At 45.5% G+C, this 576,716-nt stretch overlaps 2 protein-coding genes across 2 annotated transcripts; one reads left to right on the top strand and one right to left on the bottom strand.

Annotated features, from left to right (window-relative positions):
* Positions 1–356,413: 356,413 nt before the first annotated feature.
* Positions 356,414–357,779, top strand: LOC141258585 (uncharacterized). The gene is made up of 2 exons (XM_073673557.1): positions 356,414–357,040; positions 357,210–357,779. Exons 1-2 carry the CDS (start codon positions 356,591–356,593, stop codon positions 357,777–357,779), a joined length of 1,020 nt encoding a protein of 339 aa, XP_073529658.1. The 5' UTR covers positions 356,414–356,590.
* A 13,308-nt stretch (positions 357,780–371,087) lies between these two features.
* LOC141258240 (uncharacterized) lies at positions 371,088–372,613 on the bottom strand. The gene is made up of 2 exons (XM_073673252.1): positions 371,965–372,613; positions 371,088–371,795 (listed from the first exon to the last, which is right to left on the bottom strand). The coding sequence occupies exons 1-2, from the start codon at positions 372,412–372,414 to the stop codon at positions 371,286–371,288; spliced, it is 960 nt and encodes a 319-aa protein (XP_073529353.1). The 5' UTR covers positions 372,415–372,613; the 3' UTR covers positions 371,088–371,285.
* Positions 372,614–576,716: the final 204,103 nt, after the last annotated feature.

Raw genomic sequence — 576,716 nt, 5'->3', positions numbered from 1 at the left:
TCTTAGCTTTGGCATGTGCAGGAGGAAACAATCTTTTACGGGACTACAATTGTGGGACTGAAGGCTTTCTGCTGTGCTGAGAGAGGGTGAAGAATGATGAACACGCCAAACTGATGGACTGTGAGTGAGGTACAGGAGGAGATGTTATGGTGGATTGAGAAAGATGTAGTGTGCTTGGTAAAACAAAAACAGCAGGCCACTTCCGTAACAGCTGAAAGGCTCTCACTCACCCCGACTGTAGCGGGTAAACAAGTGGAGGTTCTGCGGCTGGAGACCTGTGTGAGAACACTTGCCACGGTGACGGAGGAGGAAGAAGCAGCAGATGCGGTTGATGGGGCGGCCAGTGGTTGGTGAGGCCCGCTAGTCCGCATTTTAGTGCAGTGAGATTCCCAGACTAATGCATGTTGATCGTGCATGTGTTGGTTCTTGCATGTTGTAGTCAAATTATTGCAATTTTTGCCTCTACTGAGCCATTTTTTACGAGGTTGGCAGATAACGTGACGTGGGTCATCCTTTGCGATCTCAAAAAAGGCACAGGCTAGGCAACCCTTGACATCCTTGCGAACTGAAGACAGGAGACCACTGCTGGCCACAGCCACAGTTGTGGCTGAGAATGCAGTGCTTGTCGTGATTGCATCACTCCGTGTCTGTGCCATAAGCCGAAACGTAGCCTCCTTGTCTTCCTCCTCCTCCAACTCCTCAGCTGACCTTCTCAGCTGCATGCCACAGGTTCACACCAAGTGGGTTCTACAACCTCACTCATCGTCATGCTCTCTGTTCTCCCACTCCTCGGCCTAAGAGTCACCCTCCTCTTCTTCTTGCCCTGACAGCACAGTACAGTCCGCGTGAGCCTCAGGTGTCTGAATCTCTTCAGGATCACCTCCACCTCCGGGAGTTAATGTCTGGTGATGAGGGTCTGGATTCTGCTAGGACCATATTTCGTCAAGCCCCGGATCCAACAGAAAAAAATTACATTTTGAACACAGAGCCTGTTCCCCCTTCCAACACGACTTTGCTTTTTCACACTCATGTTGGATGTACCCTTCCCCTCTATTAACCAGCTGTTTACAACCCTAGGCCCAGACCTCTCAGTCACCTGTCACTAAATTACCAATCAGTATTTATTTGCTGAGACAGTGTGTCTGTAGCACGCTAGTAGCAAAAAGAATTTCGATTTTGAAATGTGGACTCCGTGCTGAAGCAAAACTTGTAGCGCAAAATATTTATATGCAGGAATGTGGTCTGCTTTCTGTAGCATGCTAGTGGCACAAAGAATTAAGATTTTCAATTGTGGACTCCTGGCTGAAGCAAAACTAGTAGCACAAAATATTTATATGCAGGAATGTGGCCTGCTTTCTGTAGCACACTAGTAGCACAATGAATTTAGATTTTGAACTGTGAACTCCTGGCTGAAGGAAAACTAGAGCACACAAGATTTATATACAGGAATGTGGCCTGCTTACTGTAGCACACTAGTAGCACAAAGAATTTAGATTTTGAAATGTGACTCCTGGCTGAAGCAAAACTGGTAGCACTGCACGGTGGCTCAGTGGTTAGCACTGCAGCCTTGCAATGCTGGGGTCCTGGGTTCAAATCCCACCAAGGACAACATCTGCAAGGAGTTTGTATGTTCTCCCCGTGTTTGTGTGGGTTTCCTCCGGATTCTCCGGTTTCCTCCCACACTCCAAAGACATACTGATAGGGAATCTAGATTGTGATCCCCGATGGGGACAGCGACGATAATGTATGTAAAGCGCTGCGGAATATATTAGCGCTATAAAAAAATAAAGATTATTAATAAAGATTATAAAGATTATTAGTAGCACAAAATATTTATATGCAGGGATGTGACTTGCTTTCTGTAGCATGCTAGTAGCACAAACAATTTAGATTTTCAAATGTGGACTCCTGCCTGGCAAAAAATACTACCAGCACAAAATATTTCTATGACAAATGTGGCTTTGTTTCAGGACCACGCTATTAGCAGAAAGAATTTAGATTTTCAAATGTGGACTCCTGCCTGGCAAAAAATATTACCAGCACAAAATATTTATATCCACAAATGTGACCTTGTTTTAGGACCATGCTATTAGCAGAAAAAATTTAGATATTCAAATGTGGACTCCTGCCTGGCCAAAAATATTACTAGCACAAAATATTTATATGCACAAATGTGACCTTGTTTCAGGACTACTCTATTAGTACAAAGAATTTAGGTTTTCAAATGTGGACTCCTGCCTGACCAAAATATTACCAGCACTAAATATTTCTATGCACAAGTTTGGCCTTGTTTCAGGACCACGCTATTTGCACAAAGAATTTAGAGTTTCTAATGTGAACTCCTGCTTGGAGCACAATATTAGCAGCACAAAAGAGTTATATGCTGAAATGTGGCCTGGTGTCTCTGGACCACACAATTAGCAAAAAGGATTGATCTGCTGGAAGGTCGATTTCACAGCCGCACAGAATCCTATCTATCTGAACTAGATGACTGACAATCGACTGCCTAGCTAACTATCTCACTATCCAGTATGAACAGCAGCCTCTCTGCGCTGTTACACAGACAAAATGTCGCCAAAACAAAATGTCTGCTCTTCATATGGAGAGGGACATGTGACTTCAGCAGCAAATGACACTAGCCCTTGTGTCTGGACGTTGTGGATGGTTTCTGCACTCTGATTGGCTGCCGGAATCTCCTCACATTAAGTTAAGAAAAAAAAAAATAATAATAACAGTCCGCCGCTACTCTGACCTCTCTCCACCCCCTCTCCTCATCAAACATGTCCCCCCCGCTCATCATACAGCACCACTATCTTAACCAAAGTCCTAAAAAAAACATTAGTGGAAACACAATCATTTACCACACTTTTTCCAAATTTTTCCAATTTTGAGTAAAAACACTTGGGGATCCGAACACGAATCCAAATGTGCAAAGTTCGTGCAGACTTTGAGATTGGTGAATGTTTTCCGAACAAGTTTGCTCATCTCTACCCGTAATATTCTTTGCACATTTTTAATACACAAAAGCGAACCTGTTTTTTTAAAAGAGGAAAAAGAGCATGATTGTCCCTGACACACTCTTACACAGCAATAACTGCATCTTAATGTTTCTAGTAATTCATTGGATGGGAAGAATTTTAGCCAATTCCTTCCTCCAGAACAGCTTTAACTCTGTTATAATGGTAGGTTTTATCCCATGAAGTGCTCAGTTTAAGTCATTTCACAAACATTTCTATTGTATGAGGGTCATGACTTTGACTTTGCCATTCCAAAACTTGGAGAATGACTTTTGTGCTTTAGGTCATTGTCTTGCGCATCACCCAAGTTCTCATGAGATTCAACTCATCAGCAGTTATCCTCATATGTTTCTTTATGATTTACGGGTATGATTCAGAATTAATTTCTCCATCTGTGGCGCCCAGCTGCGCTTGGTACCACAAATCCTAGAAGGGTGTATTGATGGAATCCTCCACAAGAGGCCCCCATAAACATTCCCACATCTCCACCTTCCACCTCAGACCAGCAGAGAGAGCCCGTTAGGGATATAAGTAGGGAAGGTGGAGTTAGGCAAGTTAGTCTGTTGAGAGAGTTCCTGCAGTATAGAAGCCTGAGTGAGGTCAGCCTGCAGTGGAGCATAGTTCAGACTCAGTTGTAGCTCAGTTAGAGCTTAAGGTGTGCCTGCGCCATAAGATCGGTGAAGCGCGGCAAGCTGCCGTTAGTGTGAGTAGCCTAGTGAGGGCCCGAGCGTGGCCGAAGGCGAGTGGAAAGTGAGTAGCAGTGGGGGCAGAGGAGCTTACCCAGCTCACCCCAAAACATATACCGGGCACTGGGTCCGAGCTTACCGGGATCTCTACGACCCAGTAAGGCATAACCGGAATCCCTGGAGAACTAAAGGTCCCAGGTTCACCAGAGAGCTGATACGTAACAGAGCCAGGAGACACAGAGCCAGGCCCCATAACCTGGGAGCGTGCACTCCAAGAGAAGGCCATACCACAACGTCAGCCGGTGCAGGACAGAGATAAAGTTAGGCCTAGCTTCAGGCAGGTCAGAAACTTACTACGCAGAGGCAAGAAACAGGAGGCCCTACACCCGCTCATTGGTGAGGATCTTGATATGTACCCTTCACCCTACAGTGCTCCGGGATGTGCCTGAATTTCCATCAGTAAAAGGTACTGAAGTGACTATCGTGTCTGTCCCTGTTCTTGCTCTGACCCGGCAGGGTCTCGCCTGTCCTGTATCCCCCTCTCTGTACGCTGCCCTGAGGCCTAGCTCCACCTGTGGGGAGCTATACCATCGAGCTACCTTATCACCGGCCTCAGTGGACTGCCGCAGCGCTGGTGATTCTCACCAGAAACCACAGGTGGCGTCACGAACTTTCATAGAGTTAACAAATAATCCCCTTTTAAAAGCTGACCCCAGGGTACGGGCCCGGGAGCCGACCACCGCGACATCCTCAAGGCCAGGCAAAGGCCCGGGTACCGAGTCATCCCCATCCCTCTGGGCGAGTCACATCAATAATGGCAATCTGTTCTAGTAGAGATGCAGCAAAACAGGCCTAAACCATGATAATACCACCACTGTGTTTCACAGATAGCATAAGGATTTATGCTGTAGTGTAGTGTTTTTTTCTTCAAATATAAAGCTTGATTTAAACCAAAAAGTTATATTTTGGTCTCATCTGTCCACAAAACATAGTTCCAAGAGCCTTCTGGCCTGTCTACGTGACCTTTGAAAAGCTCCAGATGGGGAGTAATTGTCTATTTGCAATCCTGCTATGTACACCTTTGTTGTACAGTGTCCTCCTTATGATGGACTCATGAGAAATAAGATTAGCTAATTTGAGAGAGGTCTATGGGTTACTGTGTGACCTCACAGACTATTAAAATAGTTCTTGGAGTGCACTTTGTTGGCCAACTACAGTGAAGGAAATAATTATTTGATCCTTTGCTGTTTTTGTAAGTTTGCACATTGACAAAGACATGAACAGTAGTCTATTAGTGATGAGCGAGCATACTCGCAAGTACTCGGTACTCGCCCGAGCGTCTCAATACTCAAAATGCTCAGAGCTCACCGAGTACTTCCGAGATGCTCAGGCGGATGCTCGGGTCCCCTCCCTGCATGTTTGGCGCTCTTAACAGAGCCAATGAACATGCAGGGATTGCATGCCACTCACTGTAATGCCACAGCCATGTTGGTTGTGGCATTACAGTGATTGTCTGGCCACATAGCGTCATCAGGTCTGTATCAGACCTGGCACTGCCATGCTCGTCAGTCTACTCCACAATCAGACAGTGTAGGGAGAGCTGCTGTTGAGTAGGGAGAGATTCGCTTGTTTATTAGGTACTGTAGGTAGAACAGAAGCATATTACACATATCTATCTTAACAAACAGTCCTTCTGAGGACTAATCCATCTGCATAGATATCAGGCAGGCAGTGTATATAAGCAGGCAGGCAGTGTATATACCAGACTGCAGTGTATATAGCACAAGAGGCTCCATTCCAGTTCTGTCTGCTGCTGCTGTTAGACATTTCTAGACATAGGCCCAGGTCTCAGAGGTCAGGAATAATTTTTTTTAGATCTTAATACTCATTATTTGCTTAAAAAACAATCCAGAGAACACTGTTTTTCTACGCCATTTGCTTGTTGGCAATGCAAAATACAGCCAGATCCTTTCCATATTACAGTGTTAAAAATCCAGCTATTCAAAACTGTGTTTTCTTTGTCACATGGATCACATATACGTTTTCAGAAAATACTACCATTTCTGGCCGCCATTAAAAATTTGTTTCAGTGTGTCAGCGAAGTTTTTGACACCAGTTTGCTGTTCAAAATAGTTACCTACAGGCCTGGTATTTAAAACTGGATAGCGAATAATGCTTCCAGTCACTTTGCCACCACCACCACCACCCTGTCTTCCACACAGTCAAGTCTCAGTAGTCGTGAGTCTGGACTGCATATTCCTCACCCTGATCCTCCTTCCTCCCACCATGCCGAGTGCCCGGAGACAACTGATCCCACACTTGGACACTCCGAAGAGCTGTTCACTTTTCCATTTATTGATTTGGGCCTCTCGCCCGTGGACACACTTGGACACGGGCCAAGTGGACGGGCCAAGTGTGTCCAAGTGGACACACTTGGACACACTTGGACACGGGCCAAGTGGATGGGTCAAGTGTGTCCAAGTGGACACACTTGGACACACGTGGACACACTTGGACACGGGCCAAGTGGACGGGCCAAGTGTGTCCAAGTGGACACACTTGGACACTCCGAAGAGCTGTTCACTTTTCCATTTATTGATTTGGGCCTCTCGCCCGGTCCACTTGAAGCGGGGCAAGAGGAGATCGAATGTAGCGTTGCCCAAATATTTGAGCAGCCACGGTCACACGAAGGTGATAGTGGGAAAGTTTCACAAGAGGTGGACGATGATGAGACACAAATACCAGAAAGTCAGAAGGAGGACCAAAGTGCGGAAGTGGAAGATGAGGTGGTGGATGATATAGTAACTGACCCAACATGGCAGGAGGACATGCAGAGCGAGAGTAGCAGCACACAGGGGGAGGGAGGCAGAGCACCCCAACAGGCAGGAAGAAGCAGTTTGGTAGCCGCAGACAGAAGGCAGGCAACCGTTTCCTGTAACACCAACACGAAGGAAGTTGCCAGTACAACTGCTAGGTATTCCCAAGTCTGGTTGTTTTTTAAAGACTCTGCCGATAACCCCAAAAAGGCCATTTGCACCACCTGCCAGGCCAACATCAGCAGGGGTGGCAAAACTACCAGCCTGACCACCACCAGCATGATCAGGCACATGGTAGAAAAGCACCCGACTTTGTGGGCCGAACCCCATGGTCCAGGAACAGTGTCTGCAGGTGTCATCACTGCTTCTTCCACTGTAGTGCATTCAAGCCAATCCCCTGTCCATGGTGCATGCGAAGATGCCTCCTAACCTGCACCTGTTGTTGCACACTCTCAAGTAGCAGCATCAGGAAGCACTCCCACGTCCTTGTCGCAGTGCAGCATTCAGTTGTCCATACCTCAGTCCTTGGAACGCAAGCGCAAATATGCAGCCAACGCCCCACAGGCCACACTACTAAATTCCCACATTTCGCGACTGCTTGCACTCGAAATGTTGCCTTTTAGGCTCGTGGAGATGGAAGCATTCCGCAACCTCGGTACTCGGTCCCCAGCCGCCACTATTTCTCTTGGTGTGCCGTCCCCGCATTACACAAGCATGTGTCCCAAAACATTAGCCATGCCCTCAACAGCACAGTTACCGAGAAAGTCCACCTAACCAAGGACACTTGGACAAGTGCTTGTGGGCAGGGACGGTACATCTCCCTGACAGCACACTAGGTTAACATAGTGGAAGCCGGGACCCAGTCGGACCTTGGGGCGGAACACGTCCTCTCAATGCAAAGTATTGTGGGTCCTAGGTCACTCAGGGTTGCCCCCACAGTTTACAGCTCCTGCACCTCATCCTCCTCAGCCTCCACCTCTACTTCAGCCTCCATCTCCAAAATGACCACATCAGTCACAAGCTGGAAGCACTGCAGCACTGCCTCGACCAAGCGGCAACAGGCTGTGTTGAAGCTAATATGCTTAGGTAACAAACCGCACAATGCTGAAGAGTTGTGGACAGCTCTGAAAGAGCAGGCAGATCTGTGGCTCACAGCGCTAAACCTACAGTCAGGCATGGTCGTGTGTGACAATGGCCGGAACCTGGTGGCGGCTCTGAGGTGAGGAGAGCTCACATATGTACCATGCCTGGCCCATGTGCTTAGCCTTGTGGTTCAGCTGTTTCTCAAATCCAACCTGGAGCTACCGGATCTGCTTGTTAAAATATGCCGCCTGTGTGTCCATTTTATAAAGTCACCTACAGCTTCTGCCGCCCTTGCCGTGTTTCAGCAGCATTTGCAGTTTCCAGCTCACAGACTGGTGTGTGATGTCCCCACGCATTGGAACTCTACACTGCAAATGTTGGGAAGGATTTGTGAGCAGATTAGGATAGTTGTTGAGTACCAGCATCAACAAGGCCGTCGGTATTCATTTCAGACTCCACACATAAGACCTCAGGAGTGGACATGGATGTCAGACATATGTACCATCCTCCAAAACTTTGAGGACTCCACCAAGATGGTGAGCAGCGATGACACCATAATTAGCGTCACCATCCCGCTTCTCTGTCTTCTGAAATGCTGTGCTCACAATCAAAGAGGATGCATTTCAGGCGGAGCATGATGAGATGGAGCAAGGAACCATACAGGGTGATTACACACAGCCCAGCCTCATCTCATCCCAACGTGGATTTGGTGACAATGAGGAAGAGGAGGAGGAGGAGTAAGAACAGGAGCTAGTTTCTTGCGCTATAAACGCTACTACCTGCACAACTCTCATACCGTCTGTTCAGCGTTGATGGCCTGAGGACAGGGAAGAGGAGGAGGAGAGCATGGTCAGTTATCCTCTTGGTGAGGACAAGGAAGTCTTGCCTGTTAGCAGTCTGGCACGCATGGCTGAGTTTATGTTACGTTGCCTTTCCCATGACCCTCGCATTCTCAATATTTTGGGTGACAGTCATTACTGGTTGGTGACACTTCTAGACCCACGCTACAAGGAGAACTTTATATCTCTTATTCCTGAGGCGGTCTACAAAAATGGGTCTGTACCAGAAGGCCCTTGTGGAACTATTAAAAAAATTCCCATCTAAAAATGCTGGTGGCAGAGGTCACACTTCGTTGGACAACCAAGGGCTACAGGCGAGAGAGACACAACTCCAATCCATCAGAGGCAGGGGAACACTGTCAAAGTTCTGGGAGAATTTTCTCAGCCCCTCCCATCGCACAGGCCCTGAGGTGCGGGGTACTCTCACAAGGAGTGCAAAGTTTGGGAAGATGCTGAGGGAGTACCTTGCAAACCGTGCTAATGTCCCCTGTGATTCCTCTGTGCCTTATAATTATTGGGTATCCAAGCTGGATATGTGGAATGAACTGGCTCTCTACGCCTTGGAGGTTCTGGCCTTGCCTGCCCTGCCGCTAGCGTTTTATCAGAGCCGGTGTTTAGTGCCGCTGGTGGAATTATAACTGATAAGGGCATCCGCCTGTCAACTGAAAATACTGACAGACTGACTCTTATAAAAATGAACAACGACTGGATTGTGCCAGACTTCTCAACACCACCCAATGACAGCAGCGTAACATAAACTCAAATCCAGTGTTTTTTTTGGGAGGTGTATTCCAATGCACCTTTTCACACCCACACATGGGTATACGCTTCCTGATTTTGGCTATTTGCTCTTGTCCTCCTCCTTCTCCTCATCCTCATCCTCCACCACCATATCACCAGGATGACCGTGGTCCGTGATGCAACACCCACATAATTTTTTTAAAAGGTGTTTATGATGCCCGTAAAAAAAATTTTTTATTCAGTATGTTCATGTATACCCCCCAGGGGTAAATGTTTGTCAGTCCATGCACTTAGTGCATGGACATTACAAGTATATGAGTCCTGCTCCTTTCTAACATTTTCTAAATGGGAACATTTTTTTATAAGAACCTCCTCCACAACTCTTCCAAGGGGCATCGGAGTGCCTCCCAATTTTTGGCAGCCCTTGCATTCACTGCAAAGGCCAACACTAAAGGAGACCCACTTCCTAATAATGGGAACATTTTTTCATGAGGCCATCTACGTCTCTTCCAAGGGCATTGGAGTGCCTCTCAATTTTTGGCAACCCTTTCATTCACTGCATAGGCAAACACAATGGGAGACCCACTTTCTAATAATGGGAACATTGTTTTCAGGAGGCCCTCTGACCTCCACGTCTCCTCCAGGGGGCATTGGAGTGCCTTAAAATTTTTGGCAACTCTTGCATTCACTTCATAGGCAAACACAATGGGAGACCCACTTCCTAATATTGGGAACATTGTTTTCAGGAGCCCCTCCTCTAAGTCTCTTCAAAGGGGTATTGGGGTACGTCCAAATTTTCAAAAGGGTATTGGGGTGCATCCAAATTTTCAAAGGGGTATTGGAGTGCGTCCAAATTTTGGGCAGCCCTGCCACTCACTGCATACGCAATAACAGTATAGGAGATCCACTCTTTAGTAATGGGAACAACAAAGCATAGCCGGCTGATGGCTCTCTAAGAATAGTGAGGGCCGACTGCTGACCCTTTAAGAATAGTAAAAGCTACCTCATGGCTCTATAAAAATAGGTTTTGTGACTTTCAGAGTCCCTCCTTCATAAATGAAACAGGATGTGTTTGATCATGTCTCACATACCACATGGCCAGATAAGGTTGTAAAATGTTTAAATGACATTTCCAGGTGAATGCATTTGTCACAGTTGAAAGCAATACAAAAGTGCAAAAACGCATCAAAAACGCTATGTGTCAACATAGCCTATGGTGTGGAGAAGTATTTTTGTTTTTGGTTATTTATTTTGCCTTATATACAAGTCATTACCCTGGAAAGATGTTCCTTAACATATTTCCCAGGAAAATCCATTTTGGTTTCATTTTTGTATGTTTTATTGTGAGTCCGTAAAAAGTGGCATAATACCTCAGACAACATTGTTGACAGCAGTAACTTGGGAGTCAGAAATGCTTCCAGGGGTCTTCCCCATGCTGTTCTCATGTCATTTGAGCATTGTTCCCATGGATTTTGCAATTTTTAGGCCCTCTGCAGACCGCCGGGTGAGCAGGCTGAAAAATGCTCGAGTTTCCCATACACTTACATTGGGCTCATATTCCAATCTGCTCGACCCGAGCAACGAACAACGAGCACCCAAGCAGTTTAGTGCTCGCTCATCACTGCAGTCTATAATTTTAAGGGTAGGTTAATTTTAACATTGAGAGATAGAATATCCAAAAAAAAATCAAGAAAATCACATTGTATAAATTAGATAAATTTATTTGCATTTTGCAGTGAGAAATAAGTATTTGATCCCCTACAAACCATTATGAGTTCTTGCTCCTACAGACCAGTTAGATGCTCCTAATCAACTCTTTACATGCATTAAAGACAGCTGTCTTAAATAATCACCTGTATAAAAGACTCCAGTCCACAGACTCAATTAATCGGTCAGACTCTAACCTCTACAACATGGGCAAGACCAAAGAGCTACACAAAGCTGAAATGGGCTACAAAACCATTAGTAAATACTGGGTGAGAAGTTGGTGCAATAGTTGGTGCAATAGTAAGAAAATGGAAGAAATACAAAATGACTGTCAATCGACATCGATCAGGGGCACCATGGAAAATCTCACCTTGTGGGGTATCCTAGTTCATGAGGAAGATGAGAGAGCAGCCTAAAACTATACGGGGGGAACTTGTTAATGATATCAAGGCAGCTGGGACCACAGTCACCAAGAAAACCATTGACAACACATTACGCCTTAAAGGATTAAAATCCTGCCGTGCCCTCATGGTCTCCCTGCTCAAGAAGGCACATCTGAAGTTTGCCAATGAACACCTGGATGATTCTGTGAGTTATTGGGAGAAGGTGCTGTGGTCAAATGAGACAAAAATTTAGCTCTTTGGCATTAACTCAGCTCGCCGTGTTTGGAGGAAGAGAAATGCTGCCTGTGACCCAAAGAACACCATCCCCACTGTCATGCATGGAGGTGGAAACATTATGTTTTGGGGGTGTTTCTCTGCTAAGGGCACAGGACTACTTCATCGCATCAATGGGAGAATGAATGGAGCCATGTACCGTAAAATCCTGAGTGACAACCTCCTTCCCTCCGTCAGGACATTAAAAATGGGTCATGGCTGGGTCTTCCAGCAAGACAATGACCCAAAACATACAGCCAAGGCAACAAAGGAGTGGCTCAAAATGAAGCACATTAAGGTCATGGAGTGGCCCAGCCAGTCTCCAGACCTTAATCCCATAGAAAACTTATGGAGGGAGTTGAAGCTCCAAGTTGCCAAGCAACAGCCTTAAAATCTGAATGATTTAGAGACGATCTGCAAAGAGGAGTGGACCAAAATTCCTCCTGACATGTGCGCAACCCTCATCATCAACTACAAAAACCATCTGACTGCTGTGCTAGCCAACAAGGGTTTTGCCACCAAGTATTAAGTGTTGTTTGCCAGAATTATCAAATAGTTATTTCACACTGCAAAATGCAAATAAATTTATCTAATTTATACGATGTGATTTTCTTGATTTAATATTGGATATTCTATCTCTCAATGTTAAAATTAACCTACCCTTAAAATTATAGACTGTTCATGTCTTTGTCAGTGGGCAAACTTACAAAAACAGCAAGGGATCAAATAATTATTTCCTTCACTGTACTTCTGAGAAGGCTGATAATGGTCTTGAAATGCCTCTATTTATACACAGCTTGATTGACCGTGGATTGGTGGAAACCAAACTGTTTAGATAAGGTTTTGCAACTGCTGAGCATCAATAACTCTTCTTTTGAGGTCTTCAGAAATTTCCTTTGTTCAAGTCTTAAGTTTTTTAACAAGGAACATAACAGACTACTCACTAATGCAGTTGCAGCCACAGATGGGCTAGTCTGAGCCCAACACTAAAAGTGTGTGGTCAGTAAATTCCTTTCTGGTGCAGTTAATTTGAGTTTTCCAAGATGTATTGAAAAGTGTTGCTTTCTCATTTACTGGAGGCTTTTGAAATGACATTGGAGGTAGGGTATTTGAAGAAATCCATGACAGAGGCAATTGTGGTCTGACTCACAAAGCTTTGGAAGAATTTTGACGCATGCCAACTGATTTCTTTACTTCCGGCAGACATTTAGCTATTGGCCAAGATACTTGCTGATGGTCTATCACGGGTTATTATGGGCTTTATGCCAAAAAAAATCTATGTTTATCATGTGTTTTCTTGGGGCTGCTGCCTAGCTTAGATGAGACTTGGTGGTCCTTAGGATGCTGCTAAAGCCTTTGACAGCATTGAATGGAGCTTTCTGTTAGTAGTCTTGAGGATTAAATTTTTACCTAAATTCAGTGCATTTATTACATTTTTGTATTTTTTTACTGACTAATAGACTTTGCACAAATGGTAATTTATCTAAATCATTTCTATTGAGCAGCGCTAACCAACAGGGTTTTGCCATGCCACCACTTCTTTTTGTGGTGGTCATTAAACCTCTAGCATGTCTATTGAAGGCTCACTGAGAGATAATTGGTTTTAAGTGTGGTTCTCTAGAACAACGTGTCTGCTTATATGCTATTAACATGCTGCTTTTTATAGATGACATTATGCCATCCATAAGTTGAAGCATTGGGAATTGTAAAGGAATAAGGCACTTGGTTGGGACTCATAATTCTGATAAAACGGTCCTTATGCCAATAGATCTTTTGCCTTCTGATTTTCCTGCTATACGGACTTAGATGCAAATTGATGGTTTATTTAGGGATAGTGGTGAGTGCTATGCCTTGATTAATTTTCCCTTAATCTTGACCTCCTTTTGACTAGATACAAATACTTGGTACTGCCTTCCATTGTTAATGGTACTAAGAGCCAATCTCATAAAAAAATCATGCAACAACTCCTTTATCTTTATCATTGAACTCCATTGTGATTTCCTCTGTCCCATTTTCATAAAACACATAGCCCTTTAGGGAATTTCTATGAAAAAGGTGATACGCTAGGATCAAACTAGAAGACAGGAAAAGATGCAGGAGGATTATCCCAAATGTGTAGATTTAATATGTAGCCTCACGAATGCAACATGTATGCTGTGATCATGCAGTTGATTTGCGCTCCCACACTCTAGGCATGATTTACAGAATGTAGGGCAGGGAGAAATCTATTGTGTCACAAAATACATTAAATACTCACCAATGTGCACAACCTGAAACTAACTAGTTAGGCATGTTTCACAACACATTTTTGTGTTGTACCTGACAATTCCATTTAAACTGGAAAAAACATATTTAAACAGATATGTTTGAGTAATCATAGAATATAATGTAAAAAAAATTGGTCAAATAGATATCAGTTTGACATATGTTTGTGCACATATCCGGAATGATCCTTTTTTTTCACAGGATGCAAAAAATGCTGCCGCTGCCCTTTTTCATCCTTTATGAAAAAAAGGGCTGAAAAATGTTTAGTATTTAAAACATTTTAGTCTATGGAATTATCATATTTTCATCAAAAACAGTTCAGATTTTTTTATTAATATAAAAACAGGAAGCTATTAAAGATTGCAATAATGTGGTGTGAAATAGGTCTTATATGAAGTGCATTAGCTCAGTAATTGGGCGTTTGAGGGAATATACTTGTTTTCTCAGCTTCTTCAAGACAGTGCTTTCAAAAGCTTTGAGCAATTGCAGTCAGAGTTTGATTTGACCCACAGATTTTTTTTTTCATCAATAGTTACAGCTCAGGCAAGTTTACAGTGTACAAATGAAACTGACAAATATTACTGTGGAAAGTAACTTTATTAAAGGTTCAACTGCTACAGCAGACATAACTAGAGGTTTAATATCAGTACATAATAACTTTTATCTTCGTGTTTGATTAAAGGGTAACTATACTTTCAAGTAACTTTTCAGAATAAGATGTTCTGTGTGTACATGAAGAATAACACTATTTCTGGCAATTATATGACTTGAATCCTGCATTTTTAACAGAATTCCTCTACAAGCTCAATCTCTTAGTTTGCAATTGACTGTGACCTGTTGATTGAAGAATAATTGCTATGGTCTCTCAGCTACACACCACAGCACAAAAATATGTGTACATGCTCTTCTTTTTGTAGTTAGGACAAAGCCATAAGCAGAAGCAAGAAGGAGGAATTTGTACTACAGTACTGAGCTGTGTGAATGTGAATCCAGCTCTAAATTCAGACAAAAGGCTTGTTATACAGCTCAGTAAGATCTCTCTGTGCTTTTTTTCTCCCTCTATCTACATCCACCCCTCTCTATAGAGTAATAGGAGGTGTATTCTGAAACCTCACTGTGCTGACAGTCCATCTTACCTTGAGCATAACCAAGTTGAGCTGTATTTTTCAGAGAAAATGTTCAGTTTAGGAGACAGGTGGGAGGGGAAGATGCGGCTCGTAAGTGGAGAAAAAAAACAAAATTCTCTGTTAAGATATACAGTGGCATGTAAAAGTTTGGGCACTCCTGGTCAAAATTGCTGTTATTGTGAACAGTTAAACAGTTTGAAGATGAAATGATCTCTAAAAGGCATAAGGTTAAAGACACATTTTGTTTGTACACTGCTCAAAAAAAATAAAGGGAACACTCCAATAACACATCCTAGATCTGAATGAATGAAATATTCTCATTGAATACTTTGTTCTGCACAAAGTTGAATGTGCTGACAACAAAATCACACAAAAATTATCAATGGAAATCAAATTTATTAACCAATGGAGGCCTGGATTTGGAGTCACCCCCAAAATTAAAGTGGAAAAACACACTACAGGCTGATCTAACTTTGAAGTAATGTCCTTAAAACAAGTCAAAATGAGGCTCAGTATTGTGTGTGGCCTCCACGTGCCTGTATGACCTCCCTACAATGCCTGGGCATGCTCCTGATGAGGTTGCGGATGGTCTCCTGTGGGATCTCCTCCCAGACCTGGACTAAAGCATCCTCCAACTCCTGGACAGGCTGTGGTGCAACGTGACGTTGGTGGATGGAGCGAGACATGATGTCCCAGATGTGCTCAATCAGATTCAGGTCTGGGGAACCTTCTTGATCCTATCATCATCCCTCCCTCTCTAGGACCCAGCGGTGATCTCCACCTTCTGCTGCTAATTGACAAACCCTTGCTGGATCTTTAAATACACTCAGTTTCTCCAGAGAGTTGCTGGTGATAGAGTTAATTCCTCTGTTCAGGTCTGGAATTCTAGCAGTCGGCTAGATTCCTATTGGAGTTCCTTTGAGGATTGTAGTCAATATTCCTCTTGTGTCTTCTCAAAGCTAAAAGTATCCCCTTGTATGTTTCTCTTGTTTGTCTTTAGTTACAGTGGGGCTGACTAGTGCTCACCCCTCCCACTCCATACCTAGGGCCTAGCTCTAGGGTCAGCCAGGGCTTAGGTATCCTGCTCGCCGATAGGTGCGGAACCTATTTAGGGACGATAGAGGAGTGAGGGTGTTGTTAGATCTGCTTAGGGGTCTCCACTCCCCCTTTCCCTAGTTGCTGGGCTTCCCCCCTTTTCCCATAGTCATACGCTGGGTTCTTCCCATACCTAGCATGATATTATCACCAGCCTTTTAGAAAAAAAAATCAAAAACTGACTGTTTTCTTTTGTCTATGTTTTTTTTTTCTTTCCACGTTTATGGATCCCATATGAGTGCTGGCAGAACAGCTTCAGAGTTTGTCACTGAAGGTGACTGACCTTCGATTAGAGGTTCAGCAGCAACTGCAGTGGCTACAGACTCTTAATGTTGGGGACTCTGCGGGTAGGCCAATGCAGCTTGAACGCAAAAGTGCCCTCCCGGACAGGTTTTCAGGAGGCAGAGACGAGTTTTTTGTATTTAAGGAAGCTTGTAAGTTGTATTTTAAGCTTCGACCTTACTCCTCTGGAGATGAAGAGCAGCCAGGGCGGGGGGCGGTCTGGGGGTGAACCTGTACTTATGGAGTTGGAGGAACCCATGCAGTTAGGGGGAGCTACAGCATCACATATTTCCCCTGAAATATGCAAAAGAAAGGGGGGGGGGTTTGTGGTAAAAAGGGACAATTTATTGGAGTCTGTCCCTTGGTTCCTAAGCAAAAAGAAACTCGATTAACGCTTGGTAGGGTGGGTTTGGATAATCAGGGGGTGTGTTTGCCTTCAACATGCAATTCTGGGTTTGTCCTGATGGCAGAAGTGGTGCTAGAGAGCAGGACTGACAAAATTTCTGTGTTTGTGGACAGTGGAGCTGGAGTTAGCATGGGTGATGCTGAGTTTGTGAGAACTCATGGGTAGAGATGAGCGTTGTTCTACTCGAACTGTTCGCCAATCTCAAATTCGAGCTGTTTTGGGCGGTGTTCAAGCCGGTCGGCGAACACGAACAATTTGAGAAAAATTCGGCTGTTCGAGGTTATGTTCGATAACTGTTCGTGCACCAAAATCATAACTGGATTTTTTCTCAGTAATGATGAAAATTAATGTTAATACGCAGTTTGAGTGTACAGCGGGGCGGGGGGAGGGGCAGGGGATGGATCTCTGCAGGAACAATGAAGATCTCCATTTTTTTTTCTCTTTCCCGCATTTGCAGTGGGGAGGTGCAATCTGTCAGCCTATCAGCAGCGCACACACGAAGCGAAGTGCTTTTTTTCACACAAGCAAGGGCATGTGTGATTGGCAGTGTATGTCACATGTCCTTGCCCTATAAGACCAAGCCATTTTCCCCGTCGCCACCATTTTCTCACTGCTGCAGCTGCGTGTTAGACGGCACCGCTGTTGCTGTGTGCGCTATACCTTGTTAATTTCAAGCCAATTTTCGCACAAATATACAGATAGCTTGGGAGTAGGGAATAGTTGTGATTGCAGTCCTTTTAAGGACTAGGTTACAGCATTTCCTACGACTTTTATCAGGCAGGTCTGTGCTCTTAAATAGATAGATTGTGGGAGTAAAGACTAATTGTAATTGGAGTCCTTTTCAGGACTAGGTTACATCAGTTCCTATCAGTTTTTGCCAGGCAGGTCTGTGCCAGTGCTGTGCAAGTTTTTTTCACAGCATTTGGCTGAATCTAGCAAAGCTAATCCTTTTTGGCCTATTGCAGAGTGTGTTAGTCAGTGGAGTAGCCTATCTGTGTTGCAAGATATACCACCTGTGTATAGAATACCAATTTTTTTACTGCACCTAGTGAAGTAAAATCTTTTGGGCATAGCATCATTCTATTAGTCCATCTATACTGACCTCCATCAGGATGCAAACTGAATATAATTTTTTTCTGCATCTAGCTCTGAAAAAATATTTGGGCTTCTAGCAGTGTGTGGGACTTGGTCTATTAGTCCATCTATACTGACCTCCATCAGGTTGCAAATTAAAAATAATTTTTTTCTTCATTTAGCTCTGAAAAAATATTTGGGCTTCTAGCAGTGTGTGGGACTTGTTCTATTAGTCCTTCTATACTGACCTCCAGCAGGTTGCAAATTGAATATAATTTTTTTCTGCATCTAGCTCTGAAAAAATATTTGGGCTTCTAGCGGTGTGTGGGACTTGGTCTATTAGTCCATCTATACTGACCTCCATCAGGTTGCAAATTAAAAATAATTTTTTTCTTCATTTATCTCTGAAAAAATATTTGGGCTTCTAGCAGCGTGTGGGACTTGTTCTATTAGTCCATCTATACTGACCTCCATCAGGTTGCAAATTAAAAATAATTTTTTTCTGCATCTAGCTCTGAAAAAATATTTGGGCTTCTAGCAGTGTGTGGGACTTGGTCTATTAGTCCATCTATACTGACCTCCATCAGGTTGCAAATTAAAAATAATTTTTTTCTGCATCTAGCTCTGAAAAAATATTTGGGCTTCTAGCAGTGTGTGGGACTTGGTCTATTAGTCCATCTATACTGACCTCCATCAGGTTGCAAATTGAATAAAAAAATTTTCTGCATCTAGCTCTGAAAAAATATTTGGGCTTCTAGCGGTGTGTGGGACTTGGTCTATTAGTCCATCTATACTGACCTCCATCAGGTTGCAAATTAAAAATAATTTTTTTCTGCATCTAACCCAGCCAATAGTTTTGGCCTAATACCACAGTTTGGCCACTCAGCTCTGCTCGGTTACCATCCATTGTTTTTTTGTGCAAACAACTCCAGAGTTGTGAATTAGTTAACCACCAAAATGAGTGGAAAAAGGCCTGCTGCTGGTGGAAAGGGGAATAGGCGTGTTGGGAAGGGGAAAAAAGGTTGTGTCCGTGGGGTAGGTGCAGAAGAAAGACCATCTTCCAGCCAAACTAAAATGTCTACTTCTTTTAGCGGACAATGTGATAAGATCCCTTTCTTACGGCCACGCCAATCGCTACAAATTCCAGATGAGGCACAAAAACAGCAGGTGCTTCAACGGATATCAAGTGCTCCTTTAAGTGGGCTCTCCTCCACATCAACTTCAACATCACAAATACTCCAGTCCTCAAAGGTGTCACCCAAATCGCACTTGCTTCCTCACAGCTCCCAAATCTCCAGCTGCCCGTCTGAGTATGAGGTAGAACAGATGGTTGAGTCTGCAGAGTTGTTTACTCATACTATAGCCTGGGAATCAGAGGTCGACTCCAGCGCTTCTGTGAATCCAGACGAGGAAATGATCTGCACTGATGCCCAGAATCTTTATGAGTCGGATCCAGGACCAGACGCAGAAGGTTCTGACCATAATGTAGACCCTCATTCCCAAACTGTAACTCCTGTTGGTGGAGACAATGAGGAAGACGATGATAAGACTCAAATACCTGATTGGAGCGACAACTTTAGTTTTTTGTCAGGGCAGGAACAGGTTGGCTCTGAGGACGACGGGTGTGATAACGCACAGGGTGATGATGATGAGGTCGGAGATCCCACTTACTGTCAACCCACAGTCAGCCAAGAGATGAGGTCAGCAGAGGAGGTGGAGGAAGATGCTAGTGACGACGAGGTCAGTTTGCGCCTTCCTGGACAGAGACGTAGTACTGGAAGCACGTCAACAACTGCATCCTCAAACACAACTCTGCCTCTCACCACAAGTCGTGGTGGCTCTTCAGGTCGCATGGGTGCTAAGCCTTGCATAGCCTGGGCATTTTTTCAGATCGATAAAGATGACCCAACTCGTGTTATCTGTAACATTTGTCAGCAAAAGCTAAGTAGAGGCCAAAAAATACATAGTTTGAGTACTTCATGCATGAACCGGCACATGGACATGAAGCATAAGTTGCAGTGGGAAGCTCAGTGTGCTACAATGCGGTCTAGCCGGCCGGGCCAACCACCGTCTGCCATATCTTGTGCATCCGCGGCCTCTTCATCCTCTGTGACTGGGGGGACAGCAGTCACACCTGTTTTGGGGCGCAGACCTGCCACCTCTTTACCCGCAACAGCCAGCGTGATTGGCAGGTCATCATTTTCTTTGGAGGTGGTAACACCAGCTGGTCTTGAGCGCTGTCCGACATCGATAGCACCACCTTTGGATCAAGGCAACCTAACATGTCCGCCTGCATCTTCCTCACAGACCGGCAGTTTGCCGGGGACACCCTTATCAACCCCGTCTAAGCACAATAGCCAGCCCTCGGTCCCTCAGATGTGGACAAGTAAAATACCATTTCCTCCTAGCCATGAGAAAGCTAAGAGGTTGAATTTCACCATCTGCAAGCTCTTGGCTACAGAAATGCTGCCTTTCCGCCTGGTGGACACAGAGGATTTTCGAGACCTTATGTCCGTCGCAGTGCCCCAGTACCAGATGCCCAGTCGGCACTACTTCTCAAAGAAAGGTGTGCCTGCGCTCCACCAGCATGTCGCACACAACATCACCGCTTCTTTGAGAAACTCTGTGTGTGACAGGGTGCATTTCACCACAGACACTTGGACGAGTAGGCATGGACAGGGGCGTTACATGTCGCTGACTGGGCACTGGGTAACTATGGTGACAGCAGGACAAGGGGCTGCTGTCCAAGTCTTGCCGTCCCCACGAGTTGTGCGTCAATCCTCTTTATGTCATTTTTCCTCCACTGCTTCTGCCTCCTCAACCTCCTCTCGGTCTTCCACCTGCACCCAAAGCCTGTCTGGTCATGCCACAAGCTTTCTAACTGCGCAGAAGGGATCCTGCACACCTCCTTACTATGCTGGCAGTAGGGCTCAACGTCATCAGGCGGTTTTTACATTGAAATGTCTGGGAAATGTGAGTCACACAGCTGAGGAGTTGTGGTCAGCTCTGGAGAACCAATTTCATGAATGGTTGTCTCCACTGGACCTGAAACCAGGGAAGGCCGTGTGCGACAATGCTGCAAACCTGGGTGCGGCCCTTCGCCGGGGCAATGTCACACACGTGCCTTGTATGGCTCACGTGTTGAACCTGGTTGTCCAGCAATTTTTAGCCCACTATCCCAGACTAGATGGCCTTCTGCAGAGGGCACGGTCGCTGTGTGCTCACTTCCGCCGTTCGCATCCCGCAGCTCAGCGACTTACATCTCTACAGAAGTCGTTGGGCCTGCCACTTCACCGGCTAAAATGCGATGTGCCTACCCGGTGGAATTCAACTCTGCACATGTTGCAGCGACTGTGGCAGCACCGACAAGCCCTGGTGCAATACGTTCTGACGTATAGCCTGGGCCAACGAGATTCAGAGGTGGGGCAAATCACGCTGGAGGAGTGGTCTCAGATCAGGGACCTATGCACCCTTCTGCACAGTTTTGAAATGGCGACGAAGATGTTTAGTGCTGACGATGCCATTACCAGCATGACTATTCCGGTGATTTACATGCTGGAGCACATGTTAAACAGAATTCGGAGTCAGGTGGTGGCACAAGAGGAGGTGGAGGAAGTAGAGGAGGAGGAGTTGTATGCGGAAGGGCTAACATCTGCAAGGTCCAGACGGTCGGCAGCACCAGGGCGGCAGGCATGTGAGGGTGGGGGAGATGATTTTACCAGGGCGCATGGTAGCAGCCAAACTAGTGAGGAAGGTGCAGGAGCCCAGGAAGAAGTGGAGGACGAACTGATGGAAGACTCATCAGATGAGGGAGACCTTGATCACATTTCTGTTGTGCGAGGTTGGGGGGAGAGGACAGAGGAAGGAAGCATGATTGTTACCTCGCCACCAACACAACAGGGACTTGGTGCTCCTGGATGCGCAACACACATGAGTGCCTTCTTGCTGCACTACCTGCAACATGACCCTCGAATTGTGAGAATTAGAAATAATCCTGACTACTGGGTTGCCACACTGTTAGATCCCCGGTACAAAAGTAAATTTGCAGAAATTATTCCTGCCATAGAAAGGGATGCACGCATGCAGGAGTATCAGCAGAGACTGTTGCAGAATCTTACATGTGCTTTTCCACAAAATACCAGTGGTGCACGTAGTGAATCTCACAGTTCCAACTTGCCAACCGTGGTCTGTATGGAATTGTTCAATCAAGGGCCCAAAATTAAGATAACATAGATGGGAGAGGTCTCTATGAATAGGAATTCCTAAGTATTTGATACCCTGTGAGGGCCAGGCAAAGGGAAAGTTGGACTGGATGGAATCCTATATGGATTTAGGGAGGGAGACATCGAGGGCCTCAGACTTCGCTGCATTGATTTTAAAATTTTACCATGTAACAAAGTGATCTATTTCAGCCATAACAGCAGGGATGGATATATGTGATTGAGTGATATATACTAGGACATCATCAGCAAATAGAGAGCACTTGTACTCGGTGCCTCCCACCTCAATCCACCTAATATTGGGGTTATGGCGAATTGATGAGAGCAGGTGCTCCGTCACTAGGATGTATAAGAGAGGGGACAGAGGATATCCCTGCCTTGTCCCATTGGTGATTGTGAAAGGTGATGAAAATGTTCTGACGCACCCCCTGGGCCTTGGGACACCCGGAGCCGGACCCTTTTTGGTGGATGCTGGTGGTTGTAGTCTTCGTGGCGGTGATACGGTTCCGTGGCTCAGGGCGGTCAAACCAGTGGCGGAACTATTTATGTGGTTTTGATGTTTAAATGTCCGACTACGCCACCCGTGGATTGCGGTCAGAGTGAACCGCCGCTACAGGGCAGACCGCTAAGGCTGGTGTTGTGGGTGCAGCAGAGCGTAGCATAACTCCCCACGGGAGGAGTATAGCCTCAGGGCAGTGTATGCGGAGGATGGGGGTGATGGTGCAGGGCAGCAGCAGTAACGACACGGAGTCAGTGAATCAGTTCAGGGCCTTTACTCACAGTTCTTATTATCCAGACCACGTCTGCAGGTAACGGCTGCCCACGTCGTACTGTGCTCACCAGGTGAGGGGCTCAGACAACTCCCAGATAACTTTGGAGCGCTTCACAGGACCCCCTTTGTGTGTCCTTTGTCTGGCCTTTCTTACCAACACTTCTGTCCGGCTGCCTCGGGCCTCCTCTTGGTAAACTTGGCGCCAGTTTCCCTGACCCTATGTGGTGCCTTCCTAGCGGGTGGAGCAAGGGGCTGCGCCACATAAAATGTCAGAGCCTCCGGTTTCTAGCTGAGGGTCGTTTCCTGCCTCCACTAGTTCGGGGACCGGTCTCCCCCTTTGGCCTGACCCCTCCACGCAGGTGGATTCGGGCGTGCGGTGGCGACTCGCCCGTCCGCACCCCTGGGATCCCTTCATTCCTCGTTCCTGGAGCCTTCTCCGCTCCTCTTCCTTCCTTCTCCCTCTTGCAGGCCTGGGCCTCTGTTACTAGGCCCGCCTCCGGAGCAGAGCTCATGCAGAGCCCCTGCTCCCTGCCACTTCTGCTCAGACTTCTCTGCACTGAACTAAGATGGTGCCCACCTTTTATACTCCCTTCTCAATGCACCCAGGAACTGCTTCCTCCCTGCTCCTGCACTGCAGGGTTCCCCTTCCTCAGTGTTCCCTCCCCCCACTCCAGCCAGGGACAGGGACTGTCGTGCCCAACTCAGGGGCATATTGGTCGCCCTGCCCCACGGCAATGTGGTGTAATGCATGCAGGTGTCGGGTCCTGATCCACACTCCATCCTTATCTGAGAGTGAGATATCACACCTCTGGGTGAGGTGCAATACGTCTGTAGCAACCGAGCCCTCGGTGCTACAGTTCCATTTATCTTCAGCCTAGGTGACGTATTGTGATACAGGGCCGTGATTTTGGCTATAAAAGGGTCCCCTAGACCCCTACCCCAAGCTTTTTAAGAGAATCATATATGGCGTGCCAGGAGACTCTATGGAATGCTTTCTCAGCATCCAACGAGAGTATCTACTTACAAATTTTTAACTGCATCTAGCCCAGGAAATACTTTGTGCCTAGTAGCAGTGTCTGCTAGTCAGCGGATTATCCCGGCTGTTAAGCAAGCTACACCACCTGTAGTTTGGACACTTAATTTTTTCAAAGGAAATGCTTCGGGACCACGGGATACTCAGTGAAGAGCATCAGGAGGCACCCCAAGGCATAGGGGCTGGGACTGGCACTAGGATGCCTTGCGGTGGACAGCCGAGCTCGATCCTTATAAAAGCTTTTTAACTGCAGCAGCTTTAGTGGACGCTACTGGAGCTGGAATTACGCGGCTGCTGGCATGAGACTTGCCCTCCAATAGATCCTTGTAAATGGATTTAAAGTGTATTCATTCAAATTAGAGGGACAATTTAAATTAAAAAGCTTAGAGCTGCCTCCACCACAGGGGGGCTCTCTCGACCCACCAGCGGACAGGCACCAGTATTGGGAGAGGGGGGCTGGCCGTCAGGGTTCACCGCGGCTCTGGCACAAACCCGGCGACACGGAGGTGGCACGGGCAGGAGCGGACTGGCCGTCTCGGCTTCTCACTTTTTGGATTTTAGAAGGGCATGACATGCCTATATCTGTGTCTCCCCCTCCTTTTACTCCTCCACCTCTTTTCTTTTCGCATGACTATATGTACTTGTCACTTTTCCATGTGTTAGTTGTGTCTTCTGAGCAGTTTGTCAGCTTTTGGACACCTTTGAAGGTGTTTTCTATGTGTTTCTATGTGTTTTTGTTTGCCTGCCATTGGTTTTAACGGTGTTCGAAGGTGTTCGACGAACAGTTCGACGAACAGTTCGGCGAACACACGGGTGTTCGACGAACCGAACCGAACTCGAACACTACGGGGGTGGCTCAACACTACTCATGGGCTTACTTGCTGTATGTTAACTAAGCCCATCCCTATTTATGTCGTCAACTCAATGCCACTTGCACAGAGATCTCCGACTCAGATTCTATATGATATAAGACTGGGGGTTGGGCCCTTTCATTATGAAGTAATTCCTTGTAAGGTCCTGGAAGGATTTCCCACTCAGAATGCTCTGGGTCTACCCTGGTTAGTGAAACATAATCTGATAGTGGATTGGCAATCCAGGGAAATTGTTGAATGGAGAGATTACTGTCATGAGAACTGCTTAAACATTTCCCTTTGTGGGGTCTCTATGGAGACCTTACCTGCGTTTTTGTATGGTTTTGAGGACGTATTTTCTGAGAAGGGGTGTCAGAAATTGCCTCCTCATCGTGCATATGACTGTCCTATTAACCTGACTCCCGGAGCTAAACTACCAAAGTCCGGACTGTATAATCTTTCTGGCCCTGAGAGACAAGCCATGAAGGATTTCATTGCTGAGAATCTAGAGACGGGACATATCAGACCCTCATATTCGCTCATGGCTGCAGGGTTCTTTTTCATTAAGAAGAAAGATGGTGGTCTCCATCCCTGTTTAGATTTCTGGGAAATGAATCAAATTACCATCCGAGATCCTTATCCTCTTCCTCTGATTCCAGATTTATTCAACCAGGTTGTGGGAGCTAAGGAGTTCTTCAAATTGGATTTAAGGGGAGCCTACAATCTGGTTAGAATCAGAGAGGGGGATGAATGGAAAATGGCATTAAATACCCCTGAGGGGCATTTTGAGAGTCTGGTTATGTCTTTTGGTCTGACCAATGCACCTGCGGTGTTCCAGCATTTCCTAAACAATATTTTCCATCATTTAGTGGGCAAGTTTGTGGTGGTCTATCTGGATGATATTTTGGTTTACTCACCTGATTTTGAGACACATTGGGGTCATGTTAAACAGGTACTACAGATATTAAGAGATAACAAACTATATGCCAAACTAGAGAAATGTGTTTTCGCTGTCCAGGAGGTGCAATTTTTGGGGTACTTGTTATCATCATCGGATTTTCGGATGCATCCGGAGAAGATGCGTGCTTTACTTGATTGGGACCGTCCCGAGAACTTGAAGGCATTACAACGCTTTCTGAGCTTTACTAATTTTCACCGGAGATGTATCCAAAATTATTCGGTAATTGTAAAACCCCTCACTGAATGACAAGAAAGGGGCCAGATCTTTCTGGTCGAATGCCACCCAGCAGGCTTTTTCCTCCTTAAAGAGATGTTTTTCCACAGCATTTAAACTCAGTCAACCCAATGTTTCTCAATCTTTCATCGTAGAAGTTGATGCGTTGTAGGTGGGGGTTGGGGCTGTGTTGTCTCAGGGTCCGTCCCCTGGTAAATGGCGTCCATACGCTTTCTTTTCCAAAAAATTGTCTTCGGCCAAGAGAAATTATGACGTGGGTAATAGGGAGTTTTTGGCAATTAAATTGGCTTTTGAAGAAAGACGACATTGGTTTGAGGGGGCAGTCCATCCTATTACTGTTATCACGGACATTTTCTAAAAATGAGAGTGATTGAATGCTCTAATCACAATAGGCTCATACAGGAGCTGTTGTAGTTCATCCTGACCCATAACTATTTTTTGTTTGACGGTAATTACTTCCACCAGCTCAGGGGCACGGCAATGGGGAGCACCTGTGCCCCCACCTATGCCAACCTGATCCTTGGCTGGTGGGAGGAAACCATCATTTTTGGGGAGGATAATAAGTGGTGGCACCCATGTATAGTCCTCTGGGCCTATACATCGATACATCGATGACATCTTGGTGTTTTGGTCTGGTTCAGAGGCCGATTTTGGGCTTTTTGTGGAGACTATTAACAACAATTCTCTAGGTCTCAGATTTACATTTGAATGTCAGAAATCAAACATTGCTTTTCTGGACCTGATGATTAAGGAAGAAAGAGACAGGTCTATTAATACAAGTACATATAGGAAGCCGTCCGCCACGAACAGCCTGCTGAAGTGGGATAACCACCACCAAGAAACATTGAAGAGAGGCATCCTGAAAGGCCAGTTTGATTATAAGGAACTGTTCCAACTTCGGTACCTTCAGGGAACAAGCAGACAACCTCTACAAGAGATTTAGAGACAGGGGGTATCCTTGCCAGGTCCTAGATAATTCCTATATAAATGCAAGTAGCAGTGACAGACGGTCCCTTTTGACAAATAAGGGTAGAGAACAAGGGAGAGAAATGTCAAGGATTGATGGCACCTTTGACAATCAGTCCCAAAAAGTATATCAAATTCTGAGGAGACAATGGAATATACTATTGACAGACCCAAATCTCAAGGGATTGGTTCCATCTTCCCCGAGTGTCACCTACAGAAAAAGAAGATCAATCAGGGACCGTCTTGTACACAGCCTATACCAAAGACCTACTAGACCAAGGACCTGTCTGGATAGGAGACCCTGTGGTTATTACCTCTGTGGAAACTGCTGTTACTGTAGGTGGATGGAGGTCTGTAAAACATTCAAGAGTGCATCCACGGGAAAATATTCTCTATAAGGGACTATGGTAATTGCAAAACGTCTGGGGTGGTCTATAAGGCCACCTGTACCTGTCCATTGGACTATGTGTGGAAGACCACGAGGGAGATTAGAAGGAGAGTGGGAGAACACCTGGGGGACATTAGAAATAGGCGGGATACCCCGGTTGCACGCCACATCAATGAAGTCCATTGAGGCCGCCTAAATGAAATATCTTTTTGCATGGTGGAACTGATCAGACCCAAAATAAGAGAGGGCAACCTCAACAGAGCGATTCTGAGGAATAAGTCCGAATGGATCTTCAGAATGCAATCGTTGACCCCAAAAGGATTGAACGAACAGCTGTTATACACATGCTTTCTATGAGTCCTTCCTTCCTGGTCTTCCCTTCCTGCCCCTCTATTCGTCTGCTTTAGCCTTCCTCTTTTTAGCATATGGTGTTTTGCAATATAAACCTGAATATTGCCATACTTTTGACCAGCTTATTAGTGGTCTCCTCATTGTACAGATTAAGTGCAGAAACGGGCCAGTGTTCATTATAATGACAGGGACACTGTCACACTGGGCTCAGTTCCATACACATATCATGGGTACCTCTATTCGGTGCCACTTATCATTTGTCTATGACATATTCCCTTTATATCCCCCTTTTTTCTTTTTCTCTCTTCTTCTTTATCAATTCCTCATTTATTTTTATGGACATGGATGACTAATATTTTGAGAAGCCCTGTAACCTACTCTCTTATTAATATGAAGAATTATTGTGGTCACAGTACTCCTGATGCAACTTTAGTACTCATGGTAATGGCTTTACATTGTCCCCTGTGCATACACTCTATGGAGAATTGTTCCTGTTCAGTATTGCTGTGGAGAGTGAACTATAATATGCGCTCCAGCCTGGAGCACAGATGTCAATTCCGGGAAAGGCACTTCCGATGTAGCGCCATCATTATCTGCACATAGTGCCAGTATGCGTTCCACTGTGGAACACACATATCACTTCTGGGTGTATAGCCAATCAGTGAAAGGCACATCCGGTTTAGTGTCATCATGACCTGTGCTTAGCGCTGGTGTGCGTTCCACTGTGGAACGCACACGTCACTTCCTGGTACATATCCAACCAGACGCACGCTTCACCATAGATGGAAGAAATACCTCTGGACCCGGCAGTGAGGTCACTGCATTTGCACATGCGCACTACAATATAGACCTCTAGGGTCTAAATGTCAGACATGCGCCATAGTGAGAGTAGGACAGGGAAGCATAATGCACTATATATGACCATATACCAGAGGGGAGTGGAATATGCATTAACATATCAATTAAGGGGGATATTTAAGCTTGGCTCTAGACTTTGCTCCATAGCCAGCTATCCTGATGCAGCCCTACCTATCCTGCTATCCTGTAGCAACTTACCATATGCAGCTTTATCCATTCTGGGCATAGAATTCAGTCAGCGGCCTCCTGATGAACCATAATGATTGGAGAAACGTGTTGAGGCAAAATCTAAATACGAGATAAGTTCATTTATCTATTTTCTATATCTCTACTCTTGACTATTTTTATGCTAGGAATACCTCTGTACTAGAATAGGCAGTCACCTTATCTTTTTGTGCTTAGCTCACTTGCTAGGGCACAATAGGGACAGGAAGAGACAACCGCCGCTGAGCGGGGGCGCCAAATACGCTATCAGGGTGCCAACCTCCGTGTCAGGCAGGATCAGAATAGAGCTGTATCAGGGCAATATAAGTCCTTATTATTTATCCTCCTTAAGGAGTAATGCCATTATTGAATATTGATAGTTGCCACATTGGTTGTTAATACACGGGCAATGGTGTGTTTTAATGAAACAAAATAAAAATATACATTTTTAGAGGGTTTATATGTTGATGCTGTTCAGACTCCTTCTTAGTGCATCAAATTTGTTAATCTGCATATGGTTTTCATCCCTAGTTTGGTACCTTTAGTGGAGGAGGGGTTTCGGGAGTTCCTGAGGAGGAACATTTTATTTCATCGCTCTCTTCGTGAGGAGGGGGGTTCAGAGTAATTTGAATATCATGGCAGACAGATACAAATGTATGGCTTAGGATCCACAATGTGTTTCACAGGTCTCTGCTCAAGAAGTAGGTGGTACCTCTTGAGTCCTCCCCCCTGCCGTCGCCTCCAATAATGGTTGATGGCAATTTGGAGTTCCAAATTTCGAAGATTGTGGATTCTCGTCTTCAACGTCATTCTCTTCAGTACTTGGTGCACTGGAGGGGTTATGGTCCAGAGGAGAGGATGTGGGTTTCAGCATCAGAGGTGAATGCCCCTAGGTTAATTCATTCTTTCCATGCCTCTCATCTGGGGAAACCTTGTCCTGAGTGTCCGGAGGCCACTCGTAGAAGGGGGGGGGTACTGTCACGGCTGTGTCAGGTTTGACAAACAGTCATTCTGGATCCGGATGTAGAAGGTCGCTGCACTTGGCCTTTCAGACACCTTCTTGATCCTTTCATCATCTCTCCCTCTCTAGGACCCAGCGGTGATCTCCACCTTCTGTTGCTAATTGACAAAGCCTTGCTGGATCTTTAAATACACTCAGTTTCTCCAGAGAGTTGCTGGTGATAGAGTTAATTCCTCTGTTCAGGTCTGGAATTCTAGCAGTCGGCTAGATTCTCCTTGGAGTTCCTTTGTGGATTGTAGTCGTTATCTCTCTTGTGTCTTCTCAAAGCTAAGTGTATCTCCTTGTATGTTTCTCTTGTTTGTCTTTAGTTGCAGTGGGGCTGACTAGTGCTCACCCCTCCCCCTCCCTAGCTCTAGGGTCAGCCAGGGCTAAGGTATCCTGCTCGTGTATCAGTGCTCGTGTGGGAGCTGACTGGCTGGCTCATTTAATTGTTAAGGCATACACTGTTTATGCATCTGCTCTGACAGTTCTACTGAAATGAGACAGCCAAAGAATTTCCTATATTGCTATTTATCATGTGTTTAAGAGTTAATCACAGTTTACATAAAAAATAAAATAAAGTTTACTGAATTGTTGGAGATTTGTGATGTAATATATCATCTAGCCAGTAGAGGGCAGCAGCAAGAGGCCGGAGTTGGAGCAAGGAGGTTTGGCGGTTGGTGGGCAGTTGGGAGGAGTCAAAAGAGAGTCCAGGTGGAAGTAAAACTGCGCATCCTTGAAGAAAGTCTGGATAGAGTGGTGCGACTCTGTATTTGTTGTTGATAACTCTGGGACGCATTGTTTGACTTGATATGGGCCGACTCAGTGAGGACAACCAAGTACACAGCATCTTGGGCTAGGCCATGTGAGGCCCTATCTCTATGGACTTAGGGAAGCCCTGCATTGGAGAGATCAGCATTCCCTAAGAGCTTCAAGGTGGCGTTTCTATCTCTAAGGACTTATGTAAGCCCTGCATTGGAGAGATCAGCATTCCCTAAGAGCTTCAAGATGATGTTTGTGATAATTTGGTACTCAGCCCAGCAAGGACTCTTCTATGTCAGTCTCAGGACATACCAGTACTATCTGATATCTGAATATATACAGTATGCACATATATAAATAGCCTTATAGAGGTTCAATTAGTTAGGCGTAAAAGTCTTTTCTGTAAGAGACACTTTGAAAACTGCTCCATGTATGCGATTACTAAAATGCTGTCACAAAACTGTTGTTTTATTAATTTATGCATAGAAAGGGTTAATCGCCTTGTATTTTGCTCGCATATAACTGTTAATTCTATTTACGAGTACCTGCGTATACTCTTGTTTGGTGTTATTGAGAGTAACTGCTTTCAATAAGTATTTGTTACTTATACTCTGTTTATTACCATTGTTTCCTTGGTTTTATAAACTGGTTAGTAAATATTCATATTATATTATCTAATCTTTGTGCTTGTCTGCTGATTGCTGCCGTACCCTTCGTCCTGTGGCCGTCCCTCATCCATGTTTCATGTGTATTGAAATGAACTAGAAGGGAAAGTGCCAGATCCTGGGATAGCGCTGTTGCCTTAAAAATGAGGCACTTTTATTATTTTACTTTTTGAGTAAGCGTTTGTTTGGAGGGAAAGACTGACAACACGATATGACCACCAATTGGTAAACTTGTACCCATCGGTGGTTGTTTAAATGACTGTTTATACAGTTAGTCCAAAGTAAATGATGTGTACAGAGAGATTTATACTAGACTGCTCAGGGGGTATAGGCTGCCATAGTCCTCGGCAGCAGGAGCCCTGTTTACACAGGATGATGCAACGCCGAGAATGATGATCTTTTAAGCTGCACAAAAGAGCATTTCATTCGATGAACAAGCATTTTGCTCATTCATTGAGTGATCACAGCCTGTTTGCTTGGCAAGATAATCATGAAACAAGCATTTTTAACAATGCTTGTTCACTATTATCTTGCAAAATAAATGTCCCTTAAATTGTACATCTTAGTATTTTAAGCACTCAGGCTGCGTGCCCACTATGCATTTTTCAAGCGTTTTTGATGCGGAATTTCCGTGCCCCATGATCCCCAACGACAATCCGCACGTTCTGTGCACATGCTGCGGAATTTTCCGCAGCGGATTTTCCATGCGGAAAAATCAGCAGCATGTCCATTATTTGTGCGCTTCCGCATGCGGAATTGAGGTCACAATGCATTTGAAAAACGCAAGTTAAATCTGCATGTAAAAACGCTGCAAAAACACTTAAAAAACGCGTGTAAAATCCGCAAGCGTTTTTACTGCCAAGAACATGCAGAAACGCTGCGGAAATTTTCTGCTTCAATTCCGCATCGTAGGCACATAGCCTTAAGGTTATTTTTTTGTGTTATTGTTGATTATTAGTATTATTGCTTTATCTACAAAAATAAGGAAGAAACAAGGATTTTGCATATACTGCAAGGAATCGAACCATAATGAATACCCGATGTAATAATTTCACATACTAATACTACAACACACAATAGTATACATAAACAACAATTCAATTTGATTTAATCAATACAAAGTAACCATGATACCATTTCTAAAATATTTCTTAAGTGTCTGGCACCTAACTTCTCAGTTTATATGGATGAGCAAGTAATTGCATTTGCAAGTCTACACCCCAGTAAACCTAGCTTTTCATAACAACACATAAACCGATCAACATTACTCTGCTTTAGGCAACTCTTGTTCTGCATTTAAATAGACAATACACCGGATTGCATCATAATCTTTCTTCCTATTTCTCCACATATGCAAATAAAAGCAATGACAAATGGTTCAAATGCTTTCAATATAAAGTCCATCAGCACGTTTGTTAAGTCATTGATGAATACAGCATTGTGAAGAACTGTGAGTGCGCAATGTGTTATCCTAGGAATTGCTAGTTTGCACATTATATCCTATCTGTCTGTGTATAGTTGTTTGATTAAAAATACTGTTCTCTTGAAATAATATATGTACAAAGGAATATACCTTGAAAAGACTTATTTAATATTGTATTGCTACTTGAGAGTATATATTTGTTTTAACTATACCATTAAAGGTTATAGTTTAGTGGTTTTCTCCGTTTCAGTTTTTACAAATACTGGCACACCCAAACCTTAACTGAAAGTTTAAATGTAATCAGACATGGACCACTCCAAAGACCCAGAGTGGAGGGAGAGATCCATCGCACTACCTTTCTACAAATCTCCCCAAAAATAAAAGCCCATGTCAGGTTTTCCTAAATCTGACTTGGTCAAATAGTTTGACCAAGTCCACACTCTTTTTATTTTGCATTGTGGCTGTAATTACAATACTCTCCAACGGGTTGGGTATGTTTCTGTGGACATCCTGTCTGACACATAATGACCCCTGTATATGATCCCCCTCACTGCCTCACACTGTTCAAACTTGGGGGATTGAACACCCAAGTTACCCTACAAGGTGCCCATGACCGGGCATCCTCATTTCTTTGAAACTTCTCAGTTTGATGCTCCACCAAGAAACTAACGACAAAACCATCTGGTGACTCGAGAATTTCTCTCCTTGGCATTTCTCATCCCGACGAAGAGTCCGTTATCAAGCGAAACTGTCACCTGAGTAAATAACATAGTGACTCCAAGACCCACTAATTGCCAAGCACTCCTTCTTGACTAATTTTTCTCTGCCGTTATAAGTTTCCCACTCAAGTAGGTGACTGGATGTTATTCTCCATTCACCTCCTGTGACTGTACCGCTCCTAGGCCTACCTCAGAGGCATCTGTTTGTATGATAAAGCTTTTCTTGAAGTTGGGGATGGTGAGGATGGGCTGTCTGCACAACACCAATTTCATGGATTAGAATGCTTCCTCCATCTGAGGTTTCCAGATAGAAGACTGATTTCCTTCCCTTTAAGAGATTATTTAAAGGTCAAAATTATGTATAAATCGTCGGTAATAACCAATGATGCCGAGGAACTCTCTGGCGAGGAGCCAGATTTGAGTGGCCTTGATTTTGTTTATTTGGGGTTTTGATAACCCCGCAGCCAATCACGTACTCCAAGTACCGGGTATCCTCAAGACCTATTGCATACTTTTTTGGATTCACCATCAAGCCCTCGGCTCGAAGTGCATCCACTATCGCTTGCACCTGTGACAACTGAGTATACCAGTCGGTAATAAAGATGATAACCAACCAAGTATGTCGACGCATACTTCTGATGGGGCTCTAAAATGATGTCCATCAGCCTCTGTAACATGGCCAGGGCCCCATGTAACCAGTTCTGAGAATACATCCGCATACTGCTGCACTAATTTCCGAGCCACTCGTTGCTGCTAATTAGAGAGAGCGCTGCTTATCTTTACCTCATTCCCGGTCTCCTGCTAGGCCGGTGTTGGAGGGTCCACAGTCGATGCGATTGGAGTAGTGTCTGTACCCATGCATTCCCGGTCTTTCCACTCCTCTAACAGATTAACATGATGTAGCTGTTCAGGTTTCCTCTTCGCAGGCTGATATACCATATAATTCATGTCCCCAATCTTTTCCTGGACATTATAGGGCCATTGCCGCTTGGCCACTAGCTTACTTTCTGCAGTTGGCACCAAAACTAATACCCTAACCCCTTTATAAAGGACCTGGCTGTGGCCTTTCTATTGTACACTCGACTCTGAGCTTCCTGGACATCCACTAGATATTCCCTTATAATTTTTTATAACCCAACAGTCACGATCCGGTCCTGCATACTGGCAATGTGCTCTATTACTCTTTTATGGGGAGTAGACTCCTGTTCCCATGTCTCTTGTCCAGCAGGCCCCTTGGATGTCTACCGTATAATAGTTTGAATGGAGAGAACCCTGTTGAGGACTACAGTACCTCCCAGACGGCAAACATTAAATAGGGCAGTAACATATCCCAATCTTTCGGATCTTTGATGACCACTTTTATTAGCATAGGTTTAAGGGTTTTTGTTAAATCTTTCCACTAGACTGTCTCTGGGTGGTACACCGACATGCGCAATTGTTTTATCTGGAGCAGTTTACACAATTCCTTTGTAACCTTGGACATTAACGGAGTCCCCTAATCCATAAGGATTTCCTTAGGTATCCCAAGGTGACAGAACATGGAAAACAGCTCCCGGACAATACGTTTAGCCGAGGTGTGACGAAGCGGAATTGCCTCCGGGTAGTGAGTAGTATAGTCTACTACTACTAATATATGTTGGTAGCCACGGGCTGACTTTACTATGGACCCTACCAGATCCATAGCAATTTGCTCGAAAAGTACCTCTATAATAGGCAGAGGAACCAATGGGCTACGGAAACTTGTGATGGGTGTGGTCAGCTGACACTCTGGGCAAGATTCTCAAAACCTCTGAACCTCAGCATAAATCCCAGGCCAAAAGAGCCGTTGAAGAATATGCTTTTTATCCCCTAGGTGACCACCCAGCATGTGTTTGTGGACCATTGCAACCACTGTCTGGCGGTAAAATTGGAGAACTGCTGGCTGTTCCACTATTTCATCCCAGATTTTTTCAACCTTGTATAGCACCTCCTGGTTGTCCGCAGTAAGAGGAAAAAATACTTCTGCCCCCATTTGCTGAACCACTCCATTTACCTCTATCACCCTTTCCCATCCTGGGTCAGTGTGGGATCTTGGAGCTGAGCTATCTCAAAAGTCCCTTCCAGCTTCGGGATTGATATGGTCTCCTCAACCTCTCCTGCCAACACCTGTAAGGTAAACGTTTCGGCTTTACACTCTTTCCCTATGAGGGTGACCCCTACGGCAGGTATCCGTGCCCTGGCTGACCTTTACCCTGGGAGGGATAATTTTACTCTCTCACAGGGATTAAAACAGGGGCAAGAGGCTTCCCAAGACAGTTCTGTAAGGAAGGGTCTTCACTTTTCACCACTCCCACCATATGTTTAACCTCCCCACATGGAATGAAAAAGGTAACCTCCACCGTCGGATACTCGTGGAGTTCGCCGTGTATACAATCGACCCCAACTTTCCCTCCAGTGGGCTCTAACCCGGAGATCAATCACACGCGCATGGCACAGATGGGGTTCACCAGCTGGGTATACAGCATTCGCGGTGTAGACGATCTAGGCATATATTGATACCCGGTAAGTAAACCCGCAGTCAGGGGGCAGTTGGCAGCCACATGTCCAGGCCTTGGCACCGCCAGCACCTGATAGCGGTGGCACCATTATTCCACGAGACCGGATTAGGGGAAACTGGTCTCCTGCCACCCTCACTCCGGGGAACTCCCTCAGTATGGGCTCAGTTCTGACTGACCCAAGCAAGGGGTCATGTCCCTTTTCCAGGCTCCTACGATTGCAGGGGCCGGCGTGATTCCCAGCGTGATTCCCGTGGCAGAGTCCAGTATGAAGTCCTGAGTGGCCATTTTATGCTCGATCAGGCTAACCACCTGAGCTAGGTTGCCCTGGTCCCCTTGCACAATACTGACAGGCGTGTTGGAGCTGGTATTTGACAAATGGCCTCTGCTGCTCATAAAGCTTTGCAAGTATGTGCAGTGTGGAGTTCCAGTGCATGGTGATGTTGCACACCAGTCAGTGAGCTGGCACTTGCATGCGCTGCAGGACTGCCAGAGCGGTGGCAGCTGTAGCCGACTTGAGGAAATGGGCGCTGACGCGACAAACCTTGACAACAAGCTCTGGCTTCTCTGGGTAGGTTTTCAGAAACTGCTGAATCACCAAGTTTAGCATGTGGGCCCAGCATGGTACATGTGTGAGCTTACCAAGATTCACAACTGCCAACAGGTGATGGCCATTATCACACACTACCATGCCTGGTTGGAGGTTCAGCGGCAAGAGCCACAGATCTCTCTGGTCTGTTATTCCTTTCAATAACTCTGCTGCAGTGTGCGGTTTGTCTCCTAGATAAATTAGCTTCAGCAGAACCTTATGGCTCTTCGCTGAAGCAGTGTTGCAGAGCTTGCAGCTTCCGGCTGATGTGGGCAACATGCTCTGAGATAACAAATTGAAGATGGAAATTGGGGAGGAGCAGGAGGGTGTGCAGGGACTGGTGTAGGAGGTTTAGGAAACCCTGATAGAAGTAGGGCCAGCAATCCTCGGCGTAGAGAGCACATGTGCCGTGGCAGGATGGGACTTGGCCCAGCCTCTACAATGTTCACCCAGTGTGCCGTCAGTGAAATGTAGCATCCCTGCCCACAAGCACTTGTCCACATGTCGGTCGTTAAGTGTACAATCCTAGTAACTGCATTGGTAAGGGCACGGGTGATGTTCCTGGACACGTGCTGGTACAAGGCAAGGACGCCACACCAGGATAAAAAGTGTCAGCTGTGGACCAAGTACTGAAGGATGGCTGCAGCATTGAGTAGGCAGAAATCCTCTGTGTCTACAAGCCTAAACGGCAACATTTCCATGGCAAGCAACCTGGAAATGTGCCCGTTTAACATTTGCATCTGTTGGTGGGTGGCTGGAATACTTTTTTTTTGTTTCCAGGCTTGGGATAGGGACAGCTGAACACTGTGCTGTGACAAGTTTTTGGAAGTGCGTAATAATCGTGCCTCAGAATATGCAAGGACACGTGCAGGGCAGGGGGCATCTGCAACAGTGTCATGGACAGGGAATTTGGAAGCACCGAGCACAGGGGAAGAGGCTGTGGTGTCACCCATTGGAACTGATCGTGGACCCAGGCGTTTGGCCCACCAAGTCTGGTGCTTAGATAACATGTGCCTGATCAAACTGTTGGTGGTTAGGCTCCTAGTGTTCAGGCCACTGCTGATCTTGGCATGGCAGAGGTAGGAATTACCTTTATTTTGTTGTAAAACTCTCTTTAAAAGTCCCAGACTGGGGAACACCTAACTCTTTGATGGAGAAAGTCACGAGTGTCGGTGCTCTGCGGAACAGTTGCCCAACGGTTTTCCCTCTGGTCACCCCACTACCTCTTCCTGCCTGTTTCAGTCCTGCCAATCCCTCCCCCTCAGCGGTGCTGGCCTCGCTCTGCATACCAGCTTGGGTCAGTGACACCCATGCCATCCATCACCTCATCTCCCACCGCCGCACCCTAGTCCTCCTGAGTTTGTGACTTAACAAGAACTTGACGTATCATTAACTGTATCTCATCATCAACTACCTCAGACAAATCTGCTGTTCCTCACAGTCATCTTCTTGTGACCATGGCTGCTCAAAGTTTTGTGCATCACTAAACAGCATCTCCTACTGTAACATTAAGCACATTAAACTGTATGGACGACTATTTCAATCCAGAAAAAAAGTTTTTTATGGAGTTTTATACACCACCGTAATGTAACACTAAACACGTTAAACATTTATAGATGACAATATAGTCAATTTTTTCACTCCCCAAAAAAAAGCATGTGGTCTCCTACAGAAGCTATATATTTAGCAAAGAACTGAAAAGCCCTAAGCCCTTCCTAGAGGCTGCATTCTGCCACTGTCTCTAGGCTAAATGCAGAATGTATATAAAACAAACAGCAAAGCACGGGATTAGCCCTTACAAGGACTATTAGTATGATGATTCAGCATCAGCACCAGTATCACTACTAGAGGACTCTAATTTGTGAAACTGTGCATACACAGGCCTGGATCTCCCTCCAATGACAAATATCCCTGAGCTATGCAATGGCATCAGTGTTCTGAGCATGGGTGCGTCTGTCTATTTATAATCTCTGATGAGATATTGCAGCCAACCAATCACAGTAATGCCACTACCAATATGGCTACGGCATTAAAGTAACTGGCAGGCAATTGCTGCATTTTTTTGGCTGTGTCACAGGTGCCAAATATGGGGGTCAGGGATTCGAGCTTCAAATCTGAGAACCAGCCAATGCCCATCGAGTGCCGAGCACATCCGAGCACCCAGATACTCGAGTGACATCCGGGTATCACCCAGCACATTCACTCACCCCTAACTTAGACATTTGCACACAGGTGGACTTCCTTACACTGAGTATCTGACATATGCCTATATTTCCTCACTTCGCCATCTTAGACAATTTAGTGCAGATGCATCACACACAAATCGGATTGCAAAAATATTTAAACACAGGTTGCAATTAGTGATGAGCGAACACTAAAATGCTCGGGTAATCGTTGCTCAGGTGGAGCAAATTGGAATGCTCGAGTGCTCGGTCCGAGTAATGAGCCCAATGTAAGTCTATGGGAAACTCAACCATTTTTCCGGCCCTCCCCTGGCAGTCTGAGGGCCTAAAAATTGCCCAAATCGATGGGAACAGTGCTCAAATGACATGGGAACAGCATGGGGAAGACCCCTGGAAGCATTTCTGACTCCCAGGTCACTGCTGTCAACAATGTTGTCACAGGTATTACGTCACTTTTACGGATTCACAATAAAACATACAAAAACAAAACCAAAATGGATTTTCCTGGGAAAAATGTTAAGGAATATCCTTTCCAGGATAATGACTTGTATATAAGGCAAAATAAATATACAAAAATAAAAAATGCTCCTCCACACCTTGACTATGTTCACACGTAGCCTTTTTGATGCTTTTTTGCACCTTTGCATTGCTTTCAATGGTGAAAAATACATTCACGGGTAAGTGTCATTTTAACATTTTACTACCTTAACTTGCCATGTGGTGTGTGAGACATGATCAGACACATCCTGTTTCATTTATGAAGGAGGGACTCTGAAAGTCACAAACATTATTTTTATAGGGCCATCAGGCGGCCCTTACTATTCTTAAAGGGCCAGCAGTCGGCTATACTTTGTTGTTCCCATTATTAAAGAGTGTGTCTTCTATACTTTTATTAGGTATGCAGTGACTGCAAGGGCTGCCAAAAATTTGGTTTCACCCCAATATCCCTTTGAAGAGACATAGAGGAGGGCCTCAGTAAAAAAAATGTTCCCATTATAAAGGAGTGGGTCTCCTATAGTGGTAATGCCCATGCTGTGACTGCAAGTGCTGCCAAAATTTGTGAAAAACCCCACTAACAATTTAAAGACGCATAGAGGTGGGCCTCAGTAAGGACATGTTCCCATTAAAAAGGAGTGGGTCTGCTATACAGTTATAGGGTATGCAGTGAGTTCAACGACTGCCAAAATTTAGTAAATACCCCAACAACAATTTAAAGACACAAAGATCTGAGCCACAGTAACAACATGTTCCCATTAGAAAGGAGTGGGTCTCCCATACTGTTACACTTACTGCTGCTTATGCAGTGACTGCAAAGGCTGCCAAAAATTTGGAGGAACTCCAATGCCCTTTGCAAGAGACGTAGAGGTCGGAGGGCCTCCTAAAAAAAATATTCCCATTATTAGTAAGTGGGTCTCCCATACTGTTTGCCTATGCAGTGAATGCAACAGCTGCCAAAAATTTGGAGGAACTCCAATGCCCCTTGCAAGAGACGTAGATATGGTGATATCGTAGATACGGTGGTAATATGGTGGTGGAGGATGAGGATGAGGAGAAGGAGGAGGACAAGAGCAAATAGACAAATCAGGAAGCATATACCCATGTCTGGGTGTGAAGACAGAGGTGCATGGGAATAGAGTTAGACCTCCCAAAAAAAAGACACTGTATTTGAGTTTATGTTACGCTGCTATCATTCGGTGGTGTTGAGAAGTCTGGCGCAATCCAGCCCTTGTTCATTTTTATAAGAGTCAGCCTGTCAGCATTTTCAGTTGACAGGTGGATGTGCCTATCAGTTATAATTCCTCCAGAAGGACTAAAAACCTGCTCTGACAAAACGCTAGTGGCAGGGCAGGCCAGGACCTCCAAGGCGTAGAGAGCTAGTTCATGCCACGTGTCCAGCTTGGATACTCAATAATTATAAGGCACAGAGGAATCATGGAGGACATTGGTAAGGTCAGCAAGGTATTCCGTCAGCATCTTCCAAAACTTTTCCCTCCTTGTGAGAGTACCCCGCGCATCAGGGTCTGTGTGATGGGAGGGTCTGAGAAAACTCTCCCAGAACTTTGACAGTGTTCTCTTGCCTCTGCTGGATTGCATTTGTGTCTCTCTCCTGTACTCCTGGGTTGTCCAATGAATTGTGACCTCTGCCACCAGCGTTTTCAGATGGGAATTTTTTTAATAATTCCGCAACAAGGGCATTCTGGTACTGCCCCATTTTATTAGACCTTTCCAGCGTTGGAATAAGAGACAGAACGTTCTCCTTGTAACGTGGGTCTAGGAGTGTCACCAACCAGTAATGACTGTCAACCAAAATTTGGACAACATGAGGATCACGGGAAAAGCAGCGTAACATAAACTCAGCCATGTGTGCCAGACTGCTAACAGGCAAGACTTCCATGTCCTCACCAAGAGGACGACTGACCATGCTCTCCTCCTCCTCTTCCCTGTCCTCAAGCCATCCACGGTGAACAGACGGTATGACAGTTGTGCAGATAGTACCATCTATAGCACAGGAAACTAGTTCCTGTTCTTCCTCCTCCTCTTCCTCATTGTCACTCAATCCACGTTGAGATTAGATGAGGCTGGGCTGTGTGGAATCACCCTGTATGGTTCCTTACTCCATCTCTTTGTGCTCCGCCTGCAATGCATCCTTTTTAATTGTAAGCAGGGAGCGTTTCAGAAGACAGAGGAGCTGGACGGTGACCCTAATTATGGCGTCATCGCTGCTCACCATCTTGGTGGAGTCCTCAAAGTTTTGGAGGATGGTACATATTTCTGACATCCATGTCCACTCCTGAGGTCTTATGTGTGGAGTCTGTACTGAATACCAACGGCCTTGTTGATGCTGGTACTCAACAACTGCCCTCTTCTTCTCACAAATTCTTCCAAACATCTGCAGTGTAGAGTTCCAACACGTGGGGACATCACATACCAGTCTGTGAGCTGGAAGCTGCAAACGCTGCTGAAAGACGGCAAGGGCGGCGGAAGCTGTAGCTGACTTTCTAAAATGGGAACATATGCAGCCTATTTTGACAAGCAGATCCGTCCGGGTAGGTTTTGAGAAACCGCTGAACCACGAGGTTAAGCACATGGGCCAGGCATGGTATGTGTGTGAGTTTGCCTCGCCTCAGAGCCGCCACCAGGTTCCGGCCATTGTCACACATGACCATGCCTGGCTTTAGGGTCAACAGTGTCAGCCACAGATCTGCCTGCACTTTCAGAGCTGTCTACAACTCTTCAGCGTTGTTCGGTTTGTCACCTAAGTGTATGAGCTTCTGCACAGCCTGTTGCCATTTGGCCAAGGCAGTGCTGCAGTGCTTCCAGCTTTTGACTGATGTGCTCATTTCGGAGATGGAGACTGAGGAGGAGAAGGTGCAGGAGCTGTAGAATGTGGGGGCAACCCTGAGTGACCCAGGGCTCGCAATCCTCTGCTTTGGGAGGATGTGTTCCGTCCCAAAGTCCGACTGGGTCCCAGCTTCCACTAGATTAACCCAGTGTGCCATCAGCGAGATGTACCATCCCTGCCCACAAGCACTTGTCCACGTGTCCGTGGTTATGTGGACTTTCCCAGTAACTGCATTATTGAGGACACGGCTAATGTTGTGGAACACATGCTCATGTAATGCATGTACGGCAAACCAGGAGAAATAGTGGCGGCTTGGGTCTGAGTACTGAGGGACGACTGCCGCCATCTGGTTGTAGAAAGCTCCATGAGCCTAAAAGGCAACATTTCGAGTGCAAGCATTCGCAAAATGTGTGAATTTAGTAGTGTGCAGTGATGAGCGAGCACTAAAATGCTCAGGTACTCGTTGCTTGGGTCGAGCAAATTGGTATACCCGGGTGCTCGACCCGAGCACCGAGCCCAATGTAAGTCTTTGGGAAAATCGAGCTTTTTTCAGGCGGCTCCCCCCCAGCGGTCTGCAGAGGGCCCAAAAATTGCCCAAATCGATGGGAACAGTACTCAAATGACATGGGAACAGCATGGGGAAGACCCCTGGAAGCATTTATGACTCCCAGGTCACTGCTGTCAACAACGTTGTCAGAGTATTACGCTACTTTTACGGACTCACAATAAAACATACAAAAATGAAACCAAAATGGATTTTCCTGGGAAATATGTTAAGGAACATCCTTTCCAAGGTAATGACTTGTATATCTCCCGGATCCGCATATTCCTCAACCATGAATCCGCAAAAACACTAGTGCACGCCCTCATCATCTCCCGCTTTGACTACTGCAACCTCCTGCCCTGTGGCCTCCCTTCCAACACTCTCGAACCCCTTCAATGCATCCTAAACTCTGCTGCCCGACTAATCCACCTGTCCCCCGGCTATTCCCCCACCTCTCCTCTCTGTCAATCTCTTCACTGGCTCCCCATTGCTCAGAGACTCCAGTTCAAAACCCTAGCCATGACATACAAAGCCATTCACAACCTATCTGCTCCATATATCTCTGACCTAGTCTCCCATTACATACCTGCACGCAACCTCCGATCCTCACAAGATCTCCTTCTCTACTCCCCTCTTCTCTCCTCTTCCCACAATCGCATACAATATTTCTCCTCCCCTACTCTGGAACTCTCTACCCCAACACATCAGACTCTCGTCGACCGTGGAAACTTTCAAAAGGAGCCTGAAGACCCAACTGTTCCGACAAGCCTACAACCTGCAGTAACCACCGCTGCATGACCAGCTCTACCCTCTCCTACTGTATCCTCACCCATCCCTTGTAGATTGTGAGCCCTCGCGGGCAGGGTCCTCGCTCCTCCTGTACCAGTCGCAGTCACATTGTGTTCAAGATTATTGTAATTGTTCTTGTATGTATACCCCTTTTTCACATGTAAAGTGCCATGGAATAAATGGCGCTTTAATAAATAATAATAATAATAATAATAATAATAATGATAATGTAAGGCGAAATAAATAACCAAAAACAAAAATACTCCTCCACACCTTGGGTTATGTTCACACATAGCGTTTTTGATGTGTTTTTACACTTTTGCATTGCTTTCAACCAAGACAAATGCATTCACTGGGAAATGTCATTTTAACATTTTACAACTTTATCTGGCCATGTGGTGTGTGACACATCATCAGACACATGAATACAGTGCTGAAAAGACATGGGAACAGCATGGGGAAGAACCCTGGAAACCTCTCTGACTCCCAGGTCACTGCCTAAAAGTGTGCCCATCATAAGTGATCTTTGGCGCATGAGAAGATGCCTCCCGCCATGCACCAGTCATTGCAGACTTGCAGCAATCACCGTCCATGTCCTTGTCCCAGTGCAGCGTTCAGTTGTACCTACCCCATTCCTTTGAATGCAAGCAAGTATGCAGCCAGCCACCCACCCACCCACAGGCTGCAATACTATACTGCCAAATTTTTGACAGCTGCTTGCACTTGAAATGTGGCCTTATAGGCTCATGGAGGTGGAAGCTGTCCACAATCTTATGGCGGCGGCGACCGGGCATCCATACTCAGTCCCCAGCCGTCACTATTTGTCCCGGTGTCGTCTCCCCCTTGCACAAGCACGGGTCCCACAACATTACCCGTGCCCTCCCCAGTGCAATTACTGGGAATGACCGCCTAACCACAAACACGTGGACAGGTGAATGTGGCCAGGGATGGTAATGAGCCAGTCCACAGCTAGTTTTTGCTGAGAGTTGTATTTAGCTCGGTGAAAGGACTGGCATAGAGGGAAACCATGTCTACTCTGGGTGTCATTTCTCCCAGGAAGTCCTCTAATGCAGCTTGTTGCAGAAGTAATGGCAGCCCGTCCAACATCAACTTGCCCTTGTCGGTGGTGCTTTGACACACAAACATCTTTCTTTGCACATTTAATTTCATTACTACAGAGTTGGGCAATGGCCTGATCTGCAATGCGGTTTGAGAAATAACATGCATAAGCACGTCCGATCCACATTAAAAATGCAGCCATAGAGTGTCCGGGAACCTTCCCCCACACTCTGCTTAGTCAGGGCTGCTTCTACGATGGCATGGTATTAGCACTGCCACCAGTACCAGTAGCAAAGCCATCCCCAATTTCCTTCTCCGGAATTTTATTTGGTAGACTGAGTGGCTGCCCAAATACATTAGTTTCTCACAAAGGAGCTGAAGATAGAGTGGCAGTAGGTGCAAGTTTCTCCAGCCTGTGTAACATCCCTGGTGGCGTGCTTGCATAGTGCACAACCTCCGACTATGCAAGACCACAATCTTACCTGTCAGTCCAGCCTGCAAACCTTGCTCCAGTTCAAGCTGTGTGCATGTCTCTTGTCTGATTGATTAGGGCGGCGGCCCGGTTACTTCCTGATTCTTATAGCTGCTGTGGGTGCACTCCTATTGCGTCCCCAGCCTATTGCTGTGAGCCACTGGATATTTAAACCCCCTCCACCCAGAAGGAGGGGCCTGAGCAACACTACCTTTCAGTGTGCTCCTTGCCTCTGAGTTGCCAGGTCTTGTCTTGCATCTTGTCTGTTTCTGCCACCCTGGGGGCTGCATACCTAGGCCTGTTATCTTGTCTGCTTCTGCCACCCTGGGGGCTGCATACCCAGGCCTGATATCTCTGACTTCTAGTCTGTTTCCGCCACTCAGGGGGCTGTATACCCAGGCCTGTTATCTGTGACTTCTAGTCTGTTTCCGCCACTCTGGGGGCTGTATACCCAGGCTTGTTATCTCTGACTTCTAGCCTGTTTCCGCCACTCTGGGGGCTGTATACCCAGTCTCGTTCTTGTATCTCGTTGCAATAGCAGTTCCTGTCTGAACTGTATTCTAGCCTGTTACCTGTTTGTTTCTATGCCCGTACCTTCCCTTTTCCTGCAGTATCTGAACCTGCACCTTACTCCAACTCATTGTCTCTGTACTTCTGTTTGTGAGTTTTGTGTCCACTCGCTACTTCATAGTAAGTACCTGGTGTGTATCTGGTTCTGCTTGTCCCTTTTCCCTTCCTCCGTATCTACCTCCAGTGTTCTAGCCTTCTTCCTGCATTTTCCAGTCTGTTCCATCTGAACAGAGCCCTGTCCTCTCTGCCTGCACCTTCAGCCCTGTTCTGCTCTGCCTTGTCCACCGCACCTGCGGTTTCGCTCCGCTATGCTGGCTCACCGCGTCAGTGGTTTCCCTCTGCTCTGTCTTGCTCACCGCACCAGCGGTTCCTCTCGGCTCTGCCTTGTCCATCGCTCCGACGGTTTCGCTCTGTTCTGCCTTGTCCACCGCCCCTGCGGTTTCACTCTGCTCTGCTTGCTCACCGCACTGGAGGTTCCTCTCTGCTCAGCCTTGTTCATCGCTCTGGCGGTTCTGCTCTGCTCTGCCTTGTCCTCCGCTCCAGCGGTTTCGCTTTACTCTGCTTGTCTACCGCATCTGTAGCTCTGTTCCTGTCTCCCAGTCTGTGCTGGACCATATCCAGCCTACGCTCCAACCTGCTAGTACCTCCCTGTCTGCTCCCCAGCCGTGCTTGCCAGTATCTCCCTGTCTGCACTCCAGCCTTGCTTGCCAGTACCCACCTGTCTGCATACCAGCTGTGCTTGCCAGTGCCCACCTGTCTGCATACCAGCTGTGCTTGCCAGTGCCCACCTGTCTGCATACCAGCCGTGCTTGCCAGTGCCCACCTGTCTGCATACCAGCTGTGCTTGCCAGCACCAACCTGTCTGCATACCAGCTGTGCTTACCAGTATCCACCTGTCTGCATACCAGCGGTGCCTGCCAATACCCACCTGTCTGTATGCCAGTCTAACCTGCCTGTTCCTGCATTCCCCAGTGTGGGTCAACAGCTGTGACCGGGGTCTGACCTGGAGTAGCACCTGGTCCCTCTGCTCGGTCCCTCTTTGGTTCACGGAGTCGACTGAGCAGCCGTGCGACCTTGGTCGGATCGGGTTGATACTTATTTACGCCCCTCCAGGCACTCCTCGGTTCATGGTACAGTGGGATCACTAATCACCCTCACGCCAGTCAGTCTGGGCACGAGCGTAACAGCCTGTTAGATATTAGAGGGTGAACGGCAGCACATTGGATCAGTTTTTGGCACTGAAGCCTTGCAGCGCTGGGATCCTGGGTTCAAATCCCAGCAAGGACAACATCTGCAAGGAATTTGTATGTTCTCCCCTTGTTTGCGTGGGTTTCCACCTCAGTAAAAAAAGCAGCCATAGAGTGTCCGGGAACCTTCCCAAGCACTTTTCTTAGCCAGGACTGCTTTTCGGCAGGGTTGGACGGTCCCACCAGATAATCCTCTGGTGTGCCCTGGCTTCTACATCAGGAGAAGAGTTCATGATAGCGCCTACTTTGCAGCTGTTATGGGGCTCTTGAGCGGGGGAAAAAGGTGAGCCCTCAAAATCAAATCCTCTGGTGGGCACAATGTTTTTCAATCTGAAACAGCTTCTCAGTGGGAATTGTATTTCACCACAGCCATATTCTTTAGCTCAGTGAAAGGACTGGTATAGAGGGAAACCGTATCTACTCCGGCTGTCATTTCTCTGTCACCAGGTTCCCCCCATTGTTACACACGACTATGCCTGGCTGTATGTTCAGCGGTGAGAGCCACAGATCAGGCTGCTGTGTTACAGCTTTCAACAACTCTGCAGTGCTGGGCGGTTTGTCACCTAAGCATTAAGCATGTCATCTTCAGCACAGCCTGTTGCCGCTTGACCAAGGCAGTGCTGCCGTATTTTCAGCTTGTGGCTGATGTGGTCATTTCGGAGATGGAGGAGGAGGTGCAGGAGCTGAACAATGTGATTACATTGAGGTTACATTGGCGACTCTTTTTTTATACTAAAGATAGATCCTACTGGTTTTTTTTTACGTTATTTTTTTTAAGACAAATGCATTCACCGGGAAATGTCATTTTAACATTTTACAACCTTATCTGGCAATGTGGTGTGTGACATATCATCAGACACATCCTGTTTCATTTATGATGGAGGGACTCTGAAAGTCACAAAGCCTATTTTTATAGGGCCATCAGGCGGCCATAACTATTCTTAAAATACCAGCAGTTGGCCCTCACTATTGTTAGAGAGCCATCAGCCGGCTATGCTTTGTTGTTCCCATTATTAACGAGTGGGTCGCCCATACTGTTATTGCGTATGCAATGACTGCGAGGGCTGCCAAAAATTCTGACGCAACCCAATATCCCTTTGAAGAGACATAGAGGAGGGTGTCAGTAAAAAAAAGTGTTCCCATTATAAAGGAGCGGGTCTCCTATAGTGGTAATGCCCATGCTGTGACTGCAGGAGCTGCCAAAATTTGGGAAAAACCCCTCTAACAATTTAAAGACACATAGAGCAGGGCCACAGTAACGACAAATTCCCATTAGGAAGGAGAGAGTCTGCTATACAGTTATAGGGTATGCAGTGAGTCAAACAGCTGACCAAATTTAGGAAAAAAACCACTAAGAATTTAAAGACACATAGAGCAGGGCCACAGTAGTGACAAATTCCCATTGGAAAGGAGAGAGCCTGCTATACAATTATAGGGTATGCAGTGAGTCCAACGGCTGACCAAATTTAGGAAAAAAAACACTAAGAATTTAAAGACACATAAAGAAGGGTCAGAGTAACGACAAATTCCCATTAGAAAGGAGAGGGTCTCCCATAGTGTTGGCCTATGCAGTGAATGTAAGGGCTGCCAAAAATTGGGAGGCAGTCCAATACCCCTTGGAAGATACGTGGATGAGGGCTTTATAAAAAATGTTCGCATTAGAAAGGAGCAGGTCTCTTATACTTGTAATGCCCATGCACTAAGTGTATGGGCTGACAAACATTTACCCCTGGGGGGTATACATGAATATACTGTATAAAAATTTTTTTTACGGGCATCATAAACACCCTTTAAAATAATTATGTGGGTGTTGCATCACGGACCACGGTCACCCTGGAGATATAGTGGTGGAGGATGAGGAGAAGAAGAAGGACAAGAGCAAATAGACAAAATCAGGAAGCGTATACCCATTTGTGGGTGTGAAGAGGTGCATGGCAATACACCTCCCAAAAAAAGACACTAGATTTGAGTTTAGGTTACGCTGCTATCATTCGGTGGTGTTAGGAAGTCAGGCCCAATCCAGTCTGCCTGTCAGCATTTTCAGTTGACAGGTGGATGCGCTTATCAGTTATAATTCCACCAGCGGCACTAAAAACCCGGTCTGATAGAATGCTAGCGGCAGGGCAGCCCAGGACCTCCAAGGCGTAGAGAGCCAGTTCATTCCACGTATCCAGCTTGGATACCCAATAATTATAAGGCACAGAGGAATTACGGAGGACGTTGGTATGGTCGGCAAGGTACTCCTTGTGAGAGTACCCCACACCTCAGAGCCTGTGCGATGGGAGGGTCTGAGAAAACTGTCCCAGAACTTTGACAGTGTTCCCCTGCCTCTGCTGGATTGCATTTGTGTCTCTCTCGCCTGTACTCCTTGGTTGTCCAGCGAACTGTGACCTCTGCTGCCAGCGTTTTCAGATGGGAATTTTTTTAATAGTTCCGCAACAAGGGCCTTCTGGTACTGCCCCATTTTTGGATACCTGTCCGCCTCAGGAATAAGAGATATAAAGTTCTCCTTATAGCGTGGGTCTACAAGTGTCACCAACCAGTAATGACTGTCACCCATAATTTTGAGAACGCGAGGGTCATGGGAAAAGCAGTGCAACATAAACTCAGCCAAGTGTGCCAGACTGCTTCCGTAAGGCAAGACTTCCGTGTCTTCACCAAGAGGACGACTGACCATGCTCTCCTCCTCCTCCTCTATGTCCTCTGGCCATCCACGCTGAACAGATGGTATGACAGTTGTGCAAGTAGTACCGTCTATAGCGCATGAAACTAGCTCCTGTTCTTCCTCCTCCTCCTCTTCCTAATTGTCACCCAATTAATGTAGGGATGAGATGAGGCTGGGCTGTGTGTAATCACCCGGCATGGTTCCTTGCTCCATCTCTTCGTGCTCCGCCTGCAATGCATCCACTTTGATTGTGAGCAGAGAGCCTTTCAGAAGACTGAAGCGGGATGGTGACGCAAATTATGGCATCATTGCCACTCACCATCTTGGTGGAGTCCTCAAAGTTTTGGAGGATAGTACATATGTCTGACATCCATGTCCACTCCTGAGGTCATATGTGTGGAGTCTGAACTGAATACTGACGGCCTTGTTGATGCTGGTACTCAACAACTGCCCTCTTCTTCTCACAAATCCTTCCAAACATCTGCAGTGTAGAGTTCCAACGCGTGAGGACATCACACACCAGTCTGAGAGCTGGAAGCTGCAAACGCTGCTGAAACACGGTAAGGGTGGTGGAAACTGTAGGTGACTTTCTAAAATGGGCACACAGGCGGTGTACTTTATCGAGAAAATCCGACTGCTCCGGGTAGGAATTGAGAAACCACTGAACCGCGAGGCTAAGCACATGGGCCAGGCATGGTACATGTGTGAGCTGCCACCAGGTTCCGGCCATTGTCACTTACGACCATGCCAGGCTGCAGGTTCAGCGGTGTGAGCCACAGATCCGCCTGCTCTTTCAGATCTGTCCACAACTCTTCAGCATTGTGCGGTTTGTCACCTAAGCATATTAGCTTCAGCACAGCCTGTTGCCCCTTGGCCGAGGCAGTGCTGCAGTGCTTCCAGCTTGTGACTGATGTGGTCATTTCGGAGATGGAGGCTGAAGAGGAGGAGGAGGCTGATGAGGATGAGGTACAGGAGCTGTAGACTGTGGGGGCAACCCTGATTGACCTAGAGCCCGCAATCCTTGGCGTCGGGAGGACGTGTTCTGTCCCAAGGTCCGACTGGGTCCCAGATTCCACTATGTTAACCCAGTATGCCATCAGCGAGATGTACCGTCCCTGCCTACAAGCACTTGTCCACATGTCCGTGGTTAGGTGGACTTTCCCGGTATCTGCTTTGTTGAGGGCACGGCTAATGTTCTGGGGCACGTGGTTGTGTAATGTGGGGACGGCACACCAGGATAAATAGTGGCGGCCGCCGCCTCCATCAGGTTGCGGAATGTTTCTGTCTCCACGAGCATAAAAGGCAATATTTAGACTGTTCGTGCACCAAAATCATAACTGGATTTTTTCTCAGTAATGATTAAAATTAATGTTAATACGCAGTTTGAGTGTACAGCGGGGTGGGGGGAGGGGCAGGGGATGGATCTCTGCAGGAATAATGAAGATCTCCATTTTTTTTTCTCTTTCCTGCATTTACAGTGGGGAGGTGCAATCTGTCAGCCTATCAGCAGCACACACACGGAGCGAAGTGCTTTTTTTCACACAAGCAAGGGCATGTGTCATTGGCAGTGTATATCACATGTCCTTGCCCTATAAGACCAAGCCATTTTCCCCGTCGCCACCACTTTCTCACTGCTGCAGCTGCATGTTAGACGGCACCGCTGTTGCTGTGTGCACTATACCTTGTTAATTTCAAGCCAATTTTCGCACAAATCTACAGATAGCTTGGGAGTAGGGAATAGTTGTGATTGCAGTCCTTTTAAGGACTAGGTTACAGCATTTCCTACGACTTTTATCAGGCAGGTCTGTACTCTTAAATAGATAGATTGTGGGAGTAAAGACTAATTGTAATTGCAGTCCTTTTCAGGACTAGGTTACATCAGTTCCTATCAGTTTTTGCCAGGCAGGTCTGTGCCAGTGCTGTGCAAGTTTTTTTCACAGCATTTGGCTGAATCTAGCAAAGCTAATCCTTTTTGGCCTATTGCAGAGTGTGTTAGTCAGTGGAGTAGCCTATCTGTGTTGCAAGATATACCAACTGTGTATAGAATACCAATTTTTTTACTGCACCTAGTGAAGTAAAATCTTTTGGGCATAGCATCATTCTATTAGTCCATCTATACTGACCTCCATCAGGTTGCAAATTGAATATAATTTTTTTCTGCATCTAGCTCTGAAAAAATATTTGGCCTTCTAGCAGTGTGTGGGACTTTCTCTGTTAGTCCATCTATACTGACCTCCATCAGGTTGCAAATTAAAAATAATTTTTTGTCTGCATCTAGCTCTGAAAAAATATTTGGCAATCTAGCAGTGTGTGGGACTTTCTCTATTAGTCCATCTATACTGACCTCCATCAGGTTGCAAATTCAAAATAATTTTTTGTCTGCATCTAGCTCTGAAAAAATATTTGGCCTTCTAGCAGTGTGTGGGACTTTCTCTATTAGTCCATCTATACTGACCTCCATCAGGCTGCAAATTAAAAATAATTTTTATCTGCATCTACCTCTGAAAAAATATTTGGCCTTCTAGCTGTGTGTGGGACTTGTTCTATTAGTCCATCTATACTGACCTCCATCAGGTTGCAAATTAAAAATAATTTATATCTGCATCTAGCTCTGAAAAAATATTTGGCCTTCTAGCAGTGTGTGGGACTTTCTCTATTAGTCCATCTATACTGACCTCCATCAGGTTGCAAATTAAAAATAACTTCTTGTTTGCATCTAGCTCTGAAAAAATATTTGGCCTTCTAGCAGTGTGTGGGACTTTCTCTATTAGTCCATCTATACTGACCTCCATCAGGTTGCAAATTAAAAATAACTTCTTGTTTGCATCTAGCTCTGAAAAAATATTTGGCCTTCTAGCAGTGTGTGCGACTTTCTCTATTAGTCCATCTATACTGACCTCCATCAGGTTGCAAACTGAATATATTTTTTTCTGTATCTACCTCTGAAAAAATATTGGGCTTCTAGCTGTGTGTGGGACTTGTTCTATTAATCCATCTATACAGACCTCCATCAGGTTGCAAACTGAATATAATTTTTTTCTGCATCTACCTCTGAAAAAATATTGGGCTTCTAGCTGTGTGTGGGACTTGTTCTAGTAATCCATCTATACAGACCTCCATCAGGTTGCAAACTGAATATAATTTTTTCTGCATCTACCTCTGAAAAAATATTTGGGCTTCTAGCAGTGTGTGGGACTTGTTCTATTAGTCCATCTATACTGACCTCCATCAAGTTGCAAATTCAAAATAATTTTTTGTCTGCATCTAGCTCTGAAAAAATATTTGGCCTTCTAGCAGTGTGTGGGACTTTCTCTATTAGTCCATCTATACTGACCTCCATCAGGTTGCAAATTAAAAATAACTTCTTGTTTGCATCTAGCTCTGAAAAAATATTTGGCCTTCTAGCAGTGTGTGGGACTTTCTCTATTAGTCCATCTATACTGACCTCCATCAGGTTGCAAATTAAAAATAACTTCTTGTTTGCATCTAGCTCTGAAAAAATATTTGGCCTTCTAGCAGTGTGTGCGACTTTCTCTATTAGTCCATCTATACTGACCTCCATCAGGTTGCAAACTGAATATATTTTTTTCTGTATCTACCTCTGAAAAAATATTGGGCTTCTAGCTGTGTGTGGGACTTGTTCTATTAATCCATCTATACAGACCTCCATCAGGTTGCAAACTGAATATAATTTTTTTCTGCATCTACCTCTGAAAAAATATTGGGCTTCTAGCTGTGTGTGGGACTTGTTCTAGTAATCCATCTATACAGACCTCCATCAGGTTGCAAACTGAATATAATTTTTTCTGCATCTACCTCTGAAAAAATATTTGGGCTTCTAGCAGTGTGTGGGACTTGTTCTATTAGTCCATCTATACTGACCTCCATCAAGTTGCAAATTCAAAATAATTTTTTGTCTGCATCTAGCTCTGAAAAAATATTTGGCCTTCTAGCAGTGTGAGGGACTTTCTCTATTAGTCCATCTATACTGACCTCCATCAGGCTGCAAATTAAAAATAATTTTTATCTGCATCTACCTCTGAAAAAATATTTGGCCTTCTAGCTGTGTGTGGGACTTGTTCTATTAGTCCATCTATACTGACCTCCATCAGGTTGCAAACTGAATATAATTTTTTTCTGCATCTAGCTCTGAAAAAATATTTGGCCTTCTAGCAGTGTGTGGGACTTTCTCTATTAGTCCATCTATACTGACCTCCATCAGGTTGCAAATTAAAAATAATTTATATCTGCATCTAGCTCTGAAAAAATATTTGGCCTTCTAGCAGTGTGTGGGACTTTCTCTATTAGTCCATCTATACTGACCTCCATCAGGTTGCAAACTGAATATATTTTTTTTCTGCATCTACCTCTGAAAAAATATTTGGCCTTCTAGCAGTGTGTAGGACTTGTTCTATTAGTCCATCTATACTGACCTCCATCAGGTTGCAAACTGAATATAATTTTTTTCTGCATCTAGCTCTGAAAAAATATTTGGCCTTCTAGCAGTGTGTGGGACTTTCTCTATTAGTCCATCTATACTGATCTCCATCAGGTTGCAAACTGAATATATTTTTTTTCAGCATCTACCTCTGAAAAAATATTTGGGCTTCTAGCTGTGTGTAGGACTTGTTCTATTAGTCCATCTATACAGACCTCCATCAGGTTGCAAACTGAATACAATTTTTTTCTGCATCTAGCTCTGAAAAAATATTTGGCCTTCTAGCAGTGTGTGGGACTTTATCTATTAGTCCATCTATACTGACCTCCATCAGGTTGCAAACTGAATATATTTTTTTTCTGCATCTACCTCTGAAAAAATATTGGGCTTCTAGCTGTGTGTGGGACTTGTTCTATTAATCCATCTATACAGACCTCCATCAGGTTGCAAACTGAATATAATTTTTTTCTGCATCTACCTCTGAAAAAATATTTGGGCTTCTAGCTGTGTGTGGGACTTGTTCTATTAGTCCATCTATACTGACCTCCATCAGGTTGCAAACTGAATATAATTTTTTTCTGCATCTAGCTCTGAAAAAATATTTGGCCTTCTAGCAGTGTGTGGGACTTTCTCTATTAGTCCATCTATACTGACCTCCATCAGGTTGCAAATTAAAAATAATTTTTATCTGCATCTAGCTCTGAAAAAATATTTGGCCTTCTAGCAGTGTGTGGGACTTTCTCTATTAGTCCATCTAGACCTCCATCAAGTTGCAAATTCAAAATAATTTTTTGTCTGCATCTAGCTCTGAAAAAATATTTGGCCTTCTAGCAGTGTGTGGGACTTTCTCTATTAGTCCATCTATACTGACCTCCATCAGGCTGCAAATTAAAAATAATTTTTATCTGCATCTACCTCTGAAAAAATATTTGGCCTTCTAGCTGTGTGTGGGACTTGTTCTATTTGTCCATCTATACTGACCTCCATCAGGTTGCAAACTGAATATAATTTTTTTCTGCATCTAGCTCTGAAAAAATATTTGGCCTTCTAGCAGTGTGTGGGACTTTCTCTATTAGTCCATCTATACTGACCTCCATCAGGTTGCAAATTAAAAATAATTTATATCTGCATCTAGCTCTGAAAAAATATTTGGCCTTCTAGCAGTGTGTGGGACTTTCTCTATTAGTCCATCTATACTGACCTCCATCAGGTTGCAAATTAAAAATAACTTCTTGTTTGCATCTAGCTCTGAAAAAATATTTGGCCTTCTAGCAGTGTGTGGGACTTTCTCTATTAGTCCATCTATACTGACCTCCATCAGGTTGCAAATTAAAAATAACTTCTTGTTTGCATCTAGCTCTGAAAAATTTTTGGCCTTCTAGCAGTGTGTGCGACTTTCTCTATTAGTCCATCTATACTGACCTCCATCAGGTTGCAAACCGAATATATTTTTTTCTGTATCTACCTGTGAAAAAATATTGGGCTTCTAGCTGTGTGTGGGACTTCTTCTATTAATCCATCTATACAGACCTCCATCAGGTTGCAAACTGAATATAATTTTTTTCTGCATCTACCTCTGAAAAAATATTGGGCTTCTAGCTGTGTGTGGGACTTGTTCTAGTAATCCATCTATACAGACCTCCATCAGGTTGCAAACTGAATATAATTTTTTCTGCATCTACCTCTGAAAAAATATTTGGGCTTCTAGCAGTGTGTGGGACTTGTTCTATTAGTCCATCTATACTGACCTCCATCAAGTTGCAAATTCAAAATAATTTTTTGTCTGCATCTAGCTCTGAAAAAATATTTGGCCTTCTAGCAGTGTGTGGGACTTTCTCTATTAGTCCATCTATACTGACCTCCATCAGGTTGCAAATTAAAAATAACTTCTTGTTTGCATCTAGCTCTGAAAAAATATTTGGCCTTCTAGCAGTGTGTGGGACTTTCTCTATTAGTCCATCTATACTGACCTCCATCAGGTTGCAAATTAAAAATAACTTCTTGTTTGCATCTAGCTCTGAAAAAATATTTGGCCTTCTAGCAGTGTGTGCGACTTTCTCTATTAGTCCATCTATATTGACCTCCATCAGGTTGCAAACTGAATATATTTTTTTCTGTATCTACCTCTGAAAAAATATTGGGCTTCTAGCTGTGTGTGGGACTTGTTCTATTAATCCATCTATACAGACCTCCATCAGGTTGCAAACTGAATATAATTTTTTTCTGCATCTACCTCTGAAAAAATATTGGGCTTCTAGCTGTGTGTGGGACTTGTTCTAGTAATCCATCTATACAGACCTCCATCAGGTTGCAAACTGAATATAATTTTTTCTGCATCTACCTCTGAAAAAATATTTGGGCTTCTAGCAGTGTGTGGGACTTGTTCTATTAGTCCATTTATACTGACCTCCATCAAGTTGCAAATTCAAAATAATTTTTTGTCTGTATCTAGCTCTGAAAAAATATTTGGCCTTCTAGCAGTGTGTGGGACTTTCTCTATTAGTCCATCTATACTGACCTCCATCAGGTTGCAAATTAAAAATAACTTCTTGTTTGCATCTAGCTCTGAAAAAATATTTGGCCTTCTAGCAGTGTGTGGGACTTTCTCTATTAGTCCATCTATACTGACCTCCATCAGGTTGCAAATTAAAAATAACTTCTTATTTGCATCTAGCTCTGAAAAAATATTTGGCCTTCTAGCAGTGTGTGCGACTTTCTCTATTAGTCCATCTATACTGACCTCCATCAGGTTGCAAACTGAATATATTTTTTTCTGTATCTACCTCTGAAAAAATATTGGGCTTCTAGCTGTGTGTGGGACTTGTTCTATTAATCCATCTATACAGACCTCCATCAGGTTGCAAACTGAATATAATTTTTTTCTGCATCTACCTCTGAAAAAATATTGGGCTTCTAGCTGTGTGTGGGACTTGTTCTAGTAATCCATCCATACAGACCTCCATCAGGTTGCAAACTGAATATAATTTTTTCTGCATCTACCTCTGAAAAAATATTTGGGCTTCTAGCAGTGTGTGGGACTTGTTCTATTAGTCCATCTATACTGACCTCCATCAAGTTGCAAATTCAAAATAATTTTTTGTCTGCATCTAGCTCTGAAAAAATATTTGGCCTTCTAGCAGTGTGTGGGACTTTCTCTATTAGTCCATCTATACTGACCTCCATCAGGCTGCAAATTAAAAATAATTTTTATCTGCATCTACCTCTGAAAAAATATTTGGCCTTCTAGCTGTGTGTGGGACTTGTTCTATTAGTCCATCTATACTGACCTCCATCAGGTTGCAAACTGAATATAATTTTTTTCTGCATCTAGCTCTGAAAAAATATTTGGCCTTCTAGCAGTGTGTGGGACTTTCTCTATTAGTCCATCTATACTGACCTCCATCAGGTTGCAAATTAAAAATAATTTATATCTGCATCTAGCTCTGAAAAAATATTTGGCCTTCTAGCAGTGTGTGGGACTTTCTCTATTAGTCCATCTATACTGACCTCCATCAGGTTGCAAACTGAATATATTTTTTTTCTGCATCTACCTCTGAAAAAATATTTGGCCTTCTAGCAGTGTGTGGGACTTCCTCTATTAGTCCATCTATACTGACCTCCATCAGGTTGCAAATTAAAAATAACTTCTTGTTTGCATCTAGCTCTGAAAAAATATTTGGCCTTCTAGCAGTGTGTGGGACTTTCTCTATTAGTCCATCTATACTGACCTCCATCAGGTTGCAAATTAAAAATAACTTCTTGTTTGCATCTAGCTCTGAAAAAATATTTGGCCTTCTAGCAGTGTGTGCGACTTTCTCTATTAGTCCATCTATACTGACCTCCATCAGGTTGCAAACTGAATATATTTTTTTCTGTATCTACCTCTGAAAAAATATTGGGCTTCTAGCTGTGTGTGGGACTTGTTCTATTAATCCATCTATACAGACCTCCATCAGGTTGCAAACTGAATATAATTTTTTTCTGCATCTACCTCTGAAAAAATATTGGGCTTCTAGCTGTGTGTGGGACTTGTTCTAGTAATCCATCTATACAGACCTCCATCAGGTTGCAAACTGAATATAATTTTTTCTGCATCTACCTCTGAAAAAATATTTGGGCTTCTAGCAGTGTGTGGGACTTGTTCTATTAGTCCATCTATACTGACCTCCATCAAGTTGCAAATTCAAAATAATTTTTTGTCTGCATCTAGCTCTGAAAAAATATTTGGCCTTCTAGCAGTGTGTGGGACTTTCTCTATTAGTCCATCTATACTGACCTCCATCAGGTTGCAAACTGAATATAATTTTTTTCTGCATCTAGCTCTGAAAAAATATTTGGCCTTCTAGCAGTGTGTGGGACTTTCTCTATTAGTCCATCTATACTGACCTCCATCAGGTTGCAAATTAAAAATAATTTATATCTGCATCTAGCTCTGAAAAAATATTTGGCCTTCTAGCAGTGTGTGGGACTTTCTCTATTAGTCCATCTATACTGACCTCCATCAGGTTGCAAACTGAATATATTTTTTTTCTGCATCTACCTCTGAAAAAATATTTGGCCTTCTAGCAGTGTGTAGGACTTGTTCTATTAGTCCATCTATACTGACCTCCATCAGGTTGCAAACTGAATATAATTTTTTTCTGCATCTAGCTCTGAAAAAATATTTGGCCTTCTAGCAGTGTGTGGGACTTTCTCTATTAGTCCATCTATACTGATCTCCATCAGGTTGCAAACTGAATATATTTTTTTTCAGCATCTACCTCTGAAAAAATATTTGGGCTTCTAGCTGTGTGTAGGACTTGTTCTATTAGTCCATCTATACAGACCTCCATCAGGTTGCAAACTGAATATAATTTTTTTCTGCATCTAGCTCTGAAAAAATATTTGGCCTTCTAGCAGTGTGTGGGACTTTATCTATTAGTCCATCTATACTGACCTCCATCAGGTTGCAAACTGAATATATTTTTTTTCTGCATCTACCTCTGAAAAAATATTGGGCTTCTAGCTGTGTGTGGGACTTGTTCTATTAATCCATCTATACAGACCTCCATCAGGTTGCAAACTGAATATAATTTTTTTCTGCATCTACCTCTGAAAAAATATTTGGGCTTCTAGCTGTGTGTGGGACTTGTTCTATTAGTCCATCTATACTGACCTCCATCAGGTTGCAAACTGAATATAATTTTTTTCTGCATCTAGCTCTGAAAAAATATTTGGCCTTCTAGCAGTGTGTGGGACTTTCTCTATTAGTCCATCTATACTGACCTCCATCAGGTTGCAAATTAAAAATAATTTTTATCTGCATCTAGCTCTGAAAAAATATTTGGCCTTCTAGCAGTGTGTGGGACTTTCTCTATTAGTCCATCTAGACCTCCATCAAGTTGCAAATTCAAAATAATTTTTTGTCTGCATCTAGCTCTGAAAAAATATTTGGCCTTCTAGCAGTGTGTGGGACTTTCTCTATTAGTCCATCTATACTGACCTCCATCAGGCTGCAAATTAAAAATAATTTTTATCTGCATCTACCTCTGAAAAAATATTTGGCCTTCTAGCTGTGTGTGGGACTTGTTCTATTTGTCCATCTATACTGACCTCCATCAGGTTGCAAACTGAATATAATTTTTTTCTGCATCTAGCTCTGAAAAAATATTTGGCCTTCTAGCAGTGTGTGGGACTTTCTCTATTAGTCCATCTATACTGACCTCCATCAGGTTGCAAATTAAAAATAATTTATATCTGCATCTAGCTCTGAAAAAATATTTGGCCTTCTAGCAGTGTGTGGGACTTTCTCTATTAGTCCATCTATACTGACCTCCATCAGGTTGCAAACTGAATATATTTTTTTTCTGCATCTACCTCTGAAAAAATATTTGGCCTTCTAGCAGTGTGTAGGACTTGTTCTATTAGTCCATCTATACTGACCTCCATCAGGTTGCAAATTAAAAATAATTTATATCTGCATCTAGCTCTGAAAAAATATTTGGCCTTCTAGCAGTGTGTGGGACTTTCTCTATTAGTCCATCTATACTGACCTCCATCAGGTTGCAAACTGAATATATTTTTTTTCTGCATCTACCTCTGAAAAAATATTTGGGCTTCTAGCTGTGTGTAGGACTTGTTCTATTAGTCCATCTATACTGACCTCCATCAGGTTGCAAACTGAATACAATTTTTTTCTGCATCTACCTCTGAAAAAATATTTGGGCTTCTAGCTGTGTGTGGGACTTGTTCTATTAGTCCATCTATACTGACCTCCATCAGGTTGCAAATTGAATATAATTTTTTTCTGCATCTAACCCAGCCAATAGTTTTGGCCTAATACCACAGTTTGGCCACTCAGCTCTGCTCGGTTCCCATCCATTGTTTTTTTGTGCAAACAACTCCAGAGTTGTGAATTAGTTAACCACCAAAATGAGTGGAAAAAGGCCTGCTGCTGGTGGAAAGGGGAATAGGCGTGTTGGGAAGGGGGAAAAAAGGTTGTGTCCGTGAGGTAGGTGTTAAAGCAACAGTAACATCTGCAGAAGAAAGACCATCTTCCAGCCAAACTAAAATGTCTACTTCTTTTAGCGGACAATGTGATAAGATCCCTTTCTTACGGCCACGCCAATCGCTACAAATTCCAGATGAGGCACAAAAACAGCAGGTGCTTCAACGGATATCAAGTGCTCCTTTAAGTTGGCTCTCCTCCACATCAACTTCAACATCACAAATACTCCAGTCCTCAAAGGTGTCACCCCAATCACACTTGCTTCCTCACAGCTCCCAAATCTCCAGCTGCCCGTCTGAGTATGAGGTAGAACAGATGGTTGAGTCTGCAGAGCTGTTTACTCATACTATAGCCTGGGAATCAGAGGTCGACTCCAGCGCTTCTGTGAATCCAGACGAGGAAATGATCTGCACTGATGCCCAGAATCTTTATGAGTCGGATCCAGGACCAGACGCAGAAGGTTCTGACCATAATATAGACCCTCATTCCCAAACTGTAACTCCTGTTGGTGGAGACAATGAGGAAGACGATGATAAGACTCAAATACCTGATTGGAGTGACAACTTTAGTTTTTTGTCAGGGCAGGAACAGGTTGGCTCTGAGGACGACGGGTGTGATAACGCACAGGGTGATGATGATGAGGTCGGAGATCCCACTTACTGTCAACCCACAGTCAGCCAAGAGATGAGGTCAGCAGAGGAGGTGGAGGAAGATGCTAGTGACGACGAGGTCAGGTTGCGCCTTCCTGGACAGAGACGTAGTACTGGAAGCACGTCAACAACTGCATCCTCAAACACAACTCTGCCTCTCACCACAAGTCGTGGTGGCTCTTCAGGTCGCATGGGTGCTAAGCCTTGCATAGCCTGGGCATTTTTTCAGATCGATAAAGATGACCCAACTCGTGTTATCTGTAACATTTGTCAGCAAAAGCTAAGTAGAGGCCAAAAAATACATAGTTTGAGTACTTCATGCATGAACCGGCACATGGACATGAAGCATAAGTTGCAGTGGGAAGCTCAGTGTGCTACAATGCGGCCTAGCCGGCCGGGCCAACCACCGTCTGCCATATCTTGTGCATCCGCGGCCTCTTCATCCTCTGTGACTGGGGGGACAGCAGTCACACCTGTTTTGGGGCGCAGACCTGCCACCTCTTTACCCGCAACAGCCAGCGTGATTGGCAGGTCATCAATTTCTTTGGAGGTGGTAACACCAGCTGGTGTTGAGCGCTGTCTGACATCGATAGCACCACCTTTGGATCAAGGCAACCTAACATGTCCGCCTGCATCTTCCTCACAGACCGGCAGTTTGCCGGGGACACCCTTATCAACCCCGTCTAAGCACAATAGCCAGCCCTCGGTCCCTCAGATGTGGACAAGTAAAAGACCATTTCCTCCTAGCCATGAGAAAGCTAAGAGGTTGAATTTCACCATCTGCAAGCTCTTGGCTACAGAAATGCTGCCTTTCTGCCTGGTGGACACAGAGGATTTTCGAGACCTTATGTCCGTCGCAGTGCCCCAGTACCAGATGCCCAGTCGGCACTACTTCTCAAAGAAAGGTGTGCCTGCGCTCCACCAGCATGTCGCACACAACATCACCGCTTCTTTGAGAAACTCTGTGTGTGACAGGGTGCATTTCACCACAGACACTTGGACGAGTAGGCATGGACAGGGGCGTTACATGTCGCTGACTGGGCACTGGGTAACTATGGTGACAGCAGGACAAGGGGCTGCTGTCCAAGTCTTGCCGTCCCCACGAGTTGTGCGTCAATCCTCTTTATGTCAAAGTTCCTCCACTGCTTCTGCCTCCTCAACCTCCTCTCGGTCTTCCACCTGCACCCAAAGCCTGTCTGGTCATGCCACAAGCTTTCTAACTGCGCAGAAGGGATCCTGCACACCTCCTTACTATGCTGGCAGTAGGGCTCAACGTCATCAGGCGGTTTTTACTTTGAAATGTCTGGGAAATGTGAGTCACACAGCTGAGGAGTTGTGGTCAGCTCTGGAGAACCAATTTCATGAATGGTTGTCTCCACTGGACCTGAAACCAGGGAAGGCCGTGTGCGACAATGCTGCAAACCTGGGTGCGGCCCTTCGCCGGGGCAATGTCACACACGTGCCTTGTATGGCTCACGTGTTGAACCTGGTTGTCCAGCAATTTTTAGCCCACTATCCCAGACTAGATGGCCTTCTGCAGAGGGCACGGTCGCTGTGTGCTCACTTCCGCCGTTCGCATCCCGCAGCTCAGCGACTTACATCTCTACAGAAGTCGTTGGGCCTGCCACTTCACCGGCTAAAATGCGATGTGCCTACCCGGTGGAATTCAACTCTGCACATGTTGCAGCGACTGTGGCAGCACCGACAAGCCCTGGTGCAATACGTTCTGACGTATAGCCTGGGCCAACGAGATCCAGAGGTGGGGCAAATCACGCTGGAGGAGTGGTCTCAGATTAGTGACCTATGCACCCTTCTGCACAGTTTTGAAATGGCGACGAAGATGTTTAGTGCTGACGATGCCATTATCAGCATGACTATTCCGGTGATTTACATGCTGGAGCACATGTTAAACAGAATTCGGAGTCAGGTGGTGGCACAAGAGGAGGTGGAGGAAGTAGAGGACGAGGAGTTGTATGCGGAAGGGCTAACATCTGCAAGGTCCAGACGGTCGGCAGCACCAAGGCGGCAGGCATGTGAGGGTGGGGGAGATGGTTTTACCAGGGCGCATGGTAGCAGCCAAACTAGTGAGGAAGGTGCAGGAGCCCAGGAAGAAGTGGAGGACGAACTGATGGAAGACTCATCAGATGAGGGAGACCTTGATCACATTTCTGTTGTGCGAGGTTGGGGGGAGAGGACAGAGGAAGGAAGCATGATTGTTACCTCGCCACCAACACAACAGGGACTTGGTGCTCCTGGATGCGCAACACACATGAGTGCCTTCTTGCTGCACTACCTGCAACATGACCCTCGAATTGTGAGAATTAGAAATAATCCTGACTACTGGGTTGCCACACTGTTAGATCCCCGGTACAAAAGTAAATTTGCAGAAATTATTCCTGCCATAGAAAGGGATGCACGCATGCAGGAGTATCAGCAGAGACTGTTGCAGAATCTTACATGTGCTTTTCCACAAAACACCAACTTGCCAACCGTGGGACCGTCAAGTGTTCAGCACTCAAACCGTAACAGAACCACAGTATCTGCTGGTAACATCAATTTTGTGGAATCATTTCACCACTTTTTTAGCCCATCCTTTGCAAGGCCACAGGAGACAAGAAGTCTGACACATAGTCAACGCCTAGAGACGATGGTACAGGAGTATCTCCAAGTAAACATTGAAGCCACGACTGTGTCACTGGACCCTTGCTCTTTTTGGGCTTCCAATCTGGATAAATGGCCGGAGCTAGCCACTTACGCCTTGGAGATCTTGTCATGCCCCGCAGCCAGCGTTCTGTCTGAACGTGTGTTCAGCGCTGCTGGTGGTGTGCTGACAGATAAGCGCACGCGGCTCTCCACTGATAATGTAGACAGACTCACGTTCATAAAGATGAACAAATCATGGATCCGAAACGACTTTTCTACCCCTGTGTCATCCTGGGGAGAGTAAAAGCTTGATGATTGGTTAAAATCACCCTACCAACCGTTTTAAGCTTTCAAATTACTAATCATGTTTATCTGTATCTTGGCTGGAAAATAATTTGGGCTTTGTAGCAGTGTGCAGCACTGATTCTATTAGGCCATCTATAATAAGCTCCACCAGATTTAAAATGACTAATCATGTTTATCTGTATCTTGACTGGAAAATAATTTGGGCTTTGTAGCAGTGTGCAGCACTGATCCTATTAGGCCATCTATACTAAGCTCGACCAGATTTAAAATTAATAATAATTTTTAGCTGCATCTAGCCCGGAAAATAATTTTGGGGCTCCGAGATGCGTAAGACACATAAGTGCCTTCTTGCTGCACTACCTGCAACATGACCCTCATATTGTCAGAATTCGAAGTAATCATGACTACTGGGTTGCCACACTCTTAGATCCCCCAAACTTTTCGATCAACCTTTTCATTTTAATAAAGACCAAAAAAATGGTAATTTTTGAAATTATAAGCATTAGCAGGTTATTAGAAACTGAAATGAAACAGTTTTCAACTCAAAACTTTATTCTAGGTGATGTTACATTTTCACATAGGACCCCTTGTTCGAAAGAAGCTTCTGAACTCTCTCATCCATTGAATTTGTCAGGTTTTGGATGGTTTCTGCTTCAATTGTTTTGCATGAGGACAGAATACCCTACCAGAGCTGTTGCTTAGATGTGAACTGCCTCCCTCCATCATAGACACTCCTTTTGATGATGCTCCAGAGGTTCTGAATGGGGTAGAGGTCAGGGGAGCATGGGGGTCACACCATAAGTTTGTCCCCTTTTATGCCCATATCAGCCAGAGATGCAGATGTTTTATGTGCAGCATGAGATGGTGCATTATCATGCAGAAAAATGATCTTGCTGTGAAATACACGGTTCTTCTTCTTGAACCATGGCAGGAAGTGCTGTTTGAGAAAATCCACATACATTATGGAGTTCATCTTTAGCGCCTTCAGGGATCCTAAAGGGGCCGACAATCTCTCTCCCCATGATTCCAGCCCAAAACATTACTCCACCTCCTCCTTGTTGGCGCTGTAGCCGTGTTTGCGTGGGGTGTCCATCAACCTGCCATCCTCCACTCCATCCATCTGGACCATCGAGCGCTGCACGGCACTCATCCGTGAACAAAACAGTTTTGAAATCAGTCTTCATGTAATGTTTGGCCCACTGGAGCCGTTTCTGCTTGTGTGAAGTGGATAGAGGAGGTCGACAGGATGGCGTATGCACAGCTGCAAACCTCTGAAGGACCCTGCATCTTGTTGTTCGGGGGACGTTGGAGGCACCAGCAACTTCAAAAACTTGTCTGCTGCTATGACAAGGCTTTTTTGCCGCTGCTCTTTTAACCTCACGTAATTGCCTGTAGGAAAGAGTCCTCAATTTGCCCTTATCAGCACGCACACGTGTGTACTGTGAATCAGCTACATACTTCTTGATTGCCAAGACACTTCACCCTGATCATCGCACAATGTTGATTGTAGTCATGCCTTGACCTAAACACTCCATAATTTGTTGCTTCTCAGCAGCCGACACATCCTTTTTCTTTCCCATTTTGGCAGAAAATGTAGGCTGCTTAATAATGTGAGCCAGCCTTCTTAAGTAGTCTTGCCTTTCATTGGACACACCTGCCAAACTAATTAGCACAGGTGTCTGCAATTGCTTACAGTGATATAAAGAGCCCTGACACACATCACCATCAATGAGTTTAACTGACAAACAAACAAATTCTTCCCTTATCACTCCTAAACACTTTTTGCATAATAATTTGGAACACAGTGTACATGTGCTTTTCCACAAAACACCAGTGGTTCACGTAGTGAATCTTACAGTTCTAACTTGCCAACCGTGGTCTGTATGGAGTTGTTCAATAAAGGGCCCAAAATTAAGATAACATAGATGGGAGAGGTCTCTATGAATAGGAATTCCTAAGTATTTGATACCCTGTGAGGGCCAGGCAAAGGGAAAGTTGGACTGGATGGAATCCTATATGAATTTGGGGAGGGAGACATCGAGGGCCTCAGACTTCGCTGCATTGATTTTAAAATTTGACCATGTAACAAAGTGATCTATTTCAGCCATAACAGCATGGATGGATATATGTGATTGAGTGATATATACTAGGACATCATCAGCAAATAGAGAGCAGTTGTACTCGGTGCCTCCCACCTCAATCCACCTAATATTGGGGTTATGGTGAATTGATGAGAGCAGGTGCTCCGTCACTAGGATGTATAAGAGAGGGGACAGAGGACATCCCTGCCTTGTCCCATTGGTGATTGTGAAAGGTGATGAAAATGTTCTGATGCACCCCCTGGGCCTTGGGACACCCGGAGCCGGACCCTTTTTGGTGGATGCTGGTGGTTGTAGTCTTCGTGGCGGCGACCCGGTTCCGTGGCTCAGGGTGGTCAAACCAGTGGCGGAACTATTTATGTGGTTTTGATGTTTAAATGTCCGACTACGCCACCCGTGGATTGCGGTCAGAGTGAACCGCCGCTGCAGGGCAGACCGCTGAGGCTGGTGTTGTGGGTGCAGCAGAGCGTAGCATAACTCCCCACGGGAGGAGTATAGCCTCAGGGCAGTGTATGCGGAGGATGGGGGTGATGGTGCAGGGCAGCAGCAGTAACGACACGGAGTCAGTGATGCAGTCCAGGGCCTTTACTCACAGTTCTTATTATCCAGACCACGTCTGCAGGTAACGGCTGCCCACGTCGTACTGTGCTCACCAGGTGAGGGGCTCAGACAACTCCCAGATAACTTTGGAGCGCTTCACAGGACCCCCTTTGTGTGTCCTTTGTCTGGCCTTTCTTACCAACGCTTCTGTCCGGCTGCCTCGGGCCTCCTCTTGGTAAACTTGGCACCAGTTTCCCTGACCCTATGTGGTGCCTTCCTAGCGGGTGTAGCGAGGGGCTGCGCCACATAAAATGTCACAGCCTCCGGTTTCTAGCTGAGGGTCGTTTCCCGCCTCCACTAGTTTCAGGGACCAGTCTCCCCCTTTGGCCTGACCCCTCTACGCAGGTGGATTCGGGCGTGCGGTGGCGACTCGCCCGTCCGCAACCCTGGGATCCCTTCGTTCCTCGTTCCTGGAGCCTTCTCCGCTCCTCTTCCTTCCTTCTCCCTCTTCCAGGCCTGGGCCTGTGTTACTAGGCCCGCCTCCGGAGCAGAGCTCATGCAGAGCCCCTGCTCCCTGTCACTTCTGCTCAGACTTCTCTGCACTGAACTAATTTGGTGCCCACCTTTTATACTCCCTTATCAATGCACCCAGGAACTGCTTCCTCCCTGCTCCTGCACTACAGGGTTCCCCTTCCTCAGTGTTCCCTCCCCCCACTCCAGCCAGGGTCAGTGACTGTCGTGCCCATCTCAGGGGCATATTGGTCGCCCTGCCCCACGGAAATGTGGTGTAATGCATGCAGGTGTCGGGGTCCTGATCCACACTCCATCCTTACCTGAGAGTGAGATATCACACCTCTGGGTGAGGTGCAATACCTCTGTAGCAACCGAGCCCTCAGGGTGCTACAGTTCCATTTATCTTCAGCCTAGGTGACGTATTGTGATACAGGGCTGTGATTTTGGCTATAAAAGGGTCCCCTAGACCCCTACCCCAAGCTTTTTAAGAGAATCATATATGGCGTGCCAGGAGACTCTATGGAATGCTTTCTCAGCATCCAACGAGAGTATCTAATTACAAATTTTTAACTGCATCTAGCCCAGGAAATACTTTGTGCCTAGTAGCAGTGTCTGCTAGTCAGCAGATTATCCCGGCTGTTAAGCAAGCTACACCACCTGTAGTTTGGACACTTAATTTTTTCAAAGGAAATTCTTCGGGACCACGGGATACTCAGTGAAGAGCATCAGGAGGCAACCCAAGGCATAGGGGCTGGGACTGGCAGTAGGATGCCTTGCGGTGGACAGCCGAGCTCGATCCTTATAAAAGGTTTTTAACTGCAGCAGCTTTAGTGGACGCTACTGGAGCTGGAATTACGCGGCTGCTGGCATGAGACTTGCCCTCCAATAGATCCTTGTAAATGGATTTAAAGTGTATTCATTCAAATTAGAGAGACAATTTAAATTAAAAAGCTTAGAGCTGCCTCCACCACAGGGGGGCTCACTCGACCCACCAGCGGACAGGCACCAGTATTGGGAGAGGGGAGCTGGCCGTCAGGGTTCACCGCGGCTCTGGCACAAACCCGGCGACACGGAGGTGGCACGGGCAGGAGCGGACTGAACGTGTCGGCTTCTCACTTTTTGGATTTTAGAAGGGCATGACATGCCTATATCTGTGTCTCCCCTTCATTTTACTCCTCCACCTCTTTTCTTTTCGTATGACTATATGTACTTGTCACTTTTCCATGTGTTAGTTGTGTCTTCTGAGCAGTTTGTCAGCTTTTGGACACCTTTGAAGGTGTTTTCTATGTGTTTCTATGTGTTTTTGTTTGCCTTCCATTGGTTTTAACGGTGTTCGAAGGTGTTCGACGAACAGTTCGACGAACAGTTCGGCGAACACACGGGTGTTCGACGAACCGAACCGAACTCGAACACTAGGGGGGTGGCTCAACACTAGCAACGACAGGTGCAGGGCAGGAGGCATCTTCGCATGCACGATGGACAGGGGATTGTCTTGCATGCACAACAGCGGAAGAAGCAATGGTGCCACCCACAGACACTGTTCCTGGACCCTGGGGTTCGGCTCACAAAGTCGGGTGCTTTGCTGCAATGTGTCTGATCATGCTGGTGTTGGTCAGGCTGGTCGTTTTGCCACCCCTGCTGATACTGGCCTGGCAGATGGTGCAAATGGCCTTTTTGGGGTTATCGGCAGAGTCTTTAAAAAACAACCAGACTCGAGAAGACCTAACAATTGTACTGGCAACTTCCTTTGTGTTGGTGTTATGGGAAACAGTTACCTGCCTTCTTTCTGCAGCTACCACACTGCTTCTTCCAGCCTGTTGGGGTGCTCTGCCTCCCTCCCCCTGTGTGCTTCTGTCCTCACTCTGCATGTCCTCCTGCCAGGTTGGGTCCGTTACTATATCATCCACCACCTCGTCTTCCACTTCCTCACTCTTGTCCTCCTCCTGACTTTCTGGCAATTGTGTCTCATCAACGTCCACCTCTTGTGACACTTTCCCATCGTCACCTTCGTGTGACCGTGGCTGCTCAAATATTTGGGCATCGCTACTTGCAATCTGCTCTTGCCCCACTTCAAGTGGACTGGGCGAGAGGCCCAAATCTATAAATGGAAAAGTGAACAGCTCTTCGGAGTGTCCAAGTGTGGGATCTGTTGTCTCTGGGCACTCGGCATGGTGGGAGGAAGGAGGTTGAGGGTGAGGAATATGCAGTCCAGACTCACAGCTACTGAGACTTGACCATGTGGAAGACAAGGTGGTGGTGGTGGTGGCTAAGTGACTGGAAGCATTATCTGCTATTCAACCAATTACCTTTTCACACTGCTCTGTGTTCAATAGTGGTGTTCGGCGGTCCCCTATTAATTGGGACAGGAAGGTCGAGCAACAAGATGTGGGTGTTTGTTGTGGCACAATTTCAGCTTGTCCACGACTTCGGCCTCTGCATGCACCATCATCACCATCACGTCCAGTTCCCCGTCCCTTGCCACGTGCCTTGCCCATTTTAAATGGAGGACAATATCTTCCATGCTCACTACAAATGACTGAATTTGGAGCGAACTTATATTTGATCCATGTGACGGACAAACCACAGTTTTACATACCTGGCTTGTAGGTAACTATTTTGAACAGTAAACTGGTGACAATTGCTTCACTGACACACTGAAACAAATTTTTAATGGAGGTCAGAAATGGCAGTATTTTCTGAAAACGTATATGTGAGCTGTGTAACGGAGAAAACAGTTTTACATACCTGGCCTGTAGGTAACTATTTTGAACAGCAATCTGGTGTCAATTGCTTCACTGACACTCTGAAACAAATTTTTAATGGAGGACAGAAATGGCAGTATTTTCTGAAAACGTATATGTGATCCGTGTGATGGAGAAAACACAGTTTTAAATACCTGGCCTGTAGGTAACTATTTTGAACAGCAATCTGGTGTCAATTGCTTCACTGACACACTGAAACAAATTTTTAATGGAGGTTAGAAATGGCAGTATTTTCTGAAAACGTATATGTGATCCGTGTGACGGATAAAACACAGTTTTAAATATCTGGCCTGTAGGTAACTATTTTGAACAGCAATCCGTTGTCAAAAACTTTGCTGACACACTTAAAAAAACATTGAATGGAGGCCAGAAATGGCAGTATTTTCAACGCAATTATATGTGATCCGTGTGACGGACAAACCACAGTTTTAAACAGCTGGATTTTTAGTGCTGTAATATGGAAAGGACCCGGCTGTATTCTGCAGCGCCAACAAGCAAGAAAAACTGTGTTCTCTGGATTGCTTATTAAGCAAATAATGAGGATTAAGATCCAAAAAAAAAAATTATTCCTGGCCCCTGAGACCTGGGCCTATTTCTAGAAATATCTAACATCAGCAGTAGACAGAACTGGAATAGAGCCTCTTGTGCTATATGCACTGCAGTCTGCTATATACCCTGCCTGCTTGTCTATATACACTGTCTGCCTGATATCTCTGCAGATGGATTAGTCCTCAGAAGTACTGTTTGTTGAGATGGATATGTGACTCTGATATAGTTTGGTACACCTACACTAACTAGAAACAAACAAATCTCTCCCTAGCTCAGCAGCACCTCTCCCTACACTTTCTGATTCCGGAGTGACTGTGACAAGCATGGCGGCGCCAGGTCTGATATAGACCTGATGATGCTGTGCGGCCAGCCAATCACTGTAATGCCACAACCAACATGGCTACGGCATTACAGTGAGTGGCAGGCAATCCCTGCATGTTCATTGGTGCTCTAAAGATCGTCAAACATGCAGGGAGGAGACCCAAGCTCCCAACGAGCAACCCAAGAAATACTCAGCGAGCGCCGAGCATCTTGAGCAGGGAGATGCTCGGGCGAGCACCGAGCAGTAGCGAACATGCTTGCTCATCACTAGTAGTATGGCCTGTGGGGCGTTGGCTGCGTATTTGCGTTTGCGTTCTAAGGAATGGGGTAGGGAAAACTGAACGCTGCGCTGGGACATGGACGTGGATGTGTTGCTGATGGTGCTAATTGAGAGTGTGCAATAACAGGTGTAGGGTGGGAGGCATCTTCGCATGTGCCATAGACAGGGTATTGGCATGCACGCACAACAGCGGAAGAAGCAGTGGTGTCACCTGCAGAGACTGTTTCTGGACCCTGGGGTTCGGTCCACTTAGTCGGGTGCTTTGCTGCCATGTGTCTGATAATGCTGGTGATGGTCAGGCTGCTATTTTTGCTACCCCTGCTGATGCTGGCCTGGGCATGGCCTTTTTGGGGTTGTCTGCAGAGTCTTTAAGAAACAACCAGACTCGTGAAGACCAAACAGTTGTACTGGCAATTTCCGTCATGCTGATGTTACGGGAAATGCTTTCCTGCCTTGTGTCTGCGGCCACCACACTGCTTCTTCCTGCCTGTTGTGGTGCTATGCCTCCCTCCCCCTGTGTGAGGCTGTCCTCACTCTGTATGTCACCCTGCCAGGTTGGGTCAGGTACTATATCATCCACCACCTCATCTTCCTCTTCCGCACCCTGGTCGTCCTCCTGACTTTCTGGCAATTGTGTCTCATCATCATTATCCACCTTTTGCCACAGTAATTTCCCTTTTCCACCGTCACCTTCTTGTGACCGTGGCTGCTTAAATATTTGGGCATCGCTACACGCGCTGTTCTCCTCTTGACTCGCTTAAAGTTGGCCGGGTGAGAGGCCTGAATCGTCAATTGTGGGATCAGTTGTCTCCGGGCACTTGGCATGGTGGGAGGAAGGAGGATCAGGAGCAGCAGTTTCACGGCTACTGAAACTTGACCATGTGGAAAACAGGGTGGTTGTGGTGGTAAAGTGACTGGAAGCATTATCTGCTATCCAACCAACAACTTTTTCACAGTGCTCTGTGTTCAATAGTGGTGTTCTGCGGTCCCCTAATAATTGGGACAGGAAGGTCGTCAAGATGTGGATGTTTGTTGTGGCACAATTTCAGCTTGCCCACGGCCACGGCCTAGGCTTCTGCATGCACCATCACCGTCACATCCACTTCCCCGTCCCTTGCCACACACCTTCCCCTTTTTAAATGAAGGACAATATTTTCCACGTTCTCTAGAAATGGCTTATATTGGAACGCAGTTTTATTTGATACGTCTGACAGAGAACCATCGTTTTAAATAGCAGGCCTGTAGTTTACTAATACTATTCTTCCCAGAGACCTTGTGTGAATAGCTTGACCAACACACTGCAACGAAACGAAAATGGAAGCCAGAAGTGGCTGATTTTCTAACGCCGCTATATGTGATACATCTGATAGAGAACCGTGGTTTTAAATAGCAGGCCTGTCGCTTACTAATACTATTCTTCACAGAGACCTACTGTGAATAGCTTGACTGACACACTGCACCAAAATGGAAATGGAGGCCAGAAATGGCTGATTTTGGACAGCAGTTATATGTGTAACGTATGATGGAGAACCATGGTTTTAAAAAGCGGGCCAGTAGTTTACTAATACTATTCTTCACAGCGACCTCATGTGAATAGCTTCACCGACACACTGCAACAAAATGGAAATGGAGGCCAATATTTTCCACGTTCAGTTCAAATTTCTGGATTTTTATCGCTGTAATATGGAAAAGAACTGGCTGTATTCTGCAGTGCTAACAAGCAAATGGAGCACAAAATGGTGTACTCTCAATTTCTTTTTAAGGAAATAACCAGGATTAAGAAAAAAAAAATTAGCCCTGGCCCAAGATACCTGGGGCTATGTCTACAAATATTTGTCACAGCAGGATCAGTGAGAAGTTGAACATGCAATGGACCCTCTTGTGCTGTATCATGCACTGCAGTCTGTCACATACCCTGCATGCCTTGGTTTTTATGCAAATAACCAGAATTAAGATCAACAAAAAAAATTTCCCTTGCCCCTGATATCTAGGGCTATGTCTAAAAATATTTGCCACAGCAAGATCAGTGAGAAGTTGAACATACAATGGACCCTCTTGTGCTGTATCATGCACTGCTGTCTGTAACATACCCTGCCTGCGTGCCTAACTCCTGCTATCACATTCACCACTGAAAATATGCAGCTGGATTAGTCCTCAGAAGGACTGTTAGTTCAGATATATATGTTGTGGTATACCTATACTAACTATAAACAAGCAAATCTCTCCCTGACTCAGCAGCAGCTCTCCTTACTCTGCCTGTTTCCAGGGTAGACTGGGATAAGCATAGTGGCGCCAGGTCTTATATAGACCTGATGATGCTGTGCGGCCAGCCAATCACTGTAATGCCCACAACTAACATGGCTACTGCATTACAGTGCGTTACAAGCAATCCCTTTGACTCGCCCCCTGGGCCGTGGGGCACTTGGATCCGGGCAGTAGGGGAACGATGGGAGTAGTAGTGGCAACCCGGTTCCGTGGCTCAGGGTGGTCAGGCCAGTGGTAGTCCGTTATGCGCTGATGATTATGTCCGACTACGCCACCCGTGGATTGCGGTTATTAGGAACCGCCGCTGCATGCAGACCGCTGGGGCTGATGAGGTGTGCAGCTAGGGTAGTGTGACTCCCCACGGGAAGAGTGCGGCCCCAGGGCAGTAAAATGGATGGTGGGAGTGATGGTGGTGAGAGTCCCAGTACCGGTAGTGCTGGAGGCGCGAAGGAGCACACAGACAACAGGTTGCAGTTCAGGGCCTTTACTAAAACAGGTAAACTGACCCATAAACAGTCCCGGCTAGGAGGGGACCTGGATGTCTGAGAGCAATGGGGAAATTGGCCCTGGTCAGGGTGAGGGTGTAGGCCTACCGTGCTTTCTGTGCTCCTTCTGGCTATCTCCTCCTTATAGGGTAACAGCCCACATTTCCGAGCTTTCCGTGTACTCTCACCTGTATGGCCTGCGACGTGGGTTCCTTTCTGCTCCCGGCCTGGTACGGCTTTACTGGTCCCTTCTGTTGTGGCAGAGCCTCCAGGTTTCTTAGGCCAAGGAACATACAGTCCCCTGTGGACTGGTTATCTGCTGTAGGATGTGGAATCCTCCCAGCCTCAGACACCAAAGTCTGATAAATTAAGTCCTTTATCTGCCAAGACAGGCTCACTTCGCCTCTTGTCTCTGGCTTGTGGCTCTCCTCCTGCCACACTTCCTCTTAGGGTGCAATACAACTGTCCCTCTCTGCTCTGGGACACTTCTCAGTGCTGAGACAGGTCATCCAGTTCTCCCTAACCCTGCCCCCAGCACCAGCTTTTATAGGGGCAGCCTGCTCCCCCTACTGGCCTGAGACAGGAGGTACTGCATGCTAATGTTCCCCTGACTAGAGAACCTCCCCCTTGCTCTCAGACACAGCTTTATTACATTTTGTGGCATCCAGGTCAGGGTGACATATTCCCCCCTAGTAAAATTTAGTACTCCGGGACTAAACAATAAACAAAGACAATATGCATGACCATAAAACATTATCAGGAAAGTGACCACAGATTGAGTTCTTAAGGTCACAGTGTAGTCTGTGACCGGGTGTCCATATCACCAATACAACGGGGAGCCTTAACCAGGTGGGGGTCTGTCCTACCCCAAGTCCTTCACAGTCTTAGTTCATTCCTTGGTTAGGCTCCAAACGCAGTCCATACAAGATTCGGGTTATAAAAAGTCCATAACCTTCAAGTCTATACGGCAACTGTAAGGAACTGAAACACACAATTACTAATCACGCAGGTAACTTGGCAAACAATTCAACATTTGGTAACAGGGTTATTTACAATTTTAGCGCGCTCTATATTTTCCAGCGAGCGGGTATCTGCCCCTTTGTGCTCCTGGTTGAACTACGTAGCCCACTGTCTGGTGGTGGACCGACCTGGCTTTCCCCACTAGCGTTAGGGGTACAGCTACCAGCTGGGTGTACAGGTAGGGCAGGCAGCTGTCTGCGGGTCCTTTGGCTTACCGCAGGCATGGCAGGCTCACTGTCAGCAGAGGGTTGACTCTCTTGGGCTGCTGGTACAGGCTCTTCTGCCTCTGGAACTGCTTGCTCCTCTTCACCTTCCAGCTCTGGTGCAGGTTGTTGCTGTGCCGGTTGCAGGAAATGCAGGACGGGTACCACTATGGCATCGTTTATCCGAGTCCAGGACTGAGGGAACTCCCCGAGAATGGTGCTGATCATTTCTTCCTTGTCCTCTGCGGGTTCAAGGTCACTTTGATCCTCTTCTGCACTACGGAGCTGCTCGGGGCATCTTTTGAGGTGGTCCCTGGAGACGGTACTAGAGGTTTCTCCTCCATCCTTGGTGATCACGCACACCTTCGGGTTGTCGTGATCAGACTGCAGTACGGTGTAGGGTTCCCTTTCCCACTGGTCGTCCAACTTATGTAGCCTTCTCTTCTGCTTCAGGACTTGCTCACCAGGTTCTAGGGGACCAGCAGGGACGTGTTGGTTGAAGAGTTTTTCTTGCCTCTCTCTCACCTGGGCCAGGCTCTTCTCCACACTCTCCTGTACCTTCTTGTACTGCAGTTGCCTTTCCGTATCCCAGTATGCATCCGGGGAGGTGTCCTCAGGTGTTAGGACTCCCATCTCCAGGTCTACGGGCAGCTTACCTGGTCTTGCTCGCATCAGGTAAGCCGGGGTGCAGTTGGTAGCGTTCACCGGGATATGATTGTATAAGTCTTTCAGGTCCGGCAGTTTTTCTGGCCACAGGCTGCATTCCTCCAGGGGCAAGGTCTTCAGGAGATCAATGACTATATTGTTCATCTTCTCACACATCACGCTGGTTTGTGGATGGTAAGGCGTTGTCCGAATCTTCTTACAGCCATAGAGGTTGCAGAACTCTTGGAAGATTTCAGCCTCAAACGCTGGGCCCTGGTCTGTCAGGACCTGTTCCGGATACCCGTGTGGACGGCAGAAGTATTGCTGGAAGGCTCTGGCCGCTGTTTGGGCTGTCAAGTCTTTTACCGGGACCACCACTAGAAAACGGGAATAGTGGTCCACAATTGTCAGGGCATAGATGTATCCTGACCGGCTGGGAGCCAATTTGACAAGGTCCAGAGCTACCAGCTCAAGAGGCTGCGTGGTGACGATGGGCCTCAAGGGTGTCTTCTGGCTGGCACGGTCCTTCCTCCTTAGGTGACAAGGGCCACAGTCGCTGCACCATTTTTCTACAGCTCCTCTCATGCCGACCCAAAAGAACCTTCCTCTTAACAGGAACTCCAGTTTCTTCCAACCGAAGTGCCCCGCTCTGTCATGGTAAGCCCCCAGGACCATAGCTGCATCCCGCCTTGGGACCACGACTTGCCAGGTCAGCTCGTGCGTCCGGTGGTTGACAATCCTTCTGCACAACTTGCCTTCGTAGAGGAACAGCTTGCTATTCTCTTTCCATAGCTGCTTGGCTTACTCTGGGGTGTCCGGATCCATGCGGGCATCTTCCTGGGTCAGCAGATCTTTCACCAGGCGGATGGCAGGGTCACTATCTTGGGTCTCGGCCCAGCTGTGGTGAGGTAGGGGATTGATCATCACGGTTGTTAGATCCTCCTCCTTCACGCGGTGGGAGTATTGAGCGGCTCCATACCGTTGAAACATGGGGAGTTCTACCTCCTCCAGCTCTTCTGGGTCTTCGTCACCTTCAGGTAAGTGAGGCATCCTTGATAGGGCGTCCGCGTTGGCATTGGTTTTGCCTGCCCGGTACTTGATCACAAAGTCATAGTTGGAGAGACGGGCCATCCACCGCTGTTCCAGGGCACCAAGTCTTGCATTGTCCAGGTGTGTCAACGGGTTGTTGTCCGTGTACACGGTGAACTTTGCGGAGGCCAGGTAATGCTTGAAGCGTTCCGTCACGGCCCACACCACCGCCAAGAATTCTAGCTTGAAGGAGCTGTAATTCTCCGGGTTCCTCTTGGTGGGTCTCAGCTTCCGGCTGGCGTATGCGATCACCTTTTCTCTGCCCTGTTGGTTTTGGGACAGTACGGCTCCCAATCCCACATTACTGACATCTGTGTGGAGAATAAAAGGCTGGCCATAATCAGGGTAGGCCAGGATCTCATCCCCCGTGAGGGCCATCTTCAACTGGCGGAAGGACTCCTCTTCCGGTTTATGCCACTTGAAGGGTGACTTTTGACTCCTGGACTTAGACTGTCCGATCAGGAGGTCCTGCATAGGAGCTTCCATCCTATTGAACCCGGGGATGAACCTTCGGTAGTAGCCTACCAATCCGAGAAACTGTCTCACCTCTTTGATGTTCGAGGGGCTTGGCCAGCTCTTGATTGCCGTGACCTTGTCAGGGTCGGGGGCCACTCCTTCCGTGCTTACCACATGCCCTAGGTACTGGACCTTTGGTTTCAGCAGGTGACACTTCGATGGTTTCACCTTCAGGCCATAGCCTGCCAGGGCTTCGAACACCTCGGCCAGGTGCTTTAGATGGTCCTCGTACGTTTTTGAATAGACGATCACGTCGTCCAGGTAAAGGAGGACCATCTCGAAGTTTCGGTGCCCTAGACAGCATTCCATCAGCCGCTGGAAGGTCCCTGGTGTGTTGCAGAGCCCGAAAGGCATACAGTTGAACTCGCTCAGTCCCATCGGGGTGGTGAAGGCGGTCTTCTCCTTGTCAGCCTCTGCCACAGGAACCTGCCAGTACCCGCTAGTAAGGTCCAAAGTAGAAAAGAAGTTATCTGATTTTAGTGCGGCTAAAGACTCCTCTATTCTAGGCAGCGGGTATGCGTCTTTATGGGTGATACGGTTGATTTGTCTATAGTCCACGCACATTCTCATGGTGCCGTCCTTCTTTTTCACCAGAACCAAGGGGGCTGCCCAGGGGCTACAGCTATCTCTAATGACCCCAGCTTCTTTCATTTCCTGCAGCATACCCTTGGCGTTCTGATAATGTGCAGGGGTACAGGCCTGTGTCTCTCTTTTATTGGTGGGTGGCTCCCTGTGGGGATATGGTGTTCTATTCCTTTTACTCTGCCGAAGTCTAGTGGGTGCTTACTAAAAATTCTCTCGTACTCCTGGACCACCCGGTAGACTCCTTGTTTTTGGTGCAGGGGAGTGGAGTCAGCACCCACATGGAGTTTCTGGCACCAGTCCTCCTTTTGTTTCTGGGAGCCATTACCCTCCGCCTGTGGAGATGGAGGCAAGGGTTCCACGGCCCTGAAAGCTTTGTGTTCGACAACAAACAGTTTGGCGAGTGTAGCGTACCTGGGTAAGTGTACTTCCCTCTCCCCAATGTTGAGGATGCGGACGGGCACCCTCCCATGACGGACATCAACCACCCCCCGGACTGTCAAAATGGTGGGCCTGCTGTCTGAGTACACGGGTTCTACCATGGCTTGGTAGTCTCTACCTCTCAACCCGATTTCAGTCCGACACTAGATCATCATTTCACTTTTGGGAGGCATGGAAATGGGGAATGGGTCATTCAGTCTTACGCTACCGATCTCACCACCAGACAGTTCTACCTGCTGCCGTCTCATCAGGGCTTTTATCTCCTTGTTGAGGACTCTCTGTTGGCTGGAACTAGCATTCACCGCCACCTGTTGTAGAATTACAATTACCTGTGAAAGACAATTTTCAATCACGTTAGTACCCACAGTTATTTTAGGGTGACTTTCACGACGGTCAATGTCCACAATAATTACTCCCTGTGCCGGCAATTCAACTTTACCAATCTTAATGGTCATCTCCTTGAACCCCATCTGCGGCACGGGTAAGCCATTACTGGCGATGATGCTCAAGTTACTGTCTTGATACCGTGTGTTATTAGCATCAGTCCAATACTGCTTAAAAAGTACATAAGGGATAGTGGTTACTTGCGACCCAGTATCCAGCAAGGCGCTCATGGGGATACCGTCCAGCACCACGGGTAAATCCGGGCGCCCCCCAACGTACTTATTACGCCAATTTTAAGGGCCTGGTGATCTTATGCCTGGGGGTTGGCCCTCTGCCCCAGATTGGACCCGTCTAAATTACAGTACCTGGAAATGTGTCCGGGCTGGTTGCATCGGCGGCAAATGGGCTGTCCATCCTCTGCGTAGTGGTCTGTGGGCCTCCCTCGGAACGACGGGATCCTCCTCTGTTGACGCCACGGGACATCCTCCGGACTTGAAGCCAGCTCGATGGGTCTTGACGGGTCCACTTGTAATGCCTGGACGGTCCTGGTCAATGCCGCGACGCTCCTGGTCAGCTCCTGGACTTGATGGTGCAGATCTATCGACGGGGCTTGGTTCAGGGCCTGTGCATCAGCCCCCACGGAGTCCATAGAGGAGGGCGCCACCTCCTGGTGGTAGGTGAGAGCAGGGTGCCGGGGGTTTATAGCGCCACTTGTTGCGGATTCACGGAGCACCCTTATGGCCCTGTCCTTGAATTGGGCAAAGGTCAGATCAGGGTTCTGAAAGAACATGAGGCAAAGCTGGGTCCTGCGGGCGCTAGACAGCAGACCTTCTATACACTGTTCTGTTAGTAGCTTATCTGTATCCTGCATGCTGCCATGGTCAGCTTGTTGGATGGCCCGCAAGGCTTCCTGCAAATTTAGGGCATAGTCTCTGATGCTGTCCTGTGCCCGCTGCTTACATCCATAGAACCTCATTTTAATTTCAGCGGAGGTACGTGTGTCAAAGGTACCCCGCAGCTGGGCCAGAATACCCTTCACGGTCCTTTTCTCCTCAGTGGGCCATGATTTTACCTCCCTTTGGGCTGCGCCAGTTAACTGCCCTGTTAATATGCTGACCTTCTGTTCCTCTGTCAGGGGGTAGACTTGGAACAAACTGTACAGCCTTTCCTTAACGTCAGTTAGGGCATGGGGCTCCCCTGAGTACTTGGGCAGCCAGGCCGCTCCAGAGATGTAGGGCAGGGAAAATGGCATCACCGCTGCTGCAGCTGCGTTGGTGTTAGTGGGCGCCTCTGTATCCGACATCTTCCTCCCCCCTAGTTAAGCGTGGCCTACCTTCCGACGATCCTCTTCTGTATGCCGCGGCTCCACTGCTGCTGCTCTGGACAAGGACCTTGCGTCGCGTCCTGGTGACGTCAGCGTCGCTCTCTCTCCCTTCCAGGACCTTGTGCAGCGTCGGTGCGTGGGGCGGAGCTTCGGGTCTCGCGCGGTTTGGACGTCCACGCCCCTCTTCTTCCCGCGCGGTGTCCTGAAGATGGCGTCCGATGGCAGGAAAACGGCTGAAGATGGCAGGAACCGATGGAAGATGGCGGGAGACAGCTGGAAATGGCAGGAAACGGCTCCGGACGGCGGGAAACCTCTTTTCAGGTAAGTGCAAAGTCTTTTTCAGGCGCGCAATACCCATTTGTGGCGGGTTGGTTGCAATCCTGCCGACTACGCCAAAGCTGACTCGCCCCCTGGGTCGTGGGGCACTCGGATCCGGGCAATAGGGGAACGATGGGGGTAGTAGTGGCAACCCGGTTCCGTGGCTCAGGGTGGTCAGGCCAGTGGTAGTCCGTTATGCGCTGATGATTATGTCCGACTACGCCACCCGTGGATTGCGGTTATTAGGAACCGCCGCTGCATGCAGACCGCTGGGGCTGATGAGGTGTGCAGCTAGGGTAGTGTGACTCCCCATGGGAAGAGTGCGGCCCCAGGGCAGTATAATGGATGGTGGGAGTGATGGTGGTGAGAGTCCCAGTACCGGTAGTGCTGGAGGCGTGAAGGAGCACACAGACAACAGGTTGCAGTCCAGGGCCTTTACTAAAACAGGTAAACTGACCCATAAACAGTCCCGGCTAGGAGGGGACCTGGATGTCTGAGAGCAATGGGGAAATTGGCCCTGGTCAGGGTGAGGGTGTAGGCCTACCGTGCTTTCTGTGCTCCTTCTGGCTATCTCCTCCTTATCGGGTAACAACCCACGTTTCCGAGCTTTCCGTGTACTCTCGCCTGTATGGCCTGCGACGTGGGTTCCTTTCTGCTCTCGGCCTGGTACGGCTTTACTGGTCCCTTCTGTTGTGGCAGAGCCTCCAGGTTTCTTAGGCCAAGGAACATACAGTCCCCTGCGGACTGGTTATCTGCTGTAGGATGTGGAATCCTCCCAGCCTCAGACACCAAAGTCTGGTAAATTAAGTCCTTTATCTGCCAAGACAGGCTCACTTCGCCTCTTGTCTCTGGCTTGTGGCTCTCCTCCTGCCACACTTCCTCTTAGGGTGCAATACAACTGTCCCTCTCTGCTCTGGGACACTTCTCAGTGCTGAGACAGGTCGTCCAGTTCTCCCTAACCCTGCCCCCAGCACCAGCTTTTATAGGGGCAGCCTGCTCCTCCTACTGGCCTGAGACAGGAGGTACTGCATGCTAATGTTCCCCTGACTAGAGAACCTCCCCCTTGCTCTCAGACACAGTTTTATTACATTTTGTGGCATCCAGGCCAGGGTGACACACCTGCATGTTAAAGAGCGCCAAACATGCAGGGCGGGGACCCGAGATCCAACGCAAGCAAACCGGAAATACTCACCGAGAGCCGAGCTTGTCAAGCACCGTGATGCTCCGGCGAGTACCGGGTAGTTGCAAGCACGTTCGCTCATCACTAGTTGTAATGCAACAAAAAGAAAGATTTTAAACAATATCCGCCTGATTACAAGAACAATTTACAAAGACTGAATCTCATAGAACATTTTTTAACACATAACATGAAAGTAAGGTTAATAATATAACTTTCATACAAAATCTTCAGTTTTACTCAAATTAGTTGATGCAAGAATGAATACACCCCACATCATAAACTACTATATCTACTATATCTATTTTGTATGACCTCTATGACATTTAAGGACAGCACTAAGTTTTTCAGGCATGAAATGAACAAATTGGTAATATACTTCAAAATCTATCGTTTTTCAAACTTCAAGAACGACCTCTTCTAGAGCCTGTATGATGGATAGAATGAGATCAGCAGTTATACTTGGCCACTGAATCACTCTCACCCTGTTCTTCTTCAGAAATGTAAGAGATGTGTGTTTTGAATAATTGTCATGTTGGAAAAGTTCACTTTTACCAAGGGCATGTATGATGGTACTAAAATTAAAAAAATGGCTAAAATAGGGCAACAAAAAACATCACAGAAGATACAGCCTTACCAACACCAGGTCAGATTACCAATGCACTAGTAGGATGCAGCAGACCCCCATGATAAAGGCTGGGGCAGCAAGCTCCATCTGGTTGCATGGTTAATACTTTCCAGCCACCCTCTCCATAAATTGGTATGTTTGTGAGTGGCTGTTTGCATCAGTATTTTGCACTTCTGCTGCCCCTGCCTTTGCCATAGGGGTATTCTGCATCCTGCTAGTGCACTGGCAATCTGACCTGGTGTCGGTAAGGCTGTATCTTTTTCCATGTTTCCATGTGTGATGGTAGCATCTTCTCTTTCAAAATGGAGCAGTACTTCTGTGAATTCATGATACCATCATTGAAATGTAGCTTCCTAGCTTCCCATCACCATCAGCGCTCATTCAGTCCCACATAAGGACACTGACACCACCATGTTTCACTGTTGGCGCCATGAATATCTCTAAATTCATTCTTCTAAATGCATTGTGCTTACAGTGAAACAAGGTGTCAGCAGAGTCCAGTGGCGTAACTAGAGTCCGATGGGCGCCCATGACCTTCATTTCTTAAAATAATGATGGCCACTTGTTTTTCTTTACTTATCTGCTTTTTTCTTGCCATAATACAAATTCTAACAGTGTATTCAGTAGGACCATCAGCTGTGTATCCACCTGACTTCTGCACAACACAACTGATGGTCCCAACCCCATTTATAAGGTAGGAAATTCCACTTATTAAACCTGACAGGGCACACCTGTGAAGTGAAAACCATTTCCGGTGACTACCTTTTGAAGCTCATCAAGAGAATGCCAAGAGTGTGCAAAGCAGTCATCGAAGCAAAAGGTGGCTACTTTGAAGAACCTAGAATATAAGACATATTTCCAGTTGTTTCACACTTTTTTGTTAAGTATATAATTCCACATGTGTTAATTCATGGTTTTGATGCCTTCAGTGTGAATGTACAATTTTCAGTCATGAAAATACAGAAAAATCATTAAATGAGAAGGTGTGTCCAAACTTTTGGTCTGTACTGTATGTACCTGTACCTTTGTAGCTTGGGCTTGTGGTCCCCTCTGTTGCGCTACTTCTCCCATACAATGTGTCATTGCGACTTCCCAGAGAAAAAGCACTAGGCACGGCTGCACACGAGGATTTAACCTCTTGGTGTCACTCCCCTCCGGTCCCCTGGGCTGGCCCTAAGTACCCACTTCTTGTCTCTAGCAGCTGGAAACTCCAGAACCTAAAATTGGTCATAACTCATTAGTGGACGGTCCCATGGTGGCAGTTCTGGTGCCATCTGATCCAACCAGGCCCCTGCTACGTGTGGAGACTGGAGACTAAACACAGCCATATTATCGATTTCCGAATACCGTTGCATGTATCTCCCTATGCCTTTGTGCTAGTCTGGGTCAAGACCCAGGTGGACATTCACCATGCCCTGGGTATCTCAAAAATCTATTCCATGTATGACTATGACATATACACTGTGTTCCAAATTATTATGCAAATAATATTTTCTCAGATTTTCCCAAATTACCTATATGAATTGCAGTCATTATAATTTTCCAGTCAAATAACTATTAGAGTACAATTGAAAGGTTTTTGTACAAACTGCCTATAACAGTATATTTAAAAAAAAAAAACACTCAAACTGCACTCAAAATGCATGTTCCAAATTATTATGCACAGCAGAGTTTTCAACCTTTTCATTTTAATAAAGAACAAAAAAATGGTCATTTTTGAAATTATAAGCATTAGCAGTTTATTACAAACTGAAATCAAACAGTTTTCAACTCAAAACTTTATTCTAGGTGATGTAACATTTGCACATAGGACCCCTTGTTCGAAAGGAGCTTCTGAACTCTCTCATTCATTGACTTTGTCAGGTTTTGGATGGTTTCTGCTTCAATTGTTTTGCATGAGGACAGAATACCCTCCAGAGCTGTTGCTTAGATGTGAACTGCCTCCCGCCGTCATAGACACTCCTTTTGATGATGCTCCAGAGGTTCTCAATGGGGTTGAGGTCAGGGGAGCATGGGGGCCACACCATAAGTTTGTCCCCTTTTATGCCCACAGCAGCCAGAGATGCAGATGCGTTATGCGCAGCATGAGACTGGGCATTATCATGCATGAAAATGATCTTGCTGCGGAATGCACGGTTCTTCTTCTTGAACCATGGCTGGAAGTGCTGTTTGAGAAACTCAACATACATTATGGAGTTCATCTTTACCCCTTCAGGGATCCTAAAAGGGCCGACAATCTCTCTCCCCATGATTCCAGCCCAAAACATTGCTTCACCTCCTCCTTGTTGGCGCCGTAGCCGTGTTTGCATGGGGTGTCCATCAACCAGCCATCCTCCACTCCATCCATCTGGACCATCGAGATCATTTCATGCATGGTTGCCTGTGCAAGGTTGTTATTTTGTGTGCGAACACTTTCCTTAGCCCTCAGGTCCCGCTGCCTGTCAGCCTTGCCCGCCAGTCTGTCTAACAGTTCCGCCCACCAGCCTGTCTAATAGTCCTTCCCGCCAGTCTGTCTATCAGCTGTACCCGCCAGCCTGCCTACTCAGAGCACCTGCCAGTTACCCGCCATGCCCGCCAGCCTGCCTACCCAAAGCACCTGCCAGTTACCTGCTGTGCCCGCCAGCTTGCCTACCCGGAGCACCTGTCTGTCTTCTGCCTTACCCGCCTGCTTGCCTACCCGGAGCACCTGTCTGGCTGTCATCCGTACCTGCCTGCTTATCTACCCGGATCACCCGCCAGCCTTCCTGCTGTGCTCATCCGCTGTACCAGTTACTCTCCACAAGGAAGCAATTATCGTCTGAACAAATGCGTTTAGCGCATAAAATATGTTCATAGGGGATAGATCTAGCCACTTCGCGCCAGAGCCTGTTTTCGCCTACGTGACCAGGCCAATTTTTTCAATTCGGACCACTGTCACTTTATGAGGTAATAGCTCTGGAAAGTTTCAACGGATCCCCCTGATTCTGAGACTGCTTTTTTTGTGACATCTTGTACTTCATGATAGTTTTAAAATTTCTTCGATATCACTTGCGTTTATTTGTGAAAAAATCGGAAATTTGGCGAAAATTTTGAAAATTTTGCAATTTTCAAACTTTGAATTTTCATGCTCTTAAATCAGAGAGATATGTCACACAAAATAGTTAATAAATAACATTTCCCACATGTCTACATTACATCAGCACAATTTTGGAGCCAACATTTTTTTGTTAGGAAGCTATAAGGGTTAAAATTTGACCAGCGATTTCTCATTTTTCCAACAAAATTTACCAAAACATTTTTTTAGGGACCACATCTTATTTGAAGTGACTTTGAGGGGCCTTTATGACAGAAAATACCCATAAGTGACACCATTCTAAAAACTGCACCCCTCAAGGTGCTCAAAACCACATTCAAGAAGTTTATTAACCCTTCAGGTGCTTCACGGGAATTTTTGTAATGTGGAAGAAAACAATGAACATTTAACTTTTTTTCACAAAAATGTTAATTTAGACCCAATTTTTTTATTTTCACAAGGGTAACAGGAAAAAATGGACTTCACAATTTGTAGTGCAATTTCTCCTGAGCACGCAGATACACCATATGTGAGGGAAAACCACTGTTTGGGCGCACTGCAGGGTTTGGAAGGGAAGGAGCGCCATTTGACTTTTTGAATGTAAAATTTGCTTGAATAATTAGCGGACGCCATGTTGCATTTGGGGAGCTCCTGATGTGCCTAAACAGTGGAAATCCCCCACAAGTGACACCATTTTGGAAACTAGACCCCTTATGGAACTAATCTAGATGTGTGGTGAGCACCTTGAACCACCAGATGTTTCACAGAAGTTTATAATATTGAGCCGTAAAAATAAAATTTTCACATTTTTCCCACAAAAACGTTTTTCATCCCTTAATTTTGCATTATCATAAGGGTAACAGGAGAAATTGCACCATGAAATTTATTGTGCAATTTCTCTTGAGTATGCCGATACCCTATATGTGGGGGAAAAACACTGTTTGGGCGCACCGTAGGGTTTGGAAGGGAAGGAGCGCCATTTGACTTTTTGAATGTAAAATTTGCTTGAATAATTAGCGGACGCCATGTCGCATTTGGGGCGCCCTTGATGTGCCTAAACAGTGGAAACCCCACACAAGTGATACCATTTTGGAAACTAGACCCCTTACGGAACTTATCTAGATGTGTGGTGAGCACCTTGCACCCACAGGTGCTTCACAAAAGTTTATAATATTGAGCCGTAAAAATAACATTTTCACATTTTTCCCACAAAAATGTTTTTCATCCCCTAATTTTGCATTATCATAAGGGTAACAGGAGAAATTGCACCATGAAATTTGTTGTGCAATTCCTCCTGAGTACGCCGATACCCCATATGTGGGGGAAAACCACTGCTTTGGTGTATGGCAGGGTTCGGAAGAGAAAGGAGAGCTATGTTGGCTGGAATAGGTTGCAGACTCCATGTCGCATTTGAAGAGTCGGTGACATGCCGAAACAGCAGAAACCCCCACAAGTGACCCCATTTTGTAAACTACACCTCTCAAGGAATTCATATATGGAATTAGTGAGTATTTTTTAATTTTTAAATTTATACCATTGGGCAGTGAAGAAAACATAATTATATTTTTACCACAAAAAAATGTTTTAGCCTCAAATTTTACATTTTCACACAGGGCAATGGGTAAAAATGGTGCCGAAATGTGTCACACAATTTCTTCTAAACGTGGCAATACCCCATATGTGGCTGTACCGTACCGCTTAGCCATACGACGAGATCGGGAGGGACGGAGCGCTATTTAACTCTTGGAGAACAAATTATTGTAGAATAGTTTGCTGACTCCATATACACAGCCCCTAAGTGCTAGAAGAGCAGAATCCCCCCTCAAGTGACCCCATTTTGGAAATTATACACCTTTGGGAATTTACCTACAGGTGTAGTGATGATTTTGACTCCATGAGTCCTTTCCAGAAACAAGCAGCAGTGGATGTTGATGAGTGAAAATTTCAAACTGATGTTGAAGTGACCAGTACATTGTGCCCAGATCGTTCTTCTAGAGACATGCACCTGTAAATTAGGCAAGTTCTCATCGCTACCGGAATACCAAACATGTGGACCCTAAATGTAGTTTAGGCACATTGTGGGGCTCAGAAGGGAGGGAGGCATTTGGATTTGGGAGGACAACATTTTCTGAATTTCTTTTGGGGGGCCAGGGCCTTTTCGCTTTTCTAGAGCCTTTCTGCTACCAGTAACTTGGAAGTCCCTTATATTTTTAACAGATAAAGGACCTGAGTGGGGACTAGCTTTTTTTGAGGACTGAGTTGAAGCTTTTATTGGGAACATTTTGCATAACATTTATCTGGCGCTGTAGGCTGAGCACTTACATCGGGGTTTCCATCTAAATTTCCAAGTGATGTAAATCACATGAAACCCCTGCGGGATCCATTCACTATAATGAGGCAGCAGAGTTACTCTAGACTCCGTCTGGCTTCTGTTTAGCGGTGTCCACTTTTTCAGAAGTGCACAAAATTGTGGCCAACCGCACTTTTATGCACGCCTAAAAAACTGACACCGTGGGATCACAGGCCAGACGGCATCCACAGTGCCTATATCTGCCTCATTACAGGGAATCTTCCGTCATGGATTCCATCTGAATCACGTATTTCAGAGATTTACAAGGAAACCCCGGTGTAAGTGCTCAGCGCAGAGCACAGGATAAATGTGAGCAGAGCCTTACTGCGATCTTTGGGAGACATAATAAAATAATCAGAAGCAGGTGAAGAATTGGTTTTATTTATTTTTTACGCCGTTCCTCGTGTGGTATAAGTGATTAGATTACTTTATTCTTCGGGTCGGTGCGATTACAGCTTTACCAGATTCATATCGGGTTTTTATGACTGACAGCTGTTACACACTAAAAAACGTTTTTTTTTTCAAAATCTAGTTTTTGCATCACCATATTTTGAGAGCTATAATTTTTCCATATTTTGGCTAACAGTCATGTGAGGGCTTGTTTCTTGCGGGACGAGTTGACATTTTTATTGGTACCATTTTTGGGTACATGACATTTTTTGATCGCTTTCTATTCCGTTTTTTGGAAGGTAAAATTAACAAAAACCAACAATTAAGGAATTGTTTTTTGAGGTTTTTTTTATGCCGTTCTGAGTGTGGTAAAAGTGATAAGGCAGCATTATTCTTCGGGTCAGTATGTTTACAGTGATACTACACGTATATCTTTTTTATGTTTTGCGCTTTTACACAATAAAACTATTTTATAGAAAAAATAATTTTTTTGCATCGCTTTATTCTGAGAGCTATAACTTTTTTATTTTTCGGCTGATGGAGCTGTATGGCAGCTTTTTTTTGCGGAACAAGATGACGTTTTCAGCGGTACCATGTTTATTTCCCTTTGGCTTTTTGATCGCATTTTATTCCACTTTTTGTTTGGCGATATGATGAAAAAGCATAGTTTTTTGCTCTGTTTTTTATTTTTATTTTTTTTACGGTGTGCACATAAAGAGTTAATTAGTATGACAGTTTTATAGATCGGGTTGTTTCGGATGCGGCGATTCCAAATATGTGTACTTTTTTTGTTTTTGCATAAATATACTGATTTATTGGTTTAATATTTTATTTATTTATTTTTATTTATTTTGTGATTTTTTTTAACACTGTGAAAACTTTTTTTAGACTTTTTTTTTTACATTTTTACTTAGCCCCTGTATGGGACATTAATTTTTATTTTTCTAATCACTGTTCTCATGCAATACAATACATGTCTATTGCATTGCATGAGAGCTGACAGTGTAAAACTGTCATTATCTCCTGCTAGACTCATTTGCAGGCTGAGCCTAGCAGGACACCATACATGGCAGACCCAGAGGCGGTCATGTGACCTCCGGCTTCCATGACAATGCCAGGTCCTCTCAGACATCAGGGGGCGGTCGGAGAGGTAAGTGGATGACCCCCTCTCCTCTCACTATCTTCTAAATGCCGCGATCGCTATAGATCACGGCATCTAGAAGATAGCAAAGGGTTAACATCATTGGGATCTGATCCAATCAGGTCCCGATGATGTCCCCTGTCAGAGCTACTGCTCTGCACCGCACCCACAGCGCTAGCAGGACCCTGGGGGTCCTGAGTGATGCGGGACCACCGACTGTTTATAAAGCCCAGGCAGCGCCGACGTTTATATACAGTGGGTGGTCGGGAAGCGGCTAGTAGTGTGTTTGGGGTGACAGATTGTCGATTGGAGAATAGTATTGCCTGATATACTTTTCCTGTACAAAGATGTATCTACACGATCGGCAATGCAATCTCCTTAGAGGAAAATGTCCAGAAATGAAATTTGATTAGAAACTGGATCAGCCATGAACTTCAAATTGCATGTGTTATCATTTAAATATAGAAGAAATTCAGAGAATTCCAATGTGCTTCCCACCCACACCAGGAGGTGGTCGTCCACATAGCGACCATACCACCTGATGTGGGTGGAGACAGGGTCATCAGGGTGAAAAAATATTTTCTCCTCCCACCAAGCCATATAAAGTATGGCAAGGGAGGGGGGAGAATTTGGCACCCCTTGGTGCTCCAACTATTTGTAAAAAAATGTAGAATTAAATATGAAATAGTTGTGCTTCAGCAGATAGTATAACACAGTAATAATATAATGTTTGAGATCACTAGAATATGTACTGTAATTATCTAGATGGTATTGAACAGCTGTAACTGCAAGTGAATGTGGAATGCAGGAATACAAATTAGCCACATCTAGTGTGGCAAAAGTGTATCCCCCTTCCATAAAAATTAATCAAATTGTCGAAGGACCGAAGTGCTATCTTTCAAAAAAACTGGTATTCTGGTAGTTAGTGGTTGCAAATGGTTGTCTTACCATTGGTTGGGTCCCTCATTCAGGGACCCTATTCCTGAAATAATTGGTCATGGGGGCGGAGGGAAAATCCCTTTGTGTGTTTTAGGTAAACCATGGAATATTGATAATATGAGTATAATAATTTTCTGAGCATGGAATCAATGATGCCCAAAGATACTCCCTCCTCTAATATTTGAGATAATGAATCTTTAAAAATGATGGTGGGGATCAGATATGAGTTTCCTATCGGTACAGTCATCATGTAACATGGAAGACACCAATTCTATATATAATGAAGTATCTAGAACCACCACGCATCCTACCTTGTCTGATTGTCGGATGACTAGGTTAGTATTTGAGTGGAGTTCTTTTATTGCTGTAAATTGCTTAGTAGTCAAATTTTTATAAGATGGTGACTTTCCAATTTGTGTGTGGAGAGCCTTCAGATCCCGTTCAACCAGGGTCTGAAAACAATCCAAAACTGGGGTTCTGGATTCGACTGGGTACTATGTTGGGTTTTTAATTTGGAACGAAACACCATCACTAATACCATACAGATTACCATATTCTGCCTGTAGTTGCTGGCAACATAACTAGAGCTGAGCGTTGTTCGACTCGAACTGTTCGCCAATCTCAAATTCGAGCTGTTTTGGGCGGTGTTCGAGCCGTTCAGCGAACACGAACGATTTGAGAAAAATTCAGCTGTTTGAGGTTATGTTCGATAGCTGTTCATGCACCAAAATCATATCTGGATTTTTTCTCAGTAATGATGAAAATGAATGTTAATACGCAGTTTGAGTGTACAGCGCGGCGGGGGGAGGGGCAGGGGATGGATCTCTGCAGGAATAATGAAGATCTCCATTTTTTTTTCTCTTTCCCGCATTTACAGTGGGGAGGTTCAATCTGTCAGCCTATCAGGAGCACACACACGGAGCGAAGTGCTTTTTTTCACACAAGCAAGGGCATGTGTCATTGGCAGTGTATGTCACATGTCCTTGCCCTATAAGACCAAGCCATTTTCCCCGTCGCCACCATTTTCTCACTGCTGCAGCTGCGTGTTAGACGGCACCGCTGTTGCTGTGTGCGCTACACCTTGTTAATTTCAAGACAATTTTCGCACAAATCTACAGATAGCTTGGGAGTAGGGAATAGTTGTGATTGCAGTCCTTTTAAGGACTAGGTTACAGCATTTCCTACGACTTTTATCAGGCAGGTCTGTGCTCTTAAATAGATAGGTTGTGAGAGTAAAGACTAATTGTAATTGCAGTCCTTTTCAGGACTAGGTTACATCAGTTCCTATCAGTTTTTGCCAGGCAGGTCTGTGCCAGTGCTGTGCAAGTTTTTTTCACAGCATTTGGCTGAATCTAGCAAAGCTAATCCTTTTTGGCCTATTGCAGAGTGTGTTAGTCAGTGGAGTAGCCTATCTGTGTTGCAAGATATACCACCTGTGTATAGAATACCAATTTTTTTACTGCACCTACTGAAGTAAAATCTTTTGGGCATAGCATCATTCTATTAGTCCATCTATACTGACCTCAATCAGGTTGCAAATTGAATATAATTTTTTTCTGCATCTAGCTCTGAAAAAATATTTGGACTTCTAGCAGTGTGTGGGACTTGTTCTATTAGTCCATCTATACTGACCTCCATCAGGTTGCAAATTGAATATAATTTTTTTCTGCATCTAGCGCTGAAAAAATATTTGGCCTTCTAGCAGTGTGTGGGACTTGTTCTATTAGTCCATATATACTGACCTCCATCACGTTGCAAATTCAAAATAATTTTTTGTCTGCATCTAGCTCTGAAAAAATATTTGGCCTTCTAGCAGTGTGTGGGACTTTCTCTATTAGTCCATCTATACTGACCTCCATCACGTTGCAAATTCAAAATAATTTTTTGTCTGCATCTACCTCTGAAAAAATATTTGGGCTTCTAGCTGTGTGTGGGACTTGTTCTATTAGTCCATCTATACTGACCTCCATCAAGTTGCAAACTGAACATAATTTTTTTCTGCATCTAGCTCTGAAAAAATATTTGGCCTTCTAGCAGTGTGTGGGACTTTCTCTATTAGTCCATCTATACTGACCTCCATCAGCTTGCAAATTAAAAATAATTTTTATCTGCATCTAGCACTGAAAAAATATTTGTCCTTCTAGCAGTGTGTGGGACTTTCTCTATTAGTCCATCTATACTGACCTCCATCAGGTTGCAAATTAAAAATAATTTTTATCTGCATCTAGCTCTGAAAAAATATTTGGCCTTCTAGCAGTGTGTGGGACTTTCTCTATTAGTCCATCTATACTGACCTCCATCAGGTTGCAAACTGAATATATTTTTTTTCTGCATCTAGCTCTGAAAAAATATTTGGGCTTCTAGCAGTGTGTGGGACTTGTTCTATTAGTCCATCTATACTGACCTCCATCAGGTTGCAAACTGAATATAATTTTTTTCTGCATCTAGCTCTGAAAAAATATTTGGCCTTCTAGCAGTGTGTGGGACTTGTTCTATTAGTCCATCTATACTGACCTCCATCACGTTGCAAATTCAAAATAATTTTTTGTCTGCATCTAGCTCTGAAAAAATATTTGGCCTTCTAGCAGTGTGTGGGACTTTCTCTTTTAGTCCATCTAAACTGACCTCCATCAGGTTGCAAATTAAAAATAATTTTTATCTGCATCTACCTCTGAAAAAATATTTGGGCTTCTAGCTGCGTGTTTGACTTGTTCTATTAGGCCATCTATACTGACCTCCATCAGGTTGCAAACTGAATATAATTTTTTTCTGCATCTAGCTCTGAAAAAATATTTGGCCTTCTAGCAGTGTGTGGGACTTTCTCTATTAGTCCATCTATACTGACCTCCATCAGGTTGCAAATTAAAAATATTTTTTTGTCTGCATCTAGCTCTGAAAAAATATTTGGCCTTCTAGCAGTGTGTGGGACTTTCTCTATTAGTCCATCTATACTGACCTCCATCAGGTTGCAAACATAGAATCATAGAATCATAGAATGGTAAAGTTGGAAGGGACCTCCTGGGTCATCTGGTCCAACCCCCTGCTCAAAGCAGGATTCACTAGATCATCTCAGACAGATGTCTGTCCAGCCTCTGTTTGAAGACGTCCATTGAAGGGGAACTCACCACCTCTCGTGGCAGCCTGTTCCACTCATTAATCACCCTAACTGTCAAAAAGTTTTTTCTAATATCTAATCTGTGTCTCCTCCCATTTAGTTTCATCCCATTGCTTCTAGTCTTTCCTTGTGCAAATGAGAATAAAGATGATCCTTCTACAATGTGACAGCCCTTGACATATTTGTAGACAGCTATTAATTCTCCTCTCAGTCTTCTTTTTTGCAAGCTAAACATTCCCAAATCCTGCAACCGTTCCTCATAGGACATGGTTTGCAGACCAGTCACCATTCTGGTCGCTCTTCTCTGAACTTGCTCCAGTTTGTCTATGTCTTTTTTAAAATGTGGTGCCCAAAACTGTACACAGTATTCCAGATGAGGTCTGACCAAAGAGGAGTAAAGACCGATAATGACTTCACGTGATCTAGACTGTATGCTTCTGTTAATACATCCCAGAATTGTATTTGCCTTTTTTGCTGCTGCATCCCACTGTTGACTCATGTTCAGTCTATGATCTATTAGTATACCTAAGTCTTTTTCACATGTACTGTTGCTTAGCTCTATTCCTCCCATTTTGTATATGCTTTTTTCATTTTTATTGCCCAGATGTAGTACTTTGCATTTTTCCCTGTTAAAAACCATTCTGTTGGTTGCTGCCCACTGCTCCAGTTTATTTAGGTCTTTTTGAATCCTCTCTCTCTCTTCTCTAGTATTAGCTATCCCTCCTAGCTTTGTGTCATCAGCAAATTTAATCAGTTTACCCTCAATTCCTTCATCTAAATCATTGATAAAGATGTTGAACAATACAGGTCCCAGGACGGAGCCCTGTGGTACCCCACTTGAGACATTCATCCAGCTGGATGTGAAGCCATTTACAACCACCCTTTGAGTCCGATCACTAAGCCAGTTATGAATCCACCTAACAGTTGCCTGGTCCATTGCATACTTGGTCATTTTTTCAATAAGGATGGTGTGAGATACTTTGTCAAATGCTTTGCTCAAGTCAAGATATACTATATCTACAGCATTTCCCTGATCCACCCAGTCAGTGATTCTGTCATAGAAGGAAATTAAGTTAGTCTGACATGACTTGTTAGTTACAAACCCATGCTGACTCTGGTTAATCACTTCATTCTTATCCATGTACTTACATACATGTTGTTTAATAATTTGTTCAAAGATCTTTCCTGGTATAGAAGTCAGACTCACCGGCCTATAGTTCCCTGGGTCCACCTTCTTCCCCTTTTTGAAGATAGGAACAACATTTGCTTTTCTCCAGTCTTCTGGGACTTCTGCTGTTCTCCAAGAATTTTCAAAGATTATGGAGAGTGGTTCTAAAGTTTCTTCTACGATCTCCTTCAGTACTCTGGGGTGTAATTCATCTGGACCTGGAGACTTGAACTCATTTATGTTAGCTAAATATTCCCTCACAATCTTTCTGTTTACAAATAACTTGGATTCCTCTATTCCTTTAAAAGGACAGTGAAGATCAGTTGATGTTACATTTTCTTTCTGAGAGAAAACAGATGCAAAATAGGAATTAAAAAGTTCGGCCTTCTCAACATCCTCTCTTACCATTTCTCCATTTTCATCCTGTAAAAATCCTATAGCATCTTTGACTTTTCTTTTACTTTTGACATACCCCCAAAATCCTTTTTTATTGCTTTTGACATCTCTTGCAAGCCTTAATTCATTGTCAGCTTTAGCTAACCTGATACATGCCCTGCAGGATCTGCAGACTGCATTATAATCTTCTTTAGATATGCCTCCCTCTTTCCATTTAATAAACATTTCTTTCTTTCTTTTTAGCATGTGTTTAAGTTCTGTGTTCATCCATCCTGGTTTCCTTAAATGCTTCCCATTCTTCCTACTTTTTGGGATTGTTAACAATTGTGCTTTGAGAATCTCATTTTTAAAAATTTCCCATCCTTCCTGGACATTTTTGTCCTTAAGGACATCCAGCCATTGGATCCCTCCTATTCTCTTTCTGAGTCTCTTAAAATCTGCCTTTCTAAAATCTAACCTTGAAGTTTGAGTCTTCACATGTCTTCCTCCTCTAGTTATCCAAAATTCTATAATAGCATGATCGCTGCCTCCTAGGGTCCCAGCCACCTTTACCTCCTCAACCATTTCCTCCCTGTTTATAAGGATTAGATCCAAAGTAGCAGATCCCCTTGTTTTCTCCCCTACCTTTTGGAAGATAAAGTTGTCAGCAAGAGAGGATAAGAATTTGCTTGACCTGTTAGTTTTACTTGAGAGAGATTCCCAACAAATGTCTGGATAGTTGAAATCTCCCATGACCACTACGTCATATTTTTTGGAGAACTTGGCCATTTGATACATAAAGAGTTCATCCATATCTTCAGCTTGCCCAGGTGGCCTGTAGTAAATGCCTACAATGGTGTCCTTTCCGTTGTTCTCTCCTTGTATTCTTACCCAAACAGTTTCCACAGAACTCCCAGTCTCTGAAGCTTCAATCTCTGTGCAGATATACGCTTTTCTAACATACAATGCAACACCTCCTCCTCGTTTATCAAGTCTGTTTCTTGCAAATAAGTTGTATCCTTTTAGCCTTTTATTCCAATCATGTGTATCGTCCCACCAAGTTTCAGTGATTCCAATGACATCATATTCCTTTTCCTGCATTAGTAGTTCCAATTCTCCTTGTTTGTTGCCCATGCTTTGTGCATTTGTATAAAAACATTTTAGTTTGTGATTGGTTTCTCTTCCTCCCATATTTTTATTATTTAAATTGTTTTGTCTTTGTTCTTCCTTTCCACTTCCAGTAGCAGAGATCTCAATAGTATTTGTCAGTTGTATGGCTTTTTCTGGCCTTTTGCTTATATATTATATTAAATATTAAATATTAAATATATTATTTTTCTGCATCTACCTCTGAAAAAATATTTGGGCTTCTAGCTGTGTGTGGGACTTGTTCTATTAGTCCATCTATACTGACCTCCATCAGGTTGCAAACTGAATACAATTTTTTTCTGCATCTACCTCTGAAAAAATATTTGGGCTTCTAGCTGTGTGTAGGACTTGTTCTATTAGTCCATCTATACTGACCTCCATCAGGTTGCAAATTGAATATAATTTTTTTCTGCATCTAACCCAGCCAATAGTTTTGGCCTAATACCACAGTTTGGCCACTCAGCTCTGCTCGGTTCCCATCCATTGCTTTTTTGTGCAAACAACTCCAGAGTTGTGAATTAGTTAACCACCAAAATGAGTGGAAAAAGGCCTGCTGCTGGTGGAAAGGGGAGTAGGCGTGTTTGGAAGGGGAAAAAAGGTTGTGTCCGTGGGGTAGGTGTTAAAGCAACAGTAACATCTGCAGAAGAAAGACCATCTTCCAGCCAAACTAAAATGTCTACTTCTTTTAGCAGACAATGTGATAAGATCCCTTTCTTACGGCCACGCCAATCGCTACAAATTCCAGATGAGGCACAAAAACAGCAGGTGCTTCAACGGATATCAAGTGTTCCTTTAAGTGGGCTCTCCTTCACATCAACCTCAACATCACAAATACTCCAGTCCTCAAAGGTGTCACCCCAATCGCACTTGCTTCCTCACAGCTCCTAAATCTCCAGCTGCCCATCTGAGTATGAGGTAGAACAGATGGTTGAGTCTGCAGAGCTGTTTACTCATACTATAGCCTGAGAATCAGAGGTCGACTCCAGCGCTTCTGTGAATACAGACGAGGAAATGATCTGCACTGATGCCCAGAATCTTTATGAGTCGGATCCAGGACCAGACGCAGAAGGTTCTGACCATAATGTAGACCCTCATTCCCAAACTGTAACTCCTGTTGGTGGAGACAATGAGGAAGACGATGATGAGACTCAAATACCTGATTGGAGCGACAACTTTAGTTTTTTGTCAGGGCAGGAACAGGTTGGCTCTGAGGACGACGGGTGTGATAACGCACAGGGTGATGATGATGAGGTTGGAGATCCCACTTACTGTCAATGGCTGACTCGCCCCCTGGGCCGTGGGGCACTCGGATCCGGGCAATAGGGGGAACGATGGGAGTAGTAGTGGCAACCCGGTTCCGTGGCTCAGGGTGGTCAGGCCAGTGGTAGTCCGTTATGTGTTATTAATTATGTCCGACTACGCCACCCGTGGATTGCGGTTATTAGGAACCGCCGCTGCATGCAGACCGCTGGGGCTGATGAGGTGTGCAGCTAGGGTAGTGTGACTCCCCACGGGAAGAGTGCGGCCCCAGGGCAGTATAGTGGATGGTGGGAGTGATGGTAGTGAGAGTCCCAGTGATGATAGTGCTGGAGGAGCAAGGAGCACACAGACAACAGGTTGCAGTCCAGGGTCTTTACTAAACAGGTAAACTGACCCACAAACAGTCCCAGCTAGGAGGGGACCTGGATGTCTGAGAGCAACGGGGAAATTGGCCCTGGTCAGGGTGAGTGTGTAGGCCTACCGTGCTTTCTGCGCTCCTTCTGGCTATCTCCTCCTGATAGGGTAACAGCCCACGTTTCCGAGCTCTCCGTGTATTCTCGCCTGTATGGCCCGCGACGTGGGTTCCTTTCTGCTCCCAGCCTTGTGCGGCTTTACTGGTCCCTTTGGTTGTGGCAGGGCCTCCAGGCTTCTTAGGCCAAGGAATGTACAGTCCCTTGCGGACTGGTTCTCTGCTGGGGGATGTGGAATTCTTCCAGCCTCAGACACCAAAGTCTGGTAAAGTTAAGTCTTTTCTCTGCCAAGACAGGCTCTCTTTGCCTCTTGTCTCTGGCTTGTGGCTCTCCTACTGCCACACTTCCTCTTAGGTGCAATACAACTTTCTGTCCCTGCTCCACTCTGGGACACGTCTCAGAGCAGAGACAGGCAATCCAGTTCTCTCTAACCCTGTCCCCAGTACCAGCTTTTATAGGGGCAGCCTGCTCCCCCTACTGGCCTGAGACAGGAGGCATTGCATGCTAATGTTCCCCTGACCAGAGAACCTCCCCCTTGCTCTCAGACACAGCTTTATTACACTTGTGGCATCCAGGTCAGGGTGACACATTCCCCCCTAGTGAAATTTAGTACTCCGGGACTAAACAATAAACAAAGATAATATACATAACAATAAAACATTAATAGACAGACGACGCACAAATTGAGTTCTTAAGGTCACAGTGTGGCCTGTGACCGGGTGTCCATATCACCAATACAACGGGGAGCCTTAACCAGGTGGGGGTCTGTCCTACCCCAAGTCCTTCACAGTCTTAGTTCATTCCTGGGTTAGGCTCAGAATGCAGTCCATACAAGGTCCCGGTTATAAAAAAGTCCATAACCTGTGAGTCCTTACGGTAGCTGCAAGAAACTGAAACACACTATCAATAAACATGCAGGTAACTTTGGCAAACAATTCAACATTTGGCAACAGGGTTATTTACAATCTTAGTACACTCTATATTCTCCAGCGAGCGGGTATCTGCCCCTTTGTGCTCCTGGTTGACCTACGTAGCCCACTGTCTGGTGGTGGACCAACCTGGCTTTCCCCACTAGCGTTAGGGTTACAGCTACCAGCTGGGTGTACAGGTAGGGCAGGCAGCTGTCTGCGGGTTCTTTGGCTTACCGCAGGCATGGCAGGCTCACTGTCAGCAGAGGGTTGACTCTCCTGGGCTGCTGATACAGGCTCTTCTGCCTCTGGAACCGCTTGCTCCTCTTCACCTTCCGGCTCTGGTGTTGGTTGTTGCTGTGCCGGTTGCAGGAAATGCAGGACAGGTACCACTATGGCATCATTTATGCGAGTCCAGGACTGAGGGAACTCTCTGAGAACGGTGCTGATCATTTCTTCCTTGTCCTCTGCGGGTTCAAGGTCACTCTGATCCTCTTCTGCACTACGGAGTTGCTCGGGGCACCTTTTGAGGTGGTCTCTGGAGACGACACTAGTGGTTTCTCCTCCGTCCTTGGTGATTACGCACACCTTTGGGTTGTCGTGGTCAGACTGCAGTACGGTGTAGGGTTCCCTTTCCCACTGGTCGTCCAACTTATGTAGCCTTCTTTTTCGCTTTAGGACTTGCTCACCAGGTTCTAGGGGACTAGCAGGGGCGTGTTGATTGAAGAGTCTTTCTTGCTTCTCTCTCACCTGGGCCAGGCTCTTCTCCACACTCTCCTGTACCTTCTTGTACTGCAGTTGCCTTTCCGTATCCCAGTCCGCATCCGGGGAGGTGTCCTCAGGTATTAGGACTCCCATCTCCAGGTCTACGGGCAGCTTACCCGGTCTGGCTCGCATCAGGTAAGCCGGGGTGCAGTTTGTAGCGTTCACCGGGATATTGTTGTACATGTCTACCAGGTCCGGCAGTTTTTCTGGCCACAGGCTGCGTTCCTCCAGGGGCAACGTCTTCAGGAGATCAATGACTATATTGTTCATCTTCTCACACATCCCGTTAGTTTGGGGGTGGTAAGGCGTTGTCCGAATCTTCTTACAGCCATAGAGGTTGCAGAATTCCTGGAAGATTTCAGCCTCGAACGCTGGACCCTGGTCTGTCAGGACCTGTTCCGGATACCCGTGTGGATGGCAGAAATATTGCTGGAAGGCTCTGGCCGCTGTTTGGGCTGTCAAGTCCTTTACCGGGACCACTACTAGAAAACGGGAATAGTGGTCCACGATTGTCAGGGCATAGATGTATCCAGACCGGCTTGGAGCCAATTTGACGTGGTCCAGAGCTACCAGCTCAAGAGGCTGCGTGGTGACGATGGGCCTCAAGGGTGACTTCTGGCTGGTGCGGTCCTTCCTCCTCAGGTAACAAGGGCCACAGTCTCTGCACCACTTTTCTACAGCTCCTCTCATGCCGACCCAAAAGAACCTTCCTCTTAGTAGGAACTCCAGTTTCTTCCAATCGAAGTGTCCCGCTCTGTCATGGTAAGCCCCCAGGACCATAGCTGCATCTCGCCTTGGGACCACGACTTGCCAGGTCAGCTCGTGCGTCCGGTGGTTAACAATCCTTCTGCACAACTTGCCTTCGTAGAGGAACAGCTTGCTCTTCTCCTTCCATAGCTGCTTGGCTTCCTCTGGGGCATCTGGATCTAGGCGGGCGTCTTCCCGGGTCAGCAGATCTTTCACCAGGCGGACTGCAGGGTCACTATCTTGGGTCTCGGCCCAGCTGTGGTGAGGTAGGGGATTCATCATCACAGTTGTTAGATCCTCCTCCTTCACGCGGTGGGAGTATTGAGCGGCTCCATACCGGTGAAACGCGGGGAGTTCTACCTCCTCCAGCTCTTCTGGGTCTTCGTCACCTTCAGGTAAGTGAGGCATCCTCGACAGGGCGTCTGCGTTGGCATTGGTTTTGCCGGCCCGGTACTTGATCACGAAGTCATAGTTGGAGAGACGGGCCATCCACCGCTGTTCTAGGGCACCCAGTCTTGCATTGTCCAGGTGTGTCAACGGGTTGTTGTCCATGTACACTGTGAACTTTGCGGAGGCCAGGTAATGCTTGAAGCGCTCCGTCACGGCCCATACCACCGCCAAGAATTCAAGCTTGAAGGAGCTGTAATTCTCCGGGTTCCTCTCGGTGGGCCTCAGCTTCCGACTGGCGTATGCGATCACCCATTCTCTGCCCTGTTGGTTTTGGGAGAGTACGGCTCCCAGTCCCACATTACTGGCGTCTGTGTGAAGGATAAACGGCTGGCCACAATCAGGGTAGGCCAGGATCTCATCCCCCGTGAGGGCCATCTTTAGCTGGCGGAAGGACTCCTCTTCCGGTTTATTCCACTTGAAGGGTGGCTTTTGACTTCTGGACTTGGACTGTCCGATCAGGAGGTCCTGCATAAGAGCTGCCATCTTGGTGAACCCGGGGATGAACCTTCGGTAGTAGCCTACCAACCCGATAAACTGTCTCACCTCTTTGATGTTCGAGGGGCTTGGCCAGCTCTTGATTGCCGTGACCTTGTCAGGGTCGGGGGCCACTCCTTCCGCGCTTACCACGTGCCCTAGGTACTGGACCTTTGGTTTCAGCAGGTGGCACTTCGATGGTTTCACCTTCAGGCCATAGCCTGCCAGGGCTTCGAACACCTCGGCCAGGTGCTTTAGGTGGTCCTCGTAGGTCTTCGAATAGACGATCACGTCGTCCAGGTAAAGGAGGACCGTCTCGAAGTTTCGGTGCCCTAGACAGCATTCCATCAGCCGCTGGAAGGTCCCTGGTGCGTTGCAGAGCCCGAAGGGCATACAGTTGAACTCACTCAGTCCCATCGGGGTGGTGAAGGCGGTCTTCTCCTTGTCAGCCTCTGCCACAGGAACCTGCCAGTACACGCTAGTAAGGTCCAAAGTAGAAAAGAAGTTAGCAGATTTTAGTGCGGCTAAAGACTCCTCTATTCTAGGCAGCGGATATGCGTCTTTGTGGGTGATACGGTTGATTTGTCTATAGTCCACGCACATTCTCAAGGTGCCGTCTTTCTTTTTCACCAGAACCAAGGGGGCTGCTCAGGGGCTACAGCTGTCTCTAATAACCCCAGCTTCTTTCATTTCTCTTAGCATGCCCTTGGCGTTCTGATAATGTGCAGGGGGTACAGGCCTGTGTCTCTCTTTTATTGGTGGGTGGCTCCCTGTGGGGATCTGGTGTTCTATCCCCTTTACTCTGCCGAAGTCTAGCGGGTGCTTACTAAAGACTCTCTCGTACTCCTTGTTTTTGGTGCAGGGGAGTGGAGTCAGCACCCACATGGAGTTTCTGGCACCAGTCCTCTTTTTGTTTCTGGGAGCCATTACCCTCCGCCTGAGGAGATGGAGGCAAGGGTTCCCGGCCCTGATAGCTTTCTGTTCGACGACAAACAGTTTGGCGAGTGTAGCGTACCTGGGTAAGTGTACCTCCCTCTCCCCAATGTTGAGGATGCGGACGGGCACCCTCCCATGACGGACATCAACCACCCCCCGGGCTGTCAAAATGGTGGGCCTGCTGTCTGAGTACACGGGTTCTACCATGGCTTGGTAGTCTCTACCTCTCAACCCGATTGCAGTCCGACACCAGATCATCATTTCACTTTTGGGAGGCATGGAAATGGGGAATGGATCACTGAGTCTTACGCTACCGATCTCACCACCAGACAGTTCTACCTGCTGCCGTCTCATCAGGGCTTTTATCTCCTTGTTGAGGACTCTCTGTTGGCTGGAACTAGCATTCACCGCCACCTGTTGTAGAATTACAATTACCTCTGAAAGACAATTTTCAATTATGTTAGTACCCACAGTTATTTTAGGGTGACTTTCACGACGGTCAATGTCCACAATAATCACTCCCTGTGCCGGCAGTTCAACTTTACCAATTTTAATGGTCATCTCCTTGAACCCCATCTGCGGCACGGGAAAGCCATTACTGGCGATGATGCTCAAGTTACTGTCTGGATACCGTGTGATATCAGCGTCAGTCCAATACTGCTTAAAAAGTACATAAGGGATAGTGGTTACTTGTGACTAGTGTTGAGCCACCCCTGTAGTGTTCGAGTTCGGTTCGGTTTGTCGAACACCCGTGTGTTCGCCGAACTGTTCGTCGAACTGTTCGTCGAACACCTTCGAACACCGTTAAAACCAATGGCAGGCAAACAAAAACACATAGAAACACATAGAAAACACCGTCAAAGGTGTCCAAAAGCTGACAAACTGCTCAGAAGACATAACTAACACATAGAAAAGTGACAAGTACATATAGTCATGCGAAAATAAAAGAGGTGGAGGAGTAAAAGGAGGGGGAGACACAGATATAGGCATGTCATGCCCTTCTAAAATCCAAAAAGTGAGAAGCCGACACGGCCAGTCCGCTCCTGCCCGTGCCACCTCCGTGTCGCCGGGTTTGTGCCAGAGCCGCGGTGAACCCTGATGGCCAGCCCCCCTCTCCCAATACTGGTGCCTGTCCGCTGGTGGGTCGAGCGAGCCCCCCTGTCGTGGAGGCAGCTCTAAGCTTTTTAATTTAAATTGTCTCTCTAATTTGAATGAATACACTTTAAATCCATTTACAAGGATCTATTGGAGGGCAAGTCTCATGCCAGCAGCCGCGTAATTCCAGCTCTAGTAGCGTCCACTAAAGCTGCTGCAGTTAAAAAGCTTTTATAAGGATCGAGCTCGGCTGTCCACCGCAAGGCATCCTACTGCCAGTCCCAGCCCCTATGCCTTGGGGTGCCTCCTGATGCTCTTCACTGAGTATCCCATGGTCCCGAAGCATTTCCTTTGAAAAAATTAAGTGTCTAAACTACAGGTGGTGTAGCTTGCTTAACAGCCGGGATAATCCGCTGACTAGCAGACACTGCTACTAGGCACAAAGTATTTCCTGGGCTAGATGCAGTTAAAAATTTGTAATTAGATACTCTCGTTGGATGCTGAGAAAGCATTCCATAGAGTCTCCTGGCACGCCATATATGATTCTCTTAAAAAGCTTGGGGTAGGGGTCTAGGGGACCCTTTTATAGCCAAAATCACGGCCCTGTATCACAATACGTCACCTAGGCTGAAGATAAATGGAACTGTAGCACCCTGAGGGCTCGGTTGCTACAGAGGTATTGCACCTCACCCAGAGGTGTGATATCTCACTCTCAGGTAAGGATGGAGTGTGGATCAGGACCCGACACCTGCATGCATTACACCACATTGCCGTGGGGCAGGGCGACCAATATGCCTCTGAGATGGGCACGACAGTCCCTGTCTCTGGCTGGAGTGGGGGGAGGGAACACTGAGGAAGGGGAACCCTGTAGTGCAGGAGCAGGGAGGAAGCAGTTACTGGGTGCATTGAGAAGGGAGTATAAAAGGTGGGCACCATCTTAGTTCAGTGCAGAGAAGTCTGAGCAGAAGTGGCAGGGAGCAGGGGCTCTGCATGAGCTCTGCTCTGGAGGCGGGCCTAGTAACAGAGGCCCAGGCCTGGAAGAGGGAGAAGGAAGGAAGAGGAGCGGAGAAGGCTCCAGGAACGAGGAATGAAGGGATCCCAGGGGTGCGGACGGGGGAGTCGCCACCGCACGCCCGAATCCACCTGCGTGGAGGGGTCAGGCCAAAGGGGGAGACCGATCCCCGAAACTAGTGGAGGCAGGAAACAACCCTCAGCTAGAAACCGGAGGCTCTGACATTTTATGTGGCGCAGCCCCTCGCTACACCCGCTAGGAAGGCACCAGATAGGGTCAGGGAAACTGGCGCCAAGTTTACCAAGAGGAGGCCCGAGGCAGCCGGACAGAAGGGTTGGTAAGAAAGGCCAGACAAAGGACACACAAAGGGGGTCCTGTGAAGCGCTCCAAAGTTATCTGGGAGTTGTCTGAGCCCCTCACCTGGTGAGCACAGTACGACGTGGGCAGCCGTTACCTGCAGACGTGGTCTGGATAATAAGAACTGTGAGTAAAGGCCCTGGACTGCATCACTGACTCCGTGTCGTTACTGCTGCTGCCCTGCACCATCACCCCCATCCTCCGCATACACTGCCCTGAGGCTATACTCCTCCCGTGGGGAGTTATGCTACGCTCTGCTGCACCCACAACACCAGCCTCAGCGGTCTGCCCTGCAGCGGCGGTTCACTCTGACCGCAATCCACGGGTGGCGTAGTCGGACATTTAAACATCAAAACCACATGAATAGTTCCGCCACTGGTTTGACCACCCTGAGCCACGGAACCGGGTCGCCGCCACGAAGACTACAACCACCAGCATCCACCAAAAAGGGTCCGGCTCCGGGTGTCCCAAGGCCCAGGGGGTGCATCAGAACATTTTCATCACCTTTCACAATCACCAATGGGACAAGGCAGGGATGTCCTCTGTCCCCTCTCTTATACATCCTAGTGACGGAGCACCTGCTCTTATCAATTCGCCATAACCCCAATATTAGGTGGATTGAGGTGGGAGGCACCGAGTACAAGTGCTCTCTATTTGCTGATGATGTCCTAGTATATATCACTCAATCACATATATCCATCCATGCTGTTATGGCTGAAATAGATCACTTTGTTACATGGTCAAATTTTAAAATCAATGCAGCGAAGTCTGAGGCCCTCGATGTCTCCCTCCCCAAATCCATATAGGATTCCATCCAGTCCAACTTTCCCTTTACCTGGCCCTCACAGGGTATCAAATACTTAGGAATTCCTATTCATAGAGACCTCTCCCATCTATGTTATCTTAATTTTGGGCCCTTTATTGAACAACTCCATACAGACCACGGTTGGCAAGTTAGAACTGTAAGATTCACTACGTGAACCACTGGTGTTTTGTGGAAAAGCACATGTACACTGCGTTCCAAATTATTATGCAAAAAGTGTTTAGGAGTAATAAGGGAAGAATTTGTTTGTTTGTCAGTTAAACTCATTGATGGTGATGTGTGTCAGGGCTCTTTATATCACTGTAAGCAATTGCAGACACCTGTGCTAATTAGATTGGCAGGTGTGTCCAATGAAAGGCAAGACTACTTAAGAAGGCTGTCTCACATTATTAAGCAGCCTACATTTTCTGCCAAAATGGGAAAGAAAAAGGATGTGTCGGCTGCTGAGAAGCAACAAATTGTGGAGTGTTTAGGTCAAGGCATGACTACAATCAACATTGTGCGATGATTAGGATGAAGTGTCTTGGCAATCAAGAAGTATGTAGCTGATTCACAGTACACACGTGTGCGTGCTGATAAGGGCAAATTGAGGACTCTTTCCTACAGTCAATTACGTCAGGTTGAAAGAGCAGCTGCAAAAAAGCCTTGTCATAGCAGCAGACAAGTTTTTGAAGCTGCTTGTGCCTCCAACGTCCCCCGAACAACAAGATGCAGGGTCCTTCAGAGGTTTGCAGCTGTGCATACGCCATCCTGTCGACCTCCTCTATCCACTTCACACAAGCAGAAACGGCTCCAGTGGGCCAAACATTACATGAAGACTGATTTCAAAACTGTTTTGTTCACGGATGAGTGCCGTGCAGCGCTCGATGGTCCAGATGGATGGAGTGGAGGATGGCTGGTTGATGGACACCCCATGCAAACACGGCTACAGCGCCAACAAGGAGAAGGTGGAGTAATGTTTTGGGCTGGAATCATGGGGAGAGAGATTGTCGGCCCCTTTAGGATCCCTGAAGGCGCTAAAGATGAACTCCATAATGTATGTGGATTTTCTCAAACAGCACTTCCTGCCATGGTTCAAGAAGAAGAACCGTGTATTTCACAGCAAGATCATTTTTCTGCATGATAATGCACCATCTCATGCTGCACATAAAACATCTGCATCTCTGGCTGATATGGGCATAAAAGGGGACAAACTTATGGTGTGACCCCCATGCTCCCCTGACCTGTACCCCATTCAGAACCTTTGGAGCATCATTAAAAGGAGTGTCTATGATGGCGGGAGGCAGTTCACATCTAAGCAACAGCTCTGGTAGGGTATTCTGTCCTCATGCAAAACAATTGAAGCAGAAACCATCCAAAACCTGACAAATTCAATGGACGAGAGAGTTCAGAAGCTCCTTTCGAACAAGGGGTCCTATGTGAAAATGTAACATCACCTAGAATAAAGATTTGAGTTGAAAACTGTTTGATTTCAGTTTCTAACAACCTGCTAATGCTTATAATTTCAAAAATGACCATTTTTTTGGTCTTTATTAAAATGAAAAGGTTGATCGAAAAGTTTGGGGGATCTAAGAGTGTGGCAACCCAGTAGTCATGATTACTTCGAATTCTGACAATATGAGGGTCATGCTGCAGGTAGTGCAGCAAGAAGGCACTTATGTCTCTTGCGCATCTCGGAGCCCCAAAATTATTTTCCAGGCTAGATGCAGCTAAAAATTATTATTAATTTTAAATCTGGTGAAGCTTTAGTATAGATGGCCTAATAGGATCAGTGCTGCACACTGCTACAAAGCCCAAATTATTTTCCAGTCAAGATACAGATAAACATGATTAGTAATTTTAAATCTGGTGGAGCTTATTATAGATGGCCTAATAGAATCAGTGCTGCACACTGCTACAAAGCCCAAATTATTTTCCAGCCAAGATACAGATAAACATGATTAGTAATTTGAAAGCTTAAAACGGTTGGTAGGGTGATTTTAACCAATCATCAAGCTTTTACTCTCCCCAGGATGACACAGGGGTAGAAAAATCGTTTCGGATCCATGATTTGTTCATCTTTATGAACGTGAGTCTGTCTACATTATCAGTGGAGAGCCGCGTGCGCTTATCTGTCAGCACACCACCAGCAGCGCTGAACACACGTTCAGACAGAACGCTGGCTGCGGGGCATGACAAGATCTCCAAGGCGTAAGTGGCTAGCTCCGTCCATTTATCCAGATTGGAAGCCCAAAAAGAGCAAGGGTCCAGTGACACAGTCGTGGCTTCAATGTTTACTTGGAGATACTCCTGTACCATCGTCTCTAGGCGTTGACTATGTGTCAGACTTCTTGTCTCCTGTGGCCTTGCAAAGGATGGGCTAAAAAAGTGGTGAAATGATTCCGCAAAATTGATGTTACCAGCAGATACTGTGGTTCTGTTACGGTTTGAGTGCTGAACACTTGACGGTCCCACGGTTGGCAAGTTGGAACTGTGAGATTCACTACGTGCACCACTGGTATTTTGTGGAAAAGCACATGTAAGATTCTGCAACAGTCTCTGCTGATACTCCTGCATGCGTGCATCCCTTTCTATAGCAGGAATAATTTCTGCAAATTTACTTTTGTACCGGGTATCTAACAGTGTGGCAACCCAGTAGTCAGGATTATTTCTAATTCTCACAATTCGAGGGTCATGTTGCAGGTAGTGCAGCAAGAAGGCACTCATGTGTGTTGCGCATCCAGGAGCACCAAGTCCCTGTTGTGTTGGTGGCGAGGTAACAATCATGCTTCCTTCCTCTGTCCTCTCCCCCCAACCTCGCACAACAGAAATGTGATCAAGGTCTCCCTCATCTGATGAGTCTTCCATCAGTTCGTCCTCCACTTCTTCCTGGGCTCCTGCACCTTCCTCACTAGTTTGGCTGCTACCATGCGCCCTGGTAAAACCATCTCCCCCACCCTCACATGCCTGCCGCCTTGGTGCTGCCGAACGTCTGGACCTTGCAGATGTTAGCCCTTCTGCATACAACTCCTCGTCCTCTACTTCCTCCACCTCCTCTTGTGCCACCACCTGACTCCGAATTCTGTTTAACATGTGCTCCAGCATGTAAATCACCGGAATAGTCATGCTGATAATGGCATCGTCAGCACTAAACATCTTCGTCGCCATTTCAAAACTGTGCAGAAGGGTGCATAGGTCCCTGATCTGAGACCACTCCTCCAGCGTGATTTGCCCCACCTCTGAATCTCGTTGGCCCAGGCTATACGTCAGAACGTATTGCAGCAGGGCTTGTCGGTGCTGCCACAGTCGCTGCAACATGTGCAGAGTTGAATTCCACCGGGTAGGCACATCGCATTTTAGCCGGTGAAGTGGCAGGCCCAACGACTTCTGTAGAGATGTAAGTCGCTGAGCTGCGGGATGCGAACGGCGGAAGTGAGCACACAGCGACCGTGCCCTCTGCAGAAGGCCATCTAGTCTGGGATAGTGGGCTAAAAATTGCTGGACAACCAGGTTCAACACGTGAGCCATACAAGGCACGTGTGTGACATTGCCCCGGCGAAGGGCCGCTCCCAGGTTTGCAGCATTGTCGCACACGGCCTTCCCTGGTTTCAGGGCCAGTGGAGACAACCATTCATGAAATTGGTTCTCCAGAGCTGACCACAACTCCTCAGCTGTGTGACTCACATTTCCCAGACATTTCAATGTAAAAACCGCCTGATGACGTTGAGCCCTACTGCCAGCATAGTAAGGAGGTGTGCAGGATCCCTTCTGCGCAGTTAGAAAGCTTGTGGCATGACCAGACAGGCTTTGGGTGCAGGTGGAAGACCGAGAGGAGGTTGAGGAGGCAGAAGCAGTGGAGGAACTTTGACATAAAGAGGATTGACGCACAACTCGTGGGGACGGCAAGACTTGGACAGCAGCCCCTTGTCCTGCTGTCACCATAGTTACCCAGTGCCCAGTCAGCGACATGTAACGCCCCTGTCCATGCCTTCTCGTCCAAGTGTCTGTGGTGAAATGCACCCTGTCACACACAGAGTTTCTCAAAGAAGCGGTGATGTTGTGTGCGACATGCTGGTGGAGCGCAGGCACACCTTTCTTTGAGAAGTAGTGCCGACTGGGCATCTGGTACTGGGGCACTGCGACGGACATAAGGTCTCGAAAATCCTCTGTGTCCACCAGGCGGAAAGGCAGCATTTCTGTAGCCAAGAGCTTGCAGATGGTGAAATTCAACCTCTTAGCTTTCTCATGGCTAGGAGGAAATGGTCTTTTACTTGTCCACATCTGAGGGACCGAGGGCTGGCTATTGTGCTTAGACGGGGTTGATAAGGGTGTCCCCGGCAAACTGCCGGTCTGTGAGGAAGATGCAGGCGGACATGTTAGGTTGCCTTGATCCAAAGGTGGTGCTATCGATGTCGGACAGCGCTCAACACCAGCTGGTGTTACCACCTCCAAAGAAAATGATGACCTGCCAATCACGCTGGCTGTTGCGGGTAAAGAGGTGGCAGGTCTGCGCCACAAAACAGGTGTGACTGCTGTTCCCCCAGTCACAGAGGATGAAGAGGCCGCGGATGCACAAGATATGGCAGACGGTGGTTGGCCCGGCCGGCTAGGCCGCATTGTAGCACACTGAGCTTCCCACTGCAACTTATGCTTCATGTCCATGCAAGGCTTAGCACCCATGAGACCTGAAGAGCCACCACGACTTGTGGTGAGAAGGAGAGTTGTGTTTGAGGATGCAGTTGTTGATGTGCTTCCAGTACTACGTCTCTGTCCAGGAAGGCGCAACCTGACCTCGTCGTCACTAGCATCTTCCTCCACCTCCTCTGCTGACCTCATCTCTTGGCTGACTGTGGGTTGACAGTAAGTGGGATCTCCAACCTCATCATCATCACCCTGTGCGTTATCACACCCGTCGTCCTCAGAGCCAACCTGTTCCTGCCCTGACAAAAAACTAAAGTTGTCGCTCCAATCAGGTATTTGAGTCTTATCATCGTCTTCCTCATTGTCTCCACCAACAGGAGTTACAGTTTGGGAATGAGGGTCTACATTATGGTCAGAACCTTCTGCGTCTGGTCCTGGATCCGACTCATAAAGATTCTGGGCATCAGTGCAGATCATTTCCTCGTCTGGATTCACAGAAGCGCTGGAGTCGACCTCTGATTCCCAGGCTATAGTATGAGTAAACAGCTCTGCAGACTCAACCATCTGTTCTACCTCATACTCAGACGGGCAGCTGGAGATTTGGGAGCTGTGAGGAAGCAAGTGCGATTGGGGTGACACCTTTGAGGACTGGAGTATTTGTGATGTTGAAGTTGATGTGGAGGAGAGCCCACTTAAAGGAGCACTTGATATCCGTTGAAGCACCTGCTGTTTTTGTGCCTCATCTGGAATTTGTAGCGATTGGCGTGGCCGTAAGAAAGGGATCTTATCACATTGTCCGCTAAAAGAAGTAGACATTTAAGTTTGGCTGGAAGATGGTCTTTCTTCTGCAGATGTTACTGTTGCTTTAACACCTACCCCACGGACACAACCTTTTTTCCCCTTCCCAACACGCCTATTCCCCTTTCCACCAGCAGCAGGCCTTTTTCCACTCATTTTGGTGGTTAACTAATTCACAACTCTGGAGTTGTTTGCACAAAAAAACAATGGATGGGAACAGAGCAGAGCTGAGTGGCCAAACTGTGGTATTAGGCCAAAACTATTGGCTGGGTTAGATGCAGAAAAAAATTATATTCAATTTGCAACCTGATGGAGGTCTGTATAGATGGATTAATAGAACAAGTCCCACACACAGCTAGAAGCCCAATATTTTTTCAGAGGTAGATGCAGAAAAAAATATATTCAGTTTGCAACCTGATGGAGGTCTGTATAGATGGATTAATAGAACAAGTCCCACACACAGCTAGAAGCCCAATATTTTTTCAGAGGTAGATGCAGAAAAAAATATATTCAGTTTGCAACCTGATGGAGGTCTGTATAGATGGATTAATAGAACAAGTCCCACACACAGCTAGAAGCCCAATATTTTTTCAGAGGTAGATGCAGAAAAAAATATATTCAGTTTGCAACCTGATGGAGGTCAGTATAGATGGACTAATACAACAAGTCCCACACACAGCTAGAAGCCCAATATATTTTCAGAGGTAGATGCAGAAAAAAATATATTCAGTTTGCAACCTGATGGAGGTCAGTATAGATGGACTAATACAACAAGTCCCACACACAGCTAGAAGCCCAATATTTTTTCAGAGGTAGATGCAGAAAAAAATATACTCAGTTTGCAACCTGATGGAGGTCTGTATAGATGGATTAATAGAACAAGTCCCACACACAGCTAGAAGCCCAATATTTTTTCAGAGGTAGATGCAGAAAAAAATATATTCAGTTTGCATCCTGATGGAGGTCTGTATAGAAGGATTAATAGAACAAGTCCCACACACAGCTAGAAGCCCAATATTTTTTCAGAGGTAGATTCAGAAAAAAATATATTCAGTTTGCAACCTGATGGAGGTCTGTATAGATGGATTAATAGAACAAGTCCCACACACAGCTAGAAGCCCAATATTTTTTCAGAGGTAGATGCAGAAAAAAATATATTCAGTTTGCAACCTGATGGAGGTCTGTATAGATGGAATAATAGAACAAGTCCCACACACAGCTAGAAGCCCAATATTTTTTCAGAGGTAGATGCAGAAAAAAATATATTCAGTTTGCAACCTGATGGAGGTCAGTATAGATGGACTAATACAACAAGTCCCACACACAGCTAGAAGCCCAATATTTTTTCAGAGGTAGATGCAGAAAAAAATATATTCAGTTTGCAACCTGATGGAGGTCAGTATAGATGGACTAATACAACAAGTCCCACACACAGCTAGAAGCCCAATATTTTTTCAGAGGTAGATGCAGAAAAAAATATATTCAGTTTGCAACCTGATGGAGGTCTGTATAGATGGATTAATAGAACAAGTCCCACACACAGCTAGAAGCCCAATATTTTTTCAGAGGTAGATGCAGAAAAAAATATATTCAGTTTGCAACCTGATGGAGGTCAGTATAGATGGACTAATAGAACAAGTCCCACACACAGCTAGAAGCCCAATATTTTTTCAGAGGTAGATGCAGAAAAAAATATATTCAGTTTGCAACCTGATGGAGGTCAGTATAGATGGACTAATAGAACAAGTCCCACACACAGCTAGAAGCCCAATATTTTTTCAGAGGTAGATGCAGAAAAAAATATATTCAGTTTGCAACCTGATGGAGGTCTGTATAGATGGATTAATAGAACAAGTCCCACACACAGCTAGAAGCCCAATATTTTTTCAGAGGTAGATGCAGAAAAAAATATATTCAGTTTGCAACCTGATGGAGGTCTGTATAGATGGATTAATAGAACAAGTCCCACACACAGCTAGAAGCCCAATATTTTTTCAGAGGTAGATGCAGAAAAAAATATATTCAGTTTGCAACCTGATGGAGGTCTGTATAGATGGATTAATAGAACAAGTCCCACACACAGCTAGAAGCCCAATATTTTTTCAGAGGTAGATGCAGAAAAAAATATATTCAGTTTGCAACCTGATGGAGGTCTGTATAGATGGATTAATAGAACAAGTCCCACACACAGCTAGAAGCCCAATATTTTTTCAGAGCTAGATGCAGAAAAAAATTATATTCAATTTGCAACCTGATGGAGGTCAGTATAGATGGACTAATAGAATGATGCTATGCCCAAAAGATTTTACTTCACTAGGTGCAGTAAAAAAATTGGTATTCTATACACAGGTGGTATATCTTGCAACACAGATAGGCTACTCCACTGACGAACACACTCTGCAATAGGCCAAAAAGGATTAGCTTTGCTAGATTCAGCCAAATGCTGTGAAAAAAGCTTGCACAGCACTTGCACAGACCTGCCTGGCAAAAACTGATAGGAACTGATGTAACCTAGTCCTGAAAAGGACTCCAATTACAATTAGTCTTTACTCCCACAATCTATCTATTTAAGAGCACAGACCTGCCTGATAAAAGTCGTAGGAAATGCTGTAACCTAGTCCTTAAAAGGACTGCAATCACAACTATTCCCTACTCCCAAGCTATCTGTAGATTTGTGTGAAAATTGGCTTGAAATTAACAAGGTATAGCGCACACAGCAACAGCGGTGCCGTCTAACACGCAGCTGCAGCAGTGAGAAAATGGTGGCGACGGGGAAAATGGCTTGGTCTTATAGGGCAAGGACATGTGACATACACTGCCAATGACACATGCCCTTGCTTGTGTTAAAAAAAGCACTTCGCTCCGTGTGTGCGCTGCTGATAGGCTGACAGATTGCACCTCCCCACTGCAAATGCGGGAAAGAGAAAAAAAAATGGAGATCTTCATTGTTCCTGCAGAGATCCATCCCCTGCCCCTCCCCCCACCCCGCTGTACACTCAAACTGCGTATTAACATTAATTTTCATCATTACTGAGAAAAAATTCAGTTATGATTTTGGTGCACGAACAGTTATTGAACATAACCTCGAACAGCCGAATTTTTCTCAAATTGTTCGTGTTCGCCGAACGGCTCGAACACCGCCCAAAACAGCTCGAATTTGAGATTGGCGAACACTTCGAGTAGAACAACGCTCATCTCTACTTGTGACCCAGTATCCAGCAAGGCGCTCATGGGGATACCGTCCAGCACCACGCGTAAAACCGGGCGCCCCCAACGTACTTATTACGCCAATTGTAAGGGCCTGGTGATCTTATGCCTGGGGGTTGGCCCTCTGCCCCAGGTTGGACCCGTTTAAATTACAGTACCTGGAAATGTGTCCGGGCTGGTTGCATCGACGGCAAATGGGCTGTCCATCCTCTGCGTAGTGGTCTGTGGGCCTCCCTCGGAACGACGGGATCCTCCTCTGTCGACGCCACGGGACATCCTCCGGACTTGAAGCCAGCTCGATGGGTCTTGATGGGTCCACTTGCAACGCCTGGACGGTCCTGGTCAATGCCGCGACGCTCATGGTCAGCTCCTGGACTTGGTGGTGCAGGTCTTTCGACGGGGCTTGGTTCAGGGCCTGTGCATTAGCCCCCATGGGGTCCATAGAGGAGGGCGCCGCCTCCTGGTGGTAGGTGGTAGCAGGGCGCCGGGGGTTTATAGCGCCACTGGTTGCAGATTCACGGAGCACCCTTATGGCCCTGTCCTTAAATTGGGCAAAGGTCAGGTCGGGGCTCTGAAAGAACATGAGGCGCAGTTGGGCCCTGTGGGCGCTAGACAGCAGACCTTCTATGAATTGTTCTGTTAGCAGCTTATCCATTTCCTGCACACTGCCAGGGTCAGTTTGTTGAATAGCCCTCAGGGCTTCCTGCAGATTTAGGGCATAGTCTCTGATGCTGTCCTGTGCCCGCTGCTTACATCCATAGAACCTCATTTTAATCTCAGAGGAGGTACGTGTGTCAAAGGTACCCCGCAGCCGGGCCAGAATACCCTTCACAGTCCTTTTCTCCTCAGTGGGTGATGATTTTACCTCCCGCTGGGCTGCGCCAGTTAACTGCCCTGTTAATATGCTGACCTTCTGTTCCTCTGTCAGGGGGTAAACGTGGAACAAACTGTATAGCCTTTCCTTGAAGTCAGTTAGGGCATGGGGCTCCCCTGAGTATTTGGGCAGCCAGGCCGCTCCAGGGATGTAGGGCAGGGAAAAGGGCATCACCGCTGCTGCAGCTGCGTTGGTGGTAGTGGGCGCCTCTGTGTCCGACATCTTTCTACCCCCCTAGTGGACCATGGCCTACCTTCCGACGATCCTCTTCTGTAGGCCGCGGCTCCGCTGCTGCTGCTATGGACGAGGACCTGGCGTCGCGTCCTGATGACGTCAGCGTCGCTCTCTCTCCCTTCCAGGACCTTGCGCAGCGTAGGTGCGTGGGGCGGAGCTTCGGATCTCGCGCGGTTTTGATGTCCACGCCCCTCTTCTTCCCGCGCTGCGTCCTGAAGATGGCGTCCGATGGCAGGAAGCAGCTGCAGATGGCGGGAAGACGGCAGAAGACGGCGGGAAAAGGTCCAAGATGGCGTCTGATGGCGGGAATCGGCTCCGGATGGCAGGAAACGACTCCAGACGGCGGGAAACTTCGCCACAGATAAGTTACAAAAGTCTTTTTCAGGCACGCAGTACCCGGTGTTTGCGGGCACGAAATCCTGCCGACTACGCCAAAGCTGACTCGCCCCCTGGGCCGTGGGTCACTCGGATCCGGGCAATAGGGGGAACGATGGGAGTAGTAGTGGCAACCCGGTTCTGTGGCTCAGGGTGGTCAGGCCAGTGGTAGTCCGTTATGTGTTATTAATTATGTCCGACTACGCCACCCGTGGATTGCGGTTATTAGGAACCGCCGCTGCATGCAGACCGCTGGGGCTGATGAGGTGTGCAGCTAGGGTAGTGTGACTCCCCACGGGAAGAGTGCGGCCCCAGGGCAGTATAGTGGATGGTGGGAGTGATGGTAGTGAGAGTCCCAGTGATGATAGTGCTGGAGGAACAAGGAGCACACAGACAACAGGTTGCAGTCCAGGGTCTTTACTAAACAGGTAAACTGACCCACAAACAGTCCCAGCTAGGAGGGGACCTGGATGTCTGAGAGCAACGGGGAAATTGGCCCTGGTCAGGGTGAGGGTGTAGGCCTACCGTGCTTTCTGCGCTCCTTCTGGCTATCTCCTCCTGATAGGGTAACAGCCCACGTTTCCGAGCTCTCCGTGTATTCTCGCCTGTATGGCCTGCGACGTGGGTTCCTTTCTGCTCCCAGCCTTGTGCGGCTTTACTGGTCCCTTTGGTTGTGGCAGGGCCTCCAGGCTTCTTAGGCCAAGGAATGTACAGTCCCTTGCGGACTGGTTCTCTGCTGGGGGATGTGGAATCCTTCCAGCCTCAGACACCAAAGTCTGGTAAAGTTAAGTCTTTTCTCTGCCAAGACAGGCTCTCTTCGCCTCTTGTCTCTGGCTTGTGCCTCTCCTACAGCCACACTTCCTCTTAGGTGCAATACAACTTTCTGTCCCTGCTCCACTCTGGGACACGTCTCAGAGCTGAGACAGGCAATCCAGTTCTCTCTAACCCTGTCCCCAGTACCAGCTTTTATAGGGGCAGCCTGCTCCCCCTACTGGCCTGAGACAGGAGGCATTGCATGCTAATGTTCCCCTGACCAGAGAACCTCCCCCTTGCTCTCAGACACAGCTTATTACACTTGTGGCATCCAGGTCAGGGTGACACATCAATCCACAGTCAGCCAAGAGATGAGGTCAGCAGAGGAGGTGGAGGAGGATGCTAGTGACGACGAGGTCAGGTTGCGCCTTCCTGGACAGAGACGTAGTACTGGAAGCACGTCATCAACTGCATCCTCAAACACAACTCTGCCTCTCACCACAAGTCGTGGTGGCTCTTCAGGTCGCATGGGTGCTAAGCCTTGCATAGCCTGGGCATTTTTTCAGATCGATAAAGATGACCCAACTCGTGTTATCTGTAACATTTGTCAGCAAAAGCTAAGTAGAGGCCAAAAAATACATAGTTTGAGTACTTCATGCATGAACCGGCACATGGACATGAAGCATAAGTTGCAGTGGGAAGCTCACTGTGCTACAATGCGGCCTAGCCGGCCGGGCCAACCTCCGTCTGCCATATCTTGTGCATCTGCGGCCTCTTCATCCTCTGTGACTGGGGGGACAGCAGTCACACCTGTTTTGGGGCGCAGACCTGCCACCTCTTTACCCGCAACAGCCAGCGTGATTGGCAGGTCATCATTTTCTTTAGAGGTGGTAACACCAGCTGGTGTTGAGCGCTGTCCGACATCGATAGCACCACCTTTGGATCAAGGCAACCTAACATGTCCGCCTGCATCTTCCTCACAGACCGGCAGTTTGCCGGGGACACCCTTATCAACCCCGTCTAAGCACAATAGCCAGCCCTCGGTCCCTCAGATGTGGACAAGTAAAAGACCATTTCCTCCTAGCCATGAGAAAGCTAAGAGGTTGAATTTCACCATCTGCAAGCTCTTGGCTACAGAAATGCTGCCTTTCCGCCTGGTGGACACAGAGGATTTTCGAGACCTTATGTCCGTCGCAGTGCCCCAGTACCAGATGCCCAGTCGGCACTACTTCTCAAAGAAAGGTGTGCCTGCGCTCCACCAGCATGTCGCACACAACATCACCGCTTCTTTGAGAAACTCTGTGTGTGACAGGGTGCATTTCACCACAGACACTTGGACGAGTAGGCATGGACAGGGGCGTTACATGTCGCTGACTGGGCACTGGGTAACTATGGTGACAGCAGGACAAGGGGCTGCTGTCCAAGTCTTGCCGTCCCCACGAGTTGTGCGTCAATCCTCTTTATCTCAAAGTTCCTCCACTGCTTCTGCCTCCTCAACCTCCTCTCGGTCCTCCACCTGCACCCAAAGCCTGTCTGGTCATGCCACAAGCTTTCTAACTGCGCAGAAGGGATCCTGCACACCTCCTTACTATGCTGGCAGTAGGGCTCAACGTCATCAGGCGGTTTTTACTTTGAAATGTCTGGGAAATGTGAGTCACACAGCTGAGGAGTTGTGGTCAGCTCTGGAGAACCAATTTCATGAATGGTTGTCTCCACTGGACCTGAAACCAGGGAAGGCCGTGTGCGACAATGCTGCAAACCTGGGTGCGGCCCTTCGCCGGGGCAATGTCACACACGTGCCTTGTATGGCTCATGTGTTGAACCTGGTTGTCCAGCAATTTTTAGCCCACTATCCCGGACTAGATGGCCTTCTGCAGAGGGCACGGTTGCTGTGTGCTCACTTCCGCCGTTCGCATCCCGCAGCTCAGCGACTTACATCTCTACAGAAGTCGTTGGGCCTGCCACTTCACCGGCTAAAATGCGATGTGCCTACCCGGTGGAATTCAACTCTGCACATGTTGCAGCAACTGTGGCAGCACCGACAAGCCCTGCTGCAATACGTTCTGACGTATAGCCTGGGCCAACGAGATCCAGAGGTGGGGCAAATCACGCTGGAGGAGTGGTCTCAGATCAGGGACCTATGCACCCTTCTGCACAGTTTTGAAATGGCGACGAAGATGTTTAGTGCTGACGATGCCATTATCAGCATGACTATTCCGGTGATTTACATGCTGGAGCACATGTTAATCAGAATTCGGTGTCAGGTGGTGGCACAAGAGGAGGTGGAGGAAGTAGAGGAGGAGGAGTTGTATGCGGAAGGGCTAACATCTGCAAGGTCCAGACGGTTGGCAGCACCAAGGTGGCAGGCATGTGAGGGTGGGGGAGATGGTTTTACCAGGGCGCATGGTAGCAGCCAAACTAGTGAGGAAGGTGCAGGAGCCCAGGAAGAAGTGGAGGACGAACTGATGGAAGACTCATCAGATGAGGGAGACCTTGATCACATTTCTGTTGTGCGAGGTTGGGGGGAGAGGACAGAGGAAGGAAGCATGATTGTTACCTCGCCACCAACACAACAGGGACTTGGTTCTCCTGGATGCGCAACACACATGAGTGCCTTCTTGCTGCACTACCTGCAACATGACCCTCGAATTGTGAGAATTAGAAATAATCCTGACTACTGGGTTGCCACACTGTTAGATCCCCGGTACAAAAGTAAATTTGCAGAAATTATTCCTGCCATAGAAAGGGATGCACGCATGCAGGAGTATCAGCAGAGACTGTTGCAGAATCTTACATGTGCTTTTCCACAAAACACCAGTGGTGCACGTAGTGAATCTCACAGTTCCAACTTGCCAACCGTGGGACCATCGATTGTTCAGCACTCAAACCGTAACAGAACCACAGTATCTGCTGGTAACATCAATTTTGCGGAATCATTTCACCACTTTTTTAGCCCATCCTTTGCAAGGCCACAGGAGACAAGAAGTCTGACACATAGTCAACGCCTAGAGACGATGGTACAGGAGTATCTCCAAGTAAACATTGAAGCCATGACTGTGTCACTGGACCCTTGCTCTTTTTGGGCTTCCAATGTGGATAAATGGCCAGAGCTAGCCACTTACTCCTTGGAGATCTTGTCATGCCCCGCAGCCAGCGTTCTGTCTGAACGTGTGTTCAGCGCTGCTGGTGGTGTGCTGACAGATAAGCGCACGCGGCTCTCCACTGATAATGTAGACAGACTCACGTTCATAAAGATGAACAAATCATGGATCCGAAACGACTTTTCTACCCCTGTGTCAACCTGGGGAGAATAAAAGCTTGATGATTGGTTAAAATCACATCACCAACCGTTTTAAGCTTTCAAATTACTAATCATGTTTATCTGTATCTTGGCTGGAAAATAATTTGGGCTTTGTAGCAGTGTGCAGCACTGATTCTATTAGGCCATCTATAATAAGCTCCACCAGATTTAAAATTACTAATCATGTTTATCTGTATCTTGGCTGGAAAATAATTTGGGCTTTGTAGCAGTGTGCAGTACTGATTCTATTAGGCCATCTATACTAAGCTCCACCAGATTTAGAATTACTAATCATTAGAGATGAGCGTTGTTCTACTCGAACTGTTCGCCAATCTCAAATTCGAGCTGTTTTGGGCGGTGTTCGAGCCGGTCGGCGAACACGAACAATTTGAGAAAAATTCGGCTGTTCGAGGTTATGTTCGATAACTGTTCGTGCACCAAAATCATAACTGGATTTTTTCTCAGTAATGATGAAAATTAATGTTAATACGCAGTTTGAGTGTACAGCGTGGCGGGGGGAGGGGCAGGGGATGGATCTCTGCAGGAACAATGAAGATCTCCATTTTTTTTTCTCTTTCCCGCATTTGCAGTGGGGAGGTGCAATCTGTCAGCCTATCAGCAGCGCACACATGGAGCGAAGTGCTTTTTTTCACACAAGCAAGGGCATGTGTGATTGGCAGTGTATGTCACATGTCCTTGCCCTATAAGACCAAGCCATTTTCCCCGTCGCCACCATTTTCTCACTGCTGCAGCTGCGTGTTAGACGGCACCGCTGTTGCTGTGTGCGCTATACCTTGTTAATTTCAAGCCAATTTTCGCACAAATATACAGATAGCTTGGGAGTAGGGAATAGTTGTGATTGCAGTCCTTTTAAGGACTAGGTTACAGCATTTCCTACGACTTTTATCAAGCAGCTCTGTGCTCTTAAATAGATTGTGGGAGTAAAGACTAATTGTAATTGGAGTCCTTTTCAGGACTAGGTTACATCAGTTCCTATCAGTTTTTGCCAGGCAGGTCTGTGCCAGTGCTGTGCAAGTTTTTTTCACAGCATTTGGCTGAATCTAGCAAAGCTAATCCTTTTTGGCCTATTGCAGAGTGTGTTAGTCAGTGGAGTAGCCTATCTGTGTTGCAAGATATACCACCTGTGTATAGAATACCAATTTTTTTACTGCACCTAGTGAAGTAAAATCTTTTGGGCATAGCATCATTCTATTAGTCCATCTATACTGACCTCCATCAGGTTGCAAACTGAATATAATTTTTTTCTGCATCTAGCTCTGAAAAAATATTTGGGCTTCTAGCAGTGTGTGGGACTTGGTCTATTAGTCCATCTATACTGACCTCCATCAGGTTGCAAATTAAAAATAATTTTTTTCTTCATTTAGCTCTGAAAAAATATTTGGGCTTCTAGCAGTGTGTGGGACTTGTTCTATTAGTCCTTCTATACTGACCTCCAGCAGGTTGCAAATTGAATATAATTTTTTTCTGCATCTAGCTCTGAAAAAATATTTGGGCTTCTAGCGGTGTGTGGGACTTGGTCTATTAGTCCATCTATACTGACCTCCATCAGGTTGCAAATTAAAAATAATTTTTTTCTGCATCTAGCTCTGAAAAAATATTTGGGCTTCTAGCAGTGTGTGGGACTTGGTCTATTAGTCCATCTATACTGACCTCCATCAGGTTGCAAATTAAAAATAATTTTTTTCTTCATTTATCTCTGAAAAAATATTTGGGCTTCTAGCAGCGTGTGGGACTTGTTCTATTAGTCCATCTATACTGACCTCCATCAGGTTGCAAATTAAAAATAATTTTTTTCTGCATCTAGCTCTGAAAAAATATTTGGGCTTCTAGCAGTGTGTGGGACTTGGTCTATTAGTCCATCTATACTGACCTCCATCAGGTTGCAAATTAAAAATAATTTTTTTCTGCATCTAGCTCTGAAAAAATATTTGGGCTTCTAGCAGTGTGTGGGACTTGGTCTATTAGTCCATCTATACTGACCTCCATCAGGTTGCAAATTGAATAAAAAAAATTTCTGCATCTAGCTCTGAAAAAATATTTGGGCTTCTAGCAGTGTGTGGGACTTGTTCTATTAGTCCTTCTATACTGACCTCCAGCAGGTTGCAAATTGAATATAATTTTTTTCTGCATCTAGCTCTGAAAAAATATTTGGGCTTCTAGCGGTGTGTGGGACTTGGTCTATTAGTCCATCTATACTGACCTCCATCAGGTTGCAAATTAAAAATAATTTTTTTCTGCATCTAGCTCTGAAAAAATATTTGGGCTTCTAGCAGTGTGTGGGACTTGGTCTATTAGTCCATCTATACTGACCTCCATCAGGTTGCAAATTAAAAATAATTTTTTTCTTCATTTAGCTCTGAAAAAATATTTGGGCTTCTAGCAGTGTGTGGGACTTGTTCTATTAGTCCTTCTATACTGACCTCCAGCAGGTTGCAAATTGAATATAATTTTTTTCTGCATCTAGCACTGAAAAAATATTTGGGCTTCTAGCGGTGTGTGGGACTTGGTCTATTAGTCCATCTATACTGACCTCCATCAGGTTGCAAATTAAAAATAATTTTTTTCTGCATCTAGCTCTGAAAAAATATTTGGGCTTCTAGCAGTGTGTGGGACTTGGTCTATTAGTCCATCTATACTGACCTCCATCAGGTTGCAAATTGAATAAAAAAATTTTCTGCATCTAGCTCTGAAAAAATATTTGGGCTTCTAGCGGTGTGTGGGACTTGGTCTATTAGTCCATCTATACTGACCTCCATCAGGTTGCAAATTAAAAATAATTTTTTTCTGCATCTAACCCAGCCAATAGTTTTGGCCTAATACCACAGTTTGGCCACTCAGCTCTGCTCGGTTACCATCCATTGTTTTTTTGTGCAAACAACTCCAGAGTTGTGAATTAGTTAACCACCAAAATGAGTGGAAAAAGGCCTGCTGCTGGTGGAAAGGGGAATAGGCGTGTTGGGAAGGGGAAAAAAGGTTGTGTCCGTGGGGTAGGTGCAGAAGAAAGACCATCTTCCAGCCAAACTAAAATGTCTACTTCTTTTAGCGGACAATGTGATAAGATCCCTTTCTTACGGCCACGCCAATCGCTACAAATTCCAGATGAGGCACAAAAACAGCAGGTGCTTCAACGGATATCAAGTGCTCCTTTAAGTGGGCTCTCCTCCACATCAACTTCAACATCACAAATACTCCAGTCCTCAAAGGTGTCACCCAAATCGCACTTGCTTCCTCACAGCTCCCAAATCTCCAGCTGCCCGTCTGAGTATGAGGTAGAACAGATGGTTGAGTCTGCAGAGCTGTTTACTCATACTATAGCCTGGGAATCAGAGGTCGACTCCAGCGCTTCTGTGAATCCAGACGAGGAAATGATCTGCACTGATGCCCAGAATCTTTATGAGTCGGATCCAGGACCAGACGCAGAAGGTTCTGACCATAATGTAGACCCTCATTCCCAAACTGTAACTCCTGTTGGTGGAGACAATGAGGAAGACGATGATAAGACTCAAATACCTGATTGGAGCGACAACTTTAGTTTTTTGTCAGGGCAGGAACAGGTTGGCTCTGAGGACGACGGGTGTGATAACGCACAGGGTGATGATGATGAGGTCGGAGATCCCACTTACTGTCAACCCACAGTCAGCCAAGAGATGAGGTCAGCAGAGGAGGTGGAGGAAGATGCTAGTGACGACGAGGTCAGGTTGCGCCTTCCTGGACAGAGACGTAGTACTGGAAGCACGTCAACAACTGCATCCTCAAACACAACTCTGCCTCTCACCACAAGTCGTGGTGGCTCTTCAGGTCGCATGGGTGCTAAGCCTTGCATAGCCTGGGCATTTTTTCAGATCGATAAAGATGACCCAACTCGTGTTATCTGTAACATTTGTCAGCAAAAGCTAAGTAGAGGCCAAAAAATACATAGTTTGAGTACTTCATGCATGAACCGGCACATGGACATGAAGCATAAGTTGCAGTGGGAAGCTCAGTGTGCTACAATGCGGCCTAGCCGGCCGGGCCAACCACCGTCTGCCATATCTTGTGCATCCGCGGCCTCTTCATCCTCTGTGACTGGGGGGACAGCAGTCACACCTGTTTTGGGGCACAGACCTGCCACCTCTTTACCCGCAACAGCCAGCGTGATTGGCAGGTCATCATTTTCTTTGGAGGTGGTAACACCAGCTGGTCTTGAGCGCTGTCCGACATCGATAGCACCACCTTTGGATCAAGGCAACCTAACATGTCCGCCTGCATCTTCCTCACAGACCGGCAGTTTGCCGGGGACACCCTTATCAACCCCGTCTAAGCACAATAGCCAGCCCTCGGTCCCTCAGATGTGGACAAGTAAAAGACCATTTCCTCCTAGCCATGAGAAAGCTAAGAGGTTGAATTTCACCATCTGCAAGCTCTTGGCTACAGAAATGCTGCCTTTCCGCCTGGTGGACACAGAGGATTTTCGAGACCTTATGTCCGTCGCAGTGCCCCAGTACCAGATGCCCAGTCGGCACTACTTCTCAAAGAAAGATGTGCCTGCGCTCCACCAGCATGTCGCACACAACATCACCGCTTCTTTGAGAAACTCTGTGTGTGACAGGGTGCATTTCACCACAGACACTTGGACGAGTAGGCATGGACAGGGGCGTTACATGTCGCTGACTGGGCACTGGGTAACTATGGTGACAGCAGGACAAGGGGCTGCTGTCCAAGTCTTGCCGTCCCCACGAGTTGTGCGTCAATCCTCTTTATGTCAAAGTTCCTCCACTGCTTCTGCCTCCTCAACCTCCTCTCGGTCTTCCACCTGCACCCAAAGCCTGTCTGGTCATGCCACAAGCTTTCTAACTGCGCAGAAGGGATCCTGCACACCTCCTTACTATGCTGGCAGTAGGGCTCAACGTCATCAGGCGGTTTTTACATTGAAATGTCTGGGAAATGTGAGTCACACAGCTGAGGAGTTGTGGTCAGCTCTGGAGAACCAATTTCATGAATGGTTGTCTCCACTGGACCTGAAACCAGGGAAGGCCGTGTGCGACAATGCTGCAAACCTGGGTGCGGCCCTTCGCCGGGGCAATGTCACACACGTGCCTTGTATGGCTCACGTGTTGAACCTGGTTGTCCAGCAATTTTTAGCCCACTATCCCAGACTAGATGGCCTTCTGCAGAGGGCACGGTCGCTGTGTGCTCACTTCCGCCGTTCGCATCCCGCAGCTCAGCGACTTACATCTCTACAGAAGTCGTTGGGCCTGCCACTTCACCGGCTAAAATGCGATGTGCCTACCCGGTGGAATTCAACTCTGCACATGTTGCAGCGACTGTGGCAGCACCGACAAGCCCTGGTGCAATACGTTCTGACGTATAGCCTGGGCCAACGAGATTCAGAGGTGGGGCAAATCACGCTGGAGGAGTGGTCTCAGATCAGGGACCTATGCACCCTTCTGCACAGTTTTGAAATGGCGACGAAGATGTTTAGTGCTGACGATGCCATTATCAGCATGACTATTCCGGTGATTTACATGCTGGAGCACATGTTAAACAGAATTCGGAGTCAGGTGGTGGCACAAGAGGAGGTGGAGGAAGTAGAGGAGGAGGAGTTGTATGCGGAAGGGCTAACATCTGCAAGGTCCAGACGGTCGGCAGCACCAAGGCGGCAGGCATGTGAGGGTGGGGGAGATGATTTTACCAGGGCGCATGGTAGCAGCCAAACTAGTGAGGAAGGTGCAGGAGCCCAGGAAGAAGTGGAGGACGAACTGATGGAAGACTCATCAGATGAGGGAGACCTTGATCACATTTCTGTTGTGCGAGGTTGGGGGGAGAGGACAGAGGAAGGAAGCATGATTGTTACCTCGCCACCAACACAACAGGGACTTGGTGCTCCTGGATGCGCAACACACATGAGTGCCTTCTTGCTGCACTACCTGCAACATGACCCTCGAATTGTGAGAATTAGAAATAATCCTGACTACTGGGTTGCCACACTGTTAGATCCCCGGTACAAAAGTAAATTTGCAGAAATTATTCCTGCCATAGAAAGGGATGCACGCATGCAGGAGTATCAGCAGAGACTGTTGCAGAATCTTACAAGTGCTTTTCCACAAAATACCAGTGGTGCACGTAGTGAATCTCACAGTTCCAACTTGCCAACCGTGGGACCGTCAAGTGTTCAGCACTCAAACCGTAACAGAACCACAGTATCTGCTGGTAACATCAATTTTGCGGAATCATTTCACCACTTTTTTAGCCCATCCTTTGCAAGGCCACAGGAGACAAGAAGTCTGACACATAGTCAACGCCTAGAGACGATGGTACAGGAGTATCTCCAAGTAAACATTGAAGCCACGACTGTGTCACTGGACCCTTGCTCTTTTTGGGCTTCCAATCTGGATAAATGGCCGGAGCTAGCCACTTACGCCTTGGAGATCTTGTCATGCCCCGCAGCCAGCGTTCTGTCTGAACGTGTGTTCAGCGCTGCTGGTGGTGTGCTGACAGATAAGCGCACGCGGCTCTCCACTGATAATGTAGACAGACTCACGTTCATAAAGATGAACAAATCATGGATCCGAAACGACTTTTCTACCCCTGTGTCATCCTGGGGAGAGTAAAAGCATGATGATTGGTTAAAATCACCCTACCAACCGTTTTAAGCTTTCAAATTACTAATCATGTTTATCTGTATCTTGACTGGAAAATAATTTGGGCTTTGTAGCAGTGTGCAGCACTGATCCTATTAGGCCATCTATAATAAGCTTCACCAGATTTAAAATTAAAAATAATTTTTAGCTGCATCTAGCCCGGAAAATAATTTTGGGGCTCCGAGATGCGCAAGACACATAAGTGCCTTCTTCCTGCACTACCTGCAGCATGACCCTCATATTGTCAGAATTCGAAGTAATCATGACTACTGGGTTGCCACACTCTTAGATCCCCCAAACTTTTCGATCAACCTTTTCATTTTAATAAAGACCAAAAAAATGGTCATTTTTGAAATTATAAGCATTAGCAGGTTGTTAGAAACTGAAATCAAACAGTTTTCAACTCAAAACTTTATTCTAGGTGATGTTACATTTTCACATAGGACCCCTTGTTCGAAAGGAGCTTCTGAACTCTCTCGTCCATTGAATTTGTCAGGTTTTGGATGGTTTCTGCTTCAATTGTTTTGCATGAGGACAGAATACCCTCCCAGAGCTGTTGCTTAGATGTGAACTGCCTCCCGCCATCATAGACACTCCTTTTAATGATGTTCCAAAGGTTCTGAATGGGGTAGAGGTCAGGGGAGCATGGGAGTCACACCATAAGTTTGTCCCCTTTTATGCCCATATCAGCCAGAGATGCAGATGTTTTATGTGCAGCATGAGATGGTGCATTATCATGCAGAAAAATGATCTTGCTGTGAAATACACGGTTCTTCTTCTTGAACCATGGCAGGAAGTGCTGTTTGAGAAAATCCACATACATTATGTAGTTCATCTTTAGCGCCTTCAGGGATCCTAAAGGGGCCGACAATCTCTCTCCCCATGATTCCAGCCCAAAACATTACTCCACCTCCTCCTTGTTGGCGCTGTAGCCGTGTTTGCGTGGGGTGTCCATCAACCAGCCATCCTCCACTCCATTCATCTGGACCATCGAGCGCTGCACGGCACTCATCCGTGAACGAAACAGTTTTGAAATCAGTCTTCATGTAATGTTTGGCCCACTGGAGCCGTTTCTGCTTGTTTGAAGTGGATAGAGGAGGTCGACAGGATGGCGTATGCACAGCTGCAAACCTCTGAAGGACCCTGCATCTTGTTGTTCGGGGGACGTTGGAGGCACAAGCAGCTTCAAAAACTTGTCTGCTGCTATGACAAGGCTTTTTTGCCGCTGCTCTTTCAACCTGACGTAATTGCCTGTAGGAAAGAGTCCTCAATTTGCCCTTATCAGCACGCACACGTGTGTACTGTGAATCAGCTACATACTTCTTGATTGCCAAGACACTTCATCCTGATCATCGCACAATGTTGATTGTAGTCATGCCTTGACCTAAACACTCCACAATTTGTTGCTTCTCAGCAGCTGACACATCCTTTTTCTTTCCCATTTTGGCAGAAAATGTAGGCTGCTTAATAATGTGAGAGAGCCTTCTTAAGTAGTCTTGCCTTTCATTGGACACACCTGCCAAACTAATTAGCACAGGTGTCTGCAATTGCTTACAGTGATATAAAGAGCCCTGACACACATCACCATCAATGAGTTTAACTGACAAACAAACAAATTCTTCCCTTATCACTCCTAAACACTTTTTGCATAATAATTTGGAACGCGGTGTACATGTGCTTTTCCACAAAACACCAGTGGTTCACGTAGTGAATCTTACAGTTCTAACTTGCCAACCGTGGTCTGTATGGAATTGTTCAATAAAGGGCCCAAAATTAAGATAACATAGATGGGAGAGGTCTCTATGAATAGGAATTCCTAAGTATTTGATACCCTGTGAGGGCCAGGCAAAGGGAAAGTTGGACTGGATGGAATCCTATATGGATTTAGGGAGGGAGACATCGAGGGCCTCAGACTTCGCTGCATTGATTTTAAAATTTTACCATGTAACAAAGTGATCTATTTCAGCCATAACAGCAGGGATGGATATATGTGATTGAGTGATATATACTAGGACATCATCAGCAAATAGAGAGCACTTGTACTCGGTGCCTCCCACCTCAATCCACCTAATATTGGGGTTATGGCGAATTGATGAGAGCAGGTGCTTCGTCACTAGGATGTATAAGAGAGGGGACAGAGGGCATCCCTGCCTTGTCCCATTGGTGATTGTGAAAGGTGATGAAAATGTTCTGACGCACCCCCTGGGCCTTGGGACACCCGGAGCCGGACCCTTTTTGGTGGATGCTGGTGGTTGTAGTCTTCGTGGCGGCGATCCGGTTCCGTGGCTCAGGGCGGTCAAACCAGTGGCGGAACTATTTATGTGGTTTTGATGTTTAAATGTCCGACTACGCCACCCGTGGATTGCGGTCAGAGTGAACCGCCGCTACAGGGCAGACCGCTAACGCTGGTGTTGTGGGTGCAGCAGAGCGTAGCATAACTCCCCACGGGAGGAGTATAGCCTCAGGGCAGTGTATGCGGAGGATGGGGGTGATGGTGCAGGGCAGCAGCAGTAACGACACGGAGTCAGTGATGCAGTTCAGGGCCTTTACTCACAGTTCTTATTATCCAGACCACGTCTGCAGGTAACGGCTGCCCACGTCGTACTGTGCTCACCAGGTGAGGGGCTCAGACAACTCCCAGATAACTTTGGAGCGCTTCACAGGACCCCCTTTGTGTGTCCTTTGTCTGGCCTTTCTTACCAACACTTCTGTCCGGCTGCCTCGGGCCTCCTCTTGGTAAACTTGGCGCCAGTTTCCCTGACCCTATGTGGTGCCTTCCTAGCGGGTGGAGCAAGGGGCTGCGCCACATAAAATGTCAGAGCCTCCGGTTTCTAGCTGAGGGTCGTTTCCTGCCTCCACTAGTTCGGGGACCGGTCTCCCCCTTTGGCCTGACCCCTCCACGCAGGCGGATTCGGGCGTGCGGTGGCGACTCGCCCGTCCGCACCCCTGGGTTCCCTTCATTCCTCGTTCCTGGAGCCTTCTCCGCTCCTCTTCCTTCCTTCTCCCTCTTGCAGGCCTGGGCCTCTGTTACTAGGCCCGCCTCCGGAGCAGAGCTCATGCAGAGCCCCTGCTCCCTGCCACTTCTGCTCAGACTTCTCTGCACTGAACTAAGATGGTGCCCACCTTTTATACTCCCTTCTCAATGCACCCAGGAACTGCTTCCTCCCTGCTCCTGCACTGCAGGGTTCCCCTTCCTCAGTGTTCCCTCCCCCCACTCCAGCCAGGGACAGGGACTGTCGTGCCCATCTCAGGGGCATATTGGTCGCCCTGCCCCACGGCAATGTGGTGTAATGCATGCAGGTGTCGGGTCCTGATCCACACTCCATCCTTATCTGAGAGTGAGATATCACACCTCTGGGTGAGGTGCAATACGTCTGTAGCAACCGAGCCCTCGGTGCTACAGTTCCATTTATCTTCAGCCTAGGTGACGTATTGTGATACAGGGCCGTGATTTTGGCTATAAAAGGGTCCCCTAGACCCCTACCCCAAGCTTTTTAAGAGAATCATATATGGCGTGCCAGGAGACTCTATGGAATGCTTTCTCAGCATCCAACGAGAGTATCTACTTACAAATTTTTAACTGCATCTAGCCCAGGAAATACTTTGTGCCTAGTAGCAGTGTCTGCTAGTCAGCGGATTATCCCGGCTGTTAAGCAAGCTACACCACCTGTAGTTTGGACACTTAATTTTTTCAAAGGAAATGCTTCGGGACCACGGGATACTCAGTGAAGAGCATCAGGAGGCACCCCAAATCATAGGGGCTGGGACTGGCACTAGGATGCCTTGCGGTGGACAGCCGAGCTCGATCCTTATAAAAGCTTTTTAACTGCAGCAGCTTTAGTGGACGCTACTGGAGCTGGAATTACGCGACTGCTGGCATGAGACTTGCCCTCCAATAGATCCTTGTAAATGGATTTAAAGTGTATTCATTCAAATTAGAGGGACAATTTAAATTAAAAAGCTTAGAGCTGCCTCCACCACAGGGGGGCTCTCTCGACCCACCAGCGGACAGGCACCAGTATTGGGAGAGGGGGGCTGGCCGTCAGGGTTCACCGCGGCTCTGGCACAAACCCGGCGACACGGAGGTGGCACGGGCAGGAGCGGACTGGCCGTCTCGGCTTCTCACTTTTTGGATTTTAGAAGGGCATGACATGCCTATATCTGTGTCTCCCCCTCCTTTTACTCCTCCACCTCTTTTCTTTTCGCATGACTATATGTACTTGTCACTTTTCCATGTGTTAGTTGTGTCTTCTGAGCAGTTTGTCAGCTTTTGGACACCTTTGAAGGTGTTTTCTATGTGTTTCTATGTGTTTCTGTTTGCCTGCCATTGGTTTTAACGGTGTTCGAAGGTGTTCGACGAACAGTTCGACGAACAGTTCGGCGAACACACGGGTGTTCGACGAACCGAACCGAACTCGAACACCACGGTGGTGGCTCAACACTAAACATAACAAAGCAGTTTGTTCCTGAAAAGAAAGCTAGCAAAATTCATTAGTATTATGTGACATTTCAGAAGTTTCACGTGCATCAAAATCATCCTTAGAGAAATGTTTTTGTTTACAGTTAAATTATGGACAAATCTATTCACATCCTCTAAGGTGAGAAATGAATCAAAATTTTGGTCAAGGGCTTATCCTTACTGTTTGTGTCCTCCAATTTGTAGTACGCACAAAAATAAATTTGAAGACGAAAGTCACCTTGTAATCAACAAAGGTACCTGTTACGGATCCGGGTGGTGGAACCTCTGTGCTGCGGTGCAAGGAGGGACCAGAGGGGCGTAACTAGATATCAACTCGGACTGACCAAGGTCGCACGGCGGCTCATTTGACTCTGTGAACCAGGGAAGGACCGAGCAAAGGTACCAGGTGCTACTCTGGACCAGTCATTGATTGAGAGCAGGTGACTCCCATGGGTCAGAAGGCATGAACTGACCAGTACAGCAGATGAGCACGGCAGGCAGGCTGACGGGTGATCTGGGTAGACGGACTGGCAGACACCAGGGGTAACTGGCAGGAGCCTCCAGGTAGGCTGGCTGGTAGGCACGGCAGGTAACTGGTGCGTTCTCCGGGTAGGAGGCAAGCCTGGCCCATAGACAGACTGGCGGGTTTGGACCGTAAGCAGACTGTCGGGCTGGACTGGTAGTCAGGCTGGCGGACTGGACTGGTAGTAAGACTGGCAGACTGGACTGGTAGTCAGGCTAGCAGTGGGACATGAGGGCTGAAGCAGAGTTAGTGCACAGAGCTACAACCTTGCACGGGCACCTCCATTTTAGAGGAGGTGCCTTTTAGATGAGAAGTACTCCGGCCATTGGCTGGGGACTCCTTAGGATGGCGCGCGCGGCCCCTTTAAGAGGGAGGGAGCGCGCGCACGCCCTAAGCACAGTCCCCGGGAATCTGTGCGCGCCGGCAGCAGCAGCAGGAGAGCTGGAAGACGCCGGGCCAGGAGCGCGGCGGTAAGGGGGACGGCGTCTCTGCCTGTCAGAGGGCAGAGACGCCGATGCTAGAGTACCTATGATTACAAACAAGTTCTATGGGAAATGAGAACACAACATATATACCTCATGATCAACTTGGCTTTTTCATAATTATTTAATCGATTGTAGCAAATATATCATAGCACAATTAATTATCTTTGTGGGCAATGTTAATAACATGTTCTATAGTTGAATCACTTGGATTTTGCAAAACACACATTGACATAATGTTAAAAAATCAATAGTGGAAAGATAAAATATGATAAAAGGCCTAATGAATAATAAATGGGGGTTTCGTACTTATGGCTTATGGCATTTAACTCTATATGTAACGCTATACGTGAATCCATTGGTTGCAAGTCAGAGAATCAGTATTTCACTGTAAATCATACTCCTGTATAAAAATTCTAATTAGACGAGAACTTTACTTTGAACAAACTTTGCATAAATCAATAGAACAAGCAAGTATAAGAAACATAATACAGTATATTTTATCAGAGAAAACAGCTTCCTCCCCACTTTTCAGACACTTATTTCCCTCCCCTACCTCCTAAACTTGTCATCCAATCTGAAAAAGCAGCTGAAATTTGTCTTGCTCAGACCACATGGACTGGAGGTGTAATGTGACACAGCTCATTATACTCTATAAAGAGGTGAGGAGAAGTGTGGAGCAGTGAGAGGAAACAGGCAAAGGGAGAAATAGAAATAGCATGGTGATTTTCTAGTAACTCTTTCAGCTTACTCTAGAGCTGATTCACATCCAGAGAACTCAGCTCTTCTGTATAATTTCCTCCATGCTGCTGCAGCTTATGTCTGTCTGCTAAAAGGGGAATGACGGGCCGGAATCCCCCTCTCTTTGCTGTTCTATGTACAGGAAAGTTCGCAGGTAGCCACCTTATACCAGCTAGCAGTAACTTGAAAATTCGAGATCGAGCATGCAAAGGGGAAAACTGGTGAACATGCAACCTACAAGTCGTATAATGGTCAGATATAGTGTTATTCCTTTACACACAAAATAATCTATACTGAAAAGTTTCTTGAAAGTCTGATTAACCTTTAAATATTCACATGCATGTCTATATTTTTCACAGTTATGTTAAAATACTATTGTAACACTATTTTACAGCTTACATATAAAATCAAGAAGTTACATACCTTTGCAAGTTACATCTTATATTATAGCTCAGAGCTAAATTTGTAGTTATGGCACTGGAAACTCCAAGAGCCATATTCATTAAGACCAGCATAATACACTCTAGTTTTAATAAAGTTGTAGTATGCGCCAAATTCATTAATAGGTGCACACTGTGGAGAGACGAGGGTCAGTGGGTGTTCTTGTCCACTGGCCTTGCTGTCTTTAGAAGGAAAGTGGGTGCTCATCCACTGAATTCCCATACTCCTTCCCCGTGGGCAAAACACTACCCAGACAACACAGGGTGGAGAGTGCCATACTCCGATACGACTTTATTGGATCACCAATTAAAGAAAACCGCTGCACTACCGGAAAGGTGCTCGAGTAGGGTCCAAACCCAAATACAGTCTGAGAAAAACCTCGGCACTCAGTATAGCTCTTTTGAACTCACTATTTTAATATAAGTGCAGTCCAGGAAAACAACAAACGTTTCGGCCTACATGGCCTTCATCAGTGTATCTGACCGCTTGTGAAGATCAGGGAAAGCAGGATGATGGGCTCAATAGGTGAAAGGTCAGTTGAGACATAGAGTCTAGCAGGGCCAACTACCCAAACCAGTAGCTTTTGGTGGGCACCTACGTCGAGGAGGTAGTGACAAGCTTAGGAAGCTAACCGAGAACAGTGAGGTATGTGGCCAGGTGACCTGATTGTCCCAACCTGGAATCTCCAAACTTTGTGGGTTCAGTGATGAACAGTGGAGAAAATCTGTATTCCACCACCTGGAGCCATGGTTCCTGGGCTGACTTCCTGTTGAATCACACCGGTGAAAGGGACAGGCCCCTTTTAAATCCAACAGCATTGGGGGAAGGTAGGGGGAGATAATCCCTCATTGTTTGATTGTTCAATTAGACTGCACATTTATCTTCAAAGTTGTGCAGACTAGTACACCACAGAGGCTGATGCAAGAAGTAATCAGGAGGCATTCCACAACTTAACATACAACAAGGATCAATGGACAGTCTCACATGAAACAATGGCTCATGTTACTTGACCTACTGAACAAAGAAACAGTACATCTGGCATAATTAATCCAAATTTGTACCAAACATGTCAGCACCAATAAAGAAATAAAAAAATATTTTATGTAAATTGGGCATAACTAGCAAAAGTTAAACCATGGCTATAAAGAGCTCAAACAACAACCAATACATGTAAAATAGCCAAAAGGGTAATTCTAAATTAATTTTTATTGTTCAATAAAATACAGAGTAGAGGAAAATGGTATAATAAGCAACACTAATGCGTCAGTAGCAGCAGGAAGAGATAAGGTATACCACACACTGTACACAATCAAGTCTAAACTTATAATAGTTAGCTTTCATATAATATATTGGGGGCATAAGGAGATCTAAGTGCTGTTAGACATACCACTTTGCACAACCACCCCAAATGTTTTTACAAGCCAACAATATAAAGTAGCATAAAAGTTGAATAAAAAACAATTACTTGTGGCCATCTCCTCCCACTGGACTGGTGCCAAATACCAGTACGTCTGGTATAATTAATAATATTTACCCCTGCACCATTGGCCAGATTGATGATATGTAGTCCCACACACCATTTAATAAATTGGTTGCATCTTCTCAGTGGTGTGCACCACCTTGCTCCTCGCCAGAAATGCTACTCTGGTCAGTGACAGGAGTTACATTTCTGGCATAAAAAAAATGCACAGTGCATCCTGTCGCCATTTATAGTAAAGGTGGTCACAAAGGTCACGTAAAAAATTGCCATGCATTTTGAAAAAGTTCCATTTACTTTCATCTACTATACATTTACACAAAGTATATATGCTACTACAGTGGGAACAGTGTTTATACTAAATTAGATATTAAATTTAAGTGGAGCAGTGTCTAATTTCATACACTATAAGATTTAAAGGGATTTTCTCATCTTTTAAAATGGATAAAATTGCAATGTGCTTATAAAAGCAAGCAACTTTAGAATTATTCTTTTATTAAAAATCTTCTCTGTTCTTAAACGCAGAGGATTTTCTAATTGTATAGTTAAGGTTGCCTCGCTTACTAACCACAGAGGCAGTCTATCAGAAGTGGTCAGTCTCCTAGGCAAGGATCACAGCACTTGCAAACTCCTTGTTGTTCAGCTTGCAAGCGCTGCTCTGAGGCTCATCACTGGTTCTGGCCAGCCTCAATTCCCTTGCACTCCTCCGAAATTGCAGAGCCAAAACTGTATCTGTTAGCAATATCATAGAGCATACAATTCGGGCCATTGGATAAGACATGCCACTGGTCCGAACTGTCAATTATCATCTAGCAGGATGCCGGGAGGCTGGGGAGCATTGTGCTCCTATAAGCATGTAATGAGACAAACCCTTTAATGGTTTTACACCATAAAATAACATTATAAGATTTTGTAACTAACATGAATAAATTGTGCAAATAAATTACTGATGAAATGGCAAGCAAATGGATGAGTGAATTCTTACTTTAGATGTAAAATAGCCACTAAATATGTGTCACGGGTGTGTTGCCACGAAGATCGTCACGAGTACACAGCCTGACTTCTCGCAGCTGACTTGTTGGTGCTTTGTGTTTCTCGGCAGTGAGGGAGTTAATTCTCTCTCTCTCTCTCTGGGCTAGATGAGGTCCAGCCTCGCCCAGCTGCAATCAATACTTCTGTAGTGAGACTCCTTCATATACCTGCTGGTCTGTTTGGGAGGTGTCGGTGAAAGCATTTCATTCAGACTGACAGAGCGGATCGTGGTGTTTGGAGTTGCTGAGATAAGTGTATTTGGAAGAGTTTTTTCCCTTTCCTCGCTTTATCATTTATCTCCTTTCCCGTTGGTTTTCCCTCTGTTGTAGTTGAGAAGTTGTTTGTATGCAAGGTGGTTTTGGTTTTTCCCTTGTACTGTCTCGTTCGTCTAAATACTGTGTTTGGGCATATTATTTCTTGTTCCCTTTGGTTGTGATCGGGGTCCTTCTCAGGACTAGATTACTGAGGTGCAGGGATCTTCAGGAGGTAGGGGTTACGCTGGCGGCCTGGACCTCTGTACCTTTAACAGTACCTCCAGGTTGAGGGATTAGTCAGGGCCCCAGCTTAGGGTCAGCTTAGGCCCCCTACCTCCAGTATACAGAGACAGCGTGACATTTTCACCGACCCACTTAGTTTTTCTCCAGCTACTATGGATCCAGTAGCCGGTCTAGCTCGGCAATTGCAGAGTTTGTCCATGGAGCTGGCGGACGTTAGGTCCAAGGTTTGGCATCCTCAGGAGCAAGCCGGACCAGAACCTAAAGTAGCTCTCCCTGATAGGTTCACTGGGGGGCGGGACAAGTTTTTTGTTTTCCGGGAGGCATGTAAATTGTACTTTCGGCTGCGGCCTCGGTCATCGGGGAGTGAAGAACAAAGGGTGGGAATTGTCATCTCGCTCCTACAAGGGGACCCACAATCTTGGGCGTTCTCTCTTCCCCCGGGTTCCCCGGCTCTCCAGTCAGTGGATAGGTTTTTCGCTGCCCTGGGACTCGTATATGATGACCCAGATCGGATCTCCCTTGCTGAGTCTAAGTTACGTAGGATCCAGCAGGGAGATCGTCCGGCGGAGGAATTCTGTTCGGAGTTCCGTAGGTGGGCCACGGACACCCAGTGGAATGACCCGGCTCTTAGGAGCCAGTTTTGTCATGGTTTATCCGACAAATTACAGGATGTGTTGGCACAGTATGACTCTCCCGTGTCTCTGGAAGCCGCTATGGCCCTCGCTATTCGCGTGGACAGACGGCTTCGGGAGAGGTGCGGGATAACTCTACCCCCTGTGATGACTCCACCTCCTACAAGGTCCCCTCATATGGTGGTTCCCCTGGTCAGTCCAGAGGAGCCTATGCAATTAGGAGGGACATCATTTCGGGGGAGGGGACCGGTGGTGCGCCATAAGGCAGGAAGGTGTTTCTTCTGCGGGAGAAAGGGACATTTTATTGGGGGGTGTCCATCCCGTCCCTTGCAGAGTGAAGAGTCGTCGGAAAACTGTTGATCCCAGGTTGTGTGGTGGACGGCAATCTGGGAGTAGGTATTTCGTCCCTAGGTTCGTCTCAGTTTCTCGTACCGGCGGAGGTGGTGGTGGGTACGAGAACTGAGAGGATATCTGTTCTTCTGGATAGTGGGGCCGGGGCTAATCTGGTTGATGCTCGGTTTGCCCGGGTTCAAGGTATGCGGTTGAGTGAGTTGGCTAAACCCATCCCCATATTCTCGATCGATGCCAGGCCTCTCGGGCAGGGAAGTTTTTTGCAAGTTGTGCATGACGTAAAACTTCAAGTGGGGGCAATACATAAAGAACTGTTGTCTTGCTACGTGTTGGAGGGTCTTCCCACTCCTATTGTGTTGGGCCTTCCTTGGTTAGCTAAGCATAACCCGGTTATTAATTGGCAAACCAGGGAGATAAGCCAATGGAGTAAATTCTGTAATAAAAACTGCATGAACACGGTCATTGGTGCGGTTACTCCTTGGGTCTTACCTCCATTTCTGGCGGACTTTGAGGATGTATTCTCGGAGAAAGGGTGTCAGGAACTACCTCCTCATCGCGTGTATGACTGTTCTGTAAAACTGCTCCCTGAGGCCAAGTTACCTAAAGCTAGGTTGTATAACCTTTCTGGTCCTGAGAGGCAGGCCATGAAGGATTATATCTCAGAAAGTCTGGCTAAGGGGCATATTAGACCTTCATCTTCACCGGTGGCTGCGGGGTTCTTCTTTGTTAAGAAGAAAGATGGAGGCCTACGCCCTTGCCTGGATTTCCGTGAACTTAATCGGATTACGGTCCGAGATCCGTATCCGCTCCCACTTATTCCCGATCTCTTTAATCAGATCGTGGGCGCCAAGTGGTTTTCTAAGTTGGATCTCAGGGGGGCGTACAATCTGATTAGGATGAAGGAGGGGGATGAGTGGAAGACGGCGTTTAACACTCCGGAGGGGCATTATGAGAACCTTGTCATGCCATTCGGTCTGACTAATGCCCCGGCGGTGTTCCAACACTTTGTTAATGACATTTTTCGCCGCTTGGTGGGACAGTTTGTTGTCATATATCTGGATGATATCCTAATTTACTCGCCGGATCTGGTGTCTCATCAGGAGCACGTTAGGCAGGTGTTACAGATCTTGCGGGATAATAAACTGTATGCCAAGTGGGAAAAGTGTGTGTTCGCCGTACAGGAACTCCAGTTTTTAGGCTTCCTGGTTTCAGCGTCCGGTTTTCGTATGGACCCTGGGAAAGTGCGGGCAGTTCTTGAGTGGGATCGGCCAGAGAATCTTAAGGCACTACAACGTTTCCTGGGGTTTGCTAATTATTACCGGAAGTTCATTCGTAATTTCTCGTCCATGGTTAAGCCTCTCACTGACATGACTAAAAAGGGGACGGATTTTTCTAGGTGGTCTGACAAGGCTTGTCAAGCATTCGCCTCTTTGAAAAAATGTTTTGCCTCAGCGCCCATACTCATTCAACCTGATGCGTCTCAGCCATTCATTGTAGAGGTAGACGCTTCCGAGGTAGGGGTGGGAGCAGTATTGTCACAGGGTTCGTCCCCTGGTAAGTGGCATCCGTGCGCCTTTTTCTCTAAAAAATTGTCTTCCGCTGAGAGGAATTACGATGTCGGCAATAGGGAACTCTTGGCCATTAAGTTAGCTTTTGAGGAGTGGCGCCATTTTCTGGAGGGGGCTGTTCATCCGGTCACCGTCATCACCGATCACAAGAACCTGCTATATCTGGAGTCCGCGAAACGTCTGAATCCCAGACAAGCTAGGTGGTCATTGTTTTTTACCAGGTTTAATTTTGTCGTTACATATCGTCCTGGGTCAAAAAATGTAAAGGCGGATGCCTTATCTCGTAGTTTCCCGGGGGCCGGGAATACGGACGACCCGATTCCTATCCTTCAGGAGGGGGTGGTGGTTTCGGCAGTATGCTCTGAGCTGGAGGAGGAGGTATTGGAGGCTCAGGGGGACGCCCCTGTTGGACCTCCAGGGAGATTGTTTGTTCCAGATCAGTTGCGACAAAAGGTGATCGAGGCACACCATAACTCAGTTTTTGCAGGACACCCGGGGAGTAAAGCTACTGTGGATCTCCTCTCGCGTCGGTTTTGGTGGCCTAATTTACATAAGGAGGTGGTAACTTTTGTCGCGTCCTGTGGGGTTTGTGCGCGCTCTAAGACCTCACATACCCGTCCGTCTGGGGCCCTCTTACCTTTGAAGATCCCGGAGCGTCCTTGGACTCATCTGTCTATGGACTTTATTACGGACCTCCCTCCGTCTTCGGGTAAAACGGTCATTCTCGTTGTAGTGGACAGGTTCAGCAAGATGGCACATTTTATCGCTCTTCCGGCTCTCCCTAATGCTAAAACTCTTGCGCAGGTGTTCATTGGGGAGATTGTGAGGCTTCACGGGGTACCCTCCGAGGTGGTGTCTGATCGGGGGTCTCAGTTTGTGTCTAAGTTCTGGAAGGCGTTTTGTGCACGGCGGGGGATGCAGTTGTCATTCTCATCGGCTTTTCATCCTCAGACCAATGGTCAGACGGAACGTATGAACCAGAGCTTGGAGACATATCTCCGGTGTTTTGTGTCAGAGAACCAGGAGGACTGGGCTTCTTTCTTACCTCTGGCAGAGTTTGCTCTTAATAATAGGCGGAGCGAGTCCACTGGTAAGTCCCCGTTTTTTGGGGCATATGGTTTTCACCCCCAGTTTTGTACTTTCAGTGGGGGGGGCTCTTCGGGGGTTCCTGAGGAGGAACGATTTTCCTCATCACTCGCTTCAGTATGGAGAGGGGTGCTGAAGAATCTGAATACTATGGGGAACCGATACAAACGTATGGCTGATAGGAGGAGAGTGTCTGGTCCGGACCTAAGTGTGAACGATCGGGTATGGTTGTCTACCAGGAATATAAAACTTAAGGTTCCCTCCTGGAAACTGGGTCCCAGGTTCATCGGGCCGTACAGAATCAGTTCTATTATTAATCCGGTGGCATTCCGTCTTGACCTCCCCCCTACGTTTAAAATTCACAACGTGTTTCACAGATCATTGCTTAAGAGGTATGTGGCGCCGGTGGTACCGTCACTTTTACCTCCCCCTCCAGTGGTTGTCAATGGTAACTTGGAGTTCCAGGTATCGAGGGTCATTGATTCACGCTTTAATCGCCGGTCCCTTCAGTACCTGGTTCATTGGAAGGGGTATGGTCCTGAGGAGAGGATGTGGGTTCCTGCGTCGGATATTAACGCAGACCGATTAGTTCGGGCCTTCCACACGACTCACCCGGATAAACTTGGCCCTGAGGGTCCGGAGGCCCCTCGTAGAAGGGGGGGTACTGTCACGGGTGTGTTGCCACGAAGATCGTCACGAGTACACAGCCTGACTTCTCGCAGCTGACTTGTTGGTGCTTTGTGTTTCTCGGCAGTGAGGGAGTTAATTCTCTCTCTCTCTCTCTGGGCTAGATGAGGTCCAGCCTCGCCCAGCTGCAATCAATACTTCTGTAGTGAGACTCCTTCATATACCTGCTGGTCTGTTTGGGAGGTGTCGGTGAAAGCATTTCATTCAGACTGACAGAGCGGATCGTGGTGTTTGGAGTTGCTGAGATAAGTGTATTTGGAAGTGTTTTTTCCCTTTCCTCGCTTTATCATTTATGTCCTTTCCCGTTGGTTTTCCCTCTGTTGTAGTTGAGAAGTTGTTTGTATGCAAGGTGGTTTTGGTTTTTCCCTTGTACTGTCTCGTTCGTCTAAATACTGTGTTTGGGCATATTATTTCTTGTTCCCTTTGGTTGTGATCGGGGTCCTTCTCAGGACTAGATTACTGAGGTGCAGGGATCTTCAGGAGGTAGGGGTTACGCTGGCGGCCTGGACCTCTGTACCTTTAACAGTACCTCCAGGTTGAGGGATTAGTCAGGGCCCCAGCTTAGGGTCAGCTTAGGCCCCCTACCTCCAGTATACAGAGACAGCGTGACAATATGTGTGTATATGTACATATTCCATGCAAACTTAATTTGTGCGAATTGCCAAAAAAATTGTCACCACCATTTTACAAATTTCAGAAGATTGCACTAGCCAGAGAAGGCTCTCATGACTAGAGATGAGCGTTGTTCTACTCGAACTATTCGCCAATCTCAAATTCGAGCTGTTTTGGGCGGTGTTCGAGCCGTTCGGCGAACACGAACAATTTGACAAAAATTCGGCTGTTCGAGGTTATGTTCGATAACTGTTCGTGCACCAAAATCATAACTGGATTTTTTCTCAGTAATGATGAAAATTAATGTTAATACGCAGTTTGAGTGTACAGCGGGGTGGGGGGAGGGGCAGGGGATGGATCTCTGCAGGAACAATGAAGATCTCCATTTTTTTTTTCTCTTTCCCGCACTTACAGTGGGGAGGTGCAATCTGTCAGCCTATCAGCAGCGCACACACGGAGCGAAGTGCTTTTTTTCACACAAGCAAGGGCATGTGTCATTGGCAGTGTATGTCACATGTCCTTGCCCTATAAGACCCAGTCATTTTCCCCGTCGCCACCATTTTCTCACTGCTGCAGCTGCGTGTTAGACGGCACCGCTGTTGCTGTGTGCACTATACCTTGTTAATTTCAAGCCAATTTTCGCACAAATCTACAGATAGCTTGGGAGTAGGGAATAGTTGTGATTGCAGTCCTTTTAAGGACTAGGTTACAGCATTTCCTATGACTTTTATCAGGCAGGTCTGTGCTCTTAAATAGATAGGTTGTGGGAGTAAAGACTAATTGTAATTGGAGTCCTTTTCAGGACTAGGTTACATCAGTTCCTATCAGTTTTTGCCAGGCAGGTCTGTGCCAGTGCTGTGCAAGTTTTTTTCACAGCATTTGGCTGAATCTAGCAAAGCTAATCCTTTTTGGCCTATTGCAGAGTGTGTTAGTCAGTGGAGTAGCCTATCTGTGTTGCAAGATATACCACCTGTGTATAGAATACCAATTTTTTTACTGCACCTAGTGAAGTAAAATCTTTTGGGCATAGCATCATTCTATTAGTCCATCTATACTGACCTCCATCAGGTTGCAAATTGAATATAATTTTTTTCTGCATCTAGCTCTGAAAACATATTGGGCTTATAGCTGTGTGTGGGACTTGTTGTATTAGTCCATCTATACTGACTAGAGATGAGCGGTGTTCGACTAGAACTGTTCGCCAATCTCAAATTCGAGCTGTTTTGGGTGGTGTTCGAGTTGTTCGACGAACCCGAACAATTTGCAAAAAATTCGGCTGTTCGAGGTTATGTTCGATAACTGTTCGTGCACCAAAAGCGTGTCCTGCATGTCTGGCGCTATTTAGAGCACCAATCATGCAGGGATTGTCTGCCACTCACTGTAATGCCACAGCCATGGTGGTTGTGGCATTACAGTGATTGCCCAAATCGATGGGAACAGTGCTCACAGTGAAACATGAAAAGCCGGCAATTCAGCAGCGGCATACACCGGTATCCGACAATTTAGAACCGAAAGAATAGAGCTTCACACATAGATTAGATAGATAGAAGCATGTCAGTCACACATATAAGAAGCACAGTGACAGTGTTGCTTACTGTACTTGTCATTTAGTGTAAAGGATTTATCAAAAAAAATAATAGTGTTTTCGTCCACCGTCTCTTTAAAAAAGCCGGCCGGCAATTCAGCAGCGGTACCCGACAATTTATAACAGACAGAATAGAGCTTCACACATAGATTAGATAGATAGAAACATGTCAGTCACATATATATGAAGTACTGTGACAGTGTTGCTTACTGTACTTGTCATTTACTGCAAAGGATTTATTAAAAAAAATAATAGTGTTTTCATGCACCGTCTCTTTAAAAAAGCCGGCCGGCAATTCAGCATCTGTACCCGACAATTTATAACAGACAGAATAGAGCTTCACACATAGATTAGATAGATAGAAACATGTCAGTCACATATATAATAAGTACAGTGACAGTGTTGGTTACTGTACTTGTCATTTAGTATTAAAATAAAGGATTTATTATTAAAAAAAATTGGCGTGGGGTTCGCCGTAATTTTAGTCTCTAGCGGAGGTTAAGCAGACAGCTGGGGCAGATGTTTGAAGCCTGGGAAGGGGGTAATACCCACGGAGCTTCCCAGGCTACTAATATCAGCCCCCAGCTGAATACCTAGCCTTTACTAGCTATTAAAATGGAGGACCCCCCCCCCAAAAAATGACATGGGGTCCCCCCTAATTTAATAGCTAGCAAAGGCTAGGCAGACAGCTGGGGGCTGATATTAATAGCCCAGGAAGGGAGCCATGAATATTAGCCCCCTCCCAGGCTAGAAACACCAGCCGTCAGCCGCCCCAGAAATGGCGCATCAATAGGATGCGCCAATTCTGGCACTTAGCCTCGCTCTTCCACGCTGCCCTGGTGCGGTGGCAGGGGGTAATAGGGTTGGAGTTGATGTCAGCTTATAATGCCAGCTGACATCAAGCCCAGGTTAGTAATGGAGAGGCGTCTATAAGACACCCCCATTACTAACCCCATAGTCAAAGTTAGAAGAAAACACAAACACCCAGAATAAAGTCCTTTAATTGAAATAAAGACACATTCCTTTATTGTTCTAAATTAAACCATACTTACCGTCACGCCCATTCCAGCTGAAGCCAACGATCTCCTGCAATAAAAGAAAAATAATAAAGCAACCTCATCCTTACCTTTCCATGGTTCCCACGACAGCTTCAGCTCTGCTACATCGAGATAACAGGCTGGACCGCAGCAGAACGCTGCCATCCAGCCTGTCATCCCGCAGACACTGAGAAGCGCAGGCATGCTTGCGCTCTGCAGTGTCTGGCTGTGACGGCATAAAGATGAGACGAGTTCATGTCCAATGAACTCAGCTCACCTCATGCACGTCACTGACAGCGTGGGAAAATTCTCCTGCACTCAGCGCTACAGCGTGAGAATTCTCCCACGCTGTCAGTGACGTGCATGAGGTGAGCTCATTCATGTCCAATGAACTCAGCTGACCTCATGCACGTCACTGACAGCGTGGGAGAATTCTCACGCTGTAGCGCTGAGTGCAGGAGAATTTTCCCACGCTGTCAGTGACGTGCATGAGGTGAGCTGAGATCATTGGACATGAATGAGCTCACCTCATGCACGTCACTGACAGCGTGGGAAAATTCTCCTGCACTCAGCGCTTCAGCGTGAGAATTTTCCCACGCTGTCAGTGACGTGCATGAGGTGAGCTCATTCATGTCCAATGAACTCAGCTGACCTCATGTACGTCACTGACAGCGTGGGAGAATTTTCACGCTGAAGTGCTGAGTGCAGGAGAATTCTCCCACGCTGTCAGTGACGTGCATGAGGTGCGCCGAGTTCATTGGACATGAGCTTGTCTCATCTTTATGCCGTCACAGCGAGACACTGAGGAGCGCAAGCATGCCTGCGCTTCTGAGCGTCCGCGGGATGACAGGCTGGATGGCAGCGTTCTGCTGCGGTCCAGCCTGTCATCTCGATGTAGCAGAGCTGAAGCTGTCGTGGGAGCCATGGAAAGGTAAGGATGAGGTTGCTTAATTATTTTACTTTTATTGCAGAAGACATTGGCTTCAGCTGGAATGGGCGTGACGGTAAGAATGGTTTAATTTAGAACAATAAAGAATTGTGTGTTTATTTCAATTAAAGGACTTTATTCTGGGTGTTGTGTTTTTTTAAATACTTTACTAGAAATTCATGGTGGTCATGTCTAATATTGGCGTGACCCCATGAATTTCGGGCTTAGGGCCAGCTGATAATGCCAAGCTGGCCTTAACCCCTTTATTACCCAGTGAGCCACCGCACCAGGGCCCTGGATGAGTTGGGTACAGCGCCAGAAGATGGCGCTTCTATGAACGCGCCATTTTCTGGGGCGGCTGCGGACTGCAATTTGCAGCGGGTGGGGCCCAGAAAGCTTGGGCCTCCCTGCGCTGCGGATTCCAGCTCCCAGCTGCCTAGTTGTACCTGGCTGGGCACAAAAATAGGGCGAAGCCCCACGCATTTTTTTTTAAAATTATTTCATGAAATTCATGGAATAATTAAGAAAAAAAGGGCTTCGCTATATTGTTGTGTCCAACCAGGTACAAATAGGCAGCTGGTGGTTGGGGGCAGCCCGTCCCTGCCTGCTGTACCTGGCTGGACACAAATATAGTGCGAAGCCCCACGTCAATTTTTTTTTAATTATTTCATGAAATAATTTTTTTAAAAAAGGGCTTCCCTATATTGTTGTGTCTGGCCAGGTACAAATAGGCAGCTGGTGGTTGGGGGCAGCCCGTTCCTGCCTGCTGTACCTGACTGGACACAAATATAGGGCGAAGCCCCACGTCAATTTTTTAAAATTATTTCAGGAAATTCATGAAATAATGAAAAAAAAATTGATGTGGGGCTTCGCCCTATATTTGTGTCCAGTCAGGTACAGCAGGCAGGAACGGGCTGCTCCCAACCACCAGCTGCCTATTTGTACCTAGCCGGACACAACAATATAGGGAAGCCCTTTTTTTCTTAATTATTCCATGAATTTCATGAATTTAAAAAAAAAATACGTGGAGCTTCGCCCTATTTTTGTGTCCAGCCAGGTACAACTAGGCAGCTGGGGGCTGGAATCTGCAGCGCAGGGAGGCCCAAGCTTTCTGGGCCCCACCCGCTGCAAATTGCAGTCCGCAGCCGCCCCGGAAAATGGCGCGTTCATAGAAGCGCCATCTTCTGGCGGTGTACCCAACTCATCCAGGGCCCTGGTGCGGTGGCTCACTGGGTAATAAAGGGGTTAAGGCCAGCTTGGCATTATCAGCTGGCCCTAAGCCCGAAATTCATGGGGTCACGCCAATATTAGACATGACCACCATGAATTTCTAGTAAAGTATTTAAAAAAAACACAAACACCCAGAAAAAAGTCCTTTAATTGAAATAAACACACAATTCTTTATTGTTCTAAATTAAACCATACTTACCGCCACGCCCATTCCAGCTGAAGCCAATGATCTCCTGCAATAAAAGTAAAATAATAAAGCAACATCATCCTTACCTTTCCATGGCTCCCACGACAGCTTCAGCTCTGCTACATCGAGATGACAGGCTGGACCGCAGCAAAACGCTGCCATCCAGCCTGTCATCCCACAGACACTGAGAAGCGCAGGCATGCTTGCGCTACTCAGTGTCTGGCTGTGACGGCATCCAGATGAGCCGAGGTCATGTCCAATGAACTCGGCTCACCTCATACACGTCACTGACAGCGTGGGAAAATTCTCATGCTGAAGCGCTGAGTGCAGGAGAATTCTCCCACGCTGTCAGTGACGTACTTGAGGTGAGCCGAGTTCATTGTCGGCTCATCTGGATGCCGTCACAGTCAGACACTGAGGAGCGCAAGCATGCCTGCGCTTCTCAGTGTGTGCGGGATGACAGGCTGGATGGCAGCGTTCTGCTGCGGTCCAGCCTGTCATCTCGATGTAGCAGAGCTGAAGCTGTCCTGGGAACCATGGAAAGGTAAGGATGAGGTTGCTTTATTATTTTTCTTTTATTGCAGGAGATCGTTGGCTTCAGCTGGAATGGGCGTGATGGTAAGTATGGTTTAATTTAGAACAATAAAGAATTGTGTCTTTATTTCAATTAAAGGACTTTATTCTGGGTGTTTGTGTTTTTTTTTTAACTTTGACTATGGGTTTAGTAATGGGGGTGTCTTATAGACGCCTCTCCATTACTAACCTGGGCTTGACTAAGTTACTAACCCTATTACCCCCTGCCACCGCACCAGGGCAGCGTGGAAGAGCGAGGCTAAGTGCCAGAATTGGCGCATCCTATGGATGCGCCATTTCTGGGGCGGCTGACGGCAGGTGTTTCTAGCCTGGGAGGGGGCCAATATTCATGGCTCCCTTCCTGGGCTATTAATATCAGCCCCCAGCTGTCTGCCTAGCCTTTGCTAGCTATTAAATTAGGGGGGACCCCATGTCATTTTTTTGGGGGGGGTCCTCCATTTTAATAGCTAGTAAAGGCTAGGTATTCAGCTGGGGGCTGATATTAGTAGCCTGGGAAGCTCCGTCGGAATTACCCCCTACCCAGGCTTCAAACATCTGCCCCAGCTGTCTGCTTAACCTCCGCTAGAGACTAAAATTACGGGGAACCCCACGCCAATTTTTTTTAATAATAAATCCTTTATTTTAATACTAAATGACAAGTACAGTAACCAACACTGTCACTGTACTTATTATATATGTGACTGACATGTTTCTATCTAATCTATGTGTGAAGCTCTATTCTGTCTGTTATAAATTGTCGGGTACAGATGCTGAATTGCCGGCCGGCTTTTTTAAAGAGACGGTGCATGAAAACACTATTATATTTTTTAATAAATCCTTTGCAGTAAATGACAAGTACAGTAAGCAACACTGTCACTGTACTTCGTATATATGTGGCTGACATGTTTCTATCTATCTAATATATGTGTGAAGCTCTATTCTGTCTGTTATAAATTGTCGGGTACCGCTGCTGAATTGCCGGCCGGCTTTTTTAAAGAGACGGTGCACGAAAACACTATTATATTTTTTAATAAATCCTTTACACTAAATGACAAGTACAGTAAGCAACACTGTCACTGTACTTCATATATATGTGACTGACATGTTTCTATCTATCTAATCTATGTGTGATGCTCTATTCCTTCATGTCTAAATTGTCGGGTACCGGTGTATGCCGCTGCTGAATTGCCGGCTGGCTTTTTTAAAGAAAGCGTCTTCTGAGCAGTTTGTCAGCTTTTGGACACCTTTGAAGGTGTTTTCTATGTGTTCCTATGTGTTTTTGTTTGCCTGCCATTGGTTTTAACGGTGTTCGACGGTGTTCTAAGGTGTTCGACGAACAGTTCGACGAACAGTTCCTCGAACATCCCGGTGTTCGACGAACCGAACCGAAACCGAACACTACGGGGGTGGCTCAACACTAATACTGACCTCCATCAGGTTGCAAACTGAATATATTTTTTTCTGCATCTACCTCTGAAAAAATATTGGGCTTCTAGCTGTGTGTGGGACTTTCTCTATTAGTCCATCTATACTGACCTCCATCAGGTTGCAAATTAAAAATAATTTTTATCTGCATCTACCTCTGAAAAAATATTTGGACTTCTAGCTGTGTGTGGGACTTGTTCTATTAATCCATCTATACAGACCTCCATCAGGTTGCAAACTGAATATATTTTTTTCTGCATCTACCTCTGAAAAAATATTGGGCTTCTAGCTGTGTGTGGGACTTGTTGTATTAGTCCATCTATACTGACCTCCATCAGGTTGCAAATTGAATATAATTTTTATCTGCATCTAGCTCTGAAAAAATATTTGGCCTTCTAGCAGTGTGTGGGACTTTCTCTATTAGTCCATCTATACTGACCTCCATCAGGTTGCAAATTAAAAATAATTTTTATCTGCATCTACCTCTGAAAAAATATTTGGGCTTCTAGCTGTGTGTGGGACTTGTTCTATTAATCCATCTATACAGACCTCCATCAGGTTGCAAACTGAATATATTTTTTTCTGCATCTACCTCTGAAAAAATATTGGGCTTCTAGCTGTGTGTGGGACTTGTTGTATTAGTCCATCTATACTGCCCTCCATCAGGTTGCAAACTGAACATATTTTTATCTGCATCTACAGTACCTCTGAAAAAATATTTGGGCTTCTAGCTGTGTGTGGGACTTGTTCTATTAGTCCATCTATACTGACCTCCATCAGGTTGCAAATTGAATATAATTTTTATCTGCATCTAGCTCTGAAAAAATATTTGGCCTTCTAGCAGTGTGTGGGACTTTCTCTATTAGTCCATCTATACTGACCTCCATCAGGTTGCAAATTAAAAATAATTTTTATCTGCATCTACCTCTGAAAAAATATTTGGGCTTCTAGCTGTGTGTGGGACTTGTTCTCTTAATCCATCTATACAGACCTCCATCAGGTTGCAAACTGAATATATTTTTTTCTGCATCTACCTCTGAAAAAATATTGGGCTTCTAGCTGTGTGTGGAACTTGTTGTATTAGTCCATCTATACTGCCCTCCATCAGGTTGCAAACTGAATATATTTTTTTCTGCATCTACCTCTGAAAAAATATTGGGCTTCTAGCTGTGTGTGGGACTTCTTCTATTAATCCATCTATACAGACCTCCATCAGGTTGCAAACTGAATATATTTTTTTCTGCATCTACCTCTGAAAAAATATGTGGCCTTCTAGCAGTGTGTGGGACTTTCTCTATTAGTCCATCTATACAGACCTCCATCAGGTTGCAAACTGAATATAATTTTTTTCTGCATCTAGCTCTGAAAAAATATTTGGCCTTCTAGCAGTGTGTGTGACTTTCTCTATTAGTCCATCTATACTGACCTCCATCAGGTTGCAAATTCAAAATAATTTTTTGTCTGCATCTAGCTCTGAAAAAATATTGGGCTTCTAGCTGTGTGTGGGACTCGTTGTATTAGTCCATCTATACTGACCTCCATCAGGTTGCAAATTAAAAATAATTTTTATCTGCATCTACAGTACCTCTTAAAAAATATTTGGGCTTCTAGCTGTGTGTGGGACTTGTTCTATTAGTCCATCTATACTGACCTCCATCAGGTTGCAAATTGAATATAATTTTTATCTGCATCTAGCTCTGAAAAAATATTTGGCCTTCTAGCAGTGTGTGGGACTTTCTCTATTAGTCCATCTATACTGACCTCCATCAGGTTGCAAATTAAAAATAATTTTTATCTGCATCTACCTCTGAAAAAATATTTGGGCTTCTAGCTGTGTGTGGGACTTGTTCTATTAATCCATCTATACAGACCTCCATCAGGTTGCAAACTGAATATATTTTTTTCTGCATCTACCTCTGAAAAAATATTGGGCTTCTAGCTGTGTGTGGGACTTGTTGTATTAGTCCATCTATACTGACCTCCATCAGGTTGCAAACTGAATATATTTTTTTCTGCATCTACCTCTGAAAAAATATTGGGCTTCTAGCTGTGTGTGGGACGTGTTCTATTAATCCATCTATACAGACCTCCATCAGGTTACAAACTGAATATATTTTTTTCTGCATCTACCTCTGAAAAAATATGTGGCCTTCTAGCAGTGTGTGGGACTTTCTCTATTAGTCCATCTATACTGACCTCCATCAGGTTGCAAATTCAAAATATTTTTTTGTCTGCATCTAGCTCTGTAAAAATATTGGGCTTCTAGCTGTGTGTGGGACTTGTTGTATTAGTCCATCTATACTGACCTCCATCAGGTTGCAAACTGAATATAATTTTTTCTGCATCTACCTCTGAAAAAATATTGGGCTTCTAGCTGTGTGTGAGACTTGTTGTATTATTCCATCTATACTGACCTCCATCAGGTTGCAAACTGAATATATTTTTTTCTGCATCTACCTCTGAAAAAATATTGGGCTTCTAGCTGTGTGTGAGACTTGTTGTATTAGTCCATCTATACTGACCTCCATCAGGTTGCAAACTGAATATATTTTTTTCTGCATCTACCTCTGAAAAAATATTGGGCCTTCTAGCAGTGTGTGGGACTTTCTTTATTAGTCCATCTATACTGACCTCCATCAGGTTGCAAATTCAAAATAATTTTTTGTCTGCATCTAGCTCTGAAAAAATATTGGGCTTCTAGCTGTGTGTGGGACTTGTTGTATTAGTCCATCTATACTGACCTCCTCCATCAGGTTGCAAATTAAAAATAATTTTTATCTGCATCTACAGTACCTCTGAAAAAATATTTGGGCTTCTAGCTGTGTGTGGGACTTGTTCTATTAGTCCATCTATACTGACCTCCATCAGGTTGCAAATTGAATATAATTTTTATCTGCATCTAGCTCTGAAAAAATATTTGGCCTTCTAGCAGTGTGTGGGACTTTCTCTATTAGTCCATCTATACTGACCTCCATCAGGTTGCAAATTGAATATAATTTTTATCTGCATCTAGCTCTGAAAAAATATTTGGCCTTCTAGCAGTGTGTGGGACTTTCTCTATTAGTCCATCTATACTGACCTCCATCAGGTTGCAAATTAAAAATAATTTTTATCTGCATCTACCTCTGAAAAAATATTTGGGCTTCTAGCAGTGTGTGGGACTCATTGTATTAGGCCATCTATACCAAGCTCCACCAGCTTTGAAATTAATAATAATTTTTAGCTGCATCTAGCCCTGAAAATAATTTTTCCCAATAGTGGTAGCAATAGAAATATGGGGCGCGCGCCTGGCTAACAAAAATATACGCTTCATAACACAAAACACCAGCCTAGCGCACTGCATTAATAAGATGGCATCATCGTCTCTCCCAGTGCTAGGCCTACTACGCAGGCTAGTATTCCTGTGCCTAAAACACAATGTATGGGTCCGCGCTAGCCATTATGCTGAGGGGTATAAAGCTGCTGCTAACGCTTTATAACAATTCAATTGGCAGATTTTCACAGAGCTCTTCCACAACGCCCACCCATCGGGCAACAGTTGCCCACCCTCCCTATGGGATCTAGTGGTGAATAGTTGATGCCATTAATCAGAGCGTCAATTGCCCCGTCAACGTGGCAAGCATACGGCAAGGCATGGGAAGAGTGGACACGACTAGTAGCAGGCAGACGGGTTGACCAATGTGAACAAGCCAGATCACAAGTCACCATAGAATTTCTCCACCAGCTAATGATGAGGGGCATATCAGGGGCGTCAGCGCAGCCGTGTCTGACCGGAGTAGCATTTCACTTCCAACTACTGAATTGCGGAGATGTGACAAAGATTCATCATCAGACAATCCATAAAAGGGTGGAAAAGGGGTCAGCCAAGTCAGGAATGTAGACGTCCCGTCCCGTGTCACTAAAACTGATTTCTCACATCTTATCCCTAACACCATTAACATGACACTCACAATTTGAAGCAACACTAATGTCTACTGCATTTGTGATCGCCTTCTTCGGGGCGCTATGTATAAGCGAATTAGTCCCTCAATCCAAAATTACCACCAGTGGATGCTTATTACACCAGGAAGTAGTCATAGCCAATAATGCAATACGTGTATGCATACACCAATCGAAAACGGTTCCAGCGGGCAGGGGTACTTGGGTACTTCTACAACCCACAAACGGTACACTGAGTCGGGTAACAATAGTAAAAACATATCTAACCATCAGATCACAAAGTAATTTCTTCGTATCACACATTGATGGAACGCCATTATCAAGATACCTGTTCCAAACTATATTTAATAAATGCATAACATCGGCAGGGAACCACCCCAAAGATTACGGGACACACTCATTCCGCATAGGTGCGGCCACGGAAGCAGCAAGAGCAGGACTGTCAGAAACGGAAGTTCAGAGGATAGGGAGATGGCGATCCACGTGTTTGGCGAGATACATAAGACCGGACTTGTTATCCTAATGTGGTTTGTTTCTTTTACAGGTGACGCTAAGCCAACAGTGTGAGTGATAGGCCACTCGTATATATATTGGGCACAAAAAAGGGCGAAAGTCCGCCCAGGCGGGAGGAAATTAGAGTTTCATAACACATATTTCAACTGGAGAGGTATTAGAGGCCTGCTATGGCCACAGGTACTAATGGAGGTAATCAAGGTAGGGAGAGAGGCAAGAGGTCCGGTCATCTTAGTTATACAGGCTGGGGGAAACAACCTAGGTCATCACAAGAGCGCATAACTAATGGCAATAATGAAACTAGACACTGAGCGCTTCAGAGAATTTTTCACAAAATTAGCTATAGTATGGTCAGAGATTGTGCCGATAGCGGTATGGCAAGGTGCGCGAGACATCACGGCCATCGAATGGACAAGGCGGGTAATAAATATTCGGATGGCAAAATTTAGAAGAGACAGAGGCGGTGTAGTGATACGACACCGACAACTGGAAGGAGATAAAGCAGGCCTCATACGGCCCGACGGTGTTCACTTAATAGATATTGGACTGGACATATTCCTGTCAGGACTCCAGGACGGAGTGGAACAAGCGTTAAGAGTGATGGGTGGGGTCAGAGTCCTGCATACGAGTACGCTGGATCCTCCGTGGCCTGGAAATAGAAAGGACATGTTGGAGAGTTACACTTGTTGGCCAACTTGCCGGAGTGGGGACCCAGGGCATGCTGCAACAAGCTGAATTATTTTAGAAATAAAATGCCTTTCTAATGGAATGAGTATAAAGAGTTAATGAAGCTGTGACCGATCCTCACCCATCCAGTTGTAAGAGTTACATTATTGGGTTGTCCATGAAAGGGGGGCAGTAGGGGGGCTGAGCATCTGGGTTTGGTTGGGGGTCCCCACAGTCTGCCTAGGCTAGATTAATTTAAAAATTCTTATTAGATACACAGCCGGTGCAGCTTGCTTCGCAGCTGGGCTACTACGCCCAAAGTATTGCCTAGGCTAGATGCAGTTAAAAATTCTACGCTGACTAGCAGACACTGAAGATTTGGAGCAGACCTCTGAGTAAACAGCTCTTCAGACTCAACCATCTGTGTTACCCCAAGCCATAGTGTATGTAGTTTCTTACAGTTAAAAGGGGGGTGTGCGACCCAACCCACCTGGAATTGACGATGCCAACGTCACGTAAGACACAGCAAGGGGACTCCCAAAATTGTGGCACAGACACCACTTAACCCTAGAACGCATACCTGTGGCCTTGCAGGCCCGTCCAGTTAATTGTTTTCTATTTTCTGCAAGATTGCTTTAGTTAGAATTTTGAAACTCTAGGTATTCTTCATGTATATAGTTGTTTGTCATTTGTGTTTGAGTTATTCCATGTTATTTGCACACGGGCCTAAAGGGCCCCAGGTATGTGAAAGTGTAGATTTTTATGGTCATGCGTTCTAGGGTTAAGTGGCATCAATTGCCCCACTGTTGCTTAAAACGGTTGGTGAGGTGATTTTACCAAATCCCCAAGCTTTTAGTCTCCCAAGGATGACACAGGGGTAGAAATGTCCTTGCGAATCCATGATTTGATCATCTTTATGAGCATGAGTCTGTCTACATTCTCAGTGGACAGCCGCGTGCGCTTATCTGTCAGCACACCACCAGCAGTGCTGAACACACGTTCAGAGAGAACGCTGGCTGCATGGCATGACAAGATCTCCAAGGCGTGAGTGGCGAGCTCTGGCGATTTTTCAAGATTGGAATACCAAAATGAGCAAGGGTCCAGTGACACAGTCATGGCTTCGATGTTCACTTGGAGATTCTCCTGTACCATCCTCTCTAGGCATTGACTATGTGTCAGACTTCTTGTCTCCTGTGGCCAAAGGATGGTCTAAAAAAGTGGTGAAACGATTGCACAAAATTGCTGTTACCAGCAGATACTGTGTTACTGTTACTGTTTGAGTGATGAAGACTCGACAGTCCCACCGTTGGCAAGTTAGAACTGTGAGATTCACTACGTGCACCACTGGTGTTTTGTGGAAAAACACATGTAAGATTCTGCAACAGATACTCCTGCATTCGTCAATACCTTTTTATGGCAGGAATTATTTCGGCAAATATACTTTTGTACCGGGGATCTAAGAGTGTGGCAACCCAGTAGTCGGGATTACTTCGAATTCTGACAATCCGGGGGTCATGTTGCAGGTAGTGCAGCAAGAAGGCACTCATGTGTCTTGCGCATCCAGAAGGACCAAGTCCTTGTTGTGTTGGTAGCGAGGTAAGAATCATGCTTCCTTCCTCTGCCCTCTCCCTCCAACCTCGCACAACAGAAATGTGATCAAGGTCTCCCTCATCTGATGAGTCTTCCATGCCCATTGCCAGTTCGTCCTCCACTTCTTCCTCGGCTCCTGCACCTTCCTCAACAGTTTGGCTGCTACCATGCGCCCTGGTTAATCCCTCTCCCCCACCCTCCCATGCCTGCCGCCTTGGTGCTGCCAACCGTCTGGACCTTGGAGATGTTATCCCTTCCGCATACGACTCCTCCTCTACTTCCTCCACCTCCTCTTGTCCCACCATCTGACTCCGAATTCTGTTTAACATGTGCTCCAGCATGTAAATCACCGTAATAGTCATGCTGATAATGGCATCGTCAGCACTAAACATCTTCGTTGCCATTTCAAGACTGTGCAGAAGGGTGCATAGGTCCCTGATCTGAGACCACTCCTCCAGCGTGATTTGCCCCACCTCTGGATCTCGTTGGCCCAGGCTATACGTCAGAACGTATTGCACCAGGGCTTGTCGGTGCTGCCACAGTCGCTGCAACATGTGCAGAGTTGAATTCCACCGTGTCGGCACATCGCATTTCAGCCGGTGAACTGGCAGGCCCAACGACTTCTGTAGAGATGTAAGTCGTTGAACTGCGGGATGCGAACGGCGGAGGTGAGCACACAGCGACCGTGCACTCTGCAGAAGGCCATCTAGTCCGGGATAGTGGGCTAAAAATTGCTGGACAACCAGGTTCAACACGTGAGCCAGACAAGGCATGTGTGTGACATTGCCCCGGCGAAGTGCCGCACCCAGGTTTGCAGCATTGTCGCACATGGCCTTCCCTGGTTGCAGGTCCAGTGAAGACAACCTTTCATGAAACTGGGTCTCCAGAGCTGACCAAAACTCCTCAGCTGTGTGACTCACATTTCCCAGACATTTCAAAGTAAACACTGATGCGTTGAGCCCTGCTGCCAGCATAGTAAGGAGGTGTGCAGGATTCCTTCTGCGCAGTTAGAAAGCAGGTGGCATTACCAGACAGGCTTTGGGTGCAGGTGGAGGACCGAGAGGAGGTTGAGGAGGCAGAAGCAGTGGAGGAAGTTCGAGATAAAGAGGATTAACACACAACTCGTGGGGACGGTAAGACTTGGACAGCAGCCCCTTGTCCTGCTGTCACCATAGTTACCCAGTGCCCAGTCAGCGACATGTAACGCCCCTGTCCATGCCTTCTCGTCCAAGTGTCTGTGGTGAAGTGCACCCTGTCACACACAGAGTTTCTCAAAGAAGCGGTGATGTTGTGTGCGACATGCTAGTGGAGCGCAGGCACACCTTTCTTTGAGAAGTAGTGCCGACTGGGCATCTGGTACTGGGGCACTGTGACGGACATAAGGTCTTGAAAATCATCTGTGTCCTCCAGGTGGAAAAGCAGCATTTCTGTAGCCAACAGCTTGCAGATGGTGAAATTCAACCTCTTAGCTTTCTCATGGCTAGGAGGAAATGGTCTTTTACTTTTCCACATCTGAGGGACCGAGGGCTGGCTGTTGTGCTTAGACGGTGTTGAGTAGGGTGTCCCCGGCAACTGCCGGTCTGTGAGGAAGATGCAGGCGGACATGTTAGGTTGCCTTGATCCAAAGGTGGTGCTCTCGATGTCTGAGAGCGCTCAACACTAGCAGGTGTTTCCACTTCCCAATGAACTGACGACCTGCCAATCACACTGGCTGTTGCGGGTAAAGAGGTGGCAGGTCTGCGTCCAAAAACATGTGTGACTGCTGTCCCCCCAGTCACAGAGGATGAAGAGGCTGCGGATGCACAAGATGGGGCAGACGGTGGTTGGCCCAGCCGGCTAGGCCGCATTGTAGCACAGTGAGCTTCCCACTGCAACTTATGCTTCATATCCATGTGACGGTACATGCATAAAGTTCTCAAACTATGTATTTTTTGGCCTCTACTTAGCTTTTGCTGACAAATATTACAGATAACACGAGTTGGGTCATCCTTATCGATCTGAATAAATGCCCAGGCTATGCAAGGCTTAGAGCCCATGTGACCTGAAGAGCCAATACGACTTGTGGTCAGAGGCAGAGTTGTGGTTGAGGATGCAGTTGTTGACGTGCTTCCAGTACTCCGTCTCTGTTCAGGAAGGCGCAACCTAACCTCGTCGTCATTAGCATCTGTGATGCCCCGCTGCGCTTGGTATCACAGATCCTACAAGAGTGCATTGATGGAATCCTCCTCAAGAGGCCCCCATAAACATTCACACATCTCCACCTTCCACCTCAGACCAGCAGAGGGAGCCCGTTAGGGATATAAATAGGGAAGGTTGAGCTAGGCAGTTCAGTTCCTCTGAAGAGTTCCTGCAGTAGAGAAGCCTAAGAGAGGTCAGTCTGCAGTGGAGCTCAGTCTAGTCTAGAGAACGCAGTTAATAGTTCAGCAGTGGAGCACGAGGCTCCTGCTTGCTAGATTCAGGGAGCCCAGATAGAGCTTAAGGTGTGCCGGTGCCGTAAGATCAGTGAAGCGCGGCAAGCTGCCGTTAGTGTGTATAGCCTAGTGAGGGCCCGAGTAGGCCGAAGGCGAGTGGCGAGTTAGTACATAAGGGGCAGAGGAGCTTAACCAGCTCACCCCGAAGCATTTACCGGACACAGGATCCGAGCTTACCGGTATCTCTATGACCCAGTAAGGCATAACCGGAATCCCTGGAGAACTACAAGTCCCAGGATCGCTAAGGTGCTGATATGTAACAGAGCCAGGAGACGCTTAGGCCCCGCATACTGGGAGCGTGAACTCCAAGAGAAGGCCCTACCACAAGGTCAGCCAGCGCAGGACAGAGACAAAGTTAGGCCTAGCTCCAGGCAGGTCAGAAACTTACTACGAAGAGGCAAGAAACAGGAGGCCCTACACCCGCTCATTGGGGAGGATCCTGATATGCACCCTTCACCCTACAGTGCTCCGGGATGTGCCTGAATTTCCACCAGTAAAAGGTACTGAAGTGACTACCGTGTCCGTTCCCGTTCTTGCTCTGACCCAGCTGGGTCTCGCCTGTCCTGCATTCCCCCTGCATACGCTGCCCTGAGACCTAGCTCCACCTGTGGGGAGCTATACCATCGAGCTGCCTTATCACCGGCCTCAGTGGACTGCTGCAGCGCTGGTGCTTGTCACCAGATACCACAGGTGGCGTCATGAACTCTTATAAAATTAACAATTATCCACCCTTTTAAAGAGAGACCCCAGGGTACGGGCCAGGGAGCCGACCACCGCGACATCCCCAAGGCCAGGCAAATGCCCGGGTACCGAGTCATCCCCATCCCCAGGGCTAGTCACATCCTCCTCCACCTCCTCTGCTGACCTCATCGACTGTCTGACTGTGGGTTGACAGTAAGTGGGATCTCCAACCTCGTCATCATCACCCTGTGTGTTATCACACCCGTCGCCCTCAGAGCCAACCTCTTCCTGCCCTGACCGAAAAGTCAAGTTGTCGCTCCAATCAGGTATTTGAGTCTCATCATCGTCTTCATCATTGTCTCCACCAACAGGAGTTACAGTTTGGGAACAAGGGTCTACATTATGCTCAGAACCTTCTTCATCTGGTCCTGGATCCAACTTATAAAGATTCTGGGCATCGGATCAGATCATTTCCTCATCTGGATTAACAGAAGCTCTGGAGCAGACCTCCGTTTCCCAGGCTATAGTATGAGTAAACAGCTGGGCAGACTCAGCCATCTGTGTTACCCCATACTCAGACGGGCAGCTGGAGACTTGGGAGCTGTGAGGAAGCAAGTGCGATTGGGGTGACACCTCTGAGGACTGGAGTATTTGTGATGTTGAAATTGAGGTGATGGAGAGCCCACTTGAAGGAGCACTTGATATCCGTTGAAGCACCTGCTGTTTTTGTGCCTCATCTAGAATTTGTAGCGATAGGCGTGTCCGTAAGAATGGGATCGTATCACATTGTCCACGAAAAGAAGTCGACATCTTAGTTTGGCTGGAAAATGGTCTTTCTTCTGCAGATGTTACTCCCCCCCCACCGTGGGGGGCCTCGACCCACCGGCGGACAGGCACCAGTATTGGGCTGGCCGTCAGGGTCCACCGCGGCTCTGGCACAAACCCGGCGACACAGAGGTGGCACAGGCAGGAACGGACTGGCCGTGTCGGCTTCTCACTTTTTGGATTTTAGAAGGGCATGACATGCCTATATCTGTGTCTCCCCCTCCTTTTACTCCTCCACCTCTTTTCTTTTCGCATGACTATATGTACTTGTCACTTTTCCATGTGTTAGTTGTGTCTTCTGAGCAGTTTGTCAGCTTTTGGACACCTTTGAAGGTGTTTTCTATGTGTTTCTATGTGTTTTTGTTTGCCTGCCATTGGTTTTAACGGTGTTCGAAGGTGTTCGACGAACAGTTCGACGAACAGTTCGGCGAACACACGGGTGTTCGACGAACCGAACCGAACTCGAACACTACGGGGGTGGCTCAACACTACTCATGACCTCAGGTGTAGTTGTATGGGTTTTCCCATAATGTCTTGCAGTTATCACATCACATAGTATAATGTAGCCTAATAGGAGGTTATATCACAAAAGCTAAGGCAGGGACTGTAACAACTATTTTATAGTGATTCAGGGCTTTGAGAAGACGTCAGAGCTCACAGCTCCATAGTAGTAATAGGGTGAGAAATGCTGTGAAGACCCGGGGTCTTCTGTGGGCAGTACGCTACACAGACAACACAGGGTGAGGGCAAAACAGTGTGGTAATATATTATTGAACCACCAAACGGACAATAAACAGATAGAACAGTCCCAGCAAATACCCAAGACAATGCAAAATTACACAGCCTAACCCTTCCGCTGACCCGCCTGGGAAAAAAAAGCTGCGACTTTGGGACTTCCAAGGCCAAGTACCTCAACCAGTGGCCCCCCGCTTTTGGTGGGCCACCATAGAGAGGAGTTAGAGGCAAGCTTAGGAAGCCAACAATCCATTGAGGTACAAGGCCAGGAGACCCAAGAGTCCCACCCTGGCCTCCCTGAGAGTTTCCATGGGGCCAGATGACCGTCTGGTCCCAATCTGGCTTCTCCGAATGTCTCCATGGGTCACAGGTGACCGAAGGGTCCCACCTGGCAACCCCAAACAGCATATCCATGGGGCCAGGTGATTTCATCGTCCCAACCTGGTCTCCCCATATGTATCCATGAATTTTCTGATGGTCAATGGAGCAGATCTGTATAGGATCCCAATCATCCTTCACCACTTATTGGGAATAGTCCATCAGCATGTCTTTAAGCACAGACACGAATGTAACAGGTCTCACGTTCATGAGAACAAAACTTTGCATTATCCAGTTTCCTCAGAGCATATTCCATGTCTTTCTTGCTAATAAACTCCACACGTAATTGACGACAACCGACTCGTATCCATTGCGTCCACACATGCTGTCCTCAGCATCCTGTGGTTCCTAAATTAAATCTAATGAATGTCGGTGGCCTGGTATTCAATCCATTGAAGCTGGCACAGCTCCTGTAGTTGCCGTATCTTGTTGCTGCTGTATATCCTCTCTGGCCCTCTTCCCAAGGCCAGGCTGGTGGGGTTGGACATGGTAGCATCTGAAACCTACTGTGTATGTCTCACCTATGGTCTGTTGGGTCTGTTTACATGCCTCCGCTGGTTGTGGAGCCCTGTTACGGGTTCGGATGGTGGAACCACTGTGCCGTGCTGCAAGGGGGGACTAGAGGGGCGTAACTAAGTGCCTACCCAGATCGACCCTAGCTACACGGCGGCTTAGTCAACTCTGTTAACCAAGGAGGGACCGGGAAGGTGAACCAGGTGCCACTCTGGGACCGACCTCGTGTGAGACTCCCACGGGGCTGATAGCCAAAGCAAACTAGCACAACAGATTGGCAGACAGATGTGCACGGCTGGTAGGCAGACGAACGGAGCTGACTGATGGACAGGCTCGGCTGGCAGGCACGGCTGATAGACAGGCTGGCGGGCATGGCAGATAGGCAGGCTGGCGAGCACAGAAGATAGGCAGGCTGGTGGGCACGGCTGATAGACAGGCTGGCGGGCACAGCTGATAGATAAGCTGGTGCACAGCACTGGGACAGCGGCAGTGAGGGGATCGGCGTCTCTGCCAGGCAGGAGGCAGAGACTCCGACGCTACAGTACCCCCCACTTTATGTCCCCTCTTCTTTAAGCCCGCAAGAAATTTTTCTAGAAGACGAGGAGCATGAATGTTCTCCCTGGGCTCCGAAGACCTCTCCTCAGTACCAAACCCCTTCCAATCCACAAGTCTTTCCTCTTACTCTCTTGATGGCCAAAATGTTCTCTACTTCAAAGACATCCTCAGCAGAGACTGGAGCTGGAGAGGTACCTGAATCGTCAGAGAAAGGATTAAGAACAACAGGCTTAAGGAGAGACACATTAAAGGAATTGGAAATCTGTAAGGAGGAAGGGAGTTTCCGCTTGTACGCCACTGGATTTATTTGGTTCAGAATCTCGAAAGAACCGATGAACCGCTGGCCCAACTTGTATGATGGTATCTTGAGATGGATATATTTGCAGGAAAGCCAGACCTTGTCTCTCAGACGAAATAGAGGTGGATACAGATGTCTCTTATCAGCATGCTTCTTCATCTGCTCCGAGGACTGTAGCAACACAGATTTAGTGTCTTCCCAAATCACCGAAAAGTCTCTGACGAGAGACTCTGCAGTCGGACTGTCCACAGAAGTAGAAAAAGGAAACGAATATTGGGATGCTGACCATACACCACAAAGAACGGAGACTTGGCTGAGGACTCACTCACATGGCTGTTGTAAGAAAACTCGGCCCAAGGCAGAAGTTCTTCCCAATCGCTATGATGAGCGTTGACAAAGTGCCGAAGGAAACTAATGAGGATCTGATTGATACGTTCCACCTGGCCATTGGACTGAGGATGATAGGCCGAAGAGAAATCCAATGCGACATACAGCAGTTTGCACGTGGCACTCCAAAACCGTGAAGTAAACTGAACTCCTCTATCCAAGAAAATATGAAGAGGTAGGCTGTGGAGATGTGACGGATGAAGTCTTTAGCCAGCACAGGCGCAGAGGGAAGACCTGGCAGGGGAATGAAGTGAGCCATCTTGGAGAAGCGGTCAGCGGCCACCCATATGACAGTACAGCCGACCGGATACAGGAAGATCCGTGATGAAATCCATAGCAATGTGTTGCCAGGGAGCAGAAGGCACGGGTAGAGGAAGAAGTCGACCAGTCTGAAGTTGCCTAGATTTCTTATTATGGACACAGGAAAAGCAAACGGAGACAAAATGTTAGGCATCGGTCTGGTGCTGGATTTGAAATGCATCCAAGAGCTTCTGTGGTCTCCCATTTTGGTCCAGCCAGGGCTGAGGCTGCTCAGCATTGTCATCAGCCCCAACACCTAGCTGGTCCGCAAGCACTGTTTATCTCCCAAGTAGTTGTGCCTAACAATGTTAAGCCTGGGTTGCAGAGAGAGACAGTGCTTGCGGAGTCTAAGTCCAGAGTTTGCCGTACTGAGCATGTCCGTGACCTGGCGGATCATGATTGGTGGTTTGGCACCCACCTGACCCGGTGACCTCGCACCGCCTGATTGGTCCACGGATAACGTCACCAATGGCGCGTCGGTGGGCAGGGCCTAGTCTTTAAAAGGCCCGCCCACAAACATGGCGACGCGGTCAGATCATTTGAGCTGGTTGTTTGTGGTGTGCATGCTTAAACTCTTGGGCTCCTCTAAGAGCCATAGCTTTATGCAGGCAGGTAGCTTGAGCCATATAGAGCGGGTCTGCTCAGTCTGGTAGCACGCCGGCTGAGTGCACGAATACCCGGCGGGTATCACACCCACATACTAGCGCCGTCTCCTATAGCGTAGCGCCTGTACCGAAGACACGGCTACTGCTTCTTCTCCGGTCACACGTCTCCCCGCGGTTCTTGGAGATTGTGTGAACCGCTTTAGCGCCATTCCCCCATAGCGTAGCGCCTGTATCAAAGACAGGGCTACTGCTTCTCCCACGGTCGCACGTCTCCCTGCGGTTTTTGGAGATTGTGCGAACCGTCTTACCCTTCTGTGTGCATTAACACGAAGGGCTAAGATAGTTGATAGGTGTGTCGTCGGTTGCTCTCCCGCCGTGCAGTTAACTGAGATAGCGCGTATTGCTTTACCCGGTCCGGTGTGCTGCTAACACGGACAGGTTTTCATTTAGTTGTTGCTTTCCTTTCCACCCGGAAAGTGTTCGGCAGCAGTCCATTAGGCTGCATTGCGGACCCCGGAGTCGGTTGCATTCCATTAAAATAAAGTTGTCTGCAACCTCCCTCCTAACACAAAATCTGCAACATCCTTGCACAGTCGGCCACCAATAATGTCGGGAAATTAACAGAAGTGTCTTCCTTTGACAGGCATGTCCAGTCAGTTTGGACGAATGACCCCAGAATAAAACTCTCCTCCTATCCAGGGCCGCCACAAAGGTCTTACCAGGAAGAAGATGAGACAGATCCAACGGGGCAACAGTCATTATTCTGGAGGGGTCAATGATGTGTAGAGGCTCCTCCTCTTGATCGGTAGACAGAAATGAGCAGGAAAGTGTGTCAGCCTTAACATTCTTGTCTGCCGAGCGATAATGAAGAGTGAAGCTGAAGTGAGCAAAGAATAGAGACCATCTGGCCTGACGAGGATTTAGTCTTTGAGCAGACTGCAAGTAGGCAAGATTCTTATGGTCCGTGTAGATGACCACTGAATGCAGAGCCCCTTCTAGTAAGAACTGCCAATCCTCCAGTGCTAATTTGATGGCAAGTAGCTCCCGATTCCTAATGGAGCAATTGCGCTCCGAAGGGGAGAAGAGCTTAGCAAAGAATCTGCAGGTCACCATTCGCCAGGACGAGGATTTCTGAGTGAGTACTGCTCTGGCCCCTGAGGAAGAGGCATCAACTTCCAGGAAAAACTGTTTGTTACAGTCAGGATTATGTAGCACCGGAGCAGAAGAGAAAGCTTGCTTCAAGAATACAAAGGCACTTTCTGCCTCGGGAGTCCAGAAAAAAAGGATTAGCCCCTTTGTGGCTCAGGGTAGAGATGGGAGCAGTCCGGGAAGAGGAATGAGGAATGAAGAGGCGGTAATAATTTGCGAATCCCAGAAACCGCTGAATAGCCGTCAGCCCCTCAGGCTGGGGCCATTTTAGGACAGCAAACACTTTTTCAGGATCCATATTAAGTCTGGTCACTGAGATTATGTATCCAAGAAATGGAAGAGAAGTCTGTTCAAAAGTCACATTTCTCGAACTTGGCATACAGACGATTCTTCTTGAGCCTCTGCAATACCTGTCGAACGTCTCTCCGATGAGAGGGCAAATCAGGGGAGAACACCAGGATATCGTCCAGGTACACTACCACTCATGAGTATAGGAGATCTCGGAAGATGTCATTCACCAGTTCCTGGAAGACAGCTGGCGCGTTGCAGAGTCCAAAGGGCATCACGCGATACTCGTAGTGGCCATCTCGAGTGTTGAATGCCATCTTCCACTCATCTCTCTGGCGAATCCGGATCAGATTGTACGTGCCACGAAGATCGAGTTTAGTGAAGATCTTCACGTCTTTTAGGCAGTCAAACAACTTTGAGATGAGAGGCAGGGGATACTTATTTTTGACCGTAATCTGATTTTGACCCCTATAGTCAATACAGCCTATAGTCTTGTTAATTTTTATTTTTGTAGAGATTTTTCTATTTTTGATATTGCAGAACCTTGCGGTCATGTGATTGCTTTCTCTATGGTGATGATATACAATATGAAATCAGCTGATGCACAGTCAAGTGATCGTGATCATCATGATATCGTGGAGTGGAGTCTTGTCCGTGATTGGACGGCATTTGCGCATGCACAGTGTGATGGGTCATGTGAACGCGGGTGTATAAAGTGACGTGACCTAGTCCAAGATTGGAGTGTCGGAGCACGCACATTCTGTCATATCCCAGGGCTCTCTGGATTGGCTGTATTGCAGGGTGGACAACAAAGATGCACATACAATACTGGAAACGTCAGGACATGACACTATTTAGTGTTATTTGAGCTTTGAGATCCACATGCATATTAAGTGTAATGAGATATATATATATATGTATACAGTACAGACCAAAAGTTTGGACACACCTTCTCATTTAAAGATTTTTCTGTATTTTCAAGATAATGAAAATTGTACATTCATACTGAAGGCATCAAAACTATGAATTAACACATGTGGAATTATATACTTAACAAAAAAGTGTGAAACAACTGAAAATATGTCTTAAATTCTAGGTTTTTCAAAGTAGCCAACTTTTGCTTTGATGACTGCTTTGCACAGTCTTGGCATTCTCTTGATGAGCTTCAAGAGGTAGTCACCGGAAATGGTTTTCACTTTACAGGTGTGCCCTGTCAGGTTTAATAAGTGGGATTTCTTGCCTTCTAAATGGGGTTGGGACCATCAGTTGTGTTGTGCAGAAGTCTGGTGGATACACAGCTGATAGTCCTACTGAATAGACTGTTAGAATTTGTATTATGGCAAGAAAAAAGCAGCTAAGTAAAGAAAAACGAGTGGCCATAATTATTTTAAGAAATGAAGGTCAGTCAGTGCGAAAAATTGAGAAAACTTTGAAAGCGTCCCCAAGTGCAATTGGCTCAAATGAGGGCCGCCCCAGGAAAGGAAGACCAAGAGTCACCTCTGCTTCTGAGGATAAGTTTATCCAAGTCACCAGCCTAAGAAATCGCAGGTTAACAGCAGCTCAGATTAGAGACCAGGTCAATGCCACACAGAGTTCTAGCAGCAGACACATCTCTTCAACAACTGTTAAGAGGAGACTTTGTGCAACAGGCTTTCATGGTAAAATAGCTACTAGGAAACCACTGCTAAGGACAGGCAACAAGCAGAAGAGACTTGTTTGGGATAAAGAACACAAGGAATGGACGTTAGACCAGTGGAAATCTGTGCTTTGGTCTGATGAGTCCAAATTTGAGATCTTTGGTTCCAACCACCGTGTCTTTGCGCGACGCAGAAAAGGTGAACGGATGGACTCTACATGCCTGGTTCCCACCGTGAAGCATGGAGGAGGAGGTGTGATGGTGTGGGGGTGCTTTGCTGGTGACACTGTTAGGGATTTATTCAAAATTGAAGGCATACTGAACCAGCATGGCTACCACAGCATCTTGCAACGGCATGCTATTCCATCTGGTTTGCGTTTAGTTGGACCATCATTTATTTTTCAACAGGACAATGACCCCAAACACACCTCCAGGCTGTGTAAGGGCTATTTGACCAAGAAGGAGAGTGATGGGGTGCTACGCCAGATGACCTGGCCTCCACAGTCACCAGACCTGAACCCAATCAAGATAGTTTGGGGTGAGCTGGACCGCAGAGTGATGGCAAAAGGGCCAACAAGTGCTAAGCATCTCTGGGAACTCCTTCAAGATTGTATGAAGACCATTTCCGGTGACTACCTCTTGAAGGTCATCAAGAGAATGCCAAGAGTGTGCAAAGCAGTCATCAAAGCAAAAGGTGGCTACTTTGAAGAGCCTAGAATATAAGACATATTTTCAGTTGTTCCACACTTTTTTGTTAAGTATATAATTCCACATGTGTTAATTCATAGTTTTGATGCCTTCAGTATGAATGTACAATTTTCATAGTCATGAAAATACAGAAAAATCTTTAAATGAGAAGGTGTGTCCAAACTTTTGGTCTGTACTGTATATAATGATCTCTTCTGTAATTTATGTAATATAGTGCATATTTGTAAAGTTTGATAGGTATTGTGTGAGTCGATGGGCGGAACTATAATAGTGGCGTGGTTAGTGTTACATGTGTCTTCATTGGTGCTTTCTTGATCATTACTGCTATTTAAAGTGAACCTGTCATCAGGATTTTGCTAAGTAAACTACAGGCAGTGTCAGGTTGGCTCCGTTACACTGATTAAAATGATACCTGGGTTGATGAAATTCATTATGTGGTTGTTGTTTAATCTTTGATTGCAGTTTGGAGATAATGATATGCTTGTGCTTCGGGGTGGTCCTTGGGCGGGTTTTTTTTGGTGTTTTGTTCTCATATTCATCCTTATGGGCTTAAATGACAGGTCACTGACCCTTCAGTTACCCATCTCCTACTTTCAATACTGCGCTTGCGCAGTTTATATTGTTATCTTTTAAAAAAAATTTTTTAACTTCAGCAAAATGGCGCCGGCGCCCACGCATGTGCAGTAGCATTTATTGCTTGCCAATAGATGCTACTACACATGCGCTGTGGCCATTTTGCTGGAGCCAATTTTTTTTTTGCTGCAACAAAATGATGCCGGTGCATGCGCAGCAGCATCTATCAGAAAAAAAAATTGTCTCCAGTAAAATGGCTGCGGCGGGTGCGCAGTAGAATCTATTAGCAACTATAGCTGCTACTGTGCATCGGCGCCATTTTGGTGGAGTTAAGTTACTTTTTTTTTTAAAAGACCACAATGTAAACTGCGTAATCGCAGTATTTAAAATAGGAGGCAGGTCACTAAAGGATCAGTGACCTGTCATTTTAGCCACAATGATGAAGATAATGCCAGAGCACCAAAGAAAGACCTGCCCACAGGCCTGCCCGGAAGCACGAGCAGATCATTATCTCCAAACTGCAAATAAAGATTAAACAACAACCACAGGACGGATTTCATCAACCCAGGTATCATTTTAATCAGTGTAACGGCGCTAACCTTAAATGGCCTATACTTTACTTAGCAAAATCCTGATGACAGGTTCGATTTAAATTTGTTGTTTGCACCACTATTTTAAGCTTGACAAATACCTTTATCTGGTCAGAACATCGCACTTTGTATGGCAGAATAAAAGATAGTGATGTATCTGCATCACCTAAGCCTGGACACTGTTTATTACTTGGTATATAGCACTTTTTTCCAAGTGAGGTCCTTGGAGTCCTTGACGATGCGTCCTTCGTATGTGGGTATGGAGACCTGTGTTCCTGAGTGTCCAATATACTGTAAGTGCTGGGGGAAAAAATCCTTACTTTCTATTTGATCAGAGTGTGATAGCAGTCTTATTTGATTATCTTGGATGAGGAGAAGATATAGAAGAAAATTTCTCTGTCTTCTCCATTCTGTCAGTCTGTGGAAATCTAACTGTACTCAGATGTCATCCGAGTGCAGTCCAATATTTTCCATGGACTCATTGACTTGCATGGCTGAGTGTGATCCTAATATTGGATCAAACTTGGGCATGTTGTGATTTTTTTCCTCGGACTGGCTTAATCCATGGAAAAATCGGACATATGCACAGCCTCATGCAAAAATATTGGTTCGACTGTGATCCGATGTTTTTTCGGATCGCACTCAGATCGAAAATACAGCTGTGTGCACAAGCCCTTAAACTAATACTTTGTTGAAGTACCCTTTGAACTTATGACAGCATTCCTTTTTTTGAGTAGTAGTCTATCAGCATGGCACATCTAGAATTGTCAATCTTCCTTTTAGTAGCGTGCCAAATCTGTCAAAATGCAAAAGCATCTCCTGTGTACAGCCCTCTTTAAATCAATTCGCAGATTTTCAATTTGATTCCTATCTGGGCTCTGGCTGGGCCATTCCAAAACCTTGATCTTCTTCTTGCAAGGGCATTCTTTTGTCTAGTTGGAGGTATGCTTAGGGTCGTTGTCATGCTAAAAGGTGAAATTCCTCTTCATCTTCATATTTTTAGCAGAGACCTAAAGGTTTTGTTGCAAAATTGACTGATATTTGGAACAGTTCATAATTCCCTCTATCTTAATTAAAGCCCAAATCCCAGATGGCCAAAAACAGCCCCAAAGCATAATGCTGTCTCCACCATGTTTCACTGTAGATATGGTGTTCTTTTGGTAATGTACAGTGTCGATGTTGTGCCAAACAGCTTTTAGAATTATGGTTAAAAAGTTCAACCTCCATCTCATCAAATTATTTCAAATCAGATAAATTTTTTGTACCTTTTTCCTGATTGATAATTTTCAACAATGAGATCCCTTTCATATGTTGTAAGCTATTTATAGACCATGGTTTTTGCTGGAACATGCTACTAAGAAAATGTCAGGAAAATCCTACTAGAACAGCTAAACTTTCTATAGAGTTAATCAGAATAATTTTAAATGATGTCAGATGCAGTATGTGCTAATATTTAATATCAGCTTAACTGTTATTGGATAATTTTGAACACAACCATATCCCCAATTATAAGAAGTTGTTCACACTTATGCAACCATATTATTTTCCTTTTATCCCCCCCCCCCTCTCAAAATTATATCTCAATGGATTTTCAGCATTCTCTTTCTTCAGTTGCTAATAAAAGATATATGCTGGTTATCACTGAAGGATCATGTAAAGGACATACAAGAGCCAAAAGCCTCTTGTTAAACCTAAGCAAAATAAAAGAGCCAACAGCTGCCATTAGTTATAATCCCCCCTCCCTTTCCAGCTTTGGTGACATTCCGTAATCCACTAGAGCAAAGCACTGTATGTCACTGGTTCTCCTTGATGGAATGGTAGCATTGTAATATGCAGCTGCCCATCTATTATTCTATTTATACTATAGACCTCTGGCACCAAGTTGCTGAATACCCCTCACTTAAACATTGCATCTGACATATTTGGATAACAAGTCAAAGTCACCAAAAGTCTAACACTATATCAGAAAATTAGGACATTGCATGGGCTGCAATGGCAGACAAATGATTCTTTTGTTATGTTATTATTTTTTTTTACATATCAAGAATCAAAATGTTTTAGAGAAAACTTCCACAATAAATTCAGCTTCTAGTTTTTTTATAGTATTATTATTTAATGTGGTCAAATTATTTTTGTGCGTTCTGCAGCTTATATATCTTACAAATTGTATTGTTTTTATGAAAAATTCATTATTGCAAGACTTCCAGCAGTTGCCAGCAAATGTCATCAGCAGACTTCAGACTACACATACCGTTGCTAGCAAGTTAAAGCAAAAAGGTAGTTTACTGAAAAACTATCCTCAGCCCTTCATTAAAGGGTAGCTTTTCCGGCCAATAGAATCTATTTTTGCAATCATATAAATACATATCTACAATAAAAGGCACATGCACTGGTCACATGAAAACTGCAACAGCCCTGTACTGCTGTGGTCTGTCTACTATTTCCCTTAACAATCACTTAAAGGGAACCTGTCACTTGATTCATGCTGCCCAAACTGTGGACAGCATGAATCATGGTTTGGCTTCACGATTGTATCAGGTATAATTTTTTTCTGAAACGCTTCAGGGTTTTGAAGAAATTGAAGTTTTAATAGCCTGCAGATACAACAGGCAGATACAAGACTAGTCTGTTGCCTCCCCTAGCCAGGTTTTTTCAGTGCCACTAGAGGTGATTGACAATTCTATCACCAAATACACACAAGGGAGAGACCTGTCAATCACCCAGAGTAATGCAGGAAGAAGCTGGCCAAGCACCATAGGCAGAGACGAGGTTAGTCCGGCACTTCCCCAGGCCCTTCAAATCATATCTTCTCTGAAACGCTTAAGCGTTTCAGAGAAAAATATGCCTGGCTAGACTGCAAATGTGCAGCCAAGTTCTGATTCATTCTGCATGTGCTCAGCTTCTCTTTAAGCTTGTAGTGAAACAGCTGCTCTAAATAATCTACAATTTCAGGCTAGCAGTTTTTATCCTCCTTATTATTTTTCTAGTAAAACTCCAGGTGTTGTGAAGCTACAACTACTAACATGCCCTCAAAGCGATTTAACTGGATGTGGCTTTCAAAGAATGCTGGGAGTTATAGTTGAACAACAGTTGGAGTGCTGAAAGTTGTTGATGCCTGCCCTTTTAGAAATAACGCCTTTTTCACATATCAGTATTTTGGTCAATGTCAAAGCCAGGGGGGGTTCCAAAACACAGAATAGGATGAATCCTTCAATTATACAGTGGTGTGAAAAAGTGTTTGCCCCCTTCCTGATTTCTTATTCTTTTGCATGTTTGTCACACTGAAATGTTTCAGATCACAAAACTAATTTAAGTATTAGATAAAGATAACACAAGAAAACACAAAATGCAGTTTTTCAATTAAGGTCTTTATTATTAAGGGAAAAAAGAAATCCAAATGTATAGGTCCCTGTGTGCCCCCTAAACCTAATAACTGGTTGGGTCTCCTTTAGCAGCAACAACTGCAATCCAGCATTTGTGATAACTGGCAATGAGTCTTTTACAACGCTCTGGAGGAATTTAGGCCCACTCATGTTAGCAAAATCATTGTAATTCAACCACATTGGAGGGTTTCCGAGCATGAACCTCCTTTTTAAAGGGAACCTGTCAGCAGGAATTTGCTAAGTAAACTAGAGTCAGTGTCAGATGGCTCCATTACACTGATTAAAATGATACCTGGGTTGATGAAATACATTTTATGGTTGTTTAATCTTTGATTGCAGTTGGAGATAATGATATGCTGGTGCTCTGGAGCGGGCATGTGGGTGGTTCTTTTCTTGGTGCTCTGTTCTCATATTCATCCTTATGGGCTTAAATGACAGGTCACTGAACCTTCAGTGACCTGCCTCCTACTTTAAGATCTTTGTGATCTACTTTGAGATCATATTGTGGTCTTCTAAAAAATTTTTTATAACTCAAGCAAAATGGCGTCGGTGCCCATGCGTGCGTAGTAGCATCTATTGCTTTTTGATACATGCTTCTGCACGTGCCCCACAGCCATTTTGCTGTAGCTAAAAAATTTTTGCTTCAACAAAAATGGCTGCGGTGCAGGCGCAGTAGCATCTATCGGCAAGTGATAGATGCTACTATGCATGCATGGGCACTGGCCTTATTTTGCTGGGTTAAATTATTTTTTTAAAGACCACAATCTGAACTGCACAAGTGCTGTATTTAAAATAGTAGGCAGGTCACTGAAGGATCAGTGATTTGTCATTTAAGTCACAATGATTAAAATAATGCCAGAGCACCAAAGAAAGACCCACCCACAGCCCGCCTCGAATCACAAAAATCGAATTATCTCCAAACTGCAAATTAAGATTAAAGGTAACCTGTCTTGTCACTTCTACTGTATAAGCTAAACTGTCCCCTGGTTCTTGTGTGTGATGCAATGTGCATCAATAACATGCTATTCCCATGCAAATCTGTGCTATAGTCACTTGCTAAAATCACTTTATCTACTTAGAACTTACTTGCTTGTTCAGTCATAGGGGTGTTCTTTCCTTTATTCAGTCAACCTGGTCGCCGCCCACTAAATTTGAATGTTAATCCCACGCTTGCGCACTTTTAATGTCTTATACTGCTTTCTGAGGGTGCTCGTCACACTGCGCAAGCACAGGTAATGTGTCACAGTGATTCGCTCTTGGGCATTGTGCCTGGAGTCCCGCTCATGCGCCGTAATGTGCGGCTATCCTGCGCATGCGCTGTGATGTGCGGGTCGCCCGCGCATGTGCCGTGATGCGCGGCTCCCCATCAGTGAAGCTGTGAACTCAGCACAGCTTCACCGCGCACGCATGAAGAGCCGCGTACTCATGAATAGCCGCATGTCACGGCGCATGCACGAGCGACCCGCTCGTCATGGCGCATGCGCAGGGGACCCGCACATCACGATGCGTACACGGGACCCCAGGCACAATGCCCAAGTGACACATTAACTGCGCTTGCACAATGTAACAAGCACCCTCAGAAAGCTGGATAAGACATTAAAAGTGCACAAGCGTGAGATTAACATTCAAATTGAGTGGACGGCAAACAGGATGACTGAATAAAGGAAAGAACACCCCTATAACTGAACGAGCAAGCAAGTTATACGTACATAAAGTGATTTTAAACAGTGACTATAGCACAGATTTGCATGGGAAAAGCATGTCAGTGATGCACATTGCATCACTAACAAGAACATGGGGACAGTTTAGCTTATAGAAGTGACATAGCAGGTTCCCTTTAAACAACAACCACAGGACAAATTTCATCAACCCAGGTATCATTTTAATCAGTGTAACGGCGCCACCCTTACACTGTCTGTAGTTTACTTAACACAATCCTGATGACAGGTTCGCTTTAAGGTCATGCCACAGCTAGTGATGAGTGAGCATGCTCGCTACTGCTCGGTATTCGCCCGAGCAACTCACTGCTCGAGATACTCGGTGCTCGCCGAGCATTTCTGGGGTTGCTCGGCGGGAGCTCGGGTCCCCTCCCTGCATGTTTGCTGCTCTTTAGAGCGCCAAACAACATGCAGGGATTGCCTGCCACTCAATGTAATGCTGTAGCCATGTTGGTTGTGGCATTACAGTGATTGGCTGGCCGCACAGTGTCATCAGGTCTATATCAGACCTGGCGCCGCTGTGCTCGTCACAGTCACTCCGGAAACAGGCAGAGTAGGGAGAGGTGTTGCTGCTTCAGGGATAGATGCTGCTGTGTCAGGGAGAGATTTGCTTGTGTATTAGGTAGTGTAGGGAGAAAAACCTTACATTACACATATCCATCTTAACAAACAGTCCTTTTTAGGACTAACTAACCCATCTGCAGAGATATTAGGCAGGCAGTGTATGTAGGCAGGCAGGCAGGGTATATAGCAGACTGCAATGCATATAGCACAAGAGGCTCCATTCCAATTCTGCCTTCTGCTGCTGATAGATATTTCTATACAAAGGCCCAGGTCTCAGGGGCCAGAAATACTTTTTTTTGGATCTTAATCCTCATTATTTGCTTGAAAAGCAATCCAGAGAACACCATTTTTCTGTGCCATTTGCTTTTTGGCACTGCAGAATACAGCCAGGTTTTTTCCATATTACAGCGCTAGAAATCCAGCTATTTAAAATTCTGTTTTCTCCGTCAAACGGATCACATATACGTTGTCAGAAAATACTGCCATTTCTGGCCTCCATTAAAAATTTCTTTCAGTGTGTCAGTAAAACAATTCACACCAGTTTGCTGTTCAAACTACTTACCTACAGGCCTGGTATTTAAAACTCTGTTTTCTCCATCGCACGGATCACATATACGTTGTCAGAAAATACTGCCATTTCTGGCCTCCATTAAAAATTTCTTTCAGTGTGTCAGTGAAGCAATTTACACCAGTTTGCTGTTCAAAATACTTACCTACAGGCCAGGTATTTAAAACTCTGTTTTCTCTGCCACACGGATCACATATACGTTGTCAGAAAATATTGCCATTTCTGGCCTCCATTAAAAATTTCTTTCAGTGTGTCAGTGAAGCAATTCACACCAGTTTGCTGTTCAAACTAGTTACCTACAGGTCAGGTATTTAAAACTGTGTTTTCTCCGTCACACGGATCACATATACGTTGTCAGAAAATACTGCCATTTCTGGCCTCCATTAAATATTTCTTTCAGTGTGTCAGTGAAGCAATTCACACCAGTTTGCTGTTCAATCTACTTACCTACAGGCCAGTTATTTAAAATTCTGTTTTCTCCGTCACACGGATCACATATACGTTGTCAGAAAATACTGCCATTTCTGGCCTCCATTAAATATTTCTTTCTGTGTGTCAGTGAAGCAATTGACACCAGTTTGCTGTTCAAACTACTTATCTACAGGCCAGGTATTTAAAACTCTGTTTTCTCCATCACGCGGATCACATATACGTTGTCAGAAAATACTGCCATTTCTGGCCTCCATTAAAAATTTCATTCAGTGTGTCAGTGAAGCAATTTACACCAGTTTGCTGTTCAAAATAGTTACCTACAGGCCAGGTATTTAAAACTCTGTTTTCTCCGCCACACGGATCACATATACGTTGTCAGAAAATATTGCCATTTCTGGCCTCCATTAAAAAGTTCTTTCAGTGTGTCAGTGAAGCAATTCACACCAGTTTGCTGATCAAACTACTTATCTACAGGCCAGGTATTTAAAACTCTGTTTTCTCTGTCACACGGATCACATATACGTTGTCAGAAAATACTGCCATTTCTGGCCTACATTAAATATTTCTTTCAGTGTGTCAGTGAAGCAATTCACACCAGTTTGCTGTTCAAAATAGTTACCTACAGGCCAGGTATTTAAAACTGTGTTTTTTCCATCACATGGATCACATATAAGTTCGCTCCAAACTCAGTCATTTGTAGTGAGCGTGGAAGATACTGTCCTCCATTTAAAATGGGCAAAGCACGTGGCAAGGGATGGGGAACTGGACGTGATGGTAATGATGCATGCAGATGCCGAGGACAAGGCCGTGGGCAAGCTGAAATTGTGCCACAATAAGCACCCACATCTTCTCGCCTGACCTTCCTGTCCCAATTCCTAGGGGACAGCAGCACACCACTATTGAACCCAGAGCAGTGTCAAAAAGTTGTTGGTTGGATAGCGGATAATGCTTCCAGTCACTTAGCCACCATCACCACCACCACCCTGTCTTCCACATGGTAAAGTCTCAGAAGCTGTGAGTCTGGACCACATATTCCTCACCCTGATCCTTCTTCCTCCCACCATGCCGAGTGCTCGGAGACCCTTGGACACTCTGAAGAGCTGTTCACTTTTCCATTTATAGATTCAGGCCTCTCGCCTGGTACACTTGAAGCAGGGCAAGAGGAGATCGCATGCCCAAATATTTGAGCAGCCACGGTCACACGAAGGCGACAGTGGGAAACTGTCACAAGAGGTGGACGATGATGAGACACAATTGCCAGAAAGTCAGGAGGAGGACCAGGGTGCGGTAGTGGAAGACGAGATGGTGGATGATATAGTAACTGACCCAACCTGGCAGGAGGACATACAGAGCGAGAATAGCAGCACACAGGGGGAGGGAGGCAGAGCACCCCAACAGGCAGGAAGAAGCAGTGTGGTGGCCACAGACATAAGGAAGGCAACCGATCCCCTTAACACCAACACGAAGGAAGTTGCCAGTACAACTGTTAGGTCTTCCCGAGTCTGGTTGTTTTTTAAAGATTCTGCCGATAACCCCAAAAAGGCCATTTGCACCACCTGTCAGGCCAGCATCAGCAGGGGTGGCAAAACGACCAGCCTGACCACCACCAGCATGATCAGGCACATGGCAGCAAAGCACCCGACTTTGTGGGCCGAACCCAAGGGTCCAGGAACAGTGTCTGTGGGTGGCACCATTGCTTCTTCTGCTGTTGTGCATGCAAGACAATCCCCTGTCCATGGTGCATGCGAAGATGCTTCCTGCCCTGCACCTGTCATTGCGCACTCTCAAGTAGCAGCATCAGGAAGCATGTCCATGTCCTTGTCCCAGCACAGCGTTCAGTTGTCCATACCCCAGTCCTTGGAACGCAAGCGCAAATATGCAGCCAACGCCCCACAGGCCACACTACTAAATTCTCACATTTCACAACTGCTTGCGCTCAAAATGTTGCCTTTTTAGGCTTGTGGAGATGGAAGCATTCCCTCAACCTGATGGTGGCAGTACTCGGTCCCCAGCCGCCACTATTTCTCCAGGTGTGCCATCCCCGCATTACGCAAGCACGTGTCCAAAAACATTAGCAGTGCCCTCAACAACGATGCTACCGGGAAAGTCCACCTAACCACAGACACATGAACAAATGATGGGGGCAGGGACAGTACATCTCGATGATGGCACACTGGGTTAACATAGTGGAAGCTTGGACCCAGTCGGACCTTGGGACGGAATACGTCCTCGCGTCACCAAGGATTGCGGGCCCTAGGTCAATCAGTGTTGTCCCCACGGTCTACAGCTCCTGGACCTCATCCTCCATCAGCCTCTTCCTCCTCTTCAGCCTCCATCTCCGAAATGACCACATCAGTCAAAAGCTGGAAGCACTGCCGCACTGCCTCAGCCAAGCGGCAACAGGCTGTGCTGAAGCTAATATGCTTAATTGACAAACCACACAATGCTGAAGAGCTGTGGACAGCTCTGAAAGAGCAGGCAGATCTGTGGCTCACACCGCTGAACCTACAGCCAGGCATGGTCGTGGTTGACAATGGCCGGAACCTGGTTGCGACTCTGAGGCGCGGCGAGCTCACACACGTACCATACCTGGCCCATGTGCTTAACCTTGTGCTTCAGCGGTTTCTCAAATCCTACCCGGAGCTGCCGGATATGCTTGTTAAAGTACGCCGCCTGTGTGCCCATTTTAGAAAGTCTGCTACAGCTTCCGCCGCCTTTGCCATGTTTCAGCAGCGTTTGCAGCTTCCTGCTCACAGACGTGATGTCCCCACACGTTGGATCTCTACACTGCAGATGTTGGGAAGGATTTGTAAGCAGAGGGCAGTTGTTGAGTACCAGCATCAACAAGGCCGTCGGTATTCAGTTCAGACTCCACACATAAAACCTCAAGAGTAGACATGAATGTCAGACATATGTACCATCCTCCAAAACTTTGATTGTGATCAGAGAGCATTTCAGAAGACAGAGAAGTGGGATGGTGACGCTAATTATGGCGTCATTGCCGCTCACCATATCGGTGGAGTCCTCAAAGAGGATGCATTGCAGACAGAGCATGATGAGATGGAGCAAAGAACCATACAGGGTGATTACACACAGCCAAGCCTAATCTCAACCCAATGTGGATTGGGTGACAATGAGGAAGAGGAGGAGGAGGAGGGACAGGAGCTAGTTTCTTGCACTATAGACGGTACAACCTGCACAGCTCTCATACCGTCTGTTCAGGGGAATGGCCAGAGGACAGAGAGGAGGAGGAGAGCATGGTCAGTCATCCTCTTGGTGAGGACACGGAAGTCTTGCCTGTTAGTAGTCTGGCACGCTTGGCTGAGTTTATGTTACGTTGCCTTTCCCATGACCCTCGCGTTCTCAAAATTTTGGTTGACAGTCAATACTGGTCGGTGACACTTCTAGACCCACGCTACAAGGAGAACTCTATATCTGTTATTCCTGAGGCGGACAGGTCTACAAAAATGGGACTGTACCAGAAGGCCCTTGTTGCGGAACTATTAAAAAAATTCCCATCTGAAAACGGTGGCAGCAGAGGGCACACTTCATTGGACAACCAAGGAGTACAGGCGAGAGAGACACAACTTCAATCCAGCAGAGGCAGGGGAACACTGTTAAAGCTCTGGGAGAGTTTTCTCAGACCCTCCCATCGCACAGGCCCTGAGGCGCAGGGTACTCTCACAAGGAGTGCAAAGTTTTGGAAGATGCTGAGGGAGTACCTTGCCGACCGCACCATTGTCCTCCGTGATTCCTCTGTGCGTTATAATTATTGGGTATCCAAGCTGGATACGTGGAATGAACTGGCTCTCTATGCCTTGGAGGTCCTGGCCTGCCCTGCCGCCAGCGTTTTATCACAGCGGGTTTTTAGTGCCGCTGGTGGAATTATAACTGATAAGCGCATCGGGTGTCAACTGAAAATGCTGACAGGCTGACTCTTATAAAAAAGAACAAGGGCTGGATTGTGCCAGACTTCTGAACACCACCGAATGATTGTATCGTAACTAGTGTTGAGCCACCCCCGTAGTGTTCGAGTTCGGTTCGGTTCGTCGAACACCTTCGAACACCGTTAAAACCAATGGCAGGCAAACAAAAACACATAGAAACACATAGAAAACACCTTCAAAGGTGTCCAAAAGCTGACAAACTGCTCAGAAGACACAACTAACACATGGAAAAGTGACAAGTACATATAGTCATGCGAAAAGAAAAGAGGTGGAGGAGTAAAAGGAGGGGGAGACACAGATATAGGCATGTCATGCCCTTCTAAAATCCAAAAAGTGAGAAGCCGACACGTTCAGTCCGCTCCTGCCCGTGCCACCTCCGTGTCGCCGGGTTTGTGCCAGAGCCGCGGTGAACCCTGACGGCCAGCCCCTCTCTCCCAATACTGGTGCCTGTCCGCTGGTGGGTCGAGCGAGCCCCCCTGTGGTGGAGGCAGCTCTAAACGTTTTCATTTATATTGAAAAAATTAAGTGTCCAAACTACAGGTGGTGTAGCTTGCTTAACAGCCGGGAAAATCCGCTGACTAGCAGACACTGCTACTAGGCACAAAGTATTTCCTGGGCTAGATGCAGTTAAAAATTTGTAATTAGATACTCTCGTTGGATGCTGAGAAAGCATTCCATAGAGTCTCCTGGCACGCCATATATGATTCTCTTAAAAAGCTTGGGGTAGGGGTCTAGGGGACCCTTTTATAGCCAAAATCACGGCCCTGTATCACAATACGTCACCTAGGCTGAAGACAAATGGAACTGTAGCACCCTGAGGGCTCGGTTGCTACAGAGGTATTGCACCTCACCCAGAGGTGTGATATCTCACTCTCAGGTAAGGATGGAGTGTGGATCAGGACCCGACACCTGCATGCATTACACCACATTGCCGTGGGGCAGGGCGACCAATATGCCTCTGAGATGGGCACGACAGTCCCTGTCCCTGGCTGGAGTGGGGGGAGGGAACACTGAGGAAGGGGAACCCTGTAGTGCAGGAGCAGGGAGGAAGCAGTTCCTGGGTGCATTGAGAAGGGAGTATAAAAGGTGGGCACCATCTTAGTTCAGTGCAGAGAAGTCTGAGCAGAAGTGGCAGGGAGCAGGGGCTCTGCATGAGCTCTGCTCCGGAGGCGGGCCTAGTAACAGAGGCCCCGGTCTGGAAGAGGGAGAAGGAAGGAAGAGGAGCGGAGAAGGCTCCAGGAACGAGGAATGAAGGGATCCCAGGGGTGCGGACGGGCGAGTCGCCACCGCACGCCCGAATCCACCTGCGTGGAGGGGTCAGGCCAAAGGGGGAGACCGGTCCCCGAAACTAGTGGAGGCAGGAAACGACCCTCAGCTAGAAACCGGAGGCTCTGACATTTTATGTGGCGCAGCCCCTCGCTACACCCGCTAGGAAGGCACCACATAGGGTCAGGGAAACTGGCGCCAAGTTTACCAAGAGGAGGCCCGAGGCAGCCGGACAGAAGGGTTGGTAAGAAAGGCCAGACAAAGGACACACAAAGGGGGTCCTGTGAAGCACTCCAAAGTTATCTGGGAGTTGTCTGAGCCCCTCACCTGGTGAGCACAGTACGACGTGGGCAGCCGTTACCTGCAGACGTGGTCTGGATAATAAGAACTGTGAGTAAAGGCCCTGGACTGCATCACTGACTCCGTGTCGTTACTGCTGCTGCCCTGCACCATCACCCCCATCCTCCGCATACACTGCCCTGAGGCTATACTCCTCCCGTGGGGAGTTATGCTATGCTCTGCTCCACCCACAACACCAGCCTCAGCGGTCTGCCCTGCAGCGGTGGTTCACTCTGACCGCAATCCACGGGTGGCGTAGTCGGACATTTAAACATCAAAACCACATAAATTGTTCCGCCACTGGTTTGACCACCCTGAGCCACGGAACCGGGTCGCCGCCACGAAGACTACAACCTCCAGCATCCACCAAAAAGGGTCCGGCTCCGGGTGTCCCGAGGCCCAGGGGGTGCATCAGAACATTTTCATCACCTTTCACAATCACCAATGGGACAAGGCAGGGATATCCTCTGTCCCCTCTCTTATACATCCTAGTGACGGAGCACCTGCTCTCATCAATTCGCCATAACCCCAATATTAGGTGGATTGAGGTGGGAGGCACCGAGTACAAGTGCTCTCTATTTGCTGATGATGTCCTAGTATATATCACTCAATCACATATATCCATTCATGCTGTTATGGCTGAAATAGATCACTTTGTTACATGGTCAAATTTTAAAATCAATGCGGCGAAGTCTGAGGCCCTCGATGTCTCCCTCCCCAAATCCATATAGGATTCCATCCAGTCCAACTTTCCCTTTGCCTGGCCCTCACAGGGTATCAAATACTTAGGAATTCCTATTCATAGAGACCTCTCCCATCTATGTTATCTTAATTTTGGGCCCTTTATTGAACAACTCCATACAGACCACGGTTGGCAAGTTAGAACTGTAAGATTCACTACGTGAACCACTGGTGTTTTGTGGAAAAGCACATGTACACTGTGTTCCAAATTATTATGCAAAAAGTGTTTAGGAGTGATAAGGGAAGAATTTGTTTGTTTGTCAGTTAAACTCATTGATGGTGATGTGTGTCAGGGCTCTTTATATCACTGTAAGCAATTGCAGACACCTGTGCTAATTAGTTTGGCAGGTGTGTCCAATGAAAGGCAAGACTACTTAAGAAGGCTGTCTCACATTATTAAGCAGCCTACATTTTCTGCCAAAATGGGAAAGAAAAAGGATGTGTCGGCTGCTGAGAAGCAACAAATTGTGGAGTGTTTAGGTCAAGGCATGACTACAATCAACATTGTGCGATGATCAGGATGAAGTGTCTTGGCAATCAAGAAGTATGTAGCTGATTCACAGTACACACGTGTGCGTGCTGATAAGGGCAAATTGAGGACTCTTTCCTACAGGCAATTACGTGAGGTTAAAAGAGCAGCGGCAAAAAAGCCTTGTCATAGCAGCAGACAAGTTTTTGAAGCTGCTGGTGCCTCCAACGTCCCCCGAACAACAAGATGCAGGGTCCTTCAGAGGTTTGCAGCTGTGCATACGCCATCCTGTCGACCTCCTCTATTCAATTCACACAAGCAGAAACGGCTCCAGTGGGCCAAACATTACATGAAGACTGATTTCAAAACTGTTTTGTTCACGGATGAGTGCCATGCAGCGCTCGATGGTCCAGATGGATGGAGTGGAGGATGGCTGGTTGATGGACACCCCACGCAAACACGGCTACAGCGCCAACAAGGAGGAGGTGGAGTAATGTTTTGGGCTGGAATCATGGGGAGAGAGATTGTCGGCCCCTTTAGGATCCCTGAAGGCGCTAAAGATGAACTCCATAATGTATGTGGATTTTCTCAAACAGCACTTCCTGCCATGGTTCAAGAAGAAGAACCGTGTATTTCACAGCAAGATCATGTTTTTGCATGATAATGCACCATCTCATGCTGCACATAAAACATCTGCATCTCTGGCTGATATGGGCATAAAAGGGGACAAACTTATGGTGTGACCCCCATGCTCCCCTGACCTCTACCCCATTCAGAACCTCTGGAGCATCATCAAAAGGAGTGTCTATGATGGCGGGAGGCAGTTCACATCTAAGCAACAGCTCTGGGAGGGTATTCTGTCCTCATGCAAAACAATTGAAGCAGAAACCATCCAAAACCTGACAAATTCAATGGACGAGAGAGTTCAGAAGCTCCTTTCGAACAAGGTGTCCTATGTGAAAATGTAACATCACCTAGAATAAAGTTTTGAGTTGAAAGCTGTTTGATTTCAGTTTCTAATAACCTGCTAATGCTTATAATTTCAAAAATGACCATTTTTTTGGTCTTTATTAAAATGAAAAGGTTGATCGAAAAGTTTGGGGGATCTAAGAGTGTGGCAACCCAGTAGTCATGATTACTTCGAATTCTGACAATATGAGGGTCATGTTGCAGGTAGTGCAGCAAGAAAGCACTTATGTGTCTTGCGCATCTCGGAGCCCCAAAATTATTTTCTGGGCTAGATGCAGCTAAAAATTATTATTAATTTTAAATCTGGTGGAACTTAGTATAGATGGCCTAATAGGATCAGTGCTGCACACTGCTACAAAGCCCAAATTATTTTCCAGTCAAGATACAGATAAACATGATTAGTAATTTTAAATCTGGTGGAGCTTATTATAGATGGCCTAATAGAATCAGTGCTGCACACTGCTACAAAGCCCAAATTATTTTCCAGCCAAGATACAGATAAACATGATTAGTAATTTTAAATCTGGTGGAGCTTAGTATAGATGGCCTAATAGAATCAGTACTGCACATTGCTACAAAGCCCAAATTATTTTCCAGCCAAGATACAGATAAACATGATTAGAAATTTGAAAGCTTAAAATGGTTGGTGAGGTGATTTTAACCAATCATCAAGCTTTTACTCTCCCCAGGATGACACAGGGGTAGAAAAGTCGATTCGGATCCATGATTTGTTCATCTTTATAAACGTGAGTCTGTCTACATTATCAGTGGAGAGCCGCGTGCGCTTATCTGTCAGCACACCACCAGCAGCGCTGAACACACGTTCAGACAGAACGCTGGCTGCGGGGCATGACAAGATCTCCAAGGCGTAAGTGGCTAGCTCCGGCCATTTATCCAGATTGGAAGCCCAAAAAGAGCAAGGGTCCAGTGACACAGTCGTGGCTTCAATGTTTACTTGGAGATACTCCTGTACCATCGTCTCTAGGCGTTGACTATGTGTCAGACTTCTTGTCTCCTGTGGCCTTGCAAAGGATGGGCTAAAAAAGTGGTGAAATGATTCCGCAAAATTGATGTTACCAGCAGATACTGTGGTTCTGTTACGGTTTGAGTGCTGAACACTTGACGGTCCCACGGTTGGCAAGTTGGAACTGTGAGATTCACTACGTGCACCACTGGTGTTTTGTGGAAAAGCACATGTAAGATTCTGCAACAGTCTCTGCTGATACTCCTGCATGCGTCCATCCCTTTCTATGGCAGGAATAATTTCGGCAAATTTACTTTTGTACCGGGGATCTAACAGTGTGGCAATCCAGTAGTCAGGATTATTTCTAATTCTCACAATTCGAGGGTCATGTTGCAGGTAGTGCAGCAAGAAGGCACTCATGTGTGTTGCGCATCCAGGAGCACCAAGTCCCTGTTGTGTTGGTGGCGAGGTAACAATCATGCTTCCTTCCTCTGTCCTCTCCCCCCAACCTCGCACAACAGAAATGTGATCAAGGTCTCCCTCATCTGATGAGTCTTCCATCAGTTCGTCCTCCACTTCTTCCTGGGCTCCTGCACCTTCCTCACTAGTTTGGCTGCTACCATGCGCCCTGGTAAAACCAACTCCCCCACCCTCACATGCCTGCCGCCTTGGTGCTGCCGACCGTCTGGACCTTGCAGATGTTAGCCCTTCCGCATACAACTCCTCCTCCTCTACTTCCTCCACCTCCTCTTGTGCCACCACCTGACTCCGAATTCTGTTTAACATGTGCTCCAGCATGTAAATCACCGGAATAGTCATGCTGATAATGGCATCATCAGCACTAAACATCTTCGTCGCCATTTCAAAAGTGTGCAGAAGGGTGCATAGGTCCCTGATCTGAGACCACTCCTCCAGCGTGATTTGCCCCACCTCTGGATCTCGTTGGCCCAGGCTATACGTCAGAACGTATTGCACCAGGGCTTGTCGGTGCTGCCACAGTCGCTGCAACATGTGCAGAGTTGAATTCCACCGGGTAGGCACATCGCATTTTAGCCGGTGAAGTGGCAGGCCCAACGACTTCTGTAGAGATGTAAGTCGCTGAGCTGCGGGATGCGAACGGCGGAAGTGAGCACACAGCGACCGTGCCCTCTGCAGAAGGCCATCTAGTCTGGGATAGTGGGCTAAAAATTGCTGGACAACCAGGTTCAACACGTGAGCCATACAAGGCACGTGTGTGACATTGCCCCGGCGAAGGGCCGCACCCAGGTTTGCAGCATTGTCGCACACGGCCTTCCCTGGTTTCAGGTCCAGTGGAGACAGCCATTCATGAAATTGATTCTCCAGAGCTGACCACAACTCCTCAACTGTGTGACTCACATTTCCCAGACATTTCAAAGTAAAAACCGCCTGATGACGTTGAGCCCTACTGCCAGCATAGTAAGGAGGTGTGCAGGATCCCTTCTGCGCAGTTAGAAAGCTTGTGGCATGACCAAACAGGCTTTGGGTGCAGGTGGAAGACCGAGAGGAGGTTGAGGAGGCAGAAGCAGTGGAGGAACTTTGACATAAAGAGGATTGACGCACAACTCGTGGGGACGGCAAGACTTGGACAGCAGCCCCTTGTCCTGCTGTCACCATAGTTACCCAGTGCCCAGTCAGCGACATGTAACGCCCCTGTCCATGCCTACTCGTCCAAGTGTCTGTGGTGAAATGCACCCTGTCACACACAGAGTTTCTCAAAGAAGCGGCGATGTTGTGTGCGACATGCTGGTGGAGCGCAGGCACACCTTTCTTTGAGAAGTAGTGCCGACTGGGCATCTGGTACTGGGGCACTGCGACGGACATAAGGTCTCGAAAATCCTCTGTGTCCACCAGGCGGAAAGGCAGCATTTCTGTAGCCAAGAGCTTGCAGATGGTGAAATTCAACCTCTTAGCTTTCTCATGGCTAGGAGGAAATGGTCTTTTACTTGTCCACATCTGAGGGACCGAGGGCTGGCTATTGTGCTTAGACGGGGTTGATAAGGGTGTCCCCGGCAAACTGCCGGTCTGTGAGGAAGATGCAGGCGGACATGTTAGGTTGCCTTGATCCAAAGGTGGTGCTATCGATGTCGGACAGCGCTCAACACCAGCTGGTGTTCCCACCTCCAAAGAAAATGATGACCTGCCAATCACGCTGGCTGTTGCGGGTAAAGAGGTGGCAGGTCTGCGCCCCAAAACAGGTGTGACTGCTGTCCCCCCAGTCACAGAGGATGAAGAGGCCGCGGATGCACAAGATATGGCAGACGGTGGTTGGCCCGGCCGGCTAGGCCGCATTGTAGCACACTGAGCTTCCCACTGCAACTTATGCTTCATGTCCATGTGCCGGTTCATGCATGAAGTACTCAAACTATGTATTTTTTGGCCTCTACTTAGCTTTTGCTGACAAATGTTACAGATCACACGAGTTGGGTCATCTTTATCGATCTGAAAAAATGCCCAGGCTATGCAAGGCTTAGCACCCATGCGACCTGAAGAGCCACCACGACTTGTGGTGAGAGGCAGAGTTGTGTTTGAGGATGCAGTTGTTGACGTGCTTCCAGTACTACGTCTCTGTCCAGGAAGGCGCAACCTGACCTCGTCGTCACTAGCATTTACCTCCACCTCCTCTGCTGACCTCATCTCTTGGCTGACTGTGGGTTGACAGTAAGTGGGATCTCCAACTTCATCATCATCACCCTGTGTGTTATCACACCCGTCGTCCTCAGAGCCAACCTGTTCCTGCCCTGACAAAAAACTAAAGTTGTCGCTCCAATCAGGTATTTGAGTCTTATCATCGTCTTCCTCATTGTCTCCACCAACAGGAGTTACAGTTTGGGAATGAGGGTCTACATTATGGTCAGAACCTTCTGTGTCTGGTCCTGGATCCGACTCATAAAGATTCTGGGCATCAGTGCAGATCATTTCCTCGTCTGGATTCACAGAAGCGCTGGAGTCGACCTCTGATTCCCAGGCTATAGTATGAGTAAACAGCTCTGCAGACTCAACCATCTGTTCTACCTCATACTCAGACGGGCAGCTGGAGATTTGGGAGCTGTGAGGAAGCAAGTGCGATTTGGGTGACACCTTTGAGGACTGGAGTATTTGTGATGTTGAAGTTGATGTGGAGGAGAGCCCACTTAAAGGAGCACTTGATATCCGTTGAAGCACCTGCTGTTTTTGTGCCTCATCTGGAATTTGTAGCGATTGGCGTGGCCGTAAGAAAGGGATCTTATCACATTGTCCGCTAAAAGAAGTAGACATTTTAGTTTGGCTGGAAGATGGTCTTTCTTCTGCAGATGTTACTGTTGCTTTAACACCTACCCCACGGACACAACCTTTTTTCCCCTTCCCAACACGCCTATTCCCCTTTCCACCAGCAGCAGGCCTTTTTCCACTCATTTTGGTGGTTAACTAATTCACAACTCTGGAGTTGTTTGCACAAAAAAACAATGGATGGTAACCGAGCAGAGCTGAGTGGCCAAACTGTGGTATTAGGCCAAAACTATTGGCTGGGTTAGATGCAGAAAAAAATTATATTCAATTTGCAACCTGATGGAGGTCAGTATAGATGGACTAATACAACAAGTCCCACACACAGCTAGAAGCCCAATATTTTTTCAGAGGTAGATGCAGAAAAAAATATATTCAGTTTGCAACCTGATGGAGGTCAGTATAGATGGACTAATACAACAAGTCCCACACACAGCTAGAAGCCCAATATTTTTTCAGAGGTAGATGCAGAAAAAAATATATTCAGTTTGCAACCTGATGGAGGTCTGTATAGATGGATTAATAGAACAAGTCCCACACACAGCTAGAAGCCCAATATTTTTTCAGAGGTAGATGCAGAAAAAAATATATTCAGTTTGCAACCTGATGGAGGTCAGTATAGATGGACTAATACAACAAGTCCCACACACAGCTAGAAGCCCAACATTTTTTCAGAGGTAGATGCAGAAAAAAATTATATTCAGTTTGCAACCTGATGGAGGTCTGTATAGATCGATTAATAGAACAAGACCCACACACAGCTAGAAGCCCAATATTTTTTCAGAGGTAGATGCAGAAAAAAATATATTCAGTTTGCAACCTGATGGAGGTCAGTATAGATGGACTAATACAACAAGTCCCACACACAGCTAGAAGCCCAAATATTTTTTCAGAGGTACTGTAGATGCAGATAAAAATTATTTTTAATTTGCAACCTGATGGAGGTCAGTATAGATGGACTAATAGAGAAAGTCCGACACACTACTAGAAGGCCAAATATTTTTTCAGAGCTAGATGCAGAAAAAAATTATATTCAGTTTGCAACCTGATGGAGGTCAGTATAGATGGATTAATAGAACAAGACCCACACACAGCTAGAAGCCCAATATTTTTTCAGAGGTAGATGCAGAAAAAAATATATTCAGTTTGCAACCTGATGGAGGTCAGTATAGATGGACTAACAGAGAAAGTCCCACACACTACTAGAAGGCCAAATATTTTTTCAGAGCTAGATGCAGAAAAAAACTATATTCAGTTTGCAACCTGATGGAGGTCTGTATAGATGGATTAATAGAACAAGACCCACACACAGCTAGAAGCCCAATATTTTTTCAGAGGTAGATGCAGAAAAAAATATATTCAGTTTGCAACCTGATGGAGGTCAGTATAGATGGACTAATAGAATGATGCTATGCCCAAAAGATTTTACTTCACTAGGTGCAGTAAAAAAATTGGTATTCTATACACAGGTGGTATATCTTGCAACACAGATAGGCTACTCCACTGACTAACACACTCTGCAATAGGCCAAAAAGGATTAGCTTTGCTAGATTCAGCCAAATGCTGTGAAAAAAACTTGCACAGCACTGGCACAGACCTGCCTGGCAAAAACTGATAGGAACTGATGTAACCTAGTCCTGAAAAGGACTCCAATTACAATTAGTCTTTACTCCCACAACCTATCTATTTAAGAGCACAGACCTGCCTGATAAAAGTCGTAGGAAATGCTGTAACCTAGTCCTTAAAAGGACTGCAATCACAACTATTCCCTACTCCCAAGCTATCTGTATATTTGTGCGAAAATTGGCTTGAAATTAACAAGGTATAGCGCACACAGCAACAGCGGTGCCGTCTAACACGCAGCTGCAGCAGTGAGAAAATGGTGGCGACGGGGAAAATGGCTTGGTCTTATAGGGCAAGGACATGTGACATACACTGCCAATGACACATGCCCTTGCTTGTGTGAAAAAAAGCACTTCGCTCCGTGTGTGCACTGCTGATAGGCTGACAGATTGCACCTCCCCACTGTAAATGCGGGAAAGAGAAAAAAAAATGGAGATCTTCATTGTTCCTGCAGAGATCCATCCCCTGCCCCTCCCCCCACCCCGCTGTACACTCAAACTGCGTATTAACATTAATTTTCATCATTACTGAGAAAAAATCCAGTTATGATTTTGGTGCACGAACAGTTATCGAACATAACCTCGAACAGCCGAATTTTTCTCAAATTGTTCGTGTTCGCCGAACGGCTCGAACACCGCCCAAAACAGCTCGAATTTGAGATTGGCGAACAGTTCGAGTAGAACAACGCTCATCTCTATTCTTAAGTAGTCAGACCCTTTGCTCAATATTGAGAAGAATCACCCTTTTGAGCTAGTACAGCCATGAGTCTTCTTGAGAATGATGAAACAAGTTTTTCACACCTGGATTTGGGGACCCTCTGCCATTCTTCCTTGCAGATCCTCTCCAGTTCCATCAGGTTGGATGGTGAACGTTGGTGAACCGCCATTTCCAGGTCTCTCCAGAGATGTTCAATTGGGTTTCGGTCAGGGCTCTGGCAGGGTCAGTCAAGAATGATCACAGAGTTGTTCTTAAGCCACTCCTTTGTTATTTTAGCTGTGTGCTTAGGGTCATTGTCTTGTTGGAAGGTGAACCTTCGGCCAAGTCTGAGGTCCAGAGCACTCTTGAAGAGGTTTTCATCCAGGATATCTCTGTACTTGGCCACATTCATGTTTCCTTCAATTGCAACTAGTCGTCCTGTCCCTGTAGCCGAAAAACACCCCCATAGAATGATGCTGCCACCACCATGTTTCACTGTTGGGATTGTATTGGGCAGGTGATGAGCAGTGCCTGGTTTTCTCCACTCATACCACTTAGAATTATCACCAAAAAGTTCTATCTTCGTCTCATCAGACCAGAGAATCTTATTTCTCATAGTCTGGGAGTCCTTCATGTGTTTTTGAGCAAACTCTATGCAGGCTTTCATATGTCTTGCACTGAGGGGAGGCTTCCGTCGGGCCACTCTGCCATAAAGGCCCGACTGGTGGAGGGCTGCAGTGATTGTTGACTTTGTGGAACTTACTCCCATCTCCCTACTGCATCTCTGGAGCTGAGCCACAGTGATCTTGGGGTTCTTCTTTACCTCTCTCACCAAGGCTCTTCTCCCACGATTGCTCAGTTTGGCTGGATGGCCAGGTCTAGGAAGACTTCTGGTGGTCCTAAACTTCTTCCATTTAATGATTATGGAGGCCACTGCGCTCTTAGAAACCTTGAGTACTGCAGACATTTTTTGTAACCTTGGCCAGATCTGTGCCTTGCCACATTTCTGTTTCTCAGCTCCTTGGGGAGTTCCTTTGAGCTCATGATTCTCATTTGGTCTGACATGCACTGTGAGCTGTAAGGTCTTATATACACAGCTGTGTTCCTTTCAAAATCAAGTCCTATCCATTTAATTAAACATAGCTGGACTCCAATGAAGGAGCAGAACCATCTTAAGGAGGATCACAAGGAAATGGAGAGCATGTGACTTAAATATGAGAGTCTGAGCAAAGGGTCTGAATACTTATGACCATGTGATATTTCAGTTTTTCTTTTTTAATAAATTTGCAAAAATGTCTACATTTCTGTTTTTTTTTCAGTCAAGATTGGGTGCAGAGTGTAGATTAATGGGAAAAAAAATGAACTATTTAGACGTTACTAGTGATGAGCGAGCATGCTCGGAGCTCGCCGAGTACTTTCAAAATGCTCGGGTCCCCGTCCTGCATTTTTGGCGCTATTTAGAGCACCAATCATGCAGGGATTGTCTGCCATCACTGTAATGTCACAGCCATGGTGGTTGTGGCATTAGAGTGGTTGCTCAAATCGATGGGAACAGTGCTCACAGTGAAACATGAAAAGCCGGCAATTCATCAGCGGCATACACCGGTACCCGACAATTTAGAACAGAAAGAATAGAGCATCACACATAGATTAGATAGATAGAAACATGTCAGTCACATATATAATAAGTAGAGTGACAGTGTTGGTTACTGTACTTGTTATTTAGTGTTAAAATAAAGGATTTATTAAAAAAAAAATAATAGTGTTTTCATGCACCCGTCTCTTTAAAAAAGCCGGCCGGCAATTCTTCAGGGGCATACATCGATAACCGACAATTTAGAACAGAAAGAATAGAGCATCACGCATAGATTAGATAGATAGAAACATGTCAGTCACATATATAATAAGTAGAGTGACAGTGTTGGTTACTGTACTTGTCATTTAGTGTTAAAATAAAGGATTTATTAAAAAAAAATTGGCGTAGGGTTCCCCGTAATTTTAGTCTCTAGCGGAGGTTAAGCAGATGGCTGGGGCAGATGTTTGAAGTCTGGGAAGGGGGTAATACCCACGGAGCTTCCCAGGCTACTAATATCAGCACCCAGCTGAATACCTAGCCTTTACCAGCTATTAAAATGGGGGACCCCCCAAAAAAATGACGTGGGGTCCCCCCTATTTTAATAGCTAGCAAAGGCTAGGCAGACAGCTGTGGGCTGATTAATATCCCAGGAAGGGTGCCATGTATATTGGCCCCTCCCAGGCTAGAAACACCAGCCGTCAGCCGCCACAGAAATGGCGCATCCTAATCTTGGCACTTAGCCTCGCTCTTCCCACTGCCCTGTAGCGGTGGCAGTGGGGTAATAGGGCTGGGGTTGATGTCAGCTTATAATGCCAGCTGACATCAAGCCCAGGTTAGTAATGGAGAGACGTCTATAAGACGCCCCCATTACTAACCCCATAGTCAAAGTTAAAAAAAAAAACAAACACCCAGAATAAAGTCCTTTAATTGAAATAAACACACAATTCTTTAATGTTCTAAATTAAATTCTCCTGCTCAAGCGGTGACGTCATTTGCCGGAACCACATGCGCAGGAGAATTTTCCCACGCTGTCAGTGATGTGCATGAGGTGAGCTGAGTTCATTGGACATGAACTCGGCTCATCTGGATGCCGTCACAGCCAGACACTGAGGAGCGCAAGCATGCCTGCGCTTCTCAGTGTCTGCGGCATGGCAAGCTGGATGGCTGCTTTCGGCTGCGATCCAGCCTGTCATGTGAATGTAGCAGAGCTGAAGCCGTCCTGGGAACCATGGAAAGGTAAGGATGAGGTTGCTTTATTATTTTACTTTTATTGCAGAAGACATTGGCTTCAGCTGGAATGGGCGTGATGGTAAGTATGGTTTCATTTAGAACATTAAAAAATTGTGTGTTTATTTCAATTAAAGGACTTTATTCTGGGTGTTGTGTTTTTTTTAAATACTTTACTAGAAATTCATGGCAGTCATGTCTAATATTGGCATGACCCCATGAATTTCGGGCTTAGGGCCAGCTGATAATACCAAGCTGGCCCTAACCCCTTTATTACCCAGTGAGCCACCACACCAGGGCCCCGGATGAGTTGGGTACAGCGCCAGAAGATGGCGCTTCTATGAACGCGCCATTTTCTGGGGTGGCTGCGGACTGCAATTTGCAGCGGGGTGGGGGCCCAGAAAGCTTGGGCCTCCCTGCGCTGCGGATTCCAGCCCCCAGCTGCCTAGTTGTACCTGGCTGGACACAAAAATAGGGCAAAGACCCACGTATTTTTTTTTTAATTATTTCTTGAAATTCATGAAATAATAAAAAAAAAAGGGCTTCCCTATATTGTTGTGTCCGGCCTGGTACAAATAGGCAGCTGGTGGTTGGGGGCAGCCCGTTCCTGCTTGCTCTACCTGGCTGGACACAAAAATAGGGCGAAGCCCCATGTCAATTTTTTTTTATTATTTCATGAAATTCATCACTCATCACTAGAAGTTACCAAATGGCTGCAATGAAACAAAGAGTGAAAAAGGGGTCTGAATACTTTCCGTACCCACTGTACAGTTTGGAATTCCATAGATGGGCGACGGATTCCAAATGGAATGACTCAGCCCTTAGAAGTCAATTTTGTGAGGGGCTTACTGAAAGGCTGAAAGGTGCCTTGGCAGTATATGAAACCCCTCAGTCCTTGGAGGCTGCCATGTATTTGGCCATACTTCTTGATAGACGCCTTTGGGATAGACGGGTGAGACCACGTTCTCCGGGACCTTCTTGTCGGGGTTGTGTACCTCTGCCAGGGGAGCGGTCTGGGGGTGGACCAGTAGTGGGGGAGGTGGAAGAACCCATGCAGTTCGGCAGTGTCTCTACATCAATCTCCCCAGAGATTCACAAGAAAAAAGGCATATGTTTTTTTTTTGTGGGGAAAAAGGGACATTTTGTTGGGACCTGTCCTTCAATTCCTAAACAAAAGGAGACTCGATTAACTCTTGGTAGTCTGGAGGTGGATAAACAAGCGGTGCATTTGTGGCCAAACTGCAGTTCCGGCTTTTTCCTGACAGCTGAGGTGGTGCTAGAGAGCAAAACCAAGAACATTTCTGTATTTGTTGACAGTGGAGCCCAAGTCAGCATGGTTAATGTTTAGTTTGTGAAAACTCATGGTCTTGCTTGCTGTGCTTTAGCTGAACCTATTTCCATCTTTGCCATTGACTCGGCGCCACTTGCACAGAAAGCATTTATTCAGATTGTACATAATGTAAAACTGAGGGTGGGGTCAGTTCATTGTGAAATAATTCCTTGCTATGTTCCAGACAATCTTCCCACACCTATTGTCTTGGGTATAACTTGGCTTGTTAAACACAATCCGCTGGTGGATTGGCAAACCTGGGAGATTATTGAATGGGGAGATTACTGCCATGAGAACTGTTTAGAAATTTCATGCTACTGTCTCTACGGAAATTTTACCTGCTTTTCTTTCTGGTTTTGATTACGTTTTTTGTGAGAGGGGGTGTCAGGATTTGCCTCCTCATCGTGCTTATGACTGTCCTACTAACCTGACCCCCGGAGCTAAGTCCATACTGTATAATCTTTCTGGCCCTGAGAGACAAGGATTTCATTGCAGAAAGTCTGGAGAATGGACATATCAGACCCTCATCTTCGCCCGTGGCAGCAGGGTTCTTCTTTGTGAAGAAAAAAGATGGTGGTCTACGTCATTGTTTAGATTTCCGGGAATTAAATCAAATTACCATCTGTGATCCATAACCTCTTCCTCTGATTCCTGATTTGTTCAGCTAGGTTGTGGGAGCTAAGGTATTCTTCAAGTTGGATTTAAGGGAAGCCTACAACCTGGTAAGAATCAGAGAAGAGGACGAATGGAAAACAGTGTTCAATACTCCGGAAGGACATTTAGAGAGTCTGGTTATGCCTTTTGGTTTGACCAATGCACCTGCGGTATTCCAGCATTTCATAAATGATATTTTCCATCATTTGGTGGGGAGGTTTGTGGTGGTCTATCTGGACAATATTTTGGTTTACTCACCTGATTTTGAGACTCATCGGGGGCAGGTGCTCCAGATATTAAGGGATAATAAACGTTATGCCAAACTAGAAAAATGTGTTTTTGCTGTTCAGGAGGTGCATTTTTTGGGGTACTTGTTGTCATCTTCGGGTTTTCGGATGGATCTGGAGAAGATCCGTGCAGTCCTTGACTGGGAACGTCCCAAGAATCTAAAGGCTCTACAACGTTTTCTGGGCTTTACTAATTTTTATCAGAAATTCATCCAAAATTACTCTGTTATTGTGAAACCCCTTACTGACATGACTAAGAAGGGGTCTGATTTTTCCAAATGGTCGGCTGCTTCCCTCCAGGCTTTTTATTCCTTAAAGAAGAGCGGGGGGCATTTATGCATATAGCATTTATGCATACTTTATCGAAGTGCCATAGTTTATCAAAGTGTCTCGGCAGTTAGATATGCCAGTTGGACAGGGCAGGAGACAGGTAAGACATGCAAGACAATTAAACAAACTTGCTTCCAGGTCATCTGTTTTGCAAACAGTATTCACCATTTGTATTTGTGCCATTTACGTTCTGGCTGCTACAAACATCCACATTCACCGTTCTCCCACAAATTCGGCACACTTCATCCATATTAACCCCTCTCTCCTCTCTTCTCCTGTGTACAGCTGTCATGCTCTCTTCACAATGTTATACCACACAGATCCATTCATTCCCACCATACAATACAGGAAACGCTCTCACAAATCGCTCAACCATCTGCTCACTCTCTGTCTCTTCCTTCTCTTAGTCGCAGGTGATATTTTATCCTAATCCAGGAGCCTCCAGTAATAATAACACTAACTCTTTCCCTGTTACATTCAGAAACCCTGCTAATCTCATTAATATTCCCTGCATATCGTCGGTCTCATTGAACTGTGCCCTTTGGAATGCGCTCTCAGCATGTAATAAACTCTCTTACATCCATGACTTTTTCCTCTCTAATTCCCTCAACCTACTGGCTCTCACCGAAACCTGGATCCAGCAGTCGGACACCACCGCCGCTGCAGCTCTCTCCTATGGTGGCCTACACTTCTCTCATACTCCGAGACCTGACAACAGATCAGGTGGAGATGTTGGTCTGCTTCTTTCAACAAAATGTACTTTTCAGGTTATCCCCCCAGTACCCTCCCTTATCTTCCCTTCTTTTGAGGCCCACACAGTCAGACTCTACCGGCCCTTCTCCCTGCGAGTGGTGGTTGTCTATCGCGCTCCAGGTCCCTCTCGTCAGTTCCTGGATCACTTTGCTGCCTGGCTTCCAAATTTTCTATCCTGCGACTTCCCCACGATAATCATGGGAGATTTTAACATCCCAATTGGCGATCCCCTTTCCCCGTCTGCTGCTCATCTTTTATCGCTAACCTCCTCCTTCGGACCTTCACAGCTTGCTAATTCTCCTACACATGAAGACGGGAATAGAGTGGAGCCACCCCCGTAGTGTTCGAGTTCGGTTCGGTTCGTCGAACACCCGTGTGTTCGCCGAACTGTTCGTCGAACTGTTCGTCGAACACCTTCGAACACCGTTAAAACCAATGGAAGGCAAACAAAAACACATAGAAACACATAGAAAACACCTTCAAAGGTGTCCAAAAGCTGACAAACTGCTCAGAAGACATAACTAACACATGGAAAAGTGACAAGTACATATAGTCATGCGAAAATAAAAGAGGTGGAGGAGTAAAAGGAGGGGGAGACACAGATATAGGCATGTCATGCCCTTCTAAAATCCAAAAAGTGAGAAGCCGACACGGCCAGTCCGCTCCTGCCCGTGCCACCTCCGTGTCGCCGGGTTTGTGACAGAGCCGCGGTGAACCCTGACGGCCAGCCCCTCTCTCCCAATACTGGTGCCTGTCCGCTGGTGGGTCGAGCGAGCCCCCCTGTGGTGGAGGCAGCTCTAAGCTTTTTAATTTAAATTGTCTCTCTAATTTGAATGAATACACTTTAAATCCATTTATAAGGATCTATTGGAGGGCAAGTCTCATGCCAGCAGCCGCGTAATTCCAGCTCCAGTAGCGTCCACTAAAGCTGCTGCAGTTAAAAAGCTTTTATAACGATCGAGCTCGGCTGTCCACCGCAAGGCATCCTACTGCCAGTCCGAGCCCCTATGCCTTGGGGTGCCTCCTGATGCTCTTCACTGAGTATCCCGTGGTCCCGAAGCATTTCCTTTGAAAAAATGAAGTGTCCAAACTACAGGTGGTGTAGCTTGCTTAACAGCCGGGATAATCCGCTGACTAGCAGACCCTGCTACTAGGCACAAAGTATTTCCTGGGCTAGATGCAGTTAAAAATTTGTAATTAGATACTCTCGTTGGATGCTGAGAAAGCATTCCATAGAGTCTCCTGGCACGCCATATATGATTCTCTTAAAAAGCTTGGGGTAGGGGTCTAGGGGACCCTTTTATAGCCAAAATCACGGCCCTGTATCGCAATACGTCACCTAGGCTGAAAATAAATGGAACTGTAGCACCCTGAGGGCTCGGTTGCTACAGAGGTATTGCACCTCACCCAGAGGTGTGATATCTCACTCTCAGGTAAGGATGTAGTGTGGATCAGGACCCGACACCTGCATGCATTACACCACATTGCCGTGGGGCAGGGCTACCAATATGCCCCTGAGATGGGCACGACAGTCCCTGTCCCTGGCTGGAGTGGGGGGAGGGAACACTGAGGAAGGGGAACCCTGTAGTGCAGGAGCAGGGAGGAAGCAGTTCCTGGGTGCATTGAGAAGGGAGTATAAAAGGTGGGCACCATCTTAGTTCAGTGCAGAGAAGTCTGAGCAGAAGTGGCAGGGAGCAGGGGCTCTGCATGAGCTCTGCTCCGGAGGCGGGCCTAGTAACAGAGGCCCAGGCCTGGAAGAGGGAGAAGGAAGGAAGAGGAGCGGAGAAGGCTCCAGGAACGAGGAACGAAGGGATCTCAGGGGTGCGGACGGGCGAGTCGCCACCGCACGCCCGAATCCACCTGCGTGGAGGGGTCAGGCCAAAGGGGGAGACCGGTCCCCGAAACTAGTGGAGGCAGGAAACGACCCTCAGCTAGAAACAGGAGGCTGTGACATTTTATGTGGCGCAGCCCCTCGCTACACCCGCTAGGAAGGCACTACATAGGGTCAGGGAAACTGGCGCCAAGTTTACCAAGAGGAGGCCCGAGGCAGCCGGACAGAAGGGTTGGTAAGAAAGGCCAGACAAAGGACACACAAAGGGGGTCCTGTGAAGCACTCCAAAGTTATCTGGGAGTTGTCTGAGCCCCTCACCTGGTGAGCACAGTACGACGTGGGCAGCCGTTACCTGCAGACGTGGTCTGGATAATAAGAACCGTGAGTAAAGGCCCTGGACTGCATCACTGACTCCGTGTCATTACTGCTGCTGCCCTGCACCATCACCCCCATCCTCCGCATACACTGCCCTGAGGCTATACTCCTCCCGTGGGGAGTTATGCTACGCTCTGCTGCACCCACAACACCAGCCTCAGCGGTCTGCCCTGGAGCGGCGGTTCACTCTGACCGCAATCCACGGGTGGCGTAGTCGGACATTTAAACATCAAAACCACATAAATAGTTCCGCCACTGGTTTGACCGCCCTGAGCCACGGAACCGGGTTGCCGCCACGGAGACTACAACCACCAGCATCCACCAAAAAGGGTCCGGCTCCGGGTGTCCCAAGGCCCAGGGGGCGCGTCAGAACATTTTCATCACCTTTCACAATCACCAATGGGACAAGGCAGGGATGTTCTCTGTCCCCTCTCTTATACATCCTAGTGACGGAGCACCTGCTCTCATCAATTCGCCATAACCCCAATATTAGGTGGATTGAGGTGGGAGGCACCGAGTACAAGTGCTCTCTATTTGCTGATGATGTCCTAGTATATATCTCTCAATCACATATATCCATCCATGCTGTTATGGCTGAAATAGATCACTTTGTTACATGGTCAAATTTTAAAATCAATGCAGCGAAGTCTGAGGCCCTCGATGTCTCCCTCCCCAAATCCATATAGGATTCCATCCAGTCCAACTTTCCCTTTGCCTGGCCCTCACAGGGTATCAAATACTTAGGAATTCCTATTCATAGAGACCTCTCCCATCTATGTTATCTTAATTTTGGGCCCTTTATTGAACAACTCCATACAGACCACGGTTGGCAAGTTAGAACTGTAAGATTCACTACGTGAACCACTGGTGTTTTGTGGAAAAGCACATGTACACTGTGTTCCAAATTATTATGCAAAAAGTGTTTAGGAGTGATAAGGGAAGAATTTGTTTGTTTGTCAGTTAAACTCATTGATGGTGATGTGTGTCAGGGCTCTTTATATCACTGTTAGCAATTGCAGACACCTGTGCTAATTAGTTTGGCAGGTGTGTCCAATGAAAGGCAAGACTACTTAAGAAGGCTGTCTCACATTATTAAGCAGCCTACATTTTCTGCCAAAATGGGAAAGAAAAAGGATGTGTCGGCTGCTGAGAAGCAACAAATTGTGGAGTGTTTAGGTCAAGGCATGACTACAATCAACATTGTGCGATGATCAGGATGAAGTGTCTTGGCAATCAAGAAGTATGTAGCTGATTCACAGTACACACGTGTGCGTGCTGATAAGGGCAAATTGAGGACTCTTTCCTACAGGCAATTACGTCAGGTTGAAAGAGCAGCGGCAAAAAAGCCTTGTCATAGCAGCAGACAAGTTTTTGAAGCTGCTTGTGCCTCCAACGTCCCCCGAACAACAAGATGCAGAGTCCTTCAGAGGTTTGCAGCTGTGCATACGCCATCCTGTCGACCTCCTCTATCCACTTCACACAAGCAGAAATGGCTCCAGTGGGCCAAACATTACATGAAGACTGATTTCAAAACTGTTTTGTTCACGGATGAGTGCCGTGCAGCGCTCAATGGTCCAGATGGATGGAGTGGAGGATGGCTGGTTGATGGACACCCCACGCAAACACGGCTACAGCGCCAACAAGGAGGAGGTGGAGTAATGTTTTGGGCTGGAATCATGGGGAGAGAGATTGTCGGCCCCTTTAGGATCCCTGAAGGCGCTAAAGATGAACTCCATAATGTATGTGGATTTTCTCAAACAGCACTTCCTGCCATGGTTCAAGAAGAAGAAACGTGTATTTCACAGCAAGATCATTTTTCTGCATGATAATGCACCATCTCATGCTGCACATAAAACATCTGCATCTCTGGCTGATATGGGCATAAAAGGGGACAAACTTATGGTGTGACCCCCATGCTCCCCTGACCTCTACCCCATTCAGAACCTTTGGAGCATCATTAAAAGGAGTGTCTATGATGGCGGGAGGCAGTTCACATCTAAGCAACAGCTCTGGGAGGGTATTCTGTCCTCATGCAAAACAATTGAAGCAGAAACCATCCAAAACCTGACAAATTCAATGGACGAGAGAGTTCAGAAGCTCCTTTCGAACAAGGGGTCCTTTGTGAAAATGTAACATCACCTAGAATAAAGTTTTGAGTTGAAAACTGTTTGATTTCAGTTTCTAACAACCTGCTAATGCTTATAATTTCAAAAATGACCATTTTTTTGGTCTTTATTAAAATGAAAAGGTTGATCGAAAAGTTTGGGGGATCTAAGAGTGTGGCAACCCAGTAGTCATGATTACTTCGAATTCTGACAATATGAGGGTCATGCTGCAGGTAGTGCAGCAAGAAGGCACTTATGTGTCTTGCGCATCTCGGAGCCCCAAAATTATTTTCCGGGCTAGATGCAGCTAAAAATTATTTTTAATTTTAAATCTGGTGAAGCTTATTATAGATGGCCTAATAGGATCAGTGCTGCACACTGCTACAAAGCCCAAATTATTTTCCAGCCAAGATACAGATAAACATGATTAGTAATTTGAAAGCTTAAAACGGTTGGTAGGGTGATTTTATCCAATCATCAAGCTTTTACTCTTCCCAGGATGACACAGGGGTAGAAAAGTCGTTTCGGATCCATGATTTCTTCATCTTTATGAACGTGAGTCTGTCTACATTATCAGTGGAGAGCCGCATGCGCTTATCTGTCAGCACACCACCAGCAGCGCTGAACACACGTTCAGACAGAACGCTGGCTGCGGGGCATGACAAGATCTCCAAGGCGTAAGTGGCTAGCTCCGGCCATTTATCCAGATTGGAAGCCCAAAAAGAGCAAGGGTCCAGTGACACAGTCGTGGCTTCAATGTTTACTTGGAGATACTCCTGTACCATCGTCTCTAGGCGTTGACTATGTGTCAGACTTCTTGTCTCCTGTGGCCTTGCAAAGGATGGGCTAAAAAAGTGGTGAAATGATTCCGCAAAATTGATGTTACCAGCAGATACTGTGGTTCTGTTACGGTTTGAGTGCTGAACACTTGACGGTCCCACGGTTGGCAAGTTGGAACTGTGAGATTCACTACGTGCACCACTGGTATTTTGTGGAAAAGCACATGTAAGATTCTGCAACAGTCTCTGCTGATACTCCTGCATGCGTGCATCCCTTTCTATGGCAGGAATAATTTCTGCAAATTTACTTTTGTACCGGGGATCTAACAGTGTGGCAACCCAGTAGTCAGGATTATTTCTAATTCTCCCAATTCGAGGGTCATGTTGCAGGTAGTGCAGCAAGAAGGCACTCATGTGTGTTGCGCATCCAGGAGCACCAAGTCCCTGTTGTGTTGGTGGCGAGGTAGCAATCATGCTTCCTTCCTCTGTCCTCTCCCCCCAACCTCGCACAACAGAAATGTGATCAAGGTCTCCCTCATCTGATGAGTCTTCCATCAGTTCGTCCTCCACTTCTTCCTGGGCTCCTGCACCTTCCTCACTAGTTTGGCTGCTACCATGCGCCCTGGTAAAACCATCTCCCCCACCCTCACATGCCTGCCGCCTTGGTGCTGCCGACCGTCTGGACCTTGCAGATGTTAGCCCTTCCGCATACAACTCCTCCTCCTCTACTTCCTCCACCTCCTCTTGTGCCACCACCTGACTCCGAATTCTGTTTAACATGTGCTCCAGCATGTAAATCACCGGAATAGTCATGCTGATAATGGCATCGTCAGCACTAAACATCTTCGTCGCCATTTCAAAACTGTGCAGAAGGGTGCATAGGTCCCTGATCTGAGACCACTCCTCCAGCGTGATTTGCCCCACCTCTGGATCTCGTTGGCCCAGGCTATACGTCAGAACGTATTGCACCAGGGCTTGTCGGTGCTGCCACAGTCGGTGCAACATGTGCAGAGCTGAATTCCACCGGGTAGGCACATCGCATTTTAGCCGGTGAAGTGGCAGGCCCAACGACTTCTGTAGAGATGTAAGTCGCTGAGCTGCGGGATGCGAACGGCGAAAGTGAGCACACAGCGACCGTGCCCTCTGCAGAAGGCCATCTAGTCTGGGATAGTGGGCTAAAAATTGCTGGACAACCAGGTTCAACACGTGAGCCATACAAGGCACGTGTGTGACATTGCCCCGGCGAAGGGCCGCACCCAGGTTTGCAGCATTGTCGCACACGGCCTTCCCTGGTTTCAGGTCCAGTGGAGACAACCATTCATGAAATTGGTTCTCCAGAGCTGACCACAACTCCTCATCTGTGTGACTCACATTTCCCAGACATTTCAATGTAAAAACCGCCTGATGACGTTGAGCCCTACTGCCAGCATAGTAAGGAGGTGTGCAGGATCCCTTCTGCGCAGTTAGAAAGCTTGTGGCATGACCAGACAGGCTTTGGGTGCAGGTGGAAGACCGAGAGGAGGTTGAGGAGGCAGAAGCAGTGGAGGAACTTTGACATAAAGAGGATTGACGCACAACTCGTGGGGACGGCAAGACTTGGACAGCAGCCCCTTGTCCTGCTGTCACCATAGTTACCCAGTGCCCAGTCAGCGACATGTAACGCCCCTGTCCATGCCTACTCGTCCAAGTGTCTGTGGTGAAATGCACCCTGTCACACACAGAGTTTCTCAAAGAAGCGGTGATGTTGTGTGCGACATGCTGGTGGAGCGCAGGCACACCTTTCTTTGAGAAGTAGTGCCGACTGGGCATCTGGTACTGGGGCACTGCGACGGACATAAGGTCTCGAAAATCCTCTGTGTCCACCAGGCGGAAAGGCAGCATTTCTGTAGCCAAGAACTTGCAGATGGTGAAATTCAACCTCTTAGCTTTCTCATGGCTAGGAGGAAATGGTCTTTTACTTGTCCACATCTGAGGGACCGAGGGCTGGCTATTGTGCTTAGACGGGGTTGATAAGGGTGTCCCCAGCAAACTGCCGGTCTGTGAGGAAGATGCAGGCGGACATGTTAGGTTGCCTTGATCCAAAGGTGGTGCTATCGATGTCGGACAGCGCTCAACACCAGCTGGTGTTACCACCTCCAAAGAAAATGATGACCTGCCAATCACGCTGGCTGTTGCGGGTAAAGAGGTGGCAGGTCTGCGCCCCAAAACAGGTGTGACTGCTGTCCCCCCAGTCACAGAGGATGAAGAGGCCACGGATGCACAAGATATGGCAGACGGTGGTTGGCCCGGCCGGCTAGGCCGCATTGTAGCACACTGAGCTTCCCACTGCAACTTATGCTTCATGTCCATGTGCCGGTTCATGCATGAAGTACTCAAACTATGTATTTTTTGGCCTCTACTTAGCTTTTGCTGACAAATGTTACAGATAACACGAGTTGGGTCATCTTTATCGATCTGAAAAAATGCCCAGGCTATGCAAGGCTTAGCACCCATGCGACCTGAAGAGCCACCACGACTTGTGGTGAGAGGCAGAGTTGTGTTTGAGGATGCAGTTGTTGACGTGCTTCCAGTACTACGTCTCTGTCCAGGAAGGCGCAACCTGACCTCGTCGTCACTAGCATCTTCCTCCACCTCCTCTGCTGACCTCATCTCTTGGCTGACTGTGGGTTGACAGTAAGTGGGATCTCCAACCTCATCATCATCACCCTGTGCGTTATCACACCCGTCGTCCTCAGAGCCAACCTGTTCCTGCCCTGACAAAAAACTAAAGTTGTCGCTCCAATCAGGTATTTGAGTCTTATCATCGTCTTCCTCATTGTCTCCACCAACAGGAGTTACAGTTTGGGAATGAGGGTCTACATTATGGTCAGAACCTTCTGCGTCTGGTCCTGGATCCGACTCATAAAGATTCTGGGCATCAGTGCAGATCATTTCCTCGTCTGGATTCACAGAAGCGCTGGAGTCGACCTCTGATTCCCAGGCCATAGTATGAGTAAACAGCTCTGCAGACTCAACCATCTGTTCTACCTCATACTCAGACGGGCAGCTGGAGATTTGGGAGCTGTGAGGAAGCAAGTGCGATTGGGGTGACACCTTTGAGGACTGGAGTATTTGTGATGTTGAAGTTGATGTGGAGGAGAGCCCACTTAAAGGAGCACTTGATATCCGTTGAAGCACCTGCTGTTTTTGTGCCTCATCTGGAATTTGTAGCGATTGGCGTGGCCGTAAGAAAGGGATCTTATCACATTGTCCGCTAAAAGAAGTAGACATTTTAGTTTGGCTGGAAGATGGTCTTTCTTCTGCAGATGTTACTGTTGCTTTAACACCTACCCCACGGACACAACCTTTTTTCCCCTTCCCAACACGCCTATTCCCCTTTCCACCAGCAGCAGGCCTTTTTCCACTCATTTTGGTGGTTAACTAATTAACAACTCTGGAGTTGTTTGCACAAAAAAACAATGGATGGGAACCGAGCAGAGCTGAGTGGCCAAACTGTGGTATTAGGCCAAAACTATTGGCTGGGTTAGATGCAGAAAAAAATTATATTCAATTTGCAACCTGATGGAGGTCAGTATAGATGGACTAATAGAGAAAGTCCCACACACTGCTAGAAGGCCAAATATTTTTTCAGAGCTAGATGCAGAAAAAAATATATTCAGTTTGCAACCTGATGGAGGTCTGTATAGATGGATTAATAGAACAAGTCCCACACACTGCTAGAAGCCCAATATTTTTTCAGAGGTAGATGCAGAAAAAAATATATTCAGTTTGCAACCTGATGGAGGTCAGTATAGATGGACTAATACAACAAGTCCCACACACAGCTAGAAGCCCAATATTTTTTCAGAGGTAGATGCAGAAAAAAATATATTCAGTTTGCAACCTGATGGAGGTCTGTATAGATGGATTAATAGAACAAGTCCCACACACAGCTAGAAGCCCAATATTTTTTCAGAGGTAGATGCAGAAAAAAATATATTCAGTTTGCAACCTGATGGAGGTCAGTATAGATGGACTAATACAACAAGTCCCACACACAGCTAGAAGCCCAATATTTTTTCAGAGGTAGATGCAGAAAATAATATATTCAGTTTGCAACCTGATGGAGGTCTGTATAGATGGATTAATAGAACAAGTCCCACACACAGCTAGAAGCCCAATATTTTTTCAGAGGTAGATGCAGAAAAAAATATATTCAGTTTGCAACCTGATGGAGGTCAGTATAGATGGACTAATACAACAAGTCCCACACACAGCTAGAAGCCCAATATTTTTTCAGAGGTAGATGCAGAAAAAAATATATTCAGTTTGCAACCTGATGGAGGTCTGTATAGATGGACTAATACAACAAGTCCCACACACAGCTAGAAGCCCAATATTTTTTCAGAGGTAGATGCAGAAAAAAATATATTCAGTTTGCAACCTGATGGAGGTCAGTATAGATGGACTAATACAACAAGTCCCACACACAGCTGAAAGCCCAATATTTTTTCAGAGGTAGATGCAGAAAAAGATATATTCAGTTTGCAACCTGATGGAGGTCTGTATAGATGGATTAATAGACCAAGTCCCACACACAGCTAGAAGCCCAATATTTTTTCAGAGATAGATGAAGAAAAAAATATATGCAGTTTGCAACCTGATGGAGGTCAGTATAGATGGACTAATACAACAAGTCCCACACACAGCTAGAAGCCCAATATTTTTTCAGAGCTAGATGCAGAAAAAAATTATATTCAATTTGCAACCTGATGGAGGTCAGTATAGATGGACTAATAGAATGATGCTATGCCCAAAAGATTTTACTTCACTAGGTGCAGTAAAAAAATTGGTATTCTATACACAGGTGGTATATCTTGCAACACAGATAGGCTACTCCACTGACTAACACACTCTGCAATAGGCCAAAAAGGATTAGCTTTGCTAGATTCAGCCAAATGCTGTGAAAAAAACTTGCACAGCACTGGCACACACCTGCCTGGCAAAAACTGATAGGAACTGATGTAACCTAGTCCTGAAAAGGACTCCAATTACAATTAGTCTTTACTCCCACAATCTATCTATTTAAGAGCACAGACCTGCCTGATAAAAGTCGTAGGAAATGCTGTAACCTAGTCCTTAAAAGGACTGCAATCACAACTATTCCCTACTCCCAAGCTATCTGTAGATTTGTGCGAAAATTGGCTTGAAATTAACAAGGTATAGCGCACACAGCAACAGCGGTGCCGTCTAACACGCAGCTGCAGCAGTGAGAAAATGGTGGCGACGGGGAAAATGGCTTGGTCTTATAGGGCAAGGACATGTGACATACACTGCCAATGACACATGCCCTTGCTTGTGTGAAAAAAAGCACTTCGCTCCGTGTGTGTGCTGCTGATAGGCTGACAGATTGCACCTCCCCACTGTAAATGCGGGAAAGAGAAAAAAAAATGGAGATCTTCATTGTTCCTGCAGAGATCCATCCCCTGCCCCTCCCCCCACCCTGCTGTACACTCAAACTGCGTATTAACATTAATTTTCATCATTACTGAGAAAAAATCCAGTTATGATTTTGGTGCATGAACAGTTATCGAACATAACCTCGAACAGCCGAATTTTTCTCAAATTGTTTGTGTTCGCCGAACGGCTCGAACACCGCCCAAAACAGCTCGAATTTGAGATTGGCGAACAGTTCGAGTAGAACAACGCTCATCTCTAGACGGGAACACATTGGACCTGATCTTCTCCCGGCTTGGCTCAGTACATGACTTTACTATCTCTCCCCTTCCACTCTCTGACCATAATCTTCTTTCATTTTCTGTCAAGAACTGTGACTCTATTCAAGACACCCCCACTTTCCACACTTATAGAAACATACGCACCATTAACACCCAGTAATTTATGAAAAAGTTGCAATTATCATTTGCCCCAATCTCTTACCTCTCATGTCCCGACTCTGAATTGAAGCATTATAACAAAATAATGCTATGCGCCCTGGATGAAGCCGCACCTCCTACACAAAGAAGAATTCGGCATAGACGGCGACAACAATGGCACACGCCTCAAACACGTCTTCTCCAGCAGTGCTCCAGGTGCGCTGAACGGCTGTGGAGAAAATCTAATCTGCCCAAAGATTTCCTCCATTATAAATTTATGCTGAAAACATATAACTCTACTTTAACAGCCTCATAATCTCACTATCCAATAATCCTAAACACCTCTTTGACACGTTTCATTCTCTGCTCAATCAAACAGCACAGGCCCCGACCACCGACCTCAGTGCTGACGATCTGGTCAATTATTTCTAAGAAAAAATTGACCATATCCGACAGGAAATTTTCTCCCAATTCCCAAATGTTATGCATGCTCTCCCCTGTCACATTGTATCTTGCTCACTTTCTGACTTCGAACCAGTCACGGAAGATGAAGTGATCAGGCTCCTTGCATCTTCTCGCCCTACCACCTGCACCATTGACCCTATTCCCTCACATCTCCTTCAGTCCCTGTCTCCAGATGTCACCACTCACCTAACTAAAATTTTCAACCTCTCTCTCTCATCAGGTATCTTTCCCTCTTCTTTTAAACATGCCAGCAAACATCCATTACTTAAAAAACCATCCCTTGACCAGAATTGCACGGCCATCTACAAACCTGTTTCCAATCTTCCCTTTATGTCTAAACTCCTGGAACGCCTGGTCCATTCCCATCTAATCCGCTATCTCTCAGACAACTCTCTTCTTGACCCTTTACAATCTGGTTTTCACTCTTTACATTCTACTGAAACTGCCCTCACTAAAGTCTCTAATGATCTACTAACTGCTAAATCTAATGGTCACTACTCCCTGCTGATTCTCCTGGATCTCTCTGCAGCATTCGACACTGTGGATCACCAGCTCCTCCTCTCTATGCTCTGCACTATTGGCCTCAAGGACACTGTTCTCTCCTGGTTCTCCTCCTATCTCTCTGACCGCTCCTTCTCTGTGTCTTTTGCTGGCTCCTCCTCCTCTCTCCTTTCCCTTACTGTCGGGGTTCCTCAAGGATCAGTCCTAGGCCCCCTTCTTTTCTCCTTATACACTACTCCTACCGGACAAACAATCAGCAGATTCAGCTTTCAGTACCATCTCTATGCTGATGACACCCAATTATACACCTCTGCTCCGGACATCACCCCTGCATTACAACAAAAGACCAGTGATTGTCTTTCTGCTGTGTCTAACATTATGTCCCCTCTCTGTCTAAAACTGAATCTGTCAAAAAATGAACTACTCATATTTCCTCCACTAACCTACCTGTGCCCGATATTGCCATTTCCGTTTGTGGCTCAACCATCACTCCCCAGCAACAAGCCCGCTGTCTTGGGGTCATTTTTGATTCAGATCTTTCCTTCACTCCTCACATCAAATCACTCACTCGTTCATGTCATCTACACCTCAAAAACATCTCAAGAATCAGGACGTTTCTGACCTTTGACTCGGCAAAATCTCTTACTATAGCTCTTATTCATTCTCGTCTCGACTATTGCAACTCTCTACTAATTGGTCTCCCTCTTACTAAACTCTCCCCTCTCCAATCCGTCCTTAACGCAGCAGCCAGGATCATATTCCTCGCCAACCGCTACACCGATGCCTCTTCCCTGTGCCAGTCATTGCATTGGTTGCCCATCCAATATAGAGTTCAATTTAAACTTATCACGCTTACCCACAAAGCCCTTCATGCTTCAGCACCACCAAACATCTCCTCCCTTGTCTCAGTCTACCACCCTACAGGTGCCCTCCGTTCAGCCAATGACTTAAAACTAAAATCCTCTATAATCCGAACTTCCCACTCCCATCTCCAAGATTTCTCGCGTGCTGCGCCAATTCTTTGGAATGCACTACCCAGGACAGTTTGATTAATTCCCAATATCCACAGTTTCAAGCGGACCCTAAAAACCCATTTCTTTAGTCTGGCGTATCGCCTCCACACACTATCTGTCCGTCCCAGTTTTCCCCCATATTAAAATCTTCTTCAATTTCAGGTTCATACCAACCATTCACTTAATAGCCTCGGTCAGGACTGTACACACACTGGCTGGCGACCAGTCCATGTATTATTTATCTTATTTAGTATATCAAGGCTGCATTATATAATATATTTACATTTTACCTTTTGTGTCTCCCCCATTTCCTCATAGACTGTAAGCTTGTGAGCAGGGCCCTCAATCCTTTTGATAAGAGATATACTTATTCTGTATTAATTGTATAAGTCCCCCATAAAATTGTAAAGTGCTGCGGAATATGTTGGCGCTATAAAAATAAAAATTATTATTATTAAAGAATCATTTTGCCACTGCACCTATACTCAGTCAATCTGATGTTTCTCAATCCTTCATTATGGAGGTTGATACGTCGGATGTCGGGGTTGGGGCAGTGTTGTCTCAGGGTTCGTCCCCTGGTAAATGGTGTCCATGTGCCTTCTTTTCTAAAAAATTGTCTTCGGCTGAGAGAAATTATGACATGGGTAATAGGGAACATTTGGCGATCAAATTGGCGTTCGAGGAATGGCAACATTGGTTGGAGGGGGCTGTCCATCCTATTATTGTTATTACTGACCATAAGAACCTGTCATATCTCCAGTCGGCTAAATGTCTCAACCCTGGGCAAGCCAGATGGTCTCTGTTTTTTACTAGGTTCAATTTTGTTGTCACTTTTTGTAGTAGTTTTGTAGTATTTGCACGTGTTCTAGGGTTTCGCATATCCATCCGTCTGGTACTCTTCTTCTGCTACCTATCCCTAGAAGGCCATAGACACACTTGCCCATGGATTTTGTTACTTACCTACTGGTTTCTGCAGGCAAAACAGTGGTTTTAGTGGTAGTAGATAGGTTCAGTAAAATGGTTCACTTCGTAGCATTGCCTGCACTTTCAAATGCCAAGACATTTGCTCAGATTTTCATAAATGAGATTCTGCAGCTTCATGGGGTTCCCTCTGATGTGGTGTCAGATCGGGGGACCCAGTTTGTTTCCAAGTTCTGAAAGGCATTCTGTTCTCGACTGGGAGTGCTGCTGTCCTTTTCCTCTGCCTTCCACCCGCAGTTGAATGATCAGACTGAGCGTGTCAATCAGAACTTGGAGACCTACCTCAGGTGTTTCGTCTCCGAAAATGAGGAGGATTGGGTATCCTACTTACCGCTGGCAGAATTTGCCATTAATAATCATCGGCAAGAATCCACTGACAGGTCACCGTTCTTCGGTGCATAAGGTTATCACTCACAGTTTCTTACCTTTAGTGGGGGAGGAGCTTCAGGAGTTCCTGAGGAGGAACAAGTTTGCTTCGTCACTCTACTCGGTATGGCAGGGTGTTCTGAGTAATTTAAAGATCATGGGAGAGAGGTATAAACGTATGACTGACAGAAAACGCTTGCCAGGTCTGGACCTGAATGTGAATGACTTTATGTGGTTGTCTACTAGGAATATAAGATTGAAAGTTCCTTCTTGGAAGCTTTCGAGGATTGTAGATTCTCATCTCCAACGTCGTTCTCTACAATACTTGGTGCACTAGAAAGGGTAAGGTCCAGAGGAGAGGATGTGAGTTTCAGCGTCAGAGGTGAACGCTCCCAGATTGTTTAGCTCATTCCACACCTCTTTTCCTGAGAAACAGAGGCCACTCGTAGAGAGGGGGGTACTGTCACGGGTGTATCAGAGGCGACAGACAGTCGCCCTGCAGTTGGTTGCAGGATATCTCTGCGTTTGGCATTACAGACATCTTCTCAAATGAGAGGCTGTCTCTAGGACCTAGCTACTAACTCCCTCTGGTAATTAGCTCCCTGGTCTGGGTGCATATATACCTGGTGTGTTTGGGAGGGAGGTGCTGGCTACATTCATTTCTACTTGTAAAGGCTTAGCAAGAGCTTGAGGCCAAGTTCGAATTTGTCTGGAGTCGCCTAAAGATGAGCATTCTCCCCCTGTTTGTCTACCTTTGTTGTCTATAGGGTTTAGTGGAGATCGACTAGTGCTCATCTCCTCCCATCCCTACCCTTAGCCATATGCCAGGGAAAGACAGGGCGAGGCACGCGTGCGGCTATTGCTGAAGAGGCAATATAGGTATGGTAGTTGAGATAGGGTGACACCAGACCAGACTAGGAGGTCTCCACTTCCCCCTTTCCCTAGTGTCAGGGCTCCCTTTCCCTCTTCCCTCTGTGTTGCACTTGTAACGGGTCTGGGAGGCGGAACCTCTGAGCAACTTATACAAGGGGGCAGTCCTTGAAAGGAAGCGGGTGGCGACCAGGGAAGACAGGCAGGCGGTCACAGCAGGTGACCGGGACAGTCTCTGGGCAAACGGGCAGGAGGTCACGGCAAGTGACCGGGACAGTCTCTGGGTAAACGGGCAGGAGGTCACAGCAAGTGACCGGGACAGTCTCTGGGTAAACGGGCAGGAGGTCACAGCAAGTGACCGGGACAGTCTCTGGGTAAACGGGCAGGAGGTCACAGCAAGTGACCGGGGCAGTCCCTGGGTAAACGGGCAGGAGGTCACGGCAAGTGACCGGGGCAGTCTCTGGGTAAATGGGCAGGTACGACCTGTGACGGCTGAGCCTCCAGGTAGGCTAGCAGGCAGATGGCAGATGAGTGCTCCCAGGTGAGCAGGCGAGAGTCTCAGGATAAGCAGGTGGTCACAGCATGTGACGGCGGAGCCTCCAGGTAGGCTAACAGGCAGGTAGCAGATGAGCGCTCCCAGGTGAGCGGGCAAGAGTCTCTGGACTGGCAGGTGGTCACAGCATGTGACGGCGGAGCCTCTAGGTAGGCTAACAGGCAGGTAGCAGATGAGCGCTCCCAGGTGAGCGGGCAAGAGTCTCTGGACTGGCAGGTGGTCACAGCACGTGACGGCGGAGCCTCTAGGTAGGCTAACAGGCAGGTAGCAGATGAGCACTCCCTCTGGACTGGCAGGTGGTCACAGCACGTGACGGCGGAGCCTCTAGGTAGGCTAACAGGCAGGTAGCAGGTGAGCGCTCCCAGGTGAGCGGGCAAGCTGGTCCATAGACAGACTGACAGGTGTCGGAAGGCAGACCGTCGGACCTCAGGCTAGCAAGCTGGAAAGCGGATGACAGGCAGGAATCAGGCAGCAAACTGGCAGGAGACTGGCAGGTAACTGGCAGGTAACTGGCAGGTAACTGGCAACGGGACCTGAGGGCTGAAGCAGAGTAGTGAACAGTGCAACAACATTGCTCGGGCACCTCCATTTTGGAGGAGGTGCCTTATATATGGAGGGATCCTCCGGCCAATGGCCGGGGACTCCTTAGGGTGACGCGCGCGGCCCCTTTAAGAGAGGGGGAGCGCGCGCGCCCTTTGCACAGTGACCGGGGGAGAGCGGGCGCTGCAGGCAGAGCGGGAGGAAGCCGCCGGGCACGGAGCAGAGAGGTGAGGGGAACAGCGTCCTTGCCTAGCAGGAGGCAGGGACGCCGACGCTACAGTACCCCCCCCTTTAGGCCCCCCCTTTTTTAGGCCAGACAGAAATTTAGCAAGGATGAGAGGGGCATGGATGTTCTCCTGGGGCTCCCATGTTCTCTCTTCAGGACCAAACCCCTTCCAATCCACTAGAAAAAGGGTCTTTCCTCTTACCCTTTTGGTGGCCAGAATGTTCTCTACCTCAAACTCGTCTTCAGCAGAAACCGGAGCAGGAGGCGTACCTGTAGACTTGGAAAAGGAGTTAAGTACCACGGGTTTGAGAAGAGATACATGGAAGGAGTTAGGGATCCGTAAGTTGGCCGGGAATTTCAATTTATAGGCCACCGGGTTGATCTGTTTGATAACCTCCAGTGGGCCGATGAACCGAGGCCCTAACTTATAGGAAGGAATCTTGAGCCGGACATATTTGGATGAGAGCCAGACTTTATCTCCGGGACGAAATTGTGGGGAATCCAGGCGTTTTTTGTCGGCGTGTCTCTTCATCCGCTCGGATGACTGAAGGAGTGCGGATCGGGTGCTCTCCCAAATGGAGGAAAATTTGCTAACGAGAGATTCTGCGGCCGGGTTGTCCACAGAGGTGGAGACAGGAAAAGGGATCCGAGGATGCTGACCGAAGACTACAAAAAACGGGGATTTAGAAGAAGATTCACTCTCGTGATTGTTGCAAGAGAACTCGGCCCATGGTAGGAGATCCACCCAGTCTGAATGGTGGGCATTAATGAAGTGCCGGAGGTAACTGGTCAAATTCTGATTGATCCGCTCCACTTGACCATTGGACTGTGGGTGGTAAGCGGAGGAGAAGTCCAGGGTGACGTCGAGCAGTTTACATGTGGCTCTCCAGAAGCGTGAGGTGAACTGAACCCCACGATGCGACACGATGTGGAGAGGCAGACCATGGAGACGGAAGATGTGGCGGATAAAGTCCTTAGCTAGCTCGGGAGCAGACGGGAGGCCTGGCAGGGGAATAAAATGAGCCATTTTGGAAAAGCGGTCAGCGACCACCCAAATGACCGTACAACCGGCAGAGACGGGGAGATCTGTTATGAAGTCCATAGCTATATGTTGCCACGGGGCAGCAGGCACAGGCAGAGGAAGAAGGCGGCCAGCAGGCAGGTGTCTCGGAACTTTGTTGCGGGCGCAGGACACACAGGCAGAAACAAAGTCAATTACATCCTTGTGCAGGGTAGGCCACCAGTAGTGCCGGGTAATAAGCTGGAGGATCTTTTTCTGACCGGCGTGCCCAGCTAGCTTAGACGAGTGACCCCAGTGTAGAATCTTCTCCCGATCGGACTCCGTTACGAACGTCTTACCGGGAGGGAGACGATTTAGGCCCACGGGGGCTACCTGCATTACTCTGGCGGGATCGATGATGTGTTTTTAGGCTCCTCCTCAAGATCAGACACCAGAAAGGATCGGGACAGGGCATCAGCTTTGATGTTTTTGTCAGCCGGACGAAAATGAAGAATGAAATCAAAGCGGGCAAAAAACAAAGACCACCGGGCTTGGCGCGGGTTAAGTCTCTGGGCGCTCTGGAGATATGCCAAGTTCTTGTGGTCAGTGTAAATTATTACCGGGTGGAGAGCCCCCTCGATCAGGTAACGCCACTCCTCCAGTGCCATCTTAATGGCCAACAATTCTCGGTCTCCTATAGAATAATTGCGCTCAGAAGAGGAGAAAAGTTTGGAGAAAAAGCCGCAGGTTACCTTTCTTCCGGAAGAAGATTTTTCGGTAAGTACCGCCCCAGCTCCGGAGGAGGATGCGTCAACTTCTAGGAAGAATTGTTTGTTGCCGTCCGGACGATGCAGCACCGAGGCGGAGAGGAAGGCCTGTTTTAAGGAAAGAAATGCCTCCTCTGCTTCGGGCGGCCATTCTCTGGGGTTCGTACCTTTACGGGTGAGAGCAGAGATAGGGGCGGTCCGGGAAGAGAAGTGCGGTATGAACAGGCGGTAATAGTTGGCGAAGCCCAGGAACCGCTGAATAGCCTTCAACCCCTCTGGTCGGGGCCACTTCTGGATGGCAGACAGTTTCTCAGGATCCATTTGTAGACCAGTCTGAGAGATTATGTAGCCCAGAAATGGAAGAGAGGTCTGCTCAAAGATGCACTTCTCATATTTAGCGTAGAGGTGGTTCTGCCTGAGCCTGAGCAGGACCTGACGAACGTCCCTCCGGTGAGTAGGAAGATCCGGAGAGAAGACCAAGATATCGTCCAGGTACACCACCACGCAGGAGTAGAGAAGATCACGGAAGATGTCATTGACCAACTCTTGAAAGACGGCAGGAGCGTTACAGAGACCGAAGGGCATCACAAGGTACTCATAGTGGCCGTCCCGGGTATTGAATGCCGTCTTCCACTCATCCCCCTGACGGATACGGACCAGGTTATATGCCCCACGGAGATCCAGTTTGGTGAAGATTCTAGCCCCACTCAGACAGTCAAATAATTCAGGAATAAGCGGAAGGGGGTATTTATTCTTCACAGTAATCTGGTTTAGGCCTCTATAGTCTATACATGGAAGGAGTGAGCCATCCCTCTTTTTGACAAAGAAGAAGCCTGCTCCCGCCGGGGAGGTAGCTTTCCGGATAAATCCCCGGGCCAGGTTCTCCTCAATATATTCAGACATGGACCGGGTTTCAGCAGCGGACAAAGAGTAGATTCGCCCACGGGGAGGAGTAGAGCCGGGCATCAGGTCGATTGGGCAGTCGTATGGTCTATGAGGAGGTAAAGTCTCTGCCTCTTTTTTATCGAAGACATCCGCATAAGACCAATAGGGAACCGGAAGACCGGGCAGATTGGCTGGGGTAGGAGAAGGACGGGCAGGATGAACGGGAACTAGACAAGTCTTATGGCAGTCCTGTCCCCAGCGAAGGACCTCTCCGGTCTGCCAGTCAAGCACGGGTGCATGTCTCTGGAGCCAAGGCAGGCCAAGCAATAGTGCGTGAGAGAGTCCAGGCAGAACATGAAAGGAGATGCTCTCGGAATGCAGCATTCCCACCTGTAGAGTCAGAGATTCGGTGATGAGTTGGATGGGATGTGGTAAGAGGCCCCCATCCACGGCGGCGACAGATATAGGTACGGCCAGAGGTTTGGTGGGAATGTGGTATTTTTCTACCAGGGATTGAGAGATGAGATTTCCAGCAGCTCCAGAGTCAAGTTGAGCCAGTTCAAAATAGCGGTTCTCTCCGCAGAGGATAGAAACAGACAGCATCAGGGATGGAGAGGGTTTACTTTTGTCTAGGGCGACCTCTCTGAGCGATCCTAGACACAGGCATTTCCCGACCTCTCAGGGCAGGAACGGATCCGGTGCTCCTAACTGCCACAGTAGAAACAGCTCCCCTCGGCACGACGTAAGTCTTGACGGGTCTTGACCATCTTGGTCTGGTTGACCTGCATAGGCTCAGGTGAGTGTGCCTGGGGAGTAACAGGGGGAGTGACGGGTCTCTGGAAGGTAGGGACTAGACGTGGAATCCTCCTCTCACGGTTGACCTCCCTAGCGCGCTCCTGGAACCGGATGTCAATCCGGGTGGCAAGTGTAATCAAGTCGTCGAGAGTGGTAGGAATGTCCCGACCGGCGAGTTCATCTTTAATACGGCTGGACAGACCCTCCCAGAAGACGGACACCAGGGCGTCGTTATCCCAGGCCAGCTCCGAAGCAAGGGTACGGAACCGTATGGCATATTGGCCCACGGTGAGACTCCCTTGACGGAGGCGTAGCAGAGATGAGGCGGATGAGGTCTTCCGTCCGGGTTCGTCGAAGACCTTCCGGAAAGCCGTGAGAAAGGCTGGCAGGTCGGACACCAGAGGGTCTCCTCTCTCCCATAGAGGATTTAGCCAAGCCAGTGCCTCTCCCGTGAGATGGGACATGATGAAGGCTACTTTGGCCCGGTCGGAATTAAACTGGTGGGACTGGTGTTCAAAGTGCAGGGTGCACTGGTTAATGAAGCCCCGAGCTTGAGCGGAGTCGCCTCCGAAGCGAGGAGGTGCAGAAAGCCGGATTCCAGAGCAGGATACTATGGTATTGGTGGGCAGCGGAGCAGCAGGGCTGCGAGTCATGACACTAGCGGTGGTTGCTGGTGGGGCAGTCAAAGTGTCCAGGCGAGTATTGACATTCCGCAGGTGAACCAGGATGGACTCCTGTTGGGACCTCTGTCGGGACAGTTCATGACAAAGGTCCGAGAGCGAGGGAGCTTGGGTGCCACCGGGTTCCATGGCCCGAGCAAACTGTAACGGGTCTGGGAGGCGGAACCTCTGAGCAACTTATACAAGGGGGCAGTCCTTGTAAGGAAGCGGGTGGCGACCAGGGAAGACAGGCAGGCGGTCACAGCAGGTGACCGGGACAGTCTCTGGGCAAACGGGCAGGAGGTCACGGCAAGTGACCGGGACAGTCTCTGGGTAAACGGGCAGGAGGTCACAGCAAGTGACCGTGACAGTCTCTGGGTAAACGGGCAGGAGGTCACAGCAAGTGACCGGGACAGTCTCTGGGTAAACGGGCAGGAGGTCACAGCAAGTGACCGGGGCAGTCTCTGGGTAAACGGGCAGGAGGTCACGGCAAGTGACCGGGGCAGTCCCTGGGTAAACGGGCAGGAGGTCACAGCAAGTGACCGGGGCAGTCTCTGGGTAAATGGGCAGGTACGACCTGTGACGGCTGAGCCTCCAGGTAGGCTAGCAGGCAGATGGCAGATGAGTGCTCCCAGGTGAGCAGGCGAGAGTCTCAGGATAAGCAGGTGGTCACAGCATGTGACGGCGGAGCCTCCAGGTAGGCTAACAGGCAGGTAGCAGATGAGCGCTCCCAGGTGAGCGGGCAAGAGTCTCTGGACTGGCAGATGGTCACAGCACGTGACGGCGGAGCCTCTAGGTAGGCTAACAGGCAGGTAGCAGATGAGCGCTCCCAGGTGAGCGGGCAAGAGTCTCTGGACTGGCAGGTGGTCACAGCACATGACGGCGGAGCCTCTAGGTAGGCTAACAGGCAGGTAGCAGATGAGCGCTCCCAGGTGAGCGGGCAAGAGTCTCTGGACTGGCAGGTGGTCACAGCACGTGACGGCGGAGCCTCCAGGTAGGCTATCAGGCAGGTAGCAGGTGAGCACTCCCAGGTGAGCGGGCAAGCTGGTCCATAGACAGACTGACAGGTGTCAGAAGGCAGACCGTCGGACCTCAGGCTAGCATGCAGGAAAGCGGATGACAGGCAGGAATCAGGCAGCAAACTGGCAGGAGACTGGCAGGTAACTGGCAGGTAACTGGCAGGTAACTGGCAACGGGACCTGAGGGCTGAAGCAGAGTAGTGAACAGTGCAACAACATTGCTCGGGCACCTCCATTTTGGAGGAGGTGCCTTATATATGGAGGGATTCTCCGGCCATTGGCCGGGGACTCCTTAGGGCGACGCGCGCGGCCCCTTTAAGAGAGGGGGAGCGCGCGCACCCTAAGCACAGTGACCGGGGGAGAGCGGGCGCTGCAGGCAGAGCGGGAGGAAGCCGCCGGGCACGGAGCACAGAGCTGAGGGGAACAGCGTCCCTGCCTAGCAGGAGGCAGGGACGCCTACGCTACAGCACTAAGTCTTTCCAACACCTGGCGTGACAGAAACATTTAAGTGTGACAAACATGCAAAAGAATAAGAAATCAGGAATGGGGCAAACACTTTTTCACACCACTGTAGTTCATATTTGTAGGTTCCTTAGCTTACATTGGCTTCAAAAATATTGATGAAGCTCAAACTAAAAATTCTCATGAATGAAAAAACAAAAATTTTGCCAATTTTTTACATTTTCTTCTTTTAATTTACTGTGTAGTTTACAGCAAAATTGAAGCTCTAAAATAGTAATATGACATGTTGTGTAAATGTTTTTGATCACGTGACTTGTCTGAGAATTGCAAATGTTGCTATGTATATGCAGTTTTATTTTCTTAGTACATGCCATCATACAACCCCTGGCAAAAATTATGGAATCACCGGGCTCGGGGAATGTTCATTCAGTTGTGTAATGTTGTTGAAAAAAAGCAGATCACAGACATGGCACAAAACTAAAGTAATTTCAAATAGCAACTTTAGGGCTTTAAGAAACATTAAAAGAAATCAAGATTAAAAATGTGGTACTCAGTAAAGGTAATTTTTTTCAGACCAAGCACAGGGAAAAAATTATGGAATCACTCAATTCTGAGGAACAAAAGAACACTCCAATACATCACTAGTCCGAGCCCTGTGATTCCATAATTTTTGCCAGGGGTTGTAGGTGTAGCCATACCAAGTTTTTCAATGTTTTCCATCAAGTTTTTACCTAACTATTGCACTGTTTTTTTTAGCCCCTTAATGATCCTTGAACATCTGGTCTACTGATCGCTCTTATAATAGATTGCAATACTTCTGTTTTGCTAATATGAGTCTTTGTTTGGAAGAATGCTGGAGGGAATATATGTCTCACTCAGATTCTTAAGCTGAATGAGATCGAAAGTCCAGGAAAAGTTCATTCGGGAGTGGGCTGGCCATCTCAGGTTTACAGCCGGTTGTTGGACAGCTCAGCTGCTGCTCGGCTCATCACTTAGTATTTAGTTTTTTCCTGAAATGTGCCTCTAATGGCACTGGATAGTGTCTGATTAGTTACTGGGGATATAGCAATAATTACTTGCCTCGGTTTTGCCTACTCCTGCTGTGGTTTCCATATACAGTTAAAAATAAATACAATTTGTGACCATTAATCAATTGTTTGCCTAGTTATTTTAGATTGTTTTAGAGTGGGAAGTGGGAAGGCTCCCTTATACAAAAGTTTTTGGATGTGATAGAGCCCCCATACGTATTAGATAGTAACAATACTGGTGGGATTGGCTAATCTCAAGCATCTAATGTGTAAGGGGTCTCTTGGGTCACCCTGACAGATGGTGTCAGGAAAGGAAAGGATCTGCCCAAATTAATTTCAACTGCTGTTCTTTTTGTTCTCCCTGGAGATAAGCTACTACCAGGAGAGTCTGATAGTGGGTCTCTAAAGGCTCATTCAGATGTCCATGCCAATCGGACCAAGCACGGATCACTAACGCACAGACTGACCATGGGTCTCCCTACCCGAGCAAGACAGCTTTATATAATTCTATGAGGCTGTCATGCTCGGGTTGTGAGACCAATGGCCTGTCCATGCATTGTGGTCCGAAATCGGAAGGACATCCACAGACATCTGCATGAACCTTAATAGAGAAGTCAGAAGCGATAGCTGTTGACCAAATGACTCTTCATCCAACAGATGTCTGATGTGTATGGTGGTCTATAGTATAAATGTAGTTAAGTTGGTTTCTTGTTTGATTAGTGGAAATAACAGCTGACTCTTCATTTGAATGAAAATGAATTGTAAAACTGTGAATTCTGCCACTTACTTCTTAGCTAAAGACTACAAACTACAGAAGCACTAGCACTGATACTATCAAAGAGGCAGTTTTCAGTCTGTTATCATGAAGCATATGAGAATTTTTTTAAAGCTTCAATGTTATTTAGTGACATTACAGCCCATCATCCATAATTATAGACCTACCCATCATTAAAGTTATTAACACTTAAATGCCAAATAAAACTAGTTTATTGCACAAGCAGATCTTAATTTCCCATGATAAAAATTATCTTTTCTGGAAAGTTGTATTTACAACATATAATTCTTCTATTACTGTTGGGAACTGGTTTACTTAAAACTGAGTGGAAGTTTTCAAAACAGGGCATCTCTAAGATGGAATAGGCTCGACCAATTAATCTATATTGCATTACTGGCTGTTATTGTCTGTCCAATATTTCATCTTACTTCTATTGATTTAGTGTAGATATATTTTAGACAGAAATCTGCCAATTCCATGTTCTTTTAATACTGTGCTCGGAATAGATTCTCATTACTTCTTTTTATGTTTTTATTTTGTGCCAAAAATGACTCAAGGATCACAGCACATTACAGCCTGTAGCTACTTTATGAGGTAATGCTTTCTGCATCATTATACAGTCTGGAACTTGTACGTTTGGCTGGAATTGCATTATAGGCTATGTCTGAAAGCATTAATGCTACTCTTTAACTACTTCATGACTTAGAGTTTATTCTCTGTAATATGTGGGACAATTCTTATAATTTCTATAGGTTAAATATTTATTTTTATTTTCTCTGTTATTTTGCAGAACAGATTGTAAATTTTTGCTTTATCAATTGATATCTAGATGAATTTGTAATAGTAATAAAAAAGAAAATGTCTGGTTTCCACAGAATTTTGCAAATGCATTAAGCAAATCCACAATTTTTAAATTGCCTCTTCATATTTTCCAGTTGTACCCTATCTGCCCCCTTTCTGCATTTAGCTATAAAAACAAATTGCGCTTTACGCACCTTCCAGGGGTAATCGCTGAATGTCTGCCACTACTCCTGGTCTCACTTATTGTCTGCAGCATTGACATCATGTACATAGCACTGTGGCCAATAACTGAGCTCAGCAGCTTTGCCCGAGTTGATGGCATGAGCCGCTCAGAACTGCTGAGCTCACCGATTGGCTTCAGTGCTGTTAATCTGATGGAAGCATTGCAGACAATAACAGGTACCAGGAGTAGCAACAGAGGCTCTATGCTGGACCTGTGGACGGTGAGTTAAGTACTATTGGACAGCCCTTTATTAATTGGTCCAGTAAAGAGAGAAAAATAAAAAAATTGACACCTCCCTGACAACTGCAGCTCCTCAGTACTCAGTTCTGCGTTTCACACCTGTCTGCTGGGATCAACCTCACATTCCTTCCCCCATTGTGTTTTATACACTTGAACAACATGTAAAAGCTGTAGCAACTGATTGGTTCCAGCACTCACGTGATGCCTCTAAAGCCCTGAATAAGAAGGAGAGACGCCATTTGGGAAGTATCAATTTTTCAATTTTTTTCACTGCCCTGGCTCTATTAGCTATATTTAATATTTTAGCAAATATATGTACTGTATCCAAATCATCTTTGGATATAAAGTTTTGGAAAAAATTTTGGTACCTTGTCTCTGTACATTAGCAGTGTACCTTTTTTTTTTCTACTGATCTCTTTCCCACCCCTTTCAGATTGTATGAAGTTTTGAAGCTGTCTTGTATGCAACTATATTTGGAGACATAGTAGTAATGAAACATTCATGTTTTCGGTTTAGCGTCATACAAAATCTCGCCACATTTCCATCTTACCTGCCCCCACCTGATTGATTGTCTATCAGAATCTGGACCTTTATACAGGGAAAAAAAAATAATAATAATATATATTTTGAATTATTACCTCATTGCAATCTATTGTATTATCATAGCTTTAGGTTAGATTTACACAGAAATATGGAGAATTCATAAACTTTCAAGTACCAATGTAAATGAGTAAATTTGCAAACTGCTTGTAAAATCAAGCAACTTTGCAATTTAACTTTTGTAAATTGAAAAAGGAACTTTTGTGTACAGCTTGTTGCTTGGGTTACCTGCCATCTATGCAGTGGCCAGTTTCCATGGCAAAGAGCACAGTCGTGCAAGCTATATCACTTGCATGTGCTGCTCTAAAGTTGTTGGATCGCTGGTTCCGGACAGCTTTTGTGCCCTTCTCTGAGCACATAGTTCGGACCAATAACATGGTTGAACTGGTGGTCTGAACATACTATAGGTAGGAGTTCACCTTCTCTATACCAACCAAGAGAGCAGGAAACGGGAGAGGCAGGGAAGCAGTACACTCCTAAAGACCAATAGTGAAACTAAACTAACCAGTGTTCTGCTGCAATCCAGCCAATGTAGCAGAGCTGAAGCCGTCCTGGGAACCATGGAAAGGTAAGGATGAGGTTGCTTTATTATTTTTCTTTTATTGCAGGAGATCGTTGGCTTCAGCTGGAATGAGTGTGACGGTAAGTAGAGTTTAATTTAGAACATTAAAGAATTGTGTCTTTATTTCAATTAAAGGATTTTATTCTGGGTGTTTGTGTTTTTTTTTAACTTTCACTATGGGCTTAGTAATGGGGGAGTCTTATAGATGCCTCTCCATTACTAACCTGGGCTTGATGTCAGCTGGCATTATAAGCTGACATCAATACCAGCCCTTTAAAACCCCACTGCCACTGCTACAGGGCAGTGGGAAGAACGAGGCTAAGTGCCAGAATTGGCGCATCCTATGGAGACTAAAATTACGGGGAATTATTTTAACACTAAATGACAAGTAGAGTAACCAACACTGTCACTGTACTTATTATATATGTGACTGACATGTTTCTATCAATCTAATCTATGTGTGATGCTCTATTCTTTCTGTTCTAAATTGTCGGGTACCGGTGTATGCCGCTGATGAATTGTCGGCTTTTCATGTTTCACTGTGAGCACTGTTCCCATCGATTTGGGCAATCACTGTAATGCCACAACCACCATAGCTGTGACATTACAGTGAGTGACAGACAATCCCTGCATGATTGGTGCTCTAAATAGCGCCAAACATGCAGGACGGGGACCCGAGCTCCCGCCCGAGCATCTCGAAAGTACTCGGCAAGCTCCGAACATCTCGAGTACTGAGATGCTCGGGCGAGTACCGAGCAGTGGCGAGCATGCTCGCTCATCACTAATTATTACACTTTTTCCCTCTGCTGAGTTTTTATCACAAAGTTTTCAGATAACGTGAGTTGGCTCATCCTTTGCGGTCCCAAAAAAGGCCCAGGCTAGGCAATCCTTGCCACCCCTGCGAGCTGCAGACCAGCGACCACTGCTGGTCACTGCCATGGATGTTGCTAAGGATGTAGTGCTCCTCGTGCTTGCATCAGTCCTTGTCTGCGCCATAAGATGCAACATAACCTATTCATCTTCCTCCTCCACCTCCTCAGATGAGCTACTCAGCTGCATGCCTCTGGGTTCACGCCAAGTTGGATGTGCAACCTCATCATCATCCAATGTGATATCCCATTCCTCGCCCTCAGAGTCACCTTCCTTTTCTTCTTGCCCTGACAGCATAGTATAGTCAAGGGTCAGGAAGCAGCTCAGACCCAACCTTCTTTTTTTTCCCCCTGTATGGAGAAGAATATCTGCCCCAAACAATTTTAAGCTGAGATGCAATCTGCTTTGTATACCCATGTTGAGTTTATCAGGTCTGTGTACCCCTGTGTGGAGATCAGTATCTGCACCAAAAAATTATTTTCACTAGAGTATAACTATTTTAAAGGAGACCAATACCTCTTCCACTGCAGCAAACCCAACACATGGAGACCCAATCAGGAGTGTTCACATTTCCCTAAATTAGGGCCTAATACCAGCAAAGTGGCATCAATTTCAGCACAGAAGAAATTGTACAATTAGGAACAACACCTCTTCCCCTACAGCCAACACAGTAGTTGGAGACCCAATCAGGACTGTTCCCATTTGAAAACATTTGGGCCTAAAACCATCAAAGTGGCATCAATTTCACTAGAGTATAAGTAGTATAATGGGGACCAACACCTCTTCCACTACAGCGAGCCCAATAGATGGAGACCCAATCAGGATTCCCCACATTTCAAAAAATTAGGGCCTAAAACCTGCAGCTGCAGCAAGCGCAGGCACCCAAGCCATATCACAGACTGCAATGCTGCAAGATCAATGAAGCACACTAAAAACTACAACATTGCCTTCTCTCTACAGTCTGCAATTTGGGGTGCAAAAGTCCTTTGAGATCCATGACTTGTTCATCTTCATGAAAGTTAGGCAGTCAACACTTTCATGGGACAGCCGGGTGCGCTTATCCATCAGGACACCACCAGCAATGCTGAACACACGTTCTGAGAGAACGCTGGCTGCTGGGCATGATAAAACCTCCAAGGCATGACAGGCGAGTTGAAGCCATTCATCCATTTTTGAAAACCAAAATGTAAAAGGGTCAAAATCCTCACTGATGGTATTCGTATTGAGCTCTAGATGGTCCTCCACCATCCTCTCCAGTCGTTCTCCACGTGTCAGACTTGTTCTGTGTTGTGCTGGTTCATGAGCTGGTCTAAAAAATGTGTGAAAGGACTCACAGAAATTGCTTCTGCCACTTTTTCTGCTGCTGCTAATGTTTTGGCATTGACGAACTGACGTGCCGGAGGTTGAAAGACTACAGCTGCGATGCACACTGTGTGCCTCACTCCTATATTGGGATAAAAGCTCTATAAAGGTTGCTTAAAAGCTTGTTTCGCTAGTCGAACATTAACGTGTCCCTTTCCAGGGCAGGAAGCACCTGGCAAAATTTACTCTTATAATGTGGATCTAACAGAGCGGCAACCCAGTAGTCAGCATTATTTCGAATCCTAACTATACGGGAAACAGGTTTCAGAAAGTGCAGCAAGAAGGCACTCATATGCCGGGCTCTTCCAGGTGGTTCAAAGCCAGACTCTATTGTTAGCTGCGTAACACTGATGCATGTTTCCTCCGTCACCTCCTGCCAACCACGTTCAACAGAGAAGGGATGATTATCCTCTTCGTCTTCTGACTCTTGCTCGCCCATCACCTCTTCCTCCTCCATTTGTTTCTCGGCTCTTGCACCTTCACTAACAGTATGTCTGGTATCACCAAACCCCCTCGATCACAGGAAGCCACCGTCACTTGGCATCCGCCTGTGTGACGACAGTCTGGAACTTTGAGACATTCTTATCCCTTCCGCATCCTCCTCTTCTTCTGGGACATCTACCTCCTGCCGCATGCTATTCAAAGTCTTCTCCAGCATGTAGATGACCAGAATAGTGATGCTGATGATGGAATTGTCAGCGCTAAATAGTTCAGTAGCCATTTCAAAACTGTGCAGAAGGGTGCAGAGGTCCTTAATCTGTTCCCATTCCATAAACGTGATATGCCCCACATACTGCGTTGGCTAAGTCTATACGACATGACATACTGCATCAGGGCTCATTGCTGCTGCCACAGTCGCTGCAACATGTGCAGAGTGGAATTCCACCGCGTTGGCACATCACATATCAACCTGTTAACTGGCATGGAGAAAGACCTCTGTATCGATGCAAGATGATGACATGAGGAATGCGACGGTACTTCCTGAAGCAGCTCATCAAGGCTGGGATAGTGGTGGAGAAATCGCTGTACCACCAGGTTGAGGACATGAGCCATGCAAGGCACATGTATGAGTTCGCCTCGGCGTAGGGCCGCTAACAGGTATGCACTGTTATCGCACATGGCCTTCCCTGGCTCCAGGTTCAGTGGAGACAGCCATTGCTGAAACTGAGCCTGGAGACTGCGATCTCCAAGGCATATTAATTTTAAGACTGCCTAATTGTGGTGAGCCCTGGCTGCGCAGTACAGAGGTGGTGTGGATTCGCTCTGCACTGTTGGAACGCGTGTCTCGTTAAGGCAGAGGTTGATTGCGCAGGTGGAGGCCCTAGAGGAGGTGGAGGACACAGAAGCAGCAGATGAAGTGTGAAATACAGAGGTTTCTTCTGCAAGCCTTGGGGTTTCCAAGATTTGTGGAGCAGTCCCTTCCCCACCTGTCCCCACAGCCACCAGGGTCACCCAGTGCCCAGTCAGCGAGATGTAACGCCCTTGGCCATGCTTACTCATCCAGGTGTCTTTAGTGAAATGCACCCTGGCAGATATAGATTTAGTCAAGGAACGGGTAATGTTGTCTGCGACATGCTGGTGTAGAGCAGGCACAGCTTTCTTAGAGAAGTAATAGCGACTGGGCAACTGGTACTGGGGGACTGCGACGGCCATCAGCTTTCGGAAACCGTCTGTATCTACCAGGTGGAAAGGCAACATTTCTGTGGCCAACAGATTTGACATGGTGTAGTTCAACCTCTTAACTTTGTCATGTGTAGGATGAAACAATCTTTTACGTGACCACAACTGCGGGACCGAGGGCTGGCTGCGATGCTGCTAGAGGGCGGAGTATGGTGAAATGGACAAACTGCTGGACTGTGAGTGAGGTGCAGATGTTATTGTGGATTGAGAAACGTGTAGTGTGCTCGGTTAAACAAACGCAGCAGGCATGTCTGCTTCTGTTACAGCTGACGGGCTCTCACTCAGCCTGACTGGAGCGGGTAGAAACCAGAAGTTTTGAGTTGGGAGACCTGCGTGCCAATACTTGCCACAGTAACAGAGGAGGAGGAAGAAGCAGTGGATGCGGTTGATGGGGCAGCTGATGGTTTTTGAGGTCCTCTGGTCTGCATTTTAGCGCAGTGAGATTCCCAGAGTAACGCATGTTGTGTGCGCATGTGAAGGTTCAAGCATCTAGTAGTCAAATTATTGCACTTTTTCCCTCTACTGAGTTTTTTCTTGCAAAGTGTGCAGACAACGTGAGTTGGTTCATCCTTTGCGGTTTCAAAAAAGGCCCAGGCTAGGCAACCCTTGCCACTCCCGCGAGCTGCAGATCCGTGACCACTGCTGACCACAGCCACAGTTGTGGCTAAGAATGCAGTTCTCATCGTGCTTGCATCACTACGTGTCTGCATTGTAGGGTGAAAGTTAACCTCCTCGACTTCCTCCTCCACCTCCTCAGATGAGCTACTCGGCTGCGTGACTCTGGGTTCACACCAAGTAGGATCTTCAACCTCGTCATCATCCAATATGTTATCCCATTCCTCACCCTCAGAGTGACTCTTCTCCTCTTGATGCCCTGACAGCACAGTACAGTCTGCATGAGCCTCAGGTATCTGAGTCTCATCAGGATCACCTCCCTCCCCGGTGGTTAACGTTTGGTGACAAGGGTCAGGAACCTGCTCGGATCCTACTCTGTAATTCCCCAAATCCAACATAAAAAAATTTTGGGCATCGATGCAGATGCTTTCCTCCTTTTCTTGACTCTTTGAATGTTTGGAGTACTCTTCTGATGCCCATGGTATATAATGGGTGAACAGTTCTACAGACTCGCCCATCTGTAGTTCGCTACAGTCAGTTGGGCGCTTGGACAGTTGTGACATGGGGGGAAGCAATGGTAATTGGGGTGCCACCTCTATGGACTGTACTGTGTGTGATGTGAAGGTGGAGGAAGAAGAGGAGAGACCACTTGCAGCAGCGTTTGGCATCCACTGGAGCACCTGCTCTTTCTGGCCTTTATCAACAAGGCGTATCGCTGTGCGGCTGCCAAAGAAAGGGAGTGGAGTAGCCTTTCCAGTAACAGAAGTTGCCAGTTGTATTTGGATAGGACATGACAGTGTTGGTTCACTAGTGCTTTCACTAACATTACCACCTACCCCACGTATACATTGAACAGCAATCCTATTCCCCCTTCCACCATGACCTCTCTTTTTCCCACTCATGTTGCTCAGATACTGTAGTAGGAGCATGCAATAAGCAAACCAAAACTAGATTTTTTTCCTCTGCAACAGCTCTGCACACACCTGAATTTTAGCGGCACTGAATGTCAAGGTAAAATGTGGCTTGCTGTATAACGTTACTAACCGAACAAATTAATTTTTTTACTGTGGATGACGCCTATATAACATAGGAGATTTTCTCCAAACAGATATGTTTCTGCTGTATAGTGTTAAAAACTGAACAAAGTTTTTTTTTTTACTGGGGATGACGCCTGTGTAACATAAGAGATATTCTCCAAACTATTTCAAACTGAGATGTCCCTGCTGTATAACGTTAGGAACCAAACAAAGTATTTTTTTTACTGTGGATGAGGCCTGTATAACATAGGAGATATTGTTAAGGGGACGGTTGCAACAACTTTATTAAAATGATATGCAACCGAGCCCCGTGGTCCGCTATGCAGCCACGAAGACTGCGGCCGAACACCCACCGGGTAATAGTGTAAGACAACCCACTTAAAGTGTAAATCCCTCCAGTGTCACAACACACCTGGATGGGAAAAGGGATTTGCACTATCTCTGTTAACTGCACGAGAGATGTGCCACAAATAATCGTAGTCGTAGCCCTGTTAACTGCATTGGAAAAGGGATTTGCACTATCTCTGTTAACTGCACGAGAGATGTGCCACAAATAATCGTAGTCGTAGTCCTGTTAACTGCACAGAGGCTACGCAGCAGGCGCTAGGAAGTGTGTGTGACTCACGCCGGCATGTACGTGCTCCAGCCGGTGAGGGACCGGACTGCGGAGTAACTCTCCACGTGGCTAACAGGCGGTGCCAGGGATACGGAGCCCGTAGTCTGCTCCAGGTGTACAGCAACATCCGTGCCGGAGCCAGACTACCAAACGGGAACTACCTGCCTCCCCCAGCTAAGTCTGCCTGAGCCCCGCTAAACCTGTCTAAGCACCGCTAAACCTGCCTAAGCGACCTTTGCTAATCAGTCGTGCGAACTCTGGCATCGGCAGGTCAAGGAGAGAGCAGCTACAGAGCACGTGGAGCCAAACAGCCAAGCGTCCACACAGGAACACAACCTAAACTCAATGATCAGAGCGCACCGGGCGGGCTATTTAACCTCTTTAAAGCCCATGACTTACTAATACGCATCTGTGCCCTGGGCTTTAAGAGCCTGACCCGTATTAGTACGTCATCGCGATCGCGCGCGCACACAGGCTGTGCGGGCGCGATCACTGCCGGGTGTCAGCTGATTATCACAGCTGACACCTGGTACTATGTGCAGGGAGTGGTCCCGCACCGCTACAGGCACATTAACCCCTGAAATGCTGCGATCGAAGTCGATCGCAGCATTGCGGTGGCAAGGGGAGGTGATCGGTATACTCACCTCCTCTTCCGGCCTCCAGCGCAGTCTGCCGCGGCTTCCCGGGTGTTGCCATGACGACCCGATGTTGTCATGACAACATCCGGGTCACCAGACAGCAGTAAGATTGTTTGGACATGCGCAGTGCATCTCCAAACTATCTTCTCCCTGTCCAGCGCTGGCTGCCTGCATGGCACAGGGATGGTGCTGCATTCCTGTGCCATGCAGGCGATCAGAATAAAAAAAGTGAAAGTCCCATAGTGGGACAAAGTAAAAAAGTAAAAAAAAACTCCCAGAAAGTGAAAAAAAAAATAAAATTTTTTTTGTAAAAATATGAAAAAAAAAAAAATAAAAAATAATCCACTAAAAATAAAAATATAATGTACCCATCAATAAATATTATTATGAAAGAAAAAACCAAAAAAACAATAAAAGTACACATATTTGGTATCGTCGCATCCGTAACGACCTGGCCTATAAAACTGTTCCACTAGTTAACCCCTTCAGTGAACACGGTAAAACAATAAAATAAAAAACAAAGCAAAAAACAATGCTTTATCATCATACCGCCAAACAAAAAATGGAATAACACGCGATCAAAAAGACGAATATAAATAAAAATGGTATCGCTGAAAACGTCATCTCGTCCCACAAAAAACAAGCTGCCATATAGCTCCATCATCCGAAAAATCAAAAAGTTACTGCTCTCAGAATAAAGCGATGCAAAAAAATAATTTTTTCTATAAAATAGCTTTTATTGTGTAAAAGCGCCAAAACATAAAAAACTATATAAACGTGGTACCGCTGTAAACGTACTGACCCAAAGAATAAATCTACCTTATCAATTTTACCACACCCAGAGCAGAATAAAAAAATGTAAAAAAACACAATTCCTGAATTGTTGGTTTTTGTTTATTCTGCCTCCCAAAAGCTGGAATAGAAAGCGATCAAAAAATGTCACATGCCTGAAAATGGCACCAATAAAAACGTCAACTCATCCCGCAAAAAACAAGCCATAACATGACTCTGTCGGCCAAAATATGGCGATGCAAAAACTAGATTTTACAAAATTTAGTGTGTGACAGCTGTCAATCATAAAAACCCGATATGATTCTGGTATCGCTGTAATCGCACCGACCCGAAGAATAAAGTAATCTCATTACTTATAAAGCACGAGGAAGGGCGTAAAAAATAAACGCTAGGGCTGGGGTTGGGGTAGTGCTAATGTTACAGTTGGGGTTGTTTTTTTTTTCCAAAAGTAAAAAAAAAAAAAAAAATGAAGATATGGCAACTAGTGTTGAACGCAAGTGCTCGCTACTTGAGTTTGCATCGGGTGCTCGGGTATGCACTGAGTATCGCGGGTGCTCGAGTCTCCGCCCCATATGCTTCACGGCCAAAAAAAACTCACGGGGATTGCTTGCCATGCACGAGCGATCCCCGCATGTTTTTTTTGGGGTGTCTAATAACCATGAAACATGCGGGCGGGGACTCGAGCATTTCACTTGAGCACCCGTGATACATGATGCATACCTGAGTACCCGTTGCAAACTCAAGTAGCGAGCACTTGCGCTCAAGAGTAATGACAACTTATTCAATATGATGACCTAATGTTATCAAATTCTGTGTCATACCTCTGGGTTCAAAATGTTCACTATACCCCTTAATAATATCCTTGAGGGGTATAGTTTCCAAAATGGGGTCACTTATGGGGTAGCTCCACTGTTTAGGCACATCAGGGGCTCTCCAAACGCGACATGGTGTCCGCTAACAAATTGAATGGAAAATCGGCTCAAATTGTTAGTGGACACCATGTTGCATTTGGAGAGCCCCTGTGTGCCTAAACATTGGAGCTCCCCCACAAGTGACCCCATTTTGGAAACTAGACCACCCAAGGCACCTATCTAGATGCATAGTGAGCACTTGGAACCCCCAGGTGCTTCACAAATTGATTCGTAAAAATGAAAAAGTGTTTTTCACCCAAACAGTGGTTTTTCCCCACATATGGGGTATCTGCGTGCCCAGGGGAAATTGCACAACAAATTTTGGGGTCCATTTTTTCTTGTTACCCCTGCGAAAATAAAAAAAATTGGGTCTAAAGTAACATTTTTGTGAAAAAAGTTAAATGTTCATTTTTTTCTTCCACATTCCAAAAATTCCTGTGAAGCACCTGAAGGGTTAATAAAGTTCTTGAATGTGGTTTTGAGCACCTTGAGGGGTGCAGTTTTTAGAATGGTGTCACTTTTGGGTATTTTCTGTCATAAAGACCTCTCAAAGTGACTTCTAATGTGATGTGGTACTTAAAAAAATGGTTTTGTAAATTTTGTTGGAAAAATGAGAAATCGCTGGTCAACTTTTAACCCCTATAGCTCCTTAACGAAAAAAATATTAGTTCCAAAATTGTGTTGATGTAAAGTAGACATGTGGGAAATGTTATTTATTAACTATTTTGTGTGACATATCTCTCTGATTTAAGGGCATAAAAATTAAAATTTTGAAAATTGCAAAATTTTCAACATTTTTGCCAAATTTCCATTTTTTTCACAAATAAACACAAGTGATATCGAATAAATTTTACCACAATCACGAAGTACAATATGTCACGAAAGAACAATCTCAGAATCAGGGGGATCCGTTGAAGCGTTCCAGAGTAATTACCTCATAAAGTGACAGTGGTCAGAATTGTAAAAATTGGCCTGGTCATTAACGTGCAAACCTCTCTCGGGGGTAAAGGGGTTAAAGACTAAGCCCTGCCCACAGTCACATTATTGGTCGCACTACTGATGACGTCACCAGCGAACCAATCAGGCTGTGCCAGGTCACCGGATCAGCTGATACCAAACCACCAATCACGGTCCGCCACGGGCATGCTCAGTGCAGTGCATGCTGGACTTAGGCTGTAGCAGCCCTGTTCCCCTCCGCAACCTATGCTTAACACTACTAGGAATAAGGACCCAAAAGACAGCCTGTACATCTCGGGCACTGGCTCGGCGTTGGGACCAACAGTGAAACTAAGCAGCATCTGCCCTGGCTGGATCAGAATGGGAGACCACAGAATCCACTGATAACTCTGACCCAATTTCAGGTCCAGCAACTGCCTGACACCTAACAGATATTCTTCAAACTGTCCATGCAGTATAATGTTAGGAACCAAAGTATTTTCTTAACTGTGGATGAGGCCTGTATAACATAGGAGATATTCTCCAAACTATTTCAAACTGAGATGTCCCGGCTGTATAACGTTAGGTATCGAACAAAGTATTTTCTAACTGTGGATGACACCTGTATAACACAGGAGATATTCTCCAAACTATTTCAAACTCAGATCTAGGCTGCTGCATAACATTAGCAACAGCAAAAAAATAGATTTTTTTGACTCTGCACAAGCTCTGAAAACAGCTGAATTTCACCGCGACTAAAAGCACTAAGTGGCTTATAGCAGAGTGTAACATGTCTGCGACACAAAAAAAATCTTTGGTGGACTGTGGCTAGCAACAGAAAAAATCTATTTCTTTACTCTGAAAACAGCTGAATTTCACCACCACTAAAAGCACTAGGTGGCTTATAGCAGAGTGTAACATGTCTGCGACACAAAATCTTTGGTGGACTGTGGCTAGCAACAGCAAAAAAATATTTGTTTTACTGTGCATAAAGCTGAAGTTCATCCACTAAAAAATGACAAACTGGGCTAACACAGCTTGCACTATCATATTAGCAAATTAAAAAAAAAGTTTTTTTGTGCTCTGAACTCAGAAGCTCTGCACTGACAAGCTGTGCAGATAGCTGATTTTCAACCCCACAAAACAAAAAGTTGCCTACAAGGGCTTGCTTGCTTTATCACACTAGCAAGTGCAAAAATAGATTGAAGGTCTGCATGGAGCACAGTACAACCGATGCACAGCACTGTTCTGAGCCATAGATCCTGTTCTTTCTGCGAAAATCTCAGTAATTGCACAAAAAAAAAAAAAAGGCTGCAAGGTCGATTGAACAGGAACATAGCACAGGACTTAACTACACTACGAAAACGCCGCTCATCTGACCTGTTTTGAGCTTTCACCAGCCCCCCATGCCATCTGCCATGTCTCCCCGCTCATCATACACAAGCACTATGGTAGCAAAACTGTAAAAAATGCAGTAGTTGCCCTACAGTCACGTAACCACATAAATTCACCGAACGTTACCGATTTTCCCGAATTTGACAAATTTTGCTCTCCTTTCTGATCACGAATCCGAATGTGCCACATTCGTGTCGAACTTAAGTTTTGAGATCGGATTTCGAACATATTCGCTCAACACTAGTCAATGCCATTACTAGATGGCCAAGCAAAGCAGGTAACATGGCTCTATGAATTTAGGATTTGTAATCAAACAAATAAAATACCCAGTAAATGCATTGCATGGTAAGAAGTGAGATTGTGTTTCACAGTCTTTTAAAGGAGATTTTCCTTTTTAATTATTCTAGAAGACCAGCTCTATTGAGCTATGGTGGGGAAAATAAGTATTTGATACACTGCCGATTTTGCAAGTTTCCCGACCTACAAAGAATGGAGAGATCTGTAATTTTTATCATAGGTACAATTCAACTGTGAGAGACAAAATCTAAAAAGAAAAAAACAGAAAACCACATTGTATGATTTTTAAATAATTAAATTGCATTTTATTGTATGAAATAAGCATTTGATCACCTACCAACCAGCAAGAATTCCGGCTCTCACAGACCTATTCGTTTTTCTTTAAGAAGCCCTCCTACTCTGCACTCATTAGCTGTATTAATTGCACCTATGTGAACTTGTTACCTGTATAAAAGACACCTGTTCACACACTCAGACAATCACACTCCAACCTCTCCACCTTGGCCAAGACCAAAGAACTGTCTTAGGTTACCAGGGACAACATTGTAGATCTGCGCAAGGCTGGGATGGGCTACAGAACAATAGACAAGCAGCTTGGTGAGAAGGCAACAACTGTTGGTGACGCGCCCCCTGGGCCAGTGCTGTAGGGGATACCCGGAGCCGGATCTCGATGGGGGTAGTAGTCCTTGTGGCGGTGACCCGGTCCGTGCCCAGGGTGTCAAACTAAGTGGCAGTCTATGGCAACAGATGTTAACTTGATTGTCGACTACGCCACCCGTTGAGTGCGGCTTTGAAGCCGCCGCTGCAGAGCAGTCCACTGAGGCCGGTGGTATATGTGCAGCAGTGATGGTATAACCCCCAACGGGAGGGGTATGGCCTCAGGGCAGAAGGTGAGTCAGGAGATGTGACGCGCCCCTGGGCCTGTGTCGCGCTGCGTTGCGCATGCGGGAGCTTACCCGGAGCCGGATCTCTTGAGGGTTGTAGTCTCGTGGCGGTGATCCGGTCCGTGCCCAGGGAGTCAGACTAAGTGGCGCTGTATTAGCGGTAGATGTTGGACGACTACGCCACCCGTTGAGTACAGCTAAGGAGCTGCTGCTGCAGGGCAGACCGCTGAGGCCGGTGGTAGGATTGTGCAGCGTGATAGTATAACCCCCAACGGGAGGGGTATGGCCTCAGGGCAGCCGACGTGGATGATGGGGGTAGCAGGAACCACTCAGAGACGGTACGGTGTAGTTCAGGGTCTTTACTGGTGACAACGATAGACCCTCCCGGAGTACTGGCTAGCGATTGGGGCCTGGTCAGTCCTTGAGCAGATGGGATCTCCCCTGGCCAGGCGGAGTTGTAGGCCTCCCAAACTAACGATACTCTTCTGGCTACCTTGCTAGAAGCGGGTATAAGTAGCCCACGTCCCTGAGTGTACCGTGTGGTGCTCACCCGTATGGCCGGTGACTCGGGGCCTTCTAGTAGCTTCCGCTCCACGACGGCGGTGCTGGTCCCACGCGTGTGACCGTGCCTTCGGGTTTCTGGGCCAGAGGACCTGCAATCCCCTGCAGGTCGGTTTCTGCTGCTGGGTAGGAGTTAGTCCCCACAGCCTCGGACTCCGGGTCCGGTAAGAAATCTTCTCAGTCAGGGCGAGCTCTGCAGCTGCCAGCCCCTGACTCCTTGTAACACTGCTCCCACAGAGCTCCTGATGTTCTTTTCCTATATCTGCTTCTCTTCTCTGTCTCTACTTCTGGCATGGCCCAGGAGCTGGGCCCAGCCGGAGCCACAGCTCCCTGTCAGCCCTCCTGGCTGAACTCTCCCTCTGAACTCTCTAACCCAGCCTCAGCCCCAGGTTTATACAGGGGAAGTTCTTCCCCTCCCAGGACTGGGCAGGAGGTGTGGCATGCACAGGATCCCTGACCAAGAGACCTCCCACCTGCTCTCAGACATAACATTGCTTGTTACTGTGGAAACCAGACCCCTGGGGTGCCACAGATGCAGTTCAGGGCTTTTACTTACTGGTGTTCTTTTGGTCACTCTGGCCTTGAGTGACCACCCGAGCCGTGCTGCGTCCACCAGGTCCTGGACTCGGCCAACCCCCAGGCAATTCTGGAGCGTGGTCCTGAGCTCCTTTCTGACTCTCCCTTCCTCTGGCCGTTCCCACCAGGGATCCACTTTTGGCCGGCTCCCTCGGGTCTCTTGGTGGTCAAGCCTCCTCTGGGCTCCCTGACCCTATGCTCGGTGTGCCTTTCTAGTGGATTTGGTGAGGGTCGTGGCAGATCCTGCCCACAACCTCCGGTTCCTGGTTAAGGTTTGTTTTGGCCTCTGCCAGCTTGGGTTCCGGTACCCTTGTTCGCCAACCCCTCACCCTTCTGTCCTTATTCTGGGATCTTGGGGTTCCTTCTTGTTTCCTCTCTGGGTCCTTCTGACTCCTCTCTCTCTCTCTCTCTGCAGGCCTTGCTCTGGAGCTGGGCCCAGCCGGAGCCACAGCTCCCTGTCAGCCCTCCTGGCTGAGCTCCTCTGTTCTTCTCCTCCTGCCTGAACTGAACTACAACTCAACTCTGTTCTAAGATGGTGCCCACCTTATATACTCCCTCTATGTGTGAGCTCAGGTGACCAGCACCCAATGAGCTCCTATCTTTACCCAGACTACTCCCCCTATCTGCCCCTACACTACTGGGATGTTCCACCCCCCTCCCACTCCAGCCAGGGACAGACGCTGTCGTACCTGCACATATACTGGTGGGAGTACCGTCGTTCTGTCCCCCGGAAATGGGATGTATGTAGTGCATGCAGCCTACTAGCTCAGTTCCACACTCCATCCTTACCCGGGAGTGGAATACCACACCTCTGGCTTGAGGTGTAATACCCCTGTAGCAGCCGAATCCTCAGGGTGCTACATTCCCCCCTGGTAAATCACAGCACGTCCTCGGGCTGTAAAAGAGCAAAAACATCCACAAACATACAAATTTTTTTCAAAAACATCATAAACATATAAAACATTATATATATCATCAGCATAACTTTTCATATAAAACTTTTCATAGTAAACATTCTTGTTCCTCCGGCCACGGTGCAACTTGTGACCGGGTAAAGTGCAACAGTCTGTTGTAGTAAAAACAACAGTTTCCTATAAAACCGGTAGGGGGCGCCTTAGGAAGCGCAACTATATACAAGGGGACGTATGGCCGCTCTCAGTCCTCGGCCAGTGGGGAAAAGGGATGGCTGCTCACAGTCCTCAGCCTGTGGGGAGATGGGACACACTGGAACAGTTCACTGGTCCCAACGGGGACTATATTTTAACTTAGCAGTATGGCATATACCCTACGGGTAACTATTTTACAGTTTCAGTTCACCTCTTAATGGTGACGATGCCCTCCTGCTCCTTCCTGAGGGTAGGCTTCAGACCCGTCTGGGTCCTCTTGACCTTCCTCACACCGCAACTCCTCTTCCGTCAGGCGATGCACATGAAGTGCATAGGGTCCTTTGGCACACTGGTGCCGGGTGAAGGTGACCTCATCACCCAGGTATAGGTCACGACCTCTGTGTCCCTCCGGTAGGTGGGACTCGACATCTCTTCTGGTCACAAAGACGTCGCCGGGGGTGTGATGATCTCGAATGAAGCCCCAACCGTGCTGCAACTGGAATTTAATTACAGTCCCGGTGGCACGGGGACCGTGGGCTGCATGGGGGTTCCTCCTGGTCCGGCTCTTCTGTTCTGCACTTTTTATTTGCAGCCGCTGCTCGCGGACTCGCCTCTCTCTTCTTTCTCGGTCAAAGGCTTCCAACTGCTGGCGGCAGCACTCTGCACGCTCCGCTGCAGCCGCCCGGGTTTCTTGAGTGAACCCGATGAGGTCTCCTCCTGCGGGGTCCCACTCAAACTGCGCCTCCTCTAACGAGAGCGGGGTCATCTTGACGGGCGCCGGAGCCGGGATCAGGGGCTCATCCAGAGGTCTTTCTTTCCGGAGTCGGGGATGGTGGAACTCCGGTGGCCACACAAAGGGCTGCCCATCCGGGCATGTGTGCTGGGCAAATAGGTCTTCACCCAGGTGTGGCGCTGTGGACGTTGAGGGCGCTGTTGTGGTGGCGGCGCCCGGGTTCACCAGGCCTTGCCACCAGGCTTGGGGCACCCTGAATGTAAAGGGCACCGTGAAGACGGCGGCGCCCGGGGTTACTTGGCCCAGCGACCAGGCCGGTGGCTCAGTGGAGGTAGAGGGCGCTGTTGGTACTGCGGCGCCCGGGGGTACTCGGCCTTGCGACCAGGCCGGTGGCGTCTCCTGCTTGGCCGCGCTCAGGGTTGAGGCGCGTGACGTCACAGGGGGCGTGGTCGCGGCTCCTGCCGCTTGAGGCCTAGCTTGGAGCGGTGACGATGCAGCAACGTGAGTGGTGAGTGGGGTCTCGGGCTCTGCGACGGGGAGCGGGGGTAGGCCTACGGTGGCTGGGCTTGGGGTAGTGACGTCCCCTTTACTTGCCTCCTTCTCTTCAGCTCCCTCTGCGGCGTCGTCTCCGGCCTCCGTCCCTTCTGCATCCTCTTCAGGGGCAGGCGTGCTCCTCGTTGCAGGTGGTGTGCTCCGCTGGCGGGTTCCAGCCTGCTGGGCCATCTCTCTGCTCCATGCGGCCAGTACGTCCCGCTGCACTCGGGCCATCCTCTGAGCCAATCCCTCCAGTGCGGTCTGTGCACGCTCCCGGTCTCTGGGGAGCTGCGCCAGGATCTCCACCAGGCCTTCTGGGGTTGTCGCTTGCAACAGGCTCCTGACCACTGGGTCGGTGCTGCCTGCCTCTCCCTCCATCTCCGGGTACGGCTCCTCCAGACCTCTCCAGGCTGCTCCCATCTTCTCTCTTTTGTTCTGTCTACGCCCATACTGAGGGCGGTCCTGGGGCAACTTGGTGATTGTCAGCTCCAGGGGCAGACCTCCCACGCTGATGGACATCCCAAGCATCACAGTCTCTGCTGGTGGGGGTGGTCTTCGTTTTTGGCGCCATTCCTTGACCTGGCCCACGATGGGAGGTGGCCTCTTGCCACCCTCCGGCACGCCCATAATGGCGTCCGCTCTGCCAGGGCGGGAAATCTTCTGAAATGGCGGGAATCTTCTCCCAGTGGCGGGAAACTCTGTGGATGGCGGGAAAAGACTGCAGATGACGGGCAAATGGCGGGAACCGATCCGAGATGGCGTCCGATGGCGGGGACCCTCCGGAACCGGCGGGAGACTTCTTTTTGAGGTAAATGCGAACTTTTCTTCAGGCACGCAGTACCCGGTGGTTGCGGGCATGTTATCCTGCCGACTACGCCAAAAGTTGACGCGCCCCCTGGGCCAGTGCTGTAGGGGATACCCGGAGCCGGATCTCGATGGGGGTAGTAGTCCTTGTGGCGGTGACCCGGTCCGTGCCCAGGGTGTCAAACTAAGTGGCAGTCTATGGCAACAGATGTTAACTTGATTGTCGACTACGCCACCCGTTGAGTGCGGCTTTGAAGCCGCCGCTGCAGAGCAGTCCACTGAGGCCGGTGGTATATGTGCAGCAGTGATGGTATAACCCCCAACGGGAGGGGTATGGCCTCAGGGCAGAAGGTGTAGATGATGGGGGTTGTGAAGATGCAGAAGGAAGACTCAGAGTCAGGAGATGCAGTTCAGGGCTTTTACTTACTGGTGTTCTTTTGGTCACTCTGGCCTTGAGTGACCACCCGAGCCGTGCTGCGTCCACCAGGTCCTGGACTCGGCCAACCCCCAGGCAATTCTGGAGCATGGTCCTGAGCTCCTTTCTGACTCTCCCTTCCTCTGGCCGTTCCCACCAGGGATCCACTTTTGGCCGGCTCCCTCGGGTCTCTTGGTGGTCAAGCCTCCTCTGGGCTCCCTGACCCTATGCTCGGTGTGCCTTTCTAGTGGATTTGGTGAGGGTCGTGGCAGATCCTGCCCACAACCTCCGGTTCCTGGTTAAGGTTCGTTTTGGCCTCTGCCAGCTTGGGTTCCGGTACCCTTGTTCGCCAACCCCTCACCCTTCTGTCCTTATTCTGGGATCTTGGGGTTCCTTCTTGTTTCCTCTCTGGGTCCTTCTGACTCCTCTCTCTCTCTCTCTCTGCAGGCCTTGCTCTGGAGCTGGGCCCAGCCGGAGCCACAGCTCCCTGTCAGCCCTCCTGGCTGAGCTCCTCTGCTCTTCTCCTCCTGCCTGAACTGAACTACAACTCAACTCTGTTCTAAGATGGTGCCCACCTTATATACTCCCTCTATGTGTGAGCTCAGGTGACCAGCACCCAATGAGCTCCTATCTTTACCCAGACTACTCCCCCTATCTGCCCCTACACTACTGGGATGTTCCACCCCCCTCCCACTCCAGCCAGGGACAGACGCTGTCGTACCTGCACATATACTGGTGGGAGTACCGTCGTTCTGTCCCCCGGAAATGGGATGTATGTAGTGCATGCAGCCTACTAGCTCAGTTCCACACTCCATCCTTACCCGGGAGTGGAATACCACACCTCTGGCTTGAGGTGTAATACCCCTGTAGCAGCCGAATCCTCAGGGTGCTACATTGGCACAATTATTAGAAAATGGAAGAAACATAAGATGATTGTCAATCTTCCTCTGTCTGGGGCTCCATGCAAGATCTCACCACATTTGGTAAGGATGATTCTTAGATAGGTCAGGAATTAGTCTAGAACTACATGGGAGGACCTGGTCAATGACCTGAAGAGAGCTGGGACCGCAGTCTCAAACATTACCTTTAGTAACACACTACATCGTCATGGATTAAAATCCTGCAGGGCACGCAAGGTCCCTCTGCTCACAACAGCACATGTCCAGGCCCGTTGGAAGTTTGCAAATAACCATCTGGATGATCCAGAGGAGGCATGGGAGAGGGTCATGTGGTCAGATGAGACCAAAATATAACTTTTTGGTATCAACTCCACTTGCTGTGTTTGGAGGAAGAAAATGGATGAGTACAACCCCCAAAGCACCATCCCAACCTTGAAGCATGGTGAGGGAAACATCATACTTTGGAGGTGCTTTTCTGCAAAGGGGACAGGACGGCTGCACTGTATTGAAGGGAGGATGGATGGGGTCATGTATCACAAGATTTTGGCCAACAACCTCCTTCCCTCAGTAATAGCATTGAAGTTGGGTCATGGCTGGGTCTTCCAGCATGGCAATGATGCAAAACACACAGCCATGGCATTTAAGAAGGGGCTCTGTAAGAAGCATTTCAAGGTCCTGGAGTGGCCTAGCTAGTCTCCAGACCTTAATCCAATAGAAGATCTTTGGAGGGAGCTGAAACTCAATATTGCCCAGCGACAGCCCCGAAACCTGAAAGATCTGGAGATCTGTGTGGAGGAGGGGGCCAAAATATCTGCTGCAGTGTGTGCAAGCTTGGTCAAACACTGCAGGAAATATCTGACCTCTGTAATTGCAAACAAAGGTTTCTGTACCAAATATTAAGTTGTTTTTCTATTGTATCAAATACTTATTTCAGGCAATAAAATGCTATTAATTATGTAAAAATCATCCATTCTTATTTTCTGGATTTTTTTCAAGATTCTGTCTCTCACATTTGAAGTGTAACTACGATAACAATTACAGTCCACTCCATTCTTTGTAGTTGGGAAAACTTGCAAAATCGGCAGTGTATCAAATACTTATTTTTCCCACTATGTCTTAAGCTATTGCAGTGAGCAGCAAATAGTAATTCCTGTATAGCACCAAATAATTAGCCATAATTAGTTAGGGTAGTAAAACAGTTTATGGTAATATCACTGGGGTTTATGTTGGAAAAGGTGTTAATATACGTCAACCTGATAATTTAGGGCAGTAAATGGGTTAATATCTACATCCTTTGTATTCTTTAGAAGAGATGAGGTTAGTGTCAGAATTTCTGGTGGCCTATGGAATAGAAGAGGGCTATTGTCAGCATCTCCAGTGGTCTAGGGCACATAAGAGGATTACCATTAACATCCCTGGTAGTCTAGGGAAGTAAAGAGTTCCTGTTGGCCTCTATAGTGGTCTAAAGTAGAGAAAAGTTAATGTCAAATCTCTGGTGGTCTAGAACAATCAGATAATTAAAGGGGTTGTTTAATTTATATAAAGTTTGTCCCAAAGGTAAAAAAAAAAAAACATTTTAAAATTAGAAACAAAGCTATGATCACTCCATTATTCTCCCACAGGGACTAGCAATGATGATGTTCCATTTTTCAGTTACATGTTTGCTGAGACCAGTGATTGCTTGTGGTGTTCAGGCGACTGGCATGGGACGTAATCCTATGATATCCCCTTCCATTCATGTTCCTAGAAAATGTATAAATGCATCACAACTGGGAAAGTAGAGCAGAAGAATTAGAGTATATACTGTAGGTTTAAAAGTTTATGTAGGTATGTTTCCCTACACCATCCACAATCTGACACTGAACCTAAAGAGATCCCATTGCTAGCAGGAAAGTACAAGTCTTTGAGGTGTTGGATGGTTGAATTGAGAACTGTATCACCCAGGGTGCAGTCACATCTTTTAATGCTAGATGTAAGATCCGAGAATGTCATCACAACTAGTGTTGAGCCACCCCCGTAGTGTTCGAGTTCGGTTCGGTTCGTCGAACACCCGTGTGTTCGCCGAACTGTTCGTCGAACTGTTCGTCGAACACCTTCGAACACCGTTAAAACCAATGGCAGGCAAACAAAAACACATAGAAACACATAGAAAACACCTTCAAAGGTGTCCAAAAGCTGACAAACTGCTCAGAAGACACAACTAACACATGGAAAAGTGACAAGTACATATAGTCATGCGAAAAGAAAAGAGGTGGAGGAGTAAAAGGAGGGGGAGACACAGATATAGGCATGTCATGCCCTTCTAAAATCCAAAAAGTGAGAAGCCGAGACGGCCAGTCCGCTCCTGCCCGTGCCACCTCCGTGTCGCCGGGTTTGTGCCAGAGCCGCGGTGAACCCTGACGGCCAGCCCCCCTCTCCCAATACTGGTGCCTGTCCGCTGGTGGGTCGAGAGAGCCCCCCTGTGGTGGAGGCAGCTCTAAGCTTTTTAATTTAAATTGTCCCTCTAATTTGAATGAATACACTTTAAATCCATTTACAAGGATCTATTGGAGGGCAAGTCTCATGCCAGCAGCCGCGTAATTCCAGCTCCAGTAGCGTCCACTAAAGCTGCTGCAGTTAAAAAGCTTTTATAAGGATCGAGCTCGGCTGTCCACCGCAAGGCATCCTAGTGCCAGTCCCAGCCCCTATGCCTTGGGGTGCCTCCTGATGCTCTTCACTAAGTATCCCGTGGTCCCGAAGCATTTCCTTTGAAAAAATTAAGTGTCCAAACTACAGGTGGTGTAGCTTGCTTAACAGCCGGGATAATCCGCTGACTAGCAGACACTGCTACTAGGCACAAAGTATTTCCTGGGCTAGATGCAGTTAAAAATTTGTAAGTAGATACTCTCGTTGGATGCTGAGAAAGCATTCCATAGAGTCTCCTGGCACGCCATATATGATTCTCTTAAAAAGCTTGGGGTAGGGGTCTAGGGGACCCTTTTATAGCCAAAATCACGGCCCTGTATCACAATACGTCACCTAGGCTGAAGATAAATGGAACTGTAGCACCGAGGGCTCGGTTGCTACAGACGTATTGCACCTCACCCAGAGGTGTGATATCTCACTCTCAGATAAGGATGGAGTGTGGATCAGGACCCGACACCTGCATGCATTACACCACATTGCCGTGGGGCAGGGTGACCAATATGCCCCTGAGATGGGCACGACAGTCCCTGTCCCTGGCTGGAGTGGGGGGAGGGAACACTGAGGAAGGGGAACCCTGCAGTGCAGGAGCAGGGAGGAAGCAGTTCCTGGGTGCATTGAGAAGGGAGTATAAAAGGTGGGCACCATCTTAGTTCAGTGCAGAGAAGTCTGAGCAGAAGTGGCAGGGAGCAGGGGCTCTGCATGAGCTCTGCTCCGGAGGCGGGCCTAGTAACAGAGGCCCAGGCCTGCAAGAGGGAGAAGGAAGGAAGAGGAGCGGAGAAGGCTCCAGGAACGAGGAATGAAGGGATCCCAGGGGTGCGGACGGGCGAGTCGCCACCGCACGCCCGAATCCACCTGCGTGGAGGGGTCAGGCCAAAGGGGGAGACCGGTCCCCGAACTAGTGGAGGCAGGAAACGACCCTCAGCTAGAAACCGGAGGCTCTGACATTTTATGTGGCGCAGCCCCTTGCTCCACCCGCTAGGAAGGCACCACATAGGGTCAGGGAAACTGGCGCCAAGTTTACCAAGAGGAGGCCCGAGGCAGCCGGACAGAAGTGTTGGTAAGAAAGGCCAGACAAAGGACACACAAAGGGGGTCCTGTTAAGCGCTCCAAAGTTATCTGGGAGTTGTCTGAGCCCCTCACCTGGTGAGCACAGTACGACGTGGGCAGCCGTTACCTGCAGACGTGGTCTGGATAATAAGAACTGTGAGTAAAGGCCCTGAACTGCATCACTGACTCCGTGTCGTTACTGCTGCTGCCCTGCACCATCACCCCCATCCTCCGCATACACTGCCCTGAGGCTATACTCCTCCCGTGGGGAGTTATGCTACGCTCTGCTGCACCCACAACACCAGCCTTAGCGGTCTGCCCTGTAGCGGCGGTTCACTCTGACCGCAATCCACGGGTGGCGTAGTCGGACATTTAAACATCAAAACCACATAAATAGTTCCGCCACTGGTTTGACCGCCCTGAGCCACGGAACCGGATCGCCGCCACGAAGACTACAACCACCAGCATCCACCAAAAAGGGTCCGGCTCCGGGTGTCCCAAGGCCCAGGGGGTGCGTCAGAACATTTTCATCACCTTTCACAATCACCAATGGGACAAGGCAGGGATGTCCTCTGTCCCCTCTCTTATACATCCTAGTGACGGAGCACCTGCTCTCATCAATTCGCCATAACCCCAATATTAGGTGGATTGAGGTGGGAGGCACCGAGTACAAGTGCTCTCTATTTGCTGAAGATGTCCTAGTATATATCACTCAATCACATATATCCATCCCTGCTGTTATGGCTGAAATAGATCACTTTGTTACATGGTAAAATTTTAAAATCAATGCAGCGAAGTCTGAGGCCCTCGATGTCTCCCTCCCTAAATCCATATAGGATTCCATCCAGTCCAACTTTCCCTTTGCCTGGCCCTCACAGGGTATCAAATACTTAGGAATTCCTATTCATAGAGACCTCTCCCATCTATGTTATCTTAATTTTGGGCCCTTTATTGAACAATTCCATACAGACCACGGTTGGCAAGTTAGAACTGTAAGATTCACTACGTGAACCACTGGTGTTTTGTGGAAAAGCACATGTACACCGCGTTCCAAATTATTATGCAAAAAGTGTTTAGGAGTGATAAGGGAAGAATTTGTTTGTTTGTCAATTAAACTCATTGATGGTGATGTGTGTCAGGGCTCTTTATATCACTGTAAGCAATTGCAGACACCTGTGCTAATTAGTTTGGCAGGTGTGTCCAATGAAAGGCAAGACTACTTAAGAAGGCTCTCTCACATTATTAAGCAGCCTACATTTTCTGCCAAAATGGGAAAGAAAAAGGATGTGTCGGCTGCTGAGAAGCAACAAATTGTGGAGTGTTTAGGTCAAGGCATGACTAAAATCAACATTGTGCGATGATCAGGATGAAGTGTCTTGGCAATCAAGAAGTATGTAGCTGATTCACAGTACACACGTGTGCGTGCTGATAAGGGCAAATTGAGGACTCTTTCCTACAGGCAATTACGTCAGGTTGAAACAGCAGCGGCAAAAAAGCCTTGTCATAGCAGCAGACAAGTTTTTGAAGCTGCTTGTGCCTCCAACGTCCCCCGAACAACAAGATGCAGGGTCCTTCAGAGGTTTGCAGCTGTGCATATGCCATCCTGTCGACCTCCTCTATCCACTTCACACAAGCAGAAACGGCTCCAGTGGGCCAAACATTACATGAAGACTGATTTCAAAACTGTTTTGTTCACGGATGAGTGCCGTGCAGCGCTCGATGGTCCAGATGAATGGAGTGGAGGATGGCTGGTTGATGGACACCCCACGCAAACACGGCTACAGCGCCAACAAGGAGGAGGTGGAGTAATGTTTTGGGCTGGAATCATGGGGAGAGAGATTGTCGGCCCCTTTAGGATCCCTGAAGGCGCTAAAGATGAACTCCATAATGTATGTGGATTTTCTCAAACAGCACTTCCTGCCATGGTTCAAGAAGAAGAACCGTGTATTTCACAGCAAGATCATTTTTCTGCATGATAATGCACCATCTCATGCTGCACATAAAACATCTGCATCTCTGGCTGATATGGGCATAAAAGGGGACAAACTTATGGTGTGACCCCCATGCTCCCCTGACCTCTACCCCATTCAGAACCTTTGGAGCATCATTAAAAGGAGTGTCTATGATGGCGGGAGGCAGTTCACATCTAAGCAACAGCTCTGGGAGGGTATTCTGTCTTCATGCAAAACAATTGAAGCAGAAACCATCCAAAACCTGACAAATTCAATGGACGAGAGAGTTCAGAAGCTCCTTTCGAACAAGGGGTCCTATGTGAAAATGTAACATCACCTAGAATAAAGTTTTGAGTTGAAAACTGTTTGATTTCAGTTTCTAACAACCTGCTAATGCTTATAATTTCAAAAATGACCATTTTTTTGGTCTTTATTAAAATGAAAAGGTTGATCGAAAAGTTTGGGGGATCTAAGAGTGTGGCAACCCAGTAGTCATGATTACTTCGAATTCTGACAATATGAGGGTCATGCTGCAGGTAGTGCAGCAAGAAGGCACTTATGTGTCTTGTGCATCTCGGAGCCCCAAAATTATTTTCCGGGCTAGATGCAGCTAAAAATTATTTTTAATTTTAAATCTGGTGAAGCTTATTATAGATGGCCTAATAGGATCAGTGCTGCACACTGCTACAAAGCCCAAATTATTTTCCAGTCAAGATACAGATAAACATGATTAGTAATTTGAAAGCTTAAAACGGTTGGTAGGGTGATTTTAACCAATCATCAAGCTTTTACTCTCCCCAGGATGACACAGGGGTAGAAAAGTCGTTTCGGATCCATGATTTGTTCATCTTTATGAACGTGAGTCTGTCTAAATTATCAGTGGAGAGCCGCGTGCGCTTATCTGTCAGCACACCACCAGCAGCGCTGAACACACGTTCAGACAGAACGCTGGCTGCGGGGCATGACAAGATCTCCAAGGCGTAAGTGGCTAGCTCCGGCCATTTATCCAGATTGGAAGCCCAAAAAGAGCAAGGGTCCAGTGACACAGTCGTGGCTTCAATGTTTACTTGGAGATACTCCTGTACCATCGTCTCTAGGCGTTGACTATGTGTCAGACTTCTTGTCTCCTGTGGCCTTGCAAAGGATGGGCTAAAAAAGTGGTGAAATGATTCCGCAAAATTGATGTTACCAGCAGATACTGTGGTTCTGTTACGGTTTGAGTGCTGAACACTTGACGGTCCCACGGTTGGCAAGTTGGAACTGTGAGATTCACTACGTGCACCACTGGTATTTTGTGGAAAAGCACATGTAAGATTCTGCAACAGTCTCTGCTGATACTCCTGCATGCGTGCATCCCTTTCTATGGCAGGAATAATTTCTGCAAATTTACTTTTGTACCGGGGATCTAACAGTGTGGCAACCCAGTAGTCAGGATTATTTCTAATTCTCACAATTCGAGGGTCATGTTGCAGGTAGTGCAGCAAGAAGGCACTCATGTGTGTTGCGCATCCAGGAGCACCAAGTCCCTGTTGTGTTGGTGGCGAGGTAGCAATCATGCTTCCTTCCTCTGTCCTCTCCCCCCAACCTCGCACAACAGAAATGTGATCAAGGTCTCCCTCATCTGATGAGTCTTCCATCAGTTCGTCCTCCACTTCTTCCTGGGCTCCTGCACCTTCCTCACTAGTTTGGCTGCTACCATGCGCCCTGGTAAAATCATCTCCCCCACCCTCACATGCCTGCCGCCTTGGTGCTGCCGACCGTCTGGACCTTGCAGATGTTAGCCCTTCCGCATACAACTCCTCCTCCTCTACTTCCTCCACCTCCTCCTGTGCCACCACCTGACTCCGAATTCTGTTTAACATGTGCTCCAGCATGTAAATCACCGGAATAGTCATGCTGATAATGGCATCGTCAGCACTAAACATCTTCGTCGCCATTTCAAAACTGTGCAGAAGGGTGCATAGGTCCCTGATCTGAGACCACTCCTCCAGCGTGATTTGCCCCACCTCTGAATCTCGTTGGCCCAGGCTATACGTCAGAACGTATTGCACCAGGGCTTGTCGGTGCTGCCACAGTCGCTGCAACATGTGCAGAGTTGAATTCCACCGGGTAGGCACATCGCATTTTAGCCGGTGAAGTGGCAGGCCCAACGACTTCTGTAGAGATGTAAGTCGCTGAGCTGCGGGATGCGAACGGCGGAAGTGAGCACACAGCGACCGTGCCCTCTGCAGAAGGCCATCTAGTCTGGGATAGTGGGCTAAAAATTGCTGGACAACCAGGTTCAACACGTGAGCCATACAAGGCACGTGTGTGACATTGCCCCGGCGAAGGGCCGCACCCAGGTTTGCAGCATTGTCGCACACGGCCTTCCCTGGTTTCAGGTCCAGTGGAGACAACCATTCATGAAATTGGTTCTCCAGAGCTGACCACAACTCCTCAGCTGTGTGACTCACATTTCCCAGACATTTCAATGTAAAAACCACCTGATGACGTTGAGCCCTACTGCCAGCATAGTAAGGAGGTGTGCAGGATCCCTTCTGCGCAGTTAGAAAGCTTGTGGCATGACCAGACAGGCTTTGGGTGCAGGTGGAAGACCGAGAGGAGGTTGAGGAGGCAGAAGCAGTGGAGGAAAAATGACATAAAGAGGATTGACGCACAACTCGTGGGGACGGCAAGACTTGGACAGCAGCCCCTTGTCCTGCTGTCACCATAGTTACCCAGTGCCCAGTCAGCGACATGTAACGCCCCTGTCCATGCCTACTCGTCCAAGTGTCTGTGGTGAAATGCACCCTGTCACACACAGAGTTTCTCAAAGAAGCGGTGATGTTGTGTGCGACATGCTGGTGGAGCGCAGGCACACCTTTCTTTGAGAAGTAGTGCCGACTGGGCATCTGGTACTGAGGCACTGCGACGGACATAAGGTCTCGAAAATCCTCTGTGTCCACCAGGCGGAAAGGCAGCATTTCTGTAGCCAAGAGCTTGCAGATGGTGAAATTCAACCTCTTTGCTTTCTCATGGCTAGGAGGAAATGGTCTTTTACTTGTCCACATCTGAGGGACCGAGGGCTGGCTATTGTGCTTAGACGGGGTTGATAAGGGTGTCCCCGGCAAACTGCCGGTCTGTGAGGAAGATGCAGGCGGACATGTTAGGTTGCCTTGATCCAAAGGTGGTGCTATCGATGTCGGACAGCGCTCAAGACCAGCTGGTGTTACCACCTCCAAAGAAAATGATGACCTGCCAATCACGCTGGCTGTTGCGGGTAAAGAGGTGGCAGGTCTGCGCCCCAAAACAGGTGTGACTGCTGTCCCCCCAGTCACAGAGGATGAAGAGGCCACGGATGCACAAGATATGGCAGACGGTGGTTGGCCCGGCCGGCTAGACCGCATTGTAGCACACTGAGCTTCCCACTGCAACTTATGCTTCATGTCCATGTGCCGGTTCATGCATGAAGTACTCAAACTATGTATTTTTTGGCCTCTACTTAGCTTTTGCTGACAAATGTTACAGATAACACGAGTTGGGTCATCTTTATCGATCTGAAAAAATGCCCAGGCTATGCAAGGCTTAGCACCCATGCGACCTGAAGAGCCACCATGACTTGTGGTGAGAGGCAGAGTTGTGTTTGAGGATGCAGTTGTTGACGTGCTTCCAGTACTACGTCTCTGTCCAGGAAGGCGCAACCTGACCTCGTCGTCACTAGCATCTTCCTCCACCTCCTCTGCTGACCTCATCTCTTGGCTGACTGTGGGTTGACAGTAAGTGGGATCTCCGACCTCATCATCATCACCCTGTGCGTTATCACACCCGTCGTCCTCAGAGCCAACCTGTTCCTGCCCTGACAAAAAACTAAAGTTGTCGCTCCAATCAGGTATTTGAGTCTTATCATCGTCTTCCTCATTGTCTACACCAACAGGAGTTACAGTTTGGGAATGAGGGTCTACATTATGGTCAGAACCTTCTGCGTCTGGTCCTGGATCCGACTCATAAAGATTCTGGGCATCAGTGCAGATCATTTCCTCGTCTGGATTCACAGAAGCGCTGGAGTCGACCTCTGATTCCCAGGCTATAGTATGAGTAAACAGCTCTGCAGACTCAACCATCTGTTCTACCTCATACTCAGACGGGCAGCTGGAGATTTGGGAGCTGTGAGGAAGCAAGTGCGATTTGGGTGACACCTTTGAGGACTGGAGTATTTGTGATGTTGAAGTTGATGTGGAGGAGAGCCCACTTAAAGGAGCACTTGATATCCGTTGAAGCACCTGCTGTTTTTGTGCCTCATCTGGAATTTGTAGCGATTGGCGTGGCCGTAAGAAAGGGATCTTATCACATTGTCCGCTAAAAGAAGTAGACATTTTAGTTTGGCTGGAAGATGGTCTTTCTTCTGCACCTACCCCACGGACACAACCTTTTTTCCCCTTCCCAACACGCCTATTCCCCTTTCCACCAGCAGCAGGCCTTTTTCCACTCATTTTGGTGGTTAACTAATTCACAACTCTGGAGTTGTTTGCACAAAAAAACAATGGATGGTAACCGAGCAGAGCTGAGTGGCCAAACTGTGGTATTAGGCCAAAACTATTGGCTGGGTTAGATGCAGAAAAAAATTATTTTTAATTTGCAACCTGATGGAGGTCAGTATAGATGGACTAATAGACCAAGTCCCACACACTGCTAGAAGCCCAAATATTTTTTCAGAGCTAGATGCAGAAAAATTTTTTATTCAATTTGCAACCTGATGGAGGTCAGTATAGATGGACTAATAGACCAAGTCCCACACACTGCTAGAAGCCCAAATATTTTTTCAGAGCTAGATGCAGAAAAAAATTATTTTTAATTTGCAACCTGATGGAGGTCAGTATAGATGGACTAATAGACCAAGTCCCACACACTGCTAGAAGCCCAAATATTTTTTCAGAGCTAGATGCAGAAAAAAAATATTTTTAATTTGCAACCTGATGGAGGTCAGTATAGATGGACTAATAGACCAAGTCCCACACACCGCTAGAAGCCCAAATATTTTTTCAGAGCTAGATGCAGAAAAAAATTATATTCAATTTGCAACCTGCTGGACGTCAGTATAGAAGGACTAATAGAACAAGTCCCACACACTGCTAGAAGCCCAAATATTTTTTCAGAGCTAAATGAAGAAAAAAATTATTTTTAATTTGCAACCTGATGGAGGTCAGTATAGATGGACTAATAGACCAAGTCCCACACATTGCTAGAAGCCCAAATATTTTTTCAGAGCTAGATGCAGAAAAAAATTATTTTTAATTTGCAACCTGATGGAGGTCAGTATAGATGGACTAATAGACCAAGTCCCACACACCGCTAGAAGCCCAAATATTTTTTCAGAGCTAGATGCAGAAAATTTTTTTATTCAATTTGCAACCTGATGGAGGTCAGTATAGATGGACTAATAGACCAAGTCCCACACACTGCTAGAAGCCCAAATATTTTTTCAGAGCTAGATGCAGAAAAAAATTATTTTTAATTTGCAACCTGATGGAGGTCAGTATAGATGGACTAATAGACCAAGTCCCACACACTGCTAGAAGCCCAAATATTTTTTCAGAGCTAGATGCAGAAAAAAATTATTTTTAATTTGCAACCTGATGGAGGTCAGTATAGATGGACTAATAGAACAAGTCCCACACGCTGCTAGAAGCCCAAATATTTTTTCAGAGATAAATGAAGAAAAAAATTATTTTTAATTTGCAACCTGATGGAGGTCAGTATAGATGGACTAATAGACCAAGTCCCACACACTGCTAGAAGCCCAAATATTTTTTCAGAGCTAGATGCAGAAAAAAATTATTTTTAATTTGCAACCTGATGGAGGTCAGTATAGATGGACTAATAGACCAAGTCCCACACACCGCTAGAAGCCCAAATATTTTTTCAGAGCTAGATGCAGAAAAAAATTATATTCAATTTGCAACCTGCTGGAGGTCAGTATAGAAGGACTAATAGAACAAGTCCCACACACTGCTAGAAGCCCAAATATTTTTTCAGAGCTAAATGAAGAAAAAAATTATTTTTAATTTGCAACCTGATGGAGGTCAGTATAGATGGACTAATAGACCAAGTCCCACACACTGCTAGAAGCCCAAATATTTTTTCAGAGCTAGATGCAGAAAAAAATTATATTCAGTTTGCAACCTGATGGAGGTCAGTATAGATGGACTAATAGAATGATGCTATGCCCAAAAGATTTTACTTCACTAGGTGCAGTAAAAAAATTGGTATTCTATACACAGGTGGTATATCTTGCAACACAGATAGGCTACTCCACTCACTAACACACTCTGCAATAGGCCAAAAAGGATTAGCTTTGCTAGATTCAGCCAAATGCTGTGAAAAAAACTTGCACAGCACTGGCACAGACCTGCCTGGCAAAAACTGATAGGAACTGATGTAACCTAGTCCTGAAAAGGACTCCAATTACAATTAGTCTTTACTCCCACAATCTATCTATTTAAGAGCACAGACCTGCCTGATAAAAGTCGTAGGAAATGCTGTAACCTAGTCCTTAAAAGGACTGCAATCACAACTGTTCCCTACTCCCAAGCTATCTGTATATTTGTGCGAAAATTGGCTTGAAATTAACAAGGTATAGCGCACACAGCAACAGCGGTGCCGTCTAACACGCAGCTGCAGCAGTGAGAAAATGGTGGCGACGGGGAAAATGGCTTGGTCTTATAGGGCAAGGACATGTGACATACACTGCCACTCACACATGCCCTTGCTTGTGTGAAAAAAAGCACTTCGCTCCGTGTGTGCGCTGCTGATAGGCTGACAGATTGCACCTCCCCACTGCAAATGCGGGAAAGAGAAAAAAAAATGGAGATCTTCATTGTTCCTGCAGAGATCCATCCCCTGCCCCTCCCCCCGCCCCGCTGTACACTCAAACTGCGTATTAACATTAATTTTCATCATTACTGAGAAAAAATCCAGTTATGATTTTGGTGCACGAACAGTTATCGAACATAACCTCGAACAGCCGAATTTTTCTCAAATTGTTCGTGTTCGCCGACCGGCTCGAACACCGCCCAAAACAGCTCGAATTTGAGATTGGCGAACAGTTCGAGTAGAACAACGCTCATCTCTAATCACAACCCCTTTAATTCATTCATTTAGTTCATTGTCGGGCAGCTACAGATGAATATTCTTTTCCAGGGTTCCATGATCATGAGATGTATGGTTATCTTTTATTGTCTTAGCAGCACATTTTTTTCCCAACAGCATTCTTGCATAAATCTCAGCAAAAACAGGCTACAAAGAGAGCATTGAAATACACCTGAACAGTTTCTATATATTCACTGTAAGCCCTTCTCAACCGGTTGATTTTCCATTTCAATGATGGGCTTATATGATGGCCTTACATACTGAATGATAGGCCCATTCAGAGGCCTAATAAAATCATACAGAAGCCATACCAGCTCAATGATGTGCTCGTACAGATGCTTTACAAGCTCAATGATGGGTTCATTCAGAGGCTTTATAAACTCATTGATGGGCTTATACAGAGGCCTTACAAGCTCAATGATGGGCTTCTACAGTGGCCTTACAAGCTCAATGATGATCTTCTACAGTAGCTTTATAAACTAATTTATGTGCTTACATTGGGTACGGAAAGTATTCAGACCCCTTTAAATGTTTCACTCTTTGCTTCATTGCCCGCTATTTGGTAAATTCTAAAAAGTACATTTTTTTTCTCATTAAAGTGCACACTGCACCTCATCTTGACCTATCACATGGTCATAAGTATTCAGAACCTTTGCTCAGTATTGAGTAGAAGCAACATTTTGAGCTAGTACAGCTTTGAGTCTTCTTGGGAATGATGAAACAAGTTTTTCACACCTGGATTTGCGGATCCTCTACCATTCTACCTTGCTGATCCTCTTCAGTTCCATCAGGTTGGATGGTGAACGTTGGTGGACAGCCATTTTCAGGTCTCTCCAGAGATGCATAATTGGGTTTAGGTCAGGGCTCTGGCTGGGCCAGTCAAGAATGGTCACAGAGTTGTTCTGAAGCCAATCCTTTGTTATTTTAGCTGTGTGCTTAGGATCATTGTCTTGTTGGAAGGTGAACCTTCGGCCAAGTCTGATGTCCAAAGCACTCTGGAAGAGGTTTTCATACAGGATAGCTCTGTACTTGGCCACATTCATGTTTCCTTCAATTGCAACCAGTTGTCCTGTCCCTGCAGCTAAAAAACACCTCCATAGCAAGATGCTGTCACCACCATGTTTCACTGTTGGGATTGTATTGGGCAGGTGATGAGTAGTGTCTGGTTTTCTCCACACGTACCGCTTAGAATTATCACTGAAATGCACTGTGAGTTGTGAGGTCTTATATAGACAGGTATGTACCTTTCCAAATCAAGTCCTATCAGTTTAATTAAACACAGCTGGACTCCAATGAAGGAGTAGAACCATCTCAAGGAGGATCACAAGTAGTGTTGAGCCACCCCCGTAGTGTTCGAGTTCGGTTCGATTCCTCGAACACCCGAACTGATCGTCGAACTGTTCGTCGAACACCTTCGAACACCATTAAAACCAATGGCAGGCAAACAAAAACACATAGAAACACATAGAAAACACCTTCAAAGGTGTCCAAAAGCTGACAAACTCCTCAGAAGATATAACTAACACATGGAAAAGTGACAAGTACATATAGTCATGCGAAAAGAAAAGAGGTGGAGGAGTAAAAGGAGGGGGAGACACAGATATAGGCATGTCATGCCCTTCTAAAATCCAAAAAGTGAGAAGCCGACACGGCCAGTCCGCTCCTGCCCGTGCCACCTCCGTGTCGCCGTGTTTGTGCCAGAGCCGCGGTGAACCCTGACGGCCAGCCCCCCTCTCCCAATAGTGGTGCCTGTCCGCTGGTGGGTCGAGCGAGCCCCCCTGTGGTGGAGGCAGCTCCAAGCTTTTTAATTTAAATTGTCTCTCTAATTTGAATGAATACACTTTAAATCCATTTATAAGGATCTATTGGAGGGCAAGTCTCATGCCAGCAGCCGCGTAATTCCAGCTCCAGTAGCGTCCACTAAAGCTGCTGCAGTTAAAAAGCTTTTATAAGGATCGAGCTCGGCTGTCCACCGCAAGGCATCCTACTGCCAGTCCCAGCCCCTATGCCTTGGTGTGCCTCCTGATGCTCTTCACTGAGTATCCCGTGGTCCCGAAGCATTTCCTTTGAAAAAATTAAGTGTCCAAACTACAGGTGGTGTAGCTTGCTTAACAGCCGGGATAATCCGCTGACTAGCAGACACTGCTACTAGGCACAAAGTATTTCCTGGGCTAGATGCAGTTAAAAATTTGTAATTAGATACTCTCGTTGGATGCTGAGAAAGCATTCCATAGAGTCTCCTGGCACGCCATATATTTTTCTCTTAAAAAGTTTGGGGTAGGGGTCTAGGGGACCCTTTTATAGCCAAAATCATGGCCCTGTATCGCAATACATCACCTAGGCTGAAGATAAATGGAACTGTAGCACCCTGAGGGCTCGGTTGCTACAGAGGTATTGCACCTCACCCAGAGGTGTGATATCTCACTCTCAGGTAAGGATGGAGTGTGGATCAGGACCCGACACCTGCATGCATTACACCACATTGCCGTGGGGCAGGGCGACCAATATGCCCCTGAGATGGGCACGACAGTCCCTGTCCCTGGCAGGAGTGGGGGGAGGGAACACAGAGGAAGGAGAACCCTGTAGTGCAGGAGCAGGGAGGAAGCAGTTCCTGGGTGCATTGAGAAGGGAGTATAAAAGGTGGGCACCATCTTAGTTCAGTGCAGAGAAGTCTGAGCAGAAGTGACAGGGAGCAGGGGCTCTGCATGAGCTCTGCTCCGGAGGCGGGCCTAGTAACAGAGGCCCAGGCCTGGAAGAGGGAGAAGGAAGGAAGAGGAGCGGAGAAGGCTCCAGGAATGAGGAACGAAGGGAACCCAGGGGTGCTGACGGGCGAGTCGCCACCGCACGCCCGAATCCACCTGCGTGGAGGGGTCAGGCCAAAGGGGGAGACCGGTCCCCGAAACTAGTGGAAGCGGGAAACGACCCTCAGCTAGAAACCGGAGGCTGTGACATTTTATGTGGCACAGCCCCTCGCTACACCCGCTAGGAAGGCACCACATTGGGTCAGGGAAACTGGCACCAAGATTACCAAGAGGAGGCCCGAGGCAGCCGGACAGAAGGGTTGGTAAGAAAGGCCAGACAAAGGACACACAAAGGGGGTCCTGTGAAGCGCTCCAAAGTTATCTGGAAGTTGTCTGAGCCCCTCACCTGGTGAGCACAGTACGACGTGGGCAGCCGTTACCTGCAGACGTGGTCTGGATAATAAGAACTGTGAGTAAAGGCCCTGGACTGCATCACTGACTCCGTGTCGATACTGCTGCTGCCCTGCACCATCACCCCCCATCCTCTGCATACACTGCCCTGAGGCTATACTCCTCCCGTGGGGAGTTATGCTACGCTCTGCTGCACCCACAACACCAGCCTCAGTGGTCTGCCCTGCAGCGGCGGTTCACTCTGACCGCAATCCACGGGTGGCGTAGTCGGACATTTAAACATCAAAACCACATAAATAGTTCCGCCACTGGTTTGACCACCCTGAGCCACGGAACCGGGTCGCCGCCACGGAGACTACAACCACCAGCATCCACCAAAAAGGGTCCGGCTCCGGGTGTTCCAAGGCCCAGGGGCGCGTCAGAACATTTTCATCACCTTTCATAATCACCAATGGGACAAGGCAGGGATGTCCTCTGTCCCCTCTCTTATACATCCTAGTGACGGAGCACCTGCTCTCATCAATTCACCATAACCCCAATATTAGGTGTATTGAGGTGGGAGGCACCGAGTACAAGTGCTCTCTATTTGCTGATGATGTCCTAGTATATATCACTCAATCACATATATCCATCCCTGCTGTTATGGCTGAAATAGATCACTTTGTTACATGGTCAAATTTTAAAATCAATGCAGCGAAGTCTGAGGCCCTCGATGTCTCCCTCCCCAAATCCATACAGGATTCCATCCAGTCCAACTTTCCCTTTGCCTGGCCCTCACAGGGTATCAAATACTTAGCAATTCCTCTTCATAGAGACCTCTCCCATCTATGTTATCTTAATTTTGGGCCCTTTATTGAACAACTCCATACAGACCACGGTTGGCAAGTTAGAACTGTAAGATTCACTACGTGAACCACTGGTGTTTTGTGGAAAAGCACATGTACACTGTGTTCCAAATTATTATGCAAAAAGTGTTTAGGAGTGATAAGGGAAGAATTTGTTTGTTTGTCAGTTAAACTCATTGATGGTGATGTGTGTCAGGGCTCTTTATATCACTGTAAGCAATTGCAGACACCTGTGCTAATTAGTTTGGCAGGTGTGTCCAATGAAAGGCAAGACTACTTATGAAGGCTGTCCCACATTATTAAGCAGCCTACATTTTCTGCCAAAATGGGAAAGAAAAAGGATGTGTCGGCTGCTGAGAAGCAACAAATTGTGGAGTGTTTAGGTCAAGGCATGACTACAATCAACATTGTGCGATGATCAGGATGAAGTGTCTTGGCAATCAAGAAAAATGTAGCTGATTCACAGTACACACGTGTGCGTGCTGATAAGGGCAAATTGAGGACTCTTTCCTACAGGTAATTACGTCAGGTTAAAAGAGCAGCGGCAAAAAAGCCTTGTCATAGCAGCAGACAAGTTTTTGAAGCTGCTAGTGCCTCCAACGTCCCCCGAACAACAAGATGCAGGGTCCTTCAGAGGTTTGCAGCTGTGCATACGCCATCTTGTCGACCTCCTCTATCCACTTCACACAAGCTGAAACGGCTCCAGTGGGCCAAACATTACATGAAGACTGATTTCAAAACTGTTTTGTTCACGGATGAGTGCCGTGCAACGCTCGATGGTCCAGATGGATGGAGTGGAGGATGGCTGGTTGATGGACACCCCACGCAAACACGGCTACAGCGCCAACAAGGAGGAGGTGGAGTAATGTTTTGGGCTGGAATCATGGGGAGAGAGATTGTCGGCCCCTTTAGGATCCCTGAAGGGGTAAAGATGAACTCCATAATGTATGTGGAGTTTCTCAAACAGCACTTCCTGCCTTGGTTCAAGAAGAAAAACCGTGTATTCCACAGCAAGATCATTTTTATGCATGATAATGCACCGTCTCATGCTGCACATAACACATCTGCATCTCTGGCTGATATGGGCATAAAAGGGGACAAACTTATTGTGTGACCCCCATGCTCCCCTGACCTCTACCCCATTCAGAACCTCTGGAGCATCATCAAAAGGAGTGTCTATGATGGCGGGAGGCAGTTCACATCTAAGCAACAGCTCTGGGAGGGTATTCTGTCCTCATGCAAAACAATTGAAGCAGAAACCTTCCAAAACCTGACAAAATCAATGGACGAGAGAGTTCAGAAGCTCCTTTCGAACAAGGGGTCCTATGGGCAAATGCAACATCACCTAGAATAAAGTTTTGAGTTGAAAACTGTTTGATTTCAGTTTCTAATAACCTGCTAATGCTTATAATTTAAAAAATGACCATTTTTTTTGGTCTTTATTAAAATGAAAAGGTTGATCGAAGAGTGTGGGGGATCTAAGAGTGTGGCAACCCAGTAGTCAGGATTACTTTGAATTCTGACAATCTGAGGGTCATGTTGCAGGTAGTGCAGCAAGAAGGCACTTATGTGTCTTGCGCATCTCGGAGCCCCAAAATTATTTTTCGGGCTAGATGCAGCTAAAAATTATTATTAATTTTAAATCTGGTGGAGCTTAGTATAGATGGCCTAATAGAATCAGTACTGCACACTGCTACAAAGCCCAAATTATTTTCCAGCCAAGATACAGATAAACATGATTAGTAATTTTAAATCTGGTGGAGCTTAGTATAGATGGCCTAATAGAATCAGTACTGCACACTGCTACAAAGCCCAAATAATTTTCCAGCCAAGATACAGATAAACATGATTAGTAATTTGAAAGCTTAAAATGGTTGGTGAGGTGATTTTAACCAATCATCAAGCTTTTACTCTCCCCAGGATGACACAGGGGTAGAAAAGTCGTTTCGGATCCATGATTTGTTCATCTTTATAAACGTGAGTCTGTCTACATTATCAGTGGAGAGCCGCGTGCGCTTATCTGTCAGCACACCACCAGCAGCGCTGAACACACGTTCAGACAGAACGCTGGCTGCGGGGCATGACAAGATCTCCAAGGCGTAAGTGGCTAGCTCCGGCCATTTATCCAGATTGGAAGCCCAAAAAGTGCAAGGGTCCAGTGACACAGTCATGGCTTCAATGTTTACTTGGAGATACTCCTGTACCATCGTCTCTAGGCGTTGACTATGTGTCAGACTTCTTGTCTCCTGTGGCCTTGCAAAGGATGGGCTAAAAAAGTGGTGAAATGATTCCGCAAAATTGATGTTACCAGCAGATACTGTGTTTCTGTTACGGTTTGAGTGCTGAACACTCGACGGTCCCACGGTTGGCAAGTTGGAACTGTGAGATTCAGTACGTGCACCACTGGTGTTTTGTGGAAAAGCACATGTAAGATTCTGCAACAGTCTCTGCTGATACTCCTGCATGCGTGCATCCCTTTCTATGGCAGGAATAATTTCTGCAAATTTACTTTTGTACCGGGGATCTAACAGTGTGGCAACCCAGTAGTCAGGATTATTTCTAATTCTCACAATTCGAGCGTCATGTTGCAGGTAGTGCAGCAAGAAGGCACTCATGTGTGTTGCGTATCCAGGAGCACCAAGTCCCTGTTGTGTTGGTGGCGAGGTAACAATCATGCTTCCTTCCTCTGTCCTCTCCCCCCAACCTCGCACAACAGAAATGTGATCAAGGTCTCCCTCATCTGATGAGCCTTCCATCAGTTCGTCCTCCACTTCTTCCTGGGCTCCTGCACCTTCCTCACTAGTTTGGCTGCTACCATGCGCCCTGGTAAAACCATCTCCCCCACAATCACATGCCTGCCGCCTTGGTGCTGCCGACCCTCTGGACCTTGCAGATGTTAGCCCTTCCGCATACAACTCCTCCTCCTCTACTTCCTCCACCTCCTCTTGTGCCACCACCTGACTCCGAATTCTGTTTAACATGTGCTCCAGCATGTAAATCACCGGAATAGTCATGCTGATAATGGCATCGTCAGCACTAAACATCTGCGTCGCCATTTCAAAACTGTGCAGAAGGGTGCATAGGTCCCTGATCTGAGACCACTCCTCCAGCGTGATTTGCCCCACCTCTGGATCTCGTTGGCCCAGGCTATACGTCAGAACGTATTGCATTAGGGATTGTCGGTGCTGCCACAGTCGCTGCAACATGTGCAGAGATGAATTCCACTGGGTAGGCACATCGCATTTTAGCCGGTGAAGTGTCAGGCCCAACTACTTCTGTAGAGATGTAAGTCGCTGAGCTGCGGGATGCGAACGGCGGAAGTGAGCACACAGCGACCGTGCCCTCTGCAGAAGGCCATCTAGTCCGGGATACTGGGCTAAAAATTACTGGACAACCAGGCTCAACACGTGAGCCATACAAGGCACGTGTGTGACATTGCCCCGGCGAAGGGCCGCACCCAGGTTTGCAGCATTGTCGCACACGGCCTTCCCTGGTTTCAGGTCCAGTGGAGACAACCATTCATGAAATTGGTTCTCCAGAGCTGACCACAACTCCTCAGCTGTGTGACTCACATTTCCCAGACATTTCAAAGTAAAAACCGCCTGATGACGTTGAGCCCTACTGCCAGCATAGAAAGGAGGTGTGCAAGATCCCTTCTGCGCAGTTAGAAAGCTTGTGGCATGACCAGACAGGCTTTGGGTGCAGGTGGAGGACCGAGAGGAGGTTGAGGAGGCAGAAGCAGTGGAGGAACTTTGAGATAAAGAGGATTGACGCACAACTCGTGGGGACGGCAAGACTTGGACAGCAGCCCCTTGTCCTGCTGTCACCATAGTTACCCAGTGCCCAGTCAGTTTCATGTAACGCCCCTGTCCATGCCTACTCGTCCAAGTGTCTGTGGTGAAATGCACCCTGTCACACACAGAGTTTCTCAAAGAAGCGGTGATGTTTTGTGCGACATGCTGGTGGAGCGCAGGCACACCTTTCTTTGAGAAATAGTGCCGACTGGGCATCTGGTACTGGGGCACTGCGACGGACATAAGGTCTCGAAAATCCTCTGTGTCCACCAGGCAGAAAGGCAGCATTTCTGTAGCCAAGAGCTTGCAGATGGTGAAATTCAACCTCTTTGCTTTCTCATGGCTAGGGGGAAATGGTCTTTTACTTGTCCACATCTGAGGGACCGAGGGCTGGCTATTATGCTTAGACAGGGTTGATAACGGTGTCCCGGCAAACTGCCGGTCTGTGAGGAAGATGCAGGTGGACATGTTAGGTTGCCTTGATCCAAAGGTGGTGCTATCGATGGCGGACAGCGCTCAACACCAGCTGGTGTTACCACCTCCAAAGAAAATGATGACCTGCCAATCACGCTGGCTGTTGCGGGTAAAGAGGTGGAAGGTCTGCATCCCAAAACAGGTGTGACTGCTGTCCCCCCAGTCACAGAGGATGAAGAGGCCGCGGATGCACAAAATAAGGCAGACGGTGGTTGGCCCAGCCGGCTAGGCCGCATTGTAGCACAGTGAGCTTCCCACTGCAACTTATGCTTCCTGTCCATGTGCCGGTTCATGCATGAAGTACTCAAACTATGTATTTTTTGGCCTCTACTTAGCTTTTGCTGACAAATGTTACAGATAACATGAGTTGGGTCATCTTTATCGATCTGAAAAAATGCCCAGGCTATGCAAGGCTTAGCACCCATGCGACCTGAAGAGCCACCACGACTTGTGGTGAGAGGCAGAGTTGTGTTTGAGGATGCAGTTGTTGACGTGCTTCCAGTACTACGTCTCTGTCCAGGAAGGCGCAACCTGACCTCGTCGTCACTAGCATTCTCCTCCACCTCCTCTGCTGACCTCATCTCTTGGCTGACTGTGGGTTGACAGTAAGTGGGATCTCCAACCTCATCATCATCACCCTGTGCGTTATCACACCCGTCGTCCTCAGAGCCAACCTGTTCCTGCCCTGACAAAAAACTAAAGTTGTCGCTCCAATCAGGTATTTGAGTCTCATCATCGTCTTCCTCATTGTCTCCACCAACAGGAGTTACAGTTTGGGAATGAGGGTCTACATTATGGTCAGAACCTTCAGCGTCTGGTCCTGGATCCGACTCATAAAGATTCTTGGCATCAGTGCAGATCATTTCCTCGTCTGGATTCACAGAAGCGCTGGAGCCGTCCTCTGATTCCCAGGCTATAGTATGAGTAAACAGCTCTGCAGACTCAACCATCTGTTCTACCTCATACTCAGACGGGCAGCTGGAGATTTGGGAGCTGTGAGGAAGCAAGTGCGATTGGGGTGACACCTTTGAGGACTGGAGTATTTGTGATGTTGAAGTTGATGTGGAGGAGAGCCCACTTAAAGGAACACTTGATATCCGTTGAAGCACCTGCTGTTTTTGTGCCTCATCTGGAATTTGTAGCGATTGGCGTGGCCGTAAGAAAGGGATCTTATCACATTGTCCGCTAAAAGAAGTAGACATTTTAGTTTGGCTGGAAGATGGTCTTTCTTCTGCAGATGTTACTGTTGCTTTAACACCTACCCCACGGACACAACCTTTTTTCCCCTTCCCAACACGCTTATTCCCCTTTCCTCCAGCAGCAGGCCTTTTTCCACTCATTTTGGTGGTTAACTAATTCACAACTCTGGAGTTGTTTGCACAAAAAAACAATGGATGGGAACCAAGCAGAGCTGAGTGGCCAAACTGTGGTATTAGGCCAAAACTATTGGCTGGGTTAGATGCAGAAAAAAATTATATTCAATTTGCAACCTGATGGAGGTCAGTATAGATGGACTAATAGAACAAGTCCCACACACAGCTAGAAGCCCAAATATTTTTTCAGAGGTAGATGCAGAAAAAAATTATATTCAGTTTGCAACCTGATGGAGGTCAGTATAGATGGACTAATAGAACAAGTCCCACACACTGCTAGAAGTCCAAATATTTTTTCAGAGCTAGATGCAGAAAAAAATTATATTCAAATTGCAACCTGATGGAGGTCAGTATAAATGGACTAATAGAACAAGTCCCACGCACAGCTAGAAGCCCAAATATTTTTTCAGAGCTAGATGCAGACAAAAATTATATTCAATTTGCAACCTGATGGAGGTCAGTATAGATGGACTAATAGAACAAGTCCCACACACTGCTAGAAGGCCAAATATTTTTTCAGAGCTAGATGCAGACAAAAAATTATTTTGAATTTGCAACCTGATGAAGGTCAGTATAGATGGACTAGTAGAACAAGTCCCACACACTGCTAGAAGGACAAATATTTTTTCAGAGCTAGATGCAGAAAAAAATTATATTCAATTTGCAACCTGATGGAGGTCAGTATAGATGGACTAATAGAACAAGTCCCACACACAGCTAGAAGCCCAAATATTTTTTCAGAGGTAGATGCAGAAAAAAATTATATTCAATTTGCAACCTGGTGGAGGTCAGTATAGATGGACTAATAGAACAAGTCCCACACACTGCTAGAAGCCCAAATATTTTTTCAGAGCTAGATGCAGACAAAAAATTATTTTGTATTTGCAACCTGATGGAGGTCAGTATAGATGGACTAGTAGAACAAGTTCCACACACTGCTACAAGGACAAATATTTTTTCAGAGCTAGATGCAGAAAAAAATTATATACAATTTGCAACCTGATGGAGGTCAGTATAGATGGACTAATAGAACAAGTCCCACACACTGCTAGAAGCCCAAATATTTTTTCAGAGCTAGATGCAGACAAAAAAATATTTTTAATTTGCAACCTGATGGAGGTCATTATAGATGGACTAATAGAACAAGTCCCACACACTGCTAGAAGCTCAAATATTTTTTCAGAGCTAGATGCAGACAAAAAATTGTTTTGAATTTGCAACCTGATGGAGGTCAGTATAGATGGACTAGTAGAACAAGTCCCACACACTGCTAGAAGGACAAATATTTTTTCAGAGTTAGATGCAGAAAAAAATTATATTCAATTTGCAACCTTATGGAGGTCAGTATAGATGGACTAATAGAATGATGCTATGCCCAAAAGGTTTTACTGCACTACGTGCAGTAAAAAAATTGGTATTCTATACACAGGTGGTGTATCTTGCAACACAGATAGGCTACTCCACTGACTAACACACTCTGCAATAGGCCAAAAAGGATTAGCTTTGCTAGATTCAGCCAAATGCTGTGAAAAAAACTTGCACAGCACTGGCACAGACCTGCCTGGCAAAAACTGATAGGAACTGATGTAACTTAGTCCTGAAAAGGACTGCAATTACAATTAGTCTTTACTCCCAACCTATCTATTTAAGAGCACAGACCTGCCTCATAAAAGTCGTAGGAAATGCTGTAACCTAGTCCTTAAAAGGACTGCAATCACAACTATTCCCTACTCCCAAGCTATCTGTAGATTTGTGCGAAAATTGGCTTGAAATTAACAAGGTATAGCGCACACAGCAACAGCGGTGCCGTCTAACACGCAGCTGCAGCAGTGAGAAAATGGTGGCGAAGGGGAAAATGGCTGGGTCTTATAGGGCAAGGACATGTGACATACACTGCCAATGACACATGCCCTTGTGGTGTGAAAAAAAGCACTTCGCTCCGTGTGTGCGCTGCTGATAGGCTGACAGATTGCACCTCCCCACTGTAAATGCGGGAAAGAGAAAAAAAAATGGAGATCTTCATTATTCCTGCAGAGATCCATCCCCTTCCCCTCCCCCCGCCCCGCTGTACACTCAAACTGCGTATTAACATTAATTTTCATCATTACTGAGAAAAAATCCAGTTATGATTTTGGTGCACGAACAGTTATCGAACATATCCTCGAACAGCCGAATTTTTCTCAAATCGTTCGTGTTCACCGAACGGCTCGAACACCGCCCAAAACAGCTCGAATTTGAGATTGGCGAACAGTTCGAGTCGAACAGCGCTCATCTCTAATCACAAGGAAATTAACAGCATGTGACTTAAATATGAGTGTCTGAGCAAAGGGTCTGAATACTTATGACCATGTGATATTTCAGTTTTTCTTTTTTAATAAATTTGCAAAAATTTCTACATTTCTGTTTTTTCTGTCAAGATGGGGTGCAGAGTGTACATTAATGAGAAAAAATGAACTTTTTAGAATTTACCAAATGGCTGCAATGAAACAAAGAGTGAAAAATTTAAAGGGGTCTGAATACTTTCTATACCCACTGTATATAGAGGCCTTACAAGCTCAATGATGGGCTCATTCAGAGGGCTTACAAGCTCAATAATAGGTTCATACAGAGGCTTTATAAACTCATTGATGAACTCATATCAGTAACGTAGCTACTGGGAGGTCAGAGGGTGCAGCCACCCCAGGCCCCATTCTCTGAGGGGCCCACCCAGAGCTAAGCTACGTTTAACTGTATCAGCATGCGCCGATACAGTTAAACTCTGTGGCAGTGTAGGGAGACACGATCTCCCTGCACTGCTGCTATGGGGCCCCTGAGCTGGGTCCCCCCACAAGTTCAATTGTACTGTACCGGCATCTGCCTATACAGTTGAAAGCGATGGAGGAGGGAGCATCAGCTGACGCTTCCTCCCCCATAATTCTTGCTCGGCGCCAGTGATGTCCTCTATGTTGATATGTGTGATGCATAGAACACAAGCTGCAGCTACCGGAGCAGCAGGGGAACAAGGAGGAGAGGTGCGTATTGTATTTTATTATTTTTTTAGAACATTGTGCTGTCCATAAAACTGCATTGAGGGCTATGGGGGAGCATTTTACTGAATGGGGATGAATTATACTATATGGGGGTGCATTATACTGAATGGGGGTGCATTATATTATATGGGGGTGCATTATAATGAATGGGGGTGCATTATACTATATATGGGTGAATTATACTGAATGGGGATGCATTATACTGAATGAGGGAGCATTATACTGCGTAGAAGTGTATTATACTGAATGGGGGTGCATTATACTATATGGGGTAAATTAATCTGAATAGGAGTGCATCATACTGAATGGGAGTGCATTATACTGTATGGGGATGCATTATACTGAATGGGGCTGCATTGTACTACATGGGGCTGCATTATGCTGAATGGGGGTGCATTATACTATATGGGATGCATTATACTGAATGGGGGTGCATTATACTGAATGGGGGTGCAGTATACTATATAGGCTATGGGGGCTCATTATATTGAATGGACTATGGGGTGCATTATACTATATGGGGCGCATTATACTGAATGGGCTATGGGATGCATTATACAGTATGGGCTATGGGGGTGCATTATACTATATGGGGATGCATTATACTGTACGGGCTATGGGGGTGCATTATGCTGTATGGACTATGGGGTGCATTATACTGGACTATATGGGGGCCTTTTAACTATATGCCAGCAATTATACAGTGTGAAGGTCTGTGTGGGGTCCATCATGCTGTGGGGGGGCATTATACAGTGTGGAGAGGCGTGGGGCCATTATATTGTATGTAGGCTCATTATACTGCAGGGAGGGCTGCGTGGGGTCACAGTTGGAAGATCATACTATATTGGGGTCACTATACTTTTCCGGGGGAGTTGAGGGGTGGGGTACAGTAGGGTCATATACTTTACAAATGCAATGGAAGGGGAATCTAGTGTTCCAGTAGGAGGAAAATTAGTAGGAGGAAAATTAGAGGGCACACAGTAAGTGCAGTAATATGACACATGTGGCAGCAGTGGCTCTGTATTGGGGTATCAACAGGATAAGGAGTTTGTGCAGGTTGGGGATAATGGTGCCTGAAATGTGAAAAGTCAAATGTGTCTTTGTTGTAATCTCTGCAGCCGAGTCCCTGGCTGGAAGAAGTTGACGTGTTGGTCTGGGCCAGATGGAAAAGATGGGAAAAGTGAATAACTCCACCAGAAAGATCGTCAGCTGTAAGTCACTCTCTGTAACTGTACTGCATTCTCTTACCTGTTCTGCAGGACTGACATCTACCACTATATGGCTGTAATATCAGTGTTGGTCTTTGTATAGATATTTATTTTAGTAACTGCGCGATCATCTGCTGAAATCAGGGTTACATGGTTAGAGGCCCACTCAGAAGTTTCGCCTCCTTTGAACCAAACCCCTAGATACACCTCTGACTCATATGGAGATCTAAGACTAAGTGCCCACGATGCAGAAATGAAGCCGAAATCTTCCTGAGCATTTCTGCATCTCCTTGGCAGAAAAACGCATGCGGATTTTACATGCATTTTTGACACTTTTTTGACGCGTTTTTGCATAAGAATTTGCCATGCATTTTTTGCAATTCATTGTATAGGCAAATCCGCATGCAGAAACGCACAAGAATTGGTCATGTCCGTATTTTTTCTGCAACTAAAATCCGCGCAGAAAAAATCCTGAACATGTGCACAGAACTTGCAAATTGTCATAGGAAGTCATGGGATAAGGTATGCAATGTGTTGCATATAATGATCTGTAATATCCTTTAAAAAATCGCTTATTTTGGTTGTGTTTAAAAGGTGGCTCAATATCCTCAATGTCAGCCCTTGAACACTTAATAGCCGTCAAAATAGGATTTGAGTGGTTTTACTATAGAGCAGCAATAAGGGGTCCACCGTTCCTTGAAACTCTCCAATTTACTTATTTGTGAAGAAAATGTAATATTATTAATATTAGTTTATATTTCCTGTTTCAAAGTAAACTTGGCATATTGCAGACAACATTCAGTATTATTCACTGTTTTAGGTAAATCTAATCTCTAAATATTAACGCAGCAGCCTACACCACTCCCATGTGTCTTTTACTGTCTACAGTGCTGGCCAAAAGTATTGGCACCCCTGCAATTCTGTCAGATAATACTCAGTTTCTTCCTGAAAATGATTGCAATCACTAATTCTTTGGTATTATTATCTTCATTTAATTTGCTTGCAAGGAAAAAACACTAAAGAGAATGAAGAAAAAATCAAATCATTGATCATTTCACACAAAACTCCAAAAATGAGACAGACAAAAGTATTGGCACCCTCAGCCTAATACTTGGTTGCACAACCTTTAGCCAAAATAACTGCGAACAACCGCTTCCGGTAACCATCAATGAGTTTCTTACAATGCTCTGCTGGAATTGTAGACCATTCTTCTTTGGCAAACGGCTCCAGGTCCCTGATATTTGAAGGGTGCCTTCTCCAAACTGCCATTTTGAGATCTCTCCACAGGTGTTCTATGGGATTTAGGTCTGGACTCATTGCTGGCCACCTCAGAAGTCTCCAGTGCTTTCTCTAAAACCATTTTATAGTGCTCTTGGAAGTGTGTTTTGGGTCATTGTCCTGCTGGAAGACCCATGACTTCTGAGGTAGACCCAGCTTTCTCCCACTGGGCCCTACATTATGCTGCAAAATTTGTTGGTAGTCTTCAGACTTCATAATGCCATGCACACGGTCATGCAGTCCAGTGCCAGAGGCAGCAAAGCAACCCCAAAATATCAGGGAACCTCCGCCATGTTTGACTGTAGGGACCGTGTTCTTTTCTTTGAATGCCTCTTTTTTTTCCTGTACACTGTATGTTGATGCTTTTTCCCAAAAAGCTCTACTTTTGTCTCATCTGACCAGAGAACATTCTTCCAAAACATTTTAGGCTTTCTCAGGTACGTTTTGGCAAACTCCAGCCTGGCTTTTTCATGTCTCGGGGTAAGAAGTGGGGTCTTCCTGGGTATCCTACCATACAGTCCCTTTTCATTCAGACGTCGACGGATAGTACGGGTTGACACTGTTGTACCCTCGGACTGCAGGGCAGCTTGAACTTGTTTGGATGTTAGTCGAGGTTCTTTATCCACCATCCGCACAATCTTGCATTGAAATCTCTCGTCAATTTTTCTTTTCCGTCCACATCTAGGGAGGTTAGCCACAGTGCCATGGGCTTTAAACTTCTTGATGACACAGGAACATTCAGGTCTTTGGAGATGGACTTGTAGCCTTGAGATTGCTCATGCTTCCTCTCAAGTTGGTTTCTCAAGTCCTCAGACAGTTCTTTGGTCTTCTTTCTTTTCCCCATGCTCAATGTGGTACACACAAGGACACAGGACAGAGGTTGAGTCAACTTTAATCCATGTTAACTGGCTGCAAGTGTGATTTAGTTATTGCCAACATCTGTTAGGTGCCACAGGTAAGTTACAGGTGCTGTTAATTACACGAATTAGAGAAGCCTCACATGATTTTTCAAAGGGTGTCAATACTTTTGTCCACCCCCTTTTTTAGGTTTGGTGTGGAATTATATCCAATTTGGCTTTAGGACAATTTTTTGTGTTTTTTTCATTGAAGACAAATTAAATGAAGAGAACAATACCAAAGAATTTGTGATTGCAATCATTTTCAGGAAGAAACTGAGTATTATCTGACAGAATTGCAGGGGTGCCAATACTTTTGGCCAGCACTGTAATTAACTTTTTGCTTGAAATTCACTTACTATAATTTTCAATAGTGATTTGCAAGTGTTGATGAGCGATATTAGGGTGTTTTTCAGCAACTAGGGATGAGCGAATCCCTGTGTATTCTGCTTCGGCCACTGTCCAGCCCGCACTGGAAGTGAATAGAGCGGAGGGCGAACATGCACAGTAGCGTGCACTTGCGCTCCATTCACTGTCCCGGCTTCTGTCTCGGACAATAAAGTTTGTTGAAAGTCTGAGTGCAGGGCAATTAATCAACAAACTTTGCAGCTGTAGCCTCTCCCTCAGTCATTAGCAGAGGGTGCCAATGGCAAAGGAGAAGGTGCACAGCTGAATACACAGCTCATCCCTAGCAGCAACTTATCAAACTTTAATGAAATGTGGTTTTATGTTTGCTATTTAGGCCTCCCACAGATTTGGTCACTGTAGTCTGAAAAAATGACGTCTTCAAATTGCAGTGTTAGAGGAATGTGTTTAACTGGAGGGACAGCAGGCAGTATTACCGGTTCTAAGCTGCTGTCGAATCAGCAGGTGTTGGCCAAGTTTATTTCCTGCATTGTACATTGTACATTGCAACCAACATGTACCAGTGCTACCGTCACAGTCAACAAAGAATTTCGGTTTTGGGTAAAAGCGAGAATCCTGGAAAGGCAACAATATCATGTGATCAGTAAGGTGAAGATTCTGTTTGGTCAATGGAAGAGTGTCAAGAAAAATGCAAAATGGCAAACCAAAACACAAGATTCCAAGGAGAAGGAATTCGTTAATAAACTTGATGATTTGCTTGATGTCACTCATGTTGATACTATGACACTTATAAAACTTCAGGAAGACCGTGACTTCTTGCTCAAAGAATAAAAGAACATCGTGGAAGCATGGGATCATTAGACAGAAAGCTGGCTAAGGTGGAGGAAAGAAGACTTATGAGAGAATTACAGGAAGAGAAACAAAAAAAAAAAAAAAAACTGAGCGAGTTCAGCAGTCGACAGCACTGGCTGAGCTTTGCAGTAGTAGCAGTTAGAGTGACATCGGCGCTTCCGACAACGATAGTGATGAGGGCAAAGGGCATTTTAGTCCCTGTCAACATTGTGACTCTGCAAGTTGCTGCAGCTCTAGACAGAACTAATACCAGTGATAGAAAGCCTACCTGCTTGCTGATGCTTCTCAGTCTCTTGGCCATGATCCAGATAGTCTCACGTTGAATAGAGAATCTGTAACGCAGGCTCATCACGGTCATCGAGAGTTTGCAGCAAATGCTATCAAAGCTTCCTTTGACAGCACTGGTGCATTGACTGGGATGAGGAAAAGATTTTCAAGCCAGACCCGCAATAAAGTTGCTGAGCAACTGGCAGTACTAGTGTCAGGAGGAGGAACTGAGAAGTTGTTGTCGGTCCCAGAGATACCTAACAGCTCAGGAGCCGCACAAGCTAAGGCTGTATTTGAGGTTCTGCAGAATTGTCAGCTCTTGGATAAAGTGACATTTCTGTAATTCGACAAGACCAGTAGTAACACTGGTACAAAGGCTGGTGCGTGTGTCCTCTTGCAACAGAAACTGTCAAAAGAACTACTGAGTTTTCAGTGTAGGCACCACATTCACAAGCTAATTATTGCAAGCGTGTTTGATAAATTGGGGTCGGCATCAACAGGTAGTGATGGGTGAACCCATGACTGTTCGGGTTCGGCTAATTGAGCCGAACGCCGAACAGTTTATTAAAAGTTCGGGTACTAAAACAGTACCCGAACCCATACACGGACCCCATTCACAGGGAGCCAAATTTCCCTGGTTTCCCGCGCTGTCACGCAAATGACACAGGCTCTGATCGGCGGTAATAGCATTACCGCGGTCAGAGCACTGTGGCATGATGCTGACAGGTGTCAGCATGATGCTGCAGCTGTGAAAGTGACCCACAGTAAAAATTTTACAGCAGGTCATAGGCACCGCCTGATGGTACTACTACCACCATGAGCCTACTGATATAGGAAACAGCGAGCGCAGGCATCGCTGGATGGGAGCAGTAGTCTCCCACCTGCCGGCGCCTGTCCTCTGCTGAAAGTAAAAAAAAAAATGTTACAATGAATAAAAATATATTAAAATAAAAATAAAACACATTATACTCACCTACACCTTGTCCCCGATGTTCTCCGCCCCTGCAAAAAATAAAAAAACACCATATACTCACCTTAGAGCTAATACCCGAAGCCTATGATCACCTGTAATAAAGATAAAATAATAAAGCAACCTCATCCTCATCTGTCCGATGCAGTCCAAATATCGAGGGTCCCATGATGATCCCATGAACAGAATGGCCACATTGTAAAATGTGACCGCTCTGTTCATTTGCTGGCAATACACTGTCATGCCAGTGACAGTGCGGGAAACACCCGAATACGAACCCGAACCTGAACATTAACTTCTTGATGAAGTCCGTGTTCAGGGTCCATGCGCAAACAGTAGGTGTTTAGTGTGAACCCCGAACTTTAGTGTTTGGGTTCGCCCATCACTATCAACAGGTCCAAATATAAAGTTTTCAAGAGATTTTCGGCTGCCTTGAATCAACTGGATAAAGCCAAGTTTTTGGCTGGAATGGAAGATGACATAGTTTCAACTGAGCTAGGTCCACTTAAAGAGTGTCTAGTTAAATTTTGCACCAACCAGCTTGCACAATGCCATCCAAGAGATGATTACAAGGAATTGTTAACTAGTGTTGAGCCACCCCCGTAGTGTTCGAGTTCGGTTCGGTTCGTCGAACACCCGTGTGTTCGCCGAACTGTTCGTCGAACTGTTCGTCGAACACCTTCGAACACCGTTAAAACCAATGGCAGGCAAACAAAAACACATAGAAACACATAGAAAACACCTTCAAAGGTGTCCAAAAGCTGACAAACTGCTCAGAAGACACAACTAACACATGGAAAAGTGACAAGTACATATAGTCATGCGAAAAGAAAAGAGGTGGAGGAGTAAAAGGAGGGGGAGACATAGATATAGGCATGTCATGCCCTTCTAAAATCCAAAAAGTGAGAAGCCGACACGTTCAGTCCGCTCCTGCCCGTGCCACCTCCGCGTCGCCGGATTTGTGCCAGAGCCGGGGTGAACCCTGACAGCCAGCCCCCCTCTCCCAATACTGGTGCCTGTCCGCTGGTGGGTCGAGCGAGCCCCCCTGTGGTGGAGGCAGCTCTAAGCTTTTTAATTTAAATTGTCTCTCTAATTTGAAGGAATACACTTTAAATCCATTTACAAGGATCTATTGGAGGGCAAGTCTCATGCCAGCAGCCGCGTAATTCCAGCTCCAGTAGCGTCCACTAAAGCTGCTGCAGTTAAAAAGCTTTTATAAGGATCGAGCTCGGCTGTCCACCTCAAGGCATCCTATTGCCAGTCCCAGCCCCTATGCCTTGGGGTGCCTCCTGATGCTCTTCACTGAGTATCCCGTGGTCCCGAAGCATTTCCTTTGAAAAAATTAAGTGTCCAAACTACAGGTGGTGTAGCTTGCTTAACAGCCGGGATAATCCGCTGACTAGCAGACACTGCTACTAGGCACAAAGTATTTCCTGGGCTAGATGCAGTTAAAAATTTGTAATTAGATACTCTCGCTGGATGCTGAGAAAGCATTCCATAGAGTCTCCTGGCACGCCATATATGATTCTCTTAAAAAGCTTGGGGTAGGGGTCTAGGGGACCCTTTTATAGCCAAAATCACGGCCCTGTATCGCAATACATCACCTAGGCTGAAGATAAATGGAACTGTAGCACCCTGAGGGCTCGGTTGCTACAGAGGTATTGCACCTCACCCAGAGGTGTGATATCTCACTCTCAGGTAAGGATGTAGTGTGGATCAGGACCCGACACCTGCATGCATTACACCACATTGCCGTGGGGCAGGGCGACCAATATGCCCCTGAGATGGGCACGACAGTCCCTGTCCCTGACTGGAGTGGGGGGAGGGAACACTGAGGAAGGGGAACCCTGTAGTGCAGGAGCAGGGAGGAAGCAGTTCCTGGGTGCATTGAGAAGGGAGTATAAAAGGTGGGCACCATCTTAGTTCAGTGCAGAGAAGTCTGAGCAGAAGTGGCAGGGAGCAGGGGCTATGCATGAGCTCTGCTCCGGAGGCGGGCCTAGTAACAGAGGCCCAGGCCTGGAAGAGGGAGAAGGAAGGAAGAGGAGCGGAGAAGGCTCCAGGAACAAGGAACGAAGGGATCCCAGGGGTGCGGACGGGCGAGTCGCCACCGCACGCCCGAATCCACTTGCGTGGAGGGGTCAGGCCAAAGGGGGAGACCGGTCCCCGAAACTAGTGGAGGCAGGAAACGACCCTCAGCTAGAAACAGGAGGCTGTGACATTTTATGTGGCGCAGCCCCTCGCTACACCCGCTAGGAAGGCACCACATAGGGTCAGGGAAACTGGCGCCAAGTTTACCAAGAGGAGGCCCGAGGCAGCCGGACAGAAGGGTTGGTAAGAAAGGCCAGACAAAGGACACACAAAGGGGGTCCTGTTAAGCGCTCCAAAGTTATCTGGGAGTTGTCTGAGCCCCTCACCTGGTGAGCACAGTATGACATGGGCAGCCGTTACCTGCAGACGTGGTCTGGATAATAAGAACTGTGAGTAAAGGCCCTGGACTGCATCACTGACTCCGTGTCGTTACTGCTGCTGCCCTGCACCATCACCCCCATCCTCCGCATACACTGCCCTGAGGCTATACTCCTCCCGTGGGGAGTTATGCTACGCTCTGCTGCACCCACAACACCAACCTCAGCGGTCTGCCCTGGAGCGGCGGTTCACTCTGGCCGCAATCCACGGTTGGCGTAGTCGGACATTTAAACATCAAAACCACATAAATAGTTCCGCCACTGGTTTGACCGCCCTGAGCCACGGAACCGGGTCGCCGCCACGGAGACTACAACCACCAGCATCCACCAAAAAGGGTCCGGCTCCGGGTGTCCCAAGGCCCAGGGGGCGCGTCAGAACATTTTCATCACCTTTCACAATCACCAATGGGACAAGGCAGGGATGTTCTCTGTCCCCTCTCTTATACATCCTAGTGACGGAGCACCTGCTCTCATCAATTCGCCATAACCCCAATATTAGGTGGATTGAGGTGGGAGGCACCGAGTACAAGTGCTCTCTATTTGCTGATGATGTCCTAGTATATATCACTCAATCACATATATCCATCCATGCTGTTATGGCTGAAATAGATCACTTTGTTACATGGTCAAATTTTAAAATCAATGCAGCGAAGTCTGAGGCCCTCGATGTCTCCCTCCCCAAATCCATATAGGATTCCATCCAGTCCAACTTTCCCTTTGCCTGGCCCTTACAGGGTATCAAATACTTAGGAATTCCTATTCATAGAGACCTCTCCCATCTATGTTATCTTAATTTTGGGCCCTTTATTGAACAACTCCATACAGACCACGGTTGGCAAGTTAGAACTGTAAGATTCACTACGTGAACCACTGGTGTTTTGTGGAAAAGCACATGTACACTGTGTTCCAAATTATTATGCAAAAAGTGTTTAGGAGTGATAAGGGAAGAATTTGTTTGTTTGTCAGTTAAACTCATTGATGGTGATGTGTGTCAGGGCTCTTTATATCACTGTAAGCAATTGCAGACACCTGTGCTAATTAGCTTGGCAGGTGTGTCCAATGAAAGGCAAGACTACTTAAGAAGGCTGTCTCACATTATTAAGCAGCCTACATTTTCTGCCAAAATGGGAAAGAAAAAGGATGTGTCGGCTGCTGAGAAGCAACAAATTGTGGAGTGTTTAGGTCAAGGCATGACTACAATTAACACTGTGCGATGATCAGGATGAAGTGTCTTGGCAATCAAGAAGTATGTAGCTGATTCACAGTACACACGTGTGCGTGCTGATAAGGGCAAATTGAGCACTCTTTCCTACAGGCAATTACGTCAGGTTGAAAGAGCAGCGGCAAAAAAGCCTTGTCATAGCAGCAGACAAGTTTTTGAACCTGCTGGTGCCTCCAACGTCCCCCGAACAACAAGATGCAGGGTCCTTCAGAGGTTTGCAGCTGTGCATACGCTATCCTGTCGACCTCCTCTATCCACTTCACACAAGCAGAAACGGCTCCAGTGGGCCAAACATTACATGAAGACTGATTTCAAAACTGTTTTGTTCACGGATGAGTGCCGTGCAGCGCTCGATGGTCCAGATGGATGGAGTGGAGGATGGCTGGTTGATGGACACCCCACGCAAACACGGCTACAGCGCCAACAAGGAGGAGGTGGAGTAATGTTTTGGGCTGGAATCATGGGGAGAGAGATTGTCGGCCCCTTTAGGATCCCTGAAGGCACTAAAGATGAACTCCATAATGTATGTGGATTTTCTCAAACAGCACTTCCTGCCATGGTTCAAGAAGAAGAACCGTGTATTTCACAGCAAGATCATTTTTTTGCATGATAATGCACCATCTCATGCTGCACATAAAACATCTGCATCTCTGGCTGATATGGGCATACAAGGGGACAAACTTATGGTGTGACCCCCATGCTCCCCTGACCTCTACCCCATTCAGAACCTTTGGAGCATCATTAAAAGGAGTGTCTATGATGGCGGGAGGCAGTTCACATCTAAGCAACAGCTCTGGGAGGGTATTCTGTCCTCATGCAAAACAATTGAAGCAGAAACCATCCAAAACCTGACAAATTCAATGGACGAGAGAGTTCAGAAGCTCCTTTCGAACAAGGGGTCCTGTGTGAAAATGTAACATCACCTAGAATAAAGTTTTGAGTTGAAAACTGTTTGATTTCAGTTTCTAATAACCTGCTAATGCTTATAATTTCAAAAATGACCATTTTTTTGGTCTTTATTAAAATGAAAAGGTTGATCGAAAAGTTTGGGGGATCTAAGAGTGTGGCAACCCAGTAGTCATGATTACTTCGAATTCTGACAATATGAGGGTCATGCTGCAGGTAGTGCAGCAAGAAGGCACTTATGTGTCTTGCGCATCTCGGAGCCCCAAAATTATTTTCCGGGCTAGATGCAGCTAAAACTTATTATTAATTTTAAATCTGGTGAAGCTTTAGTATAGATGGCCTAATAGGATCAGTGCTGCACACTGCTACAAAGCCCAAATTATTTTCCAGTCAAGATACAGATAAACATGATTAGTAATTTTAAATCTGGTGGAGCTTATTATAGATGGCCTAATAGAATCAGTGCTGCACACTGCTACAAAGCCCAAATTATTTTCCAGCCAAGATACAGATAAACATGATTAGTAATTTGAAAGCTTAAAACGGTTGGTAGGGTGATTTTAACCAATCATCAAACTTTTACTCTCCCCAGGATGACACAGGGGTAGAAAAGTCGTTTCGGATCCATGATTTGTTCATCTTTATGAACGTGAGTCTGTCTACATTATCAGTGGAGAGCCGCGTGCGCTTATCTGTCAGCACACCACCAGCAGCGCTGAACACACGTTCAGACAGAACGCTGGCTGCGGGGCATGACAAGATCTCCAAGGCGTAAGTGGCTAGCTCCGGCCATTTATCCAGATTGGAAGCCCAAAAAGAGCAAGGGTCCAGTGACACAGTCGTGGCTTCAATGTTTACTTGGAGATACTCCTGTACCATCGTCTCTAGGCGTTGACTATGTGTCAGACTTCTTGTCTCCTGTGGCCTTGCAAAGGATGGGCTAAAAAAGTGGTGAAATGATTCCGCAAAATTGATGTTACCAGCAGATATTGTGGTTCTGTTACGGTTTGAGTGCTGAACACTCGACGGTCCCACGGTTGGCAAGTTGGAACTGTGAGATTCACTACGTGCACCACTGGTATTTTGTGGAAAAGCACATGTAAGATTCTGCAACAGTCTCTGCTGATACTCCTGCATGCGTGCATCCCTTTCTATGGCAGGAATAATTTCTGCAAATTTACTTTTGTACCGGGGATCTAACAGTGTGGCAACCCAGTAGTCAGGATTATTTCTAATTCTCACAATTCGAGGGTCATGTTGCAGGTAGTGCAGCAAGAAGGCACTCATGTGTGTTGCGCATCCAGGAGCACCAAGTCCCTCGCACAACAGAAATGTGATCAAGGTCTCCCTCATCTGATGAGTCTTCCATCAGTTCGTCCTCCACTTCTTCCTGGGCTCCTGCACCTTCCTCACTAGTTTGGCTGCTACCATGCGCCCTGGTAAAACCATCTCCCCCACCCTCACATGCCTGCCGCCTTGGTGCTGCCGACCGTCTGGACCTTGCAGATGTTAGCCCTTCCGCATACAACTCCTCCTCCTCTACTTCCTCCACCTCCTCTTGTGCCACCACCTGACTCCGAATTCTGTTTAACATGTGCTCCAGCATGTATATCACCGGAATAGTCATGCTGATAATGGCATCGTCAGCACTAAACATCTTCGTCGCCATTTCAAAACTGTGCAGAAGGGTGCATAGGTCCCTGATCTGAGACCACTCCTCCAGCGTGATTTGCCCCACCTCTGGATCTCGTTGGCCCAGGCTATACATCATACGTATTGCACCAGGGCTTGTCGGTGCTGCCACAGTCGCTGCAACATGTGCAGAGTTGAATTCCACCGGGTAGGCACATCGCATTTTAGCCGGTGAAGTGGCAGGCCCAACGACTTCTGTAGAGATGTAAGTCGCTGAGCTGCGGGATGCGAACGGCGGAAGTGAGCACACAGCGACCGTGCCCTCTGCAGAAGGCCATCTAGTCTGGGATAGTGGGCTAAAAATTGCTGGACAACCAGGTTCAACACGTGAGCCATACAAGGCACGTGTGTGACATTGCCCAGGCGAAGGGCCGCACCCAGGTTTGCAGCATTGTCGCACACGGCCTTCCCTGGTTTCAGGTCCAGTGGAGACAACCATTCATGAAATTGGTTCTCCAGAGCTGACCACAACTCCTCAGCTGTGTGACTCACATTTCCCAGACATTTCAATGTAAAAACTGCCTGATGATGTTGAGCCCTACTGCCAGCATAGTAAGGAGGTGTGCAGGATCCCTTCTGCGCAGTTAGAAAGCTTGTGGCATGACCAGACAGGCTTTGGGTGCAGGTGGAAGACCGAGAGGAGGTTGAGGAGGCAGAAGCAGTGGAGGAACTTTGACATAAAGAGGATTGACGCACAACTCGTGGGGACGGCAAGACTTGGACAGCAGCCCCTTGTCCTGCTGTCACCATAGTTACCCAGTGCCCAGTCAGCGACATGTAACGCCCCTGTCCATGCCTACTCGTCCAAGTGTCTGTGGTGAAATGCACCCTGTCACACACAGAGTTTCTCAAAGAAGCGGTGATGTTGTGTGCGACATGCTAGTGGAGCGCAGGCACAACTTTCTTTGAGAAGTAGTGCCGACTGGGCATCTGGTACTGGGGCACTGCGACGGACATAAGGTCTCGAAAATCCTCTGTGTCCACCAGGCGGAAAGGCAGCATTTCTGTAGCCAAGAGCTTGCAGATGGTGAAATTCAACCTCTTAGCTTTCTCATGGCTAGGAGGAAATGGTCTTTTACTTGTCCACATCTGAGGGACCGAGGGCTGGCTATTGTGCTTAGACGGGGTTGATAAGGGTGTCCCCGGCAAACTGCCGGTCTGTGAGGAAGATGCAGGCGGACATGTTAGGTTGCCTTGATCCAAAGGTAATGCTATCGATGTCGGACAGCGCTCAACACCAGCTGGTGTTACCACCTCCAAAGAAAATGATGACCTGCCAATCACGCTGGCTGTTGCGGATAAAGAGGTGGCAGGTCTGCGCCCCAAAACAGGTGTGACTGCTGTCCCCCCAGTCACAGAGGATGAAGAGGCCGCGGATGCACAAGATATGGCAGACGGTGGTTGGCCCGGCCGGCTAGGCCGCATTGTAGCACACTGAGCTTCCCACTGCAACTTATGCTTCATGTCCATGTGCCGGTTCATGCATGAAGTACTCAAACTATGTATTTTTTGGCCTCTACTTAGCTTTTGCTGACAAATGTTACAGATAACACGAGTTGGGTCATCTTTATCGATCTGAAAAAATGCCCAGGCTATGCAAGGCTTAGCACCCATGCGACCTGAAGAGCCACCACGACTTGTGGTGAGAGGCAGAGTTGTGTTTGAGGATGCAGTTGTTGACGTGCTTCCAGTACTACGTCTCTGTCCAGGAAGGCGCAACCTGACCTCGTCATCACTAGCATCTTCCTCCACCTCCTCTGCTGACCTCATCTCTTGGCTGACTGTGGGTTGACAGTAAGTGGGATCTCCAACCTCATCATCATCACCCTGTGCGTTATCACACCCGTCGTCCTCAGAGCCAACTTGTTCCTGCCCTGACAAAAAACTAAAGTTGTCGCTCCAATCTGGTATTTGAGTCTCATCATCGTCTTCCTCATTGTCTCCACCAACAGGAGTTACAGTTTGGGAATGAGGGTCTACATTATGGTCAGAACCTTCTGCGTCTGGTCCTGGATCCGACTCATAAAGATTCTGGGCATCAGTGCAGATCATTTCCTCGTCTGGATTCACAGAAGCGCTGGAGTCGACCTCTGATTCCCAGGCTATAGTATGAGTAAACAGCTCTGCAGACTCAACCATCTGTTCTACCTCATACTCAGACGGGCAGCTGGAGATTTGGGAGCTGTGAGGAAGCAAGTGCGATTGGGGTGACACCTTTGAGGACTGGAGTATTTGTGATGTTGAAGTTGATGTGGAGGAGAGCCCACTTAAAGGAGCACTTGATATCCGTTGAAGCACCTGCTGTTTTTGTGCCTCATCTGGAATTTGTAGCGATTGGCGTGGCCGTAAGAAAGGGATCTTACTTATCATATTGTCCGCTAAAAGAAGTAGACATTTTAGTTTGGCTGGAAGATGGTCTTTCTTCTGCAGATGTTACTGTTGCTTTAACACCTACCCCACGGACACAACCTTTTTTCCCCTTCCCAACACGCCTATTCCCCTTTCCACCAGCAGCAGGCCTTTTTCCACTCATTTTGGTGGTTAACTAATTCACAACTCTGGAGTTGTTTGCACAAAAAAACAATGGATGGGAACCGAGCAGAGCTGAGTGGAAAAACTGTGGTATTAGGCCAAAACTTTTGGCTGGGTAAGATGCAGAAAAAAATTATATTCAATTTTCAACCTGATGGAGGTCAGTATAGATGGACTAATAGAACAAGTCCCACACACAGCTAGAAGCCCAAATATTTTTTCAGAGGTAGATCAGAAAAAAAATATATTCAGTTTGCAACCTGATGGAGGTCAGTATAGATGGACTAATAGAGAAAGTCCCACACACTGCTAGAAGGCCAAATATTTTTTCAGAGCTAGATGCAGAAAAAAAATATATTCAGTTTGCAACCTGATGGAGGTCAGTATAGATGGACTAATAGAGAAAGTCCCACACACTGCTAGAAGGCCAAATATTTTTTCAGAGCTAGATGCAGATATAAATTATTTTTAATTTGCAACCTGATGGAGGTCAGTATAGATGGACTAATAGAGAAAGTCCCACACACTGCTAGAAGGCCAAATATTTTTTCAGAGCTAGATGCAGAAAAAAATTATATTCAGTTTGCAACTTGATGGAGGTCAGTATAGATGGACTAATAGAACAAGTCCCACACACAGCTAGAAGGCCAAATATTTTTTCAGAGGTAGATGCAGATAAAAATTATTTTTAATTTGCAGCCTGATGGAGGTCAGTATAGATGGACTAATAGAGAAAGTCCCACACACTGCTAGAAGGCCAAATATTTTTTCAGAGCTAGATGCAGATATAAATTATTTTTAATTTGCAACCTGATGGAGGTCAGTATAGATGGACTAATAGAGAAAGTCCCACACACTGCTAGAAGGCCAAATATTTTTTCAGAGCTAGATGCAGACAAAAATTTATTTTGAATTTGCAACCTGATGGAGGTCAGTATAGATGGACTAATAGAGAAAGTCCCACACACTGCTAGAAGGCCAAATATTTTTTCAGAGCTAGATGCAGACAAAAAATTATTTTGAATTTGCAACCTGATGGAGGTCAGTATAGATGGACTAATAGAATGATGCTATGCCCAAAAGATTTTACTTCACTAGGTGCAGTAAAAAAATTGGTATTCTATACACAGGTGGTATATCTTGCAACACAGATAGGCTACTCCACTGACTAACACACTCTGCAATAGGCCAAAAAGGATTAGCTTTGCTAGATTCAGCCAAATGCTGTGAAAAAAACTTGCACAGCACTGGCACAGACCTGCCTGGCAAAAACTGATAGGAACTGATGTAACCTAGTCCTGAAAAGGACTGCAATTACAATTAGTCTTTAATCCCACAATCTATCTATTTAAGAGCACAGACCTGCCTGAGAAAAGTCGTAGGAAATGCTGTAACCTAGTCCTTAAAAGGACTGCAATCACAACTATTCCCTACTCCCAAGCTATCTGTAGATTTGTGCGAAAATTGGCTTGAAATTAACAAGGTATAGCGCACACAGCAACAGCGGTGCCGTCTAACACGCAGCTGCAGCAGTGAGAAAATGGTGGCGACGGGGAAAATGGCTTGGTCTTATAGGGCAAGGACATGTGACATACACTGCCAATGACACATGTCCTTGCTTGTGTGAAAAAAAGCACTTCGGTCCGTGTGTGCGCTGCTGATAGGCTGACAGATTGCACCTCCCCACTGTAAATGTGGGAAAGAGAAAAAAAAATGGAGATCTTCATTATTCCTGCAGAGATCCATCCCCTGCCCCTCCCCCCACCCCGATGTACACTCAAACTGCATATTAACATTAATTTTCATCATTACTGAGAAAAAATCCAATTATGATTTTGGTGCACGAACAGTTATCGAAAACCTCGAACAGCCGAGTTTTTCTCAAAACGTTCGTGTTCGCCGAACGGCTCGAACACCGCCCAAAACAGCTCGAATTTGAGATTGGCGAACAGTTCGAGTCGAACAACGCTCATCTCTATTGTTAACTATGGCTCTCCTGTTTCTTGGTTAGCTGGCAACCCAGACATACACATCAACACTCCAGGAGTCTACCATCGGGCCCGATGGATGGCCAAAGAGATAAACGCGCTAAAGATCTTCATGTTTTGTCACCAATTTTGTTTAACTTTGCCAGAGTTAAAAAATCTTCATTAATTTTTACACTTTTTCTGTCCACTTATGCTTGAAGGATTGGTAACTGTGTCATATCCCAGCCACCTCACCATGAAATGACTTGACATTACTGCAAGAACTCACTCGTAGCATGCAAAGGAATCAACATGCCTGTTGCTGAGGCAGCAATGAATACTTTCAACAGACACATGTGGCACCTCAGTGAGATTGTGGTGGGTCTGACTTTATTTGACAGTGAGGATACATTTGTGAAGCCTAGTCCTAGTTAGTTAGTAAGTTAGTGTAGTGTTAGTGTAGGGAGTACAATTGGGGGAGGAAGATTGAACTTGATGAACCTGGGTCTTTACTCAACCTTTGTTACTATGTTCCTATGTTTCAACCGCAGAAAATGTTAAGATGGTACTGGCTCTGCAGAACGAAGGCAACGATGTCTGCTCAACTCGCGTGAAGCTTGCCGAGGACCTTGTGACACACAAGAAGCTTCATCACTTCATGTCATTCAACACAAAAAACTGTTGGTTGCACAAGAAATAAACCAAAATTTTCTTTATCAAGATCCTTGTCTGTGGCACATTAATGCAAGTTACATCGATGCATCCTCAAAAGTCGCGGGATTGAAAATCTTGAATGATGCCGCTAAACGCTCCATTGCACACATGAGTAGTGTTGAGCCACCCCCGTAGTGTTCGAGTTCGGTTCGGTTCGTCGAACACCCGTGTGTTCGCCGAACTGTTCGTCGAACTGTTCGTCGAAGACCTTCGAACACCGTTAAAACCAATGGCAGGCAAACAAAAACACATAGAAACACATAGAAAACACCTTCAAAGGTGTCCAAAAGCTGACAAACTGCTCAGAAGACACAACTAACACATGGAAAAGTGACAAGTACATATAGTCATGCGAAAAGAAAAGAGGTGGAGGAGTAAAAGGAGGGGGAGACACAGATATAGGCATGTCATGCCCTTCTAAAATCCAAAAAGTGAGAAGCCGACACGTTCAGTCCGCTCCTGCCCGTGCCACCTCCGTGTCGCCGGGTTTGTGCCAGAGCCGCGGTGAACCCTGACGGCCAGCCCCCCTCTCCCAATACTGGTGCCTGTCCGCTGGTGGGTCGAGCGAGCCCCCCTGTGGTGGAGGCAGCTCTAAGCTTTTTAATTTAAATTGTCTCTCTAATTTGAATAAATACACTTTAAATCCATTTACAAGGATCTATTGGAGGGCAAGTCTCATGCCAGCAGCCGCGTAATTCCAGCTCCAGTAGCGTCCACTAAAGCTGCTGCAGTTAAAAAGCTTTTATAACGATCGAGCTCGGCTGTCCACCGCAAGGCATCCTACTGCCAGTCCGAGCCCCTATGCCTTGGGGTGCCTCCTGATGCTCTTCACTGAGTATCCCGTGGTCCTGAAGCATTTCCTTTGAAAAAATGAAGTGTCCAAACTACAGGTGGTGTAGCTTGCTTAACAGCCGGGATAATCCGCTGACTAGCAGACACTGCTACTAGGCACAAAGTATTTCCTGGGCTAGATGCAGTTAAAAATTTGTAAGTAGATACTCTCGTTGGATGCTGAGAAAGCATTCCATAGAGTCTCCTGGCACGCCATATATGATTCTCTTAAAAAGATTGGGGTAGGGGTCTAGGGGACCCTTTTATAGCCAAAATCACGGCCCTGTATCGCAATACGTCACCTAGGCTGAAGATAAATGGAACTGTAGCACCCTGAGGGCTCGGTTGCTACAGAGGTATTGCACCTCACCCAGAGGTGTGATATCTCACTCTCAGGTAAGGATGTAGTGTGGATCAGGACCCGACACCTGCATGCATTACACCACATTGCCGTGGGGCAGGGCGACCAATATGCCCCTGAGATGGGCACGACAGTCCCTGTCCCTGGCTGGAGTGGGGGGAGGGAACACTGAGGAAGGGGAACCCTGTAGTGCAGGAGCAGGGAGGAAGCAGTTCCTGGATGCATTGAGAAGGGAGTATAAAAGGTGGGCACCATCTTAGTTCAGTGCAGAGAAGTCTGAGCAGAAGTGGGAGGGAGCAGGGGCTCTGCATGAGCTCTGCTCCGGAGGCGGGCCTAGTAACAGAGGCCCAGGCCTGGAAGAGGGAGAAGGAAGGAAGAGGAGCGAAGAAGGCTCCATGAACGAGGAACGAAGGGATCTCAGGGGTGCGGACGGGCGAGTCGCCACCGCACGCCCGAATCCACCTGCGTGGAGGGGTCAGGCCAAAGGGGGAGACCGGTCCCCGAAACTAGTGGAGGCAGGAAACGACCCTCAGCTAGAAACAGGAGGCTGTGACATTTTATGTGGCGCAGCCCCTCGCTACACCCGCTAGGAAGGCACCACATAGGGTCAGGGAAACTGGTGCCAAGTTTACCAAGAGGAGGCCTGAGGCAGCCGGACAGAAGGGTTGGTAAGAAAGGCCAGACAAAGGACACACAAAGGGGGTCCTGTGAAGCACTCCAAAGTTATCTGGGAGTTGTCTGAGCCCCTCACCTGGTGAGCACAGTACGACGTGGGCAGCCGTTACCTGCAGACGTGGTCTGGATAATAAGAACTGTGAGTAAAGGCCCTGGACTGCATCACTGACTCCGTGTCATTACTGCTGCTGCCCTGCACCATCTCCCCCATCCTCCGCATACACTGCCCTGAGGCTATACTCCTCCCGTGGGGAGTTATGCTACACTCTGCTGCACCCACAACACCAGCCTCAGCGGTCTGCCCTGGAGCGGCGGTTCACTCTGACTGCAATCCACGGGTGGTGTAGTCGGACATTTAAACATCAAAACCACATAAATAGTTCCGCCACTGGTTTGACCGCCCTGAGCCACGGAACCGGGTTGCCGCCACGGAGACTACAACCACCAGCATCCACCAAAAAGGGTCCGGCTCCGGGTGTCCCAAGGCCCAGGGGGCGCGTCAGAACATTTTCATCACCTTTCACAATCACCAATGGGACAAGGCAGGGATGTTCTCTGTCCCCTCTCTTATACATCCTAGTGACGGAGCACCTGCTCTCATCAATTCGCCATAACCCCAATATTAGGTGGATTGAGGTGGGAGGCACCGAGTACAAGTGCTCTCTATTTGCTGATGATGTCCTAGTATATATCACTCAATCACATATATCCATCCATGCTGTTATGGCTGAAATAGATCACTTTGTTACATGGTCAAATTTTAAAATCAATGCAGCGAAGTCTGAGGCCCTCGATGTCTCCCTCCCCAAATCCATATAGGATTGCATCCAGTCCAACTTTCCCTTTGCCTGGCCCTCACAGGGTATCAAATACTTAGGAATTCCTATTCATAGAGACCTCTCCCATCTATGTTATCTTAATTTTGGGCCCTTTATTGAACAACTCCATACAGACCACGGTTGGCAAGTTAGAACTGTAAGATTCACTACGTGAACCACTGGTGTTTTGTGGAAAAGCACATGTACACTGTGTTCCAAATTATTATGCAAAAAGTGTTTAGGAGTGATAAGGGAAGAATTTGTTTGTTTGTCAGTTAAACTCATTGATGGTGATGTGTGTCAGGGCTCTTTATATCACTGTAAGCAATTGCAGACACCTGTGCTAATTAGTTTGGCAGGTGTGTCCAATGAAAGGCAAGACTACTTAAGAAGGCTGTCTCACATTATTAAGCAGCCTACATTTTCTGCCAAAATGGGAAAGAAAAAGGATGTGTCGGCTGCTGAGAAGCAACAAATTGTGGAGTGTTTAGGTCAAGGCATGACTACAATCAACATTGTGCGATGATCAGGATGAAGTGTCTTGGCAATCAAGAAGTATGTAGCTAATTCACAGTACACACGTGTGCGTGCTGATAAGGGCAAATTGAGGACTCTTTCCTACAGGCAATTACGTCAGGTTGAAAGAGCAGCGGCAAAAAATCCTTGTCATAGCAGCAGACAAGTTTTTGAAGCTGCTTGTGCCTCCAACGTCCCCCGAACAACAAGATGCAGGGTCCTTCAGAGGTTTGCAGCTGTGCATACGCCATCCTGTCGACCTCCTCTATCCACTTCACACAAGCAGAAACGGCTCCAGTGGGCCAAACATTACATGAAGACTGATTTCAAAACTGTTTTGTTCACGGATGAGTGCCGTGCAGCGCTCGATGGTCCAGATGGATGGAGTGGAGGATGGCTGGTTGATGGACACCCCACGCAAACACGGCTACAGCGCCAACAAGGAGGAGGTGGAGTAATGTTTTGGGCTGGAATCATGGGGAGAGAGATTGTCGGCCCCTTTAGGATCCCTGAAGGCGCTAAAGATGAACTCCATAATGTATGTGGATTTTCTCAAACAGCACTTCCTGCCATGGTTCAAGAAGAAGAACCGTGTATTTCACAGCAAGATCATTTTTCTGCATGATAATGCACCATCTCATGCTGCACATAAAACATCTGCATCTCTGGCTGATATGGGCATAAAAGGGGACAAACTTATGGTGTGACCCCCATGCTCCACTGACCTCTACCCCATTCAGAACCTTTGGAGCATCATTAAAAGGAGTGTCTATGATGGCGGGAGGCAGTTCACATCTAAGCAACAGCTCTGGGGGGGTATTCTGTCCTCATGCAAAACAATTGAAGCAGAAACCATCCAAAACCTGACAAATTCAATGGACGAGAGAGTTCAGAAGCTCCTTTCGAACAAGGGGTCCTATGTGAAAATGTAACATCACCTAGAATAAAGTTTTGAGTTGAAAACTGTTTGATTTCAGTTTCTAACATCCTGCTAATGCTTATAATTTCAAAAATGACCATTTTTTTGGTCTTTATTAAAATGAAAAGGTTGATCGAAAAGTTTGGGGGATCTAAGAGTGTGGCAACCCAGTAGTCATGATTACTTCGAATTCTGACAATATGAGGGTCATGCTGCAGGTAGTGCAGCAAGAAGGCACTTATGTGTCTTGCGCATCTCGGAGCCCCAAAATTATTTTCCGGGCTAGATGCAGCTAAAAATTATTATTAATTTTAAATCTGGTGAAGCTTCAGTATAGATGGCCTAATAGGATCAGTGCTGCACACTGCTACAAAGCCCAAATTATTTTCCAGTCAAGATACAGATAAACATGATTAGTAATTTTAAATCTGGTGGAGCTTATTATAGATGGCCTAATAGAATCAGTGCTGCACACTGCTACAAAGCCCAAATTATTTTCCAGCCAAGATACAGATAAACATGATTAGTAATTTGAAAGCTTAAAACGGTTGGTAGGGTGATTTTAACCAATCATCAAGCTTTTACTCTCCCCAGGATGACACAGGGGTAGAAAAGTCGTTTCGGATCCATGATTTGTTCATCTTTATGAACTTGAGTCTGTCTACATTATCAGTGGAGAGCCGCGTGCGCTTATCTGTCAGCACACCACCAGCAGCGCTGAACACACGTTCAGACAGAACGCTGGCTGCGGGGCATGACAAGATCTCCAAGGCGTAAGTGGCTAGCTCCGGCCATTTATCCAGATTGGAAGCCCAAAAAGAGCAAGGGACCAGTGACACAGTCGTGGCTTCAATGTTTACTTGGAGATACTCCTGTACCATCGTCTCTAGGCGTTGACTATGTGTCAGACTTCGTGTCTCCTGTGGCCTTGCAAAGGATGGGCTAAAAAAGTGGTGAAATGATTCCGCAAAATTGATGTTACCAGCAGATACTGTGGTTCTGTTACGGTTTGAGTGCTGAACACTTGACGGTCCCACGGTTGGCAAGTTGGAACTGTGAGATTCACTACGTGCACCATTAGTATTTTGTGGAAAAGCACATGTAAGATTCTGCAACAGTCTCTGCTGATACTCCTGCATGCGTGCATCCCTTTCTATGGCAGGAATAATTTCTGCAAATTTACTTTTGTACCGGGGATCTAACAGTGTGGCAACCCAGTAGTCAGGATTATTTCTAATTCTCACAATTCGAGGGTCATGTTGCAGGTAGTGCAGCAAGAAGGCACTCATGTGTGTTGCTCATCCAGGAGCACCAAGTCCCTGTTGTGTTGGTGGCGAGGTAACAATCATGCTTCCTTCCTCTGTCCTCTCCCCCCAACCTCGCACAACAGAAATGTGATCAAGGTCTCCCTCATCTGATGAGTCTTCCATCAGTTCGTCCTCCATTTCTTCCTGGGCTCCTGCACCTTCCTCACTAGTTTGGCTGCTACCATGCGCCCTGGTAAAACCATCTCCCCCACCCTCACATGCCTGCCGCCTTGGTGCTGCCGACCGTCTGGACCTTGCAGATGTTAGCCCTTCCGCATACAACTCCTCCTCCTCTACTTCCTCCACCTCCTCTTGTGCCACCACCTGACTCCGAATTCTGTTTAACATGTGCTCCAGCATGTAAATCACCGGAATAGTCATGCTGATAATGGCATCGTCAGCACTAAACATCTTCGTCGCCATTTCAAAACTGTGCAGAAGGGTGCATAGGTCCCTGATCTGAGACCACTCCTCCAGCGTGATTTGCCCCACCTCTGGATCTCGTTGGCCCAGGCTATACGTCAGAACGTATTGCACCAGGGCTTGTCGGTGCTGCCACAGTCGCTGCAACATGTGCAGAGTTGAATTCCACCGGGTAGGCACATCGCATTTTAGCCGGTGAAGTGGCAGGCCCAACGACTTCTGTAGAGATGTAAGTCGCGAGCTGCGGGATGCGAACGGCGAAAGTGAGCACACAGCGACCGTGCCCTCTGCAGAAGGCCATCTAGTCTGGGATAGTGGGCTAAAAATTGCTGGACAACCAGGTTCAACACGTGAGCCATACAAGGCACGTGTGTGACATTGCCCCGGCGAAGGGCCGCACCCAGGTTTGCAGCATTGTCGCACACGGCCTTCCCTGGTTTCAGGTCCAGTGGAGACAACCATTCATGAAATTGGTTCTCCAGAGCTGACCACAACTCCTCAGCTGTGTGACTCACATTTCCCAGACATTTCAATGTAAAAACCGCCTGATGACGTTGAGCCCTACTGCCAGCATAGTAAGGAGGTGTGCAGGATCCCTTCTGCGCAGTTAGAAAGCTTGTGGCATGACCAGACAGGCTTTGGGTGCAGGTGGAAGACCGAGAGGAGGTTGAGGAGGCAGAAGCAGTGGAGGAACTTTGACATAAAGAGGATTGACGCACAACCCGTGGGGACGGCAAGACTTGGACAGCAGCCCCTTGTCCTGCTGTCACCATAGTTACCCAGTGCCCAGTCAGCGACATGTAACGCCCCTGTCCATGCCTACTCGTCCAAGTGTCTGTGGTGAAATGCACCCTGTAACACACAGAGTTTCTCAAAGAAGCGGTGATGTTGTGTGCGACATGCTGGTGGAGCGCAGGCACACCTTTCTTTGAGAAGTAGTGCCGACTGGGCATCTGGTACTGGGGCACTGCGACGGACATAAGGTCTCGAAAATCCTCTGTGTCCACCAGGCGGAAAGGCAGCATTTCTGTAGCCAAGAGCTTGCAGATGGTGAAATTCAACCTCTTAGCTTTCTCATGGCTAGGAGGAAATGGTCTTTTACTTGTCCACATCTGAGGGACCGAGGGCTGGCTATTGTGCTTAGACGGGGTTGATAAGGGTGTCCCCGGCAAACTGCCGGTCTGTGAGGAAGATGCAGGCGGACATGTTAGGTTGCCTTGATCCAAAGGTGGTGCTATCGATGTCGGACAGCGCTCAACACCAGTTGTTGTTACCACCTCCAAAGAAAATGATGACCTGCCAATCACGCTGGCTGTTGCGGGTAAAGAGGTGGCAGGTCTGCGCCCCAAAACAGGTGTGACTGCTGTCCCCCCAGTCACAGAGGATGAAGAGGCCGCGGATGCACAAGATATGGCAGACGGTGGTTGGCCCGGCCGGCTAGGCCGCATTGTAGCACACTGAGCTTCCCACTGCAACTTATGCTTCATGTCCATGTGCCGGTTCATGCATGAAGTACTCAAACTATGTATTTTTTGGCCTCTACTTAGCTTTTGCTGACAAATGTTACAGATAACACGAGTTGGGTCATCTTTATCGATCTGAAAAAATGCCCAGGCTATGCAAGGCTTAGCACCCATGCGACCTGAAGAGCCACCACGACTTGTGGTGAGAGGCAGAGTTGTGTTTGAGGATGCAGTTGTTGACGTGCTTCCAGTACTACGTCTCTGTCCAGGAAGGCGCAACCTGACCTCGTCATCACTAGCATCTTCCTCCACCTCCTCTGCTGACCTCATCTCTTGGCTGACTGTGGGTTGACAGTAAGTGGGAATTCCAACCTCATCATCATCACCCTGTGCGTTATCACACCCATCGTCCTCAGAGCCAACCTGTTCCTGCCCTGACAAAAAACTAAAGTTGTCGCTCCAATCAGGTATTTGAGTCTTATCATCGTCTTCCTCATTGTCTCCACCAACAGGAGTTACAGTTTGGGAATGAGGGTCTACATTATGGTCAGAACCTTCTGCGTCTGGTCCTGGATCTGACTCATAAAGATTCTGGGCATCAGTGCAGATCATTTCCTCGTCTGGATTCACAGAAGCGCTGGAGTCGATCTCTGATTCCCAGGCTATAGTATGAGTAAACAGCTCTGAAGACTCAACCATCTGTTCTACCTCATACTCAGACGGGCAGCTGGAGATTTGGGAGCTGTGAGGAAGCAAGTGCGATTGGGGTGACACCTTTGAGGACTGGAGTATTTGTGATGTTGAAGTTGATGTGGAGGAGAGCCCACTTAAAGGAACACTTGATATCCGTTGAAGCACCTGCTGTTTTTGTGCCTCATCTGGAATTTGTAGCGATTGGCGTGGCCGTAAGAAAGGGATCTTATCACATTGTCCGCTAAAAGAAGTAGACATTTTAGTTTGGCTGGAAGATGGTCTTTCTTCTGCAGATGTTACTGTTGCTTTAACACCTACCCCACGGACACAACCTTTTTTCCCCTTCCCAACACACCTATTCCCCTTTCCACCAGCAGCAGGCCTTTTTCCACTCATTTTGGTGGTTAACTAATTCACAACTCTGGAGTTGTTTGCACAAAAAAACAATGGATGGGAACCGAGCAGAGCTGAGTGGCCAAACTGTGGTATTAGGCCAAAACTATTGGCTGGGTTAGATGCAGAAAAAAATTATATTCAATTTGCAACCTGATGGAGGTCAGTATAGATGGACTAATAGAGAAAGTCCCACACACTGCTAGAAGGCCCAATATTTTTTCAGAGGTAGATGCAGAAAAAAATATATTCAATTTGCAACCTGATGGAGGTCTGTATAGATGGATTAATAGAACAAGTCCCACACACAGCTAGAAGCCCAATATTTTTTCAGAGGTAGATGCAGAAAAAAATATATTCAGTTTGCAACCTGATGGAGGTCAGTATAGATGGACTAATACAACAAGTCCCACACACAGCTAGAAGCCCAATATTTTTTCAGAGGTAGATGCAGAAAAAAATATATTCAGTTTGCAACCTGATGGAGGTCTGTATAGATGGACTAATACAACAAGTCCCACACACAGCTAGAAGCCCAATATTTTTTCAGAGGTAGATGCAGATAAAAATATATTCAGTTTGCAACCTGATGGAGGTCAGTATAGATGGACTAATAGAACAAGTCCCACACACAGCTAGAAGCCCAATATTTTTTCAGAGGTAGATGCAGAAAAAAATATATTCAGTTTGCAACCTGATGGAGGTCTGTATAGATGGATTAATAGAACAAGTCCCACACACAGCTAGAAGCCCAATATTTTTTCAGAGGTAGATGCAGAAAAAAATATATTCAGTTTGCAACCTGATGGAGGTCAGTATAGATGGACTAATAGAACAAGTCCCACACACAGCTAGAAGCCCAATATTTTTTCAGAGGTAGATGTAGAAAAAAATATATTCAGTTTGCAACCTGATGGAGGTCTGTATAGATGGATTAATAGAACAAGTCCCACACACAGCTAGAAGCCCAATATTTTTTCAGAGGTAGATGCAGAAAAAAATATATTCAGTTTGCAACCTGATGGAGGTCAGTATAGATGGACTAATACAACAAGTCCCACACACAGCTAGAAGCCCAATATTTTTTCAGAGGTAGATGCAGAAAAAAATATATTCAGTTTGCAACCTGATGGAGGTCTGTATAGATGGATTAATAGAACAAGTCCCACACACAGCTAGAAGCCCAATATTTTTTCAGAGGTAGATGCAGAAAAAAATTATCTTCAATTTGCAACCTGATGGAGGTCAGTATAGATGGACTAATAGAATGATGCTATGCCCAAAAGATTTTACTTCACTAGGTGCAGTAAAAAAATTGGTATTCTATACACAGGTGGTATATCTTGCAACACAGATAGGCTACTCCACTGACTAACACACTCTGCAATAGGCCAAAAAGGATTAGCTTTGCTAGATTCAGCCAAATGCTGTGAAAAAAACTTGCACAGCACTGGCACAGACCTGCCTGGCAAAAACTGATAGGAACTGATGTAACCTAGTCCTGAAAAGGACTCCAATTACAATTAGTCTTTACTCCCACAATCTATCTATTTAAGAGCACAGACCTGCCTGATAAAAGTCGTAGGAAATGCTGTAACCTAGTCCTTAAAAGGACTGCAATCACAACTATTCCCTACTCTCAAGCTATCTGTAGATTTGTGCGAAAATTGGCTTGAAATTAACAAGGTATAGCGCACACAGCAACAGCGGTGCCGTCTAACACGCAGCTGCAGCAGTGAGAAAATGGTGGCGACGGGGAAAATGGCTTGGTCTTATAGGGCAAGGACATGTGACATACACTGCCAATGACACATGCCCTTGCTTGTGTGAAAAAAAGCACTTCGCTCCGTGTGTGCGCTGCTGATAGGCTGACAGATTGCACCTCCCCACTGCAAATGCGGGAAAGAGAAAAAAAAAATGGAGATCTTCATTGTTCCTGCAGAGATCCATCCCCTGCCCCTCCCCCCACCCCGCTGTACACTCAAACTGCGTATTAACATTAATTTTCATAATTACTGAGAAAAAATCCAGTTATGATTTTGGTGTACGAACAGTTATCGAACATAACCTCGAACAGCCGAATTTTTCTCAAATTGTTCGTGTTCGCCGAACGGCTCGAACACCGCCCAAAACAGCTCGAATTTGAGATTGGCGAACAGTTCGAGTAGAACAACGCTCATCTCTACTCATGAGTACATTCAATTTGACACTGAGCACTCAAGAAGACCAGAAACAGTTTATTCTCCAGTGTGTGGAGAAGCATCACCATGACTATCTTGAACCAAATAAAGCGTGTTTTATTAAAAAAAAAGTGAAATTGTGAAACTACTGTAAATTTGAAAATTAACTTTGCTGCAAGACATTTATTGAAAATAATTGTTAGTTTTGTGATGATTGAGTCACCAGTAAACAATGTTGCAGTGTTACAAAGTTTTGTGTATGTTACAATCACACCAAGGGGTCAGACCAAAAAATGTGCACAAAAATATTTTGACTGTCACCCTAGTGGACATATCATTGGTGCAATGTGTGCTACTGCACAGTGGCCCAAGAGGTAAGGGAGTTTGCTTGCACTTTCAAATCAACAAGTAGGTTTTGTCACAGACACAAAAAGGGATTCAAATACTGTTCATGCACAGGGGCTCTTTTCTGTCTGCGTCTGACACTGTTCACATCACACTGCTTTCAGATGGGGTAGCAAAACCTGGTGACAGATTCTTTATAAGGCAATAACAATTTAAATATTTTATGTCCTTCCCTTATACCAAGTCTAGATATCATATATTTAGAAGACAAAGAAAAGGAAAAAACTTCGAAAAACGTCCAATAATAGAAAATTTATATACTTTATTAGCAAAAAAGGAAACACAAATGGATCACAATAAGAATATAAAAAAACACAAGAGGAGGGAAGCAAATGTGCGAGCAAGGACAAACGGCTAGCATAGACAAAGAGCAACCTCATGAGAGACACTTATGCAAAAAATGCAGATCGTGAATCTATATATCTATTAATAAAAAGTCAATGGAAAAGGTGGGGTGAATTAATACAGGTTACAGGTATCTAAATACCTAAATAAACAGCATGTCAAAACCATCCCAATATTGAACCCTTGATGATATGTTATTGTGGTTTGACAAGAGAACTTAGGTAATATCACGGTATAATCTGCATAGAACATGTGATCAGCGAAATTGCCCCAAACAAAGGTAACTCAAGAAGAGGTAAGTATTATTCAAAGTCTATGTAGAAATTGACTGTGTGGGCGCTGGAAGGATAACAAAAATAGGTACAAGTACTAATCATTATATCTAGCAAGCTAGCTGCAGATATTCCAGCCCAGATCTACCACTGTTATCCCCAAAAGGGGAAAAGGGGAGGATTAATAAATACATGTGTGTCAAAATCAAATTCAGATGTAAATGCAGCTATCATGGAGACGAATGACAGAATCTGCAGTCTAGCAGCAAATCCCACGTGTGGGTCACATACTCACAGTGTCAGACTGGAGCCGAAGCCTCGTGCTCACACACCACCCTCTACCCTACGCGCGTTTCGGCTGGGGATGCCTTTTTATTAATCCTCCCCTTTTCCCCTTTTGGGGATAACAGTGGTAGATCTGGACTGGAATATCTGCAGCTAGCTTGCTAGATTTAATGATTAGTACTTCTACCTATTTTTGTTATCCTTCCAGCGCCCACACTGTCAATTTCTGCATAGACTTTGAATAATACTTACCTCTTCTTGAGTTACCTTTGGTTGGGGCAATTTCGCTGGTCACATTTTCTATCCAGATTATACCGTGATATTACCTAAGTTCTCTTGTCAAACCACAATAACTTGATATCATCAAGGGTTCAATATTGGGATGGTAGGGGTAGGGATAACTGAACTCTGCGCTGGGACAACAACGCGGACGTGCTTGATGATGGTGCTAGTTGAGAGTGTGGAACGACACGTGCAGGGCGGGAGGCATCTTCGCATGCACCATGGACAGGGGATTAGCGTGCACACACAACAGCGGAAGAAGCAGTGATTTCACCCATAGACACTGTTACTGGACCCTAGGGTTTGGCCCACTTAGTAGGGTGCTTTGCTGCCATGTGCCTGATCATGCTGGTGGAGGTCAGGTTGCTAGTTTTGCTACCACTGCTGATGCTGGCCTGGCAGATGGTGTAAATGGCCTTTTTGGGGTTATCTACAGAGTATTTAAAAAACAACCAGACTCGGGAAGACCTAACAGTTGTACTGGCAACTTCTGTCGTGTTGGTGTTAAGGGGAACGCTTTCCCGCCTTGTGTCTGTGGCCGTCACCCTCCCCTCCACTGCTTCTTCTGGCCTGTGTGCTGCTGTCCTCACTCTGCATGTCCCCCTGCCAGGTTGGGTCAGTTACTATATCATCCACCACCTCATCTTCCACTTCTGCTCCCTGGTCCTCCTCCTGACTTTCTGGCAATGGTGTCTCATCATCATCATCCACCTCTTGCAACAGTAATTGCATTTTCCCACCATTACCTTCGTGTGACCGTGGCAGCACAAATATTTGGCATCACTACATGAGTCGTTTTCCTCTTGCCTGCTTGAAGCTGGCCGGACGAGAGGCGCAAATTTACAAATGGAAAAATGAACAGCTCTTCTGAGTGTCCAAGTGTGGGATCAGTTGTCTCGGCAAGGTGGGAGGAAGGAGGATAAGGGTGAGGAATATGCGGTCCAGACTCATGGCTACTTGACCGTGTAGAAGACAAGGTGGTGGTGGTGGTGGTGGTGGCAAAGTGTCTGGAAGCATTGTCTGCTATCCAACCAACAACCTTTTGACATTGCTCTGGGTTCAATAGGGGTGTGCTGCAGTCTCCTAGCAATTGGGAGAGGAAGGTCAGGCGACAAGATGTGGGTGTTTGCTGTGGTACAATTTCAGCTTGCCCAAGGTCCCCGGCCTCGGCCTCTGCATGCACCATCACCATTACGTCCACTTCCCCGTCCCTTGCCACGCACCTTACCCATTTTAAATGGAGTAAAATATTTTCCACGTTCACTAGAAATGGCTAATTTTGGAGCGCAGTTGCAATGAAGGAAATAATTATTTGATCCTTTGCTGTTTTTGTAAGTTTGCCCACTGACAAAGACATAAACAGTCTATAATTTTAAGGGTAGGTTAATTTTAACATTGAGAGATAGAATATCCAAAAAAAATCAAGAAAATCACATTGTATAAATTAAATACATTTATTTGCATTTATTTTGCAGTGAGAAATAAGTATTTGATTCCTCTGGCAAAAAACACTTAATACTTAATGGCAAAACCCTTGTTAGAAAGCACAGCAGTCAGATGTTTGTAGTTGATGATGAGGTTTGAACACATGTCAGGAGGAATTTTGGTCCACTCCTCTTTGCAGATCATCTCTAAATCATTAAGATTTTGAGGCTGTCACTTGGCAACTCGGAGCTTCAACTCCCTCCATAAGTTTTCTATGGGATTAAAATCTGGAGACTGGCTAGGCCATTCCATGACATTACTATGCTTCTTTTTGAGCCACTCCTTTGTTGCCAAGGCTGTATGTTTTGGGTAACTGTCTTGCAGGAAGACCCAGCCACGACCTATCTTCAATGCTCTTACTGAGGGAAGGAGGTTGTTGGCCAAAATCTCACTATACATGACCCCATCCATCTTCCCTTCAGTACGGTGCAGTCATCATGTCCTCTTTGCAGAAAAGCATCCCCAAAGTATAATGTTTCCCCCACCATGCGTCACGGTTGGGACGATGTTCTTAGGGTTGTACTCATCCTTCTCCTTCCTCCAAACCTGGCGAGTTAAGTTAATGCCAAAGAGCTCAATTTTTGTCTCATCTGACCATAGCACCTTCTCCCAATAACTCACAGAATCATCCAGGTGTTCATTGGCAAACTGCAGATGGGCCTGCACATGTGCCTTCTTGAGCAGGGGGACCTTGCGGGCACTGCAGGATTTTAAACCTTTAAGGCGTAATGTGTTACCAATGGTTTTCTTGGTGACTGTGGTCCCATACAGTTTTAGGCTGCTCTCTCATCTTCCTCATGAACAAGGATACCCCACAAGGTGAGATTTTGCATGGTGCCCCAGAGTGATGTCGATTGACAGTCATTTTGTATTTCTTTCATTTTCTTACTTTTGCGCAAACTGTTGTCTCCTTCTCACCCAGCGTCTAATTTATGGTTTTGTAGCCCATTACAGCTTTGTGCAGGTCCATGATCTTGTCCCTGACATCCTTAGAAAGCTCTTTGGTCTTGCCCATGTTGTAGAGGTTAGAGTCTGACTGATTAATTGAGTCTGTGGACAGGAGTCTTTTATACAGGTGACTATGTAAGACAGCTGTCTTTAATGCAGGTAACGAGATTTTTAGGAGCGTCTAACTGGTCTGTAGGAGACAGAACTCCTAATGGTTTGTAGGGTATCAAATACTTATTTCTCACTGCAAAATGCAAAAAAAAATCTAATTTATACAATGTGATTTTCTTGATTTTTTGGGGGATATTCTATCTCTCAATGTTAAAATAAACCTACCCTTAAAATTTTAGGCTGTTCATGTCTTTGTCATTGGGCAAACTTACAAAAACAGCAATGGATCAATAATTATTTCCTTCACTGTATATGTGATACGTCTGACAGAGAACCACGGTTTTAAATAGCAGGCCTGTAATTTACTAATACTATTCTTCACAGACACCTAGTGTGAATAGCTTGACTGTCACACTGCAATGAAATGGAAGGCAGAAATGGCTGATTTTGGAACACTGTTATATGTGATATGTCTGACAGAGAACCACAGTTTTAAATAGCAGGCCTGTAATTTACTAATATTATTCTACACAGAGACCTAGTGTGAATAGCTTGACCGACAGAATGGAAAAGGAGACCAATATTTTCCACGTTCAGTTCAAATTTCTGGATTTTCATCACTGAAATATGGAACAGATCTGTCTGTATTCTGCAGTGCTAACAAGCAAATGGAGTAGAAAAATGGTGTACTCTGGATTGCTTTTTAAGCAAATAACCAGGATTAAGGTAAAAAAAAAATTGCCCTGGTCCCTGATATCTGGGGCTATGTCTACAAATATCTGTAAGAACAGCAGCAGCAGGACTGTGCTATGGACCCTCTTGCACTATATGCACTGCAGTCTGCCACATACACTGCTTGCCTGCCTAACTCCTGCTATCACCTTCACCACTGAAAATATGCAGCTGGATTAGTCCTCAGAAGGACTGTTAGTTCAGATGGATATACAGATATATGTTGTGGAATACCTATACTAACTCTAAACAAGGAAATCTCTTCCTGACTCAGCAGCAGCTCTCCCTACTCGGCCTGGTTAGGGGTAGACTGTCACCAGCATATCGGAGCCAGGTCTTATATAGACCTGATGACGCTGTGCGGCCAGCCAATCACTGTAATGCCCAACATGGCTACGGCATTACAGTGCGTGGCAAGCAATCCCTGCATGTTCATTGGCTCTCAAAAGAGCACAAACATGCAGGGCGACAACCCAAGTTCCCGCCCGAGCAACCCGGAAATACTCGCCCAGTGCCGTGCTTGTCGAGCACCATGATGCTCGGGCGAGTACCGAGCAGTGGCGAGCACGTTCGCTCATCACTACTAATGATTCATGCAGTATATAGACTGTAAAAGAAAAGGTAGTTATGATATCTGATATTAAGTGAACATGGAAATGTAATGCATACTGCTATATATACTCCAGTATGAGAATTATATCAAAGAACTAGTGAAAATATAGCACTGTAGAATATGAAGCCTAGACTTGTGTAACATTTTGAGGCAGAATGATTTTGCTTGTTCCTGAATTACAAGGACAGATGTATAGCAGATTTAGCATTTTCTGAAACATTCCACAATTTACAGAATTTCAAATCAGCAATCGTTGAATTAGAAATTCATGCAAAACATGTTTCATTAAGACTCTTCTGACACCTGCTTTTAAAAATTCAGGACATGTGCCATGCATACTGGTTTGCTTTATTCCACCAAATGATATCTTATTCAATCACAGACATAATCAAGTTTAGTTTATTTTACTTATTTATTTATTTCTGCTCGGAATAATGTCGCTTTCTGTTTATCAGTGATGTGAAACTACCTAAATATTCTTCAACATTCAGCAACGAGAGAAGCAGCACAATTACTCAGCTTAATGTACTTGGAGAGTGTTGTTTTATGATGATATAGTAAAAGCTTCCAACAGATCACATTCTCTAATAAATCAACATATAGTATTATCCATAAAAGATACTGTTTCCTAGTGAGATAATACTTGATGTACTTTTTTCCATGAAGCAAACAAGAGATGCAGAGGTTGCTCTATGTTCTCTGGGAGATATTCACTTTTACTTTAAATCAAGATTTCAAAGTTTCTAGAAGTATTATCTAAGCTATAATATGACACACGTATATAAGACACATCGGTTAATGACACGACCTCCACTATGTATACTGCTGAGTCTAGTAGCAGACCACTGACAAAGGGAATAAGAATTACTCTAACCATTCCATAGTCAAAACATCTATGCATCTTCTTATTTGTGTGTCTCATTGAAAGGTTTATTGACAAGGATGCATCCTGAATTCTAAACCCCTTTTTACGTTTCTGTACAGCATAAGTAGCTGAGATTTATGAAGCTGTGACATAAACTATAAACTGTGCTCACTAATAGCTAAATACTAAGTTCTAAATGCACAGGCAGTCTCAGATGCTGGCTAGTTTATATGGAACAAACATTCGTCTGCAATGATTTACAAAGATGTTTGCACCTCAACTGGAAACAATGGGGCTTATTTGTAAAGAGCAAAAAAAAGAAAAGTAGACTTGTTTCTCACTACAGCATCTAGGTCTTATGTTTTGTATACCACAGTAACAATGTTATATATTGAATTTTGGTAGCATCACTTTAATTTGAATAGAGCTGCATTTACACTGAAACATAATTGTGAATGAGCATTTTTAAAAATACTAATTATCTTGCCGTGCAAACAGGCTGCCGATCACCATATGAACAAACAAAACGCTCGTTCATCAGGTGAAATGATCTTTTGCACAGAGCAAAAGATCATCGATCTCGGCAGTGCATCGTCCTGTGTGCAATGAGTAATCAATTATATATCGCTCAGTGCGCATTATCTACATTAGTCTTCCTGTGTAAAAACACTACTAAATGACCGTCGATCGGTAAAGGTTTACTGATTGGTGGTCGTATCATGCCAACGGAGATCAGCGTAAACGGACACTTAGTCTACCTATACAAAACAGTTAAAAGACTGAATCAGACTTAACAATTATCACATCTGTGATATACAATGTATACAATGAGAGCATATTCTGACACATTTGCTAAAATGCCCAAACATAGTCCACAAGGGTCCTCCTTCTGGCATATGATTTACCAGCATATTTTATTGTACTAGACCCTTAAATGTATTATAGGATTTTTTTCAAAACAAGTGTATTTAATAAAAAAAAAACTCATAAAACAGTATTCAATAAAATAATTGAAAGGGGATTTAGGAGCAGACATAGTGCACTTAATTTTGGACATCATTTTAAATTGTAACGTAGTAAGATTGTCAATAATCTACAACAATATACTTTTTGGCAAAGCTCTGAATGAAGAAAGTGGAAACTCTTTGCCATAATTGTGCAGTTTTATTTATAGATATAATGCTGGTCTACAACAGAGATTGCAGTCCAAATATTGACTGGGTGTTACTAGTGATGAGCGAACTTGCTCGCCACTACTCGGTACTCGCCTGAGCATCACGGTGCTCGACAAGCTCGGCGCTCGGCTAGTATTTCCGGGTTGCTTGGCCGGGAACTTGGGTCCCCTCCCTGCATGTTTGGCGCTCTTTAGAGAGCCAATGAACATGCAGGGATTGCCTGCTACGTACTATAAAGCCGTAGTTATGTTGCTTGTGGCATTACAGTGATTGGATGGCCACACAGTGTCATCAGGTCTATATAAGGCTGCACTGCTATGCTCGTCACAGTCTACCCCGGAAACAGGCAGAGTAGGGAGAGATTTGCTTGTTTAGAGTTAGTATAGGTATGCCACAACATATATATACACTGCCCAAAAAAGTAAAAGGAGCACTTAAACAACAGAATATAACTCCAAGTAAATCAAACTTCTGTGAAATCAAACTGTCCACTTAGGAAGCAACACTGATTGACAATCAATTTCACATGCTGTTGTGCAAATGGAATAGATAATAGATGGAAATGATTGGCAATTATCAAGACACCCTTAATGAAGGAGTGGTTCTGCAGGTGGGGACCACAGACCACATCTCAGTACCAATGCTTTCTGGCTGATGTTTTGTTCACTTTTGAATGATGGTTGTGCTTTCACACTCATGGTAGCATGAGACAGAATCTACAACCCACAGAAGTTGCTCAGGTAGTGCAACTCATCCAGGATGGCACATCAATGCGAGCTGTGGCAAGAAGGTTTGCTGTGTTGTCAGCGTAGTGTCCAGAGGCTGGAGGCGCTACCAAGAGACAGGCCAGTACACCAAGAGACACGGAGGAGGCCGTAGGAGGGCAACAACCCAGCAGCAGGACCGCTACCTCTGCCTTTGTGCAAGGAGGAACAGGAGGAGCACTGCCAGAGCCCTGGAAAATGACCTCCAGCAGGCCACAAATGTGCATGTGTCTGCACAAACGGTTAGAAACCGACTCCATGAGGTTGGTATGAGAGCCCAACATCCAGAGATGGGGTTTGTGCTCACAGCCCAACACCGTGCAGGACGCTTGGCATTCAGCACAGAACACCAGGATTGGCAAAGTCGCCACTGGCGCCTTATGCTCCTCACAGATGAAAGCAGGTTCACACTGAGCACATGTGACAGACGTGACAGAGTCTGGAGACGCCATGGAGAGTGATCTGCTGCCTGCAACATCCTTCAGTATGACCGGTTTGGCAGTGAGTCAGTAATGGTGTGTGGTGGCATTTCTTTAGAGGGCCACACTGCCCTCCATGTGCTCGCCAGAGGTAGTCTGACTGCCATTAGGTACCGAAATGAGATCCTCAGACCCCTTGTGAGACCATATGCTGGTGCGGTTGGCCCTGGTTTCCTCCTAATGCAGGACAATGCCAGACCTCATGTGACTGGAGTGTGTCAGCAGTTCCTGCAAGATGAAGGCATTGAAGCTATGGACTGGCCCGCCCATTCCCCAGACCTGAATCCTATTGAGCACATCTGGGACATCATGTTTCGCTCCATCCACCAATGTCACGTTGCACCACAGACTGTCCAGGAGTGTGCAGGTGCTTTAGCCCAGGTCTGGGAGGAGATCCCACAGGACACCATTGCAACCTCATCAGGAGCATGCCCAGGCATTGTAAAGAGGTCATACAGGCACGTGGAGGCCACACACAATATTAACATTTTGACTTGTTTTAAGGACATTACATCAAAGTTGAATCAGCCTGTAGTGTTTTTTCCACTTTAATTTTGGGGGTGACTCCAAATCCAGGTCTCCATTGGTTAATAAATGTGATTTCCATTGATGATTTTTGTGTGATTTTGTTGTATTCAATGAGAATATTTCATTCATTCAGATCTAGGATGTATTATTTGAGTGTTCCCTTTATTTTTTTGAGCAGTGTATATCCATCTGAACTAACAGTCCTTCTGAGGACTGAGGTGCATATATTCAGTGGTGATAGCAGGAGTTAGGCAGGCAGGCAGTGTATGTGGCAGACTGCAGTGCATATAGTGCAAGAGGGTGAAATGAACTTCATGTTAGTATAGGTATTCCACAATATATATATATATATATATATATATATATATATGTATATCCATCTGAACTAACAGTCCTTCTGAGGACTAATCCAGCTGCATGTAATCAGTGATAGGCAGGAGTTAGGCAGGCAGGCCGTGTATGTGGCAGACTGCAGTGCATATAGCACAAGAGGGTCCATTGAGTGTTCTGTCTGCTGCTGCTGTAATAATTACAGATATTTGTAGACATAGCCCCTGATATCAGGGGCCAGGGCAAAAATTTTTTTTACATTAATCCTGGTTATTTGCTTAAAAAACAATCCAGAGTACACCATTTTTCTGCTCCATTTGCTTGTTAGCACTGTAGAATACAGCCAGATCTGTTCCATATTTCAGCGATAAAAAAAAAAGAAATTTGAACTGAACGTGGAAAATATTGGCCTCCTTTTCCATTCTGTTGCAGTGCGTCGGTCAAGCTATTCAAACTAGGTGTCTGTTAAGAATAGTATTAGTAAATTACAGGCCTGCTATTTAAAACCGTGGTTCTCTGTCAGACATATCACCTATAACAGTTTTCCAAAATCAGCCATTTCCTCCATTTTCATTTTGTTGCAGTGTGTCGGTCAAGCTATTCACACTAGGTCTCTTTGTAGAATAATATTAGTAAATTATAGACCTGCTATTTAAAACCATAGTTCTCTCTCAGACATATCACCTATAACAGTGTTCCAAAATCAGCCATTTCTGCCTTCCATTTCATTGCAGTGTGTTGGTCAAGCTATTCACACTAGGTCTCTGAAGAATAGTATTAGTAAACTATAGGCCTACTATTTAAAAACGTGGTTCTCTGTCAGATGTATCACATACAACTGCGGTTCAAATCCAGCCATTTATAGAGAATGTGGAAAATATTGTCCTCCATTTATAGATTGTAGCAGTCTGTCAGTGTACACAATTTTACAGCTCCATTTGCTTGTTCGCAGAAAACAGACAGATTTTTTTAGTTTTATTCATATTACTGTATTGTGGAAGCAGAAGAACTTTTTTCAATGATCAGATGCACATGATCTATATGACTGCCGTAATAATACAGAAATTTTGTGGAGCTTGCCAAATATTCCACTCCTTTTAAAATCAGCCACCTGTGTTTTGTTGAACCAATTGACACTTGGTCGCTGATAAATACCATACTATTAGGTGACTGCCTGAAACCGTTGCCATCAGATGTTATCCCATATGACTGCCCTAATAATTTAGTAATTATTGTGAGCATGTCAAATATTACACTCCAGCTGAGAATTGATTTGAACCCTCAACTGCAATACTTTAGTACTTTAGTATTGCAGTTGAGGGTTCAAATCAATTCTCAGCTGGCCGCTGACAAATAGCATATCTGTGAAAAATGTTGCCAGAGAATTATACCACTTTTACGGACTGACAAAAAAAAAAATACAAAAAACAAGCTAAAATGGGAAAAATGTTAAGAAACATTATTTCCTGGGTAATGACTTGTGTATAAGGCAAAAGAAATAAAAAAGAATAAAGTTATGGACTGTGGAAGACATTTATGCGACCAGAATGAACACTCATCTGTAGCTGGTGATGATACCACCTAGCAGCAGCACTTGATCCTATTGTAAATGCATCTAACAGCGTTATCAATAGGGAATAGAATAGATTTGCAGCACGCAATATAAGACAATAATACCTGGCTGGATCGATGAAATAAGCTATCCATACTGTGATGGTTCACCCGTAAAAGAATTTCAGATAAGACAGTTAATATTCTAGAATATAGAATCGATTTGAACTATCCTTCCCATTATTAAGGAGTGTGTCTCCTATACTGTTATTGCATATGCAACAATTTCAAGGGCTGCCACAAATTAGGACGCACTCAAATACACATTTGAAGAGACGTTAAAAAAAAAAAAAAAAACACAGTAGGATCTTTCTTTAGTATAAAAACCAGACTCGTCAATGTAATCTCAATGTAATCACATTGTAAAGCTCCTGCACCTCCTCCAGTTTGGCCTTCCTCTCCGAAATGACCACATCAGTGACAAGCTGAAAACACTGCTGCACTGCCTTGGCCAAGCAGCAACAGGCTGTGCTGAAGATAATTTGCTTAATACTTAGGTGACAAAGCGCCCACCGCCGCAGAGTTGTTGAAAGCTGTAACACAGCAGCCTGATCTGTGGCTCTCACTGCTGAACATACAGCCAGGCATGGTCATGTGTGACAATGGGTGGAACCTGGTGTGGTGGAGAAATGACAGCCGGAGTAGATACGGTTTACCACTATGCCAGTCCTTTCACCAAGCTAAAGAATATGGCTGTGGTGAAATACAACTCTCACCAAGAAGCAGTTTCAGATCGAAAAACATTGGGCCCACCAGAGGATTTGATTCTGAGGGCCCACCTTTCTTCCTCGCTCAAGAGCCCCATAGCTGCTGCAAAGTTTGCGCTATCATGAACTCTTCTGATGGAGAAACCTGCCGAGAAGCAGCCCTGGCTAAGAAAAGTGTGTGGGAAGGCTCCTGCACACTCTATGGCTGCGTTTTTACTGTGGACTGGCTCCAGCAATCTATAAGATTGCAATCTATCATCCCTTCACTGGCTCCCCATTGACCAGAGACTTCAGTTAAAAACCATAACCATGACATGCAAAGCCAACCACAACCTGTCTGCTCCATATATCTGCGGCCCCTCCGTCTGCTTCATGCGGCACGCAGGCAAATAGACCCCATAACGATCGCGGCTCTCTCCAGCAGCCGCCGCCACCAGTGCCATAGTGCAGTGTATTGCTGCGCAGAGACCGGCTCTCTGCACAGCAATACCAGTGTCAGCCGCCGGCCTATCAGAGTCCAGCTGCTGACATCTGCATCCCAGCGCAGCGGCGTATGACGTCACTGCCATGCGCAGAGGTCAGCTGCTGATAGTGAAATATCATTAAAAATGTCACTTTGTCCTGCAAATAATGCGGTCCCCCGAATTAATTGTTTTTCCGTGTGCGGCCCATATACCCAGCTGAGTTTGAGACCCCTGCACTTCAGTGTATGCCATTCTGAATATACTATAGAATAAATACATGAAGGGGCATTACACACAAAAATGCTGCGTGGTGTTGAGTGAAAATACAATCGAAATTCAAAGGTTCAAGAGATGAAAAAATTAAGATAGCTTATTTAAGCCTATTTACAGTTGTCTTATGTGGTTTAACTCTAAATTGTTTATTGGCTGGTCATTGACAGCAGTGGAGGTCTGATTATGTCATCGCTGATTGCTAGTGACTTTTAATTACCACTGAAGTGAGAAACATAAAAAGTAAAGCTTTCTTATTCAACTGTATTAATCAGGAAGCGTAAACCTACATGAAGTACTGTGAGACAAATATCGGTTTACTGCATATTTAGGAATCCTAATTAGCAACAAGCAGAGAAATAAAGTTCACAACTAAGTCCCATTTTTTTCCACATACTTGTTCAGTCTGTGATTTTCACTGATAGAACATTTACCCATTACACTCTAAAGCCCCCGTCTCACATAGCGAGATCGCTGCTGTGTCACGGTTTTGGTGACGCAACAGCGACCTCACCAGCGATGTCGCTATGTGTGACACTTTGCAGCGATCAGGCCCCTGCTGTGAGGTCGCTGATAACTGCAAAGTGTCCTGGACCATTTTTTGGTCGTTGCCCTCCCGCTGGTCAACACACATCGCTGTGTGTGACCAGCGAGAGCAGCGATCAGGCTGGTAACCATGATAAACATCGGGTTACTAGGGGCACACGCACACCTAGTAACCCGTTGTTTATCATGGTTACAAGCCTGCTAAAGTGAGCGGTAATCTCCCGCAGAGTGGTAAACATGATAAACAACGGGTTACTAGGTGCGCGTGTGCCCCTAGTAACCCGATGTTTATCATGGTTACCAGCCTGCTCCTGCTTCAGCAGGCTGGTAACCAGGAGCAGGACATCGTGGAAAGATTCTTTCCACGATGTCGCTGCTCCCCTGATCGTTGGCGAGCCTGCCTGTTTGACAGCTCACCAGCGACCACATAGCGACGTAGCAACGATCCCTGACAGGTCGTATCGTTGTCGGGATCGTTGCAGCGTCGCTAAGTGTGATGGGGCCTTATGATGCTGTTCAAGTCAGTGTTTTTTATGGGCCATGTATCCCCAATAAAAACATGCAAACAAATGACAATCACCTATTCGAGTCAATGGGTCTGTGAAAATCATGGACAGCACATGAATGGCATCAGTGTGCAGTCTGCAATTAACATTGTAATGGAATAGAGAAGATTTGTTATTTATTAATCCATATTCTAAAATCTGAAAAGCACTGTTGAAACGCATACCGTAAAAACTGTTACTGACCAAACATTGATGACACAGAACTTTTTTTCGCATCTGTGAAAAGTCACTGACGTCTGAATGAAGCCTGCAAATGAGCAAATCAGCCGAAATAATAATTTGGCAGATTTATTCAAGTTAGGCTGAGAAAATCGATTCACATTCATTTAATTTGAATTGAATGCAATAATTATGCCCTGACGTCTCTGCAAACCCCAGAGCATACTAAACATAGGTTAAATAAAATAGAAAATAATTATACTCACCCGGCGCTCACCTGTCCCCCCGAGGCAATAGTCTTAACACCATCTTGACATCACCAGCAAAACATGTCATGATATTGCAGGGCCCGATTCACGCAGGTATGGCTAAAGATGCCTTTTAACCCTTTCATGCCAGAGCCTGTTTTTGCCTTCGTGACCAGGCTAATTTTTTCAATTCTGACGAGTGTCACTTTATGAGTAGTGTTGAGCCACCCCCGTAGTGTTCGAGTTCGGTTCGGTTCGTCGAACACCCGTATGTTCGCCGAACTGTTCGTCGAACTGTTCGTCGAACACCTTCTATCACCGTTAAAACCAATGGCAGGCAAACAAAAACACATAGAAACACATAGAAAACACCTTCAAAGGTGTCCAAAAGCTGACAAACTGCTCTGAAGACACAACTAACACATGGAAAAGTGACAAGTACATATAGTCATGCGAAAAGAAAAGAGGTGGAGGAGTAAAAGGAGGGGGAGACACAGATATAGGCATGTCATGCCCTTCTAAAATCCAAAAAGTGAGAAGCCGACACGTTCAGTCCGCTCCTGCCCGTGCCACCTCCGTGTTGCCGGGTTTGTGCCAGAGCCGAGGTGAACCCTGACGGCCAGCCCCCCTCTCCCAATACTGGTGCCTGTCCGCTGGTGGGTCGAGCGAGCCCCCCTGTGGTGGAGGCAGCTCTAAGCTTTTTAATTTAAATTGTCTCTCTAATTTGAATGAATACACTTTAAATCCATTTACAAGGATCTATTGGAGGGCAAGTCTCATGCCAGCAGCCGCGTAATTCCAGCTCCAGTAGCGTCCACTAAAGCTGCTGCAGTTAAAAAGCTTTTATAAGGATCGAGCTCGGCTGTCCACCGCAAGGCATCCTACTGCCAGTCCCAGCCCCTATGCCTTGGGGTGCCTCCTGATGCTCTTCACTGAGTATCCCGTGGTCCCGAAGCATTTCCTTTGAAAAAATTAAGTGTCAAAACTACAGGTGGTGTAGCTTGCTTAACAGCCGGGATAATCCGCTGACTAGCAGACACTGCTACTAGGCACAAAGTATTTCCTGGGCTAGATGCAGTTAAAAATTTGTAATTAGATACTCTCATTGGATGCTGAGAAAGCATTCCATAGAGTCTCCTGGCACGCCATATATGATTCTCTTAAAAAGCTTGGGGTAGGGGTCTAGGGGACCCTTTTATAGCCAAAATCATGGCCCTGTATCGCAATACGTCACCTAGGCTGAAGATAAATGGAACTGTATTACCCTGAGGGCTCGGTTGCTACAGAGGTATTGCACATCACCCAGAGGTGTGATATCTCACTCTCAGGTAAGGATGGATTGTGGATCAGGACCCGACACCTGCATGCATTACACCACATTGCCGTGGGGCAGGGCGACCAATATGCCCCTGAGATGGGCACGACAGTCCCTGTCCCTGGCTGGAGTGGGGGGAGGGAACACTGAGGAAGGGGAACCCTGTAGTGCAGGAGCAGGGAGGAAGCAGTTCCTGGGTGCATTGAGAAGGGAGTATAAAAGGTGGGCACCATCTTAGTTCAGTGCAGAGAAGTCTGAGCAGAAGTGGCAGGGAGCAGGGGCTCTGCATGAGCTCTGCTCCGGAGGCGGGCCTAGTAACAGAGGCCCAGGCCTGGAAAAGGGAGAAGGAAGGAAGAGGAGCGGAGAAGGCTCCAGGAACGAGGAATGAAGGGATCCCAGGGGTGCGGACGGGCGAGTCGCCACCGCACGCCCGAATCCACCTGCGTGGAGGGGTCAGGCCAAAGGGGGAGACCGGTCCCCGAAACTAGTGGAGGCAGGAAACGACCCTCAGCTAGAAACCGGAGGCTGTGACACCCGCTAGGAAGGCACCACATAGGGTCAGGGAAACTGGCGCCAAGTTTACCAAGAGGCCCGAGGCAGCCGGACAGAAGGGTTGGTAAGAAAGGCCAGACAAAGGACACACAAAGGGGGTCCTGTGAAGCGCTCCAAAGTTATCTGGGAGTTGTCTGAGCCCCTCACCTGGTGAGCACAGTACGACGTGGGCAGTCGTTACCTGCAGACGTGGTCTGGATAATAAGAACTGTGAGTAAAGGCCCTGGACTGCATCACTGACTCCGTGTCGTTACTGCTGCTGCCCTGCACCATCACCCCCATCCTCCCCATACACTGCCCTGAGGCTATACTCCTCCCGTGGGGAGTTATGCTACGCTCTGCTGCACCCACAACACCAGCCTCAGTGGTCTGCCCTGGAGCGGCGGTTCACTCTGACCGCAATCCACGGGTGGCGTAGTCGGACATTTAAACATCAAAACCACATAAATAGTTCCGCCACTGGTTTGACCGCCCTGAGCCACGGAACCGGGTCGCCGCCACGGAGACTACAACCACCAGCATCCACCAAAAAGGGTCCGGCTCCGGGTGTCCCAAGGCCCAGGGGGCGCGTCAGAACATTTTCATCACCTTTCACAATCACCAATGGGACAAGGCAGGGATGTTCTCTGTCCCCTCTCTTATACATCCTAGTGACGGAGCACCTGCTCTCATCAATTCGCCATAACCCCAATATTAGGTGGATTGAGGTGGGAGGCACCGAGTACAAGTGCTCTCTATTTGCTGATGATGTCCTAGTATATATCACTCAATCACATATATCCATCCATGCTGTTATGGCTGAAATAGATCACTTTGTTACATGGTCAAATTTTAAAATCAATGCAGCGAAGTCTGAGGCCCTCGATGTCTCCCTCCCCAAATCCATATAGGATTCCATCCAGTCCAACTTTCCCTTTGCCTGGCCCTCACAGGGTATCAAATACTTAGGAATTCCTATTCATAGAGACCTCTCCCATCTATGTTATCTTAATTTTGGGCCCTTTATTGAACAACTCCATACAGACCACGGTTGGCAAGTTAGAACTGTAAGATTCACTACGTGAACCACTGGTGTTTTGTGGAAAAGCACATGTACACTGTGTTCCAAATTATTATGCAAAATGTGTTTAGGAGTGATAAGGGAAGAATTTGTTTGTTTGTCAGTTAAACTCATTGATGGTGATGTGTGTCAGGGCTCTTTATATCACTGTAAGCAATTGCAGACACCTGTGCTAATTAGTTTGGCAGGTGTGTCCAATGAAAGGCAAGACTACTTAAGAAGGCTGTCTCACATTATTAAGCAGCCTACATTTTCTGCCAAAATGGGAAAGAAAAAGGATGTGTCGGCTGCTGAGAAGCAACAAATTGTGGAGTGTTTAGGTCAAGGCATGACTACAATCAACATTGTGCGATGATCAGGATGAAGTGCCTTGGCAATCAAGAAGTATGTAGCTGATTCACAGTACACACGTGTGCGTGCTGATAAGGGCAAATTGAGGACTCTTTCCTACAAGCAATTACGTCAGGTTAAAAGAGCAGCGGCAAAAAAGCCTTGTCATAGCAGCAGACAAGTTTTTGAAGCTGCTGGTGCCTCCAACGTCCCCCGAACAACAAGATGCAGGGTCCTTCAGAGGTTTGCAGCTGTGCATACGCCATCCTGTCGACCTCCTTTATCCACTTCACACAAGCAGAAACGGCTCCAGTGGGCCAAACATTACATGAAGACTGATTTCAAAACTGTTTCGTTCACGGATGAGTGCCGTGCAGCGCTCGATGGTCCAGATGGATGGAGTGGAGGATGGCTGGTTGATGGACACCCCACGCAAACACGGCTACAGCGCCAACAAGGAGGAGGTGGAGTAATGTTTTGGGCTGGAATCATGGGGAGAGAGATTGTCGGCCCCTTTAGGATCCCTGAAGGCGCAAAAGATGAACTCCATAATGTATGTGGATTTTCTCAAACAGCACTTCCTGCCATGGTTCAAGAAGAAGAACCGTGTATTTCACAGCAAGATCATTTTTTTGCATGATAATGCACCATCTCATGCTGCACATAAAACATCTGCATCTCTGGCTGATATGGGCATAAAAGGGGACAAACTTATGGTGTGACCCCCATGCTCCCCTGACTTCTACCCCATTCAGAACCTCTGGATCATCATCAAAAGGAGTGTCTATGATGGCGGGAGGCAGTTCACATCTAAGCAACAGCTCTGGGAGGGTATTCTGTCCTCATGCAAAACAATTGAAGCAGAAACCATCCAAAACCTGACAAATTCAATGGATGAGAGAGTTCAGAAGCTCCTTTCGAACAAGGGGTCCTATGTGAAAATGTAACATCACCTAGAATAAAGTTTTGAGTTGAAAACTGTTTGATTTCAGTTTCTAATAACCTGCTAATGCTTATAATTTCAAAAATGACCATTTTTTTGGTCTTTATTAAAATGAAAAGGTTGATCGAAAAGTTTGGCGGATCTAAGAGTGTGGCAACCCAGTAGTCATGATTACTTCGAATTCTGACAATATGAGGGTCATGTTGCAGGTAGTGCAGCAAGAAGGCACTTATGTGTCTTGCGCATCTCGGAGCCCCAAAATTATTTTCCGGCCTAGATGCAGCTAAAAATTATTATTAATTTTAAATCTGGTGGAGCTTAGTATAGATGGCCTAATAGGATCAGTGCTGCACACTGCTACAAAGCCCAAATTATTTTCCAGCCAAGATACAGATAAAAATGATTAGTAATTTTAAATCTGGTGGAGCTTATTATAGATGGCCTAATAGAATCAGTGCTGCACACTGCTACAAAGCCCAAATTATTTTCCAGGCAAGATACAGATAAACATGATTAGTAATTTGAAAGCTTAAAACGGTTGGTAGGGTGATTTTAACCAATCAACCATCTTTTACTCTCCCCAGGATGACACAGGGGTAGAAAAGTCGTTTCGGATCCATGATTTGTTCATCTTTATGAACGTGAGTCTGTCTACATTATCAGTGGAGAGCCGCGTGCGCTTATCTGTCAGCACACCACCAGCAGCGCTGAACACACGTTCAGACAGAACGCTGGCTGCGGGGCATGACAAGATCTCCAAGGCGTAAGTGGCTAGCTCCGGCCATTTATCCAGATTGGAAGCCCAAAAAGAGTAAGGGTCCAGTGACACAGTCATGGCTTCAATGTTTACTTGGAGATACTCCTGTACCATCGTCTCTAGGCGTTGACTATGTGTCAGACTTCTTGTCTCCTGTGGCCTTGCAAAGGATGGGCTAAAAAAGTGGTGAAATGATTGCGCAAAATTGATGTTACCAGCAGATACTGTGGTTCTGTTATGGTTTGAGTGCTGAACACTTGACGGTCCCACGGTTGGCAAGTTGGAACTGTGAGATTCACTACGTGCACCACTGGTGTTTTGTGGAAAAGCACATGTAAGATTCTGCAACAGTCTCTGCTGATACTCCTGCATGCGTGCATCCCTTTCTATGGCAGGAATAATTTCTGCAAATTTACTTTTGTACCGGGGATCTAACAGTGTGGCAACCCAGTAGTCAGGATTATTTCTAATTCTCACAATTCGAGGGTCATGTTGCAGGTAGTGCAGCAAGAAGGCACTCATGTGTGTTGCGCATCCAGGAGCACCAAGTCCCTGTTGTGTTGGTGGCGAGGTAACAATCATGCTTCCTTCCTCTGTCCTCTCCCCCCAACCTCGCACAACAGAAATGTGATCAAGGTCTCCCTCATCTGATGAGTCTTCCATCAGTTCGTCCTCCACTTCTTCCTGGGCTCCTGCACCTTCCTCACTAGTTTGGCTGCTACCATGCGCCCTGGTAAAACCATCTCCCCCACCCTCACATGCCTGCCGCCTTGGTGCTGCCGACCGTCTGGACCTTGCAGATGTTAGCCCTTCCGCATACAACTCCTCCTCCTCTACTTCCTCCACCTCCTCTTGTGCCACCACCTGACTCCGAATTCTGTTTAACATGTGCTCCAGCATGTAAATCACCGGAATAGTCATGCTGATAATGGCATCGTCAGCACTAAACATCTTTGTCGCCATTTCAAACTGTGCAGAAGGGTGCATAGGTCCCTGATCTGAGACCACTCCTCCAGCGTGATTTGCCCCACGTCTGGATCTCATTGGCCCAGGCTATACGTCAGAACGTATTGCACCAGGGCTTGTCGGTGCTGCCACAGTCGCTGCAACATATGAAGAGTTGAATTCCACCGGGTAGGCACATCGCATTTTAGCCGGTGAAGTGGCAGGCCCAACGACTTCTGTAGAGATGTAAGTCGCTGAGCTGCGGGATGCGAACGGCGGAAGTGAGCACACAGCGACCGTGCCCTCTGCAGAAGGCCATCTAGTCTGGGATAGTGGGCTAAAAATTGCTGGACAACCAGGTTCAACACGTGAGCCATACAAGGCACGTGTGTGACATTGCCCCGGCGAAGGGCCGCACCCAGGTTTACAGCATTGTCGCACACGGCCTTCCCTGGTTTCAGGTCCAGTGGAGACAACCATTCATGAAATTGGTTCTCCAGAGCTGACCACAACTCCTCAGCTGTGTGACTCACATTTCCCAGACATTTCAAAGTAAAAACCGCCTGATGACGTTGAGCCCTACTGCCAGCATAGTAAGGAGGTGTGCAGGATCCCTTCTGCGCAGTTAGAAAGCTTGTGGCATGACCAGACAGGCTTTCGGTGCAGGTGGAAGACCGAGAGGAGGTTGACGAGGCAGAAGCAGTGGAGGAATTTTGACATAAAGAGGATTGACGCACAACTCGTGGGGACGGCAAGACTTGGACAGCAGCCCCTTGTCCTGCTGTCACCATAGTTACCCAGTGCCCAGTCAGCGACATGTAACGCCCCTGTCCATGCCTACTCGTCCAAGTGTCTGTGGTGAAATGCACCCTGTCACACACAGAGTTTCTCAAAGAAGCGGTGATGTTGTGTGCGACATGCTGGTGGAGCGCAGGCACACCTTTCTTTGAGAAGTAGTGCCGACTGGGCATCTGGTACTGGGGCACTGCGACGGACATAAGGTCTCGAAAATCCTCTGTGTCCACCAGGCGGAAAGGCAGCATTTCTGTAGCCAAGAGCTTGCAGATGGTGAAATTCAACCTCTTAGCTTTCTCATGGCTAGGAGGAAATGGTCTTTTACTTGTCCACATCTGAGGGACCGAAAACAGGTGTGACTGCTATCCCCCCAGTCACAGAGGATGAAGAGGCCGCGGATGCACAAGATATGGCAGATGGTGGATGGCCCGGCTGTCTAGGCCACATTGTAGCACACTGAGCTTCCCACTGCAACTTATGCTTCATGTCCATGTGCCGGTTCATGCATGAAGTACTCAAACTATGTATTTTTTGGCCTCTACTTAGCTTTTGCTGACAAATGTTACAGATAACACGAGTTTGGTCATCTTTATCGATCTGAAAAAATGCCCAGGCTATGCAAGGCTTAGCACCCATGCGACCTGAAGAGCCACCACGACTTGTGGTGAGAGGCAGAGTTGTGTTTGAGGATGCAGTTGTTGACGTGCTTTCAGTACTACGTCTCTGTCCAGGAAGGCGCAACCTGACCTCGTCGTCACTAGCATCTTCCTCCACCTCCTCTGCTGACCTCATCTCTTGGCTGACTGTGGGTTGACAGTAAGTGGGATCTCCAACCTCATCATCATCACCCTGTGCGTTATCACACCCATCGTCCTCAGAGCCAACCTGTTCCTGCCCTGACAAAAAACTAAAGTTGTCGCTCCAATCAGGTATTTGAGTCTCATCATCGTCTTCCTCATTGTCTCCACCAACAGAAGTTACAGTTTGGGAATGAGGGTCTACATTATGGTCAGAACCTTCTGCGTCTGGTCCTGGATCCGACTCATAAAGATTCTGGGCATCAGTGCAGATCATTTCCTCGTCTGGATTCACAGAAGCGCTGGAGTCGACCTCTGATTCCCAGGCTATAGTATGAGTAAACAGCTCTGCAGACTCAACCATCTGTTCTACCTCATACTCAGACGGGCAGCTGGAGATTTGGGAGCTGTGAGGAAGCAAGTGCGATTGGGCTGACAGCTTTGAGGACTGGAGAATTTGTGATGTTGAAGTTGATATGGAGGAGAGCCCACTTAAAGAAGCACTTGATATCCGTTGAAGCACCTGCTGTTTTTGTGCCTCATCTGGAATTTGTAGCGATTGGCGTGGCCGTAAGAAAGGGATCTTATCACATTGTCCGCTAAAAGAAGTAGACATTTTAGTTTGGCTGGAAGATGGTCTTTCTTCTGCAGATGTTACTGTTGCTTTAACACCTACCCCACGGACACAACCTTTTTTCCCCTTCCCAACACGCCTATTCCCCTTTCCACCAGCAGCAGGCCTTTTTCCACTCATTTTGGTGGTTAACTAATTAACAACTCTGGAGTTGTTTGCACAAAAAAACAATGGATGGGAACCGAGCAGAGCTGAGTGGCCAAACTGTGGTATTAGGCCAAAACTATTGGCTGGGTTACATGCAGAAAAAAATTATATTCAATTTGAAACCTGATGGAGGTCAGTATAGATGGACTAATAGAACAAGTCCCACACACAGCTAGAAACCCAAATATTTTTTCAGAGGTAGATGCAGAAAAAAAAATATTCAGTTTGCAATCTGATGGAGGTCAGTATAGATGGACTAATAGAGAAAGTCCCACACACTGCTAGAAGGCCAAATATTTTTTCAGAGCTAGATGCAGAAAAAAATTATATTCAATTTGCAACCTGATGGAGGTCAGTATAGATGGAGTAATAGAACAAGTCCCACACACAGCTAGAAGCCCAAATATTTTTCAGAGCTAGATGCAGATAAAAATTATTTTTAATTTGCAACCTGATGGAGGTCAGTATAGATGGACTAATAGAGAAAGTCCCACACACTGCTAGAAGGCCAAATATTTTTTCAGAGCTAGATGCAGAAAAAAATTATATTCAGTTTGCAACCTGATGGAGGTCAGTATAGATGGACTAATAGAGAAAGTCCCACACACTGCTAGAAGGCCAAATATTTTTTCAGAGCTAGATGCAGAAAAAAATTATATTGAGTTTGCAACCTGATGGAGGTCAGTATAGATGGACTAATAGAGAAAGTCCCACACACTGCTAGAAGGCCAAATATTTTTTCAGAGCTAGATGCAGAAAAAAATTATATTCAGTTTGCAACCTGATGGAGGTCTGTATAGATGGATTAATAGAACAAGTCCCACACACAGATAGAAGCCCAATATTTTTTCAGAGGTAGATGCAGAAAAAATATATTCAGTTTGCAACCTGATGGAGGTCAGTATAGATGGACTAATACAACAAGTCCCACACACAGCTAGAAGCCCAATATTTTTTCAGAGCTAGATGCAGAAAAAAAATATATTCAATTTGCAACCTGATGGAGGTCAGTGTAGATGGAGTAATAGAACAAGTCCCACACACAGCTAGAAGCCCAAATATTTTTTCAGAGGTAGATGCAGAAAAAAATTATATTCAGTTTGCAACCTGATGGAGGTCTGTATAGATGGATTAATAGAACAAGTCCCACACACTGCTAGAAGCCCAATATTTTTGCAGAGGTAGATGCAGAAAAAAATATATTCAGTTTGCAACCTGATGGAGGTCAGTATAGATGGACTAATAGAGAAAGTCCCACACACTGCTAGAAGGCCAAATATTTTTTCAGTGCTAGATGCAGAAAAAAATTATATTCAATTTGCAACCTGATGGAGGTCAGCATAGATGGACTAATAGAATGATGCTATGCCCAAAAGATTTTACTTCACTAGGTGCAGTAAAAAAATTGGTATTCTATACACAGGTGGCATATCTTGCAACACAGATAGGCTACTCCACTGACTAACACACTCTGCAATAGGCCAAAAAGGATTAGCTTTGCTAGATTCAGCCAAATCCTGTGAAAAACACTTGCACAGCACTGGCACAGACCTGCCTGGCAAAAACTGATAGGAACTGATGTAACCTAGTCCTGAAAAGGACTCCAATTACAATTAGTCTTTACTCCCACAACCTATCTATTTAAGAGCACAGACCTGCCTGATAAAAGTCGTAGGAAATACTGTAACCTAGTCCTTAAAAGGACTGCAATCACAACTATTCCCTACTCCCAAGCTATCTGTAGATTTGTGCGAAAATTGGCTTGAAATTAACAAGGTATAGCGCACACAGCAACAGCGGTGCCGTCTAACACGCAGCTGCAGCAGTGAGAAAATGGTGGCGACGGGGAAAATGGCTTGGTCTTATAGGGCAAGGACATGTGACATACACTGCCAATGACACATGCCCTTGCTTGTGTGAAAAAAAGCACTTCGCTCCGTGTGTGCGCTGCTGATAGGCTGACAGATTGCACCTCCCCACTGTAAATGCGGGAAAGAGAAAAAAAAATGGAGATCTTCATTATTCCTGCAGAGATCCATCCCCTGCCCCTCCCCCCCACCCCGCTGTACACTCAAACTGCGTATTAACATTAATTTTCATCATTACTGAGAAAAAATCCAGTTATGATTTTGGTGCACGAACAGTTATCGAACATAACCTCGAACAGCCGAATTTTTCTCAAATCGTTCGTGTTCGCCGAACGGCTCGAACACCGCCCAAAACAGCTCGAATTTGAGATTGGCGAACAGTTCGAGTAGAACAACGCTCATCTCTATTTATGAGGTAATAACTCTAAAACACTTCAATGTGTTCCAGTAATTCTGTGACTGTTTCTTCGTGACATATTGTACTTCATGATAGTGGTACAAAATTTTCGATAAAAGTCAAGTTTATTTCTGAAAATATTGGAAATTTGGCAAAAAATTTAATGATTTCGTAATTTTCAAACTTTTAATTTTTATGCCCTTAAACTAGAGAGTTATGTCACACAAAATGGTTAATAAAAATCATTTCCCACATGTCTACTTTACATCAGCACAATTTTTGAAACATATTTTTTTTTTGTTAGGAAGTTAGAAGGGTTAAACGTTGATTAGCAATTTCTCATTTTTCCAGCAAAATTTACAAAACCATTTTTTTAAGGTCCACATCACATTTGAAATGACTTTGAGGGGCCTATAGGACAGAAAATACCCAAAAGTGACACCATTCCTGCTTCACAGCAATTGTTGGTATGTGGAAGGAAAAAATGAGAGATTTACCTTTTCCACCTTGAACCCTCAGTGGCATCACAGAGGTTTATAGTGTTAAGCCATTAAAATAAAAAATCTAATTCTTCCCACAAAAATGTTGTCTTAGCCTCAATTTTTCATTTTCACAAGGGTAACAGGAGAAAATGGAAGCCATAATTTGTTGTGCAAGGTTTTTTTTAGTACACCGATACCCCATATGTGGTGGAAAACTACTACTTTGGTGCATGACAGGGCTTGGAAGGGAAACAGCGCTATTTTGGCTGGACTAAGTTGCAGACACCATGTCTCATTTGAAGAGCCCCTGACATGGCAAAACAGCAGAAACCCCCAAAGTGACCCCATTTTGTAAACTACACCTCTCAAGGAATTCATCTAGGGGAGTAGTGAGTATTTTTAACCCTACGGCGATTCATCAACTTGTATAACATTGGGCTGAGTAAATGAAATATTACTATTTTTTTCCACTAAAATGTTGCTTTGCCCACGTTTGCAATTTTCAAAAGGAGTAATAGGAGAAAATGTTATTCAATTTCTCTTGAGTACATCAATACCCCATAAGTGGTCGGAAACTACTTTTCAGGCACAGTGCAAAGCTCAGAAGGGAAGGAGCGCCATATTACAGTTCAGATTTTGCTGTCATGGTTTAAGGGTGTCATGTCACATTGACAAAACCCTTGAGGTCTCAAAACAGCAAAACAAAAAAAACATAGGTGACCCCATTTTACAAACTACTCCTCTCAATCAATTAATTTAGGGGTGCAGTGATCATATTGACACCACTTGTGACTCACAGAAATTTATACCGTTGGTCGGTGAAGAGAGAATAATTATATTTTTACCACAAAAAAATTGTTTTAGCCCCAGATTTTACCTTTTCACACTGGGAAATGGGTAAAAATGGTGCCAAAATGTGTCACACAATTTCTGCTGAATGTCCTAATACCTCATATGTGGCTGTACAGTACTGCTTAGTAACACAGCGAGATTTGAGAGGGACCGAGCGCTATTTGACTCTTGGAGAACAATATTGTAGAATAGTTTGCAGACTCCATATATAGAGCCCCTAAGTGCTAGAAGAGCAGAATCCCCCCTCAAATGAACCCATTTTGGAAATGATACCCCTCTGGGAATTTATCTACAGGTGTAGTAATGATTTTGACTCCATAGGTGTTTTCCAAAAACAAGCAGCGGTGGATGTTGCTGAGTGAAAATTGCAAACTGGCACTGAAGTGACTTGTATGTTACAGTGACAAGTACGTTATTCCCAGCTTGTGCTTCTGGAGACATGCACCTGTAAATTAGGCGGGCTCTCATTGCTACAGAAATGGCAAATATGTGGATGCTTAATGTGGTTTAGGCACACTGTAGGGCTCAGAAGGGAGGGAGGACATTTGGATTTGGGAGCACAGAATTTTCTGAATTTCTTTTGGGGAGCAAGGGCCATTTCGCTTTCCCAGAGCCTTTTTGCTACCAGTAACGTGGAAGCCCCCTATATTTCTGTTGACAAATGATGGACCTGAGTGGAGACTTGCTTTTTTTGCGGATTGAGCTGATGCTTTTATTGGGAACATTTTACATAACATTTTGGATCACATTTATCCTGCGCTCTATGCTGAGCACTTGCTTAAGGGTTTCCATTTAAATCTCCAAGTGACGTTACAGATGAAACCCCTGATGGATCCATTCACTATAATGAGGCAGCAGAGTTAATCTGGACTCCATCGGGCCTCTGCTCAGCAGTGTCCTTTTTTTCCAGAAGTGCACAAAACTGTGTCCGACAGCACTTTTATGCATGTCTAAAAAGACAGACACCGCCGGATCACAGGCCAAATGATGTCCATGGCGCCTCCATCAGCCTCATTATAGGGAATCACCTGTCAGGGATTCTGTCCGAATCACATATTTTAGAAATTTACATGGAAATCCCAGTGTAAGCGCTCAGAGTAGAGCGCAGGATAAATGTGAGCCGAGCCTTACTGCGATTTTAGGGAGGCAGAATGAACAAATCAACAGCAGGTAAAGAATTGGTTTTATTTATTTGTTACGCCATTTCTTGTGCACTATAAGTGATTAGACGACTTTATTCTTCGGGTCGGTGCGATTGCAGTGATAACAGATTTATATCGGGTTTTTACGTTTGGCTGCTGCCACAAACTAAAAGACGTTTTCTTTTGTAAAAACGCACCATATTTTGAGAGCTATAATTTTTCCATATTTTGGTCAACAGAGTCATGTAAGGCCTTTTTTTTTGTGGGATGAGTTGACATTTTTATTGGTACCATTTTCGGGCACATGTCATGTTTTGATTTCTCTCTATTCCGATTTTTGGGAGGCAGAATGAGCAAAAACCAGCAATTCAGGATTTGTTTTGGGTTCTTTTTATGTTGTTTGGCTTGTGGTAAAATAAATAAGCCAGCTTTATTCTATGGGTCAGTACAATTACAGTGATACCACATTTATATATTTTTTTATATTTTGCCGCATTTACACAATAAAAATTATTTTATAGAAAAAATAATTTTTTGCATAACTTTATTCTGAGAGCTAAAACTTTTTATTTTTCCACTGATGGAGCTATTTGGTGGCTTTTTTACGAGACAAGATGAAGTTTTTAGTGGTACCATATTTATTTTCATTTTAATTTTTGATCGCATTTTATTCCTCTTTTTCTTTGGCAGTATGATGAAAAAGCATATTTTTTTGCTGCGTTTCTTTTTTTTTTTGCAGTGTGCACAGAAGGGGTTAACTAATGGGACTTTTTTATAGATCGGGTTTTTCCGGACAAATATGTGTACTTTTTTTTAGTTTTTATATAAATATATGCATTTATTGGTTTAATATTTATATAATATACGACCACTGATATAATGACAGTTAGTTAGCTATAATATATTAATATAATTAATATAATTAATATTGATTTAATATTTTTTCCCTTTTTTTTATTTTGTGATTTTTTTTAATAGTTTTAAAACTTTTTTTTAACTTTTTTACTTAGTCCCCGTATGGGACTTTAATTGTTATTTTTCTAATCACTGGTCTCATGCATTGCAATAAACATGTATTGCATTGTATGAGACCAGTCAGTTTTACACAGTTTTATAGACAGATCTTCTGTTAGACTCTGTTAGACTCAGATTCTAGCTGAGCCTAACAGACCACTGTAGCTGCTAGACCCAGAGGTCATCATGACCTGTGGCTGTCAACATGACCTCTGGCTGTCAACATCACCTCTGGCTGCATGAATGACAATTCTCGGATCCCGTGATAATAATAATAATCTTATCATTTACAGTGCCTACAAGTAGTATTCAACCCCCTGCAGATTTAGCTGGTTTGATAAGATGCAAATAAGTTAGAGCCTTCAAACTGCAAACGAGAGTAGGTTTTATGAACAGAAGCATAAATCTTACAAACCAAAAAGTTATGTTGCTCAGTTGAATTTTATTAAATTTTAAACATAAAAGTGTGGGTCAATTATTATACAACCCCTGTGTTTAATATTTTGTGGAATAACCCTTGTTTGCAATTACAGCTAATAATCGTCTTTTATAAGACCTGATCAGGCCGGCACAGGTCTGTGGAGTTATCTTGGCCCACTCCTCCATGCAGATCTTCTCCAAGTTATCTAGGTTCTTTGGGTGTCTCATGTGGACTTTATACTTGAGCTCCTTCCACAAGTTTTCAATTGGGTTAAGGTCAGGAGACTGACTAGGCCACTCCAACACCTTGACTTTTTCCCTATTGAACCAGGCCTTGGTTTTCTTGGCTGTGTGCTTTGGGTCGTTGTCTTGTTGGAAGATGAAATTACGACCCATCTTAAGATCCTTGATGGAGGAGCGGAGGTTCTTGGCCAAAATCTCCAGGTAGGTCGTGCTATCCACCTTCCCATGGATGCGGACCAGATGGCCAGGCCCCTTGGCAGAGAAACAGCCCCACAGCATGATGCTGCCACCACCATGCTTGATTGTAGGGATGGTATTCTTGGGGTCGTATGCAGTGCCATCCAAACATCACGTGTGTGGTTGGCACCAAAGATCTCGATCTTGGTGTCATCAGACCATAGAACCTTGAACCAGTCTGTCTCAGAGTCCTCCAAGTGATCATGAGCAAACTGTAGACGAGCCTTGACATGACGCTTTGAAAGTAAAGGTACCTTACGGGCTCGTCTGGAACGGAGACCATTGCGGTGGAGTACGTTACTTATGGTATTGACTGAAACCAATGTCCCCACTGCCATGAGATCTTCCCGGAGCTCCTTCCTTGTTGTCCTTGGGTTAGCCTTGACTCTTCGGACAAGCCTGGCCTCGGCACGGGAGGACACTTTCAAAGGCTGTCCTGGCCGTGGAAGGCTAGCAGTAGTTCCATAAGCCTTCCACTTACGGATGATGCTCCCAACAGTGGAGACAGGTAGGCCCAACTCCTTGGAAAGGGTTTTTTACCCCTTGCCAGCCTTGTGACCCTCCACGATCTTGTCTCTGATGGCCTTGGAATGCTCCTATGTCTTTCCCATGTTGACCATGTCTGAGTGCTGTTCATAAGTTTGGGGAGGGTCTTAAATAGTCAGAAAAGGGTGGCAAAAGAGATCTTTAATCCACACATGTGAAGCTCATTATTATTGGTGCCTGAACTACTTCTTAATACTTTTGGGGGACCAAACAGAATTCTTGTGGTTTGAGGGGTTGAATAATAAATGACACTCTGAATTAACTTTTAACGTTTTAAAAAAAAAAATAAAAAAAAATAAAAAAAATTTGCTGCAGTGCATTTCCCACTTCCAGGCTGATCTACAGTACAAATGTCACAATGCCAAGTTAATTCCGCATGTGTCAACCAGCTAAATCTGCAGGGGGTTGAATACTACTTGTAGGCACTGTATATAGCGTCAACATATTCGGCAGCTCTTTACCATTCAGATAATTTACAGACATTTTTGTCACTGTCCCCATTGGGGCTCACAATCTGCATTCCCTATCAGTATGTCTTTGGATTGTAAGAGGAAACTGGAGATCCCAGAGAAAATCCATGCAAACATGGGCAGAACATACAAACTCAGACGTTGTCCTTGGTGGGATTTGAACCCAGGACCCCAGCGCTGCAAGGCTGCAGTTCTAACCACTGAGCCACTGTGTGATGTGATCAGATCTCATCATGGGGGGAGGGCCAGAGAGGTGAATAAAGGACTCCTCTCACTATCTTCTAAGTGCCGCGATCACTATGGATCGTGGCATCTAGAAGATAGGAACGGGTTAACATCATGGGGACCAGATCCAATCAGGTCCCAATGATGTCACCGGTCAGAGCTGTCGCTTTGAACCAGAATCACAGCGCTTGCCGGACCCTGAGGGTCCTGAGTGCTGATAGACCATCGACTGTTGATAAACGTCAGCGCAGCACAGAGCAGGGAAGCAGTTAAAAAGACTGCAAAAGTGACCAGACAGAAGAAGACAGCTGAACCATGGTGAGATTGCATGTTGGGATAGGTGGTGGTCCAGTGAGTATAATATTTCTCTCTTCTGACTCCATGACTGAACTGCAAGCATAGGGCGCTTTGAGACACCGCTTCTAAGCTGTGTCTTTTAACTGTACTCACAAGTAGTAGTGATGTCCTCAGATAGTTTAACTCGAGTGCAGGAAGCACGTTGTTGAAGATTCAGAAGATTTATTTTCAAGCAAAAATCTTGTTGTAGTGCATACAGCAGCAGCAGGTAAAAAGACTTTTTTTTAGATACAGAGTGAAAACACATAGGGAAGAAGGGAGGGGTTACATCACAGCCACATCAGAGGGAGACAGGGAGAGAGAAAGGACAAACTTCTAAGGAAAGCAAACATTACTGCATAGCAATAAAACAGCAATACATGACAAGTGAAAGACATGCAATGCAGTCTGTAAAATTCCCAAATCATGGGACATGACACCCCCCTTCTGAAATCTTTAGATTTCACAATGATTATTTTGATGTGATGTCTTCTGATGGTGTCACCATCGACCTGAAAGATAGCAAGAAACACAAGGCATGCAACAATAACTATGACAGTTGTCAGTCCAGTATTCCGGTTGGTGGACAGGAGTCCAAACAGTAGTAGGTTTCCAAGTAGGTTTCCAAGTCCAATTGGAAACCCATCTTCAGATTGTGGAAGCTGCAAACATGCAAACACTTCCACCAATCCAACAATCCACTGGTGAAAGTTCCAATGTCCTAACACTGCTGGAGGCATATGACGGAATACACCCTGCCGTAAGTGTTAGAATCCTCCTGTTTGTTTTTTCCATCTTGTGTTTTGCGGTCACGTAACCATCTGCCTTTATATTCAAGCTCCGCCCTTTTGGCTGTGCTGGACTTCAGTGTTTGACTGTTTCTCTAGCCAGGTGCTTCAGTGCCTTTCTCTCTCAGTTTGTTTTGTCCTTCTGGGACCTCTAGTACTTTTTTGTCTGTTTGTCTTTTTGTGTTCTGCAACAACTTCTTTGTTTAGGAGGTGTCCCATTTTTGTCCCAGTCCTTAGTTCTTTTAGGGACCCCTCCCCTTATGCCATAGGTCTTCGTTCAGACTAGCCGAGGACTAAGGCGGGTCTGTTCGCTAGGAACAGGCAGCCCAATACTTCGTAGGGATTCAGCTTAGTTTTACTGTAGAGACAGTTTTCCCTTATCTTTCCTTAGTTCATGTTGCATATCATAACAGTAAGCTGTGTCCAGTAGTAATGTTCTTCATGTGATGCTTTCTCTCATGAAGCACTTGGCGGTATAAATCAGGTGAATACCAGTCTGCACGACCGATGACCAGCTCAAGAAGCATCCAGAATGATGAGGCCTCAGCTTCAACTTTGGTGTCACAGATGTGCAGCATGTAGAGATGGCTGGTCTGATCTCTCCATTAGCATCTGGTTCCTCAAGTTCAAAAGTGCTGTTAGCATCAACAACACAAGGGTCATCATGCAGAAAGCTTGGAGATGACAGCCAGGCATTGTCACAAGGGCTAGAGGCAGGCATGAGATGTGGTGCCGCTGTTCGGGGCAATTTCGGCAACCACCACCTCTATCACAGCAGCACAAAGACCAAGTCTTGGTACAGAGTGACCAGACCTTGAGGCCAGTTTGGCTTTGTCCAGGACAAATCCACAGTGTACCGTGTTGTCAGCTTCTTAGGTTTTCAGGTAGGCTGCTGCAGCTATGGACTCTGTAGATGCGTCAGAGAAAATGTGGACTTCTCTTCTGGTGGCAGCTGAAAGGGAACTTAAGGAATAACAACGTGGAAGGGAACTTAAGGAATAACAACGTGGGACATGGAGATATTCTAAGACCTTCAGAGACGTCTTCCTTGTCTCCTACCTTTTTTGCTTCTGGGACGGTAGTAGAGTGTTCCAAACCGTGTTCTCAACAGTCAACTGTCTCAACAGTATCTTGCCTTGAATGGTGATGGGTGCTATAAACCCGAGAGGATCATAGATGCTGTTCAAAACAGATAAGACTCCTCATTTGGTGAAGAGTTTAATAGAGGCTGACAACTGGAATGAGAACGAGTCCTGTTTAATGTCCCAAATTGGACCAAGGCTGCATTGCACAGAAGGAATGTCAGAACCCAGATTGAGTTTCTTTAAGCTCATTGATCGGTCCTTAGATAGGAATGCCTTCATTGCCTCCTGGCTGTTGGAGATGATCTTATGAAGTCTGAGGTTTGCTGTCAACAGCATTTTCTGTGTTCTAGAGAGCAGATCAATTGCCCCTTCACTTATGGGCAGAAATTTAGGGACATCTTCAACATACAAGTTATTTTCCGCAAATAGACAAGCATTAGATCCATACTCTCTCTCACCTTCCTGGGCTGTTCATCTCAGTCCATACATTGCCCTGGCAGGTGAAGGGCTGTTTCCGAAGACACGCACCTTCATCCGGCAGTCTATGACCTCGTTGTGTATGACGTTGTCCTTGTGCCATGGTAACCTGAGGTAGTTTCTACTGTCTTCTATTTCAGGTGCCAGCTTATTGTCTTCACTTGTAGAATTGAACACTGCTGACCCGAGGATGTCATCACAAGACTGGAACATGTTCATGCTGTCAGGGGTTTCTTGCTGACACTTACTGTCACTCAGCTTCTCTTTCACCCAGTAATGATGCGGACATGGCTGAAAGTAAGTGCTGTGACCATTTGGCAAGACATGAGTCTTAAATGAGGAAATCCTTGTAGGTCTCTTCATATTTTCCATGCAGGCATCACCTATGATAACCCAGCCTAGATCAAAGCGTTGAGCAGATGGAGCATTATGTGGTCCGTTGATTTGCTGACGTACCTTGTGTAGCTGGAAAATATTTGTGCCAAGCAGAATCAGGATTTTTGCGCAGTTGTCAAGAGCTGGAATCTTGTTGGCTATAGTCTTTAGATGAGGGTGATGAAGAGCAGCCTCTGGCTTTGGGATCTCCTCTATGTTGGATGGTATCTGGTTGCACTCGACTAGAGTGGGTAGGGGTATCTCCACATCGTTCTCAAAAGAAGATACTATGAGTCTCCCAGAGACCTCCGTAACACCACTACAGGTGCCCAGGGTGTAGGGGTGAGCATTTTCCTTTAAGTTAAACAGATCAAAGAGTTCTGACCTTGGAAGGGATCGGTTGCTCTGATCATCCAGAATAGCGTACATCTTTACGGTTTTCTCTGGTTGACCCTTAGGATGCATGTTCATCAGACATATCTTTACATAGGATTTGTCGCACAGGTCTTCTGCTCAGACTTCTGTGCATGAGGAAGATATTGTGGTAGGACTTGCCGCTTGATATACATCCTCCCCACCATGCCTTGGGGTGGAAGAAGGCGTAAGCGATGCAGAGTCAGGTTGGGATGGATGGAGCACTTGGTCCTCACTGTCGCACTCAAAACTCTTAATAGAGATTTTACAGTCTTTAGCGAAGTGTTCAGTAGATGCACAACATATGTAACATACCCCAAACTTCTTTAGAAGCTCCTTGCATTCCTGGAGAGGTTTCATTCTGAAGCCGATGCACTTCTTTAGGGGGTGTGGCATTTTATGAATGGGACACATACATAATAACATAGTAACATAGTTTTTAAGGTTGAAGGAAGACTAAGTCCATCTAGTTCAACCCATAGCCTAACATGTTGATCCAGAGGAAGGCAAAAAAAAACCATGTGGCAAACACTAAGCTCCACATTGGGGAAAAAAATTCCTTCCTGACTTCATACGGCAATCAGACTAGCTTCCTTGATCAATGCCCTATCAAGGAATCTAGTATATATAACCTGTAATATTATACTGTTTAAGAAAGGCATCTATGCCCTTCTTAAATTTTAGTAGTGAATCACTCATTACAACATCACGCGGCAGAGAGTTCCATAGTCTCACTGCTCTTACAGTAAAGAATCCGCGTCTGTGATTATGATTAAACCTTCTTTCCTTCAGACGTAGAAGATGCCCCCTTGTTCCCGTCTCGGGCCTCAGAGTAAAAAGATAAGTAGAAAGGTCTTTGTACTGTCCCCTCATATACTTGTACATAGTAATAAGATCACCCCTAAGCCTTCGTTTTTCCAAACTAAATAACCCCAAGTGTAATAGCCTGTCTTGGCATTGCAGACCCCCCAGTCCTCTAATAACCTTGGTCGCTCTTCTCTGCACCCGCTCCAGTTCAGCTATGTCTTTCTTATACACCAGAGACCAGAACTGTACACAGTATTCTAAGTGTGGTCGCACCAGTGACTTGTATAGAGGTAAAATTATGTTCTCCTCATGGGCATCTATGCCTCTTTTAATGCATCCTATTATTTTATTTGCCTTTGCAGCAGCTGCCTGACACTGGCCACCAAGCGTGAGCTTGTTGTTCACCAATACACCCAGGTCTTTTTCAGCAAAAGTTTTGCCCAGTGTTTTACAATTAAGCATATAATTATACATTTTATTTCCTCTGCCCAAGTGCATTACTTTACATTTATCCCCATTAAAGCTCATTTGCCATTTATCAGCCCAAGCTTCTAGTTTACATAGATCCTCATGTAATATAAAATTGTCCTCCTCAGTATTGATTACCCTGCAGAGTTTAGTGTCATCTGCAAATATTGAAATAGTTCTCTGTATGCCCCCTACAAGGTCATTAATAAATATGTTAAAAAGAAGGAGGTCCAATACTGACCCCTGAGGTACACCACTGTTAACTGTGACTCAGTCTGAATATGTTCCATTAATAACCACCCTTTGTTTCCTATCACTGAGTCAGTTCTTCACCCACATACATATATTTTCCCCTATCCCCATTGTTCTCATTTTATGTATCAATCTTTTGTGAGGAACCGTATCAAAAGCTTTTGAAAAGTCCATTTACACAACATCCACTGCATTTCCTTGGTCCAGTCCGGAACTTACCTCTTCATAAAAGCTGATCAGATTAGTTTGACAGGAACAGTCCCTCGTAAACCCATGTTGATATTGGGCCATGAGGTTATTCTTCTTCAGATACTCTAGTATAGCATCTCTTAGGAAATCCTCCAGGATTTTACCCACAGTAGAGTTAAGCTTACTGGCCTATAATTTCCAAGTTCGGTTATTGTCCCCTTTCTGAATATTGGCACCACATTTGCTATACGCCAGTCCTGTAGTACAGATCCTGTTATTATGTAATCTTTAAAGATTAAAAATAATGGTCTATCTATGACTTTTTTTAATTCCTGCTGTACTCGCCGGTGCATCCCATCCGGGCCCGGAGATTTGTCAACTTTAGTGATTTTTACACGCCGCCGTACTTCCTGCTGGATTAAGCAAGTGACATTTAATGGAGAATTTTTGTTGTCACTGATCATGTTTTCTGACATGCGATTTTCTTGTGTAACTACTGTTGAAAAAAAATCATTTAGCATATTGGCTTTTTCCTCATCCTCATCCACCATTTCACCCAGACTGTTTTTAAGGGGGCCAACACTATCATTTTTTAGTTTCTTACTATTTATGAAGTTAAAGAATATTTTGGGATTATTTTTACTTTCTCTGGCAATGAGTCTCTCTGTCTCAATCTTTGCTGCCTTGATTTGGTTTTTACAGAATTTATTTAATTTTCTATATTTATTTAATGCCTCATCACTACCTACCTGCTTTAGTTCTCTAAATGCTTTCTTTTTGTCACTTATTGCACCCCTTACAGCTCTATTTAGTGGTTTCCTCCTATTTCTTGCATGTTTATTCCCATAGGGTATATATTATGCACAGGTCCTATTCAGGATGCTAATAAATGTCTCCCATTTGCTTTGTGTAGTTTTATGTCTCAGGATATAGTCCCAGTTTATTGCACTAAGATCATCTCTCAACCGTTGGAAATTTGCCATCCTGAAGTTTAGCGTCCTTGTAACTAGTGTTGAGCCACCCCCGTAGTGTTCGGGTTCGGTTCGGTTCGTCGAACACCGAGATGTTCGAGGAACTGTTCGTCGAACTGTTCGTCGAACACCTTAGAACACCGTCGAACACCGTTAAAACCAATGGCAGGCAAACAAAAACACATAGAAACACATAGAAAACACCTTCAAAGGTGTCCAAAAGCTGACAAACTGCTCAGAAGACACTCTCTTTAAAAAAGCCGGCCGGCAAATTCAGCAGCGGCATACACCGGTACCCGACAATTTAGACAAGAAGGAATAGAGCGTCACACATAGATTAGATAGATAGAAACATGTCAGTCACACATATAAGAAGCACAGTGACAGTGTTGGTTACTGTACTTGGCATTTAGTGTAAAGGATTTATTAAAAAAAATATTAGTGTTTTCATGCACCGTCTCTTTAAAAAAGCCGGCTGGCAATTCAGCAGCGGTACCCGACAATTTATAACAGATAGAATAGAGCATCACACATAGATTAGATAGATAGAAACATGTCAGTCACATATATAATAAGTACAGTGACAGTGTTGCTTACTGTACTTGTCATTTAGTGTAAAGGATTTATTTACAAAAAATAATAGTGTTTTCATGCACCGTCTCTTTAAAGAATCCGGCCGGCAATTCAGCATCTGTACCCGACAATTTAGAACAGCAAGATAGAGCATCACACATAGATTAGATAGATAGAAACATGTCAGTCACATATATAAGAAGTACAGTGATAGTGTTGGTTACTGTACTTGTCATTTAGTGTTAAAATAAAGGATTTATTTAAAAAAAAATTGGCGTGGGGTTCCCCATAATTTTAGGCTCTAGCAGAGGTTAAGCAGACGGCTGGGTCAGATGTTTGAAGCCTGGGAAGGGGGTAATATCCACGGAGCTTCCCAGGCTACTAATATCAGCCCCCAGCTGAATACCTAGCCTTTACTAGCTATTAAAATGGGGGACCCCCCCAGAAAAATGACGTGGGGTCCCCCCTATTTTAATAGCTAGCAAAGGCTAGGCAGACAGCTGGGGGCTGATATTAATAGCTCAGGAAGGGTGCCATGAATATTGGCCCCCTCCCAGGCTAGAAACACCAGCCGTCAGCCGCCCCAGAAATGGCGCATCCATAGGACACCCCCATTACTAACCCCATAGTGAAAGTTAAAAAAAACACAAACACCCAGAATAAAGTCCTTTAATTGAAATAAAGACACAATTCTTTATTGTTCTAAATTAAACCATACTTACCATCACGCCCATTCCAGCTGAAGCCAACGATCTCCTGCAATAAAAGAAAAATAATAAAGCAACCTCATCCTTACCTTTCCATGGTTCCCACGACAGCTTCAGCTCTGCTACATCGAGATGACAGGCTGGACCGCAGCAGAACGCTGCCATCCAGCCTGTCATCCCGCAGACACTGAGAAGCGCAGGCTTGCTTGCGCTCCACAGTGTCTCTCTGTGACGGCATCCAGATGAGCCGAGTTAATGTCCAATGAACCCGGCTCACCTCATGCACGTCACTGACAGCGTGGGAAAATTCTCCTGCACTCAGCGCTTCAGCGTGAGAATTCTCCCACGCTGTTAGTGACGTGCATGAGGTGAGCTCATGTCCAATGAACTCAGCTCACCTCATGCACGTCACTGACAGGGTGGGAAAATTCTCACGCTGAAGTGCTGAGTGCAGGAGAATTTTCCCACGCTGTCAGTGACGTGCATGAGGTGAGCTGAGTTCATTGGACATGAGCTCACCTCATGCACGTCACTGACAGCGTGGGAGAATTCTCCTGCACTCAGCTTTTCAGCGTGAGAATTTTCCTACGCTGTCAGTGACGTGCATGAGGTGAGTCGAGTTCATTGGACGTGAACTCGGCTCATCTGGATGCCGTCACAGAGAGACGCTGAGGAGCGCAAGCAAGCCTGCGCTTCTCAGTGTCTGCGGGATGACAGGCTGGATGGCAGCTTTCTGCTGCGGTCCAGCCTGTCATCTCGATGTAGCAGAGCTGAAGCTGTCGTGCTTCATTTTTCCGTCTGTGAACATAGAGTTGATGTGCCTTGCCAAAAACTTCAATTTTTGTCTCATCTGTCCATAGGACATTCTCCCAGAAGCTTTGTGGCTTGTCAACATGTAGTTTGGCAAATTCCAGTCTAGCTTTTTTATGATTTTTTTCAACAATGGTGTTCTCCTTGGTCATCTCCCATGAAGTCCACTTTGGATCAAACAACGAGGGATGATGCGATCTGACACTGATGTTCCTTGAGCTTGAAGTTCACCTTTAATCTCTTTAGAAGTTTTCCTGGGCTCTTTTGTTACCATTCGTATTATCTGTCTCTTTGATTTGTCATCAATTTTCCTCCTGCGGCCACGTCCAGGGAGGTTGGTTACAGTCCCATGGATCTTAAATTTCTGAGTATGTGCAACGTTAGTCACAGGAACATCAAGCTGCTTGGAGATGGTCTTATAACCTTTACCTTTAACATGCTTGTCTAAAATTTTCTTTCTAATCTCCTGAGACAACTCTTTTCTTTGCTTCCTCTGGTCCATGAGTGTGGTACACACCATGTCATCAATCAGCACAGTGAGTATCTGTAACTCTATATACAGGTTCACTGACTGATTACAAGATTGTAGACACCTGTGATGCTAATTAGTGGACACAACTTGATTTAACATGTCCCTTTTGTCACATTATTTTCAGGGGTACCATCATTTTTGTCCAGGCCTAATTCAAGGGTTTATTTATTTTTTTTTTATTCTGTAGAAGCAGGGTTGAAAAGCAATGTCTGACTTTCTTTTGTTCATTTTTCATAGATTTTTAATTTACTTTTACTTTTGTCAGATTAAAGTTATTTCTGTGACCATTGTGGGTTTTTCTTTCATTAAACGAGGGGTACCAAAATTTTGACCACGTTTGTACCTTGCAAAAGCAGACATGTCAGTATTCTCTGATTTTGGAAAGACAGTTGCTGGATGAGTAGCATTGTTTTTATAGTCTGTGGTGTTTTGATCTAGGAACGCAGGAAAGTATGTGGCTGCGTAGGCATTCAGTCCAGTAACTGGCTTAATGTGCACAGTTTCTGCCACACATGGAGCTGGAATTGTTTGGATGACCGGAATGCGATGACTTGCCTGCATATTGGATCGCACGTGTGCTTCTGTGCATAGGGTTTGGTGAGGTGCAAGGGCCTGGTACATTCTGGTGCACAAAGGAGGTACAGGATGAAGGGCTGGCAGCGTGTTGTACTGACCTCGAATGCAGGATGCTGGTGAACGATCTGCATCCTTTTGCCTTAGAGGAATGTTTGTGGCATCAGGAATGATTGCTGAAGTCAGGGGTGCACTATTTTGGCTTAGTACATAGTCTCTTGTATGCGTAAGAGGGTCTTCAGTATCAAAATCACTTAAACTGGTGCTGTCTCTTTGGCTTCCACTGATAGCTTGTTCCAGGACCTTTAACCTTGCCATTGTTGTGGCATGTTCACATTCCTTTTCTAGGGTCTCTATTTCTGCCTTCTTGCGTGCTGCTTCGACTGCTGCGCTCGCTTCCACTTCTGCCTTCTTGCATGCTGCTTCTGCTTCTATCTCAGTTTTCTTTTGCGCAAAAGCGGCTTGTATCCTCAGCTTCTGCATGTGCTCTTATAAGTTGTTCGCTGAGGGTCGAAGATTTTTAAGAGCGTGACTTAGATGATCATTTTGACTGCCTGGCTGACCCAGAAATTGCGAGATAACATCTCTGCAATTTGTGCAATTCTTGCCTGTGTCTTGGCTTTAATATCACGCACTATGCATTCTCTCTCAGAGTTAAGGCCCCGTCACACTAAGCAACGCTACAGCGATCCCGACAACGATACGACCTGTCACGGATCGTTGCTGCGTCGCTATGTGGTCGCTGGTGAGATGTCAAACAGTCAGATCTTCCCAAGGACACAGCAGCGATGCAGCGACCCGTAACGATCTGTATAACGATGCACGCCTATGTGTTTCTGTGTCTGAGTCGTTAACAAGGTCGTTGGTAAGGTGTCAAACACACCGATGCATGCTACCCAGTGGGGCCTCAACGATCAAAGAAATGTCCAGACCATTCCGACACGACCAGCAATCTCACAGCAGGGGCCTGGTCGCTTCTAAGTGTCAAACATAGCGAGGTCGCTACTGAGGTCGCTGTTGCATCACAAAACTTGTGACTCAGCAGCGATCTCGCCAGTGATCTCGCTTAGTGTGACGGGGGCTTTAAGTTGTTGGAAAACCAGCAGCTCTTCAAGAGAAACAGATGTATTAATCCTTTGTAGAACTGTAATGTATTTGTTTGTCCTTCTGACATAGGATCTGAACACAGTTGTTCAAGGGCTCCCTCTAGTGGTAGTTCGAGAGAAGCAGGCTGAGAGAGGCTGATAATGAGACTCAGCAGTTTTTGCCATAAGTCTGATATAATACAAGAAAGTTCATGTTAAATGGATTCAAAGTTCTCTCTAACCTTCCATGTTGGTTTTGTAGAACGTTTAGCCTTCTCACTGGATTGTGGATTAAACGCTATACATTCTTCATATAACAGTGGATCTGGTAGAGACAGTGTAGTCTTCCCCTCAGCCATAGTAATTCACAGGCAGAAAGAACACTGGGTGATTTCTTATATGCTGAGAGCAGATGCTCTTATGACTATTCTGTAGAGTTATAGAAGCTGTAGACTAGCTTTACAGATGAATCTGGTAAAAGTCTTTTTACTACTCTGACTCCATGACTGAACTGCAAGCATAGGGCACTGTGAGACACCGTTTCTAAGCTGTCTCTTTACCGTACTCACAAGTAGTAGTGATGTCCTCAGATAGTTTACTCGACTGCAGGAAGCACGTTGTTGAAGATTCAGAAGATTTATTTTCAAGCTGAAATCTTGTTGTAGTGCATACAGCAGAAGCAGGTAAAAAGACTTTTTTAGATACAGGGTGAAAGCACATGAGCTTCTATCATGGCTGAAGATGGTGAATGAGGAAAGAACATGAGGAAGAAGGGAGTGGTTACATACATCTCACAGCCACATCAGAGGGAGACAGGGAGAGAGAAAGGACAAACTTCTAAGGAAAGCAAACATTACTGCATAGCAATAAAACTGCATTGCACGTCTTTCAATTGTCATGTATTGCTGTCTGTAAAGTTCCCAAATCATGGGACATGACAGTCTCTTTCCTCATGTGAGAAAAAACCCCGTAGGGTAGTGACAATCAAAAAGTCCAAAATGTATGAAAATATCTAAATTTAATTTATTAAGGCAAAAAAATAAGGAATAGGGGGAAGGGGAACAACATGTAGTTCATAAGACATGTGAACAAAAAACAGGGCACACAAGGAAGGGGCAATATCAGTATAGTCTATAATCACAATGATACATGACAAGGTATCCTTACTGCATGTCTCACTTTGCAAGTGAGAGGTGGACTAAAGAGTATATGGAATTGAGTAAATATATTATGGAGTATATCATGTGCTAGTATTACTTGGTATGGATGACAGCATGCAGGGGCCCCAAAACACATGTGCGCCACCCCGACGTGTGTTTCAGACCTGCCTTGGTCAGGGGCAGGCATTGCATGACCTTAGGTATCCATACTTATGACCACTGATATAGTGACAGTTAGCTAGTTGCTAGTGATCGTATCTTTGATACCTAAGGTCCTGCAATGCCTGCACAGGAGGAAAGAGACAGCGAATCAGACAAACTATACGACATTTCTAATTGGAAGTATTTACTAATATTATTATTATTACACCTACTACATATTGGGATATGATCTTGAGATGGGAATACCCCTTTACATTTACAATCTATTTACTCTATTTACTAGTTTATAATGTTAATAGATCAGTAACAAGTAGCCTGTATTTAGATCATATTGTCAAAGAGTCTGTGACAGGAGAACCATCCACACTATTTACACCTACATAATTGTCCATTAGCAAAGGTTTACCAGGTAAGACAGAAGAAGACTAAGGATTTCTTCAAACTTTGCATCTTAAATGGTTTATCCCACAATTAATTTATTACATATTATCCCACAATGAACTTATTAAAAAGACACAGGATAGGTGATAAGCTTCTAATCTCTGGGGGTCCCTTCACCAATTACATGAATTAAGGTTCTGCATACACCATTTGAATGCAGTGTTGGTTGCCATTCATTGTCTATGGAACTGTTAGAAATAGCTGAGCGCTGTACATGTACCATCAATCCCACAGACTTTCAATTGCGCTGTACTGACCATGTTCAAAAGCTGCTGAACTCAAATGAGGAACTCAAGACCCTCATACTTGTGACTGTTAGGGTTCCAGCAGGGGGACTCCCAGCAAAGAGAACATTATCTCCCACAGTATCTAGTGGATAGGTGATAGGTTTTAATTGTTGGACAAAGCCCTTGAAATTGAGTTTTCCATTGAGCAAGACCTGTTCTCAGATAGCAGAATAAGTCTTCTTAGGAACAGAATAGATGTGGTTGCATTGTATTTTGCTTTCCTCTGTGGATTATTATGGCTTATTTGAATCCAGTAGGTGTTTTCTTTTTTTTTGCTGTTTGTATCTGATTTTTTTTGCCTCTGCTACTATTTTGTGGAAATGTTATTTTACGGTAGTTTGTGATAGCTACTATTGACTAAAATCTATGATTTTTCTGCTGCTATCATTAGTAGAAATACATCAATATTTCCCATCAATATGTGAAACCTTCAATTAAACTACTAATGCATGAGGTGCTTTAGTAATATTCATTAACAAGAGTGCATAGACTATCTACAATAGAGAAGAAAGTTTCCATTCAAGTACTGTAATTTGTTGCATTGTGTATCATTTTGTGATTAACTCTACAAATACTATTTGTTTTTAAAGGTTTGCTTTATATTATGTTTTACACATTCTCTTAGCTGATATTACCGTGTAACGAAGTTCACATTAATAGTCTATATATTAACAGCAAGGTTTTTCTTCTAATAATGATAAAAATCTTGTTCTGTCTCTCACATCGAAGTGTAGCCATCGCTTTCAAGCAATAGCATTTTAGATATTGGCATCTAAGGGAAGTGGGTGCAGAGCAAATAACTCTACTGATTGGATGAGAGCTGCGGAGTCACAGAGCTTTCCTCCAGGAACATGTTTTCAAAGAAATTTGGGAGATTATTAAATAGATGCTCTGCGTCTGTTATACTTACTCTGACCGGGCATCTGTAACTCTTAAGGCTGAGTTCACACGATGCGTATTTAATGCGTTTCCGCGGCGTTTTTGCAGTTGCGTAAACGCCGCGGAAACACATGAAAAACGCAAGGTAGAAGGGAAGCAATGTTCCCCAATTGAAATCCGCATGTGCTGTGCCCATGAAAAATCCGCAGCATGTCAATTAATTTTGCGGAAACGCTGCTCTTTTGCCGCCATTGACTTGCATTAGACTGCATGGAATCCGCATCACTGTATATGTTGATGCGCTTTTCATGCGGTCTAATGTGTGGATGGTACCCGGGTGTGGATGAGAGGACTCTCATCCAGACCCAGGTACCATTAAAAAAAAAAGAATAAAATAAAAAATATATATATTCTCACCTTCTGACGGCCCGCGCAGCGCTCCTGCTTGGTTCGCGGCACTTCGGGGTTGAATGAAGAAGGACCTTCGCTGATGTCAGAGTCATGTGACGGGTCACGTGACGCTGACGTCGGAAGGTCCTAAAGTCTTCACTGCCGGCAGCCGGGACCGAGCGAAGCAGGACACCGGGGGCCATCAGAGGGTAAAGTATATATTTATTTTTTATTTTTTGACATTCGGTTGCATGGATTTATATAGTGTAAAGTTGACAAGCACTTTCCAAGTGATGCTAAAATCGCTTGGAAAGCGCTTGTCAACCCGCATGCGGAAATGAAAGTGAAGACCGCTTCATTTCCGCATGTCCCAGGCAGGAAACCGCATGTACAATCCGCATGCGTTTTTTCTTGCCAGAGAGATGCAGAAACGCTCAGGAAAAAATCCTGAGCATTTCTGCATCGTGTGCACATACCCTAACAGTTTACAATTTTTATGTTGGCGTTAAATAAATAAAATTATTGTTACATCCATCACAAACACTATATTATAAATATAGCAGCCTAACAAACTTCAGCTCAGGATTGCCAATCATCTCCATAGTAATGTTTGGATAACTGAGGCATTTAATATGCAAATTGCCTCTTCAGAGAAAAAGAGGACTTGAACTCTATAGCACCACCTATTGGAAGCAGCAATCCTACAAGTCACAATCAACTCTTTAACGAGTCGTGCAATATGACTTAGGATAAAAGCCAAATCAGAATCTCAATTTGTAGACACGGTGTTTTGGGCTCATTGTGACTTGTAGAATTGCTGCTTCCAATAGGTGGCGCTATAGAGGTCAAGTCCTCTTTTTCTCTGAAAAAGGTTAGGAATAATGATTTTTATTAGAAAGAATAATTTTCTCCTTCAAACTTTGCTTTCGTCAAAGAATGCTTCCTTTGCAGCAATTACAGCATTGCAGATCTTTGGCATTCTAGCTGTTAATTTGCTGAGGTAATCTTGAAAAATGTCACCCCATGCTTCCTGAAGCCCCTCCCACAAGTTGGATTGGCTTGATGGACACTTTTTGCGTACCATATGGTCAAGCTGTTCCCACAACAGCTCAATGGGGTTGAGATCTGGTGACTGTGCTGGCCACTCCATTACAGATAGAATACCAGCTGCCTGCTTCTTTCCTAAATAGTTCATGCATAATTTGGAGGTGTGCTTTGGGTCATTGTCCTGTTGTAGGATGAAATTGGTTCCAATCAAGCGCTGTCTACAGGGTATGGCATGGAGTTGCAAAATGGAGTGATAGCCTTCCTTATTCAAAATCCCATTTACCTTTGTAATGCAGCGGCTTGCGGCATTACTGTAATGGTCCAAGGGGTGTGTTCTGGCTGACCATGTACATCTCCCTCAGGTGACTGATCACATGACTGTGACATCATCACAGGTCCTGTGTGCACTGAAGGATATATAAATCCTGGTGGTTTTGAAACAGAGAGAGAGGCGTGAGGCCTGATCCATGTGTGTGGGACACCGTTAGCCTGGAGTGGCTGGAAGAGAAAGAGTGGCCTGGTGAGGCCTAGAAAGAGAGGCCTGGTGAAGCCTGGAAGGCAGAGGCTGGATCCCCCTGTGTTTAGGATGCCAGTAGCCTTGGAGGGCGAGAGGCCTGGTCCCTGTGTGGGACTCCACTAGCCTGGAAGGCAGAGGCTGGATCTCCCCTGTGTTTTGAGATACCAGCAGCCTTTGAAGGAAGCCTTAAAGCCACAGTTGTGGCAGAACCGAGCTGACTGAAGCAGCTACGACCCAGCAAAGGTAAAAACGCTGCTTGATGTGGACATTAATATTGTTACCTTGCTGAAGGCTGTATCTGGAGCCAAGTGGGCATATCTGTCACTAGAATGGCTCTGGGATATTATGTGTAACATGTCGGCGAGCCACTGAGATGGACTATGTTATGAGCGGTTTATGAGATGTAATAAACTGCTGGACTGTGAATTACCGAAAAAACGTTGCATGTGTGCTTTAATTGACCCGGTGAAGCGAGTACCCCAGAGTGATGAATAGCGCTACATTACACCTTGTACAAATCTCCCACTTTACCAGCACCAAAGCAACCCCAGACCATCACATTACCTCCACCATGCTTGACAGATGGCGTCAGGCACTCTTCCAGCATCTTTTCAGTTGTTCTGCATCTCACAAATGTTCTTCTGTGTCTCACCTCAAACTTTGATTCATCTCTCCATAAAACTTTTTTCCAATCTTCCTCTGTCCAATGTCTGTATTCTTTTGTCCATATTAATCTTTTCCTTTTACTAGCCAGTCTCAGATATGGCTTTTTCTTTGCCACTTTGCTCTGAAGGCCAGCATCCCTGAGTCGCCTCTTCACTGTAGATGTTGACACTGGCATTTTGAGTGTACTATTTAATGAAGCTGCCAGTTGAGGAGCAGTGAGGCATCGATTTCTCAAACTAGAGACTCTAATGTGCCTGTCTTGTTGCTCAGTTGTGCAGCGGGGCCTCTCACTTCTCTTTCTACTCTGGTTAGAGCCTGTTTGTGCTCTCCTCTGAAGGGAGTAGTACACACCGTTGTAGGAAATCTTCATTTTCTTGGCAACTTCTCGCATGGAATAGCCTTAATTTCTAAGGACAAGAATAGACTGTTGAGTTTCACAAGAAAGTTCTCTTTTTCTGGCCATTTTGAGAGTTTCATGAAACAAACAAATGCAATGCTCCAGATTCTCAACTAGCTCAAAGGAAGGTCAATTGTATAGCTTCTAAAATCAGCCAAACCATTTTCACCTGGGCTAACATACTTGTGCAAGGGTTTTCTAGGGTTTTCTAAACATCCATTAGTCTTCTTACACAGTTAGCAAACACAATGTACCATTAAAACACAGGAGTGGTGGTTGTTGGAAATGGGCCTCTATAAACCTATGTAGATATTGCAATAAAAACAAGACGTTTGCAGCTAGAATAGTCATTTACCACATTATCAATGTATAGAGTGTATTTCTGATTCATTTAATCTTAGCTTCTTTGGAAAAAAATGTACTTTTCTTTAAAAAAATAAAATTTCTAAATGACCCCAAACTTTTGAACGGTAGTGTATATAGCACCAATATATTATGCAGCACTTTACAATTGAGTGGTGACATGTACAGACAATAAAGACATTAATGAGTAACCCATAGGTCATCAGTTACAGGAGGGGTAAGGGGCCTGCTCGCAAGCTTACAATCTATAAGGAAATGGGGGTGGACACAATAGGTAAAAAGAGCTTGTCATGTACAGTCCAGGCATCATTATAACAAATAGGGGTTATTATGATATAATGCAGCATGGGCCGGTCATCAGCCAGGATCTGTCTAAGTACAGTTACCAAGTGCTATTGAGTGCATGGAGGATGTGGAGATGAATAGGAGGAACCAGACTCTGAGGAGAATTTAGAAAGGGGAACAGGTAAAACATAGATTAGTGAAAAGTGTTATTCAATCAGGCAGAGCAGATCTTTGATTTTTTTCTCATGCAGATTTGGTGAAAATCACAGATAGCACATGGACGCTATCCATGTGCAATCCATGTACTGTCCTTTTTTAACATTGTAAAGGGCAGGAGAAGCTTTGATTTTTTTTTACAAATATTAAATGTGAGACATACTTGCACTTCATATTATCAACCGACACAGGAGCATTGGCAATAAGCAATATTCAACTGTATTTAATGATAAGAACACTTTACTCGTGAAAAAAAATGCTCTCACAGTGTTGATAAATGCCAGTTTACCTAAACATTAAAAATAATTGTAGTACATTGTTTAATCAAGAGATATGATTTTACCATCTGATATTACTCCTATAAATAAAGGACTCTATTTGATGGATTACATCATTTCGAGGACTCCACAAAAGTTGGATAATGTTTAGGTATTTTTCTTTTATGATGCTGAGGCAAGCCGTGAGAAAGATTTGTCAGGAGGTCCGAGGTCAGACACTGTATAAGCAGTTATACAACGGCACGAAGCTGACACTCATCTCTCCTCTCTTCTTCATACAGATATTTCATCCATCCCTCCGTTTGTGTGCTGTCTGGGTGTGAACAAAGTCATATTCTAGCAAGATTTCTACATGGTAATTCATCCATTGCTGCTGTGTTTTTTCTTGTTCTTTTTTCTTTGGTTCTGTTTTAGGCTATGTGCCCACAATGTGGAAATGCTCCAGATCTCTCTGGCAGAAAAAACGCATGCAGATTGTGCATGCATTTTTCCTGCCAGGGACAAGCGGAAGAGGAAGTGGCATGGATTTATATAGTGTGACCGAAAGATTGTTAAAAAAAAAAAAATATATATTAAACTTACCCTCTAATGGCCCCCGGTGTCTTTATCCGATGGGTCTCAGCTTGCCGGCAGCTCGCGGTACACTAAAGGACCTGCCGACGTCAGCGGTCGCGTGACCAGTCACATGACTAAATGACGTCATGGCAAGTCCTTGAGTCCACCGCGATCTGCCGGCAAGCCAAGACAAAGACACCGGGGGCCATCAGAAGGTAAGTATAATGTTTATTTTTTTATTTTATTCTTTTTTTTACAGGTACTATGGTACACGGGTCCGGAGGAGAGCCTCCTCTTCTCCTAACCCGGGTACCATCCACACATTGAAACTCATGGATTCTGCATGTACATATACAGTGATGCGAATTCCATGCATTCCAATGCAAGTCAATGGCAGCGAAAACGCTGCGCTTCCGCAAAATAATTGGTAGTGCTGCGTATTTTTCCGCAATGATAATCCGCAGCGGAAATTTCCGCAGCATGTGCACAGCACATGTGGATTATCATTGGGGAACATGGCAGGCCTTCTACCATGCGTTTTTTAAGCGTTTCTACAGCGGAATTGCCGCTGCGGAAACTCTTAAAAAATGCATTGTGGGCAAACAGCCTTAAAATGTTCAAAGCTATCTATTTCATTATTTTATGGCCCTGTGTTGTCTATTGGTTTGCTTATCCTCCATAGCAATGCCCGCTCTGGCCTTGTGTTAATTGACTAATTACTCAGTTTGGCCAACTGATGCTGCATGTTAGATGACAGTTCAATTCATATATATTCAGCTCTGGCTCAGGATAGCACGCGTGCTGGGTCACGCGTGCAACAGACTTTAAGTGCAATAGCTTAAAGTGCTTTTAATAAGCAGTTATACAACGGCAGCTGGACAGGGCAGGAGATAGGCAAGGTGCATAAGATATTCATACAAACATGCTGCTTATTGGTCACTTGTATTGCATTATGCATTGGTCATAGCAATCTGCTTCTTACTTGTTTTAACCTCTACTTTCTCACATCTCGCCCGCCCTTTAACACATTCTGTGCACTCTCTCCATATCAACCCCTCCTCTCTCACCTCTCCCATGTATAACTCTGAGGCTCTACTGACCAAACTTTTGGTCTGTACTGTACATTCTTTGAATGAGTTTTCAATACAATGTTAAGTATTTACATGATTCAGGCATTGTTGGGTAAAATATATGTAAACTGTCTGTATTTGTCTATGTACGGTATATGTATGTCAACTTCGTTTTGATTTATATACTGTAAACATTCTGTATATACTTGAATAATGAGTTAATCTAATCAATTGTATACAACAGAGATTGTATTTATGACGGACAACATTTTATATTCATTAATTTTTCTATTTTAATAAATTGGCATTTATCAACATTTTGAGAGCAGGGGCATTTTTTGCTCCCTTTTTTTATGCAAGATCACTGATTAAACTCTAATGGTAAAAACAGACACCCCAAACCAAATTGATGAAAATTGGTCCATTTTTTCACATGCGTAAAAAAGATATTTGAATGAGGCATTAGAGAAAAGAAAATGGGAAAGAAAATATTTCACACAAATTCAAACTTCCTTGGATGTTTATAGAAATGAAGGGGAAATATCAAGGTGAACCACAAAATAAGCTTGAAGGAAAAACAATGGGATTTTACCCTGGAGCGTCATACTGTATTCCTAGTGAATATTTACAAATTAGTACCTTATCTTCATTTATTGGAAAGGAAACGTCAGGAAATATCAACCGTTTGAAAACGTGGTCAGTTTTCATTTTCACTTACTCCTCGGCTTTCATAAATCATAAATTTTAGTTTTTTTGGCGAGGTGAGTTTCTGTTTTGAATTACACCATTCGTTTTATGATACAATTTACTGAAAAACGTGAATCATGGGGTGGAATTGAAAAAATATAGCACTCCTGCCATTATTTTGGGGGTTTTAGGACATTCACTTTGCAGTAAAAATGACCTGGTAACTTTGTTGTACAGATCAGTATGGTTATAACATAACTAAGTTTACTATTTTTTTTTTTTACTACTTAAACTATAGTAAACAAAAAACTTGATGTTGATCGCCATATTCTGAGAGTCAGAACTTTTTTATTTTTGGAGCAATAAAGTTGTTTGAATACTTGATTTTTTGTAGAGCAAACTGTAGTTTATATTAGTGCTACTTTGGTGTCCATATAACTTTCCAAACTCTTTTTTATTTAAAAAATCATCTGATTCTGCCATTTTAATGCTTTTTTTCCCATTAGAGGTCAAATATTTTGATATTTTGTTAGCCTGGACAATTACGCACACATCTATACCAAACTTGTTATGTTATATTTCGTGATCTGCATCTCAGGAAAAGAGGGACGATTTAAACTTTAATATTTTTGTTTTATTTATACTTTATTTTTCACTGTTGTGTTGTGTGTACTAATATGAAAGATACGGTGACCTTCAGAAGGCCCTGGCTGCCATAACAACCCATGAGCAACCTGTGATCATGTCATGAGGGAAGGAGGATGGGCGTTTCAAAGGCATATAAGAGTTTAAACTTTTGCAATACAGCTTCAATCGCAGCAGTTACTTATGGGTGGCATCTGTATAATGCAACCAATGTACTTGCTGCTTGAAGCTGGATCTGCTTCTGAGCCCACTCTATACAGTAAGTGCACAAATCTGGTATACATATGGCATATGCTGCTAAAGGGTTAAAGACAAAACCTAAGATAAAAACAAAATGAGCAAATACCCTGCAGTAAATACATAAATAGCAATACTGCATGAAAATAATACAGGGTACTTAATTAACATGATTTTGATAAAAAAAAATGTAAAAACCATCCCACCACGTCAAGGTGACCCTACTCGGGAGGGTCCTAACTTTAGTATTTAAACCTTACCATATGTCAAATGACATAAATGTGAATATAGACCTAGCAGGATTGAGACCTCTACTAATGGACTCCCAGCCATGGGGAGCTATATAAAATAATGTTCAGCTAAAAAAAGGGAGGCCACACCCTTATTTGCACAGAGTGCAAAAACCTGAAACAAAAACCTAAAGAAAGTTAGGTTAAAGATGGGTTAAAGAGTTTCGTTAGGAGAAGAGGAATTGTGCACATAATTAGAACCAGTCAGCTATGCACAGTGGAAGAAATAAATTAGATTTAAATTTGAAAGACAATAACCACCTTCTATTTTAGGAGGATACTATAGAGTCTATAAACAATGGACATTTCTAAGTAATTCATGTATATCTCTGAACTAACAGATCACTGGACTAGGGACTCTAGGGGCCCGATTCATCACACAAGTGTTAATGAAGGCAACGCAGGCATAAGATTCTCTTAATTCAATAAAAGACACATGCCTCTCAATTAAATAGGCACATTTCACAAGTGTTGTGCGCCACCGTGCGAAATGTTAATTCCAGTTAGGGCCTGCAGTACATTCATGGCATAGTCACAGTTAGTTAGCAAACTGTTAGTGGTCATAGCCATGGATATCTACACTACTGTAATGCCCTGTACATGGGGTAATTGGAAGTATTTGCTATTAATATTATTGTTATACCTACTACATATTGGGATAAGATGTTGGATATGGGAATACCCTTTTAAGGAAGTGGTCAGAGTGATCTGGCTCTGCAAGACACCCTGAAGGCAAACTATTAAGTAAATCTTGTAATAAAAAAAAAAAATGACAGAAAGTTTAAGACATCTCATTAGGTACTTGAAGAATGTTTCATGATTAAGGAGAATTTTTACCTTAACCCCCTTTGTAACCCATGCCGTAATAGTTTGTCATAGGTGAGAGTACTAAGAGGACCTGTATCGCACTGGTACAGTCAGTGTAAATGCAGGTTTCCACCTCTATTTCTGGGATCAAAGATGCCTCAGTTGAGACCACTACATCTAAGGTTTTTGACCGCTCCGTCATGCCATTAAAGGAGCTGATGGGTTACTGTGACAGCCGGGAATATAGCAAAAGTCTCTAGGCCTGCCATCGGTAATTGAATATGAGGCTATGCTAGAGTCGTAGCTTAATGCTGTCTGTCATATGACGTGTTTGTTTTAATGCTTTGGAAAGAATTGCTGCTTCAAGTCCCTTATAGGGGCAAGAAATAATAAAGTATAATTGTATTCGAGCAAAAGAATAAAGGTACCATGGAAAAGAGTGAAAAAAATTCAAAGGTGAAATATCTTGTATTTTCTTTCCACATGAAAAGAGATAATAAAAGTTAAAGGGGTATTCTCAAGTTGTATTTTAAACAGCACTCATCTCTGCCATCTCCTTACTTCAGGGTTGCTGAAGGGGAAAGGCACTTCTCCTTGAGTGATAGTTCTGGTCAGTAGCTCATCCTGCTACAATAACACGTTAATAGTCTGTCATATTTCTGAAGTCTATACTGTTATCAGTATATTTATGTATAGAGATGAGTGTGACTTTCAACAAGTGCATGCTCTGGAGACTGTCATGTTGGGAGCTGGGGTAATGTGATTATGCAGGAGTGATAATAGCAACTCCAAGTCAGAAGCTGACAGGGAGGGGAGAGAGGTGAGCAGCTTACTGCGTTATAGAATATAATGCGTTGGAGAGAGCTGACTGGTATCTATTAAGTTAATTACTCAGCCAGCGATGTAGCTACTGAGCATACTTGGCCAGGCTCTGGTGGTCGATCTATTGCACATAAGCTGTACACTATGTAAGATAAAAGTTCTCACAGCAGGAGAATGAAAACAGATAGAAAAGGCAAGTCAACTGTAAGCATGCTTATTTTCATACCATCTAACTATCTAAACAATTTAACAACTCTTTAAGCAGTAAACTATATGTACCCCAAAATAGAGCCATAATAAAACTTGTCCCCCACCATTTCAAAAAAAGACACTTGTACATCTACATAAAAAAATCAGACATGGATGAGTCCTTTAGGCCAAAAACAGGTGAGTCTTCAAGGGGTTAAACATGCCCCTTTGCTTTCCGGGCATGTATCTTATTTTGTTATCCTTCTGGAAACTTATAAATAAACACCTTTGTTTTTCCATTTCACTTGCAAAATAGGTGTGTTACTATGAAGTCTCAAACTATGTATGGACACCCAAGTCGAGTTGTAAGAAAATGATTTCTAGAACACTGTGGTATTTACTAAAAACATATCTGGATGGCTGACAAATCTTTAATGTGCGGCTCTCATGGAGGTCAGTTCTGTAAATGTTAGCTTTAATATGTGTTTTTGTTTTTAAAAAAATTATTGCAATGAAATCATTGTAATGAAATCTAATCATGATTACAATTAACCCCTTTGGCACAAGTCCCAGTTGTTATCTAAAAAGAGGTCCTTTGAGGCTGAGAGCTCAGCAAGTGACATCACCAATTAACTATTGCGATTCACATTATGGGATATTTCTATCACAGAGCACTATCAGTTATTTAACCCCTTCACACTCAGCCTGTTTTCACCTTCCAAGCCAGGCCAAGTTTTTCAATTCTGACAAGTGTTCCATTATGAGTAGTGTTGAGCGATACCTTCCGATATCGGCAAATATCGGATCGGATTGGATCGGACCAATACCCCAAAAGTATCGGATATCGGAATGAAAATAAACCCTTTCTTTCCTTGTAGGTTAATTCTACCTGAAGGAAAACAACTAAGAATAATGTAGAATGTATTGGGAGAGGTGGGGGAGACAATAAAGGCATAGAGGTTTAGCCCAATCAAATGGAATAGCAGGAATTAATATTTTTTTAAGACGTTCTGAGTTACGGAAATATTGACTATGTTAAGTATTTTTATATTTTGTCAGATATTTATGTTTCACTACTTCCATGCTATTCACCTTCTTTTTTACTTCTCCCACACTTTCTCCTTCATCATCCTCAGCATCAGCATCTTTTTCATCCACTTCTTCTTCACCTTCTTCATCTTCTTCTTCTTCACCCTCTTCGTATTATTCTTTTTTTTTACATTCTTCATATTCTTCTTATTCAACTATTATTCTTCTTCTTATTCTACTTCTTCATCTTCTTCATATTCTTCTTCTTCATCATATTCTTATTTGTGACAGGCATTCCTGTAGTTGTTATCTATAAAAGTTTGAACATTACACCTTTCGTTCTGCCCGTCACAAAAGATTTACAACAGGATTTGTCCGCGTTCAGTTTGGCCTGCAGCAGCATGTCTTTTCCAGGGGCACCACGAGGAGGAACGGACTCACCCCCATACACTGCTTAGTCATCTTCTGCTTATAATTTAGATATTATCTTTTGCTCTGATTTTTAGTCTTATGCTTAATGTTCTTCCGCTTTTTATTCTGCAGCTTCTTGTACTTCTGCTTCTTGGTTTTCTGTCTCTTGTTCTTCTGTATCTTGGTGGTTGTCTTCTCTTCTTTGTCCTCTTGGTCAACTTCTTCAGGGTCATCTTCTTGGTCTTCTTCGGGGTGGTCTTCAGGGTCGTCGTCTTCGGGGTCCTCGTCTTCAGGGTCCTCGTCTTCGGGGTCCTCGTCTTCGGGGTCCTCGTCTTCTTCGGGTTAGTCTTCAGGATCCTCGTCTTCAGGGTCCTCATCTTCGGGATCCTCGTCTTCTTCGGGGTGGTCTTCAGGGTCCTCGTCTTCTTCGGGGTGGTCTTCAGGGTCCTCATCTTCAGGGTCGTCGTCATCGGGGTCCTCATCTTCTTCGGGTTGGTCTTCAGGGTCCTTGTCTTCAGGGTCCTCGTCAGGGAGATCCAGAGTGATTACCAAGAACCATTTCAAAAAGCTTGAACTTGGAAATGTCGAAGAAGGTACAAGAAGGCTGAGGAACTACCGAGGACCAGCTGACGGTACTGGAACCCGGATGGGTAGCAGAAGGTGCAAGAGCCAATGGAACTACCGAGGACCAGCTGACGGTACTGGAACTCAGTTACTAAGCAGGAGGTACCTGTGCCAGAAAGCACTACCAAGGACCAGCAGATGTTGGTGGAACTTGGATACCGAGAAGGAGGCACCTAATCCAAAGGCACTGCCGAAAACCAGCGGACGGTACTGGAACCCGGATGGGTAGCAGAAGGTACAAGAGCCAATGGAACTACCGAGGACCAGCTGACGGTACTGGAACTCGGTTACTAAGCAGGAGGTACCTGTGCCAGAAAGCACTACCAAGGACCAGCAGACGTTGGTGGAACTTGGATACCGAGAAGGAGGCACCTAATCCAAAGGCACTGCCGAGAACCAGCTGACGGTACTGGAACCCGGATGGGTAGCAGAAGGTACCCATGTAAAAAAAAGTTTCAAGGCCACGAGCCGGCCGCAGTTACCAAAACCCACAGTCCTACAGGGGGTGCTTGTCCTATTGCCACTATGGAACCAGCCTTCATTGCCAGATCCCGCAGCCCACATAGGAGTCACCTAAACTGCAGACACCATAGAGTCGGCTAACCCGACCGCAACACGACAGGACAACGCATTGGAGGCAAAGTGACGTTGACACTACCCGGAAACAGCTGGCGTGCTGGAACCAGGCTGGGCAGGAGGGAGTACCCATGCCAAAGACACTGCTGGGAAACAGCTGGCGGTGCTGGAACCCAGGGTAAATACTAAAAGCAGAGTGGAGCCAGAGGCGTAATTGGAGCAACTTTAAAATCTGTAGTAGTGTGAATGTGGACAGAGCAGGAGAATTTGCCAGACACACAGCAGGGGAACAGCTGACGTTACTGAACCCCAATAACACGCCAGCAAGTGTTGACTGTGCAAACGGCACTTCCGAGCGCCAACTAGCGGTATTGGAGCCCAGGGTAAATACTAAAAACAGAGGAGCCAGAGGTGTAATTGGAGCAAGTTTTAAATCAGTAGTACAGTGGATGTGGACAAAGCAGGAGAATTTGCCGGACACACAGCAGGGGAACAGCTGACGTTACTGAACCCCAATAACACGGCAGCAAGTGTTGACTGTGCAGACGGTACTTCCGAGCGCCAACTGGCGGTGTTGGAGCTCAGGGATAATACTGAAAACAGAGGAGCCAGAGGTGTAATTGGAGCAACTTTAAAATCTGTAGTAGTGTGAATGTGGACAGAGCAGGAGAAACTGCCGTCCGCACAGCAGGGGAACAGCTGACGTTACTGAACCCCAATAACACGGCAGCAAGTGTTGACTGTGCAGATGGCACTTCCGAGCGCCAACTGGCGGTGTTGGAGCTCAGGGATTACAGTTCAGGTGGTAGAAACATGAACACAACAGGAGACCTGGATACTGTTCCCAACCAATTATTTATTCTGGAAGAGGACTGGCAAATTCATGAGAGATCCGGGCCTTGTTCATTTTGAGAAAAGTAAGCCGGTCAACATTATCGGAGGATAGTCGCATGCGTCGGTCTGTTAGTACACCACCTGCGGCACTAAAGACGCGTTCCGATAATACACTAGCAGCAGGGCAAGCTAGCACCTCCAATGCATACTGACTAAGCTTTGACCATGTATCCAGCTTACGGACCCAAAACTTGAAGGTAGAAGAGCCGTCTGGGAGTACACTAAGAGGGCACTAAGAGGGCAAGACATGTAGTCTGTCACCATCTGACGGAAACGTTGCCTCCTGCTGACTGGAGCCGTCTGTGATTGTGTAGACATTTGTGGCGGCTGGGACACAAAACTTTGCCACATTTCGGCCATACTGGTCTTGCCTTGTGCTGAGGCACTGCTTCTGCTCCCTCTTTGTGCAGAGCTTCCTCCACTGCCTCGACGCACTGAGCTGCTTTGTAAAGCACTAGCAGCACTGCTCTCGGTTGGAATGGAGAACATGATGGAATGCACCAGTGCGTCTTGGTACTCCCGCATTTTACGCTCCCGGTTCAACGGTGTTATGAGGCTTTTTAAGTTGTCCCGGTAGCGAGGATCTAGGAGGGTGGACACCCAATAATCAGCCGTGTTGACAATGTGGGCGATGCGACGGTCGTTTCTCAGGCACTGCAGCATGAAATCAACCATGTGCTGCAGACTGCCAACTGGCCAAGAAACGCTGTCCCCTGCTTGAAGCGTGATCTCTGCCTGCTCTGCATCACCCCACCCTCGCTCTAGATACTGACTACTAGAGCATTGTGTACCTCCCTCCTCTGGACAGATGTCTTCCTCATCCATTGACTCCTCCTCATCCTCCTCACAAAGAGTCCCCTGCCTAGGCCTTTGTGAGGAACCACGTTGCGCACACTGCACAGAAGCAGATGTCATTTGTGACTCCTCATCCTCCACCTCTTCCAAAACCTCATCCCTTAGTGCTTGCAGTGTTTTTTCAAGCAGGCAGATAAGGGGGATAGTCATGCTGACTAGTGCATCATCTGCACTCGCCATCCGCGTGGAATAATCGAAGGCACGCAAAACGTGGCAAATATCCTTCATAGAGGCCCACTCAGTGGTGGTGAAGTGTGAATGGCGCGCACTGCGACTTGTTTGCGCCTGCTGCAGCTGGCACTCCATTACTGCTGCCTGCTGCTCACACAACCTCTCCAACATATGTAACGTTGAATTCCACCTGGTGGGTAGGTCACATATGATGCGATGTTCCGGAAGATGTAATCAGCGCTGCAGAGCTGCAATGCGTGATCTTGCGTTGCTGGAACGCCGCAAGTGAGCGCACTCTATGCGGACCTGGTGAAGCAGCGCATCAAGATCCGGATAGTCCCTCAAAAAACTCTGCACGACCAAGTTGAGCACATGTGCCAGACATGGGATGTGAGTGAGGTTGCCTAGGCCCAGAGCTGCCACCAGATTTTGGCCATTGTCACACACTACCATGCCTGGCTGGAGATTAGCTGGCACAAACCACACGTCGCTCTGCTGCTTGATGGCATTCCAGAGCTCCTGCGCTGTGTGGCTTCGATTCACCAAAGAAATTAATTTTAATACGGCCTGTTGACGTTTGGCCACGGCTGTGCTCATATCTGTCATCATAACAAGTAACCGTTCACGGGTCGATGTGGAGGTAGACCGTGACGGCTCCTGCAGCGCTGATTCAGAGGAACTGGAGTATGAGGAGGAGTCAATGTGTACAGACTGGATTCCTGCAATCCTTGGAGTTGGCAGAACACGTACAGCGCCACTCTCAAGATCTGTACCCGGCTCCACAACATTTACCCAATGGGCAGTGAGGGAAAGGTATCGTCCCTGTCCATGCTTACTGGTCCACGCATCGGTGGTCAGGTGGACCTTGCAACTGACGGAGTTTTGTAGCGTATGTTTAATTTTTCCCTTCACATGATGTTGCAGGGCAGGGACGGCTTGCCTGCTGAAATAAAAGTGGCTGGGCACGTTGTATTGTGGGACTGCCAATGCCATAAAGTTACGGAAGGTGTCAGTCTCCACCAGCCTGAATGATAGCATTTCAAGGGCCAGTAGTTTAGCAATGCCAGCATTCAGAGCCTGTGCTCGGGGGTGGTTTGCCGAGTATGGGCGCCTTTTCTCCCATGCCTGTGCTAACGATGGCTGTAGACTGGCCTTGGAGTGTGAAGATGACTGGGAAAGTGGTGCTGTGGGTGGAATTACACTGTGTCTCTGTACAACAGTGCCAGAGATTCTTCCATGGCGATCCTGTGAGGAAGCCGAACCAGCTGTGTGTGAGCTGGAGGAAGAGTCAACAACACGAGCTGAAGAGGTGGAAGGTGGCGCTGTAGGTTGGCCTAGGTCTTCAGTGTGTTTTTGTAACTCCACCACGTGCTTGGTCCGCACATGTTTCCACATATTTGTGGTATTGAGGTTGCTGACACTTTTCCCTCTTTTCACCTTCTGATTACACAGCTTGCATTTGACAAAGCAAATGTCATCTGCAACTGTGTCAAAAAAGGACCAGGCACTGCAAGTCTTGGGAGCGCCCGCTTTGGATTTTGGAAGAGCCATGCTCCTAATGGGTGCCGAAGTGGAGGCTACAGGCAACCAAGTCTGCCCCCTCCCTCTCCCTCCTTTTTGGGCTGTTCGGGGAATCTCTTCCTCAGAGCTGCTCCCACCACCTTCCTGTCCCTCACGCCATGATGGGTCAAGGACCTCATCATCTACACCACCCTCTTCAAACAACTGCTTCTCCTGGGTAGTCTCGACAGCACAGTATGCACCAGAAAGTGGCACCTGAGTCTCATCATCAGATGCATACTGAGGTGTGCTGCTGACCATAGGCACTGGCCCACCCGCCTCTTCAGATTCAGAGAGACAAAACGGTTGCGCATCACTGCATACTACCTCTTCTTCAAATTCTCGAATTCTGCTTGGCTGGCCCCCTCTTTCCAAGCCAAGAGATTCAGAGAACAGAAGTAGAGATGGCTCCTGTCCAGGGCTCTCTGACTGCTTGGGCAATTTGGCTGGTGGTGAAGAGACAGATGGGTGCTCTTCAGTGCTCAGGACCAGAGAGGATCTGGAACTAATTGAAGTCGATGCGTTAGCTGCCATCCATCCGACAACGGCTTCAATTTTGTCCTCCCGCAGCAGTGGGGTACAGCTAGCTCCTACAAAGCTGCGCATAAAGGACTGTTCCCTGGTAAGACTGGGGGATGCTGAGTCACTGGTATCCGCAGCAGGCACAGAATCCCCACGTCCTCTCCCTGTAGGCACAGAATCCTCACGTCCTCTCCCTGCAGAAACTCCACGCCCACGCCCACGACCACGACCACGACCACATGCCTTACTCCCTGCCTTCTTCATCTTGGTAGACTGATAAAGATAGGCAGAACAGTACTAAGGGCTTAGTGTGCTTATTCCTGAACAGCTGCTAACAGGTTTAAGAAACACTAATTTTATAAAGTGTGGACTAGACTTTAATATGAGCTAATGTGGCCTACACAACTGTAAAGTGGAGTGTTTGGTGAACTTTATTTAGTTTTTTTTTGTCACAAAAAGACACTGGATGTGCCCAAAGATGTAATACCGATAGTATCACAAACTTTTTGTAGCTATTACAATGTAGGAAGGTAACCTACAATGCAATAGATGAGGCTCCAAAAAATAGGCTAATACTAATCTGGCTGGGGCTGCAGGGCACAATGCTGCAGAAAGGCTCCTCTAACTACTCCTATATAGTGTGTTTGGAACCAATGTAGCTGAATACGGATGGAACCACCACACTAATAGGAGAAATCAGGAAAAAATATGAATTGGAAAAAAAGGACAATGTATGAGGCAGTGACACACACTGAGTGCACTACAACCAGACGTGGCTGAAGCACACACTACAGGGTGAGCTGCACTCACACACACAGACCTTGCAGACAGCGGTGAACAGTGCAGATGCAGAGCACTGTGCACTAGCGCTGCAAGACGAAAAAAAATTCTCTATCTACTCCTATATAGTGTGTTTGGAACCAATTTAGCTGAATACGGATGGAACCACCACACTAATAGGAGATATCAGGAAAAATTATGAATTGTCAAAAAAGGACAATGTATGAGGCAGTGACACACACTGAGTGCACTACAACCAGACGTGGCTGAAGCACACACTACAGGGTGAGCTGCACTCACACGCAGAGACCTTGCAGACAGCGGTGAACAGCACAGAGAACTGTGCACTAGCGCTGCAAGGCACAGCGATTTATAAAGTAGCTTGGGTAAAGCAGAATAGACCAAATAGGTAGCTAAAACTGTCCCTCAGAACAACAGCGTCCTATCCCTAACTGAATTCACAGCAGAGTGAGCTCAAAATGGCGGTGGCGGCTTTTATAGTGCATCATGACATAATTTCAGCAGCCAATCACAGCCATGCCATTAGTTAAGATGCCTACATGCCTAACAGGATGTGCCCACACTTCTTAGGATCCTCATTGGCTGAATAAAATGAAACTGGCTCATTGCATTATGGGAACTTCCGGTATCGGAATTAAGTAGCGGAATTCCGATACCGCGAATATCGGCCGATACCCGATATTTCAGTATCGGAATGCTCAACACTATTTATGAGGAAATAACTCTGGAACACTTCAACATATCTCAGTTATTCTGAGATTGTTTTTTCATGAAACATTGCATTTTAAAGTAAATTTTGGTCAACATTATTTGCATTTCTTTATGAAAATATCAAGAATTTGACAAAATATTTGATCAAGAATGCCGATCGAAAGGGAGAGGGTGTCCCCTCCCTCTCCTAGCCTCTCAAATGCTGCAATAAATATCAATCACGGCATTAAGGGGGTTAAAAACCTGGGGGCGGTGTGGGCAGCACTATTGGATGTGACAACCGGGGTTAACTCCTGTGCCACGCACAATCGCCATGATGTACTCATACATCAAAGGTCGGGAGCCCTTACCCGGCCATGACGTATGGGTATGTCAAAGGTCATGAAGGGGTTAAAGGTGTCCACTTTGTCTCTATTCAATAGTTACTGTTCCTTTAACTTCTTTTATTTGACTGATATACAGTTGCTTAACTTGGTTTACTTTCTTGCACAATATTAAACATAACAGCTTTCTTGATTCTAAGAAGCACTAATTACTTTTTTTCAGTTGTACAAGTACTGTAGAAACAGATGCATTTCATTCTGACGATTTAAGGAAAACGTCATATAGTTGCCTGCTAGTGTGTAAGACTGTGATAGACTCTCTAATTGAAAGCTACAGCAAAATATCTTATTATGAAAGCAAAACACATTTGCAGACTTGATGTACTTTGCACACATCCTTTACTATTTTTATGCTTTAGGCAGGATACGCATGATTGAGAAACCTAGTGGAATACTGTACAAAATGAGTATAGTGTATAGAAAAGTATGTAACCTGCCAAAAGGGCTATTGCATCTTGACACAATATACCCTCATTAATGTCATGTTTTGCTATAATTTAATACATCTCTCTTTCAGCAATCATATTAACTAGATGGACTACCTTATGTATAATGGTCACATATGATTGCCCATGCACAATTTGCTGTATAACAGGATGACTTATCTGAAGAGAAAAGCATTCCCTTTCCTTTGCGGAGACTATTTTGAAATTAATATTTGGTTGAACAACAATAACAAAGAAAATAAATCACTTTTTTTTTACCAACACTGAGAAGTTTTTTACTGTTTGGTTTATTTGACCAGAAAGGAGATTCTTAAGGTTGGTATTAAACAGTATGTTTCATTACTGCAACAAGCTCACACTGACCCGGACTTTCTCTCTGTAGCGAAAAGATAAAAATGACATATCTTTAGGCACAGTCTTCTATTGTGCTAAACCAAAAAGAATCTTTGTCTGTTCCTGCAAATTGTTGCGATATGTTTACCAATATCATATTTTTTGACCTGTGGAAGCCCTTGAATTGTGTCTAAACTATTAAGAGGCATCTTTGCAACAAACAAGACACTTGGGAATGCTGTTTTTACTGTTTTCAAGTGATATCTGTCTAGTTTTATGGTTCATATAAAACTTGACCTAGTGCTGCTCATAATATCCTCATTAGTCAAAACTGATCTCCCAGTATATACAGTGGCATGTAAAAGTTTGGGCACCCTTGGTCAAAATTACTGTTATTGTGAACAGTTAAGCAAGTTGAAGATTAAATAATCTCTAAAGGGGCTAAAGTTAAAGATGACACATTTCATTTGTATTTACGGCAAAAAAAAAATATACACTGCTCAAAAAAATAAAGGGAACACTCAAATAACACAACCTAGATCTGAATGAATGAAATATTCTCATTGAATACTTTGTTCTGTACAAAGTTGAATGTGCTGACAACAAAATCACACAAAAATCATCAATGGAAATCAAATTTATTAACCAATGGAGGCCTGGATTTGGAGCCACCCCCAAAATTAAAGTGGAAAAACACACTACAGATGGATCCAACTTTGATGTTATGTCCTTAAAACAAGTCAAAATGAGGCTCAGTATTGTGTGTGGCCTCCACGTGCCTGTACGACCTCCCTACAATGCCTGGGCATGCTCCTGATGAGGTTGCGGGTGGTCTCCTGTGGGATCTCCTCCCAGATCTGGACTAAAGCATCCGCCAACTCCTGGACAGTCTGTGGTGCAACGTGACGTTGGTGAATGGAGTGAGACATGATGTCCCAGATGTGCTCAATTGGATTCAGGTCTGGGGAACGGGCGGGCCAGTCCATAGCTTCAATGGCCCCCTCCATGTCTCCTGGTGTACTGGCCTGTCTCCTGGTAGCACCTCCAGCCTCTGGACACTACGCTGACAGACACAGCAGACCTTCTTGCCACAGATCGCATTGATGTGCCACCCTGGAGGAAATCCCACAGGAAACCATCCGCTATCTCATCAGGAGCATGCCCAGGCATTGTAGGGAGGTCATACAGGCACGTGGAGGCCGCACACAATACTGAACTTCATTTTGACTTGTTTTAAGGACATTACATCAAAGCTGGATCAGCCTGTAGTGTGCTTTTCCACTTTAATTTTGAGGGTGGCTCCAAATCCAGGCCTCCATTGGTTAATAAATTTGATTTCAATTGTGATTTTGTTGTCAGCACATTCAACTTTGTTCAGAACAAAGTATTCAATGAGAATATTTCATCCATTCAGATCTAGGATGTGTTATTTGAGTGTTCCCTTTATTTTTTTGAGCAGTGTACTGTATATATATATATATATATATATATATATATATATATATATATATATATATAAATATATATATATATATTTTTTTTTTTCTCTGTTACATTTTAAAAATTACAAAATGGAAAATGAACTGATGCAAAAGTTTGGGCACCCTTACTGTTCACAATAACAGTAATTTTGACCAGGGGTGTCCAAACTTTTACATGCACTGTAGTTGAAACAACATAATTACCAAAAGCAAAGTGAAACAGCGCATTACAGATAAGTCCCATATCAGACAATACATAAAAGAAATAAAGATCCTCAGAGATCTACACAAGCAACCATAGCAAAAGCAAAATTCCACATTGCGGTTTTTAGTTTTGTCAAGTTTTTCACTTTTTGAAAAGGAGGAGAACAATCAGAGACCAAAAGAGAGGTTCATAAAGAGGGAAGAGTGAAACAAAAAGACAAGTGGGTGAAGGGAGGAGGCAATGGGGATAAAAAGAGGAGCAAGACCAGGTGACCATTGAATCGAGACTCAAAGGGCCACAAGTCTGAGAGTCAGAAACCAAAAGGCTACTGTATTCACTAAATTGCTGGAACTCCCTCCAATAGTACCAAGTTTTGTAAAAGGACGTTGTACAGAGAAGCAGTCAAGTCCGCCATAAACATTAAATCTTTGACCTTAGAAATCCAGAATGACAAGCAAGGTGGAGTGGGTTTCTTCCAAAGCCGAGGGATACAAACTCTGGCAGCTGTCACCAAAAATGTTAAAAGTGATTGTTTATTAGAGTAAACAGATGTCTCACAGAGCTGTAGGAGAAACAGGCATTTCCTCTGAATTAGGTCCTGAACTGTAAGGGACTTGATAATGCTTTTCACTTTCACAAAATGTGAAGGAAATCACTCTTATCTGATCTCATATCCAACACTTAAGGCCCTGTCACACATAACGAGATCGCTAGCGAGATCGTTACTACGTCACAGTTTTGAGATCGCTGGAGAGATCGTTCGGGAGCCGTCAAACATGTATAACTTGCCAACGATTTCGGCCGCCCCAGCGATCTAACTAACGATCTCGTTGGTCGCTGGGACGCTGTCACACAGCAGCTATTTCAACGATCCACACTCAACGATACACACTTTGAGGGACTGTACTGTGACAGAAAGGCGTACATAAAATTACCTTTCCGCGCCCACTCATCTTCGATTGGTGGACGCTACTGCATTCTGATTGGCCGGGGGTTTTTAAAAAGGCGACGTTGGGGCAATTCCGCTCCCTTGTTCCTATCTGCGCTTTGCTTTCGGATCGTAGCAGTGTTCTCCGGGCAAGTTTCGTCCATCTGGGATTTGTTGAAGCCTTGTCAGCGTCCTGATTTTTGGATCCTAGTTGCGTTCTACTGCTGTGATTCCATTCATTTGTGGATTTTCTTCAGCTGTGACTGAACATTGACTTTTGGGTTTTTCAGGCACTGTATTGCTTTGTTTCCACGGTAAGTTATTTTAGTGGATTTTTATCACACTCAATAAGTATATATTTGCTTATATATTGGAGGCCATTTTTAGTCAGCAAATGGTGTGTAGTACTTTTTACTTTGTTTGAAAATGTTTCATGTATGCTCACTGTATTGCTATCCTTTTCAGATGGCTTTCAAAAGTGAAGAGTTTGTGAGGGAAATGATTGACCTCTACCGCTCCCTGCCGTGCCTTTGGCAAATAAAATCAACAGACTACTGCAATAGAGAGAAAAAGAGGGAGGCCTACCAGCAATTGATTTCCCTCTTTAAAAGGCATGGCCCCAACGAGAAGGTGGATGAAGAGCTGGTGAAGAGAAAGATCCAGGGTCTACGTACCGTATATAAGAAAGAACTCAACCGGGTGGAGAAATCAAAGAAGTCAGGTACCGGCACAGATGAGGTTTATGTGCCGACATTATGGTATTATGATTTGCTTGCCTTCACCCGTGACCAGGAGCTACCTCGGCGAATGGTGTGTACGATACGGCAGACCCCGGAAGAAGACCCCGACATACGGACTGACTCCCCTGTTGAAGATGTAAGTACCTTCTTTGCTTCCCTGTAAATAGCATTTATACTTTCAATGTACATGCCATAGTTTAGCTGCCCCTCATATTTGTTTTTTAGTGCACGTGTACCCATGCTGGTCATAACATACCTGCTGGATGTTGTAACCAAATCTTAACTTTATTTTTGTGTTCCCACAGCACCATTGGCAAGATGACGACATCTCGGCTACGGAACGTGGTATGGAGGAGGCGAGTGTTATGTCAAGGAATGAGGAACCTATGGCATCGGTGAATGAAGACCCTATGGCCTCTACAAGTGAAGACCTTGTGCCTCGGCGACAGAGAAAATCAAGGAAAAGAAAGGCCAGCTTGCCGCCATCGCCAGATCTAGTATCTCTGGCGAACAAGATTCTACTTCTGCAGACCCAGGCCAAGCGGGACAGCTTTGCAACATATGCTGGCGAGAGACTACAGAGGCTGGATGACCGACAGAGGGCGCATGCAGAAAGGGTCATGTTTGAGACTTTAAATAAAGCGGCAGCCGGTGAACTTAATGAAACGTCTACTGTACATACTCTGATTGACCCTGGCCATTTTCAACAACATTCTTGGACCCATAGGCCGGACCCACTTCACAGCACACCAGTGCAGAGGATCCGGCGTCCACAAAGCCTTGCCCCCCCCCCACAGTATCCCATGTGTTCTGATTCTTTTGTTTCCCCCAGGCACGGATACACAAATACAGGTAATCGATATGAAGAACTGTAGTGATGTTTCATTTCAATTTTTTTTTATCATTTTGTACATATTGTTAATTTAATACTTATTTAAATTGTTAAAATTGTTTATATTTTTGTTTGTTTATAAAAACAAGGTTTATTGTCCTCTTTTTTAACTTTACCCCTGCCCTCTGATCTCACCCTGATTGAAATAAAAATGTTTTTTGGTTGCCTTATTTTCTGCTTTACCTCTTCCCGAGGGTGGGACCCCTCACCCCTGCCCTCCGATCCCTTCCCAATCTCCGTTCCCTCCCCTCCATTCTCTACCGTCTATTCCCATCCCTGCTCTCCGCTGGTGATCACCTCCTCCCCTTCTCCTCCTCCGGCTCCAGGCTTTATCACCTGTCTTCTGTCTTTTCCCTGTGTCCTCTGGTCTTCTTCACAGCTGGTTTTCTTCCCCTCCTCTTCCTACTTCCCTTCTTTTAGTCTTTGGGGTCATAGTCATGGTGCACGGTATGGCAATGATCTGCCATACCATGCACTATGAGTCTGACTCAGATTATAGGTTGTATATACTAGATTCTTGATAGGGCGTTGATCCAGGGAACTAGTCTGATTGCCGTATGTGGAGTCAGGAAGGAATTTTTTTTCCCAAAACGGAGCATGGTTTTTTTTTGCCTTCCTCTGGATCAACATGTTAGGTCTTCCTTATAGTTTTCATACTATGTTCCTATTCTTTCCTCTTCTCTCTTCTTCTTGAATTAGCTGGCATCTGTGAAAGCCGACTTCAGACGGCTTTCCTGCCCCCACACAACTTCAGCTAATAATATCAATAAGTAGGCGGCAATGAAAGCCGACTTCAGACGGCTTTCCTGCCCCTACACTACTTCAGCTGATAACATCAATTAGTAGACAGCTATTAAAGCCGACTTCAGACGGCTTTCATGCCCCCACACAACTTCAGCTGATAACATCAATTTGCAGGCGGCTATTAAAGCCGACTTCAGACGGCTTTCCTGCCCCTACACAACTTCAGCTGATAACATCAATAAGCAGGAGGGTGTGAAAGCCGACTTTGGAGTGGGCTTTACTGCCCCTGCACTGCTTGTTTTAGGCAGTATCACACAGGATAGGATTAGATACACAACCCGTCAGGCAGTATCACACAGGATAGGATTAGATACACAACCCTTTAGGCAGTATCACACAGGATAGGATTAGATACACAACCCGTCAGGCAGTATCACACAGGATAGGATTAGATACACAACTCTTTAGGCAGTATCACACAGGATAGGATTAGATACACAACCCGTCAGGCAGTATCACACAGGATAGGATTAGATACACAACACGTCAGGCAGTATCACACAGGATAGGATTAGATACACAACTCTTTAGGCAGTATCACACAGGATAGGATTAGATACACAACCCTTTTGGCAGTATCACACAGGATAGGATTAGATACACAACCCGTCAGGCAGTATCACACAGGATAGGATTAGATACACAACTCTTTAGGCAGTATCACACAGGATAGGATTAGATACACAACCCTTTAGGCAGTATCATACAGGATAGGATTAGATACACAACCCGTCAGGCAGTATCACACAGGATAGGATTAGATACACAACCCTTTAGGCAGTATCACACAGGATAGGATTAGATACACAACCCGTCAGGCAGTATCACACAGGATAGGATTAGATACACAACTCTTTAGGCAGTATCACACAGGATAGGATTAGATACACAACCCTTTAGGCCGTATCATACAGGATAGGATTAGATACACAACCCGTCAGGCAGTATCACACAGGATAGGATTAGATACACAACTCTTTAGGCAGTATCACACAGGATAGGATTAGATACACAACCCTTTAGGCAGTATCATACAGGATAGGATTAGATACACAACCCGTCAGGCAGTATCACACAGGATAGGATTAGATACACAACCCGTCAGGCAGTATCACACAGGATAGGATTAGATGTAACAAAGTGTAGACAATAGTGGATATAAACTAATTTTTTTTTATAAAAATATAAAAAATATAACCAACCAAATAATATCAACTACATAACAAAAAATAAGTTATTGGCTGCCGTGACGGTCATGGGCTGCCACAAATCTTGCCAGCATCACTCCGTGCTGGTGGATCTCTTCACTCAGTCTCCGTTGTGACGCCAGGAGATCTTGTAGTGTTGGGATTTCTACGGAGGTAATAGTTAAACTTAAAAGTCCAATAATTCTGTACATTCATCAAATTAAGGCTATGTGCCCACGATGCACCACTCCCGGGTACCATCCGCACATTAGAACGCGCTAATTACGCAAGTACAGATGCAGTATTGCGGAATTGGCGCATTATAATGCAAGTCAATGGCGGCGCAAAAAAAACACCTTATGCAAAATAATTGGTAGTGCTGCGTTTTTTTCCGCAATGATAATGTGCAGCGGAAATTTCCGCAGCATGTGCACAGCACATGCGGATTATCATTGGGGAACATGGCAGACCTTCTACCATGCGCTTTTAATGCGTTTCCACAGCAGCAAAAACGCTGCAGAAACACCTTAAAAAACGCATCGTGGGCACACAGCCTATCAGGTACATGTTTGGTATTTAACACTTACGGTTTTCAGGTTGCTCGGATGATGACGAGCTTAAGGACCACCCGGATCCCCTGGCACCACCGGCTAGAGAAAGACACAACACTTAATAGTACATGACAGCCCTATACTTTCCAAGTTGTATAGACCGTATTTTATGTCAAAGCATTACCGAAAGATGAAGCTGCACCTATATCACGGAGTGATGCTGGCGAGCTGGCAGAGGAATGCTGCTGGGGCTCCAGGGCTGGAGGTGACTCCCTTGGGGGCTCTGGGGCTGCAGGCGCTGGAAAACAAATAACATTAGATACCTAAGATGATTGCAGTTGTAACTAATGTGCTGCCATATATTGTGTTAACATATTTTAAAACCACTCACCACGGCGGGGCAGGGTCCGTGACCGGATGCTGACGATTCGGTCGGCAGACCTATATTTCAGGTCCGCCAGCTTTTTACGGATTTGTGTAGCAGAGCGCTGCACCCCAAATCTCCGGACCAGGCCCCGACCGATCCTCTGCAGCACCGCCTGTTTATGGAGCACTGGATGCTCAGAGTGCACATGGCACTCATAATCAAGTGCATCCAGGTGCTCCACAAGGTAGCACACCTCAGCATCACCCCAAGGAGATGCCCTGACCCTGGATGCCATAATGCTCTTAATAAGCTAGGCCGCAACTACGTCGTTAGACCCGCCCACGACGCATGAACGTCGGTAACCACGCCCACGACGCATGAACGTCGCCAATAAACCCGCAGTTTATTAGAGAACCCTATTGTGACTTGAATTATTAGCGTGTCGGACTAGAGACGCTGTATTGATAATGCGACGTCTGTAGAACGCAGCAGTGTCTCTATTGTGACGGTCACACAGGAATACTGGTGTTTAGGTGGTTTTATGTAGAAATATGTATCTATATTTTTATGTAGGTATGCATACTTCTGTGTCTGTGAGTATGTGTGTGTATATCTGGTTATCTGTATATAAGTGTGGATATGGGTGTAGATTTTTATGTATCTGAATATGTATGTGTATATGGATGTGTATATGGATGTATACATACGAGTACAACAGTGGCGTACCACCATTGGTGGCAGGCCACATAACTGCTATGGGGCCCGTGGCCGTAGGGGGCCCGTGAGCCAGCGGACCCCATAGCAGTCTCCCCCATTCTGGAGTAGTAAGTATGTATTTATATATTTTTGTAAATCAGTCAGTACTGATAATACTGGAGGACTGGGGCTGCCTTTTACCCTATGGGGGGCTGCATTATACTGTGTGCTCTCCCATCCTGGTATACAGGGCTGCGGAGTCGATAAGCCAAACCGACTCCTCAATTTCCATTACTCCGACTCCACCTCCCTCATACATGGCTCATGTGATACATTAGGGTCATTACACTGTGCATGTGGAGGCTAAAAAGGAGGAAGTCACCATCGGGGTATCATACTGTGTTAAGGGGGACACTTTTGCTGGCATCACATTTTTATGGGGCTATGAAAGAGTAATTTAGGAGTTCAGAAAGGAAGAAAGGCTGGAAGGTTGTGGGATCTGCTCTTCTGTGTCCCCAACAATTATTTTCTTTTTTTTTTTTTTTTTTTTTGTGGGGGGGGTCCCAATTATAACTTCTGCTATGAGCTCCCATGATTCCTATGTCCGCCCCTGGAGTACACGTATGTGTATACGGGCCCTTACTATTGAAACAATGATAAACAAATCTTTTGCAAAGTTAAACACAGTTTATTACACAAATCAATACAAAACTGAAAGTAGTGTATAATTGTCAGTAGTTGCCCACTATAAGTTCTGATGTTGCCAAGTAACAGCACCAGGACCGTTAAAATACTGGCAGTAGTTGTCGCGGCTGGTTTTCGCATCCTGGGTGTTTCTGCCATATCCCACTGGTTGAAGGCCTGCAATTGCAGGATCGTTTGAACGCCATTCACCGAGCTCCACTTCCCCATTGGCTAGGTCCACAGAGTCCACGAAGCCAGGCGGACAGTACGTAATTGCATCACGTCGACGAAGAAAGTTGTGAAGTGTGCAACAGGCCAAAACAACAGAGTCTATTGATGTAAGCTTCATGTTAATTGGCGTGTGAAAAACTCTGAAGCGGTTGGCCATGATACCGAAGGCATTTTCGACAACACGACGTGCCCTTGACAAACGATAATTGAAAATTCTTCTTTCCTGGGTAAGACTTTTTTGGGGGAACGGTTTAATAAGATTGGGATGAAGTGGGAAGGCTTCATCGCCGACAAAAACAAAATTAAGGTTACCTGTAGTCTCTGAGTTGGGAGGCAAGTGTAGGTCACAGTTGTCCAATCGCTCTCCAAAAAGTGTGTGCTCTAAAACACCACCATCAGAAACCCTGCCGTTCATGCCAACATCTACATTTATAAATTCGTAATTGGCATTAACAAGGGCCATCATGATGATGCTGAAATAGCCCTTATAATTATAAAAATAGGATCCGCTATTTGGTGGCTGAGTGATTCGGACATGTTTCCCGTCCAAAGCCCCACCACAGTTAGGGAACTGCCACAGCTGCTCAAAATCAGAGGCAATCTTTTTCCATTCCTCCTCCGTGTTGGGAAACTGTATGTAGCTACGTAGACTGTGGTAAATTGCATTACATGTCTCCGGGATTAGAACACTGAGCATGGGCCTGGAAATGGCTGCAGAAAAATGCAAGTCTTGGAGTGAGCGTCCGGTGGCCAGGAATCTCAGTGTGACTGCCAATCTTTCATCTGCCGGAATGGCAGCACGCATCGCTGTATCCTTCCGTTGAATACGTGGCGTAACTCGTTCCAATAACTCTTTAAAAGATTCCTCTGACATCCTCAGATAGTTGCGGAAATCATGAGGATTCTTCTCCTGAAGCTCTCTTACAAGTTGCATGTGGGACAATTCAGACCTCTTCTGCAGCCACTCTCTGGTCCACATGCGACGCTTTCGTTTGGAACGCCTCTGTAGCTCTCGTGCCTCATCTTGACGCCGAGCTTCCTCAACCAGCAATGCAGCAACCACAATAGCACACTGCCCGTCGTCCATGATGTGCAAACTGCAAACATAACATGAAAAGATGAGAACACTTTCAACAAAACAATTAACACAAGTATTGAAACTGTATATAAAAAATATCATGGAAAACCATATTCCATTCTGTTAGTGAGCATGACAGAAAATGCGCTATGTGGGTGCATGTGCATGAGACCCCTAAAATATCTGCCCATGCAAAAGCATACATATATATATATACAAATAGAAGCCAAGCCCTCCCTCCCTGAAAAGCAAAGATAACAGATAATTAGTAAATGTGATAAAAGAATAAAAATGGAAACGCATCTGAGACCTCAAACAATACCTACCTTACTAAAGATGTCTGATATGTTCAAAGCGGAGTCACAGCTGGAGAACGCTGCAATGATCCGCAAAAATCAGCACTAGTCCAATGAACGGATATTAGCAGCCCGGAGAACTCTGGTAGGATCTGCAATAAAGCACGAGGTCAGAAACAAAGGACGGAATCGCTATTCTGTTGCCTTCTTTATGCGCGTCCGGAAATGAGAACGCCGTAGCGACCACCAATCGGGGACGAGGGGCGCGGAATAGTCCAATTTATACACGCCTACGTGTCTCAGTTCTGAATCGCTGGACGAGGTCGTTGGCTAGGTGTCAAATACAGCGATGCACACTGCCCAGCGGGAGTGCAACGACCCAGGAATGGTCCAGGGAGCTTTGTAACGATCAACGATCTCGCAGCAGGGGCCTGATCGTTGCTACCGGTCAAACGTAGCGAGATCGCTAGCGATGTCGCTGTTGCGTCACAAAACCCGTGACGTATCAACGATCTCGCTAGCGATCTCGTTATGTGTGACAGGGCCTTTACACAAGTAGTTGATCTGCATTTAAAAATCTTTGTATGGGTGAGGGTGTGATTCAGCATACACTTTCATCAGTTCACTCTCTGCTAGTTAACCCTTCGGATTAGCCTCCTCCTAGATTCTTAACACAATGGGAGGAAGACTTGGGCATCACCCTGTCTATGGAACAGAGGGATATGGTGTTGTCCTTGGTGCATAAATCCTTTATAAGTTCACGCCTACAGGAATCGAACTACAAACTTTTGTCAACATGGTATAGGGTTCTGGATTAAATTAAACAAAATGTTTCCCTCCATTGACTCTAAAGGCCCTGTCACACATAACGAGATCGCTAGCGAGATCGTTGATACGTCACGGGTTTTGTGACGCAACAGCGACATCGCTAGCGATCTCGCTACGTTTGACCGGTAGCAACGATCAGGCCCCTGCTGCGAGATCGTTGATCGTTACAAAGCTCCCTGGACCATTCCTGGGTCGTTGCACTCCCGCTGGGCAGTGTGCATCGCTGTATTTGACACCTAGCCAACGACCTCGTCCAGCGATTCAGAACTGAGACACGTAGGCGTGTATAAATTGGACTATTCCGCGCCCCTCGTCCCCGATTGGTGGTCGCTACGGCGTTCTCATTTCCGGACGCGCATAAAGAAGGCAACAGAATAGCGATTCCGTCCTTTGTTTCTGACCTCGTGCTTTATTGCAGATCCTACCAGAGTTCTCCGGGCTGCTAATATCCGTTCATTGGACTAGTGCTGATTTTTGCGGATCATTGCAGCGTTCTCCAGCTGTGACTCCGCTTTGAACATATCAGACATCTTTAGTAAGGTAGGTATTGTTTGAGGTCTCAGATGCGTTTCCATTTTTATTCTTTTATCACATTTACTAATTATCTGTTATCTTTGCTTTTCAGGGAGGGAGGGCTTGGCTTCTATTTGTATATATATATATGTATGCTTTTGCATGGGCAGATATTTTAGGGGTCTCATGCACATGCACCCACATAGCGCATTTTCTGTCATGCTCACTAACAGAATGGAATATGGTTTTCCATGATATTTTTTATATACAGTTTCAATACTTGTGTTAATTGTTTTGTTGAAAGTGTTCTCATCTTTTCATGTTATGTTTGCAGTTTGCACATCATGGACGACGGGCAGTGTGCTATTGTGGTTGCTGCATTGCTGGTTGAGGAAGCTCGGCGTCAAGATGAGGCACGAGAGCTACAGAGGCGTTCCAAACGAAAGCGTCGCATGTGGACCAGAGAGTGGCTGCAGAAGAGGTCTGAATTGTCCCACATGCAACTTGTAAGAGAGCTTCAGGAGAAGAATCCTCATGATTTCCGCAACTATCTGAGGATGTCAGAGGAATCTTTTAAAGAGTTATTGGAACGAGTTACGCCACGTATTCAACGGAAGGATACAGCGATGCGTGCTGCCATTCCGGCAGATGAAAGATTGGCAGTCACACTGAGATTCCTGGCCACCGGACGCTCACTCCAAGACTTGCATTTTTCTGCAGCCATTTCCAGGCCCATGCTCAGTGTTCTAATCCCGGAGACATGTAATGCAATTTACCACAGTCTACGTAGCTACATACAGTTTCCCAACACGGAGGAGGAATGGAAAAAGATTGCCTCTGATTTTGAGCAGCTGTGGCAGTTCCCTAACTGTGGTGGGGCTTTGGACGGGAAACATGTCCGAATCACTCAGCCACCAAATAGCGGATCCTATTTTTATAATTATAAGGGCTATTTCAGCATCATCATGATGGCCCTTGTTAATGCCAATTACGAATTTATAAATGTAGATGTTGGCATGAACGGCAGGGTTTCTGATGGTGGTGTTTTAGAGCACACACTTTTTGGAGAGCGATTGGACAACTGTGACCTACACTTGCCTCCCAACTCAGAGACTACAGGTAACCTTAATTTTGTTTTTGTCGGCGATGAAGCCTTCCCACTTCATCCCAATCTTATTAAACCGTTCCCCCAAAAAAGTCTTACCCAGGAAAGAAGAATTTTCAATTATCGTTTGTCAAGGGCACGTCGTGTTGTCGAAAATGCCTTCGGTATCATGGCCAACCGCTTCAGAGTTTTTCACACGCCAATTAACATGAAGCTTACATCAATAGACTCTGTTGTTTTGGCCTGTTGCACACTTCACAACTTTCTTCGTCGACGTGATGCAATTACGTACTGTCCGCCTGGCTTCGTGGACTCTGTGGACCTAGCCAATGGGGAAGTGGAGCTCGGTGAATGGCGTTCAAACGATCCTGCAATTGCAGGCCTTCAACCAGTGGGATATGGCAGAAACACCCAGGATGCGAAAACCAGCCGCGACAACTACTGCCAGTATTTTAACGGTCCTGGTGCTGTTACTTGGCAACATCAGAACTTATAGTGGGCAACTACTGACAATTATACACTACTTTCAGTTTTGTATTGATTTGTGTAATAAACTGTGTTTAACTTTGCAAAAGATTTGTTTATCATTGTTTCAATAGTAAGGGCCCGTATACACATACGTGTACTCCAGGGGCGGACATAGGAATCATGGGAGCTCATAGCAGAAGTTATAATTGGGACCCCCCCCACAAAAAAAAAAAAAAAAAAAAGAAAATAATTGTTGGGGACACAGAAGAGCAGATCCCACAACCTTCCAGCCTTTCTTCCTTTCTGAACTCCTAAATTACTCTTTCATAGCCCCATAAAAATGTGATGCCAGCAAAAGTGTCCCCCTTAACACAGTATGATACCCCGATGGTGACTTCCTCCTTTTTAGCCTCCACATGCACAGTGTAATGACCCTAATGTATCACATGAGCCATGTATGAGGGAGGTGGAGTCGGAGTAATGGAAATTGAGGAGTCGGTTTGGCTTATCGACTCCGCAGCCCTGTATACCAGGATGGGAGAGCACACAGTATAATGCAGCCCCCCATAGGGTAAAAGGCAGCCCCAGTCCTCCAGTATTATCAGTACTGACTGATTTACAAAAATATATAAATACATACTTACTACTCCAGAATGGGGGAGACTGCTATGGGGTCCGCTGGCTCACGGGCCCCCTACGGCCACGGGCCCCATAGCAGTTATGTGGCCTGCCACCAATGGTGGTACGCCACTGTTGTACTCGTATGTATACATCCATATACACATCCATATACACATACATATTCAGATACATAAAAATCTACACCCATATCCACACTTATATACAGATAACCAGATATACACACACATACTCACAGACACAGAAGTATGCATACCTACATAAAAATATAGATACATATTTCTACATAAAACCACCTAAACACCAGTATTCCTGTGTGACCGTCACAATAGAGACACTGCTGCGTTCTACAGACGTCGCATTATCAATACAGCGTCTCTAGTCCGACACGCTAATAATTCAAGTCACAATAGGGTTCTCTAATAAACCGCGGGTTTATTGGCGACGTTCATGCGTCGTGGGCGTGGTTACCGACGTTCATGCGTCGTGGGCGGGTCTAACGACGTAGTTGCGGCCTAGCTTATTAAGAGCATTATGGCATCCAGGGTCAGGGCATCTCCTTGGGGTGATGCTGAGGTGTGCTACCTTGTGGAGCACCTGGATGCACTTGATTATGAGTGCCATGTGCACTCTGAGCATCCAGTGCTCCATAAACAGGCGGTGCTGCAGAGGATCGGTCGGGGCCTGGTCCGGAGATTTGGGGTGCAGCGCTCTGCTACACAAATCCGTAAAAAGCTGGCGGACCTGAAATATAGGTCTGCCGACCGAATCGTCAGCATCCGGTCACGGACCCTGCCCCGCCGTGGTGAGTGGTTTTAAAATATGTTAACACAATATATGGCAGCACATTAGTTACAACTGCAATCATCTTAGGTATCTAATGTTATTTGTTTTCCAGCGCCTGCAGCCCCAGAGCCCCCAAGGGAGTCACCTCCAGCCCTGGAGCCCCAGCAGCATTCCTCTGCCAGCTCGCCAGCATCACTCCGTGATATAGGTGCAGCTTCATCTTTCGGTAATGCTTTGACATAAAATACGGTCCATACAACTTGGAAAGTATAGGGCTGTCATGTACTATTAAGTGTTGTGTCTTTCTCTAGCCGGTGGTGCCAGGGGATCCGGGTGGTCCTTATGCTCGTCATCATCCGAGCAACCTGAAAACTGTAAGTGTTAAATACCAAACATGTACCTGATAGGCTGTGTGCCCACGATGCGTTTTTTAAGGTGTTTCTGCAGCGTTTTTGCTGCTGTGGAAACGCATTAAAAGCGCATGGTAGAAGGTCTGCCATGTTCCCCAATGATAATCCGCATGTGCTGTGCACATGCTGCGGAAATTTCCGCTGCACATTATCATTGCGGAAAAAAACGCAGCACTACCAATTATTTTGCATAAGGTGGTTTTTTTGCGCCGCCATTGACTTGCATTATAATGCGCCAATTCCGCAATACTGCATCTGTACTTGCGTAATTAGCGCGTTCTAATGTGCGGATGGTACCCGGGAGTGGTGCATCGTGGGCACATAGCCTTAATTTGATGAATGTACAGAATTATTGGACTTTTAAGTTTAACTATTACCTCCGTAGAAATCCCAACACTACAAGATCTCCTGGCGTCACAACGGAGACTGAGTGAAGAGATCCACCAGCACGGAGTGATGCTGGCAAGATTTGTGGCAGCCCATGACCGTCACGGCAGCCAATAACTTATTTTTTGTTATGTAGTTGATATTATTTGGTTGGTTATATTTTTTATATTTTTATAAAAAAAAATTAGTTTATATCCACTATTGTCTACACTTTGTTACATCTAATCCTATCCTGTGTGATACTGCCTGACGGGTTGTGTATCTAATCCTATCCTGTGTGATACTGCCTGACGGGTTGTGTATCTAATCCTATCCTGTATGATACTGCCTAAAGGGTTGTGTATCTAATCCTATCCTGTGTGATACTGCCTAAAGAGTTGTGTATCTAATCCTATCCTGTGTGATACTGCCTGACGGGTTGTGTATCTAATCCTATCCTGTATGATACGGCCTAAAGGGTTGTGTATCTAATCCTATCCTGTGTGATACTGCCTAAAGAGTTGTGTATCTAATCCTATCCTGTGTGATACTGCCTGACGGGTTGTGTATCTAATCCTATCCTGTGTGATACTGCCTAAAGGGTTGTGTATCTAATCCTATCCTGTGTGATACTGCCTGACGGGTTGTGTATCTAATCCTATCCTGTATGATACTGCCTAAAGGGTTGTGTATCTAATCCTATCCTGTGTGATACTGCCTGACGGGTTGTGTATCTAATCCTATCCTGTATGATACTGCCTAAAGGGTTGTGTATCTAATCCTATCCTGTGTGATACTGCCTAAAGAGTTGTGTATCTAATCCTATCCTGTGTGATACTGCCTGACGGGTTGTGTATCTAATCCTATCCTGTGTGATACTGCCTAAAGGGTTGTGTATCTAATCCTATCCTGTGTGATACTGCCTAAAGAGTTGTGTATCTAATCCTATCCTGTGTGATACTGCCTGACGTGTTGTGTATCTAATCCTATCCTGTGTGATACTGCCTGACGGGTTGTGTATCTAATCCTATCCTGTGTGATACTGCCTAAAGAGTTGTGTATCTAATCCTATCCTGTGTGATACTGCCTGACGGGTTGTGTATCTAATCCTATCCTGTGTGATACTGCCTAAAGGGTTGTGTATCTAATCCTATCCTGTGTGATACTGCCTGACGGGTTGTGTATCTAATCCTATCCTGTGTGATACTGCCTAAAACAAGCAGTGCAGGGGCAGTAAAGCCCACTCCAAAGTCGGCTTTCACACCCTCCTGCTTATTGATGTTATCAGCTGAAGTTGTGTAGGGGCAGGAAAGCCGTCTGAAGTCGGCTTTAATAGCCGCCTGCAAATTGATGTTATCAGCTGAAGTTGTGTGGGGGCATGAAAGCCGTCTGAAGTCGGCTTTAATAGCTGTCTACTAATTGATGTTATCAGCTGAAGTAGTGTAGGGGCAGGAAAGCCGTCTGAAGTCGGCTTTCATTGCCGCCTACTTATTGATATTATCAGCTGAAGTTGTGTGGGGGCAGGAAAGCCGTCTGAAGTCGGCTTTAATAGCTGTCTACTAATTGATGTTATCAGCTGAAGTAGTGTAGGGGCAGGAAAGCCGTCTGAAGTCGGCTTTCATTGCCGCCTACTTATTGATATTATTAGCTGAAGTTGTGTGGGGGCAGGAAAGCCGTCTGAAGTCGGCTTTCACAGATGCCAGCTAATTCAAGAAGAAGAGAGAAGAGGAAAGAATAGGAACATAGTATGAAAACTATAAGGAAGACCTAACATGTTGATCCAGAGGAAGGCAAAAAAAAACCATGCTCCGTTTTGGGAAAAAAAATTCCTTCCTGACTCCACATACGGCAATCAGACTAGTTCCCTGGATCAACGCCCTATCAAGAATCTAGTATATACAACCTATAATCTGAGTCAGACTCATAGTGCATGGTATGGCAGATCATTGCCATACCGTGCACCATGACTATGACCCCAAAGACTAAAAGACGGGAAGTAGGAAGAGGAGGGGAAGAAAACCAGCTGTGAAGAAGACCAGAGGACACAGGGAAAAGACAGAAGACAGGTGATAAAGCCTGGAGCCGGAGGAGGAGAAGGGGAGGAGGTGATCACCAGCGGAGAGCAGGGATGGGAATAGACGGTAGAGAATAGAGGGGAGGGAACGGAGATTGGAAAGGGATCGGAGGGCAGGGGTGAGGGGTCCCACCCTCGGGAAGAGGTAAAGCAGAAAATAAGGCAACCAAAAAACATTTTTATTTCAATCAGGGTGAGATCAGAGGGCAGGGGTAAAGTTAAAAAAGAGGACAATAAACCTTGTTTTTATAAACAAACAAAAATATAAACAATTTTAACAATTTAAATAAGTATTAAATTAACAATATTTACAAAATGATAAAAAAAAATTGAAATGAAACATCACTACAGTTCTTCATATCGATTACCTGTATTTGTGTATCCGTGCCTGGGGGAAACAAAAGAATCAGAACACATGGGATACTGTGGGGGGGGGGGCAAGGCTTTGTGGACGCCGGATCCTCTGCACTGGTGTGCTGTGAAGTGGGTCCGGCCTATGGGTCCAAGAATGTTGTTGAAAATGGCCAGGGTCAATCAGAGTATGTACAGTAGACGTTTCATTAAGTTCACCGGCTGCCGCTTTATTTAAAGTCTCAAACATGACCCTTTCTGCATGCGCCCTCTGTCGGTCATCCAGCCTCTGTAGTCTCTCGCCAGCATATGTTGCAAAGCTGTCCCGCTTGGCCTGGGTCTGCAGAAGTAGAATCTTGTTCGCCAGAGATACTAGATCTGGCGATGGCGGCAAGCTGGCCTTTCTTTTCCTTGATTTTCTCTGTCGCCGAGGCACAAGGTCTTCACTTGTAGAGGCCATAGGGTCTTCATTCACCGATGCCATAGGTTCCTCATTCCTTGACATAACACTCGCCTCCTCCATACCACGTTCCGTAGCCGAGATGTCGTCATCTTGCCAATGGTGCTGTGGGAACACAAAAATAAAGTTAAGATTTGGTTACAACATCCAGCAGGTATGTTATGACCAGCATGGGTACACATGCACTAAAAAACAAATATGAGGGGCGGCTAAACTATGGCATGTACATTGAAAGTATAAATGCTATTTACAGGGAAGCAAAGAAGGTACTTACATCTTCAACAGGGGAGTCAGTCCGTATGTCGGAGTCTTCTTCCGGGGTCTGCCGTATCGTACACACCATTCGCCGAGGTAGCTCCTGGTCACGGGTGAAGGCAAGCAAATCATAATACCATAATGTCGGCACATAAACCTCATCTGTGCCGGTACCTGACTTCTTTGATTTCTCCACCCGGTTGAGTTCTTTCTTATATACGGTACGTAGACCCTGGATCTTTCTCTTCACCAGCTCTTCATCCACCTTCTCGTTGGGGCCATGCCTTTTAAAGAGGGAAATCAATTGCTGGTAGGCCTCCCTCTTTTTCTCTCTATTGCAGTAGTCTGTTGATTTTATTTGCCAAAGGCACGGCAGGGAGCGGTAGAGGTCAATCATTTCCCTCACAAACTCTTCACTTTTGAAAGCCATCTGAAAAGGATAGCAATACAGTGAGCATACATGAAACATTTTCAAACAAAGTAAAAAGTACTACACACCATTTGCTGACTAAAAATGGCCTCCAATATATAAGCAAATATATACTTATTGAGTGTGATAAAAATCCACTAAAATAACTTACCGTGGAAACAAAGCAATACAGTGCCTGAAAAACCCAAAAGTCAATGTTCAGTCACAGCTGAAGAAAATCCACAAATGAATGGAATCACAGCAGTAGAACGCAACTAGGATCCAAAAATCAGGACGCTGACAAGGCTTCAACAAATCCCAGATGGACGAAACTTGCCCGGAGAACACTGCTACGATCCGAAAGCAAAGCGCAGATAGGAACAAGGGAGCGGAATTGCCCCAACGTCGCCTTTTTAAAAACCCCCGGCCAATCAGAACGCAGTAGCGTCCACCAATCGAAGATGAGTGGGCGCGGAAAGGTAATTTTATGTACGCCTTTCTGTCACAGTACAGTCCCTCAAAGTGTGTATCGTTGAGTGTGGATCGTTGAAATAGCTGCTGTGTGACAGCGTCCCAGCGACCAACGAGATCGTTAGTTAGATCGCTGGGGCGGCCGAAATCGTTGGCAAGTTATACATGTTTGACGGCTCCCGAACGATCTCTCCAGCGATCTCAAAACTGTGACGTAGTAACGATCTCGCTAGCGATCTCGTTATGTGTGACAGGGCCTTAAAGGGAGTAATTTGGGAAGTAACAATGCAAATGGCGGAGTTAGAGAGAATTCCAAGTACCCAGTGCCAAGGGGTCCACAACATCTTGTATTGCCTCTAATGAAGGCCAGTCAATGCCTGTACCAATTTGATTTGCCCTAAACTTACCCCTAGAAATCCAAAGCTCAAAAACTGGATCTGGCAAACCAGCAGGGAAATCCAGAGAACCAATAATAGGGGATATTGGAGATGGAATGAGAAGGAGAAGTTTGTGTATCTCTGATCTGGAGCAGCAAGAGAGTATAGCATCATTTGTAGGATGAGTTTTCAATGAGGGATAAAAAATATTGGGTAGCCAAGGAAGAGTAGAAAATGAAAACTCTGAAAAGCTATGTTCTACTTGCACCCAGTCTGCACTGAGGCGTGTCTACACCAATCTAAAACTCAACACATATGGGTAGAGATGAGCCTTTCAAGGTTCGATTTGGTTCCGATCTACGAATTTCATGATGTTCGTTGAACAGTTCGTAGAACATATCCGAATCTCATTGCATTCAATGGGAGGCAAAACCAAACGCATAGACAACAACTTCAATGGCGCACAAAAGCTGCCAAAACAGCTGAAATTAGGGGCAGACACCACGAAGAGTGTCATCAATTGACCCAGAGTACCCAAGTATAATTATTATTATTTATTATAGAACCATTTATTCCATGGAGCTTTACATGTGAAAAGGGGTATGCATAGCAAACAACAAGTAAAATAATTTTGAACAAAAACGAGTCACCGACTGGTACAGGAGGAGAGGGGACCCTGCCAGTGAGGGCTCACAATCTACAAGGGATGGGTGAGGATACAGTAGGTGAGGGCTGAGCTGGTCGTGCAGTGGTATAGTGGAAGGAGGGTTACTGCAGGTTGTAAGCTTTTTAGAAGAGGTAGGTCTTCAGGTTACTTTTGAAGATTACCATGACAGGCGGGAGTCTGATATGTTGGGGAAGTGAGTTCCTGAGTTGGGGAGATGCATGGGACAAATCTTGTATATGAGTGTGGGAAGAGGAGATAAGAGGGGAGTAGATAAAGAGATCTTGTGAGGATAGGGGGTTGCGTGCAGGTAAGTACCAGGAGATTAGGTCACAGATGTATGGAGGGGACAGGTTTTGGATGGCTTTGTATGCTAAAGTTAGGGCGGTGAACTGGAGTCTCTGGGCAATGGGGAGCCAGTGCAGGAATTGACAGTGAGGACAAGCCAGGGAATAGTGGTGTGACAGGTGGATTAGTCGGCCAGCAGACCAGATCAATTAGGATAGATTGGAGGGGTGCTAGAATGTTAGAAGGCAGGCCACAGAGCAGGAGGTTGCAGTAGTGGAGGCGGGAGATGATGAGGGCGTCCACTGGTGTTTTTGCAGATTCATGGTTGAGAAATGTGCTTATCCGGGAAATATATTGGAGTTGGAGTAGGCTGGAAGTGGAGAGATCTTAGATCTCAGGTTTGAAGGAGAGATCAGAGTCAAGCTTGCAGGACTGGGGAGAGTGGGAAGCCATTGAATTTGATGGATAAGTCAGTTGGGGTGTTGAATGAGATGGTGGAAAGATGATGAATTTGGTTTTATCCATGTTAAGTTTTAGAAATTCAGCAGAGAAGAAAAATGAAATAGCAGACATTCTGGTTAGTAAGGAGGTGATATCATGTCCAGAGAGGTAGTTCTGTGTGTTAACAACATAGAGGTGATACTGTAAGCCGGGAGACTCTATGAGCTCTCCCAGGCCGAAGGTGTAGATGGAGAAGAACAGGGGTCCTAGAATGGAACCTTGGTGGACACCGACAGATAGGGGGCGAGATGAGGAGGTGATGTGTGAGTGGGAGACACTGAATGTCCGGTCTGTTAGGTATGAGGAAATCTAAGATATGTCCAGGTTTATGGTGCCAAGACATGTGAGAGTCTCTAGTAAGAGGGAGTGGTTCACTGTGTCAACGGCAGATGTCAGGCCCTCCAGGAGGAGAACCTTGTAGTGTCTCTTGGATTTGGTGGTTAATAGGTCGTTGGCGACTTTAGTCAGGGCAGTTTCAGTGGAATGGTGCGGTCGGAAGGCAGATTGTAAGTGGTCAAACAGGGAGCAGGAGGAGGGGTGGGAGGACTGTTCAAAATGGATGTGTTGTTCCAGTAGTTTTGAGACATAGGGGAGAAGTGATATGGGGCAATAGCTAGACACAGAGGATGGGTCAAAGGAGAGTTTTTGAGGATCATTGTGATAGAGGTATGTTTGAAGCATGAAGAGAAGACAGCAGTTGTTAGTAACAGGTTAAAGAGGTGGATTAGGGTTGGGATGAAGACTGTGGTAAGGTTTGGAATTAGGTGGGACGGGATTGGGTCAAGTTAACAGGTGGTGAGTAGAGATGAGCGTTGTTCTACTCGAACTGTTCGCCAATCTCAAATTCAAGCTGTTTTGGGCGGTGTTCGAGCCGGACGGCGAACACGAACAATTTGAGAAAAATGCGGCTGTTCGAGGTTATGTTCGATAACTGTTCGTGCACCAAAATCATAACTGGATTTTTTCTCAGTAATGATGAAAATTAATGTTAATACGCAGTTTGAGTGTACAGCGGGGCGGGGGGAGGGGCAGGGGATGGATCTCTGCAGGAACAATGAAGATCTCCATTTTTTTTTCTCTTTCCCGCATTTGCAGTGGGGAGGTGCAATCTGTCAGCCTATCAGCAGCGCACACACGGAGCGAAGTGCTTTTTTTCACACAAGCAAGGGCATGTGTGATTGGCAGTGTATGTCACATGTCCTTGCCCTATAAGACCAAGCCATTTTCCCCGTCGCCACCATTTTCTCACTGCTGCAGCTGCGTGTTAGACGGCACCGCTGTTGCTGTGTGCGCTATACCTTGTTAATTTCAAGCCAATTTTCGCACAAATATACAGATAGCTTGGGAGTAGGGAATAGTTGTGATTGCAGTCCTTTTAAGGACTAGGTTACAGCATTTCCTACGACTTTTATCAGGCAGGTCTCTGCTCTTAAATAGATAGATTGTGGGAGTAAAGACTAATTGTAATTGGAGTCCTTTTCAGGACTAGGTTACATCAGTTCCTATCAGTTTTTGCCAGGCAGGTCTGTGCCAGTGCTGTGCAAGTTTTTTTCACAGCATTTGGCTGAATCTAGCAAAGCTAATCCTTTTTGGCCTATTGCAGAGTGTGTTAGTCAGTGGAGTAGCCTATCTGTGTTGCAAGATATACCACCTGTGTATAGAATACCAATTTTTTTACTGCACCTAGTGAAGTAAAATCTTTTGGGCATAGCATCATTCTATTAGTCCATCTATACTGACCTCCATCAGGTTGCAAACTGAATATAATTTTTTTCTGCATCTAGCTCTGAAAAAATATTTGGGCTTCTAGCGGTGTGTGGGACTTGGTCTATTAGTCCATCTATACTGACCTCCATCAGGTTGCAAATTAAAAATAATTTTTTTCTGCATCTAGCTCTGAAAAAATATTTGGGCTTCTAGCAGTGTGTGGGACTTGGTCTATTAGTCCATCTATACTGACCTCCATCAGGTTCCAAATTAAAAATAATTTTTTTCTTCATTTAGCTCTGAAAAAATATTTGGGCTTCTAGCAGTGTGTGGGACTTGTTCTATTAGTCCTTCTATACTGACCTCCAGCAGGGTGCAAATTGAATATAATTTTTTTCTGCATCTAGCTCTGAAAAAATATTTGGGCTTCTAGCGGTGTGTGGGACTTGGTCTATTAGTCCATCTATACTGACCTCCATCAGGTTGCAAATTAAAAATAATTTTTTTCTGCATCTAGCTCTGAAAAAATATTTGGGCTTCTAGCAGTGTGTGGGACTTGGTCTATTAGTCCATCTATACTGACCTCCATCAGGTTGCAAATTAAAAATAATTTTTTTCTGCATCTAGCTCTGAAAAAATATTTGGGCTTCTAGCAGTGTGTGGGACTTGGTCTATTAGTCCATCTATACTGACCTCCATCAGGTTGCAAATTGAATAAAAAAAATTTCTGCATCTAGCTCTGAAAAAATATTTGGGCTTCTAGCGGTGTGTGGGACTTGGTCTATTAGTCCATCTATACTGACCTCCATCAGGTTGCAAATTAAAAATAATTTTTTTCTGCATCTAACCCAGCCAATAGTTTTGGCCTAATACCACAGTTTGGCCACTCAGCTCTGCTCGGTTACCATCCATTGTTTTTTTGTGCAAACAACTCCAGAGTTGTGAATTAGTTAACCACCAAAATGAGTGGAAAAAGGCCTGCTGCTGGTGGAAAGGGGAATAGGCGTGTTGGGAAGGGGAAAAAAGGTTGTGTCCGTGGGGTAGGTGCAGAAGAAAGACCATCTTCCAGCCAAACTAAAATGTCTACTTCTTTTAGCGGACAATGTGATAAGATCCCTTTCTTACGGCCACGCCAATCGCTACAAATTCCAGATGAGGCACAAAAACAGCAGGTGCTTCAACGGATATCAAGTGCTCCTTTAAGTGGGCTCTCCTCCACATCAACTTCAACATCACAAATACTCCAGTCCTCAAAGGTGTCACCCAAATCGCACTTGCTTCCTCACAGCTCCCAAATCTCCAGCTGCCCGTCTGAGTATGAGGTAGAACAGATGGTTGAGTCTGCAGAGCTGTTTACTCATACTATAGCCTGGGAATCAGAGGTCGACTCCAGCGCTTCTGTGAATCCAGACGAGGAAATGATCTGCACTGATGCCCAGAATCTTTATGAGTCGGATCCAGGACCAGACGCAGAAGGTTCTGACCATAATGTAGACCCTCATTCCCAAACTGTAACTCCTGTTGGTGGAGACAATGAGGAAGACGATGATAAGACTCAAATACCTGATTGGAGCGACAACTTTAGTTTTTTGTCAGGGCAGGAACAGGTTGGCTCTGAGGACGACGGGTGTGATAACGCACAGGGTGATGATGATGAGGTCGGAGATCCCACTTACTGTCAACCCACAGTCAGCCAAGAGATGAGGTCAGCAGAGGAGGTGGAGGAAGATGCTAGTGACGACGAGGTCAGGTTGCGCCTTCCTGGACAGAGACGTAGTACTGGAAGCACGTCAACAACTGCATCCTCAAACACAACTCTGCCTCTCACCACAAGTCGTGGTGGCTCTTCAGGTCGCATGGGTGCTAAGCCTTGCATAGCCTGGGCATTTTTTCAGATCGATAAAGATGACCCAACTCGTGTTATCTGTAACATTTGTCAGCAAAAGCTAAGTAGAGGCCAAAAAATACATAGTTTGAGTACTTCATGCATGAACCGGCACATGGACATGAAGGATAAGTTGCAGTGGGAAGCTCAGTGTGCTACAATGCGGTCTAGCCGGCCGGGCCAACCACCGTCTGCCATATCTTGTGCATCCGCGGCCTTTTCATCCTCTGTGACTGGGGGGACAGCAGTCACACCTGTTTTGGGGCGCAGACCTGCCACCTCTTTACCCGCAACAGCCAGCGTGATTGGCAGGTCATCATTTTCTTTGGAGGTGGTAACACCAGCTGGTCTTGAGCGCTGTCCGACATCGATAGCACCACCTTTGGATCAAGGCAACCTAACATGTCCGCCTGCATCTTCCTCACAGACCGGCAGTTTGCCGGGGACACCCTTATCAACCCCGTCTAAGCACAATAGCCAGCCCTCGCTCCCTCAGATGTGGACAAGTAAAAGACCATTTCCTCCTAGCCATGAGAAAGCTAAGAGGTTGAATTTCACCATCTGCAAGCTCTTGGCTACAGAAATGCTGCCTTTCCGCCTGGTGGACACAGACGATTTTCGAGACCTTATGTCCGTCGCAGTGCCCCAGTACCAGATGCCCAGTCGGCACTACTTCTCAAAGAAAGGTGTGCCTGCGCTCCACCAGCATGTCGCACACAACATCACCGCTTCTTTGAGAAACTCTGTGTGTGACAGGGTGCATTTCACCACAGACACTTGGACGAGTAGGCATGGACAGGGGCGTTACATGTCGCTGACTGGGCACTGGGTAACTATGGTGACAGCAGGACAAGGGGCTGCTGTCCAAGTCTTGCCGTCCCCACGAGTTGTGCGTCAATCCTCTTTATGTCATTTTTCCTCCACTGCTTCTGCCTCCTCAACCTCCTCTCGGTCTTCCACCTGCACCCAAAGCCTGTCTGGTCATGCCACAAGCTTTCTAACTGCGCAGAAGGGATCCTGCACACCTCCTTACTATGCTGGCAGTAGGGCTCAACGTCATCAGGCGGTTTTTACATTGAAATGTCTGGGAAATGTGAGTCACACAGCTGAGGAGTTGTGGTCAGCTCTGGAGAACCAATTTCATGAATGGTTGTCTCCACTGGACCTGAAACCAGGGAAGGCCGTGTGCGACAATGCTGCAAACCTGGGTGCGGCCCTTCGCCGGGGCAATGTCACACACGTGCCTTGTATGGCTCACGTGTTGAACCTGGTTGTCCAGCAATTTTTAGCCCACTATCCCAGACTAGATGGCCTTCTAGAGGGCACGGTCGCTGTGTGCTCACTTCCGCCATTCGCATCCCGCAGCTCAGCGACTTACATCTCTACAGAAGTCGTTGGGCCTGACACTTCACCGGCTAAAATGCGATGTGCCTACCCGGTGGAATTCAACTCTGCACATGTTGCAGCGACTGTGGCAGCACCGACAAGCCCTGGTGCAATACGTTCTGACGTATAGCCTGGGCCAACGAGATTCAGAGGTGGGGCAAATCACGCTGGAGGAGTGGTCTCAGATCAGGGACCTATGCACCCTTCTGCACAGTTTTGAAATGGCGACGAAGATGTTTAGTGCTGACGATGCCATTATCAGCATGACTATTCCGGTGATTTACATGCTGGAGCACATGTTAAACAGAATTCGGAGTCAGGTGGTGGCACAAGAGGAGGTGGAGGAAGTAGAGGAGGAGGAGTTGTATGCGGAAGGGCTAACATCTGCAAGGTCCAGACGGTCGGCAGCACCAAGGCGGCAGGCATGTGAGGGTGGGGGAGATGATTTTACCAGGGCGCATGGTAGCAGCCAAACTAGTGAGGAAGGTGCAGGAGCCCAGGAAGAAGTGGAGGACGAACTGATGGAAGACTCATCAGATGAGGGAGACCTTGATCACATTTCTGTTGTGCGAGGTTGGGGGGAGAGGACAGAGGAAGGAAGCATGATTGCTACCTCGCCACCAACACAACAGGGACTTGGTGCTCCTGGATGCGCAACACACATGAGTGCCTTCTTGCTGCACTACCTGCAACATGACCCTCGAATTGTGAGAATTAGAAATAATCCTGACTACTGGGTTGCCACACTGTTAGATCCCCGGTACAAAAGTAAATTTGCAGAAATTATTCCTGCCATAGAAAGGGATGCACGCATGCAGGAGTATCAGCAGAGACTGTTGCAGAATCTTACATGTGCTTTTCCACAAAATACCAGTGGTGCACGTAGTGAATCTCACAGTTCCAACTTGCCAACCGTGGGACCGTCAAGTGTTCAGCACTCAAACCGTAACAGAACCACAGTATCTGCTGGTAACATCAATTTTGCGGAATCATTTCACCACTTTTTTAGCCCATCCTTTGCAAGGCCACAGGAGACAAGAAGTCTGACAGATAGTCAACGCCTAGAGACGATGGTACAGGAGTATCTCCAAGTAAACATTGAAGCCACGACTGTGTCACTGGACCCTTGCTCTTTTTGGGCTTCCAATCTGGATAAATGGCCGGAGCTAGCCACTTACGCCTTGGAGATCTTGTCATGCCCCGCAGCCAGCGTTCTGTCTGAACGTGTGTTCAGCGCTGCTGGTGGTGTGCTGACAGATAAGCGCACGCGGCTCTCCACTGATAATGTAGACAGACTCACGTTCATAAAGATGAACAAATCATGGATCCGAAACGACTTTTCTACCCCTGTGTCATCCTGGGGAGAGTAAAAGCTTGATGATTGGTTAAAATCACCCTACCAACCGTTTTAAGCTTTCAAATTACTAATCATGTTTATCTGTATCTTGACTGGAAAATAATTTGGGCTTTGTAGCAGTGTGCAGCACTGATCCTATTAGGCCATCTATAATAAGCTTCACCAGATTTAAAATTAAAAATAATTTTTAGCTGCATCTAGCCCGGAAAATAATTTTGGGGCTCCGAGATGCGCAAGACACATAAGTGCCTTCTTGCTGCACTACCTGCAGCATGACCCTCATATTGTCAGAATTCGAAGTAATCATGACTACTGGGTTGCCACACTCTTAGATCCCCCAAACTTTTCGATCAACCTTTTCATTTTAATAAAGACCAAAAAAATGGTCATTTTTGAAATTATAAGCATTAGCAGGTTGTTAGAAACTGAAATCAAACAGTTTTCAACTCAAAACTTTATTCTAGGTGATGTTACATTTTCACATAGGACCCCTTGTTCGAAAGGAGCTTCTGAACTCTCTCGTCCATTGAATTTGTCAGGTTTTGGATGGTTTCTGCTTCAATTGTTTTGCATGAGGACAGAATACCCTCCCAGAGCTGTTGCTTAGATGTGAACTGCCTCCCACCATCATAGACACTCCTTTTAATGATGCTCCAAAGGTTCTGAATGGGGTAGAGGTCAGGGGAGCATGGGGGTCACACCATAAGTTTGTCCCCTTTTATGCCCATATCAGCCAGAGATGCAGATGTTTTATGTGCAGCATGAGATGGTGCATTATCATGCAGAAAAATGATCTTGCTGTGAAATACACGGTTCTTCTTCTTGAACCATGGCAGGAAGTGCTGTTTGAGAAAATCCACATACATTATGGAGTTCATCTTTAGCGCCTTCAGGGATGCTAAAGGGGCCGACAATCTCTCTCCCCATGATTCCAGCCCAAAACATTACTCCACCTCCTCCTTGTTGGCGCTGTAGCCGTGTTTGCGTGGGGTGTCCATCAACCAGCCATCCTCCACTCCATTCATCTGGACCATCGAGCGCTGCACGGCACTCATCCGTGAACAAAACAGTTTTGAAATCAGTCTTCATGTAATGTTTGGCCCACTGGAGCCGTTTCTGCTTGTGTGAAGTGGATAGAGGAGGTCGACAGGATGGCATATGCACAGCTGCAAACCTCTGAAGGACCCTGCATCTTGTTGTTCGGGGGACGTTGGAGGCACAAGCAGCTTCAAAAACTTGTCTGCTGCTATGACAAGGCTTTTTTGCCGCTGCTGTTTCAACCTGACGTAATTGCCTGTAGGAAAGAGTCCTCAATTTGCCCTTATCAGCACGCACACGTGTGTACTGTGAATCAGCTACATACTTCTTGATTGCCAAGACACTTCATCCTGATCATCGCACAATGTTGATTGTAGTCATGCCTTGACCTAAACACTCCACAATTTGTTGCTTCTCAGCAGCCGACACATCCTTTTTCTTTCCCATTTTGGCAGAAAATGTAGGCTGCTTAATAATGTGAGAGAGCCTTCTTAAGTAGTCTTGCCTTTCATTGGACACACCTGCCAAACTAATTAGCACAGGTGTCTGCAATTGCTTACAGTGATATAAAGAGCCCTGACACACATCACCATCAATGAGTTTAACTGACAAACAAACAAATTCTTCCCTTATCACTCCTAAACACTTTTTGCATAATAATTTGGAACGCGGTGTACATGTGCTTTTCCACAAAACACCAGTGGTTCACGTAGTGAATCTTACAGTTCTAACTTGCCAACCGTGGTCTGTATGGAATTGTTCAATAAAGGGCCCAAAATTAAGATAACATAGATGGGAGAGGTCTCTATGAATAGGAATTCCTAAGTATTTGATACCCTGTGAGGGCCAGGCAAAGGGAAAGTTGGACTGGATGGAATCCTATATGGATTTAGGGAGGGAGACATCGAGGGCCTCAGACTTCGCTGCATTGATTTTAAAATTTTACCATGTAACAAAGTGATCTATTTCAGCCATAACAGCAGGGATGGATATATGTGATTGAGTGATATATACTAGGACATCATCAGCAAATAGAGAGCACTTGTACTTGGTGCCTCCCACCTCAATCCACCTAATATTGGGGTTATGGCGAATTGATGAGAGCAGGTGCTCCGTCACTAGGATGTATAAGAGAGGGGACAGAGGACATCCCTGCCTTGTCCCATTGGTGATTGTGAAAGGTGATGAAAATGTTCTGACGCACCCCCTGGGCCTTGGGACACCCGGAGCCGGACCCTTTTTGGTGGATGCTGGTGGTTGTAGTCTTCGTGGCGGCGATCCGGTTCCGTGGCTCAGGGCGGTCAAACCAGTGGCGGAACTATTTATGTGGTTTTGATGTTTAAATGTCCGACTACGCCACCCGTGGATTGCGGTCAGAGTGAACCGCCGCTACAGGGCAGACCGCTAAGGCTGGTGTTGTGGGTGCAGCAGAGCGTAGCATATCTCCCCACGGGAGGAGTATAGCCTCAGGGCAGTGTATGCGGAGGATGGGGGTGATGGTGCAGGGCAGCAGCAGTAACGACACGGAGTCAGTGATGCAGTTCAGGGCCTTTACTCACAGTTCTTATTATCCAGACCACGTCTGCAGGTAACGGCTGCCCACGTCGTACTGTGCTCACCAGGTGAGGGGCTCAGACAACTCCCAGATAACTTTGGAGCGCTTCACAGGACCCCCTTTGTGTGTCCTTTGTCTGGCCTTTCTTACCAACACTTCTGTCCGGCTGCCTCGGGCCTCCTCTTGGTTAAATTGGCGCCAGTTTCCCTGACCCTATGTGGTGCCTTCCTAGCGGGTGGAGCAAGGGGCTGCGCCACATAAAATGTCAGAGCCTCTGGTTTCTAGCTGAGGGTCGTTTCCTGCCTCCACTAGTTCGGGGACCGGTCTCCCCCTTTGGCCTGACCCCTCCACGCAGGTGGATTCGGGCGTGCGGTGGCGACTCGCCCGTCCGCACCCCTGGGATCCCTTCATTCCTCGTTCCTGGAGCCTTCTCCGCTCCTCTTCCTTCCTTCTCCCTCTTGCAGGCCTGGGCCTCTGTTACTAGGCCCGCCTCCGGAGCAGAGCTCATGCAGAGCCCCTGCTCCCTGCCACTTCTGCTCAGACTTCTCTGCACTGAACTAAGATGGTGCCCACCTTTTATACTCCCTTCTCAATGCACCCAGGAACTGCTTCCTCCCTGCTCCTGCACTGCAGGGTTCCCCTTCCTCAGTGTTCCCTCCCCCCACTCCAGCCAGGGACAGGGACTGTCGTGCCCATCTCAGGGGCATATTGGTCGCCCTGCCCCACGGCAATGTGGTGTAATGCATGCAGGTGTCGGGTCCTGATCCACACTCCATCCTTATCTGAGAGTGAGATATCACACCTCTGGGTGAGGTGCAATACGTCTGTAGCAACCGAGCCCTCGGTGCTACAGTTCCATTTATCTTCAGCCTAGGTGACGTATTGTGATACAGGGCCGTGATTTTGGCTATAAAAGGGTCCCCTAGACCCCTACCCCAAGCTTTTTAAGAGAATCATATATGGCGTGCCAGGAGACTCTATGGAATGCTTTCTCAGCATCCAACGAGAGTATCTACTTACAAATTTTTAACTGCATCTAGCCCAGGAAATACTTTGTGCCTAGTAGCAGTGTCTGCTAGTCAGCGGATTATCCCGGCTGTTAAGCAAGCTACACCACCTGTAGTTTGGACACTTAATTTTTTCAAAGGAAATGCTTCGGGACCACGGGATACTTAGTGAAGAGCATCAGGAGGCACCCCAAGGCATAGGGGCTGGGACTGGCACTAGGATGCCTTGCGGTGGACAGCCGGGCTCGATCCTTATAAAAGCTTTTTAACTGCAGCAGCTTTAGTGGACACTACTGGAGCTGGAATTACGCGGCTGCTGGCATGAGACTTGCCCTCCAATAGATCCTTGTAAATGGATTTAAAGTGTATTCATTCAAATTAGAGGGACAATTTAAATTAAAAAGCTTAGAGCTGCCTCCACCACAGGGGGGCTCTCTCGACCCACCAGCGGACAGGCACCAGTATTGGGAGAGGGGGGCTGGCCGTCAGGGTTCACCGCGGCTCTGGCACAAACCCGGCGACATGGAGGTGGCACGGGCAGGAGCGGACTGGCCGTCTCGGCTTCTCACTTTTTGGATTTTAGAAGGGCATGACATGCCTATATCTGTGTCTCCCCCTCCTTTTACTCCTCCACCTCTTTTCTTTTCGCATGACTATATGTACTTGTCACTTTTCCATGTGTTAGTTGTGTCTTCTGAGCAGTTTGTCAGCTTTTGGACACCTTTGAAGGTGTTTTCTATGTGTTTCTATGTGTTTTTGTTTGCCTGCCATTGGTTTTAACGGTGTTCGAAGGTGTTCGACGAACAGTTCGACGAACAGTTCGGCGAACACACGGGTGTTCGACGAACCGAACCGAACTCGAACACTACGGGGGTGGCTCAACACTAGTGGTGAGATGTTATTTTGAGGGCAAAGAGGAAAGTTGATCTTCCTTTATGGCGGAGAAGCTGGTGTTGAAGGAGAGTTGAGTAGTTATAAGGAGGGGCTGTGGGGACTTTAGGCAAAAGCTTTGCTTTATGTTGTCAATCTTCTGCTTGAAGATGGAGGCAAAGCTGGGATGAGAGGGAGATGAGCTGGGGGATGGAGGAGAGAATTAAAAGTACTGAATAGCTGTTTAGAGTTGTGAGACAGAGATGATATGAGAGGTGAGAAGTAGGTTTGTTTTTCTGCAGTGAGTAAAAGTGCAGCATTTTGACAACTTCTGTTACTGGATGGGCTACTCAACTCCCTTTCTTTGGCAGCCGCACAGCGGTACGCCTTGTAGATGAGGACCGGAAAGAGCATGTGCTACAGTGGATGGCAAGCACTGCATCAAGTGGCCTCCCCTCCTCTCCCTCCACTTAAACATCACACACAGTACTGTCCTCAGAGCTGGAACCCAAATTACCCTTGTTTTCCCCCATGTCACAACTCTCCAAACACCCAACTGAATGTGGGGAACTACACATGGGTGAGTCTGCAGAGCTGTTCACACATTCTATTCCTTGGCATCAGAGGCCAGCTCCAAAGATTTACAGACTCAAGAGGATGAAAACATCTGCAACAATGACCAAAATTTTTTTGTCAGTTGGATCCGGGGCTGGAAGAAGTAGGGTCCAAGCAGAATCTGGACCCTCCTCATCAGACGTTAACCCCTGGGGATGGAGGTGATCCTGATGAAATTCAGATACCTGAGGCATGCGTGGACTGTACTGTGCTGTCAGGGCATGAAGAGGAGGATGGTGACTCTCAGGGCAAGGGGGGGCAAGAACAGAGAGGATGATGATAAAGTTGTAGCGCCCACTTGGTGTGAACCCAGAGGCACACAGCTGAGTAGCTCACCTGAAGAGGTGGAGGAGAAGAAAGATGAGGAGGTTACGTTGCGGCCTTCCACACAGATATGGAGTGATGCAACCACGACAAGCACTGCATCTGGCAATGGCACTGCATTGAAATGCAGACTAGCAGGCCTCGCTGGCAGCCCCATCAACCACATCTGCTGCTTCTTCCTCCTTCATCACCGTGGCAAATGTTCTCACACAGGTCTCCGGCCGCAGAACCTCCACTTGTTTACTCACTACAGTGAGTGAGAGCCCATCAATTGTTATGGAAGTGGACATGCCTGCTGTTTTTCACTGATCTCAGACACCGAACACACCACATCTTTCTCAATCCACCATAACATTTCCACCTGCATCTCTCTCACAGTCCAGCAGTTTGTCGTATTCACCCTACTCCATCCTCTCTCAGCACAGTCTCGGTCCCGCAGTTGTGGTCACGTAAAAGATTGTTTCCTTCTACACATGCCAAAGCAAAGAGCTTGAACTTCACCATCTCCAATCTGTTGGCCACAGAAATGCTGCCTTTCCACCTGATGCATATAGACGATTTCCAAAAGCTGATGGCCGTCGCAATCCCCCAGTACCAGTTGCCCAGTCGCCATTACTTCTCTAAGAAAGATATGCCTGCGCTACACCAGCATGTCACAGACAAAATCTATGTCTTCCAGGGTGCATTTCACCACTGACACCTGGACGACCAAGCATGGTCAGGGGCCTTACATCTCGCTGACTGGGCACTGGGTGACTCTGGTGGCTGTGTGGGCAGGCGGGGAATGGGCTGCTTCACAAGTCTTGGAATCCTCAAGGTCTTTCAGGGCGCTTGAGGGTGGAGAACTAAACCACCACACACCAGAAGATGGAGAGCTAAAGTACTAGATAACAGGGTTTGGAGAACTAAACTACTAAACACCTAGGGTTGGAGAACTAAATCCCTACACAGCTGAAGATGGAGCATTAAACTAATAGACAACAGGGGTGGGAGAACTAAACTACAAAACACTTAGAATTGGAGAGCTAAACCACTGCACACCTACACACCAGGGGATGAAGAACTAAAGCACCTGACACCAAGGTGTCAATAGACACCATGTCTTGTAATCCCCAAGGCTTGCAGGACAAATCTCTGTATCTAACACCTCCTCCATTGCTTCTGCCTCGTTCACCTACACTAGGGCCTCCACATGAGCCCTCAAACTCTCCCTTAATAAGACACGCATTTAAACAGTGCAGAGAGAAGCCTCCCTACATCTGTACTGTGCAGCCAGGGCTCACCACAATCAGGCAGAGTTTAAATTAATGTGTCTTGTAGATTGCAATCACACAGCTCAAGAGTTGCAGACAGCTATCCAGTCTGATTTAGAGCAATGTCTATACTGAACCTGTGTACTCAGTTCTGCTGTTCGTTACCCATGGTTCATTGACTTGCATTGCTACAAAGATCTTTCGGCCTACCGGCTAACCAGTTGATATGTGATGTGCCGACATGATAGAATTCAGTTCTGCACACGTTGCAGCAACTGTGGCAGCAGCGACAAGATCTGGTGCACTATGTCATTTAGCATAGCCTGTGCCAACCCTGTATAGACATAGTGCAAATCAATGTTGCGGGGTAGGCACAGATGAAGGATCTCTGCACCCTTCTTCACAGTTTAGAAATGGCTACTGTTATGCACACGCCCGGACTGACTGGCGTGTGCGGGTGTTGTGGTTCCACTGGACCATGGACCGGAGAGTGCCTGGAGGGGCGTGACTAAGTATCTGGCCGATCCGACCAAGGTGGCACGACGGCATACGACGCCAGTGCACCAGGGAGAAACCGGGCAGAGGGACCAGGTGCTACTCCAGGTCAAACTCCGGACACGGGGGTTGACCCACACTGGGATTACTGGAACAGGCAGGTTAGGCTGGCACAGACTGGTGGATGTAAGCAAACACGGCAGGTATGCAGATGGGTGGATACAGGCGAGTATGCAGGCAGGGAGGTACTGGCCGAAAGGACGGGCTGGAGCACAGAGAGGTTAAGACCCACTACAAACTGGGTCACAGAACCGCAGATGCGGTAGACAACCACAGCAGAGAGGGAACGCCCGAAGCGGTGGGCAAGAACAGAGAAGGACGGGGCTGCAGAAGCAGCGAGCACAAGCAGGGCAGGACAGGACTGCCGGAGCAGCGGGCAGAAGCAGGGCAGGGCGGAAACCGCAGAAGCAGTAAGCAAGATAAGAGCAGAGCAGAAACCGCAGGAGTGGCAAGCAAGGCAAGAGCAGAATGAAAACCGCAAGAGCGGCAAGCTAAGCAGGAGCAGAGCGGACACCGCAGAGCGGTATACAAGGCAGGAGCAGAGCAGAAACCGCAAGAGCGGCAAGCTAAGCAGGAGCAGAGCGGACACCGCAGAGCGGTAAACAAGGCAGGAGCAGAGTAGAAACCGCAAGAGCGGCAAGCTAAGCAGGAGCAGAGCGGACACCGCAGAGCGGTAAACAAGGCAGGAGCGGAGCAGAAACCGCAAGAGCGGCAAGCTAAGCAGGAGCAGAGCGGACACCGCAGAGTGGTAAACAAGGCAGGAGCAGAGCAGAAACCGCAAGAGCGGCAAGCTAAGCAGGAGCAGAGCGGACACCGCAGAGCGGTAAACAAGGCAGGAGCAGAGCAGAAACCGCAAGAGCGGCAAGCTAAGCAGGAGCAGAGCGGACACCGCAGAGTGGTAAACAAGGCAAGGGGATAGGACTCTGTACACAAAGAACAGACGGAGAAGGAAAGGCAGAACCAGAAGCACGCACAGTACTTACATAGAAGTAGCGAGCGTACACTAAATTCACAACAGAGGTACAGAGACAACGAGAAGGAATTTAGGAGCGGGTTCAGACTCTGCAGAAAGACGCAGAAAACAGACATAGAGAGAAAAGGGAGACAAGGTTAAAGTAGAAACGAGGCACAGACAACAGGGAACAGAGGAAAGGGAACAGAGACAGCAAGGCAGGAACACAAACAGGACTCTGTTCATACGGGAACAGATACCGCAAGGCAGGAACACAAACAGGACTCTGTGCAGACGGGAACAGATACCGCAAGGCAGGGACACAAACAGGACTCTGTTCAGACGGGAACAGATACCGCAAGGCAGAGACACAAACAGGACTCTGTTCAGACGGGAACAGATACCGCAAGGCACAGACAGGCAGATCTAGGAATACGGCCCCTAGAAGGCGAAAGAACAGGCAAGAAGCGTGTTCACAAGAACAGACCACAGTTCAGACACAGAACTGGAAAACAGGCAGGAAAACAGGATAGGACCTGGCATGTCAGAGACAAAAAGCCAACTGACAAGAAACAATGCTCAGGCGCCATCTTGAGGAAGAAGGTGGTATAAATACCCAAAGATGGACAGCAATAGGCTGAAGGTGCAACAGGGGCGTGTCCGCAGCAGGTACAAGAAACAGGAAGTTCAGCGGGCGTCGCCCTATGCAGCCAAAGTGGAGCAGAGCAGAGCACAAGGAAAGAAGCCAGACCAGGAAGCTGGGCGGGAGATGAAGTTTGCGATCTTGCATGATGAGAGATGGAACACCATGCAAGAACGCCGCCAGGTATGCTACAGCTACTAAGATGGTTAACAATGACGATGCCATCATCAGCATCACTATTCTGCTGATCTACATGTTGGAACACACTTTGAATAGTCTGTGGGAGGTGTTGGTGGTCCCAATAGAAGAGGAGAAAGCAGAGGAGGATGCAGAAGGTATAACAATATCTCTTAGATATAGAGTGTCGTCGCACCGATGGGTGCCAGAGGACCATGAATTACAGCGTTCGAGGGGGGGATCATGGTACCAGACAAACTGTTAGTGAAGGGACAGGAGCCGAGGAACAAATAGAGGAGGACAAGGAGGAAGAGGTGATGGCCGTACAAAAGTCAGGAGATGATGAGGATAATGATCCCCTCTCTGTTGTCTGTGGTTGGTGGGAGGTGACGGAGGAAGCAAGGTTGAGTGTTACCCCTCCACCAACACACCATGAACTTGGACCTCATGGAAGCTTCTGACACAAGAGTGCCTTCTTGCTGCACTATCTGCAACATTATTGTTGCCCGTATTGTTAGGATTAGAAATAGTGCTGACTACTGGGTTGCCACTCTATTAGATCCACGAAACAAGAGTAAATTTTGCCAGATGCTTCTTCTCCTGGAATGGGACGCACACATGCTGGAGTATCGAAACACGCTTGTAGACAATCTTAAGAGTGGTTTTCCGCAAGACAGCAGTGAGTCAAACAGTGTGCATCGCAGTTCTAGACTTCCAACTTAGCAGCACTGGGGTCGTGGTTTCCAACCCCACCAAGAACAATATCTACACAGAGTTTGTATGTTCTCCCCGTGTTTGTGTGGGTTTTCTCCGGGTACTCAGGTTTCTTCCCACACTCCAAAGACATACTGATAGGAAATTTAGATTGTGAGCCCCAATGTAAACACTGCCAATAATGTCTGAAACTGTCTGTAAAGTGCTGTGGAATTTATAGCGATATATGAATAAAATAAAGTAAAAGAAAAAATTAAACAATTTCTGTGAGTCATGTCATTTATTTTTTAGACCAGCCCGTGCAGCAGCAAAGCAGAGTACAACTCTGACACGTAGTAAATGACTGAAGAACATGGTGCAGGAATATCTCGAGCTCAACATCAATGCCATCGGTGGGGTTTGGACCCTTTTGAATTTTGGTTTAGAAAAATGTAAGAGTGACCTGAGCTCGCCTGTCACGCCTTGGCTGTTTTGTCATGGCCGGTAGCCAGCGTTCTCTCAGAACGTGTCTTCAGCGCTGCTGGTGATGTCATGATGGATAAGCACATCTGCCTGTCCCCTGAAACTATAGACTGCCTAACTTTGATCAAGATGAACAATTCATGGATCTCAAATGACTTTTGCACCCCAGTCAGAGACTGGCAGACTAGGCGATGGTGTCGTTTTTAGTGTGCTGCACTGATCTCGCGTTATTGCAGTTTGTTACAACTTTGTCATGGCTTCTGTGTCTGCTGTTGCTACTGTAGCTGATATTACTAACAAATTTTTGAAATGTGGAAAATCCAAGTTGGGTCTCCATCTGGTGGGTTGACTGTAGTGGAAGAAGTTACAGAGCTCCACTATACTATTTCTAATCTGGGGAATTTGGTATCTGTAAAGCGCTGTGGAATTAATGGTGCTATGTAAGTGAGTAAAATAAATAAATAAATGAAAATTGATGCCACTTTAGTGGTATCTGCCCATAATTCTTGGAAAAGTTCAGACTCCAAGTTGGGTCTCCTTTACGTGTGTTGCCTGAATTTGGCAGGGCTCTTAGAGCACCAGACCTACACCCGTCACTCATACACCTGTTACTAAAAAAAAATTAAGCTAAAAATGCTGGTCCACTCCCTGTCCCATGCTGAAATGTGACCTGGTTTCGGAACCACGCTATTAGCACTAACAATTTAGATTATAAAATCAGGACCCCTGGATGGAGCAGAATATTAGCACAAAAAAAAGCTTAGATGTGGCCTGGTTTCTGTAGCAGGGTAGTAACAGACACAAATTTAGATTTTCTAATGTGAGCTCTTGGATGGAGCAGAATATCAGCACAAAAGAATTAAAAGCTCAAATGCGTCCTGGTATATGTAGCACGGTAGTAACAGACAAAATATTTAGATTTTCTAATGTGAACACCTGGATGGAGCAGAATATCAGCAGAAAATAATTAAAAGATCAGATGTGGCCTAGTTTCTGTAGTACAGTAGTAGCAGAAAAAAAATAGATTTTCTAGTGTGGACCCCTGGATGGATCAGAATATCAGCACAAAAAAAATAAAAGCTCATATATAGCCTGGTTTATGTAGTACGGTGTCATGACTCAGCTGTCAGGTGACCAGGTAACAGTGGCTCCTACCCTGTCACTAACACTAGGGGGCGCCCTAGCTCACTCTATTCCCTGGGATACCTCTGAAGGTGAGGATGCCGGGGCCTCCGCCCTCGCCCTAACACCTGAGTTAGCCCTCTGTCTGTTCTCTTCCCCCCACCCAGAGAAAGGGGTTGCTACTGTGCACTGTAGTACACCAACCCGAGAAACAAGGCTACACAGACAGGGGTTAACAGAAAACTCCAGGCACACAAAATATTCACTCACATATAACAGAGGAAAGCACCGGGGTGTGAAGGTATTGTGACAAACCAAAATGAAGAAGGATAAGGAATTACTACGCATACAAACCAAACAACAGTCACTAATAATTCTTCCAACTCTCCTTCTCATTAGGACTCCTCTCCCTCCGTTAGCCATGCAGCAAATGCTGGCTCTGACAAGGATTAGTATCATAGCCCAGATTATAAAGAGAAAAGGAGTGGCTAACCAAGCTCAGCTGTGAGCACAGGGATTTCCAATATGGCCATTTAACCCTTGTTCTGCCTGAAGAAATAAAACATATTTTAAAATGAAGGAGAAGTGCTTCTTCTAGGAGCCAGAGTAGGAGCCATCAGACGCTGCGGTCTTCTGGCTCCACCCAGTTGTGATAACCCGGTGACACACAGTAGTAACAGACACAAATTTAGATTTTCAAATATAAACTCCTGGATGGAGCAGAATATCAGCAAAAAAGAATAAAAAGCTCAAATCTGTCCTGGTTTCTGTAGCACGGCAGTAACAGAAAAAAAATCGATTTTGTAATATGAACTCCTGGATGGAGCAGAATCTCAGCACAAAAGAATTAAAAGCAAGTGGCCTAGTTTTTGTAGCACGGCAGTAGCAGAAAGAATTTTAGAGTTTCAAAGTTTCATAGAGAACAATATCAGCACAACAGAGTTATGTGCTGAAATGTAGAGCAGATGAAGGACAAAACCACGGCCTATGGAGCGCCAAAGAATGGATGGTGAAGAGGAAATAATAAAACCACCTTTATTAGGTCAATAAAACAACACATGCCTTCTTCAGTAATCCACTGCCGAAACACGTGTTGTTTTATTGACCCCATAAAGGTATTTTTATTATTTCCTCTTTACCATCCATTCTTTGGTACTCCATAGACTGCAGCTTTGTCCTTCATCTGCTCTGTATTTGTCCCTTTCCGAGGGTCTGCGGCAGGAGCTGTCTTTCCCTTGGGAGTCGATTTTGCTTGAGGAGGTGCGCCTCAGGAGGACCTGCCGTGATATCACTGCTTGTCACGTGACCGCCCAAGCTGCAGCAACACCAAGGCACTGTGGACCTCTGCTCTCCAGGCTATTTCCGGGGTTGTGCAGGGGTGCACAACCTGGTCAGGTGAGTAGTTTTCTCGCCCCATCCCTGTTCTTAATCCCCAGGTTTCACCCAGAGCGCCCCTTGTTTCTCTATCTTTCATGTGCTGAAATGTGGCCTGGTGTCTCTGTCTGGACCACACTATTAACAAAAAAACATTGATCTGCTGGAAGGTCAATTTCACAGTCACACAGGATCCTATCTATTTAAACTATCTGACTTACAAGCATCCGCCTAAATAACTATCTCACTCTCTCACTATCCAGTAGCAGCAGCAGGATCAGCCTCTCTGAGCTGTTACATTGATAAAATGGCACCAAAACAACATGTACGCTCTTTATATGGAGAGGGACATGTGACTTCGGCAGCCAATGACACAAGCCCTTGCGTCTGGACATTGCGGATGGTTACTGCTCCCTGATTGGCTGCCAGAATCTGCCCACATTAAGTTAAGGGAAAAAAATTGAGAATAACAGTGCGCAGCTCCTCTGACCTCTCCCCACCTTCTCCCGTCATCAAACACATCCCCCCGCGCATCATACAGCATTACTATCCTAGGCAAAGTCCTAAAAAACCACTGGTGAAAACATGATCATTTACCGCACTTTATTAGCCGAATTTTGACGATTTTGAGTAAAAATGCTCGGGGCTTCGATCATGAATCCCAATGTGCAATGTTCGTGCCAAATTTGAAATTGGCATAAAAGAAAGTTTTCCAAACATGTTCGCTCATCTCTACATACAGTTATATGAAAAAGTTTGGGCACCCCTATTAATCTTAAGCTTAATGTTTTATAAAAATTGGTGTTTTTGCAACAGCTATTTCAGTTTGATATATGTAATAACTGTTGGACACAGTAATGTTTCTGCCTTGAAATGAGGTTTATTGTACTAACAGAAAATGTGCAATCTGCATTCAAATAAAATTTGACAGGTGCATAAGTATGGGCACCTCACCAGAAAAGTGACATTAATATTTAGTAGATCCTCCTTTTGCAAAAATAACAGCCTCTAGTCGCTTCCTGTAGCTTTTAATGATTTCCTGGATCCTGGATGAAGGTATTTTTGACCATTCCTCTTTACAAAACAATTCCAGTTCAGTTAAGTTTGATGGTCGCCGAGCATGGACAGCCCTCTTCAAATGATCCCACAGATGTTCAATGATATTCAGGTCTGGGGACCGGGATGGCCATTCCAGAACATTGTAATTGTTCCTCTGCATGAATGCCTGATTAGATTTGGAGCGGTGTTTTGGATCAATGTCTTGCTGAAAGATCCATCCCCTGCGTAACTTCAACTTTATCACTGATTCTTGAACATTATTGTCAAGAATCTGCTGATACTGAGTGGAATCCATGCGTCCCTCAACTTTAACAAGATTCCCGGTGCCGGCATTGGCCACACAGCCCCAAAGCATGATGGAACCTCCACCAAATTTTACTGTGGGTAGCAAGTGTTTTTCTTGGAATGCTGTGTTTTTTTTGCCGCCATGCATAATGCCTTTTTGTATGACCAAACAACTCAATCTTGGTTTCATCAGTCCACAGGACCTTCTTCCAAAAATAAATTGGCTTCTCCAAATGTGCTTTTGCATACCTCAGCCGACTCTATTTGTGGCGTGCTTGCAGAAACGGCTTCTTTCGCATCACTCTCCCATACAGCTTCTCCTTGTGCAAAGTGCGTTGTATAGTTGACCGATGCACAGTGACACCATCTGCAGCAAGTTGATACTGCAGCTCTCTGGAGGTGGTCTGAGGATTGTCCTTGACTGATCTCACCATTCTTCTTCTCTGCCTTTCTGATGTTTTTCTTGGCCTGCCACTTCTGGCTTTAACAAGAACTGTCCCTGTGTTCTTCCATTTTCTTACTATGTTCCTCACAGTGGAAACTGACAGGTTAAATCTCTGAGACAGCTTTTTGTATCCTTCCCCTGAACAACTATGTTGAATAATCTTTGTTTTCAGATCATTTGACAGTTGTTTTGAGGAGCCCATGATGCCACTCTTCAGAGGAGATTCAAACAGGAGAACAACTTGCAAGTGGCCACTTTAAGTAGCTTTTCTCATGATTGCATACACCTGGCTATGAAGTTCAAAGCTCAATGAGGTTACAAAACCAAAAAAAGTGCTTTAGTAAGTCAGTAAAAAGTAGGTAGGAGTATTTAAAACAAGAAAATGATAAGGGTGCCCATACTTATGCACCTGTCAAATTTTGTTTGAATGCAGATTGCACATTTTCTGTTAGTACAATAAACCTCATTTCAAGGTAGAAACATTACTGTGTCCAACAGTTATTACATATATCAAACTGAAATAGCTGTTGCAAAAACACGAATTTTTATAAAACATTAAGCTTAAGATTAATAGGGGTGCCCAAACTTTTTCATATAACTGTATGAGCAGAAAGATAGTAAGTCTTTAAACCAGGAAGGTCCAAACCATCCCTACTCTTAATGCACAAGAAGGATTGGGAAGAGGAAGGGACAGTCAGCTCACCGAGTCCAGATGCACCTTGTTCAATGGGAATCACCACACGGAGCCACCCTGGTCCGCGTCATGTCAGCAATGCAGGAAGGAAAGATTTCTCCAGTAATGACAGGTAAGTTAAAATTTCAACTTTATTCGTCTATGTTAAAAACCAACAAAACTAGAAAACCACATCATGACCACTAGCTAGATCGAAGCGTTTCTGCTTGAAAAGCCTTAGTCATGTGCAACTCTGGTTTGGAGCTTGAAAATTCATAAAGATTCCCTATTTAAAATTTTCTTTTTGAGATCACCTCCTCAAAATGGTTTAAAGACTTTTTCAATCTCTTCAATTGTCATATATTTTGTGTCTCCCTGGTGTTTTTGGGAGAAATGTCTGGAAACTGCTGAAATATTTATTGCCATGGGACTAATCACATCAGAAAGATGTCTTTGGACACGTTTTTTTAGGGGCCCTAATGTGCATCCCACGTATTAGATTTTACAATCAGTACATTCAATGAGGTATATAACACCTGTAGTATTACAGGTAATAAAACTGTGAATGGTATATTGTTGTCCATTTGTATTAGAACAGAAGGAAGAAGTTATATCCACATGACTGCAGGATTTGCAATGGGTGTGCCCACATTTGTAAAAACCTATAAATGAAAGACATGTAGAGTTCTGCTTAGTACTTTCTTGAAAGAAACTGGGTGATAATATGGTACCAAGAATATGTATTTTTTGCGACAAATCTAAAATTCAAATTCTGCATAATTTCAGTTAATTTGTAATCTTGTTTTAAGATCTTGTAATATAATTAGTCAGGGAATCAGTATGTTTTTCATATATCTTTTTATGCTTTTAGTCATATATATTTTTCTCTTCTTTATACATTACTTTTCCCCCTTTTTTCTGTTTTTTCCATTGTGAAATATGGGTTAACTAGGGCTCCTCAGCTGGTAACTAATCAGGTACTCTGATCAGCAGGAGGGGATGTGTTACTAGATAAGCAGCACAGATACTTACTATATCAGATCATTACAAAGGCTTTTCAAGCCAAAATGTGTCGATCTAGCTAATGCTCATTATGTGGTTTGCTAGTTTTGTTGGTTTTTAACATGGACAAATAAAGTTGAAATTTTAACTTACCTGTCAAAGCTAGAGAAATCTTTCCTTTCCACCCCTACTTTTAGGTCTACAGAGGAGGGATTGCGGAAGTCTAGCAGTTTTTTTTGCACATAAAACTTGTTTGTAAGGACTCCATAGATTTGAGAAAAGAATTGGGAATTTTAACGGGTATCTAAGGGGCAACATTTCTCCTTGTGGAGAGCGACATGTTAAGCATATCACGGTTAGGAGACTTTTAAAACCACAATGCTGCTCTAGGAAATATGCAAATTGTCTCTTCAGAGAGGAAAAGGACCAGAACTCTAGTGCCACCTACAGGAAATAGCAATCCTAAAAGTCAATAGTGACCCTTTAATAATCCTTATCGCATGACTTAGGACATAAGCCTGAACCAGAAACTCAATTTGCAGACACTGTGTTTCGGGGTACTGCCCCTCGTCAGTGCAAATGTGAGTTCTAGTTTGGTTGGGTGAGAGGCGTCAGACCGTATCTAAGGGGTGACATTTCTCTTTGCGGAGAGAGACCTGTTAAGCATGTCACGGTGAGGAGACTTTTACTTTTAACTCTAGTGCCACCTACAGGAAGTAGGGGCAATATCCCGAAACACAGTGTCTGCAAATTGAGTTTCTGGTTCTGGCTTATATTCTAAGTCATGTGATAAGGCTTGTTAAAGGGTCACTATTGACTTTTAGGATTGCTACTTCCTGTAGGCGGCACTAGAGTTCTGGTCATCTTCCTCTCTGAAGAGGCAATTTGCATATTTTCCAGAGGAACATGGCGGCCTTAAAAGTCTCCTCACCGTGACATGCTTATCATGTCTCTCTCCGCAAGGAGAAATGTTACCCCTTAGATACGGTCTGACACTTCTCACCCAGCCAAACCAGAACTCAAACTTTGCACTGACAAAGGGCAGTGCCCCGAAACACAGTGTCTGCAAATTGAGTTTCTCGTTTTGGCTTATATCCTAAGTCATGTGATAAGGCTCGTTAAAGGGTCACTATAGACTTTTAGGATTGCTACCTCCTTTAGGTGGCACTAGAGTTCTGGTCCTCTTCCTCTCTGAAGAGACAATTTGCGAATTTTAACGGGCAAAGTTTGAAGAAGATATACAATGTGGTTAAGAACATTGATTTTAATAATTTTGCATCTACCAAACCAAGTAAAATAATGCTTAGACCATTGTGTGCAATAATCTTTAATGCAGAAAGTTGAGTTTGCAGATGGAATTTATATCAGCTGAAAGGAGGATGCCCAAACACTTCAGGGACTGTTAAGAATAGCAAAATTTAAAGAAGTTTTGCAGAGATGAAACTCTCTTTGATGAGAAATTTATATTCAAATCTTCAGATTTAGATAAGTTGATTTTAAAGTTACATAAGGATGTATATCTTTTAAATGTCAAGATTAAACTGGGGAGTGAGACAATCGGATTAGTGATGAAAAATAGGGTCATCAACATAAGCTGCAATGTTATAGGAAATGTTATGAATGTTAGGGCCTGTAATATCTGTATTGGATCTGATACGGAAGGGTTCAAGAAAAAGAATAAAGATTAAAGGATAGGGAGGGCAGCCCTGACGTATGCCATTTGCAATAGGAAATCTCTCAGTTAGTACGCCATTCACTCGAACACTGGTGGAAGGAGAGTCAATCCACTTTAACAAGGAGCTTTGCAACCCAGTTGATTTCAACACCTCTTCCATGAACACCCAATTGACCTGGTCAGAGGCCATTTCAGTGTCTGTGGATAGGAGCATCAAAGGAGTGTCAATTACTTTGGCTTTATGGATAAGATTCAAGGCCTTAGTGGTGTTGTCTCTCGCTTCTCTGCCAGACACAGGGTCCTGTAGGTTTGGATTTCTTTTTCCCTTAATAATAAAGACCTTCATTTAAAAACTGCATTATGTGATTACTTGTGGTTTCTTTGTCTAATATTTAAATTTGTTTTGTGATCTGATACATTTAATTGTGACAAACATTCAAAATAAGAAGTTAGGAAGTGGGCAAATATTTTTAACACCACTGTATGTAAAATCTCTGTCTGAGGGATGAAGAAGTCACCATGTGTCTATCAGTTGGTGATCAGGGAACCCCCATCTCATATGATGTAGAACAGACTGAGAGAAACACTAAGGAACCTTGGATAAATCAACAGAAAGGATCTAGTGAGACATTAAAATCACCCCCTAAGACTAACGTGTCTTCTGTAAACTCCTCCAGTAAGTCAAGATACTGAAATAATGATGAACATTGACCAGTGTTGGGTAGGTAGAGAGATACAAAAGTGAAAACTTGAGAATGTATTTGGCCACATAACATGTTTTGATTCCTGTCAATTTCCGATTTTTGGGAGGCAGAATGAACAAAAAATAGCAATTCAGGAATTGATTTTTGGAGTTTTTTTTATGCTTTTCACTGTATGATAAACGTGACAAAGCAGCTTTATTCTTCGGTTCAGTATGATTACAGTGATACCACACATATCATTTTTTTAATGTTTTGCTGCTTTTACACAATAAAATCAATTTTATAGAAAAAAAAATATTTTGCATGGCGATATTCTGAGAGCTATAACTTTTTTATTACTCTACTGATAGAGCTATATGGTGGCTTATTTTTTGTGGGACATGATGACGTTTTCAGCAATACAATTTTTATTCCCATTTGACTTTTTGATCATGTTTTATTCCACTTTTTGTTCGGCAGTATGATGAAAAGCAGTTTTTTGGCACTTTTTTTTTTTTTTACGATGCCCACTGAAGAGATTAACTAGTGTGATAGTTTTATAGGTTGAGTTGTTCCGGAAGCAGCGATACGAAATATTTGTACTGTTTTAATTTATTTTTGTTTTTACATAACTATACCTATTTATTGGTATCATATTATTTTCATTTTTTTTATTTATCTTGTAACATTTTTTAAAAATATTTGTACTTATTTTTTACAATTATTCTACTTTTATCCCTCTGATCACTGACTTAATGCATTGCATGGATATACCATGTTCCTGGCATGGTCTAACAGGCTTTCCATAGCTGACTGACCATGGGTTGATGTTGCAGGAGTGCCGATCAGACGGAGAGGGAACCCCCTCCCACTCCTAGCCTCGTAAATCCCGAGATTGATATCGATTGTGGCATTTAGGGGCTTAAACAGCCGGGGGCAGTGTGGGCACTGCACCAGGCAATGACAGACAGGTCTCAGCTATGCTCCTATGCTGCGCACGATCACCATGACGTGCCCATATGTCAGAGGTTTGGAACCCTTACCCAACCATGACTTATGGCTACATCAAAGGTTGTTATAACCTTCGGGGAACCTTAATGTTAAGGTTAACATATACACATGGACAAATTTGTTGTTACTGTTCTGTTAAAGTAAAAAAAACACAATGATTACTGAAATAATATGAAACTGACAAAAGTAATTTTCAATTTAAATATGAATATCAACTAATGAAAACGAGACATTGCTTTTGAATTGTGGTTCAACAAAAAATGTAAAAGCACAAACAAAAGTAAAGGAAACTGGCCTGGACAAAATGATGGCACCCGTAACTAAACATTTTGTTGCGCAACCTTTTGAAGCAATAACTGCAAACAAACAATTTCTGTAATTTTCAATGAGACTTCGGCACCTGTCCACAATGACTTGATAGTCTGGAGATTTCATTGTACCCTGCACAGATTCAAGATACCTTATGCTAGATGCACCAAAGCAGTGCCAAAATATAACTGAGCCCCCTCTCCACATTTCACAGTAGGTATATTTCTTTTCTTTGTATGTGACTTGCTAAAAAGCTCCAGTTCTGTCTTGTCTTCCAAAGGACATTTTCCCAAAATCCTTGTGGCTTGACTATATGCATTTTGACAAATTCCAGTCCGGCTTTTTGATTTGCTGTCAACAGTGGTTTCCTCCTCAGTCATCTTCCATGAACTTGGCTTTTGACAAGAGAGTAATGGATGGTGCGATCTGACACTGATGTTCCTTGACATTGGAGTTCACCTTTAATCACTTTAGAAGTTGCTCTGTTCTCTTCAACTTGTGATCAGTTTTCCTTATGTGGCCACTACCAATGAGGTTTGCTACAGTCCCATGGACCTTAAACTTCTGAATAATATGTGCAACTCTTGCAATATGAATGTCAAGCTGTTTGGAGATGATCTTATAGCCTTTACTTTAACGTTTGTCTGTAATTTTATTTCTAATCTCCTGAGACAAGTGTTTTCTTAGCTTTCTTTGGTTCATGTTCAGTGTGTTACACAACATGATACCAAACAGCACAATGACTAATTTTAACCCTTTAAATAGGCCAACTGACTGATTACAAGTTCGAAGACACATGTGATGCTAATTACAGGACAAATCTTAGTTTAACATGTCTCTGTGATCAAATTATTTTCAGTCTATTCTAGGGATACCATCATTTTTGTCCATGCCATTTTCATTATTTTTTTTAAACAATTTCAGTTGAACCACAATTAAAATGAATGTCAAATGAATGTCACTTTTTTATTAGTGGATATTCAGTAAGTTAAAACTGAAAATTACTTTTGCCATTTTCAAGTTATTTTAGTGACTGTTGTGGGCTTTTCTTACTTTAACAGAAGGGAACAAAAAAAAAATTTTGGTCATGTGTTTAACCTTACGGGAAGGACACTGAGGGAGAAATAGAGAAAAAAAAATACAGCAGAAAAGATACTGGAAGCACTATATAATTGATAAATTTCACTGACACTGCTTCTGCCACCTGCCCCATCTCTCTCCCAATTGATTGCAATGCAACTCAATATTCTTCAACACTAGTGCAATAGTCCAATGCAATCCAATTTTGGCCTTTTTCTGTCCCTATGTGTAATAAGCTGTGCACTCTGACCTTTAACACTACACTGAAAAGCATTAAATATCACTGCTTGGCCGGACCTTATCTATTATACTGGCCATGTTATGTGATAGGGTATTATATGGAAGCCCGCCTACCTGTGCCTGTCATCATTAGACTGTTCTGTGACTCTTCAACAGCAAAACGATGGAGGACATATTTTTTCGGCCAATCCACGCAAATCAAATTGCAAACTATTTCAAATTCATGGGGACCTGCGAATTTCATGAAGTTCAACTTGAATTAGATTCTCCACGGAATTATATTGAGTCCTCTTACATTGTATTTTTGGAATTTGGTATAGAAATAAATTATCAACTGCCTCATTGAATGACATGATCTAGTACAAATCAATAGAATAAATATGATGAGAACTAATATTTATAAAATAGCAGTTGTAAGCTTAAAGGGAATCTGTCAGCAGGTTTTCGTTACATCATCTGAGAGCAGCATGATGTTGGAAAAGAGACCCTGAATCCAAAGATGTATTGCTAATGTGTCACCCCAGGCCGGGGTGCCACAAACTTGTAAGGCTGTGTCTGAGAGCAGGAGGGAGGTTCTCTGGTCATGGACCATTTGCATGCAGCACCTCCTGTCCCAGGCCAGTAGGGGGAGCAGGCTGCCCCTATAAAAACTGGTACTGAGGGAAGGGTTAGAGAGACCAGGACCCACTTCTGAAGCATCCAGAAGGGTTCCCAGAAAAGAGGGACAGGTCAGCCGCAGCTGAGGAGTCCAGGAGGCAAAGGAGGAACAGAAAGCCAAGGACAGAGGCGACGAGAGCCGTTCCTGGCAGAGAGAGACTACACAACCGGACACTGGGGTCCGAAGCTGTCAGGGTTGCAGGTCCTGCAGCAGATAACCAACCCGCAAGGGATTTCAGGTCCCTTGGCCTAAGAAGCCTGGAGGCTCCGCCACACAGAGGGACCGGTACAGCACGGAGAAGCTGCAGGTACCTAAGGCCCGAGTCGCAAGCCATACAGGCGTAGTACACGGCCAGCTCAGAGACGTGGGCTATCATACCACTAAAGGGGGAGATAGTCAGCAAGGGCAGAGAGAGAGCGGTAGGCCTACCCACTCACCCTGGCCAGTGGAGCTCACCCGAATGCCCTCAGACACCCAGGTCCATTCCTACCCTGTACTCCTGGTGGGTCTGTGATAAGTTCTGCAGTAAAAGACCCTGGACTGCATTATTGGACTCTGTGTGATTACTGCAGCGCCTGCACCATCACCCCCATCATCCTATTACACTGCCCTGAGGCTACACTCCTCCCGTGGGGAGTTGTACTATTCCCTGCTGCATCACCAACACCAGCCTCAGCGGTCTGCCTTGCAGCGGCGGTCCTCCCTGACCGCAATCCGCGGGTGGTGTAGTCGGAGATTACCTAAAACATATAAAAGACTGCCACTGGTCTGACCACCCTGAGCCACCCTGATAAAACTTCACTGTAAGTAAACAACAGCACACAGTATTATGAACTGACCTGGGTTGGAGTTGTGGTACTGCAACAACTAGGAGCAGCGCCGACAGGTAGCATAGTCAGGAATCAGCCAAAGGTCGATACATTGTAGCAGCTGTATAGTTTGAAGAATAAGCAGGTTGCTTAGTCAGGAATCATCCAGAGGTCGGTACACGAGAGCAGCAGTATAGTAATGGATGAGGCAGCAAGTGAAAGGAGAGCAGTCCTCTGGTGTTGCTCTCTGGCATCAGCCACACACAGCCTGGGAACTTCAATCTCCAGACCACACACTCCACCCAAGAAAACAAACTGACTGAACATTATTTAAACTCTGTTCAGCCACACCCTGAGGGGGAGGTATGGTGAATGACATCCCTCCCATCTCTACGTCATTCCCATAAAGCCACACCCTTCTAAAGAGGTAACTGTTAGAACCTTGCTCTTAGGTTTTTTCCTTTGCTGGTCTCATGACCTTGTTGGCCTATTTAATCCTGCTCCGCCCTTCTGGCTTTGCTGGACTTCATTGTATAACTACTTTCTAGCTAGCCTGTGCTCTGTATCTAACTCTGTTAGTTTGCTTGGTCTACGGACCTCTATGTTCTATATATTTTGTTTGTTCATCTGTCTGCTACTATTTCTGTTAGGAGGTGTCCCATTTTCCTCCCAGTCCTTAGTACTTGTAGGGATTCCTTCCCCACATCTATAGGTCTCCGTACAGACTAACTTAGGACTTTAGTAGGTCTGATCGCAGGATCAGGTTCCCTGTTACATCGTAGGGATTCAGCTGAGTTCTATCGTAGGGACAGATCTCCTCTCTTTCCTTAGCTCTGGTAGCAGAACATAACAGTAAGTCCAGCCTGCAAATTCTCTAAGGAAAGATTTTTCTGTTCCATCATGGTGTCGGTTCAGGATTTGGCTCATCGCCTGCAGGGACTCTCTCTGGAGGTGGCCGAGCTCCGTCAGCACGTGAGTAACTGTCCTGGAGCACATTTCTTGGAGCCTAAGGTATGTTTGCCGGATTTATTTTTTGGTGAACACCGAGAATTTTTTTCATTTAAAAATGCTTGCTTATTGTATTTTCGTTTGAGACCCAAGTCCTCTGGGGATGAATCCCAGTGCATAGGGTTCATAATGTCACTTTTGCGCAAAGAGCCTCAGGAGTGGGCCTTTTCTTTGCAACCTAGTGATACATGCTTCAGATCAGTGGATAGTTTTTTTTCTGCTTTGGGACTATTATATGATGATCCTGACCGTGTCGCATCAGCTGAGACTGAGTTGAGACGTTTGAAACAGGGATCAGGTAATGTGGAAAAATATTGTACTCATTTCCGTCGTTGGTCTACTCAAACAGGGTGGAACGATTCTGCTCTGAAAAGTCTATTTCTTGCTGGGCTCAATGAAAGGGTTAAAGACCTGCTAATTGCTTATCCTACACCTGAAGATTTGCAACAGGCTATGCAATTAGCTATACGGGTGGATAGGAGACTGCGTGCAAGGGTTAATGAGAGCAAATCCTCTGCTATGTCAGTTTCTGGTTATGAGAATGTGTGTACTAACAGTGGTGAACCGATGGAGATTGGATCGGTGGCACCTCGCTCTCAAGAAAAAGACCGTAGATTTTTTGAAGGCTTGTGTTTCTATTGCGGAAAATCTGGTCATTTGATTAAAGACTGTGAGCTTCGTATGAAGAAAGAAAAAAAAATGGTCAGTCATGCCCGTATTGCCTGTTTAAATTCCAAGGGTGTATTTTTAGCTGCTTCCACGATTGCTCAGGAAAAATTAATGGAATTTCGGGTGTTTGTTGATTGTGGGTCTACTCTGAATGTAATTGATGGGGGATTCTTGGAAAGACTCAATTTAAAACCCGAACCTTTATCATCCCCCATTGCTGTGGTTTCTGTGGATGGTTCCCCTTTGAAGAATATTACTCTCAAGGTCTGTGAATTTCCTCTCACTATTAATGGTGTTCACCATGAGAAATTGGATTTGGTAGTTTTGAATAACTTGCCTTCTCCAGTAATATTGGGATTGCCCTGGTTAAAATTTCACAATCCTGTACTGGATTGGTCTACCAGTGAAATTAAATCCTGGAGCCATAAATGTTATGACAAGTGTTGTAACGGGCGTATTGCAGCTTTGGATAGGGGAGAATTGCCTGTTCCTATTCAGGATTTTTGGAGAGTTTTTTTCTGAGAAGGAATCGCAGGTTTTGCCTCCCCATAGAGACTATGATTGTTCTATTGAATTTGTCCCTGGAGCGACTCTTCCTAAAAGTCGTTTATTTAACCTTACTATTCCTGAGAGGAAGGCTTTGGAGGAATACATACAGACAAGTTTGGCCGCCGGTCACATTAGGCCTTCTAAGTCTCCTGTGGCGGTTGGATTTTTTTTTGTAAAAAAAAAGGACGGCGGTTTACGTCCTTGTCTGGATTTTCGTGAGATTAACAAAATTACTGTACGCAATCCTTACCCACTGCCATTGATTCCTGATCTGTTTAACCAGTTAATGGGGGCCAAGTGGTTCTCTAAAATTGACCTTAAGGGGGCATACAATCTGTTGCGCATGAAGGAGGGTGACGAATGGAAGACTGCTTTTAACACTCCTGTGGGTCATTTTGAGAATCTGGTTATGCCTTTTGGTCTTACTAATGCTCCTGCATTTTTTCAGAATCTTATTAATGACATCCTTAGACCTTTGATCGGCAAAAATGTGGTTGTGTATTTGGATGACATTTTGATTTATTCGCCGGATCTGGAGTCTCATTGGCGGAGCGTATGTGAGGTATTACAGTTATTAATGGACAATTCGCTTTTTGCTAAGCTGGAGAAATGTGAGTTCGCTGTACAGAGAATTAGTTTTTTGGGTTACATTATCTCCAGCGATGGTTTTGAGATGGACCCGGTGAAAGTTCAAGCTGTACAGGAATGGCCTAGGCCTATTGGTTTGAAATCGATACAGAGGTTTTTAGGTTTCGCCAATTATTACAGAAAATTCATAAAAATTTTTTCTAGTATTGTCAAACCTCTGACCGATCTCACCAGGAAAGGTGCTGATGCGGTTCAGTGGTCTTCTGAGGCCATTGAAGCTTTTGTGTATCTCAAGGAGAGGTTCACCTCTGCTCCCATCCTTATGCAGCCTGATGTGACTAAGCCGTTTTTGGTTGAGGTTGATGCTTCCTCTGTGGGGGTTGGCGCAGTATTGTCTCAGGATAACGGGGATGGATTACATCCCTGTGCCTTTTTTACAAAAAATTTTTCGGAGACTGAACTGAATTACGATATTGGTAATCGGGAATTATTGGCTATTAAACTCGCATTTGAACACTGGCGCCACTTCTTGGAAGGTGCGGAATTTCCCGTTCAGGTTCTTACGGATCATAAAAATCTGATATATCTTGATGCTGCCAAGCGCCTGAATGCCCGTCAGGCTAGGTGGGCACTGTTTTTCTCGCGGTTTAATTTCTCCGTTACTTACATCCCTGGTACTAAGAATGTTAAGGCGGATGCCTTGTCTCGCAGTTTTTCTCCCATAGTCGGTGCTGAGAAAGAGGAGAACATTTTACAAGAAGGTGTTGTGATAGCTGCTTTGGACTCCGTTTTGGAAGATGAGATTCTTAAAGCACAGGAGAATGCCCCATCTAGCACTCCTCATGGGAGGTTGTTTGTGCCTGGGACCTTTATTAGAGATTTGTTTGTTGAGTGTCACGAGTCTCGGTTGGCAGGTCATCCCGGAATCTCTGAGACCAAGAGACTGGTGGGTCGCAGTTTTTGGTGGCCTGGATGGCAGAAGGAGGTCATTAAGTGGGTGCGTCAATGTACTATATGTGCTAGATCTAAGTCCTCACATACTCCTGCTGCGGGGTTGCTTTGTCCTTTGGAAGTTCCCAGTGCTCCTTGGACACATTTGGCTATGGACTTTATAACTGACCTTCCCCCCTCTGAGGGTTTTACTGTCATCTGCGTGGTCGTGGACCATTTTAGCAAGATGTGTCACTTGGTTCCCTTCGTCAAACTGCCCTGCGCTAAAACTCTCGCTAAGGCCTTTGTCAAGGAAATTGTCAGACTTCATGGCGTTCCTACTGACATTGTTTCTGATAGGGGTCCTCAGTTCGTGGCTCGTTTTTGGCGTGCCTTTTGTGACAGGTTGGGAGTTCATTTGTCGTTCTCGTCCGGATATCATCCTGAATCTAATGGCCAGACAGAAAGGAAAAACCAGGATGTTGAGCAGTTCTTGCGTTGTTTTGTGGCAGACAATCAAGAGGGGTGGTCTGAGTTTCTGCCACTTGCTGAATTTGCTCTGAACAATCATACATCTTCTTCTGCTGGTTGTTCGCCTTTTTTTTGTTGTTCTGGGAGACATCCGTCGTTTGGGTCGTTCTCCAAGTTGGGATCTGCCGTGCCTGAGGAGGAGAATTTTTCCGGTGATTTGGAGAGAGTTTGGACGGATGTGCGTGGTAATCTTCAGGAGGCCAACAGAAAATCTAAAGACTACTTTGATAGGAAACGACAGGAGGTTTTGTTCGCTGTTGGTGACATGGTTTGGTTGTCCTCTAGGAATCTGCGGTTGAGGATTCCTTCTAAGAAATTAGGTCCCAAGTTTGTAGGGCCCTTTAAGGTGCTTCAGGTTGTCAACCAATCTGCTGTTAGGTTGGAGGTTCCTACCTCCTGGAGAATTAATCCGGTATTTCATGTCTCTCTGTTAAAAAAAGCTGTTGTGTCGGATGGTGACGCCTCTGCCTCTGTTCCTCCGGTGGTGGAGGACGGGGAATATGAAATTTCTCGCATCCTTAACTCTAGACGGTATAGAGGTAGTTTGCAGTATCTTGTGGCCTGGAAAGGTTTCGGACCCGAGGATAACTCTTGGGTGAGGTCAGATGATGTTTCCGCGTCCAGACTTATCAGAGCGTTTCACAGGAGATTTCCTGATAAGCCTGGTCCTAGGGGATCCGGAGGATCCTCTTAGAAGGGGGGGGTACTGTTAGAACCTTGCTCTTAGGTTTTTTCCTTTGCTGGTCTCATGACCTTGTTGGCCTATTTAATCCTGATCCGCCCTTCTGGCTTTGCTGGACTTCATTGTATAACTATTTTCTAGCTAGCCTGTGCTCTGTATCTAACTCTGTTAGTTTGCTTGGTCTACGGACCTCTATGTTCTATATATTTTGTTTGTTCGTCTGTCTGCTACTATTTCTGTTAGGAGGTGTCCCATTTTCCTCCCAGTCCTTAGTACTTGTAGGGATTCCTTCCCCACATCTATAGGTCTCCGTACAGACTAGCTTAGGACTTTAGCAGGTCTGATCGCAGGATCAGGTTCCCTGTTACATCGTAGGGATTCAGCTGAGTTCTATCGTAGGGACAGATCTCCTCTCTTTCCTTAGCTCTGGTAGCAGAACATAACAGTAACCCCCAGCATACAACATGCTGGCTGAAATTCCGTAGGTCTTAGTTCACACAGTAGAGAATCCTGAGTGACACATACCTCCCCTCGCATATAAAACCAGTGACTCTGTCACAGTATGTATGTATTTTATATACATTTCCTAATATAAATATGCATGTAAATGTGCATGTATTTGGGCCCTGATAGAGGGGGAAGGGGTAGTCACAAGTCTTGCTCAGTGGCCCCTTTACAGTTGGTCTCTGCCCCACTATAATTGAGTACATCTGCTATTGACTGCCATTTAGACAATCTGATACTGCCAAGTAAATCCTTTCTCTTTTATTGATATGCTGAAATATATACACACCTATACTATTTCAGTTTTTGAAGTCTATTAACACATTAAATGTTTGCATGAAAAAATTTCTTAGCATTTACATCAGCTGTGCTGCCATATCATCTTTGGGGGGATGAAATAATGTTTCACCATAAATAAAGCTTTATAAAGGTTTTAATGGGTTGTCCTAGACCAATATATTAACAACCTATTCTAAGAGTAGGTCATCAGTTTCGAATTGGGGGTTGTGAGACATCCAGCACACACGAATCAGCTGAAATCTGGTGCTGAGGCTGATGGAAGTATAAAGCAGCTTAGCTTTCATTGAAAATGCCATCATGGTTAATTTGAGCATGTGAATGTAAAGAGCAACACAAATCCCATTCAATGGGCCAAATAGTGCCCCCATGTTTCCGCCAGAATAGTGTATGTATACAGTAAGAAAGGCCTGTGCATATAAATGCTATGTATACGATTTGGTGCATATTTTACACTGTAGCTGTCTCTGTGATTTCTGGCAAAAGTGCTCCGTAAATATTTATCAGCAATTTCGCTTGGTGTCAATGTCCCCTCATTTTGTATGAGGACAAGGGACAATTTCATGACATCTGTTGTCTGGGAAGAAAATCAAGCATGTTCAATGCTTTGTCCTCATCAAAGACAAGTTCCATGAGAGGTGTTTGGCATTGGAATAAACTTTTGTGTGTGGAGTCTAAAAAGATAACTGTCAAAACTAGCATGCAGCTGAGAGCTATCTCTTGCATATGGCTTTTCTGGCTATAAAGGAAATAAATTGCCTTTCACACCTTGTCTATTTGCATATTTGCAAGCTAAAATTGGAAGCGGAACATATTCACATAGAAAATATTCAATGGAAAAATTTTGGTTTTCTACCCACTCGAAGTTTTGGTCTAGAGCATATTGACACTAACGTAGTTTCAGTCTAAGTGCTATCCATTTGCACAACAGACTGCACACATGGATCAATTGTAACCTAGGTACCATGATTAATGAATGAAAAATATAATGTAATATAATACGAGAGGTGCCAGAGTAGGGTTCCAATCCGTAGTAATTAGTACGAGTAAAATTCGGCACTCAGACGGATACGTGATGAAAACTTGATAATTTTTTTATTATCCAAAACTATCCATTAAATGGCGCCATTCCAGATAGTGACACTGCCACTCCACACCAGTACTGCAATAGATACATCATTTCCTGGCACAGTCCATGCTTTTCTGATGAAGGTCTAAGTAGGACGAAAACTTTACAATTTAATGGACTGGTTTGGATAATAATAAAATTATCAATCGTATCATTTTGATCACGGAATTTTACTCCTACTATGTACCAAGATTGTCAGACCAGACTAAAGAATGTAACCCTTCTAGTACCCAGTTCTTATAAGGTCAACCAGACAGAGCTTCACATGGAGCCAAAGACGTATACTATTTGCGATTAAGACTGGTCTGCTAAGTTCAGAACTTAACTGAACTTACTGTATACAGCTTTCACACTTCTGAAATTCATGTTCTGAGTACAGACTGCGATGCCCTGACCAGTCATCTTATGATTGAACTCAACACCCTGTATATTGTAATGCAGTGGCTTGCGGCATTACTGTAATGGTCCAGGGTGTGTTTTGGCCGAGCTTGTACCTCCCCCAGGTGACTGGTCACATGACTGTGACATAGCACAGGTCCTGTGCACACAGAAGGTCTGATCACATGACTGTGACATCAGCACAGGTCTTGTGTGTGCACTAAAGGATATATAAACCCTGGTAGATTTGAGACAGGGTGTAAGGCGTGAGGCCTGTTCCCGTGTTTGGGACACCGTTAGCCTGGAGAGGCTTAGTGAGGCCTAGTGAAGCCTGGTGAAGCCTGAAAGGCAGAGGCTGGATCCTTATGTGTAAGCGATACCAGTAGCCTTGGAGGGCCAGAGGCTTGGAAGGCAAGAGTCCTGGAAGGCAGAGGCTGGATGTTACGTGAGAAAACATACCAGTATCCTTTGAAGGAACGAGGGCTGGAGACCCCCATCTGGGAAGCCATGAAGCCACAGTGGTGGCAGAACAAATCTGACTGAAGCAGCTAAAACTCGGCAAAGGTAAAACACTGCATTATATGGACGTTGATATAAGTGACTTTGCTGAAGGCTGTAACTGGAGCCAAGTGGGCCTGTCTGCCACTTGAAAGGTTCCTGGACATTATATGCGTATGTCGGCGAGCCACTGAGTTGGACTCGGTGATAAGCAGTAGTGAAGTGTAATAAACTGCTGAATTGTGAAATACTGAAAAACGTGGCGGGTGTGCTTTAATTGACCCGGTGCAGCGAGTGTCCCCAAGTATGGTGACTAGCGCTGCCTTACATGTGGTTGGAGAATGCGGGCAACTGCAGCCCGGTTGCTAGGGGCAACTACAGCCCGGTTGCCAGGGGCAACTGCAGCCTGGTTGCTAGGGGTAACGGCACAGGACGACGAGTGTGGATACAAGCATCTTGATGTGACTCGGCGGGGTTACGAAAATTGTCTTCGCACTCAAACCTGGTTTGCTGTGGCTCATCGGGGTCACAAAAATTAAAGCATCTGGCTGTAACTCGGCGGGGTTATGAAAATTGTCCTCGCACTCAAACCTGGTTTGCTGTGGCTCGGCGGGGCCACGAAAATTTTCCGGGAAGAGCGGTGTGTGTGAATAGTGTACCACGATGGCTGTGAACGGAGCATCAAAAGAAAATGAAGCTATTGAGAGATTAAAGTGCCGGTTAAAACCGCAGCAGGTATTTGAGAAACGTCTACAGGACATGGTGCAGGAACGGCAGGAGCTGTGGGCAGCGTATAGAATGGCGGCAGTGGACCATTCTGTGAACTCTCCGGTGGCGCCAGTATTGTCCCAGAGTGCCAAGGGAGGTGGTAAGAGATGTTGTGAACTGGGTCCTAAGACTGTTGTTGATTTTTTTTTGTAAAATTCCCCATACAGGTATGGGTGTCCAAAAGGGGGCGGAGTCTCAAAAGGGGGCGGATTTTCAAAAGAGCATGGAGTATAGAAAACCAAAATTTGTTACTGGTTGTGGGTTGGTACCGCCTAAAAATGACAATTTGACCGTTGATAACGGGGTAGCTCCAGTAGAAGGGATTGACGTCAAAGTGGGAGGTGACCTGTTAGTCCACAAAACCATGGGGAGTGACACAGGCCCCATAGCTGATGGTCACACTATGAAAGTAGAAGGAGAGTTCAGTCAGGAGGAGCAAGACGAGGAGAGAAAGTCCCCCTCTCATCGTCGACGGCGCAATGGCCATAAAATGGTTGCTCCTGTAGTCTTTGCTCCAAGTGAAAATAAAGAAAATGTAGTACTGTGTGCCTTTGTTTCAAGTGTGGATCCTCCTTTAGAGGCAGAAGAGGAGGTGACGTTGCCAGTAGCAACCTCCGGTACAGTACTGAGACAGAAGGATCAGTATCTGACAGCCCTGAAAGAGGAGGTGGCCAGTCATGACCATAGCTGGAGCCTATCAGGCAGCAGTGTCAGAGTGACGTGCAGCAACTATGGGAAAACCTGGAGAACGTGTCCTCAGACCAGCGGAGCCTGGAGTTTGAACGGCAGAAAATATACCAGGTTGTGAGGAACTTACAGCGAGACCTGGAGGGAAGCAACGAAGAAATTAATCAATGGAAGGAAATGTTCCAGGAAATTAATGAGGACCGCTGCAAAACCAAGGAGGAGGTTTTGCAGTTGAAGCTTGAGTAGGAGGCGCTGCAGGATGAAGTTTCTGGGCGTGAACAAAAACTAGGACGACTGCTCGAACAGTTCAACCGGGAGCTGTGTGAATCCAAGAAGGAATATGGTGAACGCAGTGGGAAACTGCAACAAATTAAGAGAGACTATGAGGATCTCCTCAGGGTTAAAGAAAAACTAGAGGATGATAAGGCGGATGCAGAGCACATGCTCCAAGTGGTTGAGACCACTCTGCAGGACACCCGTGATGAAAATAGTGATCTCCGCAGAAAGACCCTTGGTCTGGAAGCTCAGGTGAAGGAGCTGCAGATGTTCTGTGATAATCTCCAGAGGGCAGAGATGTGCCTTAAGGAAAGAATCAGCAAGATGGAAGCTGAGCGGAAAAAGATGGAGGAGTCTATCGGAGAAGCCACAGACCAGGGCCAGGAGTTGGCCACTGGAGAAGGGAGGTATGAAGAAAATGCCTCTTTGAATAATGCGAGCTTGGGTGATTTGGTGGATGTAAAAGCCGAGATCAAGGAGCTCAAGGAGTTGCTACAAGCCCATTTGAAGCAAGAGAAGCTTGAGAGACTGGCTGTTGAGTAGAGATGAGCGTTGTTCTACTCGAACTGTTCGCCAATCTCAAATTCGAGCTGTTTTGGGCGGTGTTCGAGCCGTTCGACGAACACGAACAATTTGAGAAAAATTCCGCTGTTCGAGGTTATGTTCGATAACTGTTCGTGCACCAAAATCATAACTGGATTTTTTCTCAGTAATGATGAAAATTAATGTTAATACGCAGTTTGAGTGTACAGCGGGGTGGGGGGAGGGGCAGGGGATGGATCTCTGCAGGAACAATGAAGATCTCCATTTTTTTTTCTCTTTCCCGCATTTGCAGTGGGGAGGTGCAATCTGTCAGCCTATCAGCAGCGCACACACGGAGCGAAGTGCTTTTTTTCACACAAGCAAGGGCATGTGTCATTGGCAGTGTATGTCACATGTCCTTGCCCTATAAGACCAAGCCATTTTCCCCGTCGCCACCATTTTCTCACTGCTGCAGCTGCGTGTTAGACGGCACCGCTGTTGCTGTGTGCGCTATACCTTGTTAATTTCAAGCCAATTTTCGCACAAATATACAGATAGCTTGGGAGTAGGGAATAGTTGTGATTGCAGTCCTTTTAAGGACTAGGTTACAGCATTTCCTACGACTTTTATCAGGGAGGTCTGTGCTCTTAAATAGATAGGTTGTGGGAGTAAAGACTAATTGTAATTGGAGTCCTTTTCAGGACTAGGTTACATGAGTTCCTATCAGTTTTTGCCAGGCAGGTCTGTGCCAGTGCTGTGCAAGTTTTTTTCACAGCATTTGGCTGAATCTAGCAAAGCTAATCCTTTTTGGCCTATTGCAGAGTGTGTTAGTCAGTGGAGTAGCCTATCTGTGTTGCAAGATATACCACCTGTGTATAGAATACCAATTTTTTTACTGCACCTAGTGAAGTAAAATCTTTTGGGCATAGCATCATTCTATTAGTCCATCTATACTGACCTCCATCAGGTTGCAAACTGAATATAATTTTTTTCTGCATCTAGCTCTGAAAAAATATTTGGGCTTCTAGCAGTGTGTGGGACTTGGTCTATTAGTCCATCTATACTGACCTCCATCAGGTTGCAAATTAAAAATAATTTTTTTCTTCATTTAGCTCTGAAAAAATATTTGGGCTTCTAGCAGTGTGTGGGACTTGTTCTATTAGTCCTTCTATACTGACCTCCAGCAGGTTGCAAATTGAATATAATTTTTTTCTGCATCTAGCTCTGAAAAAATAGTTGGGCTTCTAGCGGTGTGTGGGACTTGGTCTATTAGTCCATCTATACTGACCTCCATCAGGTTGCAAATTAAAAATAATTTTTTTCTGCATCTAGCTCTGAAAAAATATTTGGGCTTCTAGCAGTGTGTGGGACTTGGTCTATTAGTCCATCTATACTGACCTCCATCAGGTTGCAAATTAAAAATAATTTTTTTCTGCATCTAGCTCTGAAAAAATATTTGGGCTTCTAGCGGTGTGTGGGACTTGGTCTATTAGTCCATCAATACTGACCTCCATCAGGTTGCAAATTAAAAATAATTTTTTTCTGCATCTAGCTCTGAAAAAATATTTGGGCTTCTAGCAGTGTGTGGGACTTGGTCTATTAGTCCATCTATACTGACCTCCATCAGGTTGCAAATTAAAAATAATTTTTTTCTGCATCTAGCTCTGAAAAAATATTTGGGCTTCTAGCGGTGTGTGGGACTTGGTCTATTAGTCCATCTATACTGACCTCCATCAGGTTGCAAATTAAAAATAATTTTTTTCTGCATCTAGCTCTGAAAAAATATTTGGGCTTCTAGCAGTGTGTGGGACTTGGTCTATTAGTCCATCTATACTGACCTCCATCAGGTTGCAAATTAAAAATAATTTTTTTCTGCATCTAGCTCTGAAAAAATATTTGGGCTTCTAGCGGTGTGTGGGACTTGGTCTATTAGTCCATCTATACTGACCTCCATCAGGTTGCAAATTAAAAATAATTTTTTTCTTCATTTAGCTCTGAAAAAATATTTGGGCTTCTAGCAGTGTGTGGGACTTGTTCTATTAGTCCTTCTATACTGACCTCCAGCAGGTTGCAAATTGAATATAATTTTTTTCTGCATCTAGCTCTGAAAAAATAGTTGGGCTTCTAGCGGTGTGTGGGACTTGGTCTATTAGTCCATCTATACTGACCTCCATCATGTTGCAAATTAAAAATATTTTTTTTCTGCATCTAGCTCTGAAAAAATATTTGGGCTTCTAGCAGTGTGTGGGACTTGGTCTATTAGTCCATCTATACTGACCTCCATCAGGTTGCAAATTAAAAATAATTTTTATCTGCATCTACAGTACCTCTGAAAAAATATTTGGGCTTCTAGCAGTGTGTGGGACTATTTGTATTAGTCCATCTATACTGACCTCCATCAGGTTGCAAATTCAAAATAATTTTTTTCTGCATCTAACCCAGCCAATAGTTTTGGCCTAATACCACAGTTTGGCCACTCAGCTCTGCTTGGTTACCATCCATTGTTTTTTTGTGCAAACAACTCCAGAGTTGTGAATTAGTTAACCACCAAAATGAGTGGAAAAAGGCCTGCTGCTGGTGGAAAGGGGAATAGGCGTGTTGGGAAGGGGAAAAAAGGTTGTGTCCGTGGGGTAGGTGTTAAAGCAACAGTAACATCTGCAGAAGAAAGACCATCTTCCAGCCAAACTAAAATGTCTACTTCTTTTAGCGGACAATGTGATAAGATCCCTTTCTTACGGCCACGCCAATCGCTACAAATTCCAGATGAGGCACAAAAACAGCAGGTGCTTCAACGGATATCAAGTGCTCCTTTAAGTGGGCTCTCCTCCACATCAACTTCAACATCACAAATATTCCAGTCCTCAAAGGTGTCACCCAAATCGCACTTGCTTCCTCACAGCTCCCAAATCTCCAGCTGCCCGTCTGAGTATGAGGTAGAACAGATGGTTGAGTCTGCAGAGCTGTTTACTCATACTATAGCCTGGGAATCAGAGGTCGACTCCAGCGCTTCTGTGAATCCAGACGAGGAAATGATCTGCACTGATGCCCAGAATCTTTATGAGTCGGATCCAGGAGCAGACGCAGAAGGTTCTGACCATAATGTAGACCCTCATTCCCAAACTGTAACTCCTGTTGGTGGAGACAATGAGGAAGACGATGATAAGACTCAAATACCTGATTGGAGCGACAACTTTAGTTTTTTGTCAGGGCAGGAACAGGTTGGCTCTGAGGACGACGGGTGTGATAACGCACAGGGTGATGATGATGAGGTCGGAGATCCCACTTACTGTCAACCCACAGTCAGCCAAGAGATGAGGTCAGCAGAGGAGGTGGAGGAAGATGCTAGTGACGACGAGGTCAGGTTGCGCCTTCCTGGACAGAGACGTAGTACTGGAAGCACGTCAACAACTGCATCCTCAAACACAACTCTGCCTCTCACCACAAGTCGTGGTGGCTCTTCAGGTCGCATGGGTGCTAAGCCTTGCATAGCCTGGGCATTTTTTCAGATCGATAAAGATGACCCAACTCGTGTTATCTGTAACATTTGTCAGCAAAAGCTAAGTAGAGGCCAAAAAATACATAGTTTGAGTACTTCATGCATGAACCGGCACATGGACATGAAGCATAAGTTGCAGTGGGAAGCTCAGTGTGCTACAATGCGGCCTAGCCGGCCGGGCCAATCACCGTCTGCCATATCTTGTGCATCCGCGGCCTCTTCATCCTCTGTGACTGGGGGGACAGCAGTCACACCTGTTTTGGGGCGCAGACCTGCCACCTCTTTACCCGCAACAGCCAGCGTGATTGGCAGGTCATCATTTTCTTTGGAGGTGGTAACACCAGCTGGTCTTGAGCGCTGTCCGACATCGATAGCACCACCTTTGGATCAAGGCAACCTAACATGTCCGCCTGCATCTTCCTCACAGACCGGCAGTTTGCCGGGGACACCCTTATCAACCCCGTCTAAGCACAATAGCCAGCCCTCGGTCCCTCAGATGTGGACAAGTAAAAGACCATTTCCTCCTAGCCATGAGAAAGCTAAGAGGTTGAATTTCACCATCTGCAAGCTCTTGGCTATAGAAATGCTGCCTTTCCGCCTGGTGGACACAGAGGATTTTCGAGACCTTATGTCCGTCGCAGTGCCCCAGTACCAGATGCCCAGTCGGCACTACTTCTCAAAGAAAGGTGTGCCTGCGCTCCACCAGCATGTCGCACACAACATCACCGCTTCTTTGAGAAACTCTGTGTGTGACAGGGTGCATTTCACCACAGACACTTGGACGAGTAGGCATGGACAGGGGCGTTACATGTCGCTGACTGGGCACTGGGTAACTATGGTGACAGCAGGACAAGGGGCTGCTGTCCAAGTCTTGCCGTCCCCACGAGTTGTGCGTCAATCCTCTTTATGTCATTTTTCCTCCACTGCTTCTGCCTCCTCAACCTCCTCTCGGTCTTCCACCTGCACCCAAAGCCTGTCTGGTCATGCCACAAGCTTTCTAACTGCGCAGAAGGGATCCTGCACACCTCCTTACTATGCTGGCAGTAGGGCTCAACGTCATCAGGCGGTTTTTACATTGAAATGTCTGGGAAATGTGAGTCACACAGCTGAGGAGTTGTGGTCAGCTCTGGAGAACCAATTTCATGAATGGTTGTCTCCACTGGACCTGAAACCAGGGAAGGCCGTGTGCGACAATGCTGCAAACCTGGGTGCGGCCCTTCGCCGGGGCAATGTCACACACGTGCCTTGTATGGCTCACGTGTTGAACCTGGTTGTCCAGCAATTTTTAGCCCACTATCCCAGACTAGATGGCCTTCTGCAGAGGGCACGGTCGCTGTGTGCTCACTTCCGCCGTTCGCATCCCGCAGCTCAGCGACTTACATCTCTACAGAAGTCGTTGGGCCTGCCACTTCACCGGCTAAAATGCGATGTGCCTACCCGGTGGAATTCAACTCTGCACATGTTGCAGCGACTGTGGCAGCACCGACAAGCCCTGGTGCAATACGTTCTGACGTATAGCCTGGGCCAACGAGATTCAGAGGTGGGGCAAATCAAGCTGGAGGAGTGGTCTCAGATCAGGGACCTATGCACCCTTCTGCACAGTTTTGAAATGGCGACGAAGATGTTTAGTGCTGACGATGCCATTATCAGCATGACTATTCCGGTGATTTACATGCTGGAGCACATGTTAAACAGAATTCGGAGTCAGGTGGTGGCTAGTGTTGAGCCACCCCCGTAGTGTTCGAGTTCGGTTCGGTTCGTCGAACACCCGTGTGTTCGCCGAACTGTTCGTCGAACTGTTCGTCGAACACCTTCGAACACCGTTAAAACCAATGGCAGGCAAACAAAAATACATAGAAACACATAGAAAACACCTTCAAAGGTGTCCAAAAGCTGACAAACTGCTCAGAAGACACAACTAACACATGGAAAAGTGACAAGTACATATAGTCATGCGAAAAGAAAAGAGGTGGAGGAGTAAAAGGAGGGGGAGACACAGATATAGGCATGTCATGCTCTTCTAAAATCCAAAAAGTGAGAAGCCGAGACGGCCAGTCCGCTCCTGCCCGTGCCACCTCCGTGTCGCCGGGTTTGTGCCAGAGCCGCGGTGAACCCTGACGGCCAGCCCCCCTCTCCCAATACTGGTGCCTGTCCGCTGGTGGGTCGAGAGAGCCCCCCTGTGGTGGAGGCAGCTCTAAGCTTTTTAATTTAAATTGTCCCTCTAATTTGAATGAATACACTTTAAGTCCATTTACAAGGATCTATTGGAGGGCAAGTCTCATGCCAGCAGCCGCGTAATTCCAGCTCCAGTAGCGTCCACTAAAGCTGCTGAAGTTAAAAAGCTTTTATAAGGATCGAGCTCGGCTGTCCACCGCAAGGCATCCTAGTGCCAGTCCCAGCCTCTATGCCTTGGGGTGCCTCCTGATGCTCTTCACTAAGTATCCCGTGGTCCCGAAGCATTTCCTTTGAAAAAATTAAGTGTCCAAACTACAGGTGGTGTAGCTTGCTTAACAGCCGGGATAATCCGCTGACTAGCAGACACTGCTACTAGGCACAAAGTATTTCCTGGGCTAGATGCAGTTAAAAATTTGTAAGTAGATACTCTCGTTGGATGCTGAGAAAGCATTCCATAGAGTCTCCTGGCACGCCATATATGATTCTCTTAAAAAGCTTGGGGTAGGGGTCTAGGGGACCCTTTTATAGCCAAAATCACGGCCCTGTATCACAATACGTCACCTAGGCTGAAGATAAATGGAACTGTAGCACCGAGGGCTCGGTTGCTACAGACGTATTGCACCTCACCCAGAGGTGTGATATCTCACTCTCAGATAAGGATGGAGTGTGGATCAGGACCCGACACCTGCATGCATTACACCACATTGCCGTGGGGCAGGGCGACCAATATGCACCTGAGATGGGCACGACAGTCCCTGTCCCTGGCTGGAGTGGGGGGAGGGAACACTGAGGAAGGGGAACCCTGCAGTGCAGGAGCAGGGAGGAAGCAGTTCCTGGGTGCATTGAGAAGGGAGTATAAAAGGTGGGCACCATCTTAGTTCAGTGCAGAGAAGTCTGAGCAGAAGTGGCAGGGAGCAGGGGCTCTGCATGAGCTCTGCTCCGGAGGCGGGCCTAGTAACAGAGGCCCAGGCCTGCAAGAGGGAGAAGGAAGGAAGAGGAGCGGAGAAGGCTCCAGGAACGAGGAATGAAGGGATCCCAGGGGTGCGGACGGGCGAGTCGCCACCGCACGCCCGAATCCACCTGCGTGGAGGGGTCAGGCCAAAGGGGGAGACCGGTACCCGAACTAGTGGAGGCAGGAAACGACCCTCAGCTAGAAACCGGAGGCTCTGACATTTTATGTGGCGCAGCCCCTTGCTCCACCCGCTAGGAAGGCACCACATAGGGTCAGGGAAACTGGCGCCAAGTTTACCAAGAGGAGGCCCGAGGCAGCCGGACAGAAGTGTTGGTAAGAAAGGACAGACAAAGGACACACAAAGGGGGTCCTGTGAAGCGCTCCAAAGTTATCTGGGAGTTGTCTGAGCCGCTCACCTGGTGAGCACAGTACGACGTGGGCAGCCGTTACCTGCAGACGTGGTCTGGATAATAAGAACTGTGAGTAAAGGCCCTGAACTGCATCACTGACTCCGTGTCGTTACTGCTGCTGCCCTGCACCATCACCCCCATCCTCCGCATACACTGCCCTGAGGCTATACTCCTCCCGTGGGGAGTTATGCTACGCTCTGCTGCACCCACAACACCAGCCTTAGCGGTCTGCCCTGTAGCGGCGGTTCACTCTGACCGCAATCCACGGGTGGCGTAGTCGGACATTTAAATATCAAAACCACATAAATAGTTCCGCCACTGGTTTGACCGCCCTGAGCCACGGAACCGGATCGCCGCCACGAAGACTACAACCACCAGCATCCACCAAAAAGGGTCCGGCTCCGGGTGTCCCAAGGCCCAGGGGGTGCGTCAGAACATTTTCATCACCTTTCACAATCACCAATGGGACAAGGCAGGGATGTCCTCTGTCCCCTCTCTTATACATCCTAGTGACGGAGCACCTGCTCTCATCAATTCGCCATAACCCCAATATTAGGTGGATTGAGGTGGGAGGCACCGAGTACAAGTGCTCTCTATTTGCTGATGATGTCCTAGTATATATCACTCAATCACATATATCCATCCCTGCTGTTATGGCTGAAATAGATCACTTTGTTACATGGTAAAATTTTAAAATCAATGCAGCGAAGTCTGAGGCCCTCGATGTCTCCCTCCCTAAATCCATATAGGATTCCATCCAGTCCAACTTTCCCTTTGCCTGGCCCTCACAGGGTATCAAATACTTAGGAATTCCTATTCATAGAGACCTCTCCCATCTATGTTATCTTAATTTTGGGCCCTTTATTGAACAATTCCATACAGACCACGGTTGGCAAGTTGGAACTGTGAGATTCACTACGTGCACCACTGGTATTTTGTGGAAAAGCACATGTAAGATTCTGCAACAGTCTCTGCTGATACTCCTGCATGCGTGCATCCCTTTCTATGGCAGGAATAATTTCTGCAAATTTACTTTTGTACCGGGGATCTAACAGTGTGGCAACCCAGTAGTCAGGATTATTTCTAATTCTCACAATTCGAGGGTCATGTTGCAGGTAGTGCAGCAAGAAGGCACTCATGTGTGTTGCGCATCCAGGAGCACCAAGTCCCTGTTGTGTTGGTGGCGAGGTAACAATCATGCTTCCTTCCTCTGTCCTCTCCCCCCAACCTCGCACAACAGAAATGTGATCAAGGTCTCCCTCATCTGATGAGTCTTCCATCAGTTCGTCCTCCACTTCTTCCTGGGCTCCTGCACCTTCCTCACTAGTTTGGCTGCTACCATGCACCCTGGTAAAATCATCTCCCCCACCCTCACATGCCTGCCGCCCTGGTGCTGCCGACCGTCTGGACCTTGCAGATGTTAGCCCTTCCGCATACAACTCCTCCTCCTCTACTTCCTCCACCTCCTCTTGTGCCACCACCTGACTCCGAATTCTGTTTAACATGTGCTCCAGCATGTAAATCACCGGAATAGTCATGCTGATAATGGCATCGTCAGCACTAAACATCTTCGTCGCCATTTCAAAACTGTGCAGAAGGGTGCATAGGTCCCTGATCTGAGACCACTCCTCCAGCGTGATTTGCCCCACCTCTGAATCTCGTTGGCCCAGGCTATACGTCAGAACGTATTGCACCAGGGCTTGTCGGTGCTGCCACAGTCGCTGCAACATGTGCAGAGTTGAATTCCACCGGGTAGGCACATCGCATTTTAGCCGGTGAAGTGGCAGGCCCAACGACTTCTGTAGAGATGTAAGTCGCTGAGCTGCGGGATGCGAACGGCGGAAGTGAGCACACAGCGACCGTGCCCTCTGCAGAAGGCCATCTAGTCTGGGATAGTGGGCTAAAAATTGCTGGACAACCAGGTTCAACACGTGAGCCATACAAGGCACGTGTGTGACATTGCCCCGGCGAAGGGCCGCACCCAGGTTTGCAGCATTGTCGCACACGGCCTTCCCTGGTTTCAGGTCCAGTGGAGACAACCATTCATGAAATTGGTTCTCCAGAGCTGACCACAACTCCTCAGCTGTGTGACTCACATTTCCCAGACATTTCAATGTAAAAACCGCCTGATGACGTTGAGCCCTACTGCCAGCATAGTAAGGAGGTGTGCAGGATCCCTTCTGCGCAGTTAGAAAGCTTGTGGCATGACCAGACAGGCTTTGGGTGCAGGTGGAAGACCGAGAGGAGGTTGAGGAGGCAGAAGCAGTGGAGGAAAAATGACATAAAGAGGATTGACGCACAACTCGTGGGGACGGCAAGACTTGGACAGCAGCCCCTTGTCCTGCTGTCACCATAGTTACCCAGTTCCCAGTCAGCGACATGTAACGCCCCTGTCCATGCCTACTCGTCCAAGTGTCTGTGGTGAAATGCACCCTGTCACACACAGAGTTTCTCAAAGAAGCGGTGATGTTGTGTGCGACATGCTGGTGGAGCGCAGGCACACCTTTCTTTGAGAAGTAGTGCCGACTGGGCATCTGGTACTGGGGCACTGCGACGGACATAAGGTCTCGAAAATCCTCTGTGTCCACCAGGCGGAAAGGCAGCATTTCTGTAGCCAAGAGCTTGCAGATGGTGAAATTCAACCTCTTAGCTTTCTCATGGCTAGGAGGAAATGGTCTTTTACTTGTCCACATCTGAGGGACCGAGGGCTGGCTATTGTGCTTAGACGGGGTTGATAAGGGTGTCCCCGGCAAACTGCCGGTCTGTGAGGAAGATGCAGGCGGACATGTTAGGTTGCCTTGATCCAAAGGTGGTGCTATCGATGTCGGACAGCGCTCAAGACCAGCTGGTGTTACCACCTCCAAAGAAAATGATGACCTGCCAATCACGCTGGCTGTTGCGGGTAAAGAGGTGGCAGGTCTGCGCCCCAAAACAGGTGTGACTGCTGTCCCCCCAGTCACAGAGGATGAAGAGGCCGCGGATGCACAAGATATGGCAGACGGTGGTTGGCCCGGCCGGCTAGACCGCATTGTAGCACACTGAGCTTCCCACTGCAACTTATGCTTCATGTCCATGTGCCGGTTCATGCATGAAGTACTCAAACTATGTATTTTTTGGCCTCTACTTAGCTTTTGCTGACAAATGTTACAGATAACACGAGTTGGGTCATCTTTATCGATCTGAAAAAATGCCCAGGCTATGCAAGGCTTAGCACCCATGCGACCTGAAGAGCCACCACGACTTGTGGTGAGAGGCAGAGTTGTGTTTGAGGATGCAGTTGTTGACGTGCTTCCAGTACTACGTCTCTGTCCAGGAAGGCGCAACCTGACCTCGTCGTCACTAGCATCTTCCTCCACCTCCTCTGCTGACCTCATCTCTTGGCTGACTGTGGGTTGACAGTAAGTGGGATCTCCGACCTCATCATCATCACCCTGTGCGTTATCACACCCGTCGTCCTCAGAGCCAACCTGTTCCTGCCCTGACAAAAAACTAAAGTTGTCGCTCCAATTAGGTATTTGAGTCTTATCATCGTCTTCCTCATTGTCTCCAACAACAGGAGTTACAGTTTGGGAATGAGGGTCTACATTATGGTCAGAACCTTCTGCGTCTGGTCCTGGATCCGACTCATAAAGATTCTGGGCATCAGTGCAGATCATTTCCTCGTCTGGATTCACAGAAGCGCTGGAGTCGACCTCTGATTCCCAGGCTATAGTATGAGTAAACAGCTCGGCAGACTCAACCATCTGTTCTACCTCATACTCAGACGGGCAGCTGGAGATTTGGGAGCTGTGAGGAAGCAAGTGCGATTTGGGTGACACCTTTGAGGACTGGAGTATTTGTGATGTTGAAGTTGATGTGGAGGAGAGCCCACTTAAAGGAGCACTTGATATCCGTTGAAGCACCTGCTGTTTTTGTGCCTCATCTGGAATTTGTAGCGACTGGCGTGGCCGTAAGAAAGGGATCTTATCACATTGTCCGCTAAAAGAAGTAGACATTTTAGTTTGGCTGGAAGATGGTCTTTCTTCTGCACCTACCCCACGGACACAACCTTTTTTCCCCTTCCCAACACGCCTATTCCCCTTTCCACCAGCATCAGGACTTTTTCCACTCATTTTGGTGGTTAACTAATTCACAACTCTGGAGTTGTTTGCACAAAAAAACAATGGATGGTAACCGAGCAGAGCTGAGTGGCCAAACTGTGGTATTAGGCCAAAACTATTGGCTGGGTTAGATGCAGAAAAAAATTATTTTTAATTTGCAACCGGATGGAGGTCAGTATAGATGGACTAATAGACCAAGTCCCACACACCGCTAGAAGCCCAAATATTTTTTCAGAGCTAGATGCAGAAAATTTTTTTATTCAATTTGCAACCTGATGGAGGTCAGTATAGATGGACTAATAGACCAAGTCCCACACACTGCTAGAAGCCCAAATATTTTTTCAGAGCTAGATGCAGAAAAAAATTATTTTTAATTTGCAACCTGATGGAGGTCAGTATAGATGGACTAATAGACCAAGTCCCACACACCGCTAGAAGCCCAAATATTTTTTCAGAGCTAGATGCAGAAAAAAAATATTTTTAATTTGCAACCTGATGGAGGTCAGTATAGATGGACTAATAGACCAAGTCCCACACACCGCTAGAAGCCCAAATATTTTTTCAGAGCTAGATGCAGAAAAAAATTATATTCAATTTGCAACCTGCTGGAGGTCAGTATAGAAGGACTAATAGAACAAGTCCCACACACTGCTAGAAGCCCAAATATTTTTTCAGAGCTAAATGAAGAAAAAAAATATTTTTAATTTGCAACCTGATGGAGGTCAGTATAGATGGACTAATAGACCAAGTCCCACACACTGCTAGAAGCCCAAATATTTTTTCTGAGCTAGATGCAGAAAAAAATTATTTTTAATTTGCAACCTGATGGAGGTCAGTATAGATGGACTAATAGACCAAGTCCCACACACTGCTAGAAGCCCAAATATTTTTTCAGAGCTAGATGCAGAAAAAAATTATTTTTAATTTGCAACCTGATGGAGGTCAGTATAGATGGACTAATAGACCAAGTCCCACACACCGCTAGAAGCCCAAATATTTTTTCAGAGCTAGATGCAGAAAATTTTTTTATTCAATTTGCAACCTGATGGAGGTCAGTATAGATGGTCTAATAGACCAAGTCCCACACACTGCTAGAAGCCCAAATATTTTTTCAGAGCTAGATGCAGAAAAAAATTATTTTTAATTTGCAACCTGATGGAGGTCAGTATAGATGGACTAATAGACCAAGTCCCACACACTGCTAGAAGCCCAAATATTTTTTCAGAGCTAGATGCAGAAAAAAATTATTTTTAATTTGCAACCTGATGGAGGTCAGTATAGATGGACTAATAGAACAAGTCCCACACGCTGCTAGAAGCCCAAATATTTTTTCAGAGATAAATGAAGAAAAAAATTATTTTTAATTTGCAACCTGATGGAGGTCAGTATAGATGGACTAATAGACCAAGTCCCACACACTGCTAGAAGCCCAAATATTTTTTCAGAGCTAGATGCAGAAAAAAATTATTTTTAATTTGCAACCTGATGGAGGTCAGTATAGATGGACTAATAGACCAAGTCCCACACACCGCTAGAAGCCCAAATATTTTTTCAGAGCTAGATGCAGAAAAAAATTATATTCAATTTGCAACCTGCTGGAGGTCAGTATAGAAGGACTAATAGAACAAGTCCCACACACTGCTAGAAGCCCAAATATTTTTTCAGAGCTAAATGAAGAAAAAAATTATTTTTAATTTGCAACCTGATGGAGGTCAGTATAGATGGACTAATAGACCAAGTCCCACACACTGCTAGAAGCCCAAATATTTTTTCAGAGCTAGATGCAGAAAAAAATTATATTCAGTTTGCAACCTGATGGAGGTCAGTATAGATGGACTAATAGAATGATGCTATGCCCAAAAGATTTTACTTCACTAGGTGCAGTAAAAAAATTGGTATTCTATACACAGGTGGTATATCTTGCAACACAGATAGGCTACTCCACTGACTAACACACTCTGCAATAGGCCAAAAAGGATTAGCTTTGCTAGATTCAGCCAAATGCTGTGAAAAAAACTTGCACAGCACTGGCACAGACCTGCCTGGCAAAAACTGATAGGAACTGATGTAACCTAGTCCTGAAAAGGACTCCAATTACAATTAGTCTTTACTCCCACAATCTATCTATTTAAGAGCACAGACCTGCCTGATAAAAGTCGTAGGAAATGCTGTAACCTAGTCCTTAAAAGGACTGCAATCACAACTATTCCCTACTCCCAAGCTATCTGTATATTTGTGCGAAAATTGGCTTGAAATTAACAAGGTATAGCGCACACAGCAACAGCGGTGCCGTCTAACACGCAGCTGCAGCAGTGAGAAAATGGTGGCGACGGGGAAAATGGCTTGGTCTTATAGGGCAAGGACATGTGACATACACTGCCAATCACACATGCCCTTGCTTGTGTGAAAAAAAGCACTTCGCTCCGTGTGTGCGCTGCTGATAGGCTGACAGATTGCACCTCCCCACTACAAATGCGAAAGAGAAAAAAAAATGGAGATCTTCATTGTTCCTGCAGAGATCTGACGCGCCCCCTGGGACATATTCCTTTTTGAGGGGAATACCCGGCACCGGATCAGATGGGGGGGGGTTTGTAGTCTCCGAGCGGCTGTGACCCGGCCCGTGCCCAGGGCGTCAAGCTCAGTGTTATGTGGCAGTCCTACAGATGTTATTAAGAGTTCTTTTGTGTCGACTACGCCACCCGTTGTGATGCGGTCACTGTGGCCGCCGCTGCAGCAGGGTCCGCTGAGGCTGATGGTGGGTGCGCAGCTTGGTGGGATAACCCCCAACGGGAGGGGTATAGCCTCAGAGGGGACAGGCGCAGAGGATGGGGGTTGTGGTGGTGTAGTGCAGACGGCAGTGAAGACAGAGTCGGGTTGTGCAGTTAAGGGTGTTTACTTACTGCAGATGTTGTACTGGTCACTCCAGCTGCTAGTGACCACCCGAGCCGTGCTGCGTCCACCAGGTCCTGGATCCAGCCAACCCCCAAACAAGTCCGGAGCGTGGCCCTGAGCTCTCTTTCTGTCCCGTTCTCTGGCCGTCCCCACCAGTAATCCACCTAGGTCCAGCTCCCTCGGGCCTTCTGTTGGGACACCCTTGGCCCTGGGTTCCCTGACCCTTCATGTGGTGTGCCTTCGGGGTGGATGTGATGGGTGACCGTGGCAGACGCTGCCCACGGTCTCCGGTCTCTGGCTGGGGAATGTTTTTACCCCCACCAGCTTGGGTTCCGGTACCCTGATGCCGACTCTTCACCCTGTGCTTTGAGTTGGGATCTCAGAGTCCTTCTCTTCTGTGCTCTGGGTCTCTCTCTTTTCTCCTCTCTCACTCTGGGTCTTTGTCTTTCTTCTCTCCTCTGCTCCTGACTTGTTCTCTGCAGCTGACTGACTCTCTGCATCTGATCCTCTGCATCTGACCCTGATCTTAGTTGGTGCCCACCTTATATACACCCTCTATGTGTGAGCTCAGGTGACCAGCACCCAATGAGCTCCTATCTTTACCCAGGCTGCTCTCCCTATCTGCCCCTACACTACATGGGATGTACCACCCCCCTCCCACTCCAGCCAGGAACAGACTCGGTCGTACCTGCACATTTCTAAGTGGGAGTACCGTCGGCCTGTTCCCCGGAAATGGGATGTGTGTAGTGCATGCAGCCTACCGAGCTCAGTTCCACACTCCATCCTTACCCGGGAGTGGAATATCACACCTCTGGGTTGAGGTGCAATACTCCTGTAGCAGCCGAATCCTCAGGGTGCTACAGATCCATCCCCTGCCCCTCCCCCCGCCCCGCTGTACACTCAAACTGCGTATTAACATTAATTTTCATCATTACTGAGAAAAAATCCAGTTATGATTTTGGTACACGAACAGTTATCGAACATAACCTCGAACAGCCGAATTTTTCTCAAATTGTTCGTGTTCGCCGACCGGCTCGAACACCGCCCAAAACAGCTCGAATTTGAGATTGGCGAACAGTTCGAGTAGAACAACGCTCATCTCTAGTGGTGGCACAAGAGGAGGTGGAGGAAGTAGAGGAGGAGGAGTTGTATGCGGAAGGGCTAACATCTGCAAGGTCCAGACGGTCGGCAGCACCAAGGCGGCAGGCATGTGAGGGTGGGGGAGATGGTTTTACCAGGGCGCATGGTAGCAGCCAAACTAGTGAGGAAGGTGCAGGAGCCCAGGAAGAAGTGGAGGACGAACTGATGGAAGACTCATCAGATGAGGGAGACCTTGATCACATTTCTGTTGTGCGAGGTTGGGGGGAGAGGACAGAGGAAGGAAGCATGATTGTTACCTCGCCACCAACACAACAGGGACTTGGTGCTCCTGGATGCGCAACACACATGAGTGCCTTCTTGCTGCACTACCTGCAACATGACCCTCGAATTGTGAGAATTAGAAATAATCCTGACTACTGGGTTGCCACACTGTTAGATCCCCGGTACAAAAGTAAATTTGCAGAAATTATTCCTGCCATAGAAAGGGATGCAAGCATGCAGGAGTATCAGCAGAGACTGTTGCAGAATCTTACATGTGCTTTTCCACAAAATACCAGTGGTGCACGTAGTGAATCTCACAGTTCCAACTTGCCAACCATGGGACCGTCAAGTGTTCAGCACTCAAACCGTAACAGAACCACAGTATCTGCTGGTAACATCAATTTTGCGGAATCATTTCACCACTTTTTTAGCCCATCCTTTGCAAGGCCACAGGAGACAAGAAGTCTGACACATAGTCAACGCCTAGAGACGATGGTACAGGAGTATCTCCAAGTAAACATTGAAGCCACGACTGTGTCACTGGACCCTTGCTCTTTTTGGGCTTCCAATCTGGATAAATGGCCGGAGCTAGCCACTTACGCCTTGGAGATCTTGTCATGCCCCGCAGCCAGCGTTCTGTCTGAACGTGTGTTCAGCGCTGCTGGTGGTGTGCTGACAGATAAGCGCACGCGGCTCTCCACTGATAATGTAGACAGACTCACGTTTATAAAGATGAACAAATCATGGATCCGAAACGACTTTTCTACCCCTGTGTCATCCTGGGGAGAGTAAAAGCTTGATGATTGGTTAAAATCACCCTACCAACCGTTTTAAGCTTTCAATTTACTAATCATGTTTATCTGTATCTTGACTGGAAAATAATTTGGGCTTTGTAGCAGTGTGCAGCACTGATCCTATTAGGCCATCTATACTAAAGCTTCACCAGATTTAAAATTAAAAATAATTTTTAGCTGCATCTAGCCCGGAAAATAATTTTGGGGCTCCGAGATGCGCAAGGCACATAAGTGCCTTCTTGCTGCACTACTTGCAGCATGACCCTCATATTGTCAGAATTCGAAGTAATCATGACTACTGGGTTGCCACACTCTTAGATCCCCCAAACTTTTCGATCAACCTTTTCATTTTAATAAAGACCAAAAAAATGGTCATTTTTGAAATTATAAGCATTAGCAGGTTGTTAGAAACTGAAATCAAACAGTTTTCAACTCAAAACTTTATTCTAGGTGATGTTACATTTTCACATAGGACCCCTTGTTCGAAAGGAGCTTCTGAACTCTCTCGTCCATTGAATTTGTCAGGTTTTGGATGGTTTCTGCTTCAATTGTTTTGCATGAGGACAGAATACCCTCCCAGAGCTGTTGCTTAGATGTGAACTGCCTCCCGCCATCATAGACACTCCTTTTAATGATGCTCCAAAGGTTCTGAATGGGGTAGAGGTCAGGGGAGCATGGGGGTCACACCATAAGTTTGTCCGCTTTTATGCCCATATCAGCCAGAGATGCAGATGTTTTATGTGCAGCATGAGATGGTGCATTATCATGCAGAAAAATGATCTTGCTGTGAAATACACGGTTCTTCTTCTTGAACCATGGCAGGAAGTGCTGTTTGAGAAAATCCACATACATTATGGAGTTCATCTTTAGCGCCTTCAGGGATCCTAAAGGGGCCGACAATCTCTCTCCCCATGATTCCAGCCCAAAACATTACTCCACCTCCTCCTTGTTGGCGCTGTAGCCGTGTTTGCGTGGGGTGTCCATCAACCAGCCATCCTCCACTCCATCCATCTGGACCATCGAGCGCTGCACGGCACTCATCCGTGAACAAAACAGTTTTGAAATCAGTCTTCATGTAATGTTTGGCCCACTGGAGCCATTTCTGCTTGTGTGAAGTGGATAGAGGAGGTCGACAGGATGGCGCATGCACAGCTGCAAACCTCTGAAGGACCCTGCATCTTGTTGTTCGGGGGACGTTGGAGGCACAAGCAGCTTCAAAAACTTGTCTGCTGCTATGACAAGGCTTTTTTGCCGCTGCTCTTTCAACCTGACGTAATTGCCTGTAGGAAAGAGTCCTCAATTTGCCCTTATCAGCACGCACACGTGTGTACTGTGAATCAGCTACATACTTCTTGATTGCCAAGACACTTCATCCTGATCATCGCACAATGTTGATTGTAGTCATGCCTTGACCTAAACACTCCACAATTTGTTGCTTCTCAGCAGCCGACACATCCTTTTTCTTTCCCATTTTGGCAGAAAATGTAGGCTGCTTAATAATGTGAGAGAGCCTTCTTAAGTAGTCTTGCCTTTCATTGGACACACCTGCCAAACTAATTAGCACAGGTGTCTGCAATTGCTTACAGTGATATAAAGAGCCCTGACACACATCACCATCAATGAGTTTAACTGACAAACAAACAAATTCTTCCCTTATCACTCCTAAACACTTTTTGTATAATAATTTGGAACGCAGTGTACATGTGCTTTTCCACAAAACACCAGTGGTTCACGTAGTGAATCTTACAGTTCTAACTTGCCAACCGTGGTCTGTATGGAGTTGTTCAATAAAGGGCCCAAAATTAAGATAACATAGATGGGAGAGGTCTCTATGAATAGGAATTCCTAAGTATTTGATACCCTGTGAGGGCCAGGCAAAGGGAAAGTTGGACTGGATGGAATCCTATATTGATTTGGGGAGGGAGACATCGAGGGCCTCAGACTTCGCTGCATTGATTTTAAAATTTTACCATGTAGCAAAGTGATCTATTTCAGCCATAACAGCATGGATGGATATATGTGATTGAGTGATATATACTAGGACATCATCAGCAAATAGAGAGCACTTGTACTCGGTGCCTCCCACCTCAATCCACCTAATATTGGGGTTATGGCGAATTGATGAGAGCAGGTGCTCCGTCACTAGGATGTATAAGAGAGGGGACAGAGGACATCACTGCCTTGTCCCATTGGTGATTGTGAAAGGTGATGAAAATGTTCTGACGCACCCCCTGGGCCTTGGGACACCCGGAGCCGGATCCTTTTTGGTGGATGCTGGTGGTTGTAGTCTTCGTGGCGTCGACCCAGTTCCGTGGCTCAGGGCGGTCAAACCAGTGGCGGAACTATTTATGTGGTTTTCATGTTTAAATGTCCGACTACGCCACCCGTGGATTGCGGTCAGAGTGAACCGCCGCTACAGGGCAGACCACTGAGGCTGGTGTTGTGGGTGCAGCAGAGCGTAGCATAACTCCCCACGGGAGGAGTATAGCCTCAGGGCAGTGTATGCGGAGGATGGGGGTGATGGTGCAGGGCAGCAGCAGTAACGACACGGAGTCAGTGATGCAGTTCAGGGCCTTTACTCACAGTTCTTATTATCCAGACCACGTCTGCAGGTAACGGCTGCCCGCGTCGTACTGTGCTCACCAGGTGAGGGGCTCAGACAACTCCCAGATAACTTTGGAGCACTTCACAGGACCCCCTTTGTGTGTCCTTTGTCTGGCCTTTCTTACCAACACTTCTGTCCGGCTGCCTCGGGCCTCCTCTTGGTAAACTTGGCGCCAGTTTCCCTGACCCTATGTGGTGCCTTCCTAGCGGGTGTAGCGAGGGGCTGCGCCACATAAAATGTCAGAGCCTCCAGTTTCTAGCTGAGGGTCGTTTCCTGCCTCCACTAGTTCGGGGACCGGTCTCCCCCTTTGGCCTGACCCCTCCATGCAGGTGGATTCGGGCGTGCGGTGGCGACTCGCCCGTCCGCACCCCTGGGATCCCTTCATTCCTCGTTCCTGGAGCCTTCTCCGCTCCTCTTCCTTCCTTCTCCCTCTTCCAGGCCTGGGCCTGTGTTACTAGGCCCGCCTCCGGAGCAGAGCTCATGCAGAGCCCCTGCTCCCTGCCACTTCTGCTCAGACTTCTCTGCACTGAACTAAGATGGTGCCCACCTTTTATACTCCCTTCTCAATGCACCCAGTAACTGCTTCCTCCCTGCTCCTGCACTACAGGGTTCCCCTTCCTCAGTGTTCCCTCCCCCCACTCCAGCCAGGGACAGGGACTGTCGTGCCCATCTCAGGGGCATATTGGTCGCCCTGCCCCACGGCAATGTGGTGTAATGCATGCAGGTGTCGGGTCCTGATCCACACTCCATCCTTACCTGAGAGTGAGATATCACACCTCTGGGTGAGGTGCAATACGTCTGTAGCAACCGAGCCCTCAGGGTGCTACAGTTCCATTTATCTTCAGCCTAGGTGACGTATTGCGATACAGGGCCGTGATTTTGGCTATAAAAGGGTCCCCTAGACCCCTACCCCAAGCTTTTAAAGAGAATCATATATGGCGTGCCAGGAGACTCTATGGAATGCTTTCTCAGCATCCAACGAGAGTATCTAATTACAAATTTTTAACTGCATCTAGCCCAGGAAATACTTTGTGCCTAGTAGCAGTGTCTGCTAGTGAGCGGATTATCCCGGCTGTTAAGCAAGCTGCACCACCTGTAGTTTAGACACTTAATTTTTCAAAGGAAATGCTTCGGGACCATGGGATACTTAGTGAAGAGCATCAGGAGGCACCCCAAGGCATAGGGGCTGGGACTGGCAGTAAGATGCCTTGCGGTGGACAGCCGAGCTCGATCCTTATAAAAGCTTTTTAACTGCAGCAGCTTTAGTGGACGCTACTGGAGCTGGAATTACCGCGGCTGCTGGCATGAGACTTGCCCTCCAATAGATCCTTGTAAATGGATTTAAAGTGTATTCATTCAAATTAGAGAGACAATTTAAATTAAAAAGCTTAGAGCTGCCTCCACCACAGGGGGGCTCGCTCGACCTACCAGCGGACAGGCACCAGTATTGGGAGAGGGGGGCTGGCCGTCAGGGTTCACCGCGGCTCTGGCACAAACCCGGCGACACCGAGGTGGCACGGGCAGGAGCGGACTGGCCGTGTCGGCTTCTCACTTTTTGGATTTTAGAAGGGCATGACATGCCTATATCTGTGTCTCCCCCTCCTTTTACTCCTCCACCTCTTTTATTTTCGCATGACTATATGTACTTGTCACTTTTCCATGTGTTAGTTATGTCTTCTGAGCAGTTTGTCAGCTTTTGGACACCTTTGAAAGTGTTTTCTATGTGTTTCTATGTGTTTTTGTTTGCCTGCCATTGGTTTTAACGGTGTTCGAAGGTGTTCGACGAACAGTTCGGCGAACACACGGGTGTTCGACGAACCGAACCGAACTCGAACACTACGGGGGTGGCTCAACACTACTGTTGAGAGCCAAGTGGGCGCATGGGAGACAGAGAGGTCTGAGAGAACTCTACTGTTAAAGGAGCAGTTGAAGCAGGAAGAGCTTCAGAGATGGGCTGCTGAGAGGCGAGAAGCGGAGCTAGAGGAAGAAGTTTTCGAGCTCAAAGGTCGCCTGGCAAAGTATCACTCAGTGAATGAGGCCTCCTTGGAGAAGGAAAAGGAAAAAAAAGTTGCACTTACTCCTTTATACCATGAGAAGGTGGACCTGAGGAGAGCTAAGAGTGTGTTAACAGAAGATAAGTATGAGATGGAAGAGGTCAAGACGAAAATTCTTGAATTTGTAGCTGTGAGTCAGCTCAGGGGAAGCATATAGGGTGAAGAAGCTGAAAGTCAGTTGCCCCTGAAACCTGAGCTAGATGATCGTTTGGAGACCACTGGTGAGACAGAAACCTCTCGGCACAAGTGCCTCATAGTTGTACCCGAGGATTTGAGAGAAGAATGCACTAGTGAGTCTGTGCATGAAGAGTTTAAGAAGGCCGTGGGAGCCTGTAAGGTGTACTCGACCTCAGAAGCTAAACAGCTGCTGGTCCTGTTCACAACCGAATGCACAGTGAAGAGGGTGGCTATCCTAAGTGACATGCACTGGCGATGTATTCGCACGAAGCGGTTTCTCTGGTTGAAGACGGAACAAGCCGTTAGACAAATGGAGCTTGTGAGAAAAGCTCAAAGTCTGCATGAAGAGGTCATCCGGGTGCCTCAGGCTCTGGTAAGAAAGCTTATTGGGAGAAATGGCCGAGCCATGCAGATGATGGTAAAGAAGTCTGGTGTGATGAGAGTAAGCAGTCCACGTGATCGACAGGACTGGATACCAGATGAAGACGGCATGGTGTCATTCTCCGCTGTAGGAACAGAAGAAATTCTTGCATATATACGCATGCTGATGGAGTACCGAGTGACCTACCTGCGAGAGGTAGAACAGTTGAATCTCGCTAGACTGCGAGTGGAAAGACAGAATCGCCTGGGCGGCAGAAGGTGGCAGCCGTCTAGAAATTGTGAGAACAGACAGAGAAAGGGCCCCCTAAATAATAGAACAGCTACAGCTGAAGTTAGGGACCTTTCAAGATGTCCTGAGAGTAGTGGGCGTGGGGTTAGAGGTAGTGAGACCTCCAGTAACTCAGGTTTGAGTGGCCCATACAAATGACCCAATAGAGGACGGGACAGTACGGAGTCAAACCGGACCTTAGATACCAGGGCATGTGAGTCATTCTGCTGTATTGACCACTGGGAGCGGGGGAGGTCTGACAAGGTTATGACTGACCGCTGGGAGCGGGGGAGGTCTGACAAGGTTGCGACCTGGAAATGTAACTTGACGAAGTCAGTGACAATGACGGATGGTAGGTCCCTAAGGAATGGGCTAATGTCGATGACTAATGTTCCAGGGGCTGGGCAGCGCAATTGTAAAGTACATGGTCTCAGTGTGAGCTGTGGGTTATAAGGTGATTGTGTATATTATGTGTTCAACCCCACAAGTTTGAACAGAGGGGGGGGATATGTAATGCAGCGGCTTGCGGTATTACTGTAATGGTCCAGGGTGTGTTTTGGCCGACCATGTACCTCCCCCAGGTGACTGGTCACATGACTGTGACATCGCACAGGTCCTGTGCACACAGAAGGTCTGATCACATGACTGTGACATCAGCACAGGTCGTGTGTGTGCACTAGAGGATATATAAACCCTGGTAGATTTGAGACAGGGTGCAAGGCGTGAGGCCTGTTCCCGTGTGTGGGACACCGTTAGCCTGGAGAGGCTTAGTGAGGCCTAGTGAGGCCTAGTGAAGCCTGGTGAAGCCTGAAAGGCAGAGGCTGGATCCTTAAGTGTAAGCAATACCAGTAGCCTTGCAGGGCCAGAGGCTTGGAAGGCAAGAGTCCTGGAAGGCAGAGGCTGGATGTTAGGTGAGAAAACATACCAGTAGCCTTTGAAGGAACGAGGGCTGGAGACCCCCATCTGGGAAGCCGTAAAGCCACAGTGGTGGCAGAACAAATCTGACTGAAGCAGCTAAAACCCGGCAAAGGTAAAACACTGCATTATATGGACGTTGATATAAGTGACTTTGCTGAAGGCTGTAACTGGAGCCAAGTGGGTCTGTCTGCCACTTGAAAGGCTCCTGGACATTATATGTGTATGTCGGCGAGCCACTGAGTTGGACTCGGTGATAAGCAGTAGTGAAGTGTAATAAACTGCTGAATTGTGAAATACTGGAAAACGTGGCTGGTGTGCTTTAATTGACCCGGTGCAGCGAGTGTCACCCAGCATGATGACTTGCACTGCTTTACAATATATACCTATGAGACTATTGGGTTTGCGTCAGGAGACTCACAGCTGGTCCAGACATCATGGTCCATACTCAGACCACAAAAGTTGAACTGCAAAACCAGACTTAGAAAAGTTTATCGTATACACTGACTAAGATGCTGCTGTGTGAAAGTGAGTCAAGCAATAGAATGGATTTAAAGTGGAAGTCTCATCAACATGCAGGTGTTTCCTGCTCATATGTTTTTCATGACACTTCCTATTATACGTGCCAATTTTAATTTTTCTTTTCTTTCATACCTTTCGTTTATAAATAAAATACACAAATGCATGTTACTGTCATCTGCCTAAAATTATAAAAGATAATTAAAAATGAAGAATGTTATTTATCCAGATACTAAGATGTTGAGTGAGAAGAAAGGTAAATTAGAAGTTTGTGCATAAGTTTTAATTAAAAGTTATGAAGTTGGTGATTCAGTAGACTTACAATTATAGCTAATTCTTTCTTTTCATACTTTATGCACAGATCATTGTATCTAAAATGTATTTTTATGTTAATGCAATATAACAAGTCTTAGGCTAGAGATACATTGTGACATATCATGGCGTGAGATGAAGATTGTGATGTCTGATTCCAACATTACATCTAATGATTGGCAATGGGACAAATAGTGAATTCTGGGGTAAATTTACTTAGACATGAGTTAGATGCAAATTTCTATTTCAGAGATTTGCCAAGGAAATATCACAGTTTTGTGGCGAAATTTGCAGTAGATCTGAAGTGAATAAATACAGGGAAATCCTGGAGGAGGAAATCCTGTTAGAGGACCTGAGACTGGGGTTTAGGTTCACCTTCCAGCAGAATAACGACCCTGAGCTGCAATGGCAAGGTTTAGATCAAAGAATATTCATGTGTGTGAATGGCCCAGTCAAAGTCCAGACCTAAATCTCATTGAGAATCTGTAATAAGACTTGAAACTGCTGTTCAGACACCTCCATTCAATCTCATGCAAAGAAGAATGATCAGAAATATTAGCCTCCAGATGAGCAAAGTTGGTAAAAACATGCCCCAAAAGACTCGTAGCAGCAATTGCAATGAAAGGTGGTTCAGCACAGTATTGACTCAGGGGGCTGAACACAAAAGCATGTAACAATTTTCAGATTTATATTTTTAAAATATTTTAAAAAATATATCCTTTCCTTTACGTTTCACAAATACTTGCTACTTTGTGTTGTTATATTACATAACATCCCAATAAAATACATTTAAGTAAATGGGTGTAATGTTAAAAAATGTGAAAAATTCAGAGAGTATGATTACTTTATCAAGGCACTGTATGTGTACACATACTTAGTTTTCTATACTTGATAATAGAAGTGACAGGATGCCAGCAGATAAAAGCAGTCACACTAAAATGGCCTGAAAAATTGTATTATTCAAATTTGTAGCCCACCTCCCCCATTAAGTTAAAGAAGCACTCCCAACAATTTTTTTATCCTATTAATACATTGCAATCATTCTAGCACTGTGCACTTACAATTTTCTGGGTGAATAGGCAAAATGAGCAATTGTAAGTACACAGCAGTATATAATACAATGATTGCAATATATTAAGAGAAAACTTTGATGGGAGTGCTTCTTTAACTTATAATGTACACCTATCCATTCCTCCACACACACTACGATGCCCCCACAGTGCCACTACCCCACTCAGTTTAATGCTACCCACACACAGTATGATACCAAAACATCCACCTATAAAGTATTATGGTCCCCAAAACTCCCGAACAGTATAATATGTATGATGCCACTCTCCACCCCTTCAGATTTTCAGTAGATAACTGGGCACATGAGCAGTGCAGACATAGAAGTTTGAAAGTAATATATAGGCAAAACAATCCGGCCATTACCAACACTGTCACTGTACTTCTTATATATGTGACTGACATGATTCTGTCTATCTAATCTATGTGTGATGCTCTATTCTTTCTATTCTAAATTGTCGGGTACCGGTGTATGCCGCTGCTGAATTGCCGGCCGGCTTTTTTAAAGAGAGTGTCTTCTGAGCAGTTTGTCTGCTTTTGGACACCTTTGAAGGTGTTTTCTATGTGTTTTTATTTGCCTGCCATTGGTTTTAACGGTGTTCGACAGTGTTCGACAGTGTTCTAAGGTGTTCGACGAACAGTTCCACGAACATCCCGGTGTTCGACGAACCATACTGAACCCGAACACTACGGGGGTGGCTCAACACTATTCATAAGGTTTCGGGAACATTTTAACTCCATCTCCTCAGGCAAAGTCTGTAGCAGATTGCTTGAACATGTTCCCACAGCACACTGTGGGAACCCAGAAGCCTTGCGGTTTGCAGGCTTGGGAAAGGTTTCTTTACCTATTCAGGGTGGTAACCTAAATAAAATCCTCCTTCGCAGAAAAGCCAGGTGGATCATCCGTTCTGGTGCTCAGGGCCCGCCAGGTTTAAATGAAAAATTGGATATGGCGGTATTCCTTTCACTGTTCACTTGTTTTAATGATTTCCTTTGTATGTTATTGGTGTGTCATTATGATGTCAAGTGGGGTGGAGCTTATTATTTTTAGGTGCTCTCCCCTTCCACACCATCTTCTACCTGGACCCGTGGAAGCGTGCTTGTCACGTGAAATGGCCGTCGTCCTAACGTCTGATCCTTGACCGGCTCCCCCGCATCCTTGTTTTAAAGGTTGCGTGAATAAAGCAGAAGAATTTTTCCTCACACAGTGTGCCTCCTGTTCATCTCTATATTGCTTCATAGAAGTCTGAAAGTAATACTGATTCCCAGCGCCTACATTGAGTATCAGTGTCACTTGCAGATTTGCGTTTCTGCATGGCGTATGCGCTCGCTTATTTGATGAGAATCTGACAACTCTCAGCACATCTGCACTTGATTGGGCAGCCAGGATCTGGCTGTCAATCAACAAAACATTTGCAGTGATGTCCTGTCCACAGTGCAGAGAGGAAGAGAAGGAATCACTTTGTTGACAGGACATCAAAGGAAAAAGGAATATCACAGCCAGGAGCAGTCAAGTGACCCCTAACAGCAGGAGAAGATAGATGCATTAAAAGAGAAGCAGGTAGTTGTCCACTACCTGACCACTAGTGCATACATCTGTAGGTAAAAAAAGACTCTGACAACCCCTTTAATAGTCATAGAATTTGCCAACTTATTAACTCACTCTCCATTTATGGACCTGAAATTTCCCTAGCAAAATGACAACTAGTCTTGGAAACCTGATCCCCGAGTTAGCAAAGTCTGAATGGGTTCAATAGTTCTCATACTTTCAGGGAAACAAAATAATATCTATAGATTAAAAATTAACCTTTAGGTGTTTTCTGTTATATCTTCTTTTTATTTTAAAACTGTTTTGCATATTTGTAAGGCACATTTTTTTCTCTTTTTATATTTTTTCTTGTAAGGTTTGCAGTTTTAATATTAAAGCCTAAAACTTTGGTCCTTGTATGATCTAAAGAATTTATAGCATATCTAAGTGTTTGAGCTTTTGACTCTCAGACGGCAGTGTGTATTTTGGGGACGCATCACTCTTTGTTTGGTGTGAGGTGGCAAAGGTTTGTCTATCTGGGGTATGTGGATTGTGTTGGGATGTCATTTATGCTCAATTTGAAACCTGACTGTAAGGGTATGTGCGAACGATCAGGATTTGAAGCAGAAATTTCCTGAGCGTTTCCGCATCTCCTTGGCAGGAAAAACATTGGGCGTTTTTTATGTGGTTTTTGATGTGTTTTTTGATGCGGTTTTTGAAGCGTTTTTGTACATCAATGAATGCTTTTTGGAGCTAAATAAAGTTATTTGGTGTGACATTGCTTAAACCCTTGGATTATCCTCAGAACTGGGGTGAGTATATTGGTTAATTTAAATCATTAAAGAATGTGTCTGTTGTATTTCAAATAAAGTGTTTGCTCTGTGCATGTGTGTTTTGTTTAACTCTTTACTTTACTTTAATTAGTTTTTGTCATGAAAAGGTCTGATTGACACCTTGTCATAACCAATCAAAGGAGCTAGGTTTCAGCAAGTCCCATTCACCCAATCTTCATTGGCATTTCTATTCATGTAATTTATGTGGCTCTTGTGAGCTGGTATTTTTAAGCCTGGGAAGGTGCCATTCGCAAACATGGTCCCTGGCCATTATTAACACTCACAGCTATTTCGTTAGCCGCTATGTCCCCCCGGTCAGCACTCAGCGGCGCTTTGGACGCTGCGCATTTTTGTTGTGTTCAAAACGCGGTGTTCTAATGCCGCTAGTCTCCGCAACAGAAATTTGACCACTAGAATGTATAGAATGCGGTAAATACGCATGGTTCAGTGAACACATGTGGATTTACCTGTGTTCAATAGAATGCAACATTTTGGACGCAGCAAAAAATATGCATCCAAAGTGCTGCTATATCCAGATCGTGGGCACAGAGCTTAAAATTTAAAAAAAATGGCGTGGGCTCCTGCGTCATTTTTATAACCAGCAGAGAGAAAGCCAACCGCTGGGGGCTGATATTAGTAGCCGGAGAAGGGGCAATTAGCCAACAACGTTCCCTGGCTATTAATATCAGCCCACAGCTGTTTGTTTAGCCTTTACTGGCTAGATTACATGGGGGCCCCAGAAAAAAATTGATGTGGGTCCCCCTATAAAATTTAACCAGCAAAGGCTAAAGTACACAGCTGCGGGCTGATATTAATAGCCAGGGAAGGGGCCATGGATACTAGCCCCCTCAGCAGCTATTAATATCACCCCTCAGCAGTCTCATAAATGGCGCATCCATAAGATGCACCAAATATGGCGCTTAGCCTTGCTCTTCCCACTGCCCTGTAGTGATGGCGAGTGGGTTAATGGGGTTGGGGTTCACGCCAGCCTTGTAATGGCGGCTGACGTGAAGCCCAGGTTAGTAATGGAGGGCGTCTATAAGATACCCCTATTACTAACTGCGTAGTAAAATGGTTGCCGCTTTTTCAATAAAAACACGGCCAGAATAAAATATTTTAATGAAATAAAAAACACACGATTCTACCATTTTTTTTTATTACACTCTGTCCTCGAAGCCATCTATCTTCTGAAAAAAATGTAAAATAACAAACAACCATCTCCCTCACTTGTCCGCCGTCAACGACGTAGTCCACATACCGCTAACAATTGTCCCACGACGATCCGGATCACTTCTACAGCAGTGACATCAGCCATCACTGATGTCACTGCTGTAGAAGACAGCACTGTATACTGACAGGGGTGTAAAATCACCCCTATCAGTATACATGCTGCAGGAGGTCACTGGGGTTGTTCAGTTGAAGATCAGCTGATCAGCCCCGGTGAGCTTACTACCCTGGGAACATTCTTGCAAATGTTCCTAGGGTCAGGTGAGCATCAGCTGATCGGTCACATGACTGATCAGCTGATCGCGAGCGTCACCAATCAGCTGATGGTCACTTGACCATCAGGTGATCGCTGACGTCACCGATCAGCTGATGATCACGTGACCAATCATCTGATCGCTGACATCACCGATCAGCTGATGGTCACGTGAACATCAGGTGATCGCTGACGTCACCGATCAGCTGATGGTCACGAGACCGCTCAGCTGATCAGTGACATCGGCGCAGGTCCTGGAAGTACAGTATACTGCCGGCCGCCGGGAGGAGTGGATCGCCGCCGGGTGCCACCAGACAGGTGAGTATTGAGGTTTATTTTTACTTTTTTTTTCTTTTTTTTTTTACAGCGGGCACGTGGGCTGGGCAGAGCAGACTACTGCAGACCGACTACAGTGGTGGTCAGATGAGAAGAGATGAAGTCCTCATCTCCCGACCTGGGTACCACCGGTAGCACGTTTCTGGCATGATTTTGCGCCGATTGACTTTCATTGAAATGCCGCATATCCGCAGGTATAGATATTATACCTGTGGGTTTTTTTGCGATTCAATGCAAGTCAATGGGCATAAATTTGCGGTGGAAATGCCCAAACAATGGTCATGCTGCGTTTTTTACCGCAATGCGAATCCAGAGTGGAAATTTCAGCATCATGTGCACAGCACATCCGGATTCCTGTTGCTATACCTGGCAGACCTATTAACAATCGTTTTCGCAGCATTTCCATGGAGGGAAAACCGTCGCAAAAATGCATAAAAAAACGCATCGTGTGAACTTAACATAAATGTGTGCAAGATTGAATGATTTGAGATAGACTAACTCCTTGCAGTCACACCCACGTCATGTCTTGTGGGCATGGAGGAAGGCTTTGATAAGCTTACCTCCATATCATAGCTGTGATAAGACTATTACAATATTTACAGTCAAGCTGAAAGTAAGAAGCCGAGTTGTGCTCTCCTATGAATCCTCTCTTCTTTCTTTTTAGAAGTAAAAACAGGCTTGGTGAGCTAACAATAATGATGAAAAATATCTGCAAGGCAAAACGCATATTATACTAACTCTAAAAAAGCATAACTAAGGTTAGGAAAAGGCCTATGGTTAGGGGTGTGGTTAGCCTTAATAATATGGTTTGGACCAAAGCAGGTTCCAACGGGATTTAAATTTTTTTGTGTATGTTCTCTTTTCCCAAAGGATTATTTTGCTACAAAATATTATTTTTCTTCCTTAAACTTTGCATTCTTTTTGGGGAAGTCATCAACATCGGGCATTGTGCATTCCACCAGTGACATAATTTGGGAGAAGCTTCACCAATCATAATGCCAGAATCAACACCATAACATTGGCTGCATATTTCCAATGAATTTTATTTATGGTAAATTGTCAGTATATATATTTCATGTTCGCATACTTAGCATTTCAGAGTGCTACTTTGTTTTTTATTTGTATATGGAGGTAGCTGCTCCTAGTAAGCACCTGTACACACCTATTTCTTGTTTTGGATGTGCCGGTCAGTTTTTTCTGCTCATATATATAGTCTTTGACTGAGCACTCCGCTTCTAGGCCACAGGTGGTTTTAATTGCAGCAGGAACTTGCTTACCCACACACAAGCAGACTTTTGTCTCTTAGAGAGGAGTTCACATTGGCAGGGTCCTGGTATGATGAGAAACGCCTTATCGTGGCTACCTGGTACACATGAAGTGGCCAACTTATTTCTCATTTATTTCTATTTTCTAGAGCAGTAATGCCATTTGAGTTTTATCTATTTCATGTTCGCATACTTAGCGTTGCAGAGTGCTACTTTGTTTTTTATTTGTATATGGATGTGTCGGTCAGTTTTTTCTGTTCATATGACTGAGCACTCCGCCTCTAGGCGGCAGGAACTTGCTTTCCCACACACAAGCAGACTTTTGTCTCTTAGAGAGGAGTTCACATTGGCAGGGTCCTGGTATAATGAGAAATGCCTTATCATGGCTTCCAAGTACACATGAAGTGGCCAATTTATGTGCTAATATTTCTCATTTATTTCTATTTTCTAGACCAAGTAATGCTATTCAAGTTAAAATATATTTCATGTTTGCATACTTAGCATTGCAGAGTGCTACTTTGTTTTTCATCCACTAGCATAATATTTAAAGCAAAGGCAAATAATATTACTTAGTACTAGCATATACTAAACCAATTTTTTTGGAGCTAGATAATATTTCTGCGAACCAGCATATAAAAAAATGTTTTTTTTTTTACAGCTAAATAATAATCGTCAGTGCCAGCATATAGTAAACATCTTTTCTAAAAGCTAATTGCTAAATAATATTCCTGGCCTATTATGGAAATAGTTAATAGTTCTCTAGCAGTTGTGTGACTGGCACAATACCTGCAGAGATATGCAAACATCACTAGTTACCAGTAATTTCCCTGAGTCTGCTGTTGGCGTGTGTTTTAAAGGCGATATAAAAAAAAAAAAAAAAAAGCTATATTGGTTAAATAAATAGCGTCTCTTTAGCTAGCAGTTGTGCGACTGGTGCAAAACCTGCAGAGATATGCAAACATCATTAGTTACCAGTAATTTCCCTGAGTCTGCTGTTGGGATGTGTCATAAAGGCGATAGAAAAAAAAGAGTTATATTGGTTAAATAAATAGCGTCTCTCTATCTTGCAGTTGTGCGACTGGCGCAAAACCTGCAGAGATATGCAAACGTCACTAGTTACCAGTAATTTCCCTGAGTCTGCTGTTGCCTTATGTTAAAAATCTGATATTGGTAAAAAAAATACCCACATATTGTACATAACATCTCTGTGAGGGTACTTGTGAAAAATAAAGCCAAGAAATTTTTTTTTCATAACACATTCAATATGGGAGAGGGTGACGTTAAGGAACGTGGACATGGATGTGGTGGTGCCCGCCAAGGCTGTGTGACAGATTTGCAGGTGACTACATCTGGTTCTAGCTTCCTGTCAAAATTCGGTCAGCGCACTACACCACTGTTGAACCCAGACAAGTGCGAGGAGGTTGTGGGTTGGATGGCAGACAAAGCCATCCAACAGCTTGTGTTTTGAAAAGCAGCACCACCAAGTCTTCCACAAGGTCCAGTCTTAGTATCCAAGTAGCTGGGCATCACAATCCTCAACCTTGTCCTTCTTCCTCCAGCCATCAAGAGTCCCAGGAGACATATGACCCCAAAACTGGCCACTCCGAGGAACTGTTTATGTTCCCTTGTAATTATTCAGACCTCTCAACGTGCACCATTAAAGAGGGTCATGAGGAGGTGGAGTGCAGTGATGCAAAAAAATTTGAGCATGCACGACCAGGAGAAAGCCATGTTGGGGAAAGTCAATTCATGTCTGAAGAGGTTTAGGATAATCATGATGCACAGTTGCCATCAGGTCAGCCTAAAATCGCAACTGAGAAGGAGGATCAGATTGATGAATTGGAAGATGACGTGGTCGATGATGAGGCCACTGATCCAAGCTGGAACGCCTTGCGAGCACAGCAGTGCAGAGAGGGATGGATCCATAGCACAAAAACAGGCAAGAAGAGGTAATGGTTTGACCAGAGGAAGAACTCGGTCTACTGTTCCACAGAGAACCCCCACTCGGCTAAATAACAGGCTAAGGGTGTGTTGTTCCCCTGTATGGCAGTCTTTTTCTGAAAGTCCTTCAGACAAAACAACTGTAATTTGCAACATCTACCAGGTCAAGCTGAGACGAGGCAAGAACACTGCCAACCTGAGCACCATCAGCATGCAGAAGCACATGGCAGCCAAGCACCCCAGTAGGTGGGCGAACGCCTAGGTACAAAATTTGTGTCTGAGGGTGAAACCACTGCCCCTTCCCCAGTGTTACAGCCTTCCCAATCTGCTGTTCAGGAAGCAGGCACTGATGCCTCCTGCCCACAACCTGCAGTTGCACAGACACAATAGTCAGCAACCACGTCCAGTTCGTTGTCCCAGCGCAGCGTGGGGTAATTTTGCGGGAGTGGGCTGATCCTAGAGAAAAACATTTAAATTGTATCATTCATTTAATACGGAATTAAAGAAGTATTCCAATGAAAGTTTTTATTGCCTAAATTTGTGTAAATGTATATGTAGTGGGGTGTAAGTGTAATAATACTATCACACTGATCATCGTTTTCTCCAGTTTCCAGTGCGAGTCCAGTCCACTTCTTTGTCACGTGACTTCTATTCTAACTTGCCGGATCACATTAGGGTCTATGTGTGAGCTGGAAGATTTGTTTACAATATAAGTTATGGAGTGTCAGAACACTACTACTATTATTAAACAAATGCATGGGCTGAGATGACATCTAGGAGCAGTAGTGGGCTGTCCCGTATCCTCCTGCTTCTTGCTCCCTTCATGACCATCTCAAGAGACAGCATGGCAGTGGGATCACAGCCCACAAAGCCAAGTCGGCTGAACATTTTCATACTCGTGTCATAGCTCCTCTCTGAGGGTAAAGGGATAACTCCAAGCTTGCACTGACAGCTGCAGAACTGCTGAGAGTTATACTTTTCCTGCACACAATCCACAAAAAACCCTTTTAAGTGTGTATTCATGTATACCGTCCACTGGAAATCAGTGCAGATTTCAAATTGATTATTATTAATGTTCAGTTTTGAGGGTAAAAATACTGTTTACCTGCAAAATTAGCTATTAGTTATTAGCTATTAGCTATTAGCTATTTTCATTTTGAAAATTGTGTTCTTTTACAGTGGAACCATATCAGCATAGTTTATGGCCATGCTATTTCTTTTATGTGTGTACTCACTCTTCACTAGATATTCTAGAAATGCACCTCTGGAAACCTCACCTATTGGCAGAACCATGGTCCACAGACATACCCATTGCATTCTGTGCACTTCAGTGGACACATAGACAAGCACAAACAAAATCACTATTCCATTGAAGTGTATGAGAGCCCAGCAATCATAGGGGGTTAGGGAGTCTGTGTGTATACTATACAAAGCCCATTCCTTTTGTATAATGCGACAGTTGGCAGATATAAATAAAGATTACTAATATAAGTTTGTGACAATGAGACGCACCCTTTGCCACATAGGCGCATATTCAATAGTATTATAAATAAATTATTTAATTGTTCCATAGCAAAATACCAACAGAAAAGATCTCCACGGCATTGCAGACATATGTGTTGAAGTTTATATGGAAATTACCTCTTCAACCAAGGGTGCATTAGCTTCCTCTGGATCATCCAGATGGTCATTGGTGAACTTCAAATGGGCCTGGACATGTGCTGTCGTGAGCAGGAGGACCTTGCTTGCCCTGCAGGATTTTAATCCATGACAATATAGTGTGTTACTAACGGTAGTATTTCAAATTGTGGTCCCAGCTCTTTTCAGGTCTATGACCTGGTCCTCCTGTGTAGTTCTAGGCTGATTCCTGAGCTTCCTCAGAATCATCCTTAACCCACAAGGAGAGATCTTGCGTGTAGCCCCAAACTGAGGTAGATTGACATTGATCTTGTGTTTCTTCCATTTTCTAATAATTGCGCCAACAGTTGTTGCCTTCTCACCAAGCTGCTTGCCTATTGTCCTGTAGCCCATCCCAGCCTTGTGCAGGCCTACAATTTTGTCCCCTGTGTCTTTAGACAGCTCTTTGGTCTTGGCCATGGTGGAGAGGTTGGCGTGTGATTGATTAAGTGTGTGGACACATGTCTTTTATACAGGTAAAAAGTTCAAACAGGTTCAATTAATACAGGTAATGAGTGCGGAGTCGGAGGGCTTCTTAAAGAAAAACTAACAGGTCTGTAAGAGCCAGAATTCTTGCTGGTTGGTAGGTGGTCAAATACTTATTTCATGCAATAAAATTCAGTTTAATTATTTAAAAATCATACAATGTGTATTTTTGTTTTTTATTTTTAGATTCTGTCTCTCACAGTTGAAGTGTACCTACAATGAAATTTTCAGACCTCTCCATTCTTTAAAGGTGGGAAAACTTTAGAAATCGGCAATGTATCAAATACTTATTTTCCCCACTGTATGTAGTGCTCTGGAACTACAAGTATTGATACCTCTAGTAGTTCCAAAGCTCTGTATGGGTGCTACTCGCATGCTGTAGCTCTCCTCCTTGAATATCCAGTGTGCCATAAATTGTGCTGACATGTTTCCACTGTAAAACAACATGATTTTCAACCTGAAAATAGTTACACAGTTTTGCAGGTAAACAGTATTTTTATATCTTAATAATCCCCTTAGCCAGAAGTGTATCTAGGCTTTCCGGCACCTGTGGCAAGATCTCAGTTTGGCACCTCACCCCCATCCCAAGCACATATGCGATTTGTACACTTACAGTCATGTGCCAACTAGCTGCTCTCCCTAATTCTCTCAATGGTCAGTGAAAAACTGAGAGAAGCATGAAAAAGGGTAGTTGTCACGTGGCCGTAAGTATGAAAATCGCATATGAGTGAAGTGGCTATGTGATAATTAATGGAACCAGCAAACAGAGCTGAATCCTGACAGTGAGTATATTACACGCTGTAAGGATTGGCTAAATGGCTTCATTTTATAATTAAAGGACTTGTCCAGGTTTCAGATGAAAGTCTGCAGTCACTCTGGGTGACTGCAGGCTTCTGAACAAAAAACAGGTCCAATGTAAAAATATATACAGACTTGTGAACGTAGCCTTAAAGAGAACCTGTCATCAAGATTTTATACCCCAAACTAACAGCATGTATGTAAAGGTGCTTTAATGCTGAGTAAATCCTTACCTTCCTTGTAGCAATCTGTTTTACTGTTTTAGAGAAATCCATAGTGTAAATTGCATGCTAATGCTAATGAGTTGCAAGTGCAGTGGGTGGGCTGTGCACTTACAGTTCTCCTGTACTCTGAATTTTCCCCACCCACTGCCTGTCTCCTGTCTCTGATGGACAGGTCACTCATGTTTTCAGTGACGGATCAGTCAGAGACATGAGGCAGGCATCAGGCAGGAAAAAAGGAAGAGAGACCTCAGAACACTGGCAGATGAAGGCATACATGCCCTACAATTGATATAATTGTTTAAAGTGTGTTATTGATTTACAAAGTTATAGGTAGGGACCATAATCTGACAAACAGTTCAACTGTCACATGGATACAATCTCTTCAACCTATATCCTTCCAGTGAGAGTGGGTGAGGGCGATTGTTCATCAGCATTCTGCACCTGTGTTACCTCCTTCTAACTAAAGGGAGCCGGCCGTGTCCTGGTGTGCATTTTTCTTGAAACCTTGGCTGGTGAGCACCATTGCCTTTTGCTATTTTTTTTTTAAAAACTGTATCCTCATCCTATCCTCTGAGTAGGCCAAGTAAAATGGCTTTGATTATGTCAGTCTCTCAAATTTTGAGCTCTTCTGGCTGTTATTAATATGCAAATTTCTCTTATGAATTTCATAGATGTCACCCACTGGTTATTATAATGTGCTACCAATGGCAATTTTGTATCTCGCACCATGTGGGATTCAGAATGTTTCTCCTATTGCTATTTCTAGCATAATTATATGCTTTAGGGATCACCTACTGAGGGTAACGTCAAATCTTAAATCTTTGGGTCAAATCCCCTACACAGTTTTTGAAGTTTGTTTCTTGACTGCAATTTCACTTCAATCTCAGGAATTGTCCCAATGGTATTCTGTTTCTTATACAAGAAGTCTCAGTAATTTGTTTTTACCTAAACTGACTAAATGTATGTGATGTAGTAACGATCATTGTCTTCCCCAGTTTCCAGTGCTGTTCCATTCCTCTTCTGGCCCACATGACCTGAAAGCAGACTAACCAGCTCACGGTGGGGTTTGTGTGTGGAGTGGAAGTTGCATTCTCAATATAAGTGTTTGGAGCTTAGTTTCGGTACTCATAGACTTACATTGGAAAAGAAGCACTGCGTTACACAGTGTGAGCCGGCACAGCTTATGAAGACCTGTCACATGGGCTAGAAGAAGACCGGAGAGGTGCTAGAAACTGGGGAAGGCATTATAAGCCACAAAAACCCCTTTACCATAATGCATAACTACATACTGACCGTATATACAGCATAGATTTATAACACATAACATCTTGTAACCCGCTAATGTGTTTAAGCCTATGTTTTTGAGGAGTGTGTATTAGTTTTGCATTTCTGGAACAATAGCATCATACTTTTTTTTGCTTTTAAGACATCCTGTTATTGTTTTTATACACTAAACTTCAAAAATGACAATATGTATTAATATATATATACTGTATGTATAGTAATATGTACATTTATATATTGTAGGGTTTAGTACTCACTCGGCTGCTGTTGAGGTAGGCACAGAAGCGTTTTCAGTGAAATCCAGGAAATAATTTGAAAGAAAATTATTTCCAAATCAGACAATGTGATTTTCAGGATTTGTTTTCTCATTTTGTCTCTCATAGTTGAGGTCTACCTATGATGTCAATTACAGGCCTCTCTCATCTTTTTAAGTGGGAGAACTTGCACAATTGGTGGCTGACTAAATACTTTTATTCCCCACTGTATATATATTGCAGCACAACCATTTAGGAGAGTGTTGAGTCTTAGCTCTCCAGGATTTGAGTAGATGCACCTGCCTAGCTTTTTACTAGAATCAGGGCTTGTGTTCGCTAGGTGTGTCAATCTGCTGGATGGAACAGAATCGAGTGTGCTGGAGCTGGTGAGTGATCAGTCAAGATGGGAGCTGTAGCTGAGAGAGACGTGCCAGGGTCTCTCTCTGAATGGAGACTGCATGGGTCAGCTGGGAGGGCTGAGCGGTCTGTTTGTGGGAGCTGCATAGAACCATGTGGAGGCTGCAGTCTGTTCAGTGTGAACTGTGCCGAAGTTAAACACTTTTGTTTGGCTCTGGAAACTGCTGGAGCTCAGGCTGAAGGGGATAATGTGAATGGTGGGATCGTGCCTCTTCTGTTTAAGAAGTTTGCTCGATGAGAAAGGACTATAATCTGTTTGAGTGAGTCTGCACTGACTAATATGTGCCCTGCTAAATGAACTGTTTATTTGCTGTGATACCTTTGAGGCTGGTTTTGTTTTATGAATTCCTTGGAGCTTTATAAAACTACATCTGTTTGGACCAAACTGCATTGCCGGTGTGAACACTACCTAAGGTCTACTTGAGAGAGTGAATCCCTACTATGTATGTATTTATATATATATATATATATATATATATATATATATATATATATAATTTCTTTTTATTTGACTATCTGGTACTGTGTATTCCTTCTTGAAATACATTTTATTGATGTAATTGACCACACTGTTGACTATATAAGGTTATTAAGGTCCACACAAGTTGGCACCATATAAAAATAATAATTATTAGTGATGAGCGAGCATGCTCGCTACTGCTCGGTGCTCGCCCGAGCATCTCACTGCTCGAGATGCTCGGCGCTTGCCGAGTATTTCTGGGGTTGCTCGGCGGGAGCTCGGGACCCCTCCCTGCTTGTTTGGCGCCAATCAACATGCAGGGATTGCCTGCCACTGACTGTAATGCCGTAGCCATGTTGGTTGTGGCATTACGGTGATTGGCTGGCCGCACAGCATCATCAAGTGTAAATCAGACCTGGCACCGCCATGCTCGTGACAGTCACTCCGGAATCAGACAGAGTAGGGAGAGGTGCTGCTGCATCAGGTAGAGATGATGCTGCGTCAGGGAGAGATTTGCTTGTGTATTAGGTAGTGTAGGGAGAAAAACCGTACATTACACATATCCATCTTAACAAACAGTCCTTCCTTCTGCAGAGATATCAGGCAGGCAGTGTATATAGGCAGGCAGGCAGGGTGTATAGCAGACTGCAGTGTACATAGCACAAGAGGCTCCATTCCAATTCTGCCTTCTGCTGCTGTTGGATATTTCTATACAAAGGCCCAGGTCTCAGGGGCCAGGAATACTTTTTTTGGATCTTAATCCTCATTATTTGCTTAAAAAGCAATCCAGAGAACACCGTTTTTCTGTGCCATTTGTTTGTTGGCACTGCAGAATACAGCCAGGTCCTTTCCATATGACAGCGCTCGAAATCCAACTATTTAAAACTGTGTTTTCTCCGTCAAATGCATCACATATACGTTGTTAGAAAATACTGCCCTTTCTGGCCTCCATTAAAAATTTCTTTCAGTGTGTCAGTGAAGCAATTCACACCAGTTTGCTGTCCAAACTACTTACCTACAGGCCAGGTATTTAAAACTCTGTTTTCTCCGTCACACGGATCACATATACGTTGTCAGAAAATACTGTCATTTCTGGCCTCCATTAAAAATTTCCTTTAGTGTGTCAGTGAAGCAATTCACAGCAGTTTGCTGTTCAAACTACTTACCTACAGGCCAGATATTTAAAACTCTGTTTTCTCCGTCACACGGATCACATATACGTTGTCAGAAAATACTGCCATTTCTGGCCTCCATTAAAAATTTCCTTTAGTGTGTCAGTGAAGCAATTCACACCAGTTTGCTGTTCAAACTACTTACCTACAGGCCAGGTATTTAAAACTCTGTTTTCTCCGTCACACGGATCACATATACGTTGTCAGAAAATACTGCCATTTCTGGCCTCCATTAAAAATTTCCTTTAGTGTGTCAGTGAAGCAATTCACACCAGTTTGCTGTTCAAACTACTTACCTACAGGCCAGCTATTTAAAACTCCATCACACGGATCACATATAAGTTCGCTCCAAACTCAGTCATTTGTAGTGAGCGTGGAAGATATTGTCCTCCATTTAAAATGGGCAAGGCACGTGGCAAGGGAGGGGGAACTGGATGTGATGGTGATCGTGCATGCAGAGGCCGAGGACAAGGCCGTGGGCAAGTTGAAATTGTGCCACAACAAACACCCACATCTTCTCGCCTGACCTTCCTGTCCCATTTTCTAGGGGACCGCAACAAACCACTATTTAACACAGAGCAGTGTCAAAAGGTTGTTGGTTGGATAGCGGATAATGCTTCCAGTCACTTAACCACCACCACCACCCTGTCTTCCACACGGTCAAGTCTCAGTAGCCGTGAGTCTGGACCGCATGTTCCTCACCCTGATCCTCCTTCCCCCCACCATGCCGAGTGCACAGAGACAACTGATCTCACACTTGGACACTCTGAAGAGCTGTTCACTTTTACAATTAATAGATTCAGGCCTCTCTCTCGGTCCACTTGAAGCGGGGCAAGAGGAGATCGCGTGTAGCGATGCCCAAATATTTGAGCAGCCACGGTCACACGAAGGCGATGGTGGGAAAGTGTCACAAGAGATGGACGATGATGAGACACAATTGCCAGAAAGTCAGGAGGAGGACCAGGGTGCGGAAGTGGAAGATGAAGTGGTGGATGATATAGTAACTGACCCAACCTGGCAGGAGGACATGCAGAGCGAGAACAGCAGCACACTGGGGGAAAGAGGCAGAGCACCCCAACAGGCAGGAAGAAGCAGCGTGGTGGCCGCAGACAGAAGGCAGGCAATCGTTCCCCTTAACACCAACACGAAGGAAGTTGCCAGTACAACTGTTAGGTCTTCCCGAGTATGGTTGTTTTTTAAAGACTCTATCGATAACCCCAAAAAGGCCATTTGCACCACCTGCCAGGCCAGCATCAGCAGGGGTGGCAAATTGACCAGCCTGACCACCACAAGCATGATCAGGCACATGGCAGCAAAGCACCCGACTTTGTGGGCTGAACCCCAGGGTTCATGAACAGTGTCTGCAGGTGCACCATTGCTTCTTCCACTGTTGTGCATGCAAGCCAATCCCCTGTCCATGGTGCATGCGAAGATGCCTCCTGCCCTGCACCTGTCGTTGCACACTCTCATATAGCAGCATCAGGAAGCACGTCCATGACCTTGTCCCAGCGCAGCGTTCAGTTGTCCATACCCCAGTCCTTGGAATGCAAGCGCAAATATGCAGCCAACGCCCCACAGGCCACACTACTAAATTCTCACATTTCACAACTGCTTGCATTTGAAATGTTGCCTTTTAGGCTTGTGGAGACGGAAGCATTCCACAACCTGATGGCGGCAGCCGTCCCTCGGTACTCGGTCCCCAGCCGCCACTATTTCTCCTGGTGTGCCGTCCCCGCATTACACAAGCATGTGTCCCAAAACATTAGCCGTGCCCTCAATACCGCAGTTACCAGGAAAGTCCATCTAACCACGGACACATGGACAAGTGCTTGTGGGCAGGGACGGTACAACTCGCTTACAGCACACTGGGTTAACATAATTGAAGCCGGGACCCAGTCGGACATTGGGACGGAATACGTCCTCCCGATGCCAAGGATTGCGGGTCCTAGGTCATTCAGGGTTGCCCCCACGGTCTACAGCTCCTGTACCTCACCCTCCTCAGCCTCCTCCTCCTCTTCAGCCTCCATCTCCAAAATGACCACATCAGTCACAAGCTGGAAGCACTGCAACACTGCCTCGGCCAAACGGTAACAGGCTGTGCTGAAGCTAATATGCTTAGGTGACAAACCGCACAATGCTGAAGAGTTGTAAACAGCTCTGAAAGAGCAGGCAGATCTGTGGTTCACACTGCTGAACCTACAGCCAGGCATGGTCGTGTGAGACAATGGCAGAACCTGGTGGCGGCTCTGAGGCAAGGCGAGCTCACACACGTACCATGCCTGGCCCATGTGCTTAACCTCATGGTTTAGCGGTTTCTCAAATCATACCCGGAGCTGCCGAATATGCTTGTTAAAGTATGCCGCCTGTGTGCCCATTTTAGAAAGTCAGCTACAGCTTCGGCCGCCCTTGCCGTGTTTCAGCAGCGTTTGCAGCTTCCAGCTCACAGACTGGTGTGTGATGACCCCACGCATTGGAACTCAACTACTGCCCTCTTCTGCTCACAAATCCTTCCCAACATCTGCAGTGTAGAGTACCAGCATCAACAAGGCCGTCGGTATTCAGTTAAGACTCCACACATAAGACCTCAGGAGTGGACATGGATGTCAGACATATGTACCATCCTTCAAAACATTGAGGACTCCACCAAGTTGGTGAGCGGCAATGACGCCATATTTAGCATCACCATCCCGCTTCTCTGTCTTCTGAAATGCTCTCTGCTCACAATCAAAGAGGATGCATTGCAGGCAGAGCATGATGAGATGGAGCAAGGAACCATACAGGGTGATTACACACAGCCAAGCCTCATCTCATCCCAACATGGACTGGGTGACAATGAGGAAGAGGAGGAGGAGGAAGGACAGGAGCTAGTTTCATGCACTGTAGACGGTACTACCTACACAGCTGTCATACTGTCTGTTCAGCGTGGATGGCCAGAGGACAGAGAGGAGGAGGAGGAGAGCAGGGTCCTCTTGATGAGGACACGGAAGTCTTGCCTGTTAGTAGTCTGGCACGCATGGCTGAGTTTATGTTACGCTGCCTTTCCCATGACCCTCGCGTTCTCAAAATTTTGGGTGACAGTTATTACTGGTTGGTGACACTTCTAGACCCATGCCACAAGGAGAACTTTATATTTCTTATTCCTGAGGCGGACAGGTCTACAAAAATGGGGCTGTACCAGAATGGCGTTGTTGCGGAACTATTAAAAAAATTCCCATCTGAAAACGCTGGCTGCAGAGGGCACACTTCGTTGGACAACCAAGGAGTACAAGCAAAAGACACACAACTTCAATCCAGCAGGGGAATACTGTCAAAGTTCTGGGAGAGTTTTCTCAGACCATCCCATCTCACAGGCCCTGAGGCGCGGGGTACTCTCACAAGGAGTGCAAAGTTTTGGAAGATGCTGAGGGAGTAAATTGCCGACCGTACCAATGTCCTCCGTGATTCCTCTGTGCCTTATAATTATTGGATATCCAAGCCGGATACGTTTAATGAACTTGCTCTCTATGCCTTGCCTGCCCTGCCTGCCGCCAGCGTTTTATCAGAGTGGGTTTTTAGTGCCGCTGGTGGAATTATAACTGATAAGCGCATCCGCCTGTCAACTGAAAATGCTGACAGGCTGACTCTTATAAAAATGAACAAGGGCTGGATTGGGCCAGACTTCTCAACACCACCAAATGATAGCAGCGTAACATAAACTCAAATCCATTGACTTTTCTTGGGACGTGTATTCCCATGCACAATTTCACACCAACACATGGGTATAAGCTTCCTGATTTTGGCTATTTGCTGTTGTCCTCGTCCTTCTCCTCATCCTCCACCACCATATCACCTGGGTGACCGTGGTCCGTGATGCAACACCCACATAATTTTTTTAAAGGGTATTTATGATGCCCGTAAAAAATAAATGATATATAGTATGTTCATGTATACCCCCCAGGGGTAAATGTTTGTCAGCCCATACACTTTTCTAATGGGAACATTTTTTATGAGGCGCTCCTCCACGTATCTTGCAAGGGGCATTGAAGTGCCTCCAAAATTTGGTCAGCCGTTGGACTCACTGCATACCCTATAACTGTATAGCAGACTCTCTCCTTTCTAATGGGAACATGTCGAACCTTGTTACCGTGGCCCTGCTCTATGTGTCTTTAAATTCTTAGTGGGTTTTTTCCTAAAATTGGTCAGCCATTGGACTCACTGCAAACCCTATAACTGAATAGCAGACCCTCTCCTTTCTAATGGGAACATGTCGTACTTGTTACTGTGGCCCTGCTCTGTGTGTCTTTAAATTCTTAGTGGGGTTTTTCCTAAAATTGGTCAGCCGTTGTACTCACTGCATACCCTATAACTGTATTGCAGACCCTCTCCTTTCTAATGGGAACATGTCGTACTTGTTACTGTGGTCCTGCTCTATGTGTTTTTAAATTCTTAGTGGGGTTTTTCCTAAAATTGGTTAGCCGTTGGACTCACTGCATACCCTATAACTGTATAGCAGACTTTCTCCTTTCTAATGGGAATTTGTAGTTTCTGTGGCCCTGCTCTATGTGTCTTTAAATTCTTAGTGGGGTTTTTCCCAAATTTTGGCAGCCCTTGCAGTCACAGCATGGGCATTACCACTATATCAGACCCGCTCCTTTATAATGGAAACATTTTTTTTACTGAGACCCTCCTCTATGTCTCTTTAAAGGGGTATTGGTTGCGTCCAAATTTTTGGCAGCCCTTGCAGTCACTGGATATGCAATAACAGTATAGGAGGCCCACTTGTTAATAATGGGAACAACAAAGCATAGCCGGCTGATGGCTCTCTAACAATAGCAAGGGCCGACTGCTGGACTTTTAAGAATAGTAAGGGCCATCTGATGGCCCTATAAAAATAGGCTTTATGACTTTCAGAATCCCTCCATCATAAATAAAACACGATGTGTCTGATGATATGTCACACAACACATTGCCAGATAAGGTTGTAAAATGTTAAAATGACATTTCCCGGTGAATGCATTTGTCTTAAAAAATAATGTAAAAAAAACCAAAACCATAGGATCTTTCTTTACTATAGAAAACTGCGTCACCAATTTAACCTCAATGTAATCACATTGTTCAGCTCCTGCACCTCTTCCTCCATCTCCGAAATGACCACATCAGTCACAAGCTGACAGCACTGCAGCACTGCCTTGGCCAAGTGGCAACAGGCTGTACTGAAGATAACATGCTTAATGCTTAATTGACAAACCACCCAGCACTGTAGAGTTGTTGCAAGCTGTAACACAGCAGCCTGAACTGTGGCTCTCACCGCTTAACATACAGCCAGGTATGGTCGTGTGTGACAATGGGCGGAATCTGGTGACGGAGAAATGACACCCAGAGTAGATACGGTTTCCCTCTATGCCAGTCCTTTCACCGAGCTCAATACAACTCTCAGCAAAAAAAGCTGTAGACTGGCTCCGTACCGTCCCTGGCCACATTTACCTGTCTACGTGTTTGTGGTTAGGCGGTCCTTCCCAGTAAGTGCACTGGGGAGGGCACGGGTAATGTTGTGGGACCCGTGCTTGTGGAAGGCGGAGACGACACCGAAAGAAACAGTGGCGGATGGGGACCGAGTATGGACACCCGGCCGCCGCCGGCATGAGGTTGTGAAAAGCTTCCGCCTCCACGAGGCTAAAAGGCCATATTTCAAGTGCAAGCAGCTGCCTAGAAATCTGGCAGTTTAGTGTTGTGGCATGTGGGTGGGTGGGTGGCTGGCTGCATACTTGCGCTTGCATTCCAAGTAACAGAAAACGAAGCAGATATTGGCCTCTATCATCGTAATGGCATCACCTCGGCAGTATAAACTCTCCTGAAGGAGAAGCCAGAGCCCACAGGAGGAGTCTCCGGTTCTCTGGTGGACCCGTCCAACCCTGCCGAGAAGCAGCCCTGGCTAAGAAGAGTGAGGGGGAAGGTTCCCGGACACTCTATGGCGGCTTTTTTAATGGGGATCGGACATGCATGTTATTTCTTAAACCGCATTGCAGATCATGTCATTGCCCAACTCTGTATTCATGAAATTAAATGCGCAAAGAAAGATGTTTGTGTGTTAAAGCACCACCGACAAGTGCAAGTTGATGTTGGATTGGCTGCCATTGCTTCTGCAACAAGCTGCATTAGAGGACTTCCTGGGAGAAATGATACCCAGGGTAGATATGGTTTCCCTCTATGCCAGTCCTTTCACCGAGCTTAATACAACTCTCAGAAAAAAAAAAGGTGTGGACTGGCGCCGCACCGTCCCTGGCCACATTCACCTGTCCACATGTTTGTGGTTAGGCAGTCCTTCCCAGTAAGTGCACTGGGGAGGGCACGGGTAATGTTGTGGGACCCGTGCTTGTGGAAGGTGGAGATGACACCGGGAGAAACAGTGGCGGCTGGGGACTGAGTATGAACACCCGGCCGCCGCCGGCATGAGGTTATGAAAAGCTTCTACCTCCACGAGCCTAAAAGATCATATTTCAAGTGCAAGTTGCTGTAAAAAATTTGGCAGTATAGTATTGCAGCCTGTGGGTGGGTGGGTGGCTGGCTGCATACTTGCACTTGCATTCCAAGGAATGGGGTAGGGGCAACTGAATGGTGCACTGGGACAAGGACATGGATGGTGATCTTCGCATGCGCCAAGGATCACTTATGATGGGAACACTTTTAGGCAGTGACCTGGGAGTCAGAAATGCTTCCAGAGGTCTTCCCCATGCTGTTCCCATGTCTTTTCAGCACTGTATGCATGTGTCTGATGATGTGTCACACACCACATGGCCAGATAAGGTTGTAAAATGTTAAAATGACATTTCCCAGTGAATGCATTCATCTTTGTTGAAAGCAATGCAAAAGTGCAAAAACACATCAAAAACGCTACGTGTGATTTTGGTTATTTATTTTGCCTTATATACAAGTCATTACCCTGGAAAGTATGTTCCTTAATATATTTCCCAGAAAAATCCATTTTGGTTTTGTTTTTGTATGTTTTATTGTCCGTAAAAGTGGCGTAATACTCTGACAACGTTGTTGACAGCAGTGACCTGGGAGTCAGAAATGCTTCCAGGGGTCTTCCTCATGCTGTTCCCATGTCATTTGAGCACTGTTCCCATCGATTTGGGCAATTTTTAGGCCCTCTGTAGACCGCCGGGGAAAGCCGCCTGAAAAATGCTCGAGTTTCCCATAGACTTACATTGGGCTCGTTGCTCGGGTCGAACACCCGAGTATTTCAATTTGCTCGAACCGAGCAACGGGTACCCAAGCATTTTAGTGCTTTCTCATCACTAATAATTATGTGAGTTTTGAACATACAAAATGTTGTAAAAGATCTCCCTCATAAACTATTCTGTTATTTACGTTTGATTATTATTATGTCCATCTGTGTCTAAAACAACAAGAAGTGAAAAGTAACAGTCAGGTGGATCTCACTCCCTGCTTTGCAAACATTTTTCCTATGGAGTTTAAATCTTTAACAGTAAAGTAAAAACCTTCAAGCCCTAAACTAAAATGTATGACTCCAGGAGCTTCTTGTTCTCAATCCTGGTATGCTCGATACATTTTGCCCTCAGGCTTAAAAGGAGAGGTAAACTGTTAGCATTCAATGTATTTTATTCAAAGTTCATTAGATGGATTTGTGTAATCAGATGTGATATGACAGCTTCATGTATACAGCAAACAAATATATCTACTGTACATCACCTTTCTAAAAGTGATACTAAATTGTAGCTAAATTATGTGCCCCTGAACGTACAGAGGTTACTTAATTTTGAATTTTCATATAGTCTTCAAAATAATAAGCAAGTTGTGGGTTTAAGATATTGAAGCCTGCTCTGATTTCACACATATTTTTCTACTATGTGTGAATGACATTTTGAAAATGTACATTTCAATGGATTTAAAGTGTAAAAAAAAACTCACTGCAATGCTGCCATGTCGGAGAAGAAGACACACCCCCCCATTTTTTATAGTACACGTAAACTTGCTGATTTTTATTTCTTTTTAACAAAATGCCATTTCAAGGCTTTACTGACATGGGCATCAGAAAACATTTCAATTTAAGAAAACTCTTCCATATTCTTCCATATTACCATACACCTTTGAAGAATGTCTACAGAGTATAAACCCAAATGATCTAAATCAGAATTCTAGAAATAGTGCCCTAATGTTCTTCCCTAAAACCAGATCAGTTAGACATACAGGTGCTTCTCACAAAATTAGAATATCATCAAAAAGTTCATTTATTTCAGTTCTTCAGCAGATGACATGGCTCCCCAAACCATCAGTGATTGTGGAAACTTCGCACTAGACCTCAAGCAACTTGGATTGTGGCCTCTCCACTCTTCCTCCAGACTCTGGGACCTTGATTGCCAAATGCAATGCAAAATTTACTTTCATCTGAAAACAACACCTTGGACCACTGAGCAAGAGTCCAGGTCTTTTTCTCCTTTGCCCAGGTAAGATGTTCTGGTGTTGTCTGTTGGTCATGAGTGGCTTGACACAAGGAATGCGACACTTGTAGCCCATGTCCTGGATACGTCTGTGTGTGGTGGCTCTTGAAGCAATGACTCCAGCAGCAGTCCACTCCTTGTGAATCTCCCCGAAATTTTTGAATGGCCTTTTCTTACCAATCCTTTCAAGACTGCAATGTCTCTGAGGCTTACCAATGCCTCAGAGACTTTGTTGCAGAACAAGCACATCACCTCATTATAACAGCACTCCATAATGGCTGTGGTCTCTTTCAGCAGGATAATGCGCCTTGACTTATTGCAAAAATTATTCAGAAATAAAGAACATGACATAGAGTTCAAGGTGTTGACTTGTCTTCCATATTACCAAATTTTAATTCAGGAAACTCTGGGATGTGCTGATTAAAGTTTGAGTTACAGATGTTTCACTGTGCAACCGGACTTATATTTATTAATATCTGGTTGCCAGATACCATAGAACAGCTTCAATGGTCTTGTAGATACCATGCCTCGAAGGATAAATGCTGTTTATGTAGCACAAGATGGACCTATATAATTATACAGGTTGCTTTAACTCTTTTACTACCTTGCGATTTTCTGTTTTTTGCGATTTCATTTTTTGCCCTCCTTCTCCTCAAAGTTATAACTTTTTTATTTTTCCGTCAATATATTGGTATGAGGGCTTTTTTTTGCAGGCTGAGTTGTACTTTTTGAATGACACTATTGATTTTACCATATAGCATACTGAAAATGGGAAAAAAATTCCAATTGTGGTGAATTGCAAAAAAAAGGGCAATTCTACAATTGATTTTTAGGTTTTCTATTTGCCATGTTCACTAAATGTTAAAACTGATCTGGCAATATGATACCCCAGGTCAGTACGAGTTTGCAGATACCAACCATGTATAGCTTTTTCCTATTTAGGTGGTGAAAAAAAAATCTGAAGTTTGTAAGAAAAACATAATTTGCTTATGTCATCATATTCTGATCAGATCAACTGTCGGAACCCGCATCAAAGGCAGGGACACGACCTTAGATGTAAGTGTATGGTCATTTTAGCACACACCTAAAAATCTAAGAACATGATATATTCACCACTTAAAACTATTTTTTAATGATTACATCTAGATTCGTTTTACATAACACTGACCGACTGAATGATTACATAACTGACTAGGGCCAACAGCCCGAAACATCGCAGCCTGCTTGCTTTCTGTCCTATTGCTGATTGTTCTCTTTTCTTTTCTTTCCTTTCTTTGGTTTTGCTTTTATTCAGGTGTCTCTCACTTCCCAATTTGCTTATTTCCTATCACTTATGGGAGGGGCTATTTATACTCACCTTGTACCTGCATCTTCGCTGGCTATATTTCAAGACAGATGGCGTTTGGAGATCCAGCTTCTCAGCTAGGGATTATCTTACCTTGTTAATCTCTGCTTTTCCTACTGTTTGTTTGTGCGTCTTCCTCCCCAGTTTCCTTTCCTTTCTTTTACTTTTGGGGTTTGGCAGGTTTTCCACATGTTCCTTTTATTGTGTGAACACGTTCATAGGCCGATGCCTTTTCCTCAGATTTTTGTGTATTTCACTTTATAGTTATTATTGTTCTAGTGTTGCACATTGTTTATAGAGAGGATTCAGTTAAGGACATTCATGGTAAGTCAATGTTGAGTGGGGGGCACCATTGCGTATACTTAGGGTGCCAACCTCCACGGTCAGGCTGGGTCAAATCAGGATCAGATTAGAGACTTTTCTAATCTTAACAGGGATCTGTTGGGTTCAGGTGTTTGTTTCCCCTGGTTTTTACGTAACCCGTGTGAGCAAGCTTATGCAGTCATAACAAGAAGATCCTGCCCACGACCTACAATATAAAAAAAAGGGGCAAAGAGATGAAAATACAAGCTGCTCGTATGGTAGTCTATTGGCAGCAGGGTTATTCTAGGATCTATGCTTTTCAGAATAGGTGTTTTTTCGAGTTGCTTTTGGTGGTGGAGAGAAGTCTTATTGATTAGAGTAGTTGGAAGATTTTTGTTACTCTTTACTGTTGGTAGTGCACAGTGATAGAATGTAGAGTACACAGAACCATGATGCTTGGATAGATTGCTGGGAAGATGATAGTTTTATCACCATTGATTGTTTTATTGATTAGGTAGTGGATTGAAGAGTATGACTGATAAAATACTAGAGATGATTTTGAAAGGAAGAGACAAGGGAAGAAAAAGAAAGAGGTCTTGAAAGGAACATAAATTACATGTGGAGAAGTATCTTGAATTAATTCAGAGATGCATAGACGGTGAGGTTACAGTCATGCTTGTATTTGTATGGTGGAAGAATGGGAAAAGTAGGTTAACTGGGCATCAGTGTTGAAGGTTAAATTATGAGGTGCAAGAATGTTAGATAGGAGTCTTTAGAGAAAAATCCTGTAGCAGTTAGGAAGGGAATTATGAGTGAATGCGCTAGAAATTTTGTTTACTTGAAACTGAGGATATGATTTTGAGTTGGAATTGAGAAGGGCTTGGATGTGAAATTTTAAGGACGGTGATGAATCAAATTTTATCCCAAGATAGTGCATTGTGAAACTAAGAAAAGTGTAGAACTATAGTGAGACAAGGTAAAGTTGAATCATAACGTTTGCTCAGTTTTTGAATTTTAGAATACAGGAGGTTATAGCCGATAGACACAAAGTAAATTTAAGATTTAACAGAATAAAAGTAGTCTTAAGAGCCAAGGGATTCTTTCAGCTGTCTGATGCCAAAGGATGGAGAAGAATAGAACTTGCAAGCTAGAGCCTGGACAGACAACAAAAATTTGAGGGTGAGATGAGAACATGGTATGTAAGTAGAAGACATTAACCCCTTTAAAGCCCAAGACGTACTAATATGTATCTGCTCCCTGGGCTTTAAGAGCCTGATATGTATTAGTACGTCTTTGCGATCGCGCCCGCACACAGGCTGTGTGGGCTCAATCTCCGCCGGGTGTCAGCTGATTGTCACAGCTGAAACCGGTACTATGTGCAGGCAGCGGTCCCGCACATTAACCCCCACAATGCTGTGATCTAAGTCGATCGCAGCATTGCGGCGGCAAGGGGAGGTGATCGCAATACTCATCTCCTCTTCCGGCCTCGAGCGCTGTCTACCGCGGCTTCCCGGATGTTGCCATGACGACCCGATGTCGTCATGACAGCATCCCGGTCACTAGACAGCAGGAAGATATTTTGGTCATGCGCAGTGCATGACCAAACTATCTTCTCCCTGTGCAGTGCTCACAGCCTGCATAGCACAGGGATGGTGCTCCATTCCTGAGCTATGCAGGCGATCAGAATAAAAAAAAGTGAAAGTCCCATAGTGGGACAAAGTATAAAAGTAAAAAAAGTGTCAGAAAGTGAAAAAAAAAAAAGTAAAAATATTAAAAAAAATATAAAATATAATCCTCCAAAAATAAAAATATAATGTGCCCATCAATAAATATTATGAAAAAAAGAAAAACTATAAAAGTACACATATTTGGTATCGCCGCGTCCGGAACGACCTGTCCTATAAAATTGTCCCACTAGTTAACCCCTTCAGTGAACACGGTAAAAAAATAAATAAAAAACGAAGCAAAAAACAATGCTTTATCATCATACCGCCAAACAAAAAATGGAATAACACGCTATCAAAAAGACGAATATAAATAAAAATGGTGCCGCTGAAAACGTCAACAAGCCGCCATACAGCTCCATCAGCAGAAGAATGAATAAGTTATAGGTCTCAGAATAAAGCGATGCAAAAAAATAATTTTTTCTATAAAATTGCTTTTATTATGTAAAATTGCTTTTATTATGTAAAAGCGCCAAAACATAGAAAAACTATATAAATGTGGTACCGCTGTAAACGTACTGACCCAAAGAATAAAGCTACCTTATCAATTTTACCACACGCGGAACAGAATAAAAAAATAAAAAAATAAGAATTCCTGAATTGTTGGTTTTTGTTTATTCTGCCTCCCAAAAATATGAATAGAAAGCGATCAAAAAATGTCATGTGCCTGAAAATGGCACCAATAAAAACGTCAACTCATCCCGCAAAAAGCAAGCCATCACATTACTCTGCCGGCCAAAATATGGAAAAATTATAGCTCTCAAAATATGGCGAAGCAAAAACTAAATTTTACAAAAAAATGCGTCTTTTAGTGTGTGATAGCTGTCAATCATAAAATCCCAATCTGGTATCTCTGTAGTTGCACCGACCTGAAGAATAAAGTCGTCTAATCACTTATACTGCACGAGGAACGGCGTAAAAAATAAACTCTCGGGTTAGGGTTGTGCTAGGGTTAGGGTTGGGGTTGGGGTTACGGTTGGGCTAGGGTTGGGCTAGGGTTAGGGTTGGGCTAGGGCTAGGGTTGGGCTAGGGTTGCGCTAGGGTTAGGGTTGGGGTTAGAGTTGGGGTTAGGGTTGGGCTAGGGTTGGGCTAGGGTTAGGGTTGGGCTAGGGTTAGGGTTGGGGTTAGAGTTGGGGTTAGGGTTGGGCTAGGGTTGGGCTAGGGTTAGGGTTGGGCTAAGGTTGTTCTAGGGTTAGGGTTGGGGTTAGGCTAAGTTTTGGGTTAGTGTTGGGCTAGGGTTAGGGTTAGGGTTGGGCTAGGGTTAGGGTTGGGCTAGGGTTGGGCTAGGGTTAGGGTTGGGGTTGGGGTTAGGGTTGGGGAAGGGTTAGGGTTGGGATTTTTTTCAAAGGTAAAAAAAAAAAAAGATGACGATATGGCAGCTAGTGTTGAGCGCAAGTGCTCGCTACTTGAGTTTGCATCGGGTGCTCAGGTATGTATTGAGTATCGCGGATGCTGGAGTCTCCGCCCCATATACTACGCAGCCAAAAAAAACTTGCAGAAATTGCCTGCCATGCACGAGCAATCCCCGCATGTTTTTTTTGGGTGTCTAATAACCATGAAACATGCGGGCGGGGACTCGAGCATGTCACTTGAGCACCCGTGATACATGGTGCATACCTGAGTACCTGATGCAAACTCAAGTAGCGAGCACTTGGGCTCAAGACTAATGACAACTTATTCAATATGATGACCTAATGTTATCAAATTCTGTGTCGTACCTCTAGGTTCAAAATGTTCAATATACCCCTTGATTAAATCCTTTAGGGATGTAGTTTCCACAATGAGGTAACTTGTGGGGGGTTTCCACTATTTAGGCACATCAGGGGCACTCCAAACGCGACAATGTGTCCGCTCTCGATTCCAGACAATATTGCGTTCAAAAAGTCACACAGTGCTGCTTCCCTTCTGAACTCTGCCGTGTGCCCAAACACTGTATTTTCCCCACATATGGGGTATTGGCGTACTCAGGAGAAATTGCACAAATAAAAAAATTGGGGCTAAAACATAATTTTTGTGGAAAAAGTTTGATTTTTTTATTTTCACGGTTCCATGTTATAAACTTCTGTAAAGGACTTGGGGGTTCAGGGTGCTCACCACACATCTAGATAAGTTCCCTGAGGGGTATAGTTCCCAAAATGGTGTCACTTGTGGCGGGTTTCCACTGGTTAGGCACATCAGGGGCACATCCGCTAATTATTCAAGCGAATTTTACATTCAAAAAGTCAAATGGTGCTCCTTCCCTTCCGAACCCTGCCGTATGGTTTTCCTCCACATATGGGGTATCTGCTTGCTCAGGAGAAATTGCACAACAATCTGCATGGTGCAATTTCTTCTGTTACCCTTACGAAAATGCAAAATTGGGGGCTGAAAAACATTTTTGTGGGAAAAATGAGAAAATTTTATTTTTATGGCTCTATGTTATAAACTTATAAACTTCTGTGAAGCACCTGGGGGTTCAAGGTGCTCACCACACATCTAGATAAGTTCCCTGAGGGGTCTGGTTTCCAAAATGCTGTCACTTGTGGGTGGCTTCCACTGTTTAGGCACATCAGGAGTTCTCCAAACGCAACATGGCGTCCGCTAATTATTCAAGCAAATTTTACAATCAAAAAGTCAAATGGCGCTCCTTCCCTTCCGAACCCTGCCGAGCGCCTAAGCAGTGGTTTTCCCCCACATATGGGATATCTGCTTACTCAGGAGAAATTGCACAACAATCTGCATGGTGCAATTTCTCCTGTTACCCTTACGAAAATGCAAAAGTGGGGGCTGAAAAACATTTTTGTGGGAAAAATGTGAAAATGTTATTTTTATGGCTCAATGTTATAAACTTCTGTGAAGCACCTGGGGGTTCAAGGTGCTCACCACACATCTAGATAAGTTCCTTGAGGGGTCTAGTTTCCAAAATGATGTCACTTTTGGGTGGTTTCCACTGTTTAGGCACACCAGGGGCTCCCTAAATGCAACATGGCGTCCTTCCCTTCCGAACCCTTCCGTGCACCTAAACAGTGTTTTTCCCCACATATGGGGTATCTGCGTGCCCAGGGGAAATTGCACAACAAATTTTGGGGTCCATTTTTTCTTGTTACCCCTGCAAAAATAAAAAAAATTGGGTCTAAAGTAACATTTTTGTGAGAAAAGTTAAATGTTCATTTTTTTCTTCCACATTCCAAAAATTCCTGTGACGCATCTGAAGGGTTAATAAAGTTCTTGAATATGGTTTTGAGCACCTTGAGGGGTGCAGTTTTTAGAATGGTGTGACCTTTGGGTATTTTCTGTCATAAAGACCCCTCAAAGTGACTTCAAATGTGATGTGGTCCCTAAAAAATGGTTTTGTAAATTTTGTTGGAAAAATTAGAAATCGCTAGTTAACTTTTAACCCTTATAGGTCCCTAATAAAAAAAATGTTGGTTCCAAAATTGTGTTGATGTAAAGTAGACATGTGGGAAATGTTATTTATGAACTATTTTGTGTAACATATCTCTCTGATTTAAGGGCATAAAAATTAAAATTTTGAAAATTGTAACATTTTCAAAATTTTCGCCAAATTTCCATTTTTTTTTCACAAATAAACGCAAGTGATATCAAAGAAATTTTACCACAATCATGAAGTACAATATGTCACGAAAAAACGTTCTCAGAATCAGGGGGATCCGTTGAAACGTTCCAGAGTAATTACCTCATAAAGTGACAGTGGTCAGAATTGTAAAAATTGGCCTGGACATTAATGTGCAAACCACCTTGGGTTGTAAAGGGGTTAAAAGGCCAATTTATCATCACGTTCCAACCTTTTCTTCTAAAGAAAAATGGTTCTAATAGTGACTATTTTGGTGCCTTTTTTATGGTTTAATTTGCGCCTTTTTAAGCTATTTAAGCTTTTTTTTGCTTAGTATTATGGATGTGGTTTTGGTTAACTAGATGTTTTAGAATAATTTATTATTTACAGCTTTTCAAAATGTCCCAAAATTTTTGCTTAATTGTACTACAGTACCTTGGTAGAATACATGATCTGTGTATTTTTTGTGCAGTTAGACTAATATGTGACATTTTACAAGGATTATGTGCATTTTTTATTTTAAAATTCAACAGAACTCTTCCCTCATTGCTCAACCCTGATGCAAAAATCTGAAGGACAATAAGGATGGGTCCAGCTTCAATGTATAGCAGAATGCTGCCGTGCCGCTCTACTGTTGAAATCAAAAGAAGTCTGCAGCCTAAGCACAGCATGGACTCTGATCTGATCACAGCAGCGAAATAGTTTGAATTCCATTTCCCAATCTCCAGGCTGGGGCGGATGGGAATTCTTAGTTAATTTAATAGGCAGACCTATAATTTAACCATTAATATTCATCCCATATTTAATATTGCAAATCCTGTTTCCCCATCCACTGAGACCATCTGCCATATGACAATTCGTGGGTCATGCTGGCTGTCTCATGCACATGCTAGCAACAGTTCTAAAGGAGCTGAATTTGTTAGAGAATTTGTTCAACTCTCATTGATACCTGTAAGTTGACACTTGATGGGACCACTAATGGCTGCTCAATCTACAGATTTTTGGCACTGACCTACATTGCCAGGGAGATTGGGTTTGCCCCTACTTGTTTTCTTCAAAGGTGGTAACTTTCTGGAGGACTCCTCAGTGGTTATAGGAAGATTGCATGATGACAAGATTCTAATGCATAACAGGGGATGAATAACATTCATTCCAATCATGCTCTCTTTGCTTATGGCATAGACCTGTCTTGAGTCGGATGGCACTATCCTATGGATGTACACTCAATATAAGGGGGCAGATGGGTGAGAGTATGGTAATCAAAGATGGTACTGCAACTCCAGCAATTGACCATAACACAGGTCATTCTGCGTAGCTTCAAGCTAGACACTTGTACATCGTTCTCAAAGGGTCAAAGGGAATGTGTCACCAGGTTTATGCCATCGAATCTAAGAGCAGCATAATGTAGAGAAAGAGACCTTGATTCCAGGGATGTATTGCATAATTAGATTTGTACATTTGAGTTTTCAGAACATTAATATAGGAAAAAATAATAAACAATTCTTAAACTATGAACATTATGTAGAACACACATAATGTCTGTTAAGGATCCGGGTGGTGGAACCTCTGTGCTGTGATACAAGGAAGGACCAGAGGGGCATAACTAAGTGCCTACCCGGACCGACCCTGGTCACACTGTGGCTTAGTCGACTCCGTGAACCAAGGAGGGACCGGGAAGGTGAACCAGGTGCCACTCTGGTACGGACCTTGTGTGACAGCAGGTGACTCCCACGGTACTGATGGCCATGGCTGAGGCCGACAGGTACAGCGGATGAGCACGGCTGGAAGACAGGCAGGTGATGCGGGTAGACAGGCACGGCCGATAGGCAGGCTGGTGGGCACGGCAGATAGACAGGCAGGCGGGCACAGCTGATAGGCAGGCAGGCGGGCACGGCTGATAGATAGGCTGGCGGGCCCGGCTGATAGACAGGCTGGCAGGAACGGCTGATAGACAGGCGCACACCCCGGGCAGATGCAGGAGGAGATCCGGAGGACGCCGGACCGGGACCGCGGCGGTGAGGGGACGCCGACGCTACAGTACCCCCCCCCTTTACGCCCCCTCTTCTTTAGGCCCGCAAGAAATTTTTCTAGAAGACGAGGGGCATGAATGTTCTCCCTGGGCTCCCAAGACCTCTCCTCAGGACCAAACCCCTTCCAATCCATAAGAAAGAAAGTCTTTCCTCTTACCCTCTTGATGGCCAAAATGTTCTCTACCTTAAAGACGTCCTCAGCGGAGACTGGAGCTGGTGTTGTACCTGGATCATCAGAGAAAGGATTAAGGACAACAGGCTTGAGGAGAGACACGTGAAATGAATAGGAAATCCGTAAGGAGGCAGGGAGTTTCAGCTTGTACGCCACTGGATTTATGTAGTTCAGAATCTCGAAAGGTCCAATGAACCGCGGGCCCAACTTGTATGCTGGTATCTTGAGACGGACATATTTGGAGGAAAGCCAGACCTTGTCAACCGGACGAAATAGAGGCGGATCCAGACGTCTCTTATTAGCATGCTTCTTCATCCGCTCGGAGGACTGAAGAAGCGCAGATCTAGTGTCTTCCCAAATCACCGAAGATTCACTGGCGAGAGACTCCGCAGCAGGATTGTCCATGGAAGAGGAGACGGGAAACGGAATTTGGGGGTGTCGACCATAAATCACAAAAAAAGGAGATTTAGCAGAGGACTCACCCACATGGTTGTTATAAGAAAACTCGGCCCAAGGCAGGAGTTCTACCCAATCGCTATGGTGAGCATTGACAAAGTGCCGAAAAAAAAAGGGAAGGATCTGATTAATACGTTCCACTTGACCACTGGACTGAGGATGATAGGCCGAAGAAAAGCCCAAAGAGACATCCAGCAGCTTCCATGTGGCTCTCCAGAAGCGAGAAGTGAACTGAACTCCTCGGTCCGAGACAATGCGGAGGGGTAAGCCATGGAGACAAAAGATGTGACGGATGAAGTCCTTAGCCAGCACAGGTGCAGACGGAAGACCAGGCAGAGGGATGAAGTGAGCCATCTTGGAGAAGCAGTCAGCGACTACCCAAAGGATGGTAGAACCGGAAGATACCGGGAGATCAGTGATGAAGTCCATAGCAATGTGTTGCCAAGGAGCAGAAGGCTCAGAAAGAGGAAGAAGACGACCAGCTGGAAGGAGCCTAGGTATCTTGTTACGGGCACAAGAGGAACAAGCCGCGACAAAATCCGCAACATCCTTGCACAGGGTGGACCACCAATAATGTTGGGCAATGAGCAGAAGCGTCTTCCTCTGGCCGGCATGACCAGTATATTTGGACGAATGACCCCAGAGTAAGACCCTCTTCTGATCCTGAGCCACTACAAAGGTCTTACCAGTAGGTAGATGAGACAGGTCGAACGGAGCAACAGTCATTATTATGGAGGGGTCAATGATGTGTAGAGGCTCCCCCTATTGGTCGGTAGACAGAAAAGAGCGGGATAGAGCGTCAGCTTTAATATTCTTGTCTGCCGGGCAGTAATGGAGAGAGAAGCAGAAACGAGCAAAGAACAAAGACCATCTGGCCTGACGCGGATTTAGTCTTTGGGCGGTCTGCAAGTAAGCAAGGTTTTTATGGTCAGTGTAGATGACCACCGGGTGCAGAGCCCCCTCAAGCAACTAGCACCACTCTTCCAGCGCTAATTTGATGGCCAGAAGTTCTCGATCTCCTATGGAGTAATTGCGCTCGGAAGAAGAAAAGAGTTTGGAGAAGAAGCCACAGGTCCCCATTCGCCCGGACGAGGATTTCTGGGTGAGCACTGCTCCGGCCCCAGAGGAAGAGGCATCAACCTCCAGGAAGAACTGTTTATTGCAATCAGGACGATGTAGCACTGGAGCGGAGGAGAAGGCTTGCTTAAGATAAACAAAGGCATTTTCCGCCTCGGAAGTCCATTCCCTGGGATTTGCTCCTTAACGGCTGAGAGCAGAGATGGGAGCAGTCCAGGAGGAGAAATTAGGAATGAAGAGGCGGTAATAGTTAGCGAATCCCAGAAATCGCTGAATAGCCTTCAACCTCTCGGGTCGGGGCCACTTTAAGATGGCAGACACCTTCTCGGGATCCATCCGCAGTCCGGTCTCAGAGATGATATATTCCAGAAATGGTAGGGAGGTCTGCTCAAAGAGGCATTTCTTGTACTTAGCATACAGGTGATTCTTCCGAAGCCGCAGTAGTACCTGATGAACATCCCTCTGGTGAGAGGGCAGATCAGGGGAGAACACCAAGATATCGTCCAGGTACACCACCACGCAGGAATACAGGAGATGTCGGAAGATGTAATTTACTAACTCCTTGAAGCATTACAGAGACAGAAAGGCATCACACAGTACTCGTAGTGACCATCCCTAGTGTTGAATGCCATCTTCCACTCGTCTCCCTGGCAAATCCAGACCAGATTGCACACTCTACGAAGATTGAGCTTAGTGAAGATCTTCACCCCTTTTAGGCGGTCAAACAGCTCCGAGATGAGAGGCAGGGGGTACTTATTTTTGATGGCAATCTGGTTTAGACCCCTATAGTCGATACATAGACGAAGAGAGCCATCTTTCTTCTTGACGAAGAAGAATCCTGCTCCAACCGGAGAGGTGGATTTCTGGATAAATCCCCTAGCAAGATTCTCCTCTATGTATTCAGACACTACACAGCACGGGTCTCAGACAGCGACAAGAGGTAGATTCGAGGAGGTGAAGCACCAGGTATTAGGTCGATGGGGCAATCATATGGCCTATGAGGTGGTAGTGTCTCTGCCTCCTTTTTATCAAAGACGTCTGCATATGACCTGTAAGGTGACGGCAGGCCAGGTAGGTTAGCTGGTTGAGACGGAGGTAGAGCAGGACGAACCGGAACCAGACAGGACTTATGACATTCCTGACCCAACGGAGCACCTCACCCGAGCTCCAATTCAGGACAGGCTCATGTCTCTGTAACCAAGGCAGGCCAAGCAAGAGTGTATGAGAGAGACCGGACAGCATGTAAAAGGAGATCTTCTCCGAATGTAGCATTCCCACCTGAAGAGTTACAGGCTTAGTGACAAACAAGATGGTCCATCCACAGAGGAAACCGCTAAAGAATCAGCCAGACGTATGGTAGGAATCTGATAACGCTCCACAACGGCCTGTTGAATGAGATTCTCAACGGCTCCGGAATCCAGATAGGCAGTCTCGAAGAAGCGGGTCTCATCACTGGTAACTGAAACAGACAGAGTCAAGGGCGGAGAGTAAGAACTTTTGCCTAGGATGACCTCTCCGAGTGGTCCTAGACACTGGAGTTTCCCGGTCTCACCGGACAGGAGTGGATTTGATGCTCTATACTGCCACAATAGAAGCAACTCCCCTCAGCGTGGCGGATCTCCTGGCGAGACTTGACCATCTTAACTTGGTCTATTTGCATAGACTGTGGAGAAGACACCAGGGGGAATGCTGGTTGCGAGACTGGCCTTTGGAAGGTTGGTGCGAAACGCAAGGGTCTTCTTTCCCGGGTCATCTCCTTAGAACGCTCCTGAAAACGGATGTCAATCCGGGAAGCTAATGACACCAGGTCATCCAGAGAGGGAGGTATGTCATGACCAGCAAGCTCATCCTTGATCCGTCCAGAAAGGCCCTCCCAAAACGTGGACATCAGAGCCTCATTGTTCCAGGCCAGTTCAGATGCGAGGGTGCAGAAACGCACGGCATACAGAGAGACTCCCTTGGCGGAGTCGGAGAAGAGAGGAGCCATTCGAAGATTTTCGTCCAGGCTCATCGAAAACCTTCCGGAAAGCAGCGAGGAAGGCCTGGAGATCGGACACCAGAGGATCCCCTCTCTCCCACAGAGGGTTAAGCCATGCCAACTCCTCTCCGGTGAGGTGAGACATGATGAATGCCACCTTGGCCTGGTCGGAGGTGAACTGGTGCGCCAGTAGCTCAAAGTGCAGCATGCACTGATTTATGAAGCCCCCCACATAGGGCAGGAGGAGGCACAGAAAGCTGGGGTCCAAAGCCGGATGTCACAGCGCCACTGGGTTGAGGTGCCGCCGGAGTGGGTGGCGCTCGGTTAGAGGCGGACACAGTCGGGGTGGACAGCGCATCCAGGCAGAAGTTGACTGTCCACAGATAGGACAGGATAGTATCCTGTTGGGATCTCTGGCAAGAGACCTCCTGGTACAGGTCTGAGAGCAAAGGAGCCTGAGAGCCACCGGATTCCATGGCCTGTGCAAACTGTTACGGATCCGGGTGGTGGAACCTCTGTGCTGTGATACAAGGAGGGACCAGAGGGGCGTAACTAAGTTCCTACCCGGAAAGACCCTGGTCACACGGCGGCTTAGTCGACTCTGTGAACCAAGGAGGGACCGGGAAGATGAACCAGGTGCCACTCTGGGACCGACGTTGTGTGAGAGCAGGTGACTCCCACGGGACTGATGGCCGAGGCCGACAGGTACAGTGGATGAGAACGTCTGGTAGATAGGCAGGTGATGCGGGTAGACAGGCACGGCCGACAGGCAGGCTGGTGGGCACGGCAGATAGACAGGCTGGCAGGCATGGCTGATAGGCAGGCTGGCGGGACCGGCTGATAGACAGGCTGGTGGGCACAGCTGATAGACAGGCTGGCGGGCACGGCTGATAGACAGCCTGGTGGGTACTGGAACCTGAGGACTGAGGAGAGTGTTAGCATGCAAACAACATTCTTGCACATGCACCTTCATTTTGGAGGAGGTGCCTTATATAGGGGAAGTCCTCCGGCCATGGGCCGGGGACTCTTTAGGACGGTGCGCGCGGCCTCTTTAAGAGGGAGGGAGCACATGCACGCGCGCCCTAAGCACAGTGCCCGGGGAACTGCACTGTGACCACGGTGGTGAGGGGATAGGCGTCTTCCTGGGAGGAGGCAGAGACGCCGACGCTACACAGTCCTCAGTAGCAAAGAATAGAAGTCTTATTCACATGTGTGCAAGCCAGCATATCTGTAAAAAATATCTCTTCTTATTGAAGTAAACTTGTTATGGTCACAATAAAGCGTGCATGCCTTTAAAACATAAAAATAATATTTGTCAAAATGACTCCATGCTATAAACAAAAAATGTACTTTTCTCACTGTCTCCATTGATCTGCCCAAAGCTACAGTGAATGAGGCCATTACTCTTTTGAAACAACTGATATCTTCAGAATTTCTGACAGGCTTTTGAAATCACTGGATATTTTCATCATGGTGGTGCTCCTGTTAGCAAGAATGAGACAGAATAGAAAAAAGTAGACCCAATAAAACAGCCACTACATCTATAGTATATGCTCAGAAATGAAATATTGGACTTTTACTTCTGAATGACATACTTTATTTCTCTGATATTATCGCCTTTTTAATTTTTCACCTACCCCATCTGTACACACGGTATGTGTTCTCCTAATCCTGCGAAGCCTTGTAGCTTTTTAGCCTGAAATAAGGGACAAATGTGTTTTAAGGGTTTTTTTACATTAATTTTTATTTTTCTAAAAGATTTTTTCCAGTTTTATCTACCGGTATTTAATTTTTTTAGTTCAAGTTGGGGACTTGAACATGCAATCATTTTATGATAACTTGTCTTGGTTTTCTGAAACATTCATATTGTGGTGACTGACATAGAAGGGCAGAGGTCGAAGAGTCAATGTTGTGAAAAGAAGGGAGGAGATGTAATGTCACTGAGGAGTTTTGCATTATAGCCAATGAGACCATTTATTTAATTAACTTTGCAACAATGAGGTCAGTGGATGTACATCATATTGCAGATACAGCACAATGAAGAAGCAATTTAATGAGCCTAAGAAAACATGTAACCTAACATGATGCTCTACTTTCACTGCAAACTCAGATTTCACTTTGTAAAGTATTGTGGGAGACATTTATTATGTTGTGCTTGATACTGAAATCTGGAATTCAATGGATTATACTTTAACTTAAATGGGTTGTTTGATATTCTTCTGTTCCCAAAGATTGACAATTCAGACTAATGGCATGGTTGTGTCGCTGGACTGAACTGAGCACTCTCCCATGCTATAGGCAGATGCAGCTATACCTTTGCGGCATGGGAGGAGCGTAGTAACACTGAAGCTGTCCGTAATCAGTGATCTGTCCGGTTTGAGAGCTATGCTTGCAATCTGTGTACCAAACACCTTGGTGAACTAGACAACGAGCAGAAACGTGAGTTAAAAATCTCCTCCATTCTTCAAAACAGAGAAGATTTTTAATAATAGATACATTTCAAAGTTGCTTGCTTTTACAAGCACTTTGCAATCTTACACCTTTAAAAAATGGAGACATCATCTTTAAATAAAAATAAAATAAAATTATGATATATGAAAATGTTACATAACTACTTAAATGCATCAAGTTTTAAATTGACAAGTAAACTGTATTATCCAAAATGTGTTAAGCCCAACTTCAAGTTATTTCAATATATTCTCTTGTATTCCTAAATCAATTAATAAGGATATTACTAAACATCACTATTGCACACACAGCATACCACTTGAGGTTGCACTTCAGTACAAAGACATATGTGGCATAGAAGCAGACCATGTGGCTGCAATGGGACCATCGAAAATAAGCTCGCCACAGGATAGTTTTAAATTTAAATAGTCATAAATTTAATGGTGCTGATGACCTCAGCAAGGATTTCATCTTTACCTGAATCGCCGTGGGACAATCTGTATTAGGTCATGACGGCGGACAGGTGAGAGATATGGTTGTTTTATTTTTATTTTTTTTCAGGTGACGAGGGATATCGGGGATTGGGAGAACAATAAAAAAAAATGATTAAAACAGTGTGTAATTTTATTTCAATAAAAGACTTTATTCTGGCTGTGTTTTTATTGAAAAGCCATCTAAAACTTTACTACGGAGTTAGCGAAGGGGGCGTCTTATAGACGCCTCTCCATTACTAACCTGGGCTTCATGTCAGCCGCCAATACAAGACAGACATGAAGCCCAACCTTATTACCCCACTTGCCACTGCTACACGGCAGTGGGAAAAGCAGAGGCTTAGCGCCAGATTTGGCGCATCTTATGGATGCACCATTTCTGGGACTGCTGAGGGGTGATATTATTAGCTGCGGAGGGGGCCAGGATACATGGCCTCTTCTCTGGCTATTAATATCAGCCCTCAGCTGTCTGTTTAGCCTTTTCTGGTTAGATTTTATAGGGGGACCATACATCAACTTTTTTCTGGGGTCCCCCTGTAATCTATCCAGTGAAGGCTAAGCAAACAGCTGTGGGCTGTTATTAATAGCCAGGGAACATTTTTGGCTAATGGCCCCTTCCCGGGCTACTAATATCAGCTCCCAGTGGCCAGCTTTCCCTCTGCTTGTTATGAAAATGACACGGAAGTCCACGCCATTTTTTCTTAGGCTATGTGCCCACAGTCCGGATGTAGCAGCACTTTGGACACTGCATACATTTGCTGCGTCCAAAATGCTGTATTCTATTGAACGCAGGTAAATCCTCATGTGTTCACTGAACCATGCGGATTTAGCGCATTCAATACTTTCTAGTAGTCAAATTTCTGTTGGGGAGACTAGCGACTCCGCAAAAGAATTTGACATGCTGTGGTCCTGAAAGACACGCCGCATGTCAGTGTCCACAGGTGATCCGCAGCCTCAGATGCACACATAGTGGACATGGGATTTCTAGAAATCCCATCCACTATGCTGTAACATCTGGACACTGCAGGTTTGACACTGCATAAACATGCGGCTTCAAACCTGCAGCAACTCCTGATTGTGGGCACTTACCCAAACACACCCGCAGCATGTCAATTTCTGTAGCTGCAAATTTTGACCAATTGAAATGTCATTACATGTGGTGGATCCGCATGTATTGACAACAAAAGTGCAGCATTAGAACACAGCATTTTGGATGCTGCGTCCAAAGCGCTGCTTGTTGCTGATCGTGGGGACATAGCGGCTAATGAAACAGCTGTGAGCTGTTATTAATAGCCATGGCACCTTCCTAGGATAAAAATAGAAGCTCTCAGCTGCCCCAGAAATTACATGAATGGAAATGCTAATGAGATTGGGTTTAGCTGACACCTATCCCTTTTGTTTGGTGATGACAAGGTGTTAATTAGACCCTTTCATTACAAAACCTAATTAAAGTAAAGTAAAGAGTTAAATAAACACACATACACAGAGTAAAGCACTTTATTTGAAATACAACAGACATATTCTTTAATCATATAAATGAACCAATATACTCACCCAAGGTCTGACAGTAATCCAAGGGTTAAAGCAATGTCCCACGTTTCTTTTTTCAAATATCTTTATTTAGCTCCAAAAAGCATTCATTGATGTACAAAAACGCATAAAAAAAGCATTTAAAAATGCATTAAAGAACCGCATCAAAAACACTGTTTTTTCCGCAGCATTTTTCCTGCCAAGAGATGCAGAAACACTGCAGAAATTTCTGCAATCAAATCCCGAACGTGCGCACATAACCTAAGAGCTTACAGTTTACAGACAAGAGAGAGACAGAACCCAGCTGACCATAATAGCTTACACTCTATAGGCGAGACAGGACCTTCCTGACCATAAGAGCTTACACTTTACAGGAAAGAGAGAGGACTCCACTGACCATAAGAGCTTATCGCGCGCACGGGGGAGCTTACCCGGATCCGGATCAGATGGGAGTAGTAGTCTCGCTGCATTCAACGGGTGGCGTAGTCGTCCAACATCTACCGCTAATACATCGCCGCTCAGTTTGACTCCCTGGGCACGGACCGGGTCACCGCCACGAGACTACAACCCTCAACAGATCCGGCTCCGGGTAAGCTCCCGTGCGCGCGATGCCGCGCGACGAAGGCCCAGGGGCGCGTCATAAGGACAGCAGGGGTGCACCATCAATGCAGCAAGGTGAGAATTTCGCTTTAGGGAGCACACTTGCCTCACAGCGGGGCATTTAAGTACATACAATGGATATAAAAAGTCTACACTCCCCTGTTAAAATGTCAGGTTTTTGTCATGTAAAAAAATAATACCAAGTTTAAAATAAGCCTTAGTAAGGAGGAACATAGAAGGTTGTTTTAACAAGGGCATGTGGAGAGGGACAGATGTTTTAAAGATAACCCTTTTGAGGTATCTGCCTTTTGTTTATTTTTGTCAGTAATCCCTACAGTGGAAATAAAAAGTCTACATACCCCTGTTAAAATGCCAGGTTTTTGTCATGTAAAAAAAAAAGATACCAAAAATAATCATTTTAGAACTTTTTCCACCTTTAGTGTCACCCATAATCTGCGCAATTCAATTGAAAATTAAACTGAAATCTTTTTGGATGAAAAAAGAAGTATCCTTTTGAATTTATAACAACACTCAGTATTTTTGGGTAGTTCATTTTATGACACACTCCTTTAAAGTGGACAGAAATGAGTACTATTTGAATTTGCTGTACACCAGCCCATAAAGAGGCCAGAGGCATTGTGCATGCACCACAACAGAAACCAGATGATAAAGAGGAAAGGGACACTTGCCCCATGAATCAGATAATTGGATGGTATCCTGCTGCAAATCTTTTTTTAAATAGCACATATTCTTATTTTTTATGCCTTAATTCATATTTTCTATAGGATTAAGATCTGGGAATTGAGAATCAGGAAAGCAAGAAAAACTCCCTGTCATGTTCCAGGAAGCAATCCATGACTATAAAACTCATGTGGCTTGGCACTAGAGATGAGCGTTGTTCGACTCGAACTGTTCGCCAATCTCAAATTCGAGCTGTTTTGGGCGGTGTTCGAGCCGTTCGGCGAACACGAACGATTTGAGAAAAATTCGGCTGTTCGAGGTTATGTTCGATAACTGTTCGTGCACCAAAATCATAACTGGATTTTTTCTCAGTAATGATGAAAATGAATGTTAATACGCAGTTTGAGTGTACAGCGGGGCGGGGGGAGGGGCAAGGAATGGATCTCTGCAGGAATAATGAAGATCTCCATTTTTTTTTCTCTTTCCCGCATTTACAGTGGGGAGGTGCAATCTGTCAGCCTATCAGCAGCGCACACACGGAGCGAAGTGATTTTTTTCACACAAGCAAGGGCATGTGTCATTGACAGTGTATGTCACATGTCCTTGCCCTATAAGACCAAGCCATTTTCCCCGTCGCCACCATTTTCTCACTGCTGCAGCTGCGTGTTAGACGGCACCGCTGTTGCTGTGTGTGCTATACCTTGTTAATTTCAAGCCAATTTTCGCACAAATCTACAGATAGCTTGGGAGTAGGGAATAGTTGTGATTGCAGTCCCTTTAAGGACTAGGTTACAGCATTTCCTACGACTTTTATCAGGCAGGTCTGTGCTCTTAAATAGATAGATTGTGGGAGTAAAGACTAATTGTAATTGCAGTCCTTTTCAGGACTAGGTTACATAAGTTCCTATCAGTTTTTGCCAGGCAGGTATGTGCCAGTGCTGTGCAAGTTTTTTTCACAGCATTTGGCTGAATCTAGCAAAGCTAATCCTTTTTGGCCTATTGCAGAGTGTGTTAGTCAGTGGAGTAGCCTATCTGTGTTGCAAGATATACCACCTGTGTATAGAATACCAATTTTTTTACTGCACCTAGTGAAGTAAAATCTTTTGGGCATAGCATCATTCTATTAGTCCATCTATACTGACCTCCATCAGGTTGCAAATTGAATATAATTTTTTTCTGCATCTAGCTCTGAAAAAATATTTGGGCTTCTAGCAGTGTGTGGGACTTGTTCTATTAGTCCATCTATACTGACCTCCATCAGGTTGCAAACTGAATATAATTTTTTTCTGCATCTAGCTCTGAAAAAATATTTGGCCTTCTAGCAGTGTGTGGGACTTGTTCTATTAGTCCATCTATACTGACCTCCATCACGCTGCAAATTCAAAATAATTTTTTGTCTGCATCTAGCTCTGAAAAAATATTTGGCCTTCTAGCAGTGTGTGGGACTTACTCTATTAGTCCATCTATACTGAACTCCATCAGGTTGCAAATTAAAAATAATTTTTATCTGCATCTACCTCTGAAAAAATATTTGGGCTTCTAGCTGTGTGTGGGACTTGTTCTATTAGTCCATCTATACTGACCTCCATCAGGTTGCAAACTGAATATAATTTTTTTCTGCATCTAGCTCTGAAAAAATATTTGGCCTTCTAGCAGTGTGTGGGACTTTCTCTATTAGTCCATCTATACTGACCTCCATCAGGTTGCAAATTAAAAATAATTTTTATCTGCATCTAGCTCTGAAAAAATATTTGGCCTTCTAGCAGTGTGTGGGACTTTCTCTATTAGTCCATCTATACTGACCTCCATCAGGTTGCAAATTCAAAATAATTTTTTGTCTGCATCTAGCTCTGAAAAAATATTTGGCCTTCTAGCAGTGTGTGGGACTTTCTCTATTAGTCCATCTATACTGACCTCCATCAGGTTGGAAATTCAAAATAATTTTTTGTCTGCATCTAGCTCTGAAAAAATATTTGGGCTTCTAGCAGTGTGTGGGACTTTCTCTATTAGTCCATCTATACTGACCTCCATCAGGCTGCAAATTAAAAATTATTTTTATCTGCATCTACCTCTGAAAAAATATTTGGCCTTCTAGCTGTGTGTGGGACTTGTTCTATTAGTCCATCTATACTGACCAGCATCAGGTTGCAAACTGAATATAATTTTTTTCTGCATCTAGCTCTGAAAAAATATTTGGCCTTCTAGCAGTGTGTGGGACTTTCTCTATTAGTCCATGTATACTGACCTCCATCAGGTTGCAAATTAAAAATAATTTTTTGTCTGCATCTAGCTCTGAAAAAATATTTGGCCTTCTAGCAGTGTGTGGGACTTTCTCTATTAGTCCATCTATACTGACCTCCATCAGGTTGCAAACTGAATATATTTTTTTTCTGCATCTACCTCTGAAAAAATATTGGGCTTCTAGCTGTGTGTGGGACTTGTTCTATTAATCCATCTATACAGACCTCCATCAGGTTGCAAACTGAATATAATTTTTTTCTGCATCTACCTCTGAAAAAATATTTGTGCTTCTAGCTGTGTGTGGGACTTGTTCTATTAATCCATCTATACAGACCTCCATCAGGTTGCAAACTGAATATAATTTTTTTCTGCATCTACCTCTGAAAAAATATTTGGGCTTCTAGCTGTGTGTGGGACTTGTTCTATTAGTCCATCTATACTGACCTCCATCAGGTTGCAAACTGAATATAATTTTTTTCTGCATCTAGCTCTGAAAAAATATTTGGCCTTCTAGCAGTGTGTGGGACTTTCTCTATTAGTCCGTCTATACTGACCTCCATCAGGTTGCAAATTAAAAATAATTTTTATCTGCATCTAGCTCTGAAAAAATATTTGGCCTTCTAGCAGTGTGTGGGACTTTCTCTATTAGTCCATCTATACTGACCTCCATCAGGTTGCAAATTAAAAATAATTTTTTGTCTGCATCTAGCTCTGAAAAAATCTTTGGCCTTCTATCAGTGTGTGGGACTTTCTCTATTAGTCCATCTATACTGACCTCCATCAGGTTGCAAACTGAATATATTTTTTTTCTGCATCTACCTCTGAAAAAATATTGGGCTTCTAGCTGTGTGTGGGACCTGTTCTATTAATCCATCTATACAGACCTCCATCAGGTTGCAAACTGAATATAATTGTTTTCTGCATCTACCTCTGAAAAAATATTTGGGCTTCTAGCTGTGTGTGGGACATGTTCTATTAATCCATCTATACAGACCTCCATCAGGTTGCAAACTGAATATAATTTTGTTCTGCATCTACCTCTGAAAAAATATTTGGGCTTCTAGCAGTGTGTGGGACTTTCTCTATTAGTCCATCTATACTGACCTCCATCAGGTTGCAAATTAAAAATAATTTTTTGTCTGCATCTAGCTCTGAAAAAATATTTGGCCTTCTAGCAGTGTGTGGGACTTTCTCTATTAGTCCATCTATACTGACCTCCATCAGGGTGCAAACTGAATATATTTTTTTTCTGCATCTACCTCTGAAAAAATATTTGGGCTTCTAGCTGTGTGTAGGACTTTTTCTATTAGTCCATCTATACTGACCTCCATCAGGTTGCAAGCTGAATACAATTTTTTTCTGCATCTACCTCTGAAAAAATATTTGGGCTTCTAGCTGTGTGTGGGACTTGTTCTATTAGTCCATCTATACTGACCTCCATCAGGTTGCAAATTGAATATAATTTTTTTCTGCATCTAACCCAGCCAATAGTTTTGGCCTAATACCACAGTTTGGCTACTCAGCTCTGCTCGGTTCCCATCCATTGTTTTTTTGTGCAAACAACTCCAGAGTTGTGAATTAGTTAACCACCAAAATGAGTGGAAAAAGACCTGCTGCTGGTGGAAAGGGGAATAGGCGTGTTGGGAAGGGGAAAAAAGGTTGTGTCCGTGGGGTAGGTGTTAAAGCAACAGTAACATCTGCAGAAGAAAGACCATCTTCCAGCCAAACTAAAATGTCTTCTTCTTTTAGCGGACAATGTGATAAGATCCCTTTCTTACGGCCACGCCAATCGCTACAAATTCCAGATGAGGCACAAAAACAGCAGGTGCTTCAACGGATATCAAGTGCTCCTTTAAGTGGGCTCTCCTCCACATCAATTTCAACATCACAAATACTCCAGTCCTCAAAGGTGTCACCCCAATCGCACTTGCTTCCTCACAGCTCTCAAATCTCCAGCTGCCCGTCTGAGTATGAGTTAGAACAGATGGTTGAGTCTGCAGAGCTGTTTACTCATACTATAGCCTGGGAATCAGAGGTCGACTCCAGCGCTTCTGTGAATCCAGACGAGGAAATGATCTGCACTGATGCCCAGAATCTTTATGAGTCGGATCCAGGACCAGACGCAGAAGGTTCTGACCATAATGTAGACCCTCATTCCCAAACTGTAACTCCTGTTGGTGGAGACAATGAGGAAGACGATGATGAGACTCAAATACCTGATTGGAGCGACAACTTTAGTTTTTTGTCAGGGCAGGAACAGGTTGGCTCTGAGGACGACGGGTGTGATAACGCACAGGGTGATGATGATGAGGTTGGAGATCCCACTTACTGTCAACCCACAGTCAGCCAAGAGATGAGGTCAGCAGAGGAGGTGGAGGAAGATGCTAGTGACGACAAGGTCAGGTTGCGCCTTCCTGGACAGAGACGTAGTACTGGAAGCACGTCAACAACTGCATCCTCAAACACAACTCTGCCTCTCACCACAAGTCGTGGTGGCTCTTCAGGTCGCATGGGTGCTAAGCCTTGCATAGCCTGGGCATTTTTTCAGATCGATAAAGATGACCCAACTCGTGTTATCTGTAACATTTGTCAGCAAAAGCTAAGTAGAGGCCAAAAAATACATAGTTTGAGTACTTCATGCATGAACCGGCACATGGACATGAAGCATAAGTTGCAGTGGGAAGCTCAGTGTGCTACAATGCGGCCTAGCCGGCCGGGCCAACCACCGTCTGCCATATCTTGTGCTTCCGCGGCCTCTTCATCCTCTGTGACTGGGGGGACAGCAGTCACACCTGTTTTGGGGCGCAGACCTGCCACCTCTTTACCCGCAACAGCCAGCGTGATTGGCAGGTCATCATTTTCTTTGGAGGTGGTAACACCAGCTGGTGTTGAGCGCTGTCCGACATCGATAGCACCACCTTTGGATCAAGGCAACCTAACATGTCCGCCTGCATCTTCCTCACAGACCGACAGTTTGCCGGGGACACCCTTATCAACCCCGTCTAAGCACAATAGCCAGCCCTCGGTCCCTCAGATGTGGACAAGTAAAAGACCATTTCCTCCTATCCATGAGAAAACTAAGAGGTTGAATTTCACCATCTGCAAGCTCTTGGCTACAGAAATGCTGCCTTTCTGCCTGGTGGACACAGAGGATTTTCGAGACCTTATGTCTGTCACAGTGCCCCAGTACCAGATGCCCAGTCGGCACTACTTCTCAAAGAAAGGTGTGCCTGCGCTCCACCAGCATGTCGCACACAACATCACCGCTTCTTTGAGAAACTCTGTGTGTGACAGGGTGCATTTCACCACAGACACTTGGACGAGTAGGCATGGACAGGGGCGTTACATGTCGCTGACTGGGCACTGGGTAACTATGGTGACAGCAGGACAAGGGGCTGCTGTCCAAGTCTTGCCGTCCCCACGAGTTGTGCGTCAATCCTCTTTATCTCAAAGTTCCTCCACTGCTTCTGCCTCCTCAACCTCCTCTCGGTCTTCCACCTGCACCCAAAGCCTGTCTGGTCATGCCACAAGCTTTCTAACTGCGCAGAAGGGATCCTGCACACCTCCTTACTATGCTGGCAGTAGGGCTCAACGTCATCAGGCGGTTTTTACTTTGAAATGTCTGGGAAATGTGAGACACACAGCTGAGGAGTTGTGGTCAGCTCTGGAGAACCAATTTCATGAATGGTTGTCTCCACTGGACCTGAAACCAGGGAAGGCCATGTGCGACAATGCTGCAAACCTGGGTGCGGCCCTTCGCCGGGGCAATGTCACACACGTGCCTTGTATGGCTCACGTGTTGAACCTGGTTGTCCAGCAATTTTTAGCCCACTATCCCAGACTAGATGGCCTTCTGCAGAGGGCACGGTCGCTGTGTGCTCACTTCCGCCGTTCGCATCCCGCAGCTCAGTGACTTACATCTCTACAGAAGTCGTTGGGCCTGCCACTTCACCGGCTAAAATGCGATGTGCCTACCCGGTGGAATTCAACTCTGCACATGTTGCAGCGACTGTGGCAGCACCGACAAGCAATGGTGCAATACATTCTGACGTATAGCCTGGGCCAACGAGATCCAGAGGTGGGGCAAATCACGCTGGAGGAGTGGTCTCAGATCAGGGACCTATGCACCCTTCTGCACAGTTTTGAAATGGCGACGAAGATGTTTAGTGCTGACGATGCCATTATCAGCATGACTATTCCGGTGATTTACATGCTGGAGCACATGTTAAACAGAATTCGGAGTCAGGTGGTGGCACAAGAGGAGGTGGAGGAAGTAGAGGAGGAGGAGTTGTATGCGGAAGGGCTAACATCTGCAAGGTCCAGACGGTCGGCAGCACCAAGGCGGCAGGCATGTGAGGGTGGGGGAGATGGTTTTACCAGGGCGCATGGTAGCAGCCAAACTAGTGAGGAAGGTGCAGAAGCCCAGGAAGAAGTGGAGGACGAACTGATGGAAGACTCATCAGATGAGGGAGACCTTGATTTCTGTTGTGCGAGGTTGGGGTGAGAGGACAGAGGAAGGAAGCATGATTGTTACCTTGCCACCAACACAACAGGGAATTGGTGCTCCTGGATGCGCAACACACATGAGTGCCTTCTTGCTGCACTACCTGCAACATGACCCTCGAATTGTGAGAATTAGAAATAATCCTGACTACTGGGTTGCCACACTGTTAGATCCCCGGTACAAAAGTAAATTTGCAGAAATTATTCCTGCCATAGAAAGGGATGCACGCATGCAGGAGTATCAGCAGAGACTGTTGCAGAATCTTACATGTGCTTTTCCACAAAACACCAGTGGTGCACGTAGTGAATCTCACAGTTCCAACTTGCCAACCGTGGGACCGTCAAGTGTTCAGCACTCAAACCGTAACAGAACCACAGTATCTGCTGGTAACATCAATTTTGCGGAATCATTTCACCACTTTTTTAGCCCATCCTTTGCAAGGCCACAGGAGACAAGAAGTCTGACACATAGTCAACGCCTAGAGACGATGGTACAGGAGTATCTCCAAGTAAACATTGAAGCCGTGTCTGTGTCACTGGACCCTTGCTCTTTTTGGGCTTCCAATCTGGATAAATGGCCGGAGCTAGCCACTTACGCCTTGGAGATCTTGTCATGCCCCGCAGCCAGCGTTCTGTCTGAACGTGTGTTCAGCGCTGCTGGTGGTCTGCTGACAGATAAGCGCACACGGCTCTCCACTGATAATGTAGACAGACTCACGTTCATAAAGATGAACAAATCATGGATCCGAAACGACTTTTCTACCCCTGTGTCATCCTGGGGAGAGTAAAAGCTTGATGATTGGTTAAAATCACCCTACCAACCGTTTTAAGCTTTCAAATTACTAATCATGTTTATCTGTATCTTGGCTGGAAAATAATTTGGGCTTTGCAGCAGTGTGCAGCACTGATTCTATTAGGCCATCTATAATAAGCTCCACCAGATTTAAAATTACTAATCATGTTTATCTGTATCTTGACTGGAAAATAATTTGGGCTTTGTAGCAGTGTGCAGCACTGATCCTATTAGGCCATCTATACTAAGCTCCACCAGATTTAAAATTAATAATAATTTTTAGCTGCATCTAGCCCGGAAAATAATTTTGGGGATCCGAGATGCGCAAGACACATAAGTGCCTTCTTGCTGCACTACCTGCAACATGACCCTCATATTGTCAGAATTCGAAGTAATCATGACTACAGGGTTGCCACACTCTTAGATCCCCCAAACTTTTCGATCAACCTTTTCATTTTAATAAAGACCAAAAAAATGGTCATTTTTGAAATTATAAGCATTAGCAGGTTATTAGAAACTGAAATCAAACAGTTTTCAACTCAAAACTTTATTCTAGGTGATGTTACATTTTCACATAGGACCCCTTGTTCGAAAGAGCTTCTGAACTCTCTCGTCCATTGAATTTGTCAGGTTTTGGATGGTTTCTGCTTCAATTGTTTTGCATGAGGACAGAATACCCTCCCAGAGCTGTTGCTTAGATGTGAACTGCCTCCCGCCATCATAGACACTCCTTTTGATGATGCTCCAGAGGTTCTGAATGGGGTAGAGGTCAGGGGAGCATGGGGGTCACACCATAAGTTTGTCCCCTTTTATGCCCATATCAGCCAGAGATGCAGATGTTTTATGTGCAGCATGAGATGGTGCATTATCATGCAAAAAAGTGATCTTGCTGTGAAATACACGGTTCTTCTTCTTGAACCATGGCAGGAAGTGCTGTTTGAGAAAATCCACATACATTATGGAATTCATCTTTAGCGCCTTCAGGGATCCTAAAGGGGCCGACAATCTCTCTCCCCATGATTCCAGCCCAAAACATTACTCCACCTCCTCCTTGTTGGCGCTGTAGCCGTGTTTGCGTGGGTTGTCCATCAACCAGCCATCCTCCACTCCATCCATCTGGACCATCGAGCGCTGCACGGCACTCATCCGTGAACAAAACAGTTTTGAAATCAGTCTTCATGTAATGTTTAGCCCACTGGAGCCGTTTCTGCTTGTGTGAAGTGGATAGAGGAGGTCGACAGGATGGCGTATGCACAGCTGCAAACCTCTGAAGGACCCTGCATCTTGTTGTTCGGGGGACGTTGGAGGCACCAGCAGCTTCAAAAACTTGTCTGCTGCTATGACAAGGCTTTTTTGCCGCTGCTCTTTTAACCTGACCTAATTGCCTGTAGGAAAGAGTCCTCAATTTGCCCTTATCAGCACGCACACGTGTGTACTGTGAATCAGCTACATACTTCTTGATTGCCAAGACACTTCATCCTGATCATCGCACAATGTTGATTGTAGTCATGCCTTGACCTAAACACTCCACAATTTGTTGCTTCTCAGCAGCCGACACATCCTTTTTCTTTCCCATTTTGGCAGAAAATGTAGGCTGCTTAATAATGTGAGACAGCCTTCTTAAGTGGTCTTGCCTTTCATTGGACACACCTGCCAAACTAATTAGCACAGGTGTCTGCAATTGCTTACAGTGATATAAAGAGCCCTGACACACATCACCATCAATGAGTTTAACTGACAAACAAACAAATTCTTCCCTTATCACTCCTAAACACTTTTTGCATAATAATTTGGAACACAGTGTACATGTGCTTTTCCACAAAACACCAGTGGTTCACGTAGTGAATCTTACAGTTCTAACTTGCCAAGCGTGGTCTGTATGGAGTTGTTCAATAAAGGGCCCAAAATTAAGATAACATAGATGGGAGAGGTCTCTATGAATAGGAATTCCTAAGTATTTGATACCCTGTGAGGGCCAGGCAAAGGGAAAGTTGGACTGAATCGAATCCTATATGGATTTGGGGAGGGAGACATCGAGGGCCTCAGACTTCGCTGCATTGATTTTAAAATTTGACCATGTAACAAAGTGATCTATTTCAGCCATAACAGCATGGATGGATATATGTGATTGAGTGATATATACTAGGACATCATCAGCAAATAGAGAGCACTTGTACTCGGTGCCTCCCACCTCAATCCACCTAATATTGGGGTTATGGCGAATTGATGAGAGCAGGTGCTCCATCACTAGAATGTATAAGAGAGGGGACAGAGGACATCCCTGCCTTGTCCCATTGGTGATTGTGAAAGGTGATGAAAATGTTCTGATGCACCCCCTGGGCCTTGGGACACCGGAGCCGGACCCTTTTTGGTGGATGCTGGTGGTTGTAGTCTTCGTGGTGGCGACCCGGTTCTGTGGCTCAGGGTGGTCAAACCAGTGGCGGAACTATTTATATGGTTTTGATGTTTAAATGTCCGACTACGCCACCCGTGGATTGCGGTCAGAGTGAACCACCACTGCAGGGCAGACCGCTGAGGCTGGTGTTGTGGGTGCAGCAGAGCGTAGGATAACTCCCCACGGGAGGAGTATAGCCTCAGGGCAGTGTATGCAGAGGATGGGGGTGATGGTGCAGGGCAGCAGCAGTAACGACACGGAGTCAGTGATGCAGTCCAGGGCCTTTACTCAAAGTTCTTATTATCCAGACCACGTCTGCAGGTAACGGCTGCCCACGTCGTACTGTGCTCACCAGGTGAGGGGCTCAGACAACTCCCAGATAACTTTGGAGCGCTTCACAGGACCCCCTTTGTGTGTCCTTTGTCTGGCCTTTCTTACCAACCCTTCTGTCCGGCTGCCTCGGGCCTCCTCTTGGTAAACTTGGCGCCAGTTTCCCTGACCCTATGTGGTGCCTTCCTAGCGGGTGTAGCGAGGAGCTGCGCCACATAAAATGTCACAGCCTCCGGTTTCTAGCTGAGGGTCGTTTCCTGCCTCCACTAGTTTCGGGGACCGGTCTCCCCCTTTGGCCTGACCCCTCCACGCAGGAGGATTCGGGCATGCGGTGGCGACTCGCCCGTCCGCACCCCTGGGATCCCTTCATTCCTCGTTCCTGGAGCCTTCTCCGCTCCTCTTCCTTCCTTCTCCCTCTTCCAGGCCTGGGCCTCTGTTACTAGGCCCGCCTCCGGAGCAGAGCTCATGCAGAGCCCCTGCTCCCTGCCACTTCTGCTCAGACTTCTCTGCACTGAACTAAGATGGTGCCCACCTTTTATACTCCCTTCTCAATGCACCCAGGAACTGCTTCCTCCCTGCTCCTGCACTACAGGGTTCCCCTTCCTCAGTGTTCCCTCCCCCCACTCCAGCCAGGGACAGGGACTGTCGTGCCCATCTCAGGGGCATATTGGTCGCCCTGCCCCACGGCAATGTGGTGTAATGCATGCAGGTGTCGGGTCCTGATCCACACTCCATCCTTACCTGAGAGTGAGATATCACACCTCTGGGTGAGGTGCAATACCTCTGTAGCAACCGAGCCCTCAGGGTGCTACAGTTCCATTTATCTTCAGCCTAGGTGACGTATTGTGATACAGGGCCGTGATTTTGGCTATAAAAGAGTGTCCTAGACCCCTACCCCAAGCTTTTTAAGAGAATCATATATGGCGTGCCAGGAGACTCTATGGAATGCTTTCTCAGCATCCAACGAGAGTATCTAATTACAAATTTTTAACTTCATCTAGCCCAGGAAATACTTTGTGCCTAGTAGCAGTGTCTGCTAGTCAGCGGATTATCCCGGCTGTTAAGCAAGCTACACCACTTGTAGTTTGGACACTTAATTTTTTCAAAGGAAATGCTTCGGGACCACGGGATACTCAGTGAAGAGCATCAGGAGGCACCCCAAGGCATAGGGGCTGGGACTGGCAGTAGGATGCCTTGCGGTGGACAGCCGAGCTCGTTCCTTATAAAAGCTTTTTAACTGCAGCAGCTTTAGTGGACGCTACTGGAGCTGGAATTACGCGGCTGCTGGCATGAGACTTGCCCTCCAATAGATCCTTGTAAATGGATTTAAAGTGTATTCATTCAAATTAGAGAGACAATTTAAATTAAAAAGCTTAGAGCTGCCTCCACCACAGTGGGGCTCGCTCGACCCACCAGCGGACAGGCACCAGTATTGGGAGAGGGGGGCTGGCCGTCAGGGTTCACCGCGGCTCTGGCACAAACCCGGCGACACGGAGGTGGCATGGGCAGGAGCGGACTGAACGTGTCGGCTTCTCACTTTTACTCCTCCACCTCTTTTCTTTTCGCATGACTATATGTACTTGTCACTTTTCCATGTGTTAGTTGTGTCTTCTGAGCAGTTTGTCAGCTTTTGGACACCTTTGAAGGTGTTTTCTATGTGTTTCTATGTGTTTTTGTTTGCCTACCATTGGTTTTAACGGTGTTCGAAGGTGTTCGACGAACAGTTCGACGAACAGTTCGGCGAACACACGGGTGTTCGACGAACCGAACCGAACTCGAACACTACGGGGGTGGCTCAACACTACTTGGCACATTATCCCGCTGAAAATGTTCCTTTGCAATGGACAAACAGCTGCCATAAAGGGATGAATGTGTTTGGACGCAATGTGTAATCTCTGCAAGGAGAAACGTTACCCCTAAGGCTGCGTGCCCACGATGCATTTTTCAAGCGTTTATGCTGCGGAGTTTCCGCAGCATAAACGCTTCAAAAACGCTTGGTAATCCACCCCCCATGGTCCCCAATAACAAGCCGCACTTTCAATGCCCATGCTGCATTTTTTTCCTCAGCGTTTATGCTGCGCTCAAAAATCGGCAGCATGTCCATTAATTTTGAAGAAGCACGGCGTAATCGCCGCCATTGACTTGCATTGAGACGCATATAATCCGTGTCAGTACATTTGTACTCATGGATTATATGCGTTTCAATGTGCAGATGGTACCCAAGTCTGGAGGAGAGGAGACACTCATCCACACCAGGGTACCATAGAATCTGTAAAAAAAAGAATTTAAAATAAAAAATAAAGTTTATACTCACCTTCCGATGTCTTCCCGGTGTTTTGTCTGCTCCATCCAGTGTCTTGCAATGTTCGCGTTGTTGTGAAGGACCTGCCATGACGTCACTGAGTCATGTGACCCATCACATGGCTCAATGATGTCACCGCAGGTCCTTCACACAACCGCGAACATTGCAAGACACTGGACGGAGCAGATAAAACACCGGGAAGACATCGGAAGGTGAGTATAAACTTTATTTTTTTTATTTTTCACCATTCTTATTCTTTTTTTTAACTAAGTTGGTCACACTACTATAAATCCATGCCGGTTGCATGGATTTATATAGTGTGACCAAGTTGTCAAGCACTTTTCCAAGTGATGCTAAAATCCCTTGGAAAAGCGCTTGATAACCTGCATGCAGAAATGCATGCAAAGACACTGCAAAGACGCTTCACAAACGCTTCTACCTGGCGGGAAAACCGCATGTAAAAACTGCATGCGTTTTTCCTGCCAGGGAGAAGCGTAAAAAATATGCAGCATTTCTGCATCGTGGGCACATAGCCTTAGATACTAGACGCAATGTGTAAATGCTGCTGTCTATATGTCCAACCAGTAGAAGACACAATATATGCAAAATAAACATTCCCCACACCATTACTCCACCACCTCAACCAGACTGAATTGTTGACACTTGATAGGAAGGGTTCATCAACTCATGCTGCTTGTGCCAAATTCTCACTTTCCCTTCAGTATGGTGCAACCTGAAATCTGGATTCATCTAACAAGACGATGCTTTTCCACAGTTCAGTGATCTAATTTTTGCGTTTCTTTTGCCCATTTGTTGTGTTTCCCTCAAACAGCATCAGCACTCAAACTGCTCCTCTGCTATTATAGCCCAGCTATGCTAAGGGTAAGGAACAGAGATTTGTTTGGACAGATTCGTTGGAACAAAATTCCTTGTATTCAGCTGTAATTTACTTGCCTGTTCTGCTCCTGTTTATCAGAACAATTTTTCACATCCAACTTAGACCCCTTTTGTTGAAAAATTATTGACATCCACAGGATCCTCATTCAATGGATTGATTTTTGTTTGTTGTTTACATGTGATACTGGCGAAATATTCCACCAAGAATATACCGGGTGTTGAGGACTATGACAATCTCTTTGTAACTTGTACATACAATGTAAAAGTAGAGACCTGTTATTTTTATATTCAATTATATACAAATCATACCATAGTTGTCATTAGTTTAGGTTACTTGATGATGCAAGGATTCTGTTATGTTTCACATTTACAGTAATGGCATATAAATGTATATGTCATTATGATAACTGTGTTTTGTACTGTTTCCTTTATGCTGCTGAATATTGTAATCTGTCTGAATACTTGAGGTTTACAATATCAATACAAGAGTGAAGGTTTCTCAGAGTACTTCATGAGGACAATTGGAAACCTAATGGACTCGTGTATTTGAGCTGTCTGGCTTGTCTCTCAAGGGTATTCCTATAGAAGATTCAATGTTCAGAATTGATCACTAAGTAGAAAGTACTATAAGTGTAATCCAGTGTTTCATGGGAAGTTAACCACTTATGATAACTATGCTGTTGACAACTCATTTCATCTTAGTAGGGCAATGACTTTGATTGCTATCTTTTTATTTCCATGGATTAACTTTGCTCTAGAGGTTTTGACATTATATTCTTCCAGAAAAACAAATATCAACTTAGCTTGAAAGTTGAAAAACAAAATTCTGCAAAAATTCATTAATAGATTAATAAATAGTGATAGAATATAGAGTTTTCATTATAAAAAATCAAATGCCTTCAGCATATCTGTAAAGCAAACCTTACTGTGCCATTCACTCGCATATATTCAAAATATGGCTTATTGCCTATGTAGTCTGTATGGTAAATGAGATTGATGAATTAGAGGACTTTTTGTAACACCAGACTTCACTTGATGTATTTGTTTAGTTATCTGGAAAACTTCAGGTAACAGAATGGTCAGATTTCCAATAAGAGATAATATAAATTCTACAAGCTTGTCCTAGGAAGATAAATCTTATCATTTGCAGTCATGTACTACATTGCTATGCAGAGACTATTGCCTATATATGTCTACTCTCTTGTTTATCTTTATGTCTATCTATGTATAGTTATTATTTTATTAGTGCAACCCATATCTATGCAAATGCATGACAGGGAAATCAATATAATAACCTGCAGTCCCTGTACGGCACTGTATGGCACGTTATTCTCAGCTTTTAGGGGAGAATACCACTTTAATAAGAAATGTGTTGTGTTATGCCACAGTACCAACCAGAAGCATGTGGGGTAGATTGACCTATTTCTAACAAAGTAATGACATATCATTTGATATTTAGGGTATTGTTGTTTTCTGGTTAATATTTTTTAAACGGGTTTTCCCATGATGGACATCCACAGAATAAGTAATAAATGTCTGCTCACTGGTGGGCCCAGCACCAAGGCCCAAACTATATCCAAACCAGGTGTACAGAGCCCCTTATCCTTCTCAATACATGACTAAAGTGATGAAGAGTTTGAATGGAGTGGCTGCTGAGCATGAATTCTAATTCTCCATTCATGGCTTATAGGGCTGATGACCATAGCCAAACACTGTACTCAGCTGTCTCGGTCGGCCCCATAGATTTTGAAGAGAATGGCACTGCCCGTCTCAATCACCACTTCATTTAATTCAGATTTTATATATCTGAAATAGTAAAGGAAATTACTTAAATAAGTAAACAGAATCACAAAACAAGCAACTTTGCAATTTACTTCTTATTAAAAATCTTCTCCATTCTCCCAAACAATGGGATTTTTATTGTGTACTGCTAGTTGGCTAGGTTAGCAGCCACCATTGAAGTTTAGCAGAGCTTATGTGGATATGAACCGATATGCTTTGAAGAGTAATGGCTCATTTGGATACCCCCAGTTGTGTTTAGTTTTGCATGTTGCTTGACATAAAATTGAGAATTGGATTACTGGTTATTATACACGTAGTGAGAGTAACCCATTAAATACGAATGTCTGAGTTACGGACTCTATTATTAATATGGATGCTGCCAACAGTGTGAAGGTTCTCAGTCATTGGGTCTTTCATAGAAAGACTTGGTGACTGAGTTGATGATTATTCTCAGCCATTGTTTGTTTTGTCCCTGGGTATTTGAAGAACAGTTCTGATGTCCTAAGAAATTTGAGTTTTTACTACCAAATTTCATATAATTCAGTGGTCACAACAATTCGGTACCATTTGAAAAGATATTCATCATATAATACAGATTTACAGGAATTCCTTCCCATGACTGGGTATGTTCAATGACGTCTACTCTTTACAAACAGAAGGTGCCCCCATGGTGTCAAAGTCTTTACTTTTGCTTTCAATTTTAATTGTTGGATGGTAGGAGTAGACTTAGAGCTTCGTCCCTGCTTATCCAAATGGGAGACGGATAGTGTGGTATTATGGTATGACTGCTTCATTCACGACTTACAAAAGAAGAGCCAGGAATGCTGGAGGGTAAGGAGATTCACAAGTCTCCCGTCCAATGGTCACAGAGTACTTTTGTGGCCATTGGGCCTGAGTCCCGAGAATTGATGAACTTATCTAGTGAATCAACCATTTTGTTGAAATGTTTCAGAAGTTTCACTTCCTGTCAATATGCTTTTATATCTTTTATGGGAGATTGAATTTAGAAGTATTTCTATTATGTGAGGGTACATGGAACTATTATGTTATGGAGTTCAGCACATCTTGCAAACTGCCTCTACTTGCAGAATGGGAGACTGCACAGTTCGGGTCAGTGGTGCCACCATGCTGCTGCTCCAAACTGTCAATCAAGCAGAAGCACACTGCCCACCAGCAAGCAGGAAGCTGGGAGGCAGGGAGGCTGGGCAGCAGTGAACTCTTGATGATCAATCATCTAAAAAACTCTTAAAAGGGATTGTGCCTCTTCTGAGTTGGAAGTGCCTCTGTGCGCCAAGCCAGAAATACTTCAGTCAGTCCAGGAACTGGAGTAGCATTTCTGGCATAAAAAATGCCACCAGTTTTCATGAATCAGATGGGCAGGCATGATCACACCCCATCCTGCCTCAGCTGTGCCCCAGCTCCCAAAGTGCTGTGAAAATGACAAAAGTTGCAGATTTTTTGCACAACTCCACGTTGTGCAAAAAAATTATTACTTTTCAAAGCTTTTACACCACTTTTGTAGGGGAAAATCTTTGATGAATCGGCCCCCATGGCTTTTGGAAGGAAGAGATATCTTATAGAAGTTAATGAGTCAGAGCCTGGCTGTTGTAAAGCATATCTGTAAATGTTGTAACAGAAACTCAGGCAAGATGGCTGTCTCCTTAATCATGTATGGAAAATAGAATAAGAAAATCTACAGCTAGAGAATAAAAACAAAATCATATCAATATCTGGTTTTAGTTATTACAAAATTATATAAATTATACATTCCCTTTAAGACAGCAACAAGCAGTAAAATCTACAAAAAAAAAGAATCTTGGAAAGGAAAATTGCAGCCATCTGGCAAGCTTTATGGAATTGTACATTGATACACCCCGTCAAAGCTGGGTTATAAGAAAAAACAGAGAGAAATATGTTCTGTTCATCATGAAATATAATTGTGTGAAAACAAACAGAGATGTAAAAGCAAAATGTCAAAGGTTTCATACAGAGTGGGAATGTCTTAGGGATTGGCTTTAATGCTGCTTCTAAAGTACAAAGGGTGTGTAGGCAATTCAGAGTAAGAAAACAACAAAAGATAATATACCAGATTTCATGTAATCCTATTATGCAGAATAAAATGATGAACTATATCTTGCATGAAAATATGTTGGAAAATAAGTACTAGCAAGAGGAGAGGATCTTAAAATATTATGGCAAAATAAAAAAGGCAATAAGGTCTTGCTTTGGCATTCCTTGAACAGGTAAAGACAAAGGCCTGATCTACCAAACAGTTTTTACCAGAATTCTGTCGTAAAACTGCTTAGCATGTCATATTTTTTTTTGCCACTCTAAGTTACACAAAACTTTTTTGACTTTTGATGTTTTTATGGCCGTCTTGGCTGGCTTTGTCAACTTATAGATAAGTGAGTAAAGTTTGGATATGGCCAGTCGTGGCCAAGCACGCCTGACAAATTCATCATAATTTAACTAACAAAAGTTGCGTAAATTTTAACAGAAATGTATTCTAGTCCATTTCTGGTTGTGGCCAATGTCAGCTGAATGATGTGTCAAATTCATCAAGAGGCGCACCAAATAAAGAATTTGGTACATCTTCCTCCAGTCCACAGTTCAAGACTGGCATACAAAATGCCATTTTTGATTAATCAGGCCTAATGCGTCTGAGAGTCCAGCCCTATTTAAAATAATTAAAAAATCCTGATTTATTTCTTTTAAACATCTGATACAATATATATGATAATTAATAATATTTTCTAGTATGATTTTTTTTGTCTAAAAAAACAATCACTTAGGTTTTTATTTTTTGATACTTTGATCGATGTATTGGAATCTTTACTCAGGCATTTTGTTTATTACAAAGAAAATGTCTAAAACAAACCAAAGACCATAAATATTTGAACAATCTTCTGGCAATCTATCAGATACTTACCCGGCCTTGTGTCATGCAAGGTGTGGGAAAGACTTAGTGCAACACAAAGGGTAGAGGGAAAGGAAGCCCAGACAATAGGGAAAGGGAGGAGTGGAGACCTCCTTGTCTGGTCTAGTGTCACCTTGTCTCAACTACCATCCCTATATTTGCTCTTCACCAATCGCCGCACGTGTGCCTCGCCATGACTTTACCTGGCATATGGCTAAGGCTAGGGAAGGAAGGAGATGAGCACTGGTCGATCTCCACTAAACTCTATAGACAACAAGGGTAGACAAACAGGGGGGGGATTGCTTAGCTTTAGACGACTCCAAACAAATGCGCACATGGCCTCAAGCTCCAGAGAGGACGAAGTACTGCTCTTGCTATGTATTTATACAGCTATATATATAGGGAGCATGTGAGGGACATTGTTGCGGCCCAGACCGTAGAGGATCCCTCTTTACTAAAAACCTTGCCACGTCAGTTTAGGACCCATCATGATTGCGACCCTGTCTCCCTTAAAATTAGGGGGATCGAGGTCGTTCATGGTGGGATCCGTGGTGGTAATGTAGCACCCTGAGGATTCGGCTGCTACAGAGGTATTGCACCTCAACCCAGAGGTGTGGTATTCCACTCCCGGGTAAGGATGGAGTGTGGAACTGAGCTCAGTAAGCTGCATGCACTACACACATCCCATTTCCGAGGAACAGACCAACGGTACTCCCACTTAGAAATGTGCAGGTACGACCGAGTCTGTTCCTGGCTGGAGTGGGCGGGGGGTGGTACATCCCAGTAGTGTAGGGGCAGATAGGGGGAGCAGCCTGGGTAAAGATAGGAGCTCATTGGGTGCTGGTCACCTGAGCTCACACATAGAGGGAGTATATAAGGTGGGCACCATCTAAGAACAGGGTCAGTCAGTCAGTCAGTCTGTCAGAGTGTAACCTGAAGAGAGCAGAGGAGAAGAGCAGCTCCAAGGCCCAGAGAGAGAGAGAGGAGAGAAAGAAAGACCCAGAGGGGGAGACAGAAGGAACTCTGAGAACCCAAGTACAACCCTAGGGTGAAGAGTTGGCAACAGGGTACCGGATCCCAAACTGGTGGGGGCTAAAGCATACCTCAGCCAGAGACCGGAGGCCATGGGCAGGATCTGCCACGGCCACCCACTACATCCACCCTGAAGGCAAACCACGTGTAGGGTCAGGGAACCCAAGGCCAAGGGTCTCCCAACAGAAGGCCCGAGGGAGCTGGACCTAGGTGGATCCCTGGTGGGGACGGCCAGAAGAAAGGACAAGAAGGAGGGCTCAGGGACACGCTCCGGACTTGCTTGGGGGTTGGCTGAATCCAGGACCTGGTGGACGCAGCACGGCTCGGGTGGTCACTCAAGGCCGGAGTGACCGGAATATCTGCAGTAAGTAAACACCCTGAACTGCACAACCCGACTCTGTCTTTAATTATCATCTACGCTGCACCACCACAACCCCCATCCTCTGCACCTGACCCCCTGAGGCCATACCCCTCCCGTTGGGGGTTATACTATCTAAAGCTGCACCAACACCATCAGCCTCAGCGGACCCTGCTGCAGCGGCGGCCGTAGTGACCGCAATCCAACGGGTGGCGTAGTCGACATAACGAACTTTGTAACATCTGTAGGACTGCCACATACTCTGAGCTTGACACCCTGGGCACGGACCGGGTCACAGCCACTCGGAGACTACAACCCCCATCTGATCCGGCTCCGGGTATTCCCCTAAAGAATATGGCCCAGGGGGCGCGTCAACTTTGGCGTAGTCGGCAGGATAACGTGCCCGCAACACCCGGGTACTGCGTGCCTGAAGAAAAGAACAAGTTTACCTCAAAAAGAAGTCTCCTGCCGGTTCCGGAGGGTCCCCGCCATCGGACTCCATCACAGGTCGATTCCCGCCGGTTGTCCGCCATTAACAGCTTTTTCCCGCCATCTGCAGAGTTTCCCGCCACTGGGAGACGATTCCCGCCATTTCCAAAGGTTTCCCGCCTTGTCAGAGCGGACGCCATTATGGGCGTGCCAGAGGATGGCAAGAGGCCACCTCCCATCGTGGGCCAGGTCGAAGAATGGCGCCAAAAGCGGAAACCGCGCCCACCAACAGAGACTGTGATGCTGGAAGTGTCCATCAGCGTGAGAGAACTGCCCCTGGAACTGAAGTTGCCCCGGGACCACCCTCGATGTGGGCGGAGACAGAAGAAGAGAACAAAGATGGGTGTCGCCTGGAGCAGTCGGGAGAGAGCGCACCCGGAGACAAGACGTCTGGAGGGAGAGCCAGGCAGCACCGACCCAGCGGTCAGGAGCCTGATGCGGGCCGCCACTCCAGGCAGCACCGACCCAGTGGTCAGGAGCCTGTTGCCGGTCGCCACTCCAGAAGGCCTGCTGGAGACAACGGAAGGAGAGCAGAGCAGCACCGACCCGTTGGTCAGGAGCCTGCTAGAAGCAACGACCCCACTAGGCTTAGTGGAGGTCCTGGCACAGCTCCCCCGAGATCGGGAGTGTGCACAGACCGCGCTGGAGGGCCTCGCACGGAGGATGGCCCGGGTGCAGCGAGAGACGTTAGCGGAGTGGAGCCGAGAGATGGCCCAGCAGACAAGAGCCCGTCAGCGGAGCATGCCACCCGAGACGAGGAGACAGACCGCCTCTGAGGATGGCGCAGGAGGACTGAAGGCCGGAGACGGCGCCGAGAAGGGAGCCGAACGAAAGGAGGCAGGTAAAAGGGACGTTTCTACCCCAAACCGGGAAACCGCGTGCCTGCCCCAGCTCCCCGTCGCAGAGCCCGAAGTACCCCCTGCCGTGCCCGTCGCTGCAACGTCACCGCCGCAGACTAGGCCTCAAACGGAAGCCGCAGCCGCGACCCCTGTGACGTCACACGCCTCGACCCCGAGCGTGACCAAGCAGGAAGTACCACCAGCCTGGTCGCAAGGCCTAGTACCCCCGGGCGCCGCAATACCAACAGCGCCCCCTACCTCCGCGGAGCCACCGGCCTGGTCGCAGGGCCAAGTAGCCCAGGGCGCCGCCGTCCTTACGGTGCCCTTCACTTTCCAGGTGCCCCAGGCCTGGCCGCAAGGCCTGGGCAACCCGGGCGCCACCACCACCGCGCCCATAAAACCAAGAGTGCCGCATCTGGGAGAAGATCTGTTCGCCCAACATACGTGCCCGGATGGGCAGCCCTTTATATGGCCACCGGAGTTTCACCATCCCCGACTCCGGAAAGAGAGACCCCTAGACGAGCCCCTGATTCCGGTTCCAAAGCCCGTAAAAAGGACCTCGCCCCCGCTAGAGGAGGCACAGTTTGAGTGGGACCCCACCGGAGAAGACCTCATGGGGTTCACTCAGGAGACTCGGGCAGCTGCAGCGGAGCGTGCAGAGTGCTGCCGGCAGCAGCTCGAGGTCTTTGAGAGGGAGCGGAGAGAGAGGCGGGTCCGGGAACAACAAGCCCAAATAAAGAGCGCGGAGCAGAAGAGCCGGGCCAGGAGGAGTCCCCGTGCAGCTCATGGTCCCCCTTCCACCGGGACTGTGATCAAGTTCAATATGCAGCACGGGTGGGGCTTCATCCGAGATCACCGCACCCCAGGCGACGTCTTCGTGACCAGGAGAGACGTTGAGTCCCACCTACCGGAGGGACACAGAGGACGTGACCTGTATATAGGGGACGAGGTCACCTTCACCCGGCACAAGTGTGCCAAAGGACCCTACGCCCTCCATGTGCATCGCCTGACGGAGGAGGAGCTGCAGTGTGAGGAGGAGCAAGAGGACCCGGACGGGTCTGAAGCTAAAGGTAACCACAAAGAAAGAGCAGGAGGACGTCGTCGTTGAGTACAGCAGAGTACAAGCTGTATATAGTTGCCCGTCGGGGCACAGTGAACTGTTGCTGCTATTATAGTCCCCGTTGGGACCAGAGAACTGAACTGTTCCAGTGTGTCCCATTTCCCCACTGACCGAGGACTGAGAGCGGTCATCCCTATTCCCATTACCTGGCCGAGGACTGAGAGCGGCCATATCCCTTGTATATAGTTGCGCTTCCTAAAGCGCCCCCTACCGGTTTTATAGGAAGACCATTTTTCTAGAGAAACTGTTGCACTTTACCCGGTCACAAGTTGCACCGTGACCGGAGGAACCAGAGACAGGAATGTTTACAAGAATGTTATTTATGAAAAAGTTTTATTGCTGATATATATATGATGTTTTCTATGTTTATGTTTAAAAAAAAAAAAAAAAATGTATGTTATGGATGTTAATATCTTGCAGCCCGAGGACGTGCTGTGATTTACCAGGGGGGAATGTAGCACCCTGAGGATTCGGCTGCTACAGGGGTATTGCACCTCAACCCAGAGGTGTGGTATTCCACTCCCGGGTAAGGATGGAGTGTGGAACTGAGCTCAGTAAGCTGCATGCACTACACACATCCCATTTCCGAGGAACAGACCAACGGTACTCCCACTTAGAAATGTGCAGGTACGACCGAGTCTGTTCCTGGCTGGAGTGGGAGGGGGGTGGTACATCCCAGTAGTGTAGGGGCAGATAGGGGGAGCAGCCTGGGTAAAGATAGGAGCTCATTGGGTGCTGGTCACCTGAGCTCACACATAGAGGGAGTATATAAGGTGGGCACCATCTAAGAACAGGGTCAGTCAGTCAGTCAGTCTGTCAGAGTGTAACCTGAAGAGAGCAGAGGAGAAGAGCAGCTCCAAGGCCCAGAGAGAGAGAGAGGAGAGAAAGAAAGACCCAGAGGGGGAGACAGAAGGAACTCTGAGAACCCAAGTACAACCCTAGGGTGAAGAGTTGGCAACAGGGTACCGGATCCCAAACTGGTGGGGGCTAAAGCATACCTCAGCCAGAGACCGGAGGCCATGGGCAGGATCTGCCACGGCCACCCACTACATCCACCCTGAAGGCAAACCACGTGTAGGGTCAGGGAACCCAAGGCCAAGGGTCTCCCAACAGAAGGCCCGAGGGAGCTGGACCTAGGTGGATCCCTGGTGGGGACGGCCAGAAGAAAGGACAAGAAGGAGGGCTCAGGGACACGCTCCGGACTTGCTTGGGGGTTGGCTGAATCCAGGACCTGGTGGACGCAGCACGGCTCGGGTGGTCACTCAAGGCCGGAGTGACCGGAATATCTGCAGTAAGTAAACACCCTGAACTGCACAACCCGACTCTGTCTTTAATTATCATCTACGCTGCACCACCACAACCCCCATCCTCTGCACCTGACCCCCTGAGGCCATACCCCTCCCGTTGGGGGTTATACTATCTAAAGCTGCACCAACACCATCAGCCTCAGCGGACCCTGCTGCAGCGGCGGCCGTAGTGACCGCAATCCAACGGGTGGCGTAGTCGACATAACGAACTTTGTAACATCTGTAGGACTGCCACATACTCTGAGCTTGACACCCTGGGCACGGACCGGGTCACAGCCACTCGGAGACTACAACCCCCATCTGATCCGGCTCCGGGTATTCCCCTAAAGAATATGGCCCAGGGGGCGCGTCAGTAACATTAGAAGGATCCTTGCCCAACGTGAAACACGTTGGATTGTAACCCTGAGGACAATGACCCCTGGGGGTTTTAATGAATCTCTTAGTTTTGCCCCTTTTCTGTGATCGTTGCCCCCCGTGTCTTCTATTTTATGCACCTATATTATTATTTTAAAGAAATAATTTTATATCCTTTTTTAACAGTTTTTTGTTCGTTTGATGTTGCCTCTTTCCTTGTCCTCGGCATGACCCAGGTGAAAGGATTTTTCTGGACGACATTTGGCATGGGCTAAAAAATTCTGATTTCCATCATGATTGGATCATTATGACTGTATTTGAACTTTTTACATAATCATTGTTTTGGTTCAGATTGTTTCTTTTTGGGCTAATATTAGTGGCTTTACTGAGCCTGCCTTAGAAGTGATTAAGTTTTACCTTGTCCTATCTATCTGCTGTGATTGCGCCCCTTCAATTCCTTCTCCCTCCTCTAGGAGACACGGCGTTTCAGATCGCGAGTGCGCATGTCCGGTAGTCATGGTGACGCATCCCTACTCCCGGACGTGCGCGCGCTCTTGCAGCGATGACGTGGATATACTTCCGGTTTGGAGGTGAGAGACAGGAAGTGACCCAGCGCTGCAGAGTGTCCGGCGCCTGGCATTATACAAACGCCACAGGGTATATAATGAGTCCGCGGTCTGGGGCACACCATACTCCCCCTGATATAGCTATAATTCAATAGAAGAAACATACGTTGGGGTTTGTAAGTGGGGGTTTTTTCCACTGTGGGACTCTTGCATAACGCCACACCATGCGTAAGCAGGGCATGTTATTCTTGCACTACTCTGTGTATTTGCAACATCGCAGTCTATCATTCTTGTGATTGTTCATTATTGTCCTTTTGCAGCATGATATCTTGTTATTTCAGTGAACTGCAGTCACACATATTCACTTGGTATCATAACATTATATATCCGATGTGGATTGATGTTTGTGTGCTTTTATGCTGACTATTTAGCTTGATGTTATATCATTACCTTGCTCTGCAGAATATATCATTGTATTGTAGAAATCATGTATGGACTTATGGTTTAATATTTAATTACGCATCTGTGTGTGCCATGCACTGACATCCCCCTTGTTGCACCTACTTCTGGTCCCAGAAAGAAGGTGTGTCTTAAGTTAAAATGAATCATTAATTCAACTAAAATATTTCAATTGCACACCTTCTCTCCTCTTTATCTTTGTCCTTGTTCATCCTATGGTTGGAGTTTTTATGTACTTGTTGATTATAAGTCCACGGGACATAATTTTCGGATTGTATGGAATTTATATATTATCCAGAGGGAGGTAGCCACTGGGTCCTAAAGACAACCAGCCTCTAAGAAAATGTCTGAAATGCCAAACGTAGAGATCTCCTGCAACCTACTGCAGGGCGACTGTCTGTCACCTCTGACACACCAGTGACACCTTGTCTACAATAACTGGAGAAACAGTGTTTTTTTCTTCTTCAATACTATTGGTTCCTTGTGAGATAAATGACAAGTTTATTGCCATCTCCTAATTTCTATAAAAAAAAAACACTCCACAAATATAGTTGGTATATTCAGTTACCCTTAAACATAGATAACAAAAACATTAGATCTAAAAAAAATAGAAACTAACTACAAAGTTAAAATATGAGAATAGTTTTAAGAATGTGTTGTACAGTATGAATAAATATTAAAGGGTTGGAGGGTTGTCTCACAAAAACAGTTCCTTTCTATATTCCCTCATAGAGCAAATGAATGTCATAGGGGGAGTATACATATTGGGATTCCATTCTATTATCAAGAGTGGTTATTGATCTGTGAGGCCCATCCATGTACTAAGTGCTTGCCTATTAATTTCAGAATATAATAAAATAAGAAAAGCATAGTCTGAAAAAACTGAGCTTGAATATTTATGCATATAAAACCGATAAAAGTCAAAAATACATTATTTTGTCGTTCACCTTGCTATGGACATTTTTAGTATTGTTTTTAAACATGCATCACAAACAAAAGATAAGTGAGACTAGGGTCACATGACTTTTGAGTAAAAACCTTTCTCAATTTATTATACTCCTTTGTCTTAATTCCGTCACCATATATCTCGATATCAATTACCTACTTTAAGCCATTTTCAAAGAGGTTGAGATGAAGAATTTCTAACTAACTGAAAAATCAGGTTACAGTTTCTGCCCATATATATTTAAATAGAAGGGAACGCAACTGCAGAAAGAGAAGAGAGAGACAGCGCTTCCGGCTCACACAGACAATGTTGCTGCTTCTGATAAGTGTTTAATCTATGCTGGATTCACAGCAACTGTGCTTATTACTGATGTATAATACCATGTATAACATTCTGAGCTCTGCATGTATGTAAGAGACATAGTGAAGTGACGCGCCCCCTGGGGCCGTGGGGTACTCGGTTGCCGGGCCGGTCGGTGCTGGGGATGCCACGGTGGCGGTGACCCGGTCCGTGGCCCTGGGCGGTCAAATAATTAAAGAAAAAGTAAAAGGGGAATAAAGTTTTGGGAGAATAATGTTCGTGATGTCACCTGTGGTATTTGGCTATATAGGGCCGTCGCTGCGGTGCAGATTCATTAGAGCTGATGGTGACGCAGCAGAGTTGGTTCAGCTCTCCACAGGCAGAGCTAGGCTCCAGGGCAGTATATGATGAATTGTGGAGGTAGATGTTGTTGGCACAGTGTAATGCAGGGCAGGTGACGCAGTAATTAGCCGAGGACACAGTGGGGTGCAGTCTTCAGGTTTTACTCACAGTTCTTAAGTTCTCCTAGTTACAGTTACCGGTGTGTAACCGCCCACGTCGTCCTGTGTCCTCTGAGGTAGTGATCCTGCAAACTCTCAGGTATCTCAGGAGCACTTGGACGGGACCCCGTTCTATGTACCTTTCCAGGTCGTCTCACTGCGCTGGCTCTCACCTACCTGCCATGCGCCTCACACCCAGTGTCCCAAGTCAGTGGCCGCGGGCCTTGTCGGGCTACGTCCTGTCTGTCCCCTTGGTCCTCTATGGCCACCTTTTCGGCAATGTACAGTAAGTGTGGAGTGTGGCTGCAGCACCTGAAATGCTGGAGCCTCCGGTTTGCTAGCTGAGACCTAAAGTACTCCACTAGGCTGGGGCCGGTCCCCTACTGCGGCCTGATCCCGACACGTAAGCATGAATTCGGGCGCATGGGTGGCATCCTGCACTCGCCGTGCCCCTGGGATCCCTTCTGTCTCTTTGAAGCCCTCCTCACAGCTCCCGTCCTCTTTCCTCACTTTCCTCCTGGGTCTCTCTCACTAGGCCCGACTCCTCTCTCCTTCCTTGCTCTCCTGAGCAGAGCTCCTCCTGAGCTCCCAGCTCCCAACTGACTCAACTGCTCCCCTGAGCAGAACAGAACTCTCTCTAGAACTTTCTACCCTCCCTTTTATACTCCTACCCTCTGTGCTCCACTGACTTCTTCCTCCACCCACCTCCTCTACCTAGTTCTACCCTCCATCTAGGGACTAGGGACTGTGCTCTCCCTTAGGAGCAATCTCACCCTTCCCTACTGAAGTGGAGTGTATTGGATGTGGGTGTGTGGGTCCTGGGTAGTACTCCCTCCTTACCTGAGAGTGGGGTACCACACCTCTGGGTGAGATGCAGTACCTCTGTGGCAACTGAACCCGCAGGGGTGCCACAGAAGCAAGATCTCCTCTTTTCTCCATTTTATAGAATATTTCATAGCTAGTCTGCACCTAAACCTGAGCTAGGTTTAAGCAAAATGGACAAATAGAGTTGAAACATTTAGAAGTTTGGAGTAGTTGGAGAGCTGATATGTTTTTCAATCCTTGAGGGGTTCAATTAGCTCTGTATGCCTTGTTTCCTTCTCCTCTTTTATTAAGAGTCCACCAGAAAATTTTGAAGGATTAGTTACCTTAGATCAGGAGTCTCAAACACGTGGCCGCTATGTGGCCCCTAAGGCTCTGTTGTGCAGCCCTCGAGTCCCGGACAAAATCCCGTCCAGCAAGAAAGTGGCCTGCCGACATCAGAACTTCTCTTTAATTGAATGTGTGTACATGAAATGTATTGCGGCGCAGAGACCAGATCTCTGTACCGCAATACCAACCACTAGGCAAACAGAGGCCAGCAGTTGACGTTGGCATCCTGGTACGGCCGCACATGATGTCATTGTGCTGTGAAGGAGGAAGATTACGCTGTTCGCCGAGGGAGCGAGGTCAGGTGAAAATTTTTTTAAGTGTACGTAAAGAGCAGAAGAATGCGGGACATTATTTCAAGAAGGGGACAAGGATGGGGATATTTCTATAAGATAGGATCAGAATGGGAACATTACTATAAGATGGAACCAGGATTGGAAGATTACTGTAAGATGGGACCAGGGTGGGGACATTACTATAAGATGGGACCAGGATGGGGCCATTACTATAAGATGGGACCAGGATGGAAAGATTACTATGAGATGGAACCAGGATGGGGACATTACTATAAGATGGGACCATGATGTGGACATTACTATAAAATGAGACCAGGATGGGAAGATTACTATAAGATGGGACCAGGAAGGGGACATTACGATAAGATGGGACAAGGATGGGGACATTACTACAGGACAGGTGACTTTATTACCGGTTTGGGGACATTATTACAGAACAGGGGGCATTATTACAGGCTGAGGGACATTCTTAAAGAATAGGGGACCATTAATACAGGTTGAGAGACATTATTACAGGACAGGGACCTTTTTACAGGAAGTGGACCATTATTACAGGTCGAGGGTCATTATTACTGGACAGATGACATTATTGCAAGGTTGGGGATATTATTACAGGAGAGTGGACAAATATTCAGGATGGGGACATTATTACAAGCTGAGGGACACTATTACAGGACAACGGACATTATTATAAGCTTGGTGACATTATTACAGCACAGAGGATATTATTACAGAGTAAGGGACATTATTTCAGGATGAGAAACATTATTACATAACAGGGTACATTATTACAGAATTAGGGACATTATTGCAGGCTGAGGGATATTATTACAGGACAGGGGACATAATTACCGGCTTGGGAACATTATTATAGGATTGGGGATATTATAGGCTGAGGGACATTATCAAAGGATTGGAAACATTATTACAGAACAGGGGACATTATTACAAAACAGAGGACATTATTACAACACTGGGGACATTATTAAAGGATTGGGGACATTATTACAGGACAGGTAACATTATTACAGGGTTGGAGACATTATTACAGGATGGGGGTCAGAATTATTATGTGGGACTAATTGTAAAACTATATTACTATATAGGGCTGATTGGGGTCAAAAAAAGAAAGCATTTTCAAAAATATGTAAAATAAAGGATGAAAAAATAATGGAATTATATTTGGCCACTAAAAATGCTGTTTTATATAAAAATGTAAGAAAAAAAGAGAAGACCTGTACTATAACCCATATGATAACCCCATTAAAAAGAATTAAAAAAACACACCAAAAAAAAGATGATGATCAAAAAGTCATATAGAAAAATAATGGTATCACTGAAAACTTCATATTCAAATTTTTGCTATGTGCTGCCCAATTACCCATCTGAGTTTGAGACCCCTGCCTTAGATGGTTTTATTTTGCCTAGTTTGGCCTTTAAAGCCTTGGTATCAAAGACTTTGGGTGATTGCTCCAGGACTAAATGTTCTGAAGAGTTGACGAAAGGAGTTGCAAGATCTATCTTTTGGCAACTCTTGTTCAACTAATGTGCACAGGGGTGGATTAAGAGTAGCAAGGGCCCCGGGCAGTTTAGAAGGCGTGGGCCCTTCCCCCCACACATAAACACACACACACCTGATGTATCATGTGACATGTCACATGATCCCCTTTGATAGATCATGTGATAGTTCAGGTTAAATTAATTTGGCACAATATTAATATATTATAATCATTTTTTTACATTAATTGTATGACTTAATATTGAGCACAATTAAGTATGCTGACATCCCCTATATACAGTATGAGACCCTACATAAAATATGAGCTGCCACATAATCCTCCTATACACAGCAGGAGGCCACTCGTAGCCATCTATATACAGCAGGAGGTCGCACGTAGCCATCTATACACAGCAGGAGGCCGCACGTAGCCATCTATATACAGCAGGAGGTCGCACGTAGTCATCTATACACAGCAGGAGGCCGCACGTAGCCATCTATACACAGCAGAAGGCCGCACGTAGCCATCTATAGACAGCAGGAGGCCGCACAGCGCCATCTATACACAGAGGGAGGCCGCAGGTAGCCATCTATACACAGCAGGATGCTGCACATAGCCATCTATACACAGCAGGAGGCCACACGTAGCCATCTATACACAGCAGGAGGCCGCACGGTGCCATTTATACACAGCGGGAGGCCGCACGTAACCATCTATACACAGCAGGGAGCCACACGTAGCCATCTATGCACAGCAGGGAGCCGCACGGCGCCATCTATACAGAGCAGGGAGCTGCACGTAGCCATCTATACACAGCGGGAGGAGGCCACACGGTGCCATCTATACACAGCGGGAGGCCATACGTAGCCATCTATACACAGCAGGGAGCCACACATATCCATCTATACACAGAAGTGGGCCACACGTAGCCATCTATATACAACATGAGGCCGCACGTAGCCATCTATACACAGCAGGAGGCCGCACATAGCCATCAATAAACAGCGGGAGGCCACACGTAGCCATCTATACACAGCGGGAGGCCGCACAGCGCCCCCCAGAAACAGTGGGAGGCCACACGGTACCTCCCAGATACAGCGGGAGGAGGTCGACGGCGCACCCCAGATACAGTGGGAGGAGGCCGCACGGCGCCCCCCAGATACAGTGGGAGGAAGCTGCACGGCACCCCCCAGATACAGAGGGAGGAGGCCGCACGGCACCCCCCAGATACAGTGGGAGGGGGCTGCACAGCGCCCCCCAGATACAGCGGGAGGAGGCCACACGGCACCCCCCAGGTACAGCAGGAGGAGGCCACATGGCACCCCCCAGATACAGCGGGAGATGGCACGGTGCCCCCCAGATACAGCGGGAGGAGGCCGCACGCACTCATGCACACACACACAAGCATATACAAACATATACATGCACGCATAAATACATTTGAAACACAAAAATACATATAAACAGACATCACACAATGATATCTGCACACACAGACACACTATGACACACACACGTCACTCACCATCCCCCAGCTTGGCTCCAGTCATCCAGCTTCTCTCCGTTGGTAAGTAGTAGTGCAGGGCACACACTGCATGATGTCATGCCAGCAGACATGGCCGCGCACAGGGCCGTGTCTCCTAGCTGTGACGCGGCCGGGTCAGCACAAGCACACAGGGAAGTTAACAGATGCAGTGCTGGCCCGGCCGAAGAAGAAGCAGGGGCACTGCGCAGGTGCTGGGGGAGTGGTCCGGTGGCCCCCCGCCTTTGCCTGCCGGTGTGTGCCGCATTGGCGCCGCACATGTTAAAATGAGGGCAATCTGGCCATGGGCCCCCCGGAGCGGTAGCCCAAATTTCCCTCATTATAATCCGCCTATGAATGTGCATCACAGTTCTAGTTGGTTGTTCTTTATCTTAGGTCACTTTTCACAAGCAAATGACTAGATCAATTATTCACTTAGAAGTAGAATAAGGGAGGTTGGCAAACTTATAATGACGCAAATGGCATCCCATCCTCACCGGTAGCTGGCCCTATTAAGTCCTATCAATAAACTAATAGTGCATGTGCACACTTGTTCCTTGATGTACAATAACTGGGTCCCACATATCATATGCATGTCAGGCAAATTTGGACCATCAGGCAATAAACTGCAGTATATGCAATATGTGGTCCAATGTACAAAACCATGAACATATACAATCACTGCATCGAGATACAACCACTTCACAGCTGGATTCTACCCTGATAGTGTTTCCGCTTATATGTGGGGGTTAGTATTATACTGATAAATTGTTACTGGTACCCCCATCACTATATAATATCTTAAGATCAGCTGTGCTGATCCTGTGATGTTAGTGTCCACTGGGGATAATGTGGCAGAAAAACAATCAGGGTGTAAGTAAAAAAGAGTGCAATAACAGTGGGTGTATAATGTACTGTACTTATCCAATCGCATATTGCTCCTCAACGTGTTTCCCCCTCTGGATAAAGGTTCTTCAGGAGTCTCATGGAGTACAATGGCAAATGTCCATTTAAGCGTCCAGATGAGAGTGAGGTATGAGTGAATATATTTATTTTATGTACATTTATTTATTTCTTTATTCTTTATGGTGGAAAACCGATGATTCTAATTTTAAAACATTTTTGTTAATTTTTAAAAAATTAGTTTTTAGTCCTGCTACGGGACTTGAACCTGAGATCATTTGACTTCTTACATTATATGCTGCAATACTACAGTTCTGCAGTGTATAATGAAAAAGACATCCTAAGTCCTTCTACAGCCTTTCAGCAGGCCCCCAGCTGCCATTACAACCCACTGGTTTCCCACAATTATGCGTTACATTGGGGACTGATGATGTTTTGCACAATTACATAATTGAAATAAAGCTATTAGTGAGTGACAGTGGCATTGAAATTGTTAAACAGCATGGATCTGACCATTTCAGGCAGATGCTGGCTATGTAACAGAGCTGGCATCTGCTGGGCATCATTCATGGATATGTTCCTGAGCTTGCTCAATACTAGAGATGAGCGTTGTTCTACTCGAACTGTTCGCCAATCTCAAATTCGAGCTGTTTTGGGCGGTGTTCGAGCCGGTCGGCGAACACGAACAATTTGAGAAAAATTCGGCTGTTCGAGGTTATGTTCGATAACTGTTCGTGCACCAAAATCATAACTGGATTTTTTCTCAGTAATGATGAAAATTAATGTTAATACGCAGTTTGAGTGTACAGCGGGGCGGGGGGAGGGGCAGGGGATGGATCTCTGCAGGAACAATGAAGATCTCCATTTTTTTTTCTCTTTCCCGCATTTGCAGTGGGGAGGTGCAATCTGTCAGCCTATCAGCAGCGCACACACGGAGCGAAGTGCTTTTTTTCACACAAGCAAGGGCATGTGTGATTGGCAGTGTATGTCACATGTCCTTGCCCTATAAGACCAAGCCATTTTCCCCGTCGCCACCATTTTCTCACTGCTGCAGCTGCGTGTTAGACGGCACCGCTGTTGCTGTGTGCGCTATACCTTGTTAATTTCAAGCCAATTTTCGCACAAATATACAGATAGCTTGGGAGTAGGGAATAGTTGTGATTGCAGTCCTTTTAAGGACTAGGTTACAGCATTTCCTACGACTTTTATCAGGCAGGTCTGTGCTCTTAAATAGATAGATTGTGGGAGTAAAGACTAATTGTAATTGGAGTCCTTTTCAGGACTAGGTTACATCAGTTCCTATCAGTTTTTGCCAGGCAGGTCTGTGCCAGTGCTGTGCAAGTTTTTTTCACAGCATTTGGCTGAATCTAGCAAAGCTAATCCTTTTTGGCCTATTGCAGAGTGTGTTAGTCAGAGGAGTAGCCTATCTGTGTTGCAAGATATACCACCTGTGTATAGAATACCAATTTTTTTACTGCACCTAGTGAAGTAAAATCTTTTGGGCATAGCATCATTCTATTAGTCCATCTATACTGACCTCCATCAGGTTGCAAACTGAATATAATTTTTTTCTGCATCTAGCTCTGAAAAAATATTTGGGCTTCTAGCAGTGTGTGGGACTTGGTCTATTAGTCCATCTATACTGACCTCCATCAGGTTGCAAATTAAAAATAATTTTTTTCTTCATTTAGCTCTGAAAAAATATTTGGGCTTCTAGCAGTGTGTGGGACTTGTTCTATTAGTCCTTCTATACTGACCTCCAGCAGGTTGCAAATTGAATATAATTTTTTTCTGCATCTAGCTCTGAAAAAATATTTGGGCTTCTAGCGGTGTGTGGGACTTGGTCTATTAGTCCATCTATACTGACCTCCATCAGGTTGCAAATTAAAAATAATTTTTTTCTGCATCTAGCTCTGAAAAAATATTTGGGCTTCTAGCAGTGTGTGGGACTTGGTCTATTAGTCCATCTATACTGACCTCCATCAGGTTGCAAATTAAAAATAATTTTTTTCTTCATTTATCTCTGAAAAAATATTTGGGCTTCTAGCAGCGTGTGGGACTTGTTCTATTAGTCCATCTATACTGACCTCCATCAGGTTGCAAATTAAAAATAATTTTTTTCTGCATCTAGCTCTGAAAAAATATTTGGGCTTCTAGCAGTGTGAGGGACTTGGTCTATTAGTCCATCTATACTGACCTCCATCAGGTTGCAAATTAAAAATAATTTTTTTCTGCATCTAGCTCTGAAAAAATATTTGGGCTTCTAGCAGTGTGTGGGACTTGGTCTATTAGTCCATCTATACTGACCTCCATCAGGTTGCAAATTAAAAATAATTTTTTCCTTCATTTAGCTCTGAAAAAATACTTGGGCTTCTAGCAGTGTGTGGGACTTGTTCTATTAGTCCTTCTATACTGACGTCCAGCAGGTTGCAAATTGAATATAATTTTTTTCTGCATCTAGCTCTGAAAAAATATTTGGGCTTCTAGCGGTGTGTGGGACTTGGTCTATTAGTCCATCTATACTGACCTCCATCAGGTTGCAAATTAAAAATAATTTTTTTCTGCATCTAACCCAGCCAATAGTTTTGGCCTAATACCACAGTTTGGCCACTCAGCTCTGCTCGGTTACCATCCATTGTTTTTTTGTGCAAACAACTCCAGAGTTGTGAATTAGTTAACCACCAAAATGAGTGGAAAAAGGCCTGCTGCTGGTGGAAAGGGGAATAGGCGTGTTGGGAAGGGGAAAAAAGGTTGTGTCCGTGGGGTAGGTGCAGAAGAAAGACCATCTTCCAGCCAAACTAAAATGTCTACTTCTTTTAGCGGACAATGTGATAAGATCCCTTTCTTACGGCCACGCCAATCGCTACAAATTCCAGATGAGGCACAAAAACAGCAGGTGCTTCAACGGATATCAAGTGCTCCTTTAAGTGGGCTCTCCTCCACATCAACTTCAACATCACAAATACTCCAGTCCTCAAAGGTGTCACCCAAATCGCACTTGCTTCCTCACAGCTCCCAAATCTCCAGCTGCCTGTCTGAGTATGAGGTAGAACAGATGGTTGAGTCTGCAGAGCTGTTTACTCATACTATAGCCTGGGAATCAGAGGTCGACTCCAGCGCTTCTGTGAATCCAGACGTGGAAATGATCTGCACTGATGCCCAGAATCTTTATGAGTCGGATCCAGGACCAGACGCAGAAGGTTCTGACCATAATGTAGACCCTCATTCCCAAACTGTAACTCCTGTTGGTGGAGACAATGAGGAAGACGATGATAAGACTCAAATACCTGATTGGAGCGACAACTTTAGTTTTTTGTCAGGGCAGGAACAGGTTGGCTCTGAGGACGACGGGTGTGATAACGCACAGGGTGATGATGATGAGGTCGGAGATCCCACTTACTGTCAACCCACAGTCAGCCAAGAGATGAGGTCAGCAGAGGAGGTGGAGGAAGATGCTAGTGACGACGAGGTCAGGTTGCGCCTTCCTGGACAGAGACGTAGTACTGGAAGCACGTCAACAACTGCATCCTCAAACACAACTCTGCCTCTCACCACAAGTCGTGGTGGCTCTTCAGGTCGCATGGGTGCTAAGCCTTGCATAGCCTGGGCATTTTTTCAGATCGATAAAGATGACCCAACTCGTGTTATCTGTAACATTTGTCAGCAAAAGCTAAGTAGAGGCCAAAAAATACATAGTTTGAGTACTTCATGCATGAACCGGCACATGGACATGAAGCATAAGTTGCAGTGGGAAGCTCAGTGTGCTACAATGCGGTCTAGCCGGCCGGGCCAACCACCGTCTGCCATATCTTGTGCATCCGCGGCCTCTTCATCCTCTGTGACTGGGGGGACAGCAGTCACACCTGTTTTGGGGCGCAGACCTGCCACCTCTTTACCCGCAACAGCCAGCGTGATTGGCAGGTCATCATTTTCTTTGGAGGTGGTAACACCAGCTGGTGTTGAGCGCTGTCCGACATCGATAGCACCACCTTTGGATCAAGGCAACCTAACATGTCCGCCTGCATCTTCCTCACAGACCGGCAGTTTGCCGGGGACACCCTTATCAACCCCGTCTAAGCACAATAGCCAGCCCTCGGTCCCTCAGATGTGGACAAGTAAAAGACCATTTCCTCCTAGCCATGAGAAAGCTAAGAGGTTGAATTTCACCATCTGCAAGCTCTTGGCTACAGAAATGCTGCCTTTCCGCCTGTGGACACAGAGGATTTTCGAGACCTTATGTCCGTCGCAGTGCCCCAGTACCAGATGCCCAGTCGGCACTACTTCTCAAAGAAAGGTGTGCCTGCGCTCCACCAGCATGTCGCACACAACATCACCGCTTCTTTGAGAAACTCTGTGTGTGACAGGGTGCATTTCACCACAGACACTTGGACGAGTAGGCATGGACAGGGGCGTTACATGTCGCTGACTGGGCACTGGGTAACTATGGTGACAGCAGGACAAGGGGCTGCTGTCCAAGTCTTGCCGTCCCCACGAGTTGTGCGTCAATCCTCTTTATGTCATTTTTCCTCCACTGCTTCTGCCTCCTCAACCTCCTCTCGGTCTTCCACCTGCACCCAAAGCCTGTCTGGTCATGCCACAAGCTTTCTAACTGCGCAGAAGGGATCCTGCACACCTCCTTACTATGCTGGCAGTAGGGCTCAACGTCATCAGGCGGTTTTTACATTGAAATGTCTGGGAAATGTGAGTCACACAGCTGAGGAGTTGTGGTCAGCTCTGGAGAACCAATTTCATGAATGGTTGTCTCCACTGGACCTGAAACCAGGGAAGGCCGTGTGCGACAATGCTGCAAACCTGGGTGCGGCCCTTCCCCGGGCAATGTCACACATGTGCCTTGTATGGCTCACGTGTTGAACCTGGTTGTCCAGCAATTTTTAGCCCACTATCCCAGACTAGATGGCCTTCTGCAGAGGGCACGGTCGCTGTGTGCTCACTTCCGCCGTTCGCATCCCGCAGCTCAGCGACTTACATCTCTACAGAAGTCGTTGGGCCTGCCACTTCACCGGCTAAAATGCGATGTGCCTACCCGGTGGAATTCAACTCTGCACATGTTGCAGCGACTGTGGCAGCACCGACAAGCCCTGGTGCAATACGTTCTGACGTATAGCCTGGGCCAACGAGATTCAGAGGTGGGGCAAATCACGCTGGAGGAGTGGTCTCAGATCAGGGACCTATGCACCCTTCTGCACAGTTTTGAAATGGCGACGAAGATGTTTAGTGCTGACGATGCCATTATCAGCATGACTATTCCGGTGATTTACATGCTGGAGCACATGTTAAACAGAATTCGGAGTCAGGTGGTGGCACAAGAGGAGGTGGAGGAAGTAGAGGAGGAGGAGTTGTATGCGGAAGGGCTAACATCTGCAAGGTCCAGACGGTCGGCAGCACCAGGGCGGCAGGCATGTGAGGGTGGGGGAGATGATTTTACCAGGGCGCATGGTAGCAGCCAAACTAGTGAGGAAGGTGCAGGAGCCCAGGAAGAAGTGGAGGACGAACTGATGGAAGACTCATCAGATGAGGGAGACCTTGATCACATTTCTGTTGTGCGAGGTTGGGGGGAGAGGACAGAGGAAGGAAGCATGATTGTTACCTCGCCACCAACAAAACAGGGACTTGGTGCTCCTGGATGCGCAACACACATGAGTGCCTTCTTGCTGCACTACCTGCAACATGACCCTCGAATTGTGAGAATTAGAAATAATCCTGACTACTGGGTTGCCACACTGTTAGATCCCCGGTACAAAAGTAAATTTGCAGAAATTATTCCTGCCATAGAAAGGGATGCACGCATGCAGGAGTATCAGCAGAGACTGTTGCAGAATCTTACATGTGCTTTTCCACAAAATACCAGTGGTGCACGTAGTGAATCTCACAGTTCCAACTTGCCAACCGTGGTCTGTATGGAATTGTTCAATAAAGGGCCCAAAATTAAGATAACATAGATGGGAGAGGTCTCTATGAATAGGAATTCCTAAGTATTTGATACCCTGTGAGGGCCAGGCAAAGGGAAAGTTGGACTGGATGGAATCCTATATGGATTTAGGGAGGGAGACATCGAGGGCCTCAGACTTCGCTGCATTGATTTTAAAATTTTACCATGTAACAAAGTGATCTATTTCAGCCATAACAGCAGGGATGGATATATGTGATTGAGTGATATATACTAGGACATCATCAGCAAATAGAGAGCACTTGTACTCGGTGCCTCCCACCTCAATCCACCTAATATTGGGGTTATGGCGAATTGATGAGAGCAGGTGCTCCGTCACTAGGATGTATAAGAGAGGGGACAGAGGACATCCCTGCCTTGTCCCATTGGTGATTGTGAAAGGTGATGAAAATGTTCTGACGCACCCCCTGGGCCTTGGGACACCCGGAGCCGGACCCTTTTTGGTGGATGCTGGTGGTTGTAGTCTTCGTGGCGGCGATCCGGTTCCGTGGCTCAGGGCGGTCAAACCAGTGGCGGAACTATTTATGTGGTTTTGATGTTTAAATGTCCGACTACGCCACCCGTGGATTGCGGTCAGAGTGAACCGCCGCTACAGGGCAGACCGCTGAGGCTGGTGTTGTGGGTGCAGCACAGCGTAGCATAACTCCCCACGGGAGGAGTATAGCCTCAGGGCAGTGTATGCGGAGGATGGGGGTGATGGTGCAGGGCAGCAGCAGTAACGACACGGAGTCAGTGATGCAGTTCAGGGCCTTTACTCACAGTTCTTATTATCCAGACCACGTCTGCAGGTAACGGCTGCCCACGTCGTACTGTGCTCACCAGGTGAGGGGCTCAGACAACTCCCAGATAACTTTGGAGCGCTTCACAGGACCCCCTTTGTGTGTCCTTTGTCTGGCCTTTCTTACCAACACTTCTGTCCGGCTGCCTCGGGCCTCCTCTTGGTAAACTTGGCGCCAGTTTCCCTGACCCTATGTGGTGCCTTCCTAGCGGGTGGAGCAAGGGGCTGCGCCACATAAAATGTCAGAGCCTCCGGTTTCTAGCTGAGGGTCGTTTCCTGCCTCCACTAGTTCGGGGACCGGTCTCCCCCTTTGGCCTGACCCCTCCACGCAGGTGGATTCGGGCGTGCGGTGGCGACTCGCCCGTCCGCACCCCTGGGATCCCTTCATTCCTCGTTCCTGGAGCCTTCTCCGCTCCTCTTCCTTCCTTCTCCCTCTTGCAGGCCTGGGCCTCTGTTACTAGGCCCGCCTCCGGAGCAGAGCTCATGCAGAGCCCCTGCTCCCTGCCACTTCTGCTCAGACTTCTCTGCACTGAACTAAGATGGTGCCCACCTTTTATACTCCCTTCTCAATGCACCCAGGAACTGCTTCCTCCCTGCTCCTGCACTGCAGGGTTCCCCTTCCTCAGTGTTCCCTCCCCCCACTCCAGCCAGGGACAGGGACTGTCGTGCCCATCTCAGGGGCATATTGGTCGCCCTGCCCCACGGCAATGTGGTGTAATGCATGCAGGTGTCGGGTCCTGATCCACACTCCATCCTTATCTGAGAGTGAGATATCACACCTCTGGGTGAGGTGCAATACGTCTGTAGCAACCGAGCCCTCGGTGCTACAGTTCCATTTATCTTCAGCCTAGGTGACGTATTGTGATACAGGGCCGTGATTTTGGCTATAAAAGGGTCCCCTAGACCCCTACCCCAAGCTTTTTAAGAGAATCATATATGGCGTGCCAGGAGACTCTATGGAATGCTTTCTCAGCATCCAACGAGAGTATCTACTTACAAATTTTTAACTGCATCTAGCCCAGGAAATACTTTGTGCCTAGTAGCAGTGTCTGCTAGTCAGCGGATTATCCCGGCTGTTAAGCAAGCTACACCACCTGTAGTTTGGACACTTAATTTTTTCAAAGGAAATGCTTCGGGACCACGGGATACTTAGTGAAGAGCATCAGGAGGCACCCCAAGGCATAGGGGCTGGGACTGGCACTAGGATGCCTTGCAGTGGACAGCCGAGCTCGATCCTTATAAAATCTTTTTAACTGCAGCAGCTTTAGTGGACGCTACTGGAGCTGGAATTACGCGGCTGCTGGCATGAGACTTGCCCTCCAATAGATCCTTGTAAATGGATTTAAAGTGTATTCATTCAAATTAGAGGGACAATTTAAATTAAAAAGCTTAGAGCTGCCTCCACCACAGGGGGGCTCTCTCGACCCACCAGCGGACAGGCACCAGTATTGGGAGAGGGGGGCTGGCCGTCAGGGTTCACCGCGGCTCTGGCACAAACCCGGCGACACGGAGGTGGCACGGGCAGGAGCGGACTGGCCGTCTCGGCTTCTCACTTTTTGGATTTTAGAAGGGCATGACATGCCTATATCTGTGTCTCCCCGTCCTTTTACTCCTCCACCTCTTTTCTTTTCGCATGACTATATGTACTTGTCACTTTTCCATGTGTTAGTTGTGTCTTCTGAGCAGTTTGTCAGCTTTTGGACACCTTTGAAGGTGTTTTCTATGTGTTTCTATGTGTTTTTGTTTGCCTGCCATTGGTTTTAACGGTGTTCGAAGGTGTTCGACGAACAGTTCGACGAACAGTTCGGCGAACACACGGGTGTTCGACGAACCGAACCGAACTCGAACACTACGGGGGTGGCTCAACACTACCTACTATGTAGTATTTGGTGAGTATTTTACATCAGCATTTGTAAGCCAAAACCAGGAGTGGGTGATAAATACCGAAGTGGTGACGAGTTTCTATTATACTTTTCCTCTGATTGTTCCACTCCTGGTTTTGGCATACAAATAATGATGTGAAATGCTGACAAAATACTGAACGTGTGAAAATGGCCATACATGGTCACTCGACATAAATCGTACTAAAGTCAATTGGTTCAGCCTTAGACATCCTCATTCCATAACTGACAGAAAATCCCATTTGATTGATCTTTTTAAGAGGAGCTGTAGCATATCATTCAATCTTTCCTAAATATTTCTCAACTATTCCTTTTTTACTCAAAAGCTATTTTATGTATAATTCTCAATCTCTTAAAGTGGCCATGATCTGTTTGTGGAGGGAACAGCTGACTATTTAATCTGTGGGGGGTGATTTGTCCTAACTGTCACTTAGCAGCAATTGTCATACCAAAGAAGGGTTGAGCAAATGAGATTTCAAGCGAGGCATGCATGTGTATGGGAAAACTGGGAGGAATATCGGTTGGGGAAATTAGTGTATGGCTAATAGGTACGCTACTGGTCAAAAGTTGGACACACCTGTTCATGCAATGTTTTTCCTTGTTCTTTTTGAAATGTGCACATTGTAGATTCAGTAAACCATGAAGCAACACATATGGAAACAAGAAGTAGAGAAAGATATGTGAAACTAATAAATACATACAGTACAGACCAAAAGTTTGGACACACCTTCTCATTTAAAGATTTTTATGTATTTTCATGACTATGAAAATTGTACATTCACACTGAAGGCATCAAAACTATGAATTAACACATGTGGAATTATATACTTAACAAAAAGTGTGAAACAACTGAAAATACGTCTTATATTCTAGGTTCTTCAAAGTAGCCACCTTTTGCTTTGATCACTGCTTTGCACACTCTCGGCATTCTCTTGATGAGCTTCAAGAGGTAGTCACTGGAAATGGTCTTCCAACAATCTTGAAGGAGTTCACAGAGATGCTTAGCACCTGTTGGCCCTTTTGCCTTCACTCTGTGGTCCAGCTCACCCCAAACCATCTCGATTGGGTTCAGATCTGGTGACTGTGGAGGCCAGGTCATCTGGCGTAGCACCCCCTCACTCCTCTACTTGGTCAAATAGCCCTTACACAGCCTGGAGGTGTGTTTGGGGTCATTGTCCTGTTGAAAAATAAATGATGGTCCAACTAAACGCAAACTGGATGGAATAGCATGCCGCTGCAAGATGCTGTGGTAGCCATGCTGGTTCAGTATGCCTTCAATTTTGAATAAATCCTCAACAGTGTCACCAGCAAAGCACCCCCACACCATCACACCTCCTCCTCCATGCTTCACGGTGGGAACCAGGCATGTAGAGTCCATCCGTTCACCTTTTCAGCTTCGCACAAAGACACGGTGGTGGGAACCAAAGATCTCATATTTGAACTCATCAGACCAAAGCACAGATTTCCACTGGTCTAATGTCCATTCCCTGTGTTCTTTAGCCCAAACAAGTCTCTTCTGCTTGTTGTCTGTCTTTAGCAGTGGTTTCCTAGCAGCTATTTTACCATGAAGGCGTGCTGCACAAAGTCTCCTCTTAACAGTTGTTGAAGAGATGTGTCTGCTGCTAGAACTCTGTGTGGCATTGACCTGGTCTCTAATCTGAGCTGCTGATAACCTGCGATTTCTGAGGCTGGTGACTCGGATAAACTTATCCTCAGAAGCAGAGGTGACTCTTGGTCTTCCTTTCCTGGGGCGGTCCTCATGTGAGCCAGTTTCTTTGTAGCGCTTGATGGTTTTTGCAACTGCACTTGGGGACACTTTCAAAGTTTGCCCAACTTTTCGCACTGACTGACCTTCATAAATTAATGATGGCCCCTCGTTTTTCTTTACTTAGCTGCTTTTTTCTTGCCATAATACAAATTCTAACAGTCTATTCAGTAGGACTATCAGCTGTGTAACCACCAGACTTCTGCACAACACAACTGATGGTCCCAACCCCATTTATAAGGCAAGAAATCCCACTTATTAAACCTGACAGGGCACACCTGTGAAGTGAAAACCATTTCCGATGACTACCTCTTGAAGCTCATCAAGAGAATACTAAGAGTGTGCAAAGCAGTCATCAAAGCAAAAGGTGGCTACTTTGAAGAACCTAGAATATAAGACATATTTTCAGTTGTTTCACACTTTTTTGTTAAGTATATAATTCCACATGTGTTAATTCATAGTTTTGTTGCCTTCAGTGTGAATGTACAATTTTCATAGTCATGAAAATACAGAAAAATGTTAAAATGAGAAGGTGTGTCCAAACTTTTGGTCTGTACTGTATATACATTTGTAAGACATGTGCATCAAATATATACATATACAGTACAGACCAAAAGTTTGGACACACCTTCTCATTTAAAGATTTTCTGTATTTTAATGACTATAAAAATTGTACATTCACACTGAAGGCATCAAAACTATGAATTAACACATGTGGAATTATATAGTTAACAAAAAAGTGTGAAACAACTGAAAATATGTCTTATATTCTAGGTTCTTCAAAGTAGCCACCTTTTGTTTTGATGACTGCTTTGCACACTCTTGGCATTCTCTTGATGAGCTTCAAGAGGTAGTCACCGGAAATGGTCTTCCAACAATCTTGAAGGAGTTCCCAGAGATGCTTAGCACTTGTTGGCCCTTTTGCCTTCACTCTGCAGTCCAACTCACCCCAAACCATCTCGATTGGGTTCAGGTCTGGTGACTGTGGAGGCCAGGTCATCTGGCGTAGCACCCCATCACTCTCCTTCTTGGTCAAATAGCCCTTACACAGCCTGGAGGTGTGTTTGGGGTCATTGTCCTGTTGAAAAATAAATGATGGTCCAACTAAACGCAAACCGGATGGAATAGCATGCCGCTGCAAGATGCTGTGGTAGCCATGCTGGTTCAGTATGCCTTCAATTTTGAATAAATCCCCAACAGTGTCACCAGTAAAGCACCCCCACACCATCACACTTCCTCTTCATGCTTCACGGTGGGAACCAGGCATGTAGAGTCCATCCGTTCACCTTTTCTGCGTCGCCCAAAGACACTGTGGTTGGAACCAAAGATCTCAAATTTGGACTCATCAGACCAAAGTAGATTTCCACTGGTCTAATGTCCATTCCTTGTGTTCTTTAGCCCAAACAAGTCTCTTCTGCTTGTTGCCTGTCCTTAGCAATGGTTTCCTAGCAGCTATTTTACCATGAAGGAGTGCTGCACAAAGTCTCCTCTTAACAGTTGTTGAAAAGATGTGTCTGCTGCTAGAACTCTGTGTGGCATTGACCTGGTCACTAACCTGAGCTGCTGTTAACCTGCGATTTCTGAGGCTTTTGACTCTGATAAACTTAACCCCAGAAGCAGAGGTGACTCTTGGTCTTCCTTTCCTGGGGCGGTCCTCATGTGAGCCAGTTTCTTTGTAGTGCTTGATCGTTTTTGCAACTTCACTTGGGGACACTTTCAAAGTTTTCCCAATTTTTCGCACTGGCTGACCTTCATTTCTTAAAGTAATGATGACAACTCATTTTTCTTTACTTAGAATTTGTATTATGGCAAGAAAAAAGCAGCTAACAGTCTATTCAGTAGGACTATCAGCTGTGTTTCCACCAGACTTCTGCACAACACAACTGATGGTCCCAAGCCTATTTATTAGGCAAGAAATCCCACTTATTAAACCTGACAGGGCACACCTGTGAAGTGAAAACCATTTCCGATGACTACCTCTTGAAGCTCATCAAGAGAATGCCAAGAGTGTGCAAAGCAGTCATCAAAGCAAAAGGTGGCTATTTTGAAGAACCTAGAACATAAGACACAGTTTCAGTTGTTTCACACTTTTTTCTTAAGTATATAATTCCACATGTGTTAATTCATAGTTTTGATGCCTTCAGTGTGAATGTACAATTTTCATAGTCATGAAAATGCAGAAAAATCTTTAAATGAGAAGGTGTGTCCAAACTTTTGGTCTGTACTGTATATCAAACACATTTGACACAAATATATACATATTTTCAGATGTTTTAAACCTTAGATTCCTCCAAATATCTCCCTTTCATTCTAATGACAGCTTTACCCCTTTTGGCATTCTTTCAAACAGCTGTATCAGGTAGTCAACAAAAATGGCTTTCCAACAGTCTTGAAGGAGTTTCTAGAAGTGTTGAACACTTCACTTTGCATCTCATAACAAGCCATCTTAATTTTGTTAAGGTAAATTGATTGTACAGGGCAATTCATCTGACGTAGTACTACATCCCTCACCGTCTTGGTCATATACAGTAACCCTTATATAGCCTAGACGTGTGTTCTGGGTCATTATCCTGCCTGTCATTATCCTATTGCAAAACGAATGACAAAATTTAACTATTCTTACTGTCAATCCAAATCAAACAACTGCCCAAATGAGCTTCATGTCATAAGAGGGGAGGTTGACCCATCTCTGTGCAAAGTCAATATCATAACGAAATATAATGAATTTGTTTTTCATGCCCAAACCTCCATTTTGAGAAGCCACATCAAGTGCAATTAGAAGTTGGATCATTTCTGCTATGAGAGACACAGGTACTAATGTTTGTATCTTTAAGTCACACTCTAATAGGGGAATGACCTTTTTTGAATAAAAAAAACTATGTTTTATAAAAAAGAACATCTGTTTTCAAAGCAGCTAGATGGATATTTGTTAAATAATATTGATTCTGTTTCAAGGATGCGGATTCCCATGAAACAATGGACAGTTTGAGGAATTTATGACGGCAAACTGCATTAGTTTAAGGGATAAGGTCAGACACCTTGCAACATTGCCCTCCATTCCCACCTATTATGGAATCTGTCCTGGTGGTAATGAAGCATTTCAAATAGGTACTTGTCTCCTGTTTTACCAAAGGTCAACAAAAGAGTCAGAAGCATGCATAGGCTTCAACCACTGAGCCGAAGAAATAGTTGCAGGTCTTTCTGATATCAGTTCAAAGAGGAAGAAGGAAACTACAGCACAGAGTTTCTACAGTTATTAATGCCTCTTTGTTCCAGCCCTACTTCATTTTGGAATCCAGTTAGGTGGTCACATATTATTTCTTGTTTTCTTTCAGAAAAAAGCAAAAAATAATGTCAGCCTTTTTGGTGACTATGTGTGTAAAATCTTATTTTCAGCAAGAATAGACTATGTTCTTAAAAGCTGATATATAATGCTCAGGTTTATGAAAAATATTGGTGAATATTCTGGTATTTAAGAGCCCTGGATCAGCCATCAGCCTAAAACTTAAACTTTTTAAACTTTTTTATTTTTATATAGCGCTAACATATTCCGCATCGCTTTACAGACATTATTGTACTCAGAGAAGTAATACACTATCCTGAGACTTCCATCATGTAACCCCAGCAGCAATGCATTTTGCGTCATACATTTCTGGAGCAGATATTTTCTACAGATGTAGGTGTTCTTTATTTTTCATTCAAGTGGACTTTGCTTATTTTTTCATATGGGGTTAAGAACTTACTGGTGTTAGAACCTTGCTGTTAGGTTTTTTTTCCTTTGCTGGTCACATGACCTTGTTGGCCTATTTAATCCTGCTCCGCCCTTCTGGCTTTGCTGGACTCCATTGTATATCTACTTTCTAGCTAGCCTGTGCTCTGTATCTAACTCTGTTAGTTTGCTTGGTCTACGGACCTCTATGTTCTATCTATTTTGTTTGTTCTTCTGTCTGCTACTATTTCTGTTAGGAGGTGTCCCATATTCCTCCCAGTCCTTAGTACTTGTAGGGATTCCCTCCCCACATCTATAGGTCTCCGTACAGACTAGATTAGGACTTTAGCAGGTCTGATCGCAGGATCAGGTTCCCTGTTACATCGTAGGGATTCAGCTGAGTCCTATAGTAGGGACAGATCTCCTCTCTTTCCTTAGCTTTGGTAGCAGAACATAACAGTAAGTCCAGCCTGCAAATTCTCTAAGGAAATATTTTTTTTGTTCCATCATGGTGTCGGTTCAGGATTTGGCTAAACACCTGCAGGGACTCTCTCTGGAAGTGGCCGAGCTCCGTCAGCACGTGAGTAACTGTCCTGTAGCATATTTCTTGGAGCCTAAGGTATGTTTGCCGGATTTATTTTTTGGTGAACATCGAGAATTTTTTTCATTTAAAAATGCTTGCTTATTGTATTTTCGTTTGAGACCCAAGTCCTCTGGGGATGAATCCCAGCGCGTAGGGTTCATAATGTCACTTTTGCGCAAAGAGCCTCAGGAGTGGGCCTTTTCTTTGCAACCTAGTGATACATGCTTCAGATCAGTGGATAGTTTTTTTTCTGCTTTAGGACTATTATATGATGATCCTGACCGTGTGGCATCAGCTGAGACTGAGTTGAGACGTTTAAAACAAGGATCAGGTAATGTGGAAAAATATTGTACTCATTTTCGTCGTTGGTCCACTCAAACAGGGTGGAACGATTCTGCTCTGAAAAGTCTATTTCTTGCTGGGCTCAGTGAAAGGGTTAAAGACCTGCTAATTGCTTATCCTACACCTGAGGATTTGCAACAGGCTATGCAATTAGCTATACGGGTGGATAGAAGACTGCGTGCTAGGGTTAATGAGAGCAAATCCTCTGCTATGTCAGTTTCTGGTTATGATAATGTGTGTACTAACAGTGGTGAACCGATGGAGATTGGATCGGTGGCACCTCGCTCTCAAGAAAAAGACCGTCGTTTTTCGGAAGGCTTGTGTTTCTATTGCGGAAAATCTGGTCATTTGATTAAAGGCTGTGAGCTTCGTATGAAGAAAGAAAAAAAAATGGTCAGTCACGCCCGTATTGCCTGTTTAAATTCCAAGGGTATATTTTTAGCTGCTTCCACGATTGCTCAGGAAAAATTAATGGAATTTCGGGTGTTTGTTGATTGCGGGTCTACACTGAATGTAATTGATGGGGGATTCGTGGAAAAACTCAATTTATAACCTGAACCTTTATCATCCCCCATTGCTGTGGTTTCTGTGGATGGTTCCCCTTTGAAGAATATTACTCTCAAGGTCAGTGAATTTCCTCTCACTATTAATGGTGTTCACCATGAGAAATTGGATTTGGTAGTGTTGAATAACTTGCCTTCTCCAGTAATATTGGGTTTGCCCTGGTTAAAATTTCACAATCCTGTACTGGATTGGTCTACCAGTGAAATTAAATCCTGGAGCCATAAATGTTATGACAAGTGTTGTAACGGGCGTATTGCAGCTTTGGATAGGGGAGAATTGCCTGTTCCTATTCAGGATTTTTGGAGAGTTTTTTCTGAGAAAGAATCGCAGGTTTTGCCTCCCCATAGAGACTATGATTGTTCTATTGAATTTGTCCCTGGAGCGACTCTTCCTAAAAGTCGTTTATTTAACCTTACTATTCCTGAGAGGAAGGCTTTGGAGGAATACATACAGACAAGTTTGGCCGCCGGTCACATTAGGCCCTCTAAGTCTCCTGTGGCGGTTGGATTTTTTTTTGTAAAAAAAAAGGACGGCGGTTTACGTCCTTGTCTGGATTTTCGTGAGATTAACAAAATTACGGTACGCAATCCTTACCCACTGCCATTGATTCCTGATCTGTTTAACCAGTTATTGGGGGCCAAGTGGTTCTCTAAAATTGACCTTAAGGGGGCATACAATCTGTTGCGCATGAAGGAGGGTGATGAATGGAAGACTGCTTTTAACACTCCTGTGGGTCATTTTGAGAATCTGGTTATGCCTTTTGGTCTTACTAATGCTCCTGCATTTTTTCAGAATCTGATTAATGACATCCTTAGACCTTTGATCGGTAAAAATGTGGTTGTGTATTTGGATGACATTTTGATTTATTCGCCAGATCTGGAGTCTCATTGGCGGAGCGTGCGTGAGGTATTACAGTTATTAATGGACAATTCGCTTTTTGCTAAGCTGGAGAAATGTGAGTTCGCTGTACAGAGAATTAGTTTTTTGGGCTACATTATCTCCAGCAAAGGTTTTGAGATGGATCCGGTTAAGGTTCAGGCTGTGCAGGAATGGCCTAGGCCTATTGGTTTGAAATCGATACAGAGGTTTTTGGGTTTCGCCAATTACTATAGAAAATTCATAAAAAATTTTTCTAGTATTGTCAAACCTCTGACTGATCTCACCAGGAAAGGTGCTGATGCGGTTCAGTGGTCTTCTGAGGCCATTGAAGCTTTTGTGTATCTCAAGGAGAGGTTCACCTCTGCTCCCATCCTTATGCAGCCTGATGTTACTAGGCTGTTTTTGGTTGAGGTTGATGCTTCCTCTGTGGGGGTTGGCGCAGTATTGTCTCAGGATAACGGGGATGGATTACATCCCTGTGCCTTTTTTTCAAAAAATTTTTCGGAGACTGAATTGAATTACGATATTGGTAATCGGGAATTATTGGCTATTAAACTCGCATTTGAACACTGGCGCCACTTCTTGGAAGGTGCGGAATTTCCCGTTCAGGTTCTTACGGATCATAAAAATCTGATATATCTTGATGCTGCCAAGCGCCTGAATGCCCGTCAGGCTAGGTGGGCACTGTTTTTCTCGCGGTTTAATTTCTCCGTTACTTACATCCCTGGTACTAAGAATGTTAAGGCGGATGCCTTGTCTCGCAGTTTTTCTCCCATAGTCGGTGCTGAGAAAGAGGAAAACATTTTACAAGAAGGTGTTGTGATAGCTGCTTTAGACTCCGTTTTGGAAGATGAGATTCTTAAAGCTCAGGAGAATGCCCCATCTAACACTCCTCATGGGAGGTTGTTTGTGCCTGGGACCTTTAGGAGAGATTTGTTTGTTGAGTGTCACGAATCTCGGTTGGCAGGTCATCCCGGAATCTCTGAGACCAAGAGACTGGTGGGTCGCAGTTTTTGGTGGCCTGGATGGCAGAAGGAAGTCATTAAGTGGGTGCGCCAATGTACTATATGTGCTAGATCTAAGTCCTCACATACTCCTGCTGCGGGGTTGCTTTGTCCTTTGGAGGTCCCCAGTGCTCCTTGGACACATTTGGCTATGGACTTTATAACTGACCTTCCCCCCTCTGAGGGTTTTACTGTCATCTGGGTGGTCGTGGACCGTTTTAGCAAGATGTGTCACTTGGTTCCCTTCGTCAAACTGCCCTGCGCTAAAACTCTCGCTAAGGCCTTTGTCAAGGAAATTGTCAGACTTCATGGCGTTCCTACTGACATTGTTTCTGATAGGGGTCCTCAGTTCGTGGCTCGTTTTTGGCGTGCCTTTTGTGACAGGTTGGGAGTTCATTTGTCGTTTTCGTCCGGATATCATCCTGAATCTAATGGCCAGACAGAAAGGTAAAACCAGGATGTTGAGCAGTTCTTGCGTTGTTTTGTGGCAGACAATCAAGAGGGGTGGTCTGAGTTTCTGCCACTTGCCGAATTTGCTCTGAACAATCATACATCTTCTTCTGCTGGTTGTTCGCCTTTTTTTTGTTGTTCTGGGAGACATCCGTCGTTTGGGTCGTTCTCCAAGTTGGGATCTGCCGTGCCTGAGGAGGAGAATTTTTCCGGTGATTTGGAAAGAGTTTGGACGGATGTGCGTGGTAATCTTCAGGAGGCCAACAGAAAATCTAAAGACTACTTTGATAGGAAACGACAGGAGGTTTTGTTCGCTGTTGGTGACATGGCTTGGTTGTCCTCTAGGAATCTGCGGTTGAGGATTCCTTCTAAGAAATTGGGTCCCAAGTTTGTAGGGCCCTTTAAGGTGCTTCAGGTTGTCAACCAATCTGCTGTTAGGTTGGAGGTTCCTACCTCCTGGAGAATTAATCCGGTCTTTCATGTCTCTCTGTTAAAAAAAGCTGTTGTCGGATGGTGACGCCTCTGCCTCTGTTCCTCCGGTGGTGGAGGACGGGGAATATGAAATTTCTCGCATCCTTGACTCTAGACGGTATAGAGGTAGTTTGCAGTATCTTGTGGCCTGGAAAGGTTTCGGACCCGAGGATAACTCTTGGGTGAGGTCAGATGATGTTTCCGCGTCCAGACTTATCAGAGCGTTTCACAGGAGATTTCCTGATAAGCCTGGTCCTAGGGGATCCGGAGGATCCTCTTAGAAGGGGGGGTACTGTTAGAACCTTGCTGTTAGGTTTTTTTTCCTTTGCTGGTCACATGACCTTGTTGGCCTATTTAATCCTGCTCCGCCCTTCTGGCTTTGCTGGACTCCATTGTATATCTACTTTCTAGCTAGCCTGTGCTCTGTATCTAACTCTGTTAGTTTGCTTGGTCTACGGACCTCTATGTTCTATCTATTTTGTTTGTTCTTCTGTCTGCTACTATTTCTGTTAGGAGGTGTCCCATATTCCTCCCAGTCCTTAGTACTTGTAGGGATTCCCTCCCCACATCTATAGGTCTCCGTACAGACTAGATTAGGACTTTAGCAGGTCTGATCGCAGGATCAGGTTCCCTGTTACATCGTAGGGATTCAGCTGAGTCCTATAGTAGGGACAGATCTCCTCTCTTTCCTTAGCTTTGGTAGCAGAACATAACAACTGGCAGATAGTTGCCAACTACCAGCCTTTTATGACTAGCGCCAGTTTCTGTTGGTTCAGAGCAGCCACAGACTGCTCCTGATGGTGATTCTCCTGCTCTGGTGACTTCACGTTGACAAAACAACTTCTTGTCTTCAGCTTTGCTCTGTCGAGGGGGCATCACTGCAGATGTAATGCTGATTGGTAGGCGAGCTGGCTCTGCGCTGACTAACTGCGGGGAACTGGCTATCAATCAGCATTACGTCGGAAGTGATGCCCCATCTACAAACCAGACACTGGAAAATAAAGAACTAGGGAAGGAAACAAGGAAGGAAGGAATGAATGAAGGTAGGAAGGGATAAAGGTAGGAAATAAGGAAGGAAGGAGAATCACCACTTGGTAGCAGAACAGTCAGGCAAATACCTAACAGTAAGTTCTTAGCTAGGTATCACGTTCAAATTTTTTTTTTTAAAGAAAGCAAGTAGATAATTTATTTCAGTTTTTTATATCATACCTTTAATATCCACAAAACTTTAAATATATCATCCATATTCCTATTTGGGCTCAAAATCTAAATTCCCTATCACAGGAAACCTACACAAAACATACAAAATGTAAAGGACATATTGATACTCATGCTAGAGCAACTCCATTTTGTCTGCTTGCTTTAAAATCATGTTATTATCACTCCTTGCATAATATACATTCTTTCTTTCTCTTCCCATGGAACTTATCCCACACTAACTTTTCTCAAGAGAACATTTTGTCAGGCACTCTGTTATCTAACTTGTTTAGGCCAGGTTTGACCTTGTAAAATTTCCATAGTGCTTCAAACTAACAATGATAATATGACCATATATGTGTTTTCCGTAATAATTGTACTAACATCAGTTAGCCTATAGTATTGTAGTATGGCTGTAGAGTTGATTGGCTATTTGATATACTCAAAACAATATAAAATGCTAAGCAAAATAAACGGGATCAGAGATTCTTTGAATCCTCCCAATACAGAGCACGCATTGCCTCCATTTGGTTTTCTGTGGATTGCACAATCAACATAATAATTTGACACTCACTTGGTCAACCGTGAAGGGTTATTGCCCTCCCTTAACAGTTGGTGCCGTGACTCGGATCCCTAACCAGGGACGCCCCTCCACCTCTGGATGTCCACAAAGAGAGACCAGCCTTCAGCCTCCCCTACTGGATTTGGGACTGATCATCCCCCACAAAAAGCCATGGTAAGTGCATAAGTTCTTTACTACTGACACTGACCGTTTGGCGTGGTTTCCACGTGGTGTGTGGTTGTTTGCAGTATCTCCGGACGTCCAGGTTGGATATAGTCAAAGGTGAGACAATAAGGGGTGTAGTCCCATTAGGGGTCTGATATTATTTAACTTCAAAGCAGTATCACCTCGGATTGACAAGTGAATATTGTGTGAATCTTTCTCAGCTTCTGACAAAAATCCTTAGGAGAGACTGAACATTGTTAGTTTCAGTCGCGGCAGGTGATCGAAGATTGGGTAGCACAAGCAAGTAGATATACGTATATCGAGTGTCCGGAGCGCTGCAAAACTGCAAAGCTGCATAGCTGCAGAAGTGCTCCTCCTTTCATTTGTAGTGGAACAGCTGGGAGCTCTGGCCAGACTCTGCTGTGCACAAATTAAGGATCTTTTTGTCAGTTGTAGTGAATAATCAATGTTTCTGTGGAGCAGAAAGAATTTGTCTCCCCCGCAGGAGAGGGAGGATGTGATGACTATCATGATCAGTCGAGAAGGGAAAAGACCATTTAAGCACACGCCAAAAGTGTTTAAGGTGTTAAATTTTCCTGTGGAGGGGAGGCTTCAGCCTGTGTTGTGGGATGAAGGCATCCAGCAGCAAAGGGGTAGATTAGTTGACTGCTGTGGATTGTTGGAAGATGCTGAAAACTTTAGGAAAGTGGCACATGAGATTTGTGATGGAGGATATGTTGAAAAAGTACAGGAGGAAGTAGGTCCCCCTTCCCAAATTATGTGTCCACAATCCAAATCTAGAGCCCCTAAAGAAGCATCTCCCACAAATGTAGCAGTACCCCACCCCCTGAATCCGGAAACTGAGCGAGCAACTTATACCTTATGAGATTAAAGACCCTGCACTTCCCACTGAGAGCCAGCAACCATCATATAACCCAGACGGTTGGCTCTGTAATGTGTGTTGGGTCACTAATCCAGGATGGCGCAGGACATGCTATAATTGTGAAGCACGCACGTAAACCCGGTGTTGCAGCACCAACCTGCCCATTACTTAACGCTGACGGGGGGTATTATGAATCACTACCCCCACCTGCCCCTACCATCATATTCCATTCAGAGGAACCCAGGGTCCGTCCTCTGAACTCTTCCCTATTCACCCTCTCCCAAACTGGGGAAATAGAACATGGACGCTAGTATGAGGAGGTGGCATCTGTTTTACTGAATGGTCCTTCAGAATTCTCTACTATACTGAGAATAGGTATGGGGAGTATACCACAACAGCAGGTTGGGATCATTGTAAACGCAGCAAATGCGAAACTGCAGCATGGGTGGGGGCTAGCTGCAGAGATATGTCATATTGGGGGACCTACAATACTAGCTGCATCTAATGATTACATCAGTGGCCATGGTCCGTTAAGAGAAGGAGAGGTGATAGCTGCAAGAACAGGACAGCTATCATGTCAGTTTGTTTTACATGTAGAGAAAAAAGAGTAATGTCATTGTGTAAGATTACTGTACAAGATGTTAAATGCAGCAAGGAAGATAATGGAATGTTGAAATGTTGAAAAGTGAATGCATGTGAGGGAAAAGTTGCGCTGAAGGTTGCGCTGAGTTTGTTGACAGAAGGAAAAAGTATGTAGATATGTGGAGAAACTTAAATGGTTAACTGAAATATGCACGCTGCCAGATAAGCGCCCAGTTATAGCTGCTAGCATAGCAAAACGGCCTTGGCTTGATAGAGAGCAGAAAAAAAAGAGGTGAATGGAGAAAAAAAATGCAGATAATAAGGGAAAGACGACGCTATGTTATGTGTATTACAAAGATACTGCTCTCCGATAATGGCGGAGTAATGAATCGTTGGAAATGTTCTAATTGCGGCCAGCAGAATCCATTGTCAGCAGATTATTGTGTTGCATGTCACGTGCCCCCCCCCGTCCAGGAGACACACCCCTTGCCACTACCCAAGCCACTCCTAGTGCCCCATCCTCATCTGTTATACCTATGTCCGCCCAAAGTTCCAACCCTTCCTGTAGCGGCCATGTTGCTACACCCATTGCATCACCTCCAGCCTCTGACCACATGTCCCTTTGATGGTGGCCATCTTGGTGCACCCTTCCTGTAGTATGCTTCCTTCTGGTGGTAGCCATCTTAGCACACCCGGAATACAGGCCGCAATACACACTACACCCAGAATCCCAGAATGTGTATGAGGAAAATCATCATGATCAGTGTATGACAGAGCATTATATGTGTTTATGTAAATTAATTTTCTAGATGGTCATATATCCTTAAGCTTCTAATAGATGCACATACACGTTGTCTGGTTTACAGTATTTGATTTAGCAAACTTTTTTTTTTATTAGCATTCCACTACACAAAGACTGTCAGTTTCTGTTTGCATTTACATATCAGGGCAGGCAAATGACTTGGACGCTGTGGTGATGCCGCAGAGTTCGCAGAATAGCCCTAATCAGTTTGCAAAGAACATGTCTAGCTGTCTGCTGCCATGGCAGCTGGACAACTCTGAGGTAGTACTGTTACAATGTTAGAATATGTGGATGATCTTCTTTTGTGTGCCCCCACGGAGCAAATGTCCACCAGGGCCAGTGTTAGCCTCCTCAAGCATCTAGCAAAACTGAATTGTCGAGTCTCAGCCTCGAAACTTCAGTTTTGCCTCGGTCAAGTGGTCTTCTTAGGCCACTGCCTTACTCAGGGTGCCAGACATCTCACAGAAGAAAGGAAGACGGCCATCTATGCACTACCATTCCCAAAAGATCCCATAGAGCTGCAACGGTTCCTCAGACTATGTACACATTGCAGACAATAGATCCCAGACGCCTCACGTCTGATGCAGCCCTTATATGACGCATTAAAAGAAGACACTCTGGCTGATGTAAACAACAAGGACCACCAAGAACAGCTGCAACAAGCCTTTGAGCAACTAAAGTCAAGGAAAATTACAGCCCCTGCCCTTGGAAATCCGGACTATGCTCAACCTTTCCATTTCTATGTCTCTGAGACATGAGGACATGCAGCCGGAGTACTCACGCAGAGACACTGTACAAAGCAGCGCCCAGTCGGTTATTACCCAGCGCATCTCTCCCCCAGCTGTCTACGAGCGGTTCACGCCACACAACAACCTAAACATCTGTCTACACAGAGACACCTGCGGCTGCAGTGTTCATTGATGTTGCCAATATGAAATTACACCGGTGCACCACCATCAACCCAGCCACCCTGCTACCAGCACCTGAAGGAGAGGGGAAAGAGGCTCCACCGCATGATTGTCTGGAACAAATTACTGCGGAGTCAACTCCACTTGTTCTAGTGGGGGAAGTACCCTTGGATGACCCAGAACTTATATGGATGGATCCAGATATGTTGACACCTCTGGCAGGTTTCATACTGGATATGCTGTCACAACTGAAGATACATTGGTAGAGGCTGCAGTCTTACCTCCCAGTATGTCAGCACAGGAAGCAGAGCTCAAAGCTCTGACTGCAGGTTCTCCTGTGAAAAATGCTGAAAGCGTCAGACAATTGATGGAAGTGGTGCAACTACCAAGACAGTTGGCTGTCGTAAAGGGTAAAGGTAAAAGCTCATACCCGACCAGATGCCCCTGAAGTAAGAGGTAATGCACTTGCTAATCTCCATGCTAAGCGAGCAGCTCTTCTTCTGACATCCATGTCCATGGCTCTTACGCGGCAACAGGCAAATCAGCTAAATTCCGTGCCAACCCAGGATCAACCTGCAGAAGAGCATCAACCGGTCCCTCCAATCACAAAGCTACGCTCCACACGCTCTACACTCTAAAGAAGAACGCCAGTCGTGGAAGGAGGCGGGTGCTAAGTTGATAGATGGGCTATGGAAGAAGAAACAACTGTACTGTTTGCCTCGACTCCTGCATCCAGCCGTTGCAGCCTGGGCCCATGGACAGCTTAGTGGTAGTGGATATGTTTTCCAGTTGGCCAGAAGCATTCGCCATTCCAAACATGACTGCCAAGACTACTGCCAAGAAGCTGGTCTCTGAAGTTGTTTGCCGGTACGGAGTCCCAGAAGTTATCAAAAGTGATCAAGGACCAGCCTTTTCCTCATGCGTATATCAAGAAATACTTACCATGATCAGATCAACAGTGACATTACATACTCCTTACCATCCACAGTCAAGTGGCAAGGTGGTGGAGAGATTGAATGGCACACTGAAAAGGCAATTAACCAAAATGATGCAGGAGACTATGGCCCAGTGGCCTGAGCTCCTTCCCATTGCACCATATCACATACGCACCACCCCCATAGGGAAACACAAACTGTCACCCTATTAGATACTATTTGGGTCACAACCAGCCATAGCTAGATTTACCCCACAACAATTATCAGAAGAAACAGATTATGTTGTGCAATATGTGATTCAGTTTGCCAAAGCCCTAACTAACACCCATGCATTATTATCATCTTCTATTCCAGATCCAGCTGATGCAGAAGGTTGTCATACCCTCAAGCCTGGAGATTATGTGTATGTGAAGAGGCATGTTCGGAAACATGGACTAGAACTATTGTATGACAGACCATACCAAGTGCTCCTGACAATCTCAACAGCTGAGATACTTTATGATAATATGTATGGTTAAACTAGTCAATACCTGGAATAGCCTACAACAGAGTACTGACCCCTTTAATAATAAGTTCATTACTCACCATCAGATTTTGGTACAAGAATTGAGACAATTAGAAAACAACCAGATCAGTGACTGTTGGATATCTACTCACTCACCAGTTTCAGCCGCTAGAATGCCCTTTCTGGCGGTCCGTCCCAGACCGTCATTATTGGAAATATACATTCATAATCACTCATGGGTACATGCAAATCTATTTATAAAAGGTACCAATAACACGTTATAAAATATCTGGTAACGTCCCTTGTAATGAATTTTCTGAATATAAGCCTAGTAATCCAACATGTGGCAATCCGAATGTTGAATATTGTAGCCCCTGGGACAGATGCCTTCGTGGTGTATGTTATCAAATAACACCGTTTTTATTGATTTGGTACATAAGTTAGTATTACAGCATTCTGCTTTATGGGATTTACCATCAGCCACATATTAGGTCTGTGGGAATAATGCGTATAAATGGCTCCCAGTCGGAGTAGGGGGGACTTGTACGTTGGGCCGGCTAACTTCAGCCACTTATCTTATTCCCCATAGTAAAGTAAATTTGAGAACCATCCCTCTTCATACCAGTTATAAACGTGCCAAAGACAACACCCCACGCCCATCAGGAAGACCTCATTTAGTTCAAATGAGTATACCCGATAAGATAGTTAGTACTGTCTTCCTCTACCCTATGGTTACATAAATGTGGGACAAATTAGTGGAGGTCTCTGATTACTTAGGTGACCAGATTTGGAGTGTATTGGAAGTAATTAATACTACTGTTGCAGTGCAGAATCAGATTATCATAGTGGCCAATCAACATACTCTAGTGCTGGACTATTTGACAGCAGCTCAAGGAGGGATGTGTCAGGTTATAGGCCCAGCCTGTTGTCACTATATTGACCCCGACTCTACCATACGGTTAAAGACTAAAATGGAAGACATTAGGAAACTCAGGTAAGAATATAACAAACTTAACGAATTGACCAAAGAGTGTTGCATATTGTTGCTTGCTTGTTAATATATGTTTTACTAAAACTAGTCTTTTATTGTATCCCATTTTGCATAAGGAAAACCTGCCAGTCATCAGAGAGCAAGGAGGACACTGTTAACCGACATCCAGTGCTACTGTACACGGACCTCCCAGATGTAACCAGCATTGAGGACCTGGATGACAAGGGAATGATGACCTTTACCCGCTTGCCCCAACCAACCTCAGATCTGAGCTTATGATTATATCAACTAACAAGGGGGGATGGACATGCCGCGACAGCCCCAATTGGTAACAAGGGCACTAATTAGGTGAAGACCAATGTCCCTCAGGCTCAAAACATGACCCTGTGAAAGCACCTCTATTGTTGATAATAACATAATTTTTAGGGGGGAATGTAAAGGACATATTGATACTCATGCTAGAGCAACTCCATTTTGTCTGCTTGCTTTAAAATCATGTTATTATCACTCCTTGCATAACATACATTCTTTCTTTCTCTTCCCATGGAACTTATCTTACACTAACTTTTTCTCAAGAGAATATTTTGTCAGGCACTCTGTTATCTAACTTGTTTAGGCCAGGTTTGACCTTGTAAAATTTCCATAGTGCTTCAAACTAACAATGATAATATGACCATATATGTGTTTTCCGTAATAATTGTACTAACATCAGTTAGCCTATAGTATTGTAGTATGGCTGTAGAGTTGATTGGCTATTTGATATACTCAAAACAATATAAAATGCTAAGCAAAATAAACGGGATCAGAGATTCTTTGAATCCTCCCAATACAGAGCACGCATTGCCTCCGTTTGGTTTTCTGTGGATTGCGCAATCAACATAATAATTTGACACTCACTTGGTCAACCGTGAAGGGTTATTGCCCTCCCTTAACAAAACTACTTTGGTGGGACTTGAATCCAGGATCTCAGCCTTGCAAAGCTACATTGCTAGCCACTGAGCCTTCATGCTGCTCAGCTTGACATGCAATCTAAATTTCACATTTATCCAAAAAATATCTTCTGAATACAAAACAACTAATATATTTAAATGGGCTGTCTGGTCTAATAGTTAAAGTCTGCAGTCTCTGTATGTGACTGAAGACTTCTACATTCTTAGCGCGTGCACACCATATGCTGTCACGATTCTCCATTAATGCCAGTGTCCAAGTGATCATGTGACCACAGATATATGATTTGCATTCATGTGGTCTCATGCCATCTATACATGCTCAACCTTGTTAAATACGAGTGAATTGAATGAGGCAGAGCATGTTTAGACAGAATGTGGCTGGAAGTACGCAAATTACATATTTGTGATCACATCACTACCCACTTTCAACAGCAACACCTGAGAATCCTGACAGCATACAATGTGCATGCTGTGAGGATTCAGAAGTCTGCTGTCACATGTGACAGGGGACTTTCAGCAGAAGACCGGACAACCTCTTTAACTGATTTGTATTTCATTTCCTTTGAGGGTAGTGCTTCAAGGGACTGCACATTATTTCACTTCTATGCATATTTATTGCCTTTTCAAGGGACTTGTTGGTACAACTTTTGAGTCAAAACCAGCGGCATACTACTATATAGTATCTTAATACAGTGCTAAGCATTAACACTGGTTAAATTGTCAGTAGTGATGAGCGCGCGTGCTCCGTTAACCCTTTCACCGAGCACGCTCGGGTGCTGCCCGAGTATTTTTGGCGTGCTCGACAGCTGTGTTTGAGCTGCCGCGGCTGCATATGTCATGGCTGTTAGACAGCTGTGACACATGCAGGGATTGCCTGTTTGTTAGGCAATCCCTGCATGGGTCGCAGCTAACAGCCGCGACACATGCAGCCGCGGCGGCTCGAACATAGTTGTCGAGCACACCAAAAATACTCGGGCAGCACCTGAGCATGCTCAGTGAAATGGTTAACAGAGCACGCTCACTCATCACTACTTATAAGCTATTTTTGTCCATTAAAGCTGACAAAAGAACTTCACTCTTGCCTTCCAGTCAGGTGGGCGCACTGCAGCAGGGACAGTTATAAGTCGCAGTCTCCTCAATTGGCCAATAGTCATCTCAGCCAACAATCCCATACACAGGAGTTTTCTTGCAGCCGAGTGCTCCTATGTTCTCTATGATAAAGCTGCCGAATGACACTTTGGCCAGGGCTTATCTCAAGGAGAACAATGTAATCTGCAGTCCAAAATCGGACATCAGCAATCAATATCTTTCCCGACAATCAGTTGGCTTCTGTTCTCATACACATTAGACCATCGGCTGAACATGTCAATATCAGTGGGTTCAGCTGACAGTCTAATGTGTGTGGCGGCCTTAAGACTAGTTTGCGTGGCAACACCTCTCCCTGTGATTTTTCCCCATTATACCGAGGCTGTTATTTTAACTATCGATATCTCTAGCAATGTATTAACAAACCATATCTTCATATCTTCAGAACCCTAATTTAGTTATGAAACGCAAAATTCCCTTTAAGGCATTGTAGTCTTACAGTCGTTTATATGGATGTACAGGATATAGACAAAACCAAATTTTTGGACATTAAACACATTCTATCTTAAGCAAAAAAAATTAAGAGATCAAATGAATTGTAATTTATTCCTGAAATCTCTTATTCTTTAACAGGAAACCTTTAGAGGTCACCGTCGGCTGAATAAATCCTGCATCACACAAAAGCAATGTAGCAGTATCTGTTCACATGATGTTTAAAGCTGGTGACTTCCTGCTATTGTTCTTCATTCATTGAATTTTCAACATGAGATTCTGTAACCTCATTACTGAGGAGTCCTGAAAGGAAATTATACGAACCACCATGGGATTTACTCTTAGAGAATTGTGGACTAGATGACCTGGATTGGTGGCTTTCAGGTCATTCATTTTGCATGCTATTGTTAAGCAGTTGCTCTTGTGTTCAGTTTAAAATTATTTACTGAATCAAATGAAGCTAATTCTTAAAGACATGAGCTATAAAGAAATGCAGCCCCTCAGTAATAGCAACGCCTACTCATTTTCTGCTTGGTACTGATATACAGGTAATTGCTTATCTATTTTTATCATGTTCTCCACTAAAGATATTTTGCAATAAGAGAAAAGATGCATATGTCTCCTCTCGAAATGACAAGCAGGTTAATTAGTTGTATAGTAAAAGAATGGTAGTGTACACTTGTGGTGTCATCTAGACTTGTGTCTTCTAAGGTCTAATTACCAAACTTTCTAAAGATACCACTTTCAGTTCACAGAGCACTCATCTCCTATGATTCACTTATCCAAGCCTGGTTTTAAGTTGGGTTATTTTTGCCCTGTGCTGACATCATTGTGACAGATGAGTAAAAGCATTTATAGATAAGAGCTAATGCAGCTAAAGAAGTCTATTTAAAGTGATCTTCATACTACTTTCTTGCATGTGTTATCAACATTCATGTTTTATCTTTGCCATTCCTATATATGTTTGTGAAAATATGAGGTTTCTAAATCCAGGCAACTTTTAACCATCAGTCAGTGAATGCCTGTGTCATTAAAAACGTGTGCAGAACTTAAAAGATGCTGAGTTTTAATAATACATTTGAGAAAACAACATTATTGACAACTCAGCCAAGCTAAATCATTTTTCTTCAGGGCTAAAATAGAAATTCTATGAAGTTTTTAGTTGGTTAAACATTTCTGTAAATAAGTTGTGATTTTTACAAGTATCCACATTTTGTTTATTCCCTTTCCTCTTGCTCCCTTCACTTCCACCAGAATAGGCACATTCTGATACGCAGGAGTGCACAGCATTTTGACAGAATGACAAGTCACCACTTGGAAAACTCTGCTTTGACTTTTTTTTAAGTATTCATGTTTTTGACATAACATTTTAAACTAATTTTATCTTTACTTCTGAAATATACTCTTATCAACTTCCTTATTTACATGCTTCATTTCTAGAATGCCTCCTGGCATAGACCTCTTTATCTGCTGTATGTCATTTGGTCACATGCATTCCCCTAAATTCTGACTTATTGAAATACTTGAGGTATCTTTGCAAGAGGGAATTGGGAGAATGAAGAGTGATAGGTACAGCTTTTTTTATATATTTAACATACATTTAAGCAAGAGATAAGAACAACATGAATGGTATTTCCATAGTAAAGATATTACAGTTGTATAGTTTAGCATAGGTAAGTTGGTAGAAGCAATAACAGTTGCAGAAAGTATGAGGTCATGTGAAGAGGAGGAATCGGGAAAACAGCACTTACAAGTTGATGAAAGAGAAGACGAAGAGGCTAATTCGACATTCCACATATAGAGTCTACATTAGCATTGACATATTATAATTAGTGTTGAGTAGTGTTGAGCGATACCTTCCGATATCAGGAAATATCGTATCGGATTGGATCGGGCCGATACCCAAAAAGTATCGGATATCGCCGATTCCGATACCGGAAACCAATGCAAGTCAATGGGACACAAATATCGGAATGAAAATAAACCCTTTCTTTCCTTGTAGGTTAATTCTACATGAAGTAAAACAACTAAGAATAATGTAGAATGACATGAAAAGCCGGCAATTCATCAGCGGCATTCACCGGTACCCGACAATTTACAACAGAAAGAATAGAGCTTCACACATAGATTAGATAGATAGAAACATGTCAGTCACATATATATGAAGTACAGTGACAGTGTTGCTTACTGTACTTGTCATTTAGTGTAAAGGATTTATTAAAAAAAATATTAGTGTTTTCGTGCACCGTCTCTTTAAAAAAGCCGGCCGGCAATTCAGCATCTGTACCCGACAATTTATAACAGACAGAATAGAGCTTCACACATAGATTAGATAGATAGAAACATGTCAGTCACATATATAAGAAGTACAGTGACAGTGTTGCTTACAGAACTTGTCATTTAGTGTAAAGGATTTATTTAAAAAAATAATAGTGTTTTCATGCACCGTCTCTTTAAGAAAGCCGGCCGGCAATTCAGCATCTGTACCCGACAATTTAGAATAGAAGGAATAGAGAATCACACATAGATTAGATAGATAGAAACATGTCAGTCACATATATATGAAGTACAGTGACAGTGTTGATTACTGTACTTGTCATTTAGTGTTAAAATAAAGGATTTATTTAAAAAAAAATTGACGTGGGGTTCCCCTTAATTTTAGGCTCTAGCGGAGGTTAAGCAGACAGCTGGGGCAAATGTTTGAAGCCTGGGAAGGGGGTAATACCCACGGAGCTTCCCAGGCTACTAATATCAGCCCCCAGCTGAATACCTAGCCTTTACTAGCTATTAAAATGGGGGACCCCCCCAAAAAAATGACGTGGGGTCCCCCCTAATTTAATAGCTAGCACAGGCTAGGCAGACAGCTGGGGGCTGATATTAATAGCCCAGGAAGGGTGCCATGAATATTGGCCCCCTCCCAGGCTAGAAACACCAGCCGTCAGCCGCCCCAGAAATGGCGCATCCATAGGATGCGCCAATTCTGGCACTTAGCCTCGCTCTTCCACGCTGCCCTGGTGCGGTGGCAGGGGGTAATAGGGTTGGGGTTGATGTCAGCTTATAATGCCAGCTGACATCAAGCCCAGGTTAGTAATGGAGAGGCGTCTATAAGACACCCCCATTACTAACCCCATAGTCAAAGTTAAAAGAAAACACAAACACCCAGAGTAAAGTCCTTTAATTGAAATAAAGACACAATTCTTTATTGTTCTAAATTAAACCATACTTACCATCACGCCCATTCCAGCTGAAGCCAACGATCTCCTGCAATAAAAGAAAAATAATAAAGCAACCTCATCCTTACCTTTCGATGGTTCCCAGGACAGCTCCAGCTCTGCTACATCGAGATGACAGGCTGGACCGCAGCAGAAAGCTGCCATCCAGCCTGTCATCCCGCAGACACTGAGAAGCGCAGGCATGCTTGCGCTCCTCAGTGTCTCTCTGTGACGTCATCCAGATGAGCCGAGTTCATGTCCAATGAACTCAGCTCACCTCATGCACGTCACTGACAGCGTGGGAAAATTCTCCTGCACTCAGCGCTTCAGCGTGAGAATTCTCCCACGCTGTCAGTGACATACATGAGGTGAGGTCATGTCCAATGAACTCAGCTCACCTCATGCACGTCACTGACAGCGTGGGAAAATTCTCACGCTGAAGTGCTGAGTGCAGGAGAATTTTCCCACGCTGTCAGTGACGTACATGAAGTGAGCGGAGTTCATTGGACATGACCTCGGCTCATCTGGATGCCGTCACAGCCAGACACTGAGGAGTGGAAGTATGCCTGCGCTTCTCAGTGTCTGCGGGATGACAGGATGGATGGCAGCGTTCTGCTGCGGTCCAGCCTGTCATCTCGATGTAGCAGAGCTGAAGCTGTCGTGGGAGCCATGGAAAGGTAAGGATGAGGTTGCTTTATTATTTTACTTTTATTGCAGGAGATCGTTGGCTTCAGCTGGAATGGGCGTGGTGGTAAGTATGGTTTAATTTAGAACAATAAAGAATTGTGTGTTTATTTCAATTAAAGGACTTTTTTCTGGGTGTTGTGTTTTTTTAAATACTTTACTAGAAATTCATGGTGGTCATGTCTAATATTGGCGTGACCCCATGAATTTTGGGCTTAGGGCCAGCTGATAATGCCAAGCTGGCCTTAACCCCTTTATTACCCAGTGAGCCACCGCACCAGGGCCCTGGATGAGTTGGGTACAGCGCCAGAAGATGGCGCTTCTATGAACGCGCCATTTTCTGGGGCGGCTGCGGACTGCAATTTGCAGCGGGGGTGGCCCAGAAAGCTTGGGTCTCCCTGCGCTGCGGATTCCAGCCCCCAGCTGCCTAGTTGTATCTGGCTGGGCACAAAAATAGGGCGAAGCCCCACGCATTTTTTTTTAAAATTATTTCATGAAATTCATGGAATAATTAAGAAAAAAAGGGCTTCCCTATATTGTTGTGTCCAACCAGGTACAAATAGGCAGCTGGTGGTTGGGGGCAGCCCATTCCTGCCTGCTGTACCTGGCTGGACACAAATATAGTGCGAAGCCCCACGTCAATTTTTTTTTAATTATTTCATGAAATAATTTTTTTAAAAAAGGGCTTCCCTATATTGTTGTGTCCGGCCAGGTACAAATAGGCAGCTGGTGGTTGGGGGCAGCCTGTTCCTGCCTGCTGTACCTGGCTGGACACAAATATAGGGCGAAGCCCCACGTCAATTTTTTTTAAAATAAGTCCTTTATTTTAACACTAAATGACATTTGAGGAGTTAATAAAGATGCAGTCCCTAAATTATTATTTATTTTTTAATTAATTTTTCCCAAAACTTTTGACGTGGGCTTCGCCATATTTTTGTATGCCAGCCAGGTACAGCATCCAGCTTCTATGAACGCGCCATTTTCCGGGGTGGCTGCGCACTGCAATTTTCAGCGGGGGGAGGGGGGGGGCAGAAAGCTTGGGCCTCCCTGCGCTGCAGATTCCATCCCCCAGCTGCCTAGTTGTACCTGGCTGGACACAAAAATAGGGAGAAGCTTCACGTATTTTTTTTTTTTAATTATTTCATGAAATTCATGAAATAATTAAGAAAAAAAGGGCTTCCCTATATTGTTGTGTCCAACCAGGTACAAATAGGCAGCTGGTGGTTGGGGGCAGCCCGTTCCTGCCTGCTGTACCTGGCTGGACACAAATATAGTGCGAAGCCCCACGTCAATTTTTTTTAAATCATTTCAGGAAATTCATGAAATAATTTAAAAAAATTGATGTGGGGCTTCGCCCTATATTTGTGTCCAGTCAGGTACAGCAGGCAGGAACGGGCTGCCCCCAACCACCAGCAGCCTATTTGTACCTAGCCGGACACAACAATATAGGGAAGCCCTTTTTTTCTGAATTATTCCATGAATTTCATGAATTTAAAAAAAAAAAAACGTGGCGCTTCGCCCTATTTTTGTGTCCAGCCAGGTACAACTAGGCAGCTGGGGGCTGGAATCTGCAGCGCAGGGAGGCCCAAGCTTTCTGGGCCCCACCCGCTGCAAATTGCAGTCCGCAGCCGCCCCGGAAAATGGCGCGTTCATAGAAGCGCCATCTTCTGGCGCTGTACCCAACTCATCCAGGGCCCTGATGCGGTGGCTCACTGGGTAATAAAGGGGTTAAGGCCAGCTTGGCATTATCAGCTGGCCCTAAGCCCGAAATTCATGGGGTCACGCCAATATTAGACATGACCACCATGAATTTCTAGTAAAGTATTTAAAAAAAACACAAACACCCAGAAAAAAGTCCTTTAATTGAAATAAACACACAATTCTTTATTGTTCTAAATTAAACCATACTTACCATCACGCCCATTCCAGCTGAAGCCAACGATCTCCTGCAATAAAAGAAAAATAATAAAGCAACCTCATCCTTACCTTTCCATGGCTCCCACGATGGCTCCAGCTCTGCTACATCGAGATGACAGGCTGGACCGCAGCAGAACGCTGCCATCCAGCCTGTCATCCCGCAGACACTGAGAAGCGCAGGCATACTTCCACTCCTCAGTGTCTGGCTGTGACGGCATCCAGATGAGCCGACAATGAACTCGGCTCACCTCATGTACGTCACTGACAGCGTGGGAAAATTCTCCTGCACTCAGCGCTTCAGCGTGAGAATTTTCCCACGCTGTCAGTGACGTGCATGAGGTGAGGTCATGTCCCATGAACTCGGCGCACCTCATGCACGTCACTGACAGCGTGGGAGAATTCTCACGCTGAAGCGCTGAGTGCAGGAGAATTTTCCCACGCTGTCAGTGACGTGCATGAGGTGAGCTGAGTTCATTGGACATGACCTCGGCTCATCTGGATGACGTCACAGAAAGACACTGAGGAGCGCAAGCATGCCTGCGCTTCTCAGTGTCTGCGGGATGACAGGATGGATGGCAGCGTTCTGCTGCGGTCCAGCCTGTCATCTCGATGTAGCAGAGCTGAAGCTGTCCTGGAAACCATGGAAAGGTAAGGATGAGGTTGCTTTATTATTTTTCTTTTATTGCAGGAGATCGTTGGCTTCAGCTGGAATGGGCGTGATGGTAAGTATGGTTTAATTTAGAACAATAAAGAATTGTGTCTTTATTTCAATTAAAGGACTTTTTTCTGGGTGTTTGTGTTTTTTTTAAATACTTTACTAGAAATTCATGGCGGTCATGTCTAATATTGGCGTGACCCCATGAATTTCGGGCTTAGGGCCAGCTGATAATGCCAAGCTGGCCTTAACCCCTTTATTACCCAGTGAGCCACCGCACCAGGGCCCTGGATGAGTTGGGTACAGCGCCAGAAGATGGCGCTTCTATGAACGCGCCATTTTCTGGGGCGGCTGCGGACTGCAATTTGCAGCGGGTGGGGCCCAGAAAGCTTGGGTCTCCCTGCGCTGCGGATTCCAGCCCCCAGCTGCCTAGTTGTATCTGGCTGGGCACAAAAATAGGGCGAAGCCCCACGCATTTTTTTTTTAAATTATTTCATGAAATTCATGGAATAATTAAGAAAAAAAGGGCTTCCCTATATTGTTGTGTCCAACCAGGTACAAATAGGCAGCTGGTGGTTGGGGGCAGCCCGTTCCTGCCTGCTGTACCTGGCTGGACACAAATATAGTGCGAAGCCCCACGTCAATTTTTTTTTAATTATTTCATGAAATAATTTTTTTAAAAAAGGGCTTCCTTATATTGTTGTGTCCGGCCAGGTACAAATAGGCAGCTGGTGGTTGGGGGCAGCCTGTTCCTGCCTGCTGTACCTGGCTGGACACAAATATAGGGCGAAGCCCCACGTCAATTTTTTTTTTAAATAAATCCTTTATTTTAACACTAAATGACATTTGAGGAGTTAATAAAGATGCAGTCCCTAAATTATTATTTATTTTTTAATTAATTTTTCCCAAAACTTTTGACGTGGGCTTCGCCATATTTTTGTATGCCAGCCAGGTACAGCATCCAGCTTCTATGAACGCGCCATTTTCCGGGGCGGCTGCGGACTGCAATTTGCAGCGGGTGGGACCCAGAAAGCTTGGGTCTCCCTGCGCTGCAGATTCCAGCCCCCAGCTGCCTAGTTGTACCTGGCTGGACACAAAAATAGGGCGAAGCGCCACACATTTTTTTTTTTAATTATTTCATGAAATTCATGGAATAATTAAGAAAAAAAGGGCTTCCCTATATTGTTGTGTCCGGCTAGGTACAAATAGGCAGCTGGTGGTTGGGGGCAGCCCGTTCCTGCCTGCTGTACCTGGCTGGACACAATTATAGGGCGAAGCCCCACATAATTTTTTTTTAATTATTTCATGAATTTCCTGAAATAATTAAAAAAAAATTGACGTGGGGCTTCACACTATATTTGTGTCCAGCCAGGTACAGCAGGCAGGAACGGGCTGCCCCCAACCACCAGCTGCCTATTTGTACCTAGCCGGACACAACAATATAGGGAAGCCCTTTTTTTCTTAATTATTCCATGAATTTCATGAAATAATTAAAAAAAAAAAAACGTGGAGCTTCTCCCTATTTTTGTGTCCAGCCAGGTACAACTAGGCAGCTGGGGGATGGAATCTGCAGCGCAGGGAGGCCCAAGCTTTTTGCCCTCCCCCCCCCCGCTGAAAATTGCAGTCCGCGGCCGCCCCGGAAAATGGCGCGTTCATAGAAGCTGGATGCTGTACCTGGCTGGCATACAAAAATATGGCGAAGCCCACGTCAAAAGTTTTGGGAAAAATTTATTAAAAAATAAATAATAATTTAGGGACTGCATCTTTATTAAGTCCTCAAATGTCATTTAGTGTTAAAATAAAGGATTTATTTAAAAAAAAAATGGCGTGGGATCCCCCATAATTTTAGTCTCTAGCGGAGGTTAAGCAGACGGCTGGGGCAGATGTTTGAAGCCTGGGAAGGGGGTAAAACCCACGGAGCTTCCCAGGCTACTAATATCAGCCCCCAGCTGAATACCTAGCCTTTACTAGCTATTAAAATGGGGGACCCCCCCAAAAAAAATGACGTGGGGTCCCCTCTATTTTAATAGCTAGCAAAGGCTAGGCAGACAGCTGGGGGCTGATATTAATAGCTCAGGAAGGGTGCCATGAATATTGGCCCCCTCCCAGGCTAGAAACACCAGCCGTCAGCCGCCCCAGAAATGGCGCATCCATAGGATGCGCCAATTCTGGCACTTAGCCTCGCTCTTCCACGCTGCCCTGGTGCGGTGGCAGGGGGTAATAGTGGTGGGGTTCATGTCAGCGCCAGCTGCCATGAAGCCCAGGTTAGTAATGATGGCCGTCTATATGACACCCCCATTACTAACCTACAAAGTGTTAAAAAGAAAAAACACACTACACCCAGAAAAAAATAATTTATTTGAAATAAAACACCATTTTATTTAATTCTTAGTTTACTAAAAAAAAAATAGTTACCTGTCCACGTTCCTGCGCTGATCTCCCATGCACAGCTGTCACATCTGGAGATGGTGACAGCTGTGCATGGCTGCTGTAAGCTCACGCTGCCGGGAACACGTCCGCTCCCGGCAGCGGGAGCCACTGACTGAGGTCACCGGAGTGCATTCAGGCAGCGCAGCTCCGGAGACCTCCTTTACGGCAGTGCTGTACCGTGGGAATTTCTCACGATACAGCAGTGCCGTAAAGGAGCTAACCGGAGCAGCGCTGCCTGAACTCCGGTGAACCCTTACGGCCCCGTCATTCTAGCGGCGGCAGCGGTTCAGAGCGGTCACATTCTATGTGGCTGCTCTGAACTGGAGATCTTCGTGGGACACTCGTGGACTACTACGGAGGGGTAAGGATAAGGTTGTGGTTTATTATTTTATATTTTATTACAGGAGATCGATGGCTTCGGGGAATTAGGTGTCTAGGTGAGTATAGGTGTAGTTTTTTATTTTTTACTTTATTTTAGGTGACGATCGGCGGGGACAGGTAATGTATGAACTAATTTCTTTTAGGTAACCACTGGCCACCAATGACGTGTATTTAACATTTATTGGGGACACAGTAGGGCAATTTAAATAGCAGGATCAGGCTGATGGGAACTACTGCTCCCATCGAGCTGATCCTGCTGGCAGGAGTGGACGGGGGACAGACATAGGCCGATGGGAGTAGTAGTGTCACATCGGCCTATGTCTGCCCGCACACACACCCCGCACACACACCCCGCACACACACCCCGCACACACACCCCACACACACACCCCACACACACACCCCCGCACACACACACCCCGCACACACACCCCGCACACACACACCCCGCACACACACACCCCGCACACACACCCCGCACACACACCCCACACACACACACACACACACTAGTGTTGAGCATTCCGATACTGAAATATCGGGTATCGGCCGATATTCACTGTATCGGAATTCCGATACTTAATTCCGATACTTTTATAATATCGAATACCGGAATCGGAAGTTCCCATAATGCCTGCGCTCTGCAGTGTCTGTGAAGGATGACAAGTTGGATGGCAGCGCGATCCAGCTTGTCATCAGAATGCCATCCCAGCGTGGGAGAATTCTCCTGATTGTTTAAAAGCCGGCGCGCGGTAAAAAGCCGCCGGCTTTTAAACAATCACGCAGCCCCATACTGCTTCCCCGCAGCCTCCCACCCCGATCCTCCGCTCCCCTCGCCACCTCCCATCCCGATCGTAAATTAGGACCGGGCGGGGAGCACAGCACCAAGGAGCGAAGGACCCGGGCGGGGAAGCCGGCAGTGAAAAGACTTCACCGCCGGCTTTCCCGTTCTGTGCTGCGCTTTCCCGCCGGTTATTTCAAATGAACAGCTGAGGTATCAGGTGATGCCGATCAGCTGTTCATTTGAAGTAGCCGCGGTGCCCTCAGAGGGTTCATGTGAGTTCATGCTTGACTGCATGAACTCACATCAACTTTCCCACGGCCGCACAGGTCAGCCTCACCTCCCAGACGCGTCATGATTAGTGTGTGCGGGGTGTGTGTGTGTGCGGGGTGTGTGTGCGGGTGTGTGTGCGGGGTGTGTGTGTGTGTGTGTGCGGGGTGTGTGTGTGTGTGTGTGTGGGGTGTGTGTGCGGGGTGTGTGTGTGCGGGTGTGTGTGCGGGGTGTGTGTGTGCGGGTGTGTGTGCGGGGTGTGTGTGTGCGGGTGTGTGTGTGTGTGTGTGGGGTGTGTGTGCGGGGTGTGTGTGTGCGGGTGTGTGTGTGTGTGTGTGGGGTGTGTGTGCGGGGTGTGTGTGCGGGGTGTGTGTGTGCGGGGTGTGTGTGTGCGGGGTGTGTGTGCGGGGTGTGTGTGCGGGGTGTGTGTGCGGGGTGTGTGTGCGGGGTGTGTGTGCGGGGTGTGTGTGCGGGGTGTGTGTGTGCGGGGTGTGTGTGTGCGGGGTGTGTGTGTGCGGGGTGTGTGTGTGCGGGGTGTGTGTGTGCGGGGGTGTGTGTGTGCGGGGTGTGTGTGTGTGCGGGGGTGTGTGTGCGGGGGTGTGTGTGTGGGGTGTGTGTGCGGGGTGTGTGTGCGGGGTGTGTGTGCGGGCAGACATAGGCCGATGTGACACTACTACTCCCATCGGCCTATGTCTGTCCCCCGTCCACTCCTGCCAGCAGGATCAGCTCGATGGGAGCAGTAGTTCCCATCAGCCTGATCCTGCTATTTAAATTGCCCTACTGTGTCCCCAATAAATGTTAAATACATGTCATTGGTGGCCAGTGGTTACCTAAAAGAAATTAGTTCATACATTACCTGTCCCCGCCGATCGTCACCTAAAATAAAGTAAAAAATAAAAAACTACACCTATACTCACCTAGACACCTAATTCCCCGAAGCCATCGATCTCCTGTAATAAAATATAAAATAATAAACCACAACCTTATCCTTACCCCTCCGTAGTAGTCCACGAGTGTCCCACGAAGATCTCCAGTTCAGAGCAGCCACATAGAATGTGACCGCTCTGAACCGCTGCCGCCGCTAGAATGACGGGGCCGTAAGGGTTCACCGGAGTTCAGGCAGCGCTGCTCCGGTTAGCTCCTTTACGGCACTGCTGTATCGTGAGAAATTCCCACGGTACAGCACTGCCGTAAAGGAGGTCTCCGGAGCTGCGCTGCCTGAATGCACTCCGGTGACCTCAGTCAGTGGCTCCCGCTGCCGGGAGCGGACGTGTTCCCGGCAGCGTGAGCTTACAGCAGCCATGCACAGCTGTCACCATCTCCAGATGTGACAGCTGTGCATGGGAGATCAGCGCAGGAACGTGGACAGGTAACTATTTTTTTTTTAGTAAACTAAGAATTAAATAAAATGGTGTTTTATTTCAAATAAATTATTTTTTTCTGGGTGTAGTGTGTTTTTTCTTTTTAACACTTTGTAGGTTAGTAATGGGGGTGTCATATAGACGGCCATCATTACTAACCTGGGCTTCATGGCAGCTGGCGCTGACATGAACCCCACCACTATTACCCCCTGCCACCGCACCAGGGCAGCGTGGAAGAGCGAGGCTAAGTGCCAGAATTGGCGCATCCTATGGATGCGCCATTTCTGGGGCGGCTGACGGCTGGTGTTTCTAGCCTGGGAGGGGGCCAATATTCATGGCACCCTTCCTGAGCTATTAATATCAGCCCCCAGCTGTCTGCCTAGCCTTTGCTAGCTATTAAAATAGAGGGGACCCCACGTCATTTTTTTTTGGGGGGTCCCCCATTTTAATAGCTAGTAAAGGCTAGGTATTCAGCTGGGGGCTGATATTAGTAGCCTGGGAAGCTCCGTGGGTTTTACCCCCTTCCCAGGCTTCAAACATCTGCCCCAGCCGTCTGCTTAACCTCCGCTAGAGACTAAAATTATGGGGGATCCCACGCCATTTTTTTTTTAAATAAATCCTTTATTTTAACACTAAATGACATTTGAGGACTTAATAAAGATGCAGTCCCTAAATTATTATTTATTTTTTAATAAATTTTTCCCAAAACTTTTGACGTGGGCTTCGCCATATTTTTGTATGCCAGCCAGGTACAGCATCCAGCTTCTATGAACGCGCCATTTTCCGGGGCGGCCGCGGACTGCAATTTTCAGCGGGGGGGGGGAGGGCAAAAAGCTTGGGCCTCCCTGCGCTGCAGATTCCATCCCCCAGCTGCCTAGTTGTACCTGGCTGGACACAAAAATAGGGAGAAGCTCCACGTTTTTTTTTTTTTAATTATTTCATGAAATTCATGGAATAATTAAGAAAAAAAGGGCTTCCCTATATTGTTGTGTCCGGCTAGGTACAAATAGGCAGCTGGTGGTTGGGGGCAGCCCGTTCCTGCCTGCTGTACCTGGCTGGACACAAATATAGTGTGAAGCCCCACGTCAATTTTTTTTTAATTATTTCAGGAAATTCATGAAATAATTAAAAAAAAATTATGTGGGGCTTCGCCCTATAATTGTGTCCAGCCAGGTACAGCAGGCAGGAACGGGCTGCCCCCAACCACCAGCTGCCTATTTGTACCTGGTTGGACACAACAATATAGGGAAGCCCTTTTTTTCTTAATTATTCCATGAATTTCATGAAATAATTAAAAAAAAAAATGTGTGGCGCTTCGCCCTATTTTTGTGTCCAGCCAGGTACAACTAGGCAGCTGGGGGCTGGAATCTGCAGCGCAGGGAGACCCAAGCTTTCTGGGTCCCACCCGCTGCAAATTGCAGTCCGCAGCCGCCCCGGAAAATGGCGCGTTCATAGAAGCGCCATCTTCTGGCGCTGTACCCAACTCATCCAGGGCCCTGGTGCGGTGGCTCACTGGGTAATAAAGGGGTTAAGGCCAGCTTGGCATTATCAGCTGGCCCTAAGCCCGAAATTCATGGGGTCACGCCAATATTAGACATGACCGCCATGAATTTCTAGTAAAGTATTTAAAAAAAACACAAACACCCAGAAAAAAGTCCTTTAATTGAAATAAAGACACAATTCTTTATTGTTCTAAATTAAACCATACTTACCGCCACACCCATTCCAGCTGAAGCCAACGATCTCCTGCAATAAAAGTAAAATAATAAAGCAACCTCATCCTTACCTTTCCATGGTTCCCACGACAGCTTCAGCTCTGCTACATCGAGATGACAGGCTGGACCGCAGCAGAACGCCGCCATCCAGTCTGTCATCCCGCAGACACTGAGAAGCGCAGGCATGCTTGCGCTCCTCAGTGTCTTTCTGTGACGTCATCCAGATGAGCCGAGGTCATGTCCAATGAACTCAGCTCACCTCATGCACGTCACTGACAGCGTGGGAAAATTCTCCTGCACTCAGCGCTTCAGCGTGAGAATTCTCCCACGCTGTCAGTGACGTGCATGAGGTGCGCCGAGTTCATGGGACATGACCTCACCTCATGCACGTCACTGACAGCGTGGGAAAATTCTCACGCTGAAGCGCTGAGTGCAGGAGAATTTTCCCACGCTGTCAGTGACGTACATGAGGTGAGCCGAGTTCATTGTCGGCTCATCTGGATGCCGTCACAGCCAGACACTGAGGAGTGGAAGTATGCCTGCGCTTCTCAGTGTCTGCGGGATGACAGGATGGATGGCAGCGTTCTGCTGCGGTCCAGCCTGTCATCTCGATGTAGCAGAGCTGGAGCCGTCGTGGGAGCCATGGAAAGGTAAGGATGAGGTTGCTTTATTATTTTTCTTTTATTGCAGGAGATCGTTGGCTTCAGCTGGAATGGGCGTGATGGTAAGTATGGTTTAATTTAGAACAATAAAGAATTGTGTGTTTATTTCAATTAAAGGACTTTTTTCTGGGTGTTTGTGTTTTTTTTAAATACTTTACTAGAAATTCATGGTGGTCATGTCTAATATTGGCGTGACCCCATGAATTTCGGGCTTAGGGCCAGCTGATAATGCCAAGCTGGCCTTAACCCCTTTATTACCCAGTGAGCCACCGCATCAGGGCCCTGGATGAGTTGGGTACAGCGCCAGAAGATGGCGCTTCTATGAACGCGCCATTTTCCGGGGCGGCTGCGGACTGCAATTTGCAGCGGGTGGGGCCCAGAAAGCTTGGGCCTCCCTGCGCTGCAGATTCCAGCCCCCAGCTGCCTAGTTGTACCTGGCTGGACACAAAAATAGGGCGAAGCGCCACGTTTTTTTTTTTTTAAATTCATGAAATTCATGGAATAATTCAGAAAAAAAGGGCTTCCCTATATTGTTGTGTCCGGCTAGGTACAAATAGGCTGCTGGTGGTTGGGGGCAGCCCGTTCCTGCCTGCTGTACCTGACTGGACACAAATATAGGGCGAAGCCCCACATCAATTTTTTTAAATTATTTCATGAATTTCCTGAAATGATTTAAAAAAAATTGACGTGGGGCTTCGCACTATATTTGTGTCCAGCCAGGTACAGCAGGCAGGAACGGGCTGCCCCCAACCACCAGCTGCCTATTTGTACCTGGTTGGACACAACAATATAGGGAAGCCCTTTTTTTCTTAATTATTTCATGAATTTCATGAAATAATTAAAAAAAAAAAATACGTGAAGCTTCTCCCTATTTTTGTGTCCAGCCAGGTACAACTAGGCAGCTGGGGGATGGAATCTGCAGCGCAGGGAGGCCCAAGCTTTCTGCCCCCCCCCCTCCCCCCGCTGAAAATTGCAGTGCGCAGCCACCCCGGAAAATGGCGCGTTCATAGAATCTGGATGCTGTACCTGGCTGGCATACAAAAATATGGCGAAGCCCACGTCAAAAGTTTTGGGAAAAATTAATTAAAAAATAAATAATAATTTAGGGACTGCATCTTTATTAACTCCTCAAATGTCATTTAGTGTTAAAATAAAGGACTTATTTTAAAAAAAATTGACGTGGGGCTTCGCCCTATATTTGTGTCCAGCCAGGTACAGCAGGCAGGAACAGGCTGCCCCCAACCACCAGCTGCCTATTTGTACCTGGCCGGACACAACAATATAGGGAAGCCCTTTTTTAAAAAAATTATTTCATGAAATAATTAAAAAAAAATTGACGTGGGGCTTCGCACTATATTTGTGTCCAGCCAGGTACAGCAGGCAGGAACGGGCTGCCCCCAACCACCAGCTGCCTATTTGTACCTGGTTGGACACAACAATATAGGGAAGCCCTTTTTTTCTTAATTATTCCATGAATTTCATGAAATAATTTTAAAAAAAAATGCGTGGGGCTTCGCCCTATTTTTGTGCCCAGCCAGATACAACTAGGCAGCTGGGGGCTGGAATCCGCAGCGCAGGGAGACCCAAGCTTTCTGGGCCACCCCCGCTGCAAATTGCAGTCCGCAGCCGCCCCAGAAAATGGCGCGTTCATAGAAGCGCCATCTTCTGGCGCTGTACCCAACTCATCCAGGGCCCTGGTGCGGTGGCTCACTGGGTAATAAAGGGGTTAAGGCCAGCTTGGCATTATCAGCTGGCCCTAAGCCCAAAATTCATGGGGTCACGCCAATATTAGACATGACCACCATGAATTTCTAGTAAAGTATTTAAAAAAACACAACACCCAGAAAAAAGTCCTTTAATTGAAATAAACACACAATTCTTTATTGTTCTAAATTAAACCATACTTACCACCACGCCCATTCCAGCTGAAGCCAACGATCTCCTGCAATAAAAGTAAAATAATAAACCAACCTCATCCTTACCTTTCCATGGCTCCCACGACAGCTTCAGCTCTGCTACATCGAGATGACAGGCTGGACCGCAGCAGAACGCTGCCATCCATCCTGTCATCCCGCAGACACTGAGAAGCGCAGGCATACTTCCACTCCTCAGTGTCTGGCTGTGACGGCATCCAGATGAGCCGAGGTCATGTCCAATGAACTCCGCTCACTTCATGTACGTCACTGACAGCGTGGGAAAATTCTCCTGCACTCAGCACTTCAGCGTGAGAATTTTCCCACGCTGTCAGTGACGTGCATGAGGTGAGCTGAGTTCATTGGACAAGACCTCACCTCATGTATGTCACTGACAGCGTGGGAGAATTCTCACGCTGAAGCGCTGAGTGCAGGAGAATTTTCCCACGCTGTCAGTGACGTGCATGAGGTGAGCTGAGTTCATTGGACATGAACTCGGCTCATCTGGATGACGTCACAGAGAGACACTGAGGAGCGCAAGCATGCCTGCGCTTCTCAGTGTCTGCGGGATGACAGGCTGGATGGCAGCTTTCTGCTGCGGTCCAGCCTGTCATCTCGATGTAGCAGAGCTGGAGCTGTCCTGGGAACCATCGAAAGGTAAGGATGAGGTTGCTTTATTATTTTTCTTTTATTGCAGGAGATCGTTGGCTTCAGCTGGAATGGGCGTGATGGTAAGTATGGTTTAATTTAGAACAATAAAGAATTGTGTCTTTATTTCAATTAAAGGACTTTACTCTGGGTGTTTGTGTTTTCTTTTAACTTTGACTATGGGGTTAGTAATGGGGGTGTCTTATAGACGCCTCTCCATTACTAACCTGGGCTTGATGTCAGCTGGCATTATAAGCTGACATCAACCCCAACCCTATTACCCCCTGCCACCGCACCAGGGCAGCGTGGAAGAGCGAGGCTAAGTGCCAGAATTGGCGCATCCTATGGATGCGCCATTTCTGGGGCGGCTGACGGCTGGTGTTTCTAGCCTGGGAGGGGGCCAATATTCATGGCACCCTTCCTGGGCTATTAATATCAGCCCCCAGCTGTCTGCCTAGCCTGTGCTAGCTATTAAATTAGGGGGGACCCCACGTCATTTTTTTGGGGGGGTCCCCCATTTTAATAGCTAGTAAAGGCTAGGTATTCAGCTGGGGGCTGATATTAGTAGCCTGGGAAGCTCCGTGGGTATTACCCCCTTCCCAGGCTTCAAACATTTGCCCCAGCTGTCTGCTTAACCTCCGCTAGAGCCTAAAATTAAGGGGAACCCCACGTCAATTTTTTTTTAAATAAATCCTTTATTTTAACACTAAATGACAAGTACAGTAATCAACACTGTCACTGTACTTCATATATATGTGACTGACATGTTTCTATCTATCTAATCTATGTGTGATTCTCTATTCCTTCTATTCTAAATTGTCGGGTACAGATGTTGAATTGCCGGCCGGCTTTCTTAAAGAGACGGTGCATGAAAACACTATTATTTTTTTAAATAAATCCTTTACACTAAATGACAAGTTCTGTAAGCAACACTGTCACTGTACTTCTTATATATGTGACTGACATGTTTCTATCTACCTAATCTATGTGTGAAGCTCTATTCTGTCTGTTATAAATTGTCGGGTACAGATGCTGAATTGCCGGCCGGCTTTTTTAAAGAGACGGTGCACGAAAACACTAATATTTTTTTTAATAAATCCTTTACACTAAATGACAAGTACAGTAAGCAACACTGTCACTGTACTTCATATATATGTGACTGACATGTTTCTATCTATCTAATCTATGTGTGAAGCTCTATTCTTTCTGTTGTAAATTGTCGGGTACCGGTGAATGCCGCTGATGAATTGCCGGCTTTTCATGTCATTCTACATTATTCTTAGTTGTTTTACTTCATGTAGAATTAACCTACAAGGAAAGAAAGGGTTTATTTTCATTCCGATATTTGTGTCCCATTGACTTGCATTGGTTTCCGGTATCGGAATCGGCGATATCCGATACTTTTTGGGTATCGGCCCGATCCAATCCGATACGATATTTCCTGATATCGGAAGGTATCGCTCAACACTAATTATAATCTATTTCTGTGTCAAACGCTTAGGAACAGGAATGTGTGTCAGAAAACTCATTCAGTTCTTGCCCATACATGTATTCAGAAATGGGGGCTTTGAAGCATTTTGATAGTATTATCATTTTATCAGAATATTTCTAGACATTATGTCAATGTCCACAATGTTTTAATTTTTTGTTTACAGTTGGTCAATGAATGGGGTAGTATCACAGTCATTTCGATAACTGCATTTCAAAGTATCCATATTTTTGTTATCTTGGAGATTACCTGTTTTTAAATGATTTTGTTTAATTCCCAAACTAGGCTTACTCTAAAACAGTTACCTACAATGTCTTGTTTAAGATAATTTGGAGCTTCCTATTGTTGCAAAGATAATTTCTATAATAAGTACTTTCCTAATATAATAGATGTGGGCAGGTATTCAGGACATTGAACCCATATGTAACAGCTGATATTTACAGTATCACAAGAACAGGCCATATTTACTAGTACAATGGCAAGTACAAACATCAGTGCTCATCAGTAGATAGAACAGCCATAATGATATAAAGGGGAGGTCAGACATGTCCAAAATACTGATGAACAGCTATTCATACACCTACCATTTATAATCGGGGTGGCTGCTTAGTATTTTATATGCTTATTTTTTGGTCCTGCCCATAGTTCAGGCAATTCAGTACCTTAAAGCACCACTCCAGCATTTTCTTTTATTGCAGCATTGGAATGGTGCTTCTAATCTAAGGTCCCTGCCCTTAGTGTTATACTACCTGCCGCCTTCTTCACCTTCTATCACCGCCGCTCCGGTTGGTCGCCATCAGACGGTGACCTGCCAGATTACTCAAATGTTTGCTGGAGCAAGCTGGAGTTCACTTTTCAATGTAATTCTATGAGAGCTTTGTTCTGGCTCTCATAGATTTGCATTGAGAATTTGTGACTGTTACCTCTGACTTACGGCTAGTCAGAAGTTGCAGTTACAAGATGGTGCCGCTGGACTGGAGCGGCGCCAATAAAAAATGAAATTGGCGGTGCATAAGTATAAGACTAAGGTCAGAGACCTTAGATTAGAAGTACCACTCCGGCATTGAAAAAAAAAACACTGGAATGGTGCTCTAAAAGAATACCGCTGATACCACATTCTCCCCAACATCACAAGGATACACTGCATCTCACAAAATTTATGAACATTATAGCTGTGTAAGTGGATGTTAAACAGTAATTAGTAGTGGAATTAGATGGTAAACTATTGACTAGAATAATTCTACATAATAATAATTTTAGGATTTTAAATAGCTCCATTAAGGAGATGACATGTTTTTATGTCCAAAACCTTTAAGGGAAGAAAAATATCTCTGCAGAATTTACCAAACAAATCTGGAAGCCTGGAAATAAGACCACTAAAGAGCCTCAAAAATAACCTTAACAGCAGCCTCAAAAGCTTTCTCATGGTGAATAAACACATTAAAAGGCATATCCTTTGCTTGGAGCGGTACAGAAAAACAACTTCTTATCAACTGTAAACCTCACAACTCAGAAGTGTTGTGGAGATGAATTACATGTGAGCAATCACTTTCCCAACAGTCTTGAAATGAAATGCAGAAAGACTGCTTCACAGTCCAACGTAATGTAATTTAACTGTTTACCCTAATTCATCAGATTCCAGAATGTGATGCAAAGAAAAATAGTCATTTTTAACCTTCAATGAAGCAAATGTAATTCCATGCACTTTAAACAAAACTGGTATACCCTCTTCTATTCCTCTTCCTTCTATACAGTAATGAGTATAATAAGGGGATGTACCATACCATAATTAATTAAAATGTATAGAAGGTTGAGTAATATTTCTCCCCTGTTTACTGTATATGCTTTTGACTTAAAGATGACCTTTCACCGAATTTTTCATATTGAATTGGACAAGATGTAATAGTGGATCCAGAGTGGGAAAAAACATTTCTTTTTTTTTATTTTGCTTCTTTGCTGCAGCTTAGTAACATATTTAGCCCTAATTAGTTAAATTTTGTTAAGTCCAAGTGGGTATTATCAGATAGTTTTATTGGGAGCATATACTTCTTCTCCCTCTATGACGTTGGCCAATCATAGGCTTGCAGCATCATTCAAAGAAAATAAGTACATGCCTCCCCCATAAATTAGAGCAAATTTCTCAGTGTGTGAGATGTATGACAGATAGCTCTGATCTCCTGGTCTAACCTCCTGCATGAGTCAGTGTTGGGGAAGGGGCAGTGGAGCTGAGTTTAACTGAGTCATATTGCAAACCCTCTTATCAGCTCTTCTCCTTTTATAGCATTGGATTTGTCACCTCTGCGATACTACCCCTCCCCCCTTTGAACAGGGCTGACATTACATCTCACACAGGAGTAACCTGCCTGTTATAAACTACTCCTGGTGAGATTTAATGACACCCAGCTTTTATCTCACTGTAGAGCATTTAAAAGTTGAGCACAGCAGACATAAGTGTGATTACTGACACATCTCCAGGCAGGCAGTGTGGGGGTAGGGGCAGTACAGCAGAAATGACCATGCTAATGCAGTGCACAAGGAACCCAATACTTTGGAGCATGATTTGGATCCCTAGTGTCAACGAGGAGGTCATACCCAATGCCTAGCGCACTGATGCAGTGGTGGGTATAAAATGATGAATGTGCGGGGGTGATGCCAGCATTAGTGTTTCATCATGGCTGTATGGTCAGTGGCGTACCCCATGATGGTGGTGTAGCGAGGAAACAGCAGTGGTGTTGCAAAATGGGAAAAACTTCACTTCAAAGCAGCAAGTTGATAACAGCAGAGGATTGTGCATAAGCCTGATGGTTACATGTCTGATTATCATATTTGCTGAGGCAGGTTTCAGTAACAGCAATAACAGCAGCAGAAATAGGCATCCTGGGAAGTGCTGTGCAGTACATCCTTCCAGGTCAGGCATCAGACCTTATAAAATGCTGAAGTCCTAGACTGACACTATTGATCCCTTCTTCCACTCTACAGGGCTGTGATATCCTAGTGGGCCTTCATATCCCAGTACCTTCTATTCATCATGTCATGTAATGTGGCAAGGTTCCCATCATCACTTTGGGAGACTTACTTCTGAGATTCCTCCTGCCAGCCATGGCAAATTGTGTGCACTAGGGGAACTCAGACATTTCTCTTTCAGGGGCAGACATCCACTACTGTTAGGTGCAGCTGGGGATTTAGTCATAACTTCTCCTCTTCATTAGAGCTGTTCTCAATGCTGTGCTACATTTTCTCAAATATTTCTGCCATGATGGCCTACTGGAACAGGGGAGAGGGATAATCTCCTACATCCTGCTGTGGTTGCCTCACTGCTACTCTACCAAACTGACAACTAGGGTTGCAGCACTTTATAATCTCGACTTCACCCATTTAACTATTTCCTATGTGCCAGCTAAGTGGTGAGGTTAACCATTTTATGGGTGCTGAATACTACACAACCAAACAGTGCAAGAGAATTACACTAGTAGAGGAAGAGAGCTAATGGAAGGGTTTGAAATGTGAAACAGCTAAACTCCGCTGCAATGCCCCTCTCAGACAGATGAAGAGATCAGAGCTGTATCATTACATCTCTCATACTGAGAAGCATGCTCTAAGCTTTGGTTGGGGTATGTTCTCCCTTCCTTTGAGTCTTGCTGCCTGCTTATGATTGATCAGGAATAAAAAGTGCACATAAGCAGCGAAAACTTTGATAACACCCACTTGAACTTAACAAAAGTTAACTCATTAGGTGCCAAATACTTTGATTGCAAATATCTTTGCAACGGAGAGCCATAATTACATTGTCTGTTCAGCTTAGCATGAAAAATTTAGTGAAAGGTTCTCTTTAAAGATTGCAACAATAACTATACTATGTGAACCCATATACCATGTGCTGCATGGGCAAAAGTATTGGAACACTTAAACATTACACCAATAGGAGCTTTTTTGACATCTCATTCTATATTCATAGATATTAATTTGGAGTTGGTCCCTCCTTTGTATAACAGCATCCACTCTTCTGTGAAGACATTCTACAAGATTTTGGAGTACTCATGTGGAAATTTTGCCCACTCATCCAGAAAAGGTCAGACACTGATATTAGACAAGAGGGCTTGGCTATGCACTTACTTTCTCTTTTCCTCAAATTCTTCTTCCAACTAAAATGTAGTAATTTTTCATGAATTACATGGGTGCACTTAGTCACATCCCATCCTGCCCACGCTCCGCCTATTTTCGCAAAGCTGGCTGGGATTGGCGGGAAAAGGTCAATAGTTGCAAAATTCATGCATAACTTCCATTACCACGTGTTTCCAAGAAAGTATATTAGGACAAATTCAGATTTATATTTTCTGTTCAGCTTCACCATACTTTTTGGTTAGTATACCATGCAAGGGTAAGAGGAGAAAATGGACCCCAAAAACTTTAGTGCAATTTCTCCTGAGTACCCCAATACCCCATATGTGGGGAAAATACAGTGTTTGGGTGCACGGCAGAGTTCACAAGGAAAGGAGCACTGTGTGACTTTTTGAATGCAAAATCGTCTGGAATCGAGAGCAGACGCCATGTCGCGTTTGGAAAGCCCCTGATGTGCCTAAATAGTGGAAACCCCTTAAAGTGACCCAATTTTGGAAACTATACCCCTCAAGGATTTTATCAAGGGGTATAGTGAACATTTTGAACCCAGAGGTACGACACAGAATTTGATAACATTAGGTCATCATATCGAATAAGTTGTCATTAGTCTTGAGTGCAAGTGCTCGCTACTTGAGTTTGCATCGGGTACTCAGGTATGCACCATGCATCAAGGGTGCTCGAGTGACATGCTCAAGTCCCCGCTCACATGTTTCATGGTTATTAGACACCCAAAAAAAAGCATGCGGGGATCGCTCGTGCATGGCAGGCAATCCCCGCGAGGTTTTTTAGGCCGCGAAGCATAGGGGGTGGAGACTCGAGCATGTCACTCGAGCACCAACGATACTCAATGCATACCCAAGCACCCGATGCAAACTCAAATAATGAGCACTTGCGCTTAACACTAGTTGCCATATCGTCATCTTTTTTTTTTCTTTTCTTTTGAAAAAGAAAACAAACCCTAACCCTAGCACAACCTTAACCCCAACCCTAACCCCAACCCCAGCCCTAGCGTTTATTTTTTACGCCGTTCCTAGTGCGGTATAAGTGATTAGACGACTCTATTCTTCGGGTCGGTGCGACAACAGAGATACCAGAATCATATCGGGTTTTTATGATTGACAGCTGTCAGACACTAAAAGACGCATTTTTTTGTAAAATCTAGTTTTTGAATCTCCATATTTTGGCCGACAGAGTCATGTGATGACTTGTTTTTTGTGGGATGCGTTGACGTTTTTATTGGTGCCATTTTCAGGCATGTGACATTTTTTGATCGCTTTCTCTTCCAATTTTTGGGAGGCAGAATAAACAAAAACCAACACTTCAGGAATTGTGTTTTTATACATTTTTTTATTCTGCTCCGCGTGTGGTAAAATTGATAAGGTAGCTTTATTCTTCGGGTCAGTACGTTTACAGCGGTACTACATTTACATCGTTTTTCTATGTTTTGGCGCTTTTACACAATAAAAGCTATTTTATAGAAAAAAAATTTTTTTTGCATCGCTTTATTCTGAGAGCTATAACTTTTTGATTTTTCGGATGATGGAGCTGTATGGTGTCTTGTTTTTTGCGGGACAAGATGATGTTTTCAGCGGTACCATTTCTATTCATATTCGTCTTTGTGATCGTGTGTTATTCCATTTTTTGTTTGGCAGTATGATGATAAAGCATTGTTTTTTGCTTCGTTTTTTATTTTTATTTTTACCATGTTTACTGAAGGGGTTAACTAGTGGGACAATTTTATAGGTCAGGTCGTTCCGGACGCGGTGATACTAAATATGTGTACTTTTATTGTTTGTTTGTTTTTTTTTCATAATAATATTTATTGATGGGTACATTATGTTTTTATTTTTGGTGGATTCTTTTTTATTTTTTTTAAATATTTTTACAATTTTTTTTTTTTTTTTTTTCACTTTCTGACAGTTTTTTTATTTTTATACTTTGTCCCACTATGGGACTTTCACTTTTTTTATTCTGATCGCCTGCATAGCACAGGAATGGAGCACCATCCCTGTGCTATGCAGGCTGTCAGCGCTGCACAGTGAGAAGATAGTTTGGTCATGCACTGCGCATGACCAAAAAATCTTCCTGCTGTCTGGTGACCCGGATGTTGCCATGACGACATCAGGTCGTCATGGCAACATCCTGGAAACCACGGCAGACAGCGCTGGAGGCCGGTAGAGGAGGTGAGTATTGCGATCACCTCCCCTTAGCCACCGCAATGCTGTGATCGACTTTGATCGCAGCATTGCGGGGGTTAATGTGACGGGAGCAGTGTGGGACCGCTCCCTGCACATAGTACCGGGTGTCAGCTGTGACAATCAGCTGACACCCGGCGGCGATCGCGTCCCCACAGCCTGTGTGCGCGCGCGATTGCCATGACGTATTAATACGGGTCAGGCTCTTAAAGCCCAGGGCACAGACGCATATTAATACATCATGGGCTTTAAAGGGGTTAAGGATGAGTCAATACCAAATATCTTTTGTTTAATTTCTTTGCTTTTTAGTAGAAAAATGTAACCATTAATATACTTAATTTTATTTTCACCCATTTACCCCCGAGCCTGTTTTCATATTCATGACCGGGCCAAATTTTACAATTCTGACCAGTTACTTTATGAGGTAATAGCTCTGGATCGCTTCAATGGATCACTGATTCTGAGATAATTTTTTTGTGACATATTGTCCTTCATGATAGTGGTAAAATTTATTTGATATGACTTGCATTTGTACTAAAAAATGGAAATTTGGATGAAAAGCTGCAAAAGTTGGCATTTTTCAAACTTTAAATTTTTATACCCTTAAATCAGAGAGTTATGTCACACAAAATAGCTAATAAATAACATTTCCCACATGTCTACTTAACAGCCCAATTTTGAAAACATATATTTTTTTGTTAGGAAGTTATAAGGGTTAAAAGTCGACCAGCGATTTCTAATTTTTCCAACAAAATTTATAAAACCATTTTTTTTAGAGACCACATGCCATTTGAAGTGACTTTGAGAGGTCTATATGACAGATAATAACCAAAAGTGACACCATTGTACATTCAAGAAGTTTATTAACCCTTCAAGTGCTTCACAGGAATTAATGGAATGTGGAAGGCAAAAATTACCATTTAACTTTTTTCCACAAAAATTTTACTTTAGACCCAAATGTTTCAAATTTTACAAGGGTAACAGGAGAAAATAGACCCCAAAATATATTGCTAAATTTCTCCTGAGCACGCCAATACCACATATGTGGAGGAAAACCTCTGTTTGGGCTCACAGGAGCGCTCAGAAGGGGGGGGGGGCATTTGACTTTTTGAATGTAAAATTTGCTGGAATAATTAGCGGATGCCAAGTCATGTTTAGAAAGCCCCTGATGTGCATAAACAGTTGAAACCCTCCACAAGTGACACCATTTGGGAAACTAGACCCCTCAGGGAACTTATCTAGATGTGTGGTGAGCACCTTGAACCCCCAGGTGCTTCACAGAAGTTTATAACAGAGACGTGAAAATAAAAAAAAAAATCAATTTTTCCTACAAAAATTTATTTTAGCCCCAAATTTTGAATTTTCACAAGGGTAACAGGAGAAATTGCACAAAAAAAATTGTTGTGCAATATCTCCGGAGTACGCTGATGTCCAACATGTAAAGGATAAATACTGTTAGAGCGCACAGCAGGGCTTGGAAGGGAAAGCCTGCCATTTGACTTTTTCAATGCAAAATTTGCTGGAATAATTAGCGGACGACATGTTATGTTTGGAGAGCCCCTGATGTGCCTAAACGGTGGAAACCCCCCACAAGTGACACCATTTTGGAAATTAGACCCTTCAGGGAACTTATCTAGATGTGTGGTTAGCAGCTTCACAGAAGTTTGTAATGTTGAGCCGTGAAAATAGAAAAATCTAATTTTTCCACAAAAAAGTTATTTTAGTCCCCAATTGTTTTCAAAGGGCTAACAGGACAAATGGGCCCCAACATTTGTTGTGCACTTTCTCCTGAGTACGCAGATACCCCATATGTGGTGGAACTATTGTTTGGTCGCACGGCAGGGTTCTGAAAGGAAGGAGTAATGTTTGGAAATGAAGACTTTGATGGAATGGTCTGCAGATGTCATGTCGTGTTTGGAGAGCTCCTGATGTGCTTAAACAGTTGAAAACCCCAACAAGTTACCCCATTTTGGATACTAGACTCCTCAAGGAATTTATTTAGATTTGTGGTGAGAATCTTGAACCCACAGGTGCTTCACAGAATTTTACACTGTGGATCTGTAAAAAAGAAAAAATATATTTTTCCCACAAAAATATAGTTTTAGCACTATTTGTTTCATTTTCACAAAGATAGCAGGTGAAAATGGACACCAAAATTTGTTGTGCAATTTTTCCTGTATATGCCGATGCCCCATATGTGGTTGAAAACTGCTTTTGAGGCACAGTGCAAAGCTCAGAAGAGAAGAAGCACCATATTGGAGTTCAGATTTTGTGGACTGGCTTGAGGATACCATGTTACATTGGCAGAGCTCCTGAGGTGCCAGAACAGCTGACCCACTAAGAGATCCCCTGGTACAAACTACACCTCTCAATGAATTCAACTAGGGGTGCAGTGATCATATTGACACCACAGGTGTCATAAAATGTTATACCATTATGCAGTGAAGACAAAAATAATTACATTTTTACCACTAATATTTTGTTTTAGCCCCAGCTTTTACATTTTCACACTGAGAAATGGGTACAAATGTCACCAAAATTTGTCCCACAATTTTTGCTGAATGTAGAAATTTCCCATATATGGCTGTACTGCTTAGCCACACGGTAAGACTTGAGAGGGATGGAGCGCTATTTGCCTCCTGGAGCGCATATTTTCCTAGAATAGTATGCAAACTCCATATACAGAGCCGCTAAGTGCTAGAATAGCAGAATCCCCCCTCAAGTGACCCAATTTTGGAAAATATTACTCTTTGGGAATTTATCTACAGGTGCAGTGATGATTATGATTCCATGTGTCTTTTCTACAAACAAGCAGCAGAGAATGTTGCTGAATGAATAATGGCAAACTGCCATTGTAAGGACCAGTCCGTTGTAGGGATCAGTACGTTGTAGTGACCAGTACATTGTAGTGACCAGTACTTGTGCTCAGCTCATCCTTCTGAAGACAAATACCCGTAAATTAAGCGGGCTCTCATCACTACAGAAATGCCAAGCATGTGGACATTAACTGCAGTTTAGGCACACACACTGGAGCTCAGAAGGTAGGGGGCATTTCGATCTAAGAGCACATAATTTGCTGGATTTCTTTTAGGGGCGAGGAGCCATTTCACTTTTCCAGAGCCTTTGTGCTACCCGTAACGTGGAAGCCCCTATATTTCCATTGACAGATGATGGACCTGAGTGGGGATTTGCTTTTTTTGTGGATTGACTTTAAGCTTTTGTTAGGAACATTTTACAAAACATTTTGGATGTCATTTATCCGGCGCTCTACGCTGAGCACTTATATCAGGGTTTTCATCAAAATCTCTCAGATAAAATCCCGAAGGATATATTCACTATAATGAGGCAGCAGAGTTAATCTGGACTCCATCTGGCCTCTGTTCAGAGGTGTCCTTTTCAGAACTGCACAAAACTGTGGCCGACGGCACTTTTATGCACACCTAAAAAAATGAACACTTCCGGATCATAGGCCACACTGCGTCCACAGTGCGTCCATCTGCCACATTATAGGGAATCTTTCACCAGGGGTTCCATCTGAATAATGTATTTCCGAGATTTGCACGGCTACCCAGGTGTAAACACCCAGCGTAGAGTGCAGGATAAATGTGTGCCAAGCCTTACTGCAATCTTTGGAAGGCAGAGTGAATAAGTCAACAGCAGGTGAAGAATTGGATGTATTTATTTTTTATGCCATTCCTTGTGTGGTATAAGTGATATGACACTAAAAGACGCTTTTTATTTCAAAAATTATTTTTTGCATTGCCATATTTTTTATGTATTGGTGCTGTTACACAAAAAAAAATATTTTCTTGAAAACATAATTATTTTTGCATTTCTTTATTCTGAGAGATATCATCATAAAACTAACGGGTAAGGGGTCTGGAAAGTGAACAACTCATACCCCATCGCCGTCTAATAATGCCTTCTCAGAAACATATACGTACACAGGAGAAACACGAATACAATGGCATAAAGAGACTTTATTAATTTATAAAATAGCAGTGCATCATTGCAAAAGGTATTACAGAAGGTGCAGACATGCGGATGTATCAGCCCTAGTATATAACTGAGCCTGAGAGTAAAGGGAAAGAAAAAGAAAGAAGAAGGGGGAAATGGAATAAATCCATCCCCAGAAAGGCCCCAAAGAGCAGTAAACAGAGGAAGGACATAAATAGAAGTTAGGTGAACCTATGTCTCAATTATACATATGGTAGACTAATATAGCCAATTCCATAGGGAAACAAATAACTCACCGAATAGGCAAAAGAAGCCAAGCTCAGAGAGGGGACCAGCAGGAGGGCAAAGAACAATGGCCAGCATGAGCCATTGAGCGCGTTTCGCCGGTAGGTATCGCTTTTTCAAGATGGAGCTGTATGGTGGCATCTGTCTTTTTTCTCGCGTGTTATTCCACTTTTTCTTCGGCGGTATCATGATAAAGCATAGTTTTTTGCCTCATTTTTTTTTTTTTTTACAGTGTTCACTGAAGGGATTAACTAGTGGAACAGTTTTATAGGTCAGGTCGTTCCGGATGTAGCGATACTAAATATGTGTACTTTTTTTTCATAAAATATTTATATATGGGTCCAATATATTTTTATTTTTTTATTATTATTTTGTGGTTTTTTTTATATATATATATATATATTTTTACAATTTTTTTAAACTTTTTTTTTTACTTTTTCCCACTATGGGACTTTCACTTTTCTCAGCCTGATCGCTTATAAAGCATAGGGATGCAGGAGCATTTCTATTACTTATAAACTGACAGTGCTTCACAAACTCACTAACTTGCTACATCATGCTCTGAGCATAAGCTAGCAACTTTGCTAGCTGTGGTGACATTGGTCACCAAGGCAATGATCAGGCCCCCGTGATGATGTCGCGAGGCCGCCGATCCGAGGGCAGTGGAGCTACCTCCCTCTGCCTGGCTCGCTAAATGCTGCGATTGATACAGAAATGCTGCGATCGATGATTTAGCAAGTTATGCTCAAGTTGCTGCTCTTGCAGGTAGATGCAGGCCTTGTTTCCTGAGCCAGCTCCTAACACAGCTCATGTGACATGTGCCGATAATGTACATTACAGATCTTAAGGGGTTAAGGAGATGTAAATTGTCTTTAGTTAGGGATGAAAATTCTTTGCCTCTATGACTCTTTTGCGGCATCCCATGATTTTATTTGCCTTGACGGCATCTGTCTGGCATTGGTTGCTAAAGTTAACTTTCTGAAATTATCTATTAGTCTTTGTAGTACCGTTTTTACCATGAGCTATACTATTTAATTCAGAATTGTAGGATTTATTTCTTGGGTCCAAATGCATCACCTTACTTTTCCCCACATTAAACTTCATTTGCCAGTTTTATGCCCAAGCCTCCAGGTTCCGTAAATCCCTTTGTATTATAATATCATGATCATTCTCTATATTGATTACCTTGCAGAGTTTTGTATCATCTGCAGCTGTTGAAATTATACTCTGTATGACCCTTACAATGTCATTAATTAACATATTAAAAAGAAGTGACCCTTATATTGATGCTTGTGATATCCCCTTTTTAACTGTCACCCTTTCAGAGTTTAATAATAATAATAATAATAATAATTTTTATTTATATAGCGCCAACATATTCCGCAGCACTTTACAATTAAGCGGGGACATGTACAAACAATAAATTCAATACAAGGTGAGACAGTTTAACAGTTACATCAGGAGTGAGGTCCCTGCTCGCAAGCTTACAATCTACATGGAAATGGGGGGACACAATAGGTGGAAAGTGCTTGTTATTTCAGGTTATGTATTCTCATTTTGTTTTCAATCCTATTATGTGGCACCATATCAAATGTTTAAATAAATCACATCCACAGTGTTAACCTTGTTCAGTCTATATGTCCTGTGACAAAGTCACTGGTAGGGTGATAGAGGGAAGATATGTTTCCCGGGGGCTATTAGCTTCCGTGAATTGAAACCATGAAGTTTGCTCCAGCATGTTATTTGCTGAGAGGGGTTAAACCTCCATTTTAAAAGGGGTGTATTCTGTGGCTTATATACACGGCCTGCTGATGCTTTAGTTGTTCAGTGTATCTGGTGAGGCTAACGCCACAGGAAAGAGCTGCTTGTTGTGCTAAACGGAACCATGTGTGTTTTGTTAACCCTATGTGGACAGATTCCCACAGGCCTCTAGACTGCGCTATCTGTTTTCTTTTGTTTACCCTTTTTGCCAAGAAAGGCCTGTTTTTTTATGGACTTCACAGTAGTTTATGCCTGCATTAATAAACCACTGAGAAAATTTAAAGCAACAGCATTCCTGTGTTTACCTCCATGTATAGCTGAGTGAGTTGATCTACCAAAGGTGGCGGTAGAAGGGCGGGCAAGATCCCCAGGAGGCATGTGTAATGGCTGAGGACAAACCGCATGTCCTGGGTATCCACCAACAGCAGCAACACCAACAAGACTAACTTAGACAGCAGCAACAGCAGATGGAGTTGCTTGCAGAGGCGGTTTGTGGGAGGCCAGCAGCCCCTCCCCCAACTCCAGGTGATGACTCATAAGAAAGTGGTAAGACGAGCCATGCAAAAAATGACCCCAGGGGATGATGTGGAAGCATTTTTGACTGTTCTTGAGCAGGTGGCAGAGCGAGAGAAACTGTCGCCGGAGCAGTGGGTGGAAGTGCTGACCCCTTATTTGACTGGCGAGCCCCAAAAGGATTATTATGACCTGGCCTTACAGGATGCCCAAAAGTATTCAAAGTTAAAAACTGAGATACTGTCACACTCAGGGGTGACTATGTCTGTCTGAGCTCAAAGGGTCCACCACTGGGCATATTCAGGTGATAAACCCCCTCGCTCCCACATGTTCGATCTCCTCCATTTTGTACAGAAGTGGTTGCAGCCAGAGACCTCCACCCCAGCCCAGATGGTAGAACAGGTCATGATGGACAGATTTATTCACTCCCTCCCTAAGCCCGTGAAAACTTGGGTTGCGCAGGGAGACCCCTGGAATGCGGAGGACCTGGTCAGCCTTTTAGAAAGGTACTAGGTGGTCAAGAGGTCCCTAAGGAAGCCAGGAAGTGCTGCATCCCCATACTGGGGAATCCAGAGGGAGCCCGAATTCCAAAGAAGTGACATCAACTGCAAAGTCCACCAGCCAGGGAGAAGAAAGCCATATCAGGTGTACCATATTAACCTGCTCAAACCTTGGTGAGACAGGAAACTCGTGGAAGCTACGTGCCTGGGGGCCTATCCTGAAGCTCTAGTCGAGGATGTCACAGTGGCAGAAACACTGTCACCGACCCAGAAGCAACAGTGATGAGAGCTGCTTCAGCGGAACCAGGACCTGTTTTCAGAGCTGCCAGGGTGTACACAGGTGATCTAGCATGAAATCTTGATGGATCAGCATGTGAGGGTGAATCAAAGGCCATATTGGATTCCTGGAGCCCGCCACGAGGTGATCTCCAAAGAGGTGAGGAGAATGTTGAGCCTGGATGACATCAAGGAATCAAAGAGCGGCCGGTCCAGCCCCATTGTCCTGGTGCCAGAGCCGCATGGAGAATGCCGGTTCTGTAATGACTACAAGAAGCTGAATGAGGTGTCAAAGTTCAATGCGTATCAGATGCCTCGCATCGATGAGCTCATTGAGAGGCTAAGGTCAGCCAGATATATCACAACCCTGGACCTAAGGAAAGAGTACTGGCAAATTCTCCTGTCCCCAAGTGCCAAGCAAAAGATGGCTTTCTCTACTCCTGATAAATGTTTTCAGTACACCAGGATGCTGTTCGATCTGCATGGAGCCCCAGATACCTTCCAGAGGGCCATGGACCAGATCCTAGCCTCTCACAAAAAGTTTGCCGCAGCTTACCTGGGTAACATTGTGATCTTCAGCCCGGATTGAGAAAGTCATCTGCCAAAGGTCCAGGCGGTACTTGATGCGATGAGGAAGGCTGGGTTTACAATAAACCCAAAGAAGTACGCCATGGGAAAAGAAGAGGCAAAATACTTGGGCTACATAGTCGGAAGAGGCGAAATCAAGCTGCAAGTGAATTAGGTAAAGACAATTCAAAAGTGTCTGTGACCAGCCTCCAAGAAACAGGTTCAGGCGTTCCTGGGAATTGTGGGATACTATCGGTGATTTATCCCAAATTTCGCCTTAATAGCCACACCCCTGACTGACCTGCTTAAAAGGATGAAGACGACGATGGCCAAATGGTTGGCTGAAGTGGAAGGAGCGTTCCAGGAATTAAAGGTCGCCCTGTGTAAGCAGCCAGTCTTGATTTATCTTGACTTCAATAAGGAGTTTGTGTTGTCCCAAGATGTGAACGGGGAGGAACATTCCATCCTGTATCTAAGCAGTAAACTCTCTGCCTGTGAGAAGAAATATGCCATCATAGAAAAAGAGTGCTTGGCCGTCAAGTGGGCAGTTGACACCCTGAGATACTATCTGCTAGTAACAGATCATGTGCCCCTAAGATGGATGAGGGAAAGGAAGGGGAAGAATGCCAGGGTAACTAGGTGGTTTCTTGCACTCCAGGACTTTAATTTTCATGTGGAGCACAGACCAGGGAAACTACATAGTAATGCAGATGTCCTGTCCAGACTTCCCTGCTTAGCGAGTGAAGGTGCTTTGGGCACAGGAGGGGGATATGTGACAAAGTCACTGGTAAGGTGATAAAGGGAAGATATGTTTCACGAAGGCTATTAGCTTCCGTGAATTGAAACCATGAAGTTTGCTTCAGCATGTTATTTGCTGAGAGGAATTAAACCTCCATTTTAAAAGGGAGTGGTTTTTGTCAATGACCATTGTGAAGGGTGGGAGATCATTCACCATATCTTCACCTCAGGGTGTGGTCTAGGGCTTAAATTCATGGCCTGCTGAGGCATTAGTTGTTCAGTGTATCTGGAGAGGCTAACTCCAGAGGAAAGAGCTGCTGGTTGTGCTAACCTGAACCATGTGTTTTGTTAACCCTATGCGGACGGATTCCCACAGACCTCTGGACTGTGGTATCTGTTTTCTTTTGTTTACCCTTTTTGCCAAGAAAGGCCTGTTTGTTTTCATGGACTTTCCAGTGGTTTATGCTTCCATTAATAAACCACTGAGAAAGTTTAAAGCAACAGCATTCCTGTGTTTACCTCCATGTGCAGCTGAGTGAGTCGATCTACCACAGTCCTCATAGAATCTGATTAGTTTAGTTTGATTCTCTCATGAACCCATGTTGATGCTGAGTTATGAGTTTATTTTAATTGAAAAAAGAGCTCTTCTGCAACTTAACTTAATTTTTATGTGCCCTCTTATAAACACTACAAGTGTAAATATTAACACACTTATCAGATTTTTTTCTTGCCAACAATCCTTGTTTGTGTCATGCTTTCTATATTGCTTTGTTATATAGTTAGTAAGGTTGAAAAAAGACATATGTCCACCATGCTTAGCCGGGAGGATGGAAAAGGATGTTGATCAAGGAAATAGTTATATTTTCTTTTTGTGTTCCCCTATAGATCCAGGAAAATATCCCTAATGCAGGAGCTAGTCTGCCCTAAATGTTAAAAATGTTCTTCCTAATCTCAAGTTACAATAGGATGAGGTTAATATAAAACAAGAATTCTGTACATTTACATAAGCATTGATGCGGTTTTACTTTAAGAAAAAAAGAAGTTTTTCTGGAAGCTATAAACTGCTTCTACTGTGACCTATTCCTTGTGTGTCTAGTTCACAGCACCTAACCTTTTCCAACACTAGATCATCCTTTTTGCAAACTGGTAGCCCAAGCTGAACTATATGTTCCAGATGAAAGGATAGTTAATGCTTTGAAAAGCACCTATATTATCCTGCACACCAAAACCTCTTCACAACAATATCCTGGTAGTCCAAGAAGCTGATTTTTGACATTGCTTCTTTACAAGTCAACTTTAAATTTCTAAAATTTCTAAATAGTCTGCACAATATTAGATATCTATTAATATTAATCCACTACATTATATATAATTAATAAATTAAATATTAGCAATCCCAGTACTAAACGTTGGGGTACACCATTTGTATCCGCTTACTACATCAATAAAAATCACTGAAACAATCTAATTAAAAGCTATACTTTTTAAATTAATAAACATTATATTACCATTTAGATGTCTATTAGGTGCAATGTTCAAAACCTTTGCTAAGTTTTAAAACACTATGGGCCTGATTCATCAAAGATTTTACACCACACGGAGGTACACACCACTTCACACTTTGCCTGATTCATTAAGAGACGTGTGCCTCTTAATGAATCAGTCCACCCAACTCTTTCATCAAGACGGGTGTGAAGATCACCAGTAATGATAAATTGAAACCTATATTCACAGCATCCACTCTCTCTAGTCTTCATTTTATGAGTTCATTACAAAAAAATTAGGTAAATTTGATAACTTCTTTCTTTAGTAAAACTGTACTGGCTAGTACCTTACTATTTTCTGTTACATAGTATAGCAATAATCATTTTTATTTCAATAGCGCCAATATATTCCACAGCACTTTATAACTTAGAGGGAACTTGTACAAACAAGAGAAGACATTGCAGAGTAAGGCTTTGTGCCCACGTAGCAAATTTACATGCGTTTTTTCTGCCAGAGAGAAGAGTTTTTTCAGCGTTTTTACATGCATTTTCGCATGAATTTTTTCAGGCGATTTGGAGCATCACTTGGAAAAGTGCTTGACAAGTTAGTCACATAATATAAATCCATGCAACCGGCATGGATTTATATTGTGTGACCAACTTAGATGCTTTAAATGCTGCATCTATAGTAAAAAAAAAAAAAGAATTAAAAAGATAAAAATAAAAAAAACCTGTATACTCACCTCTCTGGTCTCCTCCCGGCGGCAGCGATCCTCTTTCCTCGGCGTCCCGCGGTGTACTGGCAGGACCTGCGGTGACGTCATTTAGTCAGCTGATGGTCACGCGACCATCACCTGACCGCCGATGTCAGCGGTAGCGTGGCCATCAGCTGACTAAATGACGTCACCGCAGATCCTGCAAGTACACCACGGGACACCGAGGAGAGAGGATCGCTGCCGCCGGGAGGAGACCGGAGAGGTGAGTATACAGGTTTTTTTATTTTTAACTTTTTTATTTCTTTTTTTCACCGCGTGGTAGCCAGGATGAAGAGGAGTTGTAGTCTCCTCTTCATCCTGGGTACCACACGCACCGCGATTACGCTGCAAATTCGCCGCCATTGAATTTAATTGAAACGCAGCAAATCCACATATACCTGCAGGTTTGCTGCATTTCAATGTTCCTCAATGACTGCGAATTTGCAGCGTAATCGCGGTAGAAATGGTCATGCTGCGTTTTGCAACACAATGCGAATTCGGCGCGCTAATTAGCGCATCATGTGCAAAGCACATCCGAATTCACATTGCTTTGCATGGCAGAGGGTTTTACAAGCATTTTCGCGGCGCTTTTGCGGCCGTAAAAACGCTACAAAAACGTTACGTGGGCACATGGCCTAACACATAGTTCAACACATATCAAGAGGAGTGAGAGCCCTGCTCACAAGCTTACAATCTATGAGGAAATAGGGGAGACTCGAAAGATAAAAATAAAGTGATTGTCATTTAAGGTCCAGCCGTCATTATAATAATTAGAGGTTTTCAAATAACACTGCAGTACAGATACAAATTGCTATTGAGTGCATGTAAGTGAGAATAGGGAATAGTTAGCTTAATTATGGAGGGGAAGAGATAGGCCAGTCTAAAGAAATTTGTTTTTAGGGCACACTTAAAACTGTGGATACTGGGAATTACCAAGATTTTCTGAGGTAGTGCATTCCAGAAAGTTGGTGCAGTACAAGAGGAGTCCTGGAGACGGTAGTGGGAGGTTCGGATAATAGAAGATGTTAGCATTAGCATTAGCGGAATGGAGTGGTTGGGTTTGGTGGGAGACAGAGATGAGGGAGGAGATTTAGGGTGGTGCAGAACTGTGGATAGCTTTGTGGTAAGAGTGCTAAGTTTATATTGTACTCTGCAGCAGATGGGCAACTAGTGCAAAGACTTGCACAGGGTGGCAGTATCAGTGTAGTGGGTTGACATAAATAATATCTTGTCTGCTGCATTCAGCAACCCTTACCCTAATCCTAACCCTAATACAACCCTAACCCTAATCCTAACCCTAACACAACCCTAACCATAACACAACCCTTACACTAACGCAACCTTAATCCTAACCCTAACAAAACTCTAACACAGATCCTAACCCTAACCCTAACACAACCCTAATCCAACTCTAACCCTAACCCAACCCTAACCTTAACACAACCCTAACCCTAACACAACTCTAACCCTAATCTTAACCCTAACACAACCCTAACCTTAACACAATCCTAACCCTAACACAACGCTAACCCTAATCCTAACCCTAACACAACCCTAACCCTAACACAACCCTAAACCTAACCCTAATCCTAACCCAAACCCCAACTGCAAAGAATGGCTAAAAATATTTTTTTATTTTATAATTTTTATCTAAATAAAGGGGGGACAAAAGAGGTTTTGATTTATTATCTTTTCCATTTTGATCACTGTGATAGGGTTTATTACAGTGATCAAAAGGAACCAATAGGGAAAATTTCCTGTTATTGCCTGGTACCGGCAGGCAGATCTCAGCGGGCGCACTGCAGCAAGATGCCGGAGGGCTGATCCGGGGGTGATCAGAGGATGGAAGAGGTACCGGGTGGGCTCGGGGGGCTTTATTTCTCTCTCCTCTGACATGTATATCATGTCAGAAGAGAGAAAAATGATTGTAACAGCGGGAACACTTTTTTTTTTCGTGATCGCCGTTATTCGGTGAATAACAGCGATCACGTGATCGGGGACTGGAAAAACCGGCCCTGATCATATTCTCCAGGGTCTCAGCTACCCCCGAGAATTTCTGACTCTGGGGGGTGCTACAGCCTTATTCCTCAGCAACGCATTTCCACGGCGCTGAGGAA

The sequence above is a fragment of the Phyllobates terribilis genome, unplaced genomic scaffold (assembly GCF_046119375.1).
Source record: "Phyllobates terribilis strain yellow unplaced genomic scaffold, ASM4611937v1 Scaffold_3__8_contigs__length_932513732, whole genome shotgun sequence".
Lineage (NCBI taxonomy): Eukaryota > Metazoa > Chordata > Amphibia > Anura > Dendrobatidae > Phyllobates > Phyllobates terribilis.
This window is presented reverse-complemented; position numbering and strand designations above follow the sequence as displayed.

What these genes read in the sequence shown, in the direction of transcription:
- LOC141258585 (XM_073673557.1), top strand. Translation starts at nt 356,591, where the DNA reads ATGTTTCATGTATGCTCACTGTATTGCTATCCTTTTCAGATGGCTTTC. An exon ending in CTGACTCCCCTGTTGAAGAT is followed by an intron (nt 357,041 to 357,209) that starts GTAAGTACCTTC and finishes GTGTTCCCACAG; the next exon opens with CACCATTGGCAAGATGACGA.
- LOC141258240 (XM_073673252.1), bottom strand. Translation starts at nt 372,414, where the DNA reads ATGTTTCATGTATGCTCACTGTATTGCTATCCTTTTCAGATGGCTTTC. An exon ending in CTGACTCCCCTGTTGAAGAT is followed by an intron (nt 371,796 to 371,964) that starts GTAAGTACCTTC and finishes GTGTTCCCACAG; the next exon opens with CACCATTGGCAAGATGACGA.